General features: G+C 52.5%; 5 protein-coding genes and 1 long non-coding RNA gene across 76 annotated transcripts in view; 3 read left to right on the top strand and 3 right to left on the bottom strand.

The window, feature by feature from the left end:
- The first annotated feature begins 5,697 nt into the window (after positions 1-5,697).
- CHD5 (chromodomain helicase DNA binding protein 5) lies at positions 5,698-81,614 on the top strand. Of its 18 annotated transcripts, none has more exons than XM_035307496.3 (42): positions 5,698-6,075; positions 16,896-17,023; positions 24,668-24,847; positions 28,995-29,113; positions 29,947-30,185; positions 32,461-32,585; positions 33,911-34,034; positions 34,819-34,985; positions 35,139-35,360; positions 37,288-37,494; positions 37,735-37,946; positions 40,116-40,247; positions 40,339-40,447; positions 41,664-41,855; positions 41,942-42,142; positions 45,034-45,171; positions 45,261-45,382; positions 46,488-46,661; positions 47,002-47,143; positions 47,604-47,735; positions 50,523-50,640; positions 52,169-52,293; positions 53,407-53,638; positions 53,865-53,975; positions 54,248-54,420; positions 55,742-55,916; positions 56,504-56,596; positions 56,762-56,850; positions 57,127-57,260; positions 57,698-57,842; positions 58,198-58,357; positions 60,834-60,913; positions 61,169-61,301; positions 69,219-69,308; positions 69,918-70,055; positions 70,311-70,419; positions 71,869-72,001; positions 72,396-72,591; positions 76,624-76,787; positions 76,894-77,008; positions 77,116-77,169; positions 77,968-81,614. In XM_035307496.3, the coding sequence occupies exons 1-41, from the start codon at positions 5,997-5,999 to the stop codon at positions 77,121-77,123; spliced, it is 5,865 nt and encodes a 1,954-aa protein (XP_035163387.1). In that variant the 5' UTR covers positions 5,698-5,996; the 3' UTR covers positions 77,124-77,169; positions 77,968-81,614. The 18 variants fall into 18 exon arrangements, with proteins under 18 accessions (XP_035163387.1, XP_035163386.1, XP_054092829.1 ...); XM_035307495.3 differs by having other exon boundaries at positions 69,915-70,055; XM_078330185.1 differs by lacking the exon at positions 5,698-6,075 and adding an exon at positions 9,359-9,435.
- Positions 81,615-82,214: 600 nt separating this feature from the next.
- Positions 82,215-192,343, bottom strand: KCNAB2 (voltage-gated potassium channel subunit beta-2). Of its 6 annotated transcripts, XM_035307538.3 has the most exons (18): positions 192,250-192,343; positions 152,723-152,839; positions 147,382-147,510; positions 146,176-146,217; positions 112,145-112,188; positions 110,851-110,888; positions 101,506-101,585; positions 98,534-98,578; positions 95,903-95,947; positions 94,375-94,418; positions 92,943-93,029; positions 92,137-92,181; positions 88,980-89,065; positions 88,032-88,152; positions 87,626-87,720; positions 86,570-86,690; positions 86,058-86,146; positions 82,215-84,928 (listed from the first exon to the last, which is right to left on the bottom strand). In XM_035307538.3, exons 3-18 carry the CDS (start codon positions 147,456-147,458, stop codon positions 84,839-84,841), a joined length of 1,149 nt encoding a protein of 382 aa, XP_035163429.1. In that variant the 5' UTR covers positions 147,459-147,510; positions 152,723-152,839; positions 192,250-192,343; the 3' UTR covers positions 82,215-84,838. The 6 variants fall into 6 exon arrangements, with proteins under 6 accessions (XP_035163429.1, XP_035163432.1, XP_035163428.1 ...); XM_035307541.3 differs by lacking the exon at positions 92,137-92,181; XM_035307537.3 differs by lacking the exon at positions 152,723-152,839.
- On the bottom strand, positions 135,020-141,850 carry LOC128928314 (uncharacterized). The gene is made up of 4 exons (XM_078330235.1): positions 141,592-141,850; positions 136,646-136,889; positions 135,250-135,372; positions 135,020-135,153 (listed from the first exon to the last, which is right to left on the bottom strand). Exons 1-3 carry the CDS (start codon positions 141,749-141,751, stop codon positions 135,276-135,278), a joined length of 501 nt encoding a protein of 166 aa, XP_078186361.1. The 5' UTR covers positions 141,752-141,850; the 3' UTR covers positions 135,020-135,153; positions 135,250-135,275.
- On the top strand, positions 191,293-325,846 carry NPHP4 (nephrocystin 4). Of its 48 annotated transcripts, none has more exons than XM_035307508.3 (33): positions 192,585-192,793; positions 193,429-193,718; positions 194,035-194,152; positions 196,411-196,498; positions 198,844-198,921; positions 206,586-206,729; positions 216,639-216,811; positions 218,537-218,601; positions 224,374-224,529; positions 232,614-232,750; positions 239,635-239,816; positions 240,600-240,726; positions 251,016-251,198; positions 261,559-261,697; positions 279,891-279,952; positions 281,856-281,963; positions 283,281-283,432; positions 283,577-283,768; positions 284,260-284,447; positions 299,329-299,489; positions 302,851-303,031; positions 307,400-307,525; positions 310,007-310,212; positions 311,881-312,107; positions 312,684-312,870; positions 315,909-315,992; positions 320,756-320,912; positions 321,496-321,581; positions 322,160-322,245; positions 323,354-323,525; positions 324,109-324,288; positions 324,605-324,748; positions 325,287-325,846. In XM_035307508.3, exons 3-33 carry the CDS (start codon positions 194,067-194,069, stop codon positions 325,425-325,427), a joined length of 4,398 nt encoding a protein of 1,465 aa, XP_035163399.3. In that variant the 5' UTR covers positions 192,585-192,793; positions 193,429-193,718; positions 194,035-194,066; the 3' UTR covers positions 325,428-325,846. The 48 variants fall into 48 exon arrangements, 44 of the variants coding, with proteins under 44 accessions (XP_035163401.3, XP_078186328.1, XP_035163416.3 ...); XR_004745689.3 differs by lacking the exons at positions 192,585-192,793; positions 193,429-193,718 and adding exons at positions 194,436-195,065; positions 195,932-196,162 and having other exon boundaries at positions 194,049-194,152; positions 323,437-323,525; XM_035307504.3 differs by lacking the exons at positions 192,585-192,793; positions 193,429-193,718 and adding exons at positions 194,436-195,065; positions 195,932-196,162 and having other exon boundaries at positions 194,049-194,152; positions 261,559-261,654; positions 283,284-283,432; positions 283,585-283,768.
- On the bottom strand, positions 295,360-296,438 carry LOC103794251 (selenide, water dikinase 2-like). The gene has a single exon (XM_017974268.4). The coding sequence runs from the start codon at positions 296,311-296,313 to the stop codon at positions 295,435-295,437; it is 879 nt and encodes a 292-aa protein (XP_017829757.4). The 5' UTR covers positions 296,314-296,438; the 3' UTR covers positions 295,360-295,434.
- Positions 325,847-423,197: 97,351 nt separating the features above from the next.
- LOC128932575 (uncharacterized) overlaps positions 423,198-440,799 on the top strand; it is a 215,329-nt gene continuing 197,727 nt past the window's right edge. The window contains exon 1 of one of the 2 annotated variants that reach the window (XR_008482564.2): positions 423,198-423,402. This is a non-coding gene — a long non-coding RNA (uncharacterized LOC128932575). Of the gene's footprint in view, positions 423,403-430,945; positions 431,020-440,799 lie in introns of those variants that run through there. The other variant, XR_008482563.2, reaches the window with a different exon arrangement.

Here is a 440,799-nt window from a genome sequence, read left to right as displayed (position 1 = left end):
GGGGTCGTGGAGAGTTTCAAGCTGTGATTTAAGTTCATGAGAGTGCTGAAACAGGCGGTCGGTCTCATATCCGCCAATGTGAGTTACACAAACTCCCTCATGCCCTTCCCTTGAGAGTGCTGGTACAGCCGAAGAAATGAGGTGTGTTAATGGTCACTGTGTGCTATGAACTAGTGTCACTTTTTTCTTTTGAGATGAAGTTTCACTCTTGTTGTCCAGGCTGGTGTGCAATGGAGTGATGGCTCACCTCAACCTCCTCCCAAGTAGCTGGGATTACAGGCGCCTGCCACCATGCCCAGCTAATTTAGTATGTTTAGTAGAGATGGGTTTCTCCACGTTGGTCAGGCTGGTCTCCCCACCTCAGGTGATTCACCCGCCTCAGCCTCCCAAAGTGCTAGGATTACAGGCATGAGCCACCACACTTGGCCAAAACTAGTCATTACTAAATGCAAAAAACAACAACAAAAAACTAAAGGCTTCATGTGTTTTGTCTCCAAAAGCCTCTGATCCCCCTTTTCCCATGGCACTTGGAGTGGTGAAGTGTTTGCTTAGTGTTGTACTCATACCTTTAGGAACAGCCAGGTGTTTAAATACATGGGTCCTAACTGCTCATGTGTGGTGTGTAGGACAGAGTGGTCAGAAACTTGAGGAAAGTGAGGGGGTTGGATGATACCAAGTGTCTTAAGACATTTGATGTCTGGGGCTATCTAGACGTCAGCCTTTTTAGGGGACACTTGATTTCCTGGAAGGTGAAAAGGACCCCAGTGGGTGGGGATAGTGGTCCGGCTGTTAAGTCACTGATAATGTCAGGGGAGCCTGGAATTTGGTTTGACACCTGATTTCACTTTCCATTTGTACACAAGTCTTAGACCCTTAAACTTGTCAAGTGTAGTAAGCCAAGAGCTGCTGGCCCTCCCGTGGGTCGGGGGGACTTAGGATATGGGACAGCTACAGATCTGGCAGTTGCAGGGACAGATCACTGGGGTGGCTGGAGTCAGAAACCACAGGGTAGGGGCACCATGGGAGTGAGAGATGGGCCAGGCCCCCGAAGGAGAGCTGGGTGGACACCTGCCCGAGTTCGCTGAGTCGTGGGGATGGGCCTGTATTTAGTGGAATAAACTGTGAGGTTGCTTCTCTTTGAGGGAGAAGAGGGTAGTAGAGAGGCTTGATGTGGGGATTTGCCATCCCTGAAAGGAGGTGGCCCTCCACCTATAGGAATCAGATGGAGACCACATGTTAACCGGTGCCATCATAGTGCTTATCTCTAGGAACAGGAAACTGAATTTCTAATCCAGCCATTTTCTTGTCTTTGGGATGGATTTGGGAATACACATTTTTTTTCCCCCCTGGGCTATTTTGGGCCCAGTTAAAACAGTCTGTAAAGGCTGTGCTGACCAGTGGAGTGAGTTAGCTACCACTGTCCCTAGAACCCAGAAAGCACCCATACAATGTTCTCAGACAGGCTGGGCCTGGCGGCAGGTGCCTGTAATCCCAGCACTTTGGGAGGTGGAGGCGGGTGGATCATGAGGTTAGGAGTTTGAGACCAGCCTGGTCAATATGATGAAACCCTGTCTCTACTAAAAATACAAAAATTAGCCTGGCGTGGTGGCAGGCACCTGTAATTCCAGCTACTTGGGAGGCTGAGGCAGAATCTCTTGAACCGGGAGGCAGAGGTTGCAGTGAGCCAAGATTATGCCACTGTACTCCAGCCTGGGTGAAAGAGCGAGACTCCGTCTCAAAAAAAAAAAAAAAAAAAGTTCTCAGTTCTCAGTTCTCAGGCTTGTACAAGTGTTTTCTCGGGTTCAGGACCACGGCCCAGGACTGTCTTTTTGAGAAGCGCCCTCCTCTCCTGAAGCCCCAGCTGATTTGGATTCAGGTGATGCAGGGTCCATACTGAGAAAAAGGCTTCAAGAACAAGGAAAATTTTGGTGCAGCAGGTGGGCACTGTGGTCCTGAGTGACGCTGTCTCACACCTGCTGAGGAGGCGGCATGGGGCAGCTTAGAGCCATGTGGCTGCGAGGTGGTGTGCGTACAAGCGCTTCACAGGCCTTGAAAACCAGGCATGCTGCGTGGCCACAGCAGGGGTGTGTGCTGTTGAACAAACTGGCCTCAGGCAGGGCTTGGGGCTGCCTGGATAGGAGTTCAGGTAGCCCTGGAATGGAAACCGACTATGGTATGTGCAGAAGATTATGTGCTTTTTCTTTTCTTTTTTTTTTTTTGAGACGGAGTTTTGCTCTTGTTGCCCAGGCTGAAGTGCAATGGCGCAACCTCAGCTCACTGCAATATCCACCTCCCGGGTTCAAGGGATTCTTCTGTCTCAGTCTCCCCAGTATCTGGGATTACAGGAGCCTGCCACCACACTTGGCTAATTTTTTGTATTTTTAGTAGAGACAGGGTTTCACCATTTTGGTTAGGCTGGTCTTGAACTCCTGACCTCAGGTGATCACCCGCCTCAGCCTCCCAAAGTGCTGAGATTACAGGTGTGAGCCACCGCACCTGGCTGATGCGCTTTTTCAACTCTTTTCTTGGAAAAAGCTTTTTTTTTGAGACAGAGTCTCACTCTGTCACCCAGGCTGGAGTGCAGTGGCACAATCTTGGCTCACTGCAACCTCTGCCTCTCAAATTCAAGTGACTCTGCCTCAGCCTCCCAAGGAGCTGGGATTACAGGTGCACGCCACCATGCTCAGCTAAATTGTTTAAAAAAAAAAAAAAATTTTTTTTTAGCTTTTTTTTTTGTGACGGAGTTTCGTTCTTGTTACCCAGGCTGGAGTGCAATGGCGCGATCTCAGCTCACCGCAACCTCCGCCTCCTGGGTTCAGGCAATTCTCCTGCCTCAACCTCCTGAGTAGCTGGGATTACAGGCACGCGCCACCATGCCCAGCTAATGTTTTGTATTTTTAGTAGAGACGGGGTTTCACCATGTTGACCAGGATGGTCTCGATCTCTTGATCCGAGACCACCCGCCTCGGCCTCCCAAAGTGCTGGGATTACAGGCTTGAGCCACCGCGCCTGGCAAAACTTTTAAAATTTTTAATTATTATTATGTGTCATCAACTTTATTTTATTTTGAGACAGAGTAGTGCTCTGTAGCCCAGGCTGGAGTGCAGTGGCGCGATCTCGGCTCACTGCAACCTCTGCCTCCTGGGTTCAAGCGATTCTCCTGCCTCAGCCTCCCGAGTAGCTGGAATTACAGGCGCCCACCACCACGACTGGCTAATTTTTTTGTATTTTTAGTAGAGACAGGGTTTCTTCATGTTGGCCAGCCTGGTCTCCAACTCCTGACCTCAGGTGATCCGCCCACCTCAGGCTCCCAAAGTGCTGGGATTACAGGTGTGAGCCACCTCACCTGGCCCGTAATTTTTGTATTTTTAGTAAAGACAGCGTTTCTTCATGTTGGCCAACCTGGTCTCAAACTCCTGACCTCAGGTGATCTGCCCACCTCAGGCTCCCAAAGTGCTGGGATTACAGGCATGAGCCACTGCAACTGGCTGGAAAATTTTTTTTTTTCCTTGATGCTTGTATAACGAATATGTTAAAAAATATTTTAGTTTTTGAATTGCCACTGAGGTGTAATTATGAGCTCTCCGATCGGCAGACATGAGAATCGCGTCTACTGAAACAGTGACCTTCCCAATAGGCTTGTTCTCGCAACTGCAGTTTACTGTTCACCTTTTTAGGGGTTGCTTTTAACATCATGCATTTTTGGCCATTGTAATTAAAATGACCATTTAATATTTAACAATAATAAGAGCTCTCCTTTAAAAAGACTGGAGATTTGTAGTAAAACGTCCATTTGTTTCTAGCATTCCAGTTTGTGCTTTTGGACATTAAATAATATTACCTAGCTGCAGTCATCAGGAAGGACAGGATGGGGAGAGGATTATGACTGATGAGCATCTTGACTCTGATTTGTTGCCAAATGAAGCAGTTAGAAGTGTTCTTTCTTGAATGATATCTTGACTTTCTCAGCCTCGCCTTGGGAATTGGAGCCAAGGTTAATGATGGGGGCGGCTTTCTGGTGATGAGAAATATTGTAAGTCAGAGTTTTTCTACTGAAGGGCAGGGGACCTTTGATGGGATTAGAGAGGTGTTGTGGGGCTGGTAACAGGGGTGTGCATGTCAGCTTAGGGGTTTCTTCCCAGGTGGTTACCATTCAGGGAGACAGTTGGTCTGGAAAGAACGAGGAAGAGGCAGGTTTGGTTCAAGCCTCTCATCTGGGGCTCCCCCTGGCTAGCTGCTCCGTGGGGAAACAACCTTGGGAGGGGAGCCGTTTGGTTTCCTGGCCTGCTTCCCTGCAGAGGGTTCCTTTCCCCTTGCGGGCAGCCAGCACTGGGCTAATCTATCTACAGCGTGGTTAAAGGGTGTCTGGGAGATGGAGGGGTTCCCAACACCCTAGTCTTTGGTTCTAGAAGACTGGACCGACCTCTCTTTGCCCAGGAATGAATGCAGAGGGTCTTTTGTTTGGAGCTTGCTGGCAATTAAATTGGATGGGAAGAACCGGAGAACTGCTCCCTTCTCTCTGCCCTTCCCCAGCCATCCTTTGCCTCTGGCCAGTGGCCTGGACTCACGGTGGCTTGGGTTGTGGTGACCTCCCGAAGAGGTCTTGCACTGGGGACCCTTGGCCGAGTGGGCACAACTCGCCCGGCTCTACAAAGATGGCAGGACAGGGAGAGATGCCAGCATAACAGGGGCAGCGGTTAGAGCTGGTCTGGATGGGGCTCCAGCGGAGACTTCCTCCCTGCTCTTGGCTCCCCAAGCCCAGCTGATCTCGCTGGTCTCAGGTGGTTCCCCCAATGCCCCTGCGAGGCAGTGAGAGAGGGAGTCCCTCTGGGGTTAGAGAGCTGGCGGCCGGCCGGCCCCTGGAACTTTGCGTTCTTAAGGTAGCTCTAAGACTTGCCGCCGCGGAGACTGAAGGCGCTCATTTAAAATTCCAGTCTTGCTCCCGAGGGCTTTGGCCTCCATCTTCACCTTTAACGACCGAGGACTGGTGGCGGCGGTCCCTTTCGCTCCGAGACAGGTGTCGCTTCTGAGCGGGAATTTTGGGCACAGACGACGCAGATCCGCACTGCCGGCAGGGCTCTGCATGGCTTTGAGCTGGACCCAGCCTGGAGGGGCTTTTTGGAAGATGGCACGTGGGCGGTGGGAGCGGGGAAGCGGGTGAGGGGAGCCCGCCTGCGCGGATTTTTCTGCAGTAACCAGACCCACAGTCTCCGTCCTTTCCTCAAGTGTGGAACACGTTTTTCTTATAATCCTCTTTGGAGAGGAGGTCAGGAACGTACCGAGGCCGGAGCCGGGTGCGGGGCGGGTCCCTGCGCGTGTGAACCCAGTGGGGAGCGGGCGGCGAGCTGCCCTGGACACCCCTCCGCGCCGTTGGGGGACCCGGGACCTGGAGGGCGGAGGCTGCTTGCCCTGCCAGGGGTGCGCGGGGGCGGCGTTTCCCCGCCTCTCCCTGTGCCCGGGCTCGCCCAGCCCAGGCTGCCCGCTCGGCCGTCGGGTCCCCGGGCGCGCGGACGCCTCGACGGCTCCCCCTGCCGGGGCGCCCCCCCTCCCGGTCCCCACCCTAGACCAGCGGCTCAGGACTAGTCTCCCAACTTGTTCTTTGCTGTTAACTAGTCGCGCTGCCGGAACGATGGGATGGGGTTGCCACAGCAACCAGACTGGACGTCACAATCCGGGCATGTGTGCCGCCCCCCCGCCGTGCCGCCGTGCCTCCGGCGCTGCCGCCGCCACCCTCGGCCGGCTGCGGGACTCGGGCTGCGGGGCGCGGTGGGCGGAGCGCCCGGGCTTTGCGCGGAGCGGGCTAAGGCGGCCAAGAGCAAGGGGGGTCGAGACAGGGGGGTTGGAGGTTTGGGGGGCGGGGGGGGCAGACGGCCGCCATCTTCTCGCCGAGGCCGCCTCGCCCGCCGCGCGCGCCCGTCCGGCAGCGCACGGGTTAAGGCTGGCACCGCGCCCGGCGGGAGGGGGGGAGCCCACCTCCCCTTCTTTCCGCGCCGGGCATGCGGGGCCCACTGGGCACCGAGGAGGAGCTACCGCGGCTGTTCGCCGAGGAGATGGAGAACGAGGACGAGATGTCAGGTGAGCGGGGCGCGGGTGCGCCCGGGGCCAGAGCGGCAGGGGCGCCGAGGCGGGCCGGGCCGGGGGCCGGAGCGCGGGCTGCAGGGGCGGTGCGGCCGGGCTGGCACCGCTCAGGAGGGGTGCAGGGGCTGCAGGGCTGCGCTCCCGCCCGACTGGGGCCGCGCGGCCAAGGGCGCGGGCAGGGTGAGCGCCCGGGCACGGCGTGCGGGCGGCCAAGGGCGGGGTGCGATCCGGGCGCCCCGGGCGGCGACGCGGGCCAGGCGGGCCGGAGGATGGCGGGCGGGGCCTGCGCTGGGCGCCCGGGCCGGGAGGGGTCGCAGCGCTGCCGGGGTCGGCCCGCGTGCCCTTGAAGGGGGCGGGAATCGCGGTGGCTCCTGGAGCGGCGCACTCCGCGCTCGCGTCTCAACGCCGCGCGCCTCTGGCCTCGCCGCGGACAGGCGGCACCCAGCCCCTGGCCCATCTCGGCCGCGGGGCGGGCTGGGTGGGGCCCAGAGCGGAGTGAGGACTGGCGGTGCTTGAGGACACGGCGAGCGCCCAGGATGGGACGGCTTCCCTCCCGGCCCAGGAGGGTTCCACGCTGGGGCGCACCGGCTCGGACCTCTGCTCCTCTTCCCTGGCCTCTGGGCGCTGTGACCGCCGCTCCCAAGCACTTTACCCGGGCCGCCGGCGTCCTCCTGGCGCGCCCTGGCGCCCGCCGCTGTCTCCAGCACCCCCATTGCCCAGGGTGGTGGCGTTCCCTGCCTTGGCTACAGGCCTGACACCCCAGGGCCACCGCCCCTGCCCTTGCCATCTCTCTCCTTTTTTCTCTCAGAATTTAGCATACACGGGGCCGTGGGCCAGGGGTTGCCTTGTAGGACAGTTCTTGAGTTAACAGCTCACCATTTGTTTGGGATGTTTTCCCTCCCGGCACAGCTGGGCAGAGCCCCACCCTGTCAGCCACCCTGCCTCCTTTCTGGGAGACTCTTACTTCTCGGCTTCCCTACACCAAGTGTATGGCCTCTCTGGACTTCGGAGAGACTTGTGGGAGGCTGGAGGCTCTCCTGGGCCCAGGAATGTGCCTCTGGCCCCTCTGACTTCCAGGGGTGAGAAGATTCCACAAATGGACACCTCCAGCTCCTGTTGGAGGAAGCAGCTCAGAGTCTTCTCTGGAGGGTATTCCTACCAGGTGGCCACGCCCCCTGCCCCCTCCTGTTTGCTTGCTAGGTTCCTTGGTGGCTTTAATGCCGTGACCAGGCCCCTACAGGAGCCTGGCACTCACCTTGCCTGTCAGTCAGGCCAAGTTGGCAGGGAGCGTGCTGGGACCTGGGGAATAGGGGAGTCCTTACTTGGGGTGGGGTTGCCAGGACAGTGGTTGTCTGTCATATCCTCAGTCCTAGGAATCAGACCCATTCTCTGGAGGGGAAGACTCAGGCCCAGCACAGGCACCAAAATGAGTGGACACTTTCCACCCAGGAGGCTGGCTCCCTAGTAAGCCAGTTCACTGGTTTCCTCAGGAAGTTGTTTGTTGTGGTGTTTGGGGTGTGGCCCTTTTGTGGCATCGATGGCATTTCTGGGGCTGCACCCACCCCCCTGGTGGAGTCCCCTGGCTATCTTTCCCATCTCACACTCTGGCTCTCCCTGACTGTGTTGGATATAGAGGTTGGGAAAGGAAGGAGGCCAGGGAAGGTACCCCCAGTCTCATAGGCAGCCCCCTCACTGCTTGGGCCAGATAGGTGGGGCCCTGGTCATCCTGCCCACCACCCATTCTCCCCCTTGGTGGATCGGTCACAGAGCCTCCAGGAGTGCCCCCGGAGCCCTGCAGAAGAGCTGCCCTGCCCTGGCACCTCTGGCCTGGGGATTCTGCCCCCATCCCTCAGCAAGGCCAGCTACTCCACCTCCAGAGCCTTCCCAGGCTCCTGGCTTCTCTCCATGTTCTGGGTCCAAGCCTCTGTCCCCTCCTGATGATCCCCTCCAGGGCCTTCTACTCAGTCCTCATTACCACCTTCTGCACAGCAGCTGGGGTCACCTTGTGAACACAAGTCAGACCCTGACCCACATGGCTGCAGTCACCTGTGAAGCCCTTGTCCCGGTCCACACCTGTGCCCACTTGTTCCCAGCAGCCACACTGGCTTCCCTGCTGCTTCTGGAACACTCCACGCTCTGTTCTGCCTTGGGCCCCTCCCTGTGACCTCTGGCTGACCTGCTCTTTCCTCTGCTCACCGTTGCCCCCAGCTCAAATGTCATGATGGGGAGGGTCACCCTAGCCAAGGCAGGGCCTTCCGGTCACTCTGAGACACATCGTCATGCTTTCTTTGGAAGAGATGGGGTCTTGCTGTGCTGCCCAGGCTGGATTTGAACTCCTGTGCTCAAGCAATCCTCCTGCCTCAGCCTCCCTAGTAACTGGGACTACAGGCTTGTGTCACTACACCCCACATACTTGAAATGTTATCATCAGTTTCCTCCTGGGTCTGTGGGCTCCTCTTCAAGTGTAACTCACTTGATCACCTGCCGTGCCCAGCACCTGAAACCATACGTGCCTGAGAGATGGTTGTGGTTTCAGTATCTGAGGGCTGGGACTCCCTAGGTCACCCTGGCTCCTGGCTATGAGGACAGCCCCAGTCAGGTCTCCTGTCAAGTAACACTGCTGGCCCCCACTTACCCTGAGCTCTTCACCATAGCCCCTCTGCAGCCATGGGTCCAAGCTCTGCAGCGGCGACTCCCACAGACCCAGAGCCAGCTGGTTCCAAAACATGGAAGTTTGTGGCTGGAGGAGCTAGTGTTTTGGAAGCTGTGACAATGATTTTTCAATCTATGGCTGTGGAACTCATGACTCGTCTGATATTTTTCCTTGACTCTGCTCACCTCCCACCTGCCCCAGGAGTTGCTCACTCTCAGCAGTGGATTCTTGTTTCTCATGCAGTGGTGGTGGGGAGGAGGGGTTTGCCCCAGCTAGCTCTGGCATCGAGGCAGGTGTCTGGGCCAGCTCCCAGGAGGAAGGCAAGGTGGGTACCTCTTCTGGTTTGGGGACCAGAAGCTGCCAGATTCTCCTGGGAGTTGGGGTGACTGGTCGAAGCCAGGGTTCAAGAGCTGGTGAGATGAGACCTCGGATTCCAGCTCTGAGCATTAGCTGAGTGGTCTTGGACAAGCCATGTAGCCTTCTCCTTGGTATGCCCACTTGTAGAATGGGGACATAGCACTGGCTACCTCATAGAGGGTTATTATGAGGAACAGTGAGACAGTGCATGTGGAACATTTAGGTCACAGTGCCCAGCACATAATAGGCACTCAATAAACTGTGGCTGGTGTAATTAGCATCAGCCAAGGGGGGAAGCTGTTCTCCCTTCTCCAAGGAAATGCTTCTGATGCTTGCACCGTTAGCCAGTAAGCCCAGGGGAGTGGGAGGCTGGGTGGGAGGAGGGCCGCGAAGCCTGAGGTAGGACTGGAGGGAGGCAGGAGAGGGGATCAGAAAATGTGGCTCTAAGACCTCTTAGGGCCACTACTGGGCTGGTAAGTTCCCTGCCTCATTGGCCCAGCTTTTCCTAAATCACAGAGAAAGCTTGTGACCAGACCGGGCAGTGTCTGAACGAGGTGCCATCACTGCTCTGGCCCCAGTGACAGTTGACCCTAGCTGTGTGCCTGTCTTACGCTTGCTCCTTCAGGTTCAGGGGCCAGGAGAGAGTGACAGTCATGATTCCCAAAGACCGAGACTTTTTAGCCTGCACCCCTATCCCTGTGGAAGCATGGTTTGTGGGGCAGGGTGGGGGGTCCCAGGGAGCCTAATTGTATTTCACATGCTTTTCTGGGAGGAGGGAGGCAAAGTGACCAGCACACTTTGTCCAGTGGCTTCGTCAGTGGGTTATTCATTCTCATTCCAAGTTGATCAGGTAGTGAGATCCATCTATTATTTTATCAATTCATTCAGTCACTCATTCATCATCCATTCATCCACCCATCCATCCACCCATCCATTTATCTGCCGCCCACATCTACCTGTCTATCCACAAAACCATTCACCATCCACCTATCAACCCATATCCACATCATCCATCCATTCTTCCTACCCACTATTCATCCATGTACCATCTGTCCATGCTTCCCACCATTTACCATCCATCCATCATCCAGTCCATCCATCCTTCCATCCATGCATCTGTATATCTACCTGCCCACCCACATCTACCCATCTACCCACAAATTAACCAAGTAACCATCCACCATCCATCCACCTGTCCATCCATCCGTCCATCCACCATCTATCTATCCACCATCCATCCACCTGTCCATCCATCCACCATTCATTCATCCATCTGTCTACCATCCATCCATCTTCCCATCCACCATTCATGCATCCATCCATTCATCCACCACTCACCATCCATCCATTCATCCACCCACCATCCATCCATACATCCATCGATGAACCACTCATCCATTCACCCACCATCCATTCATCCATCCACCAGCCACTCACCCATTCATCCACCATTCATGCATCCACCCAACATCCATCCACCATCCATCCATCCACCATTTATCCATGCATCTATCCACCAGCAACTCATCCATTTCCACCCACTATCCATCCATCCATCCATCCCTCCACCATCCCTCCATCCATCCATTCATCCACCACCATCCATCCATACATCCATCGACCAACCACTCATCCATTCACCCACCATCCATTCATCTACCCAACATTCATCCATCATCCATTCATCTGTCCATCCACCATCCATCCATCCATCCATCCACCTATCCAGCCATGCATCCATCCACCAGCCACTCACCCATTCATCCATTCACTATCCATCTGTCTACCATCCACCCACCATCCATCCATCCATCATCCATCTATTCACTATCCATCCACCATCCATTTATCCATCCACCCATTCACCATCCAGCATGCATCTATTCACTATAAATTTATCAATCCACCCATCAGAGACTTCTGGAATATCTTCTCTGAGCTGGGTACAGAACACAATGAGTGTTGTCTAACTTACTGGGGCTTTTGCTTATCTCTGTGGCTCAGTCCTTATGTCACTCTCCTTCCCTGTCTTTCTCTCCCACTCTGTCCCCATGTCTGTCAGTTTTTGTCTCCCCCAAGGTCATGCGCCTGCCTCTCCCTTTCTGTCTGCTGTTTCTCTTTTGTCCCTCCTTGTCCCTCCAGGTTGTCTCCCCCTTCCCTCCGCTTCTCGCTACTCTGTCCTCCTCCTCCTCACCCATGCCCTGGGGCCTCTCCCTGCCTGCCCCACACTCCAATGCTCACTCTCTCCTAGCCCCAGTCACTTGGGGTAAATGCCTCATCTATCCTCATCTCTTCTTTCCACTCCCCACTCAGGACTGATGCTTTCTTTTGATGTGACACCAATGAGGTGATGTCTGGATTTTGTGAAATGTCATACATAAATTATGAATCCTCTCTTGGATGGGTGTACTGCCCCCCTTTGCCAGCATAGGGCCTGTGTCACAGGGGGAGGTTCAAGGACTGACGGCAGCCTTGGCCTGAGCACTCTTTCCTGGCCAGCTTCTAGGGTGGCCCTGGGAACCCCTGGCCCCGCAGTGCCCAAACTAGAGACCACCGCCCTCCGCCCTTCACCACCGCTGCGCTGGCCCTCCTGGGTCTCCCTGGGCTCTGCCATTGCTGAGCCCCTGCAGGCATCTCGTGGGTGCTTTGTATTCACAGTTTCTGCTTCTCGCCATCGCCCTGGAGAGAGGCTGCCACATCAAGCCCATTTCATAGATGAAGAGAGAAGCTCAGTGTGGAAGGCAATTTCTGGGGTGACCCCCCAGGAAGGGTGGTGCAAAGCTTCTGCCGCCCTTGTTTCTCCCTCCTGACCCCCAGGTGGCCTTGTTCTCTGCTTGGTGCTGGTTTTGGGGGGAGTCCGGGTGGGAAATAGAAGGAGCCTGTCTCGAGGTCCCAGCAGATGTTGAGCGGGATCCCTATTGTTGGCAGGTTTGCTGGCCTTGTAACCTGGTGATGGTGCTGTCATCCCAGCTCCTGGCTTGGCCCCCGAAAATCCTTCAATCACCCAGGACCCGATGACCTAACTTCCCCTCCACAGTCACGCAACTTCCCCTCCACAGTCACGCGCCTTCCCCTTGTTTTGATCACCTTGTGTTTGCCAAGCGCGTGGCGGCTGCGTCCTTGCTCTGCTGCCGCCCCTCCCCAGAGAAGCAGGGGGCTGGAGCCTGGGCCTGGCAGAGTTGTCGGGCTGCATGCAGGGGGACTAGGGGACTAGTGTGGTGAACCAGCCTTGACCCCCCTGAGGGACCTGTGACCTTCCAGAACACAGACCAGCCTAAGTCACCTCAGTGTCCCCCAGGCATACACTGAGCCGATCTACACAGCGTGGGCTGTTTCAGTGCTCACTTCTAGGAGGGTGTACTGGGGGAGAGAACTCTCAAGGGGATGGGAGCCGACTGCCTGCGCTCAAACCTGGCATCACCACTGCCAGCTGTAGGACTGAGGTGTGGGTAAATAATGAGGTCCTTTGAGCCTCGGTTTTCCAATCTGCAGATGGGGACAAGCATAGAAGCCATCTCTGAGCCAGGTGTGGTGGTTGTGCTTGTTGTCCCAGCTACTCGGGAGGCTGAGGTGGGAGGGTCACTGGAGCCCAGGAGGTCAAGGCTGCAGTGAGCCATGATCACAGCACTGCACTCCAGCCAGCGACCCTGTCTCGAAAAAGAAAGCCCGAAAACCAGAAAGAACAGTGCGCCTCTCTGAGTTGCTCTGTTGAAGTGATACAAATTACTCAGTGCTAAGTGCTTTGGGCCTGGCACGAGCCTGGCAGGTGGTGTGCAGGTCACTGCCGCTATTGTAATGCACTAACCTGAGAAGTGCCACCTCACCGTCCTGGTGCAGCTGCAGTGGCTCATGCTTGGCCAGCCTGGGGTCCTGCAGGGCTGAGCTGGCGTGTACCGGGAGGTAGCGAGGGGCTGGGGGAGCTGCGGAGGAAGCAGCAAGGGTGCCTCTCCTTCCTCTGGTTGACTTCGGCCCACCCTGCCTCAGCCCCCAGGAGGTGGGAGATCACAGGATACTGGGTCCTAATTAGAGCAGGTTTGGATCCATGGAGCCTCAGGAGGGGTAGGGCTGGCGCACTGCCAGGCGGGCCAGGAGGGCGGTCAGGCATCCACGAGGGGCCAGGAGCTGGCAGGACAAGGAGTTCTGAGGTAGAGTTGCTCCTCCCTGGAGCCCCTCACTCTGGCCAGGCGGGACCTTAGCACTGGCTGCATGGTCTGCGTCTTGGACCCCTCTGGGCCTCTGCTCTGTCCTCCCCAGATGGGGCCATAGGGAGGGTGGACTCAAGGGCACAGGCTGGGGCTTGGGGAAGGGCTGACTGTGGGGTTGCTTGGATGGTGACCCCCCAGGTCTGGTTTTACAAAGCTCAGGGCCTGCTGCAGGAACAGAGCATGTCTGAGGGTGGGAAGGGGCTGGGGCTTGGCTGAGGAACAGAGTGTGTGGGGTGATAGGGGACATTATCACAGAGTCAGGTGTTGCATGACAACAGAAGCCATTTGGGAAGAGGAAGGGCCTGTCACAGACAGGGATAGGCAGGGCTGAGTCCCTGTCCCCATGGGCCAGCTCCAGAGACTTCTCAGAAGAGGACTTCACCAGGCAGAGGCCCTGGGCTTCGAGGTCTTGGAATGGATTGGGGGTTCTGTCCATGGGCAGAGGGTCTGGGGCTTTGTCCTCGAAGCCTTGTTCTGGGCGTGGGTTAGGGCCAGAGCAAGGGTCCCCTTTGCCGTCCCTTCCCCATGGGCAGATCCTGGGCTTCCTTCCGGAACCTCCGGCAGCACCTGTGCATGCCCTCGTCCGTTGTGTGGTCGGGTGACTGGTGAGTGACCGTGTGCTGGGCTGGCCTTCCGAAGTCTGGGACCACCCTGCTGGAAGGGGACAGCTGGGAGGAGGCAGGAGGGAGAGGCCCCCCCTTGAGATTGCATCAGCCAGAGCCTGTTACATAAGCAATGTTGGGCACCGCCAGGGTGTGGGGGTGGCTGTGCCCAGGCGGTCTCCTGCAGTGGCGGGGGAGGCGGAGGCTGGGTGGGGAGCGGGCAGGTGTGGACTGGCATCCCATCGGCTGTCCCACCATAGACACTCCCTGCCAGCCCTGCCACCGCCCCATTGATACCTGCTCTCCAAGATGACTCTGGGGGTCCCCATGCACGTTTTCACCTGGTTTGAAAAATCCCCACCTTCCCACACCAGGGATCAGAGGAACTGGATGGGGTCAGCCAGAGCAGCCCAGCCCCTGCCCCTGGCTGTGTTGGGTCTGACCCACATAAACCCCCTAGGGGTGGCTCTTGCTGCCGGCTCCCCTGTGCGTCCTGGCCCTCCACAGGGTGCCCTCCCTCGATGGGAGCCCCAAGCACCTGGCCACCCTCGAGGGAGGCCCTGGTGCAGAGAGGCATTAAGACAGTGGTACAGCCCCCACCTTCCCCTGGTGCAAGCTGGCCCTGTGGGATGCAGGGGCCAGAGGGGTGTCTGCTCAGCCACCGGTGCCCCTGAGGAGTGGGGACAGTGGGGCTAGTGCTGCACCCATAGTGTGAGCAGCGAGAGCCTCAGAGACCCAGGGTGGGACTCCTGCCGTCTCCCTTTCCAGGCTTTGGGACTCTCTGGGGGTCCCAAGCCGGGCGGTGGGCCTGTGTGGAGGGTGAGAGGTGGGTGTTGGGTGTGTCCTGGGTGTGCATGCATGCCCATGCATCTGCACGTGGCTTCTCTGAGCCTGTGGGCCAACCTGGGGGATGCCCTGAGGCCTTTTTGTTGACCCACGGTGGTTATAATCAAAAACTTCCTTGGCGGAAGGGGCTGTCTGTCTCTAAACTTGATCCAGCAGGGATGCTCTGCCCCCTTCCTGGATGAAAGCCTCCTGGTGGCCCTGGGACCTCTCCTCCTCCTCAGGGTCACCTGGGGTCCCACTCAAGGGGATCTTCAGACTCTGAGTGACTCTCCCTGTTGTGTCTCCACTGTCACAGAGGGACAGGCTTGGGGGGTCCAGGGCAGAGGTTCTGAGGCTGAGAGCGTTCTCTTTGCTCCTCAGCTTCCCCAGCTGCTCCTGAGTGCACAGGGAATGGTGGAGAGGGGTAGGACAAGCTAGCTGGGACGCTGGGGCCGCAGGCTGGCATGAAGGGCCGGCTCTCTCGTGGGCCCTTCCTGAGGACTCTGGGAGGTTCTTCCCTTCTGGAAGCCTCCTTTGCCCCCACAGGCAGCAGTGTCTGTACTTTACATGGTTTGATTCTTGCTGCTGTGCCTGCCAAGAGGACCCTCCCCCTGACCCCTCCATGCCCATGTCTGGTGCATGGGAACTCCAGGCTCAGCTGCCCTTTCTCTCCCCTGATTTTTCAGATGAGGATCAGATCCTAGGTCACTGCCCCCACGCAGGGGTCTCATGTCATACCTTGAAGGACACGTGGCAGCCCTTCCTCTGAGTTGGAGGTTGGGTGGGGCAGACCTGGAGCTGTGGCCAGCATCTTCAAAGATATTCCCCTCCCGAGCCCGCCCTGCCAGGGCCCTTCGGCCTTTTGAGTCTCAGTGCAGGCGAGGGCAGCTCCTGAACACCCACGTGTGCTGGGCAAAGCGTCTCTCTGTGGACTGTCACAGCTTTCTAGTGCCCAGCTGGAATGTGCTTGGCTTCCCGTTATGAGCCTGTTGGAGGTGGGGGAGTGTGGACCTGTGTGCTATGTGTGCACAGGGGCGGGGTCCAGGAGGAGATCCGATAGGGTCTTAGATTCTCCATTAATGCAGCATCCTGTCAAACCCATGGGGTATCCGGGCATCCTGCTTGTTGGGTTTGTCCTGCAAACTCCCGGGGTTCTCAGGTATGGGACCCAAGTGTCCCTGTGGTCCACAGTTCTCTTTTTTTTTTTTTTTTTTTTTTTTTTGAGACGAAGTTTTTCTCTTGTTACCCGGGCTGGAGTGCAATGGCGTGATCTCGGCTCACTGCAACCTCCACCTCCTGGGTTCAGGCAATTCTCCTGCCTCAGCCTCCTGAGTAGCTGGGATTACAGGCACATGCCACCATGCCCAGCTGATTTTTTGTATTTTTAGTAGAGACGGGGTTTCACCATGTTGACCAGGATGGTCTCGATCTCTTGACCTCATGATTCACCCGCCTCGGCCTCCCAAAGGGCTGGGATTACAGGCTTGAGCCACTGTGCCCGGCCCTTTTTTTTGAGACAGAGTCTCACTCTGTCACTCAGGCTGGAGTGTAGTGGTGGGATCTTGGCCTACTGCAACCTCCACCTCCTGGGTTCAAGCAATTCTCCTGCCTCAGCCTCTGGAATAGTTGGGATTACAGGTGCACATCACCATGCCCAGCTAATATTTGTATTTTTAGAAGAGATGGGCTTCATCATGTTGGTCAGGCTGGTCTCAGACTCCTGACCTCAGGTTATCCGCTTGCCCCAGCCTCCCAAAGTGCTGGGATTACGGGCGTGAGCCATTGTGCCCAGCAGGTCCAGCATTCTCAGGCCTCCTCCTGGCCACACTGTGGTCCTCTCTTTGGAGGGCAGAGATGGGCCTCCTGACTTCTGCTGTGTTTCTCAGGGAGCTACGGCAACGGGGCTATTTGCTTGTTGCTCATGGAGGTTCAGTTTTCTGAACACTGCCTATTGGGCAGGTGCTTATTGTCGCATTTACAGAGGAGGGAAGGAAAGGCCAGGAGGTGAGGGAATGTCACACAGTCCCCAGAGCTGCAGGTCTGGGAAGGGCAGGGTGGCTGTGACCTGGCACAGTTGGGTGTCTGTGGAGCCGGGGATCCCAGCTTCCTCGGGGCTGGCTCTGTGTCCCTGAAAGAAGCTCAGAAGTAACCGCCGCCACTTTCTGATTCTTCCAGAAGAAGAAGATGGTGGTCTTGAAGCTTTCGATGACTTTTTCCCTGTGGAGCCCGTGAGCCTTCCTAAGAAGAAGAAACCCAAGAAGCTCAAGGAAAACAAGTGCAAAGGGAAGCGGAAGAAGAAAGAGGTGAGGGGCAGCGCCCCCCCGGTGAGCTGGGGGTCGGGGGTTGTGGCTGCGTCTGCCTGGTTTGGAGTTTGAGGGTTTCTGAGAACTGAGTTTGATGAAGAACACTGTAACCAGTTCTCGTGTGAAGCGTTGTGCATGGAAGCCTTTCTGAGACGTTTGTGAGCTGTCCTATTTCTGGAGCAGGATGTCGGAGCCTCATTTTTCCTTCCTCCCGTTGTCCTATCCTGTGCGGAGACAGGGCGAGATTCCCTCGCCATGGTGCCCCCCTACCTCCTTGCCCCCCTCCCTGCTCCGTAGCTGATCTCCGTCCCTCTAAACTGAAGCGTGATGAAAGTGAAGTGAGTCAGAGAAGAGTAGCAAGGCCCGCTTAGGGACAGTCACCCGCTGGTGACCTCCGCATTCCCATAGCTTTCTCCCTGGCTCCTGGCTGGTTCTGGGCGGGTGAGGCTGCCACACGCTCCGCTGCCTTCGGTTGGCGGGTGTGACGATGTGAACGTGTCCCTGTCTTCCCACGCTGCTGACACATTCCGGGCGTGCTTCTCTGTGCTTCATGCGGGCTCACTGGATCCTCATGATCAGCCCTGGAAATTGGTGGGATGGGAAGGATGATCGCGGCTTGGCAGATGGAGAAACTGAGGTGGGCTAGGACATTGTGGTCTCCCTTTTTCTCACCGTATGCTGTCTGGTTCTTTCTGGGCGTCTCCTCTGATCCTCCAAGTCACCCTATGTTGACAGCAATGGTGGACACCTCCCTTCACAGATGAGAGCGGTGGCTCAGAGGTGAGCCGGCCCACGGTCACACAGTGGCGGTGCTGAGACCTGAATCCACAGCTGTCAGCTGTGCCAGCCCTCCCCGCCAGGCATGTTTCTCCCCTCCCGCCTGCCCCGAGGGGGCCTGAGACCAGCTCTCCACCTTTCTTTGCCCCTGCCTAGAGGAAACTGGCCCGGCCCCACCTTGCAGGCAAGAGGCCCAGGGAGGCTGCTGGTGAGGTGTAGTGGTGGGGAAGGTGCTAATGCCAAGGGGGTGCCATTGGCAGCACTGGGCCTGGATCCAGGCCTTCCTGTAGAGTAAGGTGGGAGGTGGCTGCCAGAAGACCCTAGGGGTGGATGCGGGGAACTTGTCCCAGGCTGGAGATGCTCCCTACCATGAGAGTTCCAGGAGCACCTGTTTCTGGGGGCACACTCTGGGCCTCTTCTTTACCCATGAACAAGGTGAGATCGCTGGAAGGCTTTGAGCAGTGGAGGGACTGACGTGACGTGACAGCCTGGCAGGCTCCCCTGGCAGCTCTGGGGCCAGGCCAGAGACAGGAGTGGAGCCCAGGGAGGGAGAGATGGTGGTGGTGGGGGGTGAGGGTCCCTGTCTTCACCTCTGGGCCTCAGGTCTGTGCCCCATTTCTACCTCCCTGGCTTGTTCGGGCACTTGGAGGCATTTTGGGGGGCCCTGAACTCTGCCTGCAGCATGTGGCTCCTCCTCTGGTCTGAGCGTCAGCCTGGGGACGTTGGAAGAGTAGAGCTCACCTCGGATGTGTCCTTGCTCAGGGACTGCAGGGAAAGGATGGGGCCGGGAGGTGTTGGCCCCATTCCTCTGACAGAGCTGCCTCAGATATGTCCTGCTCCTCCTCTCTTTGCTGGGGGCGTTGGTCAGCGCCACTCACTCACCTCCCACCCCCCACTCCTCTCCTGGCTGCTGCCTCACATGGCTCCTGCAGCCCCTGACTCTCCTGGGAGAGCTTCCTGAGTGTGCCCTGACCAAGTCCCATGGCCCCTGGTCCAGAGCCTGTCTGGAGCCCCCACTGCTGCCCTCCAAGCCCCTGCCCCCACCCGCACCTGCTTTGCAGCCGCTCTAGCCCCTTCTGGTCCTCCGTGAACACGCGTGTGTGCATGTGACTATATGTACTACCCTGTCTTCCCCTGGAGAGACCCTGGCCCTTCTGGCTGATTCTGTGCATCTTCTTTGTTGCCCCTCAGCTCTGTGCCCCATCTGGCATGGTGTCTGGGATGGATGTGTGTCCCTTCCCAGGAACTACCCCTTACCACTGGGCCAGCATGGGGGCTGCAGGGGGAAGATGTGAGGTGAAGGGGAGGACCTGGTTCCTCGGAGCGGGATGTGGAGGCTCCTGCCTGGCCCATCATGCCCCAGAGACTTCCAGGCCTACGCTCTGAAGCTCTTACATCTTCCCCAGGTTCTCAAAGAGGGTGAAGCTCCCAGTCCCTGTTAATTGATGGGGAAGTGGAGCTAGGAGAGCGGAAGTGGGGATTGAGTGCCTGGAGGCCTACCTTGTGAAGGAGAGGCTGTGGGCCAGCTCCTTGGGCATGGGGCTCCCTGAATTCCCTGCTGCAGCTCCTGCCCTTCTCTTCCGCTGCTTCAGCCGCTGCCCCGTGGCCCCAGAGGTTGGTCCTTGTGCTGGGCAGAGGGTAGATGGCTCTGGGCTGCCAGGCCCTGGGATGAAGGCACCGAGAGTCTCTGGCAGAGGCTGTGATATCTTGCTCTGCTGCCATCCCCGACTCAAGCCTCAGACCCGGGCTCCATGGGCTCAGGGTGATGTGGATTTTAGGACCCTGGGGCTCATGACCCATGGTAGGGCCTCTTAGCTGCGAATCCTCCCCCACCTCCTCTGAATTAGAAGCTGGGTGGGAGTCTAGGCCAAGATGGGCAGTGTCACCTGGGCCTGGGTCTCAGGCCGCTGGGTTGGGTGGGCATGGCTCCCAAATGGAGATGAAGGACCCAGCGGGGTGCAGCAGAGGCCTGTGGGAGCCCCTGCCTTCCCCAGGTGGGGCTTGCTCCCCTCCCCTCTCCTGGGCTCAGCAGGGCTGGGAAGGAGGTCAGGGGGTGGGCAGCGTCTAGACAGTGGCGAGGCTTGGGGGCTGGGGGCCGGATGGTCTCTGAGATCTGGGAGGGCTGGTTCTCTGACTCTCATTCCCAGGGCTATGATCCCGCTGAGCCTTCCTTCTTCTGGTCTTCCCTCCTGCCTCTTTCTCTGACAATATATTTTTGTATTTGTCCAGGTCCCTATCTCTCTCTGGCTCTTGTCTGTCTGTCTGTCTCTCCCTGGGTCTCATATTGCGTCCCTCTCTCTGGCCTGTGCTTGGTCTTCACCTTGGTAACCTCTCTGCATCTCCTCTCTCTCCTTTGCCCTCTTTTCTCTCTTACCCTCTCCCCTCATTTCCCTCCATCTCTTTCATTTGCTCCACCCCTTCCTCACGCTCTCTCCTTCTCTACTAAGATGCAATTCTGGTTCTTGGAAGGGGTAGGGGGCTGGGATGGACAAGAGGCCTCCGGAGGCACTCCCTCCCCTGCATTCGAGAGCCTGGCTTGGGCCAGCTGTCAGATCTTAGGAGGTCTGGAACACGCTGTGGCCCAGCTGCTGGGTGCCCGCTGCCCACCTGCCTGGCAGACTTGGGGGCCCAGGATACAGGCAAGGGGATTTCACCCCTCTGCCCTTCTCTGTCTCCAAACAGGTGGCTCCAAGATGAAGGGCAAAGGACCAGGGCAGGTGGGCCACAAGCAGCAGTTTGTTGGTGGCAGGAGGCTGGCCGCGAGTGGTGGATTCTGATTTACATAAAATAACCGGGCTGCAGCCGGAACCTGAGCATATGTAGATGAAGCTCCCTGTCAGACCCTAGTGAGCGCAGGAGGGAGAAATGATTTCAACCTGTACTGCAGCGGTTACCATAGCAACCAATTATTCAGTGCTAAATTATAACTGTTTATAACACTCGTGAATGGGAAGGCTCCTATTTCATTCTTCCCTTTTCCCTCTCAATCTTGAAGGACCCCAAACGGAGAATGACCCACTCTCCACATCCTTCCTTTTGAGTTTAAATGTCTCCTTTTTCATGAGATGTGGTGCGTGTGCGGAGCATCCGGCCTAGAGGGAAGGGAGACGGAGGTGGGAGGCCTCTGCCGAGAAGCGTCTGCGGAGCTCGGAAGGAGGAAGGGCGGCGGGACTGTCCATTGGGATCCCCAGGGCCGCGATCGTATACTGTGTCCTCAGTAGGGTGGGGGCTCAGAGCACAGATCCCTCCTGCCTGCCTCTGCCTCCTGGCACATATGGGCTGGGCCTAACAGTCAAGGCAGCTTTGCAGGTGGATTCTGTGTGGGGACTTCATGTCCACTAAGATTCTTCTGCTAGCCAATGGAGTGTCCCCTGTAGCCACACCTAGGGCTGCTGCAGCTGAAAGGTCAGTGCCGAAGTTGAAGGCCAACTGTCATTCAGATCTTCATGCCCGCAGTATGGTTTGATTGCTCTCAAGCCTCAGGGCTGGGTTGGTTCGGGGGCTTAGCTAGGGCGTCATCGGTCTGTGTCTGTCTCCTCCGCTGCACATGGCCTGGTCTACGAGCCTCTCTGTATGTTTTGAGATACTGAACTGCACATCTACCTCTGGTTCTTGATTATTTGTTCCCTTCTTGCCCGTGGATGATGCTCCATCCCTCCAGGTCCCACTGATGGGGCACTGCTCTGCTAGGTGTTTTCAGAACTATTTTCAGCTTTCTCTGCAAGGAGAGATTTTGGAAAAACAACACAGAAAGGAGGCCTAGTTCTAGAGTGTTGAAACAGCTGGATGCAGGGTTCTGCCCTGTACCCCCACCCTTGGCCCGCCCCTGGTAGGGGAGGAGGGTGCAGGTGGGAGGCCCAGCCGTGGGGGCTCCATGTGGTGGAGGCAGGGCAGAGGCTCAGGGCCGGGGAGGCAGGTGGGGACTTGGGAGTCAGACCGTTCTGTTCAACTGGGCTCTCTCTAGTGCAGGCGGATGGAGGAGGGAAAGAAGTGCCTCGCCTCCAAGAAATGAGGGTTTTGTAGCTTACCTGAGCCCCAGCGGGTGACTTCAGGGCGAGGGCCACAGATGGGCGACAGATGTGCCTAGTGTCACCCAAGCCCGTTCCATGCTGAGGGTCTGTGCCCTGCTTAACCCTGAGTGGTTGCTGGGAGAGCCCTCTGTCAGCACTGGGTCCCCGGCCTTCTGCCAGCCCTGCTCTCCTGAGCTGGTGTGCTCTGCTGCTCCTGCCAGACAGTGGAGGCTGCTGGAGGCGCCTTCCCCTCCTCGTTCCTCCCTCCCCCGGCTCTCCCTGGGGTGCCTCTCCTGGTCTCTGCTGCAAGTTGCCAAGGGGCTTGCTTGCTGTCAGATGCTGGGCCGGCTCCTGGCAGACATTGCCACAGCAGCCCCTTCTTGTCCAGGTCCTGCTCCCTCTGCGCTGTGTTGCTGCCCAGCTGCTGGCAGCCTCTGTGCAGTTAGCTCAAGCCCAATCCCGATGGCAGAAACGTGGGGGTGAGGCTGCTGTGTTCCCTCCAGCTTGTCATCGTGGCTGTATCTTTGGCTTCCAAACAGAGCTGGAGTCATCATGGGTCGTTTGGGCATTTTCTGGGCATCATCAGAATCACAGAGGCCTCTGGTGTCTGTGCGTGGGCGTGGTGGTGTCAGGGGCAAGGATTCATTCTGACTGCAGCCTGCTCTGGCTTGGCCCAGTCCCCTGCCCAGGGCGCAGCAAGGTGGCCCAGCACTGGAGACCCGGGTGCAGGACCCATGCCCCCACCCAGCTCAGAGCACTGCTTCTCTGTGCTTAGGTTTCTCCCATGTCCGACATGTTCAAGGCATTTTCTTACACAGTCTCCCTGGTTCCATTCTTCCTGGCATCCCCAGTTCACAGACAATGAAGCTGAGGTTTAGCTGGCTACGGTGACTTGACGACGTCTCAGGCTTGCAAGGAGCAGAGCCTCTCCAGGGAGCCTAGGACTCCCTGGCAGCCCACGCAGGATTAATCATGGGTCCCCCAACTTCATCCTTGGTGGGTTTGTGGGGTTTGTTTTCTGGTAGCTGAAGGCCGCCTAGGGCCCCTTCCTCCGGGAGGCCCAGCCTCTGTCCGTGGTGCTGAAGTTCAGGCTGTCTGTCTTCCTTGTCCTTACCTTTGCTGGGGTGAGGGCTGGGAGAGAGCGTGTCTCTCAGCTCTCCTAAAACGTGGTCTCTTGAAGCTGGCCAGACTCTGGACATGGACATCACTGTCTGACCTCCACCTCCCTGAAGGACCGAGGCCGATCCTGGGAGCTGTGGCCCCAGGGCCCAGCATCTCCTCCAGCCTTGAGAGCAGGCTCCTAGCCAGTGACCACGTCAGTATTCCCAGAAACACCCGGGTTCCGGAAAAGCAAAGAGCACAGAGGCCCTGCTGCCTGCCAGCTGCCAGCGCTGCTGACTCTGGCGGTTTAATGGGCTAAGAGGTTTGGGAGCAGGGAGGCTGCCGGGCAGGGGAGAGGGAGCAGGGCTTCCAGGAGAGTGGGGAAGTGCAGGCAGTCTGTTGGGGGAGCTTCCCAGCTGGATCTCAGAGGGGGCCCCCAACCCCCCAGTCAGTGACCATCTCCCCCTCCACTAACTGATGGATGTGCTGTTTGGAGCCACTCTCCAGGGAAAAGGCCACACTTGACCCTGTGGCCTGAAAGGGCAGAGGTGGGCTGGGGGCCTCCCAAGACTATCCAGGCAGGCCAGACCTCAGACTTTGCTGCGCCCTCATCCTCTTTCCTTCTGTCACCCTCTTCTTTCCTTCTCCCTCTTTCTGCCCTCTCTCCTTCCCTCCCTCCCTCCCTCCCTCCCTCTTTCCTCCATCCTCCCCACCACTGCTGTTTCCTGAGCTCATTTTTTATCTCTCTGGTTCTCTCTCCATCTCAGCCCATGCCTCTCCCAGCTCACCCTGAAAACAGTTCATGGCAGTCCTGTGCATGGCCAGCCCCTCGTGGGGGATCGTGGCAGTGCTGCCCGGCCCCTCCCTGAGAAGGGGCTGTAGAGGTCTAAAGGCCACAAGTAAACAGCTTTCTCTGAGGGACAGCGCCTCTCTGGTGGGGTGCTCTGGTTGTGGACGTCCCTATCTCCATATAAATGGGCCATTTTCTGCCTGTACAGACAGGAAACTAAATCAAGGAAGCCAAGCTTATGAGCTGCCTAAATTACCTTATCTCGTATGGAGAGGAAGTGGCCAGGGTAGGGGTGGGAGTGGGGAAAGGTGGGCATATGCCTTCCATAGCAGTGTCTGCAGAGTCTGCACACAGAGGAAGCTGGGATGTGCACCCTGCATTGATTACAGATCTCACCTGACGAACGCAGTTCCATGGAATGTGAACTTAAGTGGAGAGCTGCTGCACTGGGGCTCATGATGCAGCGGCTCTTCCCTGGCTGGGGCTCTTTCTTCTCTGGCTGGGGCTCTTCCTGTGCACTTTGCTTTTTGACTCTGGGACCACATCCTCCACCACCAGCTCCTGGGTCTGTGCCCCGGCATGTAACACTGGTTAAACCCCCAAAATGCACAGAAGCCTGATAATGACTGAAGCAGATCCTGAGTTCACCAGCAGGGCTGCAGGAGTGGGCCCAGCTGAGCTTGCCTGTGGGGAAGTTCTGCTCTCACAAGAGCCTCACTTTGCCTCACCTGCAGGCTCCACTGCTTCCTGAGGCATAGTCCCTGGGGACGAGACTTGGCTTAGGCTGGCTTGGGATTGCCCCTTTGGCTGGGCTTTGGGGCTGAGGCGTGAGCAGTGGCCCCTGATGATGAGTGGGGTGATGATCCCCAGTGTGGGTCAGGAGGTGGCTCTCAGGGCCATCTGCCGTCGAGGACTCTGGATGTTTCTGGGGCCTCCATTGCCCTCACTGTCCCCCTTCTTTTCCAGGGGAGCAATGATGAGCTATCAGAGAATGAAGATGATCTGGAAGAGAAGTCGGAGAGTGAAGGCAGTGACTACTCCCCGAATAAAAAGAGGAAGAAGAAACTTAAGGACAAGAAGGAGAAAAAAGCCAAGCGAAGAAGGAAGGAGGAGGATGAGGATGATAATGATGATGGATGCTTGAAGGTAACCACGGACGCCTGGCCGGGGGGACAGAGCGACATCGCCCTCGGAGGGGCCGAGCCTCCTGCCTGTCTGTTCTTTTTTTTTTTTTTTTAGATGAGTCTTGCTCTGTTGCCCAGGCTGGAGTGCAGTGGCTCATGCCTCAGCCTTCCAAGTAGCTGGGACTACAAGTGAACGTCACTCCACCTGGCTAATTTTTGTTTTTTGTTTTTTTTTTTTTTTTTTTTTGAGACAGAGTTTCGCTCTTGTTACCCGGGCTGGAGTGCAATGGCGCAATCTCGGCTCACCGCAACCTCCGCCTCCTGGGTTCAGGCAATTCTCCTTCCTCAGCCTCCCGAGTAGCTGGGATTACAGGCACACGCCACCATGTCCAGCTAATTTTTTGTATTTTTAGTAGAGACGGGGTTTCACCATGTCGACGAGGATGGTCTCGGTCTGTTGACCTCGTGATCCACCCGCCTCGGCCTCCCAAAGTGCTGGGATTACAGGCTTGAGCCACCGCGCCCGGCCTAATTTTTGTATTTTTAGTAGAGATGGGGTTTCGCCATGTTGGCCAGGCTGGTCTTGAATTCCTGGCCTCAGGTGATCTGTTTGCTTTGGCCTCCCAAAGTGCTGGGATTATAGGTGTGAGCCACTGCGCTGGCCTGTTCTCTGCCTTCTGACCTGAGAGCATGAGTCAGAAGGGCCAGAGCGTCCTTTCCCACCTGATCTGCATATGGGGCTGTGAGTGCGTGTGCTCACATGGGTGCATGTGTGCACGCACAGAAAGGATGGATGAAATTTAGGGCTCAGTGGTGGATCGTGCTGCATCTTGCTGATGTACTGGGTGCTCTGCCAACAGCTTGCCCGCTCGAGTGAGCAGCTACTTCTGGGGAGAGTGATAGATAATACGAGCTCAAGTTTAGTGTCAGGAACCTCTTGCTTGGAGCAATTTGGGAAAATAAAAGAACAAATGGAGTCTTTACCACAAGAAGTGCTGGACAGCTTTGTTTATGGTAGAAAGGGAACTTGTGTCCTGAAATCCTGCCCAGGTGAGCATTCCCAGAGTCTCCTACTGGAGGTGGGGCAGAGCAGCTACAGTGATAGGCCAGCTCTCGCCTAGGCCCAGCGTCCCCAGGAACATGGGAAATGACGTGAATCAAGCCAGGCCTTTATGGTCATGCTGAGGTGCTCTGGAGTCTCCAAAGCTGCACTGTGGGGCTCCTTGGGGAGGGGGAGAGGCCAGGGGTGAGGCTGGTAGGCAGTGGACGAATGACAATGCCAATCAGGAACACTGTGCTTGCTCCCTTTGTTCTTTTTTTTTTTTTTTTTTTGAGACGGAGTTTCGCTCTTGTTACCCAGGCTGAAATGCAATGGCGTGATCTCAGCTCACCGCAACCTCCGTCTCCTAGGTTCAGGCAATTCTCCTGCCTCAGCCTCCTGAGTAGCTGGGACTACAGGCATGTGCCACCACGCTCAGCTAATTTTTTTTGTATTTTTAGTAGAGACGGGGTTTCACCATATTGACCAGGATGGTCTCAATCTCTTGACCTTGTGATCCACCTGCCTCAGCCTCCCAAAGTGCTGGGATTATAGGCATGAGCCACCGCGCCCGGCCCCCTTTGTTATTTTATGAGACACCAAGGCTTAGTTTGGGCTGGCTGTGAATTTAAAGATAAACGCTCTGTAAATATTAGTAGAACTGCTGTTGGGTGAGGCAGAAATCATGAATGTGCAAGACTGAAGTTGGGAGGTGCCGAAGGAGGAGTGGCTCTTCCTGTCGGTGTCCTCACACCTGGGGTGATTCTGTGAGTCAGTGGGGTGTTGTGAGTCACTGGAGACTGATAATCGCTGTGAGGCTGACAGTTCGAAAGCTTCACGTAAGGGAGTGACTCAGGGTCACCCTGTAACAGTATCATCCCCTTGCTCACCTGCTGCTCTGCTGTCCTGGGTGGGGGCCAAGGGGTCCATGTGCCATCAGGAATGGCCGTGTGTGTCCATGGGGGCAATTCAGCCGCGGAGGGGGCCCTGTGTGGGGACTTCCCTGAGCTATCGCAGAACAGGAGTCAAGAATGGGTTCTGGAGCCCTCCCGCAGCCTGCACAGACAGGCTGCTTCTCAGTGCTGGTTCTGGCAGCCTTCTGTTGCACGAGCAGAAGCCCAGCTCTGGGGCATAGGCAGTGGAGGGATGTGTGGGATCAGGGCCCTGAGAACTGAGAGGCAAGGGGCCTCGGGACTGTGGAACCCAGTGGTGTTATTGGGGGCTGTTTCTTTGCATCTTTCACTCTGCCTCTGCTGTGTCAGCACTGGGCTCAGGCTGGGCACCCTCATGGCTGGCACTCTCGTGGCTGAGAATGGCTGCATCAGCTCGGGGCATCTTGACCCCTCCAGCAGGAGGGAGAGCAGACCTCTCCCATCCAGGTGTGCAAGCGAGAGACCAGTATTCCCGGTGACTGGACTGGCTTAAGACATGTCTGGCCTGACCAGAGACTTTGACCTAGGGGTGGTATGTCTGCTGACTGGCTTAATGTATCAGGTTGGGTGAGGGCAGCTCAGGGCTGCCTAGAAGAAGTGGGGAGGAAGGCAGGTAGGTTGGGTGCTAACAATTGCTAACACATTTTGACACATCCTGTTCCAAGTCCAAGCTCCTGCATGAATTAATTCTGTTCTGCAAGGCAGGCGGTGCCATTATCTCCATTTTATGGATGGGGAAACTGAGGCAGGAAAGTTCAGTAACTTATCCACCTCTCATCACTGATATGTGGCAGAGCCAGGATTAGAACCAGCCCATGCCCATAGCCAGGACCTCCCTTTTTGAGCCCAGCAAGCCTGTGCTGCCTGGTCAGCTAGTCACCTGACCCTTAGGCTAGCTCTCCTGAGAACTCACTGTGCCCCTGGGATGTCCCAGGCCTCAGCAGTTGTTGGACCCTCTCAGGGCTCTGACCCCAGCTGGGTGCACTTTCCTTTCACTGGAACCTGGCAGTGGTCTGCCCTTCACAGGGGCTGACCTGGCTGTACCTGGGCACCCCGGGGAGGCCTCAGGTCTTTTTTTTTTTTTTTGAGATGGAGTCTTGCTCTGTCACCCAGACTGGAGTGCAGTGGTGCAATCTTGGCTCACTGCAACCTCTGCCTCCTGAGTTCAAGTGATTCTCCCACCTCAGGCTCCCAAATAGCTGGGATTACAGGCGTGCACCACCATGCCCAGCTACATTTTGTATTTTAGTAGAGATGGGTTTTACCATGTTGGCGAGGCTGGTCTGAAACTCCTGACCTCAAGTGATCTGGCTGCCCTGGCCTCCCAAAGTGTTGGGATTACAGACATGAACCACTGCCCCTGGTCTGGAGCCCTCATGGTCTTTCTTTCTTTTTTTGTTTTTTTGAAACAGAGTCTCACTCTTGTTGCCCAGGCTGGAGTGCAATGGCATGATCTCGGCTCACCGCAACCTCTGCCTCCTGGGTTCAAGCGATTCTCCCACCTCAGCCTCCCGATAGCTTGGATTACCGGCATGTGCCTCCACGCCCAGCTAATTTTTGTATTTTTAGTAGAGACGGGGTTTCTTCATTTGGTCAGGCTGGTCCTGAACTCCTGACCTCAGGTGATCCACCTGCCTTGGCCTCCCAAAGTGCTGTGATTACAGGCCTGAGCCACTGTGCCCAGCTGTCTCATGTCTTTCTATAGGGCTTAGACAGCCCTGTAGCCCTGCACCCTCATCAGGGCCCTCTTCCTGGAAAGAAGCCAAAAGCCCTTTTCCACCTGCCTGACACACCGAATGCATTTATTTCCTCCCACAGGGAGAGCTCTGTTGTCCTGCCCTGGCGACCTGAGGCAAGATGGGGGCCTGGTCTTGGGCATCCAGCCTCCTTTCCCACAACTGGCTGGTTTTCCTTTCTGGAGGTTCTGGGCACACACATGACCTCTCTCCAAACCCTGACATTGAACACTTGGCCTGCACCCCCATGAGTGGGCATCTGAGACTCAGTACAGATCAGGGGCTTGGGGGCTTTGGGGCATGAGAGTATTTCTTAGGGTGGGTGAGAACAGTCAGGTTACGTTGCAGGCATGTCCCCTGCTCTCTCCCATATGCTGAAGCCTCCTAGGCAGAGACCCTGGGGATGGGGGTGCAGGTTAGACAGCCCCCCAACAGCTCTACCTCTGGCCTGGGTCTCTGCAGGAGCCCAAGTCCTCAGGGCAGCTCATGGCCGAGTGGGGCCTGGATGATGTGGACTACCTGTTCTCGGAGGAGGACTACCACACGCTGACCAACTACAAGGCCTTCAGCCAGTTCCTCAGGTGGGCAGGGGCCAGGGCTGCTCTCGAGGCCTGCACCGCCCCTGGGAGGGAGGCAGAGGAATGAAGCCTGGGCTCCTGGGGTAGGGGTGAGCTCTGTCAGACAGACTCAGCAACCTGGGGGAGCTGGAGGGAGGGGCAGGACGCCCTCATGCTAATAGACCGCCAGGCCTTCCCTTGCGGGGCCTGGCCCTGGGCCCTCGAGTCTCTTCCCCTTGGGGAAGGTGGTTCCAGTCTTTCCTGGGGCGTCATTCACCACCATGGCCTCTCAGCTCTGTCAGAGGTGGGATGGAGACTCTGAGGCCACTGTGGCCCCTCACGTCTTTTTTTTTGAGGCCGAGTCTCCCTCTGTCGCCCAGGCTGGAGTGCAGTGGTGCGATCTCGGCTCACTACAACCTCCGCCTCCTGGGTTCAAGCGATTCTCCTGCCTCAGCCTCCTGAGTAGCTGGGATTACAGGCACGCGCCACCATGCCCAGCTAATTTTTGTTTTTTTAGTAGAGACGCGGTTTCACCATGTTGGTCAGGCTGGTCTCAAACTCCTGACCTCGTGATCTGTCTGCCTCGGCCTCCCAAAGTGCTGGGATTACAGGCGTGAGCTAGCATGCCCGGCTGGCCCTTCAAGTCTTGCAGCGCCTGAAAACCCAATGGGAAAATAGTCAACTGTGTGGACAGGAAGCTGGGTGGGCTGTGGTCAGCGGGTTTCCTTGCCTAGTTTCTCTAATCAGGAACCCAGGGCTCTGCCACAGCGTGGCAGAGGGGTGGGCCCTGCGGGGGGTTGGGTGGGCTTCTCATCCCACCTGGCCCTGCTCTCACCCTCCTGCCTCTCCCCACACAGGCCACTCATCGCCAAGAAGAACCCGAAGATCCCCATGTCCAAAATGATGACTGTCCTGGGTGCCAAGTGGCGGGAGTTCAGCGCCAACAACCCCTTCAAGGGCAGCTCGGCGGCAGCAGCGGCGGCAGCAGTGGCTGCAGCTGTAGAGACTGTCACCATCTCTCCTCCACTAGCCATCAGCCCCCTGCAGGCGCCCCAGCCTGTGCCTATCCGCAAGGCCAAGACCAAGGAGGGCAAGGGTGAGGCTGGGGGTGGGTGGGCACCTAGTCCTGCTGGGAAGAGGCCCCCTCAGACCCTGTAGGAGAAGCCATGGGCAGACCTGGGCACAGGGGGTGATTGGGACAGACCATTATGGGGGGAGGGGGGTGGCTGGGACAGACCCTGGTGGTGGGGGGCAGCTGGAGCACACCCCCAGGCAGGGAGGGGTGGCTGGGGCTGACCTGGGCAGGCAGACCCTGGCAGGGAGGGGCGGCTGGGGCTGACCTGGGCAGGCAGACCTGGGCAGGGAACAGAGGCTGGCTGTTCCTTATTCAGGGCCCTGTGCCCGTGACCTTTGATTGATGGGTTCTTTCTCAGCAGTGAGGCAGCATGGTCACCTCTGTTGTGCCTGCCTACCTTTTGGGGCTGGTGGAGCAGAGGCGGTGATGTGGGCAGAGGTTTGGGAGGTTTTAGCCTGGCCAGCCAGGAGGCCCCCTCGATGGGGCCTGGAGGGAGTGCAGAAACAGAGGTGGGCAGAGTGGAACCGCTCCAGCCCTGGGCTTCTGGGAGTTGGCAGGCTCTTGGGTTTGAGGCTGTGCCATTCCTGGGGAGGAGGAGGAGGCCCCAGTTGAGCCCATCTCTCCCTCTTGTCTGCACACCCACTGTGTGCAGGGTGGTTCTCCAGGCCCTTGGCCAGCGTAGAGCATGGAGGCCCTGCCCCTCCAGCTTTAGGATCTGGGAAGCAGGCAGGAGCTGGGGCAGGGACTGGGCACGGCCAGGTTTGGCTTCCCAGGGAGGCTGTTCTGGGACAGGCCTGGAAGGAGGTCAGACCCAGATTCTGCCTCAGTGGCAGGGCATCTGAGTGGGGAGGGTGGGGGCAGCAGAGGCCCCCTGTGACTTGCAGGCCATGGGGAGAGAGCTTTCTGGGCAGGGGTTTCTGGCTTTTTGGAGGTTGGGGACATTGATCTCCCCAGGGCTGTCAGTCACCAGCAACTCAGCTTGGGTGCCCTGATTCGGGTTTTTTTTTGACAGACTTTTCCTCTGTCTTCCAGGCTGGAGTGCAGTGGCATGATCTCTGCTCACTGTGACCTCCATCTCCTGGGTTCAAGCAATTCTCCTGCCTCAGCCTCCTGAGTAGCTGGGATTACATGCGTGCACCACCAACACCTGGCTAATTTTTTGTATTTTTAGTGGAGACGGGGTTTTGCCATGTTGGCCAGGCTGGTCTTGAACTCCCGACCTCAGGTGATCCGCCCACCTTGGCCTCCCAGAATGCTGAGATTGCAGGCGTGAGCCACTGCATCCGGCTAATTTGGGTTTGGATGGAAGGGTCTGAGGGGGCTTTGGGGATCCCTTCTTTCAGCCCCAGGGAGCTTTGGTTTCTGGGGGTTGTGTCTGGTACCATCATGCCAAGTCTCTGACGGGAGCCTGGTGGGCAAAATGACAAGGGTCAGAGCCTGTTCTCTGTCCTGCTCCATCTGTCCGGATCACCAGGATCTCAAAAGGGGTTCCCAGCCCGCCCCTGTCTGCCCAACCCGCCTTGTTTTCTCGTTTTCTCGTTTCCTCTCGGGCTCCAGCTGCTAAGCTATCGATTCCTTGAGCTGCTTATTCAGAGCTTGGAAAATTGAAATAGATTTTCTGAGGCGTCACACAGGGTACAGCTGGGCTTCTTGCTACATGTCCCTGTGTGTGGTGTGGCCAGAAGAGGGCCTGGGGAGAGGCCGCCTTCCTTCTGTGGTGCCTGCATCCCTGCCTCCAGGCCCCACTTCCTTCCTGGGTCATTACTCCAGGTAGTTATTGCCCTGTAGCCAGCTCCATAAAAGCAGCCTTTGCCCTGCTGGTCCTTTCTGGGGTTAACCGGCAGAGGTGGCGTGGTCTTGGGTGGGACCAGCATTGTCTGTCAGGCAGGTGGAAAAAGGGCTTTTGGCTCCAGGACGTCTCAGGCATGGATCACAGGTGGGCGGCTGTGCCTTCAGTGGCTTTGCTGGCTGTGGGGGCTGGCTAGTGCCTCCTTTCGGTGGGTGGAGACAGTACAGGGGCTCCTCCCAAGAGGCCACATTTCTGTGGGTCATGGACCGGGGGCAGCATGGTGGTCAGAGCCGCCTCCGGTCAGAGCTGTTATCTGGTTTTTGCCTCACTTGCTGTGTGATTTTAAGCAAGGGGTTCACCTCTCCAAGCCTCAGGCGTCTCATCTGAAAAGGGGTGATGGTAGAAATGACCCTTTCCTTATTGGGTAACTGAGAGCTCAGTGAGATGATGGCAGGAAGCAGCCCTCGGTGGTGGCAGTGGTTGGCTATGGTCACTGCTGTTTTTCAGGGCCTGGAGTGCGGAAGAAGATCAAAGGTTCCAAAGATGGGAAGAAAAAGGGCAAAGGGAAAAAGATGGCTGGGCTCAAGTTCCGCTTTGGAGGGATCGGCAACAAGAGGAAGAAAGGCTCCTCGGTGAGTGTGTGTATGTGTGCACGTATGAGCGTGTGTGTGTGTGCTCGTGGGTGCATACGTGCATACGTGTGCTCATATGTGCGCATGTGAGTGTGCATGTGTGCACGTGTGTATGTGCTTGTGTGTGTGTTTGTATGCATGTGTGTCTGCACATGAGCACACAGGGGTCAAGGAGGGCCTTCAGGTCATTATGAACTAGCTGAGGCAGGTCCTACCCTCCTCTACTTTCCTTCTGTCCTACATGCAGGCGTGCTGGGGCTCAGTTTCTCCATTTGTGTGGTGAGAGGTTTAGACTGAATCCTTCCAAGGACCCTTTTACCTTGGACTCTGTGTAGGAGTGCTCCCCTGGCTCACCCTCCTGAGCTGGGAGCTTCAGTCCTGGCTCCTGTTGTCCACAGCGCAGCTCCATTTGGGCAAGGTGGAGGAATCTGTCCTGGTGGGGCCTGGCCGCTGCCGTCTCCTCTCATGGGGAGTAGCTGCATGGGGGCTGGAGCCTAGGGAAGTGGCATGTGGGCAGGATCAGGCTGGCTGGAGCCCCAGTTATCTACCCCTGTCCTCAGGGCCAGCTCCGGGCCCAGGCTCAGATGCTAGGCCCAGGTCTCACTCAGCCTTGGGGCCCCCCTTTGGAGGGCATTTGCCCTCCTCACCCCCATGGGTAGCTGCCTCCCTTGCTCACCCCAGCCCTGCAGTTGGGTGGAGTTGGAAGCTCTTTCCCTGGTCCTTGGCAGAAGCCAGTGTCAGGTCTGGAGGGAAGCGTGGGGAGAAGGATTGGTCCGCCCTGGAGCTGACAGTCCAGTTCAGTTTAGCAGGTATTTGTTGAGCACCTACCGTGTGCCAGGCCCTCTGCTCAGCCGTGGTGGGCCCTGGTCCTGTGGCACTTGTCACCTGGCAGGCATGTTCTCTGGTGGAGAGCCTGTGATGTACTAGTGAGACAGGACAGGCCAGACCTGGCACACAGGCAGCCGCAATAGGTCCAGTAAAGGAGAGATCTGGGAAGACTCCTTGGAGGAGGTGTCCCTAGGGCTGCCTCTTGAAGGATGTTTAGGAGTTTGGCAGGACAGAGGGCAGGGTTTGGGGAGCTTTTCGGAAGTGGAAATTGTGGGGAGTGTCTGATGCTAGAGAGCAGGACTCTGGGAGGGTGGTAGGACATCAGGCTGTTTGAGTGGGCTGTAATGTGAGGTTTCCAGCTGTGTGGGAGGCTGAGGTGAATCACAGGGAGCACTGTGTCTCTGGAGCCTCTTCTGTGCTTTGTCCCACCCCACACTGCCAAAGCCAGTGAAGCCTCATGAGGCCCTGGGATCACAGGACCCTGTCCTCCCCTGCAGAGTGAAGAAGACGAGAGGGAGGAGTCAGACTTCGACAGTGCCAGCATCCACAGTGCCTCCGTGCGCTCTGAGTGCTCTGCAGCCCTGGGCAAGAAGAGCAAGAGGAGGCGCAAGAAGAAGAGGAGTAATAGGACTCCCCTTCTGGAGGGTTCTTGGTTTGCTGGGTGGATGTAGGGGGGCACAAGTAGAACTCTGTCTGGAGGGCTCTCAGCCTGCTGGGTGGATGTGCGGGGCATGGAACCTCCCTGTGGGAAGCAGGGGAAGGGCATCCTCATGCCTTGGCCAGGCGGGGCCCTTAGTTTCCCACACGACCCTGGTCTCTACTGTCTGGGGAGGGGCATCCTGTCCCAGTGAGGAAAGAATAAGGAACCTATGGTGGGAGCTATCCCAGGGCATTTGCATTGGTGACTGGAGAGGAAAGTACTTCATCCCATTGCCACCCTCCCATTCAGTCACCCCCACCCACTTAACACCCATCTGTCCCCTCAGCCCCCTTCCCATCCCTCCCTCCCTCTCCCTCCTTTCCTGTCACTTCCTTTTATCCATCCATCCATCATCCATCTATCCATCCATTCGTCCATCTATTTATCCATTCATCCATCTATCCATCATCCATCATCCATTCATTTGTCCATCCATCCATCCGTTCATCCTTTTGTCCATCTATTTGTCCATCCATCCATCCATCCATCCATTCATCTTTCTACCCATCCACCTCCTACCCTTCCTTCCTTTTCTTTTATCCATTTTCTATCTCCTCACCCTTTTACTACGGCAACCATCAGTCCATCCACCCACCCACCTATCCATCCACCATCTATTAGACATCTACTCTGTGCCTGTCTGGCCTGGGGTGGTGCAGGTGGTTGTGTGCTGGGAGTTCCATGACTGCCCCTCCCTCACCCTAGTTGATGATGGTGACGGCTATGAGACGGACCACCAGGATTACTGTGAGGTGTGCCAGCAGGGTGGGGAGATCATCCTGTGCGACACCTGCCCACGGGCCTACCATCTCGTGTGCCTGGACCCAGAGTTGGAGAAGGCTCCCGAGGGCAAGTGGAGCTGCCCTCACTGTGTAAGCCCTGACAGAGCCCCGGGCTGGAGGCGGGGCCATGCCTGCTCCCACACCCCTTTGTTCCCTTGTGGGGGCAGAATGCCTACAGGTACTGTGGGGGAGGGAGTTGGGGCCCTGGTGGAAGGGGTGCCTCCACCTGGCCTCCTCCCCCAGGAGAAGGAGGGGATCCAGTGGGAGCCGAAGGACGACGACGACGAAGAGGAGGAGGGCGGCTGCGAGGAGGAGGAGGACGACCACATGGAGTTCTGCCGCGTGTGCAAGGACGGGGGCGAGCTGCTCTGCTGCGACGCCTGCCCCTCCTCCTACCACCTGCACTGCCTCAACCCGCCGCTGCCCGAGATCCCAAACGGTGAATGGCTCTGCCCGCGCTGTACTGTGAGTGTTCCGCCCGCTCCGCGCCTGACGCCCCGCCCCACCCCAGGAACAGGCCCCGCCCCCAGAGGAAGACCTGCCCTTCTCGATAAGCCCCGCCCCCGCCGGCTCCGGCCACGCCCCGGTAGCCGATTTTGCAAAGCCCCGCCCGCGCCGCTCGAGACCCAGCTCACTCTAGGCTCTCCGCCCCACCCCCTCGCTGCTCCGCGTCTGACTGCCCTAGAGACCGGAGCCTTGAATGTGAGGACAAGGTGGACAGGTGTGGTGACCGTGCCAACACCACAACCACTGTTCAGTGACCACGTGCTCTGCAAGGGCTCCACATCCATCACAGTGTCTTTTTAACATTACTGGGTGTTCTGGCACCCGGCATTTTATTATTTCCTTTTTAGGTGAGAAAACTGAGGCTTAGGGAAGCAGAGTGACCTGCCTAAGGCCACACAAGGGCAGAACTGTCCACTCAGATTCAGGTCCCTGGAGCCACCCAGCCAGACCTGGCTCCTGTTCCAAGGCTGGGGTAGGGAGAGGGTAGGAGGCTTTTAGGGCCGAAGCCTCAGTTTCTGCAGGAAGAGGGGCACCCTCATCCTTCGATCCCCAATCACAGTAGACATTGAAAGGCCCCTTGTTCTGAGCTGTCTGCCCTGCCAGCCGCAGTGCTGGATCCCCACCCCTCAGGTCCTGGGCTGTGCCGCCGTTCGCCCTGGGCCGTCCCGTGTGCATCTGAGCTTGTGTTGTGTGTGTGTGTGTATGTGTGCGTGTGCATCTGTGCACATGCCTGTTCGTCTCTGTGTAGGGGCCTGGGGAGGATCTTTTTGAAGGGTTCAGCCTTCTGTGCTTTCCTACAACTGATGGAAGGCCCTGGGGATGGGAGGGAGGCAGGAGTGAGTTCCTCCAGCTTCTTCTGTGCAGGGTTGGGATGGGGCTGGGAGGGTCCACGGCCTGGGTAGGAAGGGTCCCCTCTTCCACTGTCTCCAGAGCCAGTGGAGGAGCCTCTCCTGCCTCCCACCTCCTCTTCCTCTTCTGCCTCTCGGCCTTTGCTGTCACCAAGGCCAAAGGGAGGCTTGCTGTGTAGTGTACATTGCACCTCCAGCATGCCTTCAGGTGTGAGGAGGCACCACAATCCTGGTAGGTGGAGGAAGGGGTGGGCCATTGTACAGATGAGAAAGCAGACTCAGGAGGCTTGGACGAGTTTCTGAGGACAGGCAGTAGCCGAGGTGGGACATGCTGTCCCCAACAGAGCTGTCTCCCTGAATCTGTAACCCCCGACCCTGTCTAGCCAGGCTCAGCACTGCTTCCTTGGAGGGCCGAGGCTGCTCCCACACCTCTCAGGGCACAGCATCTGTCAAGGCCCCTGCAGTGTGTCTCTGGGCTGCCAGAGACCGGGCCTCATTGTCCCAGCCCAGACGCACCGTGCCTGGGTACAGCCCTGCCCCGGGTGAGGGTTGGTGGATGTGGCTGCCGTGTCCTTGAGCTCCAGGCATGGGGCTCATGCTCCCTGGGTGCTGTGGGTCACGCAATGATGTGACCTCTTTTCAGAGGGCAATGAGCAGACCTAAGATAGGGAAGTCCAGAATCTCAGCTTCTGCTCCCTGCTCTGCTGTCCCTTGCTGAGGTGGGCCTCAGTTTCCCCCTTTGCCGTATGCATGTGGCAGTCTCACCTACCCTGGCTCAGATATTCTGGGTGCTGATAAGTTCACCATTGAGTGAAAGGGCTGTGTGGACTCACAGACCCCCACTGCCCGTGTCCTGCGTGCGTGGCACACGCGGCTCCTAAGGACGGATGGTTGTCATGGCGTTACTGTGGTGCTGTTCTGACTTGGGGACCATGCCGCTGATGGGAGGGAGGCTGCATGGCAGCCTGCTGTCATGGGAGCCTCAGGGTGGGGCCCTGCAGCTGAGCCCCACCTTGGGGACCCTTCTCTGTCCACAGTGCCCCCCACTGAAGGGCAAGGTCCAGCGGATTCTACACTGGAGGTGGACGGAACCCCCTGCCCCCTTCATGGTGGGCCTGCCGGGGCCTGATGTGGAGCCCAGCCTCCCTCCACCCAAGCCTTTGGAGGGCATCCCTGAGAGAGAATTCTTTGTCAAGTGGGCAGGGCTGTCCTACTGGCACTGCTCCTGGGTGAAGGAGCTACAGGTGAGTGTCGGGCAGGGTGGCTGGGCCAAAGCCCACAACCTGGTGAGCCCTGGACCCTCCAGGGCTGGTGGGAAGGGGCAAAGCACCTCTGACTGAGGGGTGCTGTTGGGAGTCAGGAGACTGCTGAGGGGGAGGATTGTCTTGCCTAGGACCTGGGCTGGGGCTAGGAGAGCTGGGTAGGGAGATGCAGGGGGCCACGGCCCCTCTCCCCTCTGTGACTTGTGCCTCCTCTGTGAGCAGCTGGAGCTGTACCACACGGTGATGTATCGCAACTACCAAAGGAAGAATGACATGGACGAGCCGCCGCCCTTTGACTACGGCTCTGGGGATGAGGACGGCAAGAGCGAGAAGAGGAAGAACAAGGACCCCCTCTATGCCAAGATGGAGGAGCGCTTCTACCGCTATGGCATCAAGGCAGAGTGGATGATGATTCACCGAGTCCTGAACCATAGGTGTGTGCCTGCAGACAGCCGCCCTGCCCATTGCTGGGGCCAGGCTGCGTCAGCTCCTTGGCTCTGTAAAATGGGTGCAGGGCAGGGCACGAGCGTCCTTGCTTTGGGGCTGCCATGCACAACCACATGTGGGCATGGCAGGGGCACAAGGAAGGGGCCCAGGGCTCCTGCTGCTGGAGATCTGCCTTACCTGCTGGAGGGGCTGTCCCGTGCACGTTGGCACACTCATACCCACGTGTTCACACCCTTGGTGGGTCGGTACTCTCATGCTGGGTTAGTGCTTGATTACCAGCAGGAGGGTTCTAGGATGCGGGAGGCCTGAGGTGTGGGGGTTTGTCCACATTTCCCCCACGTTTGTAACAGCAGCTGGCCTACCCCAGGAGGGAGTTGTCTTGTTTTCACCTCTGTTTTGCTGATGTGAGAATAGGCTGAATCACACAGCTATGGGGCAGAGCTGGGATTTGAACCCCATGCTTTCTGATGGCAGGACCTACTTTCTTAGCCCCTGCTGCATCCGCCAGTGCCCCAGCAGCAGGTCTTCCTGGAGCAGTCTGGCCATTTCCTGGGACACCTTAGCAATCAGAGTCTGCTGCAGGGAGCCTGAGGCAGGAGGCCCATGGGTCTTGGTTTTGATTTGGTGGATGGGGGGAACTCCTGCCGATTCTCGAGTTTAGGTGCTTGAGAACTGGTGGTGGCTGACAGATGGGCTTGTGCTTCTCACCCGGTGACCCTGTGGCCTCTGACTTTGAGGGGTTTAGCATCTAGTGGCCTCTGTCACTCAGTGCTTTTGGCTTCAGGCAGTTGTTGGGCAGAGCAGAGGTTCAGAGCCTGAGCCAGATGTTCAGATTTCAATCCTGGCTCTCGACTGCTGGGCTTTGAGGCCCTTGTGGGAAACAGTCTGGCATGAGGATGACGGGAGCTTGCCCAAGGCTGGCTGTAGGTGATCTTCAGGAGGAGGGGTGCGGAATTTTAAAAAGCTTCCCCCCTTCAACTCTGGGACCCCCTCTTTTCCTTCTCATTCCTCCTGAGAATGGCCCTTCCAGCGTCAGCTCCTATGGGAACCTGAGCCCAGAAGTGAACTGGCCCACGGTTTTCTACCTTTACCAAATTGCATGCTAAAAATATACATGGTAATTTTTCTCTCTGCCCCAAAGTGGGACAGGTGAATTCCTCCCAGATTTATTCCTGCAATCTGCAAAACAATCAATTATGTATTGGAAAACAAACAAATATCGGTTTCCATGGTAACTGGGGATGGGTCTTTCTCTTGGCTCACTGCAACCTCCGCCTCTCAGGTTCAAGCAATTCTCCGGCCTCAGCCTCCGGAGTAGCTGGGACTACAGGCGTGCGCCAGCACGCCCAGCTAATTTTTGTATTTTTAGTAGAGATGGAGTTTCATCATGTTGGCCAGGATGGTCTCGATCTTTTGACCTCGTTGTCCGCCTGCCTTGGCCTCCCAAAATGCTGGGATTACAGGCATGAGCCACTGTGCCCAGTCTGGTCTTTCTCTTAATGTCCCCCAGGCCTGCAGCACCTGCTTCTCACCTGGTCTGTGCACCTGTGTCAGGGATCCATGCCCTACCTCAGCCCTGCAGCACTCCTCTGGCCTGGTTGCCTTAGCCTGGGTGGGGTGGGAGGCCCTGAGGCCCCTCCCAATGGCCAGAATCAAGCTGTGTGCTGCCGGGCTTGGTCACTGGGTCCCTGTGCCCCCAGAAGAGACTGCCTCACCTGCAGGAATTGCATCCTTACCTACTTTGCAGAGACAGCTTCTCACCCTACATGGGCACTGCAGGAGTCCTCCAGGTATTTTAAGTTAGAAAACCGATTCCATGGGCAGGAAAGAGAACTTTCTAACTTAGAAATGCACAACTCCTGTGAAAATCCAGACCCCGTGCCAAATGGGATTCATCCCTGCCGCAGAGGCTGTGAAGGATGCTGGAGGCTGGCTTGTTGCTCTTCTGTTAGCTGGTTTCAGTGTCCCTCTCGGTCTCTGTCGAATCCCCTCTCATTCACTGTGTGGCCTCAGGCAAGCTGCTACACCTCCCTGGAGCAGCAGTACCCTCCTCCTGGCTGGGCCTAGGATCTGAGGGCACCCTGGGAGGTGCCCTTCATCAAACCTGTGTGGTGGCTACTGCCCTGAGCAACGCACGTCTATTCACTATGTTGCAGCTTTGACAAAAAGGGGGATGTGCACTACCTGATCAAGTGGAAAGACCTGCCCTACGATCAGTGCACCTGGGAGATCGATGACATTGACATCCCCTACTACGACAACCTCAAGCAGGCCTACTGGGGCCACAGGTGGGCCTTGGGGATCGGCTGCTGGGCACGGGCTGCCGAGGCCTGCTCCTGGGCTGCGCCCTGCTCACCTGCGTCCAATGCCTTTTCCCAGGGAGCTGATGCTGGGAGAAGACAGCAGGCTGCCCAAGAGGCTGCTCAAGAAGGGCAAGAAGCTGAGGGATGACAAGCAGGAGAAGCCTCCGGACACGCCCATCGTCGATGTGAGTGGGGAGGGCAGGGCAGCAGTGGGCGGGGTTGCCAGGGCCTGCCCACCCCAGACTGGAACGTGCAGTGGGGGCGTGTTCTCAAAAGGACGTTTTCTTGGGCCCTCATGGCTTATGCACACGTGCCCACGTAGGCTGGGACAGCTGGAAGGTCCCTCCTAGCACCGCAGCAGACACGCTACTTAGATACCACTCTCAGCTGGGAGGAGACCCAGGGTGACTCACTCAGCAGAGCTCCCTGGGTGTCCGCTAGCGCCTGGCCCTGTGTTGGCCCTCAGTAGAAGAGGGGCAGTGAGCCCTGGGCAGCTGTTTCAGAAGACACACTGTCTTCTAGGGGCCTGTGGCAGGTATCCACAGAACTCCGAGGGCCTGGCCTGGGACTATCCCATGCCTGTTAGATGCTGGGGAAAAGCGGGTGGGTCTGGTCCATGGGGAGGACTGCATGGGAGCCATGACCTTGAGCAGTATCAAGAGGCAAATGGACCAGGCACGGTGGCTCACGCCTGTAATCCCAGCACTGTGGGAGGTGGGAGGACCGCTTGAACCCAGAAGTTTGAGGCAACATAGTGAGATCCCACCTCTGCAAAAAATTAAAAAATTATCCAGGCATGGTGGTGTTCCTGTGGTCCCAGATACTAGGGAGGCTGAGGTAGGAGAATCCCTTGAGCCCAGGAAATTGAGGCTGCAGTGAGCCATGATCGTGGCACTGCACTCCAGCCTGGGCAACAGAGACTCTGTCTCAAAAAAAAAAATAAAGCAAATGTCTGGATCAAGTGGAGGAGCCAGTTACTGGGGGCATTGAGAGTGCCCCAGATAGACATTTGTTTTTCTTGTTCACCCAACGAATAGTGAAGAAGTGACGCATGTCCCAGGCACTGTATGGGGCTCTAGAGGAGGTGGTGAACAGGACCAAGGTGGTGATGACAACCTGGGCTCAAAGTCAGAGAATTCAGCAGCTGAGAAATTTCCCTGAGAAGGAGAAGTACAGGGCCGCCATGGGAGGACATTGTAGGAACACTTCAGCCGGGGTGGGAGTCAGGGAGAGCTTCCTGGAGGAAGAGGCATTCCATCCAAGATATGAAGAAGAGTTAGAAAGACAGGGAAGAGTGGGAAGAGTGTTCCAGGCAGAAGGAATTGCATGCACAGAGGCCTCTAGGGTGGACTCTGGTGGCCCAGGATCTGGGGCGTGTCTGAACCGCTGCCTCTCTTGCAGCCCACGGTCAAGTTCGACAAGCAGCCGTGGTACATTGACTCCACAGGCGGCACGCTGCACCCATACCAGCTGGAGGGCCTCAACTGGCTGCGCTTCTCCTGGGCCCAGGGCACTGACACCATCCTGGCCGATGAGATGGGTTTGGGCAAGACGGTGCAGACCATTGTGTTCCTCTACTCCCTGTACAAGGAGGTGGGCAGGTGGGATGGGTGGCCAGGAGGTGGGGGCTGGTCCTGGCCGAGGGCGGGCAGTCTCACGGCACTGGCCTCTCTCTCCAGGGCCATTCCAAGGGGCCCTACCTGGTGAGTGCGCCCCTCTCCACCATCATCAACTGGGAACGCGAGTTTGAGATGTGGGCGCCCGACTTCTACGTGGTCACCTACACAGGGGACAAGGAAAGCCGCTCTGTGATCCGGGAGAATGAGTTTTCCTTTGAGGACAATGCCATTCGGAGTGGGAAGAAGGTGTTCCGCATGAAGGTGGGGGCTCGCCATCCTTGGAAGGACGGTAGAGAGGCCCCGGGTCTGGTTCGGGGACCACAGGTGTCCTGCACTCCTTTGGGGTCCCTCGACCCGGGAGGGCTACTGAGGCTAGCAGGCTCTGAAGGGCTTGTCCTAAAGGCAGAATTACCACATGTCAGTTTTCTGGGGCTCCTGTAACAAGTGTCACAAATGGGAGTGGCTTCAAACATTCTGGAGGGCCTTCTGCCTCTGAAGGCTGTAGGGGAGGACTCTTCCTTCCTCCTTCCAGCTTCCTGGTGGCAGCAGACATTCACTGGCCTACAGCTGTGTCAGGTCAGTTTCTGCCTCTGTTAGCACATGGGGTTTTCCCCTTCATGTCTCTCTTGTCCTAGAAAGACATCATTCATACTGGATTTAGGACTCACCCCAATCCAATATGACCTCATCTTAGCTAATTATTATTTTATTTATGTATTTATTTTTCTGAGACAGGATCTCACTGTGTTACCCAGGCTGGAGTGCAGTGGGACCATCTCAACTCGCTGTAATCTCCCACCTCAAGTGATTCTCTCACCTCAGCCTTACCAGTAGCTGAGTCTCCAGGAGCACACCATCACACCTGGCTAATTTTTGTATTTTTTTGTAGAGACAGGTTTCACCATGTTGGTCAGGCTGGTCTTGAACTCCTGACCTCAAGTGATCTGCCCTTCTGAGCCTCCCAGAGTGCTGGGATTATAGGAGTGAGCCACTGCCTCTGGCTCCAATTAGTTATTATTATTTTTTGAGACAGAATCTCACTCTGTTGCCCAGGCTGGAGCGATCTCAGGTTACTGCAACCTCTGCCTCCAGGTTCAAGCAATTCCCATGCCTCAGCTTTTAGAGTGGCTGGGATTCCAGGCATGTGCCACCATGCCCAGCACATTTTTTGTATTTTAATAGAGACATTTGGTTTCCTTGTCCTCCACACATGACCTGTGTCATCCAGGCTGGTCTCAAACTCCTGAGCTTAGGCGATCTGCCTGCATCAGCTTCCCAAAGTGTTAGGATTACAGGCGTGAGCCACCGTATCCGGCCTGAGCCTCTACATTTCTAAACACTCTCCACATTGAGGAGCAAGGACTTGCAGCCGTTGGCCCCTGGAAAGATGAGTGCTGCAGCCTTGGGGGCTGGTAGACCCTCTCACAGGCTCTTGGACTCTCCCATGTCAGCTTTCTCCACCGTCTCCTGCTAGTTGTGGCACTTAGGAGATGCTTGGAAACTGCTGAATGAGTGAATGAATCCGTGATCCCACAGGTGACTTTGTAGATGGATGAGCCCCTGGATCAGTTAGACACAAAAAGAACCTCCCCTGAGCCCCCACGGGGATCCTGCTGTGTGCCAAGCACTTCGCTGATTTGGCTTTTCTATTATATTTACTATTTAATTATTTAATTGTTAAAAGTTGTGGTAAAAAACACATGTTGTAAAATTGACTGTTTTAACCATTTTTAAGAGTACAGTTGAGCCGGGCGTGGTGGTGTGTACCTATAGTCCTGGCTACTTGGGAGGCTGAGGCAAGAGGATTGCTTGAACCCAGGAGTTCGAGGCTGTAGTGTGCTATGATTGCGTCTGTGAACAGCCATTATACTCTTGCCCGGGCAACATAGTGAGACTCCGTCTCTTAAAAAAAAAAAACAACAGCCAGGCGTGGTGGCTTATGCCTATAATCCCAGCACTTTGGGAGGCTGAGGCAGGTGGATCACCTGAGGTCAGGAGTTTGAGACCAGCCTGGCCAACATGGTGAAACCCCATCTCTACTAAAAATACAAAAATTAGCCGGGTGTGGTGGCATATGCCTATAACCCCAGCTACTCAGGATGCTGAGGCAGGAGAATTGCTTGAACCTGGGAGGTGGAGACTGCAGTGAGCCGAGACTGCGCCACTGCACTCCAGCCTGGGCAACAAGAGCAAAACTCCGTCTCAAAAAAACAAAACAAAAAAACCCAACCAGAAAAAAAAAAAGCTCAATAGTGTTAAGTACATTCACATTTTTTGGGTTTTTTTTTTTTATAACTCTGGAGAATATACCAAGTAACATTCACATTGTTATGCAGCCAATCTCTAGAAATCTTTTCATCTTGCAAAATGGAAATGCTGCCTCCATTAGACATGAGCATCCTCCGCCACCTCCAGCCCCTGCAGCCACCATTCCACTGTCTCTATGAGGTTGACCACTCTGGGTACTTCATATGAGTAGAATCAAGAAGCATTTGTCTTTTTGTGACTGGCTCATTTCACTGAGCAGAACGTCTTTGGGGTCCATGCATGTTGTAGCATGGGTCAGAATTTCCTTCCAAGGCTGGAGAACATTCCATCACACGGACAGACCACGTTTTGTCTGTTTGTCTGCTGAGGGGCACACGGATTGCTTCTAGTTTTATTGGCTGTTAGTGATGCAGAAGGGAAGTAGTATGGATGTGCGGATATCCCTTTGGGTCCCTCCTTTCACCTCTTTTGGGTGGAGCTGCCGGATCATATGGAAATTCTTGTTTTGACTTTTTGAGGTGCAGGCTTAGCCCTTTGAGTTCTTGTTGCAGGTAAGCTGTGATGGCACCCCTGCACTCCAGGCTTGGGGGTGGGAGTGAGACCCTATCTCACTGCTGCTGTTAGGAGAGGAGGCCATCGCTGTTGCATTCTGTTTCCTTCTCCTCCACAACCACCCTCTCTCAGGGCTGTGCTCTGGGCCTCGGTGGATGCCCCTCTGCTCGGTGGCCAGCATGTGCCCCTCTGGTCCCAGGCTGGCCGGCCGGAGGCTCCCTGGAGCATTTGTGGCTCATGTGCCCGCCTCCTTCTTGGTTCGGTCTCCTCGGACTGTGATCCGCCCGCTCTACTCCCAGCCGTCTCCTCCCCAATGCCCCTCTTTTCTCCAGAAAGAAGTGCAGATCAAATTCCATGTGCTGCTCACCTCCTATGAGCTCATCACCATCGACCAGGCCATCCTGGGTTCCATCGAGTGGGCCTGCCTGGTGGTGGATGAGGCCCACCGCCTCAAGAATAACCAGTCCAAGGTAGGTGGCACCAGCCGCCAGACCCCAGAGCCACCTGGGGTGAGGGGCCGCCTAGAGTCCCCTGACAGGCCCCCTTCTCCTCTCCTCAGTTTTTTAGGGTCTTAAACAGCTACAAGATTGATTACAAGCTGCTGCTGACAGGGACCCCCCTTCAGAACAACCTGGAGGAGCTGTTCCATCTCCTCAACTTCCTGACTCCAGAGAGGTTCAAGTGAGTCACGTGGATCCAGCTGGGGAGGCAGTGGTGGGGCTGGGGTGGCTCCAGTGAAGACGGATCAATAGCCCTTCCCGGCTGTGAGATCTGCTCAGCTGTAACTTCATTAGTAAAATGAGAGCGTTAAATGATGTCCCTGCTTTGACCTCCTGCAGGAGCAGGGTGTTGGGGCGGGTGGCACAGGCAGATGAGGGTGTCTGATAAATAGAAACTGCTGCTAATACCACGACTTTTCTTTAGCTCTGCCCTAGACCACCCGGGGCCCCTCCTGGGCTCCTATCCCTGCCTCTACTCCCCTGGCAGATTCCCTTCCCTCTGCTGAGACCCAGGTGATTCACATGGGCAACTGTGGTGGAGGCAGAGGCAAGTGCCTGGGGGGCCGGAACCCATTGCCCCAGCCTCCTCATCTTCTTCACCTACCTCCATTTTCCTGCTCAGAATTGGGGGTTCAGGGTGCAGAGTGCCGAGTTTGGAATCAGGAGATGTAGATTTATTTATTTATTTTTTAGAAAGAGTCTCACTCTGTTCCTCAGGCCGGAGTGCAGTGGCGTGATCTCAGTTCACTGCAACCTCTGCCTCCTGGGTTCAAGTGATTCTCCTGCCTCAGCCTCCCAAGTAGCTGGGATGACAGGCGTGTGCCACCATGCTCGGCTAATTTTTGTGTATTTTTGGTAGAGATGGGATTTCACCATATTGGACAGGCTGGTCTCGCACTCCCAACCTCAGGTGACCCACCCGTCTCTGCCTCCCAGTGTTGGGATTACAGGTGTGAGCCACCAGGAGATGTAGATTTGATGGCAGGTTTTGGCACAGCTGGACTGTATCAACTCGGGCACTCATCAGACTCAGTTTCCTCATCTGTTATCTGGGTAGCAGAGAGCTCCTGTCCAGGATGGTTTTGAGGGTGGAAGGGTGTCCAGTGTCGCTGAGGAAGAGAGGGCTGTGATGTATGGGGGCGACACAGGCTTAGACAGAAGTTGAGATGACAGCCAGGGCTCCCTGGTCCACCAGCCAGCCAGCCGACATGGGCTGGGCGCTCAGCACCCTGCCTCTTCTGCCCGGGTTCTCTGTTCCTGGTTGTTATCTCAGCTCTTTGTTGCAGCAACCTGGAGGGCTTCCTGGAGGAGTTTGCTGATATCTCCAAGGAAGACCAGATCAAGAAGCTGCATGACCTGCTGGGGCCGCACATGCTCAGGCGGCTCAAGGCTGATGTGTTCAAGAACATGCCAGCCAAGACCGAGCTCATTGTCCGTGTGGAGCTGAGCCAGATGCAGAAGTGAGTGACAGGCTGACCGGGAGCAGCCTGTGTGCCCCTTCCCCTGGCCTGGTCTCCTGGGTTGCTCTTCAGCCTCACTGAGGCCTGGGCTCATGCTTTACATACGCTTTCTTCCTGGGGCTTCCTCTCAGGTTTTAGTGACCAGAGTTTGGGCCGCTTGAGTTCTAGCAGTGTCCCCCAGTCATTTGCAGGGGACTCCAGGCCAGTGGCTTCCCTTCTTGGGGCTCCCTTGAGTCTCCCTATAAACGGGTGCTTGGCCACCAGCTTCCAGTCCCGCTACAGAGCAGAGGCGGGTCTGATCAGGTACACCCAGCCTGCCTTTCCCCATGCCCCGCTGCAGGAAGTACTACAAGTTCATCCTCACGAGGAACTTTGAGGCGCTGAACTCCAAGGGGGGCGGGAACCAAGTGTCGCTGCTCAACATCATGATGGACCTGAAGAAGTGCTGCAACCACCCCTACCTCTTTCCTGTGGCTGCCGTGGTAGGTTCTCCCCACCCATCATGGCAGATTCTAGGGGGCCGCTGTGCTAGGTGCCTGTGGCCGCTGTGGTAGGTCCCTGTGGCCGCTGTGATAGATTCTCTGGCGATTGTGGCGGGTTCTCTGTGGCTGCCGTGGTAGATTTCCCTGGCCATCATGGTAGGTTGCCTGTGGCCTCTGTGGTAGGTGCTGGGGAACCTATCGTGGAACCCACCGTTGTGGTAGGGTTGGTGTGGCTGTGCGCCATGCCTGGGAACAGGGGGCCTGGAGCCAGGGCCAGGGACCCACAGTCTACCCCGCACTGTGGAGCCTGGCCTGGCTCAGGTGTAGGTCTTATATTCAGTGGGTCAGACAGGCCGTCACCCCATTGCTTGGCACCTGTCTGTTCCCTGCGGCCCCTTTGGTGCAGAGTCAGAGAGGAGAGGGAAGCCCACCAATGCCCCACCTCCTGCTGTGTCTGCAGGAGGCCCCCGTCTTGCCCAATGGCTCCTACGATGGAAGCTCTCTGGTCAAGTCTTCAGGGAAGCTCATGCTGCTGCAGAAGATGCTGAAGAAGCTGCGGGACGAGGGGCACCGCGTGCTCATCTTCTCCCAGGTGCATGTCCCCGCCCCCTCCGCCCTGGCTCCATGCCCCACAGAGGGCGTCCTGCCCTGATGCTTGGGGGCACAATCTTGCTGGCATCTCTCAGGTCTCAGTACTGTTCCCATGTGGGTCATGTGACCGTGTGTCAGGGGTCACTCCTGTGCCCTGGCGTGGTGAAGCTGAGGAGCTCAGAGCACATTTGCTGTAAGGAGCACCTGCCCTGTCTGTAACAGGTCCTGAGGGGCCACTGGCACCTGGCTTTTTGGCTTGGCAGCAGGGCTGCCGGCCTCTGGTGTGTTCATTTCTTCCTCCATCCCTTTGTTTGCATCTGTCATAGTCAGGCTCTGTGCTGGCACATGGGTGCAGGGACCAGTGATCTAGTCCCTGTCCTCCAGCTGTTCAGTCTACTGTAGGAGACAGTCACGGGACAGGCACCCGACCCTGTGGTCAGCTCTGTGTTGGAGGCCACAGTGATGATCCTGCAGAGTCATGGGATTAAAAATATCCCTCTCAGCCGGGCGCGGTGGCTCACACCTGTAATCCCAGCACTTTGGGAGGCCGAGGCGGGTGGATCACAAGGTCAAGAGATCGAGACCATCCTGGTCAACATGGTGAAACCCCGTCTCTACTAAAAATACAAAAAATTAGCTGGGCATGGTGGCACGTGCCTGTAGTCCCAGCTACTCGGGAGGCTGAGGCAGAATTGCTTGAACCCAGGAGGTGGAGGTTGCAGTGAGCCGAGATCGTGCCATTGCACTCCAGCCTGGGTAACAAGAGCGAAATTCCGTCTCAAAAAAAAAAAAATACCCATTTCGTGGCCGACTGAGCCTGGCTGGGCTATGGCTCCTCGTGCACAAACATCAACTGAAAGCGGCGTCCGCCACCTGCAGCCTCAGGTCACCCTGCTAGGCTGCTGCAGCCTGAAGAATACTGGAAAGCAGGGCAAGCTTGAGACCAGGGGCTGAGCCAGGGAGTCTGCTGGAGGGGAGATGGCTCCACATCCCCCCCACACCTTGGTACCAACACGAGACACAAATCTGGTCAGAGGCCTTGAGAGACCAGTAACGGGAACCACACAGCTTCTAGACACGCAGGACAAGCGACAGAGACAGGGCCCTCCTGCCCAAAATGAGCCTATGAACTCCAGTTCCAAACCCATAGAAAAGTGAATGCCAAGACATTCACTATTTTATTTGGACTAGAATCCAAATAAAAAAATAAGGGCTGGGTGCAGTAGCTTACCCTGTAATCTCAGTGATTTGGGAGGTTGAGGCAGAAGGATTGCTTGGGCCCAGGAGTTCAGGGTTGCAGTGAGCTATGATTTTGCCAGTTCATTCCAGTCTGTCACAGAGCAAGATCCTGTCTCTTTTTTTTATCTTTTCTTTTGAGACAGAGTCTTGCTCTGTTGCCTGGGCTGGAGTGCAGTGGCACAATCTCAGTTTACTGCAACCTCCGCCTCCTGGGTTCAAATGATTCTCCTGCCTCAGCCTGCTGAGTAGCTGGGACTACAGGCTCATGTCACCACACCCAGCTAATTATTTTGTATTTTTAGTAAAGACAGGGTTTCACTATGTTAGCCAGGATGGTCTCGATCTCCTGACCTCATGATCCACCTGCCTCTGCCTCCCAAAGTGCTGGAATTACAGGCGTGAGCGACAGTACCCGGCCCTGACCCTGTCTCTTAAAAGATAGAGAGAGAAAAAGAATAACATAACCTGAAAAGACTATATAGACATGTTTAAGATCCTCAAAAATAATGGAGTAATTGAAACCCTAAAATAAGAAATTAAGCAAAAGCAGGAAGAGCTGAAATAGGAACAATTGGATGGAAACATGATATGCATGAAATTGAAATAAAACATTTCAACAGACTGGACAAACTGAACACTGTTGAAGAGAACATTGATGAATTGGAACCTGGTGCTGAGGCATTTCCCCAGAATGCACTGTACAGGGACAAAGATAAAACAGAGAAAACATGGAAGATACCTTGAGATGCTCCAACAATCATACAATTGGAGTTGTAGAAAAAATAGAAAAAATGGTGAAGAAGTTGGATTTGTTGAGCATTTGCAGACCTAGAGAGATGTGAGGTCTCCGATCTGGAGTTCATTCTAGAGTACCAAGCAAGATAAATACAAATAAATGAACCCCTAGACACTTCAGAACCCCCAGGTACTTTAGACCTAGTATCTACAAAATAAGGGCAACCAGATTGTTCTCAGACTTCTCAGCAACAGGTGGCAGAGACTATGGCAAAATCTCCAGTGCCCTGAGGGAACATATGTGCTGATAGTTTTATATCCAGCTAAACTATCTTTCAAGAATAAAGGGAATTACATGGGGTGATGGGAGCTCAGAAAGGACTGCTTTTCTTTTCTCATGGAGAGGAGTGAAATCAGGGAAGACATCACAGAGGTGATGTTTGTGTTTTCCAGGAAGAGAGTCAGGTAGTTTGGAATGGCTGGGAGCTATAAAGGAGCATTAGTCCTGCAGAGCCTTGAATGCAGGGCAAGGAGATGGAACTTAATTCTGTGTGGTGGGAGCAGGGAGGCTCATGTCAGAGCCCTGATTTAGGCAGGTCACTGCGGGGCTGGTTGGGAGGATGGATTGACTCTGAGAGGTGAGGGTGGAAACTATGTTCTTCCCCAGAGTCCTGCATTGGGTCTGCCTGGGTCTCAGCTGTTTCCCTATCCAGCAGGCGGCTCTCTTCTCCCCTGGCTGTGGTGGGGTCCCTGCCCATGGCCTATTGGGCCCCTTGCTCCTTGGCAGTTCCTCACGTGCCTGTCTCCTCTGCAGATGACCAAGATGTTGGACCTGCTGGAGGACTTCCTGGAGTACGAAGGCTACAAGTATGAGCGGATTGATGGCGGCATCACTGGGGGCCTCCGACAAGAGGCAATCGACAGATTCAATGGTACCCCATCCTGCCCAGGGGCTCTGATTGGGACCCTTTTTTGGCTTCTTCTCCCAGGCCAGGTTCTTAGCCAGGCCACCCAGCCAGTGTTGTGTCATCAGCCCCACACATAGCTGAAGACAGCAGGCTAGTCCTGAGATCGCGGTAGCTTCCCGAGTTTCCAGTGTTGAAAGGATTCTTCCCATGGAATCAGAGTTCCGAGGGGCCCAATAGATAACACCTGTTGGGAACGGAGTTAGAAACAGACAATGAGAAAGGCAGATGGGGACCTCTAATACTGATACGAGGTGAGCCCCAGTTATAAGCGGTGCTGGACAGAGCCTGCTGTATGGTGAATGGTGGCAGGAGGTACAGAGATGCACATGCTGCCTGGGGCCACTTCCAGAGGCAGGACAGAGTGAAGGGCCAGGCCACACATGGTCAGGTTCTTCACCCAGACTCACCCATGCTTGGTCTTCTCCACCTGGGAAGGAGAGGCGAGGGTAAAGGCCAGGAGGGTCTTGCCCATGGAGCTCCCTCTGTAGCAAAGGAAACTTCTGGTGTGGGGAGCAGTCAGCTGCAAGCTTTAGGAGCAAGTCTGCAGCAAATAGCAACAAGCTTTGTTTCCCTGGGGCTTTGGGCCTTAGAAAGAGGCTGGGGCCACACTCCCCAAACAACCAAAGCAGTGCTTCCTCTCACACACTCGTGCCAGAGAGCCAGGAGGAATAGCAAGTTCAGAGTTTCAGGGTCTAGACGTGGCCCAGCTACATGTGGAAGCAGGAGGTGCTGAAGCCCTGGGTGAGTGGGGGCCTGTTTGCAGCTCCAGTGGGGGCTGTGGTCAGTCCCAGGTCACTGAAGGGCCCTGAGGGGCTGAGAACCAGCCATCCTGTGACAGGGTTGCCCAGCAGGGCAGGACCCCAGGCCCCAGAGCTGTGCCTGAGTGTTCCCTGGCCACCCTGATGGCATCGATGGGCTAAGGGAAGCTGGGGGTGGGGAGCTGGGGGGACATGGAGGACTGAGCTCTCTGGAGGCTCTGCCTGTACTTGCTGGCTGCTTGCACTTCTTTTATTTATTTTTTTTTTTGAGACAGAGTTTCACTCTTGTGAATGGAGTGATCTCGGCTATGCCCAGCTAATTTTACATTTTTAGTAGAGACAGGGTTTCTCCATGTTGGTTAAGCTGGCCTCGAACTCCCAACCTCAGGTCATCCGCCTGCCTCAGCCTCCCAAAATGCTGGGATTACAGGAATGAGGCACTGTGCCCGGCCAAACAACCACTTTGTTTTTTGCTCATCTGGGATTTGAAAATTGACCTCCTCTTCATTCTAGCACTCTCCCATTGGGCCAGGGCTCAGAGCACCGCTGGGGACTAAGCGGCCTTGAGCGGGCTTCCTCTGGTTCCCCTGAGTGCAGCTGTGGCCTCTCATCTCTGATGAGGTCTCTGGCTTTGTAATTCTCTGCCAGCGACCTGTTGCTGTAGTTCCTTCCCTCTGTTCTCACCCCCAAAGGTGAACTCCCTCAAACATCCCATCTGCTGGCCTCTTTTTCAGCCCCCGGGGCCCAGCAGTTCTGCTTCCTCCTCTCAACCCGGGCAGGTGGCCTGGGTATCAACCTGGCCACGGCGGACACTGTCATCATCTACGACTCGGACTGGAACCCACACAATGACATTCAGGTCTGTGTCACTGCTGCCACCCTCCCAGGGCCCTCTTACCCTGGGCTTCGGGCAGGTTCTCCTGTCCTTCATGCCTTCCTGGACATGACCTCCACACCTCCCCTGGTGCTGTGGGCCTCCCTCCCTCATGGAGTCTTGGCCCCATGAGGGGCCCTGGGAATGAATGGAAGCTTGGGCCCCATCCCTCCAGCTCTGTCCTCGTCCAGAGGAGAAAACAGTCTTGGAGAGGGCAGGGGAAGTGTCCAAGGGCACACCGCAGTTCATGGTGGCCACTGATTCTGGTCTTTCCCATCACCCTCAGGACCAAGGCCATGGAGGGAGGCAGGATGAGGGAGTCCTGGGACCCAGAGGGGCATATATTTTGGAGGGGATGGGGAGCATAGAGTGGGCCTGTCAGAGGTGGGGGGAGGATGAGATGGTGCAAGGGGCAGATGGGGTTGACAAGGAAGGATGGGAGGGATGTGGGGGGCGGGGCTATGGGAATAGAGCTACCCTGACAGCCCTGGCCACCCCACTCGGGGGCTGGGACACACACATCAAACTCTTACACATGTAGGGGAACACATAAAAAGTGATGTCTCTCATTCATGTTTGTGCGCCCGTGGACACACACACATATGCATGGTCACATCCAGATCACCTCATGCAGGGCTGCAGAGTCTGGCACTTCCCTGTATTATACTGGGCAGATGCAGCTCCTTGCTGCCCTCGGAAGGTGGCTGCACATCTCCAGCACATGGTCTTGTGGTTCCATTAGTGGCTCGATCACAGGGAAATGCAGCCCCCTACCTCCCCAGGGCCCCCATGAAGCTCTGTGTGATGTCAGTTACACCTAGCACACTGGCTGTGTCATCCCTCACACACTGTTGCACACCTGCAGTCCTGGCTGCTTCCACTGGGAGCTTTTCCACTCCCAACCCAGCCCAGCACCCTGGCTCGTGGGAGGCTTCGCAGTCTGGGAGGGAGCCCAGCTGCAGTGGTGCAAGCCTGCACCACATGCCTCTCCCTACCCAGTCATGCAGCCCATTCCATGCTCTTGAGCTCATGGGTGTGACCCCCTCCATTGCCTGGAGCCTGGGTGAGCCATGGGTGCTGAGCTGCAGGTCTCCCCAGGCCTTCAGCCGTGCCCACCGAATTGGGCAGAACAAGAAGGTGATGATCTACCGCTTCGTGACTCGGGCCTCAGTGGAGGAGCGCATCACGCAGGTAGCCAAGCGCAAGATGATGCTCACCCACCTGGTGGTGCGGCCTGGCCTCGGCTCCAAGTCGGGCTCCATGACTAAGCAGGAGCTGGACGACATCCTCAAGTTCGGCACGGAGGAGCTCTTCAAGGATGACGTGGAGGGTGGGCCTCTGTCCCGAGGGAGTGTGGTGGGGCCTGGGGTCATGCTGCTGAGGCACCCATCCAGGGCTTGATGGGGTCCCTGCCCATTCCAACACTCTTCCTCTCTCTTGCACCCCCACTGGTGTCTCCTGGCCAGGGCAGCCCAGGGTGGTGTCTCTGGGCACTGCCCGCCAATCCTGCAGCCCTCTGTGCTCCTGCACCAGCGCCCTCCTCCTCTGCCCAATAGGCATGATGTCTCAGGGCCAGAGGCCGGTCACACCCATCCCTGATGTCCAGTCTTCCAAAGGGGGAAACTTGGCTGCCAGTGCAAAGAAGAAGCATGGTAGCACCCCACCAGGTAGGGGCCAACCCAGCCCAACCCCAGCTCCTCCTCCAACCAGGAGGCTGCTCCTGGAGAGGGGTTCCCCGACACACCCTCACTTGGGTGTCTTGGGACTGCTGGGTGGGCGGGGAATGGGGCTGTTACAGCGTGATTTCCTCTTTCGGGTCAACAGGCCCCTCAGCTGCAGCCCCTGGGATGGGAAGGGCCATTGTTGGGAGCCTGTTCCCAGGTCCCCAGGATGGACCAGGGCAGTCTTTGTCCCCACACTGCACTTGCCTTCTCCCCAGGTGACAACAAGGATGTGGAGGACAGCAGTGTGATCCACTATGACGATGCGGCCATCTCCAAGCTGCTGGACCGGAACCAGGACGCCACAGACGACACGGAACTACAGAACATGAACGAGTACCTGAGCTCCTTCAAGGTGGCGCAGTACGTGGTGCGCGAGGAGGACGGCGTGGTAAGGTCCCCGGCCCGCCCTCCAGCCGCAGCCCCGCCCTCCACCGTGACCACGCCCTCCCCTGTGATCCCGCCGTGCCGCCGCAGTCCCGCTCCTGCCTCCGCCCCGCCCTCCAGCCTCCGCCCCGCCGCAGCCTCAGCCCCGCCCTCCACGCTTTAGCTCCGCCCTCCAGCCTCAGCCCCGCCCCAGCCGCAGCCCCCCTCCACACTGTGACCCCGCCCTCCACGCTGTAACCCCGCCCTCCAGCCTCAGCCCGGCTTTCCCTGCTGTTACCAAGGCGTCCCGGCCGCCGCAACCGCGGGCTCAGCACTAGACACAACAGAGGGAAGGGACGGAGGCAGTGCTGAGGGCAGTACAGCCACATGGGCCGGCCACTGCCCTTGCACACATCTTCAGCCTCCTGCTCCCTGGCGTCGTCCTAGCTCCAATCCAGCTTCCCCACTTTCTGAAGTGCAAGCTGACCTGCCACCCCGCTGTGCAGAGCCCTGTCCCCCGGGTCCAGTGTCAGTCCCTTCCCGGCGCGGTGTGCCCTCCCGCCCCTGCCTCAAGGCCTACATGTCCGCCCTGCACCTGGACCGCTAGTGTTCCAGAACGCCCCGCACTTTTCTTTCTTTAAATAGAGTCTCGCTCTGTAGCCCAGGCTGTAGTGCAGTGACGTGATCTCGCTCACTGCAACTGCCGCCTCCCAGGATCAAGCGATTCTCGTGCCTCAGCCTCCCGAGTAGCTGGGATTACTGGCGTGCACCACCATGCCCAGCTAAGTTTTGTATTTTTAGTAGAGACGGGGTTTTGCCATGTTGGCCAGGCTGGTCTTGGACTCCTGACCTCATGATCCGCCTGCCTGGTCCTCCCAAAGTGCTGGGATTACAGACGTGAGCCACCACGTCTGCACTTTTCTCCCTTCTCCACCTGGCAAACCCTAGCTAACCCCAAGAAGCTTCTCGGATCTCTCCTGGGGACCTTTCCCTTTCCTCCTCGGTTCCTCCACCCTCTGTGCATGACCTTTTCCTCTGAAACCAGGAGCTTCCTGAGGGCAGGCACCGGGGCTTATTAAACTCGGTACCTCAGTGTTTGGCATGAGACCATAAAATACTTGCTTTGTGAATGGATGAATAAGGAAATGATTGACTGGACAGGGGCAGGGAGAAGAAGGCCAGCTGGGGCCGGGGTGATCAGAGAAGGCTTCCTGGAGTAGGCAGTGCATCCCATTAATCCTTGAGCCCCAAGGGGGCAAAAGGCCAGGTTGGGTGGAGGGAGCCTGAGGCTTCCAGGAGGGCAGGGATTGCCCTGTTCATGGAGCCGGTGGAACCTGCATCCCCAGGAGGAGGTAGAGCGGGAAATCATCAAGCAGGAGGAGAATGTGGACCCCGACTACTGGGAGAAGCTGCTGCGGCACCACTATGAGCAGCAGCAGGAGGATCTGGCCCGCAACCTGGGCAAGGGCAAGCGCATCCGCAAGCAGGTCAACTACAACGACGCCTCCCAGGAGGACCAGGGTGCGTGCTGGGTGGGAGGGATGGGTGCCCCTCACCAAAGGTGGAGGGTTGTCCCTGTGCAGGACTCCCGGGAGGTGCGGGCCGGGAGACCTGGGTGATTGTGCCAGGAGGGATGGGTGCTCTATACTTGGAGGCAGAAGGTGGGGCAGGATTCTGTCAGGGCATCCCTGTGCAGGACCCCTGGGAGGTGTGGGCTGGGAATGCCGGGCAGTGCCAGATGGAGCTGGGAGGCAGCTGCTTGGAGGAAAGGGGACTACGGGCAGGTGTAGGGGTGCTGGGTGTTTGGGGGAACAGGTGTGGCACCAGTTCAGTGACTTCACCACTGCTCATGACGTGGCCTTGGGCAAGCCCCTTGCACACAGTACAGTGTGTTGTAATGTGTGGGTGCGCATAGTCCCCTTAGTGTACTACTAGGTGGTGCTGGGATTATTAAATGAGCCCACAGGAAGTACCTAGGCCATTGTCATCGTCACTGCTTTCTTACCGGCTGGGGTGCAAGGGCTTGGCATGGTCCTGGGCATGCTTGAACTTGAGGGTGGGCTTCGTTTGCACAACTCACTCCATGCTCCTCTGGCTCGCCCCTACAGAATGGCAGGATGAGCTCTCCGATAACCAGTCAGAATATTCCATTGGCTCCGAGGATGAGGATGAGGACTTTGAAGAGAGACCAGAAGGGCAGAGTGAGTCTCTGTGCTGGTGGCCTGGGCTGCCGCTGAGGACGTGTCAGGGGAGCTGATGGCAGCAGGGGCAGGGCTGGCCTGGGGTCCTGCTGCCTTTGGGGTCAGAAGAGGGGGTCAGGAATCTCTGGGCTCCCACCTGAGAAGCTGTGGCGGGCTGCTCCCCAGGTGGACGACGACAATCCCGGAGGCAGCTGAAGAGCGACAGGGACAAGCCCCTGCCACCTCTTCTCGCCCGAGTTGGTGGCAACATCGAGGTGGGGCCTGTCTGTTCCCACATCTTTCTGCCCCCAATTCCTGCTGCTCCTGGGGTATGGAGGAGGGCTGGGGAACTGCCGAGGGCCTCATGCCAGGTAGCGGTGGGGCTGGTCTGGTATTCGCCACCAGAGTCCTGCTCCAGGTGGTGGCCCCTGCCTTTTCTGTGCCTCCTTCCTGCCTTTTCCTCCTCCCATACCTTTCTTCCTCATCCCAGAATCCTCTGTTTCTACCCTGTCTCTGCCCTGGGCTCACATTCCCTCACTCCACCCGCCCAGGTGCTGGGCTTCAATGCCCGACAGCGGAAGGCCTTTCTGAACGCCATCATGCGCTGGGGCATGCCCCCGCAGGACGCCTTCAACTCCCACTGGCTGGTGCGGGACCTTCGAGGGAAGAGCGAGAAGGAGTTTAGGTAAAGGGGCTAGGTGGTAGCCCAGGGCGTGACCACCTGCCTCTGAGGAGGGCAGGCTCCCTCGGGTGAGCCTCACAGAGGGCAGTGTCTGCTCCCACCAGGATAAGGCCTTCTGGAAAGTTCACTGCTGTTTGGTCTTTGGGTGGCTAGAGTCCTGGTGCTGGGCAGGGCTGATGTGCAGAAAACACTGACCATCTGCCCCTGCCCAAACCAGCTGGTGTTACGGTGGCGAGGAAGATCCCAGTCAGGGCTGTTCTAGCCAGTCCCCTTGCCAGGGAGGCCGTCTCTGTCCTTTCCCAGGCCTAGCCCAGGAGTCCTGAGTGGGAGGTGGGCATTGGTTGATGATCAGCCAGGAGGTCCCCCGGGGTCCCGCCAGCCTTCTCAGAGGGTTCTTGCTGGCCCCCCACTCCCTGAGCCCCAGTAACCCCCCACCCCAGAGCCTATGTGTCCCTCTTCATGCGGCACCTGTGTGAGCCGGGGGCGGATGGCGCAGAGACCTTCGCAGATGGCGTGCCCCGGGAGGGCCTCTCCAGGCAGCACGTGCTGACCCGCATCGGGGTCATGTCACTAGTTAGGAAGAAGGTGGGTGAGTAACTCTCTGTAGGGCCCTTCCTGGTGACTACCTGGGGTCCTGGCACTGTCCCTTGGGGGTCAGTGGTCAGAGAGCAAGCGCCTGGCTCAGGCCACACAGCTGCCCAGGGTCTGAGTCAGGCCAGAGGGACTGACCTGGAAAGCCTTTCTGGGTGAGGGGCCTGAGGGTAGAGGCCAGGATGGTGGATTACAGTTGGGGGACACAGTGGGTGGGACAGTGGGCAGGGGAGCAGCTACCCCAAGCCTGTGACACCCGCAGTCCCTGTGGCTGCCCCGAGGCCCTTAGGGCTGAACCACGACCACCACCCTGCCTCTTTCGTTCCCACCTTCTCTCCCGCCACCCCAGGTTCAAGAGTTCGAGCATGTCAATGGGAAGTACAGCACCCCAGACTTGATTCCCGAGGGGCCCGAGGGCAAGAAGCCGGGCGAGGTGATCTCCTCAGACCCCAACACGCCAGTGCCCGCCAGCCCTGCCCATCTCCTGCCAGCCCCGCTGGGCCTGCCAGGTCTCTGGGCTGGGCCGGCCAGGGAGGGCACTGGGGTCATGGAAAGTGGCAAGGTCACAGCAACCCCCAGTCTAACCCACACCCCATAGAAGACGGCCTCTCCTTCCCCAGTGGCCCCTGTTTGCTGAAATGTCACTCTCTAGAGTTTTTCATTTTAATGACAATTTTGAGATATAATTTACATACATACTGCAAAATTTAGTCTTAAAAAGTTGGCTGGGCATGGTAGCTCACACCTGTAATACCAGCACTTTAGAAAGCCAAGGCGGGAGGATCACCTGAGCTCAGGAGTTTGAGACCAACCTGGCCAACGTGGCAAAACCCTGTCTTGGGCCGGGTGCGGTGTCTCACGCCTGTAATCCCAGCACTTTGGGAGGCCGAGGGATAGATCACGAGGTCAGGACATCGACACCATCCCGGCTAACTTGGTGAAACCAAGTCTCTACTCAAAATATAAAAAATTAGCTGGGCATGGTGGCATGCACCTGTAGTCCTAGCTACTCGGGAGGCTAAGGCAGGAGAGTCGCTTGAACCTGGGAGGCAGAGGTTGCAGTGAACCGAGATTTCACCACTGCACTCCAGCCTGGGGTCACAGAGCAAGACTGTCTCAAAAAAAAAAAAAGTGCTATTCGGTATTTCTAGTATATTCACAGGGTGTACAACCAGCACCACTACCTAAGGCCAGAATATTTTCATTCCCCTCGATAAAGAAACCCCTTACCCATTAGCAGCTACTCCCTATCCTCTGACCCCAGGCCTGGGCAGCCACTAACTTGCTTCCTGTGTGTGTGTATTTCACGATGCTGGATGTTTTGTGTATGTGGTACCGCACGGAATGTGACCCTTTTGGTCTCGCTTCTGTCACTCAGTGTGGGGTTCCAGGTTCATCGCATTGCTGCGTGCGTCCGTGCTTCATTCATTCCACCTTATGGCTGATTACATTTTCTTTTTCTTTTTTGAGATGGAGTTTCACTCTTGTCACCCAGGCTGGAGTGCAATGGCATGATCTCAGCCCACTGCAACCTCCGCCTCTCAGGTTCAAGCAATTCTCCTGCCTCAGCCTCCCAAGTAACTGGGATTACAGGCACCCACCACCACACCCAGATAATTTTTGTATTTTTAGTAGAGACAGGGTTTCACTATGTTGGCCAGGCTGGTCTTGAACTCCAAACCTCAGGTGATCCACCTGCCTTGTCCTCCCAAAGTGCTGGGATCACAGTTGTGAGCCACCGTGCCTGGCTGATAATGTTCTCTTGTATGGATTTACTGCATTTTGCTTATCTATTGCTCTGTCAATAGATTTTGGGTTGTTTCTACTTTTTGGCTACTGTGAGTTATGCTGCTGTGAATTGGTGTGTTTTACGTTTTTGTGTGGACATAGGTTTTTAGTTGTTTTGGGCAAATACCTAGGAATGGAATTGCCAGGCTGTGTGATAACTCTGTTTACCCTTGAGAAAGCTACTAGACCACTTTCCAAAGTAGCTGTACCATTTTACGTTCCTGCCGGTGTTGTGCAAGCGCTCCGGCCCCTCTGAGTCTTCCTCAGTGCTTGCTCTCTGCCTTCATGGTTCTAGCCACCATGGTGAGCATGAGGTGGCGTCTCACTGTGGTTCTGATTGGCATTTCCCTGCCTCCAGTGATGTTGAGTGTTGTTTGGTGTCTTATTGGCTATTTGTAGACTTGTAGGAATGTCTTTTCAGACTCTTTACACACTTTTAATTGGGTCATTTGTGCCTAGGTGTCTCTTTGGTGACCCAGGTATTTATTCGGGTGAAGCAAATACCTGGTAAATACCTGGTCCCTCAGTTGGGGCTCACAGGCCTGGGTCAGGCATAGCTATCCCCTGCTGATGGCTGAGACCAGGCCCTGAGATGCTCAGCACCTCCAAGCACAAGTGAGCCTTGGAGGTGGACACGCCTTGGTTTGCTTCTTGGCTTTGCCCTCAACTCTGTCTAATCTTGGGCAAGTTAGCTAACCTCTGTGAGCCTCCACTTTCCCAGCTGTGATGCACCTACCTCCCAGGGCTTCTCAGAGCCACGTAAGTGACCAGCACTTTGCGGCAGCCGAATCAGCAGGCAGGAAACTCTCACTCTGTCCAGAGGCACACAGCCAGCCAGCCTGCCCGAAAGCTGGGACCAGGCCAGGCGTCGTGGCTCCCAATCTGTGCCTCCATCTGCTTCACCTCCTTCCCTCCAGATGAGCAGCCACTGCTGTGTGCGGGCCCTTCCTGACTGCCCTTCATTTTGGTCTCACTGGGTTCAAAGGTCCTCCAAGCACCCCTGAGTCTTAGGCCCAGCCTGTCCTCTCTGGCTTAGCTGGGGATCCTGCCCGTCTCTCCAGGGGATGCTTGGCCTCAATGGAGCCTCCTGAAGGCCAAGCCCCACCTCTCCTCTCTTCCACCCGCCTCCCTGTCCTAGCCCTTCCCGTCTGAGTCCACCTGTCTCACCTGTCTCACCTCTTTCTCTTGATCTTTCAGACAAAATGGAAGCCCAGCTGGGCTATATGGATGAGAAGGACCCGGGGCTGCAGAAGCCACAGAAACCCTTGGAAGTCCAGGTGTGGAACTTGCTGGTGTCTGGGCCTGTGGTGCGTGTGGGGTGGAGGTTGGGTCTTAGGACCTTTTCAGGCCCTGCACAGCCAGGTGGAACCCAGGACTTCTGGGTCCCTTTTCAGGCCTCTGGGTCTTCGGGAGCAGGCTGGGAGCAAGCGATGGAAGCCAGGAGAGTGGGTTCCCAGCCCAGCACACGTTCCCTGCCCTCTGTTCCTGGTGAGGTCCCAGGCCCTACAGCTTACCTGGTTTCCCCTCTGCAGGCCCTGCCAGCTGCCTTGGACAGAGTGGAGGGCGAGGACAAGCACGAGAGCCCAGCCAGCAAGGAAAGAGCCCGAGAGGAGCGGCCAGAGGAGAAGGAGAAGGCCCCGCCCTCCCCAGAACAGCTGCCTAGAGGTTGGGGCTTCCCGCAGGCCGTCCACTCCAGTGCCATGTCTGGCCTCAGCAGGCCTGGGTCAGGGAAGGGCAGGTGGCTGTACTTCAGCTCATTTCTCCCTGGCAGAGGGGTAGACTCCATTGCTCTGCAGGCCCCCTGGTGAGGGGAGGGCAGGCGCTCAGTTCTCTATACATGGGCTTATGGACTGTAACTTTTACTTTTTTGGAGAAAGGGTCTTACTCTATCACCCAGGCTGGAATGCAATGGCACGATCATGGCTCACTGAAACCTCTGCCTACCGGGTTCAAGGGATTCTTGTGCCTCAGTCTCCGGAGTAGCTGGGAGTACCATGTACCACCACACCCAGCTAATTTTTTTTCTTTAATTTTTAGTAGAGACGGAATTTAACCCTGTTGGTCAGGCTGATCTCGAACTCCTGACCTCAAGTGATCCATTTACCTTGGCCTCCCACACCTTGGGATTATAGGTGTGAGCCACCTCGCCCGATGGTCTTTAACTTTTCTTTATCATACAGAGATTGGGGGTTATTGGGCTACTTTTTTCTTAGTGATTTCTGACTCAATTGCATTTCGGTCTGAAAACATGAGTCTGTCTGTATGAGGTTGTTGAAACCTGCTTTCTGGCTTGATATAGTCAGATTTTGCAAATGCTGTATGTGTGCTTGAAGAGAATGTCTGTTCCCTAATGGCTGGGTTTAAGGTTCTAAATATATGTTTTAGGGCCAGGCATGGTGGCTCATGCCTGTAATCCCAGCACTTTGGGAGGCTGAGATGGGTGGATCATCTGAGGTCAGGAGTTCGAGACCAGCCTGGCCAACATGGCGAAACCCATCTCTACTAAAGACAGAAAATTTAGTTGGGTGTGGTGGTGGGCGGCTGTAGTCCCAGTTCTTCAGGAGGCTGAGTTAGGAGAATTGCTTGAACCCAGGAGGCGGCAGTTGCAGTGAGCCAAGAACATGCCATCGCACTCCAGCCTGGGTGACAGAGTGAGACTCCGTTGCAAAAAAAAAAAGAAATATATTTGCCTTAGATCAGTAGATAATGGATGCTAATTATGTTGTTCAAGTTTCTAATACCTTTACTAGTATTTGGTTCGCTTTGATTAGTCAGTTTCTGAGAGACTTGTGTTAAAATCTCTCATTTGGTTACAAATTAATCTCTTTCTTCTTATAATGCCAGATTTTGCTTATTTGAGACTGGGTTGTCAGGTGCACATTTGTTCTGGTTCTTCATAGTTTTCTTGTGAGATGTGCTTCTAGTTATTGTGTAATAATCCTCTTATCCCTGTCTACACTTTTTGCTTAAAAGTGTATTTATGCTGATCTGGGCGGCTCTTTTTTTTTTTTAGTATGTATTTGTTACGCTTTTCTCTATTCCTGTTTTTTTAAAAAATATAACAGTTTTATGATGACATAATTAACCTATACAGTTGAGCCATTTTATTTATTTATTTATTTAGAGACAGAGTCTCGCTCTGTTGCCCAGGCTGGAGTACAGTGGTGCGATCTCAGCTCACTGCAACCTCTGCCTCCTGGGTTCAAGCGACTGTCCTGCCTTGGCCTCCTGAGTAGCTGAGACTACAGGCGCGTGCCACCACACCTGGCTAACTTTTTGTATTTTAAGTAGAGATGGGGTTTCACCATGTTAGCCAGGATGGTCTCAATGTCCTGACCTCATGATCTGTCCACCTCGTCCTCCCAAAGTGCTGAGATTATAGGCACGAGCCACCTTGCCCAGCAAAGCCATTTAAAGTATACCATTCAGGCTGAGAGCTGTGGCTCATGCCTGTAATCCCAGCACTTTGGGAGGCTGAGGCGGTGGATCACCTGAGGTCAGGAGTTTGAGATCAGCCTGGCCAACATGATAAAACCCCATCTCTACTAAAAATACAAAAATTAGCCATGGTGGCAGGTGTCTGTAATCCCAGCTACACAGGAGACTGAGGCAGGAGAATCATTTGAACCCAGGAGGTAGAGGTTGCAGTGAGCCAAGATGGTGCCACTGCACCCCAGCGTGGGCGATGAGATAGAAACTGTGTCTCAGTAAATAAATAAATAAATAATGTATACCATTTGTGGCTGGGTGCAGTGGCTCAGGCCTGTAATCCCAGCACTTTGGGAGGCCAAGTTGGGCAGATCATGAGGTCAGGAGTTTGAGACCAGCCTGGCCAGCATGGTGAAACCCTGTCTCTACTAAAAGTTTAAAAAATTAGCCAGGCACTGTGGCATGTACCTGTAGTCCCAGCTACTTGGGAGGCTGAGGCAGGAGAATTGCTTGAACCTGGCAGGTGGAGGTTGCAGTGAACCGAGATCATGCCATTGCACTCCAACCTGGGCGACAGAGCAAGACTCTGTTTCAAAAAAAAAAAAAGAAAAAGAAGAAAAGATACCATTTGTTATTTTTAGCACATACAGAGTTGTGCAACCATCACTATTATCTGATTCCAGAACATTTTCCTCACTCCAAAAAGAAATTCTTCTTACCCATTGGCAATCACTCCCCATTTCTTCCTCGTCCTCCCAGCCCCTGGCAATCACAAACGTACTTCTGTCTCTATGGATTGGCCTATTCTGAACATTTCATACCAATGTAATAATACAATACATTGGCATTTGTGTCTGGCTTCTTTCACTTAGCATGGTGTTTTTATTTTATTTTATTTATTTTGAGACAGAGTTTGTTCTTGTTGCCCAGGCTGGAGTGCAATGGCACAATCTCGGCTCACTGCAACCTTTGCCTTCCAGGTTCAAGTTTTCTCCTGCCTCAGCCTCCTGAGTAGCTGGGATTATAGGCATGCACCATCACACCAGGCAGCTTTTGTATTTTTAGTAGGGATGGAATTTCTTCATGTTGGTCAGGCTGGTCTTGAACTCCCCACCACTGGGGATCCACTGCCTTGGCCTCCTAAAGTGCTGGGATTACAGGTGTGAGTCATCATGCCTTGCCCTTTTTTTTGGTGACATAGTGTTTTTAGCTCATCTATGTTGTGGGATATATTAGTACTTCATTCCTTTCCTCCTCGTCCTCCTCCCTCCTCCTCCTCCCTCCTCCTCCCTCCTCCTCCCTCCTCCTCCTCCTCCTCCTCCTCTTCTTCCTTCTTCCTTCTTTCTTCTTTCTTCTTTTTCTTCTTCCTCTTCCTCTTCTCCTTCCTTTTTAGACAAGCTCTCGCTCTGTCATTCAGGCTGGAGTGCAGTGGCGTGATCTTAGCTTACTACAGCCTTAACCTACTGGGTGCAAGCAATCTTTCCACCTCAGCCTCCCAAGTAGCTGGGACTACAGGTGCATATGCTGACACACCTGGCTAATTTTTGTATTTTTTTTAGAGACGGGGTTTTGCCATGTTGCCCAGGCTGGTCTTGAATTCCTGGGCTCAAGCAACCCTCTCACCTTGACCTCCGAAAGTGCTGGGATTACAGGCAGTACTTCCTTTCTTTTTATGCCCAAATAATATTCTGTTGTATAGATCTACTATGTTTTATTTATCCATTCATAGTGATACATTTGAGTTGTGTTTCTACTTTTTGGCTACTGTACACATTTGTGTACACATTTTTTTTGTGGGTATAGGTTTTCAGTTCTTGTGGGTATATATCTAGGATTAGAATTGCTGGATCATATGGTAATTCTCTGTAACATTTTCAGAAACTGCTCGATTGTTTTCCATGCCTATTGCATCAGTTCACATTCCTACCAGCATGTGTGAGGGTTTCATTTTCTTCACATCCTTGCCAATACTTGTTATTATCTGTCTTTCTGATTGTAGTCATCCTAGTGGGTGAGAAGTGGTATCTCATTGTCATTTTGATTTGTATTTCCTTTGTGCATTAAGATGTTGCATGTTTTTTCATGTGATTATGGCTCATTTGTATATAATATGTTGAAGAAATGTCTTTTCAGATCCTTTGTTTTACAATTGGCTTATCTTTTTATTATTGAATTATAAGAGTTCTTTTTAGTTAATTTAACACTTTTAGAGACAGGATCTTACTCTACTGGCCAGCCTGGCTTTGAAGTCCTGGGCCCAATAATTCTCTGGCGTTAGCCTCTTGAGTAGCTAGGATCACATGGGTGTACCACTGTGCCTGACTTATATGAGGTCTTTCTATAGATTCATGTTCCTCATCAGATATATGATTTACAAATATTTTCTTTTATTTCTTCACTTTTAATCTCTTTGTAATGTTTTAGGTCTGTCTTTTGTAGACAGTGTATAGGGGATTCATCATTTAAAATCTAATTATAGGGTCCTGGTCTTTTAGCTGGCAAGTTTATTCCCTTTACATTTATTGTAATAGCTAGATATGTGGTGGATTTCTACTGTCTTATTTTATCCTTTATATTACCCTTCTCTTTCCTCCTTTTTCCTCCTTTCCTGACATCTCATGGATTGATCAAATTTTCTTTATATCTATATATTTTTTATATCTCCTCTTTTCTCCCTCAACTCATTTGGAAGGCTTATAGTCAATTCTATTCTGTACTCTTAAATTTTTCTGAATAATATGAGGACTTTAGATAGCTTTAGTACTAACTCACTTCCCTTTCATCTGCCATGTTGCTATTGCCCAGTATTTTAGTTTCAGTTTGTTTTTACTTTCCCAAATTTGTTGTTATGCTTATTTCTAAATCTTTAATCCTTTTTCAGATCTCCTCACGTTCTTACCAGTTTGTGTTTGCTTATTTGTTCATCATTGCTTCGTTCAAATCCTTCCTAAAGCACACCTTTAATGGGGCTTTCGGCACATTTTCGGGAATGGTAAATTCTCTCACTGCTTGTTAGTTCTTTTACTCTTGAATAGTTATTACAATTCTATATGGGATAGGGATCTTCCCTCAGCACTTTGAAGATATTCTTCCTTTTTTATTTGGCATTCATTATGCCAAGAAGGCTGCTGTTGGTGTAATTGCTGCTCCTGTGTAGGAAATTTCTCATTTCTGTCTTTTCTCACATTGAAAGACTGCTTTTAAGACATTCTCTTTGTCTTTGGTGATATGTGGCTTCACCACAATGGAGGGTATTTTTGTTTTGTTTTTAGAGTGACATTTTTATTTATCTGTGTGTGACTCACTGTGATTCTTAAAGCTGAATATTTATGTTCTGCATCAATTGTGGAAAAATTCTCATTCTCTCCTTGAATATTTTCTTTGCCCCCATTATGTTTATTTTCTCCTTCTGGAATTTCTCCTTCTGGAATTCCTATTACTCATTGATTGGTTCGTTCATCCAGCAAACATATATATATATATCTGTAAAGCCTGCTGAGTATCAGATGCTGTCCCAGGCATTGGGGACACAAGCAGTGAACCAAAACAGCTGAAAGCTTCATTCGTGGAGTTTGTATTCCAGTATGGAATACAGGCAATCAACAATAAACAAAAATACGTGTTGTTCAACCACAGACTCCAAATGCTCTGAGGAAGAAAGCAGAGTACAAGGTTAGCAAAACATGGGGGCTGGCACGGTTTTTATATCTTGTGCTTTTTTTTTTGTTTATTTGTCTGCCAGGCTTTTTGAGTAATCCTTGGATCAAGCTTCCATGTATCTTTTCTTTGCACAGCTGTTTTTCAAACCATTCCCATTTGTATTATTTTGCATGGCTGTGTCACAAATTGCTGCATCCATAGTAGCTTAAAACAGCACTCACCGTGAGCTCACAGTTTGGGGCCGACGCCTGGCGTGGTATTTTTGGGTGTTCTGCTCAGGATATCACAAGGTTGAGGGCACCAAGGTATTGACTAGGTTGAGTTCTCATCTGGAGGCCCTGAGGAAAAGTCCACGTCGATGCTCACTCTTCGTTGTTGGCAGAATTCAGTTCCGTGAGGCTGGAGGACTCAGGTCCCATTTCCTTGCCGGCTGTCAGCTGGGTGCATTGTCAGCCACAGTCCTGCCATGTAGCATAGTCTGTCTTCAAGCCAGCAATGGTGAACAGAAACCCTTCCATGCTTCGAATATCTGACTTCCTTTTCTGTGACTGGCCAGAGAAAAGGGCTCATGTGGTCAGGTTAGGCCTACTCAGGTCCTTGCTCTATTTTAAGCTCACCCGTGCCACAAAACGGAAGCTGTTCTGGGGAGTCTAGTCCATCGTCTTCACCATCCAGGGGTTTTTGCAGGGCATGGACACCAAGGACCAGAAGTCTTGGAGCACATCTTAGAATTCTGCAATGAAAATGTTAATGATTGTGCATTTCATTTCTTTTTTTTTTTTTTTTTGAGACTGGGTCTTGCTCTGTCACCCAGGCTGGAATGCAATGGCGTGATCTTGGCTCACTGCAGCCTCTGCCTCTGGGTTCAACCGATTCTCCTGCCTCAGCCTCCCTAGTAGCCAGCATTATAGGCACCCACCACTACACCGGGCTAATTTTTGTATTTTTAGTAGAGATGGGGTTCACCATGTTGGTCAGGCTGGTCTCAAACTCCTGACCTCAAGTGATCTGCCCACATTTCTAGAAATTTTATCTGTTTATTTTTTTCTAGGTTTGAGGGAGTCTTATTCTTTCCCTGTGGATTCTCTTCCTTCTTTTTCTTTTTTCTCTGTCTTTGGTCACTCTAGATATATTTATTTCAGAGCAAGCTTTTTCAACCTGTGGCCCATGGGCCAAATATGGCCCAGGATGGCTTTGAATGTGGCCCAACACAAATTATAAACTTTCTTAAGACATTTTGAGATTTTTTTTGGTGATTATATGTATATAACCAATATGTATATATGCATATCATATATATTTCTCTCTCTCTGTATATAATATATATGTATTTTAGCTCATCAGCTGTCATTAGTATTTAGTGTATTTTATATATGGCCCAAGACAGTTCTTCTTCCAGTGTGGCCCAAGGAAGCCAAAAGATTGGACACCCCTGTTTGAGCGTCTCTGATGCTGTCCTGTTACCCCAGGGTGCTGGTCTACTTCCTGTGTGTCTGCTGGTGGGGGTGTCATTGTTTTCTGGGTTTGGATTGGTGCATCCTTGGGTGACTTTTATCTGCAGGAGCCCGGTGTCCTCTGGGGAGTGGGAGTGTCGCCCCTTTCGTTTCTGGAGGCTCAGGCCAGGAGGCTTCACAGGCAGTCCGTTCTGGGAGCCGTTTTATGATGCTGTTTCTGCCTAGGGTGGCCCAGTTCAGATACCACCCACATGAGGACGAGGCTTTGGGTGTGGGTTCCTGACAGGAGACCTTCTTTTCCCTGATCCCATGGTGGAGACGGGCCTTCTCGCTCCCATGGTCGGTGGCTAGAACGTTCTTTCACAGAGACCATGGTGTTGGAGGCCACTGGCATCATGCCACTTCTCTGCATCTTTTGGGCTTGAGGCCTCACCTGTCCTGCCTGGGTGTCGAGACACAGCCAGTTCTAAGCTTTCCAGGCCTCTTCCTGGTGTCGGATCACCCCTGCCTGGGTGCCAGCTCCTGCCTCCCTAGCTTCAGTTTCCCCTTCCCTCCTGTCACCTGGTGATTTCCTTCTCTTCTTGGGAACTCATCTTCTGTGTGCTTTTTTTTTTTTTTTTTTTTTCCTGGAAACAGGCTTTTGCTCTGTCACTCAGGCTGGAGTGCAGTGGTGGGATCTCAGCTCATGGGAGCCTTGACCTTCTAGGCTCAGCAGTCCTCCTGCCTCAGCCTCCTGAAGAGCTGGGACCACAGGTGCGTGCCACCAAGCCCAGCTAATTTGTTGTCTTTTTTGTAGAGATGAGATCTCACTATGTTGCCCAGGCTGGTCTTGAACTCCTGGTCTCAAGTGATCCTCCCGCCTTGGGGGAGGATCCTCCCAAAGTGCTGGGGTTACAGGCTTGAGGCACTGCACCCAGTTGAGGGGAGTTCTTTTTGGTGTCAGCTGTTGCACTCTGCAGAACATGTGAATGGTGGAAAACCAGAGTCCTCTCTGCTTTCTGGGACCCCGCCCCACACCGTGAACCTTCTTGTCTTGCAGAGGAGGTGCTTCCTGAGAAGGAGAAGATCCTGGACAAGCTGGAGCTGAGCTTGATCCACAGCAGAGGGGATGGTGCTGACTTCAGGCCAGGTCTGGGGCTCTTCTGTGTTCTCTGCCCATGCCCTGTGGTCCCTTGAGGGTGCCCTCTGGACCCTGTTCAGCCTCCCACAGTCTCCCAGGCACCGTCCCCTTGGCCCCAGACCTGATTGAAGCTAGCATCTGGGAGCCTGGACTCGCCAGCCCCTCAGAGCCAATGCCAGGGGACAGGCTCCCCTCCTCTCCCCTGAGCCCTGCTGTGCCCAGCCGCTGAGAGAGAGAGGAGGGCTGGTCATAGAGCCTGGCCTGGGGGATTTGGGGCTCAGCCAGCAGCTTTGCATACCCTAGGCACTGGAATGTTCTGGAATAGTTGTCCTCAGATCAGCCCCCTCAGGCAGCTCTGTGTCTTTGAACTTGAACTGCACTTTCATACTGCTGTCCTGCCCTGCTCCTGGGTGGTCCTGATGTGCTGGGGGAGGAGCACTGGACCTGGAGCTAACCTCCCTGCTCAGGACGGCTTGTTAAAAACTCTTCTGCATGGCGAGCCCCCTGAGGACAAGGAGATATGCTTTCTACTTGCCTCCTGGGTCCCAGTTCTTGGCAGAGAGAGGCCCTGGGTACTGCTTTTGGGATGGATGAATGAATGTGATATGTCCCCAGCAGATGACACCAAGGCTGAGGATAAGGAGCCCATTGAAACACAGCAAAATGGTGACAAAGAGGAAGAGGACGAGGGGAAGAAGGAGGACAAGAAGGGGAAATTCAAGTTCATGTTCAACATTGCGGATGGGGGCTTCACAGGTACTGGGCCTGGGGGGTGGGCAGAGAGCTGAGGCTTCCTGACTGTGGGTCCCAGGAGTCTTGACCAGTGGTGACTTTATACTAGAGTGTGACTGGTTGCTAAAAGTCCATTGTCTAACCTTTCTTAGCAACACTGGATCACCGGACCTCTGGGGGTGGAGGCAGGGGCAGGAAGGGAGGGAGCGGCTGTCCAGTCCTGCCTGTGTGTCACAGCCGGGGCAGTTCTCATCCTGCTCACCTTGGCTCGTTTCCCAGAGTTGCACACGCTGTGGCAGAATGAGGAGCGGGCTGCAGTGTCCTCGGGGAAAATCTACGACATCTGGCACCGGCGCCACGACTACTGGCTGCTGGCAGGCATTGTGACGTATCCTTGGCCAGGCCAGGCTGGGCAGGCACTCACCTGTTCTTCTGTGGACCTTGGGCAGAGTGCTCTCAGGGCTCCAGGGAAGCCTTCCTTGCTCTTCCTCACTCTTCCATGCTCTTCCTTGCTCTTCCTCAAGTCTGGCGGTGGCTAGAAATCCTTGGCATTGCTGTGTCGCCCGCTCCCTGCCACTGTCATTATGGTTTCTTCCCTGTGTGTCTCTGGGTCCAGATTTCCCTCTTTTTTTTTTTTTTTTTTTTGAGATGGAGTTTCACCCTGTTGCCCAGGCTGGAGTGCAGTGCCTCAATCTCAAGTCACTGCAACCTCCACCTCCCGGGTTCAAGTGATTCTCCTGCCTCAACCTCCCAAGTAGCTTGGATTACAGGCATCTGCAACCACATCTGGCTAATTTTTGTATTTTTAGTCGAGACAGTGTTTCATCCTGTTGGCCAGGCTATTCTCGAACTCCTGTCCTCAAGTGATCCACCCATGTCAGCCTCCCAGAGCGCTGGGATTACAGGCGTGAGCCACTGTGTGCAACCCTTTCCTTCCCTCCTTCCTTCCTCCCTCCCTCCCTCCCTCCCTCCCTCCCTCCCTCCCTCCCTCCCTCCCTCCCTTCCTTCCTTCCTTCCTTCCTTCCTTCTTTCTTTCCCTTTTCCCTTTCCCTTTCCCTTTTTCCCTTTCCCTTTCCCTTTCCCTTTCCCTTTCCCCTTCCCTTCCCTTCCCTTTCCTTTCCTTTCTTCTTTCTTTCTTTTTGACATGGAGTCTCACTCTGTGGCCCAGGCTGGAATGCAGTGGTGTGATCTCAGCTCACTGCAGCCTCCACCTCCTGGGTTCAAGTGATTCTTCTACCTCAGCCCCTCGAGTAGCTGGGATTGAGGCGTGTACCACCGCGCCCGACTAGTTTTCGTAATTTTAGTAGAGACGGGATTTTGCCATATTGGCCAGGCTGGTCTCGAGCTCCTGGCCTCAAGTGATCCACCTGCCTTGGCCTCCCAAAGTGCTGGAATTACAGGCATGAGCCACCACGCCTGGCCCCAAATTTTACTCTTCTTATGATGATACCAGTCATTGGGTTTGGGGTCCACCCTCATCAGGTATGACCCTTTCTTAACTTGATTACATCTGCAAATACCCTCTTTCCAAAAAAGGTACCCATTCTCAGGTGCTGGGGCAGGACTTAAACATATCACCCAGGTTTTTGGGTGAAGAGTTAACCCTCTGAAGCCCCGGGCTGTGTCTGGTGCACCCAGGGCACCCGTCAGTGTCTGCTGATGCTGTCGCTATCCTGTTGTCGATATGCTCATCTTGCAGCTGGGCTTGAGGACTCACCTGAGAGTGTACAGCCAGGATGCCGACCCCCGGCTGGCCCCTCCCCCTGCCTGAGCTACCTCCTCCTACAGCCCCACCTCTTCTCATGGCCAGGTTTGCCCTTAACAGTGCCCCACCCAGGCACGGCTACGCCCGCTGGCAGGACATCCAGAATGACCCAAGGTACATGATCCTCAACGAACCCTTCAAGTCTGAGATTCACAAGGGCAACTACCTGGAGATGAAGAACAAGTTCCTGGCCCGCAGGTTCAAGGTCAGTTTTCTGCAGGGCCAGGGGCTACAGCGGGCAAGGAGGGACAGGTGTCAGGAGGGTCCTGGGCAAAGGAATTTGAGAGCAGCCACCCCCACCATATACCTGGGTCACACTGCCAGGAAGCAGTCAGTAAGTCCATCAACTAACAGTGGTGGCTTCTTGCTCTGGCCCCAGCTGGGGAGTATCTGCTGCCCTGGGTTGATGGGTACAGAGAACCCAGCTTGGCGACAGCTCTAAGAGTTGGCCGCGGCCAGGCCAGGGTGGGCAACAGATGGGAGTATGTCCTGTTTCTCTCCTTTCTGCTGGGAGCCTTAGCCTGGGGTGGGTGCTGATGGAGGATGGAGGGTAGCCATTCAGGGGGAGGGGCTGGGCCAACTCTGTCCCCCTCCCCCAGCTGCTGGAGCAGGCACTGGTCATTGAGGAACAGCTCCGGAGGGCTGCCTACCTGAACATGACCCAGGACCCCAACCACCCCGCCATGGCCCTCAATGCCCGCCTGGCTGAAGTGGAGTGCCTTGCTGAGAGCCACCAGCACCTGTCCAAGGAGTCCCTTGCTGGGAACAAGCCTGCCAATGCCGTCCTGCACAAGGGTGAGTGAGCCCTGCTCCCCGCAGTGTGGCCCATGCAGCTTCCTCCTGCCTGGCGAGTGCTCTTGGCTGTAGGTAAGGGCACTCTGGGGTAGGGGCTGGGGACAGATGTCAGCCCAGAGTGCAGTGGACTTCTGGGCCAGCATGGGACAGTCCTGTCATCAGACTCCTCATCTCCACTGCAAGGAAGCAGGCTGCTTGCATCTCCAGCCTGTTTCTCAAGCCTGCTCTGTGTAGGCCATGGCCCAGACTATCAATACAGAAAACCATGAAACTGTAAAGGCTTCTGAGTCTTGACAGTGTGCCTTAAATGCATTGTGTCTTTTTTTGTTGTTGTTTTTTGAGATGGAGTTTCACTCTGTCGCCCAGGCTAGAGTGCAGTGGTGCGATCTTGGCTCACTGCAACCTCTGCCTCCTGGGTTCAAGCAATTCTCCTGTCTCAGCCTTCCAAGTAGCTGGGACTACAGGCAACACCCTCATGCCCGGCTAATTTTTTGTATTTTAGTAGAGATGGGATTTCACTGTGTTGGCCAGGCTGGTGGCGAACTCCTGACCTCAGGCAGTGCATCCGTCTCAGCCTCCAAAAGCTCTGGGACCGTGAGCCACTGTGCCCGGTCGAATTGCGACTTTAGCCCTGGCAACATCCATTCGCCTTGAGCCTTCTCACCAGCCCTGTGCGGGAAGGGAGGACTGACCGAGATCTCCGCTGATTCAGACCTCTGGTGCTTGCTGCACATCTCTGCTGGGTCACGGGGCACACTTCTGCTCTTGGGGCTCCCGGCTGGCCGTGGAGGGTGGCCCTGTGGCGAGTTGCTGGACCCATCCCTGTGCCCTGCAGTCCTCTCTGGTGTGCTCCGACCCTGTGCCTAGCTGGGCCTGGGACTGCAGGCCTCCCCGAGGACCCTTGGGAGGGAAGCCCTGTGTCGGCCAGTGTTTCTGGCTTGCTTGTCTACAGCCTGGAGGCCCCTGTCCAGCCCTGAGGGACCCCTGGGAGGAGTTCTTTGGAAGCTCCTGCTGTGTCCCCACTTGGCAGTGTGGCCTGGTAGCCGGGGAGGGCCCGGTGCACAGCACCCCCTGGTGCCCACTTCTGGCCAAGTGCAGTCATACACCCTCACAGATAAGCCCCAGCTCTCCTGCTGTATCCCTGGCACAGCCTTCCATCCCTCCACCCCTCCATCCCTCCATCATCCCTCCACCCCTCCATCCTTCCATCATCCCTCCACCCCTCCACCCCTCCACCCCTCCATCCCTCCATCATCCCTCCATCCCTCCATTATCCCTATCCCTTCATCCCACCATTTTCCCTTCATTATCCCTATATTATCCCTCCATCCCTCCACCCTCCATCCCTTCATCCCTCCATCCCTCCTTCATCCCTCCATCCCTCCACTCCTCCATACCTTCATCATCCCTCCATCCCTCCACCCCACCATCCCTTCATCATACCTCCATCCCTTTATCCCTTTATCTCTCCATTCCTGCACCCTGTCATTCCTCCACCCCTTCATCCCTCCATCTCTTCATCCCTCCATCCCTCCATCATCTCTCTATCCCTCCATCATCCCTCTATCCCTTCATCCATCCATCATCCCCATCTCTCCACCCCTCCATCATCCCTTCATCCCTCCATTCCTCCTGCCTTCATCTCCCTCCATCATACCTCCATCATCCCTCATCATCCCCCATCCCTCCATCATCCCTCCATCCCTCATCATCCCTCATCCCTCATCATCCCTCCATCCCTCCATCATCCCTCCATCCCTCCATCATCACGCCACCATCCCTCCATTCCTCTATCCCTCTATTATCACTCCATCATCCCTCCATCCCACCATCATCCCTCCATCATCCCTCCATCCCTCCATCACACCATCATCCCTCCATTCCTCCATTCCTCCATCACTCCATCATCCTTCCATCATCCCTCCATCCCTCCATCATCCCTCCATCCCTCCATCATCACTCCATCATCCCTCATCATCCCCCATCCCTCCATCATCCCTCATCATCCCTCCATCCCTCTATCATCCCTCCATTCTTCCATCCTTCCATCATCCCTCCATCCCTCCATCATCCCTCCATCCCTCTATCATCCCTCCATCATCCCTCCATCATCACTCCATTATCCCTCCATCCCTCCATCATACCTCCATCCCTCATGCCTCCATCATCCACCCATCCCTCCATTATCCCTCCATCCCTCCATCATCCCTCCACCATCCCTCCATCATCACTTCACCATCCCGCCATCATCCCTCCATCCCTCCATCATCACTCCATCCCTCCATCATCCCTCCATCCCTCCATCATCCCTCCATCATCCCATCATCCCTCCATCATCCCTCCATCCCTCCATTATCCCTCATCCCTCCACCATCCCTCCATCCCTCCATCATCCCTCCATCCCTCTATCATCCCTCCATCATCCCTCCATCATCATTCCATTATCTCTCCATCCCTCCATCATCCCTCCATCCCTCCATGCCTCCATCATCCACCCATCCCTCCATTATTTCTCCATCCCTCCATCCCTCCATCATCCCTCCACCATCCCTCCATCATCACTCCACCATCCCTCCATCATCCCTCCATCCCTCCATCATTCCTCCATCCCTCCATCATCCCTCCATCCCTCCATCCCTCCATCATCCCTCCATCATCCCTCCATCATCCCATCATCCCTCCATCCCTCCATCATCACTCCATCATCCCTCCATCATTCCTCCATCTCTCCATACATACCTCCATCTCTGCATCATCCCTCCATCCCTTCATTCCTCCATTATACCTCCATCTCTCCATCATTCATCCCTCCATTATCCCTCCTTCTTCCCTTCATCTCTCCATGTCATCATCCCTCCATCCTTTTGCCCCTCCATTATCCTTCCATCCCACCATCTCTCTGTCATCCATCCCTTCATCATCCCTCCATTCCTCCATCATCACTCTATTGTGCCATCCCTCCATCATCCCTATCATCCCTTCATCCCTCCATCTTCCCTCCATTATCCGTATATTATCCCTCCATCCCTCCACCCTCCACCCTCCATCACTCCATCCCTCCATCCCTCCAGCCCTCCACCCTTCCATCCCTCCACCTCTCCATCCTTCCATCCCTCCACCCCTCCACCCCTCTATTCCTCCATCCCTCCACCCCTCCACCTCTCCACCCTTCCACCCCTCCATCCTTCCATCCCTCCATCCCTCCATCCCTCCACCCCTCCACCCTTCCATCCTTCCATCCCTCCACCCTTCCACCCCTCCATCCCTCCACCCCTCCATCCCCCATCCCTCCACCCCTCCACCCCTCCATCCCTCCATTTCTCCACCCCTCCATCCCTTCACCCCTCCACCCTTCCATCCCTCCACCCTTCCACCCCTCCATCCCTCCACCCCTCCATCCCTCCATCCCTCCATCCCTCCACCCCTCCCTCCACCTCTCCACCCCCTACCATCCCACCACCCCTCCATCCTACCATCCCACCACCCCTCCACCCCTCCATCCCTCCACCCCTCCACCCCTCCATCCCTCCATTCCTCCACCCCTCCATCCCTCCACCCCTCCATCCTTCCATCCCTCCACCTCTCCACCCTTCCATCCTTCCATCCCTCCACCCTTCCATCCCTTCACCCTTCCACCCCTCCATCCCTCCACCCCTCCATCCCTCCATCCCTCCATTCCTCCATCCCTCCATTCCTCCACCCCTCCATCCCTTCACCCGTCCACCCTTCCATCCCTCCATCCCTCCACCCCTCCATCCCTCCATCCCTCCATCCCTCCATCCCTCCACCCCTCCACCCCTCCCTCCACCTCTCCACCCCCCACCCCTCCATCCTTCCATCCCACCACCCCTCCATCCCTCCACCTCCACCCTCCACCCTTCCACCCCTCCACCCCTCCACCCCTCCATCCCTCCATCCTTCCATCCTTCCACCCCTCCATCCCTCTACCCCTCCACCCCTCTACCCCTCCATCTGGCCATCCCTCCATCCCTCCACTCCTCCATCCTGCCATCCCTCTGCCTCCTGCCACAGTCCTGAACCAGCTGGAGGAGCTGCTGAGCGACATGAAGGCCGATGTGACCCGGCTGCCATCCATGCTGTCCCGCATCCCCCCTGTGGCAGCCCGCCTGCAGATGTCAGAGCGCAGCATCCTGAGCCGCCTGACCAACCGTGCCGGGGACCCCACCATCCAGCAGGTCAGGTTCGGCCTGTGCGCCCCAGCCCGAACCCCCTGGCGTGCCCCTGGGTGGAGGCTGGGTGGGGGGCCTGAGGCCACCTGTGAAGCTGAGTCCTTGCCTCCAGGGCGCTTTCGGCTCCTCCCAGATGTACAGCAACAACTTTGGGCCCAACTTCCGGGGCCCTGGACCGGGAGGGATTGTCAACTACAACCAGATGCCCCTGGGGCCCTATGTGACCGGTAGGTGCCCGTCCACTCTGGGCAGCATGCACACGGGTGCCCGCCGGGCCGGGCCTGCCTGCTGCCGCCGATGCCAGGCAAGCCCGGCTCCCCTCTCTTTCTGACAGATATCTAGCCGTCCTCGAGACTTCCCTGTGCCGCAGCGCTCATTTCCAGCTGAGGTGAGGGCTGCTGGGCCCGCTGTTCCTCCCACCACCCCACTACTGGCCAGTCAGGCCTTGCCACAGTCAGCCCCGCCCTGTGCTTGACTCCTCTCCCTAAGTCCTGGAGACTTTACTGCCTCTGATGGCCCTGGGAGCCACCCTCCTGCCTGGAGCCCCTCTACCCTGCCCCCTTGGCCCTGGGACCACCTTGTGGCCAGTGTGTCTGTCCACTGGGGGGCTGGAGTGGCAGGACATGAAGGAGTCGGTGGACTTGGGTGAGCTCCTCTGTGCACGTGTGCTCCCGTTTCACATGTGTTCCCGGCGGAAGTCAGAGACTGCTGCCCCTGCCTGGAGCCCTGTCCTGCCACTGCTGTCCTGCTGGTGGCAGACATCACATCTAACACCTCACTCCCTGCCTGCGACCAGGAGGGTGGCTGAGGGTTTTGCGGAGGTTATTGGCCAGGAGAGGGGGCTTATTTCAGAGAAACTGCCAGTTCACTCTGGCCTTCTTCTCTGGGGCCTCCAGCCTCCACCACGCTGTGTCTGTCCCTGTGGGAACTGTGGCTTGCCCAGCAGAGGCTCCAGAGGGGCTTCCTGGCTGGCTGTCCCTGCCAGCTGCTGCTTCCTGGGCGCTCTTGACACTCTGGGTGTAGCTCATGGCCTGACCCAGTAGCCTCTGGCTGGGGAGCCCCTGGGCCTAGCTGGTTGTGATGGGCAGTGAGGGGAGCAGCTGCAGGCTGTGAGTGCCACCCTGGTGCCGCTGTACCTGGAGGTCTGGCCGCCCACCTGCGTGACACACTTACTTGCCTTTTGCAGCCATGCCTGCCGGGTCACCTGCCCGATCCCCATGGGAGAGAAAAGCTGCCGCCTTTTTAGGAGCCAGCACCACCTTGGGACAAAAAGGGAAACCGAGTCATGCCATCACATGGAGGACGAGGCCCAGCCCGGCGGGGCCAGAGCCCAGAAGTGCCACGTCATCATAATTCAAGTGTTCTTCCACACAGCGTTGCCCCCACCACCACGCCGGACGTGCCCCTGCCACCTATTCCGACGACTCTTAGAAGAGATCTCGTTATTTGTACATCTTTTGCACCTTCCTATTGAAGACTTGAACACGTTTGTCTTGATAAAAGTCAGATGACGTACGGGAGGTTTGAACCTGCAGTGCTGACATCTCTCTTTACTGATGGGTTCCAGACACAAGGAAGCCCTGGCGCTACCCTGTGGACTCAGCCCAGCTGGGAGGACACGCCCAGTGCCCTGGGAGCCCTCAGCGTCTCCTGCCTGTCCTGTCTACACCTGTGTGACTGCCCCTTCTGCTCAGGCCCCCTGCCTACTTGGAGCCTCCCCGCACCAGGCAGGGCAGGTTGGGGAGCAGCCATCCAGCCCAATGGTGAGACCCGGGCTGACATTTCCTCTCCTTCCTGCTGAGGCTGGAGGCCGCTAGGTGTTTGCTCTCTCCTTGTGGGGAGGAGGATCCTCTGCCAGCAGATGTGTTCCTGGCCCCGTGCGTCTTGAAGGCCCTGAATTCTGTTACCAGTGGGATGCCTGTGGCCCTGGCTGTTGTGTTCATGGCAGGCAGAAACGTGTGACTCCAGGAGGGTGGGCCGGGAGGGTCAGCGCTTGCCTCAGAGCCACTGCTGCATTTGGGGTTTGCCTCCTGCCGGAGGTGTGCTTAAGTGACAGCAGGTGCCCCAGCAAGGAGGGTCATGGTCCCTGAGCTGGCCCAAGAGACCCTGGCCCCGCCCTGTGCCCTGGGATGCCTGCCCCGCCCACCTCTGGGGGTGGAGCTGGGCTGCCCCTGGGGGCCTGGACTTGTCCCATTCTCCTGTCCCTGAGAGGCCTTCCTGGGGTGCTTCCTGCCTGAGGCTGCACCCTTGGAGGGCGTGGGGAGAGCTCTGCCTGGAGGGGACTGGGCCCAGTGCCCTCTGCAGACCCCTCCCAGTTGCCACACTGAGGGCTTGCTGCCTTGTTTCCTGCCAGGAGTGCCCTGGAGTCCCAAAACCATCTTCCCACATGTGGGCTCTTGGAATCCCACCCACTCCCCAACCCCTGCCCCTCCAAGCTGGGGACGGAGACGGGGAGCAGTTCAGGCCCTCCCTAGGCCTGTCTGTGTCTGATCCTCCTCCTGGTCCCAGGTCCGTCTGGAAGGCATTTCTGAGTCTTGAACTGGGAGCTTCCTAGGGAAGGTGCCTTGGGGTGCAGAATCCTGGGAGTGTTAGGAAGGGGTGGGTGTGCCGCAGGGGCTGGGGCTCTGCTCCCCGGGGAGGGCCTGCCTGGGACTGGGTCAGGACTCACTGGCTTGTGTTACAGACAATGGAGAGATTCTCTAAGGCCCAGATGCCTCCCTGATAGTGAGGCTCTCTCTGAACCCCAGAGGGCGGGACCCCAAGACCCTTTCATCTTGGCGCATTCCCACACTCCAGGCTGGATCCAGGTCTGCAAGGCCAGCCCGACCCTGAGGTTGCAGGTGGACATAATGGGGAGAATGCTGGAGTGGAGATGATTGTCAGCAGGCTCACATGCGGCCCGGACTCCGCCATGCGTGGACGGCACCCAACGTTGCCTCCAGGAAGGGCGGCCCTGAACCAGCCGTTTGGTTTATCCACACGTGTGTTGTGTGATCTGCAGTGCCACCCGGCAAAGGCTCCTGGCTCGGGTCACAGGCGAGGTGACCTGCCATAAGCTCACTCCTGTGACCCTGTCCCCAAACAAGCAGTGGCCAGCGCTGGGTTGGCCCTCTTTGGGAGCAGTGCCCACCTCCCTTGGCCCACAGAAGATAGGTCCCTGTCAGCAGGCCTGGAGGTGTGTGGGAGTCAGGGCAGGGGTCCGTGTCTCCACCTCAAGGGCTGATGTTCCCTTCCCTGTGAGCCGCTCCTCCCAGGCAGCCTTGCTCTGTCCCTTCCTCTCTGCTTCCCTCCCAGGCCTTGCCAGGGCTCCCTTCTCCTCTGCCTGGTTAGACTTGGGCACCTAGGAAAGCCTGGCCAGAGCTCCTTCGGGCCCGGGACCCTGCACTGCCTGGTCCAGAAGGGGTGGTGCGCTCCGTGGCTGGCAGCCTGGAGGCCCGGGAGGGGTGGGCTGCTGGAGTCAGAGCAGGTTTGGGGCCGACCAGTTTGGGAGAGAAGAAAAGATCTTCGAATGTCTTCTTGGCTTGTCAATCATCTCTGCCAAAAGTGGTGATGGTGTTATTGGTATCTTTGACATCTTCGGGTTGGGTTTGGTTTTTGCTGCTGGCAGAATTAGGGGTCTGGGGCATGAGTGTGAGCCCACAGTACCAGTCTGTGATTGGAGATTTGCAGCCACTTTATTTAAACCAATGCTGAACAGGGCTTCTGCAGAGCCACCTTTGGGCCACGGTCTTGGAAGGCATTACCCCATGGGCTCAGGTGACTCGGGGTGGAGTGAGCCGGTCTGTGGGAGCCTCATACATGCCTGAGGCGGAAGCAGCATCCTCCTGAAAGCCACCTTTCCGAAGCTCCTGTGTTTCCTGCAAACTTGGCTTCTGCCAGGGGTGGGCCGGACTTTCCCTGCCCCAAACGATCGATCGAAGTCCTCCTGCTTTTGGGAGCTGCCTTCTCAGAGTTCCCCGGGTGCTCCTCCGCCCAAGTCAGGGGCTGACCAAGCCTTGGCCCGGTGACTCCTGCAGCCCTCCTGTCATTCCAGGACACTTGAGGGCCCAAGGAGGTGGACTGGAGAGGAGGCTCGGGGATGTGGGAGCCAGAAGCCGGTGGAGTTGGTCAACTGTGGGTCACTTGGAGCCTCCAGTGTGCACCAGGGTCCGTGGGCAGGGGATGGGGCATGGGTGAGGGCCAAGGCTGGCATGCCACCTTGGTGACCTGGCCCCGTCCCCTCCCGCAGGGCTCTCCTGGGGCAGGCTGGGCATCAGTCGTGGAGGCCGGCTCTGGCCTGTTTTCGTGTCTGGAAGTTTACAGGTTGTGGTGCATCAGCCCAGTCATTGGTGTTCTGTTTTTGTTTCCTTTTTCTTTAGTTTTCAGATTTCTTTTTTTTAACAAAGTATTTTTTTAGGTGCGATAACCCAGAAAGGGCCTGTTGGGTGTGTGTGTGTGTCCCGAATTCCTCAAGCCAAGATTGCAGCCCAAGTACCCTGGAGAGGAGGAAGGGGTCCCACTGGCACGTGGGGTCTGAGTTCAGGGGAGGGAGGGAGCAGACCCCACCGGCCCAGGCCCAGCTAAGAGGGGGCCGACCCCTTTCCCCAGGCACAGTCTACGCTGGCAGAGGGTCCTGGGCTGGGTGCAGGGCACGTCAGGAGTCCCAGCCAGGGTGGCCCTGGTGGGGGTGGGGTCGAGCTTTGGAAGCCGAGCTCCTCTGTGAGCCGTGGCTTGTCCAGTCTTCACCCGAGGGAGACCGGACAGAGACCGAACGACACAATCACCTTTACTTTGTACTCTGTGTGTATGTTTTGGTTTTCTGTGTTTTAATAAATCCTTTGGGAAAGGATTTAATCAAAGAGTTTTTTTTTTTAAGATTCAAGGTTTAGAATGGGAATGCGGGCCATGGCCAGGGAGGAGTGGTGGGGGCTGGGTGTGTCTCCAGAAGCCTTCTTCTCTTGCCTGGAATGGTCATTTCACGAGGCTCAGGGCTCACTGGGAAGGAGGGGAGCCCAAAGCAGGGGTGTGCTGGGGTGAGGCCCCTCTCACCTGCACCCAAACACGCACCGTGAGGGCTTTCCCAGGCCTCGATCTCTGTCCTCATGAGAACAGCAGCCAGCCAGGTCCCCAGAGGGCACAGCAGCCTCCCAGCAAGCATCTCTGACCCTTGGCGCTGATGAAAGGATGTGTTGGGGGTGGCAGGGGAGACACCCACCCTCCGTGGGCACCTGGGCTGACTCACTTGGGAGAGATCTTCTGACCACCCTGTCTGCAACCTCTGTCCCTTGATCTCTCTCTCCACGGGCCCTTTCCAACCTACCGGCCCTCAGCTGCAGGCTCAGGTTTGGGGGAGGCCCCAGCCCCCGGGCCCCCAGCGCCAGCAGCCTTTCCCCCACTCCTCACCCTGGCCCAGCCCTGACCCCGAGGACATGAGAGGAGCAGAAAGTCGCAGAGTCCGATGGGTTTGGGCTTTATTTTGCCATTCCATAAATACGGTGGCTGTGTCGTGGTCTGAGTCTTGTTTGGAAGCTCAAGGCATAGGACAGTCTCTGCCTAGGTAGGGAATGCAATTAGCTGAGGAACCACAGTCGGTTAAAAAAAAGAGGGAAAAAGCACATTATTTACATGATTGGACAAGGACAGAAGATGGGCGGAAGCCGCCGTCACTCCTTGGGACCTGGGGTCTGGCCACAAGGCTGAATGGGAGGGAAATTGGGGGCTCTGCAGCGGCCAGCGCCACCCTTTCTAGACCTTAGCTTTGGCCTTCTGTACTTTCTCAGATGGTTCCACCCAGCACCCCCCTCTGGAGTGGGGGAACCTGGCTCCAAGAGGCAGAGCACCTCACACCCTCGCTGTGGTTTGGTGTGGAGTAAACCAGACACCCAGGAGCCAGGTTGTGGGAAGAGCTGTGCCTGAGGCTGCCTGCATCCTGGTACCAGGGCCTTGGGCCTTGGCCAAGCTCACCAGGGGCCCAGCCTCCCTATATTTGGCAAACTCGAAGCCTTCCGGGGCTCAGCTGCCGCAGGTGTGGCTTGTATTAAGCAGCAGTGACCACCGCGGGCACCACCTCATGCACTCCTCCCTCTTCAAACAGTGGGTGGGGCTGGGGTGGCAGTGGGGATGGGGCCAGCCACCCTCCCTGCAGGCAAGGGCGGGCCACCTGCCCTCCAGCACCACTGGCCACTGCAGGACCCAGTCGTGGAAGGAAGCAGGCGACTCCTACCTGGACCCAGGCCAAAGGCTGGGACCTCTGTTGGGAGAGGACTTCCCCGCCCCACACCTACAGGGCTGCTTCTGGTGAAGCCGGCAGCAGGACTGGTGGAGACCCCAGGAGTTGGTCTACGAGGAGGAGCCAGGGTTTAGACGCCAGGGGCAGCATGAAGGTGGGTTGGGAATGGCAGAAGCTGTGTCCCTCTCCTCCCCAGGGGCAGCATGAAGGTGGGTTGGGAATGGCAGACGCTGTGTCCCTCTCCTCCCCTTGACCCAGCCTCTCCCCGCTGGTTTTGTGGCTTTCACACGTAGCTTCCCAGACCTCGGCCTGGCCAGGATGGGATAGCAGGTCCCTGCAGGATGGCAGGGTGGAGCCTTCTGGAACAGAGGCTCCTCCAAGACAAGTGGGAACAGAGGTGCCCGAGATGAGGTTCGCCCTGGGGGCAGGAGGCACAGGCTTCCCTGTGGGGCCTGCTGGCGAGGGGTGGGGGTGGCTTCGGTAGAGCCCTGCCCTGCACAGTCAGCAAAGCCTGGGTACTGTTTGGGACACAGGCCTGGGACTCTGGATGGCACCTCAGCACCTGCAGACATCCTGGCATCCCTAGCCCTCTGGCCCAAACTGCACAGGGGCATCACTCTGGCTTGCCCTGCCCTCCCTCCCCTCTCCCTAGTCTGTTCCAGGCACTGGGCAGTGGGAGGTGCTAACCCATCCTGGCCATCTTTCCAGGGAGAGGTTCCCCGAGGTCTTTGCCTACATTATTGGGGCTGCAGACCCCCCAGTCCTGGGCACACAGCACAGAAAACCCCAAGGGCCCTTCCTTACTGAAAGGGTCCAAGCATGCTCTCTGCAAAACCCAAGCCCACAACCTTGGCGCACAACAGTGGCCTGGGGCAGAGGGCAGCTTTAAAGGAGGTCTACAGGGGCCAAGAGGAATGCGTCCTTGTGCACAGGGCCCTCCTGCTGCCACGTGTCGTGATGTGGCCAGCAGCCACCATCCAGCTTAGAGTATATGACCACAGGGCCTTCCAGGGCCAGGACAGAGGGGTGGCCGGACAGAGGGGCCTGCCCCACTGTGACCCCTCCCAAGTGCTCCAGGCCTCGCTGGTGTGAGGCTCATCATTGGTGTGTGGATGGAAGACAGTGGGATGCTGAGCTGTAAATCAGACCTCTACACTTTTTGTGGCTCCCAGACTGCAGAGCCAATCCCCCTGGGTCCCTGCCCCTGACAGCAATGGTGGGGGTGGGTGGGGGTCAAGGGCCAGCTAGAGCTTGGTAGGCATGGCCCCTGTTGGGACCCAGTGGGGCAGGTTGGAGCAGAGAAGAATGGGGGAGGAATCTGGGGTCAGGCCCCCTAGACTGTACCTGGAGCCCTTGGCAAGTGGGAGGCAGAGGAAGACCCCCAGTGGGGAGGCCCTGACCCAGCAACCAAGGCTCCGGCAGAGGGGCCCCTCCATGGGCCAGACCCCTCTCCCCCCACACCAGGTAGGGATTCTCAGCAGAGGACAGGCCGGCCCTGCCTGCCCCAAGGACCCGGTTCCTCCTGGCCTTGACTTTGGGACTCGTGGCTGTGGCTGGGAGAAAGCTGGGTGGTCTCTTCTTGGAAGATGAGAGGACGCGACAGGCTTGGGTGGGACGGCTGGAACGTCCTTCCTAACCAATGCTGTCCCCGGCACAGGTGGGACTTCGACATTGTCCGGCGAAGCAGTGGGCGGTGTCTGGCAGCAACTTGGGAGATTGTTTCCCAGTGACATCACAGTGTGGTGTTTCTCTTTGATGCAAACCACACTCTTTACTTGGCTTCGAAACAGCTTAAGCGAGCGAACAGAGACTGGAGGGAACGGGAACTGTCCGAGCAGGTGGGGGTGGCTTAGGATCTGTAGTCTTTTTTGCTGTAGGGTTTATTGCCCAAAATACTATCAATCTCGTGGATAATGGAAGACGACAGCTTTGGAAGGACCTGCATACAAGAATAAGAACGAATCAGAATCTCGCCCACAAGACGGGCCTGGCCTGGGGAGGAGGTGGGGTGAGGCTCCCCTCAGTGGTCGTCTGGCAAGGCCTGGGTTACCCCATCACACCTGGGCTCCATCTGAGGCAGGTGGAGGCTGTGCTGCTTTTGTGTTCCAGAAGGTTTGGGGCAGAGAGGAAGCATGCCTGGGCCTGTGCACTACCCCTCAAACGCCAAGGCGCTCTAGAACCTTCCTGTAAGGGTGGAGGCGGCAGTGCCATAAAATGCAGACTCCAAGGCCAAATGCTGGACTCCACATCCCGACTGCTCTTTGTGGCTGTGCCTGCCTCAGCTGACAGGACCGACATCCTTCCTGGTGATACAGCCAGGGGCCGACGTCCACCTCGCTTTCTCACCCCCAAACTGACAGACATCAGGTGGTCAGCCAGCCGCACGGTCCCGCCTTCCCAAACGTCCATGATCCAACCACCACTCTGGTCTCCGAACTGCAGCGCCTCGTCCCACCAGGGCCCTCTATCTCGGACCGTGCTTCCCAAAGCCTCCAGGATGGAGCAGTGAGAGCAGGCTCCCTTTCCAGGCTGAGCTGCAGCTCGCCCTCCTCTGCCTACAATTTTGCCCAGCGTCCCATCTCACTCTGAGGCAGCACGCCAGTCCCCGGAGGGGTGCAGTGCCTTTCGGATCTGCCTCTCTGCCCCAGGCCTTCTCGGGCCTTTGCATTGACGGTTCGGGTTCCCCTCAGGCATTTGCATGGCTCACTCTGCACCTCTTCAAGGCTTTGCTTGAGCACGACCTTCTCAACAAGCCCACTCGAGGGCCTCCTTGAATCTGGGTCTGCAGTGCCACCGTCCCTGGCCCCAGCTCCTCTCCCCTCCCCTCCCCTAATCTCCGGCTTTTCCCCTGTGGTGCCCATCCACTCCCAGCACACACTGTAACCTCCTTGTTCCTTGCAGTCAGCGTGTATGTCTGTTCCTGCTGGAAAGCAAGCTCTCCAGGAGAAGAGCTCTGATGGTTCACGGATGCATCCTGAGCACCTAGAATTGAGCCTGGCACGCAGGATGAGCCTGGACAGGGCATGGCTGGGATGGGGACTCTGCCCAGCAAGGCCTCTCGCACTCACCTGTATTGCCCCAATGTTCTCCATGAGCTGGTCGGCATTGGAGGCCCCCAGGAGCACGGAGCTAACTCCCTCGTTCCTCAGGCACCAGGCTGAGTCGGTGAAACACGAGGTGAGGAAGAAACAACCACTGCAGGGGCCCCTGATGTTTCTGCCTTGCCCCTGACTGGGCCCCCAGTGTCTTGGTGTGGGGGCTGAGGGTGCCTAGGAAGCCTAGCAGTGCTGGGCAGGGGCTTTGCCTAAGAGGTGGCTGGAGGGGGCTTGGGTGGAGAGGTGGCCCAAGTGCTCAGCACTCCCTATCCTCTTCCCATGAAAGTGGTAGCCCCATTACCATGGCTGTCGGGTGGAGGGGGTGGCCCAGGTCCTCAGGGACTCCTGACATCACCTTAGAGGCATGGGGTCCCAACCGTTCCCCTTAGAGCCCTGTCACCTGTGCCGGCTGGGGGCTGATATCCAGGGATCCCTCCCCTCTCTCCCCAGAGACACTGGTCCCTTGGTGCCCCCAGGCCTGTTACCTATGGCCAGCTGGGGCAGGGTGCAGCCCAGGCGCTCGGCAAGTGCCTGCAGCTCCTTCAGCTTGGCCTGCTGGCGCCGGCCCTCCTCACTCAGGATCTTGTCCTTCAGCCACTGATAGCCCTGGTTGGGGGGAGGAGAGCAGGTCACTGGACCCCAAGCGCAAGGGGCCAATGGGCTTATTCCTTCTGGACCCTTCACCCTCAGAGCTCATCTCATCATGAAGCCAGGACATTGCCCCTGCCCCAGGCCTCTCAAGTAGGGAGAGTGGACAGTGGGCTGGGCACAGGCAGGTGGATGAGCGGGGCCTGTCCAGGCTCTGGAGTGCAGAGACTGTGGTGCTGGCCCAATCCCCAGCCAGGACAAGGAGGTGAGGTGCTGGCCTTCCTTCTCCTAGGAAGCTTGGCAGCCTGGGGTCTTGGCTGCCACCTGCGGCCCAGAAGAAACTCCCGGCCCTAGGGTAGTGCCCCCTCCCCAGCCATCCCTCCCAGAGGATTGCAGGGCTTCCTGGGGGGCGTCCTGCCCTTGCCGTGGGATGGGAGGAGTGGGGGGCCTGGCCATGCTGCTGGAACCCAGGCTGTGGGCCCTAGTGCGGAGTCTGCTGGCTGGGCACGCTTTCTTGGCCTGCTCCTCATTCCCCAGATCCTGTAGAATGGGGACCCTCCTGAGTACCCACCAGGAGGTTGTGTGGTGGGAAGAGGCACCTGTTTCAGGGTCACCTCCGTGGCTCTGCAACCCCTATCCCTGCGCCCAGGCCCAGAGGTCAGTGGTGGCCGAGCAGCAAGTGCTTAACTGTGGTGAGGGGCAAAGGTGGGGGGTATGTGAAGGGGCCCCCTCGCTGGGGCCTGTGCCAAAGGCTGGGCAGCCCCTCTAGACATGGGGTCAGGCCAGAAGGGGCTCCATGTTCTCATGCCAAGGATCCCGTCCCCAGCAGACCAAAGTGGGAGCAGCTTCAGCCCCCAAAGCCCCACCCAGCACCAATGCGGTTGGCCCAAAGGTCCCACCCCTCCAAAACGCCGGTCCCCTGCCCGTCCCTCCCCACCAGGCCGTTCCTTCACCTTCAGGGAGGCTCTTGAGTAGGGCGGGATGCCACTGTCGTACTTGCCAGAAACGATGCCGCAGGCCAGAGGCGACCAGGTCATGGCGCCCACTCCTGAGAGTGGAAAAGCAGGTGGAGTCAAGCCCTGGGCCGGAGATTGCGGGGTGGGGCGAGGGTCCGAGGGTGGGGGCGGGGCGAGGGTCCGAGGGTGGAGGGGCGGGACAGGGCGAGGGCCCAAGGGTGGGGGGCGGGGCGAGGGACCTGAGGGTTGGTGGCGGGGCGGTGCGAGGAACCTGAGGGTTGGTGGCAGGGCGGGGCGAGGGTCCGAGGATGGGGGCGGGGCGAGGGTCCGAGGGTGGGGGGCAGGGCGGGGCGAGGGACCTGAGGGTTGGTGGCGGGGCGGGGCGAGGGCCCGAGGTGCCCACCTATCTTGTGGAACAGCTCTGGCAGCTGAACCTCCACCTTCTCGCGCTGGAACATATGGTACTCAGCCTGCTCGCAGATGGGCGGGGTCAGGTTGAACTGCCGGGCCACGGAGTAGGCCTCCTGTGAAGGCAGAAACGGGCCCCAATGGCCCCTGACCTTGAGCAGGTAGGGGAGCTTCTGGGGCAGCCAGGGAGGGAGCACCAAGGTGTGCCCCAGACAGGCTGGTCTGGCAGCTGCAGCCCGGGCTCCCCACTGCTCACACTCCTAGCTCCCTGGGAGCCGGGGAGGCCCTGGTAAGCTGGGAAAAGAGGGTGGATTGTGGGATGTCCAGGCTGGAGGGTTCAGATATGAGCAGCCCAGGCTCTGAGCCACACAGCCTGGATGCCGATCTTGGCCCAAGCTGTGTGACCTTGGCATGTTACCGAACCTCTCTGTGCTGCAATGTCCACGTCTGAAAAATGGGCTGCCTGTGGCATCAACTGGTAAGGCACTGTGAGGATGGCATGCAAGTGGGTCCCTGTGCAGCCCTTGAAACTAACAGCGCCTGGCACATCCCAGGAGCCAGTGGAAGTGGCTGGTGTTGTTATTCAGTGCTCACTGAACTCTAGGATGTCTGCTAAGAGCTTCACACCGGCTCTCTCAGGGACTCCTCAGAATGGCCCCATGAGGACTCACCCAGCAGACGTGTTCTACAGATGAGTAAACAAGCTCAGAGAGGTTAAGCCATTTTTCCAGGGCCACACAGCTCTGGGATTCACGTGGAATCCCCGTCTTCGAGGCCTGCATACATAACCACCATGCTCCACCATCCTGTCCCTCCCTTAGCTCCCAGGCATCGGTGCAGTTGGGACCAAAGGCACAGACCCTGCCAGAGCCTTGGGGTCTCCGTGGGCAGCCCATGCCAGGAGCCTGTGCCTGGACACACACACACTGGGAGGCCACCGTACCATGATCTCCATGGAGCTCCAGCGTGACGTGCCCCAGTACATGGCCATCCCCTGGTTGATGACGTGGGTCATGGCTCGGACGGTCTCTGTGGTGAGAGAAGGTGAAATTGCAGGTGGGAGGTGGCTGGGGCTCTGGGCCAGCCTCGGGACATTCTGCAGATGCAGGCAGGAGGCTGGGAGGAGGGACGGGGCTGCAAAGATGTCTTGCAAGCAGTGTACTTCTGGCTCCGAAGTTGGGTGTGGGAGGGGCTTTTTGGGACGAAAGAGAAAAACGAACCACAATCCTAGAAGCTGGTCATGAAAACCATTTCCCTGACTGGTCACAGGCCCATGGAAATGTTGAAAAATGGGTTATGGATGGACTGTGATGTTTCTATGGCAGATTAGAGGGGACATCAAAGAATGAAGGTGGCTCTGGATTCTAGAATTGGGGCTTCTCTGGTCTCGGGAAGATTCTAGGGCCCTGATCACTTAGGAAGGACCAGGTGAATACATTCAAGCTACCGTCAGATTGGCAGCAGGAGGGAGACGTGTTTTCGCCTGTTTCTGGACTCCTACTTTGGGCTATCCCAAATTCTCACTGGAATAGAGAGCAGACTGGAGAAGGGGAAGCGGCAGGACTGGGGTGCCGTGTGGTCCTGGAGGACAGGGCTTCGAGCCGAGCTCCTCTCATGTCCAGGAGACTGAGAAGTGGGCATAGAAAGCCCAGGTTCTCAAAGCAGCCCAGCACCAGGCCAGAGGCCCAACCCACCCGTCCCTGGCAAGGGGTGATCCCAGGGCCACAGGGGTCTGGGTGCTCCTCCTATAAGGGGCCATGGCCTGGAGTGGAACAGTTTTGAGGCTCCACAAGCCCTGGGAACAACCTAAATCATGGATGGCAGAGACACCTAAGCCTTGAGTACAGTCTCGGAGACTCCATGCTGGCCTTTTAAAGAAGAGAGGAGGGACCCTCACCCCAGCGACACAGTGGATTCTTCCCAGTATTCAAAAATGTTTTTGAGACATAACAATCTGCTGGTTATAACTCCCTCTCAGCCTCATAGGGATGTGATTTTAAAAACAGAACTTGGCCTCAACATTTCAGATTTCAGAAGCCGCTTAGCTTTTCGGGGTGACAGACTATGCCTCCAGTTTCTCACGGGTTGGATACAGTGCTTGCAAGTTGGACTGCCAAAGGCAGTGTGGGAGTGAAGTGGGGTGCAAGTGTTTCTAAAAACAGCAATGACATTGACCCTGGAAAAGCCCCGGCTCTCCCTAAGTGCCTGCTTGTCCTCTGCCCATGCTGCGGGGAAGCTAAGGTCCTGAAAATGGCTGGGAGTGGGGCCGATGGGAAGGAAGGAAGGATGGAGGATGCTGACTTTGTTCTGCAGGCGCCACCTCGGAATGGCAATGAGGCCATGGAGTGGCAGCGCTGGTTTCCCGTCCACTTCTGTTTTTGGGGTTGCTCCAAAGCGCCCCTTTATTGAGATCCCCCCTGAGCAGAACCTGGGGTCTCCTAAAGGCTAGAGCTGAGGCCACTGGGGTTTCTGGAGCGGTGGTCTCAGCAGACTCACCCAAGACCCCTGGTAAACCCCCCTCGGTTTCCACGCTTGCAGGCCCAGTCCTGCTTTCTGCTTCCTTCCAAGGACAGAGGTTGTTCCCAGAGGCTCCTGGGAACTGTCTCTGTCCCCTCCTGGGGGTGGAGATCTGGGAGGGAGTCTGAACTCTCAGGGCCACCTCCCTAGGCCATCTGCGTTAACAGCCAACACTGATAGACCTGCAGGAAGTGTCTGGTGGGGAAGGTTTGAGGAGAACCTGAGGCTCCCAGGAGGATCTCCGACTACATCCTGCCCGGGTCCAGACTCCGGGCCTGGCGGCCTCATGAAGATTTTTAGAAACACTCTGGGGGCACCTGTGACCATGCAGCACCTGTTCCTGGGTCTGTTCAGCCAAGGCTAAGGTCCACATGCTTGAGAGAGGGAAGCCAAGGCCCCCAGGCCAGCCCGTTCCCTCACTCTCCCTCCCCGGCAGCTGTCTCAGGTCACCAAGGTCCCAGCCAGTGAAACCGCACACTGCCCTGGGGCGCCCCTTCCATGCAGCAATGGGGAGACGGGGCTGACGGGCAGAAGCCTGCAGGAGCCCCTGGCTGTCCTGAGGTGGGGGGGTCCTAGGCAAAGGCCCCTGGGCTCCCTGGAGGATCTGGGCAGAAGCAGGCTGGACAGGGGCCCCGAACAAGGGAGCACCCTACGCTTGTGCCCAAGCGTGGTATCAGTGGCCCCAGATGCAGGGACAATTAGGGACAACTGTCCTGCACCTCAATATTTAATGCTGCGGAACAGAAGTAGGAGGACTGAATCTTTCTAGCTGCTGCCAAAACCCATGGCATCTCCTGCCAGGTCACAAATAATACATGGGGGGGAGGTCAGGTGGCAGTGCCAGTTGGCAGGGGCCCAGGCCCAGGGAGACCGACGCCCGCCCTTGGGGTGGGGTCCTTGGGCCCTTAGCTGTGGGAAGGGCAGAGAGGCCATGTGTGGCCCGAGGCCGCTCCCTGGTTTCAGAAGTCCCTGGTTATTCTTCCAGGAGGAGAACGACTCCATGTTGATGGAGAGGTTTGGCCACCTGGTGAGAGGCAGGGGCCCTGCCTGCCGAGGGGATGCACAGCCAGCATGCTGTCCGAGGAGCAGCGTGCCAAGCCAGGTGTTCTTTGCCTCCAGAAGAGACAGGAGCTTAGTGAACACACACTGTGGAGGAGCTAAGACTCAGTGAGGGCTACATGTTCTGGGGTCCCTGACAGGTTTGCGCCTTGTGGAAACCTGGTCTTCCCCAACCCTTCCCATGGCACCATCCAGGGTCAAGGCTCCAGGTGAGGATCGCAGCATCCTCCGATCAGGAGGACCCCCGGCCGCCACGGAGCTCAGCAGTCAAGCCCAGGGGTGGGGGCATGCACGGGAGCGGGGAGGAGGAGGAATGAGATGACGGGGGGTGGGGGCTGGGGGCTCCAACACCACTTTGCTTTCCTTCACTTGCAAGGTGTTCTCATAGGGTGCTCTTTCCCCGCTTTATGCATTTTATGGAGAAGTTTGTCATGGGGTGAAAGAATCATGTACTTAAAAATACTGTCTCATAAAATGCAGCTTGGACACAGAAGTCAATAGTCAGGCTGGGGGGCACTGTGTACCTTCTATGATGAATGTCCTTGACTTGGAGGAACTAAATGGGTCCCCTGGTGATAAAAGAAAGATTTAAAGAGACCAGAGTTGATAGCTGGGAGCACTGAGAGGCGGGGCACGACAAAGGCGCAGGAAGGAAGCACAAACCCCCGCGCGGAGCACGAGTTTAGTTAAAAAGGAAAAAATATATCCACACTCGCACGTGCGTGCTCACATGAACATATAAAAACAATAACTGGAACACAACTTAATTTTCAGGTCCCTGAAGCAGCAAAGCAGACATGGAAAGACACCTGTAGCAGGAGGATAGGGGAGCGGAGGGGCTGAGGTCGCAGGAGGAGAAAGAATAAAAACCGTCAAAGTAACCAAAACCATGAAAAGCACGGAAGTTTTTCCCCTCTATTTATTCCCCAGAGCAAAAAAAGACCCCCAAGCCTCTCCACGGATCATGATTGGAGACAATACTGCAGTTGGAGTCCCCACAAGCGACTTCACATAGCTGCAAAACAGCAGCTGCAGGGGGAAGGGACAGTTCCAGTGCGGCTTTGACTGGGAGGGTGGGGCGGGGTGGTGGGGATCGGCTGGGGTACAAAGCAAGGACAGGGACTCGGCTGGAGGTGGCTGGCAGCCAGAGGCTGAGCTCACCCCCACTGTGGGGAAGCCTGGCCCCTCGCCTCCCACCCTGGACCCAGCCTCCTCTCATGGCTCACCCAGATGCCCAGCAGGGCCCATGCTGGTGGCCTCCACAACCCCAGGTTCAGACCCTTTGTACGCTGCCCAGGCCTGACCTGCAGCGGCACCGAAGACCACCTACCTTCCATTGGGGTGTTGGGGTCTGGGCGGTTGGCAAATACCACGTCCACATACTCCAGCTGCAGCCGCTCCAGAGAAGCTTTCAGACCTAGGGGAGGACGGGGCAGGGGCGTCACTGCCGTGGCTGCATCTCCACAGACACCTGGGCCGGTCCATTCCATGCCCGGCTCAGGGAACAAGAGATGGAGAAGAGGCCCCTGGCATCTGGAAGCTTCCGGAAGCTTCTGGAGGTCGTGAAATGCCTCAGCACAGGTGGGGAGTGGGGTGGGGGGGTCTCGCTTTCAGGAGAATGTCGGGGCCACAGGCCACACGTCCTTGACTAAGTGAGAGGAGCCCCTCCTCCCCCTAGACAGCATGCCCTCCTCTGAGGCCACTCTGTTACAACAGGGAGAGCACGTCATCTAGCACATGTGGAGGGAGGAAGGCTACACTTGCTACCCCTCCCACCAAAGACAATAGTGTCTATGGCCAGGCACCGGGGCTCTTGCCTGTAATCCCAGCATTCTGGGAGGCAGAGGCGTGGGGACCACTTGAGGTCAGGGGTCCGAGACCAGCCTGGCCAACATGGTAAAACGCTATCTCTACTAAAAATACAAAAAAAAAAAAAATTAGCCAGATGTGGTGGCGGGCACCTGTAATCCCAGCTACTCAGGAGGCTGAGGCAGGAGAATCACTTGAACTCAGGAGGCGGAGGTTTCGGTGAGCCGAGATTGCACCACTGTGCTCCAGTCTGGGCGACAAGAGTGCAACTCCGTTTCAAAACAAAACCAATGGCAATAGTATCCAAAATGCCCAAGCCACCCGTGAGTGCTCAGAGCAGCTCAGGACACACAGCTGGCAGAGGGAAACGCTGGGTTGCGGATGGGGAGGATGGGAGCAGGTGGCAAGCCCCCTAGGTGGTTATTAATGGAGGTGATAACCAATGGATTGTCAATCTATTACCTTGAAGCAAATGCACACAGATAGGAAAGGCATGAAGATAATAAAAAGGAAGCAAGAGCCAGATACCCGCGGCCTTGCTGCCGTGCCTGAGAGTGCTGAGTCGGGGGCTGTGCGGTGTGCACCTTTTCCTGGGCGCTGTGGCATCCCAGCCACCCTTGCTGGGGTGTGCTCTTACTGTAGCCACTGCACAGATAGTGTGGGAGAGGCGTGGGGCAGGGTGCCCCTTGCTGAAGACCCACTCAACCAGTGCGGGGCTGAGCCTGGACTGAAACTCAGGCTGGTCTGTGCTCAGCCACCGGCTGCCCTCGTTCCCGACAGGGTCCCCCTGTGCTGCCTGGGGTGGAAGGAGAGGGTCAGGCCGAAGCACCGGGTGCCCTGGGATTGGGTGCTCGGTCAGGTAACTGAGGGGTCGGGCACTGTGCTGTCTTCACGTTGGCCTCCGCCGATGATCCCACAGGTGTGGGCCCTGAGGTGCTCGAGCACGTCCTCACCTTCGATTATGTGCTTCCTGGACAGGCCCCGCTCCGTCTCTGCCCTGAAAAACAGGCCGACCGCATGTGATGTTGCTAGCGGTTTTGGCATCCTGACCCCTCCCAGAAAACATTTATGATGCGATGTTAGGTGCAAAAACTGGGTCAACAAATGCCGTGTGCAGTCGGATTTCACTTTGGAGTAGGTACCTGAGGCTACAGGGCTGAACTCCCAGAGGCCCGGGGGAAGCCTGGTCACAAGGCTTAAAGGGGAGGTGGGCAGCCATAGGGGATGAGGGGGCTTTTGTTTTTCAACTTAACCTGTCTGTTTGATTTGGACTTAATTTTTTAAAAAAATTAAGAATGAATGAGGCTGGACACAGTGGCTCATGCCTGTAATCCCAGCACTTTGGGAGGCTAAGGCAGGAGGATCATTTGAGCCCAGGAGTTCAAGACCAGCCTGGGCAACATAGTGAGACCCCTTATCTTAAAAAAGGACAAATTAAGGCCAGGTGTGGTGGCTCACACCTGTAATCCTAGTGCTTTGAGAGGCTGAGGTGGGTAGATTACTTGAGCTCAGGAGTTTGAGACCAGCCTGGACAACATGATGAAACACATCTCTACAAAATACACACAAAACAAAAAAAAATTAGCTGGGCATGGTGGCATGTGCCTGTTGAACCAGCTACTTGAGGCAGGAGGGTTGAGAATCCAGGAGGTCGAGGCTGCAGTGAGCCGGGACTATACCATTGTACTCCAGACTGAATGACAAAGTGAGATCTTGTCAAAAAAAAAAAAAAAGAAAGGAAAGAAGAAAGAAAGAAACAAAGAAACAAAGAAAAAGAGAGAGAAAGAAGGAAAAGAAAGAAAAAGGACAAATTAGTCAGGCATGGTGGCACATGCCTGTAGTCCCAGCTACTCAGGAGGCTGAGGTGGGAGGATCGCTTGAGCCCAGGAGTTTGAAGCTACAGTGAGCCATGATCACCCCACTGTGCTTCAACCTGGGCGACAAAGTGAGACCCTGTCTCAAAAAAAAAAGAAAGAATAAATGAATTGTAGTTATAACTCCTATGAGCCCAAGTGTGTCCAGCCCCCAGAAACTATGGAGCGGACACCTGGAGACCTGCAGGGCTGACAGGCGGCGCACAGGATTTGGAGTGGTTTGGGCAGTTCACAAATTTTCTGTTTTCCTTAATTTTTATGATGTTACCAAAGTGACCAGAAAAAAAAAATCCATGAAGGTAAAAAGAAAAGTTAAGCAAGGTTTTTGTAAAAGGCAAACTCAGCCACAGCTATTTTTTTTGACGTCCCTTAACAGGGACGGGCTCCAGGCATAGCTGGTGGCTACACCAATGCCAGCTGTGCCCCTGATGGGGACAGGAAACAGCACTGGGCCAGGGCTGTCCAGGGTGGACCCCGACCACTCTCCCTTCCCAAGGAGAACTGTCCTCCCCCCACCCCAGGAGCCTTCTAGGTTAGGGGTCTCTGGGGAGCGCAGGGCTGTGGCTGCTGGGCCCGGACTGGAAGCTTTGCCCGCTGTTGCACCTACTTTCCGCCCCAGAAGATCTTGGTGGTGATGACGAGGCTGGATCGCCTGCAGAACAGAAGAGAAGGAAGGAGTGTGATGGGGCCCAGCCCCTGGGGGTCCTCTTTCATCCCCGAAATCCTCATCTCTCACACAGAGGTCCTGAAAGCCTGGGAGCCTGGGGCAGAAAATGGGTGCTTCCCCATCTTTTGATGTGTGCCATGTGCCAAGCCGGGGTATGTAGGTTCCTCATTGAACCAGGAGGCAGCCGCTGAGGCTGTAACTGTGTGTCAGGCAGTGGGAGCTGGACAGTGGCGGCCCAGGGTGACAGGATCCCGGAGGAGATGCCTTCTGCCCAGGATGTGGGAGTGGGCCTGGCTCAGGGAATCCTGGGGCACATGGATTCGGAGGAGGCCGGGTGTGGGCCAGGGGGCTCTGGCAGGAGTTGAGGATGGTAAGATTTGGGTGGGAGGCAAGCAGGGAAGCTGTCGGCAACGTTCCCTACAGAATGTGACATGTGTTGCAGAAAACCTGTGTGGGACAGCCTGGTCGAGGGAACTTTCGGGGCAGGGTGGCACAGGGGGCCCAAGTGTGGCCAGACTAATGGGGTTCTGGGTTTGAGTAGCTGAGGCAAAGAACCCTGAGGATTTGGGCTTGAGCAGAGCGAAGGGAAGGAATTTGTTCTTCTGCCCTGAGTCCACACAAGGCAACGCTCATACCAGCGGCTTTGTCCTGGTGGGATGGGGGATAATGATGGGCCCTCCTGGCCACATTTGACTTTGACCCCTCCCAGAGGAGGGGATACCCCTCATCCAGGGGTGACAAGGACCTCCTGGTGCCCCATGGTTGAGCTCCTTTCCCACCAGGGTCCTGGGCTGGTCGGGGAAGCAGCTCATGAGGCCAGAGCAGGAGGCCTCTTTGCCCCCGAAGCGTTGGCCACCGAGCTCTGGCAGGGGCAGCATCACCTCCAGGCAGAGGAACCAGCACACATGCACATTCACCTCCATGCACACTCACTACAGACATGATCAGGGATTTGTAACACATGCGATTTCCTTTAACTAAGGGGTGAGGAGGAATTTGTGAGTTGCCAAGAGACAAATGAGATGGGACAAGAAGGGGTGTCAGGAATCCATGGAGGAGGGAGTGGGGGCTGCCCAGCAAATGGCCCTCAGAGGGGAGGGAGGACGGAGGCCCAACTTTGTAATTGCTTCGGATGTTTCTGAAAATAAAGAAACACTTATTAAGAAACAGGGCCCTGGGGCTTCTCAGCCCCTTCAGATAAAGCTGTGTCCAGGGGTCTGGGGAGCCCCCAAAATGTAGGAAGTGCTGATCCCGGTTGGTCCCAGGGAGGGTGATGACCTTGGCCTAAGAAAGGCCCAAAGGCTCCTGGGAGACCAGGGTGAATGGCCTCCAATCTGTGACCTTTGGACTCCATCACACCTGGAGACCGCTCCTGCTGGAGGTCCCTGCTGGAGGGCTAGCACTTGCATGTCCAGCCCCGAGCTGGATGAGTGATTTTCAGACGTGGGGCCACTGACCCTCAGGATAGCCCACCAGGGAGGTCTGACACACACCCCCTTACAGGTGGGAGCAGGGAGCTCTGGAGAGGTGGAGGCTCTCTGAGCCATCCTCTCTCTGGCCTGCTGGCTCCCCTGACCCTAAGTGCTCCAGCTAAAGAGGTGGAAGGGCTTTGCACCCCATCTTCTGTAGTAGCACCCCTCTGCTGTACCCAGGCCCATCAGGGGGTTCTCACTCCAAGCTCTTTTTGGCCCGCTTCTTTGCAAGCGGGGATCTTGGCGTTCTGGATCTCTGGATGAGTTGGAGGTGGAGGCTAAGGTGGGGGTGGAGGCTAAGGAGGGGGTGGAGACTAAGGTGGAGGTGGAGACTGAGGTGGGGTGGAGACTAAGGTGGGGGTGGAAGCTAAGGAGGGGGTGGAGGCTAAGGTGGGGGTTGAGACTGAGGTGGGGTGGAGACTAAGGTGGGGTGCAGGCTAAGGTAGGGGTGGAGATGAGGGGGTAAAGACTAAGGTGGGGGTGGAGACTAAGGAGGGGGTGGAGACTAAGGTGGGGGCAGTGGCTAAGGGGGGAGCGGTGGCTAAGGTGGGGTGGAGGCTGAGGGGCTGAGGCTAAGGAAGGGGTGGAGGCTAAGGAGGGAGTGGAGGCTAAGGTGGGGGTGGAGACTAAGGTGGGTGGAGGCTAAGGTGGGGTGGAGACTAAGGAGGGGTGGAGGCTGAGGGGGTGGAGGCTAAGGTGGGGTGGAGGCTAAGGTGGGGTGGAGACTAAGGAGGGGGTGGAGACTAAGGTGGGGTGGAGACAGGTGGGGGTGGAGACGGGGTGAGGGCTAAGGTGGGGGTGGAGACTAAGGAGGGGGTGGAGGCTAAGGTGGGGGTGGAGACTAAGGTGGGGTGGAGGCTAAGGTGGGGTGGAGACTAAGGAGTGGGTGGAGAGGGTATCCCACCTCCCCTCAACTTTCTTCTCAAGCAGAGTCACCTTCTCCTCTTGGAGAACTTAATTTTCCTCTCCACTTCCCATCCAAAAAAAATGTGGGGACCTGGAGGCCTTATGATGCCTGCACCACAGGCCGATGAGGCAGACCTGGGGACAGTTGGCTACGCACCCACCCGGGACAGACCACAGAGAGTAGAGTCATTACCTCCATCCTTTCTTCTTAATGATGTTTCCCAGCACCACTTCAGCCCTGCAAAAAACAAACACTGAGATCGCATCACAGCCAAACAGAAAAATCAAACCCAGGCCCACCGTGACCACCGGCCACTTGGTTCCCTCTGTGGAAATGTCACTGGGGCCAGAGAGTCAGGCTGTTAACATCTGCCTTGGCTCAGTAGCTCATTCCAGAGAGAGGGCTGGTCCGAGGGAGCGGGAGCAGTGGTGTTACTGCCCCCGCTAGGATGGCTGTGGGCATGTGCCCCAGCAGGTGCTTGTCTAAGCAGGGGCAGCCCCAGCTCTCACAGGGAAGGAAGGCGCTGCTGTCATGCCTGGCAAGGTCAGTGTCCCATTTCCTAGTTGGCTGAAAATTCACCAGGGAAAATGCCTGGCGACATTAGGTGGGCAAAATTTCCAGAAAAGTATTTTTTGTTTTTGAGATGAAGTCTCACTCTGTCACCCAGGCTGGAGGGCAGTGGCACTCTGGCTGTGGCACGATCTCAGCTCTCTGCAACCTTCACCTCCTGGGTTTAAGCAATTCTCCTGCTTCAGCCTTCTGAGTAGCTGGAACTACAGGTGCCCGCCACCATGCCCAGCTAATTTTTGTATTTTTAGTAGAGATGGGGTTTCACCATGTTGGCCAGGCTGATCTTGAACTCCTGACCTTGAGTGATCCGCCCACCTCTGCCTCCCAAAGTGCTGGGATTACAGGCGTGAGCCACAGTGCCCTGCCAAGTATCTGTTTTTAAAGGTAAATTATTCATCAAATGCATCCTCTGTTTTGAGAGATGATCAACATGTACTCAGGGCCAAGGGCTAGATTTCCAGCAGACATGCCTGCTTGCATACGTGTGTGTACATGTGTGCATACATGTGCACAGGTGTGTGCATGTGTGTGGGTGCACTTGTCCCTCTCATTTCCTGCATCTGAACAGCAGAGTCAGATGCTAGGCTGACTACTATCTGTCTTGTTTGGCATCACTCTGGGTCCTGAACCAAACTCAGGCCAGCTGGGGGCATGGGCGGCCTTCCAGCCTCGCTTGGCACAGCAGCACTGGATTAACTCTGAAGAACTTTCTGCTTGTAGCAAAATGTTTCTGAGTAAAAACAACAGACGGAGAATGATCCATACCCTGTGCTACATTCCACTTATAAAAGCGCCTGAGTCATCCACTCAGAAAGAATGGGCTCTGATCTGCAAGCTGTTTAGCACACGCTCTGAATGCTACTCGTTTATGGTAAAGATGCACCGAAACTTCACTCAGCCTTCGGAAGAGAGAAAAGCTAGCAGTGGTCCCTAGGGCAGAGGAGTGGCAGACAGTGCGTTACCTAAGCCTGTGGCATGTGGCTCTGGCTGTGAATTTGGTAGGACTCACATGTGTTTGGGGGATACAGAAATCCTACAGCTCTCTGAGAAGAGTACAAATGAGTGTCAGCAGGAGAAGCAGGGGGCCTCAGGAAGATATAGGCTTGGTCCCCTTCGAGCTGCCTCTCGCCCTCCCCCAAACTGCCCAGAGAAGTTTCTCCCTGGCTATGCCTGGCACGCAGTGCCCAGCTCCCCTGTAGGGCACTGATGGCATCCACTGGAGGCTCAGCTCTGAGCTGGACAGAGGGACCGCAGTGGCCAGCCCAGGAGCAGGGGGCAGATCCCACAGTAATGGTGACCTGAGGGGAAGCTGCTCCCTGACTCCCAGGCTTTCTGGCAAGCTGCTTCTGAGGGCCCTGAGGCTGCCGGAGACCCAGTGAGCTTGCCCAACGCACCCGCTCTGGGTGTCCAGTTAAACATCGGAACATGAAACTTCGAGTGACAGAAGACAGAGTGTGACCTAGGGTGTGCCTGGCGTCATCCATGGGGGCTGCATGGAGCTGCCTCCCACATGTTCTTCTGGGCAGCAAAACATGTGCCTGCCAGGCCAAAAGCAGGCAGTGAAGAGGCGGGGATTGGGTTGGGTGGTGCCCCTCGGCTTGGCATCTGCACTGGGCTTTTTGACCTCACACCCCTCTGCTAGGCTCATCTGTCTGGAAAGCGGTTCACTTTGATGGGAAGCTGCTGCCAGTTTGGAGGGGGTGGGAGGGGGCTGTGCTATCAGGAGGGCCAAAAGGGCCGCTGAAGGGGGTTGGAGGCGGTTTGAGGGTCCCAGCAGCGGCTCCCAGGGCTGTACGTTCTCCAGGCTCTGGCTGGGTACTTGAGCAGGGCCCGGTTGGGTTCCCTCCTGCAGGGTGCTCTGGGCCCCGCCGCAGTTGCAGGTAACCACCCAGGGCCCACGAAGGAGCTTCCCGCCCTGCAGCTACCGTGCCAGCAGCCCAGGCCTGCTGCCCACCTGGCCGACAGGAACTTGGCTGGCCCCAGGCAGGAGGGGGCAGAAGGAGGATGAAGAGAGGGCCAACAAATGATTTCACAAACAAAAGCTGACTTCTGGAAACCCGACGCAGGAGAGTGGATGATTTGATTACAGCCAGTCTTTAAAACTGAAGCCAACAGCCTGGCTGAAGATGGCTGAGCTTTTACATAATTGAGCAGGAAAGTTCACTGCCAAGACGCGAAGCGCTCCTCATAGCACTCGGCCGCAGCCTGCCCTCCCCAGCTCCGAGAGGCCCTGCAGGCCCTGCAGCCCTCACTGCACAAGTGAGACATGAAATGTCAAAATGTCAGGCATGTCAAGAGCGCCCAGGACAACAACATCATCGCGCCTCTCACCCAGCACAGCCTCTTGGCACCAGAGGGACTGTGGTCCCCTTGGTGACTCCACGGGGAGTTTAGCAAGTGACCAGTGCCCAAGCGTTCTGCAATTCCAGCCCCATGAAAATAATACCTCCTAAAGCCATTCAGAGTTTAAAAAAGAAGGCAGAGTGCAAGTGTGTTTGTGAGCACCCCTGGGAATGCGAGCAGCAGGGGTCCCTGCAGCCCTGGCTCTGCCCGGGCTGTCTGCGACACTTTCTCCCGTGTGAAAGGACACGTACTTGCCGGCTGCGTAGACTTCTGCCGTATCGAAGAGGTTGATGCCATTATCGTAGGCCAAGGTCATGAGCTGTTCTGCCATCTGAAACGAGAGAACTGGCACTGTCCTGCCAGCCGGGATGGGGCCCAGAGGCTCTGGAGCACCACCCCCTCGGCCTGGGAGGCCTCCCCATGTCCAGCCCCTGCCCCCCGAGTCCGACAGTCTCCTTGTGGGCTCTCTCCTTGCCCTCTCCTGCCACAGGACAGGGATGGAGGCAGCTCTCAGTAACAAACCCATCAAGAATAAAGAGGGCAAAAGGAATAGACACTGCCGAGGACTGTGAATTTCTTGAGAGCAGGGGCCCTATCAGTCGGGGTCATCACAGGGCTTAGCACCTGCAGTGGGTTAAACAGTGTCCCCACAAAATTCATGTCCTCCCAGAAGCTTAGAGGTGATCTCATCTGGGAATAGAGCCTTCGAGAATGTAATTAGCGAAGTCAGGTGGTACTGTGTTGAGGTGGGCCTAAACCCCATGTGACGGGTGATTTACAAGAAGAGAAGATGCAGACACGGAAGTCCATGAGACTAGGAAGGCAGAGACCGGAGTGACTGGTCTACAAGCCAAGGACTGTCAGCAACCCCAGGAGCTGGAACAGGCATGGACAGACCCTCCCCCAGAGCCTTTGCAGGGAACGTGGGCCTGCCAACACCTTGGTATCAGACCTCTGGCCTCTTGTCTCTTGTTTCAGGCCCCCAGGTCTCTGGGAAACGAAGCATTCCTAGGAAACTAAGCGCTCCCCAGCAGGGGCTGTGTAGACATTGCTGGGGTGAGTCTGTGTCCTCAAAGCCAGGGCTGTGCATTCAGCTGTAGCTCATTGAGTCTTTCCCAGCACCTGCTCATGAGGACTGAATTGTTATTTTTGTGGATGGAGAAACTGATGCCCCACAGCTGGTGCATGGCGGGTTGACATCCACGCTGGTCTCTTGGTCTGTTTCTCCAACGCCATGCGCTCCCGGCCCAAAGAGACACAGCTGTGGTGGTGGCCACCTCGGAGGCAAGATAGATCATGACTGCCAAGTTGAACACACTATTCCTCAGACTCTGCTCTGTGGGCTGCTGTCAGGACACGATTGTGCTCCATGAGCAAAGAACTGGTAGTGGGCTGGGACTCACGGAGCCAGGGGAGCCCCTCTGCAAGTGACAGCTCCCTCTGAAAGGCTGGAGAGAAAAGCGTCCCTGGACTGCTGACCCTCAGACAGGGCTGCCTTCCTCTGAGTGTCACACTTAACCAAGCGCAGCTCAGAGCACTGGGCCTCTCCCACAGCAAGCCCAGGTTGGGTAAGTAATTCTTAATTAATCCTCAAAAACCGCAGGACAGAAATCCAGCCAGGGGTGGCTTCACTGGGCTTCGTCTCTCCTTTCTGAGATCAGAAGCCCCTGTGGGTAGGAGGTGTGGAGAGTGAGGACAATGTCCTGTGGGGATCATGGGGTAGCCACCATTGGGGGGCACCCATGGGAGAAGGCCCTTGCCAACTGCTGCCCGTGGGCAGGCGGGCCTGCTGCTACAGATCTGCCGACTTTCCAAGAGAAGCCAGAAGGGCAGCATATTTGTGGATTGGGGGGGCATGGAAAATCTGGCCGGCAGCCTGGCAACATTGGCACTCAGCCCCAAATGTTTCAGAGACTGAAATGCAGTGCAGCCGAAGCTGAGCCCTGGTTAGTTAGGGGCTCAGGATTTCAGTCAGGAACTGTTTTCAGGATCCACTTGCTCGGCTCTGTTGCTTTCTTCCCACTGCAGCTCCACTGCCCCGAGATACCAAATGCACCCATGCTGTGGCTGCCGAGTCGGAGGCACCCACTGTTGCCCCCCAGCCTTCTCCTCCTGGATGCGCCCACCGAGGGAGCAAGGGAGCACCCAGGAACCTTCCCCACCTCTAGCCCTTTTGTTCCCAGCACGAGGCTCCAGATGGGCAGGCGGGCAGCTGGTTCACCTGTTCACTGCTTCCTCCTCATCTTCCTCCTGACTTTTCCCGGATGCCTCCCATGACTAGGCCCTAGAGAGCCCAGGAGGGCAGGGTGCGCCAGGCCGGGCTGCAGAGGCTACGTCCATGGTTAGGGCACTCACATTCCTGGCAGGGCTTCTCAGAGGAGGGGACTCAGGGTTCCATTTTTTGTTTCTGTATTTCAGACATGTGGGTTTTCTTATCCCCGCATCTCTCTTCCATGAGGGTGGCGTGCTACCCATACGCTTCTGGACTTTGAGTTTTTTCACTCACAATACATGCTAGAAACCAATCCACACCTGCTCGTGAAGACCCCTGTCATTCTTTCTGTTGAATTAAAACATTACTGCATTTATCAAAGAGATTTTTTTAAGTTGTAAAATATACATAATGAAAAAATTTACTATTTTAACCTTTTTCGACTACAGCTCAGAGGCGTGAAGTACATTCACACAGTTGTGTAACCATCGCCACCGCCTGGCTTCCTGTCAGGTTCCTAACTGGAAACTCTGTACCCCTTGAACAATCACTCCGCTTCCCCAACCCAGCCCAGCCCCCAGCCCCAGCCCCAACCCCCAGACCCCATCCCCCGGCCCCGGGCCCCAGGCCCCAACCCCCAGACCCCATCCTCCGGCCCTGGGCCCCAGCCCCTAGCCCCCAGCCCCATCCCCCGGCCCCAGGCCCCAGCCCCTAGCCCCCAGCCCCATCCCCAACCCCCATTCCCAGCCCCAGCCCCCAGCCCCAGCCCCCGGCCCCCAGCCCCAACCCCCATTCCCAGCCCCAGCCCCAGCCCCAGCCCCAACCCCCAGACCCCATCCCCCGGCCCCAGGCCCCAGCCCCCAGCCCCAGCCCCCAGCCCCCAGCCCCAATCCCCATTCCCAGCCCCAACCCCCATTCCCAGCCCCAGCCCCTAGCCCCCAGCCCCATCCCCCGGCCCCGGGCCCCAGCCCCTAGCCCCCAGCCCCATCCCCAACCCCCATTCCCAGCCCCAGCCCCCAGCCCCAGCCCCCGGCCCCCAGCCCCAACCCCCATTCCCAGCCCCAGCTCCAGCCCCAGCCCCAACCCCCAGACCCCATCCCCCGGCCCCAGGCCCCAGCCCCCAGCCCCAGCCCCCAGCCCCCAGCCCCAATCCCCATTCCCAGCCCCAACCCCCATTCCCAGCCCCAGCCCCCAGCCCCATTCCCAGCCCCAGCCCCCAGCCCCAGCCCCAGCCCCAGCCCCAGCCCCAACCCCCAGCATTCTCGGGAATTTGTGAATTTAACTACTCTAGGCACCTTACACAAATGCAATCACATGGTGTGTCCTTTTCATGGCTTGTTTCAATGAGCCTAATGTCCTTAAGGTTCAACTTTCATCTGGCGGGTAGCACGTGTCCAAGACTGGGTTTGTTTTTTTGGAGTCGGAGTCTCATTCTGTCTCCAGGCTGGAGTGCAGTGGCATGACCTTGGCTTACGGCAACTTTTGCCTCCTGGGTTCAAATGATTCTCCTGCCTCAGCCTCTGGAGCAGCTGGGACTACAGGCATGTGTCTTCAAGCCTGGCTAATTTTTGCATTTTTAGTAGAGACTAAAATGGAGTTTCATCATGTTGTGTAGGCTGGTCTTGAACTCCTGAGCACAAGTGATCCACCTGCCTCAGCCTCCCAAAATGCTGGGATTACAGACATGAGTCACTGCACCCAACAAAGACTGGGTTTTGAAGGCTATTTAGGAGTGTGTCAGATAGGCAAGGGGAGAGTGGGTGGGGGAGTGGCTCTCCAGGCCTTGGGGCTGCTGTGGGCCAGGGAGTGCAGCCTTTGGCAGCATCAGCTCCCCCGAGGATCGCTCACCCGTGCTCAGGTCAAACCCCGGGAGCCCTCCTTGACTCCCTCCCATCACTGGAGCGTGACATTCAGCCAATGCTGTGGCTTCCCTTGCAAATTAGTCCAGAATCTGACCCCCTCCACCTCCGATGTGCCCACCCTGCCCTGAGCCTCCAGCGGGTCTTGGGTGGTTGCTCACAATAGCCTCCTGGCTCTCTGCTTCCATCCTCTCTCCCTGCACCTTCCCCAGGCAAAGCACTGTCCGAGGACCAGCATCAGCATCACATCAGGAATGCAGCATCCAGGCTCCACGACAGCCCTGCCATATCAGGACATGCCTTCTAAGTACATCAGGTCGTGCACACACTGAACTTTGAGACACCCCCATGACTGGCTATTCCCAGGGCAGCAGCCAGGGCAGGCCTTGGGAGACCTTTTAATCAGGTCAGATTTCCTCCTCGCAAAAGCCCTCCAGTGGCTTCCATCTCACAGAGGGTCAAAGCCAAAGTCCTCCCCAGATCTGCACCCTGACCCCGGCTCTATCCCTTGCACCCCCTTTGCCTCAACACTTGACCTTAGGGCTTTGCCCTTGTTGTCCTCTTGGGCCCCGGAAGCCTCTTTCTCTGGATCACCATGTGGCTTCCTTACTCGATTCTGCTTCCTGACCGCCCTGTTGTCAGGACCCCACCCCTCGCCCTCCTTTTTCTACTTTCTTCTGCAGGCAACTAAATAATGGTTCTCCAGGCTGGGCGTGGTGGTTCACGCCTATAATCCCAGCACTTTGGGAGGCTGAGGTGGGTGGATCACAAGGACTGGAGTTCGAGTCCAGCCTGACCAGCATGGTGAAACCCTGTCTCTACTAAAAATACAAAAATTAGCTGGGCGTGGTGGTGTGTGCCTGTAGTCCCAGCTACTCAGGAGGCTGAGGCAGGAGAATCATTTGAACTGAGGAGGTGGAGGTTGTGGTGAGCCGAGATTGGGCCACTGCACTCCAGCCTGGGTAACAGAGCAAAAAAAAAAAAAAAAAAAAAGGTTCCCCAAAGGTATCAGGTCCCTTGAACCTGTGAATGTGACCTTAGGTAGAAAAAGGGAGTTTGCAGATGGGATTAATGTGAGGACCCAGGGATGGGGAGAATGTCCTGGCTTAGCTAAGTGGGCGCTCAGTGCCATCACAGGTGACCTTATGAGGAAAAGGGAGACGGAGACTTGACACAGACAGAAGAGGAGGAGGGAAAGCGCCCACAGGGGCAGAGCCTGGGGATGCAGCCACAAGCCACGGAAGGCCAGCAGCCCTGGATGCTGAAGATGCCGGGAAGGGTCCTGGCCTGGAGAAGGGAGTCCAGCCTGGCTGACTTCTGGACGTAGGCTCAGGGATACCGAATTTGGATCTCCAGTCCCTGGAGCCCTGAGTGAATACGTTGCTGCTGTTTTCAGCTGCACATTGGTGGCTATTCGTTACAGCAGCCACGGGCAGCTGACGCCCTCTCCACAGCACACTCGACCACTGGAGACTGTGTCCTGCTTCTTTACCCTGTAGCCCTCTCTAGAAAGAGTGACTGGAAAGAGGCTGGAAGAGGACAGGGAGCTGGCGGTAGGCAGGGGCTCCACAAGCATGAGCTGAGTGCTGCGGCGGTCCCAGTTCCTGGGGCTGCGTGGGGGGTAGGTGGCCCTGGCGGCTCCTGGCTCTGCTCTGCCCACCGGGAGGCCTCCCCGTCCTGCTCACAGAGGAAGAACAAAGGGTTCGGTGCTCTCCACACCAGAGCACAGGGGTCCTGAGCACACCTGGCTCCCTCCAGGGAGGAAAGCCTGGCCAAACACAGAAACCTGTGGTCACCACAGACCCCCAAGGGCATGCAGGCAGCGAGATCAGCTGGCAGAGCCGACAGCAACCCTCACCTCACCTGTCCCTCAGAAAAACAAAGCCACAGTACAATTCCGGCTGCATCCAGGGTGGCACCTGGGATTGGGAGGACCAGAGGCAAGAAAGACAGGGAGGGGCCCGGCACTGTGGGGCTAAGCTTTCTTACTATTTTATTTATTTATTTTTACAGCTCTGATTTTGCTGCAACTTCTCCTCTGGGTTTTTCCTCCCCCTCCCTAGAAAACTGCGGCTCTCCTCCATAGACTGCTGTCTATGCCGCTTTTCCATTTGCTCTCATGGGCCTTTCCCATGATGTTCTTTAAAGACCTGCGTGCTGTGGCCATATCCTGGTTCATTTTACGGAGACTTTATTTTGTGATGTTTTGGTTCCTTCCAGTATCTAGGTCCCAGACGCTGAAGTCAGAAGGAAGCTTGGAGACATACAGGCCATCTCCCTGTCACCCCCATTTGGGGGACAAGGAATCCGCCCCTACCCCAGTACAGTTATCCCAGAGCTTCCTTGAGCACTGGCCATGAGCTCTGAGGCAAAGAGCACCAGGTGGGACCCTCGTGACCAGTGGCCAGGTGAGACTGCTGCGCGTTTATGGCCTGAGGCTCAGCTTCCTTGAACTGGGAATAGCACCTGCCTCCCTGGGTCGATGGAGGATTAGCTGAGATAGTAAGTGTAAGGTTCTCAGCCACTCCTTCTGTTACATTTTTATTGTCCAGCTTGTCTTGAACACATGCTTCTAATGGGGAGTGTGAGGCCACAGAAAGGCCACCTACCAATGGGAGGTTTGGAGACCTGAAGCCACTGTGGTGGCTCCAACAGGTGCCCGGTCATCTTACGATTCCTAGCGTGGTCTGGTCCCTTCATGGGTTCCTGTGAGCAGCGCTGGCTGAGAATGTGATGGTGTCCTACAAACTGTGGGCTCTGTCCTGTGCCACGTGAGGATGGCTGTCATTCCTGCCCCACCAGGTGGTTTGTTCTACTCCTGGGCAGGCTTTCATTTGTCCCTGGTGTGGTACAGAACTGGGCTGAGCTGCTGTTCGAACGATAGCCCTGCAGACACTGCAGGGCACAGCTGCTGTGGCCTATCGAACAGGGGACGTCAAACGTTTCTGTAAAGGGCCACACAGTAAAAGCTTCAGGCATCATGGGCCAGAGTCTCTGTTCCAGTTACTCACCTCTGCCCTTGTGTAGTGAAAGCAGCCACAATGTGTAAATGATGGGCGTAACTATGTCCCAATAAAACTTTATTTTACAAATTGGCTGCAGAATTCATTGAGACAGGAAGTAGATTAGAGGTGACGGGATGGGGAGTTATTGTTTAAGGTACAGAGCTCCTGTTTGGGCTGATGAAATATTTTGGAAATAGATATTGGTGAGGGTGGCACAGTAATGTGAGTGTATTTAATGCCACTGAACTGTACACTTAAAATGGTAAACTTAATGATTCACATAGGTAATAAAAAAATTGAAAAACAAAAAGAGTAGGCCGTCTCAGTGGCTCATGCCTATAATCCCAGCACTTTGGGAGGCCAAGGCAGGCAGATCACCTGAGGTCAGGAGTTCGAGACCAGCCTGACCCACAATGGAGAAACCCCATATCTACTAAAAATACAAAAAATTAGCTGGGCATGGTGGTGCATGCCTGTAATCCCAGTTACTTGGGAGGCTGAGGCAGGAGAATCCCTTGAACCTGGGAGGCTGAGGTTGGGGTGAGCCAAGATGGTGCCATGGCACTCCAGCCTGGGCAACAAGAACAAAACTTCATCTCAAAAAGAAAGGCAGTCCAGGATGGTCCCCCTGAAGTGCACAAACCCAGGCCCTTTTCTTCTGAACTGCAGCCAGGCGGGCCCCCTGTTCTGGACGTATTGCTTTCTTTTTTGACACTAACTGTAGGATTAATACAAAAATGTGTCTTGCTCCTTTGCTTAGCCATTTTCACCTGCCACAACCATTCAGAACCCCGACTCCATCATCTATTTAATTCTCTATCCTTCCAGCTTGGTGTCATCTAGAAACAACCTCCAATATCTTCACACATGTCCATTACTGTTCCTGGTGGGGACACTACAGAGGCCTGCGCCAGCGAGGCTGTCCCTGCGCCATTCATCAGTGCCCCGAGGGTGTGGCCAGTTTGCTGGTGAAAATGTCACCTCGCTGGGTGGGGCTAGTCTGCTTGTTTATACCTTTCCCATGAGGACATCACAGGCACCCAGCTAAAACTATTCGGAAATGAAGTTATGCCCTTATACGGAATTCTTCCATCCTGCTTTAGAAGCCACATGGAAAGGGAAATGAGGCTGTCAGATAAGGCTGATTCACCGATAACCACAGGGGCCCCCAGGCTCCCACCGAACCAATCTGATGGGTACGGTAAGGTGATTCCTTTTGCCTTAAAAACTCCAGACTTCACCCTGTGATAGAGCCTATCCAGCAACTTCAAAGCAAGGGGCAAATCATTCTATAACCAGCTACTGTCTTTTTTTTTTTTTTTTTTGAGACAGAGTCTTACTCCATCGCCCAGGCTGGAATGCAGTGATGTGATCTCGGCTCACTGCACCCTCCGTCTCCTGGATTCAAGCAATTCTCTTGCCTCAGTCTCCTGAGTAGCTGAGATTACAGGTGCCCACCACCATGCCTGACTAATTTTTGTATTTTTAGTACAGATGGGGTTTCACCATGTTGGCCAGGCTGGTCTTGAACTGCTGACCTCAGGTGATCCGCCCGCCTTGGCCTCCCAAAGTGTTGGGATTACAGGCGTGAGCCACCACACCTGGTCAGCTACTATCTTAAAAATAAAAATGACCCAAACACAAATTATATGCATTGAAATTTTGCTGGAAGCAAAGCTTTCCCTTGGAAAACTGAGCAATCACAGCTAACAAGGTCTCACGTCAACTTGCTGATCAATTTTTAAACGCAACCTTTCCAATATTAAGTAGGGCAAATGCGAAAACTGCTTCTCGTGCAGAAGCCCAGAGCTCTCTCAGCAAATGCCACTGCTCTCATTTCTGAGACACTGCCTTGCTGTCCGGAAGCACACACGCCTGGATGTGTGCCGTCCCCATCCTTCCGAGAGATCCAGAGGTGCTGGTGGCATGTAAGCTGGCTTTTCCTTAGTGTTCACTTTCCTGTTCTAATGGTGGGGACATGAGCCCCAGCAAACACATTTGACTGCGACCCACGCGGTTCATGGCGGCTGTAGGAAACAGATGGGGGATGCTTTGTGAAATGCAGATCTCAGATTCTTTAGCTTGCAGCAAGCTCTGCAGGGGCTGCATTCCAAATGACCTCGACAGATAGTCACTGGAGTCTCCACCGAGTGTGGGCAGCTTCGATCTGCATCCAGCTTTGGAATTTGGGAAGCAAGTGCATCCTGAATTCTCCTTGTTAATTGTGTGGAATGGGGGTCACACGTGTGGGAAATCTGAGTCCTAGGGAGCTTGAGGGACATGCTGAGGCTCAAGGCATCCACTGCTGGGTGGTGGCACCAGACTCGGCATCCCCTTTGGCCACCTGGCTCACCTTTCTATCTCCCCTGGGGCATGGCACCCTTGCAAAACAGAAGGAGGGTGGGAGGCTGCTGCGACGGCTCCAGGGAGCATGTGCACACTGGTCCATGCAGCAGACTTAACCGTATGCTCTGGTGAGCCTGTGCTGAGCTCTGGGGTTCTGGGAGAGCCCCGTCTTACCTCATCGGTGATCTGGCCTCCGAAGGTCACCCATGTTCCTGGAAGGAGACACAGGGGCTAAAGTTAGGGACCCAGAAGGAAGTTAGATTCTCCTGTCGGTGCTCAGACCTCAGGCTGCAGGGCCAGGGGGCAGCCACAGGTGTCCGTCTGTGCTGCTCTGCGGCCAGGGTGTCCTTGGTGTGTGTGGACACCTGGCCTTCAGAGAAAGTCCTGCTGTCCCTCTCCTTTTTTTTTGAGACAAGAGTTTCACTCTTTGTTTCCCAGGCTGGAGTGTAGTGGTACGATCTTGGCTTACTGCAACCTCCACCTCCTAGGTTCAAGTGATTCTCCTGTCTCAGCCTCCTGAGTAGCTGGGATTACAGGTATGAGCCACCATGCCTGGCTAATTTTGTATTTTTAGTAGCTGGGATTACAGGTGCCTGCCACCACACCCGGCTAATTTTTGTATTTTTAGTAGAGAAGAGGTTTCACCATGTTGGCCAGGCTGATCTTGAACTCCTGACCTCAGGTGATCTGCCGGCCTCAGCCTCCCAAAGTGCTGGGATTAAAGGTGTTCGCCACCGCTCCCGGCAGAGAAAGTCCCGCTCTCTTGGGGTCACCAAACTGAGGGGAACAAAAGTCTCTAGAGCAGGCTGCTGGCTGTGGGCCCAGGAGGCCTGGGGCCTTTGAAATGCTTGTCTGAGCTGTGCTGAGGCAGCTCTCACTGCCGGGACGTGCTGCAAGGAATGACACAAGGGACGCCTCCCTGAAAACAGCTGGTCTGACACAGCCGCATCTGCGTGCTTGTGCTGGGACGGAGCCGGGAGGAGAGTGTCAGGACAGCGGGGTGTGTGTACTGCGTGCACATGGGAGGTGAGGACTGCACCTTCTGGGAACAGGGCTCACATCTGGCAGGAGAGAAAAAAGGGCCAAATCCAATGGCATTCCAGAAGGGACTCATGAGCTGAGCCTGACACCAAAGGAAAGGTGTCTTCCCTGCACTCCTGGTGCCAGGAGGGCCTCTGATTTTGTGGTGTGGGGTGGGGACTGTGTGTGTGCAGGGGCCCCTGGTGTCCACCTCACCTCCTCTGATGAGGCTGTGTCTCTCTCCCCCTCTATCCTGGGTCCCCTCCCACCTGCCTCTTTGTTGCCATGGCAACTGAGGCCCCCTGCATCCTGGGGTCTGGGAGCAGCTACTCCCTGGGGAGTGCCGAGGGCTGGGCCATGCTGCTACCCAAGGGGTGTCCAATTCAGCTCATGCCTGGCCCTCCCACAGCCTGTTTCCCTAGTGGGACAGAGGGGACCCCACACTCACCAAGTCCCAGGCAGGAGACCCGTAGGCCAGACTTGCCCAGGTTCCTGAAAAACAAACGTCACATGAGTTCTCAGCACCTGGGCAGGACCCTGCCAGCCAGGCTCAGGTCCCGCCAGTGCCAGCCCCCACCCCACTCCCACACCAGTCCGTGTGTGTTTGGAGGCTCCGAAAGGCACCGGGGACCTTCAGAGAGGTGCCTCTGCTCGCCAACCCTGAGGGTAAAGTGCCAACTGCCCCCAGCCCACACCTTGCTGCTGGCATGGGCCCTGCTGGTGCCCAGTGTGGGTCTGCAGAGTGGTCTTGAGGACAGATGGAAGTGCAGAGGGATGCTGTCTGTTTTATGGTGAAGCTGGGCTGGTCTCAGCCCCATGGCACCATCCATGCAGTGCCTCTTGCTGAGAAGCCCCCTCTTCTCTCCTCTCTGAGGCTGCATTTGTGATTCTGTGTCTCTTCTTCCTGTCTCCAGAGACTGGCGTAGGAGATCGTCCCACTTCACCAGGACCACATGGACTGAGCATCTATCCCTCAGGATGTGGGAAACTCCATGGGGAGGACTGCCAGTTCTCAAGCAAGGCCAGCCCTTCCTTCGTTACAGATATAAGCAGGCCTGACAGCAGTGGCAGAGCCTGGCAGCCCAGGTCCCCTAACCAGGCACAGCCGCCCGGGCTCCTTCCTGGGGCCACTGAGGTGCCCGCCCGCTGCATCCCAGGGTCCACAGGAACAGGCCTTGGGCCATCATGACCGTCCATAGGAGGTGAAGGAGTGTGGCTGAGGATTGGCATGCCCCTCTGTCCTGATACAGGTCGCCTGGGAGCCCGCAGGGTCTCAGCAGGCCAGGCTGTCCCCAGGCACCCTTACCCCTGTGTCCTATGCAGCAGGCACCTTGCTTGTTGTGGCACTGATTCCCACATTATGAGACCTGCCCAGCACGGGGAGAAGCTGGGGTTCCACCCAGGCAGTTGGCTCCGAGGTGACGTTGCCCACCATGGTGGCATGCATCCCACCCCCAACCCATTTAGCAGGAGGGTGTGATCTGCCCAGACGGTGAGGTTGACAAGTGGTCGGGTGGGTCTCACAACTGCAGCCAGGCCTTGACCCATCCGGGGTTGGATTCCACTTCCCTCATGGGATCCAGCTGCCAGTGTCTGGTCAGAGGGTGGATGCCTCTCGGGGGTGGGGAGTGAGGGCCACGAGGGTTGCCAGAGGGTGAAGCCCAGCCTCCTGGCCCAAAGGCCCCGCACTTCCCTGGGGCCACAGCACTTCTAACTTAGGAGGATGCTACATCCTCAGTTTATTCTCTTTCCTGTCCCAAGCCTGGCCCCTGGGAAGGTGGCGTGGGGCTTAAGCCTCATTCTGAGCCCCCCACTTCTGACATGAGCCCACTCTAACCCGCCCAGCCTTGGTTCCCTGCTTATAAGACCCCTGGACTCCTCCTATATCATGAGTGGATCTAATACTTGCAAGCAGCTTGAAAATAGTTGATTGTGTCACCAAATTGAAAGTGTTTTACAATTGCCCAGGTTTATTTTTAAATTTCCAATTAAAACCAGTCCAGCTGCCAGACTATTGCTCCTGTAGGTAAAGCCGGGATTTTCCATAAAAAAGAACGTAAGAACAGCTTGGTTTTCTTTTAGGAATGGGGGTGCTGGGTAGTGGCTATGGGCAGAGGATCTGAAGCCAGAGCTCAAATATCCTGGTTCAACTTTCCTGTCTGGAGGACCCCGGGCATTTTATGGAGTGGTCTGGCGCCTCAGTGTTCTCATCTGCAGAATGGGCTCACGAGGCTGCCTTTCTCACAGGGGTTGCCACGAGGACAGAAAGAGATCCACGAGGATAGAAGGTCACAGGACAATGACTCACATATGTCTTAGTTCACAAAGAGAGCAGGAGGATGATCTTTATTTAAAACCAACAGACAAATCAATAAGCTTGAACTATTGCCATGTCAAAAAGGAATTGTGTTTCCTTTTTGCTCCTTATGCATCAATGAAATAATCTGATGGTACCCTCTGCATTGCTTGCATGTTCCAACCCAGAATAACTCGTGTCTGCAGCTGCTATCGAGAACAGCCCGACTGCACCACTAATGCATTCTGCACGAGCCTGGTCACTTCAGAAGTTTAGGCAATTTCCCCCATGCTGGCTAGAAAGTGACTGTGGTAAGAAATTACAAAGTTGTTTAGCAGGAGTCCGATAAGGAAGCCAAGGGCGGGAGGTTCTGACCGGCGCCTCTCAGCAGCTCTGGGGTCATAACCCCTTTGCAAAAATGGATAAAGCCTGGCAATATGCCCAGAGACGAACGCCCTCAGAACCTTGCTCGCAATGTCTGGCTGTTCTCAGAGCCCTGGACCTTGCCGGTCTATATACATCTGGGCATCGAGAAGGGAGGCCTGGCCCCTGCCTCTGCAAAGCCACCTCCATGAGTGACTGAGGAACAGTTGCTTGGAAGGCTCTGCTACAGGCAAGGGTGGGGCTGAAGAGAAGACACACCCCTTGGTTGTCAGTTTGGGGAGGGCTGGCAAAAGCTGCCCCTGTCCCTTATTCTGTGTCTTTCCCTGGTCTGACTGGTGGGAAATGGACTCGCTTCCCCAAGTGGACTCCAGGTTCAGCCACTTTTCCACCCATCACCCCCAGGAATAATTTAACTAAACTAGGACACCATGTGATGCTGAAATTACCCCACTCAACTTGTTTCCCTGTGAAAATGATGGTATTGGTTCTGCCATCCTCTGCCAGGCCTCGGGAGAAGGGATGCGAAGGGACAGGGCACCTCCAGGCTGAATGCTTTATACTTGAGGCTACTGTGTGGGGGTGGGGAGTACACGTTTCAGCCGGCTCTGGATAGGGCTGCTGCCTGCTGCACTGGAAACTTCCCAGACACAGAAGCCATTTCCTACAGATTTCCTCCCCATCATTAAAACTTGACATCCTAATGAAGCAGCTGGTGAGCATCTCAAAAGCCAAACACTGTTGGTCTTCATGAATTTCCCTCATGTCTCTCCTGGTCTGGAAAACGCCCAGTGAGGACGCACAGACAGAACCTCTGCCGAGGGGGAGTGCCGATGCCCATTGTGGAGACCTTGGACGCTGTGCACCCCCAAAAACTGCACTTCAGATGCGGGAAGGGCCAGAGCTGGAAGGCACCAGAAAATGACAGGTCCTTTTAAAAAGAGAAGTCTGGGGTCTTTCAGTGAAGCCACCCGGGCAGAGGACAAAACTGTGATCAGGTGAAGTTAGCAGCATGGCCCTGGAGAGCTGGTCTGGGAGGAGGGCAGACGGGATGGCTCCTGTTAGTGCCCGGCTGGCCTGTCGGCTCCATGCAGTGACGGTCTGTTTGCATGCCCATGCTGCTCCCAGATTCCAGGCCCCCTAAGGACAGGCTGGGCTTCCAGTCCTTGTCTTCCAATTGGAGCTGGCAGTGGCAGGGTCCCAGAGAGTACCTGTCTGGGTTGATCTTAGGGAGTAATTCAGGAGTGAGAAGCCCAGGCCCTGGGTCAGACTCTCAGGACTAAGCACAGATCCCTCCCTTATTTACCTGCCCAAGGGCCCAAGGGGTGCTCAGCGTGACTTGGGCTCTCGCAACCCCACACTGAGCATGGCTTGGGCCCTTGGGCAGGAATGTGTGCCTGGTACTGGCCATGCACTGTCAGTCTCCTAATACCCGTGGACTGTGCACGTCACTGGACAGCTGTGCCTGGAACATACCACTGGGAAGGGCCAGCCTCCCAGGGAGGTGGTCAGAGTCATAGGGAGGCTGGGATCAGGCCCCTGCTCAGTCCCTGCTGTTGGCTACCTACACCCTGGCTGTGACCCTGGGACAGTCCCTGTGCAGCAACTCACTAGGCAGGTTCTGCATGAGCCGGATGGGAGAGGCATGGGGCGGGGTGCCTGATGGGGCAGGCTTTGGATTCCAAGGCCCATCTCAGCCCCTGTGAAACTGCACCTCATCCCACAAGGCTATGAACCCACCACTCGCACGTGACAGCAGCAAGGAAAGCTTCCATGTCTGGCCAGGTATAAGGCTCTGTTTGCAACTCCATTGGAGAGATGGGGTCCCTCAGTCAGAGTGCTGGGGCGAGGATTTGAACTTAGGTCCTCAGACTGCAAACCCACCAGCCCAACAAATACCTCCCTTCACTGCGCTGTCTGCTCTCCCTGCCTCCAGGGAAGGAGGCTCTGTACACGTCTGTGCATGCACATGTAAGCACACACGGGGATCGTGAGCACTCACCCTCTGTGAGATCCACTCCTCAATGAGCTTTAGGAGGAAAACCGTGTTAACAGCCACACTTTCCAATTACATAGTCCCTTATGTTTAGAAACAGTCCTGCTTTTAACTCCTTTGAGATCCTAGGACTGACATAACAGTCGCAGAAGGCAATAGGTATCTAAACCAAAACATATTCGTATACATGTTCCGTTTACTCCTACCTTTATTTATGTTTTTTTTGAGACAGGCTCTCATTCTGTCACCCAGGCTGGAGTGCAGTGGCATAATCTTGGCTCACTGCAACCTCTGCCTCCCGAGTTCAAGTAATACTCCCACCTCAGCCTCCCGAGTAGTTGGGACTACAGATGCATACCACCATGCCCAGCTTATTTTTGTATTTTTTTGGTAGAGATTGCATTTCACTATGTTGGCCAGGCTGGTCTTGAACTCCTGACCTAAAGTGATCCGCCCACTTCAGTCTCCCAAAATGTTGGGATTACAGGCATGAGCCACCTCACCTGGCCCTAATCCTAGCTTTTGATCCCTACTTAACAGAAGATGTAAACTCCAGAGCTTCTAGAAGAGAGAATTCCATTCTGGACTGTCCTTGTTAAGCCTAGAGGATGGGACAAACACTTTCACCGTGGAAGTTCATTAAAGCACATCCAGCCCTCCCGGGATGCAGGGAAGGAAGAGACACGACTGCGTATGCAAAACCCGAGTCATCCCAGAATTCACCTCCGGGAAGGGCTGCCTTAGATGACACGGTTTTCTCACATGCCCAACTCTCAGGCACTGGTTTTGGAGAGGTTTAAGCCACACAGGTCAGGCCTCAGGATGGACTCACAATGCCTTTCAGGTTGGCACCAATACCAGCTGTTAACCCAGAAAAGTCCCAAATGCAAAAATGAACAATTCATGGCTCTTTCTGAGGCTGGTGGCCTGCACTCCTAATTCAGGTCACTGAAAAGCAGAGTTGTCCCCAGTTCGGTTCCTGTTTTGGGAAAATCTTCCCAGAAACTGTGGAACCAGAGACCTAACAGCTTTGCTAGCTTATGCAGACCACATGTTGTGGAGACTTCCTTTATCCCTGGAGGATGGTTCTGGAGGCAATCAGGGCTCTGGACTCAGAGACTTACATGGGGAGTGAGGAAGGCCGGCCCCCAGAAGGGTGCCCCACAACCCTGCTCCCAGGACCCTTTGTACAAAGCCGGGACCATCCCTTTTCTCTCCTGGGCACATTCACCCAGCCTGTGAGAAAGGTCCCAGCAGGGAAGGGGAGGGAGGCCCTGCTCCTGACCTGAGGGCTTAGCATCCTCCCCACATACAGTGCCTGCAGCCAGGTGGGGGCTGAGCCCGGGTGGAGGGAAGCAGGGCTCCTGGGCTGACCATCAGGAAATTCCAGATGCAGCCTGGCTGCCTGTGCCTGCTGGAGCAAGTCCTGCCTGCTAGAGGAATTGGGTCCTGGGCTTGGCTCAGATCGAGGAGGGAAGATTCATTCCATCACAGGGTTCACCCTATAGCCCCTCACTATCTAACAACCATTTGTCACAGTGGCCTGCTGGTAAAGATATCAGACCACCCCCAGGGCATCTTGTGGGGCCCATGCAGCCAGGAGAGGGCAGGAGGGTGTTGGGAGCTCTGTGGCCCACGCCTCAGGGTTCCCCAGGAAAAGGGAGCATTGGTGCCTTGGCTATTGTTCACCACCCTCAGAAAGAAAACAGCGGCAGAAGGAAGGAAGATGGTGCCCTCACCATCTCCTGCTGAACTGGGAAGAAAGGAACTTGGCCAGATTGTCAACGTTATCTCTCACCATCCACCAAGCACGAAGCACAGCCCCTCCTGGTCCTCAGCACAAACTGCCCAAGTCTGACCAACAGGATGTGCAGATTTTATGGGCTCTCGAAAGTGAAAAGCTGGGGAGGTGGGGAGGCTGGGAGGTTAGCCCCCCACCCTGCAAAGCTGTGCGCCCTCATACCTATATTTCATCCCGTGCAGCTTCACGCTGGTGTCCCCGGCACACGGGAGGCTCTGCGCCGACAGCTGTCCCAGGCTCCGGGCCACCATGGCCACGGCGCGGAAAGGGCCTCGGGTGCCTATGCTGGGGCTGCTGGCTGCCGGTCGGCCCAGCCGTTCCTCAGGGCCCCGGCCCTTAAGGCTGTGCTCCGAGCACACGAAGGACACCTGCATGCTGAGGCCGGGCGCTCAGATCCTGGCTGCGTCCCTGGTCCGTTTGGGCTCAGGAGCCATCTGCCCCCTAGAAACTCTTCTCCCCTGAACCACGATGAGACTTTATCCAGAAGGCAAGGAAGCTGCAGGGGTTCCTTTGGGAGCGAGGATTTCCAAAGGCAACAGTGGGGAAGAAGCTGGCACGGCTCCGAGGGGAGGGAGTCACATTTCCAGACCCCAGCTAGAGAAGACCTGCCTGAAGAGCCGCTGGAGGTTGGGGATGCGCATTTTCACCCCCGTCTCTGCAGGTCCTTCCTCTGTCCCCACCCTCGTCCAGCTCTGGCTGCCCAAGTCCTCAGCCCAACAGTCTCCAAAAGTGTTGGGAAGGGCAGGGCTGCGAGTTACTCCTGATGATGAGTGACAGGTGATGAGCACAGCCGCCTTCCTTGGATGGGAGGAGGTAGGGCTCCCTCTGGCGCGTCCTCGTGGCTCGCTGAGCTGGAGGTGATGGTGTGGGGGCTGTACAGGGCTGCAGTGACTGGTCCCCTGGGGCAGCGGCTCAGGGGGTCTTGAGGAGCAGCTGCTTATCCCAGCTTCTTGAGTCTCTCTGAGGGAGCCTGGAATCCAGTTCCTGGCTCTGCGCACGGTGGGCGGCTGAGGCTTCTACCAAGTCAATGAGGCGACCCGGGAGAGGCGCGGGCAGTGTCTGGCCATTCATTATTAATGAAGCAGGATGCATGAGATGCCTGCCCTGGCTGGCCCCCCGAGGCCGTCGCTGGCTGCTCCGAGCTGACAGCTGCCGGGCCAGGACTGGCCTGAGGTCTGGGCAGACGCTACAGCCAGGGTGGACACCACGGGCTGGACGGCTGAGCTTGTAGGCAGCCAGCTCCAAGTGAGGCAAGGCCCACTCCGCGCATGCCCAGTGGCACCTGCTCGGGGTTCTCACTTGGGAGAGTGGGGTATCCACTGGGGACTGGCACAAGGAGAAGCAACATCACCAGAAATGTGGAGAAGAAACCATTGTGTCTTGATGATAATGACACAGATGGCCCAAGGAAGGAAACCCGGGGGTCAAAGGGACAGAGAGGTTCCAACACTCTCAGTAAAACTTAGCTTTCAGAAGCTCAATTCATACTCTGCAAGCAATGAGTGAGTGGCTGAATGAACGTAACCCCTGCCCCACTTTATCCTCTTCAGCATCCGGAGGGGCTGGCTCTGTCCTCTGACCCCCAAGTACCCCCCTCACACCCTGTGGGTGGGCCCCTCTTATCCTTCCAGGAGGTGCTAAGAGCACTGTAAGGTGGTGGGGTGACAGGGAATAGGCAATCCTGTGCACAGCCCAGCCCCCACTTGAGGCTGGACTCCAGGACTCAAAGGCGACAGCCCTGGCCTCTGGGCAGCTCACAGCTACCACTGCACCTTTGGCCCCTATCTAGGGCTCAGGTTAAGTCTTTGTCCCCTACCCTTCTCCCTACTTAAAAGCTCTTTATAGGGTGTGAGTGGCAGCAGATGCTAGCATCCCTACTTCCCCTAAATGTGCAGAGCCAGGGCCAAGATGGAACTTGCTCAGACCATCTCAGAATTTTTAAACAGCCCCCTTCCCTATTTGTATAAAGGATCACATTGATTTGTTCAAGGAGCCTCTGGGTGCCTACTGTGTACCACGAGGCACCTGCTCACTGTCTAGGGCAGGGTTGTTCAACATCTGATCACGTCAAGGGAGCTTATTACAAAGGCAGAGTCCTGGGCGCGACCCTTCCCACCCCAGACCTACGGAATCAGCAGTTCTGAGGCCCAGCCCGGAAGGTGGTGTTTCTACCAAGAGCTTCGAGCCTACTGCACATGCTGGCCCAGTGAGACGCGGAAACCCTCTACCTCTTCCTTACACATCCTCTGTGCTCTGGAAAACCATCGGATCCCACAGTGGCTGGGATCTTACTACTCCCCAGGGGTGTTCTTACCCCAGGGGTGCACTTTAAGCAGCACAGAGTTAATAAGTGAGACTCAGAAGACTTTTAGTCACCACAGTGTAAAATGTCATCAGCTTTACCACATGACCCAGCAGTACCCCTTCTAGCTATGTTCTCAAAGAATGGAAAACATACGTCCACACAAAAACTTCAACACAAATGTCCACAGCAGTATTATTCACAATAGCCAAAAACCGGAAACAACCCAAACACCCATCAACACACACGGAGAAACAGAATGCAGTCTCTCCAGACAATGAAGTACTATTTAGCCATGAAAGGAAGGAGGTACTGACCCAGGCTACGTATGGATGAACCTTGAAAACATGACGCTGTTAGATGTTTAGCCATGAAAAGGAAGGAGGTACTGACCCAGGCTACATAGGGATGAACCTTGAAAACATGACGCTGTTAGATGTTTAGCCATGAAAAGGAAGGAGGTACTGACCCAGGCTACATATGGATGAACCTTGAAAACATGACGCTGTTAGATGTTTAGCCATGAAAAGGAAGGAGGTACTGACCCAGGCTACATATGGATGAACCTTGAAAACATGACGCTGTTAGATGTTTAGCCATGAAAAGGAGGTACTGACCCAGGTTACATAGGGATGACCCTTGAAAACATGACGCTAAGTTAGATGTTTAGCCATGAAAAGGAAGGAGGTACTGACCCAGGCTACATATGGATGAACCTTGAAAACATGACGCTAAGTTAGATTTTAGCCATGAAAAGGAAGGAGGTACTGACCCAGGCTACATAGGGATGAACCTTGAAAACATGACACTGTTAGATGTTTAGCCATGAAAAGGAAGGAGGTACTGACCCAGGCTACATAGGGATGAACCTTGAAAACATGACGCTAAGTTAGATTTTAGCCATGAAAAGGAAGGAGGTACTGACCCAGGCTACATAGGGATGAACCTTGAAAACATGACACTGTTAGATGTTTAGCCATGAAAAGGAAGGAGGTACTGACCCAGGCTACATAGGGATGAACCTTGAAAACATGACGCTAAGTTAGATTTTAGCCATGAAAAGGAAGGAGGTACTGACCCAGGCTACATAGGGATGAACCTTGAAAACATGACACTGTTAGATGTTTAGCCATGAAAAGGAAGGAGGTACTGACCCAGGCTACATAGGGATGACCCTTGAAAACATGACGCTAAGTTAGATGTTTAGCCATGAAAAGGAAGGAGGTACTGACCCAGGCTACATAGGGATGAACCTTGAAAACATGACGCTAAGTTAGATGTTTAGCCATGAAAAGGAAGGAGGTACTGACCCAGGCTACATAGGGATGAACCTTGAAAACATGACGCTAAGTTAGATTTTAGCCATGAAAAGGAAGGAGGTACTGACCCAGGCTACATAGGGATGAACCTTGAAAACATGACACTGTTAGATGTTTAGCCATGAAAAGGAAGGAGGTACTGACCCAGGCTACATAGGGATGAACCTTGAAAACATGACGCTAAGTTAGATTTTAGCCATGAAAAGGAAGGAGGTACTGACCCAGGTTACATAGGGATGAACCTTGAAAACATGACGCTGTTAGATGTTTAGCCATGAAAAGGAGGTACTGACCCAGGTTACATAGGGATGACCCTTGAAAACATGACGCTAAGTTAGATGTTTCGCCATGAAAAGGAGGTACTGACACAGGCTACATAGGGATGAACCTTGAAAACATGATGCTGTTAGATGTTTAGCCATGAAAAGGAGGTACTGACACAGGCCACATATAAATGAACCCTGAAAACATGACGCTGTTGCTCATGAAAGAATGATATGACTGCATTTATACGAAATACCCAGAACAGGTGAATCCATAGAGACAGAAAGCTTGGTGGTTGCAGTGGGTGGGAACGGGGAGTGAGAGCTGAAGGTTGTAGGGCTTCTTTTTTGGGGGTGATCAAAATATCCTAAAATTGTGGCATTGTTTGCACAGCTCTGTGAATACATGAAAATGCCTGAATTGCACACATTAAATGCATTTTACGGCATGTGAATTATAATAAAGCTGCTCTCCTACCCCCCAAAAAAGTCACTTGCCTGAAAACCCTCTGGGCCTCTGTTCCCTATTTAAGTGTCCTTTTTGTTTCTCTGCCTTTGAACCTAGAGTCGCTCTGACATCAGTTCAGACAGTGTGTGTGCTCTGAAGCCAGACCCCTGGCACGAGGAACCCCTCCCTTCTCTGAGCGCTGCTGCGACACCAGGGTGGGGAGCAGCCTGCCTGTGGTCACCTTGGTGTCTCCACTGTCCAGCACCATGTCATGTGCCCGAAAGCCTTCAATAGATATTGGATCAATGAACCTGGGAAAGGCAAACTTACGTTCCTTATGATATGATACTAAGGGACCTAAATAACTTTCCGACAGATGTCCACTTACTGGGGGAATGGTGCTTCCTAGTTCACCATTCCCTTGGGTTCGCTGTTTTGAGAACCCAAGGGAGAAATTTTAGGGACACTGGACTTCTCAGCAATCAGTGGGTTTCTTCTTTGCTGGAAAGTCTGAACGAAACACACAGCTCTCACCAGTCACCACCCGGTTTTCTAGTAGGTGAATTTGGTATTTTATTTTTACCACTGATTTATTTTACTAACCTACCCTTATTTTCCATTTTCCCCCTATTTGCTATTATTTATTTAAAATATTTCATGGTAGCAGATTACTTTAAGGATGTCACCTACGATCCTTTTTAGAATAAGGTGGGGTGGGGGTGATTTTAAAAAGAATTCATGTAATTTTTGCATTATGCACATTATATTACATTAGAATCTATGAAAATTGGTGGCATAAATGATAACCCTGTATCAGTGGCTGTCACGTGGGAGGAAACCTTGTTCCCTAGGGAACACTAGGCAGTGTAGGGAGGCATTTTTGGTCATTCCAACTGGGCAAGGGGTGGTACTGGCAGTAGGCAGAGGCCACAGATTCTGCCCCATGACAGAGAATTCTCCAGCCCAAGTGTCAGTGGTGCCGAGGTTGAGGGAGCCTGCTATGTATCAACCAGAATTTGGGACGGCATCTCCCTGTTAACATTGTCCAGACAAGGGAAGCTGGGGACATTCATGTGTGGGGACAGAAACTGAGAGGTAGAGAGGGGGCCCTTCCAGAAAAAACCACCTTCCAGCAAGCAGGCCTTGGTGTTGAAAACCCCTCCCACCCAGGAAGGAGATGCACTGAATGGCCTCCAGGAGGAAGTGGTGGGGGGGCTCCCAGCTACTTCAGACTTTTCTATATTTCCCAAATTTTCTATTGTGGGATGCATATTTCTCTTATAATCAGGGAAAAATCTTCCAGTTTTTCTTTACAATATTTAACCAAGGGGCCAGGCATAGTGGCTCACACCTGTAATCCCAACACTTTGGGAGACAGAGGCAGCCGGATCACCTGAGGTCAGGAGTTTGAGACTGGCCTGGCCAACATGGTGAAACCCTGTCTCTACTAAAAACAGAAAATTAGCTGGGCGTGGTGGCAGGCACCTGTAATCCCAGCCACTCTGGAGGCTAAGGCAGAATTGCTTGAACTGGGGAGGCAGAGGTTGCAGTGAGCCGAGATTGTGCCACTGCACTCCAGCCTGGGCAAAAGAGCAAAACTTCTAAAAAAAAAAAAAAAGGTATGAACAATTAAAAAAAGACAAAAAAATGTGTGTATACACACACTGGTATATTTAACCAAGGGCATTCAATTTTCAAGACAAAACAAAGAAGGGCCAGCTGCTTCTGGTGGATGCCCAGGCCTTGAGTCCACAAGCCCCACCCCAGGATGGATGACACTTTGCCACTCTGTGCACAGTTCTTCCGGCGTCGGCACTGGCCGCACAGCCCAGGTAAGCACTTCCCTGGTGCAGCCTCTGTTCACACAGTCACTCAGGACGCTGAAGACAACCTCGAGATAGAGAAGGTTCGCCTCTGATGCACAGAACCCCAGGTGCTAGCCTTGTCCTCAGCCTGGCTTTCTGGGGCCTGTACTCTAAAGGGAAGATTCTGGAAAGTCCAGATTTCCCACTTGGACAAGAAGGATTCTGCATTAGTCAGGGTTCTTTAAAGGGACAGAACTATTAGCACAGGTGTATATATGGAGGGGAGTTTATCAGGAAGACAGACTCCCATGATCACAAGGTGAAATTCCACAATAGGGTGTCTACAAGCCGAGGAGCCAGGAAGCCAGTCTGAGTCCCAAAACCTCAGAAGTAGGGAGGTCAACAGTGCACCTTCAGTCTGTGGCTGAAGGCCTGAGAGCCCCTGGCAAATCACTGGTATAAGATCAAGAGTCCAAAAGCTGAAGACCTTGGAGTCTGATGTTCAAGGGCAGGAAGCCTCCCGTGCAGAAGACTCAGCTGGTCCAGTCTTTCCATGCTCCTCTGCCTGCTTGTATCCTAGCTGCACTGGCAGCTGATTATATGGTGCCCACCCAGATTGAGGGTGGGTCTGCCTCTCCCAGTCCACCCTCACAGACACACCTGGGAATGGTAATATGCATCCTTCAATCCAATCAAGTTGACACTCAGTATTAACCAACATAGATCTCTTCTCCCCCTCTGCTCTGAGTCCTGGGCAGCAGGTGCACGCTACACAGAGCAGGACCTAAGGAGAGGCATGCTGTGGGCACGAGAAGAGACTGACACACTCAGGGCTGCACAGGTGATGCACCTGGAGCCACAGCAGAGGGGCATTCACCAAGCTACGCCAGCTCTGCTCCACCCCGTGCAACATGCCAAATGCTGCGCGCAGCCTCCTATAATCTGAAACTGGCTGCAGCATGTCAAGCCCATGTGTTTATGACGTGAACTCACAGGTAGATACAATTCCCATGCTGAGGCATCCCTCTCCATCCCTTTGGCTTCACTGGGGTCTGTGGGGGCCCTGGAGATTGAGCCTGACAAAGCCCACTCCAGGAGCAGATGGTGGTGGGGGCTGGGGCCTGGCAGCCAGTCCCTGGAAGCCGGCCCTCAGGACCCACCCTGGCAGGTGCTCAGGTATGTACAAGTTTCATCGAGGGCAGGAAGCACCTCTGACCCCTGTGGCCCCCTCCCAGAGGGTCCTGTTTAGAACCCTGGCACTCACTCCCACTCAGCCAGGGCTGTGGGACAATAGGATGAATAGCTGAACTCAGAGCTCCCTGGAAACAGGACAAATGTGCTGTGCTCACAGGGAACTGCTACTCAGAGAAGGTGGGCAGGAGCCTGGTGGGTTTCAGAGGCTTGCCGGACTCTAGAATTTTCCACCTGTCCAAAACAGGCATGGTGGACAGGCATTGAGGCCAGGCATGGTGGCTCATATCTATAATCCCAACACTTTGGGAGGCCGAGGTGGGTTGATTGCTTGAGCCCAGGAATTTGAGACCAGCCTGGGCAACATGACCAAACCCCACCTCTACCAAAAATGTTTAAAATTAGCTGGTGTGGTGTTGTGCACCTGTGATCACAGCTACTGGGGAGACTGAGATGGGAGGATCACCTGAGCCGAGGAGGTCAAGGCTGCAGTGAGCTGTGATCACACCACTGTACTCCAGTCTGGGCAACAGGAGTGAGACCCTGTCTCAAAACAACACAAAAAACAAACACAAAAATCAATACAGGGGCTGAGACTTACGATATTGTTAGAAAGGATTAGACAAGAGTGGGAAAGCTAAAAGCTCACAACCATGACCTCAGCTTTGTACAGTTAAATGTCCTCCTAAAGGGCCTCTCCTTGCAGATGCATCTAAGTGGGGACGAGGGTGAGATCCAGATCATGTGCTGGTTGACTTCTTTTTTCTTTTCCTTTTTTTTTTTTTTCGAGACAGAGTCTTGCTCTGTCGCCCAGGCTGAAGTACAGTGGCACAATCTCGGCTCACTGCAACCTCCACCTTGAGTTCAAGAGTTCAAGTGATTCTCCTACTTCAGCTTCCTGAGCAGCTGGGATTACAGGCCTGCACCACCATGCCCAGCTAATTTTTGTATTTTTGCTAGGCACGGGGTTTCACCATGTTGGCCAGGTTGGACTTGAACTCCTGACTTCAAGTGATCCACCTGCCTTGGCCTCCCAAAGTGCTGGGATTACAGGCATGAGCCACGCCTGGCCATGTGCTGGGTGACTTCTATCAGGCTTCGGTCAGAGGCACTGAGTGTGGCTGGTTGACTTCAACTTACAACAGATTTCTGTTTCTTTTTCTGATTCTCTGGTACCTGCTGCGGATAAGATGAAGCAGCTAGCTCCCGCTGTGAGTCATCGGTGTGGGGGGGGGGGGATGGCCATCCCCAATTAGAAGCTCTGTGGTGTGTCCCTGGAGTGCACTACAGACAGCATCCCTGTAGGGGAGGTTTCCGGCTCAGGGCCTGGGGTCCACTCCTCCCGCTCAGGCCTGGAGAGGCAGGAAAGCCAGGTCCAGCCAGCTCCTCCCTGATAATGGAAACAGGCTCGCAGTGGGAGGGGCAGATGCCCTCAACTAGGCCTGTGGAGGCCTCAGAGCCTGGAGGTTTTAGATATGGCTTTTAAAAGCACAGCCTTCAGCAGCTCCTCTGAGAGTGAGGCTGAGGTTCTGCAGCCTGCAGAGATCGCCTCAGCCATGCTGAATAGAGCGTGGTTTGCATCCAAAGGTGGCTTATTGCCCAAAGAAGGGCAGCAGATGCTGAACAGTTGAGGGGCTGCCCCAGTGGAGCAGTTTGTAAGAACAAAGGGAAGCAAGGCTGGTGGCCTTCCTGGAGGAGGAGTCCACCAGGAGAGTAAGAGCTGAAGACCCCACAGGGGCTAAGTGCTGTGAGTGTGGCTTCCTTCAGCTGAGATGTGAAGCAAGGGTCCCTGGGAAAGGCCTAAGCCACCTGTGTTCAAGGCCAAGTCAGCCAGCAGGAGAGCGGGTCAGCAGTGTCAGGGAGTGTGGAAGGGCTCCAGGGAGAAGTTGGGCTCCATGCGGAATTCCAAGAATGTCCTTCTCCTGAAAGCAGCAGCAGAAGGGCAGAGGGTGGGAGCCTGTGAGGCAGCGGCAGGTTCTGTGTCTGGAGTAGGATGACCCACTGGCCTTGTCAGAGGGTGCACCAGATGCTGGGGGACTTGACACAGAGGGACGGTGGGAGGCTGAGGGAAGAAAGAGGCCACAGGACTGGTGACAGGACATGTGAGCTTCTGTGGACCTTGCCCAGAGTGTACATCCCACTGGTGGGGCCCATTCTGTGGTCGGGCTGAATGGACTGTGCTGGGGTCACACCTTGAAGCTGCAGGTAACGCTATGACAAGTTCTGCAGGCCGTGTGTGGGCTCCCCGGGAACTGGCTTTACATGGTCTGCAAAGCCGTGTAAGTTCCTCCTCCTTCCTCTTGCTCACCAGGACCTCACAGCCCCACTCACTTCCAACTCTAGGAGCCCTGAAAGGGGAAGGCGACCGGCAGCTGTGAGTCGGCCGGCTCTGTTCTGAGTTGCTGCCATTTCTCATGCAACTGTGCCGGCCCCGAGTGAGCACCTCTCCTTCCTTTCCTCCTTCCGTCCTCAGAAGCAACCCTTTGAGACATAACAAGACCAGAAACAATGACCATGGCACCAGTACTGGGTGGTACCCCCTGACCTTGCTGGTCTGAAGAGCGTCTCGGGGCAGGCAGATGCCTCAAACCTCCAGGCAGGGGCCTGGTGATCTGTACTGTGACAGATATGGCTGGGCACAGTGGTCCACACCTAGAATCCCAGCACTTTGGAAGGCCAAGGTGGGTAGATCGCTTGAGCCCAGGGGTTCCTGGCTAGCCTGGGCAACCTAGTGAGACTCATCTCTACAAAAAGCACAAAAATTAGCCAGTTGTGGTGGTGTGAGCCTGTGGTCCCAGCTAGTAGGGAGGCCAAGACTGGAGGATTACTTGAGCCTGGAAGATTGAGGCTGCAGTGAGCTGTGACTGCACCACTGCACTCCAGCCTGGGCCACAGAGCAAGAGCCTGTCTCAAAACAAAACAAGAAACATGAGAAACAGGTGCATCCCGTGATTCCTATGGTCAGGCCAGCTCCAGAAACACCGAGGACATCGTGAAGTGGTTACAAGGTAACCAGGGCAGGTGTTTGGGTCTCTGCCTTTCCTCCCACTCCTCCTTCAGCAGCACTTGGGGAGGGAAAGGCTGTTCTGTCCCTTTAGGGGAGCTGGGGCTGGAGAGGCTGGGGCTGCAGATGGATGCTGTTCCCATGCCTGGGATGACTATGACCACCAAGTCTCCAATGTGGTGCCCACTGCCAGCAGAAGCCATCCCGGCCCCAACACAGGCCCCACATAGCTGCCCGCTATGGTCCTGGGCAGGGCCTTATGGAGAGCCCTGGGCCTGCCAGCTGGCTTTCTCCCAGCCTCTGTGTCTGGCCTTGCAGCTCTTCCAGAATGACTGGCTGCTTGCCTCCCTCCCTTCCTGATGCCTCTGCCCCGTCTGCGTGGCACTGAACTGCAGCTCTAAGTGCGACTAGGTGCATGAATGAGACCCCAAGACGGACAGATAGAGGACGGTTCAGATGCCTGGACAACGACTGCTGGGTGGGAAGGTCCCTTTCCCAGGGAGAGGAAGAGCCTGCATTTCTCTTCAAGGAGCCCAGCCTAGAGCTTTGAGTTGTGTCACCATCTTAGTTAGTCCTCAGGACAATTGTGATGTAGGGACCATGGTCTCCACTTTCCAGGTAAGGAAATTGAGTTGTGGAGAGGCCGGGGGACTCATCTGAGGTCACACAGGTGGCTGGTGGGGGCCTGAGTTCCTCCCAGGACACTCAGGGATGTTCCTGCAGGTTCAAGGTGCTGAGTCAATCCTTGGGGCCTGTGGCAGGTGGAAACGTGTCCCCAAAAGACAGTTGAGATTGGAATTCCTGATGCCTGTGAGTGTGGCCTTATTGGCAAACAAGGTCTTTGCAAATGTCATCAAGTTAAGATGGGACAATCCTGGCTTAGGGTGGGCCTTCAATCCAATGACTGGGTTTTTGTTTTTGAGGCAGGGTCTTGTTCTGTCACCCAGGCTGGAGTGCCAGTGGTGTGATTTCGGCTCACTGCAGCCTCTGCCTCCTGGATTCAGTGATCCTCTCACCTCAGCCTGGTGAGTAGCTGGGAGGGATCACAAACACATGCCACCATGCCCGGCTAATTTTCGCATTTTTTTGTAGAGTTGGAGTTTTGCCACATTGCCCAGGCTGGCCTTGAATCCCTGGGCTCAAGCGATCTACTTGCCTTAGCCTCCCAAGGTTCTGGGACTACCAGCATGAGCCACTGTGCCTGGCTGTGACTGGTGTTTGTATAAGCAGAGAGAGATTTGCAGATAGAGGCTCACAGAGGGAAAATGGCCATGGGAGGGCAGAGGCACAGACTGGAGCTATGTGGCCACAAGCTGATGAATGCACAGGACCGCTGGTACCACCAGAAACTGCGGGAGGCAAAAAGGACCCTCTCTGGGACCTTCGGAGGAAGTATGGCCCTGCCGCGCCTGGACGCTGGACTTGTGGCCCCCAGAACCAGGAAAAAGAAACCTGTGTTGTTGTAAACCACCTAGTTTGTTACAGCAGCCTCAGCAAAGTCCAACAGGATCTTTCCCAAGACAGACCCGGTCCCTTGGAGAACCCCCTTTCCCGGGATGGACTTGGCCTTGTAGGCAGGTTAATCTGCCAACCCTGTCTGGCCTCTGCTGTTTTTCTCCTGCCCCTCCTCCTGCCCTCAAGTGCCCTCCTTCTTGCCTGTCCTTTAAAAAACACGGGGATTCCCAGCTCTTCCAGGAAGTCTTTCCTGGCTGGCCCCACTGGAAGTGATGGCTTATGGTTAACTGAGCAACTACAGTCTGCTCAATGAACCTGGCAACCAACCAAGTACTTCCTGGTGAACCTTAGCCTGTGGTAAGAGCCTGGGGTCTGGAGTCAGAAAGCACAGGAAATCAGGACTCCTGCCCCACCAGGAAGTTCATGACCAAGGGTCAGTGCCCAAGGACTGCAGAGGCTCCCTGAACTGCAGAGAGAGCATCAGACCAGCTCCCAGTCAGTCTTGTTCTCTCACTGTCAAGGACACAGCCAGAACGAGACATGCGCTTTTGAAGTGGATTAAGACCAAGACCATGCTGGAGGCCAAGGTAGGCGGATCACATGAGGTCGGGAGTTCAAGACCAGCCTGACCAACATGCTTAAACCCAGTCTTTAAAAAAAAAAAAAAAAAGACCAAGACCACGCAGCACCTTGTGACCTATACTCACAGAGGCTGGGGGCATCCTGGTTGCCAGGGGACAGGCAAAGCTCTGACCTCAAAGCAGTGCAGATGGGCAAAAAGCAAGGCAACCGAGATGGAGGAGGGGTGAGGCAGACACTCACACAGGAGAGGGGCTTCGGAGTGACTTGGTAAGTGCTTGTTTAGAGTGGGTGCCTGGGACAGTCTCTTTGGGGACCAAGCTTAAATGTGATGATGGGAAGGAACCAGCCATGTCTGCGGATGCACCCTCCAGGCAGAGGGAACAGAAAGTGCGAGGGCCCTGCAGAGGGAATGAGTTCCCTTTGGAGATACAGAAAGAAGGGGTGGCGTCCAGAGCCTCCTGAGGGGGAGACAGAGGGGTCTGGTTTGAAACCAAGGAGGAGAGCTAGGGCCACATGGAGCCTTGTGGGGAGTTTGGGTTCCCTCCCAGCACTATGGGGAACAGGGAAAACACAGCCGAACCCAGGCCTAGTGTGTAGCCAGCACGGCGTGGACCCGGCCACAGCTTCTGGCCTGCCAGAGTCTGAGGCCACATCTCTGAACCCATCCACAGGGGGAGGGAAAGCAGGTGCTAGACCAGCTGCCCTCACCTGCTCCCTCACGCTTACACCAGGGCTGTGTGGATTTAAAAATTCACCTTAAAATTCTTTTTAACAGCAAGAATGGAGGACAATTTAAAACATGGGTAAGTGTAAGTCAGGCGTGGTGGCTCATGCCTGTAATCTCATCACTCTGGGAGGTGGAGGCAGGCAGATCACTTGAGGTCAGGAGTTTAAGAGCAGCCTGGTTAACATGATGAAACCCCATTTCTACTAAAAATAGCAAGGTGTGGTAACTCGTGCCTGTAATCCCATCTACTCAGGAGGCTGAGGCAGGAGAATTGCTTGAACCCGGGAGGCAGACGTTGTGGTAGGCTGAGATGGCACCACTGCACTCCAGCCTGGGCAACAGAGTGAGACTCTGTCTTAAAAAAAAAAAAATGGGGAGGTGTAACGGGAATGCTTCCCGCCACCTCCACCAGCTGCAGCTCAGTTCAGCTGATAAAACGCCCAGGCCGAGGGCACAGCTGGTTCCTTGGTGCCCTGGCCAACGCCTATCCCCAGGTATCATCTTTTCTATATTCATACTTAAGACCAAGTTTAGTGGAAGCCCAGTCACTGATGGAGGTGAGTTAACCACAGAATAAATTTATCTAGGATCTGTAATAACCGGCGGTTTGAATCACGGAGCACCCGCTATGCCACTGCTGCCAGCCTGGGTGCAGCAAAATGAAATTCACCACAGGCCACCATCCCCCGCTCCCTGCCACTTCACCCCAACCAGTGTAAACAACAACCTTTGGCCCATCAACCGCTAAAGGGCCTTTGTTGGTCGGAGGTGGGGGGGCTTACACCTGTAATCCCAGCACTTTGGGAGGCCAAGGTGGGTGGACCACCTGAGATCAGGAGCTCAAGACCAGCCTCGGCAACATGACAAAACTCTGTCTCTACTAAAAATATAAAAATCAGCCAGGTGTGCTGGTTCATGCCTGCAGTCCCAGCTACTCAGGAGGCTGAGGCAGGAGAATCACTTGAACCTGGGAGGCAGAGGTTGTAGTGAGCTGAGATCATGCTACTGCACTTCAGTCTGGGCAACACAGCAAGACTCTGTCTCAATTAAAAAAAAAAAAAAAAAAAGGGCCTTTGTCTGCTGGTCTCCTCCTCTCCCCAGGAAGTGAGTTCTCCAAGGGCATTTCAGCTCCACATTGGGTCCTGCAGTGTCTCAGAGGCTGCTTGGACATTTTCCTTGGGGCGTCAGACAAATAAAACATGTTCTCCCCACCTGTGGTAGTTCCCTGCTGCTGTCATTACAAAGAACCCTAAATTAGAGAGCTTAAAACAACAGAAATGTCTTCTCTCCCACTTCTGGAGTCTAAAGTCCAGGTGTGGGAAGGGCTCCCTTTGAATTGAGTGTCCTTTCCTGCTTCTTCCAGCCTCTGGCAGCTCCTGGTGGGGCAGGAGACTAGGTCTGGAGGCAGCAAACTGAAGGCCAATTCCTGATTACTTCCTAGAACTAAGTCAAAAGGAAAACCCCAATTTTCTATGCCCAAGTAACAAAAGGACCAGAGGCTACTCTCTTTGCATGGTACCCCCTTTTCTGCCTGACAGATGAAAAATGGAAAATACCTCTGATTGGTCCCCTCTTGCAACCAATCAGGCTGGTTGCAGGGCCAGGTCTTCATTTGCATACACATGTAATTTGTAACTTCACTTCAGCCTCTAATCGGTCACTTTCTGCAACTAATCAGACTGATCACAGGCCACTACTTCATTTACATAGGGCGTATATCAAGTAACCAGTGGAAAACCTCTACACGGTATTTAACCCCAGAAAATTCTGTATCCAGTCTGTTGAGCCGCTTGCCCACTCCCATCCTGTGCAGTGTACCTTTGTTTTCTTTTCTTTCTCTCTCTTTTTTTGAGATTGAGTCTCTCTCTGTCACCCAGGCTGGAGTGCTATGATTCAATCTCCGGTCACTGCAATCTCTGCCTCCTAGATTCAAGCGATTCTCCTGCCTTAGCCTTCCAAAGAGCTGGGACTGCAGGTGTGAGCCACCACCACGTCCTGCTAATTTTTGTATTTTAAATAGAGATGGGGTTTTGCCATGATGCTCAGGCTGCTCTTGAACTCTTGGCCTCATATGATCCACCAGCTTTGGCCTCCCAAACTGTGGGGATTACAGGCTTGAGCCACCACACTCGGCTGCTTTTGTTGCTTCATTCTTTCCTTGCTTTGTATGTGTGTTTTGCCCAATTCTTTGTTCAAGATGCCAGGAACCTGGACACCCTCCACTGGTAACACCAAGATGTGAAGTTCCTTGGGTTGTGGACGCGTCGCTCCACTCTCTGTCACCACACAACCTTCTTATAAGGACACCAATCATAGCATTTAGGGTCCATTCTAATCTCAAATGGCCCCATTGCCCCATCTTAACTAATTATATCAGTGACCATATTTCCAAATAATGTCACATTCTTTTTTTTTTTTTTTTGAGACAGAGTCTCACTCTGCTGCCAATTCCCACTGATTTCCTAAAACTAAGTCAAAAGGAAAACCCCAACTTTACATGCCCAAGTAACAAAAGGACCAGCGGCTACTCTCTGCACGGCACCCACTTTTCTGCATGGCAGATGTAAAATGGAAAATACCTCTGGTGTATTTTCCAGAGGCTAGAGTGCAGTGGCACAAACAGGGCTCACTGTAGTCTTGAAGTCCTGGGCTCAGGTGATCCTCCCACCTCAGCCTCCTGTGTAGCTGGAACCACAGGCATGTGTCACTATGCCTGGCTAATTTTTTGATTGCTTTTAGAGATGGGGTTTCGCCATGCTGCTCAGGCTGCCTCCCAAAGTGCTGGGATAGAGGCATGAGCCACCACACCCAGCCTAATGTCATATTCTGAGGCTTCGGATGAATGTGAATTTTGTGTCTTGATTCAACCCACTCAACTCTCCTCCATCACAAATCCTGTCCACATCAGAGGGAGCTGAGATTTTCCCAGAGTTTGGAGGATGGGGTCTGGCCCCTCCCTGCCTGATCACCTCGTGTCCTCTACCCTCCTCCCTCCAGCGCAGCCACCTGGGCCTTCTTTTAGCTCCTGAAACATGGAGAAGGGTCCATTCCAGACCCCTCTTCTCTTGGAATGTTCTCCAAGAGAATGTTCTCCACATCTTCAGATGACCCCTCTCTCAGAGCGCTCCCCCTCGACCTCCCTGTTCTCTCTTTATTGCATTGTCCTGCTTTGCTGCCTTGGCAAGTGGCCATTGCTGGAACTTATCTCCGTGGGTGCTTGCTGCTTCTCTGCACCCCCCCACCCCACCCCCGGTCATGGCTGCCATGAGGGTGGAGACCTGGTTGATTTTGTTTGTGCAGCAGCTCCAGGATCTGGCCCAGCGACTGGTGCCAAGTAGACTCTTGACAAACATTTACTGAATAAACAAAAGACATCAATGACTAGCCCCTCATGAATGCACAGCGTCTCCTTCTTAAGAAATTTCCAGCAGAACGAGGAGGTCAGCTGTGGCCAAACTAGCAGACCCTTTGTCCTTCCTTTACAACTGGATTTAGGATACAAAGCCTGAAAAACTCTGCCATCTAATGGACTCACAGGAGAAGTGTTTTCTTTATTTTAAAAATGTTTATTTATTTATTTTTTTAGAGATGGGGTTTCACCAGGTTAGTCAGTCTGTTCTAAACACCTGACCTCCCAAAGTGCTGGAATTACAGGGGTGAGCCACCACGCCCAGTCAGAAGTGTTTTGTTTCTTTAAAGTAACAACCACACACCTCAAACAACGGGCTGAAGGACCAAACACACTGCGCACAGGAGAAAACATGAAAGGAACAGTCCTGGCCTCCACTCCACTCTGCAGAGAGCACGCAGATAATCCCAGGGGCCTGTCTCAGACGGAAGCCAGAGATTTAGGGTTGACAGATGAAACACAGGATGCCCAGTTACATCTGAAGTTCAGATAAACAATGAGTAACTTTTTAGTATAAATATATCCCAAATATTGCAAGGAACATATTTATACTAAAAATTTATTTGTTGTTTACCTGTAATTCAAATTTAACTGGCAACTCTACAAGGACTGGGTGGGGAGAGAGCCCTTTGGCTGACTGGCTCTCACAGGGGCTTGTTCCTGAGCAGCATAGAAGATACAGCTGTCAATTTGCAACCTACAGGGATTCAGAAAAGAAAAACAGCCAGAGAACCACGGCTAGCAGAGCGCTGTCCGACGTGCTGAATTCAACGACGCGAGCAGTAAAAAGAATGTCCTTTGGAGGTTCCAAGAAAAGACCTAGGTGCCTATCACTTAGATTAGGGTCTCCAACACCCAGAAACACATTTTTTTTTCCCCATGGAGAAACATCCCCCACACATTTTTATCCCAGGGAGAATTTACCAAACTCTCTTTTTTTTTGTGCGACAGAGTCTCCCTCTGTCACCCAGGCTGGAGTGCAGTGGTGCGATCTCTGCTCACTGCAACATTTGTCTACCAGGTTCAAGCAATCTTCCTGCCTCAGCCTCCCAAGTAGCTGGGACTAAAGGTGCACAGCACTACGACTGCCTCATTTTCGTATTTTTAGTAGAGATGGGGTTACACCATGTTGGCCAGGCTGGTCTCAAAGTCCTGACCTCAAGTGATCAGCTTACCTTGGCCTCCCAAAGTGCTGGGATTATAGGTGTGAGCCATTGCGCCTGCCCCCAAACTCTTAATAGGGCTTATCTTTTGATAGGATAGGATTATGGCACTTTTTATTTAATTTTATTGAGACAGGGTCTCACTTTTCACTTTGTTGCTCAGGCTGGAATGCAGTGGTGCAATCACAGCTTACTGAAGCCTCAGTGTCTTTGGGCTCAGGTTATCCTCCCACCTTTGCCTCTCAAGTAGCTGGGACTACAGGTGCATGCCACCACGCCCAGCTAATTTCTTTATATTTTAGGGTAGAGATGGGTTTGCCATGTTGCCTAGGCTGGTCTCAAACTCCTGGGCTCAAGCAATCCACCCACCTCGGCCTCCCAAAGTGTTGGGATTACAGGCGTGAGCCACTGTGCCTTGCCTCATTTTCTTCTTTGATACATTTTGATGTTGTTGAGACAGTGTCTCACTCCTGTCACCCAGGCTGGAGTGCAGTGGTGTGATCTTGGCTCACTGCAACCTCAGCCTCCTGAGTTTAAACATTTCTCCTGCCTCCTGCCTCAGCCTCTTGAGTAGCTAAGACTACAGGCATGTACTACCACATCCAGCTAATTTTTGTATTTTCAGTAGAGATGGGGTTTCACTGTGTTGGCCAGGCTGGTCTCGAATTCCTGATCTCAGGTGATCCACCTGCCTCAGCCTCCCAAAGTGCTGGGATTACAGGCGTGAGCCACTGTGCCAGGCCCTTTTATATGTTTTTATATGGCTGAAATCAGACTTCCCACCCCACCCCCCTGCCCGGCCCTTACCGATACTTCATGCCTGTGCGCTGGGCAGTGCAGCCGTCCAGGGAGAGGCCGTGCATGCGGAGGAAGCTCTCCATGTTCCTGGCCTGGGCTGCCGCCCGCACCTCCCGCAGACGCTGCAGTTCCAGCATGTCGGTCTGGCGGACAGGGTGCAGGGCCCATTCAGAGTGGCACCTGCTGCTCACGCTCCGCAGACTCTCACTGTATGTCATGGACAGCATGGTGCCGCCTGGCCTGGGAGCCGCCGCTGTCCAGACAGTGATGAGTTAGACAGTGTGCCAATGTCCCGCATGCCCCAGCCTGGATGGCTGGGCCTGGGGCAGGGGGCAGCTGCAGCAAAACATCCTCTAACTAGCGCCGCCACCAGAAGGTCTTGGTGTCTAGGAGTATGACCTGGCCCCTGGATGCAAACACCTCTTGGCATGAGATTCCCAGTCCGCAAAGCAGTGCTTGCCGGGAACTCCAGCTAAGCTGCCCTCCTCTGCCCCCTGCAACCATGAGACAAGCACAGGCAAAACTGGCTTCCAGGCAGGACAGCTGCACCTCAAGTGTCCAAACGAAAACGGGAGCACAGACAGCATGCAGAGCCTGAGCCCTCCCAAACGCTGAAGACCAGGGCTGCTGTTCCGTGGTGACTGCAGTGCCATATTACAGGGCTCTCTTGAGGTGGTTCCCAGGGTAAAACTGGGTCAAGAGCTGTCCCTGGGAAAGCAGTCCAGCACACACCTGTTGCTGAAATAAACTCTCCTGTAATTATACTAGGAAGGCACCTCACCCCTGCATGCCAGGTGGCCCTAACCCGGGAAGGTCCTATTTGTTCCTGGCCTTGTAAAGGAAAATGTGTTGTGATACTATACAACACATCCTTGCTTGTTGAAAGCATTACTGCACCATCTTTGGGCTTCATGCTTTTTGCAATAGAAAGACTGAGCAGAATGCATTTAAGCAGGTTGCAGGGGAGAGTTGGTTGGGAAAAGAGGCTTAGTTGTGACAGGGGAGTTTCAAAGTTTCTATGTGAAGAACCATGGGTAAATAGCCTAAATAATGGATGTGCATTCTTATAAGCTAAAGCAACATAAATGTCCATCAGTAGGGAAACTGGTTACCTAAGTGACAGTCCATCCACATAGTGGGAATTTGTGCTGCTGTCAAGAATGAGGCATTTCAACACAGACAGACGTGCAGTGAGCCCTAAGAGATGGTGGACAACTAAAAGGTCAAGGGAGAAACGTGCATCCAGAACACATCCACTGGTGTTAATTCACATACACAACAGTGAGTGGACCAGTGAAGGGGACTGTGAGTCCTCACCCTGCAGTCTGTGACAGGGCAATGAGGACATGGAGGCAGGCTCCATACAAAGGAGGTCCACAGTCCAGTGACCCTCGCCCCACCTGACCGAAGCCTTCATCATGGCCCACGGGGCCTGCACTGCAGCCCAGCATTGTCACCAGGGAGAGAAGGTGCAGAGGGGAAGTCACCATTTCAGCTGGGCCAGCTGAAGACTGGGATCCTGGAACCTGGCCTGGGAGCTGGAGAGGAGCCAGCACTGTCCCCACCTTCTGCCCCAGAGAGGAAAAGTCCAATTATCCTTGGGAAGGAGCTGGGAGGGCTATTCTGGGGGCTGAGGCAGCTACAGAGACTTTGGCATGGCCCTTGATGGGGGCTGAGATGTCTTGGAGTTGCCCCAGGCCAGGCCCTTCCTGGGGTGTGCTCCAGAGGCCTAATGAAGGAGCCACAAGGGGCAGGAGTTTGCAACGAGCCCCATGTGACAGGGTCCTTCCAGAACGGGTGAGCAGCCTGTTGACCTTTCGCTGCTCTGTCTACACGTGCACCCAGGGAGGGGGTTGACCTCCAGGAGCCCCTCAGCTGCCCCTTTCACAGAGATTTTTCTGCAGGTATTCATCTGTATCTTACTTGCAGGGATCCTTCATGTCTGCCCTGTCGCACCCAGCATGAGGCCTGGCGCAGAGTGGAGCCTGCAAATGCCTGTGGCATGAACATGCAATTGAGGTAGGGAAGGTGGGCTCCGAGAGGAGCTAAAGAGAGACCAGAGGGCAAGGAGCCCCCGAGACGGGGGCAATGTCCACACAGGGAGATGGGGAGCAATGTCCACACAGGCCTTGGCCTCACCACCCTAGTCAGGGCTGGATGGCACCCACCCTGAAGGCTGGCAACCAGCTGTTCTTGGGCAGCCTGCCATGCCAGTCACTTCCAGCCTGCACCTCTGTCTGATGGGCATGGCCCCCAGGGGGTCCTGCATTTCCCATCCTACCCTCTGCCTCATGCACACCATGCCACGTGCCTCTTTCCTGTTGTGAACTGTCTCCATGGTGCTTGTCAGCATCCACCTTGCAGATTCCTTTCTAGTTGTCTTGTGTGCTGAATTCACTCCCCTGAAAGTTGGGTCCAGGAGGGCAGGGACCCTTCTGCCTGCTGCCACTGCTGCCTGCTCAGTGCCCACGGGAGCGCCCCTCGTGCACAGAGGAGGGGGTCAGATACTTGTAGAACAACAACCAAGGCCCAGGCTCCAAAAGGCCAACCAGGGCGTGGCTGGCTTCCTGCCTCAGGCCCAGGGGCTCTCTGCAGGTCTCTCCCTCTCTTGCTGGGGGGTTCCCACACCAGGACTTGCATTCACCACTGCTCATTTCCATGCTGGGAGGGGTGTTGGCTGTGGGACCTCTGGATGTTAGAGCAGGCAGGGTGCCCTGGCATGGAAAGCCTTGCCTTCTGGGAGAATAGCTCTGGAGGGCAGAGAGGCCCAGACTCCAGGACAGGCTCATCTTAGGAAGTGAGGCTCTGGGAACCCACAGGCAGCAGCTCCAGCTCCCCCTCCCTGCCTGCTGGTGGCCACTCCCTTCCCTCCATGTGCACGGCAGGCAGCTGCTTCTGAGGTGGCTGTGTGGCCTGCGGCCAGCCCTGTGTGGGGCAAATGGAGGCCAGCCCTTGCTTCCCTGAGGTCTGTGTTTAGAAAGAAGGCCAATTGGGCAGGCTGCAGCCGCAGGGCTCTTTCTGAAAGGCAGGTCCAGCCTCAGACGTGCAAGCTCCCTGCCTGGCCCGATGAGGCTGAGATCAATAGCCATTAGCTTTTAAGATATTACCCACAAAAAGCAACCCGGGTCTGGTTTGGACCTGGAAATACAGCCAAGGCCCTAGGGCAGGAGGACAGGGTGGCTGAGTGCCCAGCTTCTGGACAGAGGCAGCTCTGGTTGTCATCTGCTCATGGCGTGACCCAGGCAGGTACCTTGACCACTTCCAGCTTCAGCCTCCACATCTATGAGGTGGGTACAACGCCTGTTGTACCAGGCTGCTGTGGGCTGTGTGAGATGACACTTTGGATAACCGGGTGGGAGCTGGTGAAGCTGCCAGGAGCGAGTCTTGTAGGGGGTGTGGGATGACACCAATTATGATAAATGCCATGGAGAGAAAACTCCACCACCAGGGGCCAGCAGGAAGGCTGGAAGGAACTTGTGACCACAGGCTTGAGTTAGAGGAGTGAGCCACACAGATACCAAATCTCCCCAGAAAATGCTTAAGGGAGAGAACACAGAGGTGAATAATCACCCCCTCCTGCAGAGAATGTGCACCTTCCCGGCAAGATGGTGAGGGGCCAAGTTTGGGGATGTGGGTGGGAGTAACCAATGCCCAGGCTCCAAAAGGCCAACCAGGGCTCCACCTGGGCATTTCCTGGCAGTGCCGGGCGGCAGTTGGTGGGGGTGGGACTGGCTTCCTGCCTCAGGCCCACCGGCTCTTTGCAAGTGGCCCTCTCTTGTATGTGTGGGGCTCCCACACCAGGACTTGCATCCTCCTGCACAGTGGGGGCTCCCCGTGGTCCTGAGAGGTCATGACTCTGGGAGGGCTGCCACGGGGGAAGAAAGATGTGTGCATGCCAAAGGCCAAGAGGCTCTGCCCATTACCAGCGGTGCCCGGGAACAGAGGACAAAGGCCGGCTCCTCTGGACTCTCTCACACCGGGGTTCCATTCCTGGTTTTCAGCGAAGGTGACTCTAACAGCATCAGGTCCCTGGATGAAGGGCCCCCGTGAGACACTGCAGGGAGGAGGAAGTGGCCCCAGTGCCGGGTGCCTGCCTCGGGAACCCCACTTTTCCTGAACTCAAGAGTGCAGTGACCCCTGACCTGATTCAAAATATCCCAGAATCCAGCTTCTTTCCAGAGTGAGGGTCTCTGAGCCCTGACACTCCCTCACCATCCTGGTACCAAGCAAAATGAGCCCCTCCTCAATAGCCATGGCTAATTATGTGGCCGCTACAAGTTCTTTCCTGGGCTGGGCCTGCCCTGTGCAGATCTATTCCTGTAGATCAGAGGCCCAGGGGGATTCAGGTGAATTAACACTGTGACACGGAAAAATGAAAGAAAGATGTTGACCTCATTAAGTCAGTAGGAATCACTACCTCCTCTCAGACTCCTCTACCTGGAATTTCTGAATCGTTTTGTTTACTGAAAGCCAAGAAAGCACAAATTGTGAGACTGAGAAGGAATCCGGACTGTCACTTCTGCATGGTGACACCTGTCCAGAGAGCAGAGAGCCCAACCAAAGTTCTCAAAAGCGGAAACTGAAGGGGAGCTGCTACCATTCCGGGGTGCGGCTCTACAATGCACGGCATTGCATCAGTGCAAACACAAAGGAATTTGCGCCCAAGGACAATCAGCAAACCGACGCCCAAACAAGCACCCCCGGCTCCCTTGGCACGTGCTTCCTGCACAGACAAGACCGAACCTCCCCGACCGCGCTCTGGGCAAAATTGGAAAATGCTAAATCTTAATCAACGGTGAATACAACGAGGTGGGAGCTAGATGGCTGAGTCTCCAGCAGACGGGGAAACAGCCAGCCTGGGGCAGGTCTGGGCTGCAAGCAGGCTCAAGCGAGAGATGCTGCCCGGCTGAAGCCACCGCCCACCACCCCATCCATCACAGTCATTCCAGGTTTACCTCGGGCTGTCTCTTTTTTGAGGTCTTCTGCTTTGAAAAAACACAGAGGGTCTAATTTCAGATTAGCCAAAAGCATCCCAAAATATTGTCTCCTCTTATTCTCATTCCCGGGGATTCGAACCCCCGAGCAGCACCTCCCCTGGGAAGGTAGCGGCTGCATCCAGTCCTGGGGCTGAAGGGAGGACTCACCTGCCTTCCTGGGGGCGTCTGCTTGTTAAAAAGGCCACAGTCTAGTTTATTAGGGATCACTAGACGCTCTAAGGATCTGGCACGCAGCTTTTTCATTAGGGAGTGTCACTGCAGGACGTCAGAAGCAATTGGTGAATGAGATGAGTCCCACCAGAGTCGTGTTTTGAGGCAGCGAGTCCATTAGTTCTATTAGGGCGTTTTCATCTCAGCGAAAGAGGCTGAATTATTCATGAGCGCCTCTTCCCCTAAAAGCTCGGAAAGTGCAGTTCCGTGCTGCAACCTGGCAAAGCCCCCTCCTGGTGCGCAGAGTTGGGGTGCAGCCCAAGGCGGGGGTTCCTGCCAGTCCCCCAACCTGGCAAGGCCCACTCCTAGTGTGCAGAGTTGGGGTACAGGCCAAGGTGGGGGTCCTGCCAGTCCCTCAGGCCTACCCTTGCTGCCTCCACCAACCCTGTGTGCCAGAAACACAAAGCCTTGGACCCACAGGTCAAAAGGGGCAGGACTTACTCTTTGGTACTTTAGCGTGGGACACAGAGCCTGCAGCTTCTGCACCCCACTCAATTCTAAACTGTGCAGCAGGGTGGCTGGGGGCTTCGTGGTATGGGACCACCACTCACAGCCCAAGGGCGTCTGCAGAGGCCTCTGTTCAGCTCACGAGGACATTCTTCCTCTCCTCACCAGGGCACACCCCAGATTGGCATATCTGATACTGCCAGTACCATACATGGCAGGAGGGCCCCAGAACCTGCTATGTGGATGCCACACTGCTGCTTACTCCAGGCAGAGACAGAGGAGCCCTTCTCCACAGCACATGTCCTGACCTGGCGTTTGGGAAATACTTTGAGACCACGCCAAACAAGGCTGAGCTCTGGGATGAGGCTAAGTGCTGAGCCGCAACCCCAGGGTCACAACCCCTAGGGTCACTGTGTGTCACAGGATGCCAGCAAAGTCCCAGCAGGACATCATCTTCTGGCTGATAAATTGAAACAATGAATGTGGGATTTTGAATGGAGGCAGAACTATCTCCCCCCATGACAAATGAGCAAAGAGTGGTGGCTGCCATGGGGGAAGGTGCGGGACAGGAAATCAGCACCCTAGATGCAGGGTGAAAGGTAAATGAAGTGGGAGGCTGGGAAAGGATGCGGAGTCCAGAGGTGTCTGGCTGTGGGTGACTAGCTGGGAAGGGCTTGGCGACTGAATTGGATGGACTGCCCCCAAAGGCCCAAGCCCACTCTGTGAGTTCCTCATGTCACCCTGGTCGGGGTGGCCTGCACCTCACATGCTCCGAAAGAGGCCCTCTCTTTCCCTGGGTCTGCTGCTCCTCTCTGGCCCTCTCTGTCTCAGCATCTGCCCATCAGCGGCCAGCCCGGTGGTTGCGATGTCCTTTTCTCAGGTCCTGTACCCCTTCATTCTCTCTGCAGTTCCGGTAGCTCAGTCCTTCTGCACCTTTCCTGGACATCAGTCTCCTTGCATCCGCCTCTCTCCCGTCTTACTTCCTGCTACCGGGCTTCCTTCCCAGAGCAGATCTCTGACTCCTGCCCTGCTCAAACACCATAGATGGCTCCCCAGTGCCCTCTGAATGCATCCGAGCCCTGTAGCTTGGCATTTGAGGCCCCCACCAACATCCACCTCTGTAGTCTGCCTCTCCTCGTTCTCTATCATGTCCCTGATGGCCCAGGCTGGGTAACTGTCATTTCCTGTTCTCTGTGGACACCTCTGAGCTGGGGCTCGGGCTGTTGTATCTATGGGAAGGTGCTTCCCAGTCTCCGTGTTGAATCCTGCACAGCCTTCAAGGTTCAGATCAAGCCCATGCTGCCTTCTCCACGAAGCCTTCCTGGCTCTCGGCTGGCTGTGGCCACTCCTTCCTCAGACCCCAGAGGCTCTTTGGGCCTCTCCCATGACGTGTTTTGCCTTCTGGAGATCATCAGAGTGATCTAAGACCTCGGGTGCATGGAAGTATTGCTCCCAATCCTTCACCCCTCTCTGTATCTACGCCCTTTGCAGTGTGACTTTATAGCTCCTCCCGCTGGTGGGGGGCAATATGTTTCCAGCCCCTTGACTTTGGGCTGGTTCATGAGACTTACTTTGGTCAAAAGCATATGAGCAGAGACGACAGCACTCCGACCCAACCACAGGCCTTAGACCCTGCATGTTTCTGCCTTTTCTCTGGCACTTCTGCTGTAGGAGGTGCATGCCTGGGACAGGCCCCGGTTAAGAAGGATGGGAAGATGGAGGGCGAGGGGATCCAACCTGCAGCCTGGAGACAAACCCAGCTGAACCAGCTTACATGAGCTCCTGGTTAACCCGCAGACAGAGAAGCAAGGAAGAGACGCTGATTGCTGCATGGCACTGAGTTTTGGAGCTGTTTGTCATGCAGCACTGGGTGGACAGCTGACGGGCACAGTGTCCTGTCTTGATTCCTTGCCTGGGGGCTGCATGGGGGCAGGATGTGTGCCTGGAGCGCCTCTGCCCTGTGAGAGGGCCAGGCCTAAGTAATGGAAAGAACCATCCACCAGCCATGTTTCGTGGCATGCTTGGTGTGATGAGGGTGCCCCATTAGGAGTGGCCCCCAGCCTGTGAACAAAGACCCCAGCCCTTACAGGTCATCTCCAGAGCCCCCACAATAGACAGACACACAAGTGAACCCCTAGAGATCCAAGAGGCAGAAATGCCAGAGCCTGTGGACACGGGCATGTGGGGCTGAGAGCCTAGAGGGTGAGCTTCAGACCTTGTCCTTGGGGCCCAGAGCCACCTGTAAATGAAGGTTCCCATGCACAGGGCTCCCGGTGGAGGACCACATGTTGAGCCTGTGGGATTCTGACGGTTGTCGTATGGGGCTGGAAGGCTCTCACTTCAACTTGGTCACACTGGACAATTTACTCAGCCCCTCCTGGAGGTGGGCCCTCTGAGCTGGCCGGTCTGTGGCTGTGGGTGGACCCTCTGAACTGGTTGGTCTGCACCTGGGATTTTCCTGCCTCTGAGCTGGCCGGTCTGTGGCTGTGGGTGGACCCTCTGAACTGGTTGGTCTGCACCTGGGATTTTCCTGCCTGCACATCGGACCTCACCCCTTCCTTCTGAGGGCTGAGGCTGCCCAGGGCTCTCTGAGGATGCAGTTCAGGTACATGTTTCATTTCACGGATGAAATCCCCTGGGATGAGTGGCGTCTATTCATTAGGATATGTTACACCACGCAAACATGCATCACAAAACAAACATTTCATCCTGGCGAAGCATTTGCAAGCACAAGTTCAGATTTAACTATTTAAGGTAAAATCTTATCTACCCAAATATCAGTAGAATCAAAGAGTTGGCCATGTCTGCAGAGCTCCCTGTAAGGAGCAGAACCTCCCAAGGGCACAGATCAGCTTAAGCACCCAGGTCCAGGGTCCCATCAGAGGTGCTGAGCTGTCGAGGAGGGGGTGGGGGGGGAAACGTGAGAGAAAAGCCACATGGAAATCCATTGCCATCCTCATGCTCACTGCCCTGCACATCGGCACCAACCCCAGAGCACTGTCACCAGGAGATGTCCGGGTCCGCGCAGAGAGACCTCCCAGCCTGAATGCCAAGATGAAGCAACGCATACTAGGCGCCTGCTGCCAGAAGCTGTGCTGATTCCCCAAACAGTCCCGAGGCATGGGGAGACAGCAGCCCCACAGATTCCAGGCAGTCCTGCCATTTTACTTCCTAGGGTTGGAGGCTGCACCAAGAACATGCATCCTCTGCCTTACAGGTGAGGGAGAGGCAGCCCAGAGGGAGGAACGGGTCTGCCCGAGAGCACCCTGAGGGGCCCTAAGCCTGGCATCTTGATGCCACGTCCTGCTGGGGCACAGTCTCTTGCCAGGTGAATGTGCCCGGTTTGTTAATTTACCAATAGAGAAACACATTAGAAAGATGTCACTGATCCAAGTCCTATCAGTACTGCACACTCCCAGAAGGCACTAGCCTTCGATGAGCCTGAGGAGCTCTGTGAGTTCCAGATAGTTCAAACCCACAAGCAAAGCGAGAACGGATGGGCTCACCACATCCTGTATTCTGATAACAGAAGAAGCACTAGCCGGCGACCACAGGAAGGTGTCTCCCTCACTGCCTGATGAGTGACGCTTTAACGGTAGCTTTGGCTGAGAGCTTGGCAGTCATCAGAAGCCCATTTGCTCAAATCAAAGCAAACTTATGGTAGATTAACACATACAATTAACCCGACTTTCCATTTTCCATCAGGACATTGCACAGGACATTGTGGGTAGGCACAGAGGTGATAAGCAGAGCCTGGGGGTCTCAGGGGGCTTTGGCTTCAGAGAAAACACCAGCACGCCCTGCTTGGCAAGGCTGCCGTCCTCCCACCCACTCCCTGGCCATTGGGCTCGCTGGAGTTTTAGGGAGAATGAAGACTGTTTTTACCTGTAAAACTGGAGCTGTCTTTTGGGACTTCCATACCGAGTACTTCGGACAGCAGTGGAGGAAAGAGAAAAAGGAGAAAGGGAGAGAAGAGAGAGAGTCCATAGTTGGCATCAACCCCAGCAGGTGCAGCTCAGAAAGCACCACCAACGTCCCATGTCCCCCAGGCCCCTGCCGGCCCCCTGCTCAGGATGGTCTCCGAGGATGCGCGGTGGGTGCTAAACGCTCTGCAGCAGCGCCACCCAGTGGCCACCCTGGAGCCAGTTTCCTGGACACAAGGGCTCCTTCCTGCCTGGCCCTATTTTCCATGGAGAACCTCCGGGTGAGGGTCAGTTTGGATTGAACATGCTGCAGGACTTGCTTTGCAATATGCTTGCAGGCAATGGCTGAAAACCCTCCAACCCAGACACGCCGAGAACCCATGTGCTGGCAAACCCGCACGTGCCTGCTGGGCTCTTTTTAGGACAGACACGGCCTTTCCCTGGCTGTCTCAGACATGGGCCCTGGCTCAGGCCCTAACGATGATCCCAAAAGGTCCAGCTGCCCAAGATCGATGGGCTGCTGGGGTCCTGCCTGTGTGCTCGTCTTTCATGGGGTCTATGCTCTGTCCCCAGAGCCTCAGCTCTCACTGAACGCCCTCCTCGGCTGTTCAGGGCTGATTATGGTGCAGACAGAAACAGCCATGGATGCAGGTGGAAGTGAGTTCCTCAAGGAGGGGCTCAGGGTGCCCGGGAACATCTGGCCACCCCAACTCCCTCTGGTGTTGGGAAAAGGGCAGACATGGTTCCCCAAAGGCCTGCAAGGTCGTGATCCTAAGGAGAAACTGGCGGGGCCACATCACTGGAGCGGCAGAGTATGAAGTGAGAAGAAAAGAATGCCGGCATCGGCCCTGAACGTGCACTCACCCTCAGGCCTCTGTTACCCTTGAACAAGATATTTGGAAAGGGTCAGGGACAAGAAAGGAGTCTACTCTGGCTCAAACCCCCCAGAGAAGTTTTGTTTTTTTCTCTCCCACTTGGGTCTTTAAAGCCCCTGCTCCTTTCTTGGAGAAAACGCTTGCCGGCGTGCACTTTGCAGCCCGTGGCAGGCAGAAGCCTGTGGGTCCTGCTTGGGCCCTCCCTCCTCCAGAGGGGAGGACAGTGGTTTGGGAACCCCTTCTCAAGGCAGGATGAACCCTGGGAGGTGGCCTGGGTGAGGGGTGGGGATCACCTGTAGATCATCCCGGGAGAGCCTGTCTGCCGCAGGGAGAGCCGAGCCGGGGAGCCTGTTGTCGATTCTGGATACATGGAGCCAGCCTCACTTGTCCAGACCTGCTCAAGTTTTTACAGTGGGACAATTCTGGAAGAAAAGCAAAATAAGGGAGGGGAAGAGGGTGGTGGTTAAAAAATATCAACCAGGTTTGGCTGGAGGCCCTGGGATCACAAAGGCCCAGGAGGCTGTCTGGGTTCAGGGAATCAGGGAGCCCTCAGCAGACAGACAGACAGGCAGGCAGGCAGGCAGGCAGGAAGGCAGCAGGCAGGTTGGCCCATGGGCTCAGGAGGGGCTGAGGTGCAGACCACCATGAGAAGGGTTTCCACATTCCTTCATGCCACACTCCACGCTGTATGTCATGGGGGTCCTTCCATACCGCCACAACTGTTGTTCAGAAACCCCAGGTGTAGGTTCTGCTGCCCCCAGGTGCAGAAGAGACTGCCCCGGGGGCATCTGTGTATTCTGAGCTCCTGACTGCCCTGCTGTCCCTTGCCCTGACTCCAGCCCACTGCAGCTTCCTGGCGCTGTCATTGAGCTCCTAAGTCAGGCAGCTTGTCAGATGCCACTGAAGTCCCCAGCTCCTGGGATTCCTGTCCTTGGGCCATCCCCACCCTGGAGTGTGGGCTGGACCTAGCCAGTCCTTCTAACCAGCAGACCATGGAAAACGTAATGGGCAGACTGTCACTACTGTCTTGCTAGAGACTGTCCGTCCTGGCTCTGATAAAGCAAGGTGTTGTGTTGGAGAGGCCCGTGGGGCAGGAACTAAGGGCAGCCTCAGGTCAACAGCTGGTGAGAAGCTGAGCCCTCAGCCCAACAGCCAAAGAAAAGAGACTTCAAATGACCAAGAGAGCCTGGAAGTGGATCCTTTTCTACCAGAAGTTTCCAAGGTGAGCCCATCCTGGCCAGCACCTTGATTGCAGCTCAGCAGTCCCAAAGCAGCAGACTGAGCCCTGCCCCAACGCCTGACCCACGGGAACCAGGAGATCCTACACTGGACTATTTGAAGCTGCGGGGTTTGTGATGAGCTGTTACAGCAGCATCAATTATGAGGATGGCTGCCAGCATCCAGCCGTCCACCCACCTCACCGCTGCCACCCCTTGGGCTGAGCCACCGCTGTCTTTCACCTGAACCCCTGGGTCCCGTCCTAGTGGCTCCTCCTCGCCCCCTGCACCCTCTCAGCCCTGCATGCCTTGCTCCACCTGGCTGGCTGCTGTTGGGTTCTATTTCAAAAGTGAATCTGGTCCGAGGCCCTTTCCTCCCCGTCCCAGGCACAGCCCCTCAGTCCCCCATGCTCTGCCTCCTGGCCCTCAGCCCAGCCCCTGGCCTTCCCAGCAGGCCGAGCTCACACTGTCTGTGAACCTGGCACTGGTGGCTCCTCCTACCGGCTGCGCTCTTGCGGCAGTGCTTCTCAGCGCCATGAGCCCCTACTGTGGGGCTCAGGGGTCCCAGTTGCTCCCCAGCTGACACCACACCTTTGCTGCCTGCACACAGGTCTTGGTGTCCCTGTTCCCTCTCTGTGGGGTGCGTTCCAGGAGGGTGGTGGTTTGGTGGGTCTTGCTCACTGCTGCACCCTCACGCTTAGAACAGGGTTTGGCTTCTGGAAGGACAAGGGCCTCTGATCCAAAATCACCTGGTCCTGCACCCGCAGGCAAAGGGATGCCCCAGGCTCAAAACACAGCCCCACCCATCCACAACAAGCCACGAAATTGTGGGAAACCTGACACACTTAGTCCAGCGGCTGACTGGCTTTGTTTTTCCCACTTTTTCCTCCGCAGAACAGTGGCCTCCCATCACCGGGAAGCAGCTTCCTCAGAAGAAAAGCAAAGTAAGGGAGGGACTCACAAATGGCCTCTGTCCCTGGGGTCTAGGCAGCGTGGGTTTAGGTCCCCCTAACAGTGGAGGTCTCCTCTGAGTGCAGGGTGTGAGCACATGTGCAGACCTGCTGGAAAACTGGGGCCAGCCTGGAATCCCGGTACTTTGGGAGGCCGAGGCAGGAGGATCACTTGTGTGCAGGAGTTTGAAACCAGCCTGGGCAACATAGAGACATTTTTTTGTAGACACCCAGTCTCTACAAAAAAAAAAAAAAAAAAAAAAAAAAAAAAATTTAGCTGGGCATGGTGTCGCATGTCCATACTCCCAGCTACTCAGGAGGCTGAGGTGGGAGGCTCACTTGAGCCTCGGAGGTCGAAGCTGCCGTGAGCCATAATTGCACTACCACACTCCAGCCTGGGTGATGGACTGAGACTGTTTCAAGAAAACCAAAACCAAAACCAAAACCAAAACCGGAAACAGGGACAGAGGACGAGGAGAAGATGCAGTGCTATGCTAACCTCAAAAGCGGTGGGGCTTGGTGAGATGATCCCCTGGAATTTTATTCTTAACGACCCTCATTCAGGTCAGGTACAGTGGCTCATGCCTGTAGTTCCAGAGCTTTGCGAGGCCGAGGTTACCTGGCTCTGGGGTGACTAAATCCCTGCAGCACTGGGGGGCTGGAGGGGCCTCAAGGGCAATCTCTCTTTGAGCACATTAGCAGCTCACGCATTTTGCTCTTAGATGACTCAGCGGCAGGAGATCAAATCATCTCACTAAAGTCATTAAAAAGCTGTTGTTAAACTCCCATAGATGCTGTGCTTTCCATCAGAGGACAGTGCATTTCTTCACATACGAAACACTGGCTGAGCCCAGTGCCATGGGAGATTGCCCCGACAAGCCAAGGAGCCCCTGCCCCTGGGCTCCCCTGGGCAGCTAAGGGTCATGGACAGGAAACCAGGGCTGTAAAGGGGAGGGCTCTGCACAGCGTCAGGCACAGGCCTGCTGAGAGCAGAGTCCTCACCATGGTCTGTCCCCAGGGAGCCCCCCCATGGAGGCTGTGTAAACAAACCTGGCCTACGGGAGGTGGGATGTCCTCACACAGGCCTGCAGAAGGAGCTGGGGCTGGGGGCTGGGAATCACACAGGCGGTGCAGAAGGAGCTGGGGCTGGGGGCTAGGAAGCCTGTGCCTTTAACAGGGCATGTAGCCTGCCTCTCCCTGCCCCCACCAACTCACTGTCTCTTGGGTTTAGCTGCTGAGCTAACTTCCAGAATTCCAGAATCACAAACTCAACTTGGGTTGGAAACAGTGAAGGGACTGAGTCACTGGCTCCACAGATGCGGGGTGGGGCCCAAGCATCTGCATTTCTCACAAGTCCCAGGTAAGGCTGATGCTGCTGGCCCAGAGACCCGCTTTGAAAACCCCTGGCCTGGAGGTGAGGTCAAGGGCCAGGAGTCTAAGCAGGCCAGAGCCAGCCTGCTGCCTAGTTTTGAAAATAAAGTTTTATTGGAACACCTCCATGGCCATTTGGTTAAGAATCCTCTTGGGCTGCTTCTGAGCCACAAAGGCAGGGCTGAGGAGCTGCAACAGAGACTGCCTGGCTGGTAAAGGCTAAAATATTTACTATCTGGTCCTTTACAGAGAAAGTCTGTGGGCGTCCACTCTAAGTCGTCCTCTCTCCCAGGCTCAGGGGACACTTCGCTGCTCCTCCCCTCCCACTCCACCCTCATATGCCACTGCTGCTTCCCAGCCCCAAGAAAACACAAGCAACCAGAAGCCTGCCTTCCCTCCTGTGGCTACCCAGGAACCGTCCCTACAGTGTCCATGGCCACGTGGTCACTCCCAGCCCCACATACACTCAAGGGCACCCCAAGCCCATTCCTCCTTCTTCAGAAGGCACTGCTAGCTGCACTCAATGAGTTATTATTTTTCCCAGAGAAAACAAAAAGCACAGTTTCTTTCTTTCTTTTTTTTTTTTTGAGACAGAGTCTCACTCTGTTGTCCAGGCTGGAGTGCAGTGGTGAAATCTTGGCTCACTGCAACCTCTGCCTCCTGGGTTCAGGTGATTCTCCTGCCTCAGCCTCCTGAGTAGCTAGGATCACAAACTGTTTGCCACCACACCCGGCTAATTTTTGTATTTTTAGTAGAGATGAGTTGTCACCATATTGGCCAGGTTGGTTTTGAACTCCCAACCTCAAGCGATCCACCTGCCTCGCCTCCCTAAGTGCTGAGATTCCAGGCATGAGCCACTGCGGCCAGCCTAAAAAGCACAGTTTCTTAGAGCCACTTTCTTCTCCACTGTTTCTCGCCTTCCATTCACAAGGAAATTCCTCAAAGTTTCCTTCACTTGTGAGACTCCTCTCCTTCCAGCTCATAAACCGACACTGGTCAGTCTTTGCCCTCACCACTCGGTGGGAGCTCCGCTTGCCAAGTCTGTGGGTAACCTCTTCATTGCTAGGTCCAGAGGTGGCCATTGTATGGGGTGACGGAGGTGCTGCCTGTGGCTTCCCCAGCTCCCAGAACTCCATGCCCCTCTCATCCCTCCTTTTCAGTCTCCTGGGCTTCTTCCTGCTCATCTCTGTCCCCCAGTGGCTGCCCTTGCTCAGGCCTTGAACCTCTTCTTTTCCATCCGCATGAAGCCCCTCTCAGATTTTCCGTCTTGTGGCTCTGAACCCCACCGCTCTGCTGCAGACCCCTCACCCCCTACCACTCCCCTGAACCCCAGAGCTGTGTGTTCCCGGCTTGTGCAGCTCAACTACGAGGGTAGGGAATGCGTGCCTCAGATTCCCAATCAGACACTGAGCTCCTGACGGCCCTCACACCCAGCCCAGTTCTTCCCAGGGTGGCCCCAGCTGAGTAAAGAGCTCCCCATCCTCCCAGGTGTCAGTCCCACTCCCGGGCATCACCCTGACTCCTTCCTTTCTCCCATGTCCCACCTCCCACACCCAATCTGTCCCTGGGTTGGGGCCTGTGCCTCTCCTGTTCTCCTTCCTGACCCAGGCTGCTGCTGGCTCTCGAGCTGCTCCTCACAGCGTTCCCCACGCCCACCTCCATCCCTGCCACCTGACTCTACGGGACCAGGGTGATCGTCCCAGAACATAAGTCAGATCATGTCCTTACTTTGCTCAAAACCTCCCAAGGGCTTGTAATCTACTCAGAGTCAGAGTCCAGTCTCAACAGTGGCGCCACGACCTTGCTAGTCACAAATCCCTGCTGAGCCCCTCACGCACTGGCACCTGCCGCACTGGCTCCCTGGAGGTCTGTGAACACAGCAGACTCACTCCTGCCTCAGGGCTTCATGCCCTCCTCCTGTCCCCATTCAGCTTCTGACCCCCCACGGTCTGCCTGAGCCCCTCCCACGCTGGCCTCTTTATGCCAAGGTCACCTTCTCATGGAGGTCTTCCCTGGACATCTCCCTTGCTTCGCAGTCCCCTCTCCCCCACGCTCCCTGGCCCTCCCCTGGGCCGTTTCTCCCCAGTGCCTGTCACCTGTTCACATGCCTTCACCTCCACCTACTCTTCTTGCTTATGCTGTCTGCCGACCAAGATGCCTGCTCCAGGAAAGCAGGGAGTTTTGTCTGCTGTTTTCCCAGCGGTACCTGGCACCTTGTAAACACAGAACAGGTATTTGTTGAGTGAATGAATGAATGGATGACTGGGGGGATGCCTCTGTGACCCAGTCTGCTGAAGGCCGGAGGACAGAGGGCACTAGAGAGGTGGCCGGGGCTCGCGGTCTGCGTGACTGCAGGTAGCACAGCCCGCGGTGCTGGGGACAGGGCTTGCATGTGGAACAAGGGCAGCTTTTTTCCGGAGGGTGCAATGCCTGCTGTGTCCAGTGGGGGTGCTCAGGGCAGCTACAGGTGCAGGGACAAGCAGCACCGCTGGCCACTAAGGGAGACGTCCTTGGGAGGCCACCTGTCCCAATCCCTACCCCTCTCGACTCCGAGAAGTGCTGACCCCGAGGTCAGGCTGTATCTGTGCTAGCAGCCAGCTTTCCAGCCTGCAGCCACAGGTATGCATACGCAGATGGACACATACACACACTTTTCTCTGAACAGTTTGAAAGTGTGTTGCAATCCCCTGAGCTCCACCCCTCAATACGCAGCACTCATTTGAGAATTTTGTCTAAAGCACACCACCAGCATTGTCCCTAAGATACTTAGTTTAATATCACCTGATCCTCTATTCGGTGTTCCCAATTATTCCAAAATAACTCCTATAGTTTTACAAAACTCTGGGATCCATTCAAGGCTCACAGTGGCGTTGGTTATTCTCTCTTATCTCTCTCAGTCCAGAAGCAATCCCCATTTTTTTCATTTTTGTTTTTTATGTCACTGACCGTTTTTGAAAGTTCAGGTCATCTGTCCTGCAGACAGTCCCTCGGTTTGGATTTGTCTGATTGCAGCTTCGGGATTCAGTTTGGCTGAACTTTTTTAGGGCGATCCAGGCAGGGGTGAACAAGTGAGTTTGTCCATCGAGGGCAAAATTGGGTCTGGCCAATTGGTTAAGGTGGTGTCCGCCAGGGCAGACATGAAAAATCTTTTTCGTGATTAACCAGGAATCATAGGGAAGGTTCTTTGAGGCTGTGTGAATATCTGCTTCCCACATGACCTCCCAGTGGGAGTGTTTTCTCAACTGCAGCTTTTCTAGAAAGGCCAAATATGTTGCCAGTTTGGGCTCTGAATGCAGCGTTGTTGAGAGGACAGGAAGCCAGTTTATTTGAACACAGAAAGGAATCCTGGGGGCCTTGCACTGTCATCAAAGCCACAACCCCAGGAAGGTGTCGCTGGTGAGGCTCTTTCAGGGACTGATGGAAGGTTCCACAGGGCCCCTTTTTGGGACTCTGGCTCCTGGAGCAACCCTGGGTCATAAGATTTAGGGCTGGCAGTTCCATCCCCATGCTGCCCCATGCCCCTCTTTCTTTTCTGAGACAGGGTCTTACTCTGTTCCCCAGGCTGGAGTGCAGTGGCATGATCACGGTTCACTGCAGCCCCAACCTATGGGGCTCGAACAATCCTTCTACCTCAGCCTCCCAAGTAGCTGGCACCGCAGATGTACACCACTGAGCCTGGCTAATTTTTGTATTTTTATAGAGACGAGGCCTTACTCTGCAGCCAAGGCTGGTCTCGAACTCCTGGGCTCAAGTCATCCGCCTGCCTCAGCCTCCCAAAGGGCTGGGATTACAGGCCTGAGCCACTGCACCCAGCCAGCATTGGCAGTTTTTTGGAAAAGGTTGACCCATACATGATTCTAGGCAAGGGCACACAAGGAGGAGCAGCCCCAGACAAAATGGACAAATGGAGCAAAACTCTCTGGGCACAGCCAACCAAGGCGAGGGCCTCTCTTGGGGCCTCAGTTTCTTCATCTGCAGAATGGGGGACTTTGGACCACAATTTCTCTGTTGGAGCTAATGGTCAATGACTATTAGTTGGGGGGCAAATCTGCCCTGGGAGGGCTGAGTAGGAGCTTTGGTGGCTCCGTCCCTGATTCCCTCAGCGGCAGCATCAAAGACGGACTCTGTACCCTGTCAGAGCCACTTGAGCTGTTTGCACAGATGGAAAGAAGTCAGTGCACCCAGGTGAGAAGGAAACGAATGAGTGGCTTCAGCGAAGAAACTACAAGAAAGGTCAGGACTGAGTTCTGGAGACAAGGACAGAGATACAAAATAGAAGACACTTTCTGATCTGACCTGGTGGGGGACAACCTGTTATGGTTACCCAGATGTTCTGGTTGACAGAGCTGGCACCTGATTTGCACAGGGAGGGTATGAGGGTGGGAGGTGGAGTCACTGACCCCAAAGCCTCACTTCTCCCAGCATCCATGTCCTTTGCTAAGTGACTTTGCTGCCTCTCCTCAACACACACACACCTGCGCACACATACCTACTCACACACACACACACCCCCCTACACAAATGCACACACACCGATATACATACCTACGCACATACATACACACACATGCACACACATACCTACACACATGCTCATACATATACTTACACACATACACACACACCTACATACATGCACACACATACATACACAGATTCCCCTGCATACATATACACATACCTACACACACAAACACATACCCCTACACATGTACACATACCTAAACACACACATACATACCTACACATGTACACACAGGCATACACACCTCCATGTATACATGTATACACATACACACATACACACACATATACACATATACATACACACATATGCAAAAAGAGACATATATACACACACGTTGAAGGGGTGAACTCCTGGCCTTGTCCTCCTGTGCAGCCATGTGACTCGCTTTGGCCTAAGGAAGTGGGCAGATGTCTCAGTCACAGGGGACTTGCCCCGGAACCTCTGCCACGGTCATGGGATGTGCACGCCCCAGTCCACCCTGCTGCATGTGCAACAGCCACCCCACCTGGACCAGGCAACCCCAGCGCCTCTGTGACCTGGAACCAGATGCCACGTGAGTGCACGATAAATAAATGCTCACTGTGGCTGCCAGCAACATCATTATTTAGAATTCGCCTCAGCACTTAACCTCAGGGCTCCAGGGAGCAAGTTCTTCTTTGATTTAATCTCCAGGATCATACTTATAAACGCTGAATTATAAGTCCAGTGGGTACCTGGAAACCTACTTCCAGTTCTTGCAAAAGGCCCTATCTGTCTTTTTATTGTAGATTCTGGAGTAGGAAAATGTGGGCTGGCCGAAACCTTCCTTTAGTGAGAAGTCTCGATCCAATGTTAGTACTTTGAGGCTGGAACGGGGATCTCTCTTTAAGGTGAAATCTGTCAGTGCCGACTGCACAAGTCCCTCTCTTCATCGGGAACTGGTGGGTGACATTATTCCACCCTCTTTGGGTGACCCGAGGTGATCAGTCTGGCCTCCTGGGAAGGAGGTGAGGCCAGTCAGTGGTTCCGATCTGGGCTTTGGAGTTGGCACTGGCTGGTGCCCTAACACTGCCATGGGCTTGTCAATGACCTTGGGCAATTCTCTCAACATTCCCAGTGTCGGTTACTCCGACTGTAAAATGGGATGATAATGAGGGAGGACTCAGTGTGTTAACAGGTAGGGGTGAGCAATGGGGGCTGCAGGAGCTGGGACTAGCCTGTGCCCCGCCCTGGTGTCACATCAGGCACAGGTGCAAGGAAGGCTCTGGCCCCAGGTCTGGGCATGCTTCCTGTGGAGTCACTGACCACAGCTGCCTCCTGGACATCTGTGCCATCTGCACGAAGGGAGGTGAAGCTGAGTCCCAGGCAGCGGTCTTGCCCTCCAGGAAAATTGGTGTTTGAAGGTCCTCAGCCTTGCCATAACACCTGCTCTTCTGGCTCCTGGTCTCCTTCCCTGTCAGGAGGCTTCTCTGTCTTTTCACTTTCCCAGAAAAGGCTCATCTTTTATAGATGTGACCAGCCACGCCCAACTGTGAGCCCACACCTCAAGGTGTCACGGTGGGACCTGTGGCGCTTAGGCTCTCTGTGGCTGCATCCAAATCCTGAATCCAGAAGGTTCCAGAAGGCTGGCCTGCAGATCCCTGAAGTTTTAAGAATGGTTACCTTGTATTCCTTATATATTGCCAGGTGACTTGGACTCACAGCTTTCAAAAGGCCAACTCTAATACGATGGGGCACAGTGGACACGTGAAGGCCATCATGGAGGTCAGTGATGCAACACCAACACCAGCAATGGAGTCTCCCCCAGATTCACCTCTGTACCCATATCCCATAAGATTGCTGGGAGGTCAGCCTCCGGGCGGGGAGCTTCATCTCTTTCATTCATGGATGTGCTCCTGTACCCAGCATGTGGTAATGCCTAGTGAACACGGCGGAAGGGAGGGAGGGGAGCTCATCCAGGCTGGGTGTGATGCCCTGGGTGTCTTCCAGAAGGCCTGGGGCGAGGACTCCAGCATTTGCTTGTTGAATTGATGCTATTTTGCATGTTGCTTCTGGAACCCTGGAGGTCCGCCTGCCAAGCCCCTGAGGTATCTGCCATGACTACTGCATGGCACAAAACCATGGTCTGTTTGTTCTGAGGGCCAGAGCCTGGAGGAGCCGCAGCGGTGACTGTGCCTCCAGCAGAGACAGGAAGAGGTGTAACTGCTCAAAACCGCATGACACAGAAGGGCACTTGCACAACACACTTCCCCTCTTACCCAGGAGCCAGGCGCTCACATAGGAGCCCAGTCCTTTCCTGAAGAGGGACGGATGATGGCAAAAAGTACATGCTGCGGCGAAGGCAGCTGCTGACTCCGAGTGCAGGAGGCGTCACGACCCCAGGGGGTCATCTGCCTGGGGGTCATCCTGGGGATCTGGCAGAAAGGCCTACTTGTCAGAACGATGCCCCAGAGGGTGGGCAGGGTTTGGGAGGTCAGCATAACCCAGTTTCCCGACAGCTCCATCGAGACTTTGGCTCAGATGCAGCCAGAGAAATGTAGGGAGAATCATGCACCTTACTAGATATTGGAGCTCACAGTCAGGGATCCCTGTTTTTGTCCCAGAGAAACCTCAGTCTCTCCTCCAAGCTCCTGAGGCCTGAGCCGAGGGGACCAGTGGCACAGTGACAGATGTCACACGGTTCAGGCAACAGCAGAAGCATCCAGACTTAACCACAGTGCCCAAGGTCATGACTGGCGAATGGAGCATTTGATGTTACATTACATCAATGCCTCATTAAAAATTGCCAAGATCACAGGCCAGAAATTTCAATCCCTTCAAAGCACATTCAATGTCTGCTCCCTGATTACAAACACCGCAGGTCTAGACTGCTGCAAGGACAGTTCATATCCACATCTAACCAATGCTGCAATGAACAAAAAACAGATCACAGCCCAAAAATTCACATGCCAGTGCCAGCTCCATCCTGCCTCTCAGTGACCACAGGGGGAAGGTACGGTGCTGTGCAGGGCTACTCACTTGGTATTGGGTGGTGGGGACCCCAGCGCTGCACAGATGGCATGGCCTGCAGTGAGTCAGGGGCTGCCCAGGCTGCTCACTTAGTCGCTGGCTGGGCCTGTCCCCTGTGGTGGCAGCAGGAGCCCTCACTGGTTTTGAGTTCCCCAAAACCACGTGCCCAGGACCTCTGGCCTCCTCCTTTCAGCCGTCCACACACACAGACACACACACACACACACACACACACACACACACACACAAACAAATGTGTCCCCCAGGAGGCTTACAACCTACTCCCTCCATGACCATACCCTGCACCCATATCCTCCCAAGGGGAAGTGGAGGAGGAGAGTGAGGGGATGCAGGGAGCCCCAGTCACCAGGGAGCCCCTTGCCTTCCCCTCTGGCACAGTGACCTCAGGGCTGTGTAAGGGGTTGCAGGGTGGGGAAGGGGTCTGAGGGGTCTTTATCCCCCACCATTGCCTCATGCTCAGCCCCAAGGATGAGGGAAGAGACAAGGGATCGGGGACCCACGCCACCACTCTTCAAGGCAGGGGACTTCATGCCTTCCACCCAGAGATGGGAACCCCTAGGCCAGGGCTTCCCAGAAAGAGCAGACAAGATGGGCAGGGCTCTCCCCAGGAGCTGCCAGCCCTGCCCCCTGCAGAGGGACAGAAGTGGCCCCACAGGGCTCTCGATCTCCCGGCATCTCCCTCATCGTTGCCCCAGGGATGAGAGCGGAAGCCAGTGGAGAATGTGTCATGTTCAGACACCTCTGCCAGGTGCCAGGCCCATTCTGCCCAGGAGCAGCAAGAAGGAGCCACACAGGGCTGAGCTGTGTTGGTCAGGGTGTCTTTGGGGCCAATTCCTAGGAGGGCACTCGGGCCTCAGGGGTACAGGCTAACATAATTAACCCTGGACACTAGACCTAAGCCCTGCCCGGGGAGCTGGGGCTGCCCACCCATCAGACACAGAACCCATCCTGGAAAACCGGATCCCGGGAGTACCCTGGTACCTGCTCCTGAATGGGAACAACCGGAGACAAGGCCATTTTCCAAGCATTCAGGGGAAGGCGAGGTCACATATCTGCTGCAAAGTGCGAGCCTTGGGACCACAGCACCCAAGAGGAAGTTGGTGCACCACATGCGAGAGCTCGTGCACGGGGCGTGGCCTCTGCTCCCAGGCATGCCTAGCGCCATGACCCAGTTGGGAGGGCCCAACACCTCTGACTGTCCTGGCGGAGCAGCAGCCAGATGGGGCAGGAGGCAGGCAGAGGACAGAGAGCAGGTGGGTGTGAGGGGGCTGCCCAGGCCTGTCCCTGCACTGCCCCTCGGGGGCGGGGGGCAGACCCAGACCTTCCCTGTTGGTGCAGAGCCCCTTTCTCAGGGCAGGGGTGCTGGTGATGTTGATGAGCTCCCCTTAGTGCTGCTGGCTGTGTGCCAGGGGGGCGGGGGCTGCCCACTTTTAAACTCAGATCTCTCATCCAATCTTCCCTGCTGCCCTGGAAGGAGTCCTGCTGCCCCTCACGCCACAGGCGATGCCACAGAAGGTCTCAGCGCCCTGGACTCAGGGCTGGCTGACTCCAGAATGTGCTGTGAGCTTTGCACTGCTGAGAAGCCCAGGGCAGGCTCTGCCGCTCCATCTCCTATCCCTGTGCCAGGACACAGAGGGGGCAGCTGCCTTGAGGGGGCAGGTGTCCCTGGGAAGGATGGGCCAGAGGGGAGAGCACCCTCTGTGGGGGGTTTTCTTCCTCCCCGTGGCCTCCCCCTGCTCTGCTATTCCTTCTTGGGGAGGCCCCTCCTCCCTCCCACACCAGCTGCCGAGGCTGGGCCAGGCTCTCTGGTGACTCACTATGGGGACAGCTCAAGCTCTTTGGGGTGCCAGGCAAAGGGAGGACTTGGGTGGAACATTCCATCTCCCGCGGTGCCAGCCACCTGCTCTGTGCTGAGTACCCGGTCCCAGGCCACCCCCATGTGTGTGATTGCAGGAGGGAGGCCAACACCCTCTCTCCCGGCGTGGGCACACAGCTCTAAAGCCCACACCAGGGTTGTTGGTGCTGTGTGTTCCACACAGATTAAAGATAAGGACAGGAGTTGGAGGGGGTAGAAAGAAGAAAAGGGAAAATACAATAGTTTGGGTGCTCAGTAAGAAAGCAGAGGTGTCGAGAGACCAACAGGAGGGAGAAGAGGGAAGGAGGAAGGTGAGCAAATGGGAGAATGAAAAAGACACGGAGAGACCCGTGAGGGAGAACTGGTGGGGAGCAACCCATGTTGAGCCAGCTCTAGGCCTTGCCCCTAGCCCTGGCCGAGGCATGCTTTTTATGGATGGGGAATTGAGGACCAAGAATATGAAATAACATCCAAGGTCACTTGGTGAAATTAGTGGCAAAGCTAGAACCAGAGCCTGGGTGTGTCCAGCTCCAAATGGGGGCTCTTTCCTCGCACACACCTTGACCTCCCCGCCCCAGAGCCCCCCATGGACCGCTGGTTCTGGACAGGTGACCTCCACCGCAAACCAGGGCCAGGGGAGCAGCCACTATCCTCTTGGCCCCCAGTATAGGGATGTTCCTGTGACTCTGTGGGTCTCCAAACACAGACTGTAGTTAGTCATGGCTATCACCGACCACAGCAGCTGATGCTGAATTCACAAGCAGAGGTAAAAGTTGGATGCTGCGAAGCTAACCCCACTGGGTGTTTTGCAGTTTCAGACACACTGAACCAGCCCTCAAACCTCAGCTTTGTTCCTGGCTCTTAAACACAAATGGTATTTTTCAGATATTTGCCAACTCTTTTCTAAAAAAGCTTCTTTGGATCAGGAAGGCAGGTGACCGGTAAAGGCTGAGTGGCAGACTTAGAGATACTTCATTTAAAAGACACCAATGGCTGGCTGCGGTGGCTCACACATGTAACCCAGCACTTTGGGAGGTCAAGGTGGGAGGACTGCTTGAGGCCAGGAGTTTGAGACCAGTCTGGGCAACACAGTGAGACCCAATTTCTAACACAAAATTTAAAAATCAGCCAGGCGGCTGGGTGTGATATCTCATGCCTGTAATCCTAGGACTTTGGGAAGCTAATGCGGGTGGATCACCTGAGTTTGGGAGTTTGAGACCAGCCTGACCAACATGGTGAAATTCTGTCTCTACTAAAAATAAAAAAAATTAGCTGGGTGTGGTGGCAGGTGCCTGTAATCCCAGCTACTTGGAAGGCTGAGGCAGGAGAATTGCTTGAACCCAGGAGGAGGAGTTTGCAGCGAGCCGAGATCACACCATTGCACTCCAGCCTGGGTGACAAGAGGAAAACTCCATCTCAAAAGAAAAAAAAATTTAGTCAGGCATGCTAGTGCATGCCAGTGGTCCCAGCTATTTGGGAGGCTGAGGTAGGAGGATCCCTTGAGCCCAGGAGTTTGAGGTTATAACAAGCCATGATCATGCCACTGGACTCCAGCCTGGGCAACATAATAAGACCCACTGCTATAAGTAAATAGAAATAGCAGGAACCATCAACAGTAATAAAGCAACCCAGAGTGAGTGAAAAACTTGCAAATCACATATCAGATAAGGAATTAATATCCAGAAAATATACAGAACTAAAATTCAACAGAAAAACCAAACAGCCCGATTATAAAAATGGCAAAGGACTTGAATATATACTTCTCCAAATACAATACATAAATGGCTGATAAACACATTAAAAGACACTCAACATCACTAAATATAGGAAACACAAATCAAGACCACAGTGAGATACTACCTGGCGCCATTAGGACGCTGTGATAAAAAAGCCCAGAATTGTAAGTGCTGGCAAGATGTAGAGAAATGGGGCCCCTTGCGCACTGTTGGTGGGAATGTGAAACGGTACAGCCACTATAGAAAACAGTAGTGTTGCTCTTTGAAAACTAAAAATAGAATTACCATATGATCCAGCAATTCTATTTCTGGGGATATACCCTAAATCATGCAAACAGGGTCTCAAAGGGATATTTGTACCTGTGTGTTCATAGCAGCATGATTTTCAATAGCTAAAATGTGGAAACAACCCATATCCATTGATGGATAAAGAGCAAAGGCTGGGTGCGGTGCCTCACACCTCTAATCCCAGCACTTTGGGAGGCTGAGGTGGGCAAATCACTTAAGGTCAGGAGTTCAAGACCAGCCTGGCCAATATAGTGAAACCCCATCTCTACTAAAAATACAAAATTTGCCAGGTTTTGTGAAAGGCACCTGTAATCCCAGCTGCTCAGGAGGCTGAGGTATGAGAATCACTTGAACCCAGGAAATGGGGGTTACAGTGAGCTGAGATCGTGCCACTGCACTCCAGCCTGGGTGACAGAGTGAGACCCTGTCTCAAAAAACAAACAAACAAACAAAAAAAAACAAAAAAAAAAGAGAGAGAGAGAGAGAGATAAGCAAACTGTGGCATGCACATGCAATGGAATATCCCTCAGTCATGGAAAGGAAGGAAATGCTGACACACGGTACAACCTGGCTGAGCCTTGAGAACATTCTGCTAAGTGAAATAGTTTATTGCAAGATGACAAATACCACATGATTTCACTTAACTGAGGTTTCTAGAGTAGTCACACCAGAGACAGAAAGTAGAATGGTGGCTGTCAGGAGCAGGGGAGAAGGAACAGGAAGTTCAAGTTTGATGGGGACAGAATTTCAGTCTGGGAGAATGAAAAGGGTCCTGCAGGTGGATGGTGGCAACTGTAGCACAGTCTTATGAATGTGCTTAAAACCATGGAATTATATACTTAATACTACTGAACCGTATCCTCAATACCACTGAACTGTACCCTCACTACCACCAAACTGTACACTCAGTACCACTGAACTACATACTTAACACCACTAAACCATACCCTAAATACCACTGAACTATACCCTCAATACCACTGAACTGTACACTCAATACCACTGAACACATACCCTCACTACCACCGAACTGTACACTCAATACCACCGAACTGTACACTCAACACCACCAAACTATACACTCAACACCACTGAACTATACCCTCACTACCACCTAACTGTACACTCAATACCACCACACTATACCCTCACTACCACCGAACTGTACCCTCAATACCACCGAACTGTACCCTCACTACCACTGAACTGTACACGCAATACCACTGAACTGTACCCTCACTACCACTGAACTGTACCCTCACTACCACTGAACTGTACACTCAGTACCACTGAACTGTACACTCAATACCACCGAACTGTACCCTCACTACCACTGAACTGTACCCTCAATACCACTGAACTGTACCCTCACTACCACCGAACTGTACACTCAGTACCACTGAACTGTACCCTCAATACCACTGAACTGTACCCTCACTACCACTGAACTGTACCCTCACTACCACTGAACTGTACCCTCACTACCACTGAACTGTACACTCAATACCACTGAACTGTACCCTCACTACCACTGAACTGTACCCTCAATACCACTGAACTGTACCCTCACTACCACCGAACTGTACACTCAGTACCACTGAACTGTACACTCAATACCACCAAACTGTACCCTCACTACCACTGAACTGTACCCTCACTACCACTGAACTCTACCCTCACTACCACTGAACTGTACACTCAATACCGCTGAACCGTATCCTCAATACTGCTGAACCATACACTCAGTACCACTGAACTGTACACTCAATGCCGCTGAACTGTACACTCAATACTACTGACATATACACTCAGTACCACTGAACTATACACTCAATACTACTGACGTATACACTCAATACTACTGAACTATATACACTCAATACCACCGAACTATACACTCAATACCACCGAACTGTACACTCGATAACACCACCAAACTATACCCTCACTACCACCCAACTGTACACTCAATATCACCAAACTGTACACTCAATACCACTGAACTATGCCCTCAATATCACTGAACTATACACTTAATTCTACTGAACTATACATTCATTATCACTGAACTGTACAATCAATACCACTGAACTATATACCCCCAATATTACCGTACTATATACTTAATATTACTGAACTACACATTCAATACCACAGAACTATACACTTAATACCTCTAAACTAAACCCTCAATACCACTGAACCATACTCAATACACATGCAATACCACTGAACCACTGAACTATACACTCAATAGCACTGAACCATATACTCAATACCACTGAACCATCCCCTCATTACCATTGCACTATCCCCTCAATACCACTGAACCATACGCTCAATACTCAACTGTACATTCAATACCACTGAACTGTACAGTCAATACCACTGAACTATACTCTCAATACCACTGAAATGTACCCTCAATACCACTGAACTGTACACTCAATACTACTAAACCGTACACGCAGTATCATTGAACTATACACTCAATATCGCTGAAGTATACACTTAATATCACTGAATTATATCCTCAATATCATTGAACTGTACACTCAATACCACTTAACTATACTCTCAATATCACTGAACTGTACACTCAATACCACTGAACTGTGCATGCAATACCACTAAACTATACCCTTAATCCCACTGAACTATATCATCAATCCCACTGAACCATATACTCCATACCACTGAACTGTACATTCAATACCACTGAACTGTACACTCAACACTGCTTTACAATACACCTAATACCACTGAACCATACCCTCAATACCACTGAACTATACCATCAATACCACTTAACTATACACTCAGTACCACTGAACTGTACACTCAATACCACTGAACTATAGACTCAATACCACTGAACTATACTCTCAATATCACTGAACCATATACTCAATACCACTGAACTGTACATGCAATACCACTGAACTGTACACTCAAGAACCACTGAACTATATACTTAATATCACTGAACTATACCCTCACTGAATTATACACTCAATACCACCGAATATACATTCAATATCACTGAACTGTACACTTAAACCACTGAACTGTACCCTCAATACCACCAAACTATACACTTCATACCACTGAACTACACACTCAATACCACTGAACTATACACTCAATACCACTGAAATATACACCCAATACCACTGAACTGTACATTCAATACCACTGAACTGTACATTCAATACCACTGAACTCTAAAGTCAATACCAGTAAACCATACAGTCAATACTACTGAACTATAGTCTCAGTACCACTGAAATACACACTCAATACCATTGAACTGTACACTCAATACCACTGAATTGTACACTCAACACTCCTTTACAATACACCTAATACCACTGAACCGTACCCTCAATACCACTGAACCAGACTCTCAATACCACTGAACCGGACACTCAATAGCACTTAACTGTACACTCAATATCATGGAACTGTACACTCAATACCATGGAACTAAACACTTAATACCACTGAACTGTACACTCAATCCACTGAACTATACACTCAATACCACTGAACTGTACATTCAATAGCACTGAACTACAAACTCAATGCCACTGAAGTGTACACTCAATACCACTGAACTACAGACTTCATACCATTGAACTGTATACCTAATACCACTAAGCTGTACACTTAAAAGTGGTTAAGATGGCGTTATTTCACATGTTACCATAATAGAAAAACCGGGAAAAATGAAAAAGAAACTTCTGCATCATAGAGTCAACAGCAGCTCCACATGCTTGTATGTGTTTAAGCCAAATATTTAAGTTAGATCAATAAATGTGGCACATGGTGGCTCACACCTGTAATCCCAGCATTTTGGGATCCCAGGGTGGGTGGATTGCTTGAGCTCAGGAAATTAAAACCTGTCTCTACAAAAAGGAAAACAAAAACATTAGCTGGGCATAGTGGTGAGTGCCTGCAGTCCCGGTTACTTGGCAGGCTGAGGCAGGAGGATGGCTTACTCCTGGAAGGTGGAGGCTACAGTGAGCCATGATTGTGCCACTGTACTCCAGCTGGGTGACAGAATGAGACCCCATCTCAAAGATGTACGTAAAAATAAAAATGTAAAAAATGTGGTAGATATGGTTGTCAAGTGGCCCAGCTGTCACCCGTGACCCCCATTTCCTTAATTTTCTTCCAGCTGGGGCAGCCTGTTGGCAGCTTATAACCCGAGTCCTGGAGGGTGGGGCTTCTGGGAAAGTTCTGTTTGGAAAGGTGTGTTCTCGTCATGGAAGAGGCTGAGTATCAAGTTCTGCTTCTGTTTTCAGCAGGGGTAGTACCGGGGGCATCACAGGCTAATCGGGGGCAGGAGGTGGCAGCCTGGGAGGCCAAGGTGGGAGGCTGTACTGCATCAGGTGGCCGTGACACAGAACAAGATCCCAGCTAGCCCCATCTGGGGATCACTGCAACTCCCCTCTGGCTTAGTAGGGACCTCACAGCGGTTCTCCTTCTAGCTTCTAGTTACTTCTACAACATAAGGATCAACTACTGAATCAATCTGCTTTCATGCAACTTTATTCCTCTGGCCCAGGACTGTGGGGGTGGGGGCACATCCCCCAAGTGTTACCGAGATAACTAGATTCACACATCGTGAAACCTCAGAGCATGCAGAGCTGGGAGCCCAGGTGTAGGTATCCGGGGGATGCACGACCTCCTCTCTGCCTCCACCTGTGGGGAACTCCAGGCAAATCCTCCCACTGGGGACAACTGAAATGACAACAGGGTCCTTGCATATTGATTTGAAACCATCTTCCTCGTAACTTCCACCTGCTGGGCCTGCTCTGCTCTCTGGAGATTGATAATGGAGTGAATCTCTCTGTCTAGGACATTTCCTGGAGCATCTGAGGACACCCGCCATTGCTTGCCTATCTACAACCGAGCCCTTTGTGCCAGAGCAAACCTTGCTTCTTTCCCTCCTTCCACACGAGGTTTCTGACTTAAGCCCACAAACGTAGTTTTGGCTGACACTGTGCAACATGTGCCGTAGATGGGCTGTGATCCCGGACCCTCACCAAACCTTACAGGCAGGCCCCAGGGTGGTGCTGCCGTGCCAGTTGGGATGCTGAGGCCTAGGCTGGCAAGCTGGGCCATGGAGAGCAGGAAGCGTGGTGCTCCAGTGCCCAACTCCAGAGCCTTAATTAGCCATCACTTGGCACAGCCTTTCTGGAATGTCACCACCTGCTGCCCTCTTTTGATGGTGTTTCTATTTGTCAAATCCTTCCTAAAATGACAGAGGCCCCCAGAACCTGAGCAGCACAGCACACTGGCTGGCCAGCCAAGAGTGCAGCGAGGCAGCCTTCCCGATTGCTCTAGGACAGGGGTTGGCAAACTGCTGTGGCCTGAGGGCCAGGTCCAGCCTGTCACCTGTGTTTGTGTGGCTCTTGAGCTAAGAATAATTTTTTTTTTTTTTGAGACGGAATCTCATTCTGTTGCCAGGCTGGAGTGCAGTGGTGCGATCTGGGCTCACTGCAACCTCTGCCTCCTAGGTTTAAGTGATTCCCCCGAGTTCAAGTGATTTGCCTCAGCATCCCGAGTACAGATGCCTGCCACCACACCCAGCTGATTTTTGTATTTTTAGTAGAGATGGGATTTCACCATGTTGGCCAGGATGGTCTTGAACTCCTGACCTTGTGATCTACCTGCCTCAGCCTCCCAAAGTATTGGGATTACAGGCATGAGCCACCGTGCCTGGCCAAGCCTAATTTTTACAGTTTTGTTTATTTCATTTTAATTTTTTTTGAGAAGGGATCTTGCTCTGTTGCCCAGGTTGGAGTGCAGTGGTGTAATCACAGTTCACTGCAGCCTCGAACTCCTGGGCCCAAGTGATCCTCCTGCCTTAGCCTCCAAAGTGGCTGGAAATACAGGTGCGTGTCACCACCCCCAGCTAATTTTAAATTTTTTTGTGGAGACAGAGTCTTGCTATGCTGTCCAGGCTGGTCTAAGATTCCTGGCCTTACACTGTCCTCTTGCCTCAGCCTCCCAAAGTGCTGGGATTATAGGTGTGAACCACTGTGCCCAGTTTGGTTTTTAGTTTTAAATGAAAGAAAACCAAAAGAAGAATAAGAGTTCATAACACACAAAATTTATATAAAGTTCCAATCTCAGCATCCATAAATAAAGTTTTTTTGGCAAGTAGCCAAGCTGACTTGTTGTCTTAGTGAGCCTGGGTGGCTTAAATAACAGACATTTCTGTTTCATGGTGCTGGAGGCTGGTAAATCCAGCATCAGGGTCCTGGCATATTCGGTTCCAGGTGAGGGCCCTCTCTTGCCTTGTAGACAAAATTCCTTCCTGCTGGGTCCCCACAGGGTGGAGAGGGAGCTCTGGGTGAATCTCTTAAGCCCTGGTTCTAGAATAGCCTGGCAATATACTAAAACGCTCTCTCTACTAAAAACACACACAACAAAAAAGAGAAGTCACCAGGTATGGTAATATGCACCTGTAATCCTAGCTTCTTGGGAGGCTGAGATGGGAGGATGGCCTGAGGCTGAGGCTGCAGTGAGATGAGATCACGCCCCTGCACTCCAGCCTGGGTGGCAGAGTGAGGCCCTATCTCAAAAAAATAGAGCTAAATAAGAAGGCCAGGCTTCCCCTCTAGACACCTGTGCTCTAGTCTGCTTTGCCCACACCCATGCTGTATGCACCCCATGTCCTGGCCCCATATGCCTGTCCTTGTGGGCCTGAGTCTAGGACTTCTCCTCTCTCTAGTGGAGGTGGTGGGGGGAAGGTCCCACCGAAGTGAGATGCCTGTACAGAGCTTGGCACTGTCTCTATGCAAGCTCCTGGTCACGGTATCCTGTGAGCGAGGTGGTTCGTTGACTTTCCAGACAACCCTGGGATTCTGCTGGTTTTCCTCTCCTGGGGATGTGACACACAAATCCCTTTCATAATCAGTACCCAGAAGGCAGACCTATTTCAGCCGCAGTGTGATGTGTGGAGTTCTGCCCTTCCCTGCTCACAGCCTCACTCTGGGGGAGGAACAGATGTAGGCAGTCCACTCAATGGTGGTCAAGCTCCTGTCTGGGGCTCATGCAGAAGTCCAGTGGGAAGTCTATGCCCCGCAGCGTCACTGCTGCTGTCCACTGTCTGCCCCCCACCCGAGCCACGCCACGTGTGGGCAGCACCCCAAAGCCTTCCTACAGAGGCAAACCTCACAGCTTAAAAGCTCCTTGCACTGTTTTCTGGTAGACACGTGTCCAGTCACACGTTATGCACAGTCTTTTAAGTGTTTCAGACAGGTCTTGTGAAAATGCCTCATTGAATGCAGTGCATGGCTCCACGGTCTACTGGAAGGATGCTCTGACTTGAAAGCCCTGTGGTCCCAAGGGGGTGAACACACTGACACATTCTCACAGCCCCAGGTTTGAAATAGCTCCACCGTGACTCATGGAAGCTGGGAGAGAGCCAAGGGATGTCGGTGCAACCCAGGGAAAGGACCTGCCAGGAGCGAGGTCCTCCCCCAGCCCTGGCCTGTGGAGTTCCATCCACCCCTCACTCGGAGATGTTGGAGGGTGGTCCAGCAGGGTGGCCTGGCGGACTCTGCTTGGCCCCTGGGAGTCCGTGGGAGCCTCCTTCGCTCTGAACGCTGAAGCTGTCAGCAGGCAGCAGGTGGGTGCCGGTGGCTGGAATGTAGTGCTTCCCTTTACTGTGAGGTTTGAGACTAATCACTTGACTAAATGTCCCTGGACAAAAGATTTTCCCTGCATAAGAGAAACCTCATTATTGCAGAATCTTTCTTTTTCAAATAAAAACAACTGTAGGGGCTGGGTGTGATGGCTCATGCCTGTAATCCTAACACTTTGGGAGCCCGAGGTGGGCAGATTGCTTGAGCCCAGGAGTTCCAGACCAATCTGGGCAACATGGTAAAACCCTGGCTCTACAGAAAATACAAAAATTAGCCCGGCATGGTGGCCCATGCCTGTGGTCTCAGCTACTTGGAAGGCTGAGGTGAGAGGATCGCTTGAGTCCAGGGAGGTGGAGGCTGTGTTGGGCCATGATTGTACCACTGCACTCCAGCCTGAGTGACAGATCGAGATCTTGTCTCAAAAAAAAAAAAAAAAAATCCCCCAACAACAACAACAACTAAGAACCAACCAATCAACCAACTAAAAATCTCTAAAGCCCCAAATCGACATTAGCACAGCAAACCAATGCTGAGCAAAGTCCCATCGACACTGGAGCTGCCTTCAGGGAACAGGATGCTTCCCCAGGATGCCTGAGCAGCTATGGCAGGGAAGGGCAAACTTTTGCAGTGATGGGACAGACAGTAAACATTTTAGGCATTTCAGGCCAGTCCATCTCGGTTACGATTACTCAACTCTGGGTGCAAAAGCAGCCAATATGTAAATGAAAGGGTGTGGCTGTGTTCCAATAAAACTTTATTTACAAAAACAAAAGGTGGGCCTGATCTGGCCCCTGGGCCATGATTTACAGACCTCTGATCCATTAAAAAATGAATGTGAGGCCAGGTGTGGTGGCTCATGCCTGTAATCCCAGCACTTTGGAAGGCCAAGGTGGGCGGATCACCTGAGGTCAGGAGTTTGAGACCAGCACGGCCAACATAGTGAAAACCTATCTGTACTAAAAATACAAAAAGTTATCTGGGTGCAGTGATGGGCACCTGTATTCCTTGATACTTGGGAGGCTGAGACAGGAGAATCACTTTAGCCTGGGAGGTGGAGGTTGCTGTGAGCCGAGATTGCGCCACTATACTCCATCCTGGACAGAGTGAGACACCATCTCAAAAAAAAAGGAAGATTACTGGTGGCTGGCCATGGTGGCTCATGCCTCCTGTAATCCCAGCACTTTGGGAGGCTGAGGCGGGTGGATCACCTGAGGTCAGGAGTTTGAGACCAGACTGGCCAACATGGTGAAGCCCCGTCTCTATTAAAAAGACAAAAATCAGTCAGGTGTCGTGGTGGGCACCTGTAGTCCTAGCTATTCGGGAGGCTGAGGCAGGAGAATTGCTTGAACCTGGGAGGTGGAGGTTGCAGTGAGTGGAGACTGTACCATTGCACTCTAGCCTGGGCAACAAAGCAAGACTGTCTGGAAAAAAAAAAAAGGGCCGGTGACCTAATCTATAATGAAATTAAGGCAAAAGTGCAAATCCTCATGCTGTGCACAGCACATGCTGCTCTGCGGCCCCATGTGTGCCCAAGCCTCAGCCCTGTCCATCTGTGGGGACATTCTGAGTCTGAAGGGGAGCTCCTTCAGGCCAATGAGGAAACTTTCTGGCCAAGTGGTTCCCATGCTGGTGCTAGCCTAGCCTCTGACCTCACTGCTTGGTGACGGTGACAGGGGAGGAGGAGAAGATGCCAGAGGCCTCTGGGTGGCTGCGTGTCCCCTCTGCACTGCCTTCCCTTTGCTGGGAACTGACTTCTCCCCAGATCTCAGGCATCGGATGAGCCTGCTCTGGAGTAAACACCACCCAGGCATCCTCGCAGCCCTCCCTGTAGTGCTGCTTGCTGGTAGAGCGGAGGACAGCTGGCCGAGCCAGGCAGGCTGCTGTCTCTAATGCCACACTATTTTTGGTGACTCTTTTGCCTCATTTATTTTTGATTTGAGTTGCTCATACAGACTGTGTGTTCTTTCTCTCTCCTGCACTGAAATGAAATAAGCATAGTATTTTTAAACCCCACTTGTGTTACTTCATGATTAGCACAGATGAGCGTTGTCCAGTGCAGTGCCATGTGGCCTCTGGCTTCGGCCCTGAGCCTCACGTAAAACGGGTCTGCTCCTGGATGTGAGCCTCACTCTTCTAGACACCAAGCCCTATGCTGAAGCTGGACACTGGATGGCTGGGGGTCCAGGGATGTCCAGGAAGCGTCTTCTGGGTACAGTGGGCACAGGAGAAGGATGCCCACCTGAGTAGCAGCCCTAAGCCGTATTATTGTATGGGCAGAGGTGTCAGAGCTGCTGGTGACCCAGTGCAGTCTGCACGAGGCCTCAGGATAAGGGCTTTCTCACGCACTCATTCCTCATAATTTTTGCCCCATAATCCTATGAGGTTAGTACTATTGTTTAGGCACAAATGACAGCTGAGGAAACAGAGGCATGGAGAGGTAAAGCTGGCCTGCCTTGGTCACCTGGCAAGTGGCAGTTCTGGAAGTCCAACCTCTAAAGCACAGTCCTGTTCTGTGGCCAGCAGAGAAGTCCAGAGACATACACTGGAGCGGCCAAAGGCCTCCTTCTGGGTGAGCTGAGAACCACTGCAGGTGGGGCCCAGCAGCAGCAGCGGGTGTCATCAGGAGGCTCCAGGCAGTGCAGCTGCAAGCTGGGGCACCTGGGCAAGGGTGGGGAGATGGAGGCGGCCAGTGGCTGGCAATCCAAGAGGCTGAGACCACAGGGGCTGCGGGGTGTGGGAAGAAGACAGGAGTGCAGGTGGCTCTTGGGTTTCCAGAGGTGAGTGGTCAGTTTCTGAAACGGGTGAGTTGCAGGTGCCATGCTGTGGGGGAGCCCTAGAACCGATGGCAGCTGTTTCCGGCCTCAGATGCTGACCCGGCATCTGGGTGGGGAGGCTGATGGTATCGTCTGACAGGGCTTCTCCCCAGTCCTGGCTTGGGTGGTAGCTTCTTTCGTGCCCAGGGTCTTTGCAGATTCAGGTCCTTCTACCTGGGATGCTCTTCCTTGGGGTCCCTGCTCAAATGTCATCTCTGTGGAGAGACCGCCCCAGAGAGCGTTCTCTGAGTGTCATGAGTGTGTCTTCTGCCAAGTGCCCACCCCAGCTGGTAGGACTGTTCACCTGACTGGCCCCAGTGGAACACTAAGCCCAGGAGGGCAGGGGCTGGGTCTGTCTCGTTTCCTGCTAATCCCTCATGCCTGGAACAGGAACAGACACCTCACTGGTGCCTAGCATGCCTTGGATGAATGCACAAAGATGTCCCAGCTCACTCTGAACAAGCCGCTTTCTGCTTAGAGATAATACAGATGCCAGCCTGAGGCTGAAGCCAAGCAGAGCGGCGGGAAGTGAAGCACATTCCCCTGCTCCACCTGGGGTGACCGAGGGTGTCCTGCTGCCGCAGCAACCTCCTTCAAGGCGGTCCCCAGTGGGAGACGGCAGCCTGCACAGGCCCAGGCTTGCATCCCCAACCTGGACAATGCCAAGGGCATGAGTGCATGGGTGAGCGCTCACACAGGAACACACACACACACACACACACACACACACACACACAGTTCACTACCACCACTGCTGTCACCTCCACCTCTACCACCATCTCTGCCCTCCATCTCCATCATCTCTACCTCCCCCACCACCCCCACCTCTATCACCCCATGACCTCTGTCCCCTCCACCTTCATCACTTCCACCACCACCTCCACCATCCCCTCCATCTCCACCACCACCATGACCTCCTTCTCCTCCTCCTCCATCACCTCTGCCTCCATCGCTTCCACCTCTACCACCTCCACCATCTTAGGCCATCTCATTTTCCTCCAAGCACTGCTGCTTTCAGCTTCTCTCAGAATCTTCCTCTGGCAACCCTCTTGGGCAACTCTGTTCCTCTCCCAGCTGCAGTTCTCACCTCCACACACAAGGGCCCCACAGGTGCCCCTTTAGTCCACCCCCCTGCCCTGGGATCCAGGTGTTGGCTGCATTCACATGCAGGTCCCTGGAACACCCCTCTCTTGCCCACCTGCACCACTCACCTTGGAAGCTCCTGCCTGGACCATGGTCCACCTGCCACCAGAACCCTCTTTCTATTTCTCAACAGCAGATCTTCTCATGCCATGCTTTTCTCGAAAGCCCTTTGTGGAGACCCTGGGCCATCAGCATGATGTTCAAGTTCCTTAGCTTGGCATCCAGAACCATTCACAGCCTTTCCACCTTGCAGTCCCCTCTCTGCCCCTGTCATACACCTGCCTGCCTCTCTCCCATACACCTGGCCCTGGGCACACCTACCTGCCTCTCCTCCCACACACCTGGCCCTGGGCACACCTGCCTGCCTCTCTCCTGCACACCTGGTCCTGGGCACACCTGCCTGCCTCTCTCCTGTACACCTGGCCCCAGGCATACCTGCCTGCCTCTTCTCCCACAAACTTGGCCCTAGGCACACTTGCCTGCCTCTCCTCCCATACACCTGGCCCCGGGCACACCTACCTGCCTCTCTCCTGCACACCCGGCCCCGGGCACACCTGCCTGTCTCTTCTCTCATAAACCTGGCCCTGGGCACACCTGGCCCTGGGCACACCTGCCTGCCTCTCTCCTGCACACCTGGCCCTGGGCACACCTGCCTACCTCTCTCCTGCACACCTGGCCCCAGGCACGCCTGCCTGTTTCCCTCCTGCTCCTGCACGTGTGGCAGCTCCTGTCCTCACTCCTGCTGCTTCCTTAGAGCAATGCTGCATCTCCCCACCTGCTGGGGACTTTAGGTGCCTCAGGGGCCAATGTGTGGCTGAGTCCCAGGTATGGACGGGTCACCCACACTATCTGCAGTGGTCATCTTGGTGATGGGCAACAGCAGGAAGAGAGTCGCACTTTCCATTTCCACCACCTCTACCATCTGCGTCTTCTAAATGATGTGCTTAAAGTCACACAATTCTAAGGAGCAAAGAGCTGGGCAGGCCGCTCCCCTGCAGAGCCAGGACTCTCCATGCTGCTATTCAGTCCCCACTTCCATGACAATTTCTGGGGAATAATACCCTCATGACTTTCTAGTTTAAATCTTCAACACTTGAAGGCCAGCCCAGCTCCTGGGTACCTGCCTTCCCAGGAAAGCCCCTCCCTGCCCAGCCAGCTGAGAAGATGGGCCGGCCCGCCCCACCCTGGGCTTCCATCTCTTGTGTTCACCTGAGCAGGGCCCTGGAGGGACTCCTCAGCCCTTGACAACATGGAAGGCAGTGAACTAAAGGAACTGGGGGAGAGCAGAGCAGGGAGGAGCAGGGGGTACACTCTTCAATCCTCAGACACAGCTGTGGCTTGTCCAGGGATGTCCAGAGCATGACCTGTGCTGTGGCCCCCGGCCACACTTGAGACCGGCCTTGAAGTTAGTATCTGTCCACTTATTTTTCTAGTTACTTTTAATTTTTTTAGGAGATGGAGGTCTTGCTATGTTGCCCAGATTGAACTTGAACTCTCGGGTTCAAGTGATCCTCCTGCCACAGCCTTGCGAGCAGCTGGGATTACAGGTGTGAGCCACCATGCCTGCCTCCAGTTACCTCTTCCTGATGACAAATAATGCTCATTCTTTATTGCAAGGACATCAAGTTTCAGTTCAAAATAAGCTTATTTAAGAAATAAATTTAACTAACTAAAAAGAAAATGCAAACTAAGAAACAGCACATATGGCCAGTGTGACAGCTCACACCTGTCATTCCAGCACTTGGGGAGGCTGAGATGGAAGGATCACTTGAAGCCAGGAGTTTGAGACCAGCCTGGCTAACGTGGTGAAACTCCATCTCTACTAAAAACACAAAAATTAGTTGGGTGTGGTGACGTGTGCCTGTAATCCCAGCTATTCCGGAGGTGGAGGCAGAAGAATTGCTTGAGCCTGGGAGGAGGAGGTTGCAGTTGAGATGAGATTGCACCACTGTACTCCAGCCTGGGTGACAGAGTGAGACCCTGTCTCAAAAAAAAAAAAAAAAAAATTGCACAGATGACCCAAATCACGAGATGAAAGGATGAAAGGCCAATGACTCACGTGCGAAATACCTGCCAAAGACATGGAGAGACAGAGAGAGAGAACACCAGGTGCTAGAGAACGCTCCCTGATACAAACCGCAGGCTCAACACCTCACCCCAAGTCCTGGAAGGCATGTGGATTTCACAGTGGAACCACGGGGTGGAGAGTGAATTCCAGGCCAGGCTGCAGTTCTTTTTCCCTTTAAAACTAATTTTACACCCCTTTTGTGAAGTGTGTCCGAGTTGCTTCCATTACAGGAAGTTGATCAAGAGAAGCCAGGGAGAGACCAGAACTAGGCCGGACAGTGTGTTCCAGCCCTGGCAAGCAGTTTTGATGGGTCTAGATAGGAGAAGCACATCTGAAGGTGCACACATGCACACGTGCATGCACACACACACACGGACACCACCAGGCCTACTCCACCCGTTAGCCAGGCTGCTTATGGTATGGTGCCCGCTCATGTACCCAGCAAGCTGCTGGGGAAAGGCTGTACTTTGCATGGGCAAATGTCCCACCCCACACCAGGCAGGCCTCCTGCCGCTCTGGAAAGCAGATACTACAAGGCATAGGTGCAGAGCAAGGCCCAGCACCCTGACAGAGGGTGGGGTGGCCAGGAGGACTTGGAGAGCTGCATAGTGGTGCTGGGTGACCTGGGCTCATGTCCTGAGATGAGAATGTCCAGTCAGGGCCCACTTCAAACAGAGGCTCAGAGTGTGGCCCGTAGCCCCGGGGGAGATGGGTTAGACTGTGGAGTGCAAGGCACCCAGGGGCACTTTTGCTTTTCTCTTTCCAGCCTGGACGTGCCCAGTGCCCCCGTTTTGCAGCGTTCACTGTGGCTGCTCCCAGAGGAACGGGCAGGACTGTTCTGGGGCCTCACTCTGGGCCTGGGCCAGAGGCTTCTGACATCTCCCCACTCAGGCCCAAGGCTGAGGTTCCTAAGGAAACAAGTCCCCTAGGGGGCCCCTCCTATGTGGCACAGGGGGTCACAGCACGACACCCCAGGGGCCTAGGACAGAGCTAGCTCTGGGGGCGATTCGGGGCCTCACTCCCTCAGCCACCTCCCTGATCACAGCTTTGTTTTCATCATCTGCTGCAGGTCTGTTGACACCAGGAGCATTTCTTAGCCCATGCTGGTGTCCTGAGTGATGCTTTTTTTTTTTTTGAGATGGCATTTGCTCTTGTTGCCCAGGCTGGAGTGCAATAGTGCAATTTCAGCTCACTGCAACCTCCACCACCCAGGTTCAAGCAATTCTCTTGCCTCAGCTTCCCAAGTAGCTGGGATTACAGGCATGCACCACCTCACCCAGCTAATTTTAGTATTTTTAGTAGAGATGGGGTTTCACCATGTTGGCCAGGCTGGTCTCGAACTCCTGACCTCAGGTGATCTGCCCACCTCGGCCTCCCAGAGTGCTAAGATTACAGGCATGAGCCACTGCGCCCGGCCCTGAGTGATTCTTAAAGAGGATGAGCAGAGGAACAAGGGAAGCCTGTCCCCGGTGCTGGCTGCTCTCAGGGGTAGGCAAACCACCAGCAGAGTGATGGGGGTGGGGTAGGGGGCGGATCCTTTCTGCCACTGGAGACCCAGCGCATTGGAACCAGACTTGGCTCACCATTTGCATTGTGAAATCCAAGCCCTGCCCTTCACAATAAGGAGAAAACAATCTGTGGGGCTTAATGGCCCCACTCCAGGACTTCCTCCCTATGGGTGCCAGGGAGGGGATGCCTGACGAGGCAGCATCCTGGGCCCCACACTCATCAGCCCCCTCAGGGGTAGCCATGTCAAACTGGAGAGCTCCAGGCAGCACCTGCAGGCCACACTGAACCGAGGGGAGCTAGACCCCACCACTGCCCCTGCGCTGCGGCTGTAGCTGCCTCTACCTGGCTGCAGTGTCTGGGAGAGAAGGTGCCTCTGCATCTGGTGGGCTCAGCAGTGAGGGTCAAGGGACGGGGCAGGCATGGAACAGTAGGGGAGGTTCCAGGTTCTCCTCGCCAGCCCCTCCCTCGGGGGTAAGGGCAACAGTGACGCACACACACTGCGGCGCCCAGCTTCTTCCACTCCTTTCCCAGCATGCACAGTAAAAGGGGATAAAGGAAATGCTGAGTCTCCTCCCAGAACCAGATTGAAATTTTTAAGTGAGCCAAGGTAGAAAAATAACACAGGGGGATGGAGCCACAAGAATCACTTCCCCATGATGACTGCATTTCGAAGCCTGACTCAGCATGGTGGGGGGGGGCATGCAGAGGAGGCCCAGCTCCCCATGGATGGAGTGGCTCTGGCCCTGGCTCCGGCTCCAGCTCTGAGCTGCTGCCTTGGCTTCCTGGGCAGAGGGGGTGGGTTCTAACTGCTTAAATCCCAGGATAGGGGAAGGAAGGAGAGGCCAGTGTTCCGGTGTTTCCCGGATGGGCAATTTCAGAGAGATTGTTGCTTTACGTGGGGTGGCCACACTGGCAGCCCACTGGTCTCTTGGCCAGTTGGTGCTGTCCCCTGGTGTGGTTGGGGTACCCATCTCTCTAGAGCCTGGGACAGACTCACACCCAGGAGCTGAGCCCCCCGGGCAGTGACTGGCTGGGGAGTGGCGGGTGCTCCTAGCTTGCCTGGCTGATGCAGGTTTCCTCAGTGGCCTCCCAGAGGCCAGTCCATCCCCTGAAGGGACAGAAAGCTCTGATTCCTGGCCAGCCTTGAGCAGGGACACTCTGGACACCGAGTCTATCCAGGCTCCTGCTGCTGTGCTTAGCACACTGCCCGGCACAGAATAAGGCCATCTGTTCATTGTCCCTCCCGAGCCCAGTGCCGATTTACACATGCTGCTGTCTGATCACTCGACAACAGCTCTTATCATTGTATTTTATGTGGGTTTCAATCACAGCCCTTGGAAGAAGTTGTGGGGAAAAACTCTGGTTCCATTTGCACAGGGGAACTCTGAGCCCAGAGGAGGGATGTGGTCAGGTAGTGCATCTGACAGAGCCCTGAGGGGTAGAGTTGGGGTATATGGGAGGTGAGCTGAGGGTGGAGGGTGGAGTGTGGGACATAGAGCTGGGCTGAGGGGGGAGTGGGGGACATGGAGCTGGGCTGAGCGGGGAGGGTAGAGTCGGGGGGGATGTGGGAGGTGAGCTGAGCGGGGAGGGTGGAGTGGGGGACATGAAGCTGGGCTGCCTTTTCCCAGTGGTCACTGTGAGGATGCAGAGCTCACATGCCAGGTGATGGGCACAGCCTCCCACTGGGACAGATGGGGGTATCCCTGCCCAGGAGTTTCCCCTGGCAGGGAACACGGGTGCTGTGACTGGAGGTAGGTCCCAGGAATGGCATCCTCAGGCTCTGTTTTGATGATGTTTGAGCCACTCCAGCCTCCCCTCTCAGCTCCTTTATCCCCCACTCCACCCTCCCCCTCAGCTCCCATATCCCCCACTCCACCCTCCCCCCTCAGCTCCCATATCCCCCACTCCACCCTTCCGCCTCAGCTCCCATATCACCCACTCCATCACCACCCCTCAGTTCATCCCCCATGTCTCCAACTCCACCATCCCCCCTCAGCTCCTATATCTCCCACTTCATCCTCCCGCCTCAGCTCCCATACCCCCACTCCACCCTCCCCCCTCAGCTCCCATATCACCCACTCTACCCTCCCCACTCAGTTCCCATATCACCCACTCCACCCTCCCCACTCAGCTCCCACGTCCCCCCTCCCCCTCCCCCCTCAGCTCCCATATGCCCACTCCACCCTCCCCCTCAGCTCCCATATCCCCCACTCCATCCTCCCCACTCAGCTCCCACTCCACCCTCCACCCACAGCTCCGATATCCCCCACTCTCCCCTCCCCCTTCAGCTCCCATATCCCCCACTCCACCCTCTCCTCTCAGCTCCCATATTCCCAACTCCACCCTCCCTCCTCAGCTCCCATATCCCCCACTCCCCCCTCCCCTCTAAGCTCTCATATCCCCCACTCCCCCCTCCCCCCTCAGGTCCCATATCACCTATTCCATCCTCTCCCTCAGCTCCCATGTCCCCCACTCCACCCCCACCCCCACCCCTCAGCTCAGTTCCCATGTCCCCCACTCTACCCCTACACCTCATCTCAGCTCCCACGTCTCCCTACTCCACCCCCTGCCCTCAGCCAGCAACGCTTGGTGTACAGTCCCTACAGGAGGAAGAAACTGTCTGAGGAGGAGGAAGCTGCTGGACTCTGCAGTGAGTCGGGGGCTGGAGGCGGGATTCAGAGGTGGAAGCCTATTTTGTGGGGTGAGCTGTGTTCCCTGAAAGACCCACCCAAGTCCTCATCCCTGATACCTGTGGATATGGAATTATTTGGCAAAAGGGTTTTTGCAGATGCAGTTAAGGTGGGAGTCCTGTGATGAGAGCATCCTGGATTAGGATGAGCCTAAATCCAATTACAGCAGTGTCCACATAAACCAAGGAGACAGACACAGAGAAGGCCGTGTGGCGATGGGGGCAGAAACTCGGGGGGCTGTCTACAAGCCAAGGAACACCAGGGCTGTGGCAGCCACCAGGAACCGGAATTGAGGCCTGGAACACACATTCCCTTGGTCTCCAGGGGGAACCAACCCCACCTACACCTTGCCTTCTGGACTCCTGATCCAAGGGAGAATAAATCATGCTGTTTTAAGCCACCCGGCTTGTGGCACTAGAAAACAAATATACTCCCTAGGCTTAAAAATCCTCTAACCAAGTTGGGCGCAGTGGCTCACGCCTATAATCCTAGCACTTTGGGAGGCTGAGGTGGGCGGATCATTTGAGGTCAGGAGTTCAAGACCAGCCTGACCCACATGGCGAAACCCTGTCTCTATGAAAATACAAAAAATTAGCCGGGCATGGTGGCGTATGCCTGTAGTCCCAGCTACTTGGGAGGCTGAGGCAGGGGAATCACTTGAACCCAGAGGCAGAGATTGCAGTGAACTGAGATCGCACCACTACACTCCACCATGGCGACATAGCAAGAGCCCATCTCAAAAAACAAAACAAAACAAAACAAAACAAAACAAAACAAAACAAAACAAAACAAACAAAAAAACCTCTCTAATCAACTACCCAAGCTGGGCGCAGCAATGCACATTTGCAGTCTCAGCTACTTGGGAGGCCAAGGTGGGAGGATCGGTTGAGCCCAGGAGTTTGAGACCACACTTGGTAACACAGCAAGATCCCGTCCCTTAAAAAAAAACAACGCTCTAACCAGAGCAGTTATGTGAGAAGCAGATGAACAACCTTCTTTTTTTTTTTTGAGACGGAGTTTCGCTCTTCTTACCCAGGCTGGAGTGCAATGGCGTGATCTCGGCTCACCGAAACCTCTGCCTCCTGGGTTCAGGCAATTCTCCTGCCTCAGCCTCCTGAGTAGCTGGGATTAAAGGCACGCACTACCATGCCCAGCTAATTTTTTGTATTTTCAGTAGAGACGGGGTTTCACCATGTTAACCAGGATGGTCTCGATCTCTTGACCTAGTGATCCACCCGCCTCGACCTCCCAGAACAACCTTCTTATTTGGGAAGTGACCCTTTGCTGGAGGTGTGGACCCCAGCGGTCCCCAGCCCTGCCTCTGCTCCAACCTTGAGGCTGAAATGTCTCCAGTCCTCTCTGTATTTGTGTTAGTGATTCAGGCACTGGGGGCTCCTCCCTGCTCTCCGCGGGACTGTAAGAATAAATAACAAATGGCTTCAAAGAGGATTACCGTCCCATGACCACGTGACGGGCATGAAAGATTAATATCTTGCCAGGCAGTGCTGCCGCAGCAATTTGAAAGACAGCTTTACTCCACCATATCCATTAAAGGCCCTGCTGAATAAAAAGAGATGAAGAAGCCACCATGACAAGCGGTGGCCAGCTGCACATCTGCAATCACACAGCCAGCACACGAAACAATTTTAAAGAAAACACTTGCTGCCGGCGAGGTTGCAGGGAGACCACTGCATGACGACGTCGCTGGTTCTGCAGCACGAGCTAGTCTACCATCTTTTTTGGAAAGGAATTGGGTAGTAGAGGTCCATAGCATGGGATCCAGAAATCCTACCTCTGTAACTTTATCCTGATAGTTCAAGAAAGGAAATGAAGTGAGATGCACACTAATGTTTGCCACATCCTAATTCGGAAGAGGGAAGAGCTGCCAGGTCTTGAAGGAAATCATGTTTAAGTGAATTATGGACAAGCGGGAGGGTCTAACTCGGCCACTCAGTGAGGGTTCCTGGCTGGGGAAGGGCTCAAGCTAAGATGCTGAGTGGAGAAGGTGGAGGGCGCCCACGTGTCTGCAGTGGCTGAAGGCTGCTGAGCCAGCGAGGATGAACCCCTGCTCTGCACCACACGGACCCTGCCTCTGACCCCATGACCCCGCTCTGGTCGGGGCTGTCTGTATGTGGGAAGCAGGGAAAGCAAGTTCCAGGGGTGGGATGGGGAACCCCGCAGGAGGCTCCAGCCACCCTGGCTTGGAGCACAGGCTCTGGAGCAGGCCAGCAGGGGCCAGGCTGCTGGGGCTGTGGGCTGGCCTCGCCCCTAAGTAGTTTCCCTTTACCTGGCATCCTGGTGACTTTGGCCCAGGAGCGAGGCCAAGGACGATCACCCGCCCCGTGAATGGGTCATCTAGGGCACAGGATCAGGCTTCTGTTGTGGGTATATTCTAGTTCTGTCCTCTGGTAGCTGTGTGACCTGAGACAAGGTCTAGGACCTGTTCTCACCTGGGACGCAGAGATGGGAGGAGCTGAGAGAGAAGAGTAAATCTGTGGAGGGGGCTAAGCAGGGGTCCAGAGTCACAGCAAATCTGCAACTCAGGGCAGCTGCGGGCTCAAGGGATGACGGTGCTGGCAGTCCTTGCGCCTCCTCCTCTTCCTGCAGGGGGGCAGCTGCTCTTAGCTGTCCAGCCCCCTCCTGGCACCCCCTAGCTCTGGCAGGCCTTCAACTCCCCTGGAAATTCACTTGAGGAGCCTTGGCCTTCTCCACCTACCACTTGGGAACACCTGATCGGGATGTGCTGGGATGGTTTCTGCAGTTCACTGGATTTCCCTCCACATAATTAAGTCCCTTGGTTGTAAAAACACAAGCTGTGTCCTCATCAGCTCAGGGGCTGGGACAGGGCACTCAGCACAGAAGCCAGGCGGCAGGGGGCCTGTGGCCATCAGCTTTGGTGCGCCAAAGCTGCGCCAGCTCAGGCTGCAGCGGCTGTGGCAGGCACCTGGCTCTGTCTCATCCTCAGCTGAGGAGGTGCATCCCCGCCTCCTGCCAGATCTGGCTGAGTGTCAGGCTCCCGAGGCCTCGGGCTGTCTCTGTCCTCCCCTGGGCACCGCCTGTTGTTCAGGGTGTTCAGAGCAGGATTGTGCCTGGCGGGTAATGCACCCTGGGGAGGATCCCTTGGTGTCACAGTTGGCCGTCATGGGGCCAGGAGCCCTCTGGTCCTCCCTGGTTCTGAAGGCTCCTCCCTGCCTGCCACAGCCAGGGGAGACGAAATCACGGAGCTGGTGTTGGGGACAGTGTTTGTCTGCCTGCAGGAAGCCTAGGAGTGGTTCCAAGGCCTCAATGGCAGTGCATTACCAGGCAGGCTGAGCTGGGGGACAGAGGTGATGGGGACAGCAGGCACATTCTATTCTCATGAGGCCCACAGTCTAGGCGTGGACAGATGTCAGCAGTCACGACCACTGTAGGGCATCCTTAGGGAGACTACAGGACATCGAGGGGGCTCAGTCAGAGAGCTGCACCATGACCCTGGCTCTATCAAGGATGAGTCACCTGGCCGCAGTTTCCCTCTCTATAGAATGAGGAGGCTGGGCTACACGGTGTCAAAGGGTCGGAGAGCCTAGAGGGGCTTTTTGAGGCGCTGGCTCCAGGAGCCCAGGACCTAGTCCTACCACCACGCTGAGCAACACTGCCCCACCACACTGGTTCATGTCCCTGCATGTCCTGGGCTTCGTCAGAGACCAGGGATTCCACTCTAATAACTGTCCTCTCCAGAGCCTGGGGGGAGGTGTTCCCTGACCTGAGGCTCCACCTTTCCTGCTGCTCCCCAGAGACCCACCTGCATGGGTATACCACGGGACCCAGCCAGGCCCTCAGCACCCATACAGCCCAGCAGGTGGCTGGGCCGCTCCAGGCCTTGGTGACTATGATTACTGGGTTGCCAGAGGGTGGGAGAGACCCTTTCCTTGGCATCCCTCCCAGTGGCACCCCTGGGGGCTTAGCCAGAGCCTTCTGGCCCTGGGTGAGGCAGAGAATGAGGGCTCGTGACACAGGCTCTGTGTCTGTGTGTGTTTTGAGACAGTGTGTGTGTTGGGAGTGTGTGTGTCTGTGTGTGTGTTAGGAGCGTGTCTGTGTGTTGGGTGTGTGTCTGTGTGTGTTGGGAGAGTGTGTCTTTCTTTGTGTGTGTTGGGTATGTGTGTGTCTGTCAGTGTCACACACGTGTATGTGTGTGCTGGGAGTGTGTGTGGGTCTGTGTGTGTTGGGTGTGTGTGTGTGCGTGTTGGGAGAGTGTATATCTGTGTGTGTATTGGGTGTGTGTTGGGAGTGTATGTGTGTGTCTGTGTTGGGAGTGTGTGTCTGTGTGTTGGGAGAGTGTGTGTCTGCTGGGGGTGTGTGTCTGTGTTGGGAGTATGTGTGTGTGTCTGTGTGTGTGTTGGGAGATTGTGTGTCTGTGTGTGTGTTGGGAGTGTGTATGTCTGTGTGTTGGAGGTGTATGTGTGTGTGTTGGGAGTGTGTGTGTGTATCTGTGTGTGTGTTGGGACAGTGTGTGTCTGTGTGTGTGTTGGGAGTGTGTATGTGTGTTGGGAGTGTGTATAGTATGTGTGTGTGTATCGTGTGTGTGCATGTGTGGCGATCACAGGCAGTTGGAGCAGCTCAGGGCTCCGAGGGCAGCAAAGGCTCAGAGCAGGGTCTGGGGCCTGCAGGTCGCAGAGGGACCCTGGTCAGCTTCTCTTTCCCCCAGGCAAGATGAATGGCCCAGCTCAGCAGCACAGAGGAAGCAGGAGGCCTCTGTGAAAGATGTTCCAGTCTCCAAGGTCCCTCCTCAGCTGCCTTTGTCCCTCTCCCCGTGGTACCCCGACACCCCATGCTGTCTCTGCACCTTTGGACCCTACTCTCTCCACCTGGGAGGCCGAGGGCATCCAGTGCTTCCCCGTTTCCCAACCATGTGGAATGGACACTGCTGACGCTTTGGTGGTGGCCCGAGTGGCACCTTGGTCCCCTGGACCATATGCCTCCTCCTGTCTGATGTGGGCCCTGAGGGCAGCGACCTTGTCCTGTTCATGGGTTATTAAAAAGCGAGTGACATTCCCCAGGCCCGGTCCTCACTGCAGCACTGGCCAGGAGAGGGTTATCGGTACTGGTGTCACCGGGGTCCCAGGTGCTACTTCAGACCCCAAAGGCCTATAGGTTTCATCTACACAGGCCCCTTCCTCCCAGGAATATCACTGTTTTCCTTCCGGAAAGCCCCCACGCAGGACCTGTTGATAACTGTTACTCACACCAGCAGGACGGTGGGGGGAGGGATTCACTCCTCACAGGAGTGGGCTTGCCTGCCCCAGTGGCCTCACCTGCCCTAGTGGCCTTGCCCAGACCCATCTTTTGGGACAGAGAGAGAGCACAGCAGCTCCCTGGAGCCTCTGACGTGCCCCAGCATAGGGTGGCTGATGTCCCCTGGATACCCCCACTGCCCTTTAAGCAGGAAGGATGTAAATAAGGAGGCATCCTTATTTACATTTATTTGCTCCTTCCAGGAGCAAAGCACCGTGTCCCTATGGAATGGGACGGTTTTGAGTTGGGTTTGCAATTCCTGTTTTGGGCATCCTGTTTCCTTTGTAGGAGCAAAGGGACAAGACGGCTTAGGGCCTCCTGTCTGTGACACCTGAATACCTCCTCATCTGGGTTACTAAAAATACCTGCTACTCATTGCCATGGAAAGGCAATACCCGCTGTGGGGTGTGGAGGGACGGCTGAGCAGAGGCCGAGGTGCTGCAGGATCTATTTAGACAGACAGAGCACAGATAGGGCAAGGAGAAGGGGGGTGCAGATGGGATGCAGACAGGGTGTAGGCAGGATGTGGACGGGGCACAGACGGGCGCAGTCAGGGTGTGGAGAGGGTGTAGATGGCACAGGCAGGGTGCAGATGGGGCACAGACAAGGCACAGACAGGTGACAGACTCTATGGTCAGGCACAGAGTGACAAGGACTGGCTCCTATACTGCCCTCTGGCCTCCTCTGCCATGGCAGGCACTCCGGCCATCAGTACCCCTGAATCAAACCACATTCCAAGAGGCCTGGAAACTAACAAGGTACCCTGCCAGGCACAGTAGGATGAAAGCGAGATCTTGGGTTCGAAGCTGACAAAAGCTCAGCAGGTCATTCCAGTAGAACATGGGCTTCGCATGTTCCCAAGAATTACAGAAACCCCTGCGAAGTCCTTTTCGCCGGAGCTTTTAACCATCACAAAGAGCTTTCTGGTGTGCTTCCTTAAGGAGAAGTAGAGGCAGACAGGCTCACCGACAGACTGAAATGGCTAGGGAGCGTTTCTCAAAGCATGCTCTTGGAACCCTGATCTGAGTCACCAGGGACTGGTGGCCAAGGAGCCTGCTAAGCTGTACCAGGACCCCTGGGGGCTGGGCAGGCGCCACACCCTGCAAGCTTGCTAGGATCAACAGCTCAGGACCCTCAGCAGGCCCAGGCCTCTAAGACTCCCCAATTCTTACACAGGATGGAAACCGCTATCGAGCCAACCTATGCAGAGCCACCAATAAGGCTAAGCCCTAGCCCACAGTTCACAGGCGTCCCCAGAAAAGCGCCATTAAGTCAGGAAATGAAGGAATGCGTTGTGGAAATCCTCTGGATGCAAGAAGGCGCTGCTGGCGGCCACCGTTAAGCGGCAAAGCACCTTCTTTTCTGTGCCCGCCAAGCCCGGAGCCGGCCTGTGCCCTCATCTTCCTTTTCCTCCTCCATAGCCATTGGCAGCGGAGTCCAAAGGTTACTGGAGTGGGCTTTAGCTTGGTGTCCTGGCTCCTGTGCCTAGGGGCTTGGAGGCCTTAGGGAAGCCACTTTGACTTTCAATGTTTCTGCCTCAGTCAGATGGGGGTAAGATGGTTGGCAGGTGCTTGGAAGCGGGTGACGTGAATCTGGGGTCTGGTGCCCCCTTGCCGCTCCTGAGAGCTCAGCTCTGCTTCCCTCTCCACAGAGGCTGCCTCCTTAGCAGCAGATACCTGCCCTCCTCTCTTTTCCTCTCCTCCTTGGGCTCTGGAAGAATCCAGGGTTCCTTCCTGTCTTGACTTTCATCTTCCCTCCCAAACCTGCATCCTTGGCCACCCTTGGCGCTACCCCCAGGTGACACTGTCAGGGCTGCGACCAGTGGGTAGGTGGCAGTCACCTTCAGGTCTCACCTCTCCTGTGAAGCCCAGCCCTGCCTTCTCAATGCCTGTGGGTACTGCTGTCCAACACACAGGAAGCCCAAGGTTGACTGAGCCCAGTCTTCCCCATCCAGAAGCCCCCATTCCGACTCTGCCTCTTTCTGTCTGTGCAGCCAGAAAAGCTTGGGGGTTCCTTGGCTCCCCTCTTCCTCCCTCCGCATCACTATCTAGCCCCATGGTGGCCTTGGCCCTGCTTTCCTCCTTCTAGTCATCCCGTTCACCCATATTCATGCCCCAGACTATGACCGCACTGGGCCTCTGGCCGTCATCCAGCCCGCCCAGTCCTCCCAGTGACCTTGCCCATGCAGAGCCCTTTCCCAGACTGTCCTTCCTTAGCTCTGCCTATCACAACCTGCCTGTCTTTCAAGGTCCAGGTCAAATGTCCTCCCTGCCCCCATCTCTCCCTCCCCATCAGCAGGGTGTTCTCTGGCTGTTCTGAGCGCGTGGTCACTGCACCCCTTTCCTGGCTCTCAGCCCTGGAGGCCGGAGGTGGGTCTCGCTCATCCTTGTTCCTTCAAATGTCTGCTGCAAAGGCCTTCGCCCTTCACTGGTAAAACAATGTTTTAAATTCAAATTTGTTTTCTAGTGAATAGATGGAGCTGAATCTCCTTACCCATGCACTCTAGTTATTCCTTATCCTCCTGTATCTAGGAGGGATGGCAGAATATCCCTTCCAGAGATCCCCTGGCATGGCTGAGTGTTTGGGATCACAGGGCTCTGAGGCAGAATTCTAGAGCCTTCTGCTCTAGGCTGCATTGACAGCTTGTGGATACCAGGGTCTGAGATTACAATGAAAGATCATGAAGCTGCCAGGGGGTGAAAAATGAAAACACATCCATGGTGAAGGAGGGCAAGCATGCTCAGAGCATGGCTCTGCAACCCCTTCGGTGCCCAGGGGCTGCTAGAATCTGATAGACAGGTGGGCAGGTGTGCAGGGGGCATCCAGCAGGCTTGTGGGCCCTCCACGAGGCCCAAGGTCAGAGATAACAGGCCAGGAGTGTCCCTCCCTGACAGGGAGGCTGTTTCCTGCAGATCAGGACAATGGGCTCTCCCCTCTTGCCCTCTCTTCCCCTTCCTTCCCTCCTTCCTTCTCCACTGTGAAATCACGTAGTGGGGCTCTCCAGCTGAGGGACTGCCGAGGGTTCTCAGGAAACCATGCAGAAGGAAACCCAGGTTCTTTTGTTCCGGTTTGCCTGGGAGCTTGGTTTGGCTGCCCAGGAACCACCTGAGCTCCAGGCAGGATGGTGGCTGGGTCTCCGCTTCCGACTGGAAGAAGGGGAGCTGACAGTTACCCAGGACCCACTGTGTGCCAGGGACTGGCCCCAGGCTCCTACTGTGAGGCACCAGTTCACCCATCCAGATAGAGGGACACATGAATGATCTATTCAGCTTAGTAGGCCAGAGAGCCAGAGTCTCAGAGAGCTAAGTCTCTGGCGAGGAGAAAGCCCAGGCTGGTGACAGAGGACCCCTGCAGACCAGACCTCAGGGGTCTACTGGACCCAGGAGGTCGTTCCAGAAAATTGGCCCATGTACAACGGGTTGAATCTGGTGCGGGGTCTGAGAAGAAACCCGTTTCTGGCTCCCAGCCACAGAGTCGGGTGATGACTCTTGGCCGTTTGGCAGTCAGGGCTCAAGACCACAGGCAGGAAAGCCTTATCCCTGGGTCCAGGCGCAGGCGGGAAGCCAGGAAGGTGGTCCCCACCATTTCTCCACTTCCCCCTTTTCCCAATCCTATTTTACCTGCAACTAGCATGGCATCAAAGCAGTTAGCTCTGCGGGTGCCCATGTGCTGGAGAAACGGAGGGGGGCTGCCTGTAAGGGGACAGGTGCTGCGGAAGCTGGCGGGGTGGGCATGGGGACTGCTCTGCAGCTGAAAACACAAAGAACCCAGGTTTCCGGGCTAACCACGTGGTCACTGGGCAGAGCAGGGAGTGGCCTCCTGAGACCCTAGCTAGCAGGCTTCTGAGTGGAAACCTGGGTGTACCAGAGGGCACCCTCAGGCAGGGGCCTGAGCCCAGGGCTCACCCCAAGGCGGGTGTGCAGGAAGAGGGAGGCCGGCCTTCATCTGGGCTTCCCAGGATGTGGCAAAGGACATGAGGGCCCAGCATCTGTTCAGGTCCACGGGGCAGGGGTGACGGTGGAGGGGGCACCTGCCACAGAATCCTAGCAGGGCAGGAACAGAATTAAGGTTTCCTCGCTACCTGGAAGGCCGGGATCAGTTTCAGTGCTGCCCTGTGCCTCAGTTTCCCTATCAGCCTCCCTCGCAGGGTTATTTAAAAGTGCCTGAGGTGAACTGAGGTCATGAGTGCAGTTCCAGTGTGGGGAGGGTCCCTCCTCTCCCTCATCCAACCAGGGACCTGGTGCCCTCACTCTTCTCTACCTATGGGGCCGTCTCTTTGAAGGCCATGAACAACAGCACCTTTGCATGCCAGGCAAGAGTGAGTCACTGAGAAATCTCCACGGTAGTGGCACCTCCCGTTCCCAACAGCCCCTCCAGCAACTGGGACACACCTGAGGGCACTGGCTGTTACCATGAACGTCAGCAATGCCTCCAAGTGGCCTTCCCAAGAGAGAGCCGGTCATGTCCTGGTGTGCTAGCTTCCCCCAGCTCGGATAGCCAAGATATGAACTGGGTTCAAATAAGTAGGAAATAGGGGGTCCAACCCAGCTCTGTCACTGCCGCTGTGTGACCCTGGAGAAGCCTCTGTCCTCTGGGTTTCCATTTAGTCCTTTGGCAGCAAGGATGACCGGCTGTTGGGTGGCCACGACCCAAGTCCTCCTGGTGCTGAGAAGGGGACTGGTGGGAGGCATGGGTCTATGGCCTTAGACACCTCTGGCATCAAACCTTCTCGAATACCGCTCCCAGTGGCCCACTGTCCTGCCTCCTTATTCAGGGACCCCAGAAAAACATTCTCTCTGGGAACTCTAACAACGTGACAATCACAGAGAATTTAGCCAAGAACCAAACACATGCCACTCCTGGCCAGAGTCCCTGGAAATGGAAGCATGTTACCATGGCAGAGCACCAACACACAGGAAGGTCTGGGGGAGGTCCCTCCCTCCAAGCCCAGGCCGGAAACTGCCAAATCAAAACCGTGTGGCGCTCACTTCCTCCTGAATCATTTGGGTCTTAGAAGATTGCTGAAAAAGGAAAGAAAGTGAGCAAGCCTTCTCTAGCTGGCCATCCCGTGGCACCCTCGGTCTTTCCAGTTCCCTAGCATGGTGGCCCATGTCCCATCTCCTGGGTGTGATGGCTTCTGTGCACCCTGCTTCCCATCCAGCTCTGTATCCAGACTAAGATGGTTGTGAACCAAGAAACACATGACAAGGGTTTCACACTTTTTACGACACCACCAGCCCCAGTGCCCGGCTCAGTCCCCAGGTGCCGATTAGCACTGACAAAGCATGTGCTGACTGGCGCAGGGAAAAAAAATGGCCCTGGGTATGGACAGGGAAGCCTCTACCATGCTGCTTTCCAGGCAGAGATGTGCTGCATGCAGCCCAACACCGTCAGTGCCATCGAGGCCGAGTGTGGCTTTGGAGAGCTGTCTCCAGAAAGAATGGCAGGACCTGGGGGACCAAGTGCATTCTTACGGCCCCACACTGTCAAATCACAGGGCCAGGAGCTGCACAGGGTTCTGGGGGAGACAGAGCCACCAGGCAAGAATCAGGTGGGCAGATGCGACTCTTCACACATAGGTCCCCAAACCCTGCAACGCGGGGCCTGAATGCGGCTTCCTTAGCAAAGCAGGAGCTTACTCTTGGCACTGGGGGGAAGGGGAGGGAGGAGGCTGGCGTTTTTGAGGGGGAGAAGTTGCAGAGAAAGAAGAAATCCTGAAGCGACAGACAGTGGGACAGCTGTGGCCTGAACTTGGTGTTCCTGCTCCTCGGATGTGGATGTATTAATTTCCATAAATGCTAATAGTCCATTTCCCCAATAGCTATTACTTATGCCATCTCCGCTTGGACACAGTTCAACACAGGGCAGACAAATGAAAGGGAGGAAAAGGCCATCCCCATTGGCTGTCCCCAGCTCCTCAGCCCCCTCCCAACCAGGCAGCTCAGGTCCGGTTCCTAAGGTAGCCCTCTAACTGCAGGGTCAAGACCCCCTGCCTTCAGTTTCGTGGCCAGGTCCCTATCACTACAGGAAGCAAGAAAGTTACCAACCCCAAAAATGCTGAATCACAAAGTGAGGCTGAGCAGGAAAGTGGGGGCGGGGAGGGAGGGAGATGGTGGCCAGGGAGGAAGGGTGTTAAGGGGCTTCCCACCTGGAGCACCCTGGGATGCTGCAGGCAAAGCACAGCCCCTGCAGGAGGCCCCAGGACAAATGGCAGGAGGAGCAACGCCAGGATGCGCCTGGATGGGGGGGTGGGAAAGTGGGCAGGTACCCCGACTGCTGCCACTGCTAGTGCCGCAGGACGTGGTGCAGCAGCGGGGTCTTTGCATCCCTCCTGGGAGCAGCAGCAGGTAGGGAAGTGCTTTGTGCCAAGGCCTGGCAGGAGGGAGAAGCTTAAGATAGTAGGGGCTCAAGGGTGTAGACAGCTCGAGGAACGGGTGCAGGAAGCAGGGTCACAGTCCTGGGGAGCCAGGTAAGGTGATGAGAGCGTGCCCGCGGGGAGAGGTCGGAGGGGCTGGGAGCAGAATGGGAGGGAGGGACGATGGAGAAAAGGACCGGAGCGATACAGGGACAGGCTGCGAGAACGATGGGTGAGCCTTGAGGAGCAACCGGGGGTAGAGATGGGGAGGACCGGGACCAGCAGCGCCCCGGTGGGGCTGCGCGAAGGCCGGGAGAGGGGATGGGAGGAGGAAGGAGGGAAGGGGAGGGCGAGGCTGCGGGGACCGGAGCGGGCCGAGACGGGGAAGAGGTGCACCGGGGTGAAGGAGAGGGACGGCGGCAGGGGCAGGGGTCTGGGATGCGAGCTGAAGGGTCGGGCGGGAGGACCGCGAAGGAAAGGGAGGAAGGAATGGGGGAAGGGAGACGACGGAGAAGGAGGTGAGGAGGCTGAGGAGGAGGTGAGATGGAGGCGGAGGCAGGGACGCAGGGCCGGGGAAGAGGAGATGGAGACGGCACCGCGGCGCCTGCCGCAGCGCGAGCCTCGTGGGTGCCCGCTGCCGCCGTCCCGGCGCAGGTCGGGGGAAAGCGCGCCCCGCCGGGGTCTCCCCCGTACTCACCTGGGGGCTCCAGCTCCGGATCCTGAGCCCCACGCCGGATCTTCCTTCCCGCCCTGCCCCTGCGACTTTAGCGCCCCCGAATCCCGCTCGCTCCGGCAGGTTCCGCCAGCAGCATCTTCACCTCGTGGGACGCCCGGGGCCACGCCTCTTCCAGCTTCGAATTGGCTGCTGTTCACGCCAGTCACATTACCATTGGTTGCAGGGTCGCCGGACATGCAAATCAGGACGGGCCCGCCGCCGCACCGATTGGCTGGCGCTCGCGAAGTCTAGCCCTAGACTTGGGCTCTGATTGGCTCCGCGGCCCTGACGGCAAAAGTGACGCGAGGCGGGTTTTCGGCCTGAAGTGCGCGGCGCGCGCAGCCTTCCAAGGCTCCTCCCGCGGGTGGCAGCGGACGGGGCGCGCCCCTCGGCCAGTTTTCGGTCCTTAAGGCCTCCGGCTGCGTTGAGCACCGGCTGCCGGGCCTTTGGGTCTGTCGACTGGGGACTCTCTCAAAAGCGTGGGTTCCGCGGCCTCCGGCGTGGCCGCGGCGGGCCGGTCTCTTAGGTAACGCGGCCCGCGGCGGGCGGAACCATGTGGGCCAACGCCACGGGGGAGGTTGGACGCGGCCTCGAGGCGCACCGGGCTGCAGTGTCTGCCGGAGCCTCGGGGTTCTGGGGTAGGATGGTCCGTGCCGTTCTGTGTGGGGGCCGGGTGCCTGGAGTCTGGCGGCGGCGCTCGGCGAGGCCTGTCCCCGCGTCAGTCGCAGGCTTCCCCCCTCGTCGGGACACTTGGTGCGGCCCGGGCCGCCGGTTGCAGTTGGGCTACGTGGATTCCCCCTCTGCCCCTGCCCTTTGCCCCCTGCCCCCTGCCTCCTGCCCCCTCTGCAGCCCTTCGGCTGAAGGAACTGTGGTGCCGCTGACCTGGTTCTTGGGTCTGCGTACATCCTTCCCCGGCCGGAGCCCGCGGACCCCACCTTCGCCTCCGTTTCCCTCCTGCTGTACCCGGCTGTTGCTCTGCGGCCCTCGGGCGTGCCCGCGAGGCTCTCTTCTGTCCGGGGCCACCTCGGCCTTCCGCGCCCCCTTCCTGCCCTGGGATCTCCCGGCCGACCGGACCCGGAACACGACACCCGCTCCCGCGTGCCCTTCCCCACACGTGCAGGCCCCCCTGCTGCCCGAGATTCCTCATGTCTGTCTTCTTAGGTGACCGCTGCTTTTTGTCTCCATATGTCGCCATGTGTGGCTTTGGTGGACGTCTGCGAAGGAAATCCAGCCTCTCACGTGTGTGCAGTTGGCAAAAAGAGAGCGTTTCTGATGACCGTGGGTAGCGTCACCTGGTTCTGACTTAGGGCTCTGTTCGTTGCAGCTCCCCTGTGCAGTTTCCATAGGTTACTGTCTTTTTTGTGTGTGCTAATTTGTGTCCTTTTTCTATACGTTCTATGGGGGCAGCGAGCTTGTCTGCTGTGTTCAAGACCGTTTCTCCAGGGCTCAGGGTAGGTGCTGGAAGAATGTTCGTGAATGAGGGAATTCCAGGCAGTGCTTAATCAGGCCTCTGCTTCCCCAAAAGCTCCCCAAGGCATCTGGGTCTCAGGCAATACACATTTTCCATTCTGGGAAGGAGGCTTCCTGGATCCTGGCAGCGCCTCCTACCCCCTGCGCTTTCCTTTTCCTGGGAACCGCTATCTGTGGGACTTCAGCCCCGCCCACCTCTGCACCCTCTGGGGATGGAGGGGAGCTGTGTTAGGCTGGTGCCCTTGCCCTGTGTGCTGCTGACACACACCTTGTCTTTCTCCCCCGCTGGCTTTCTAGATCCTTGAAGCAGCGCATTTCACAGCCGCCTTATGCACTGGAACACAAGTGCTTGGGAAACAGTTGCTGAGAGATCTAAGGGAGATTTCACAGCCCTCATTTTGGAGGTTGGAAACAGGTGGGGAGGCTGAGTGTCTGTCCTGAAGTTAAAGAGGAGAGAACATTAGCCCTGGGTCCCTGGGTTCCTTTGGTGCTCTTCCTCTTTCCCTCTGGGCCTCTCTTGGCCTCCTTGGTTGAGGTAGGGGGAGGTAGTTTTATAGTTTACAGTATTATAACTATAATACTATTGTAATAGCTAGTTACAATAGCTAGCCCTGTGACCTTGGATTGGCTACTTAACCTCTCTGAGTCTCAGTTTTCTCATCTGTAAGATGGAGATAATGGCGATTCTCATTTTGCAGAACTGTTGGAACAGTAACCGTGGAAATGTTTGTGAGTACCTGTCTTGCATCAGGGGCTCAATAAAAATGGGCGTATTTTCTTCCTGGAGAGCCCACTGTACCCTTTCCTTGGGTTCAAGACCTGGAGCCCTGTCCATTTATCTTATTGTTTGTTTGGCCCCAGAGGCCCGCTGCACTTCTTTCGGGGCATTGGTATTTCATCCTTAAAAGAGTTTTGCTGGCCGGGCGCCGAGGCTCTGCCTGTGATCCCAGCAGTTTGGGAGGCCGAGGCGGGCGGATCATGAGGTCAAGAGAACGAGACCATCCTGACCAACATGGTAAAACCCCACTCTACTAAAAATACAAATCTTGGCTGGGTTTGGTGGCGTGTGCCTGTAGTCCCAGCTACTCAGGAGGCTGAGGCAGGAGGATCACTTGAACCCGGGAGGCGGAGCTTACAGTGAGCCTAGATTGTGCCACTGCACTCCAGCCTGATGACAGAGCGAAACTCCGTCTCAAAAAGATAAAAAAAGACTTTTGCTGAAGACCCAGCCTGACGTCACAGAGCTCACAGTCTCACAGGAAAATAGCATAGCCCTGGTGAAGCATGCTGGCTCTTCTGTCACCTGCACCGAGTGGGAGCAGCCAGAGGTAGAGATGGGGCTCTGAGGAGGCAGCATTTGGTTTGACTCCTGCAGGCTAGTGCAGTGTTGGAAAGGAGTGAGGAGCAGGCAGAAGGGCACCTGGAGAGGTTTGTGAGGTGCTGGGAGGGCAGTGAGAGCCCCTGCGGCCACCTCAGCTCCCACCCCCACAGTCTCAGAAGTACCCTCGTCTTCCATGGCCCCTCTGACTGTGGCTGCCCTGCCTCCAAATCTCAAGCCTCAGGACTTCCTTGCGGGTGGCAGGTGCTTTCAGAATGGATGCCCTTCTGCCTAGTGTGTCCCCTGCTGGCACAGTAGGGGGCCGGCATGCTTCGTGGCCCCTGTGATGGTGGACTGGCATGCACACATCCTTCAGCAGTGTCCTGCAAACATCCAGGAAGAGGGCAGGAGGCACCAGGTCAGAAATAGGAGGTGAGGAGCATGGGCATCCGCATCAGGAAAGACTTCCTCTCTAAAATCCCCACCCGAGGCCATCACGGCCTGCATTTTGTGTGAATACTCTTCTGAATGTTATAAAATGTCAGTGGGGGAGAAAAGCTTGAGGGTAGCCTTGCTAAAGCTTCAGTTTGATCCTGTGACTGGCTACTGAGTTGTGATGGTACCAAGGACACAGGAGGTGACTTCTTTCTTTAAGAACTTGGTCAGTGAGCAGATCAACACTAGACAGGTGAGAGATGCTGTGACCAGGGGAAGCACAGGGGCCATGTGCCTCCTGGAGGAGGTGGCTCTTGAGCTGGTATTGGTCAGGCATCTTCTGCTTATTAGTCGTGGGCAGCTGTATGATTTCCTGTGGCTTCTGTTGGAAAGTCCCACAGACCTGGTTGCTTAAAGTAGCACAAATTTATTCTTTTCCAGTTTGGGAGGTCAGAAGTCCAAAGTCTGCTTTCCCTGTGGTGGCCGGGTGGCTCCTGGGGCTCTGAGCTGGCGTTGTGTGGGCAGCTGTGGGCACTGGAGGAGAGACAGCCTGGGCTCCAGTCTCCTGGGGAAGATGGATGGCTCAGTGTGGGTCATGTGTTCCTCCTTGAATCAATCACTGCAGGCCTTTGGCTGGAATTGGAGAGCAGCCCTCCCCACACGTGGAATCGGGTGAGGGTCCTCCACAAAACAAGGGCGGTTGAGTGACAAAAATGGCGCACAGAGAACAAAAAGCAACAAACCAACTTGTGTGCCTGCTGGATTCACACAGGACCAGACTGACTGTGGTCTGCTGAGGAGTACCTGGCTCACAGGCAGCATCTGGGTCCATTGTGGGTGAAGGCAGGACCCTGGGCCAAGGCCCTGGGGTCCAGGGGCATCCCAGGCTACCTGGCCATGTTCTCTCGGTTCCCACACAGGCCAGGAGCATGGAGGGGTGAACCATTAGGACGACTCTTCTCAAATGCTGTGGTCTCAGACACCTTTACCCAAAGCACTTTTGTTCATGTGAGTTATATCTACCAATGTTTACTGCCATAGAAGTTGAAACTGAGAAATGTTAAAAATATTAATTTATTTAAAAATAACAATAAAGCTGTGACATGTTAACATAAAAACATTTTTTACAAAAACCAACTATATTATCCAAAACAAACAAATATAGAAGGGTGGGATTCTTTTGCATTTTTGCAAATATCTTTACAGTCTCCTTAAGAGAAGACGGCTGAAGGCTCCTGTCTGCTTCTGTGTTCAGTCTATTGCCCTGTGTCGTCTTGGTTTAAGTATGTGAAGGAAATCCATCCCCATCTCGTTAGGGAGGAGTCTCTTGCATCATTCTTTGGATATTCTTTGCTGCTGCACTGAAAACCCCCTGAGCAGAATTTTCTTAAAGATTTGTTCTAAAGCGGAGTCTCCACCATGTGAATGAACTCTTCATGGTCTGACATGAAAATCCTCTGGTCTGTCTGACTTTGGGCAGATACTTTACTGTTTTTTTTTCCTGACAACTTCATCACATTCTTGGAGTAGGGCGTTTTCTTCTTGCAGGATTTCGTACCATTACGTATTGTTTGGAAAACAGTGGTTCACAAGGTCGTGCAGACCTTCCAACTGTTGACACATTTAATGGTGTAACCTTAGACGACCACTTGATATCCCTGCCAGTCTCATCAGGAAGGTCTTGAAGACGTGCGAAGCTGGTAGGCTCATGGTGGAGGATGCAAATGTTCTCAATTCTAATTTTTGCTTGGGAACTCCATTTTTATTACAGTTGTTTTCCCTGAAGTGACATGCTCACTTTGTTCACGTTTGAGAAAATGTCTGCCAAGTACCCATGTTTTGTCTCTCAGTCATTCTTTTTAGCAGAAATGGTGTTGAATAAAAAAAGCAGTGCGTTCAGCTCGCAGCCCAGCCGCAGCGAGGCTTCCCTGGGATGACTGAGCCTTCAGTTTGTAGCAGAAGTGCTTGTTGTGGATTTTCCATTTTGTCTCACGATGTTAAGGCGTGTACTTAACAGTCAAGATATAATCAGATTAATGGTTTTCCCAGCTTCAGCAAGGATACTGTGGCTTGAAGCTGCCTTGTTCTTTTCTGTGAGAAGTTGGGAGGACCTCACTCAACCCAACCAGCCTTGGGTTAAGTTAGGCCCCAACGACTTTACCGGCTGCTGCCTCTGCCCCACCACAGCACCAAGGTGAAAGAGATCACATCTGGGTGTCATGAAAATGGTTTTGCCTTGTAGAGCCTCTGACAGGATCCTGATGAATCTTGGGTTTGGAGACCATACTTAGAGAGCTGCTGTCTTGAAGCCCAAACCCACTGCTTTTTCTCCTTACTCACATTTTAATTTACAGAATTCAACCTTTTCCTGAGGTTCAGATCTTTGGATTCTGTGTTGGCTAGAGAAGATTTAGATCGTGGTCTGGCTGGATGAGATCGGATAACACTCAAAATGGGCCAGGTCCCACCAAGAAACTGGTAACACCTGAAACCTGTCCCCAAATGGCTTTAGCAACAAGAGACTTTGCTCATGTAGCCGAAGTATCTTGGGGTCACTGGCCAAGGTCTCTGATAATGACGTGGATCTAGTGGACCTCCTCTGCATGTTTTTATGTGTGTCCTAAGGTGGCCCTGGGTCGTTTCAGGCTGACCACCTCTTGGGCCTGGGCCCCTACAAGATGGTCCTACACTAGGGCTCTATTTCAGTGGCCACGTTCCCCTGGTGTCCTTGTGTAGTACCTAACCTACACAGCTGAACAAAATGTCCCTCCCCATCCGGAATCAGCCACAGAGGCCGAGAGAGTCATGCTCTGAGTCTGGCCCACGGGGGTAGGGGTGGGGCGGAGTGTTTCTGGAGGTAGATTTTATTTCCCCATTTCATTTTATTTTTATTTGTGAAAAGGTAATTCACATGGTTCAGAGTTATACAGAATAAATGAATCATCCCATGGCAGCCCCAGGCACCTGATGTATCACCCTAGATACAGTGTGTTTTTGTACAATTTTCATAAATTCTAAGCAAATACAACAAATAAATATACCTACATTAATTTTTTCTTTTTAAAATGCAAATGGTACTTCCCGGGGAGGCAGCATGGGTGGCAGCCAGTCGCAAAGTCCACTCCACTGGTTTGCAGAGTGTGGGTTTGGGGGAATGGAAGTTCCTCTGGGATTCAGTGGGAGGCAAAAGCCTTCAGGACTGCTGTGACCCCTGTACCCCTTACAGCTCTTCTCTTTATTTGACTAGGACTGGCACAGGTCACCTGGGAGGCCCGCGTCACCCTTAGATGGGCAGGATGAACGACTGGCACAGGATTTTCACCCAAAACGTGCTTGTCCCTCCCCACCCACAGAGAGCACGCCAGCCTGTGAAGGAATCAGCAGCGTTCCAGTGTGTCCTGAAGTGGCTGGACGGACCCATCATTAGGCAGGTAACAAAATGTGCTGTTATCAAATGCATGCTGTCATTGTTCTTAGCTGAGATGACGCTTCCAGTTCACATAGAGATGGTCTCCACCTTACAATGGTTTGATTTTTGATTTTTCTACTTTACCGTGATACCCACACAGCCATTCTGTTCTTGACTTTCAGTGCTGTTTTCCATATATTACACGAGATACTCAACAGTTATTTAAAAATAGGACTTGTGTTAGGCGACTTTGCCCAATTGTAGGCAAAGGCAAGTGTTCTGACCGTGTTTGAGCTAGGTGTATTCAATGCATTTGAACATAGGATTTTTTCAGCTTAAACGGGGTTTATCAGGATGGAGTCCTGTCATAGGTCAAAGAGCATCTGTATTGATTTTCACTTATTCACTTGAATCTTGCCATTGTACCCATTACCTCGGGCCTTGGCAGTATTTGGAGGCAAAGTGGCCCATCAGCAAAGAGAATCTGATTCAGTGACATGGTCAGCACTTTTGACACTGGCTAGGGTTCCTTTCTGCCCACAGTGGAGCAATTTAAAAATCCAAGTAATCTGATTTCCTGGGTTATTTCTGAATCGGGTGGCCTTGTGCATGGCTCAGCATGGCCCGCATTCAGCCTGGCAGTGAGGACTGCAGGGGCTGAGCTCTGGGCATTCTGGCATCTCTGTGCGTGGCTGGATGTACCACAGCTTTGGGCACTCTCAGGCCCATGCCCTGATGGCGACACATCCATCTGTGCCCTTCAGCTAGTGGGGAACATGCTGGAGAAGCTGGTGCTTCTGTGCTGCTGCCCACAGGACACCCACACGATTGGATTGTCCTCATGAGGCCCAGTGGCCTATGGGAATGCATGAGAAGGATCAGTCTTGCCGGTGTCAACTCTTTTTACAGGGTTTGACTTGGCAAGGCCATTTTCCTCTGCAGCTGGGAGAGTGAGTTTCACACATATTCAGTTGTTGGATCCCCGGGTCTGTGACTAATTTACTATTATTAAATCACGGATGCTCTCCATCGTTCAAATCCAAGGCCTCTGATTGAGCACCTGCTGTGTCTTTGCCACTGTGGTAGGTTCTGTGGTGGCTGCTGCTTTTACGGCTTTACTTCCAGCACTTTACTGTGTGAATTCACTTAGTCCTCACAGCAGCCCTGTGAAGTTGCCACTACCTTACCCCCATTCTACAGAAGAGCAACAGAACCCACTAGGAGTGGAGTCAGCTGCCCAGGGGAATGACTTTAGCTGGGATGCCACCCTCCTCGTCTGGCTCAGCTGCCTTCCAGAAGCTCACAGGATAGTTGATAGTACTTCCCTCTTTCCTAGGAATTTTGCAAGCAAACTTTATTTCCCCATTCATTTTAATTTATGAAAAGGTAATTCATATAGTTCAAAGTTGACAAGGATGCACAGGAAAAGTGAGTCATCCCATGGCAACCCCATGCACCTGTCACCCTAGATACAGCAAGTTTTTGTATAACTTTCATAAATTCCAAGCAAATGAAAGTAAATATACCTATATTGATTTTTCTTTTTAAAATGCAAATGGTACTTCCTGCATACTGTTTTCTCTCTCTCTTTCCTTTTCCTTTCCCTCCATCCCTCCCTCCTCCCTTCCTCCCTTCCTCCCTTCCTCCCTTCCTCCCTTCCTCCCTTCCTTTCTTCCTTTCCTTTCTTTCTTAGATGGGGTCTCACTCTGTCACTCAGGCTGCAGTGCAGTGGCATGATGTCAGCTCATTGTAAACCTCTGCCTCCTGAGCTCAAGAAATTCTCCTTTCTCAGGCTCCCGAGTAGCTGGGACCACAGATGAGCACCACCACGCCCAATTAAATTTTTGTATTTTTGGTAGAGATGGCGTTTCACCATTTTTAGGCTGGTCTCAAACTCCTGAGCTCATGTGATCTGGCCACCTCAGCCTCCCAAAGTGCTGGGATTACAGGTTTGAGCCACTGTGCCTGACTCTGTACCTTGCTTTTCAAAAAAATTCACGCAGGATATCTTATCGATTATTCATGTTATTACATGAAGAAAATTTTCTTATTTCTTTTCTTTTTAAGGACGGGCTTTTACCATATTGGTCAGGCTGGTCTTGAACTCCCGACCTCAGGTGATCCGCCCGTCTTTGCCTCCAAAGTGCTTGGATTATAGGCGTGAGCCACCACACCCAGCCTAAATTTTCTTATTTCTTAAGACTGCACAGTATTTCTTTGTACGAATGAGCCATAATTTATTTAGTGAGGCCCATATTGAGAACATTTAGACTTTCCCAGTTATTTGCTATTACAGATACTGCTACAGTGAATAACCTCATTTTTTTCATGTACACATATATCTGTAGAAAAATTCCTAGAAGTGGAATTCCTGGTCCAAAGTCATATGTTAAAAGTTATTTAAAACCCAATTACATGTTGTTTACAAAAAAGTCTACTTTAAGCATAAAGACATAAACGGGTTGCAAGGAGAAGGGTGGAAAAATATCAACCATGTATATACTAAGCTGAGAAAGCTTTGTGACTGTTCCGATGTCAGAAAGAGTAGATTTCAAGGTGAAGAGTATTACCGGAGAGAAAGCATTTCATAAAGACAGTGATCATCAGGGAAATGTAACAATCCCTAAAAGTGTATGCACTGGTGTTAGGGCCTCCGAGACCACCTCCCAGGTTTGAAGAGTCTCCAAGAGGACTCACATGACTCAGCATATAGTCATACTCTCAGTTAAGATTGACGGCAGCAGAAGGATACAGAGCAAGATTGGCAAAGGGAGGAGGCGTATGGGGGATGTCTGGGGGAAGGGGATGCAGGCTTCCAAGAGTCCTCAGTTGAGTCACCCAGGATACGTTTGATTCCTCCAGCAGTGACCCGTAACAGCGCATGTGCCGTGTTGGGTCCAGAATTCCAGACTCTTAGAAGGGAAACCGGTGTTCGGCGTAAGCTGCTCTGTGCACTTTAGGCGCAGTGTGCCCCTCTGACCAGTTAGGTGGTAGGAACTCTCCTGAAATCTGAGTTCCCAGACTCCAGCCAAAGGCCAGACTTGTCAGCTGGTCTTTGAAAACGTAACAGTCAGGTCTGCTATGGTAACTTTTGTACAAAAGAGCAAAATTGGACAGAACTAAAGGGAACTGTATTTGGATTCAAAATCGTGGTTGGAGACTTTTAACTCCTCTCAATTATTGAAAAAACAAATAGATCAAAAAACTCATAAGGATTCAGAAGGTCTGAAGAATACCGTCAGTCACCTTGACATCTCTTAAACACTACTCCCAACAAAGTTTGGATACACATTCTTCTCAAGTTTATATGGAACAGTCACCAAAATAGACCTATGCTGGGCCATTAAAATGTGTCAGTACATTTCAAAGAACCGAAATTATAAGGTACGTTTACTGACTACTGTGCTTTTAAGTTAGAAATAAATAATACGAGATCTAGAAAATTCTTAAATAGCAGAAAATTAAAACACCAGATCAGAGAAGAATGGGAAAATTAGTATATGTGCTGCTAAAGTGAGCACTTAATAGGGACATTAGAAAATAATTTGAACTGAGTAATGGAAGAAAATACATAGATTTGCAGGATTTAGCTAATACAGTTCTTTGAGGGCAATGTATAGCTTTACATAACTATATTAGAAAAGAAGGTAGAAAATCATTGACCTCTGCTTCTTCCTTAACGATGGAAATAAAGGGACTGATTAGATACGAAGTAATCAGAAGAAAGGAAATGGTAAATACAGTTATGCACCGTTGCTTGACAGTGGGGATACATTCAGAGAAATGGCATTGTTAGGCGATTTTGCCATCTCAAAAACGTCATAGAAGGTACTTACACAAGCCTAGATGGCAGAGCCTGCGTCACGCCTGGGTTACATGGTGCAGCCTGTTGCTTCTGGGCTACAAACCTGTGTGGCATGTGACCATACTGAATACTCTTAGCAATTATAACACAACAGTATATCAAACATAGAAAAACAGTAAAAATAGAGTATTCAGGGGCTAGTCATATATACAGTCTGTTGCTGGCTGAAATGTCATTATGTTATACCTGACGGATATGAGTAGAAATCAGCAAAGGACAAATAATAGAGAAAATCAGTAAAGCTAGAAGTTGATTCTTTGAAAAGATTGATAAAATTGATCAAGACAAAAAAAGAGAAAACAGACTACCAATATTAAGATGAAACAAGCATCACTATAATGTATGCTACAGATGTTAAAAATAAAATGTTGAATTTCATCAGATACTGAAGAAGAAATAAGATGAATTCTAGACAAACTCTTTCAGAAAATAGAGCGGGAGGGAGGGAACACTTCCCAGCTCATTTTTTGAGGCCACCATAATTCTGATACCCAGTCAAGGGCAGTGCAGCAGAAGTACGGACTGGTGTCCCTCGTGAATATTTACACAGCAACTCTGGAAATATCAGGACTGCAAAACCAGCGCTATGTGTAAACGCTGGGGTATTAGGATCAAGTGGGGCTGACTGCGGGAACACAGTGTTGGTTTTATATACAAAGATCAGTCAAAATACAGCATTTAAAAGAAGATAAATAGAATTTATGTAAGTTCTAGAAATAGAACTTTGGAAATAGATGATGAAAAGGTTTGGTATAGATAGTCTATGTTTGTCCAATTTTAGTTGTTTTGAGAATTGATAGCTTTAGATAATGGCTACAGCTTTCTTCCCTGTGAAAGGTGTTGGCTGTAGAATGTTACGTGCTTGTTTTGAATTGAATTTATTAATGGTTTTAGTATATTTCTCTTACTGTCCCATTTGCTTTTTTTGTTTAATTTTATCATGATCACCGATTATAGTTCTTTATTTTGGGATGCGTATTTGAATTCAGTTTGACATTTACTGGGCACCGTGACATGTTTGGAACTGTGCAGAGGACACAGAATGGATTCTGCCTTGTATGTCTTCAGGGAGCTGTCAGTGGATTCTTCTTGGAATAGACTTGGGTGTGAAGTAGGCTAGAGGTGGAGGAAGGGTGGTTAGGGTCTGGCATTCTGGAAAGAAGCCCAAGCTGGCGACAGATCTGGGAGCCATGGGGTCCTGTCTGATGATGGCCTCCTGAGATAGTGCAGGAGAGGGGGAGGAGGGGGCTCTGGGGGAGCCTGGGCAGTCCAGGTGAGGAAGGGCATGCATTGAGGCCTTGCCTGGGTCCAGGGACAGAGCAGGGAACAGACTGTTCCAGGCTCGTGTCCTCACAGAGTTCACATGCTAGATGGGACGACGGACAGTCAACATGGAAAAGCTGGGTGATTGCTCTGGGGAGAGATGAGGAGGCTCGTAGGGTGGGTCTGGATGTGGGAGGAACTGAGGAGGAGGAGGGACGGGGAAGAGGGATGAGGGACAGGGAGGCTGCACGGTGATGGGAGCTGGGCTTGGAGTCCTCAGACCTGCTCTGCCCACCTTCCCCATCCCCATGGATAACACCACTTCCCTCCAGGTCACTTCACTTGAGACGCGGACTCAGTGTGGGACCTGGGAGGGCTGGGCTGACCTAGTCAGGTGGTCCTTCCTGCTTCTCCCTTCACGACCATGCAGCTGCTCCAGAGCCCAGGTGTGCGCGCTTCCTGTTGCCCTCCCTGCCCCTCCGTCTCTTGCCTGGGTGGGGGCAGCAGCCTCCTGACCAGCCCTTGCGTCTACTCCCTCCCCACAGTCTTACGGGCGCATGGCAGCTGCAGGAATTTTCTTAAATCCTGAATCAGATTGTGTCATTTCTGCTAGATCTCTCCCTGGCCTCCTTGTACGTTTGGAGTGAAAGCCCAGCTTCTTCTCGCACTGTGAGGCCTGCCTGAACGCTCCTGTGCCCGGAGCTCATTCCTCCTCTCTTCCCCGGCGCAGCCTGCTGCAGTCCAGCAGGCTTTCTTCTTAGAATGTACCTGGGATTGGTCTCCAATCAGGGGTGGTGAGGCCACCTGCTGCTGAGACCCTCTCGCTTACTCAGGGCTCCCCGGAGGAGGGCCAGTCCGTGTCCCACAGGCCACCTGGGGGTGGCGCAGGGCTGGTCAGGAGGCAGGAGGATAGAAGGGAGGTGTGGGCAGAGACTTGATTATGGTTTTGTGGGAAGACTGGGCAAGGTGCGGTGAGCAGCTGGACAGGCTTGGCAGTGGCCAGGGAGAGTCATGTCATGGTCTCTGAGGTGCAGGGATGGCCCTGAGGTATCTGGTCACTGACCCTGGAAGATCAGTGCAGAGGGTGGGACTCCTGGGGTGTGTGGGCCCTGGACTGGTTGGTTTTATGTTAGACACATTCTGGCAGGCTTGCCATTTGCCACCTAGGAATTAGCTGGCTCTGGGGATAGTCTCTCTCATCACTGAGGCCCCAGATGCCAGAGCATCAGTAATAGAGAAGATTAGAAAATACAGGCTGGGTGCGGTGGCTCAGCCCTGTAATCCAGCACTTTGGGAGGCCGCGGCGGGTGGGTCACTTGCGGACAGGAGATGGAGACCAGCCTGGCAAAACCACCTCTACAAAAAGTACAAAAATTAGCCATGTGTGGTGGAGTGCACCTGTGATCCCAGCTACTTGAGAAGATGAGGCAGGAGGATTGCTTGAGCCTGGGACGGGGAGGTTGCAGTGGCCAGACCTTCAGCCTGGGTGACAGAGTGAGACCCTTTTCTTAAAAAAAGCAAACAGTTAACTATAGCTAAATATAGTTCTGCACTTCTCATGGGCTCCCGGAGCACCTGTGCTGTTTTCTGCTCAGGACCTTTGAGTTTGTGGCTCCTCCTGCCTGGCTTCTCTTCCCAGACCCCCTGTGGTTCTTCTTATGCTCTAGGGTCATCTCAGAGAGACTGCCCTGCCCTGCCCACCTGTCTCCCCACTCTCCATGTCAGCCCTGTCAGGGCAGAGATTTGGTCTGTTCTGTTCCCTGTTCTTTCCCTACTGCCTGGAAATGTGCCTGGCAGTGAGTCAATGTGCAGAATAGATGTGTAAGTAATATTTGCTAAGTGAAGGGGTGGAAGGCAAAGGACCTGTCACGGAAGAGCAAAGCCTAAGGCAGCACTTGCTGTGAGTGGTGAAGTCTCGGTGTGGAGTCCTGTCTCCGCTCTGGCTGCCTTGTTCTGTATTTGTAGCCATGATTTCTCAATTCTCAAAGGTCTGCTTTTTCCTTTGCTAATATCACCCCAAAATCTGGCAGGTTGAGGATTTAGAGTTTCTGGTTATATCAGGAAGGGCTCATTTGTTGCAGATGATTAAAAAATCCCATCCAAAATGATTTAAGCGAGAGGTGATTTGTTAACTCAGCAGCAAATCCACAGCCAGCATAAGCTTCAGGTGTGGTTTGAGCCAGGTCTCAGGTAATGTCTCCTGGACTTGTTCTCTCTCACCACTTGGCTGCCGGCCGCCCTGGGCCTCATCCTGGCAGGCGCCTGTCTCCTGTGGTCATTGCATCTTGCGTGTCCTGGGCTCTGGCTGAGTAAGAAGCCTGCGTCTGTTCCAAGGGACTGCGGTGTCTCATTGGCCAGGGGAGGCTGAGTGCTTTGGTTTATAACCCCACCAAGACCAGTGGCTGTGGGAGGGAGGTAGCCCCCCGAGAAGGACACTGGGTGCTGATAACCTAAGCAAGAGTGAATGCCGAGTGGCCCATGTGCACGCTCGTGGCCTGCAGTGACTGCTGGCTCATGGTGCCGAGACCCTTCAGGGCCATTTCCCCCTTGTCTTCTAGGGCATGCTGGAGGCACTGTCAGAGGTTGAATGCCATCTGCGAGTATCTTTCTTTGATGTCACTTACCGGCACTTCTTTGGGAGGACGTGGAAAACCACAGTGAAGCCGACAAAGAGACCGCCGTCCAGGATCGTCTTCAATGAGGTGGGCCTTGGTGACGGCGGCAGGGGCCGCTCCAAGACGGAGGGTGGGTGTGTGGGGCCCTGGGTGTCAGCCCAGAGATTGGGCCTCACCCAGACCTCACAGTGTGTGTCAGACCTGCGGCCCCAGGCAGCACAGAGCTCAGCCTAGTGGCGGGCACTTTGTTTTCAAACACAGTCTTAGGTGGAAGCCAGTTGTCCTAAACAAATGAGAGAGCTCTGCTCTGCTGTAATTGAAGGATCAGGGGCATGGGGGTTTTGTCACCTTCAAGGACCCCTGGAGTGCTTAGGAATAAGTTGGTAAATTATTGACCTCATCTGTCCCTCCTGCCACTGCTGCTCCCCTGCCCCGCCCCTCCCCTTCCCTGTTCCTCCCTTGCCTCACCCCCTCCCCTTGCCCTGCCCCCTCCCCTCCCCTCCCTCTTTCCCTGCCTTTCTTTCTTCCCTCCCTTTTGTATAGGGAAATTAGGATTTAGTAACGTGACTTGCCTAGGTAGCAGGTGTCAGAGCCTGGACTCACACCTGTGCCTTCTGTCTTGAGACTGGCAGGTGGGTGGGCACTGGTGGAGTGGTGTGTTTCCACTCAGGTGGTCTTGCAGCTGGCCACCCTCTGGGCCAGCATGCTCTGTCTCTGCGGTTGTACTGCACAGCGTGCATTCTATTCAGCGCCTGCTTTCTGCAGGGTGCTGTGCTAGGCTCAGGGTGGTGATGGTGCTCACCTAACAGACTGCAGACTGCTGGGGAGACACATCTGACAGTAACAGAGCAATTGCAAGTTGTGTTAAGTTCTCAGGAGGAGCCCAACAGGAGAACACAGAGACCTGCTTTAGGTGGGTGACAAGGAAGGCCTCTCTGCGGAGCTGCCCTTTAAGCTGGGACCTGCGGGATGAGAAAGCAGCTGGCTCCGTAATGAGCAGGGACAAGGCTGCTTTGAGCAGAGTGGGGAGAGCAGGGGGTGTCAGGGGTGAGGGGAGAGCCAGGGGTGTCGGGTGAGGGGAGAGTTGGGGGTGTCAGGGCTGAGAGGAGAGCCCAGGTGCGCAGTGAGTGGGGTTGAGGGTGGCCCCTGGTGCCTTCTGGCTGTGTCCTACGGGATCTTAGGGATGCTGGTGTTGTACTCTTAAGAGCCAGGGATGTCATGGAGGTCATTCCCATGCCTGGCTGCTGCTTCATAGCTGAAGTAAGTGGGTAGGGTTTGAGAGGGATGGTGTCTGAGTATGACAGGTGTGCAGCAGGGACAGTGTGGGGACCAGAGGTGATGAGGGTCCAGGCTTTGGTTTGATCTCTTTCAGGTGGGGACATTGTGGGGACCAGAGGTGGTGAGAGGGTCTAGGCTGTCTTGGTTTGATCTCTCTCAGGTGGGGACAGTGTGGAGACCAGAGGTGATGAGGGTCCAGGCTTTGGTTTGATCTCTCTCAGGCATATAGAAGGAGGCCCAAGAGGCCTGGTGTTGTGACAGTTTGTACGATGAGTAACAGTGGCGATATCAGTGGCCATCCTTTGAGACGTTACTCTAGGTAAGCTCTGCCCAGGCACGTTTTCTGCAGGCGCCTGCTCTGGCGAGTCAGCACTCCTGCCTCGGGCCGCGAACTCGCTGCTCTCTGTGACCGACCGTCGTCACCCAGTGCTTGGATTGTGTCTTGACGTGGGTGGGTACTGACTCTTGCCCTTCATCCTATGGATAGGGAGGGAGAGAATGACCCTAGAGGTCAGGAAGCTTCACAAAAAAGCCTTGCTAGAGTGTATGTCATGACAGCCAAAGATGTGTCTGACATTAAGGTTGTCAAACAGCTTACGCAAATACCTCTTAGAAGTCTCTCTGGCCAGCTGTGTCAGCAAAGGTTTCATGTGTAAATCACATGTGGACTGCGGGTGAACTCTTAGAGTGCTGATTCATTGTGGGCAGGGTGTCCCCTCGTGCCCACACTTTGGTGGGAGGCTTGGTGCTGTTTCAGCGTGGGCAGGAGGTCCCCTCATGCCTGTGCTGTGGTGGGAGGCTCAGTGCTGTTTCAGCGTGGGCAGGAGGTCCCCTCATGCCTGCGCTGTGGTGGGAGGCTCAGTGCTCTTTCAGCGTGGGTAGGGGGGTCCCCTCCTTCCTGTGCTGTGGCGGAAGGCTCGGTGCTGTTTCAGCATGGGCCGGAGGTCCCCTCACGCCTGCGCTGTGATGGGAGGCTCGGTGCTGTTTCAGCATGGGCAGGAGGGCCCCTCGTTCCTGCGCTGTGGTGGGAGGCTTGCTGTGAGTTCTCAGTGGTGGTGATGTTGGGCCAACTGCTGGGTTGGGGCTGTTTAGCTTTATCTTCCTCAGGTGTGCACAGTGAGGCCTCAGAAACCTGGTGTTGAGACAGTGTGTGGCCGGTGGTGAAGGTAGCTGTTCTTTGCTGGGAGGCTCTTCCTGTGGCCAGACACTGGCTCAGAAGCACGCTGTCATTTCATGCCTGTCATCCTCCTGTGGGGGTCAGTATCCTGTGTACCCATTTTAAAGAGGACGCTGAGGAGCGTGGAGATGGAACCGCCCTACCAGCCTATGCACAGGTGGCAGTGGCGGCGGGAGTGACCCTGTGCATCTGATGGTACCACCTGCTGTTGCCTCTGTGACCTCCTGTTTCTGAGGAGCTCTGCATTTGTTCTGAAGTGTTTCGTAGAATTATGAGGGATGCAGTATGCTCTGAAACCAGCACAGGGATGCTTGGCAGTCACTGAGGTGCTGGGGCAAGTTCCTCCTCCTCCCTCACCCCCTCTGACTTCAAAGCCTCTCTCCGTTGAGAGAGGCTTTGGACCTTAAGGACCGGCACTGCCATGACGACCACAGCAGGTCATAGGCTTCCGGCCAGATGCGGGGCCTTTCATCGCCCAAATCCCTGGGCTATCGCATCCTGATCCCTGTAGAACTCCCGCCGCATGGTGGGACAGTCTTCAGAATGGCTGCTTCTTTCTGCCTGTCTCGGGATGACAGCCGTGTACCCCGAGGGCTTCTGTTTCAGGGAAGTTGGGCAGCACGTGCATTTGCCACATCCTGGTAGCCGCGTGTCATGCTGCCTGTGCAGGTCACAATTCAGATGTGGGAGGGGGACGAGGAGCTGGTGGCTTTTCGGAGTCTGGAATACCTGTGCTGGTGGTGCCAAGGGCAGCCGACTTGGGAGCCACGCCGCTCAGCCTTGGCCTGTCATCTGGGCGTCTTGTGTTGAGGCTCAGGACGGGCCCAGGGGCTAGTGGAACACAGCCCTTAAAGTTTCCGGAAAAATCTGCACCCTTGGATTTAGAGTCGCTGAAGTAGGGAATGCAGCAGGGACAGTGTGGGGTGGCCAGGGCACTCTCAGCTGTGAGGGTGATGCTGAAGCCCCCCACCGCTCAGGGAGCCTGCTGTCTGCAGCTGCTATGCTCCGTGCGGGCAGCAGAGGCCAGTGGTGCCCCAGGAATGAATCCCTCCTGCCAGGCTGTCGAGTAGTGTGTTCTGTGCCAGGCAGTTTTCTCCATCTCCTTGACATTCTCATACAGAGAAAAGGTTTTGTTCCAGCTTAGTTAACTAGCTAACTTAGTTAACTAAAGAGAATTCCCCTTCACTGAGTGTGTGTGCAAATCCAGGTACATGTGTATCTGCTACAAGTGTGGGCGAAGTGTAGCGTGCTCCAGGGGTGGGCATTCCTAGGCGTGAGGGTGTGGCAGCATGCTCATACCCTGCCGGCTATTTGCTTTGTTTACGCTCTGTGGAAATAGAGGTTCATAAAACACTCTGCCCTTTTTAGGGGTGATTCTGAGACTTAGCAAAAGTGCTTCTCTGGTTTTCCTAAGTGTCTGTGTTTTTCTGATCTTTGCCTGTCGGTGGTGGTTCCTGGGGATCTGCTTTGGGGTTGGTGAGCTGCTGGTAGTGGGGGACGGGGTACCCATGGCTGGCCAGTCCCACCTGGTAACTCAGGGAACCTGCATGCTCGGGGTTTTTCGGAGTGCCTGTGTCACACATGACCCCGAGAGAAGTGCCTGTGTCAGGACTTCGCAGACAGCTATGTCTTGAAGAAAGGCTTGGAACACAGAAGTCTTGTCTGGATCCAGAGCTGGGTGCTTTTTTCTGCAAATGATGAATATTCGAACTGGGCCTATATGCTGGAGAGCAGTCCCCGGACTCCTCAGCCCTGAGCTCAGAATTCCATGTTCTCTGAGACCTTCCCTGGTGGAGAGGAATTGCCTTTCACTTCCTCTGAGCTAGCTAATAATTCATTCAACTTCTAAAAAAATGTCTTTTAAAAAATAATCCTGGAGGCCACAATCCTGTGCAGTTTTTCAATTTTCTTTTTGAGGTGGACATATTTTTATTTGGATTCCTTCCTTAGTAATTTTGGCCAGCATTGGGTGATGGGCTTCTTTTCCCTCGTTTATTTATTTGAGGGGAATTACTGGGCAGGAATCCTGGTGGTTCTCCAGCAACAGCCTAAAAAACCCCCAGCAGGGGAATTTTTCTCCCAGAGCGCACCAGCCCTGGTGTCTCCAAAGCAGTGAGGCAGTTACCTGCCCTGGCAGAGGGACGCAGGTAATCGAGTTGTGCCCCTTCCTGCCATCACAGCCATGAGAAAGCCCATCTTGAGCGGTCCTTACTCATCAGGGCAATGAGCATGCTATAATTTCCTGTCAAAAAGCAGATGCTGTCAAGGAGTATCAGCATAACCCACGTGCAACTCTTTTGAGCCCTTCTACTGCCTGGATTCTTCGGCCTGGGTCTGGAGCTTACTGGTAGCCCTGGCTGTGGAGCGCGGCTGATGCTCCTTTGTGCTTGCTGTTGCTCAACAGAGGCTGGGCACGTCCTGAACATCACCACCACAAATGCAAGAAGCCAGCTTCGTGTCCCAGCGAGCTGCTTCCACAGAGGGAGGCTCTGTGGCTCTGGGAGGCCAGCTCTGGCCCCGTGTGCCCCTCTTTCTGCAGCTGGGGAGGGCTGATTTCCTCTCTGGCACAATGGAAAGCACCGCCGTGGTCTTGGAACCTGAGATGAGGGGATGAAAGAATGTGGGTTTTAGAAGGAGAAATGCTGTCTCTGTGATGTTTCCAGTGTTTAATTGTACAGTGATTGAACTGTCGGTCATTTGGGGACAATGGAAAGCTGTTTGTCAGTTTTGTTGTTGTGTGTTCATAGCAGTGTAGTGTGGGATTTTTTTTTTAAGAGATGGGTGTCTCTATGTTGCCCAGGCTGGAGTGCCATGGTACGATCATAGCTGATTGTACCCTTGGACTCCTGGGCTCAAGTGATCCTCCCTCCTCAGCCTCCCAAGTAGCTGGGACTACAGGCATGCACCGCCATACCCAGCTACATTTTTCTAGTTTGTTAGAGACGGGGCTAGATATTTCTTGCTTTGGGTTGTAATCGTCTTTGCTCACTTTTCTAAGTAAACCAAGGAGTCCCTGTTTAGGCCAGAGGGAAAACTGGCTTTCGCCATGGGCGTTGGATTTGAGGAAGGATGGGGCATAGGCTGACGTCCTGCTCCATCACTGATCCCTGTGAGACTTCAGGCAAGTGATTTAAATTCCTTGATTTTAGGGGGTGAGTGATAAAAGACTACGAATTGAGGCCGGCTGCAGTGGCTCATGCATGTAATGCTGGCACTTCGGGTGGACAAGGCGGGTGGATCACTTGAGGTCAGGAGTTTGAGACCACTCTGGCCAACATGGTGAAACTCTGTCTCTACTAAAAATATGAAAATTAGCTGGGTATGGTGGCACACACCTGTAATCCCAGCTACTTGGAAGGCTGAGGCAAGAGAATCGCTTGAGCTCAGGGAGTGGAGGTTGCAGTGAGCTGAGATTCATGCCATGGGACACCAGCCTGGGTGATAGAGCAAGACTCTGTCTTAAAAAAAAATTTTTAGTTCAGTGTATCCTGCTCAGGTGATGTGTGCACCAAAATTTCACAGATCACCACTAAAGAACTTACTCATGTAACCAAATACCACCTGTTCCCCAAAAAAACCTGTGCCAGAAAAAAAGAAATTAAATTAATCTGCAAGAAAAAAATAAACCCCTTGATCTGACTACATTCATCTGCACATGAGAGAAAACAGTTTGCATCTCCTAAGTGCTGCCGGAGGCTGGAGTATTAAGTCATGTGCTTTTCCATAAGCAGGGAGCCGGCGGGCAGTAGTATTCATTCAGCAAACATTGGTTAAATGCCTTCTGCATGCCAGGCTGTGTTTAGGAGTTTGACATACAGAGATAAGACGGTGTATTATCCTCTCAGCCAGGATTAAAGTTTACATTTTTACTCCAAATGAGAGTTTCTCGACCTTGGCACTGCTGACATTGTGGGCTGGATAATTTGTGGGGCAGGGGGCTGTCCCCGTCCTGATGGAGAATAGTGGGCATCCTCAATTCCTACCATCTTTGAAGCGTACTGGCTGGGAAGCTGTCCGAACCTGCAGTGTGAGTCTGAGTCGGTGGGGTGGGAACTGCTGAAGTCTCTGGATTATTTGCCTGACTGAAGCTATCCTGCAAAACACTTATTGAAAGTCTTTGGAAGGGACTCACACTGTTTCGCTCAGCTCCTCTCTGGCCTTGCTGCCCAGTGTCGTCTGAGGAGCCCCTGTCATGCAGGTGCCAGGTTGCGTGGCCATGCCATGGGGGTGCCCGGCTGCAGCCCCTTCATCCAGACACATTGAGGAAGGAGACCTAGCCGTCTGGGATTCCCTACCCCTCTGTCATCCATGGTGCAGCTCAGTAGAAGAGAGAGCAGGCCAGCTGGCGCCTCCTGAATCTCCTTCCTGAAAATAACACTCTTGGTCTTGGGGAAATTCTCTGGAAGGCACTATTTTTACTTAAAACAAGATCAAACCAGAGATCTTTTCACATGAGTCCTAAAACTGTAAACCAGAACCCTTTCATATGTGATTCCTGAAACTGTAAACGGAGACCTTTTCACATGTGAGTCCTAAAACTGTAAACTGGAACCCTTTCATATGTGATTCCTAAAGCAATAAACCTAAGATTCTTCCACGTGTAACATCTAAAGTATAAGCCTATATAAAGGCAGAACCGCCCTTTGTTAGATGAGCTGGGTTTTTGACAAATTACTGCCTAGTCTCCCGGCCGAATAAACTCTTCCCTCCTTTATTCGGTGTTCGAGAGATCTGTTTCCTGCGGGCTCCTGCTACAACATCAGCATAGGCCCAATTCCACTTCTGTCACCCCGGGTGAAAAATGGAAACTTGGCCCCGAGACAAAATGGTGTCCATGTTTTTGAAGATGAAGGCATGAAGATAGGTACATTTAAATGATTTATTAATCTGTTTATGCTGTCAAGGAGGAAACTTGTCCAGTGTAGATCAGTGAGCTGCGATGCAGGGGTGACAGTCTCCTCTGTCTCAAGTGGCTTTCCCCTGCAGGTGATTTGATGGGCTTGACTTAACCTTTTAATTGTGCAATTTCGGTTGATGCCCAGAATGTTCCTCTCAAAATGTAAGGCAGGGGTGTTCCTTAAGTTTCCCTAGACCAAAGGGCTTGCGTGCAGGTGTTCCTCAGCTGCGTGCTGCCTGGCTGAGTGGGGCGGGCATTGGGTGGTCAGACGTGACTTTGCCAGGTTGACCGGAGGAACGCAACCATGGGGCTCTGTTGCTTGCGGTTTTGTGCTTGCCTCATCTGTCTTTTATGAAGCCTTCGAGGCTTGGGCTTCGTGAAAGCTGACTTGTGTTTTCCAAGTTCCTTGTAAATTCTTTAGTTTGGGGCTGTTCCCACACTGGAGGGTCAGTACAATTTTTGGAAAAGAGCCTGTGTCCTTATCAATCAGTAATTGTACTGGTATGACCATCTCAACTTTTAAAACATGCTGCACTCAGAGTGGCTGACTCTTCTGATTAAAGGTGGATTCTTTAGACTCTGAGGTTGAATCAGCTGAGATAAGCAGCTCTGGGGCTCTGTTGCTGTTGTTGTTTTTGGCCTCACGAATTATTGTTAGTGGTAAACAGAAGGGAGAGGCATAGCCATAAACTTGTATTTGGGACATGCCCGTAGCCACGGGTTCCACCAGGTTCAGGTAGAGTAATTTCAGGGTGACCTCTAGGCTGGCGGATTGTTGTTGCTCTGTATCAGAGCTGAAAATGTTATTTTATTGCCAATAGAAAAAGTGAGTAGTGTTCCTAAGACTGATAGACACAGGTATAAATAGAAAAGGTGAGATAATGACCAGCTCGACTTTGCAGTGGGGCTTTTTAAAAACCGTTCTTGAGTCTTGGAAACAAACATAATTCTCTCTCAGTCCAATCACCTGTCAGCTGTAAGTGGTCATTATTTCATCATATTGCAATAAAAGATAATAGAATAACGATTTATATCTCATGGCTGATGTTTTAATGCATCTCTCTGTTATCCTGGGCTGACAGTCTGTGATTACAGTAAACGTTTTCTCGGTGACACCATGGTAATGACTCGTTAATAGGAGGATTATTCCAAGTTTAAGTCATAGAGTGGAAGACCAGCCTCAGCCCTCCTTACCTCTCTCTGCCTTGGTGGGGGTGGTCTCTGTGCTCAGTTGGTGACCCGTGCTTTGTCCCCCAGCTAGGGTGTTGGGGTGTGGGCGCAGCACCACTCCTGATGCCTGGGGATGCGCATTCCCTGTTGATTAGCAAACCCAGCCAGTGACTCCATCTCTGTCTTCTGTGCTTATGGCATTCCTTCATGTATTTTTTTTTTTTTTTTTTTTTGACAAAGTTGCATTCTGTTGCCCAGGCCGGAGGGCAGTGGCGTGATCTCAGCTTACTGCAACCTCCACTTCCTGGGCTCAAGTGATCCTCCTGTCTCAGCCTTCTAAGTAGTTGGGACTGCAGGTGTGTGCCACCATGCCTGGCTAATTTTTGTATTTTTGGTAGAAATTGGGTTTTGCTGTGTTGCCCAGGCTGGTCTCAAACTCCCGAGCTCAAGTGATCCACCTGCCTCGACCTCCCAAAAGTGCTGTGATTACAGGTGCGAGCCACCACTCTACGCCCCTTAATTTTAAATAAAAATAACTGCACTGAATTTAATGCAATAGAAAAGCAGAGTGAAGGTGCATTCATTCCCAAGTGGGAGCGTCCGTATGAGATTCGGAACGGGCTTGAGTCTCCCGTTCTGTCTTCCCAGGCCCCTCTCCCTAGGCCTGGCAGGAAGGCAGAGGCAGAGGCTGGCCATTTGCGTGTTGCGGATGGGAAGATGTGAGTGGAAAACCTTTTATGATCAATTTGAATATCACCTACTTGGCTTAGATCTTGAGAAATCTTTTAATAAAATGATCTCAAGGTGATTTTCGGCATAAAAATACTTCAGTCTTTTGGGCTCTGAACTGGGGATAATTACTTGGCACCTAAAGAAATCCAAGGATTCTTCTTGTTAATAGTCTTAAGTACCATTAGTTCAGATGGAACTCAAAATGGTTATATGTGAAGCAGGGTTCCAGTCAGTCCCAGCCAGGTGTGATTGAAGTTGTTCTGTGTTGAGCGTCAGGCGATGCTTGGAGCGTGAATTGATCAGCACGTGCGTGTGTGTGTAGGGGTGGACTTGTTGTCTTGGCCTGGTCTAACCGTGGTCCTACCTGGTGTCCCCCCACAGTGTGGGGTGTATAACCGCTTTAGCCCCTTTCTGCTCTAGTGGGCCTGAGGTCTGTTGGTGTTTCTGGTGGTGGAATTCCCAGGAGATGGAAAGTTCTGGAGCGGAAGCAGATGTCCTGGATGTTGGGCGCTCTGGAGTCAAGAGCTCCGACACCAGCTTTCGAGTCCGAGGGAGTTACCTCAGTATGCCTGCTTCCCTGGCATCCTGCAGAGATGTGGTACCCCACACGTGGGCACGTTAGAGGGTTCTGGGTGCTGTGGCGTGTGTAGAAAGGTGGTCTTGAGGGTGGGGATGGCGCCCATGTCCTCTTTGTGTGTTGTGTCCTGAGCACTCAGACCGTCCTCTGGCTTCTCTTCTGCAGCCTTTGTATTTTCACACATCCTTAAACCACCCTCATGTCGTGGCTGTGGTTGAAGTGGTCGCTGAGGGCAAGAAACTGGATGGGACCCTCTACACGTCGTCCTGTGGGTTTGGAATCCTTCAGATCTTCAGCAGCCAGCCAGAATCTCCTACTTCTGCTCCCCAGGACAAACGGTACCGGCCTTGTTTCTACAACTGTGCGGTTTGCCAGCGTCTTTCTTTCTTTTTTCTTTTGAGATGGAGTCTCACTTTCAACCAGGCTAGAGTGTGCAGTGGTGTGATCTCGGCTCACTGCAACCTCCGCCTCCCGGGTTTGAGCGATTCTCTTGCCTCAGCTTCCCAAGTAGCTGGGACTACAGGCGCGTACCACTACAGCCTGGCTAATTTTGTATTTTTAGTAGAGACAGGGTTTCACCATGTTGGCCAGGCTGGTCTTGAACTCCAGACCTTGGTGATGCACCTGGCACCACCTCTGGCTAACTTCTGTATTTTTAGTATGGACGGGGTTTTGTTCCTGGCTGCATTCCAGTGTATGTGGTGGTTTAACTGGGTGTCTCATGGTGGCGGCAGAAAGCCTTACGTTTGTCATCTGAAGTTTTGTGTCCATAATAGCGTAGTTTTGGATGTTTCTTGCTTGGTGGTTTGCCTTTTTTTTTCTTATTTTGAGGCAGGGTCTCGCTCTGTCATGCAGGCTGCTGTACAGTGAGTGGTGCAATTTTGGGTCACTGCAACCTCCGCTTCCAGGCTCAAGTGATTCTCATCTATCAGCCTCCTGAGTAGCAGAGGTTACAGGCGTGCACCATCACACCTGGGTGATGTTTGTATTTTTAGCAGAGACAGGGTCTCCTGTGTTGCCCAGACTGGTCTTGAACTCCTGGGCTCAAGAGATCTGCTCGCCTCAGCCACCCAAAGTGTTGGGATTACAGACGTGAGCCACTGTGTCCGGCTGTGTTTGTCATTTCTAAGTGAGTTAAGGAATTGTTTTTTAGGCAGAAGAAAGGGCTGGCTTTGGCCGTGAGTGATGGATTTGAGGTAGGATGGATATGCGCCAAAGTCCTGCTCCAGCACTGATTCCCTGTGGGGCTTCAGGCAAGTGATTTGAACTCTTGGAGCCTGAAGGCATTCACCTATACATGAGGGGTAATAACAACCTGTATGTCATAAGTTCTGCTTGAATATTGAGCGGTATGTTTTTCACAGGTGCCAGTGGTTAGCAGGTGTTCATTCAGCAGACACTGGCTGGGCGTCTGCTGTGTGCCAGGCTCTGTGTAGGGGCTGGACATATGGGTGAATAGGCTGGCGCGTCATCCCTTCAGCCAGGGTTAAAGCCTGTGTATTTAATTTGAATCAGTGTTTCTCTAGCTTGGCACCACTGACTTTCCAGTGGAGAATTCTTTGCTGTGGTGGCGCTGTTCTCTGTGCTGTAAGATGTTTAGCAGTGTCCCTGGCAATCTACTAGATGCCAGCGGCACCCCCTTTCTGCCCCAGTTGTGACAAAGGAGAAAAATATCTCCAGCCATTGTCAAACGTGCCCTAGCGGGCAGAGTCATCCCTGGCTGAGAACCACTGCTCCAGATCCACAGCCATGGAAATTCCTCAGATGTGTCTTTCTTGAGACATTTTAGAGTTTTATAAATTTCCACGAACGGTGTTTTCCAGCTCCTCAGTTTTCAGGCTGCCTTGAGTCAGTGCTGTGTGTGTGCTGGATGTGCTTGGCTCTGAGCACCGAGGGCTTGGGGAGCTGCTGCTGGCCTCAGCTGCCGCTGCCTTCCGCAGAGGACGGGACTGGCGGCATTTAGAAAGTTCTGGTGGGCTTGGTGGTGGCCAGGGCTTCCATGTGCTTTCCTTCTGAAAAGTGCACACGTGGCTGATGAGTGTTCTTTGGGTCCTGTCTTCCAGGTTGCGGCTGTACCATGGCACCCCCAGAGCCCTCCTGCACCCGCTTCTCCAGGACCCCGCAGAGCGTAAGAGCCAGGCCTGTCCTTGGCAGCACTTGCTGCTCTCCCACCTTCCCTGAGTGTTCCCTACCCTTAGCTCTGAATGGGATGTACCTCGGTGTAAACTGCTGTCCACTTAGCTAATTTATCTAAGAGGTTTCGGCAAATGTTTTGTGGCCTTGGACTTTTGGCAGAAGGTAAAGAACTGAAACACAGCAGCCCTGAGGGAGGGCATTGCTTTGTGGGGATGGCATGGGAGGGCCTGTGAGAGCCGCCTGGAGGGAGGGGAGCAGCTCTGCTCACCAGATGGAGTAGCTCTCCGTCACCAGCCACCAGCTGCTAAACCTCTGACTGCACAGCGATTGGTTATCTCCAGCATGGCAAGGCCCCGTGGCTGAGAGGCCGCCTTAGAGCAGAGCAGGGGTCGGGGGAGCTTCCTGCTGTTCCTCTGTGACCAGCCGTTCCCAGGCAGCAGAGGGAGCCAGTGGGAGGGAAGGGGATGACGGTTTGCTCTGCTGCTGCTGCCTGCCTGGAGGATGACAGGAGGGGTATGTGGTGGGGGGTGGGGGGTGTGGTGGGAGGGGTGGGAGTGGGCTAGAAGGACATCAGGGAGGCTCAGAGCACAGAGGCTGTGCTTGCCCAGCAGATGGGGGAGTGTTCCGGTGGGGGGAAGAGTGGCTAGAGGTGGATCTGTTGGGGAGGGTGACTTTCTGTCTCTTTGAGGTGAGGTGCTGCCTAGATTCCTTGAAGGGGATGTTGTGTGTGCCTTGTGGCTTGGGTTAAAAGTGAAACCTGGCCGGGCACAGTGGCTCATGCTTGTAATCCCAGCACTTTGGGAGGCTGAGGCAGGTGGATTGCTTGAGCTCTCAGGAGTTTGAAACCAGCCTGGGCAACATAGTTAGACCCTGTCTTTACAAAAACTTAGCCAGGTGTGGCAGTGTGCGACTGTAGTTCCAGCTACTCAGGAGGCTGAGGTGGGAGGATCACTTGAGCCCAGGAGGCAGAGGTTGCACCACTGCACTCCAGCCTGGGTGATAGAATGAGACCCTATCTCAAAAAAACAAATCAAAACATCCAACCCACTCCCTTTGCCCCTCACTGGTATTGGTGACAGTCTCATGACAGATGTCAGCTGAAGAGCACTGAGGTTCCTAAGTCTGGAAAGAAGAGCTTCATTTCTCAGAAAGGGCTGCAGGCTGCAGGTGGCCTTTCGGACAGGCTGGGAAGTATAGCTTCTGGCCAGAAGCCAGAAACAGACCCTTTGAGGGAGGACGAGAGGGAAGAAAAATTTCTGCTGAGCGGGGGCTGAGTCTGCTTTTTAATAAGCCCAGGAGGGGTCCCTTGCGTTGATGAGAGGAGAAGCATGCACTTGGGCAGCTGAGCCCATGCCGCTTCATGGGATGTGCGTTCAAAAATGGCACTAGCAGGACCCTTGGAAGGAGTTCTCTACTCCCTGACGTCAGAAGGTAAAGCAGACGACACGAAAGCCCTCCCTGCGCGCCCTCTGTAGACTGTCCGGAAGAGGGCAGCAGCGGGCGATTGGTGGGCAGCAGCAGCAGCAGTGGAGTCTAGAAAGAGCAATTTCTGTCCAGTCCTGAGTGAAGAAAGGCTAATGGCAGTTAGCGTGGGCCGGGGCGCATCGAGGCCTGTCTGGTTCTCCTCTGGTCACAGCCCCGAAGTCAGTTTTCAAGGCTCCTCTGGAGTCCTCTAGGCCAAGAGGCGGTCCCTTCAGTCTACTGGGGGCTCACGATTTTCTTTTCGGTTTACAGAGAACAGCCAGTCAGGCACTTCATTTCATTGCTGAAGATTGGCTTTTAGGTTGTTTTTCAATTAGTCTAATTATTCATGTGCCAGGATTTTCTCTCCAGAAGCATCCTTAGAAAAAAGTACACAGCTACTGTGTTCACTCCATGTCCACAGTCCGCACGTCCGTGTGGAAGCTGTGAGCCCTGAGTGGAGGCTTTAGGCGGAACCCGCGGTGGGCCCGTCACTCATCTTTGCAGCGGACGTTTCCAAAAATTTGCTGGTAATGGCGACACACTCACACGATTTGGAATCCAAAGGTATTAAAAAAAGTGCCGGGGGCGGTGGCTCATGCCTGTGATCCCCACACTTTGAGAGGCTGAGGTGGTCAGGCTGCTTGAGGCCAGGAGTTTGAGACCATCCTGGACAACATACTGAGACCCCCATCTCTACAGAAAACACAAAAATTAGCGGGTGTGGCGATGCCCTCCTGTGGTCATAGCTACTTGGGAGGCTGAGGTGGGAGGACTGCTTGAGGCCAGGAATGTGAGGCTGCAGTGAGCTGTGGTTGCACCATTGTACTGCAGCCTGGGAGACAAGATCCTGTCTCAAAAAAATAAATAAATAAATAAAAAGTATAAAAAGTTCAGAGTGAGATGTTATTTCCCCAATCCTTTCACCTGCTACCAGGTAACCTCTCTGTTCGGGTTCCTGTGGCTCTGTCGCTGGTAAACTAAGTTCTTTTCCCCCTTGGTATCAGCTGCAAAGGAAGAATAGCCAATTGGAAAAGGTAGTCAGGTTTTATTGACTGGCCAGGGAGTGAAGAAGGGAGCCCTCGCTCTGAAGGCACCTTCTCCGTGGACAGTGGGAGGCGTGGAGGTTTGAAGGACCGGGTTCAGGCCAGGAGGGCGGGATTCCAGGCGCACAGACGCATGTCGTTAACGTGCTCCTCCAGGCATGGCTGGTACAAAACACGGTGGTGGTCTTCTCGGAGCGTGAACTTCAGCGTTGTAATGTTCCAGTGGTCTAAGGGCAGCTGGGGGTCGCCTGGTCTAGTTTTCACCAGTTTCATGGGGCTCTATCTATCTCTAGTATTTGATCAGGGGTCAAGAAGCTCTGGTGGCATTCCTGCCATCTGGTTCCTTTACAGAGCTGTGCCCATGGAAAAAGGGGCTGAAAGAAAACCGTGAGAAAAAGGAACTTTCACTGTTGTTTCACCCAGGCTGCCCTGGTAACACACCCTTCCGGGGGCTTGTTGTGGACACAGACGCAAAGTGAATGTCCACTATTGCATCTGATTTTTGGCCTCTTTTTACTCACTGTTCCACACCTTGCATTTTTCCCATAACAATTTGTCTAGAAGAATGTTTCATATGAGTACATGGAAAGCACTCATTCTTTTTACAGCTCTGTGATATTTTGTGGAGTTGATGTTTCATGATTGATTGAATCGGCCTCCTGCACACCAACCTTTACGCTGTTTTATAAGAAAAAGTTGGGGCAGGTGGGGTGGCTCACGCCTGTAATCCCAGCAATTTGGGAGGCCAAGGTGGGTGGATCACCTGAGGTCAGGAATTTGAGACCAGCCTGGCCAACATGGTGAAACCCTGTCTCTTCTGTAAATACAAAAATTAGCCGGGTGTGGTGGTGGGTGCCTATAATCCTAGCTACTCTGGAGGCTGAAGCAGAATTGCTTGAACTCAGGAGGTGGAGGTTGCGGTGAGCTGAGATCGCACCACTGCACTCCAGCCTGGGTAACAGAGTGAGTTTCCGTCTCAAAAAAAAAAAAAAAGAAAAGGTTAGAAACCCCATTGCAGTGGGTGTCTGCCCTTCTTCTGAGCGTGTGCGGAATTCATGGTGTAAACTCGAGTCAGGGGGATGGCTGGGCTGGAGGTATGAGCATTTGGAGTCTTGCCCTATTTCTCTTGTGTCCCCCTCCCTGCTGCCCCCTGGGGAGGTTGTTCCTCCTGACGAGCCACACAGGTCAAATGCCTTTAGTGGTATTTTACATTTTAAAGTAAGTAGATTCCACGTTTGGAGTGGTTAGGTACTAAAAAAATACTATATTTCACTAATTTCTTTTTCTTTGTTTTTTATTTTTATTTTTTGAGATGGTTTCTCTCTATCACCCAGGTTGGATTGCAGTGGCCTAATCTCGGCTCACTGCAACCTCTGCCTCCTGGGTTAAAGCAATTCTCCTGCCTCAGCTTCCTGAGTAGCTAGGATTACAGGCGTGTGCTAACGTGCCTGGCTAAATTTTTGTATTTTTAGTAGAGATGGGGTTTCACTATGTTAGCCAGAATGGTCTCTATCTCCTGACCTCGTGATCTGCCTGTCTTAACCTCCCTAAGTGCTGGGATTTCAGGCGTGAGACACTGCCCAACTTAAAAAATTTTTTTTATTTGTATTAGGCACAGTGGCTCACACCTGTAATCCCAGCACTTCAGGAGGCCAAGGCAGGCAGATCACGAGGCCAGGATTCCAGACCAGCCTGACCAACATGATGAAACCCCATCTTTATTAAAAGTACAAAAATTTAGCTGGGCGTGGTCGTGCACACCTGTAATCCCAGCTACTACGGGCATGAGCCACCGTGCCGGGCCTAGTTTTTCACTAATTTCTTTTTCTAATGATACACTAGTTCATATTTAGCTCTTTGTTCAGGAATGAGCTGAACTTGCGACTCTCAGCAGCTCTCAGCAGGCCAAGCCAGGGACTTGGCCACAGCCAGGACTTGAGCTGCCTGAGAGCACGCGCACCTGCTGTGCTTTGGGGAGTGATGGGCTTTCTATCTGTGGAGAAAATCAGGCCCCAGCAAGATTGGCCATTTGGTGGGAATGGGAAGAGGGCAGCCCTGGGGTCGGTGTTTCGGGGGTGTGCCTCTCCCTACACCCCTGTTTCTGGGGATGCTGTTCCTTCCATGTTCAGGGCCTGTCCCCAGTGCGGTGCGGCCATGCTCCTCCTGGGTATCATTTCTCTAGGGATGTTCTCTCATGCTCCTTTGCCTCCTCGAGTTTCCCCTCGTGCTTCAGATGCAGTTCTCGTGGTTCAGATGCAATTCTCCCGTGTGTTATGGGTATCGGCTATTTGGTCTTAGCTGTCACCCTAGGAGAGTGGCATGTCCTTGAGGACATGAGTGGCTCCATCTCTGACGCTGCTGGCCTCCCTCCAGTGCTGCTGCTCCTTTTGGGGCTTGGTGGATACAGGTGCCGACAGGCAAAGGCAGGCAGGCAGGCCTCGGGCCAGGGTGTCCTCCAGGCCCCTCTGATGGCAGGGACCATCGAGGCCTGGGGAAACCACACAGCCCGTGCCGGCCTGTGCTTTCAGGAGACTGAGGGAAGTGGTGGGCAGGAGAGATTTTATGTTGGATTAAAAACCTGTACCTCCAGGCCAGGCGTGGTGTCTCATGCCTGTAATCCCAGCACTTTGGGAGGCCAAGGTGGGAGGATCACTTGAGCTCAGGAATTTGATGCTCTAGGGAGCTATGATTACACCACTGCTCTCCAACTCGGCAAACAGAGTGAGATCCTGTCTCTAAAACCAAAGAAGAAAAATAAAAAAAAATTTCATTTTAACTTCAAGGCTTGGCACAGTGGCTCACACCTGTAATCCCAGCACTTTGGGAGTCCGAGTTGGGTGGATCACAAGGTCAAGAGATCAGGATCATCTTGGCCAATGTGGTGAAATCCCATCTCTATTAAAAATTCAAAAATTAGCTTGGCATGGTGGTGGGCACCTGTAGTCCCAGCTACTCAGGAGGCGGAGGCAGGAGAATTGCTTGAATCCAGGAGGCAGAGGTTGCAGTCAGTGGAGATCACGTCACTGCACTGCAGCTTGGGTGACACAGCAAGACTCCATGTCATTTAAAAAAAATTGTAACTTTACCAGAGAAGGTTATGAAAGTTCAATGCTTTTCACTTTTAGGCTGAACAGAGCACTTCCTGTCTTAGAAAAGTACCTTTTCTGTATTTCTAACATTCTCCGTTCATTGGCTGGTTTGACTGCCTTTGCTTTCAGCAGTGGTCACATTGATCATGTGGGTGTTTTCTTCCCCAGAAAACAAACACATGACCCTCATTGAGAACTGCAGCCTGCACTACACGCTGAAGCCACACCCGGCCCTGGAGCCTGTGTTCCACCTTCTTCCCGAGAACCTTCTAGTGTCTGGTCTGCAGCAGATCCCTGGCTTGCTTCCAGCTCATGGAGAATCCGGTAAGGACGTCTTCGCTTCTCTCCACTTGGTGAGTTGAGTCTGTGCTATTCACCGTGAAACCTCGAAGGCACTGGGCTCTTCTGGGGGAACGTGGGCCCAGCACCCTCTGCAGTTCAGCAGCTCAGCCTGGCCGGGGTTGGCAGGGGTCCTGGTGGACGAGGAAGAGAGTGGCAATGGCATTCCCGTTTCTATTTCCCTCCTAAGTAGTGTCTCACGTCCTTCAAGTCATTCTGTCTTCTTTCGTTGGGTAAATGCTTTTGTGAGACACAGAGTTTATGTCTCTGACCGCAGCCAGGAGGACTGTGGCTGGATCTCACCCACACGGCATCATATCAGTGACTTGATGGTGGTGATGATTTTAAAATTAAGATAAAATATGGATAACATAAAATTGGCCATTTTAGCCCTTTGAAAATGTACAGTTCAGTGTGAGTAAGTCCATTCACAGTGCCGTGCAGCCACCAGTGCCATCTGCCCCAGAACTCTTTCATCTTCCCTGGCCGAGGCTTTGTCCCATTCAGCACTGACTCCCCGTTCCCTACTCCCCAAGCCCCTGGCAGCCACCCTTCTGCTTTCTGTCTTCATGATTTTGATGACTCTAGGGACCTCCTGTGAGTGGAGTCATGCAGTCCTTGCCCTTCAGTGGCAGGCGTTCTAGGGTGACAGGGGAATTGCTCTGTTAGTTCATCCTAAGAGTGAAGTGTCTTCAAGTTTCTTAGCGGAATGTCTTCAGGCTTCATCCACGTGATAGCATGTGTCCGAATTGCCTTCCTTTTCTTTTGAGGCTGAATGATTTTCCAGTTTATGGATGGACCCTGTTTGCTGATTGTTTTGTCTGTTTCTTGGGTCGCTTCCACCTCCTGGCTCTGAAGAATGCTGCTGTGAACAGGGTGCAGGGACTTGAGTATTTCTGGAAACTGAAATTCATGTTAAGGGGCAAGGGCTCTGTCTTCTTGTGGTTTGCAGCGGTTGAGTCTCCAGTGGTGGAATTGCGTCGAGCCCAACAGCCATGGGAGGTTGAGGGTGTGCTCTGCTGTAGGAATCTGCTGGGCAGTCCTCGTGGCCTGGGCCCCATGCTTCTTCCAGGTACTTCTTTCACACTTTTGTGTGGCTTTCTTGAGGAGTCCTGGAGAAGGGACCACACCAGCCTCTTTCTACCTGTCATATGCTGGAGATGTCCTAGCAGCGCCAGAACCTGCTCTCTTGGGTGACTGATTCCCTGCTGGGTTCCGGGAAGAGTAGGATTTGACCTTGTGTATGAGGGGCGGGGATTGAGAACAGTGCTGTGCTGAGGGTATGGCTCATTCTGGACCCTGAAGGAAGGGACGCAGCTGGCTCTGGCACGGGTGCCTGGTTGTCAGCGATGGCATCCCTGTGCGTTGCACAGGCGTTCTGGTTGGTGCTAGGGTGTAGATGTTATCTGAATTAATTAATTTCTTGGATGGGTCTGTGGTTGATATCATCATTGTGAAGTCACTGTTTTTCCACCATTCCAAGGAGGAGAGGGTGAAATGAGAAGGGAGGAATGAACTCTGAAGATGAGCAACCTGGGGTCCCGGTCTGGGTCTATCCTGGCTCACTGAGCTATAGGCACTCTCCACACCCCCTTCAGAGTGTATTATTACCCTTCTAATCTGCTAGCGATCCTCTGAAAGAAAGAAAGAGACGGAGGGAAGGCCTCATTGTTGCTGTTGTCGAGTTAGCGAAGAGAACATGAAAACCTGTGTCTAGCTCTGAGACCTGGGCCATGGCCTGTCCCTCTGGCCCCTGCTCTGCTGGCCAGGGAGAGCCCTGTAGGCCCTGCTGTGAGATGCCGCCTGGTTGATAGTGATCTTGAGGACTAGCTGTGAGGTGCCACCTGGTTGATAGTGATCTTGGGGACTAGCTGTGAGATGCCGCCTGGTTGATAGTGATCTTGGGGACTAGCTGTGAGGTGCCGCTTGGTTGATAGTGATCTTGGGGACTAGCTGTGAGGTGCCACCTGTTTGATAGTGCTTTTGAGGACTAGCTGTGTGTTCTTTCAAGTCAGCTGTGTGAGTCTTACTACCTGGGAGTCTTGGAGCTGGAGGTGTAGTCATCACTGGGACTTGCTAGTGGGTGTCAGTAGAACTGCAGACCAACAGAAATATCTGCAGGTCACTGTGGACTGGCTCAGTCTCATGACTAGGACAGCAGTTGAGAAGCTGACATGCCCAAGAAGACAGGCCTGGTTTTGTCCCTGGTGTCTTGTGTCCAGCTGGGACCAAGCGGGGCATGAGGTGGAGATGGAGTTTTGGATTTAAGAAGCATGAGGCTGGGTACATGACTCCTGCTCCTCATCCTTAAAGGCCACGTTTTGGAAGAGGCCTGGCCCGTTGGCCTCAAGTTGTCCTCCAGGTGTGGAGCAGCCAGTCAGTCCAAGGTGCTGAACGAATGCAGGCAGTGCCGGTAACATTGCAAAATGAAGGACATTTTATGCTGCTGGTGTTGAAAATCAGATGAGCAGGGGATCTGAAGGCAGGGCCAGCACATGCCCTGGTGTCTGGAGGGAGGGAGGCTGAGTGACTGACTCCACCAGGTGAGGGCCATATGTGCTCCTTTGGAGAGAAAGGACACCCATACCCCTGCCCCGGGGCCGTTTTAGGAGAGAAACACAATTTGCCCAGTTTTTTTGTTGTGTGAGCCCTGAGGGTACTTTCTACTTCCTTTTTATTTTACTTCTTAAACTTACTTTACAAATTATGCGTGTGTGTGTATGTATATATATATGTAAAATGAGAGCCAGATTTTTCTCTAATTCTGTTTTTTTTTTTTTTTTAGACAGGGTCTGACTCTTGCTCAGGCTAGAGTGCAGTGGCACGATCTGGTTTTGCTGCAAACTCCACCTCCCACGCTCAAGTGATTCTCCCTCTTCAGCCTCTTGAGTAGTGGGGACTACAGGCATGTGCCACCATGCCTGGCTCATTTTTCTTTTCTTTTTTTTTTTAAGAAAGTCTTGCTCTGTCACCCAGGTAGGAGTGCAGTGGCACAATCTCTGCTCACTACAACCTCCGTCTCCTGGGTTCAGGCAATCCTCCTGCCTCAGCCTCCCAAGTAGTTGGAATTACAGGCCCGTGTCTCCATGCCTGGCTAATTTTTGTATTTTTAGCAGATACGGGGTTTCAACCATGTTGAACTTTTGACATCAGGTGATCCACCTACCTTGGCCTCCCAAATTGCTGGGATTATAGGTGTGAGTCACAGGGCCCGGCCTCCGGCTCATTTTTGTCTTTTTTGTAGAGACAGGTTTCTCCATGTTGCTGAGGCTGGTCTCGGACTCCTGAGCTCAAGCATCAAGGAATCCACCTGCTTTGGCCTTCCAAAGTGCTGGGATCCCAGACTTGCGCCACTGTGCCTGGCCTTGAGGCTGCTTTCTGACAGCTGTTCCTGGCTGGTATTACAGACTTGTGCCACTGTGCCTGGCCTTGAGGCTGCTTTCTGACCAGGGCCGATGCAGCTTGTCTATTGCGTGCCCCTTTTATACAATGCTAAAGACCATTTTAAAACCACAGAGTTCATCTTTATTCAGTATATTTAGTAAAAACTGAAAGTCTTCCCTTCTAGTCTCACTCCGTAGAGAAAACCACTGCTCATAGTTTGGTGTATATCTTTTCTATATTCACTAATTCATTCATTATTCGTTGATTTATTCAACAAGTATTTATTGTGTAGACACTGTGAAGCAGGCCCTGGCTTGGGTGCTAAGGATGTCGCTTTGCACTCTTAGGAGATATGTCAGCTCTGTCTTGAATGGATTTTGGTAGGCGCAGACCTCAAATCTAACCACAGTCACCAAAGGCAACACAAGGTGTTTTAGAAGAAACCTGGACTAGCTCAAAGTCATTTTCATTCCTGCTTAAATCATTCCCAAGTTTAGTGCTCATTCCACTGCCACTATCATAGTGTTCTTATTTTTTGAGGTACCTTCTGGTGAATGAAATATCCTTGGTAGAAGAGATAGGTCCCCAGGAGGCTGTGAACCGTGGGAGCCTTTTAGGGCCCAGGGGAATCTCAGGGCTCTCTAATGGATATCAGTGGGAAGGGGGTTCTTGCTTGTGAAGGGTTTGCTGGCAACCCCCATTTTCTCTGTAGTGTGTTTGTGGGAATCCCAGAATAAAATGGATTGTTTTAGGGTAGAGCGTGTTTTTTCCACAGGAGCAACACTGTTATTTGGGAATTACATTCCTAGCTAGAGACTTGGATGCGGATAAATTAAAGGTTGTCTCAGCTGCAGAGCATGAGGGCCAGAACACCTCTGCTGCTGTGGGCTCACTTCTGCCAAGGTGGAGTTCATGTTTGTCTTGGTTGCCACTGTTGCTTGGTTAGTTGAATGAGTGAATGAATGAATGATTTCAGATAGTGAGAAGATGCTTGTTGGGTTATACTGGAGGCTGACAGACCTGTGGCGGGTGTCTGTTCCATGTCTAGCATCGGTGTGAGCTCAGGTCAGGTCCTAGCCTCTCCAAGTCTTTGCTTTTGCTTTTCCTTTATAAAATGGGGACAATAATAGGGCCTGCTCGTAAAGATGTATTTGGGGAGAAAATGAGATGGATTGGGAAAGCACTAGCGTCTCATCATCAAAGTTCTGTCTTAAATTCAGCCCAGATCCAAGCCTTCCACCTCAGAGCATTCCGGGAGGTCTGATCTGTTTTCCCTTTTCGAGCCCTTTGGATGTGCGAAGGCAAGATAGCACCAGGCTTAGTTGTTTTTTTGTCCAGGCCTGGTATCTCGAAGGTTCCAGAGTAACTCGGTGGCAGAACCAGGCTTGGGCTCAGGCACTTTACTCCAGAGCCCGTGCCTGGAAAAAGCGGCTGAATGAGGATACCCAGCCTTGTCCGGCTTTCCTGGGCCCTCTGGGATCTGGAAGGTTCTACCCACTGCAGATGTAGCTCCTCAGTTTGGCTGTCTTGGTGGGAACCCGTCTTTCCTTCCTTAATGACTTCCTGTGCATGGGACTTGCGTCCTCAGTTCTCTGTGTAGACCAAGGTCACAGCTATCGGAATGGCTGCTGGGCCTGGGATACATGTGCACCTTGGTCATGGGGTGGCCACACAGAACCCACTTCCAGGATCGCTGCTGAGTTCTGCCCCCTCCCAGATGCCTAGTGACCCTGATTCCTCCATTGAGTTGCCGCCCCTTATGATGGGGCACCCATGGCACACAGGTGATCCTTCCTAAAAAGGAAGTCGGTCTCATAAATGGCCTTTGTCCTCTGTTATTTTAGTTTATATAATTTCTCCCTCAACTTTTTGAAACATTCTGTTAAATTTTGTTGACACATTGTAATTGTGAGACAATTTTGACACATTTGACGATTATCAAATGTGGAACAATTTGATGTTTCAATACATGTACGTGTTGTACAATGATCAAATGAGAGTATTAGGGTGACCGGATCTCCCACACTTGTCGTTTCTCTGTGGTGAGGACATTCAGAGGCCGCTCTTCTAGCTATTTTGTATTTTACGGTAATTTACTGGTAACCATCATTATCCTGCTGTGCAAGAACAGCAGAATTTATTCCTCCTATCAGGTGGTAACTTGTACCATGACCCCTTGACAGCCTCTACCTTCCTCCCCTCCTCAGTCTCGGGAACCACTGTTACATGCTCTGCTTCTGTGGTACCAACTCTTTATTTTTTTAGCTCCCACATATGAGTGAGATCATGTGGTATTTTGACTTTCTGTGCTTGGCTTATTTCACTTTACCTTGCTCTCTGCTGGGCCCGTCTGTGTGGTGGTGTTGCAAGCGGCAGGGCCTCATTCTTTTTCATGGCTGCTAAGCACCCCACTGTGCATATATTACTGCTTTGCTTGATCCAGTCCTCTGCTGATGAACACTTAGGTTGACTCTGTGTCACCACGATCGTGAATAGTGCTGCAGTAAACATGGAATGGCGATACCTCTTTGACAGGCTGATTTCATTTCCTTTGGGTATTCTGTACTCACTAGTGGGACTGCTGGATTATATGGTAGTTCTGCTTCAATTTTTTGAGGAACGCCTGTACAGGTTTCCGCAATGGCTGTCCTAATTTGCAGTCCTGCTAGCAGTGTGTAGCTGTTCCCTTTTCTCCACGTCCTCACAGCACTCACTCTCTTTTGTCTTTTTGATCATGGCCATTCTCACTGAAGTGAGGGGGCATCTCATTGCAGTTTTGATTTTCATTTCCCTGATGACTAGTGACCATGAGTGTAGTTTCATGTGCCTGTAGGCTGTTTGAATGTCTTCTTTTGAGAAATGTCTCTTAAGGTCTCTTGCCCATTTTAAAATTAAGTTACTCGTGTTTTTGCTGTTGAGTTGCTTACATTCCTTATGTATTCTGGGTATTAACCCCGTGCCAGATAGCTAGTTTACAAATATTTTCTCCCACTCTGCAGCTTATCTCTTCACTTGCTTGTTTCCTTTGTTGTGCAAGACCTTTTATTTGGATATACTCCATTTATTTCTTTCTGCTGTTGCTGCCTGTGCTTTACAGTTTTATTAAAAAAAATCCTTACTCAACCCAGTGTTACAAAGCATTTCTTCTGTGTTCTTCTAGTGTTTTTTTTCATAGTTTCAGGTTTTACATTTAAGTCTTTAAGATATTTTGAGTTGACGTTTCTATATGGTGAGAGGTAGGGTGTCTCATCTCCTTCTGCTTGTGGGTGTCCAGTTTTTGTCCAGCACCATTTATTGAAGAGACTGTCTTTTCCCCAGTGTATGTTCTTGGCACCTCTGTTAAAAATCAGTTGGCTGTAGGTACATGAATTTATTTCTGGAATGTCTATTCTGTTCTACTGGACAAATCTAATGTGAGTTTGTGATGGGGACACTATTGAAATCTATAAAGAAGGAAATAATCTACAGTTACTGCCTGCAGATATCCACACATACATCTAAGTGCATAAATATTTAAATCACATTGCTATCAAATGGAATAATACAGTTTTATATGTTACTATTCTTTTCACTTGCAATATTATGATTGTTTCTCAGTTTCTTAAATAACCTTTGACAATATGATTTTTTGTTCTGATTTGGTATGAATGACTAACAGTTTAATGAACATTTTTATATTGGTTGTTTGGATTTTTCTCTTTATAATAAAGTTTTACTGAATATTCTTGCTCATCAATCTTTGCTTCTGTCTTTGATTATTTTCTCTGAATAGGTTCAAAAAGTGGAATTACTGGGTCAGAAAGTGAGATTTGAAAGCTTTTGATATACACAGAGGCAAAGGTGATACTGACTCATAACCTGCAGGATAGTAGAGTGCTCTTTTGATGGCAAATTCATCAGTATTCAGTGTTACCCCAGTGTTTTCTTTTTTTTTCAACTTTGGAGTTAGTTTTTAAAAATCTACATGTGTAAATGGTCATTAAAATGTAGGAATAGATGGAGCTAGGACTGGAAGATGACAGTGGTGGGGAAATACGGGTCAGAGTCCATGGTGTGTGTAGGCTGGGAAGCGGCTGGCTCATCCTTCCTCCTCCTGGATGAGCCTTTGCTCCAGAGCCAGTGGAGAAGGCTCCCTAGGCAGCCCTGGGCCTTCCCTTTCTCCGCCAAGGTTTTTTACAGGCCTGCTCTGCACCAGACCCTGAGCTAGGACACTGTCCTCTGGATGGGACTGTTTTCTCGTGGTGCTGTTCGGGCTGTATTTTGCTGGTTGCCTTGACAGGCTCGTGCGTATTCAGTGTGTTTGCAGATGGTTCAAGGTGATGCAGTAAAGTAAGGAGCAGCGGGGCTGGCTGTGTTCCTGCTGGAGAGGAGGGACGCCATGCAGGGGAGCAGGCTGCAGGGGCGCACGTGTGACTTTGCCTTCTGCAATCTGTGTTCTTTGAGTTGTCGAATATGAAAACTGCTCCTGGAGGAGGTTTGCGGTAGAATTTGGACTGCCAGTGAAATCTGCATTTGCTTAATTGAGGTGGAGGCTTAGCTTGGGCCTTGTGTTCTGTCTGGGGATCCCAGGCACCCTTCTTTGCTGCAGGCCCAGGCTGAGGCTGAGGTGGGTGGGGGGCCCTTGCTGGCTGCTGGTGGGTGTTTTATTCCCAAGGATGATCCTTTTTGCACCCTTGCTGTTTCAGGCGATGCTCTCCGAAAGCCTCGCCTCCAGAAGCCCATCACGGGTCACTTGGATGACTTATTCTTCACATTGTACCCCACCCTCGAGAAGTTTGAGGAAGAGCTGCTGGAGCTCCTCGTCCAGGACCACTTCCAGGAGGTGTGGAGTCGGAAGCCTGATGGGGGGGCAGCGTGGGGCCAGGCAGGGTTGGAGCCCTGTGGGGGCAGGGAGGAGGTGGGGCAGGGAAGGGGTAGGTAGGGCATGTCTGATGCTGCTGGGGAGGGCTCTGTGGCCATAAGTAACATAGTTATGTCTTTACCTGCTTTTTTGAGCTGAACTGGACCTTTAGGGACCCCTTTCCTCTGCAGCCAAGGCCCCCACAGAGCCTCTAGCTGTTGTTTTAACTTGAACAGTGAGAAAGGTGCTATTGGCCTGAGATGTTAATTAATGTTAATTCTGGTAGGTCATAAAATAGTCCTCATTTAAAGTAAACTGAGTTAGGAGATGAGCATAGGGAAACCCATAGAACCCTTCCCCCGTTCAGAGGACATCAGCGGGGACATGGGCTCATTTCTGGAGGTGGCAGGAAGCCTTGGTCATCTTACCCACCTTGGCCCCTGGGAAGGCGCCCCCAGCCTCACTGTCCCCTCAGCCTGCCTGTGGCACACATCCTTGCGTTCTGGTCACTGAGAGCCTGTTCACACTTCCTGCTGTTCTTGTCTGTTGCTTTTTGGTGTGTGGGTTTTTCCAGGTGTCCTGGCAGGGCGTCTAGGGGGTTGCCCATCTGTTAGGCAGAGGCTCTCTGTCCTGTTTGCCTGTGGCCCTTGGGAGGGACGTCCGCATCGTGCAGGTGCCTGAAGCTCAGCCTGCCTTGCATGCAGCATGCGCTGAGGTTTCCTCTCTGGCCCCAACCCAGCAATGCCCCAGCTTGCAAGCTGTAAAACACCAGGGCCAGGGTGGTTGTCTCTAGACCTCCTGTCACCTCTGACAGCAAAAGTTATCTTGGATTTTCTGTGCAGAAGCATGTTTGTATACCAGAATGTCTTGGAAAAGCCTTTGCAGGTTTGGGTACTGCTTGTGTTTTTTAGGTGACAGTCTGTCCTGGGTCTGGAAAAATTGGGCCTGATGAACTGTCACAAATGCTTTTGGAGTGAGTTCTGTCCACCCTGGCTCTTCTGTCTCCAATAGCAGTGGGAGCAGGCATGTGGGACGCAGACTGCCTGGTCTGCTGGGGTCCCTCCTGAGCCCAGCCCCCTTGCCCGCACCTTCGCTGATGGTCACCGGATGGAGTGGGGAGAAGAGGGGTCAGCCCTGGCTGCTCTCAGCTCTGGAAGGAGGGGCCCTCAGACCTGGGTTGTGGGCAGACCACTCCTTGTTCCCCTCCTAGGACAAGAGAGAGTCTTCCCTTTTGACTTTAGAAACAAAGAGAAAGATTTATCAAAGATCAGATGGTTGTAGATGTGTGGCATTATTTTTGAGGCCTCTGTTCTGTTACATTGGTCTGTATTCTCTGTTTTGGTACCAGTGCCATCCTGTTTTGATTACTGTAGCCTTGTAGTATAGTTTGAAGTCAGGTAGTGTGATGCAGAAACAAGCAATGGGGAAAGGATTCTCTATTTAGTAGATGGTGTTAGGAAAACTGGCTAGCCATATGCAGAAAGCTGAAAGTGGATCTTGTACCTTATACAAAAATTAACTCTGGATGGATTAAAGATTTAAACATAAGACATAACACCATAAAACCCTAGAAGGAAACCTAGGCAGTACTGTTCAGGACACAGGCATGGGCAAGGACTTCATGACCGAAACACCAAAAGCCAAAATAGACAAATGGGATCTAATTAAACTAAAGAGCTTCCGCACTATCATTAGAGTGAACTGGCATCCAACAGAATGGGAAAAAGTTTGTGCAGCCTACCCATCTGACAAAGGGCTAATATCCACAATCTACAAAGAACTTAAACAAATTTACAAGAAAAAAAAAACCCCATCCAAAAGTGGGCCAAAGATAGGAACAAACATTTCTCAAAAGAAGACATTTATATAGGCAACAAACATGAAAAAAAAGCTCATCATCACTGGTCATTAGAGAAATGCAAATCAAAACCACATTGAGATACCTACCATCTCATGCCAGTTAGAATGATGATCATTAAAAGGCCAGGAAACAACAGATGCTGGAGAGTGGAGAAATAGGAACACTTTTACACTGTTGGTGGGAGTGTAAATTAGTTCAACCATTGTGGAAGGCAGTGTGGTGATTCCTCAAGGATCTAGAACTAGAAATGCCATTTGACCCAGCAAGCCCATTACTGGGTATATACCCAAAGGATTATAAAAAATAAAAAATAAAAAATATTGAATAATAAATAAAATGAAGTATTCTGTTATAAAGACACATGTGCACATATGTTTATTGCGGCACTGTTCTGTAGGAAAAGATGGCCAGGGCCAGACCTGTGTTACTTACAGTTAAATGATTGCAAGCTTTCTTGCTTTTTATACACTGAGATTTGTGCCACGGATCAAATGTTGAATTAAGAAAACTCCAAACTATGGTGCAGCAAAATAAAAGCAGAGATCAAGCAGTAACAGGAGGCCTCTAGTGAAGACCATCTGATAGCACCTTATAACTGTGGGATGCTGTGGTGTGGTTGCGAGGCAGCGGAGACGGCTTTGGTCCCACGATCTCTTCTCAACACAGGGTTTGCATGAGGGTCTCGTAAAGAAGGCTTGTGCGAGAACTCTGGGAAGGAACACAAGCTCTGCTCACAAGACTCGGGAGGGTCTTCGCAGACGGGAGCTTGCAGGACAGGAAAGTCTTGCAGGGTGGAGATAACTGGAACGCCACAGGCTCTGCCTGTGTTCTTAGAATATGGAGTATTTCTGACTGCTCTGTGTCGACAATGCTCAGGAGATAAAAGCCCCTTGATACACTGTGTATGCTCAGACCTTATGGCGTCTTATCCGCCTCATCTGCTGTGCCTCTTGGCGCATGCACCTGGATAAACAATGGGTGGTAAAACTCAGGGTCCTTAGTTAGCATTTCTTAGAAGAACCACATTTGCTATTGAATGCTGCAGAATACACATGCTTCCCCCTCATCTGCCTTCTTACCTTTCCCCACAGCCTGCAAGATTAACAAGATAATGCACCCAATAAAAGCATGTGGAGCCCAGAGCTAACTTGGTTCAGGCTGCACGGGGAGAATGCATTGGCCCCCTGGACCCATGCTGTTTTTGTCTTTGTCTTACTTCTTTTTTCACTCCCTCGTCACTACTGGGACTCAGGGCACCCACATACAGGGTTGAGCTGGTTTCCATCATGTTCACAATAGCAAAGACTTGGAACCAACCCAAAAACCCATCAATGATAGATTGGATAAAGAAAATGTGGCACATATATATACCATGGAATACTATGCAGCCATAAAAAGGATGAGCCCATGTCCTTTGCAGGGACATGGATAAAGATGGAAACTGTCTTTCCTAGCAAACTGACACAAGAACAGAAAACCAAACACTGATGTTCTTACTCATAAGTGAGTGTTGAACAGTGAGAACACATGGACCTAGGGAGGGGAACATCACACACCAGGGTCTGTCGGGGTTGGGGGGCTAGGGGAGGAAGAGCAGGGGGTGGAGACCTGGGGAGGGATAACAGGAGAAATGCCTAATGTAGATGATGGGGGGATGGGTGAAGCAAACCACCATGGCACATGGATACCTATGTAACAAACCTGCATGTTCTGCACATGTACCCCAGAACTTAAAGTATAATAACAGAAAAAGAGAAGCTTTACCTGCAGAGAGCCAAGAGACTGGCGTGCTATTGCTTCGAGTCCTTTTCATTCACGCCTTTTTCATGATGAATCCCACAGAAGTGTGTAGTTGCCTGACTGCACAACATGAGGAAGGACAGTGGAGGGAGGCCCTGTGCCCGGCACCCACAGAGCCCTGTGGATCTCGTCCTGGCTGCATCTTCCTCCCCGCCCATTTTCCCAGACCTTTGTGCTAATCACGTCTTGGCTTTTTGTTCTGGTTTTATTACCTGCAGATGCATCTCTAAACAGTACAGGCTTGCCTGCTTTTAACCTGTCTTTAATTGAAGTCATACTTTTTTCTTCTGTTTTCTTTTTGCATCTTTTGCTCAACTGTGCTCCTGCGAGTCTGCAGTGGGTGTGGCTCCATCTGCTCACTTTCTTTGCTGCATGGTTGTCTGTGTGAGGGCACTAGGATTCATGGATCATTCTACTGTTGATGGACTTTTGGGCTGTTTGCAGGTTGTGGCTGAGCATTCTTGCATGTATAACCTGACTCTTAATAGAATCTCGAGCAGTAGGTAAAAGGGACTTTCTTGGAAAATCCTCATGGGCCTGTGATGAGCTGGCTGGTCTGCTGGGGGCTGCCAGTCTAGGATGACCTTGGTTGGCGTGGCTCCCTGTGGCCTCTCCTCCCGTGGCAGTCAGTCTGGGCTTGCTCTTGTGCGGGCAGGTGTTTAAGAGAGAAGTTGGAAGTGTGCAGACATTTTCAAGCCTCTCTTTGGATTAAATTTGTTACTCTCCCATTGGCCAAAGCAGGTCACTGGCCAAGTCCAGAGTCGGAGAGGTAGGGGACTCCAGGTTACAGGGCAAAGGGTATGGCTTTAAAGAGCCCTTTCCCAGAGCTGGTATGGCTTTAAAGAGCCCTTTCCCAGAGCTGTGAATGAGTCAATTGCCGTGAGGGTTTGGTGGAATTCCCAGGGTTTTGCCACCTCGGCCGTAACTCCTGGGGTGGAGGCAGAGTTGGGCATGGTGCCTGCCCTCCCCACTTTGAGCTTCAAGGATTGGGTCCTGTCTTGGCCCAGGTCCTGAAGGCCATTGTGTTCTGTTAGCCCCCATCCTTGATTGGTGGCATTTTCTGCTCCTTAGGTTTTGGGGGAAGGAAATTCTCTGAGGAAGTGTCCCTATCATGTTCACTTGAAAGTCGCAGAGAACATATTTTTCATTCATTTGTCAAAGAGTTCTTTTAAAAACATAAATTCATCTCTTCTCGGCCTTTTGGCTAAGATCAAGGTAAAAACATAAATTCAGCCATTTTTCTTCTGTGTTTAAAACATGCTGCTGGCTTCTCATTGCCCTTGGACTGAGCCCTAGGCTCCTGGCCCTCCAAGATCTGCGTGACTGGGTCTTTGCCGCTTTCTCTGCCTCACTGTGTGCCGCTTCCTGGGCCCGTTTGCAGTCCTGGACTCCGGCTTGCCTCCACCTGCGCGGCTTCGGACTCATGCTTGTCCCTGCGTGGATCCTGGAGCACGTAGCTGACTTTCCTGAACGTTCTTCCTGCACATCTCTGCATGCAGAGCTTCAGGTCTGGGCGGGGTCCCCTGACTGTCCTGCAGGGGTGCTGTTCCTGCCCTTGCCACCCTGTCTCCAGCTGTCACCCTGCATTCTTCCCGGGCTCTCAGCCGTTCCTGGGAGCAGCTGGCCACCTTCTCTGCTACTATCTGTCTCCTGTGGGGAGTGTTTGCATCCCCAGGACAGGGACCTTGTTTTGTTTACCATGACACGTGATGGGCATGAATGGGGGCTGGCACATAGTAGGGCTGTAATATTGAGTTGTGAGAATGAATGGTTCAGGTGCCCATCCTAGTAGTCTGTGAAGTTAGCAAGTTATTCAGTGTGTGTGTGTGTGTGTGTGTGTGTGTGTGTGTGTGTGTGAGAGAGAGAGAGAGAGAGGGCGAGAGAGAGGGAGATAATGAGCTGGACTTGTTTGATTCCTTCCCATTCTTGAAAATGCAGTTCCACATAATTTGGGCTTACATAAACACAAAGCAGAGAATAGGATTGAAGTAGCGACATCCATTTCCTTGGTGTAGTTCCTGCTGTTTTCTTGTTTTTAAGGGTGGATTGTGTGAGGGTAGAGATGTTTCAGCAGTATCATTGTTGAATTTTATATATTCTCATAAAAATCACTTTATTACGTATTTTTGCTATCTTTATATTTTTGTTCCAGTCCAACTGGCAGATACTCAGTTATCTGCATAGTTTTATTTTCATTATCTGAAGACTAATAGGGTGTATTTAGGTCTGTTCAGCTTGATTAATTGACAGTAAAGAAAACTTGAAAATTCAGGGATCATTTTGTAAAGATCACATAATTTAATAAACACTAAGAACTAGGGGGCATATCCTTGTTCATTTGTTAGGGCGCCTGTACATTTTTTGTTTAGATGAAACACTTTAATATCAAGTAACCACTGTGGGGCAGATTCTGTTTGTATAGGTTTATGATGTAGTGCCTAAGCATGGTTCCCCTTGTAAGCCAAGTCTCAGGTTTCTGGGTAGACAGAGTGGAAATGTGATGAGCTCTGCCCCTGACCACCTCTCCAGCATTGTCCAGGGAAGTGGGTTCTGGGGAAGTGGGCTCTGGGAAAGTGGACTCTGGGGATATGGGTGCCAGGAAAGTGGGCTCCAGGGAAGTGGGCTCCGGGGAAGTGGGCGCCAGGAAGTGGGCTCTGGGGAAGTGGGTTCTGGGAAGTGGGCTCCAGGGAAGTGGGCTCCGGGAAAGTGGACTCCGGGGAAGTGGGTGCCAGGAAAGTGGGCTCCAGGGAAGTGGGCTCCGGGGAAGTGGGCGCCAGGAAAGTGGGCTCTGGGGAAGTGGGTTCTGGGAAGTGGGCTCCAGGGAAGTGGGCTCTGGGTAAGTGGGCTGTGGGACCTTGGAGGAGTCTTGAAGGAGCCAAACAGGAGTTTGCTGCATTTTGAGATGGTCAGCTTAACCTTGGAAAGCTAGTGTCGGGGTTTGGGGATCAATGCATTTGAGGGTGTGCATTGCACTGAGAGAGGGTCATGCTGTGTTGAAATGCTGAAACCTACCCGGGCCATGCCCCAGGGCCAGGCTGGGGATCGGGTACTGTATTTGTCATTTGCTTGGACTCATCTTGACTAAGCATCATCTGATCTGGAGTTCACTGCAACTTCTGTTCCGGTTTCTTCTCTCAGGGGTTCGGGCGAGCTCCCTCTTGCCGTCTGTGCCAGGGCTCATTCCTTCTGCCTGTGCCTCTTCCAGGGATGTGGCCTGCTGGACGGTGGTGCCCTGGAGATCCTGGAACGGCGCCTGCATGTGGGCGTGCACAACGGTCTGGGCTTCGTGCAGAGGCCGCAGGTGGTTGTGCTGGTACCCGAAATGGACGTGGCCTTGACGCGCTCCGCCAGCTTCAGCAGGAAAGTGGTCTCTTCTTCCAAGACCAGGTATTGCCTCCTGGGTCCCCAGGGCTGGATGGGGACATACAAGAGATCAGGATGAAATGAGGTCGTTTGTGCATGTCAAATGTGGACTCATCCACGTGCGAGTTCTTCCTCGTTCTCTTTCTTTCCTCTTGCTAAGTTGTACCCATTAGGAACAAACATTGGAATTGGAAGTTTGGAAAAAGCCCCCTACACACTTTGTTTTTCTTTTGTGCTCTGACAATTTTGGAGTTAACATTATGGATGCTTCCAGCTGTGGCTGCTGAGGGTCTGTGGAGGCCTTGCATGCTGCCTTCTAGACGTGCTCTGTGATTAGTTTCGCATAGAACAGAGAACCAGGGGGCAGCAAGACCTGCTGCTCTTGTTTAATCTGGTGCTTCCCAAATCAGGTGTCACAGACATCACTGCAGGGCGATGTGCCTTTCCTCTCTCATGGTGCCAGGCAGAGACCAGCTGTCCTCTGCCGTGGGCCAGCCTTGAAGAAGGAGCCTCCATCTTCTGTGGCATTTGCTGGTAACTTGGCTGTATTAGGCCTGCAGGCAAGCTTAGGTGATTTGGAAAAGGCTTGAGCAATGAGAGGCCGAGGAGTGAGGGTTACTTGAGCTCAGGAGTTTGAGACCAGCCATGGCAGCACAGTGAGAGCCCCATCTCTAAAGAAAAAAAAAAAAAAGAAAAAAGAAAAGAGCAATGGTGTCCTTTTGGCTCTTGGTGGCAGTGGTCAGTGTGGACGTGGGAAAGACGGGAGCTGGAGCTCTAATGGGCCCCCGGTTTGTGTTTCTGACTCAGCTCTGGAAGCCAAGCTCTGGTTTTGAGAAGCCGCCTCCGCCTCCCGGAGATGGTCAGCCACCCTGCGTTTGCAGTCGTCTTCCAGCTGGAGTACGTGTTCAGCAGCCCTGCAGGAGTGGACGGCAATGTAAGAGCAGCCCTTTTGCACTCAGGTTCCTCTGGCGAAGAGCTCCGTGCGCTGAGGATAGATGTAGATGCTCTTTCCGTTAAAAACGGGCGTGATTATTATACATACTAAGTACAAATCACTTCACTGACATTGACCAGCCTGTTGTAAGGAATGTTACAATGGATACAGATGAAATGGAGAGGGCAAAAAATGTGAGAAGAGCTTGGAGTTCCCGTGCCCTCCTGGGCACCGCCCTTTGGGCACCTCTGTGGGTTCGGCTGTCCAGAAGCTCTCTGAAGCCAGTCCTTTTGGGTTTTTATGGAAACTTCATTATGTAGACGTGATTGATTAAACATGGACCATTGATGATAAACGTGACCTTCAGTCCCTCTTCTCCCCCTGCCTTAGTCTTTCTGTGAGTAACCCCATCCAGAAGCCACATGGGGGCTACCCACCATGGTCATCTCATTAGCACACAATCGATAGCACTTTGGAAATTCCAGGGATTTCATGAGTTGTATACCAGGAAACTGGATGAAGACCAAATGTATATTTCACAAATCACATACATTCTGCTGGCTGGGAGTAATTAATACGTCAGTAAGTTTCATGTATCATAATAGCATTAATTCAGGACTATTGAATTGGTAATTATTTTGAAAAATGAGGCCATTTTAATGTATTTCTAGTTAAGTGTGATAAAGCTTGAATTTGCACAAGTTAGAGATGGTTTCTCACAGGGAACTTTATATATACCTATATAGTACTAAGAGTAAGATTTTATAGGTTCAGTTGAAAGAAATAAAATATGTGGATATCATTTATGTCATTAATTTAGATTCTTTGAAAAACCCAAATCCTGCTACTCTTAATATTTAGTTTTCTGTTTGAAAAAGCCAATCCTGTATTCTGCCTTATCCAGGGGGCGTGTGTTCCAAGACCCCAGTGGGTGCCTGAAATCTCTGTAGTACTGAACCCTACACAGTACATGCTAGGTATTTTCCTGCATATACATTCCTGTGATACAGTTCCTCAATTAGGCACAGTAAGAGATCAAACAACAATAACAGTAAAATAGAACAGTTATCATAATACACAGTAACGGAAGTGAATGTGTCTGTCTCTTTCTCTACCTCTCAACTGCAGTGGGTGGGTAGTGCCTACTGGGCAGGTAGGTGGGATGGAGGCGTGACTCACATTCTGGGAGGACAGTGCCAGATCTAATCACACTGCTTAGAGTGGTGCACAGTTTAGGACTTCTGGAGTTTTCTATTTAATATTTTCAGACCAAGGTTGACTGAGGGTCACTGAAACTGCAGATTGGGGTACTTCTGTATCATTTTAACAAGTAAATTAGAAACCAAAAAATGGCTGACAGGACCTCTTCTATGGCGATCTGGCCTGATCTGGCCTGCCATGGTGACTGGGCAGCTCTCTCAGGAACAGCCTGAGAAGGAGCATGAGATGCTGAGGACGGTCTTGGGGTGTGCCTCAGGCCGGAGAGCATGATCATGAGGACGCTCGTGATGGCACCGAGGGCTCGCCCACCTGATCTGGGTCAGTGTTCCCTTCTCAAGATCTGAACTTCATTGCACCCAGAAAAACCATCTTTCCTTACAGAGTACAATTTCCAGGGTCCAGGGATGAGGATGCGATGTCTTGGGGGGCATTGTTCAGCCTGCTGCAGCCATGGCTCAGTTCCCCTGCTCTTGGGCTTCCCTGGAGCGAAGAACACAGAGTGGGCCCCAGGGCCCATCAGCACAGTGGCTGGGGCTCACCCGTGCGGCTCATCTGTTTCTGTTGCTGAGTTTTCTGTGGTGTGAATTTGCTTTCTCATTCTCTGAGGGTGGACTTCCTCAGTTGATGAAGAACGCAGCTTGGGACATTGTTGGGCAAATCTTTTTATGAACATATTTTCACTTTTCTTTGGTGAACACATGGTGCGGAGCCGCCAGGTCGCAGGGCTGGTAAATGGCATCATTCTAAGATGTGCCAGTCTTTCCAGGCAGGCGGGCCAGCACCACCAGAGGGTTACAGTGGAGCCGCATCCGCACCTGCCTCTGGTTTTGTCCTTTATTTTAGCCGTGCTGGTGGGTGTGAAGTGACCTCTGTGGCTTCCTCCATGACTGCTGTGTTTAGTATTTGCCCATGAGTTTGCTGGCCCTTCATAATCTTCCTTGGTGAAGTGGCCTTTCCATTGGTTTGCCCATTTTTGAATTGGGTCATTTGTCTTATTATTATTGAGAAGGAGTATTTAAAAATTATTTTGGATACAAATACTGTGTCGCATTTTCATATTGTGTATTTTTTCATAATCTGTGGCTTGCTTCATCTTATTAGCATTGTAAAAAAGTGGCATAGTAGGACTTTATTTCTTTAAAAACTTTTTACTTGGAAATAATCTCAAACTTATGAACAAGATGCAGAAAGACAAGGAACGCTGGGTTACTCTTGATCCAGGTTCACTGGTGGCTCCCATGGGCCCCGTTGCTTTATTTGCACCTGCTCTCATGCTCCCTTCCTCCCTCTGTGTGCGCACATGTGTAGATGCACACATTTTTCTGAACCATTTGTGAGTAACTTGCAAATATCATAGTCTTGACCCTTCATGAGGCTTCAGTGAGCGTTTCTCAAGATGAAGGATATTCTTTCATAACCACAGTACAATTGTCAACTGCAGTTCGTTTAACATAGAACCAATACTTTAATCTCCCGCCTGTGTTCCAGGTCTGTTGAACTGATCCATGCCTGTCCTCGAAGGCCTTTTCTTCCAATACAGTATCCAGTTCAGGATAATGTCCTGTGTCTGGTTTCTGTGTCTCTTTAGCCTCCTTAAATCTGGAACAGTTCCTCAGCTTTTTTTTTTTTTGTCATTTATGATTTTATTTTTAACATTTTAGCCTCCCTTCTTTAAAAACATTTTAATGTGAATGTTCCTTGGGTTCATCTGATGCTTCCTCATGGTCAGAGTCAGGTTGTGCCTTCCCGGGGCAGTAGGTGCGAGCAAGGGGCTGTCCTTGCGGCCTTCCCACATTCAGACGTGCACGTGTCCATCCTGGGCGAGGTTGGTTGTGGTGCTCTTCGGTGATATCGCCACTGCAGACTTAACATTTTTTTTCTCCTTGCAGCTAATAAGTGATCTGTGGGGAGACTCTGAGACCACACAGTTATCTGCTTCTCATCTGAGTGCCCCCTTGGGTTGGCGTTGTTTATGCTTGGCCGTCATGCCCAGGCATCCTAAAGGGCTTGCTCACTCTACAGTGTGGATGTACCGAGGTTTGTTCCACCAGGTTCCTGTGTTCAGGTATTTGAATCGTTTCCAAGACTTCTCAGGGATGATGATCAGGGATGGATGCTTCTGAGATGAACGGTCCTGTGCATGTGCACTTCTGTACTGTGGGAGCTGAATCTCCAGGGTGAGTTCCCAGCAGTGGGCTTGCTGGGTCAAGGGTAAATGCGTAGATTGTCTTGTTGGATACTGTCCCAGTTCTCTCCAGAGGGGCTGGAGATCTTGTTCTGTTCCTGCTGGCAGTGTATTAATTAGGGTGCCTGCCCCCTTTTGCCTTACTGTTGGTCTGTGTCATCCAGATTTTGAATTCTGTTCATCTGATGGGTGAGTAATGGAATTACAGGGTAGTTTTAACTTGTGTCTTTCTGATTGAGTGGAGTAGAACATGTTTTCATATGTTATGAGTTGTCTACTTATGTTGCCCATTTTTCTATAGAGTTTTTGCATTTTTCATCAAGTATTAAAAGTTCCTTGTATATTAAGGGTATTTGCTCTTTGCCTGTGATAAATAGTGCAGATATTTTCTCCCCATTTTGTCATTTGTCTTTTGGTTTTTTTCTGGCTATGTAAACATTAGATCTTTTAATGTAGTCACATGGATCAGTCCTTTCTTTTATTGTATCTGGATTATTGAGTCAGAGGGAAAAAGCCTTTCTTCACTCCCCAGTTGCAAAGGAATTCACTTGTGTGTTCTCCTTGTGCAATGTTTCTCCCGTCTTTTTTTTTTCTTAACTGTCTAGATCTCTTGTCTGTTGTGTGAGGGATGGATCTGTTTTTATCTTTTTTCCAGTGGCCATCTGGTCCCACTAGGACTTACTCAGAAGTCCCCCTTTGCCACAGTGACTTAAGGTCCATCTTTGTCACATACTCTGTCTCTATGGTTAGCACATCTGTGTCTGGACTTTCACTCTATTTCATGGGCTGCCCTGTACCATGTACTATGGCCATACTGTTTTAATTTTGAAGGCTCTGTTGTGTGTTTTAGCATTTGGCAAGTTCAGCCTTTCTTTTCCTTCCTTTTCTAGCTTTTCTTGCATGTTTATTTTTCTGGATGAACTTTAGTATCAAGAGGTCTAGCTCCATAAAAATGCTGATTGACACTTTAAAAATTGGGATTGCAGTAAATTTATGATTGAATTCAAGAGAGAATTTTACATCTTATGGATGTTTAGTTGCCCTAACCAAGAACGAACTATCTTTCCATTTGTTCACGTCTACTTTTGTGTCTTTCAGGAGTGATTTAAAAACTGGTTTTACATGAAAAATTAAAAAATAAATGGTTTTACAATGCAGATTTTTAATAGTTCTTACTAAATTTTTTCATAGGTATTTAATTCTTTTGCTGCTGTTGTAAATGGGATGTTTTCTTTCATTATATTGTCTAAATTACCGCTGTGTTTTTATTTTGTTCTTGTGGACAGTCATTATTATTATTTAAATAATTTTACCAGCATTTTATATAGCCCTTATTATATGCTGCATGCTGTCTTTAAAATTAAACTTTGTATTTTGAGGTAATCATAGATTCATACTGCAGTTATGAAGAGTAAAGCAGGGAGCTCTGTGTCCCCTTTCCTTGGTTGCTCCAGTCTTAGTCTGTTTTCTGCTGCTGTAACAGAAAACCACAGACTGGGTCATTTATGGTGAATAGAATTTATTGGCTCACGGTTCTGGAGAATGGGAAGTCCAAGATCAAGGTGCCGGCATCTGGCAAGGGCCTTCTTGTTGCGTCACTCCCTGGGGAAAGGGCAAAGAGAGGGTGAGAAAGAGAAAGGGGGGCCGAACTCACCCTTGTGTAAGGAAGGAGTCCACTCCCAAGATAATGACATTCATCCATTCACTCCACCCTCACGGCCTCACCACCTCTCATGAGGCTCCATCTCCCAACACTGGTGCATTGGGGATTAAATTTCCAACACATGCCTTTTGGGGGATGTGTTGACACTATAGCACCCCAAATGTTGCACTCTCTTTTGATCAGCATTAGTTCTGATTTAAAATCTAGCTGGCCGGCTTTTTCTTGCATGTGCAGTACTTTCTAAGTTCTTTCTGCCTGTCCCAGGGCAGGCAGCTCTTCTCCGTCCCTCTGCTGGCCCCGCCTCATCCTCTGGTGTCCTCTTCCCTCCTTCTGTGCTCTGCTGTCCCAGTGGGGGTGTGGCTGTGGACAGCATTGGGCTAACTTCTTCCCCTGCTAGTGGCCTGTAATGAAAGAAAGCTTCCTGCTCCCAGGGTCCCTAGATCCAAGCTCATAGACACGCGGTCTCACAGCGGTCCTGGGGCCAGACTCATGTGGGCCCCTTTCCTGGTGTAGTCACTGGCATTGTTATTTGATTATTATAAAGTGGGTTTTCCTGTTACCCTTCCGTGTGGTTGAGCTGGTTGGTGCCTGGAACCAGGCCTGGTGGAAGGTCAGTGCCCATTGCAACAGACACTGGCCCCTGAATCTGAGCCCAGTGGTCATTGGCCCTGCGAGACACAGTGAGGGCAGGGAAGGAAGTGGAGCTGGGGTGAGAAATAGAGGCCCTGTGGTGCCCATGTGCCTGCCGCTGGCCCCAGAGTAGGCTCAGATGACAGAGAACTTCACACCTGCCCAACCCAGGCCCTGCAGTGCCCACGTGCCCCCTGCCGAGCCCCAGACTGCTCCAGAGGGCAGGGAGCTGCACACCTGCCCAACCCAGGCCATGGCTCCAAATGTGTGACAGTTTTGCTGTTGCTTCTTTTAGTAATTGTCAAGTTGATGCTTGTTTTGCAGAGGACCAAGATTTGATGAACGCGTTAGCCTGTGTGAAGTGCTCCACCAGCTTATGGGCATTTCTTTAAAACCATACCTCAGTGTTTTCATTATTCATGTGTTTTGAAAAATAATTGCTTCACTTAGTAGAGTAAAATGAAAAGGTTGCCTATTAGCCCCTTTCCAGTTTGCCCTGAGAACACTCCAGCGTCACCTGTTGCTGCAGTGATTTCTCCTAAGGTCGTTTTGCCGGGAATTACTTCACTGTTATGATTATTTTCGCATTGCTCCAGAATATTGACTTTGGAAACAGAAGACATCATTCTATTTATAGCATTCTGTGTTTAGTAGTGGTATTTCCATTTACAAAATACAGTAATTTTCCATCACTGGAAATGTCAAATCCTGGGAAACACAGCTCTCCTACAGGTGATGGTAACATCGTTCTCGAACTGTTGTTGGCTGAAGATTTGTTTGATGAATCAATTTTTCCAAAATAGACAATTCTGATGATTCAGACAATTCTGATGTTAGTTCTGTGTAGAAATAATTCCAAGAGCAGTTTTTATATTTTATTATCACATTAAAAATCAGATTTGCTTCAGCCTTAAAGAGCGTGCTTACGTAAAATTAAATGAGTGCCGGCAGCCAGCTGCACTTTGTTTTTGGGAAAAAGGTTAAATGTCACTGGCTTTTAAATGGCAGTGCTCTGCCTGTGCCATAGCAGGCAGAGGAGAGGACTTTAACTACCTGCGGTTAGGTTTCCTCTCCTGCAGGAGTGTGTGTGAGCCGCTGCCAGGTTTGCTCTCCATCTCGTTTGGACTCGGTTCCGCATGTCCTGGATCTGCATGTCCTGGATCCGTTTTAAGGACTGAGTGATTTCAGGTTGATGGCATCTGGCTTGTGAACCTCTGCTGTTGCTGGCAGTGGCTCTGCCTGTGTTGTGACCTCAGGGCTCCCGGTTCTTCCTGCTTCTCAGCGAGGAGGGAGAGGTGCCAACACCAGCCTGGCTGCCTGACTGCTGCCCCCAAATCTTCACCTGGTGGGGCTCCGTCTCTCAGGCCCTGTGAAGCTTTCCTCAAGGGCCAGGAGCCCCGTGTCATTTAGGGAGAATGCCGGCCAGTGGGCAAGTCATCGGGAAGGACTTGCCCCTCAGCCCGTGGCCTGAGCTCTGACTTCTGGAGCCACCTGTGCCTATGTGATCATGCCGCTGGGGGATACCTGGCTCCACTTCTGAGGATGCTCCTGCATCTGTGCCTCCTGCCATGTGCGGCTGGTTGCTGTGTTTCCTGCGCCTGTGTGGTGGTCATTTCACAGGACGGGAGCTGGTGTACAGGGTAGATGGCGCCTGTGAGGGGTCAGCCCTGTCCCCGCTGTGGCTCTCATACCATGTGAGTGTGACTGCGCTTGTTCCCAGTTCAGGACCGGAGCTCCTTTCTCCACAGTTATCTTGGGCCTCCCTTTCTCCTTTGCCTGAGGAATTATATACCTAAAAGTTTGTCTTTTTAAAATTTGTCCTCAACCAAGTACCACATGTCACCCCCATCGAGGTGGCAGTTCCCCTGGGCGTAGCTCTGTTTGGAAACGGCCTCACGGCACTTGGAGCCTGAATACACTGCCTGGTGGGGCACCCCACCCTGTGATTACCCAGAGAGTGACCACCATCCCCTTCAGCTTTGCATTCCTGGGCCCTGGGGCTGGAGGTCCTAGCAGAACCAGGCCCAGGACCAGAGGCCAGGTGCCCATACAGGAGTGAAAAGGTCTCCCTGAAAATCTAAAGAAAATGAAGCTCATGAAGTAATGTGATGTTTTCACCTTTGTCTAAGTGAGTTCAAGTTAATCTGAGGACAGAAGGCATCAAGGGCCTGTATGACTTTCCAGTGGCTGCTGTGACAAAGTGCCACACCCTCCATGGCTCAAAGCAACAGAAATGTGTGCTCTCACAGCTCTGAGGCCACAGCTCCACAATCTGCTCTGCTGGCAAAGCCCAGGTATGATAGGACTGAGTTCCTCCCAGAAAACCGCAGGTAGAGTGGGGCCAAGCTCCTTCCTTGGGAGACTCTAGAGGATGGGGCCTCCCTACCTCTTGTGGGTTTTGGGACTCCTAGCTGTCCTTGTCTTGTGGCCACATTACTCTGTTCTCTGCCCCCTTGTCACATGGCCTCTGTCTGTCTCAAGTCTCTCTCTCCTCTGCTCCTACAGGGATGCTTGCCACTGGAGTTAGGGCAAGTCTGGATAATGAAGGATAATCTTATCCCTCAATATTGTGTCTAGTCACATCTGCAAAGACCCTTGTTTCCAATAAAGCCACAGACACAGGTTCCAGGGATTAGGCTGAGAGCATCTTTTTGGAGGTCGCATTCAGCCCACCACAGGGCATCTGGTTTGTAGCATTTCCAAAGGCCAAGGATCTGTTTTCTGTGAGCACCTTTGCTGGTGAAAACAGGTATGGCACTTCTGTTCCATGACACAACCTGGCTCATAATCCACGTGTATTCTTCTTTTGTCTTTTGTGTATTGTGTATTTGTACTTGTATATTTTGTGTTGTCTATGTCTGGATTCCAGTGGCCTTGTGTGCACGCATATGTGCGGGATCTGTGTGGGACCTGAGTGGAGTCTGGGCAGTGAAAGTGGTGTGGCTGTTCCCACTGGCATGTCCAGCCACATAAGCAAAGTTTGTTAGGACCCCTGGCCACTGCTGCTGGAGTCTTGTGTCCTCCTTGGCTCCCGGGCCAGCACAAGTTCGCGGATCCCCTGGGCATCTCTTTCTGGTGGATGCTGTGCTCTACCCATCCTTGGCAGGGGGAGGGCTTCCAATCGTCACCAAGAGTGGGACGCATCCTCCTTCCAGGCCACCCCCTCACTGTTACCATGGCTGTGTTTGTGACGCTGCCTGGGTTCATGCCCTCAGGCAGCAGTGTTAAGAGGGATACTCTTGGCTGCCTTAGCCAAGCCCGGGACTGGGAGCAGTGGGCAGCTGCCCCGTCTTAACTTTCGTCACCCCCAAAAGCTACAGCCCTCTCTGTTAGCCGGGGTTGAGGGGAAGCCGCAGGAAGTGGAGCACTGTGTTCGTGGCTCAGTCACCACCTCCTGCTTGGGGGTCGTTTCTTCTGTGCATGGGATACTGAGGCTACAAGTCCCGGATGGAAGCAGGTGGCTGGCCCTCCTCCTTCTGTGCTGTTCTAGTGTCTGTAGTCTGGGCAGCGCTCTGCAGCACTCACTGGTCAGTGAATCTGTGCTCTTGGGAGTGGAAAGATTCTAACCGGGGATCCCAGTCGGACCTGCTTTGTCTGTACCCCATGGGCCCCTGGCTGACGGTCAGCCTTCCTGGTGATGTATGCTCCACCCACCAGGGCCTTGGTCCAGAGCTCATTGCCTCTGGAGTCCTCTCTGACAAGGTGTCTCTGCTGGACTTTGGAGTCGGGGAAAAAAAAAAAAAAAAAAAAAAAAAAAAAAAAAAGTGGCAAACCGCAAGTCTCATTCCCCACCTGAGTGGGATTTCAGTACTTGCCAAAGACCTGAGTTCAGCTTTAATCCTAGTTCTTTTTAAATAAATGGATGAAACTTAGTCATTTTAAAACTCTTTACTCAGTCGAGCCCTGAAACCATGTTTGTGAAAATGACTTTAACGTGATTGTAACCCATGGGTTTCCTTAGTGTCCTCATTCCTTCCATTTGGCCAGCCATGTAGGAGGAGAAGGAAGGAACGATGCCTAGAATTTGACCTGATTGAGTTCCCAGTTTTATGACAGCTGCGTATATGAAATATTTTATTGTAAGCTGGAGCTTTGTGGAGAAAATATGTGCAAATAACCCTCAATTGAATATACATATGCATTCTTTATTGTTTTATCAAGTTTCTGATCAGGAATTCAAAGTACTGTTCCTAGTATTTTTGTGATGGATTTGAGTTGGTGTTGGCAAGGTACAGAGTGTATACAAACCTATGGAAAGATCCTTATGGGAACATGGGGTCATAAAACAGTGCTGGTTTTCAGGGGGGAAGCCATTGCTACCTTGGGCCAGAAAAGGAGACCATGGGTGGGCAGGGTCCTGGTTGGGTTGGTGGGGTCACGTAGCTGAAGACTATCTGTGCTCTACTGTCTGACTGTGGAGGCAACATCCTCCTCCTGCCCCAGTTCCTTTTGTAAAATGCAACTGACTGTCCCTGCCGCTTGCTACACTGAGCTCTAGTTGAATTTTACATGTGAAAGCACTGTTGATTTCCCCTCTCCAGGTGGCATCTGTGATAACTCATATACTGATGTGCTTTGTTTTAATTCTAGGCAGCCTCGGTCACCTCTCTGTCCAAGCTGGCGTGCATGCACATGGTACGCTGGGCTGTTTGGAACCCCTTGCTGGAAGCTGATTCTGGAAGGGTGACGCTGCCTCTGCAGGGTGGGATCCAGCCCAACCCCTCGCACTGTCTGGTCTATAAGGTCCCCTCAGCCAGCATGAGCTCTGAAGAGGTAAATTGTTAGGTATTTTTTATGCTTCTCCGGTGAGCTTCTAGCAAGTTTATTTGTTTTCAGAAGCAAAAGTTCACAAATATGTTTGCAGATGTTTCATTTACAGAGTTTTTTCATGTCATGGGTATGCCTTTAAAAAGATTAATATGATCTTTTTCTGTAAACTTGCTAAGGCCATTTTTATTGTGGGTTTTATCCCTGTTCACATACTTCCTGGGATGACTTGGTAAACCTCCAGCTGACTTGTACACACTCTGCAGCGAGATTCACTTCTGTGCCATGTGCATTTGGTGCATTGGAGCTTGGGCCTCATGTGGCCTTTGCCGGTAGGTTTTTTGGTGGACGAGTGCTGAGGTGGGAGCCAGTTCTGGTTTCCAGCCCTGGCTTATCTTTTTGACTTATCACTAATGCTTCCTGGACCTCAGGTGTGTACAAAGGGGTAGGACCACAGCAGAGACTCTCAGGTTTTTAAAAAATTCTGAAATGAAATGTTCTCTGCACCCCAATTTAAGAAGTAAAGAAAAGTAGAGCAGAGTGGGGTTGAAGTGTGTGTGAGGGTCCCACCCCCAGCCTTCTTGGCCCCATTGGTGGCCTTGGAGAATGGTTAGTGGTGACCCAGGGCACCGCAGACGCAGTGCAAAACCCTGCTCTGCAGATGGCTGGAGTCCAGTGGGCTCTCCAGCCAGCATGAGCTCTGAAGAGGTAAATTGTTAGGTATTTTGTTAGGTAAATTGTTAGGTAATTGTTAGGCAGCATTTCTGCTGGGGTCTGCTGTTTGGCCTTCTCTCACCTGTCTCAAACACGTCCATTTCAGCAGTGCCAAAGGAGCTTTTTAGTACTCAGGTGTCTCATTTTTCTAAGGTAACAGGACTGTGCTGTTATTTCAGTTTGTCAACTCTGTGCTGACTCCAGTGACAGATACTGTGTTCAGTGTTATTTATGATTTGGGTAATGCTTGGGGGACCTGAATAAGAGAACAGCTGATTGTGCAGCTTTTCTTCCTATAAGGAATGTGTCTCCTGATGGGACCATATTTTGCTGCACTCCCACATGGTGTAGTTTGAGCCCTTATTATAAAATTGCTGTTAGAAATCCTGAAGCCGTCACCTTCTTTCCCTCCACGCCACTCCCGCATCCTCGCCTCTCTCCTTGTCTCTTCTCTTCTCTCTCCTTGTCTCCACTCCTCTCCTCTCCTCCCACTTGGATAAGTAACATAAATAAATGTTTATTCTGTTTATTTTAGGTCTATCATGGCATCAGATTGCCCTTACTTTTTAAATGTATAAACTATATTGGGGCATGAATGGTTTGAAGGTTTACTATCTTAAGGACACAAATGTATCAAATTTTGCCGTTTTCCACAAGGAGTACCACTTTCAAATCAGGGTTTTTGACCTCAGCTCTGTTGACATTTGGGCCAGATAACTCTCGGTGTGAGGCCATCCTGTGTGCTAGTGGATGCTGAGCAGTATTCCTGGCCTCTGTTCCCTGGGTTCCAGCAGTATCTCCCCACCTGTGACAGCCCTAAATGCCTACAGACTGTGCCAGATATTTCCTGGGGGCTAAAATTGCCCCGATTGAGGGCCCCTACTCTAAACTGATGTAATTAACTAAAGCAGTGAACTAACCCTGGCCACAAACTTGATTCCCTTTCCTGCCCTGCGAAGGCACTCCTTTGCTTCTGGCGGTGACAGCCCCTCTCAAGTCAGGTCAGTTAGAAGCCTAGGTGTGCCTGTCTCTGCCACTGCACCAGCCTCTTCTTTATCTCATTCAGTCATTCATCACTCAGTGAACTTGTATTGAGCACCTACATGTACTCAAAGAAAAAACATCCCTGATCCCATGAGAGTTGAGTAGGAGAGGCAGATGTTAAAGAAAAATATAAGCATAACTAAAAGCCCGTAATTTTTGGGTAGCTAGATTTTAGAGTTTATGTTGTTATTATTTCACTGTAATTTACTATGAAATGATGAAATCATGTATCATAATTGTGTTTCCTTTCTTAACTCCTGCGCTTTTCCTTTGAGGAAATAATTGTTTCCCTCTTTTTTTTTTTTTTTTTTAAAGAAATTGATATCTCCAAAGACAGCCACTTTCAACTCTTAACTGTGACTTATGGTCTTTACCTTTGTTTTCTAAATAATAGCCTTTTACTGCTGTTTCTTAATTTACAATTTCAGACACTATATACTGAATTCTCATAATGACAGATGAGAATTTTAGCTCTTTTGTACATTCCTGCCCATCTTTAAAGCACTCTGTCTTATTACTGCTTGGCCTTGGATTCAGGCACAGTTGCAGGGGGCATATAGCATAGTAGAGCTGGTTGGAGGATGAAGAGGGGGTTCTACTTGCAAAAACTTAGAGAGATCACTGAGGGAGGAGCTGGGGAAGTGGTCCTGTAAGATTGTTTACAAAACCCTGGCTTCACCCCACAACTGCACGTGTGTGGGTCTGACCCTAAATAGATACCGAAGACTTTGACACTGTGGGATCGACAACTTCCCAGTTTCAGAGCTGCCTGCTGGGTGGAGGACATGCGGGAGAAATCTGAAGAACCCTACACAGGTTTTGAAAATGAAACTGACATTGAAACCACAGCCCATAGGATATTGGTCAGAAACTGTCCTGAACGCAATTGAGTCAATTCCTACCTAAATAAAAATACCAGCATTCTTCATAGGATTTAAATGAGACTCAGAGTTTTATGGTGTAATGTTCAAAGTGTCTATGATATGCTCTAAAGTTAATTGTCATACAAAGAACCTGGAAAGTTCAGCTTGTAGAGAGACAGTTGACAGACACCAGCACTGGGATGACACAAATGTTAGAATTATCAGAGAATTTAAAGCAGTCATAATAAAGATGCTCTAGTCAATAAGAACAAACGCTCTGGAAATAAATGGGAAGAAGCAAATGAAAATTTTAGAACTGAAAAATAAAATAACCAAAATAAAAAATCACTAGCTGGCCTAACAGCAGACTGGAGATGACAGAAGTGTCAGTGAACTTGAAGATAAACCAATAGAAATTTATTCACCCTGCGCAAAAGAGAGGAAAATGGTTGGAAGACAAGGGGCAAAGCCTCAGTGTTGACCTGTAGGTCCCTACCAAAAAGACTAGCACCCAGTCCTGGTAGAGGAGAACGTGGTGCAGAAAAAAGCACTTAAAAAATAATGACTGAAAACTTCCCCAATTTGGCAAAAGACATAAACTTGCAGATCCAAGGTCAGCAAACCCCAGGGATAAATGTGAGGAAATCCACACTCAGATAAATCATATACAAGCTGCTGAAAACTAAAGACAAAGGATAAAATTATTAAAAACAGCTGTAGAAAAATGATGTATTACTTACAGAGAAATAATAATTTGAATGACTGTGGATTCCTCATCAGAAACCAGCTGACCTGAAGGAAAGTGGGAGATTTTTAAAGTGCTAACAGAAAGACCTTGGAACTCAGAATTCTGCATCCAGTGTAAAAAAAAAAAAGTGTGAAATGAGGGCATCTCAGATGAACTAAAAGTAAGTGCAGATAATTTGCTTAAAGAATTGCTAAAAGAATTTCTTCAGAGAAGAAGTGATACCTGGCAGAAATTTGGAGCATCAAGAATGAAGAAAGAACAACAGAAATGCTAAATGTAACATTCTCCTCTTCTTTAATCTACATTGGATGCTTGAAGCAAAAACTGTAACAGTGTGGCTGGGTGCAGTGGGCTTGTAATCCCAGCACTTTGGGAATCTGAGGAGAGCGGATTACCTAAGGTCAAGAGTTCAAGACCAGCTTGGCCAACATGGTGAAATCTCATCTCTATTAAAATACTAAAATTAGCTGGGTGTGGTGGCTGCATGCCTGTAATCCTAGCTACTTGGGAGGCTGAGGCAGGAGAATCACTTGAATCCAGGAGGCGGAGGTTGCATTGAGCTGGGATTGTGCCACTGCACTCCAGCCTGGGCAGCAGAGGAAGACTTTCTGAAAAACAAAACAAAAAACAGTGTCCAGTGAGATTTTAAAGGTATAAAGGCATAGTATTTAGAAAATTACCTAAACTTAATTGATAAAGCAATGGCAAGGTTTGAGAAGATTGACTATAATTTTGAAAGTTCTGCCTATGGTAAAATGCTGTCAAACAGCATCGCATGATACAGGGAACTCCTTTGTGACAGGAAGAGTTACTTGATAGAACAAACTTGCATCGTTGTCTTGTTTTATGAAAGTGCTGCAGCTACCCCAATCCTTCAGCCACTGCTACTCTGATGAGGCAGCAGCCATCAATATCAAGGCACAACCCTCCAACAAAAACCTTACAATGCCCTAGAAGGCTCAGATGATTCTTAGCTTTTTTTTTTTTTTTTCTTTTGGAGACAAGGTCTCACTCTGTTGTTCTGGGGTAGAATACAGTGGCAGGATCATATCTCACTAGAGCCTTGAACTCCTGGGCTCAACCATCCTCACACCTCAGCATCCTGAGTAGCTAGGACTACAGGCATGTGTTACTATGCCTGGCTAATTTTTCAATTTTTGTAGAGTTGAGGTCTTTGCTGTGTTGCCCAGGATGAACTTGAGCTCCTGGGTTCAAGGGATCCTCCCCAAGTGGATCCTAGAGTGGGTCTCCTAGAGTGTTGGGATTATAGGCATGAGTTGAGTCACCATACCTATAATGGCACAGTTATTGCTGGCCGGGCGCATAAATGTATAAAAAATACTAACAATGGTTAGTATTTTTTAGCAAGAAAGTTGTTTTTTTTTTTTTTAAATGAAGTTCTGCTCTATAACCCAGGCTGGATTGCAGTGGTGCGATCTTGGCTCACTGCAACTCCATATCCCAGGTTCAAGTGATTCTTCTGCCTCAGCCTAAGTAGGTGGGATTACAAGTGCTCCCCACCACACCCAGCTAATTTTTGTACTTTTAGTAGAGAATGGGGTTTTACCATATTGGCTGGGCTGGTCTTGAACTCCTGACCTCAGTGATCCACCTTCCTCTTAAAGTGCTGGAATTACAGATGTGAGTCACTGTGCCTGGCCAGCAATAAAGTATTTTTAAATTAAGGTAAGTACAGTTTCTTTTTTTTTTTAGATGTAATGCTATTACACACTTATTGACTATATATAGTGTATATATAACCATTAAATGTTCTGGGAAACCAAGAAAATTCAAGTGACTTGCTTCGTTGCAGTGGTTTGGAAATGAACCTGCAGTATCTTTGAGATATGCCTGTAATTACATTAAGGGTTTAGTGTAAACATCACCAGTTTAAAAGATATTATCAGGCTTAATGAAAAACAAAGTCCCACTATATACTGTCTATAAGAAATATACTTTGAATATAATGTAAATTAAAAGAATGGAAAAAATTCTGTTCAAACACGAATTAAAAGAGAACTGGAGTGGTTATATTATTATCAGACACCATCAGACCAACTAGATTTCAGAATAAAGGAAATTTCCAGGAATTAAGAGAGATAATACACATGATAAAAAAGACCTAACAATCCTAAAATTGTTTGCATCTAACAGAGCTTCAAAATACATGAAGCAAAAACCAGTTGAACTAAAAGGAGAAAAGGGACAAATCCACAATTATAGTTGGAGACTTCAACATCCTCTCTAAGTAAATGAAGAGCAACTAGCTAGATAATCACCAGTGGTATGGAAGGACTGAACATCATCATTGACCGACCGGATCGGAATGATATTTGTAGAACACTCTACCCAACAACAGCAGAATACACGTTCTTTACAAGCGCACATGGAACATTCATCAAGATAGACAATATCCTTGGCCATAAAACAGACTTTAAGAGAATTGAGATTATACAAGATGTATTCTCAGATTATAATGGAATTGAAATAGAAATTAATAACAAAGATAATAAACATTTTCAACCACTTGGAAATTAAACAATATGTAAACAATCCACAAATTAAAGAGTAAACCTCAAGGGAAAATAGAAGATATTTTGAACTTAACAAACATGGAAATACAACATATCAAAATTTGCAGGTTGCAACTCAAATATACTTAGTGTTAGAGGCTTATATTAGAACAGAAAAAAGATCTTAATTCAGCGATCTAATCTTTACCTTTAGAAACTAGAAAAAGAAGAGTAAAATAAACCCAGAGCAATTCAAAAGTCAGTAATAGCAGACACCAGTGGAACTGCAAAGAAAAATAATAGATTAAAAATTAAAAAATAGCAAAAACCCAATGAAACAAAAACCTGTTTGAAGATATCAGTAAATTGATGAATTTCTAGCAAGACTGAAGAAGAAAGGAGGATGGGAATGACTAATAGTAGGAATGAAAGAAGGAATATCAGTACAGACCTCACGGGCGTTAAAAGGATGATAAGGAACTACTACAAGCAGTTCTCTGCACGTAAATTTGACAGTTTAGGTGAAATGGATGAATGAATATTAAACCCCACGCTGCTAAAACTCAGCCAAGATGAAGTAGATAAACTGAGTAGTCCTAAACTTTATATAAATTGAATTCATAGTTTAAAAACTTTTGAAGCGGCCGCGCGCTGTGGCTCAAGACTGTAATCCCAGCACTTTGGGAGGCCGAGGTGGGTGGATCACGAGATCAAGAGATCCAGACCATCCTGGTCAACATGGTGAAACCCCGTCTCTACTAAAAATACAAAAGATTAGCTGGGCACAGTGGCGCATGCCTGTAATCCCAGCTACTCAGGAGGCTGAGGCAGGAGAATTGCCTGAACCCAGGAGGCGGAGGTTGCGGTGAGCCGAGATCGCGCCATTGCACTCCAGCCTGGGTAACAAGAGCAAAACTCCGTCTCAAAAAAAAAAAAAAAAAAAAAAAACTTATTAAAAAAAGAAATATTCAGGCCTGTTCACTATGAATTCTACTAAACATTTAAAGCAGAAATTATACCACTTTTATACAATCTATTTCAGAAAACAGAAAAGATGGGAGCAATTCCCAACTCACAAAATAAAGCCAGCATTACCCTGATACCAAAACCAGAAAAAGATATTAATAGTAACAAGAAAACAGAAATGTGGACCCATATCCCTCATAAACATAGGTGCAAACTACTTGACAAAATATTGGCAAATTGAGTCCAGTGATTTCCAAAAAGAATAATATATTAAAACCAAGTGGAGCTTTATCTGAAGAATGCAAATCTGTTTTCTATTTGGAAATCAATAAATGTAATTCACTATAGTAACAGCCTAAAGAAGGAAACCGTATGATCCTGGCAATTGATGTTGAAAACACATTTGATGGCTGGTTGGGGTGGTGAGGCCCGAGGCAGCTGCTACAGCTGTCCCCCAGACAAGCAGGGCCTGGAGTGGACCTCAGCAGTCGTACAGCAGAGGGGTTAGACTGTTAGAAGGAAAACTAAGCAACAGAAATACTTCACCGTCAACAATCTGGGCGTCCACTCAGAGAACCAACCGAAAAGTCAGCAACTACTCAGACCACAGGAGGATAAACCCACAAAGATGGGAAGAAACTAGCGCAAAAAGGAGGAAAACACCCGAAACCAAAACACCTCGCCTCCTACAAAGGACCAAAACTCCTTGCCAGCAAGGGAACCAAGCTGAACGGAGAATGAGGGTGATGAAATGACGGAATCAGACTTCAGAAGGTGGATAATGAGAAACTTCCGTGAGCTAAAAGAACATGTTCTAAATCAATGCAAAGAAACTAAGAACCTTGAAAAAAGATTCGAGGAAATTATAACAAGAATGGACAACTTAGAGAGGAATGTAAACGAATTGAAGGAGCTGAAAAACACAACACGAGAACTTCGTAAAGCATGCACAAGCTTCAACAGCCGAATCGACCAAGCAGAAGAAAGAATATCAGAAGTCGAAGATCAACTCAGTGAAATAAAATGAGAAACCAAGATTAGAGAAAAAGTGCAAAAAGGAATGAACAAAGTCTCCAAGAAATGTGGGATTATGTGAAGAGACCTAACGTATGTTTGATAGGTGTACCAGAATGTGATGAAGAAAATGAATCCAAGCTGGAAAGTACTCTTCAGGATATTATCCAGGAAAATTTTCCCAACCTAGCAATCCAGGCCAATATTCAAGTCCAGGAAATACAGAGAACACCACAAAGATATTCTGCAAGAAGAGCAACCCCAAGGCACATAATCATCAGATTCAACAGGGTTGAAATGAAGGAGAAAATACTAAGGGCAGCCAGAGAAAAAGGTTGGGTCACCCACAAAGGGAAGCCCATCAGACTCACAGCAGATCTCTCGGCAGAAACTCTACAAGCCAGGAGAGAGTGGGGGCCAATATTCAACATCCTTAAAGAAAAGAACTTTCAACCCAGAATTTCATATCCAGCCAAACTGAGCTTCATAAGTGAAGAAAAAATAAAATCCTTTGCAAACAAGCAAGTACTCAGAGATTTTGTCACCACCAGGCCTGCTTTACAAGAGCTCCTGAAAGAGGCACTACACATAGAAAGGAACAACCAGTACCAGCCATTCCAAAAACATACCAAATGCTAAAGAGCATCAAAAGAAAGAATAATCTGCACCAACTAATGGGCAAAACAGCCAGCTAGCATCAAAATGGCAGTATCAAATTCACACATAACAATATTAACCCTAAATGTAAATGGGCTAAATGCACCAATCAAAAGACACAGACTGGCAAATTGGATAAAAAGCCAAAACCCATCGGTGTGCTGTATCCAGGAAACCCATCCACACGCAAGGATACACAAAGGCTCAAAATAAAGGGATGGAGGAAGATTTACCAAGCAAATGGAGAGCAAAAACAGGAATTGCAATTCTCATCTCTGATAAAATAGACTTTAAAGCAGCAAAGATCAAAAGAGACAAAGAAGGTTATTACATAATGGTAATTGGTCATTACCAATGGTAATCAATGGTAAATGATTGATTGCTTTCTCCTAAGATCAGGAACAAGTGAAGGATGTCCAGTGTTTGCATTCAGCATCATGGTCAGCAGTGCATTGGAAGGTATAGTCAGTGCTGTAAGTCAGGAAAACAAAAGACATACACACTGGAAGGAAGAAACAAAACTGTCCATTTTTGCAGGAAACATGATTGTGTGTGTCAAAGATTCTGAGGAATCTACAAAAAATGAGTAAGTGAGTTTAGTGAGACTGCAAGATAACACAGGAAGTCAGCATGAAAAATCAGTCCTGTTTCTCTATACTAGCACTGAAAAATTGAAAGCAAAATACAGAAACAGTATTACTTACAAAGCCCTGCCCTTCATGAAATAAGTCTGACAAAATAGGTATGGGATCCGTATGCTGCCAGCTATAAAACTGTCCTTGCGGTTATTCTTAGGTGAAATCAAGGAAGACCTAACTAATTAGAGAGACATAACATGTGTATATCTTGGAAAACTCAACATAGTAAAGCTGTCAGTTCTGCTCAAGATTGATCTATAGATTTTATGCAGTTTCAATCAAAATCCCAGCAGGAATATAGATAAACTGATTCTGAAATTTGCATGGAAAGGTAAAGGAATTAGAAGAGTCGAAGTAGTTTTGAAAAAGAACAGTAAAGTTGGAGGAGTCATACTACAGTTTAAACACTTCCTATACTGCCACACTAATAAAATTAGCATCAAGGGATTGGCACGTAGATTAATGGAACAGAATAGAGAGTCCAGAAATAAAGTTTGGAAGTGCCTTATTAAATTAAATATAGCATATGACCCATAGTCCTACTCTTGGAGAAATGAAACCTGTGTTCACACAGAAATCTGGACACATGTTTGTAGCAGCTCCATTTATAATTACCCAAACCAGAAACAGCTCAAATGTTCATGAGTGACTGAATGGATAAATAACCATGATACATCCGTATAATAGAATATCACTCAGTAATAAAAAAAGAAAGTTTGATGTCTATACTACAACTGGGATGAATCTCATCAGTTGGGATGAGGTTCAAATGACAGTGCTGGGGAAGCAGTCATAGACCACCAGGGTTGGGCAGGGCAAGGGAGCACTCTGGGGGGCTGGGGCTGGCCTGCACCCCGAGTGTGGTGCTGGTTATGTGAATCTGTGCATGTGCCAAACCCATAGAGCCATAACCCAGTGTCAGTCTCACATAGGTTAATGAAAACATTCCCAACTCAGGAGACATTGTGATTTCTACTTGGGTAAGGGTCATTCCATGATAATTTGGCCCGCAGGGCTTTTAGTGTCACATCCAGTTGCTTTTTGCTCGGAAGCTACTTGATCATAATCTAAGAACATGTGGCTTCTTCAATGGCCTCTGATTGCATGTGGGCTTTGTTTTAGGACCGAGCGTGCTGTTCCTGGTTGGATCGTTGTGACCGGAGTGCTGATGAAGGGCGTGGCCATCACTGCCCTTGTGCTTCATTGCAGGTGAAGCAGGTGGAGTCGGGTACAGTCCGGTTCCAGTTCTCGCTGGGCTCAGAAGAACACCTGGACTCACCTGCAGAGCCTGTCAGCAGCCCCAAGGTAGAGCGGCAACTTGCGGGGAAACCACCCACGTCCCCTTCCAGTAAGTGTTTCCAGAGAGCTGACTCCCCAGGCACACAGCAGGCAGCACTTCCATCTGTTACCAGGGAAAGATACTTAGTTCAGTATGGTAATCATCACATTTGTAAGATCACTGCCATAGATTGCTTTAATCGAATCTGTTTTTTGGGCTTTTGCTTAATACAAAGGTGTAGAATTGGACAGTGATGAATTGTGGCCCAGAAGCTTGTCACCTGTGCTTCAGCCTGGTGTCAGCTTAGTTACTTGACAGCTCCCCAACTAAGCACTTAAAAAGGACATGTCACATGGGTGCCTTGCAAATGTGGGACCCGAGAATTAGAGGGTGGTCGAGAGCCAAGGACTGCCACTTTGAGTTTGCGCTGTTCAAGCAGCCATCTGTCTGTTCACCTTGAAGCACTGCCCAAAAGTTAGGGGTCTGTGTCTGAGTCTGTGGCTTTAAGAAAGGGAGTCGCAATTGGCTGCAAGCAGCAAGGACTGCCAGCAGAGGCAGAGCCCAGGCCCTGTGGATGGCAGCAAGTACTCATAGGTAGGTGGGTAAAGAGTTGTTGCTGGCTGTCAGCCTAGCTGCTTCTGCTAAGGCAGTATGCTGTGCTCAGAGCCCTTGGTCTACAGCATGTTCTGGTTGAGAATTCCACCCATAGTGAAGTGAGGGGCAGAAGGAATGAGGGAGGGTTGGAGTAGTTCACCTAAATGGGTGTGGGGCCTTCGCTCTAGGCATCTGGAGCTCTGGCTTAGAGTTAAAGTTCTAGGATCCCTAGTCACAGGTGATGACTCTGCTTGTTCTAGATAGCAAGATAGGGAGTGAACAAGTGTACAAGCCCATGGAGGGAGCTTTGTGTTCTTCCGGCCCCCAGCTGGTGATGCCCAGGTGTTCAGGGAGGACTTGCTTCTGTGCTCGGTGGTGGCCTCAACTCCTGGTGCAAAGCTGCTGGTGCTTCTGTCACCTGGGAGAGGTTTTCTCTGTGCATTGAGATTCTGATTTATGGGAACTAGGCTTGTTGAATTTGATTTTACAATTGCTGGAAGCAGCACGTACATTTCTAAGTTGATGAATTCGATGAAGTTGATGATTTTCTGAGATATCTGATACCGTGCAAATGCTATGTAAATTGCTGTACTGTTTAGGGAATAACAAGAAAAAAAGAGTCTGTTTGTGTTTAGTGTAGCCACAACCGTACATTTAAAAAAAATATTTTCAGCCCAAGGCTGGTTGAATTCATGGAGGCAGAACCCAAGGATCTACTCCGTACTCTGATTTTTGATGAAGTTACTTAAAAGTACAATAGTAATACATAGTCAACACGGCCCTTCAGGATTTCCTGAGCGGTCTAAGAATATTCTGGTATCAAAACTTAATAGCTGATTTCTTTGGGACAAACTACATCATTCAGTATTTTCCTTCTTTTCATAGAGGTGGTGCATTTGATAGTTTAACTGTTTTGTGTTTTCAGTATTTGAATTTTATGCCTACCAGCTTGTTCTCAGGATTTCTGTTCACCGCCAGTGTGTACATTAGCTATCCCATCTTACACAAACGACACTGACATGTGCAGCAGCCCCAGTACTAGAATTCCTTGTGGTGGTGGGTGGTAGGCATGCGTGCATTTTCTGTCAGTCAGATTAGAATGAATTTCCAATTTTATTTGATGAAACTGAATGCATTCAAGGCATAGGACACATAATTTTGAAATACTAAGCAAAGGGTCATAATAAAGGGTCATTTAAAGCAACCCACTGCCTGCTTACGTCTCGTATCTTTCCTTGTTTGACGTACACTCTTTGACATAGAGTTAATCTTAAAAATAAAATACATGTCAACCTCTTAAGAAACAAAATTACGAAGAAAAGAGGACCTTAGATTATAAATTGGGTATATTTTGTAATTAAATATAAATATGATTAGAGCTATCCCTTGGTATCCGTGGGGGACTGGCTTCAGATGCTTAAATCCCTTCTGTAAACTGGTGTGGTATTTGCCTGTGACCTACGCACATTCTCCCATGTACTTAAAATCATCTTTAGATGACTTACAATACCTAATACCGTGCAAAGGCTATGTAAATCGTGTTGTACTGTTTAGAGAATAATGACAAGAAAAAAGAGTCTGTACATGTTCGGTGCACACACAATCGTCCATTTTTAAACGAGTATTTTCAGTCCAAAGTTGGTTGAATTCATGGCTGCAGAACCTGTGGATCTGCTCTGCACTCTGATTTTTGATTAAGTTACTTAAAAGTATAATAGTAATACATAGTCTACATAATTCGCCCATGGCTGTAGAAATGGCTGAACAGAGAATGAACCTATATAGGTGGCTTTCAGGGAAAAAAATGTGACTACCTTCTCTGGAAAGAAATTTTCTTGTGTTTAAATTGTGATATAAGCCAGGCATGGTGGCTCATGCCTGTAATCGTGGCACTTTAGAAGGCTGAGGCGAGAGGATCACTCGAGCTCAGGAGTTTAAGAGCAGCCTGGGCAACATAGCAAGACCCCATCTCTACTAAAAATAAAACAAATGAGCTGTGCGCAATGGTGTGCGCCTCTAGGTCCCGCCACTTGGGAGGCTGAGGTGAGAGGATTGCTTGAGCCCGGGAGTTTGAGGCTGCAGTGAGCCATGATTGTGCCGCTGCACCGCACCCTGGGCAAAAGAGCGAGACTTTGTCTCAAAAATAAATAAGTAAGTAAAGATGTAGTTATCGCACTGGAAATGGGCAGCTAGTTTTGTTTGAAGACCTTCTAATCAAGTGAGTTGTAAACTCTGACGAGCATATCCTGGTGTCTGGCTTTTGGGCTGGCACGACTGTGGGCGCTGTGCGGGATTTACTTTCCTGGTTGCCCTGTTTTCATGAGGTGCTTGGAGGAGATTTTAAAACCAGTCTGTCACTGCGGCTGCTTTCCCAGAAGGGCGCTTTAACTGGTTTTTTTGCTTGGGGTTCCTTGAGCTTGTTAGATCTCTAGATTTATAGTTTTCATCACATTTGGAAACATTTTGGTCATTATTTCTTCTGTCTTCCTCTCATCTTCTGATTCAGAGGCCCCAATTATGTGTACATCAGGCTGCGAGAAGTTGTCTCACAGCTCACTGATAGTCTGTTCACTTTTATTTGTAACCTTTTTTCGCTGTGCGTTTCATTTTAGATAGTTTCTGGTGCTGTATCCTCAAGTTCACTTCAAGTTCTTTTCTTGTTGAGTGTCTGATCGGCCATTTATCTCATTCAGTATATTTTTCATCTTGGGTATTTCGTTTTCATCTCGGGAGTTGTGTTTGGGCTTGTTTTATATCTTATATGTCTTGACTTAACACGCCCAGTGTTTCGTCTGGCTTTTTGAACTTAGGAAATATAGTTATAGCTACTTTAATATCCTGGTTTGCTAATTCTACTATCTTTGCTGGCTCAGGGTCAGTTTTGACTGATAGATTGTTGTCCTGATTGGGGTTGTATTTTCCTGCCTCTTTGGATGTCTGATAACTTTTGATGGACCCCAGATAGTCAGAATTTTCTCTTACTGGATACTGAATATTTTTGTATCTGATAAATAGTCTTAAGCTTTGAAAATTGTTAGATCCTTTTGGGTCTTGCTCTTAAGATTAGTTAGGTGGGATCAGATTAGCATTTCTTCTAGGGCTAATTATTCCTCACTGAGATGACAGGTGCCCTCTGAGGGCTCTGCCCAGCATCCCGTGAAGAATGAGGATTACCAGGTGGCTGGAGGGAATGGCACTGTGACTGCCTGCCCTGTGAACCCCAGGCCCTGTTCCCTGTAATCCTTTCTGGTGGTTCTTTTTCTTTTCACCTTACCAGTTTCCTCATCTGCACTGTACTGAATGCGAGGGTGGGACCCTCTGTAAATGGCCAGTGTTCTCTCTGTGCCGCTCATCCTGTCTGTGCAAACTCACTGAACACAGTAAGCTGGAGGCAGGGGAGGCCTCCCCTCTTCTGTTTCCATCCCTCAGGATCACTCTTCTTTGTTGCCTGAAGTCCGCTGTGTTGAAAACCACTGTTTTACATATTTCGTGTTGAAAAGAAAATGTGTTTTAGATGGCAGGGTCAGTCTGATCACTGTCACTCTTCTTGGCCAGAGGTAGAAGTCCTGGACTGCTGTTAATGGTTTCTCAGCTGCTGAAATCATCCCCCCTCGGGGCTGATCGTCTGGTGGTTTGGGAGCGTTTTCTAGCTTCGTGTGCTACCTGGGATTCATTTGCCATGCTGTGTGTTTTCCGGACTTTTGAGTCTTGGCTCATGCTCTCTACCTGGTGTGTATTTCTTCCATGTGCTGCATTTATTTTCTTTTACAATGTATTCCAGGGTTTTTTTTTTGTTTTTAGAGATAAATTTTCATTTCGTTGCTCTGGCTGGAGTGCGTGACATGATCACAGCTCACTGTAGCCTTGAACTCCTGAGCTCAAGCCATCCACCTGCCTCAGCTTCCTGAGTAGCTGGGACTACGGGCAGCGCCACCATTCCTGGCTAAGTGTTTTTGTTTTTTGCTTTTTTTTTTTTTTTTTTTTTTGTAGAAATGAGGTCTTGCTATGTTGTAGGCTGGTCTTGAACTCCTGGTGTCAGACAGTCCTCCTGCCTTGGCTTCCCAAAATGCTGGGGTTGTGTATTTTTTAATTTAAAGTATGGTGTGTGACAACTTGCAGAGAAGGAGTATGTTAATTTCTGATCGCTGCTATAACAAATTACCCCAAACTTAGTGACGTTAAACACCAGGAGCTTATTATCCTAAAATTCTGGAGGTCAGAAGTCCCAAGTGGGTCCCACAGGCTTGAATCAAGGGCTCAGTGGGGCTGTGCTCCTTATGGAGGTTCCAGGGGAAAGTCCATTTCCTCGCCTTTTCCAGCTAGAGGCCACCTGCATCCCTCGACTCCTTCTTCCATCTTCAGAGGCAGCCATGCAGGACCTTCCAGACTCACTCAACTCTGACCCTCCTGCCTCCCTGCCATCCTGCCTTTCACTTACAAAGACTGCTGTGAGTGCATTGGGCACACTTGGAAAATCCAGGGTCATCCTTGCATCTCAGAGTCAGCTGATGAGCACCTTAGTCCCTTGGCATTTGACATATGGATAGGTTCTGGGATTAGGCTGTGGGTATCTCTGGGGTGGCAGCAGTTACTCCGCTTACTGCAAGGAGTACCAGTCAGTAAATGGTGTGGTGTGATCATTGGCCCGTATGGAAAATATGAAATTCAGTTCTAATTTCATGTCATATTCAATAAGATTCCAGATGGCCTGAAAACCAAAACTTCAGAAATGTTAGAATTAGAAGATTAGAAAGAAGAAAGATTATAGAAAGAGGTCCTCCAAATCAATAAGAAATAGATAGCAGGAAAGAAAAATGGAAAATGCTCAGCCATTGCTGGGCGATCGTTAACGTTGTCGTCATATGAAGAGGGAATTTATAGAGAATAAACCAGAATAACCAATAACCATAAACCTATGAAAAAGTGCTCAGTTTTGCTGGTAATCAGAGAAATGCAAAATAAAATGAGAAATCATTTTATTCCCCTCATGCTGGAGAAATCTAGCTGTCTAATAGTGCGAAGGTTAATGAGGATGTGGTTAAAGCAGAACTCTTACCACTGCGGGAAGAATGTGATATGTACAGCCACTTTGAAGAGTGATTTTGTAATGTTTGGTTAATACTCTGCAACTCAGAAATGCCGTTTCCAGACACCTGTTAAGAGAACAACCAGTTCATATGTACAAGGAGACATGGGTAGGCTCAGCACACAGCAGCTTTTAAGTTAACATTTGAAAACAGTCTGCCTGCTTCCTGGGCAGGGAACGCATAAACTCACTTATTTGGACCGTGAAATGATCTGTGCCAGTTAAATGAATGAAGTAGATCTGTACATACCTTGGTGGATAAACCTTCACGATGGTATGCTGAATGAACACCGATTCTGAAAGGAAATGAACAATGTGCTACCATTTAAGTAACTTTCAAAACAGTTGTATGTATTGCTTATGAATGCATGCTTACTGATTGAATATTAGAGCAGTTACTTAATGTCTCTGTCTCTGTTTCCTCAGCAGTAAAATGGGTTGGATTAAATACCTAAGTATGAAAAATAAACTTGAGAAATCTCAGAAAAAGACATTGGAGAATATTTTTATGGCCTTTAGGGTTAGGAATGCCTTCTTAAGAAAGATAGACAAAGCATAAACCAAAAAAAGAAGATTGAGAAATATGATCATATTAAAATACAAAACTTTCATGTGAAAAAGACTCTACAAACAAAGTTAGTAGACAGACCTCAGGCTGAAAGATACTTGCAATACACATGACTATTAAAAATTAATGAAGGAAGATGAGAAGATTAGAAAGATTACAGAAAGAGCTCCTCCAAATCAATAAGAAGCAGATAAACAAAAGAAAAATGGGCAAAGGATAGCAAAGGATTGTAGGGAGGATGAAATGAGTAAAGCTAAGTCCAGGTGCTTAGGGCTGCCTGGTGTGGAGCAGATACCCAGCGATTGCCATTGTCCTCATGCTACTGCCATTGCCATTCCTTTTTTTTTTTTTTTAAGATGGAGTTTTGCTCTTGTTGCCCTGGCTAGAGTGCTGTGGCGCTGTCTCGGCTCAGCGCAATGTCTGCTTCCCAGGTTTAAGCCTGCCTTAGCCTCCCAAGTAGCTGGAATTATAGCCATGTGCCACCTTGCCCAGCAAATTTTGTCTTTTTAGTAGAGATAGGGTTTCTGCATGTTAGTCAGGCTGGTCTTGAACTCCTGATCTCAGGTGATCCTCCCGCCTCGGCCTTCCAAAAGTGCTGGGATTACAGGCATGAGCCCTTGCACCCAGCCCGTTGCTGTTCTTCTAGTTGGCAGCATTGAGGGAAGTGACTACATGTATGTACCCCTTTCAACTACTGGTTCAATTAACGCAGGCCCAAAATCTTACTGGAGCAAGGTAGCCACCAGGGCAGAAGCAGTGGCAGGGCATCTCCATGGAGCTCCTCTGGATCTCAGAGTCTTTGATGGATAAAAACAGTTGTCCTTGACTGGGTGCAGTGGCTCATGCCTATAATTCCAGCACTTTGGAAGGCTGACATGGGAGGATTGCTTGAGGCCAAGAGTTGGAGACCACCTTGAGCAACATAGCAAGACCCCTCTACTCTACAAAAAATTTAAGGCCAGGAGCAGTGGCTCACGCGTGTAGTCCCAGCATTTTGGGAGGCTGAAGTGGGTGGATCACAAGTCAGGAGATGAAGACCATCCTGGCTTACACAGTGAAACCCCATCTCTACTGAAAATACAAAATTAGTCTGGCTTGGTGGCACCAGCCTGTAGTCCCAGCTACTCGGGAGGCTGAGGCACGAGAATTTCTTGAACCTGGGAGGTGGAGGTTGCAGTGAGCCGAGACTGTGCCACTGCACTCCAGCCTGGGTGACAGAGCGAGACTCCGTCTCAAAAAAAAATTTTTTAGGCAATAGCTGGGTGTGGTAGCATGTACCTAGTCTCAGTTACTTGGGAGGCTGAGGCAGGAGGATTGCTTGAACCCAGGAGTTCGAGGCTGCAGTAAGCCATGATTGTATCACTGTACTCTAGCCTGTGCATCAGAATTAGACTTTGCCTCTTAAAAAAAAAAAAAAAAGAAAAAGTGCACGCACGCACGCACGCACACATGCACGCACCCACAGCTGGCCCTGTCAGCATCCAGGAAAGTAGGTTCTCAGTGGGCACAGAAAGCACAGCGTTGGCTTTGCTTCTACCATTTTCTATTAGGCATTCTGCAAGCACTTAGTGTATGTGAATCAGATGGGGCAGGTGGTTCTCCTTTTCTCCTTCCTGCCTCCATTCAGCAAAGGCTTGTGGGAGTCTGATGTGCCAGGTACTTGGTTAGGCTCCTGTCCCAGTGGAGCTTTAACAACAGACAATAAACAAACTACCAAATACATTAGGTGGCAAGAAGACTCATGTGCCATCTGCTGAGGGATGTTAGTGAGGGGAGCTGTGTGTGGGGACAGGGCCCTGTGGGAACACTCTGTGCCTTCTGCTCAGTACTGCTGAGAACCTAAAAAACTGTTCTAAAAAAGTATTAAAAAGTAAGAGAGAATGACTTGTGGGGAGTTTTACACTTATGTCCATCTTGATGTGATTAACTTGTGTTTGGGATTTCTGTTTCTATAATTGAGGCTCAATTATAGAAGAGGTTAGCATACTTTTTCTTTAAAGGCCAAATAGTAAATATTTTAGGCTTAGTGGGCCAGATGGTCTCTGTCACAGCTACTCATCTCCACTGGTATATATAGGTTGTATGTTAATGAATGAACGTGGCTGTGTTCTAGTAAAACTTTATTAATACACAGATTGCGAGGTGAATCGACCCGTGGGCCATAGTTTGCAGACCCCTGTTCTATAGCTTTCTCTTTGGTCATATCATAATCGGGAGGAAGCTGTCCGTCTTTTTCTGTGCTTTAAAGTACTTTAAACAAAAGGCAAGACCTGTTTTTTGAAGGTCTGATAAAACTTCGCTGTGAAACCACTGAAGGGGTTTTTGACAACCAGTTATGTTTCTTTTCATGGTTATTGGTCTATTTATGTTTTCCACCTCATCTTGTGTTAACTTTTGGGATACACATCCTCTAAAAAATGGCCAATTTCCTTTAGTTTACAAGAATGCTGAGATAAAGTTTGTAACTAATTTAAACTTTCAATTTAGATTCCTTCCTTCTCTTTCTATCTTGGGAGGACTCTTTCTTTTTCGGTCAGGCTTATGAGAGGTTTGTATGTTTCATTAGTCTCGTCAAAGAATCAGCTGTTACTTTACTTACTGGTTCTCTTGCTTTTAAGTTATTAATTTTTTTTCATTTTAATCTCATATTTTTTAAAAAGCAGAATTCTTAGCTTATTTGCTCGTGTCTAATAATAAAATCATTTAAGATTCTGCAATTTACTTCTAAGTATGTCTTTGACCCCATTTCGTAGGTTTTGATTCGGAGTGTTATTTTCTACATTGTTGATTTCCATTTATATTTCCTTTTTACCTACAGTTGGAAAATGTCTCGAAATATTCCACATTCAAAAAGGCATCTATTCAACTTTTCTTGCTGGAAACTTTTCTCTTATGGAAACCTGTACTCACCTGTAAAGCCTGTGGAAAGGTTGTGTTCACAGCAGAGCTTATTTTTCAGCACCCTGCAGCCCTTTGCGGGTGCCACTGTTAATTTTATATCCTTGTGTATTGTCTGATTCCTTCCTTCCCTGCCACTGTTCTTAGAGGGTATTAGTCGAATTTGCTGTGGTAACAAATAATCTCCAAATCTTGGGAGCTTAAAATAAAAAGGTTTATTTCTCACCCTCACTGCGTGCGCACTGCAGTTGGTGGTGGCTCTGGTCATCCTGGTCCCAGAGGGTGGTTGCCGTCTTGAATGCTGCTGAGCTGCGCCGGCAGGAAGAGGAGGCCTTGGGAGGATCTTGTACCATCAGTTACAGCTCTGGCCCAGAAATGGCACATGTCACTTCTCCTCCTCCCTGGTAGAAGTAGCCACATGGCCTCCCAGTCACAAGAGGACTGGGAACTGACTCATGCCTTGAAGGTAAACAGGTGCAGATACTTGGTGCATTCATTTGCTGCACACTGAAGAGTTGTCGTTGAAGCAGTGCACAGTGGTGACTGTTTCATTCATCTTTACATTGCGTGATGAGTCCTGGGCCGTAGTAAAACATTCAGGACATATTTGTAGAGTAAACGAATTAATCAAAACCCTTTTGTATACAAGGGATAGAAACCTGACTCAGAGTAGCTTCCACAAGAGAGAATGTATTGGCTCATGTGTCAGAAAAGCCCCGAGGTAGAGCTGATGTGAGGCATGGCTGGATCCCGGCACTCAAAAGATGCCGTTAAGACTCCACCTGTTCGTCCCTCTCCCCCATGCCCCACCCCTCCCCTTTAAGCTCTCCTTTCTTCAGTGTTGGCTTCTTTCCTTGTAGAGCTGCTCCCAGGTAGTCCGGGGCTTAGGAATCCTGACAAAAAGGCCCTGATTGACTCAGTTGTTCTAGCCGGAGTCCTCATGGAGCCCCATCCATCTCATGTGTCCCCTCCCTTTCTGTGTAACACCTGATCAGGATAGGGATGGGGACAGTCAGTCTTGGTCATACACCCTTCTTGGTGTGGGGGTTGGGTCCACCCCTGACTCTATGGTTAAGGGCTGGGAGGGTGATTCCCTAAAGGAAAAACTTTATGAGGAGAGTATGGGTTTAGAGGGGTGAAACTGGCAGACAGTGGCTGCCCAGGGTTGGGGCTTCTGGTCTCTGACCTGGTCTGGGTCTTTCCCTGCCACTGCTGCTTTGGCTGCACTTGCATTCCAGCTTTGCCCAGCATTGCTTGCATTTTGCCGTCAGCGAATACATAGACTGGAGTAGTTCCTGCCGCACTTTCTGTTGTTTGATAAGAACAAAGACAGCTGAGAAGCAGCCTGTCCTCCAGAAACCTGCTGTGCGGCCTCTGGGCAGGAAGCTGGACCCAGGGAGGAGTGACTGCAGGAAGCCAGACGTGCTTGGGCTGGAGTGAGAGCCATTGAGGTTTGGGGAGGGAGGCCCCCCAGGGAGGGATCCCACAGAGGCGCTTGCTCCTGGCCTGGGATTTATCCGTGGTCGCTGTGACAGGCGCGTTTCTGGATGGCTGGCTGAGGGTGTCATCTTCCTGTGTGTAGGACACACCAGCAGGTGCTTGACTTTTGTTTTTTTGAGACAATCTCACTCTGTCCCCCAGGCTGGAGTGCAGTGGCGCAATCTTGGCTCACAGCAACCTCCGCCTCCTGGGTTCAAGCAATTCTCATGCCTCAGCCTCCTGGGTAGCTGGGATTACAGGTGCCCACCACTCCTGGCTAATTTTTTATTTTTAGTAAAGATGGGGTTTCACCATATTGGCTAGGCTGGTCTTCAACTCCCGACCTTAGGTGATTCACCCACCTTGGCTTCCCAAAGTGGTGGGATTACAGGTGTGATCCACTTCACCTGGCCTAGATTGACTAATTAAGATGCTGAGCTGTTGGGAATACATGCTTTGAGTTCCTCACCAGAAGATTTACTGTCATACCCTTGGCAGAGGGGAGTGTGCCTTGGTTACTGGAAGGACCAGGAGTTGAATGGTGGTGCAAATGAGCTGTAGCAGCATAATCTACTTCTCAGTCACTGTTTGGGGACCAGCAAATCTACCTGGATGGACCCTGATTTCATTGTGTTTATTTAATTTGGATTTATGGCCGCATTCATGTCCCGTTAAATGATTGCCTTCAGCCCAGGTTCCAAGCATCAGAAGACATTGCCTCTCAAAACCCAATATAAGAGACTTTTAAATATCCACTGGTGTTTAACTTATGATGGAAACTTTTCATACTTCAGTATTTCACCAACTTATATGGTTCCTTTGGAGATCTTAATGATATGCGGCTGTCACTTTAAGTGAGGTACTTTGGCTCTCGGTTATGAATAATCCTTTTTATTTTCTCTGTGACATTGCAAGGGAGCAAAGGTTCATTCATCACTTACCAGGGAAGAGTGTGCATTGAGCCGCTAGAGGGCACCCCGTCTTTATTTTTGTAACTTGGACTTTCCCTGAGCCATATTTTGCTTTTGAATGTTCTTCTGGTGGTGTCAGGATTTTGGTTTGTTTGCTTAATAGATGTGAAACAGCCATGTAGAAGGGGTCACTGCAGACATGTAGCCATGGTTTCCCGGGACACATGGAATTAGATTCCTGCCCAGGTTGCACCTGCTGTGCTGGTAGCTGGTCTGGAACATCCTCCCCAAGAGGCAGCGGCTCCTTGCCCTGGGTGAGGGTGGTTCAGTCAATTATGAGGCAGTGGGGGAGAGTCTAAGGCCACAGAACAGCTTTTTGGCCACCCTCTAACCAAGAAACAGAAGCTTGTGTGCAGGTGGTAAGAGTGTATTTTGCTGGAGAGTTAGTGGGAAAGTGGGTCAGAGCAAGGCTTTGATGAGGGAGGTGACACTCTGAAACCGACCCTGGAGGTGCCCCGAAGCTCGGGGCTCTGACGAGTCCTGGAACCCCCCACTCGGCTTGGGCCCTATGAACCAGCCCCTGTCCTGGGCTGCCTGCGGCCTGGATCCCTGCGGCACACAGCCCTGTGCTCACTTGTCATCTGGTTGTTCCTTGATCTCTGCTTAGGTTTTGTTCATTTTCCCATTCCTGTTTTCAAACTCTTAGGAAGAATGACTTTTTACCCACAAGTAGTGAGGAATAAAGGTCCTTCAAGTGGATTTGCTGTATGAATTCTTAGTGTCTAGAGTATGAGTGAATACGGACTCATCCTGTATTTTCACGGTCTGATGGTAGGAAGCTGCTGTTTACAACCCTTCTTCAAACCCCAGAGACTGCGCCTTTACCAGCAATGGCCCTTCCTTTCCCCTGCCTTTCGGGGCCATCTGTTTACCCCTGTTCATAACAGGGCCACACTCTATCCCCATAGCCCAAGGCCTGACCTTGAGTTGCTAAGCAAGAGCCTCTTCATGCTGCCCCGTCTCCCTCTCCCTCAGGACTTCTCTGTCCCGCAGAATTGCTGACCCCATAGTTAAACACGGGAAGCTTTGCTCAGCGGGGCAGTTGCTCAGTGAAATGAGCGTTTTCCTCTGTTAGGACCCCTCATCCAGCTCCTGCTGACCCCCTTGTGCTCTGTGGTGGGCTGCAGCACAGCTGGGCCCAGGAGGACAGGTGCGTTCCGGGGTGGGGAGCTCCCCCTCGCTCCTGCTAGGGCAGTCAGGCCACAAGGGACACCGTCGGCCTCCATGCATGTTTCCTGATGTCTCAAGAGGCCCCTGCTCCCTCCAGCCTAGGAAGACGTCTCAGTGGAGACCACAGCCCTGTCCTCCACTGAGCTGTTTCGTGTCTTCATTTCTTTCTGAGGTCCTGTCGTAGCGCAGGCATCTGATAAAATGTTTGTTGGATACATGAATCCATGGACAAGGGAAATTAAGGTGGTAAAACACATCCTTCCATTCTCCTTGCTTCTATTTCGCTTTTTAAATGGCAGTGCAGCATGCATATTGAAAATAGCTGCTCAGTGAAACCCTGTGTCAGGAGATGGACACGCAACCTTGCAGCCTGGGGCCCCCTGTATAGTCAGTACATTTTACTTTCTTGAGAGGAGATCTCACTCTGTTGCCCAGGCTGAAGTGCAGTGGATAGTCACGGCTCAGTGCAGCCTCTACCTTCCAGGCCCAAGCGAGCCTCCCACCTCAGCCTCCTATGTAACTGGGACTACAGGTGCATGCCACCACAACTGGCCATTTTTTTTTTTTTGTAGAGATGGGATTTTGCCATGTTTCCCAGGCTGGTCTCGAACTTCTGGACTCGAACAGTCCTCCTGCCTTGGCCTCCCAAAGTGCTGGGACTATAGGCATGAGCTACCACGTCCAGCCAGTAGTCAGTACTTTAATCTGTCTGGTGAGGTGACGCTGGAAGTGAGAGGGTTGCTAGTGGGGAGGTTGTCTCCTGCCCCAGCCTCATCGCTGTTGTCTCCTGCCCCAAGCGCATTGAGAAGCAGAGCCCAGTACCGTTCCTTGGGGGCATGGTGTGGCTGGCAGCCATGGGTGTGGCTGGAGAGCTCCTTCCTCTGGGGCTGTGGTTTTAGTGGTATTAGTGCTCTGGGTAACTGTGCGCTTTTCTGTTCTCTGTCCTGTATATAGAATGCTCTCCCTGGGGGTGGAGGAAGGAGGAATTCGGGGGTCTTGTCCCATGAGCATGTTTGAGCATTATTTGTTCACTGTACAACTTTTGCCATTTGACCCACAGTGCTGAGAGCTGTAGGCTTGAGGGCGTCTCCCTCTCTCCTGAGTGTGGAATGTGCGTGGGTTGCCTCCTCTTGCAGGTCCCCCTCCAGGCGAGTGCAGAGGCAGTGTGAAGGTGCTCTGTGTGACCAGGTGGGACGTGTGGCCACCCAGGGCTGAGGTCGGAGCGCAGGCCCTGCCTTGCCTCCTGAGTACAGGGCTTTTGAGTTTCTTGAAGCTATGTTGACAGAAAAGTAGGCACTTGGGCGATTTTGTTGACTGCAGTGTTTAGCAAGTGGAGACTGACTAGAGAGTGCTAGCACGTCAGGGAAAAGGAGTCTTGACAGGTGGAGGAACCTCCCTCGGTGGGAAGTCAGTTTCCCTTTGTACCAAGGCGTGTGGACCAGTTCTGCATTGCATTTGGCTCTGGTGTCGTAAGTGACTTAGTCTCTTCCTGCTCTTCTCAGACCTGGCTCTGGGCAGGAGGTGTGTGCTGGCAACCCTGTCTGAGGGCCCACTGGCCCCGAACTTCTCGGAGCGGCCATGGAAAAGCTGAGTCTCTGCTTCTTTTTTTTTTTTTTTTTTTTTTGAGATGGAGTCTCACTCTTTTTGCCCATGCTGGAGTGCAATGGTGAGATCTCGGCTCACTGCAACCTCTGCCTCCTGGGTTCAAGCAATTATCCTGCCTCAGCCTCTTGAGCATCTGGGATTATAGGCACCCGCCACCACGCCCGGCTCATTTTTTTACTTTTAGTAGAGACGAGGTTTCCTCATGTTGACCAGGCTCTGTGCTCTTCTTAATCCAGGTTATTTCCCTGACACTGGGGTCCTATGGTGGCTTGACCAAACACTGACTCCACCTCCCAGTGAGGGAGCCCAGGCCTCTGCCGCAGGGCTGTGCATGGAGAGGCTCTGTGTTGGGAGAAGAAGCTGCTCCTGGGCTTACTGTGGAGATTTCGGCTTTCTGTTCTGTGCTGACCCTGTTACTACTTCAGGCTCCAGCGGGGACCCAAAGATGTATCTTACAATGACTGTTAAACTAAAATTTAATTTACTTTAAGTTATGCAGGTAATGTACGAATACATGCTTCCTAGCATGTCGAGTGGGTGTGGTTACTGTGGATTTGCCAGCATACCTGCTTACACGGGTGGGTTTCGTTTTTCTTTCTAATGTTTTCAACCTGAAATGGGCCGTGGGCATGGGCTCTCCGTGGCAGAGTTGCCTGGGGACTAGCAGGGGATTGTAGCCGGGCTGCGTGTGTAGGTCACACTGTATGTGCAGCCGGGGCTTGGTGCAAAGGAGAAATTTTTAAAGACAAAAAGGAGACATTCACGTAAGCTGTCTAGAAACAAAGAACTCTGGGGACAGGGCTTGTTGCGGGGTTGGAGTCTCCCTTTGGGGAGACGGTGGTGGAGGGGCAAGCACCCCTGATCTGGAGTGCTGTGGTTTGGAGAGACCCTGTGTTGTTCTGTCCTAGGCCCCCCTTCACGGCCACGCGGATTAACCTGCTCAGGTCAGCACACACTGCCGGCCTCCTCCCTTCCCATTGCTCCTCTGCCCCACGCAGCAGCTGTGGGGTTTGCTACGGTAGCTTCTGTTTACAGGAGCACCTGGGTGGCATCTGGTGATGTTCGCTGTTGTCGCAGTGCTGTCCCAGAAGGCCTGGTACTCGTCCCTCTGCTCACTGCAGCTGTTCCTGCCTGCATCCTGTGCACATGCCTGCTGCTCTTGGTTCAGTAGCTGGCCCAGGTGCTGGTCAGCCGAGTCCTGGCGTGACGGAAGTCAGGCGTCCCAGACTCCACTGTGGCTTTTGAGAGACTCCTGGGGCTGGAGTACAGTGGGTGCCCTCTGGCTGCCACGCTGTCTTCCAGGTGGGACTATGGATATGGTTTGGGAAGCTCCTTATCTTATCACCACACTGAACATTAAAACAAAGAGATTCAAAACTGAGTTATTTCGTGGCTGTGGCAGATCTCTTCCTGCTGTGCTTCACCGGACGGATCTGTGTTTTCGGGCCTGGGGGCCTGGGCTTCTCACCAGGTGTCTTTTTAAATAATCACCAAAGGCCTTTTAGGTAGTTTTACTCCCTTGGAAGAAAAAATTGCATAAGTCATTACATAGAGTTACTTGAAACAACTGTCCACACTGTGCACACATTTGAGACGATGGGGAAATAAAGTGCATGCAGGAAGTTTAGATGTGCTTCGAAGGTTTAACTTTTCATCCTGGCTTTCCTCCACGAGAGGATGGCACAGGCGTAGAGGGCTGGCCCCTGAGTGCCTGCTTTCTCCGCTGGAGAAAATGGAACCATTTCCTGCAGTTGGTCCTCATTATCAAAATCAGCCTGTGGAGTTTTCAGAGTTCCCATTTATGGAGGAACAGAGTGGAGCTGCACTTGCTGCTCTGCTGTTTCGTCTTTTGCTGTTTCAGGAGGAGGTAGGAGGGGTTGCAACATGGAGCTCTGAAATGGACTGTAAAAGGCGCTAGGGGAATCTGGGGAGAGGCACCTGGCATTCAGGACAGCGTGGCCCCTGCAGAATCCTCATCTGCATTTTGCTTTTAGTGAGATGGTATTTTCCCAGGGAAGCAGAGCTTGCTACATCGTTCGCTGACTTTCTCTGAGCGGGGCTCATTTATAGAACGGCAGGCGCCTCTGACCAGAGTCTTTGCACTCCTTGGAGCCACTTTACCATAGCTGGTTACAGAGGAGCTGCGTGGGCCAAGTGGGCACTACCTAGGAGGTGGTTGGACTAAGAGCTGTGCCCGCCGGGCTGGGCAGTTGGATCCTCTGAGGGTTGGGGGCTCCCTCTGGCCTGGCCCCCACTGCCTTCCTGTACCCCCATCCCCACCCACAGGCCCTTAACTGGATCCAGGTCTCCACTGGATCTCACAGCTGGGACAGCACTTCCTCGGATGGGTTTGGGAAGCTGCTGGGAGAGGCATGGGTGGGGATTGGCTCTGGTGGTCACACAGCTCTGGTGTTAGGGTGGCGCCTCTTGGATTTGGTTTCTCCTCTGTCGACAACTTTTTCTTTGTTGCTGTTTTTGTTTTGTTGGGATTCAGAGCAGAACAGGAAGTGGCTGGGCAGTCTCTGTCCAGGGTGCCCAGTGTTTGATGTCACAGGCCTCTGTGCTGTTTGCTTGGGCCATAGGTCCCATGAGCACGGCCTGTGCTGTGTGCTTGAGGAAGTCAGGATTCCAGGACATGTGGGGATTCGTTTGCCTGACCTTATGGCATCAGAAGCCACAAGAGAGGGAAGTAGAGCCAAGGCAAGCAGCTGGGCCCAGGACGTGGGCCACATGGGGGTGACGACGGGAGGTGGGACAAGGCCTTGTGGGAAGGCTGATTTCTCCGGAGGTCTGGGTTATCCTGGAAGTTCCATGGGGAGGGGAGGTATCTGCTGCAGTGGAGAGTCCTGTTGCCATGCAGGAGGCTGTCATGAGCCAGGCGGGGATAGGATGTGGGGCTGGAGGCCAGGGCTGTGGGCCTCAGGGAAGCCAGGCAGGTGGCTCAGTGTACGCAGTGCATGGAGCTCACACCCTGACCTCTGAGTGGGTAGGGGTGGCCCTGTCAGAATGGGCTTGGGGTCTGGCTGGGTGGTCACGGTGGGTGAAGGCAGATGGCAGTGTGTGTGAAATGGCCATGAGAGACAAGTGGCTGTGGACGTCCCAGTGCTGCTGTGGTGCCAGGGCTTCCTCCTGCTGAGGTGCAGGGGCCGAGTGCCCTGGGGCTGCTGGGTCCTGAGGTGTCCATGTGGCTTGGGGTGGGGCTGCAGAGGCAGCACAGATGCCAGTTGGGCGGAGGCGGGGCTGGGCAGGGGCAGTGGGCCTAGGGAGGAGGCTGCTGGCTCTGTGGGCAGCCCTGGATGCTGGGGAGGCAGCTGTGGCCTCATAAAGGGCAAAGACTGTTCTCAGTCCCTGAGCTGGCCTTGCCTCCCCCAGGTGGGCTCTCAGTGTGACCGGGCCCACATGGAGAATCCTCAGCAGGACCTGGGCGAGCAGCTTGTGCTGAGTGGGTGTTCACGAGGCTGAGAGCCCGGTGGCAGCATCTGCTCAGGAGCTTCGCAGTTAACAAGACAGCCTGAGTCAGGGAGCTGCAAGACTGGGGCAACCTCAGACCCCAGCTCTTCCGGGCAGGGAGGATGCAGAGATGACAAGTGAGGAGAAGTGCATTAGGGAGCTCCAAGCGCCCATACTGAAACCTCCTGACCCAGAAAGAGCAAGGGCGCACACCTAGAGGAAGAGGTCGGCTGTGCCCTCCTCTCCTGGGTGCCGGGCACACCATGGCTCTAGATAGCACCCTTGCTGCTGTTGTGCCTGAGCAGTAACCACTGGCCGCCCAATTACGGACAAGGTGTTAAAGGCTGTGGAGGCCTGACTGTGGGGGGCGGGGGGTGCGGGGGCCCATCACCCTCGCACAGGCTGACAGCCCCTCTTCTGCTCCCCTGTTCTTCCTCCCAGGCCCGCCGGCACCAGCACCTCGAGGTCTCACTGCCCTGCAGGACTCGCCTGTGGGACCAGGGGTAAGTCCAGGCCCCCCACGGCCACCCTCAGAATCCTGAGTCAATTACTTGCAAGTTTGGGGCACAAGAAAACCCCCTGTTCCCCCTTATGCACAGCTGCTCCCTGTGTGCTTCTGTGTGGCTGGGAAGGGCCTGTTGGCCGCAGTGGGGGTGTCCCCTCCCACCCTTTCTGTGCAGCCTATCTCTGATTTGCTGACTCCCAGTTTGGGCTTTTAGGGGGGCTGCTGCCTGTGACCTCTACGTTGCTGTCTAGGGCATGTTTCCACTTCTCCCTGGCAGTTACATCTTATGGTGGCGACTCTTTCACCACTGGACAGCCTTTGCTTTTTCTGAGAGATGCTGAGGTGTGGTCCTCACTCTCTCTGCTCTCCCAGACTCACTCTACAAGGAGTGGTGCCTGGCAGCTATTGGTATCCAGGGCACCCACCAGGCACCCCGGCCCTGTAGGCCAAGCAGCCGATGCTGATGGAGACAGTGCCACCGCCAAGAGCCATTAGCTGCTTGCAATGGCACAGATCCCCATGGCGCTGGAACTTCCAGGGTGGGAGGAGTGGCTCCTTCCCACTGAGCTGTTGCCTGCTGAGCTGAGCTGCTACGTGGCTGCCACTCTGGAGTCCCGAGTCATACGTGGCTCCAGGCTGGCCCTTGGCTGTGTGATTTTGAGTGAGGTCAGCTGTAACTTGTTCCTGCTGATGACTGTCTGCCAGCATCACCCTGGAAATTGACTTTCTAGCAAAGTTGACCAATTCAGCATCCAAGGCTGTCTCCAGGAAGCAGCTTCAGTGTGTCATCTGCAGTGGGACACTGGATCATGAGTGAAGAATACTGGGTTCACCTAAAGGCACAAGTCTGTGGTTGGCCTCCCGGCTGCCCTGCTGGCCCAACCTGACATTTTCTCTGGTGTAGTTTCCATATGACCCTGAGTTGTCTCAACACCTTGTGGGGTCTGAGGGAAGCTGGATAGGCCCCAAAGATCTCCTCTGCTCCCAGAAGATGTTGCCAGGGTGCCCTGGGGATGCTTCATGCACCCCCCGCCATCGGTCCTCAGTGCCTCTTCATACGTTGCATACGTTGGGGCCTCTCTGCCTGCACTTGGCGTGTGCTAGCCATCATTGCTGACTGTGAGCATCCCACGTGCTGGCTGTGTGTGCTGGGGGTGGAGTGCAGGTCTGAGATCATGTCTTCAGGAGTGCGTGGGCCCCGGCCCTCCACATCAGTGTTTCACAGCCACACTCATTTCCAGATGTCTGCAGTATTTATAGAAGGCTTACCACGTACCAGGTACTATGCCAAACCCTTGCCAGGACTCTCATTTAATTCTCCAAACAGTCCTGCAGTTTAGGCACTATTATTATCCCCATTTTATAGGTCAGGAGACTGAGGCAAAAAGAGGTTAGCTGACTTGCCCGAGGCTACACAGTAGTGCCATGTGGTGCGGGCACTCCATCATAGCTGTCTCCAGGGCTTGCACCGGCCGCCGAGGCGGTCACTGCCTTCACAGGGAGGTGTGTTCGGCAGGAACTTGGGTGGCTAGAATCACCCGGCCTCGGAGGTGCTCAGTCCATCCAGGGCTGGCAAGGGACAGAGAGGCAGAGGCCAGCCCATCCTTGTAGCTTGAGATGCTTTCTCTTGTCTTGCTTGTTTTCCTTGTTAATAATACTCTTATTCAGATATTACAGTCTGAGGGAGATCATGGAATCACCTCTCTGTCATTAAATAAAGGAACTTGAGAAGCGGTTCCAAATTCCACAGCCACCGCTGGCCAGGAGGCTGCAGGCATCACTGTCTTCTGTGGCTGGATCCAGGGCTGCCCATTACCCCGGTGTGGCCAGCGTGTGTTGGAGGTTTCGTGGATGGACCGGCAAGCTTCTGAGCCTCTCACCTGCGCTCTCTTTCCTTCTAGCTGTCGCTTTCCCAGCTGGTGGCCTCCCCACGGTCCCGGACTCGGCACTGCTTGGCCAGGCCCACTTCCCAGCCCCCCCATGGCTCTCAGGCCTCCCCAGCCCAGGCAGTAAGTGCCGCCCACCTCGCCTCCCACCAAGGAATGGCTCCACAGCTCCTCACTTTGGGTTTCTGTGCTGTGCTGGTCCTCAGTTAGGTGGCAGAGACTGTGGCGGGTTCCCTGGGATGTGGGGGTGGGGTGGGGCATTGCTCACTCTGAGGCCTCAGACAGTTGCCATCATTCTGTCTCAGAGACCAAAGACAAATGTGGCCTGTGAGTTCTTCATGCCGCAGCACTCAATTCACATTGCGATCTGCCCACAAAAACAGTTAGCTGCCCCTGGATCTCTACATGAAAGTAAAAGGAGGTTGTGTCTGGATCTAGAAACAGCGGTGAGACAGGCCCCCAGCACCCCAGGACCCTCCTTGCTGTCAGCAGCTAAAGGAGGTGAGTGGAGCCTGCGGTCCAGGCTTCAGGGCGCGCTTAGCACTAAGATCGGCCTGCGTTGCCACCAGCCTTGGGGGATTCCTATGGAATTTGGTTTCAAAAGCTAGGGCTGGTTCACCTGCAGACTGCATCTCTTGTCTTAACTGGAGTTATGTTGAGGAAAAATTGTTTCTTTTAATTCCTTGTTTGAAAACACTCTTAGCACCGTGAGTCTCTGCTGCCTTATCTAAAGCATCTCTGCGGCTTGTGTGTTTGTGAAGAGCTTGCCTAGCGTTTTATTATTGGCACCTGAGACATGGCGTGAGGGTGACCTGGTGTCCCTCTGGACTGACAGAAAGCTTGGGAATGAAGCTTGAGAGAACACATTCCTGACTCCAGAAGCAGCTCCCCATTGAGAGGCCTGCCTCGGCCTTTGAGGTGGAATACGAGTGAATGATGGGAAGGTTCAGGGGCTGTGGGGACAAGAGACTGTCCAGACACACCAGCCAGGGGCTCGGTGCCACGGTTTATCTTGGAGTGTTGAGGACGCTTCATCTTTCTGGTCTTCTATAAACATGTTTTGATATGAATTTACCATCTCAAGCGTCACGTATCTTCCACAGTCCTGACCTGCTCATAAAATTAGGATTCTTTCTCAACTCACAAATTGGGTTGCTACGTGAAATATAGGATGCCCAGTTACATTTGAATTTCAGGTAAACAACAAATAATTTTTTAGTATAAGTATGTCCCAAATATTACAGAGGGAACATACTTATGCTAAAATTATTTGTTGTTTACCTGAAATTCAAGTGTAATTGAGCCTCCTGTATTTTTATTTGCTAGAGCTGGCAACTCTCCAGAGGCAATTCATCGGTGAATCCCCTAGCTCAGAGCATCAGTAGTTGTTACAGGTTGTGGTCCTTGGTGGCCTCACTTGGAAGCCCTCATTTTGTTCAGCAGGAGTTCCCGTTGGAGGGTGGTATCTCCCACCTGGAAGCCGACCTGGGCCAGACCTCCCTGGTCCTCGAAACATCCATCGCTGAACAGTTACAGGAGCTGCCGTTCACGCCTTTGCATGCCCCTATTGTCGTGGGAACTGAGACCAGGAGGTGAGGTGTGGGTCTGGGCAGGATGAGGCACGTGCTATGCTGTCAGGCTGTTGGACCTGTGAACAACACCAGGCTTTCCACAGGGAGGTGCGTCAATGGGTCCCCCCTGCCCCGGGAGGCTCCCTGAGGTTTGCTGTGTCTCAGCTCTGCAGGGCAGCCCTCGAGGGCCTCCATGGTGCTCCTGCAGTCCTCTGGCTTTCCTGAGATTCTGGATGCCAATGAACAGCCAGCCGAGGCAGTCAACCCTTCAGACCCTGTGACGTTTAACCCTCAGAAGGAGGAATCGGATTGTCTACAAAGCAACGAGATAGTGCTACAGTTTCTCGCCTTTAGCAGGTAAATCCTGGAATAGTCTCTTACTCATCTGGCTTTCACATTTCCTGAGTTGAAGAGAAACTTTGCTGAGGTTCTGACCTGGCAGAACTGTCCATGTTCAGGTCTTAGTTGATGTGGGAGTGCGGTCTGTTTTTATTTGATCTTGGCTGGGACCCACCCATGGCATGCTAAAGGCCATGAAAGCTGCTTTACCCCATCTTCTGTGGTCCTTAGTTAGAATGTGGACAGTGTGTTGTCCAGGTCTTAGATCTTAGCGTAGCTCTGAAGGCAGTTTCTCCAGCCGGGAGTGACCTTACGCCCCAGAGTGCTGCTGTCTGGCTGGCTCGCTGAGAGCACAGCAAAGCGGTTCCATTGGTGACCATGGCAGCCTCTCTTTACTGTTGCCCTGGCGGCTAAGGTGCCCAGACTATCCCCCTATGCAAATGCACATCAGACCCCCCAGATACAGTGTCACGGACACTCAATTAACCTAGAGCTGTCGTTGGATTCAGAGTGGCCCAGGACTGCCGAGGAATGCCATGGCCAGAGACTGTGTATTTCACCTTCCAGTTCTACCGCTTCCCGCCCGCAGTGACGCCACGACTGCAGCTGGTCCAGCTGGAAGAGGCCGGGCAGCCCAGCTCTGGCGCCCTGACCCACATCCTTGTGCCTGTGAGCAGAGACGGCGCCTTTGATGCTGGTAAATACTCATGTGCATGTCGAAGGCGAGACACTCTGAGCTGAGTTGTGTGTGTGTGTACATTGTCAATGTTGTTATTTTAAAAAGTGGTACTATGAAAAGTTTAAAACATACACAGCATTAGAATTATCCAGTGGGAGACACTCTGCGCTGAGCTCTGTGTGTGTGTACATTGTCAATGTTGTTATTTTAAAAAGTGGTACTATGAAACGTTTAAAACATACACAGCATTAGAATTGTCCAGTGGACCAGTGCAGCAAACACTCAGCCCCAAACTGGGAGTTAGATCTAGATTCGCGTTTTTGTTTTTGGCAAGAATTCTTTGTAGCAGGTGATGTGTGCACCACCTCCGCTGTGCCCTTGACTTCTGGTTACTTCTTTTTATATTACGTCAGCAACCATATGCCCACTGCTTGTGTCATTTGTGCGGTGGTGACATTCCACTTCTAGAACACCTGCCTTGTCAGCTGGGATGCTTCCAAAACCAGAAATTTCCCGGGATCAACCTTTTGCTTCTGTTGAGGTGCAGTTTGTATGGGAAAGACTGGATAATACTTGATTCTTCCCTTTATTTGCCAACTTTTGAAATAATTACATGATTCCCTGGCATCCTTCAAGGGTGGGGACCAGTGGCTTTTTTTTTGGTCTGGTATCATTGTAATAGTTTAAGCTATATTGAATAGCTTTAAGCTACATTGAATAGAAACACACCTGACATGTTGTTATTTTTGTTGATGGTCAGTTTTCCCATCTTCATCAGTGACACAGCTCATAAGGGACCCAGCTGGGGTCTGAAACGCTGCCGCCTCTGACGGTAGAAAGTGGTGTGTGGACAAGTGATGTTAAAATTCTGACCTCAAATGGAAGTAGCTTGACATCGAGGAGGCTGTTAAACAGGCACCAAGAAAGTAATTCGCTAGGAAGAGAAGCAGTTCTGAATCTGCGAACTTGATGGACTTGTAAGGAGAAATGGCAAAACCCACAATCGTAGGGGATCTACACATACTTCTCAGTAGATTGATAGATCAAAAAGAAACGAATTGAGGATGTTATAAAACTCAGTTTAAAAAGGTTTAGAGAATATGCATTATTTTAATACATACTTTGAAACTTACAAAAACTGATCATCCTTCATATATATTTTTTAGCTCACCAAGCAGGCATCACCCTATACTGAGAGAATCAGTATCAAATCTGATTTTATAACTTTCTCTGGCCATAATGCCACAAGATCAGAAGTCAGTCACTCTCTCCCCTATAGCCACTCTGAACTGCTTTTTTTGTGTTTTGAATTTTAAAATATGCTTCTAATTATTCCATGGGTCAATGAAGAACTCAAGATATCAAAATAGAAATGCCTAATTATTTAAAACCAAATGACAAAATAATATCGAATATCAAAACTTAGGAGATGCAAGTTAAATTGTAATTACAGGGGAATTTACAGGTTTTTTTGAGATGAAGTTTTGCTTTTATTGCCCAAGCTAGAGTACAATGGCATGATCCTGGCTCACTGCAACTTCTGTCTCCCGGGTTCAAGCGATTCTCCTTTCTGAGCCTTTTGAGTAGCTGGGATTACAGGCATGTGCCACCACGCCCAGCTAATTTTGTATATTTTTAGTAGAAACAGGATTTCACCATGTTAGCCAGGCTGGTTGTGAACTCCTGATCTCAGGTGATCCACCTGCCTCAGCCTCCCAAAGTGCTGGGATTACAGGCATGAAGCACCATGTCCAGCTGGGAATTTACAGTTTTAAATGCCTATGTTGATGAAGAAGAAAGTACTACCCTTTAAGATACTGTTTTAATTGTTCAACTCAAGAAGTTTGGAGGAGAAAGAGCAAACCCAATAAAAGTAGAAAGAAAAAAATTTGATGAGTGTAAATGCTTAGAAGACAAAACAGCTAAACAGGTACACTAGGGCCACCAGGTACGTAGCAGCAGGGGATGCTTCTTGTTTTTTGTCCAGTCAGTCGAGAGAGGCAGATGGCGGAGATGAAGATATCACTTTCTTAATCATGCATTTATTCCTGATAAAACAGCTGTGAGACATGTGAGGTCTGAGACCCAGCTGTGCCCACTGGTGCCAGCCCCTGACGTGGATGGCCTTTGATGCAGGTGGAGGTTGGCCAGACAGCAGCAGGCCTTGCACCTGGGGTGAGCCCTCACCTCTCTGCACGCCTGAAAGCACATCTTGGACTATTGCATTCTCTCCTGTGGGCAGATCTGAAAAGAAGAGAGTTGGGAGGAGTGAGCAGCCTACTTAGCCCCGTTAGTCTATTCCCCATCCCCAGTCAGTTGAGCTGCTCTCACCCGGAGAGGCACGGGGGCTGGGCAGAGAGACGCTGCAGGAGGCTCCTTTGCATGGAGGCTTGAAGCCAGGGAAGGACATTGGTTCTGTTATTTTTAAAAATTGATTATTTTTTTCGATCAGTTTTAGGTTTACGGTAAAATTGAGTAGCTGATACAGAGAGTTTGCATAGGACCTCCCCTCCTCCAAGTTTCCCCTATTATTAACATTTTACATTGCTGTGACACATTCTTTTTTGTTTGTTTGTTTTTTTGGTTTTTTTGGAGACAGGGTCTTACTCTGTTGCCAAGGCTGGAGTGCAGTGGCACAATCACAGCTCACTGCAACCTCAATCCTCCCACCTCAGCCCCCACATAACTGGGGCCACAGGCATGCACCATAGTGCCCAACTAATTTTTTTTTTGTAGTTTTTGTAGAGATGGGTTTTTGCCATGTTGTCCAGGGTAGTCTTGAACCCCTAGGCTCAAGTGATCCTCCTAACTCAGCCTCCCAAAGTGCCGAGATAACAGGTGTCAGCCACCACGCCTGCTGATGTGACATATTTGTTACAACCGATGAAGCAGTAACAATGCATTATTATGAATTAAACTCATGGTTTACCCTAAGGTTCATTCTGCATTATACAGTCTGTGATTTTTGACAAATATGTGACGTCATAGATCCACCATAACAGGATCATACAGAATAGTCTCATCACCCTTACACCTCCCCTGGGCTCCACCTATTCAGCCCTCCCCATCTCCCCTGGTAAGATATTTCCATGTTGCCTTCGCCAGAACGTCATACAGCCGGAATCATGTAGTATGTAGCTTTTCAAAACTGCAGCCTCCACCTCCCGGGTTCCAGCGATTCTCCTGCCTCAGCCTCCCGAGAAGCTGGGATTACAGGTGCACACCACCATACCCGGCTAATTTTTTTTTGCATTTTTAGTTGTGCTGTGTGTTTAAGGTTCCTCCATGGCTTTTTGTGTCTGGCTCACTCATTTCTTGGATTGCTGAATGTTACTTCATTGCATGTATGTGCCACAGACTATATATCCATTCACCTCTTGAAGGGCATCTTGGTAGTTTACAGTTTTTGACAATTTTGAATAAAGCTGTTAGAAACGTTTGTGTACAGGGTTTTGTGTGTACATAAATTTTCAACCCATAGGTAAATACCAAGGGGTGTTGCTGTATCATGTGGTAAGGGTATGTTTAGTTTTGTTAGAAATCACCATACTGTCTTCCAAAGTGGCCGGGCCATTTTGCATTTCCCCCAGCAGTGAATGAGGGCTCTGGTTGCTCTGCATCCTCGCCAGCATTTGGCGTTGTCAGTGGTTTGGGTTTTAGCCGCTCCAGCAGGCGGTGCAGTGGTGTCTCGTTGTTGTAATTTGTGGTTCTCTAGCGACGTGTGATGTGGAGCATCTTCTCATGAGCTTGTTTGCCATCTGTGTATCTTCTTCCGTGAGATTTCTGCTCAGACCTGAACAGATGTCTTTAGATATTTGGATGCGAGTCCTTTATCAGATACGTATTTTGCAAATGTTTTCTCCCGATCTCCGGCTTGTCTTTCTATTCTCTTAGCAGTATGTTTGGCAGAGTGAAGTCTTTTATTTTAATGAAGTCCAGCTCATTAGCCATTTCTCTCATGGACTGTGCATGGGTTGTATTTGAAAAGCCATCCCTGAGGTCACCTGGATTTTGTTCTTTGTCATCTCCTAGGACTTGTATAGTTTTGTGGTTTACATTTAGGTCTGTGATCCATTTTGAGTTGATTTTTATAAAAGGTATAGATTTTGCAGAGTGAACACATCTGTGTAACGGCCTCCCAGCCCAAAAGGGGCTCTGGCACAGGTTGCAGAGGCCTTCCTCACCCCAGTCCTTCACCTCCCCCAAGGGAGCCACGCTTCTGAATTTGGCCACTGTAGACCAGTTGCCCCCTTTTGTGGACTTCGGTGGGATCATGTTTTATGTCCTGTTTTGAATCCCTCCTCTCTGCTGGGCCTCTTGTGTGTGAGACCACCCTGTTCCATCTGTAGCAGCAGTTTCTCAATTTTCTTGGCTGTAGAGAAACTCAATGTGTGGTGATTCTCTGATGCTTCCCCATTCAAATAGGCGTTGGAATGGGTTCTGGTTTTTGGCTCTTTCGCACAGTGCTGCTGTGAGGTGCTTTTGGCGCGCATTTGCTGTTGTGTCAGATATGCCTGAGAGTGAGTGGCTGAGTCGTGGAGCAGCACCTGTTGTTAGGTTTAGTGTATCTGCTAAGCAGGTGCCCCTACTGCTTGGCCAGCTTTCGCAGCTAGCAGCAGGAGACCCCAGGCAGCTCTGTGTCCTTGCTGGTCACACGGTAGTCGCTGGTTTTCTTTGTTCCTTGAACTATTCTGGTGTAGAGGCACCTCGTGGTTTGAGCTTCCCTGATGATTCTGAGTGCCTTTCACAGGCCTACTGGCCTGAGGGGTATTGTGCATGAGGTGCGGGTTCAGGTCTCTTGCCCATTTTCTAGTGTGGAGTGTGTGTGTGCATCTGTGTGCGTGTGTGTGCGCGTGCGCATATGTGTGTTTGAATTGATAGGTGTTCTTTCTGTATCCTGTCACAAGAGTTAATAGGACATGCAAGATTTTAAAGCACGGGCCCCATACCCACCACATTTAGACAACAAGCCAATTCCCAGCCCCTGAATAGTTGTCCTAAGGAAAATTATGTTCTCAGAATCCAAAATTTGACATCATCAGAGACTTGGGTGTCTGAATAAATGAGGGTAGACAGGAGAACGCCTTGGTTCCAGCTTCCCAGGCCCTTGCCATGTCCTGACCTGGGGGAGGATCACTCAGAGGGTGGCATCTGAGGCGTGGTGTCTTCCTGGCAGACCTGTTGGGGCTTGTGCCACGGCCCTGCACGCTGGTCCTCCTGAACTAAAGCTTCCCGTAGCCACGCCTGTGGGCCTGGAGGAGCGAGGGAGCCCAGGGCTCCCAAGAGTGTTTTTCTCCGTTTGTGGGTGTTCGGGGCTGTGAGTAGGCTTTCTTCTTATCACCTCTTCTTCCTGCACCTTTCGGGGGGCTCTGTGAGGGCGTGGTCTCCCCTGCGTGCGTTGCTTCCCTCCTTGGCCCTGGGCTTGTTTCCTTTGCTCCTGTCCTGGTCTTTGCTTCCTAACATGTCCCTCTTGCTGTTTCTGTCTCGTGGAGCCCTCCCTCAGTGTGAGAGCTGAAGTCACTGAATTCTGGGTCAGCCAAGAGCATCTATTGTTCCGAAGAACGCTGGCCCATTTCCCCTCCCTGGGCTCTCCCAGCTAAGAGGCATCTCCATCAGAACAGCCTCCAGTTCTGCTCTGGGCCACCTAGCATGGCCTCACTGTCCCAGCCCTCTCTGAGTGAGAGAACCCTAATCCCACATGTCCCCTCCTACAGAAACCGTGCCATGTTTGGGAACATTGCTTAACTGTTAATCTTGAATTATTTGAACGTAAGTTGTAGACATGCATGGTAACACTCTACCTCTAAATAAGCAACATGCTTCTCTTAAAAATAAGGGCACCCTTTTATATATGTGCAATTCTAGTATCACATTTAAGATAATATGAATTTCGTAGTACCATTCTGCCATTTTGATCTGGGACCCAGCCCCGGGTCTTATATTGTGCTTGTGATCATCACTTTAATCTCGTAGTCGCCTGCGATTTTTTTCCAGTGATGCTGGCACTTGGGAGAGACCAAGGGAGCTGTCTTGTAGAACGTCCCATACTCCGCACTCATCTGGTCGCTTCTTCATATTGTTGAACTTGTTGCTTTATCCCAAGTAGTTCTTGAACACTGGGAGCGAGGGCCGCAAGCTGTTTGATTCTGGATCACGCCATGAAGGTTTCATTGTGAGTGCTGTGTGCTTCACACCCACCACCTCGGGAGGCATGGATGTCAGGTCATCTCATTGTTAGGATGCTGATTCGGTCGCTTGGTTAAGCTGCCCACCTCCAGGTTTCTCCTGTGGAAAGAGAGGTTTTTCCCTTTGACCTGACTGAAGAATTCTTTGGGCCGTTTTTTGGCTTCATGCAAATAATCTAGCCCCCACCAACTTTCCACCTCTCATTTTACCTGGGCCCAGCTTTGCTTGCATCAGTTATTTAATGAGTGTTTTCGAAATGTAATTTGTCTAATTCGATCATTTGGTCTGCCTTTATTAGCTCACAGTCTTCTGTTAAGAAAGAACTTTCCCTGTTGACAAGGGAGGAACTACATATTTGTGCTCCAAAAAGACAGGGCAGAGGTTTAATTTTTTCCCTTTCGTTGCCAGTTTTCAGAGTGAGAAGTCAGTGGACGGGTTAGCCCAGTAGTGGCGATCCCAGCATTAGGTGTCCGGCTGTTTTGCTTTGTCTTTGGAGTGTGGCTGTGGTCGCCTATGTCTTCATCGATGCTCAGGGTTGCAGTCATTATTATTCTGGGAGCCCTTTGGGCCCCTTTCATCTGCTCTGGTCGTTGGGTGCATCCTGCTCTCCGGGGGCAGTGCTGGTTCCAGGCTTATCCCACGCTCTCCCTGCCTCCAGCCAGGGCCCGTTTCTCTGAGCAGCCTGGCTGGCCCGAACGGGGATGGCGACACCATGGCATTTCAGAGATCAGGATATGGGGTGCTTCGATTCTGGGTCTTCTTGCTTCAAAGCCTTTTGTTGGGAAGAGCTGGGAAAATGTTAAAACATGAGTTCAGGTGGATCTTCATGAGTCAGATTGAGAATTTTTCCCATAAATTTCCATACGTTACTTGTATCTCTCTTAGACAGGAAATCATGGTTTCTGATCACGTATTTACTTGTTTTGTCTTACAAGGTATAGAACGCATTTTCACGGTGGCACTGCTAATGTTAGTGTCCACAGTGCGTGTCCCGCTGAAGCTCAAGTTCTTCACAGGTTCTTTTGGGCGTAGAACTGGCTTAGAGTGACCAAACCCTCGAAATAATTCTTATCTCCAGTTTGATACTCAGTGTGTCCGTTTGTTTTAATTTGTTTTCGATTTTATGTTTGCTTTCCTTCCTTTTTGATTTAATGTTTTGGAATATTTTACAAGTCTGAAAGTTGAACATCGTAGTCCAGCGTGTGCATGGGGCTCCCTGCCTCCATTATCCCCGTGGCTCCACCCCCTGCCCGCCTCCTAACGGTCACCAGACTTTTCATGTATGGCTGGTCCTTGCAGTGTCTTTATTGATTTGTTGTTTCAAAAATAAGCAAACATTTACCTTTTATTTCTCTGCTTTCTACGTCAGTGGTAGCATACCAGATACACGCTTCTGCTCCCTGCATTTTTCAGTGAATATCACAGATGTCACCTGTGCTCGTTTCTGCTACAGCTGCGTTGTGCTCTGCGGGGTGGTTCTGCTACAGCTGCTTCGTGCTCTGCAGGGTGGTTCTGCTACAGCTGCGTCGTGCTCTGCGGGGTGGTTCTGCTACAGCTGCGTCGTGCTCTGCGGGGTGGTTCTGCTACAGCTGCGTCGTGCTCTGCGGGGTGGTTCTGCTACAGCTGCGTCGTGCTCTGCGGGGTGGTTCTGCTACAGCTGCGTCGTGCTCTGCGGGGTGGTTCTGCTACAGCTGCGTTGTGCTCTGCGGGGTGGTTCTGCTACAGCTGCGTCGTGCTCTGCGGGGTGGTTCTGCTACAGCTGCAGCTACAGCTGCGTCGTGCTCTGCGGGGTGGTTCTGCTACAGCTGCGTCGTGCTCTGCGGGGTGGTTCTGCTACAGCTGCATCGTGCTCTGCGGGGTGGTTCTGCTACAGCTGCGTCGTGCTCTGCGGGGTGGTTCTGCTACAGCTGCGTCGTGCTCTGCGGGGTGGTTCTGCTACAGCTGCATCGTGCTCTGCGGGGTGGTTCTGCTACAGCTGCGTTGTGCTCTGCAGGGTGGTTCTGCTGCTGTTTGTTCGGCCACTCTCCTGATAGACGTTTGCGTCATTTCCAATGTTTCGCTATCTTAGCAGATCTTAGCAGTTAGTAACCTTGATTCTGGTTCTGGGAGGGGGAATATGGAATCAAAGGCTTCCGAGGTGTTGACAGACATGGCTGCCCACACCCTCTGTCGGGTGCCGCCCAGGGCTCCGCTGGCGGTCCAAGGGGCTGCTCGATTCCTCTTGCTTGCCCTCGAAGTGGGGTGTTAAAGGTTGGGGATTTTACAGTTCCATAGATGTGAAGGCCATCTTAGTGTGGTTTTAATTTGTTTTTCTTTTGTAATGAGTCAAATTGAGTATCTTTAACATTTGCCTTCATCTATTCATATCTGTTTCATATCATGATTTCATATCATGTTTTTAATCTATTTTGTCTTCTGGGGAACTCTCATTAAGGAGGTGAACCCTTGTGATAGAGTAAAAAATTGCAAATGTGTTTTCCTACTTTGCCATTTGTCTTTTTACTTAGCTGATGGTGGGCTCTGCCCTGTAAATCCTTTTTTAAAAATGTAGTCGAGTGTATCAGTCTTTTCTTGTTTCTAAATTCTTTTCTTTTTTTTTTTTTTTTTGGAGACAGTCTTGCTCTGTTGCCCAGGCTGGAGTGCAGTGGTGCGATATTGGCTCACCACAACATTTGCCTCCCGGGTTCAAGCAATTCTCCTGCATCAGCCTCTCCCCAGTAGCTGGGACTACAGATGTGTACTTCCACACCAGGCTAATTTTTGTATTTTTAGTAGAGACGGGTTTTCACCATGTTGGCCAAGCTGGTCTTGAACTCCTGACCTTGTGATTTGCCCGCCTTGGCCTCTCAAAGTGCTAGGATTACAGGCATGAGCCACCATGCCTGGTCCTTGCTTCTAAATTTTTGAGTCATAGACAGAAAGTCTTTCTCCTCTCCTGCTTTACAGAGCGATGTAGGCTTGTGTTCTTGGACTTGCAGGTTTTATGTTTAGATATCTGATCTATTAGCAGTTTCTCCTACTGTGTGAGGGGAAGCGCAGATCCAGTTTTACCTCGTCTCCTGTGTCTATCCAGCGGCCCCCATGCCTGTTAACAAAACTCCGTCTTTCTTCCGGTGACTTGAGAGCCACCCTCATCATGTACCAGCCTTTTCCACGCACTGGGGGCTATTTCTAGATATTCTAATTTGTTCCATTAGACTCGGCCCAAACTGTTTTGTGTTAAGGGCCAGCTAGTTAATATTTGAGGCTTTCTGGGCCACTTGTGGTCTCTGTCTCATATTCTTCTTTTAGTTTACAACTCGTCAGAATCATAAAAACCATTTCTGATCTCACTGCTGAGCTTGGCCTGGGGCTGCAGTGTGCGTCCTCCGCATGGGGCTGCGTCTGTGTCACAGTGATCGCGCCTTCAGTCAGAGGCTCCTTCATTGTCTAGATTTCTAGCAAGCAGAGCTCCCACCACCTTGATCTCCCTTTCAGGGTTTTCCTGGGTACTCTTGCTTATTAAGTTTTCCATAAGGACTTTTTAGGATCTTTGTGGGGATTCCATCACATTATAGATTAGCACGGGGAGAATTCACACCTAACCCCTAGGAGATTAGGGTCCAGGGATGAGGCTGCCTTTCCATGTGTTCGTTTCTACTGTGCACCTTTCTGAAGAGTTTTAAAGTTTGTGTCATATGGCTTTTGCTATTTTTTTGTTTTCTAATTGATGAAATTTTGTGTTTACTATTTCCTCTTTTCTCCTTAATTTTTGGTGTTCTTTACTATTTTCCTAATTTTTTTTGAGCTGCTTAATTCATTTATCTGAATTCTTTTGTATGGATATGCAGGATTCAAGGCTACGAATTTTCCCGTGATTACTGCCTTATGACTGTTGATACTGATGAGTAGTGTTTTCATTATTATTGTTTTTTCTAGAAAATCTTTTTTGGTTGTGTTTGCCCTTTGACAGAAAGTTATTTATGAGTAAGTTGCCAATTTATTATTTTTTTTTAATTTTAATTTTTTTTTTTTTTTAGCCAGAAGGGTTTTATATATTTAGGAAGAAATTACTCTTTATTGATCAAATCACTGAAATTTGCAGCAAACAACTTAACATCTTAATAACCACCAAGGCCTGGGCTCTGAGGCTTGCTCTGCCTCTCCCAGTCCTTAATGGGGTTTGGAGGGAGAGACGTCAGTCATTGACAGAGACCAAGCCAGATGGTTGCAGGTCCTCCTTTCCCAGTCATGACAAGCTGCTCAATTCTTTTCCAGAGCAGGAAAGAGCCAGTACTCAGTAAAGTCTAAAAGAATTTGAGGTTGCGTTATAAGATCTCTCTTAACAATTTAGATTTATCAACAGTATTGGTCCAAAACTCATTTGCTTCTGTCGTAAATTTTTTCATTTTACAATTTGCGTGTGGTTTTAATAAATCATCTCAATCCCTGTGCAGAAATTAATCAACTCAGTGCAAAAAAAAATCCCTCAACCTGGAATAGCCTCATCTTACTTTGGAAAGAGAAAACAGAGGTATTTCTGCTCCTCCTCTACCCAAGCATGAACAAACATCCTCCACAAAGTTCAAAATGTTACTCTGGCTTTGGAATGTACATAAAGGCTGCTTCTGATGGGCTGATTCCAATCACCTAGAAAGAGCAGCCTTCTTTGGAAATGTCTTAAAATCAACTCTTGAGAACCATCCGTAATTGTGTACAACAGCTCTGCGGTCCAAACAGCGTCTGTTCTTTCATCTCACGAGCAAGGCTCAGAGGAGGCATTTGAATTGTCAGGAGCAAGAGCAGCAGCTGTGGCTCCACGAGGTAGTACTTCAATAACTCACAGCTTGTCAAAAATCCGGGCCGTTCGGTTTCCCTTTTCCACAATGCCGGTGATCCACGTTTGGTGACCCTCTCCATACTTGAAGGATTTGATTTCAGAACAAAAGTGAGCCGCCTGTTCTCTAGGCAGACAAATCAGTAATCCTCCAGAGGTTTCAGCTGAGGTTCCTTGAAGAAGCCCAAACCGTCCACTGGCCTTGCTGATGGCAGCCATCTTGGCAATTATTGGCAGATGATGAATAACAAAGGACACTTTGTTTCTGTGTTGTTTCACAAGGTTCTGGGAGTGTCCTAGAATGCCAAAGCCTGTGATATTTGTGGCCACATGGGCATTAAATGTGTGCATTAAACCTGCAGCAGTTCTGTTGAGCGTAGCCATATTGAACATGGCTTCCTGATACGCCAGCTCCACCTCTTCTCTGGAGATCACCATCTTTACTTCATTCCATCTTTCAGGATTATCCAGCCATTGGTGGGCATTGACAGCAACCTGGGTTCCTAACAGTTTGGTTAACACCAACACATCTGCAGCCACTGCGCTATCGGGCATTATGAATTCATTTGGCTGGCATACCACAGTGGCAACTCCACCGATTATAATCCAAGGATTGACCACAGTTTGCCCACCAGTCACTGCAGTCCTTCCTTCCTCAGCCGCATCCCGAAAGCCTTTGACCATGAGTGGCGTTACCTTTTTGCGTTCCTCCTCACTCATACTCTGGCTGACGCTGAGTGACATCAACATGTTGTCACACTCAGTAATGCCCATGGTGTAGCGGTCACTCAGCACGTTGGCACAAGCTATGCGCCCCATCACGTAGGGATCTTCCACCAAGGGGTAAAAGAAGTCCGTGGTCTGCACCAGTGACGCCCCCATGCCTCAGGGGGTTGATGCAGGAGTCCATCCCAATGCCCAGGGCTGGAAAAGTGGGGCTGGGGCCCACTCCGGTTTCCTGCAACGCCTCTTCCTGACAACCCACCAGGCCCCGGCCCAGTGGGGGCCGCACGTCCGGCCGTGTCAGTCCTGCCAGGAGTTTGAGCAGTGTCTCCTGCGGGACCTTGCAGCCTCAGCCCTTCATGCTAGAGAAGCCCATCAGCTGTCAGCTTGGGCTGAGGCCCCACGCCTGGGGCTGGAAGGCTGGTAGTTGGAGAAGTTCTGGCCCTGAGTCAAGCCTGCCGGGCCCGAAGAGCCTTCCGCAGCTGCCATTGCCGCCATTGCTTCTCCGCAGGCGCCTGTCACTGAGATTTCCGTCGTTGCGCAGGGTCAGACTCACGCTGCATGCAGCCTTCCAGATCTTCCTCCGAATTTATTTAAAAAAAAACAAAAGTAATTTTTTTTTTTGTTTTGACTAGGTCTTGCTCTGTACCCCATGCTGGAGCGCAGTGACACTGTCTCAGCTCACTGCAGCCTCCACCTCCTGAGTTCAAATGATCGGCCTCAGCCTCACGGGTGGCTGGGGCTACAGGTGTCCACATCATGCCTGGCTTATTTTTATATGTTTTGTAGAGATGGGGTTTCATTCACCATGTTGCCCAGGCTGGTGTATTAATTTCTAGTTTATTGCATTATGTTCAGAGATTATTATTTTTATTATTTCTCCTTTATGGAGTGTAGTTTTTTTGTGACCTAATATATGGTTAGTTTTTATTAATGTTCCAAATACACTTGAAAAGTTGTTTTCTCTGCCATTGGGGTGCCGCATTAAGATCGATTGCTGCGCTGCCCGCCTGTGCCACCGTGGGAGTTAGCTACTCTGGTCTTCTAGGTTGTTACTCACTCATCGTTGCCTAGATCTGCCTTTGAAAGGAGAGTGGTTAGTTTCTACCATTACTGTGTTTTCCGTTTCCTCAATCCCAGAGCAGTGAGGATTCCACCTGGGCTGTAGTGTGGTTTTTGTGAAGGGGGTGCAAGAGGTGGGATTGGGGAGGACAGTGCCATTGCCGCTGGGAGTCTTAGTTGAGGTGGAGGCCAGCTTCCCGGACTTCTGAGTGGGGTAGAAACAACACAGGGTGGATCATGAGGAGCTTGGACCTCAGAGGTGGAGCCTTTTGTCTCAGCTGGACAGGGAGGGGAGAGGCCTGAGGCTGTGGTGGGGACAGTTGGGAGGCTGGTCAGAGGTGCCCAGACCAGGATGGCCCCGTGCCTGGGATGCCCCTCCCCACTCAGGAGCTCTCAGCACACTGTCAGTTCTGGGTTCAGGGTATCTCTGTCCTTGAGACCCTGTGCTCCTTAAGCGTGGGGCCCTGCTTATTCAGTTCTCCCAGCATTACCCCATGCAGGGCCCTGAATGTGGCGGGGATGGTCAGGGATGCAGTTGTTTGTTTGCTGAGTGAGTGGATTAGTGGTAGCATTGAAAGGCCCTGGAAGTGCTGGGATATAGTGGGGATGGAGCAGGGGCTGGCCCAGTGGGGTGTTGGAAGGAGCTCCCTGGGAGACAAGACAGCGGGTCCTATTGGGTCAAGCTGTGTTCAGGATGTGCCTAGAACTCTAGGAGGGTCTGTGGCATGGGAGAGGCTGAGGTGGGGGTGCAGAGTTGGCCTGCAAAGGCCTGGTGGGTAATGGAGGGAGGGCCTGGCCCCTCCTTCCTCTGCAGCCCAGGTCAGTGCAGTTCGTGCCCTGAGCCAGGCTTTGGTGCTCATGGGTCTTTGTTCCAGGGCCTGTTGCCCCTGTGAGGAGTGCCATGGGGCTGGCATCTGTGCGTGGGTGTGTCCTGAGCTCTGACTAGTTACCACGGTCCAGGATAGGTGGGACCAGGGCAGGGGTGGGGGCTGTGTGGCTGGTCACCTCTGAGGTGCCTGCCCTTGAGTAATGTTAATCGCCAGCTCCTTCTTGATCTTTGTCCATATTCTTTACTTCCCTTTCTGTCCCAGATGCCCCCGTGACCTCCTGCTGTGGCCAGTGCCGGGCCTGAGCAGTGGGCCCTGCTCCACCTCCCTGAGCTGGGGCTCACCCTGGGCTCTGCACTCTTCACTCCCCCTTGGTCCCCTGCCCTGACACATGGCACTCACTCCTTGTCCCCTGGTCTTGAGAAAAGCAGATGGGGTGTGGTCTGTGGTCATCCCGTGGGGCTTGAGGTGGCTGGAGCCTGGGTGGAGAGGACCTGTGGCCAGACTTCAGCCTGGCCCAGGGCCTGGTATTGGAGATGATGAGGAAACACTTGCTCCTTCCTCTGCTTGTTGGGGACTGCAGGAATGTTGTCACCATTATCAATAGGAAGAGAAATAAATGTTGTTTTGAAATGCTTCCCAGCACTGCTCTTCCTTGAACTTTAAGGATGGTTCCAATGGCATTTTTGTCAATTTAGAATTAATGATAACGCCACTTCAAGAAGATGAAGGCAGGGGCCATAGTCCAGTCCCATCTCTTAGCCTGATGGCCTGGGCAGACGCCACAGGAGGAGCCTGGGATACTGGTGGGGCAGGGGCCATCCTGCGTTAGGGCAGGAGAGGGGCTGTGGGTGTCCCGCAATGGCTTCGCAGCCTGACCTCGGCTGGAGCTCCACCTGTGTGTGTGAGCATGCCAGTTTTGGCAGCAGATGTAGACTATGTTTCTTCTTAAATTCTGCGTGCCCAGAATAATGAACTCCCCAGCCAGCCTCATAAGGACATTTGCTCCCATCCATCATAGGCTGTTACAACGACTTGGTGAAACCATAAATCTTGTTTGGGGAAGAGTTTATTGTTTATATGGGAAAGAAATGTAGTCTTCTGAACATGACTCTTCATTCTGTTAATTTGGATATTTTATGATGTTTTTGATTAATGTGTTTATTAACTATAGCTATGACAGAAGCAGAAATTAGTAATCATGACCAGAGCCAAAGTCTCTTCCAAGTAGAAAGATGATGAATGACTCTAGTTACTTTTGGCCTCCTTTGGGCCTCTTTTTCAGGGCCTCCTGGCTTCCAGCTGAGGTACATGGTGGGCCCTGGGTTCCTGAAGCCTGGCGAGCGGCGCCACTTCACCCGCTACCTGGCCTTGCAGACCCTGCAGATCGATGTCTGGGACGGAGACTCCCTGCTGCTCATCGGCTCTGCCGCCGTCCACATGAAGGTAGCGGCTCTCCTGAAGGACAGTGGGTGCTGCGACCCTTACGGGACAAGTCACTCTTTCAGGGTCTGCTTGCTTGGTAGGAGCAGGCACTGTCCCATGCAGGACCTGGTTGACCTTCTCCGTTCACTAATTAAAAATAGTGCTGCATTCTCTGCTTCTGGAAAGGAAAAGATTTTTCACTGTCTGAATTCTATAATGCTAGTTGTTTGCTCAGGAAATCCTTAAGATCAAACTCAGTTATCTATTTCTCCTGCAAACTGACCTGCCAGGCAGTGTCACTTCAGCTCCTTCCACGTGGTGAATGTGGCGAGGGCAGGTGCATCTGAGGTAGGTTCAGGTGAAGGAGGGAAGATGCGAGTGACCGGGCGTGCAGTGTGTTTTAGCTGATTCCTAAGATCGTGACATGCGTTGTGCCTTTCTCGTTCTATTACAATTCGATCTCTTTTACTAATTGTGCTTTTCTGTTCTTGCATACTAAAACCTAAATCCATGGATTCGTTCACTCGTCTTCCCTGGGATTCTGCCCAAGCTTCTCTACTGTATGAAGGGGACCCCATAATAACTTTTGGGCCAAGGACTGGGGCCAGTTCCACGAGCTACTGTAGTGTCCTGAGACTTCTCCTCTCAGGCCACAGGGTGGAGCTGGGTGGGGATGTGGCACCATCATCGCAGGCCAGAGTCTGAGACTTCCCTGCTTCCCCTGAGTGCCGCGTAGCTCTTTCCTCCTGCATTCCTGACACGGCGGAACCCGGGGCTTCCTGTCTTAGCCTCATCTGCTCCAGCAGCTGCTGACTCCTGAGAAGCCCAGCTCCTCTGCTTCTTCAGCCTTGCTCTGTTCTTGGGATGCTGGGTGTGGAGGTGTGGGGTTTCTTCCAGCTGCTCTTCCTCTGGGGTATGGTCTGCTCACAGCTCCCCAGGGTGGTAGGCGGTACACAGAAGTTCAGGGTGTGGTCTGCAGGTGCTAGGGACCCCGCGAGGCTTGACTGCCCTTCTCATGCCTCACCCTGGGCCTCTGTTCCCATGAGGGTCATGGCATGGGCCCCACGGGGTCATTGTGGCCATTGCTTGTCTGTCTCCCACCCTGGCCTTGATGTCTCCAGGGCAGGGACAGGGTATTGACACCACAGCGTCTCTCTTCTAGCACAGGCCTCAGCCCCAGCAGGTACTGCATGGTGGGGAGGAGTGGGAGGCAGGCGGAACGGGAGGCAGAGCTGGGTCCCGCTGGGCACGTGTGTGGAAGCAATGGCTCCCCCATCATGCCCAGCCAAGCCTTGTGCCTCTTGTTTGCTGTCCCACCTGGAGACCAAAGCCATCTCATCCGCTTCTCCACGGATAGCCCCTTACACAAGTGCTGTTAACTTGTTGACATAGACTTGAATAAGTTTTAAAGCTTTACTTTTCTAAAATGAAGTCTTTTAACTTTAAAACTTAGGTGGAAAACATGAAAAACTGAGATAATCAGAGAGAACCCTCTTGCCTTGAGATCCTGGGAGAGTTGGGATGCCCTGGCTCGCCGTTGGTGGGCTGTTTTTGCACGCGGGGCCAGCTCTCATCTTGTTTCAGCTCTTCCTGTTGGGGGACGTTATGGTGGCTTTTCCTTCTGCCACTCACTGCTGTGGACCTCTTGAAGTTCAGTTCTACCCCCATCTTCCAGCTGATTTCCTGGGGGTGCTGGCTAGAACACATTGCTGTGGTGATAAGTTTCCTCCAGGGATGGATGGCTCCTAAGCTGCCTGCAGTGTGACCCTCAGCCCAGCCCTGGGGCAGTTGTGTTTTTATCCTATTTTCTGATGGAGAAAACAGAGGCCCAGGGTCACGCTGATGATAAGGAGGGCAGAGTTTTAGCCTAATTCTGTCTCCGGAACTTGTGCTCTTTACCATCCTCTTCTCTGCAAATGTCATGTTCCTGGAAGAATTCTGATGATGCCAATGACCCCGCAGGTGTGCAGAGCCAGGTGGGGGCTTGGCCCAAAGGCTCAGCCAGGCCTGCATTTTATGCAGACAGAAGGCACAACATCCCATGCCCTCAGCTTCATGGGGCATCAGCCTTTAAACCAGTCGCCATTGGCTGTTTTGATAATGATTTGGGAGAGATGGTGCTTTGTTTTCACTGGCGTTTCCTCGCCTACTGGAGGGATGACGTGGCTCCTTGTATTTGTTGGCCATTCTCCAAAGGTGTCTTCTCACATCTGTCTCCCAGTGACTGAGGTTCTTGAACCATTAATGTCTATGCAGTGAATGTATGCAGTGTAGACGAGTGTGATAGAGCGAGCAGGGTCTGCGGCGACCGAAGCCCCCAGACCCACAAGGGAAGGGTCAGGTCTGGGCGTCTCACTCCCAGAGATGGGCAATTTTGCTGCTGTAGAAGTTGGAGAATTGCAAAATCCGAAATCTCATCCGCTCCCACACTGCTGCTTATGTGAGAGGGAATGCCAGTGCAGGGAGTGCACATGGGGAAGAGTGCCAGCCAGGCCTGGGGTGCCACCGGGAGGCTGTTGTTGTCCCCCACACCCCTTGTAGCGTTGGGGTTCAGGCAGAGGATTGAGGGGTTGAATCTGATCAGCAGAAGAGCCTGTGGTCAGGAAAGTCCTGCTGAGGCCCTGCTGGGTCTGAGGCTTCCAGCTCCCCCCATTCCCCAAGCAGCCTTGGCCTGGCGTATAGATCCTCACCCTGGGCCTCACCCTCAGGCCCCTCATGCCCTACAGCCCCTCCCTGGGCCCCACAGGCCCTACCCCAGCCTGCTCCCTGACCCAGGGAGGTTAGGGGGGCATTGTACCCTGTGCCCTTGGCCTGGTCTGCCTCCCAGCCTTCTCTACCTCCCAGCCCTCTCTGCCTCCCCTGCCCTCTCTGCCTCCCGGCCCTCTCTGCCTCCCCTGCCCTCTCTGTGCGTGGCCCATTTTCCTCCTGGAGTCTCCTTCAGGTTTCCGTCCTGGATTCCTCACTGCCCCAGACATGGCTCAGCTTGGAGACCTCTGCGTTGTCTGCTTGGCCTCCTTCCTGTCTTCTTCTCTTGGAGGGGAGGCTCCTTCAGGGCAGATGCCAGAACCACTTATATGTTCCCGGGGCCCAGTGATGTTTATTCAGTGGGTCAATCAGTTGTACTTTATGTAAGACTGTGAAAAAGACCCCAGTAATAAAGACTCCTGCTTTGAGACACAGGCCCCTGGCTCGCTGCCCTGCTGCCCCCATGTGATGCAGGTCTGTCCTGCTTTGCCCACCGCCTCCCACCCACAGTGGCTTTCCCGGAGTGTTGGGGAGCAGCCTCCACCTGCAGGGGTCATGGGAGCAGCCTCCACCTGCAGGGGCCATGGAAGCAGCCTGGGCCGGCTCCAGCCTCTGAGCGCACCTTTCTCCCCTGCAGCATCTCCTCCGCCAAGGCCGGCCGGCTGTGCAAGCCTCCCACGAGCTTGAGGTTGTGGCGACTGAATACGAGCAGGACACCGTGGTGGTGAGTGGAGACGTGCTGGGGTTTGGCCGCGTCAAGCCCATCGGTGTCCACTCAGTGGTGAAGGGCCGGCTGTACCTGACCTTGGCCAATGTGGGTAAGAGTCCCCGCCAGCTTTGCCCAGCATTGCGCTGTTTCTCTGGTAGTGTGGGCTCCCTCAGGCAGGGGCCACATCATGGGCGTCACAGGCCCAGGAGGAAACCGGCAGAATTCTTAGCAGCCTGGTCATGGAGCCTGTGTCCTCGGCTGCTGAGTCTGTCCTGGAGCCAGTTGTTTGCGTTCTGCATTTCTCACGGGGTTTAAGGCCGTCAGTCCTCTCAACGCTCTCCTGCATTGCTTTGTGTGGTGCTGTCCCTGGATGGTCTCTGAGCAGTCCTCAGATACAGTGACTGGGTTCCAGGAGAGACCTCCCTGTGCCTCATGGAGGACAGACTAGGGGAGTGTTCCTAACTTCCCTGCAGCCCGGGAGGAGGAGAATGGAGAGACGTACTTCTTCTCGACCCAGCACCGTGACTTGGTAGCAAATCTTGCCCCGGAATTGCTTTTTAGAGAGACTAAGAAAGCCCTGGACTTTACTCCACATCCAGGACTGTGGTGGAGGGGACACGTGGGTTGGACGGCTCAGGAGGGTCCCGCCTGGGATGTTCCTGGGGCTTCGACTGAGGCCTCTGCTGGGACAGGGGCTGCTGATGGGACGTCAGGGGACACAAGGCCGGTGGTGCCTGCCTGTGCACGCCTCAGGGCAGAGGACTGGCATGGGACCCTGCAGGGCCAGTGACAAGCTCACTGAACCTCCCGAGGGTCCTCTGGAACATTTGGGATTTTTCAGGGCAGCACTGAAAGCACCACACAACTAAGCCATGTGATGTTTCTGGAGCTGTGTCTGTCTGCGTGAGACTCAGACTTCTCTGCTATTTTATTAGGGAATTTTCCACTCCTCAGAACCCAGCCTGATTGTAAACCCCAGAGCCCCACGGGCCACATCCACCCGGTGCTGGCAGCGCAGAGGCCGGGGGGCGGGGGCAGGGGGCGGGGGGCGGAGGGGCACAAGTGCACAGCTCCTTAGTCAGTTGGAGGCTCTGCCTGACTGTTTACAAATGTAGATCCGAGGAGGCCTACAAAAGAGACAGTATGGACACAGCAAAACTCAATTAGGTTCTGGAAAAATAAATGAGCCACATGCGAGAAGTAGGCATTATTCAAAGGCTCATGCAGCTGAGGGAGTTGCAGGGTTCGTTCTGCTCCGAGACTGCACTGCTTGTTTTTATATTTAATTCTCCAGCCCACAAATGTGCAGTGACTCCAGGTTTTAAAATCTTATCTTCAGAAGAAAGATTGGCTCCATTATATGTTATCTCAAATTGTCATTTTCGTACTTTGCCTGCAAGAGAGAGATAAGCTCATGGGAAAGGGAGGCTGAGATAGCCAGCTTGGGAGACTCCGGCACCGATGGAGAGGGAGAGGTTTTAACAAAGGACAAATGCCACCCGCAGCACTCTGTGCATCAGTGCAGCCAGCCTGGCTCTCCTCCGTCAGTTCTGCATTTTTTGGAAAAAAAGATGTTATGGCTTTTCTTTCTTCATAAAACTGGCTCATCTGTGGTATAGCAGGCTTCTGTCTGCCAGCAGCGTGGCCTGCAGGGTGACCAAGCGGGTTGGAGCCTTGGCCTTGGCCTGGATTCTGCTCTGGGCTGGCTGCATTCACAGTGTGTGTTCCTGTCTGAGGCCACTCGAGGAAGCCTGTGCCATGGCTGGGGACAGGCTGGGGATAGTCTGCCAGCTGGGTCCAGGGCCCTGGCACTGTGATGGTGGGGAGAGGATGGCCCTAGTGCTTGGTGACCACTCCATGCAGGCCTGCTTGCTGCCTTCCTTGGCGTCCTCTTTGCACTTTTGGTTAGCTTTTGTCATCCAGGGACTGCAAGCATCAGACTGCTTTCTTTAATCCCAGTGATCTTGGATGTGGAGTAGGACAGGGTTCGGCTGGGAGCTCCACTCGTCCCCTTCTTGAGTGAGCACGCAAGTGTAAATTGAGTTTACCCCATTTATTTTCCCATGTGTGCTAAGTATAAATACAGTAAGAGGAAATGGTCATGAAACCCAGCAGTGTTCCATGTCCATAAGGTGTCCCATGGGGTCCTGTGGTCTCACCTGCTGCAGCCATTGTCATCATTAGGCGTCCTGCAAACCTGAGCTCCAAGAATGCTGCTTGCCTGCCCCTAGAGCCATCTGGACCCGGCTTGACCTTGCAATACTTTCCATGATCTCTTAGTACTTCTTGGGGTGGTGCATAGTACAGGCTTAAAATAGACCGGTGCTCACTTTGGTCAGATGTGGGTGGACCAGGGGCCTTCTTGTCTGCGATTCAGAGAACCACTTGCTATCAGATGAAGGTGGTCAAGAAAGCTTCGGAACATTCTAGGCTGTCCCTGGGTGTGGGATGAACCCACTACCGCCCACAGTGAATGGAGGTGCTGGGCGCCTGGGAGGCCCCTCTTTCTTGGAGCAGGTCCTCAGGACATGACAGAAAGCTTGCCAGGACCGCCAGCCCATGAGCTGCTGCCCCTGCCAAGAATTCCCATGGGAAGAAACACAGCAAGAAGCTGGGATAACTCAGCTTGTGGGTGGGAAACTGAGGCTTTGGGGCCAGTGGCACTTTCTCCTGTCATGTGGAGGGCAGCATGGCTGAAGTGTGAGCATCAATGCCAGTACCTGCAGCTCTGGCCCTGGTGTGGGCGGGCTGGGCCAGTTTAGGCTGCCATCCCTTCCCTGCCCTGGCCTGCTTGTTTGTCTGCTGTTTTCCCACATGAATCTGGGAAGTCCTGAGGACCCTGACCATGCCTTCTTTGTGGTGGGGTTTGCCCTTGTACCTGGCACATGGTGGAGAGATGGATGGAAGCATTGATTGATGAAAGCTTCTCACCCTGGAGCCCTGTTCTCCTTGGGTTTCAGAAGACACAGCCATGGGAGGGGAACATCTGTTCGTGCGAAGGAGCACTGATCTGGGCTCCTTTCTTAGGGATGAGGATCTTGATCCTGTGACCATGAACTGTCAGAGGCAAAAACGGATTCCTGGCACTACTGGAGAGGAGTGTGTTCCAGCAGAGGCAGAGCCTCTGCCAGGGGGTTAGGGGGCGGGCTTTAACTTGAAGGGAAGCTGGATACCCCTGCAAAGCGTGTGGGAGCAGAGGTAGCCCTGGAAGGCCAGCACAGGAGAGAGGGTCCCAGAGCAACAGGGAGAAGACTGAAACAGCCCTCCTTCCAGGTGCCCACTCTCAGGAAGCTGGCTCGGAGTAAGGCTGGAGCGGACGCTGTGGGAGCTGGGTGGCGGTTGGTAGTCCAAGGCGGAAGGACAGCACAGGGCATGTGGGGGAAGCAGAGGCTGCATCCTTATGGGGGTGTAGCAGGGACCTGAGGTGACAGGGAGGTCAGCATCGCTGTGCTGCTGCACAGCATGGTGCTGACATGCAGTTCAAGGAGAAAGAACAGGAGGTGAGAGGCGGGTGACAGCTACTGGGACATCGGCAAGAATGCAATTCCCCTGAAAAGAGATGGCTGGGTATATATGCCACTGGCCTTTCTAGTTGCCAACTGGGGTGTGGGAGGAGGCAGCCAGCCTTCCCATACTTTGTGCTGATGTCTGTGAGCCACTGCACCCAGCTGGTTCCCACTTTTAACAGGTCCCAGGAAGATGATGAGAACAATGAGGGCACGCAACGCTGCCTCATTGGAATTGAGGAAATTGATGGCACAAGAATTTGCACATACCTTGGGTGGTTCATTTTGGGACAGCACTTTGTTGGCAGTGCTCTGCCTCACCCCTTGGGGAGGTAAAGCCACACCGAGGTTGTGGGTCCCATCCTCTCAGAAGAGCCCGCCTTGGGCAAGCTTGGCTTCCTCCAGGATACTCACATTTGCAGGTTTGAGTGGCGCCACACCCACTGGCCACGTGTCTTCTTTGGACACACTTGTCCCAAGGCCACACCAGTGGCTCTCCAAAGGCTTCTGTTATGAACACAACTCTGGTGAAGGCTCCGATTTGTGGGGGGCTCTCACACTCCGGGGTGTGTGTGGAGTCAAACGTTTGCACGTGTGAGTGCGCATAGGCCTCTCCTTGAAGAATGCGGCCGTCAAGAGGCCAAGGTTGGTTTGTGAGGCAGCCCACCTTGTGACCCAGAGATCCAGAAGCGCAGGCAAACTGTGAGCACCACGCAGTTTCATTCGTCGCCAGGAAACAGAGGCTGCCTCTGACACGGCAGAGAATGAAGATTTAGAGATGAAGGTTCACAGCAGAACCAGCTCCCACCTTTGTCTGTCAGTTGCAAAACATTCAAAACAGGTGGTGGGACCTTAGCATGTTAGGGTGTAGATGGGCCGTTTGAAAGCCAGAACCGCTTATGTGGTGGGTTGTCTGTTTCATCAGATTCTTGTTTGGGGTTAGTGTCTTACATTGGGATTTTTTCGTTTAGGTCACCTATGTGAACAGAAAGTGAGAGATGCTAGCACATTGCCACCGTCCAGGTCTCGGGTCATCTCAAACGATGGATCCAGCCGCTTCCCTGGAGGCAGCCTCCTCACTAGTGGAAGCTCAAGGCGTGAGTCGACACTGTTGGGCACATGTTTGAGTGGGTTGTGAGTGGCATGTGAGAGGTGGAAGGCTGCATGTGTGTGTGCATGTGCACGTGTGTGTGGGTGTGTGCACTGTTTACGGTGCTGTCAGTGTCCCTCTGCGCCTGGGCGGGACCAACTGTGCTGTCCATGTGTGGCTCGGTGCCCTGGCTAGATGCTCCTATGGACCTGCAGGCCCCCCTGAGCCACCGCACTGATCACACCCTGGCACTCTGGGCTGGGTTCTGCAGGCGACTGTGCTGTTTAGAGAAGTGGGAACCCTGCCAGTGGCGTCAGTGTCCGGCTGGCTGCCCATCTGCAAGGGAAGAAGAAATAGAAGGTTAGGATGAACACAGAGGGATTTTTAAAACAAGTCCCCCATGTTGTGAACAGAAGAAATAAGCCAAATATATAGTGTGGGAAAGAAAGACCTGGTTTTGAGAGGGAAAGACCTGGGTTTGGTGAAAATGTGTTTCACAGCAGGGAAGCTCTGAAGTTTTTCTATCCCCTTGAAATGTCTGGCCTCACAGAGCTGCATAGAAAGTACTTGTCATTTCAACTACACGTGGGAAGTGCTCTTTAAGGAGCACGCTCCCCAGAGGCTGCAGATCAGCTTGTCTGAATTCAGAGCTGCCGGGAGCTTTGTGTGTTGCTGGGTCTTGGAACTGTGGCTGGTTAGAGGTGGGAGGGGCCTTTGGGTTCCATTCTGCAAGGCTTCCAGGATCCTACAAGGCCCCTGACACTGTGGGTAAACTTTGTACGTTCTCCCTGGGAGGGACCTGAGGGGCTCAGAGGGATTCATGATCCAGGCTGAGTGGAGTCTGTTCTGGCCAGCTTCCTCATTGTAATGTTGAGGAAAGTGAGATGAAGAGAGATCAGGCAGCTTGGCCAGTGTGGTGGCTAAGGGGTGAATGTGGCTTAGAATCTCGATTCCCTGCCCTGCGGTCAGTGCCCTTCATCCTCAGCTGGTCCCGCAGACCCAGCTAGAGTATGTAGGAGAGCCAGCTCCATAGAGAGAAGTCCTTGAGCTCCAGGAGCTCAGCTGAGGTTATTCATGAACCCTGCTTCCTGGTGCAGCAGGTCAGGGGCTCAGCTGTCAGGGAGCAGGAACCCAGAAGGGCTTGCTAAGAGATCAGAGGCCCTAGAGTCAGCAATCCTCCAGACCCTGTATTGCTCAGAAGCAGGACAGGAGGTGTCCCTTAAAACACACGTCTCACCCAAGGGCAGGGCTCCAGAATCAGCAAGTTGCATGATATTTTAAAAGGTTCTCAGTGCTTTGTGCCTTGCTCCAAGTGCAGTCTCACCAGTCACTCTGTAACTTCATTTCTGGCTTCATAGGGACCACGAAGTATTTGTTGGGGTGATGCAATCTGAAAACTTGAGCTCACGATAACCCCCCACCTGCCCAGGTCCCAGGTCCCTCCTCTCATGCCATGGCTGCAGGGAGCGCAGACCAAGCCTGTGCCTGAGACTTGAAAGAGCCGCTCGCCTCTGTGAAGCAGTTTGCTGCCTTTAAAACTGAATGACGGGGGGACTTGACGATGGCACCTGTTTCCTTGTGAGAAGGAGTCGGGGGCCATCGCTTCCCACTGTGTGGAGACTTCTGCAAGGGGCTGCCAACGCCCGTGGGAGTAGAACCAGGCTGGGAGAGCTCGGGCTGGTGTTGGCTTTCTGTGGGAAGTTTCTGCTGGTGCCAGGGAGTGAGGAAGTACCCAGGCCCTAAGCTGGGGCGCCTCTCAGCTGCCCTTTCTATGCTGGGCTGAGCGATTGTCTGGGAGTCTCATGTGTCAGCGTGTGGCATGGCCTTGTCACTCAGCACAGTCCCACCTGACACCCTGAGCTCCTGCTCTGTATTAGAAGGAAGGGCCTGGCCTATGCAGTAGTGGCCATGCCTTTGTCTGCCACTGCTTGACCCTGTTCAGCTTCTGTTGGTTTGCTCACTGACTCTCATTGTGTGTCCTGGCTTGAGTAGGGCCATCCCAAAGGAGGTGGGCTGAGTTGAGAGCAGGAGCTTGAGGGCCAGGCCTGCTCTGAGCGTCATCCCTCACCCCCTACTAGCTGGAGGCCTCCTGCCAATGGGGCAACCCATTACCCCCCATTGTTGATCTGAGGGGCTGAGGCCGAGAGCCCTGGGTGAAGGCATTAGTGGGCCCTTGAAGATCCTGAGAGCGTGACCTTCTAGAACATGGCCTTCTTCCCCTAGAAAATCCCCTGGTGGTTTGTTGATTGCTTTGGATCTAAGGACCAAAGTCAGAATGCCTTTTAATTTGGAGGCTGGGGAAGGGAGGGGATGCTGTGGAAACCAGGATGTAAAGTTACCGTCTTTTTCCGAGTCTCAGAACTGCAAAAGCATGAGCTGTGCTCTTGAGCTCCCTCCCTGGAGGTGGTCCTGGGAAGCCTGCTTCTGTGTCTGCTGCTGGAAGTAGACACTGCACGTCCACCCGGCTCCCGCTCTGACCCTTTCGCAGGAAAGCGGGTGGTGCAAGCACAGAAGCTGGCGGAATTGGACAGTGAACTGGCTGCCATGCTGCTGACCCATGCCCAGGGTGGCAAGGGGCCCCAGGACATCGGCCGTGAGGTGGATGCCACCCGCAGGCGCAAGCTGGAGCGGATGAGGTCTGTGCGTCTGAAGGAGGCCGGGGGAGCATCGGGCCGGCGTGGGACCAGCATGCTGGTGAGGGTTTCTCCGCTGTCGCTCTCCCAGGGGTCTCCATGCATACCGAGTCACTGTGCACGTCTCTCCCTGCCTCCCACATGGTTGCTTTCTTAACTTCCTCCCAAGTCCTAGTGACAAGATAATAAGAACATCAGGCTTTTTCAGCCACCAGGGGAAATCTTTAAGTGAGAATTATCTGGAGAGCTTTTAACAAAAGCCAGTTCTTGGGCGTCACCCCTGGAGATTCTAATACCGATTGGTTTGGGCAGGATCCCTGGAGCCTGGGTTTGCAGGTGATTCTGAGGCGCCCTGGGGTCTGGGGACCAGAGCTGTGAGCAGCTGACATATCTAGGGTTATCAGTGTAATCATTCTGGCTAGAAAAATCCCCCTTTTTGGCTGAAAATCTAAATAAAACTTTTAATACTTTGCAACTAAGAAATGGGAGGTGAGAATGGTTGTACCTCCTGGGCTCGGAGAAGATAGGAACCACAGGGCCTTGAGAAAGATCTCCTGAGATTCCCCTCCCATGCAGGCAGGCCGGGGTCTCAACAGAGGCGTCCCTCCCTCCCTTTATTCTCTCCCTCCCTCCCTTCCTCACAACAGGCAGGGCTTAAAGCTATGGTCTCTGGAGGCCACCAGCCTGGATGACCTTGGCTGTGTCTGCATGAGCTTGGAATTGAGGAGCCGCTCTTAGCCGTAGCCCTGTTTCTCATCCTAACTCACGTCTGGCCCCATTGTCCAGCACAGGCTGTCAGAGGTTCCCCTCCTGAAAAGCTCTGATGATAAAATTCTGATGGAGGCCCCAAGTGTGAAAGGCCCAGCTCCAATCCCCCTGCAAAGAACAGCCAAAGCCTTGGATGATGGAAAGTGAATATCCAAAGTCATTTAAGTCAGAAATCAAATTTTGTCCTCACTTTTTGAGTTAAAGCCTGAAAGCATTCAAGTCAGCCCATCTCTTCTGTATTAGAGAGAAGGTTCCCAGTGCCCAACTACAGTGGCTTCCTGGAGCCACTGAAGCCTGGCCGACTCCCCGGCTTCGGGATGACCCCTTCCAGGCATTAGATCTTGCAAGGCAGCCTGTAGTGGGCCTCACTTTTTCTTGTAAGGCCCGCAAGAAAAACAAGCCAGTCTTTAGCCTGTAGAACCCATGTGCGCTGGCCAAGCCCTTAGAGTCCCTGGACCATCAGAGCAAGGGGGTGGCTGAGCTTTGCTGAGGCAGCATGCTGGTTGCCCTGACTCTGACCCAGTGTGACCGAGACTCAGCGGGCCTAGGGCATGTCGTCTCCCAGCACACAATGCTCCCGATGTTGTGCTGGGGACCTGGCTGGTGAGGCCTATCACCAGTCATAGTTTTGAGGCCATTTTTTTTTCTTGTTTGAAACCACTGCTTCTGATTCTGCACTGTGCTGGGGGTCAGGCTTGTGGCTGTGAAGGCTCTCGGGAGCAGGCAGGGGTGTTGTGTGAGCCTCCGTGTCGGGGACATAGTCAGCAGATCTCTGCCCAGCACTGCCTGAGATCCATGCCTGGGTGGGGCCGGCCAGTTCCACACAGACCACGTGGTCAAGGAAGGGGATGGTCCTGGAGAAATGTCCTGTTCTGGTGTTGTGGGTGGTGGGCGGCCAGCAATAGCCCCTCCTGGAGCAGGGTGTGCCTGGACCCTATCTGCCATGTCCTCTTGTCCCCAGGCCCAGCAGAGTGTTCGCACACAGCACTTTCGGGACCTACAGGTCATTGCTGCCTACCGGGAACGCACAAAGGCCGAGAGCATCGCCAGCCTGCTGAGCCTGTCCATCACCACGGAGCACACACTTCATGCCACGCTGGGGGTCGCCGAGTTCTTCGAGTTTGTGCTTAAGAACCCCCACAACACACAGCACACAGTGACTGTGGAGATCGACAACCCCGAGCTCAGGTGAGGCCCCAGCAGCCCCCTGCCCCCACATTGACAGCCGTGAGCTCAGGTGAGGACCCAGCAGTGCCCCCGCCCCCAGATTGACAGCCCTGAGCTCAGGTGAGGCCCTGGCAGTGCCCCCTCACCCCAGATCAACAGCCCTGAGCTCAGGTGAGGACCCAGCAGTGTTCCTGCCCCACCCAGATTGACAGCCCCGAGCTCAGGTGAGGCCCTGGCAGCACCCCCATTCCCCACAGATCGACAGCCCAGAGCTCAGATGAGACCCTGGCAATGCCCCTGTCCCCCTGCCCTGATTGACAGCTGAGCTTAGGTGAGGCCCTGGCAGCGCCCTCATTTCCCTCTAGATAGCCCTGAGCTCAGGTGAGGCCCTGGCAGTGCCCCCATCCCTCACAGCCCAGATCTGTGTTGGGTGCCACCAGCGCCCCTTCTGAGCTGGCTTGAATTCTGCCCGAGAGCCGAGGTGATTTGATTCCTCTCTCCCACTCCTCTGAGCACCGCTTTCAGTGGGTGGGATGTACCTTCCTGTGGGCCTTCCTGGGAAGAACTGTCCTGATGCCTGGACACTGCCTCCCTCAGTGTCATCGTGGACAGTCAGGAGTGGAGAGACTTGAAGGGTGCTGCTGGCCTGCACACACCAGTGGAGGAGGACATGTTCCACCTGCGTGGCAACCTGGCCCCCCAGCTCTACCTGCGCCCCCACGAGACCGCCCACGTCCCCTTCAAGTTCCAGAGCTTCTCTGCGGGGCTGCTGGCTGTGGCGCAGGTGCGGGGGTCAGGTGCACAGGGAAGTTGCATTTGGCTGACGACCATGGGAAATTGAGAATGCTTCCAGTCTCCACCAGTGTCCCTCCCATGCCTGTGGCAGACGGACCAGCCTTTGGGCTGCTGTTCGCTCCCCGGCACTTGACAGGAGCCCCGGCATCTGCACTGTGAGTGCAGCTGGCCCCTTCTCTTTTCCAGCCCAATGGGTGTCAGGCTGGACCGCTCCTCATTTTCTTTACTAAGTGGGTCAGAAGGGCTTTTTAAAGCCCAATCTAATGGATTGACATTTTCTAGCATCTTCTCTCCAGTTAATGTTGTTTGCTCCCTTCTGACTGCAGCACTGGCTGCTCTATGCAAGATGTAGCCTTGCAGGTGTGTGTGTGGGGAGCATGCACACCAGGGTTTGTGTGCAGGCGGTAGGTGAGATGTGTGTGCAGGGAAGATATGTTAGGTGTGCGTGCAGGTGGGTGTGTGAGGTGTGCATGCAGAAGGTGGGTGTGTGAGGTGTGTGCAGGTGGGTGTGAGGTGTGTGGGCAGGAGGGGTGTGAGGTGTGTATGTAGGAGGTGGGTGTGAGGTGCATGCAGGTGTGAGGTGTGCATGCAGGAGGTGGGTGAGGTGTGTGCAGGAGGTGGGTGTGTGAGGTGCATGCAGGTGCGTGTGAGGTGCATGCAGGTGCGTGTGAGGTGCATGCAGGTGGGTGTGAGGTGCGTGCAGGAAGGTGTGAAGTGTGTGCAGGTGGGAGGTGTGTGCAGTTGGGTGTGAAGTGTGCATGCAGGAGGGGTGTGAGGTGTGTATGTGGGAGGTGGGTGTGTGAGGCGTGCGTGCAGGTGTGTGTGTGAAGTGTGGGCAGGAGGGGTGTGAGGTGTGTATGTGGGAGGTGGGTGTGAGGTGTGCATGCAGGTGTGAGGTGTGCATGCAGGTGGGTGTGAGGTGTGCATGCAGAAGGTGGGTGTGAGGTGCATGCAGGTTTGGGTGCAGGTGGGTGTGAGGTGTGCATGCAGGAGGTGGGTGTGAAGTGTGCGTGCAGGTGGGTGAGGTGTGCGTGCAGGGGTGTGAGGTGTATGTGGGAGGTGGGTATGTGTGATGTGCGTGCAGGTGGGTGTGGTATGCGTGTAGGTCGGTGTGAGGTGTGCATGCAGGTGGGTGTGATGTGCGGGCAGGAGGGGTGTGAGGTGTGTATGTGGGAAGTGTGTGTGTGTGAGGTATGCATGCAGGTGTGTGAGGTGCATATAGGTGGGTGTGAGGTGCGTGCAGGTGGGTGAGGTGTGCATGCAGGTGGGTGTGAGGTGTGCATGCTGGAGGTGGGTGTGAGGTGTGCATGCTGGAGGTGGGTGTGAGGTGTGTATGTGGGAGGTAGGTGTGTGTGGTGTGTATGTAGGAGGTGGGTGTGAGGTGCGTGCAGGTGGGTGTGAGGTGTGCATGCAGGTGAGTGTGAGGTGCGTGCAGGAGGTGGATATGAGGTGTGCATGTAGGAGGTGTGTGTGAGGTGTTCGTGCAGGTGTGTGTGAGGTGTGCGTGCAGTGAATTGCGTGTTCAGGAGGTGGATGTGAGGTGCGCATTTAGGAGGGGTGTGTGAGGTGTGTATGTGGGAGGTGGGTGTGAGGTGCGTGCAGGAGGTGTGTGAGGTGTGTGCAGGTGGGTGTGAGGTGTGCGTGCAGGAGGGGTGTGAGGTGTGTGTGTGCAGGTGGTGGGTGAGTGTGAGGTATGCGTGCAGGTGGTGTAAAGTGCATGCAGGAGGAGGTATGTGGGAGGTGGGTGTGAGGTGTGTGCAGGTAGTGGGTGTGTGTGCAGGAGGTGGGTGTGGTGTGCGTGGAGGCGGGTATGTGTGCATGCAGGAGGTGGGTGTGGTGTGTGTGGGAGGTGGGTGTGAGGTGTGCGGGAGGTGGGTGTGTGAGGTGTGTGTGCAGGTGGGTGGGAGGTGTGTGTGAGGTATGCATGCAGGAGGTGGGTGTGAGGTGTGTGCAGGAGGGGTGTGTGAGGTGTGTATGTGGGAGGTGGGTGTGTGTGAGGTGTGTGTGCCAGAGGTGGGTATAAGGTGTGCATGCAGGTGGGTATTGTGCATGCAGGAGGTGTGTGTGTGTGAGGTGTGCATGTAGGAGGTGGGTGTGAGGTGTGCGTGCAGGTGGGTGTGTGAGGTGTGTGTGCGGGAGGTGGGTATGAGGTGTGCGTGCAGGAGGTGTGTGTGTGAGGTGTCATGTAGGAGGTGGGTGTGAGGCGTGCAGGAGAGGTGTGTATGTGGGAAGTGGGTGTGTGTGAGGTGTGTGTGCCACAGGTGGATATAAGGTGTGCATGCTGGTGTGTGTGAGGTGTGTGCAGGTGGGTATGAGTTGTGCATGCGGGTGTGTGTGTGTGAGGTGTGTGCAGGAGGTAGATATGTGTGAGGTGCGTGCAGGAGGTGGGTGTGTGAGGTGTGTGTGCAGGAGGTGGGTGTGAGGTGTGCATGCAAGAGGTGGGTGTGTGAGGTGTGCATTTGGGAGGCCGGATTTTGTGTGAAGTACGTGTGCAGGAGTTGTGCATGTGGGGGTCTGTGTGAGGTGTATGTACAGGGGTGTGTGTACATGCAGTGTGTGAGGTGTGTGTGCAGAAGGTGGTGTGTGAGGTCCCTGAAGGGGTGTGTCATGCCTTGGTGTGTGAGGCAGGCATGGGGTGTGGAGTATGTGTTTCAGCTTTTGACCTTTTGGGGTCACCTCTCTAGTGTGATGGTCCTTGCTTAAGGTGGACTGGAAATGTCCCTAGAGGCTCACTCACAGGGTTTCATGCTGGCTCTTGGGATGGGCTGTGAGGACAGCAGGTGGGACCTCAGGCCTTTGGCTCAGGCAGAGCCGGGTTTCCACCTGGGATCTGCTGTTCCCCTTGCTCATGGCAGCCTCAGCCTTCTCTGGTGCAGTGAGGCCGGTTGGTAGTGGTTACTGCCCAGGAGGTCAGTGTGAGAGGAGGCTTGTGGCTCACAGCTGGGTGGCAGTGGTGTCTCTAAGCACAGGTGCTGGTCCCCCAGTGATGTTGCCTCCTGACCTTTTCCTGCTGATTGGTTCCCACAGGCCTCTCCTGGGTTGAGCAACGAGAAGGGCATGGATGCCATGTCACCTTGGAAGTCCGGCACAGTGCCCACTAAACACGCCAAGGTAAAGGGGCAACAGAGGACAAACTGATCTCGGGGCTCCCCGGGTATTCCCAGGGCCTTCGTGGTCTGACCCTTGTGTCCTTCTCTCCCCTCCTGGAAGGAAGGGCTGGGCCCAGGGTAGGGCAGGGGTGGCGTGGGCCTTGGAATGGCCTTCTTTATGTCCTCACTGGGTAGGGCAGCTTCGTCCGGGCGCTGGCACAGCCTGCCTGGTGTCTGGTGGGAAATACCTCCTTGGTGGCTGCCTTCTTCCAGCCTGGGGCCTGCATTCCCGTGGTGGCTGCCACAGCCTGCGGCCACTCTGTGAGCCTCACACACAGCATTCACTGGATGTATGTGTGTGGTGTGCTTCTTCCTGGAAATAAGACATAGCCCTTGGTTGCCTCCCTTGCTAAGGGAAAGCTGTGTTGTAAGCCTTCAGCTGGCTGAGATATTCTCAGGAGGAGCTTGAGAGAGACTGCTGCGTTATGGCAGTTTCTGAAGGGTTTTTTTATTTGGTAGAAACAGCCATTTGTAGTAGTTGGGAAGTGAAAAACAAGAAAAAAAAGCCTGGTTATTTCCCGCACCCTGCCTGGAGAACAGAGTTCGGAGTCGAGCAGTCCCAGCCTGAGGCTGTGGGGTCCCTGCTGTGGAGTCCCTGTGACCCGAGTCTCACTGTGGTTGCAACCTGACCCCCGGTGTCCACCGGTCCTGTCACCAGTGGAATCTTGCTTTATTTTATTTAAATCTGCAGCCACAGCTTTGCCTTGGTCTAAGAAATAAATCTGTTTTGTGTTTAGTGCTCTAGGTACATCTGAGGCTAATGCTTTTTCCTTACACATGTGGGAGGTCCCAGCCATCACATCCTGTTGCCAAAACCATTGGGAGGAAAGTCATCCTCTGCCAGCTTAGGTCTGAATGGCAAGCCTGCAGGTGCATGACCGTGGACAGAGGGGCAGGAGGAGAGACGGGCCTCACTGTCATGAGCCTGTGGCAGCATTGGGAAGCTAGCAGCTTGCTGAATGCCCAGAGGTCGAGGTTTCTGTGCCAGTGTAGCACAAAGTGGGCGAGGCCAGGGCCTCCGTGGGAAGGCAGGGATGTTCTGTTGTCTCTTTATGCTGTGGGCATGGGCAGTCTGTGACCTTCTTGGAATTTGCAGGATGATTTCACTTTGAAATGGGGGGTTAATGGCAGCTGCATTTTCAGGATTCTGTGCTATAGTCAGATAAGGGACGTTCAGATAGGATTTCAGATGTTTTCACCTTAAAATAATCTTTATGTCAAAAATGTGATCTCTTCACATGAATTTGGAGTTCTAGGGGAAATATAGGCATTGTATTAGTTTACCCATAATGACTTCAGGGTGTGTCTGACCGATAAGGGCTCTTCCTTTTACTGTGACTGCATGCTGTCATCCTGCCCCCAATCAACACAGATCTTGGCATCATCTGCCTCCGGGGCTGGGTCTTTCTACAGCTGGTGTGTTTGGTTCAGGACTGCTGTCCTCCTTGGGTGCTCCGCCTCTGGAGTTGCTTAGTGGGGAGACTGTGTCGTTCACGAAGGCCACCCACAGAGCGTGCTGGCTGGCACCGTGCTCAGGTGCTGATGGCCTGATGCCACTGTTGTAAAGTCTCCCTGCCATTCTCCCAGTGAGTTTTCTACAAATGAGAACTTTCGCTATTAGCAGTTTGGTTACCAGAAACATCCTTTGTACTGGCAAGTGAGGGTGAATGTTAGACTCATTCCCTTTATTTATCCATTTTCAGGTAAATGAGCTGCATGCTAGCAGCCTCCAGAGACGGTCCGTGTTTGTGGAGTCTCATGATAGACAGCTGGGTTTTATATTTGTATTTTTCATCCCATGGCAGGCACTCTTAGATGCTGGAACGGCCCTCTCTCTGGCTACCACCATCCTTTTCAAGTTAACTCCTGTGCTTTTTTCATAAAAAGTAGTTATTTTAAATAATTTTGAACTTAGGGAGAAGTTACAGGAAAAGTGCAGAGAATCCCCACATATGGTTTCCCAGACTTCCTGATCGCCAACCTTTGCCATGTTTACCTTGCCATTCTCTGCTTATGCATTTTTTCTGAACAGCTTGAGAATAAATTATCAAGTAATGGCCCTTAATCCATGACACTTCAAGCTGAGTTGTCTTGAACATAAGGCCACTCTCCTCGGTGACCAAGGCAGAGTCATGAAATTATGGAATGGACGCTCCTCTTCTGTCCTCACAGGCCCCATTCACATTCACAAAGGTCCCAGAACTTGACAGACTGCCCACCCAGTGGCCCCTACCAGCCCACTGCCCACGGAGTCCTTCTGGTGTGGCTGTGGCCATTCTGAAGTACGCAGACAGTTTTCCTGCTGCGCACCCAGTGAAGCCGGTCTGATGTTTGCTTCAGTTAGACCCAGGTTATGCCTTTGGGGCAGGGACTCTGCAGACACTTGCTGTGTCCTCTCAGAACTTCATATTGGGAGGGACATGATGTTGCTTTGTCCTGTTACTGGTGATGCCTTTTTCATTCAGTTCAGATGGTGTCTGCCACACTTTTTTCCTGTAATAATCAAGAAATGTTTTGTGTTTAGTATGTTTTCGAAATGTTTTTAGTTTAGTAATTAGTAGTGAGTAAGTATCTTGTTGGAAGATACTGAGGCCATTCAAATGCCCTGTTCTTCATCAGACTTTACGCACTAGGTCTCATTGTGCACTGGTGGCCTGGTCCAAGTCAGTATCAGAGTGCTTGCCTGCCACGGGTTTTCACATTCCATCATTCCTTCTCTGTTGATCACTGGCATTTTAAGTAAGGTAGAACTGGGCCTTTACCTCATTCACATAGTTATTATTATTATTATTACTTTTGAGACGGAGTTTCGCTCTTGTTACCCAGGCTGGAGTGTAATGGCGCGATCTTGGCTCACCGCAACCTCTGCCTCCTGGGTTCAGGCAATTCTCCTGCCTCAGCCTCCTGAGTAGCTGGGATTACAGGCACACACCACCATGTCCAGCTAATTTTTTTGTATTTTTAGTAGAGACAGGATTTCACCATGTCTTGATCTCTTGACCTCGTGATCAAGCCTCCCAAAGTGCTGGGATTACAGGCGTGAGCCACGGCGCCCGGCCTATTTTTTATATCCTTATGAACAGTGAATTTTTGTTTTACTCATTTTGTTACTATCATTCTTTGTTTTGTTGCTGCTATTCATGTTGTCACTGACTAATGAGGGGCAGCCCCTTCAGGCCAGCTCCTGTGTCCTGTTGATTCATCCCTGTCCTTCTCTGAATCCTTGCTTGTTGCCAGCACAGCAAGATGCCCCAGGCTCAGTGTGCATTTCCGGAATGTCAGTCATTTAGCTAAGGTTCCTTTGGGTAGAGAATGATATTTAGAAACCAAGATATGAGTGCTAGATGTTCTCAGTACTACTGGGTGTCACTGCCGCTAGTCCCACTCAGCAGAGAGACCCAAGAGGTATGTGCCTGCATGTACAGATGCAGACATAGACATATGTGCATAGCATGCATATATGACATGTAGATATCTATGTGTGCACATGTATGTGTGTGTATGTGTACAGACTGTTTCTGTGTGTGTTGAACACCATAAATTCATGCCAGTTCTTCTAGTACCAGTTAGCATCACAGGTTTCTTTCTGTTGTCTGTTTCCATGTTTGTAATTCCCATTTCTGCCTGTGAGAAACCTGGTTACCATTTGGTTCACTGTATTTACTTATTTGCCTAATTCCTCTGTATATAACCAGTCTGCTGACCACACCGGCCAAATCCCTTTGGCTACAATACCACTGACCACAGGGGCCATCTTTGTGTATGTGTATATTTCAAAATGTCAGTACCAACCAGGGATAAGAGTATTCTCTATATAGAGCAAGGTTTCTTTGCCCTTAGGTCCTTTGTGTCCTGTGATTTAAATTCACTTAAAGAATTCTCCTTTGGGGAGTTACAGCACCAACTTGATAGAAGGTTAGATTTGTTTATTTTTAATACATTGACACTTCCATATATTTTAGTTTAGTTTTTAAAATTAAAAACATTTAATTAAGTCCAAAGTCAAACTATAAAGCAAGATTTATTTGGAAGGATCTTGTTTCCATTCCTGCCCCTGCCCCTCTCTCCTTCTCAGTGTGTGCAGATGTGAAGTGTGTCTGCATGCATGTGTGCATGTGTATGTGCCTATGTGTGTGTGTGGATACGTGTGTGTGTGCATGTGCATGTCTCTGTGGGTGTGTATATATCTTGAAATAAACATAGCCTTTGTATCAGCTGTCCAAATTAATACCTCTTTAGACAATATGGTTTTTAATAAGTAACTCTTTTGAAACCAGGAAAGTTTCTATTTCTAACCCTTTTTGTTTAGGCACAGCCTCTTTTTGTCATCGGGACTCAAAGAGCTCGTGCTGACGTGCTTGACCGTGAACTTGACCATGCCACCACCCACCCCAGGACCTCCTGGCCTGACTTGCACACGTGCATGCAGGGTGTTGGGAGGTAGAATCATGGCAGAAGTGTGCATACTTGAGAGAAATAACAGAAGTGGCTGCTTGGGTGCCCTGTGCTGGGCGCTGGCCCAGGCTTTGCTCAGTGGTCCCCTCTAGGTGGGCACCCACTGCTGCAGACTCAGTCCCTGCCTCTCATGATGCCTGACCTTCCCCCCTCATGGCAGCGGAGGGTGAGGGGGTCATGGCGACAGTGGAGATCCCTGTACTAACGAGGGACGAGAAGCTGCCCATGAGCCTGGTGCCCATCCCAACGCTCAGTGTGGGCTCCTCACAGGTTTTGTTCCGAGCGAGTGACGGCAAGCCTATCGCTGTGCTCTGCCTGACCGTGGAACTGCAGCCCCACATGGTGGACCAGGTCTTCCGCTTCTATCACCCAGAACTCACCTTCCTGAAGAAGGCTATCCGCCTGCCGCCCTGGCACACGCTTCCAGGCAGGTTCCGCACTGACCCCGTGGTCACATGTTGCAGGCTCACCTGTGTGAAGCAGATGTCTCCTGAGGTTGTTGACCTCGTGGCTTCATGCCCTGGTGCTGTTAGAGCAGCACATGGTGCCTGGGGAATTCTGCCTCCTGCGTTTATGGTTTGAAAACGCAGGGGTGAATTTGCTGGCTGAGTCCACACTTCTAAAAATCCCAGCTCCCGCGGGCCAGGTCCGGGTGTGCCTGGAGGAACAGCCGCCGCCTCACCTGATGGGCCGCATGTTTCTGGTAGGCGCCCTTACAGCTGAGTGCAGGCTTCCCTGCTCCAGGGAGCTGTGGCTTCTCTTTTATGACCCCCTAGATTCCCTGAGGAGGTGGCTGGAGCTGAGCCGTGGTGGGCTGGACGGGTGGTGTCCATGCAGGGAACGCAGGGCTTGGATGCTGTCCTGGGAAAGGCGGCAGTGTCCGTTTCCCCAGCAGGGGTTTTGCTAAGCACTGTAATGAGCCCAGCCTGTACTGTAGTGTGTAATATGTGGGGCTCTCCCCACAGACCTGGGCTGTGGAGAAGACTCTTTCTGACATTTCCCCACTCCAGGTGCTCAGGTGGGGTTGCCTGGTGAGGACCCCCCAGTCCACGTTCGCTGCAGCGACCCAAACATCATCTGTGAGACCCAGCACATGGTAGGTTGTGTCGTGGCCCTGGCTCAGGCAGATCCTTCCCAGTGAGGCCTCGCTCTCGTCTTCCCTGCAGGTCTCCTGGGAGCCTCCTCATTTTAGATTTTCTGCTAAGTGGTTTCTTTCCCAAGGTGCTAAAGGGCTATTTTGACATTCTTATGAGAGTTTTATGAGCGGATTTTTATTTTTTCTACTAGCAGATCAGCTCCTTGATCATCTGAATTTAAATTTTAAAAAGGCATGAAGCAAAGTGAATAAAGTAAATGGTAATTGAGGCCCTTATTAATTACCATTGCGTAAAGGATAAGGCAAAAATTGTGTTATGACCAGTTAGGAAACTGGATAAAATCTCCTGTAGAGTCTAATTATTGAGATCCACGTAGAATCAGGAAGCCAATGATTTTCTTGTTGGCAATGAACAGAATAGTGACTTCAGACTGATACAGAACATGAACAGATTTGTTCTGGGAGGGGCTGGCTCTCACTTGCTGCATGGACTAGTTGCAGATTTAGGGGCCTGGCTGGGGTCAGCAGAGCCGGGCAGTGGGCTCTGTGCCCTGATGTGCTGCATGTCTGGTTGGCAGGGCCCTGGGGAGCCACGGGACGTGTTTCTGAAGGTAGCTAGTGGTCCAAGCCCAGAGATCAAAGACTTCTTTGTCATCATTTACTCGTAAGTCCACAGGCTTTGGGGGTCTGGGTACTGTGGCAGGGGAGAGGAGCAGGAAGGCCTGGGGCTGCTGCTGGATTGAAAGTGGCCTTGGCCCCTTCCCAAACTTGGGGGAGCTACTGGGCTTTTGCTTTGTGAGGCGGGATTTTGCTGTGAGTTCTAGAGCCAGGAGGGGCATGGGGAAGGCGTCCTCTGTATTCCAGAGGGACACGCGCAAACTGAGAGACTTGGGATGCAGCCTGTGCCCACCAAGGAAAGGCATGAGGCAGCCTCTGTCCCCAGACAGCGCCAAGGGCCGCCCAGAAGCCACTTGTCAGTTTTCTCGCTGAGTCCCCAGGCTGAACAGTGTGAATGAAGCTGTGGCCCCTCCTTCGAGGTGGAGGGCTATGGTGGGATGGCCTGCCCCTCTATCCTCCAGGATCCACCTGGCCCCTTTCCCCTACCTTCCTAAGTCTGATTTCCAAGCCCTATGAGAATCCTTTAAAACTGGTGTGAGCTGGGAGGTTTCCTGCAGTACTTCCGAGGAGGGGTCCGAAGGGAACCGGCATTCAGTGCCCACCAGAGGGTGAGGGGCCATGTGGACACATCTCAGGGTGGCTTCCTCATGAGCCCATGAAGATGCTTCGCCCAGCCCCATTTTACTATGAAGCACCAGGCTCTTGGCTCTAAGATGCTAACAGGGGCCTCCGTGCTCAGGCCAGCGTGACCTCCAACCCTGCTCTGTCTCCTGTGTGGCACTGCCCTTGGCTTTGCCTCAGAACCCTTATTGGGGGTGACCACTTGTCCAGGGTGTGTGTTTGGCCAAAGCGTGCCTTGTCATTTGTTTGACATGTGATTCCTAAGCACTCTTGTGCCAGGTGGCATCCTGGGCACAGACAAGTGGGGGCATCAGTCAGCCCTGCTGTGCTCTGAGAGCCTCTGCTGTAGGTGGAAGGTGGGCAGCCAGGGGTGGAGCCAGCAGGCCCCAGCTCTGCCTCCCCCAGGCCAGTCATCTGGGGCATTCCCTGCACGGCCTTCCTGCTGCCCGCGCTCCTGGCAGCCCTTGTCAGCCTTTCATGGGTTGGTGCTGCGTCCTTGGGGACAAGTGCAGATAGCTCCTGTCCCACTGCAGGGATCGCTGGCTGGCGGTGCCCACACAGACGTGGCAGGTGTACGTCCACTCTCTGCAGCGTGTGGATGTTTCCTGCGTCACAGGCCAGCTGACCCGCCTGTCCCTTGTCCTTCGGGGGATGAAGACAGTGAGGAAAGTGAGAGCTTTCACCTCGCACCCCCAGGAGCTGAAGGTACCGGCCCCTCTGGGTGCTATTCTGAGCCTCTTCCCAACCCCAGCCTGGAGATGGGTGGCAGGCATTCAGCTGCCGCACAGTGGGTGGTTCCGACGGCAGCTTTTACGGTGCCTCCAGCGCTCAGACGCTGTCACCAGAGGCTTCCTGGCAGTCACCTTTCATTAGATGTGCCATTGTGGGGTGAGTGACGCACACACCAACTCCCAAAGGCCAGTGTTCAGAATTCCTGCAAGGTAAACAGTGGCTGGAGCTCTGGTGTTAATGAAGCCACAGTTAGACGGGGTGGGCGGGCCCCAGGTCCCACCAGGTGGCCAGGGTTTTAATCCCAAGATGGCTTCAGTTCTCCTAATGCGGAGGCAGCACTGAGGGAATAGTCACCATGTGGGAGAAGGGACTTCCCAGTGCAGACCCGAGCCACAGCCACAGTGATGCAGGGTTGGGTTGTGGCTTCAGATTTGGCCGCCCTTGAGCCACCCGTGACCCTGGGCTCCCCTGGCTCCCGGGGGCTGCAGGCACCCGGGAGCCTCTGCTTTTGCACCGGGAAAGGCTCTGCCCTGACCCGCCTCTCTTGCTCTTAAAGACGGACCCCAAAGGTGTCTTTGTGCTGCCGCCTCGGGGGGTGCAGGACCTGCATGTTGGCGTGAGGCCCCTCAGGGCTGGCAGCCGCTTCATCCACCTTAACCTGGTAGATGTGGATTGCCACCAGCTGGTGGCGTCCTGGCTCGTGTGCCTCTCCTGCCGCCAGCCGCTCATCTCCAAGGTATGTATGTGTGACAGGCGCAGGCTGAGGGGACAGGGCCTCAATACTAAGGTACTGCAGGACCCCTGCCTCGGCCCTGTGACTCAGCCACCCGGATCCAGGGGTCTGACCCGGCAGGGCTGGGTGCACAAGTGTTTGCTCCTGTGCCGTCTGTCTCCTGGATGGAAGCTCCAGAGAGCATCTGTCTTATCTCTGTGGGGTCCCCCATGTCTGGGGCCAGGCACGGTGCACAGTAGGCTCAGGGGATACTTGGAGAAGGGGCCAGTGGCTGCATCTGCGAATGGCTGCAGCTTCTCCCTGTCCCCTCCCTCCACAGGCCTTTGAGATCACATTGGCTGCGGGTGAAGGGAAGGGCGTCAACAAGAGGATCACCTACACCAACCCCTACCCCTCCCAGAGGACATTCCACCTGCACAGCGACCACCCGGAGCTACTGCAGTTCAGGGAGGACTCCTTCCAGGTGCGGCGGGCTGTGAGTGGGACTCCCAGGGAGGCTCGGGGTTCAGGGAAGACTCCTTCCAGGTGCAGCGGGCTGTGCGTGGGACTCCCAGGGAAGCCCGGGGACCTGAATGGAGGGCCTGCATTGGGGAGTGAGTTCCTCGAATCACCAGCAGTCTTCTGAAAGACCCAGGGTGGTGACACGTGCCATCCCATACTTGGGTGGCCCGTTGTCTTTTTAGTAGCTGGAGATTCAGCAAAGTTTCTCATGAGCGTGGGACAGGGCAGTGTGCCTGGGGCTTTTCACGGTAATATTAGACAGTTTAGATAAAAAATGAGTGTGTTCTCCATTACGTATAACACGTCACCTTGGCTGAGCACCCAGGCCATCCCTATACTTGTCCTGGGCGCCGAAGTCAAAGGCAGGCCTTGGATGCACGCGAAGGATTCCTGGGCCCTTGTCAGCTCCCCTGGGAAATACACGACCGTACGGAGAGGCTGCCGGGGAGAGTGCAGGATGGCCCAGGTATGGATGCTGGGATTTGGACGCTTGCCTCCAGGTTGCGGGTGGAGAGACCTACACCATCGGCCTGCAGTTTGCGTCTAGTCGGAGAGCTGGGGAGGAGGAGATCCTGATCTACATCAACGACCATGAGGACAAAAACGAAGAGGCGTTTTGCGTGAAGGTCATCTACCAGTGAGGGCTTGAGGGCGACGTCCTTCCCATCAGCCCAGCTGGGGTCCGTTTGTGCCCTGCTGCCCTCTCTGACCTCAGGGCCCACCCGGCTGACCTGTGCCTGTGGCTGAGAGACCGAGCGCTGGTCATTTTGTAGCACCTGCGTCCACCGTCACTGCTGCCAACACCCAGCAGTCCTGGGTTCCGTGAGCGTGAATTTGTGGCTGCGGCCCTGGCTCTGGTGCTGCCGTCCACGCACCTGGGACCCACATTATCTCTGTTGCTCAAAATATATTTTATGAATCATTCTAAGTGACAAAATTATGTTTTTCTTACTACTGGATTTTGTACACACATAATCTATTATTTGCTATGCAATATTTTATGCTGGTGTCATATCTTTTTTAAATTGTTGAACAAAATACTAAACTTTTACACGCCTTCCCTTGGCAGTTTTCTTGATTGTTTTCTGCTGGCGCAATGTCAGAGGCTTTCTGTCTACAGCACAAGGCTGGCTTCTCCAGCCAGGCAGCCCAGGCCCTGCGCCCTCACGGAGAGGCCACTGAAGCCTGACCCAGGTGGGGGCTGAGACTGCGGCTATGAGATGGCAGAGGTGGGGGTGTGGATGTGCGGGGGCTGAGGGTCCCACGCCTGAGTGGAGGGCGGGCCGCACCCAGCAGTGGTTGCAGAGAGCACACAGCCAGCCAGCCCTTGCAGTGAGACGCGGTCCTCATTAGTGGACATCAGTCTCGGCAGGTGGCCTCTGCTGCCTCTGCATGCTCTGATCCTGACACAGTCCCTGTCCCCAGAGAGAAATTTCACAGGCACTGTAGTTGGACCCTGAAGGTCAGAGCTGTGGCCTTTTCCTGCGTCTGTGCCGGGGCAGATGATGAGTAGAGACGCCTCCCTGGGCAGTGTGTGTGTGCGTGGGTGCTGCTTCTCAAGAGACAGTGCTGCCCTCCCTTCCCACAGCCTCTGTGGCTGGGTAGGATTGGCCAACACAGTTTTCTTTTGAGAGAGTTAGATTTTCTCATAGGCAGGCCCTAGTGCTGAGTCCTAGGCAAGGGAACAATTTTAAGAAGTCCAGTCCTCTTGGAAGAGGTTCCTGGAGATCCAGGAAGCCACATACCAGTTCCATCCAGCCCTGCCCTGTTGTGGAGAGTTTGATGAGCCCTGCAGATTGGGCCCAGTGTCCAGCCTATGCTTGCTGGATGCCCTGGCAGAAGCAGAAGCTGCAGCAGCAAAGGAGCTCCATCCACTGGCTCGAAAACCTCCTGTGGATGTGTCCGTGTAGCCTTTGCAAAGCTGCAGTCTCCCTTTAGAGTGCTGCCTCCTTAGGGCTGCTGGGTACATCCATTAGAGACCATGGCAGTCGTTGGTTCACTCCTCACTCCTTCATCTGGTACCACATGCCACCTGTGGTCTCCACCCTCTCACAGGCTTAGGAAAGTAGGGAAGGTACCTGGGGCGCTCAGTCTGGAGTAGGAAGGGAGAGGTGCGGCCTCCCACAGAGGATGGAGGTTGGCAAGGCTTCCCACAGGTGGGCCTGAGTGGGTAAATGTGGGAGGGGAGACCTCCTGGGCTGAGGTCTGTGAAAGCTGAGGCCCAGGGCCGGGGGCACGGTGTGCCCAGGGCCCCAAGGAAGGCTGGGCAGAGCCAGTATGCCCATGTGGAAGCTGGCCCTGCCTGCAGTTCTTGCCCGCAGGGACAGGGGTGCCTAGGACCCACCCCGATGTGGGCGCCATGCTGAGCTGGGTGCCTTTCAGAGGGTCCCTTATCATTCCCATCACGGGCGTTTCTCAGCTGTGATTTCGTTTCTCGCCCGATCCTCCCTCCTCCCGCCCTGTTGAAAGCTCCTTTTCACTAAATGGAGTCAAATGCAAGCAAGACGTGCTGCTTTGCATTTCTCATGTCTGATAATGATTTAATGCTATGTTTGTCTGTATTTAGAAATGAATTAAGGCACTTTTGAAAATTGTCACCTCAGGTTCTAAGAGGGTGGAGAAAGAGCCATTACGCGTCCCTGGTGGCTGCATTTTCTCCCCTGGACGAGGCACTGCGGCTCTCACCTGGCAGCCCTGGGTAGCATTTACCGGGAGGTGCGCTGAGGCTTTGACAGAGAGAGACAGAGGGGGCTGAGGAGCAGCTGGCGGCCTGCCCACAAGAAGTACTCGGGTGGATCGCTGTCTTGTGCTGTGCCCGAGCACAGTGGGGTCTCCCTGGCCCCATACAGGACACTGCCCCACAGATGGAAAATGAAGAACGTAGACCCTTCCTACCCAGAGGGCACCTGCACTCCACCTGCCGCACTCGCTGGTGATGCCCTGTGGGCCCCACTGGCTCTCCTGACCCCAAGCCAAAGCCACACCTGAGCGGGTCCACAGAGGCTGCACAGGGCCCGGGAGCTTCTCTGCAGGTCGGGCAGATCCACCTCAGGCCAGGCCCCTGGGTTTCAGCGTGCCCCTCGCCTCTCCAAGGGGGCCTGGGAAGCCCCTGCCGTCTGGAGAATGAATGATGAGGAACAGTCACCCTAACTTCAGGATTACTGTCCCTGCAAAACTCACAGACACTCAGAATTTCAGAATCTGGCAGTTTGGGAAGAGGGTCTTTGCAGATGTAATAAAGTGGGGGCTGGAGATGAAGTCATGTTGATTAGAGTGACCCTCAATGCAGGGAGAGTGTCCTTATGGGACAGAAAGGGACATGTGGAGATGGTCCTGTGGCAACAGAAGCAGAGGCTGGAGGGAGCCACAAGCCAGGGAATACCAGAGCCACAGAAGCTGGAGACGCTGGGGCTAGGTTCTCCCTTGGAGCCTCCAGAGGGAACCCGCCCTGCCCTTACCTTGATCTCAGCCCTCTGGCTGCCAGAGCTGTCGGGGAATAACTTCCAGTTGCTTTGAGTCTCCAAGTTTGCAGCAGTTATTACGGCAGCCTCAGGCAGTTGACACAGGAGTCGTGGGACCCACAGCTCCCTGGAGGCCATAAATATTTCTGTAACTGGCAAATCAAGGTCCCTAGTCCTGAGGAGGGGAGGTCTGGTGTGAGTCTAAGGAGTGACCCATCGACAGGTGATCTTTGGTGCATGTAGAGAAACCCCTCGTGTGCGCGTCCTTGGCCACAAAGGAGCCGCGTCAGCCTGGCTTATCAGCCATCCTGAATTGAGCTGGGACTCCAGGTTCTCAAGGTAAACCTTATCACAAGAATTCAGCCTTGAAATAACCATGCACCAATGTGTTTCTTTTGGAGACAGAACCTCTAGGTGGGGGCCGTATCCACGTTTAAAGGTAACGAAGTCGACAGCCCCTATGTATGACTCACGTGAACCCAGGTTCTGGAGATGGCTTGTAGGGCCTTGAGGGAAGGAATGCGGGCTCCAAGGCCACATGGGGCCTGGTACTGGGGTCAGTGCTGTCCACGCTGCCCTCCTGGGCCACTCCAGACTTCACTGGCCCTCATGCCAGCCCACTTGTTCAGCACTCATGGCAGCTGGCGCAACTGTCAGGAAACAGACCCAATCCTGTTGTCTCCTTTGCGTGGGTCACAGGCAAGGATCCTGTCTGGGGCCTGCAGGCCCGTCCTCCCCGGGCTCCATCTCACCCCCTCTCACTGCTCGTTCCATGCTTGGGGTGCAGGGCTGTGCCTCGGTCTCCATGAGGGTGCGTGGAGCTGACCTCGTAAGAGCTCTGTGCGGCATCCCACCCCCAAATCACCCTCCCTGGGACCTGTTCTCCACAGCACCTCTCGGCTCCTCCTTGCCTGTCTGCCCCCCATGGAGTTTGTCTTTGTTCCCTGCCAGGGGCTGTCCAAAAATACTCTTGGAAGAAACTGAATGTTGCCAGATCAGCTGCTCCCCTGCCTGGAGTCCCCCGATGCCTCACAGCCCACAAGTCCCCTCCCATCAGCCAGCCTCCCCCTCTCAGCCCCTGCAGGCCGCTCCTAGCCAGTGTCAGGGCCTTCTTTGTACTCTCTCTGGAATTGTCCGAGTGGCTGGCTCTTCTCCTTCCTGGGGTGGTGCCTCCTAGAGAGGCCTGTCGGGCACCTGGCTAAGCAAGACATTTCCTGGGATAAGTCCTGAATGTGGCCTTGGTGGTCTGCGGCGTCTCCCATCAAGGCAGGGTCAGTGTTACCCTTTGGGCTAGCCGTCTCTGATGACTTGGATGTGGCAGGGTTGGTATGGTGCCCCGCCTGGGCTCAGCCCACTCTGCCTGCTGCTCTGCTGTTAAGCTGTCAGGACCCCAAGGCCACCATGGGGATAAGCCCACAAGAACCTTCCGGGGATAAGAGACCATGTGGCTGGAGTTCCAGGTGTCCCGGCTGTCCCTTTGGCCCCTATCAGCCCCTGCAGATTGCAGATGCATGGGAAGACCCAGCCATCATTGCCACACCCAGTCTTGGCCTAAAGAGCTGCCCTGCTGAGCCCAACCCATATGCCAACCTGCGGAGCCACGAGCTACATGAATGGCTAAGTGTTGGGAGCCGCTGAGGTTTGGGGTAGTTAATGACACAGCAGTAGCTACTGCTGCTCCAGCCTCAGGCGGCTCCTGCTGCCTTCCGGTATTCTAAACGCAATTCACGTTGATTTGCTTACCTGCTTACTATCTGTCTTCCCCGTTAGAATCTGTTAGAATATCAGATTCAAGAGGACATGATCTGTGTAGCCACCGAATCTCAACGATACTAGAGTGTGAACAAATAATAAGAGTTCACGTTTATTAAAGATTTACAATACATTAGGCTTTGTGTCATGCCTTGAAGTCCAGGCCTTACCATTATATAGCCTTAGTGACCTGCATGTACACCTCTGGATGGTCCCCAGGAGCCAGAAAGGCTGAAGTAACCACAGGTAACCAGGTGGCCACAGAAAGAAGTGAAACAGCTTGTTCCTGCCTCAGCTAATTACTCTCCCCCTGTAACCTGCAACCATTGTTCCTGCTCAGCCTTGCAAAAACTTCCCCCTGGACATTGAGTTCCTCAAGACCTCCACCCCTGTAACTGTAATTTACCTCACCCTCCCCTATGCTTGCAACCGATACTCCCCACCCTTATGATCATGCTTGTTTGTAATGGATAGCCCCTGCCCTTGTGATCATATGTCCCGTGGCAACCCCCCGGCAGTCCCTGCCCCCAGCTTGCAAAACTGCCCCAAACTTTAACTTCTCTAACTTTCCACAGCCTACCCCAAACCTGTAAAACCAACTCCTGTCCCACCACCATCTGCTGACTCTCTTTTTGGACTTAGCCCACCCGCACCTGGGTGAATTGATAGCCATGTTGCTCACACAAAGCCTGCCTGGTGGTCTACATGAGTCATTTGCCTCACTTCTTTTCTGGGTGCTCATACCGGGCAGCAAGGCCCATCCACAGACTTGGAAACGTGGATGATCCTAGAGCACCACGGAGCTGGCAGTGCCGTGCCCTTGCCACTGCCTCGTTGTCCGCTGCTGTTGATGGCAGCACGACCTGCCGGGAACACCACCACACGTCCTCCTCTCTGAGTGTTGGCTGCTTACCCAGACACGCCAAGGAGGGATTAGTTCAGGTCCACAATTTAAACAAATGTTTAGGTCTGTCTCAACCCTGGCTGATTAATTCCGTCGGTCATCTGTCAGCTAACACCAGTTAGCCTGGGGATCAATTATTTTAGATCATCTTTTTTTTTAAAAGGAAGACATGAGATTATTTGTAAAGAATGAATTTTTTTAGATAGTGAAGAAAGTGAGCATGGGTGGTTGTTGTTGGGGTCAGTCAGCCCTTGCCATGTGAGTACGTGTGTGTGTGTGTGTGTGTGTGTGTGTGAATGTGAGTGTATATGAGTATGAGCGTGAGTGCATACGTTATTAGCTAATTGGGTTTCAGTAGACTGTGAGGTCTGGCTCCAACTGAGATCAGAAATAGCAGTAACCACCCCAAATGCGTAAGGGATAAATGTGTGTGTTTTCCTTTTCTCATTGTACTCTTGTGGCAAGGTGGCTAGCGAGGGTGCCCTTCCTGCAGTCCCGGAAGGAAAAGTCTCATTGCTGAAAGACCCTTTGTCTAAGTGCTAATTTTTGTTTGCAGACTGAGCATCTATTTCCAACAGTGGACATGGGAATTTTCCACAATTCCTGAGGCCATGGGGCCTCCTTCCTGGGGTCCTGCTTTCAGCTTCCCCTTAACACATCCTTCTAGTGGACCCTGGGATCTGGGCCCCTGGGTTGGAACCAGGCACAGAAAGCGACATCTGGCCTGGGTCCTCCTTCTCGCGTTTCAGTGACCCTGCCCCAGGTCCCAATTCCACATCTTGCCAGCTCTCTGCTTGTGGAGACTGGGCCTCTGAGTAGTGCCCATGGCAAGGGGCTCGCTACTCTCACTCTGTGACCCATGGGGCAGTGGCTTTTAATGAGACCCAGGAGGAGGCCACGCTTAACCCAAAGCAGACCCTGGGGGAGGTGGAACTACCGGCCCAGGAGGGCAGCTTTGGCAGCTGACCTCACGTGTCACTTTGGCAGGTTCATGATGCTCAGGTAACACATCTGGGAAGGATGTGTTAAGGGGAATGAGTGCAGAGGACATCCTGGGAGCTTGAGGTTGAGGGCCACACTGGGGTGGGTGGCGCGGGGAAGCCGTCCTGACACCGGGGGCTCCTCAGCCACCCTGGACTACACCTTGAACCTGATTCACCCTCCAGTCCTAGAGCTGAACAGGGGAGGTGACTGAGGGTGCAAGTTTGGGTGACTTATCCAAGGTCACAGAGCAAGGGGGAGAGACAGTGGGACCTGAGCCAGGCAGATCTACTTCAGCTCATGGAGCTCCAAGCACGGCAGCACGGCACCTCTACTTTGCCTTGAGGAACAAAGGGAGAGCCCCCCACTGGGCCTCCCTAATGCTCGCAGTGGCCTACCCAGCCTCAGTCCCGCCGTGGACAGCTTTCAAGAGGCAGGTTAGTGCAGGGTGAGTGCAATCCGTCACCTACAATAACCCCTTGTGACAGGAAGCTGGGAAAACAGAGACAAAAAATCAATGAGGATTTGGAAACAGACGGCTGGAAACAGTTTATTTCTAAAGCAGCATGGCTTGAACAAGATCTGGAGCTGGGGCCCTGAGCAAGAGCCTGGCCAGGCTGGAGGGAGGTGCCCTGAGGCCACGGGGGCAGTTGCCTCCCCGGGACCTCTCCCCCACCCCTCCTGCTCCACAGGGCCTGGTCCTCGGCTGGGTGGCCATGGCAGCAGGTGCTACAGCCAGGGTCGCCCAAAGCTGGGAGCTCCCAGGGATGGTGAAAGGGGCTTTGAGCTCTCCCAGCACCCAACAAGTCACCCTGGGCACTTGGCCCTGCAGACCAGCACTTGGAGATCTGTGGCGTACCAGGATCTCCAAGTGCTGGTAGGCTGTGTCTGTTGGTTCATTTATGTCTTCGTTCAATCATCCATTCATCAGCAGCAGCTCTGATGTGCCGGGTAATGTCCATCTGTCCGACACACCCTGCTGTCTCTGTGGCCATCAAGCACAGCTATGCCACCCCTCAGTTGCAACCCCTGGGGTAAGTGCTGACAGAGGAGAGCCCCAGCTTCCCTGGGAATCAGGTGGAGGGGTCCAGATGAAGCCAGTACCACAGACGGGGTGGCATGTGTCTCTTCCTTCCCCTGGGACTGGAGCTGGGCACGGCTCCTCCTGCACCCCCAAAGCCTGCCCTGGGAGTGGAAAGATTTATGCCCCGAGGGGGCAGTGTAACTGCTCCTTATGGCACATTATACTGACAAGTGGGCTCCCATCAGGGCACATGCTGGGTGCTGCTGCCACCACTGGAATCACAGCTCGTATTTCTGAAACATGCCGTAGAGGCCACAGTCAGTCGGTCAAGGGTCCTGCACAGGGTTATTAATGTAGATTAACTGAATAATTTTCATAGAATAATACTTCCTAAGGGTTACAGATGGGCCCTGGTCTTTCCTTAGCTACTGTTAGCCAAAAATGTCGAAGGTGGGTCCGTCCACTTTCCCGTTTAAGCTGCAGAGCAAATGGCATTTCCAGTGAGAACACAGACCTTAAATCTGGGTTGGGGTCGGACTGACAGCTCCAAGGGCATGTGGAGGTGGGATGGGATTAGAACCCCTGGTGCCCCCTTTGTCTCAATTGGTTCAGAGATTGCTGGGTAATCAGCGGATCAGGCAGCTTTGCACTATAATTATGTCCAAACACACCCCCAAACTCAGTGGCTTGCAACACGATCCTGAAGCAGGCTGTGGTGGCTCAGCTTCCAGCTTCAGGTCAGGGTCCATCTGGCTCTGCGAGAGTCTCACTCTGGGCCCACGGCCTCTCAGGGCTTGTCCCAAGGATGGCCGGAGTGCAGAGGCAAATCAAACCATTGGGCGCAGAAACCCTTCAGCTCACACACCATCCACTCTCACTCTGCCGGCCAAGTCGGAAGTCACTAGGGTGGACAGACCCTCCTGAAGGCTCTGTAAGTCCCCAGGGCGCAGGGCAGGCAGTCAGAGCCCTGTCACAAGGAGGGAGGAAGGAGCTGGAGCGACAATGCCGCTGTCACGGGTCTCCTGTGTGGACCCCTTCAAGTCTGACACAGGAGTTAAACTTGGGTTTCTGGAATGTTTTAGAAAGATCCTGGCACCTGAGGTCATGGAGTGAATGAACGTTCTCTGGGGACCTGCCTGTGTGGGCGCTGCTGCCACCGCTGACTGCTGAGGACCCCGCACAGGATCTTTGGTTTGCTCAACATTGGTTTTGGCCAGGGCCATTCCTGGAAAACTTCTGATGTTCTTGAGGGATGCTCTGTGCTTGGGGCAGTGGGGACAGACTGAGACAGGCCCCTGCTCAAGTTGATTTTTTTTTTTTAGACGGAGTCTCCTTCTGTTGTCCAGGCTGGAGTGCAATAATATCATCTTGACTCACTGCAACCTCCATCTCCCAGGCTTAAATGATTCTCCAGCCTCAACCTCCCAAGTAGCTGGGATTACAGGTGCTGGCCACCACACCTGGCTAATTTTTGTATTCTTAGTAGAGATGGGGTTTCACCATGTTGGCCAGGCTGGTCTCAACCTCCTGACCTTGTGATCCACTCACCTCGGCCTCCCAAAGTGCTGGGATTATAGGCTTGAGCCACCATGCCTGGCCTCCACCTTGCTTTTGACTAGCAGGTGGGAGATACCCATGCACAATGTGCGCCCTTGGCACTGGACTGAGATGCCCAGGATGAACATGGGGCTGTGGGGACTGTGGGGGCAGGGGCTGTTGGCATGGCCTTTTGGGGTGAGGTAGGCAGGGTCTCCCTGGAGGAGAAGCTGGTGATGAGCTTTAAGGGGTGAGAATGAGTGGGGAGTGGGAAAGTGCATTTCAGGCTGGGAACCAGCCCAGGCCAGCAGATTCTTCCTGGGGACACCATGTGGGGGGCGCCAGGGGCCCCATGGGAAGGAAATGGCAGGCTCTGTCACCCATAGGGTGTCCACGGTTCAGCATAGCCAAGCCAGCTATGTCCAGGCCCAGAGAAGGAGTTGGAGGTCCGGGGCCCGTGGGTGGGGCTGTCTGGAGCAGGGAGTGCAGTTGCCCTGGGGACTGGTTGCCCTGAATCCCAGTGGTGCAGGGGTTGTTACCTGAGGGGGCTGGGTGGGGCTGGCTGCTCCGGCTCTCTGGAAAAGTCTAGGCCTTAACAGGCGGTTAAGGCCCTTGCTGCTGTGCAGAGCCTGGGTGAGCTCTGAAGGCAACAGCGTGACAGCTTTAATTAGAGAGGGTTGTTCTCATCAACACACTCGGCAGTTACTGAGCAGAAAGGATGGATTTACAACCGCCGCCGGCTGTGAGTCTCCATGTACAGGAGAGGCAGTGGCTCTCCCCTCGGCTGTCCCCCGCCAGGAGAGATGGACGGCCTGGAACCACTGCGGAAATTCTGTCAATGATGCATAGGGCCCTGGCCTTGGGGGTCAGTTCTCCAAGGTCGACCTGGCCAGACATGCTCACTGTCAACGTCTGCTCTCAGTGCTGGGTTCCTCCAGGACAGGGCCGCGTGCTTGAGACCCCACAGGCCCTGACTGAATACACAAAGTGTGTTAATGTGTGCGTATTGGGAAGCACCAGCTTCACCTCATCTGCCCGGTGCAGTCCCCTTCTCAGGTAGGCATCGGGGACTGCCTATGCCATGCAGCCTGGGGGAGGCTGGAGAGTGGGGGCAGCCTTGCCTCCAAGTCCTCATAGTCCTGCCCCAGCTGGTGGGCTGTAAAATCTGGTCTGAATTCACTGGTGCTGGGGCTGGGAGGACACTGTCCAGCCAGGAAGCCTCCCTCCCTCCTGGAGGCTGAATTTCCCACCTGCCTGGCCAGAGAGTGTTGCCTGGAGCCCCTGAAAAAATGTCCCCTGGCAGGGCCCGGCCTCCCTTGGAGAGCTGGAGCATGGACAGGGCACTTAAGCTTTCCAGACCCAATAAAGCAAAACATCACTGCGCGTTTGACTCTGGCTTGCCTCTGAGAGAGTTCCTCTAAGTTTGGTTTTATTGATGTGAGAGGGGCTCGGCTCCTGGAAATCAGCTTCCCCTCTGCCTCCCAGCCACCTTCTCGTGTCACCACTTGGGACTTACCTGATCCTGGTTGCCGTTTGCCTAATTTGCATTTTATTAGCCTGTGATTAAGCATGTTAGCAAGGCAAGCCAGGGTCAGCGAACCAAGGGCCCCTTGGTGGATGATTTTTGGGGTGACGCATTTCATCCCCTAACCTGATAACTTTTGGATTTCATGGGTCAATTAAAGAAAAAGAAAAGAAAAAACATCAGATTACCAATGTAGAATTGCCAGCTTTTTATTGGCCAAGTAAGGGCATTAAAAGAGTTCCTTCCAAGCCCGAATACTCCATCTGCATCATCATTCCATAGTAGGCGCAACAGCTGAGCCCTCCAGCCTAGGAAGGACGCACGCAGCACCAGATACGGTGCTTTCACCGAATACATGCGCTTAAATGGACACGGCTCTCTGTAGCGTTCTTGTCCCATTTCTAGGGGGCTGGTGGAGACCTCACTCATGATAGGCCCGTGCTCCGCCCAGGGAGGGGGACCCCTGTACTACGCCTCAGCCTGGTGATTTGGGCACTCAGTTCCTGGAAGGCTCTGGAAAGAAGTAGGAGTGATGGAGGCTGAGGTGAGGCTGGGCCAGGGTTCCTCTTCCTGCTCCTGGTGTGGCAAAGCCTTAGGCGCCCTGACATCTGGCACCACCACTGCCTTGGCAGTGCCCTCATCCCTCCACACCCTTGTCCGGTTGGCATCTGCGTAGATGAAGCCTGGAGGAGCCCCGGTTCTGCTGCTGGTGGGCGGGATGAGGAGGGAGGGGGCTGCAAGGCGTGTTTCTCCCAGGACTTCTGCAGGAGGGAGTAGGATCAGAGAGCCGCCCGCCTCTAGTTCAGAAATCGAATTGATTTCCTGTGTGGTTTTAGCTGGCGTTCTGCCCTGGAGCTGGGAGGGTGTGGGGCTAGACTTAGTTTTCTCGGCCCCAGGCAGGCTGCAGCCCCTGGGAAAAACCAGGCAGATCAATCCCAGCTCAAACAGGAATCTTGCCACCCCAGGCCCCACTCTTGGCCAGGGTGTGTGTGGTTCAAAAGCTGTTTTCACTAAGAAGCAGCACCCCAAATGGGCCGGCTGCGTGTCTCGGTCTGAACCTCACAGCACAATGGGCTCTATCAATACTGCATCATCTCAGGAAGTCTCCCGGCTCTTGGAGGAGGCAGAAGAGGGTGCTTAGAGATCCTCTAAGTAGGTGGAGGCAGGGAACTGAACCGGTCCTCCAGGACAGGGCTTTCCCAGGAGGAGACTTCAAAACACACCTGCAGCTGCCACGGGGCTTTAACACCTTAGAAGCTTTGTACAGACCCAAAAAACGGATTGGGGGCTACATGTGGAAAGATTTCTTGGCCTCAAAAAGTCTGCAAAGGCTTTGCTTAAAAACATTCTCGGGAGGAGTCAGAGGACAGGAAGCAAAGGGCCAGCAGGAGCTGGAACAAGCAAGCCCTTGGGGATACTGGTGCCGACTGGAGCTGACGGTTGCAGTGATTGAGACACAGGGACCTGGAGCTCAGTGCAATGGCAGCCACGTGCCGTTCCCCAGTTCTGTGTTTAATTTCTCCAGTCTCAGCCAAAGCCTGACCAACCCTTTTGGGAGTGGAGGAGAGGAATTGCGTTGTTGAAAAAACGCTGGACGCGGTGGCTCATGTCTATAATCCCAGCCTTTTGGGATCACCTGCAGTCCCAGCTGAGGTGGGAAGATTGCTTGAACTCAGGAGTTTGAGGTTACAGTGAGCTGTGATTGCAACATTGCACTCTAGTATTACGAGGTTGCAGTCACGGCTCACTGCATGTCTCCAGGGCAACAGAGTGAGACCCTGAAAGAAAAGAAAGAGAAGATGGGAGTGGAGAACATAAAGAGATCCGTCTCTCCAAAGAAACAAACACAAACAAAACAAAAGAGAACAATTTAACTGGCGGTGGTGGCGCTCGCCGGTGGTCCCGGCTACCCCAGTGGCTGAGGCAGGAGGTTGGCTTGAGCCTAGGAAGTTGAGGCTGCAATGAACTGTGATTGCGCCACTGCACTCCAGCCTGGGGGATAGAGCGAGTCCCCGTCTCTAAAACAAAACCCAGGAGTGAGAGACTGCGCAGGGTAAAACGGTCCCAGGCTGGGCACAGGCCTGGGTCAGGTCCCAGAGCTTCCTGGGGCTCTGCCACCTCATTCTGACAGTGACCAGCCAGAGAGCCTGAGGGACATCGTGCTCAGGATGCCTGCTGAGGGAGGAGAGGCTGACATCCTTAGCTTCTCCCTCCCCAGCAGCCTGGAGTCAGCGTTGGGCATCAGGCTGGGATCTGCCTGTTGGGCACAGTGTGGGAGCAGTCCTAGGGCAGAACACAATGTGCCAGCCACCCTCCAAGGCCCAAGATCCTGCCTCTCTGTCCCGGGAATCCTGTCACCTGCAGAAACTCCCTGGCTTCTCTTTAGGAAGGTTCCTGCATCTGTCTCCTGGAGGGGCGTTTTCTAGAAGTTCTGGTGATTCCTGGCTGGATGACACTCCCCTGGGTCTCTCCCTCTACCTTCTTCTTCCCTCATGATGGCCACGCTTCCCGTGGTCCCATCACAGCCCTGCAAGGAGCGGCCTTTTGGCCTCTGGGAAGAAGTGAAGCAGAGGTGCCCCGTCCTAGCGACGAGTCACCCTCGCTGGTCCCACAGCAGCATTGCGCCCACGTGCACTCATCGTCTGGGCCTGGGTCCTGTTTTCTCTTGGACCACTTCACTCCTCCATGTTTAGGAAGCCTCATTCCCCAGAGTGACTGCCTGTGCCCTGCGTTCATTGACCAAGTTAACCGCCCAAGGCTTCCTTGGCACTGCTGATGATGACCACAGCAGGTGGGTTCCTGTCCCCAGGGAGCTTGAGAATGGGTGATTTCTCGGGGATTCCACGCCGCCCCACCAGGCGGGTGCCTGCCGCCCCTCCTCAGCACCCACCCCTCGAGGTGGCTCATAGCCCGCTGTGCAGCTTTGGTGGTGAGCTGAGGGCTGAGATGGTGGCCCGGCTGGTCGGTAGTGGCAGGGGCAGGGACAGGCAGGGCTCTGCGCTCAGCTTTGCAGGCAGGAGTTGAGGCTTTGGGCCTTCAGAGAGTCTTCCTCCCTGCAGATTAAAAACAGTTGTGGCCGGGCGCAGTGGCTCACACCTGAAATCCCAGCACTTTGAGAGGCTGAGGCAGGCAGATCACGAGGTCAGGAGGACCAGCCTGGCCAACATGCTGAAACCCCATCTTTACTAAACAAACAAACAAAAATTAGCTGGGTGTGTTGGTGTGCGCCTGTAATCCCAGCTACCTGGGAGGCAGAGGCAGGAGAATCGTTTGAACCTGGGAGGCGGAGGTTGCAGTGAGCCAAGACCATACCATTGCACTCTAGCCCGAGCGACAGAGCAAGATGCTGTCTCAAAATAAATAAACAAAAATAAAAATAAAAACGGTTGCATCCAGACATGTTTCAACGTTGCTGTTCTTTCTACCTGGAGGTGGCTGGCCCTGCTCCCCTGTTGCCAGCTGGATGTGGCTGGGGGCGCCCTCCTTTCTCCACCTGCCCCAATTATTTGTTTCTGAGGGGTCTGCTGGGGTTCTGGGAGAGTGTGAGGCTTGGGCTAAAGGGCTGGTTTGTGGGCTCACTCAGACATGACCCCAGAACTTATGACAAGTAGAGTAGGGCTGGGGATGGGCAGGGGGCCCAGGCTGGGGTGTGCCTACCTCTCCTGACTGCCCTGTGTGGGAGGCTCTTCTCCCTCAATGCCTCTATTCCACAGCCACAGAGCTGGAGCAGGACGCCCAGGGGCTCTGGCTTCCCTCTGCTCAGCATGGATGGGCCGGATGTAGGGGGCATCAGGGGCGGAGGGCACCAGGTGGGTAAGGCTGGACAAGGCTCTGTGTTGAGCTGCGCAGAGTGGACCCTGGGTGTGATGCCAGCCTCCTGCTCAGGAGTGTGGTCCTCCCTCTGCGCAGAGTCCCCTCTGCTGTGGTCAGTGGTAGAGCAGGGACATGTTGGGAAGGCCCAGGAGGAAGATCTCAAACTTTGGGTCCCATTCCCATAAGAACGCTCCGGAGTGACGTTGGCAGAAAGTGTTTGAAACTAAATTGTGAGCGCTGTCATCCCAACTCTGAATCTGCAGTGACAGGAGTGCCTGCCCCGGACCCCAGTACCTGAAATTTAAGGAACTGGGTGATGTTCTCCACGGTGGTAGTAGGCTCTGCAATCTCCTGAGTGTGGGGTCCAGGCTAGCCGGGTTGGGGCCCTTACCCACCAGGCACCGTGGTTCCTCCTTGTCCTGGGAAAGCATGTGCTGGGAGCTGGGATGAAGGACAGTGGGGGCTGCCTGGGGAGAAGTCAGGTGGACACTGAGGCCCCTGCTTGTCTTTGAAGTCCTGCTGGTCTCCCCGGGCACCTGGGGCTCTGTGGACGCATTGTACACTGTGATTCCTGCAGGGTTCAGCAGACGTCCTGCAGGAGCAGCCGGTCCAGGGTCTGTGTTCAGACTGTGCCCCTTAGGTTCCAGCTGAGCACTCAGGGCCACAGGATGGTCAACGTGAGAAGCGAGGGTGCAGGGGAAGGGAGCTCAGACATCACTCATCCCGCACGAGAGTCATGCCTCCTGGGGGCCTCCCCACCGACTTGCTGTGTGTGGTTGAGCCTGGGCGGACCCTGAAGCCTGTTTTAAATTCCTAGGTGGAGAGTGGGGATTGAATCCAGCTGGGCCTCACTCTGCTTTGGCAGGTTCCTGGAGCAGCCTGTAGGCCGTGGCGAGAATGTCGTCCAAGACGAGGCTGCAGGTGGGTGTCTGCTGCTCCCCAGCCCCTCTTGTTTCATGGAGACGCACCCCAATTCAGGAGCTCTTGGCCGCCCACCCAGAGGGAGCCATCTGCAGGTCAGAGACACAGATTGGGACGTGCACCGCTTTCTCTGCCCCGGCATCAGCCACTCATTACCTGTCTGATTTGCTGACACTGCTGGGTGTCCAGCAATGCAATTCAATTCTGACTCCAGGTATGGAGGTAGCATCAGATCCCATGAGGTCCAGGGCTCCGTCCCCACTCTGGATGTCAGTTGCAAGTTCTAGGCCATTCCCTCTTCTGTCCAACCAGAAATAAATCTGAGGTTCCCATGACGCCCTCTCTGGGCTTGATAACTCACTGGAGCCACTCACAGAACCGGGAAAGTGCTCTACTCACAGTGAGAAGTCCCTTACAAACACAGTAACTCTTCAGATTGGAAGAGACACACAGGACGAGGCATGGGGTTGTCTGGGAGCATCTAGGACTCCTCCAGACGCGTCCCCTCCCACACCTCAATGGGTTCACCAGAGCGAAACTCTTTGAGCCCTGTCATTTAGTGTTTTTTAGGGAGGTCCCATAAAAAACGTTGGCCTGATTGGTTACGTCATTGGCTATGGTGATTGACTCAAGCTACAGTCCTTCTCACTTCCCTGGAGATGGGGGTTGGGGGTAGAGGGGTTTGGAGAGGACACATGGCTGGGCTTCTGGCATCCAGCCCCCAGCCTGCAACTATCTAGGGAGCTACTGAATCGCCTCATTAGCATAAGCTGCAGCAAGGGGGAAGGGACTCCCTGTGAATGACAAGTCACTCCTGTGCTTGGAAACGCCCAGGGTTTTAGGAGCCCTATGCCAGGAACCAGACCCAAGCCAGATGCAGTTTTCATGACAGCATATGTTAGGGTCATGACTCTGCTCTGCAGTGGCCAGGTCCCCCAGGCCCAAGGTCCGGTTCGGGCCATGACATCCTTGTGCTGCTGCCTTTGGAGGCATTCATTCCTGCGTGCGCCTGTGAGCATCCGTTCACAACCCTGTCAGGGTTTCCGGTGGGCAGTCCTGGCTGTGGCTCCTGGGGTCTCCCAGGCAGCCCTCCTTTCGGCGGAGAGGCTCAGTATTCTCTGTGTTGTGTTGGGTGTCTCTATGTGTCAGGCCCCATGGCAGGTGCCACTCTCTTGGTACCAGCACTTCTGCAAGGGCCTGGGGCTCCTGCCAGCCTGGGTAGAGCGGAGCATTGCATCATCTGGAAGCCGACGTATTCAGTGTTATCACCCAAAAGGGCCTGAGGGAGATGTGTTCAGTCGGGACCGGTGTGCAGAGCCCCGATCTGCCTTGAGGATGTCAAGGGGCTGATCAAAAGGCCAAGGCAGGGGAAGATGTCCAAATCTTCTTTCTCTCTGAGGGACGGTGGTGACCCAGGCACCCTCGGTGACTGCACACAGGCTCCCCCTCTGCCTGGGTCTGGCCTTACCAGCTCAGCTGCCAGGTGTCCTTAACACCTTTAAGCCTCGACTTCCTCCTCTGTGACCCAGGGACAGTGAGAGTGGCCCCTTGGACGCTTGCATGAGAGCCTGCTCTGAGCCCACCGAGGCGTTCTGGTGACACTGCTTCTTGTTTGAACCATCAGCACATCCGCAGGGCCTGGATGTGTCCTGGCACGTCAGAGGTGCCCGGTGGTTTTAGATGAATGAATTATTGCTCTGGGCACCATCAGCTTCAGTGCCCTCTTCTCAGTCTGAGCACTCCTGTGAAGGAGAAGCCTGATGGAGGCTTCCAGTGTCCTGCTGAGCCCCACAGCACTCTCCAGGAGGTTCTCTCCGTCAGGCCTGTGTCTGGTCTCTGCCTCTGTTCAGTGCATGACTTGGTGGAGTGGGAGGGAGGACTTCCCAGCTGGCAGCTGATGGTGGCACTGTTGGCTCACTCCAGGGCCCAGGGGAGCACAGGCTCTGCAGCCTCCCGGGCCAGCGAGAGAGGGGTGGAGGGAGGGGATGGGGAGCAGATCTCTCGTCCAGATGCTCCGCTGGCCGGGCAACTCCACTGCCAGATCTCATAGAGGTCCCTGGCCTTGGCCTTCCTCAGTGGCAAGAGGACTAGAGAGGCCTGGAGACCCAAGGGGAGACGTCTGGGGGACTGGAGGGAGTGGGTAGGCCTGGCTGGGGACTCAGCCACTTGGGTTTTTCTTCCAGCCTCCAGCTTCTCTTCTCACTTGGAGCCCTGCTTTTGTTGGCATTGGGGGAGAGCCAGGACCTTCTGTGGCTGGGGTGGGAGTTGTGATGGGTGGGCAGGCCAGCACATGGGGTTCACAGCTGTAGTCCAGCTGTTGGTCTGGCTCAGACCTGGATAGTCCGAGTCCAGCCCTCTCCATTGCCCCACCCTGAGATGGTACCTGCAGTTGGCTGGGAAGGCTTGATCCTCAAGCTGCCTTGCCTTCTGCAGGGTGAGTTTCCCTGGGCCTTGGGGACCCTTCAGCCTTCCTGGGAGGAAGGGCTGAACAAGGTTCTCCGCTGGCTGCATGCCTGCCATCCTTCCAGACTTCTGATCTCTGCTGGGATGCCCACAGAAGGTTTTCTGTGAGTTGACAGACACCTGCATACAGGAATGGAAGCCCTTCTCTGGCCTGGCATGAGGCTGGCACCAAGCTCCTCATGGAGAGCCTCTCCCAGCCCTGTATTCACCTGGATGGTGATTCATTCCTCACTAGGAGCTGGGAGACAAGGCTTTGGGCCTGTGCCGTAATGCAGGCTGGTGACCATGGACCAGTGGTCTTTTCTTTGCAGACCCAGTCTTGTCATCTGGGAAATGGGGGAGTTGAGCAAGCTTTGATTCCTTTCCATCCTGGTACTGGGAGATGCTCCTTTCAGGCTTGGGTTTGGCTTTATGTTTTCTACATTGAATTCCTTGATTTTGCCTCTTGGGCCACATTGCTTACATTCCCTTAATTTCCTCCTGGCCTATCAGCCTATCCTTGTCACCATCATCACCATCATCACCACCATCACGACCATCATCACCACCATCACCATCATTATCACTATCACCATCGCCACCACTATCACCATAACCATCATCACTACCATTATCACCACCACTATCACCATCACCACCACCACCATCACTATCACCATCACCACCACCATCATCATCACTATCACCATCACCACCACTATCACCATCACCATCATCACTACCATTATCACCACCACCATCACCTCCATTACCACCATCACCATCATCACTATCACCATCACCACCACTATCACCATTACCATCACTACCATTATCACCATGACTATCATAATCACCACCACCACCATCACTATCACCATCACCACTACCATCATCATCACTATCACCATCGCCACCACTATCACCATCATCACCACTATCACCATCACCACTACCATGATCACCACCACCATCACCATCACCACAATCATCACTATCACCACCACCACCACCACCATCACTATCACCAATACCATCATCATCATCACTACCATCATCACCACTATCATTATCACCATCACCACCACCATCACCATCACCACAACCATCATCATCACTATCACCATCACCACCACTACCACAATCGCTATCACCATCACCATAATCACTACCATCATCACCATCACCACCACCACCACCATCACTATCACTGCCACCACCACCATCACTATCACTGCCACCACCATCATCACTATCGTCACCATCACCACTATTACCATCACAACCACCATCATCACTACCATCACCATCACCACCATCACCACCACCATAACCCTCACCACGACCATCAGTATCAACACCACCACCACAACCATGACTATCACCGTCACCATCATCACTACCACAACCACCACCACCATCACCAATATCACCATCAACACCTCTATCACCATCATTATCATCATGACCATCACTACTACTGCTGTCATCATCACTATCATCACCACCACCATCATCACTATCACCATCACCATCACCACCAGCACTCCCATCATCACCATCATGAACATCAACACTACTGCTGCCACTATCACTATAATGATCATCATCATTATCACCACTGTGGCCATCACCACCATCACCACCACCACCACCATTACCACACAACTGTCATAGGTGATCACCTCATCATCACCTATCACTACCATCACCATCATCACCTTCCACTACCATTTTTATACATCACCATCATCACCTCCCACGCCATCACTATACACCATCATCACCTCCCACTGCCATCACTATCCACCATGATCACCTCACACTACCATCAATATACACCACCATCACCTCCCACTGCCATCACTATCCACCACCATCACCAACTCACGCTACCATCACTACCAACTATCATCACCTCACACTGCCATCACTACCCACAATCATCACCTCCCACTGCCATCACTATCCACCACCATCATCACCTCCCATTGCCATCACTATATACCATCATCACCTCCCACTGCCGTCACTATCCACCATGATGACCTCACACTACCAGCACTATCAACAACTATCATCACCTCCGACTGCCATCACTATCCACCACCATCATCACCTCCCACTGCCATCAGTATCCACCACCATCCTCACCTCCCACTGCCATCACTATTCACCATCATCCTCGCCTCCCACTCTCATCGCTATTCGCCATCATCACCTCCCACTGCCATCACTATCCACCACCATCATCACCTCCCACTGCCATCACTGTCTACCACCATCATCATCACCTCCCACTGCCATCACTATTCAACACCATCATCACCTCCCACTGCCATGACTATCCACCACCATCCTCACCTCCCACTGCCATCACTATCCACCATCATCCTCACCTCCCACTCTCATCACTATTCACCATCATCACCTCTCACTGCCATCACTATCCACCACCATCACCTCCCACTACCATCACTATCTACCATCATCATCACCTCCCACTGCCATCACTATCCACCACCATCATCACCTCCCACTGCCATCACTATCCACCACCATCATCACCTCCCACTGCCATCACTATTCACCATCATCATCACCTTCCACTGCCATCACTATCCACCACCATCATCACCTCCCACTGCCATCACTATTCACCATCATCACCTCCCACTGCCATCACTATCCACCATCATCATCACCTCCCACTCTCATCACTATTCACCATCATCACCTCCCACTGCCATCACTATCCACCACCATCACCTCCCACTACCATCACTATCTACCATCATCATCACCTCCCACTGCCATCACTATCCACCACCATCATCACCTCCCACTGCCATCACTATTCACCATCATCATCACCTTCCACTGCCATCACTATTCACCATCATCATCACCTTCCACTGCCATCACTATCCACCACCATCATCACCTCCCACTGCCATCACTATTCACCATCATCACCTCCCACTGCCATCACTATCCACCATCATCATCACCTCCCACTCTCATCACTATTCACCATCATCACCTCCCGCTGCCATCACTATCCACCACCATCACCTCCCACTACCATCACTATCTACCATCATCATCACCTCCCACTGCCATCACTATCCACCACCATCATCACCTCCCACTGCCATCACTATTCACCACCATCATCACCTCCCACTGCCATCACTATCCACCACCATCATCACCTCCCACTGCCATCTCTATTCACCATCATCATCACCTCCCACTGCCATCACTATCCACCACCATCATCACCTCCCACTGCCATCACTATCCACCACTGACACCATGTTTCCACCACCACTATTCCCCCCATCACCACGTGTCCCACCATTACCACCAGCACACCCTCATCACAGTCACTCCCCAGTCACCCAACCCTACCCATTATACATCCATCACCACCACTACCACCACCACCTTCTATCTGATAGGATTTCTGAGCTTCAAATGGCATAAAAGTCCTTTTTAGTGGACAAAGGCAATGTTTTTTGGTAATGGTGGCTTTCATAATGAAGTGAGGTTCCACTTGGGAAAATAAATGCTAACCACAAAGATAAATAAGGTGTGGCCAGGCGCGGTGGCTGATGCCTGTAATCCTGGCACTTTGGGAGGCCGAGGTGGGCGGATCACCTGAGGTCGGGGGTTCATGACCAGCCTGTCCAACATGGTGAAACCCCATCTCTACTAAAAATAGAAAATTAGCTGAGCGCGGTGGCATGTGCCTGTAATCCCAGCTCCTCAGAAGGCTGAAGCAGGAGAATTGCTTGAACCTGGGAGGAGGAGATTGCAGTGAGCCAGGAACGTGACACTGCACTCCAGCCTGAGCAACAGAGTGAGACTCTGTCTCAATAAAACAAACAAATAAATAAAAGGTGGTTTCTCACAGGACAAAATTACTTGCTAAAGGATTTCTGCAAGCAGCCCGACCTTGGCATTCCATCGCAATGTCTCTTACTCCAAAGACTGACTCATGGGAGCTCCTGGGAAGGGGTTATACCACCTTCCAACACTAAGCATGGACCAGCCCCTGAGAGGTGTGGGCTGCCCTGTGCTAGGTGCTTCTCCTGGGTTCTCACCCTCAAGCTGCATGACCAGGATGGAATAGATGGATGTATGTGGATGACGGGCACTCAGCCATCTCCACTCCTGGCAAAAGAAGCTGAAAAGGCGGCCCTCTTTCAGCAGGTCAGGAAGATTGTCTCTGCCTGGGAAGGATGAGACAATTTCTTCTTCTCCCTGCTGGGGGAACATGGTGCCCATCTGCAGCTTTTATAGAATGCCATTTTAACAGCTGAGCGGGCTCAGTGGTGCTGATTTTGAGCAGCTGAACACTGTAGAGTTCTTTAGTCCTGTAAATGCTGGAGTGTTTTCTCTACAGCTGCTTAAAGAGCTGGGACTACATATCAAGGAGTGCTTGGCTATGAAGGGCACAGCCCCACTCCCAGCAGCCTTCCAGCCTCATTTGTTCTTTTTTTTAAAAATTTATTTATTTTACTTTAGGTGCATACTGTATCTGGCATTTCCCCCCATGTTATCCCTCCCCACCTTCCCCTCCCTCCCCACCCTGCTGTCTCTCCCCTACCCCCCGCAGCTGCCCCCAGTGTCTGATGCTCCTCTCCCTGAGTCCATGTGTTCTCATTGTTCAACACCCACCTATGAGTGAGAACATGTGGTGTTTGGCTTTCTGTTCTTTTGTCAGTTTGCTGAGAATGATGGTTTCCAGATTCATCCAAGTCCCTACAAGGGACATGATCTCATTGTTTTTTATGGCTGCGTAGTATTCCATGGTGTATATGTACCACATTTTCTTTGTCCAGTCTATCATTGATGGGCATTTGGATTGGTTCCAGGTCTTTGCTATGGTACACAGGGCTGCAATGAACATACATGTGCATGGGTCTTTATAGTAGAACAATTTATAGTTCTCTGGGTATATACCCGATAGTGGGATTGCTGGGTCAAATGGAATTTCTATTTCTAGATCCTTGAGAAATCGCCACACTGTCTTCCACAATGGTTGAACTAATTACACTCCCACCAACTGTGTAAGAGTGTTTCTATTTCTCCACATCCTCTCCAGCATCTGTGGTCTCCAGATTTTTTTTTAAATTTTTTATTGCATTTTAGGTTTTGGGGGTACATGTGCAGAACATGCAAGACAGTTGCATAGGTACACACATGGCAGTGTGTTTTGCTTCCTTTCTCCCCTTTACCCACATTTGGCATTTCTCCCCAGGCTATCCCTCCCCAGCTACCCCCCCCGCTGGCCCTCCCCTTTTCCCCCCAATAGACCCCAGTGTTTAGTACTCCCCTCCCTGTGTCCATGTGTTCTCATTTTTCATCACCGCCTATGAGTGAGAATATGTGGTATTTCATTTTCTGTCCAGATTTTTTAATGATCGCCATTCTAATTGGTTTTGATTTGCATTTCTCTAATGACCAGTGATGATGAGCATTTTTTCATGTGTTTGTTGGCCTCATATATGTCTTCTTTTGAAAGTGTCTGTTCATATCCTTCGCCTGCTTTTCATGGGCTTGTTTGTTTTTTTCTTGTATATCTGTTTTAGTTCTTTGTAGATTCCGGATATCACCCCTTTGTCAGATGGGTAGATTGCAAACATTTTTTCCCATTCTGTTGATTGCCGGTTCACTCTAATGATGGTTTCTTTTGCTGTACAGAAGCTCTGGAGTTTAATTAAGATCCCATTTGTCTATCTTGGCTTTTATTGCCATTGCTTTTGGTATTTTAGTCATGAAGTCCTTGCCTATGCCTATGTCCTGGATGGTTTTGCCTATGTTTTCTTCTAGTGTTTTTATGGTGTTAGGTTTTATGTTGAACTCTTTGATCCATCTGGAGTTAATTTTAGTGTAAGGTGACATGTAGGGATTCAGTTTCTGCTTTCTGCACATTGCTAGCCAGTTTTCCCAACACCATTTATTAAACATGGAGTCCTTTCCCCATTGCTTGTTTTTGCCGGGTTTGTCAAAGATCAGATGGTTGTAGATGTGTGGTGTTTCTTCTGGGGTCTCTGTTCTGTTCCATTGGTCTATGTCTCTGTTTTGGTACCAGTATCATGCTGTTTTGATTACTGTAGATTCGTAGTATAGTTTGAAGTCCAGCAGTATGATGCCTCCAGCTTTGTTCTTTATAGGTTCCTGCCGTCCCCTCATCACTCTGCCTTGACTTCATGGAGCTCTGGTTTCCAGCATCCCCTTCAGAAGCAGCATTGGCTCACCACAGCCACTGATGGGTTCCTCTGTTGTTTGGTTTGCCCAGCGTCTGATGCCCCTTCTGGTAGTAATGACTCTGTTTTCTTTTCTTTTCTTTTTTTTTTTTTTTTTTTTGAGACAGAGTCTCACTCTTGTTGCCTAAGTTGGAGTGAAGTGGTGTGATTTTGGCTGACTGCAACCTCTGGCTTCCAGGTTCAAGTGATTCTCCTGTCTCAGCCTCCCAAGTAGCTGGGGTTACAGGCACACACCACCATACCCAGCTAATTTTTTGTGTTTTTAGTAGAAACGGGTTTTCACCATGTTAGCTAGGTTGGTCTCGAACTCCTGATGTCAGGTGTTCCACCCAAAGTGCTGGGATTACAGGTGTGAGCCACTGTGCCTGGTCACGACTCTGTTTTGTTATCTCCTTTAAGTGGGGAGAAATCCTCCTCCACTCTCAGTTCACATGGGAACTCAGTTCACCTTGCCATGAGAGGCTCCAGCCCCTAGGCCTGGCCAATCAGAGGTGAATGCATGACCCAGGTTGATCCAAGGAGTGTCTTATCCTGGGACTTTTGCTTAGAACTGGATGGAAGAGAAAATCTCTTTGCTCTGGCCCTAAAGCTGGTAGAACACAGCCTCCAGCATCAGGGGCCATCTGGAGGGGTGAGCCCACCTGGGAAGAAAGCCAATGGGAGGAGGGCAGAGTGGAGCAATGGAGAAACTGAGTCCCAGTGACATGGCTCGAGTGCCCGGGACCAGGTATCTTAGGCCTGTCCTGGAATTGTCAGTTACATGAACCAAAAATATCCCCTGGGATGCTTGAGCAAGTTTGAGTTGTGTTTCTAGCCAACTACGAGGAGTCCTTAGGCCAGCCTGGATAAAATCACTGTCATCTGGAGGAAGGAGCCTCGGGGCAATGAGGGAATTACTCTTTGTGTTCCAAAGTGGCTTCCACAGCTTCTGTTCTTCCTCTGGGGCTTGTGCTCCTGCCCAGCCCCGGTGACAATCCATGCAGGGTTACAGGGGAGCCCAGAGATCAGGGTGTCAGGCGAGGCCTGATTCAGGCAGGCAGGTTCCATGGTATCTTCAGTTGCTGCTGGGGAGGTTGGGTGGTTGAGGGGAGGGCAGGGAAATGATGTTCTTCCCAATTTCAAGTTGATTTGGCTTGCGAATCCCATATCCAGAGACCTCTTAGCTCAAGAGCTCAAGCTTTAGTTTTTTTCAAAGTTTTTTTTAGTCTCAAGATTACTTTTTCTTTTAAACCCATGATTTATGATTGAAATATTTGTAGAGAACCCAAAGAAAGGAATCCTAAGTAGGGAAATGGGCATTAAATTATCTAAATCCATTTTTATTGCTTCCCCTCTCACAATCCCTAAATCTATTATTATCATCACTGAACGAGCCCAATCCTTCGATTACTAAGTGGTAAGTTCCTGCAGAAAGTTCCAACTCTAAGCTCCTGCAGAAATCGAATGGAACCCAACCCTTCAATTTCCAAGCTGTAGGTTCCTGCAGAAGGTAAATCTATTATCATCACCAAATGTAACCCAACCCTTTGATTTCCAAGCTGTAAGTTTCTGCAGAAAGTTCCTGCAGAGAGTAGATTGGTCGGGGCCACATGCAGAGAACAGATTTCACTCTGGGCGTTTTGCAGAAAGTAGTTTATGATAGGACATTAAACGGCTTATAAAATTATTGGGAGGGTGAAACAAACTCCAGTCTGAGCTTTTAGGAATGATCAGGAAGTTGTTTCTGTTAAATAGGGGAAGCCCCTTGTTAGACATAGTGAACTCCAAGTTTCTCTTCAAAGAATCGGTCTGTCACTATGTTCAGTTCTTTGTCCTCCATTTTAAAGTTTAACTTCCTTGTAGTTTCAATAAACAGTCTTTTCCACCAGTTCTAATCAGTAGTTCACATCTGTTCCCTGATCCCCAGCCCCGTCCTGACTCATCCCCGTCACCTGCTCCAGTCACCTGCTTTTACCCCTGGTTACCTGCTCTGACCTGCCCATAACCATCCTTTCCACCACATTATCCATCCTGCTGCTTGGCTCTTACTCCTGCTTTCTTTAAAATAGCCAATCAGGATTAGTCTAGACTGTGTGGTCTAACCCTAGCCAATTGGGGAATGACACAGCAGTAGGGGTGACCTCTGTCAAGAATAAGTACCCCTTTCCCAGGATTCCCTGTTTAATAAATGGTGTTGGGAAAACTGGCTAGCTATGTGCAGAAAGCAGAAACTGTACCCCTTCCTGACACCTTACACTAAAATTAACTCCAGATGGATTAAAGACTTAAACATAAGACCTGGCACCATAAAAACCCTAGAAGAAAATCTAGGCAAAACCATTCAGGACATAGGAGTAGGCAAGGACTTCATGACCAAAACACCAAAAGCATTGGCAACAAAAGCCAAAATAGACAAATGGGACCTAATCAAACTCCACAGTCTCTGCACAGCAAAAGAAATAGTCACTAGAGTGAATCGGCAACCAACAGAATGGGAAAAAATTTTTGCAGTTTACCCATCTGACAAAGAGCTGATATCCAGAATTTACAAAGAACTCAAACAGATTTACAGGAAAAAAACAAACAAGCCCATTCAAAATTGGGCAAAGGATATGAACAGACACTTTATGAAAGAAGACATATATGAGGCCAACAATCATATGAAAAAATGCTCATCATCACTGGTCATCAGAGAGATGCAAATCAAAACCACACTGAGATACCATCTCACGCCAGTTAGAATGGCGATCATTAAAAAATCTGGAGACAACAGATGCTGGAGAGGATGTGGAGAAAAAGGAACACTTTTACACTGTTGGTGGGAGTGCAAATTAGTTCAACCAATGTGGAAGACAGTGTGGCGATTCCTCAAGGCCTTAGAAATAGAAATTCCATTTGACCCAGCTATCCCATTACTGGGTATATATCCAAAGGACTATAAATCGTTCTACTATAAGGACACATGCACACGAATGTTCATTGCAGCACTGTTTACAGTAGCAAAGACCTGGAACCAACCCAAATGCCCATCAATGATAGACTGGACTGGGAAAATGTGGCACATATACACCATGGAATATTATGCAGCAATCAAAAATGATGAGTTCGTGTCCTTTGTAGGGACATGGATGAATCTGGAGAACATCATTCTCAGCAAACTGACACAAGAACAGAAAATGAAATACCGCATATTCTCACTCATAGGCGGGTGATGAAAAATGAGAACACATGGACACAGGGAAGGGAGTACTACACACTGGGGTCTGTTGTGGGGAATAGGGGAGGGACAGCGGGGTGGGGGGAGCTGCGGAGGGATAGCCTGGGGAGAAGTGCCAAATGTGGGTGAAGGGGAGGAAGGCAGCAAAACACACTGCCAGGTGTGTACATATGCAACTATCTTGCATGTTCTGCACATGTACCCCAAAACCTAAAATGCAATAAAAAAATATTCCACAGATAAAAAAAAAAGAATAAGTACCCCTTTCCCTCCCTTGTCCAGCTATGCACTCACCATTGTTCCATCTGGGAGCTGCACCCTTCTATAGAAGTAAATTGCTTTGCTGAGGAAATTTATATTCGAGTGCTACTTCTTATGCAGGACTGAAAACTGTACATATAACACCCTGCTACAGCTGCAGGCTCTGGAACCACAGATGCCTCTGCTCTAAGCAAAATGAATTTCCCTCTTCTCCTCCTGCTTTACTTAGGCCTTGCAGGAGTGCATTCTGTTGATGGTGAAGCCCCAAGCACATCTGGAGCCTGAGCTGCAGGGGCATCTGGGAGATGTAGTTTTACCACCAGCCTCAGCAGTGTAGGATGGTGTCCCAGGAGGCTGGAGTTGATACCAGGCCCACAGAGGCATGGTGCCCTTCACAGGCCACCCTTTGCTGGTCAATTTCCCCCACACCTCATTCTTCCCAGACTTCAACTTCTAAACAATCACATTAGCAGCAAGCTCTCCTGCCTAATATAGTAGAACCATCCCTCAGAAAGGCACAATTGTCCTCATTCTTCCCTGAAAGGTAGGACCCAAAATATCATCAATCACTATGACCCAAATTCTAAAACCAACCACCTACCCACACCTGATTTAAAGTACTAGGGAAAGTGAGGGGTGGGAAGGAAATCCAATATAGATTCCCTATATATTTACCTGGCATGAGGCCATCCAGTGGTGTTTGAAACTTTCTCTCTTCTACTGATTATTCTATGGTCTTTGACCTCAGTTAACATTTCAGCTGGTCTGAGCTTGAAACCTGGCAGATGATTGACTCACACCTTTACCCCTGCTGGGTCTGAGCTCCTCACGATCCTGCTTGTAGCGGGTTACTGTAGACTTTCATCAACACTGACACAAAATACTACAATGAAAGGAAGCAGCCTCCAAAATTGTGTGGGTCCTAGAACACCCCCTCCATGTCCATTAAATGGCAGCAGCCCCATTTCCCCTTGATATTCAGGATCTGTTACTCAGCCAGCATGGTACTGTGAACCCAAAAGTATCTGAGACAGGTGACAATCAATTTAGAAAGCATATTTTGCCAAGGCTAAGGACATGCCCATGACATAGCCTCAGGAGGTCCTGATATGTCCCCAAGGTGGTCGGGGCATGGCTTGCTTGGCTTGATACATTTTAGGGAGACATGAGACATCAATCAATACATGTAAGATGTACATTGGTTCAGTCCAGAAAGACAGGGCAACTGGAATGGGGTGGGAGCTTCTAAGTTGTAGGCAGATTCAAAGATTTTCTGATCAGCAATTGGTTGGAAGAGTTATTATATTATCAATAGAAATGAATGCCTGGGTTACAGTAAGGGGTTTTGGACACCAAGGTTTTCTTTTTTTTTTTTTTTTTTATGAGATGGAGTCTTGCTTAGCCACCTAGGCTGGAGTGCAGTGGCATGATCTCGGCTCACTGCAACCATTGTCTGCTGGGTTTAAGCAATTCTCCTGTCTCAGCCTCCTGAGTAGCTATGATTACAGGCATCTGCCATCATGCCCAGCTAATTTTTATATTTTAGTTGAGATGGGTTTCCCCATGTTGGCCTAGCTGGTCTTGAACTCTTGACCACAGGTGATCCACCCGCCTCAACCTCCCAAAGTGCTAGGATTACAGGCATGATGCATTGCTCTAACACCAAGGTGTTATCATGCAGATGAAGGCTCCAGGTAGCAGGCTTCAGAGAGAATAGATTGTATGTTTATAATCTGTTCTATTAGTAATTCCAAAAGGGAGGAGGGGATAATGAAGCATGCCCAGCTCCCCTTCTCATCATGGCCTGAAACTGGTTTTTCAGGTTGACTTTGGAATGCCCCTGGCTGAAAGGAGGGGTCCATTCAGATGGTTGTGGGTGCTTTAGAATTATTTTAATTTTTGAGATGGAGTTTCACTCTTGTTGCCCAGGCTGGAGTGCAATGATGTGATCTCAGTTCACTGCAACCTCCGCCTACTGGGTTCAAGTGATTCTCTCTCAACCTCCTGAGTATCTGGGACTACAGGCACCCACTGCCACACCTGGCTAATTTTTGTATTTTTAGTAGAGACAGAGTTTCACCATGTTGGCCAGGCTGGTCTCGAACTCCTGACCTCAGGTGATTTGCCCACCTTGGCCTCCCAAAGTGTTAGGATTATAGGTGTTAGCCACCACAGCTAGCCTAGAATTTTATTTTTGATTTACAATTCCATAGTTGTGTCTTCTCTCTAAAGTTGTAGGGATGGGAAACAAGAATTAGAAATTTTGCAAGTATTTCTTAGGGGCAACATCCCTTGTTTCCCTGACCTGCATTTCTGCCTATGGGAGAAAGAGTATGGCATGGAGTGTGTGGCTCTGTTATAGGTAACATTTTTGGTGCCACAAAATAAGTAGCACTCAAATATAAATTTCCTCAGCAAGGCAATTTACTTCTATAGAAGGGTGCAGCTCACAGATGAAACAATGGAATGCACACACCTGGTCAAGGAGGGGAAGGGGTACTTATGCCCTAATGGAGGTCACCCCTACTGCTGTGTCATTCCCCTATTGGCTAGAGTTAGACCGCACAGTCTAGTCTAATTCTGATTGGCACTTTTAAAGGGAGCAGCATTTTACATGCTGGAGTGGAGGGGTGGGTAGTTTGGTGGGAAGGATGGTTACAAGCAGGTCAGAGCAGGTAGCCAGGGGTAAAAGCAGGTGCCCAGAGCAGGTGACCAGGATGGAGCAGAAGGCCCGGGGAACAGATGTGAACTTCTGATTAAAACGGGTGGAAAAGGTTGTTACTGAAACTACAAGGAAGTTAAACTTTACAATGGAGAATTAAAGAATAAGAGCTGAGCATACTGACATGCTGATTTTTTGAAGAGAAACTTGGGGTGTAGTACATCTAACAGCTCAGAGGGTCTACCACATCCAACAGTGCAGCTCCCTGCTCCACGTGCGACTGGCTTCCACCCTGAGCCCCAGGGAGTCTTCATGGTCCTCCTCCCATGCTCCACTACCCTGGAGGTTCAGCTGCTTTGGGGTGACGGGTGAATGGCAAGACCATGGAATTCCTCACCCTGTGGCTGACCTTCTTTATCTGGAAAGTGGGTTTCTTTGCTGGGAGCCATGTAGTGTGAGGTGCCATGGAAAAAACAGTTGGCAGTTCTGCAGACGGGCAGAGGCATGGTGAGGAGGGAGGGCAGAGCGCCTTCGGGGTCAACGTGCATTCCAGTGAGGACAGCTGGCTCACACCTCTGGGTGGAAAGAGCCCGGCTCTCAGGGCAGGCACCCTTGTGGGGGCTCTGCTTCTGTTTTTCCTGCGCGTGGCCAGACCTGCTCTGGAGAGGGGATAGCAGTTGCTGAGCTCACACCATGACCTCTGTCTTAGCCTCATGTCACTGCGTCCATGAACCCATGGGAGTGGCTGTGGGAAGAGGCTCCCCAGCATCCTCAGAGTGGGTCAGCTTGTCCACCGACTACCCGGAGCCTCCTCCATGGTGGGGACCAGATGTCCTCACATGCTTCACTTGTCCTGAGGCCCATCCCCAGCCTGCAGTCTTGTTCTTCCCGAGTGGTGCCACTGGGTCAGACCTTTAGATAGGCCTCCCATTTGCATATGTGTCCCCATCTCTCCTTCAGGAACCCAGTGGAAAATCATCTGTGCCATGTGAAGTTCTGCCTACTGGGAGAATTTGCCTTTTCCAGTCTAATTTGGGGCCTCCCCGGGGTGGGGGCTGTGATACAGCAGCAGCTGTTCATGGCTGGGCCAGCCAGTAAACCAGGCTCAAGTTCCTCTTCCTCAGCGAGTGGGTCCGAGGGAGCCCCAAGAGAGGGATGATGGGGGGTGGGGAGAGGGGTGGCTGGGCCACTGCTGTAGGTGACTGGAGTGTGAATTCCCTCCTGGTGCCATTGTCTGTGTTTTCAGGGCCTGCCTGGACCCAGTTTCTTGCGTGCGTCTTAGATGGGGGTTGGAGGTTGGGGGAGGAGGCGCTGCTGCTTGGCATAGCTCTGGGCTTGGCCTGGCAGAGCAGATCCTATCCACTTAGGCCTGGCCCCTTGGTGTCGCCTAGGGATCTGTGATCAGCAGCACATTCTCCATTAGGTCCAGAAGCAAATCCTGAACTGTGTCTTCAAAGGAAATAGTTGTTTGCTGAAGAGGCCATGGCTTTGCTTCAGAACCCAAGGGAACTCACTGTGCGGTGACTCTCCCACTGCAGCTTGCCACAGGCTCTCTGTCATTTCCCCATCTGTCCAGATGCTGTCAGCCCTGCAGGGTGTCAGGGATAAGTGCCCAGAAGCGAAGCTGCTTGTGCTGCAGCCCAGGGTGGCCAGCGAGCCTCTTGCTCAGGTGCCCACTGAGTAGGCAGGCTTAGGGGTTCCTTGATGAAGGGGTGAGCCTGTGCCTCTCTTTTAGTGATGAGTTGCAAGATATAGCAACTTTTACTTTTTGTTTTCTGGAGAGTATATCCTATATCCTACCATGCCCCAGATCAGGCCACTGAATTTTCTTTCTTTTCTTTTTTGAGACAGGGTTTCACCCAGGCTGGAGTGCAGTGGCGCAATCTCGGCTCACTGCAGCCTCTGCTTCCCAGTTTCCAGCAATTCTCCTGCCTCAGCCTCCCAAGTATCTGGTACTACAGGTGAATGTCACCAGGCTCAGCTAATTTTTGTAGTTTTAGTAGAGATGGGATTTCACCATGTTGGCCAGGCTGGTCTCGAACTCCTGGCCCCAAGTGATCTGCCTGCCTCGGCCTCCTAAAGTGCTGGGATTACAGGCATGGCCTGGCAGCCCCCTGAACTTTCAAGAAGTTTACCTCCCACCCTCTGGCGCACCTGGGTCTCGCCAAGGTTTCTGTGTGTCTGCCTGAGACTTCACGCTCCGAGATCCTCTGGCTTCGGGGTCTTCAGTGTGGTGGAGCAGCACGCTGCCGCATGGGATGCTGGGATGATGAAGGTCCCTGCAGGTGGAATTAGGACTCCTAGACAGAGCTGACACAGCCCTAGAGTGTGAGTATGGGACTGCCTGGCTGCCTTTGTCAGGGTTAAGCAAAGTGTCTCCAAGCATGACGGGAAAAAGCACCTGTCAGCTCTGTTGCCGAGTGTCGGGTGCTCCAGCAAGGGACCGCACCTGCAGCAGCTGTGTCCACTGAAGCCACCACCTGTGTCTGTTTCTGATGATCCCAGACCCTCCCCAAGACCCATCTGCCTCTTCCATTCGTGTGGCAGAAAACTTCCATGGGGTCATGGGAGGAGTCTCCCAAATCTGAAGTGACACTGAGACCTTGATCTCCCTGAGGGAGGCTGGGTTGCTTTTAGTTACCAATGTGGTAGGAATTGGTGGTTCCAGAGACTTCTACTTGCTCCTTCCCACCATAATGACCCCCTGCATGGGTTGGGCTGGTGGAGGAATCTGTCAGTCTGGAAGCTCGTGTCTTACAACCACACGCTTAGGAACTGCAGAAATGACCCCACGTGAGTGCGGGAGCCCACTGGCTTCACTGGGAGACAACTCAGGCTCATATTCCAACATCATCTGGCCTGCACAGTCTCCATCTGACTGGAGCCCATGCTGGATCCAGAGTCTCAGGGATTAGCGTCAGCGCACAGTGGGGTCTAACAATCCCCAAGGTCTGGCATTCCCTCCCCTGGGGCAGCCCACTAGCAGGGGGCCATGGGTTCCTTGGGGGACAGCGAGGAGCAAGGCTGACAGCCATACCTGCGGTGCTGTAGGAGGCTGTTTGCAAAACGAGCCACTGCTACTCCCTGTCTCCTCACACTGTTTGTAAGGTGACCTTGTAGCTTCTGCCCTCAAGAGGTGGAGTCGGTTTTCCCTTGAATCTGGGCCTGCCTGGGGACTCATCTGATCCAAGGAGTGCAGCGTAATTGACATCGTGCCAGTTCTGAGCCTGTGCCCCAAGGGCCTTGCCTACATGTGTCCTTTCTCTTGGAACCCCACTTGCTCCATAAGAAAAAGCCATGGCAGCCCCGGAGGAGGACAGGACCACGTGGGGCAGACACAGCGCGGTGGTGGCTCCAGAGAGAGAGGGAGAGAGGCCAGCCAAGACCAGCTGAGCTGGCCCAGTGAGCAGAACTACCGCTGACCTACAGATGCATCAACAGTAATAAGTGACCGTTGTTTCGAACGCTAAATGTAGGCGTGGATGGTCATGCAGCAGTAGCAAGCTGATACAGGTGGCAGCCCGGGCGGATCCCAAGGGAACCCGGGGAATCCAGCCCTTGTTTATTCTGAGGGTCCAGGCTTCATGCACGGACCAGGACCTGGATGCGGGGCTGTGACTTCACTGTGGTGTCTCCCGTCAGGCCTCCGCTCTCCAGCCCTGGAGGATTTTGTTGTTGTTGTTATTGTACAGATTGAGCAGGACCATAGAGGGATGCCCACTTGTTTCAGGCCCAAGGGGCCCATGACTGATTGACAGCTGCCAAAGCTCCCTGCTGCTCTGAATTTGTTCCCCACAGTGAATCCGTACAGGTCTGCAGCAGCCACAGTTCTGGCCTCCTCAGCAGAACTAATTCAACTGAGGGGCCTAAGGCAGAAGGCAAGACAGAGGCAAGTTTTAGAGCAGCAGTGAGAGTTCATTAAAAAGTTTTAGAGCAGGAGAAAAAGGAAGGAAATACAATTGGAAGAGGACCAAGTGGGTGACTTGAAAGACAAGTGCATGGTTTGACCTTTGACCTGGTTTTTTTTTTTTTTTTTTAAAAGAGATGGGGTCTTGCTGTGTTGCCCAGGCTGGTGTGCACTGGCTATTCACAGGCGCCATCCTGCTACTGATCAACATGGGAGTTTTGACCTGCTCCGTTTCCAATCTGGGCTGGTTCACCTCTCCTTAGGCAGCCTGGTGGTCCCCCGCTCCCGGGAGGTCACCATATTGATGCTGAACTTAGTGCGGACACCCGATTGGCATAGCGCACCACACCCCAGAACTCCTGGGCTCAAGTGATCCTCCCACCTCAGCCTCTCAAGTAGCTGGCACGACAGGCACGCACCACTGCACCCAGCTGACCTGGGGTTTTATATGTCGGCACGTTTCCCGAGTCTTGCGTCCCTCCTACCCCGACTCTTCCTTTGGGGTGGGCTATGCACATGCGCAGTGGCCTGACAGCGCTTGGGAGGGGAGCATGTGCGGTGTGGTTACTGGAGTTGTGCGCATGCTCACTTGAGGCAGTCTTTCCTTATAGTTTCTAGAGGAAGACCTCAAGGAAGGTCATGTACCAGTTAAACTCCACCATTTTGACTCTTAGTGCATGTATTAGTGCGTTTTCACGCTGCTGAAAAAGACATATCCGAGACTGGGCAATTAACAAAGGAAAGAGGTTTATTGGACTTAGAGTTTCACGTGGCCAGGGAGGCCTCACAATCATGGTGGAAGGCAAGGATGAATAAGTCACTTCTTACATGGTTGGCAGCAGGCAAAGAGAGAGTTTGTGCAGGGGAACCCCTTTTTGTAAAACCATCAGATCTCATGAGACTTATTCACTATTGCAAGAACAGCATGGGAGAGACCTGCCCCCATGATTCAATTACCCCCCACTGGGTCCCTCCCATGACACTTGGGAATCATGGGAGCTACAATTCAGGATGAGCTTGGGGTGGGGACACAGCCAAACCCTATCAGTGTGCATGCTTAAGCCCACTTGCTCAACTCCTGAGATCTTATCAGGAAGCTGCCAGTTTCAGGTTTTTCCCGTCTACTGGGAGATTGCCTTTCCCTGATGCTGGCTGTGACCAATAATTATTTTAGAGGGACTGTGAACAACTGCCTGGCCATCACCTGATGGTTGCCGGACATTCCTGGGGTGTGGGAGAGGGTGCAGGCAGTGAAGGCAGCAGCCTGGCTTACAGACTATGAGGGTTCTATAGCAGGTAACCAGGTGCTATTCTAAGAAAAACTGCATCTTGGTTTTCAGGGGCTGACAATCTGCCTAATTGGGTCACCTGGGTTTGAGAGCTGGATATGACCACATCCTGGAACCTAGGTGCCCTGTTTACAAGGCTTGAGGCTGTGTTTGTTATGAGCTTGGCTTAGCGGGAGAGAACAGGGAAGGGTCTATGGGCTTGACTTGCTGTGACCCTAACGGGGGCCATCTCCTGTCCTGCACATGTTTGGCTAGCTACATACTGTAACAAAAGTCCAGGCGACTGTTCCCTGTATCCATATCCCCACTAATCCCCTGCATCCACACAGCCAGCAATCCCCGGTACCACACCCAGCAATCCCCTCTACCACACCCAGCAATCCCCTGTAACCACACCCAGAGATCCCCTCTACCACACCCAGCAATCCCCTGTAACCACACTCAGCAATCCACTGTAACCACACCCAGAGATCCCCTCTACCACACCCAGCAATCCCCTCTACCACACCCAGCAATCCCCTCTACCACACCCAGCAATCCCCTCTACTACACCCAGCAATCCCCTCTACTACACCCAGCAATCCCCTCTACCACACCCAGCAATCCCCTCTACCACACCCAGCAATCCCCTCTACCACACCCAGCAATCCCCTCTACCACACCCAGTAATCCCCTCTACCACACCCAGCAATCCCCTCTACCACACCCAGCAATCCCCTCTACCACACCCAGCAATCCCCTCTACCACACCCAGCAATCCCCTCTACCACACCCAGCAATTCCCTCTACTACACCCAGCAATCCCCTCTACTACACCCAGCAATCCCCTCTACCACACCCAGGAATCCCCTCTACCATACCCAGCGATTCCATGCACCACACCCAGCGATTCCATGCACCACACCCAGTGACCCATGCACCACATGCAGTGATCCCCTGCACCACACTCAGCAATCCCCTCTGTCACACCCAGCAATCCCCTCTACCACACCCAGTGATCCCCTGTAACCACACCCAGAGATCCCCTCTACCACACCCAGCGATACCCTGCACCACACCCAGCGATCCCCTATAACCACACCCAGCGATCCCCTCTGGCACACCCAGCAGTCCCCTCTGCCACACCCAGCAGTCCCCTCTACCACACCCAGCGGTCCCCTCTGCCACACCCAGCAATCCCCTGTATCCACCCCATTAATCCCCTGTGTCCACACGCCCTGTGATTCCCTGGACACTGCTCTGTCCTAAGGGCAGCACAAACATGTTTCCCTGGTCTGCCCCTTGTTGGAGAAGGGGGATGCTGGCCTCTGTAACTTGCACCGGATCCTGAGAGAGTTGGTTAAGTGCTGGCCACAACATCCCCTGTGGCTGCTGCTCAGAGCTCGGGTTTCCCTCTGCCTCTTGGGGTCTCCCTGCTCTGTTGCAGCCTTCTGTGATTTGGCAATAGGATTTGAGATTCTGCTACTTGCATCGAGTTGAGTATGGCTGAGATTTTTCGGGGATAGAGGGTGGCATGCTGACTGATTTCAAGTGCTAGTCTGTCCCTCCTGAAGGTATGGCCTTGGTTTCTGTCCCTAATTTTTCTTTTGTAAAATGGTTATGATTATTACCTACTTCAGAGGGCTATGATGAGGATTAAAGTGGATAATGCTTAGAAAGCCTCTAGCAGATTACCTGGCACAGAATGAGCCTTTAATAAATGCTGGTTTTGTTTATTATTATCATTTGTATTAGATTGGAGCAAAAGTAATCGTGTTTTTTCCATTACTTTTTATGGCAAAAATCGCAATTACTTTTGCACCAATCTATAGTTAATATTAAGGTGACTGTCCTAGGACTAATGGTTTGTGTCAACATGTTGCTTAAATCCAAAGTCTCCTATAAGTAAATAGTGAGAGCATGTTAAAGCTTAATTTACTAATGAGTGAATTAATGAACCAGCAGGAAGTTAAAAATAGCCAGTGGGTTTATAAGTCAGCGGGGATAGGCATACTGGAATCCAACTTGCTAAATCAGATTCAAGACTGGTTAATGGCCCAGAGGGCAAGGCAGCTGTAACCTTTGGGGCCATCTTCTCCGCTGGGCTATGAAAACGTTAGTCACTATTTCCAGTTTCTGTGGGTTAAACCCCCCAACCTTGCAGGCCGCAGCACAGCTGGGCTCAGGCATTGGGCATTTCCCTGGTGAGGGAAACAAATGACATCCCCAAGGACGGTCAGCTGCAGAGCCAGGCTTATTAGAAAATGCTCCAGCAGGAAGGACATCAGGGAAACAAGTGGTCATCTTTTCCCTTTTCCCAGGCTTGGGACAGATTGGTTATTACCGATGTGTATACAGGAAGTTCCTGCTCCTCTTACAGATATGGGGAAAAAGCCCCATAAGATGACTGCTGATTTTGCTGCCTTCACCTGGAGCCTATGCCCTGGGGTGTCTGGATTTGCTCTTACCCAGGAGAGAAGGGAGAAGGTTCTGTTAGGGTGGTGTGAACGTAATTGTGGTTTTCTTCCATTAAAAGTAATGGCAACAACTGTGATGATTTGTGCATCCACTTAATATAAAGAGTGGCTTCTGTGCAGGTGGGTATCCTAGTTCACACCTCCCCTGGTTCTGACAGGTCAGAGTGGTTGCTGCTGGCTACCTCCTGGGGAAGAGAAGGTCTTGGCAGAGGAAGGAGGTATGTGGTTCAACTTTTTTCTTTCCTGGTCAACTTTCCGACCAAGCCGGCCCCTTTCCCAGCATCCCAAGGCCACTCGAATGCATTCTGGAGAATCTGGCCATGTTTAATGGAGATGCGCACGAAGGCGTCTAACATGGGGTGGGTCACACAGTGAGAAAGTAGGGTGGTGGGGGACTCTTAGGACTCTGCTTTGCTCAGGGAGCCCGGAAGCCCTGCCCTCTGCCTTGGCCCAGCCTGCTGCCCGCCCCCTGCAAAGCTACTGGGGAGAGGCTTGGAGGAGGCAGAGACAAGCAGAACCAGGCTTCACTGCAAGCTGCACTGTGGTCGGCAGGGCTGACAGCTCCATCGTCTCCCCAAACCCAACCCTGAGTGTCAGATCCTAGCACTTGAGTGTGTCGAAAGCCAAGCCTGCCAGTGTCGGTGGGGGTGGGAGTGGGCGAGGTGTCTTCCTCGGAGGGTTGTCTCTGGCCAGAGGCATAAAGTGTTCAAATGAAGGCGGCTACCCGGGGTCCTGCCCCCAGCCCGAGGGTGAAGGGGAGGGGAAGGGAGGCCCCGCCCCAGGGCAGATGGGCCCGAACCCCAGGCCCTTCTCGTCCTCCTGTGGTTTTGGCCTCATGCTCTTGTTGCTTGTATCATGTAATTCTTACGATTCTTTAAAGGGACCCAGCTTTTAGCTAAGTACATTTATTTCAAAAGGAACGTGTATTATTGTCCTAAATGAGACACCAGAGATATTTCTTTTCCAGAAATAGAAGGTAACACATAAAAAGAGACTTAATGAACATAAAACAGTGTTTTTTAACTGTGCAAATGGCGGCTCTTACCTGAGAGCAGTCTTCGTGTGGGTTTTTCCTTTTCTTCTCCTCCTCCTTCCTTCTCTTTTTCTCTTTCCTCCTCCTCCTTTTTCTTCTTCCTCCTCCTCCGCCTCCTCCTCCTCCTCCTCCTCCTCCTCCTCTCTGTTCCTGGCTTATTTTGCTTCACACAATGACCTCCAGTTCCATCCATGTTGCAAATGACAGGATTTCCTGTTTTGCTATGGCTGACTGGTACCCGCCTGGAGTTCTGAGTCACTGACTGGGGTCCCCCGGCGCACACTGGACTGCGGCATGAGAGGACTGTAAACCATGATCATGCTCAGCCACTGAGATTCTGACATTGTTTCTTGTGGCTACCAGTGTTCATTATCCACATACGTCCACTTAGCCAGAGTCCCATTAGCCAGAAATCATTGTTAATGAAGATGGAGGAGCTGTGGGCACTGCTGCTTCATTCACATAATTAATATGTATCTGGCACTTAGGAGGTCAGGCACTGTGATACACGCTTTGTCTCACTGCTCTGTTCAGTTTCCATCACAACTGGACTAGGTATGGGCATTAGTATCTGATTTACACAGGCAGGGGGAGCTGGGCTGGACTTTGAACCCAGCTCCGTCTGATCCCAAAGTGTGTCTTCATCATCACGCTAGATATATTGATCCTTTTAACACGGGCATGCCGTGGAGGAACTTCGGTGGAAAGAGTAAATATGTACAATTGGTCAGTCCACTTGGTGCCTTTACAAGGGCGTGAGAAGAGCATCGGAGCAGAGCTCGCAGAATGCAGGGTAAACAGTTTCTTGCATCTGCTCTGGTGATCTGAAGTACTGCCAGGTTATCCCCATTGATTGAGAACGTACAACCCCCCGTGGGCACAACCATTCTGACATCCGCTTTTGCTCTCGGCCAATCTCACATGTAATTTTTCCCAGGGAAGATTTTAGCCCATTTTTAGAGCTGGTTTCTTTCCTTGCTTCCTTTTCATCTTATTTCACATCCAGAGTTGATGAAGCAGAGTTTCAGGTCTTTAGTCGATGCGATCGATGCGTCATATCACCTCAATCTAAAAATGGCTCCCGAGGGCATGTCCAGTGGAATGAGCTCATTTTATGGCACAGGGTTTGTGTATTGGGGAGGCCAAGCCAGAATCACAGTTGAGTGAGGTGTCTGCTTAGAGTTACACAGTAACTGACCTTCTCTCTTTGGGCTGCCTTGACTTAAAGACTATAACTTCCCAAACTCCAATCTACAAAAGGTGTCCCCGTCCTCTTTGACCCAGTGGAGCAGAATGGAATTGAAATTCCCTCATGGGGACTGGTTCTGGTCATGGTGATCCTGCCAGGCCTCCTGGGGCTCCTTCTTTATGGAAATGGTTGTTGACTAGCTCTGCATGGCTGGGCAAAGGTGGATACATTTAGAACTCGTCTAGGCACATCACCACTCTAGCAGATGCCTTCCGTCTGCTTTGCTTATGAGAGATTTCCAACTCAGGGAGGATTCCAGAGTGTGCTTGCCTCCCTCGGAAGGAGTTTTGGGAAGTGACAATAGTTGTCAAGTGGCCAGTGGCACAGGTATGGAGCCCCTGGGTCAGCTGTGCTGCTCTCTGCTGGTTCTGCTGGAGGCTGTGAACATGGGCTCGCCACCTGCTCCCAGGCACCTGTTAGGAGTTCTTACGGAGTCAGTGGCCAAGAGGGTTCCTCCTTCCTTCCCATCCCTGGCCGTGAAGCAGCTGCGATTCTCTGGATTGTTAGCCAGCCCCTGTCCCTGCTGGGCAAGAGCCCAACTGATCAATCTTAGGGTCAGTCTACCCTCCAGCGGAAGGAAAGTCTTTGCAAATGTGGTACAGTCAGAAAGGAGGAGTTGTGGCTTTAAAACCTGTTAGGCAGAATGTCTGGTAGGCGAGCTGGTGCTGGTTCTGGTGCTGGGGGGTGGGGGGGCAGTGGCAAACCTTTACAGCTGGCTGTGCTGGCAGATGCTGCAAGTTCTGGAGGGGGCAGTCTATAGCAACTCCTGAACCTTAGAGCGTGCAAGATACTGTCAATGAGATTATGCATATGGGTGTGTGTAAGTGTGTGAGCCTGTGTGAGTGTGTATGGGTTTGGATGTGGGCACAGGTGTGCATGGGAGTGTGTGTGTGCTGTGCTGTGTGTGAGCTGTGTGTGCGTGCTGTGTGTGTGCTGTGTGTGCTGTGCGTGTGTGCTGTGTGAGCTGTGTGTGTGCTGTGTGCGTGCTGTGTGTGTGCTGTGTGTGCTGTGCGTGTGTGCTGTGTGTGTGCTATATGTGTGTGTGTGTGCTGTGTGTGCACAGCAGGGAAACTACAGCAAGAAGCCAGAAAAGCACCGTGAAGCCTGGACCTGGGCTCTGCATGGAGAGGCTGTTGGTGCGCATGTCAGGTGCCTGCTGAGAAAGTTGAGTTGTGACTGAGGAGGGCCCCCTGGACCTGTTCCCACTGGATTCTTCCAGAGGCCCAGGACAAAGCTGGGAAAATACACTGGGGCTCAGAGAACTTGGGAGACCTGCCCAGAGCCACGGGGCTTTTAAATGGAGGCGTCGGTGGAAAGGGATGTGTGGTGGGGATGGGTAGCTTCTCTGTGGGCCAAAAGCAGGCAGCAGGTTACATTAAGGTAGGAGAGACTCCAGTAAAAGACTCCTTGGCATAGAGCAGATTTTCTCCAGAGCTTTAAGAAGAGGGAAAACTCAGCCCGTCTTGCTGGAGGGAGGAGTCACCGGCCCGCCTCCCAGCACCAGCCTTGTGCTGGCACTTGGGAGGCTGGGAGTGCCCTTTGGCTCCTGATGGCCCTTTGGAGGCTTTCCATACTTAGAGTAAAACATGAGGATCTTCTGTTTCCTAGATTTAGGATTTTTTCTCTGAGCTCATAATAAATTTTTAAACCATGTACCTTGCTCTGGTGAATATGAAAAACAGGAGAATGAGCAGGTGAATAATTCATCTAAGTGTTTCTACTTAGGCTTTTAAACTCATTTCGGCTCCTCACCTTTGATTTTGCTTCCGTCTGAAACAGCACCTGCTTGTTGGGCCCACCGTGTGGACCTGAGAATCACAAAGTCACGAGTCTTCGGTACTGCGGTAATGTGCGTGTGGCGCCCGGGTGTTTCGACCTTTCTCGAGTGTCTGAAAGGGTGGAGCCCCTTCTCGAAGTCTGAGTCCTGGCTGTGATTCCACTTACTGAGCTGAGTGGTCTTGGGCCAGCAAGTAGAATGTGTATCTGAGCCTCTTACCACACAAGGTTGTTGTGAAAACAGAGAAAGAAAGGGTAAAGGGAGGTGGTGGGCACGTGACCCTGCCTTTCTGATTCTTTTGATCTCCCAGGCCTGGGACAGTACCCAGCACAGAGTGGGCATCTGATCTTCCTCCTCACTCGTCTGTTCAGGCAACTCCTCATTGCTTCCCATCGCCAGGCATTGTTCGCAGGGCTTGGAATCCATTCACGAACGTTAAAGACCAAGATTTTTACAGTACGTCAGTGAATCACCTAATAGATCAGAAGGCGTTATTGCGATGGGAAAAAAGCTGAGTCTGGGATATTAGTGGCAAGTGGTTATAAAAAATAGGTGGTCATATTAGACTCTGTGAGATATTTGAGCCAGTGCATGAAAGGGACATGGGCCTAGAAGGAAATATGTATTTTTCTTCAGCTGAGTCACGGTGTGAGTGGCATGTGTGTGTTGAGTGGCATGTGTGTGTTGAGTGACATGTGAGTAGCATGTGTGTATTGAGTGACGTGAGTGGCATGTGTGTGTTGAGTAGCATCTGTGTGTTGATGGCAAGTGAGTGGCTTGTGTGTGTTAATGGATTGAGCATCATGTGAGTGGTGGGCGTGTTGATTGCCATGTGAATGGCATGTGTGTTGAGTGGCAAGTGAGTGGTGTGTGTGTTGTGCTGGCATTGAGTGGTGTGTGTGTGTTGATGGCAAGTGGGTGGCATGTGTGTGAGTGGTGCATGTGTGTTGAGTGACAAGTGAGTGGCATGTATGTTGATGGCATGTGAGTGGCACGTATGTGTTGTGCCAGCTTGAAAGGGTGTGTATGCGTGTGTACTTGGAATGCATGTATTTCTGCCTGTTCCATGTCTGTGTGTGCTTCTGTGTGTACACATGGTTTGTGAGACATGTGTATTTGTGTCTGTGTGTATGTGCTGTGCCTGTCTATTCTTGCCTGTGTGTTTGTGCCTCTGTGTGTACACATGTATATAGTTGTATGTTGCTTGTTTGTGTCAGTTGTGTGTTCGTATTTGTGTTTCTGCGTATGCATGTCTATGTCTGCATATGTGCTATGTGTGTGCATCCTCATTTGCACTCATAAGAAAGGCTTCATGACTGGGCACAGTGACTCACACCTGTAATCCCAGCACTTTGGGAGGCTGAGGCAGGCAGATCACAAGGTCAGGAGATTGAGACCATCCTGGCCAACACGTGAAACCCTGTCTCTACTAAAAAATACAAAAAAGTAGCCGGGCATCGTGGCACACACCTGTAGTCCCAGCTACTTGGGAGGCTGAGGCAGGACAGTTGCTTAAACGTGGGAAGTGGAGGTTGCAGTGAGCCAAGAGTGCAACACTGCACTCCAGCCTGGGCAACAGAGTGAGACCCTGTCTCAAAAAAAAAAAAAAAAAAAGGCTTCGTACATGTGAGGATTCCCAAGGAGGGACCCTCACCCCAAACTGCCTCCCCCGCAGCACCTTCTGCCTCTCCTGTTTACAGATCTTCTCTCGCACTCTTTATTCCTCTTCTAGAAACTTCCACCATAGCCTCACACTTCATTCCGTAAACCTTGGCCATTCTTGCTGTCTCTCTCTCCTGGCAGGGGCCATCACTCTCAGCCTCCCTGTTTTCGACGTCTGTGCTCCCTGCACGTGCCCTGCATGTTTTCTCCCAGCTGGAGGCTCTGCGCCGCTGGTCTGAGGGTCTTTCTTGACACTTGACCCTCGTAGTTTTTAAAGGGAGTGTCGTCTGTGGATTCATCCAGCAGGAGACCTGACAGTATGAGCAACTCTCATGATTTGTCCTTTATGAAAACTAAATGAGGCACTCGATTAGTTATGCCAACTTTCATTTTATTAAGTGTGGCATTCCCTTTGATTTAGGAATATTTTTACCACTCCAAGTGCTTTTAAGGAAGGTGATGGCAAGAGGAAATCTATTCACTGCTGCAGTATATTTTGTTTCTTTTCATAAATTGTCTAGATTGCATTTTAAGGGAGTGGAAATTGAATCCAGGCTTTTCTTAAAAATTGCTGGAGTCAATTAGCTGCTGAGGTGTTTAATTACGGGAGAAAAACTCAGATCTTCCAGCAAGGAGAGGCTTCATGGGGAAGCTTCTCAGCCCAGCCGCCTGCTCTGCCCTTAGTGTCCCCAGTTGTCTTCTCCAATGACCCTGCCTCCCTCGTGCCCGGGTTTAGTCCCGTGTTGTTTCAGAGGGTCCAGCAAAATGGCCACCTATCCTTCCATCCATTCATTCATCCATTCATCTATCTACCCACCCATCCCTCCGTGCCTCCTTCTCTTCCTATCCGTCTGTTTCTTTGGTTCACTCAGAAGCGATTCCTTCCCTACTGGGAAGAAGGTGAGTCAATACTCAGCCCCTGATCCCTCTACTAGCGTCCTTGGTGACATGCAGCACCAACCTGCCCCAGTCACCCTGGAAGCGGCAGTGAGTTATGTTTATAAAATACCTCTGGCCCCTCTGGCCCCAGGAAGGCCTCCTGGAAGGACCTTTCGTGGAATCTTCCTTGATTCAGTGCTTGATTCTAACTGTCAAGATTTTGCAGCAAAGTGTTAGGAGGTCAAATTGCAGGAGAAACTAAAAAATCTTTGTTGATATGTCCTCACTGTGTATCAGGAGATGCAAGGCCGAGCGCTCTCTCTTTTAAAAATTCTTATTTTACTTTAAGTTCTGGGATATGTGTGCTGAACGTGCAGGTTTCTTACATAGGTATACATGTGCCACGGTGGTTTGCTGCAGCCATCAACCCGTCATCTAGGTTTTAAGCTCTGCACGCATTAGGTATTTGTCCTAATGCTCTCCCTCTTCTTTCGCCCCAACCGCCACAGGTCCTGGTGTGTGACGTTCCCCTCCCTGTGTCCCTGTGGTCTCACTGTTCAACTCCCACTTATGAGTGAGAACATGTGGTATTTGGTTTTCTGTTGCTGTGTTGGTTTGCTGAGGATGATGGTTTCCAGCTTCATCCATGTCCCTGCAAAGGACATGAACTCATTCTTTTTTATACCAGAAGAGAAGTTCCCTGTTGAGTCAAGGCCTGGCTGCCCAATTGCTGCCTTTCTAAAATCGGAGATAATCTAGAGCTCGTGTCTCTGACACTACCCTGCCCATTTCTCAGCATGTTTACCACCATCTGAACACAGGGTTTAGCAAACTACAGCCTCAGACCAAATCTGTCTGCTTTTGAAAATAAAGTTTTATGGCCACGCAGCCACACCACTCCCTTACATACTGTCTGTGGCTGCTTAGGAGCTACCATGGTGGAGCTGAGTGGTTTCGACATAGAATGTGCGGTCTGCAAAGTCTAAGAAAAATGTTTTTACACATTGAACGTGAAAAAAAAGTCTTATTCAGACGACTTACTCCTTGTTATTTACTTTCTTTGGAAGAAAATGGACGGATGGATACACAGTTAAAAAACTTTAGGAAGCTTGATGGATGGAGAGGCCAGGGCTCTGCGTGGGCCTGGACAAGCTTGACTGGCTCTTGTTAAAAGCATGTTTGTTACCAGAGAGAAAAATCCCAGATTCTGAGGTGCAGGCAGACCAACCCACATGGCCTTTGGTTGTGCGGGAGGGCACCCTGCGGTGTTCTCTGTTTCTCCACTGTTCTCAGGGCGAAGTGGCAGAGGTGGCTCCTGCTGAAGGAGGATCCCATATGTCTTTGCCTAAATAAAGTATATATAGGCCAGGTGCAGTGCTCACACCTGTAATCCCAGCACTTTGGGAGGCTGAGGCGAGCAGATCACGAGGTCAGGAGATCGAGACCATCCTGGCCAACATGGTGAAACCCTGTCTGTACTAAAATACAAAAAATTATCTGGGCCTTGTGGCAGGCGCCTGTAGTCCCAGCTACTTGGGAGGCTGAGGCAGGAGAATCGTTTGAACCCTGGAGGCAGAGGTTGCAGTGAGCTGAGATTGCGCCACTGCACTCCATTCTGGGTGACAGAGCAACACTCCATCTCAAAAAAAAAGTGTGTGTGTATATATATATATATATATATGTCTGTGTGTGTATGTATACATGTATACATACATGTGTACAATAGCAGCATTATACACGTGCACACACACACGTGTATATATATGTTTATTTAAGAGATGGAGTCTCACTCTGTCTTCTAGGCTGGAGTGCAGGGTTGCCATCATAGTTCACTGCAGCCTTGAACTTCCCAAGCAATCTCCTTGCCTCAGCCTCCCAAAGTGCTGGGGTTACAGGTTGCATCACCATGTCTGGTGTGGTGTCTTTGCTTTTTTTTTTTTTGAAATGGAGTCTTGCTCTGTCGCCCAGGCTGGAATGCAATAACGTGATCTTGGCTCATTGCAACCTCTACCTCCCGGGTTCAAGCAATTTTTCTGCCTCAGCCTCCCGAGTAGTTGGGATTACAGGTGCATGCCACAACACTCGGCTGAGTTTTTTGTATTATTAGTAGAGACAGGGTTTTACCACATTGGCCAGACTGGTCTCGAACTCCCAACCTCAGGCAATCCACCTGCCTCAATCTCCCAAAGTGCTGGGATTACAGACGTGATCCACTGTGCCTGGTTGGTGTCTTTGCTTTTTAATGCAGAGAGATGGTTTGCCAGTTTTTGCCTGGCTGGAGGACATGGTATTAGTAATGAAAAGAGGGCCCAGTCCTCACCTAACTGTGGATTTTGTTTACTGTAAGTGACTGAAGGTCAATTCAAAGTGTGTTTATGCTTCGTTGTCCCACCATGATAATGAGGCACGATATTTAGACAGCACGGTAGCATTTATGTCTGAGTGTGGACATAAACTTCTTGTTTTACACTGGAGCTGAAATCGATAATGAAATAACAGCGCTACATCAAATCAATTCTGAAAGGCACTTGAAGGCAAGCCAAGTTGCAGAAAGAGAGATGAAGATAGTCAAAATATTTGGGCCCGTGGATTTTGGTACGTTCTGGAGAGGGTGTACTCATGAAAAAGTGAGGCTTGTGGTGGGTTTGAATGACTAATTCTCATCTCTCAAATGGACTACTCTTTTCTCTGGGGCGATCTCAGGACCCGGGAGTCACAGAGGCCGGCTTATTTTGATACTCTCTTGCAAAGTCCAGGCTGCCAAACTAAAGAGGCAACCTGACAGATACTTATGCTGATGTGTTGTTAGAAGATGTGCAGAAGTTTGGTTACCTGGCTTCAGAATAATTTAAAAAGTCTGTACACAGCAGCATTTGATGCCTGCCTCCCTAATTTGCTTAAACTATTGTTGTGTTCCTGGGGAAAATTGTGACTCCGACATCTTCACTCCTTAGAATTATTCAGTCTGCTGCTATGTATGCCCAGAGTGGTGGGAGGCCACGTGGATGCTGGCCCCATTTGAAGGAATAGAATGTTACCATCTGAAGTTCAGGCCTTGGTGGGATCCCAGTGAAGATGAGGTCAAGGAAGATAGGTTTCCAAGCAGATCTTAGCATTTTTCTAATAATTCATCCCCAGGAAGACCTTGATTTTCCAAATACTGTGATAACCTTATAAGAGCCAAGCTGAATAGAAACATGATGTGTAGACTCCAAACAACCATTTTATTGAGGAGATATGTAAAAAGGCTCCATGATTTTCTGAAAAAAAGAAAAAAGTGGACTAGGCCTAGTCTTACATTTTTATCATTGTTTAAAAACGCCCTCTGGAATCATTTGTAGCTTGACCTCCCAAGTACATAGAGCAGGTTGACGTGTCTACATTTGGGTGATTCTCCTACAAGGACTGGGGTGCTGTGGGAGCTTCAGGGCTGCTGTCAAAACATTTTGGGAAGGAATCACTTCTGAGTGAACCAAAGAACTGTATGGATAGATGGAAAGAAGGGAAGGGATGTGTGGGTGAATGTTTGGATCAGTAGGTGAATGGATAAATGAATGAATGGAAGGATCGGTGGATAGAAGGGAAAGAATGCATGGATGGCTCGATGGCTGGGTGAATGAATGTGTGGATGGATGGATGGTTGGATGGATGAATGGATGTGCAGGTGGATGGAAGTTTGGGTGGGTAGAAGGGAAAGAATGCATCGATAGATGAATGAATGGATGGATGGTTGGATGGATGAATGGATGGAAGGATGGGTGAATAGAAAAGAAAGGATGCATGGATAGATGGATGGGTGGATGAGGGGGTGGGTGGATGATACGATGCTGGTAATAATGATGATGGTGAAGACGATGGTGATGGTGAAGATGATGGTGATGGTGATGTGAAGATGATAGTGATGGTGAAGATGATGGTGATGTGATGGTGATGGTGAAGATGATGGTGATGGTGATGGTGAAGATGATGGTGATGGTGATGATGATGGTGATGTGAAGATGATGGTGATGTGAAGATGATGGTGTTGGTGAAGATGATGGTGATGGTGATGGTGATGATGATGAGGATGTTGATGATGATGAATTGTAGGTACTCTTTACTGAGGATTGTGTTGTAGGGATTGTGCTTAATAGCTGACATACCTCATTTCTTGTGTTCTCAGGATAATTCTCTGATTTTATAGATGGAGAAGCTAAGCTTACAGTGTGCTTATTTATTTATTTCTAACTTCACACACATTTAGGTGGCTTACTAGGTGCTTGGCACTGACTTATGTACTTTATAAATATTAACTCATCAGCACAACAACCCTGTGAGACTATTATTATTACTCTCATTCTTATAGATGAGAAAACTGGGGCACAGAGAGGGCAGGTAACTTACCCCAGGTCACACAGCTAGTAAGTGGGTGAGCCTGTCAAAGCTGGTGTCTGAGCTGCTCACAGCTATGTCATGCTGCTCTCCTGCAGTGATGGGGGCAGACTGCATTTCAGGACTGTGGGGGACTCAGAGTCACATGAGTGGCGACTGCTGACTGCTGCCTCCTATGTTCTCTGCTCACTTCTTGGGCAAGACAAGTTCCCCAGGGTAGCACAGCAGTGGCAGCCCGTGGCCATGGCCTCACTTAGCTGAGGCCCAAGTCTTCTGGCCACTGGAACTTGGAGGCTAGCCGTGGGTAGAAAGGCTCTCAGTAGTGGCTGCCTCTCATATGCATCAGCACTGTGGTCAGGCCTCTGCCAGTCTGCAGAAAAGCAGCGTGGGCTGAGCTCACGGGGAGCTGGGTTCATCATGCAGCTGCCATGGGCAGGAGGCTGCCGGCTGAACCCCAGCTCTCACGGGCTCAGAGGCACAGACCATGGGATCGGCCCAGGGTGCATAGTGTTCCCATAGCCCTGGTAGTTTTGTTCCAGGGGGAAGTCTCTGTGATCCGCCAGAGACTGGCCACAGAGCTGTTGTCAGCTGCCGCCTCCCTCCCCTAACCCCAGACTATCCAGACATGGGGCCAGACTAGGGCTGGGGATTGGAGGCCTGAAACCATGGCTCATCCAGTAGGGAGTCACCGCAAACCCAGCATCCTTCTTTTGCAGCAGGGGCCTGCCTTCCAGTCTCGAGATCCAGGAGCCTCCCAGAAAGGGCCCAGACTGTGCCCCTCTGTGGGCATTCTGGCTCGTGGAGGGTGGTGAGGGCAGTGAGGTTGGGGATGGCTAACCTCGCTGCAGCCACACAGGGGCCAGGACACGGAAGCCATGGAGACCTCCTGAGGAATCTGGCCTGTAGGTGCCTGAGCAGATGAGGGCTGGGGTCAGATCTGGAAAAGTCAGGCTCTCTGGGTATTAGTTCCCTGGGGCTGTTATCACAAATGACTGCAATCTGTGTGACTTAGAACAACAGAAGCTTATTATCTCATGCTTCTGGAGGCAGAAGTATGAAATTAAGAAGCCAGCAGGGCTGTGCTCCCTCCGGACGCTCTGGGGAGGACCCTCCTTGTTTCTTTCAGCTTCTGATGGCCCCAGGTGTTCTTGGCTTGTGGCCACATCACCTGCTCTCTGCCTGCATCTTCATGTGGCATTTCCTCTTCTCCCTGTGTCTCTCTGTGTGTGTCTCTTACACAGACACTTGACATTGGATTTAGGGTTCATTCGGATAGTCCAGGATGATCTTACTGTGAGATCCTTCATTTCAAACCACATCTGCAAAGACATTTTCTCAAATAAGGTTTTCCCAAACAACGTGTGAATGTTTCCTGAACATTCACAGGTTCTGGGGTGAGGACATGAATATATCTTTTTGGGGTCGCCATTCAGCCTCCTATTCTCTCCCATTGACTCCCCTGGGTCGAATGTCAGGAATACATTTTTTCCCCCCCAGAGGTTGCTTGAATGTACAAGGAGGACAATAAAGAACAGAAGGGAGAAGTGCTGGAGTTTTTCCTCTTCCCTTGGAGGTGGGGCATTTGCTTTTTTTTTTTTTTTTTGGGACGGAGTTTCACGCTTGTTACCCAGCTGGAGTGCAATGGTGCGATCTCGGCTCACCGCAACCTCCGCCTCCTGGATTCAGGCAATTCTCCTGCCTCAGCCTCCTGAGTAGCTGGGATTACAGGCACGCGCCACCATGCCCAGATAATGTATTGTATTTTTAGTAGAGACGGGGTTTCACCATGTTGACCAGGATGGTCTCGATCTCTTGACCTTGTGATCCACCTGCCTCGGCCTCCCAAAGTGCTGGGATTACAGGCTTGAGCCACCGCGCCCGGCCGGCATTTGCTTTTTAAGTAATGGGTGTTGCTGGCACATGGACCTTGCCCATCTAGTCCGTGGCACTCCTGTGGCCTCTCGGGATCATTCCTTCGAAGTTCCTGAAGTCCTTCACTGGCCCGTCTCTGTGCTGACTTGTAATTCCCCCTGATGCTTTGAACATCTCCCATTTAAAAACGTTCCCATCTTGTCTCTGTCCAGTCCAGGCTGTAATTACTTCTAGGAACTTGATTTCAGCATCGATTAGCATGCCTCAGATGCCGAAGAGGGAGAGAGTGTCCCTCCTGCCCTGGCGTCTCTTGGAAATGCTTTTGAGTTTCAGCTCTGGGAGGGGAAATGAATGGAGATTCCAAGTACCCCTACATCCACTGCTGCTTTTTTTGTGGGAGGAGGGGTCTTTCCAAAGATAGAATTCCTGATAGGAGAGGGGCAGGAAGGAGAGCTGGGCTTTGTTCTCACAGGCAAAACCTCCTTTCACCTAACCTGGAGATGCTGGGGATATTGGGGCTTCTCATGTAGGAGCATTAAAAAACCCCCATTTGCTAAGTCAGAGGTGATCACTCTCAGCTGAGCTGGCTTTGGCTGAACTTGGAGGGCTGGTGCCAGTGGCAGCGTGTTCTCACCAGTTCCAGAAAGAGGCATCCCGGCCAGCACCCTCCCGTTCCCCTACTTGTTTTTCTATAGGCATGAAAACAAGTTTCCATCCAACTGTGCTTCCTTCCAAAGGCTTTCATGCCTCAGCCTGCTAGTGATCCCCTGGGCCCACACCCTCTTCCCATGGGCTGCCTGGATCTACCTGGAAACGCCTGCTCCCAGCATCATAGGGGTCTCAGTCCATTGCCCTCTGCCTGGTGCAGCCTCTGGGAGGCCCCGGGTGCCTTCCCCACTTCACCTGCTGGACTGGGGCCTGGGGCTGTGATGTGTGCAGCCCCTAGACAAACGTGGCTCCCTGAGCCACCCCTCCTCACAGTCACCCTGGGCAGGTGACCATGCACTGTGTCTCCGGGACAGCCCGGTCACACCTGCTGTCCTGCTGCTCTCTCCTAGTCAGCATCTGCCACACCTCAGCATATCCACTTGATTCATTTTACTTTCCTTTCTTTTTTTTTTTTTTTAAATTGAAGAGAATCCACATAAAATTAACCATTTTAACGCACAATTAACCTTTTTAGTGCACAATTCAATGGTAGGTAGTACATTCACGATGTCAGGCAGCCATTGATTCTCTTTAGTTCCAGAACATTTTCATCCTCTCTGAAGGAAACCCTGGACTTATGAGGCAGTCTCTCCCTGTCACCCCCTCCCACCTCCAGCTCCTGGGAACCACTCATCTGCTTTCTGACCCTATGGGTTTACCTATTCTGAGTATATCATATAAATACATGGTCTTTGGTGACTGGCTGCTTTCACATACACTAGGTTTTCAAGGTTGACCATGTGGTGGCACGCGTCAGAACTTCCTTCCCTTTTCATGGCTGAATAATATTCCCTCACAGGGCTCTGTCACGTGTGCTCATCCACTCATCTGCTGATGGACATTCGGGTCATTTCCTTCTTTTGGCTGCTGTGACTTATGCTACTATGAACCTCCGTGTACAAGTTTTTATTTGAATACCTGTTTTCCTTCCCTTTGTTTTTTAATGCTCCCTGTTTGGGTGATACATTGTGTGGTCACCCTACCCTTAGAAGGCCTCCCTAAGTCCTGGACTCGTACTTTCTGAGGCCTGCTGAGTTGTGTCTTTTTGTTGAGAAGCTGCACAGGACAAACCCACATCCCAGATGTTGCCATCAGCGATGGTAGCAAGTGCAGAGAGACTGTGCAGCCTTTGACAGGTGCCCATGTCTGCTGCCTGGCTCTTCTCCCTGAATTCTTAGGCTCTGGGGGAGGTGGCGTGAGGATTGTGAGGACCTGCTGGAGGTTGGGGATCTGTGGTTCTGGGCTCTGGAGACACAGAATTTGATATGCTATGAGGTAACATGGCCCGAAGGTCCTTGTTTCCATGGGTCACTCCAGGAAATTTACAGTCTGCCTGGGAATCTGCATATTTGGCAGATTGACCCAGAAGATTCAAATGCAAGTGGTTTTTGGCTCACCTGGAGAGCAGTGGGCCCTGACGGAGGAAAGGCTTCAGTTTAGCTGAAACCCCAGCACAAAGCAAACCTCCGTAGCTTAACTGGGAACGTGGCTCTCACTGTGCGATGTCCCCGGTTCCTGCCTTATGTCTCCTAGGAAACCTCTGATCATTTACGTACCAGTAATCTTCCTCCCTCCACCTGTCTACTCATCTGCTCACTTCCTCTCAATTATTTTCCTGAGCATCTACAAAGTGCTGGTGTCCAGGAATAGGCAGATGCTGAAGAAAGACTCTGTCGGAAAGGGGGAGCCAGGACAGGGGCCAGATGGCCTAAGTGAGGCTTGCAGAGGGGCCACACGGGAGGGGCATCAGAAAAGGTCCCATATCTGTGATGTGTGGCTGAGTGTACCTCATTATTTCTGCATGGAATCAGGAGCTTCCAGCCTGGTAGTGGCTTTCTGAGGCCATGGACCACCTTCCTGAGGGCCCGAGTTCAGATTGGGAGCCCTGGTGGCGACTGAGCCCTGTTGGTGACTGAGCCCTTGTGGTGACTGAGTTCTGGATGTGACTGAGCCCTTATGGTGACTGAGTCCTTGTGGTGACTAAACCCCGATAGCAACTGAGGTCTGGTGGTGACTGAGCTCTGGTGGTAACTGAGCTGTCATAGTGACTAAGCCCTGGTGGTGACTGAGCCCTGGTGGTGATTGAGCCCTAATAATGAATTGAGCCCTGGCAGTGGCTGAGTCCTCATTGTGACTAAGCCCTGGTGGCAACTGAGTTCTTGTGGTCACTGAGCCTTTGTGGAACTGAGCCCTGGTGGTGACTGAGCCGTGGTGCTGACTGAACCCTGATGTTGACTGAACCCTACTGGCAACCGAGCCCTCATAGTGACTGAGCCTTGGTGGTGACTGAGCCCTGGTACTGACTGAGCCTTAGTGGCAACTGAGTCCTGGTGGTGACAGAGCCCTCATGGTGACTGAGTCCTGATGGTGACTGAGGCCTCATTATGACTGAGCCCTGGTGGTGACTGAGCACTTGAGATGTCTGAGCCCTCATGGTGACTGAGCCCTGATGGCAACTGAACCCTGTGGTGACTGAGCCCTGATCGTGATTGAGCCCTGGTGGTGACCGAGCCCTGGTGATGTGCTGCACAGAGAGGGCTCATACATGTTTAGGGTTGACTATTTGTATTGGACACAAATCTTGGATTCCCTCAGTGGTATTTACCAGATCTGGATGGTGCTGCCATCTTTGGAGACAGCTGGTCACCGGCCTTGGAAGTGAGGGCTCCCCTTTGGCTGCTGTCACCAGCCAGGCTGGCCAGTTATTTGTGGGAGAGTTCCGGCTCCTCCCACCACTCTGACCTAAGACAAACCCCCCCGACCTCAGGGCGTGGGATGTGACATCCTTCATCAGATGTTGGGGTTCAGAGCCCTGAGGGCTGAAAAAATTCCTCCTCCTCCCTCCTTAGCACTGAATCCCTGGGGGCTGAGTTTCTCCTGGTAGCCTGGTCAGAGAGAAGCGCCACACGCTGGGCAGCTGCAGAGCTGGCAGCAGGTTGTGGTGCAGCGCTCCAGGCAACACACACCTTTGCTGCTCTTCTCCCTCCCTCACCTGGCTAGCCTGGGTTTGTGGTTTGTACCTTACAGATAAAATCTCAGCGTCTGAATCCTTGCCGTGGTCTTGGTTTGCTGGAAAATGCAGGCGAAGGCCTTTTGCTTTTGTCTGGCTTGGGGTGAAGGGGGTTTTGCTTTGTTCTGGTTTCTTCTGGGATCTGCTGATACAAAGCCCTAGTCTAGCTCACAGCAGAGTGCTCAGGGCACCACAGAACAGAAGCAACCATCTGTTCATCTCTGTGTTTCTGCTGGTTCTGAGCAGGACCCCCAAGATTTCCGGTTGCTGCCTCAGGAAGTCAGACAGCTGCCTTCCCTGTAACCACCTGAAAAAGAGAGGAGCTGTTTGTGTGTGTGCATGCCCATGTAGGTGAGCATGCATGTATGTATGGCATGTGTATTGTGTATACCCATGTATAGGCACACATGGATATGTATGCATGAATATGTGGGCACAGGTGCATATATGCAGATATAGTTGTACCCACATGTGTACATGTGTGCATGCACCCACATGTATATGCATATATGTATGCATGTGTGTTTGTGACCCACATATGCAGGGGTGTGTGTGTGTGCACATGCACAGGTGCAAATGACCTGCCCTCAGAGGTCATGCTGCAAAGGGGAGAGTGCTCTCAAGCCCTGCATCTTTTGGGAGCCTTGGCGTCATGTGGGGCTCCAGAGCAGCACCATCCTCTCAGCGGGCTCTGCTCAGAGCCCCTCTCGTGTGGGATTTGCCGGGCACCTGGATGGCCACCTCCTTGTCCCCTTCTGCCGTGTCCACTTAGCTCTTGGTGATGTATCTTTCTCCACAGTTGTGATGACTTGCTTCTTCCATTTAGCTTTAATTAGGTTCCATAAAACATCTCCTGCTGTGAGTTCTGGTTCAGTAATTACTATATCTTTCAGGTTCAAAGAAACCTGAATCTTTCCTTTTAGTAATTTAACAGAACATTTCACACTGTAAGGGCTAAAGGCCCTCCAGATTCCTCAGCCTTCTCCAAAGCAACTCTGAGAGGTGTTGCCTTGCTTACCAAGAAAGGCCGGATTTCCTCTTGTTTCTCTCTCTGGTGTCGGTTTGGATTTGCATGGGGCCCTGGCCTCCCTGAAATCTTGTGGACTGTTTCCAAGGTGGTCAGCAGCATAAAGCCCTGTGAGATGAGCTGCTGGAATCTTCCGCTGTGCACCTGCCAGCCTGGGGTGTGGGGCCTTCATGCTGTCCACATCATTAAGATTTCCTTTCTTGCTTTTATTCCCCACTCTAAATACCTTGTTGGGGCCGCTGCTGATGGCGGTGGAAAGACATGAACCGCCCTCCTTGGGAGGAAGTGGCCAGGCTGGCCACGCCCAGGTGTGCTTTTGATCTGCCTCCCTCCTGCTGTCTCTCTGACCACCAGAGCCACTGTCCTGGGCCACGGAACAGTCTCCAAATCTCCCTCTACTTCTGCTTGCACCCCCCAACCCATTCCCACTATCAGCGAGATGCACTTGGGACCCCAATAGCTTGGCCTTAAGTGGGGCAGTGGGCTCCCGCTGCTCTGGGGATGAAAATCCAGCTCCTTCCTGGGCCTGCCTGGTCCTGGTGAGTCTGGCCTCTGTTCCTTGCCAGGCCACCCTCACCCCTCCCTGGCACTCACCTGGAGGGAAGTGGTGCTCCTTCCTTCTGCCCTGGATGCCAAGCTCACCCTTCTGCTCTAGATGCCAGCCTTGGGCTACTGGACATGGCTCTTGCTTGGGTGTGGCCTTTCCAGGGGAGGGAGACTGTTCACATAGGACCCCTGCCCAAGAGTGGGGCTGGACTTACCCTGGAGTTTGGAAGGAGAGCAGGAGCAGCCTTCCTTCTCCCTTTTTCCTGTGGGGAGACCCTGCTTGTGCTCTGCCTTTGCCCTTGATGGGGAGGTCACCAGTGTCTGCTTTGGGAATCCCCCACTCTGAGGCCATTTCCTTTGGCCTGGGCTTTCTAGGAATGCAGGTGAGAGCTCTGTCTTCCTTCCCACTCCTTCATCTTGTTTTCAGTTGCTCCAGACTTGGTCAAGGAGGGGAAATACCATGTCTTGGTCCCCTCTCGAGCCCCAACAGAGTCCTCAGTGTGTGCAGCTTCCCTGCTTAGATGCTTCCTTTCCAGCCACACCCTTCTCTGGCCACAATCTGAATTCTAGACCCCGCATCACTTCCTTCTCGTAGCACCAAGGCTGCTATTGCAATTTGAAGTGATAAACATATTTGGGGTTTTGTTGATGACCATCTCTCCAACTCCCCGACTAGACCACAATGCCCCCTGAAAAGGACAGGACAGTGCCTCTCTTTTACCCCCAGTGCCTGTAGCATTGGCAGGTCTCCAGGCCTCCAGGAAGTTCACAGTCCAGGGGAGGGGACAGACCTGCAAACAGTGCTCACAGGCGTCACACGCCTGCTCTTGAAAGAGCTGCATGAGGGCAGCTGTGAGGGGAAGGGGGAACATGTCATTGACTCCACCCTGGTCGCCATCTCTGGGCTTCCGTTGCCCTCTATAAAATGGGAATCCTAATAATTGGGCAATTAATCCATGGGGATTTTCAGTAGGTGACAGAGATTGCTGTGATTCTTTGAAACCTTTCCATGCTATCTGCAGTAGCTGATACCATAAATATGTTGTTTCCAAGTATTGGGTGCAAAGATTAGAGATGCCATAGTAATAAGTATCTTCTTTCTACCCCATGGAGGTGCGGATGAACAGGAAGACCCTACAATGGCATCTGTTTATTAAAGCTGCTCAGGAGGGGTAGCAGCTCTAGTGGGCATCCTACAGCTGGAACATTCTGGAAGAGTTTGGCAGTCCCTTGAACCCCCAGCTTGGTGCTTTCTAATCCCCCCACAGGAAGGGAATTCTACTGCTGTTCATAGGGTCCTGCAGGGGAACCAAAGACCACAGATGGGATGAACTAGTGAACCCCAGAGGAGGGAAAAGTCAAGTGGACCAGTGGAAGCACCAAGCTCTCCTCCTCCAGCCCTTCCTGACCCTGCAGTTATCTCAGGTCTGGGTATCAAAACTTGGTTTTAAATCAACAAGTGGACTCAATTCTTGTGGTCTTGTGTGGAAGATACAGTGATGGAGTGAGGCAGGGAGGGCATGGGCCCTCCTGAATCTTCCTACCTCTGAGAACTGGTTGGGGAAGGCTGCAGGATGGGGAGAGTGGCTCCTTCCACATGGTAAAGCCAGGCATGCAGCCAGCTGCAGTTATTCTGCCTGGTTTCATTCTATATGGATTGCCTGCCTCTCCCTTAGACCAGAAGCTCCACTGGGCATCCCAAGGCTCAGTAAGTATTGACTGGAAGGTTGGATGGGAAGACATGCTTAGATTTTGAGGAAAAGTCAGAGACACCTACCTTTTGAGGTTTGCTGACCTCACCACTCTTGGACATTCTCAGTGATCCCATTGCCCCTTGCCAGGCCTGGCCAAAGTGTCCTGTGCACAACCCTTCCAGCTCCTTGACTGTATTAGTCTGTTCTCATACTGCTATAAAGAACTGCTTGAGACTGGGTAATTTATAAAGGAAAGAGATGTAACTGACTCACAGTTCTGCAGGGCTGGGGGAGCCTCAGGAAACTTATAATCATGGGGGAAGGGGAAGTGGTGAACACGTTCTTCCTTTCTGCCGGAACACATGGCAGCAGAAAGGAGAAGTGGTGAGTGAAGTTGGGGAAAAGCCCCACATAAAACCATCATATCTCGTAAGAACTCACTCACTATAGTGAGAACAACATGAGAGTAACTGCTTAATGATTAAAATACCTCCCACAAGGTCCCTTCCATGACACGTGGGGTTTATGGGAGCTACAATTCAAGATGAAATTTTGGTGGGGGCACAGCCAAACCATGTCATTCCACCTCTGGCCCCTCCCAAATCTCATGTCCTCACATTTCAAAATAAAATAATGTTCTTCCAACAGTTCTCCAAAGTCTAGTACAAGTTCAAAGTCTCATCTGAGACAAGGCAAGTCCCTTCCATCTATGAGCCTGTAAAAATCAAAAGCAAGTTAGTTACATCCTAGATATGATGCGGGTATAGGCATTAGGCAAATGCACCTGTTTCAAATGGGAGAAATTGGCCAAAATGAAGGGGCTACAGGCCTCATGCTAGTCTGAAATCCAATAGGACAGTCATTAAAACTCGAAGTTCCAAAATGATCTCCTTTGACTTCATGTCTCACATCCAAGTCATGCTGATGCAAGAGGTGGGCTCCTACAGCCTTGGGCTGCACCACTGTTATGGCTCTGCAGGGTACAGCCCCCTTTACAGCTGTTTTCATGGCTGGGGATCAGTGTCTGTGGTTTTCCAGGCACATGGTGCAAGCTGTCAGTGAAGCTACCATTCTGGGGTCTGGAGGATGGTGACCCTCTTCGCACAGCTCCACCAGGCAGTGCCCCAGTGGGGACTCTGTGTGGGGGCTTTGACCCCACATTTCCCTTCTACACTGCCCTAACAGATGTTTTCCATGAAGGCTTCACCCCTGCCGCAAACTTCTGCCTGGACATCTGGTTTCCTGATTCGGGCATTCTTTCTGCATTAGTTAGCAGGCATTCCATTTCAAGGAATGACTTTCCTTTCTCTCCCATTCCTTTATTAAATTTATCATATTAGTATTTATTACATCTGCTTATTCTACCAATTATATCTTGTGTATTAAATTTTTATTTATAAATAATATTAATAGCATTACTAATATGTTCATTTATTAAATTTATTTATCATTTATATTATATATGTATGAACTCACAGTTTCCTTTTTTCCAATGGGCTATAATCCTTGTTATTTATTTTTCTGCTCCAATTGTCATAGGTTTGGCTCTGGGGAGCCCCTTTCAGCTGACCCTGACCCCCTTCTGACAGATCAGCACTCCCTGTGAGTGCCACCTTCTTCCAGCCATGTCCCACACCCTACTTTCCCCTGGAAATGCTGTTGAGACTTTTCTGGGTCCTCAGATACTGATCACAGTTCAGGGACCTGGGACCTCAGTGCAGGATTTTCACGGGCTGAGATGAATGTCTTTCCAATAGCCCATGTTGGTGAAGATGGGCAATTTTGTGTTTTGGAGGTGTGTGTTTGTGTGTGTGTATATGATATGTAGGATCTACATTTTCTGTCTTCAGATGTGAAGCATGATTGGGTTAAACACCAACTCTGATGAAGCTGCCTTGAAACTGGTGTGTTGCATAGACACACTTGGCCACAGTGCATCCATGTCTGACTTCATCCTTCACAGAAAAAGCAGCTTTTCTTTTTTCTTTTTTTTGAGATTGAGTCTTGCTCTTGTTGCCCAGGCTGAAGTACAGTGATGAAATCTTGGATCACTGCAACCTTCACCTCCTGGGTTCAAGAGATTCTCCTGCCTCAGCTTCCCAATTCCTCAGCTGGAATTACAGATGAACACTACCACATCTGGCTAATTTTTGTATTTTTAGTGGAGTTGGGGTTTTGCCATGTTGACCACACTAGTCTCAAACTCCTGACCTCAGGTGATCTGCCCCCCTTGGCCTCCCAAAGTGCTGGGATTACAGGCGTGAGCCACTGCACTTTTCAAATCTATGTGTGCAAAGTGCTTCCAGCATGGCAGGGGCTGAACAAGGGTTCCCTTCCTGTCTTCTCTTTTGCTCCAAGGGCAGAGACACTTGCTAGGTTTTCTGTAGGCTCCAGATGTCCCTGGAGAGACTCCTGCCACAGAAGGTAATTAGACATTATATGCTAATCATTTGGGTTCATTTTTAATCAGCATTTATGTATCTGTGAGTGTACACATGGCATGGCATATATGTGTGACTGCATGCATATTATATATGGACATGTGTGTATGTACATACATGCATATATGTGTGGGTGCATGTGTGTACCTAGGCATGTGTGCCTGTGTATGCATGAGTGTGCATGCATGCATGAGTGTTCACGTAAGAAGCTGTGTGAAGAATGAGCTGGTTTTTGACAAGAGGGGTTGCATCCAGGCTGCGTGAAGAGCTCTCTGGTGCTGGGGTGCTCCCCACCTACCTCCAAGAGCAGTGACTTATTAGGGTTAAAAAAGAAATTCTTTCTGAGAATGGCGGGCCAAGAATAGGCACAGACATTTTTAATGTAATGTCTCTGGGAGCAAAGAACAGATTGTCAACAATGTGAACCTGCCATTCCCTCCATCTGAGACTGAGCCCCCAATCCTTGGAGGCATTCAAGTCCAGAGGAGCGCCCTAGGTAGGTCAGACAGGCTGACCTCCAGGATTCCTTCCTGCTCTGAGGAGGCGTGGCTTCCTCAGACATTGTCAATCCTGGGAGGAGGGGAGCTGGTGGAGTTTGCCAAGGTACCCCCACCCCCTCAGCACTCTAGTCCCTACCTGAGGTCCCAAGGAAAGACTGGGATGCTACTTTTCACTAAAGTGGAAATGAAGGATTAGGCGGAGTGTCTCCTCCAAGGCTGCATTTTTCTTGCTTTTTAATGTTTGCCGAGCCCTTCCATGAGCCAGCCTCAATGTCAGGTTCTTTTGTGACTTCTCTGATTAAATTTTTACAACCTCCTTGGGGATGTGTGTATCCCCATCACTCCACAGGCCAGGCAGATGAAGATTAGGGAGGTCAGCGATTTATTCTGACTCTGTCCCACCAGGGAGAAACTGAATTCCATACCAGCCCTGCCTGGGACTGTAGAGCGAGGTGGGACTGCTACTCGCCTTCCATTTCTAGGCAAGGACTTTTGGCCAGGGTGAACCGGCAGCACTCAACCCTCCCTCCCTCCTTTTCTTTCCTTGTCTACCTGGCTGCTCCCTCCCACCCTCCTTCCTTCCATTTGCGGACCACTCTTGGAGCAGCTACCATGTGCCATGTGTTGGGGATTTAGCAGTGACCCTCCTGGCCCACCTCGTCCCTGCCTTCCAGGGGCTGCTGGTGTGCAGAGGAAGGCAGGAGGCAGATCCCACCCACACTGTGATGCGTGTGTGTTATGGTGTCCTAGAGGCACAGAGCAGGAGCCCTGAGCTCCGCCCCAACTGAGAGCATCCAGAAGGCTTCTTGGATGAGGGGTTTCTGGAATACCCATTTGCCCTCCTACCTCAGGACCTTTGCACATGCTGCTCTTGCTGCCTGGGACATTGTTCATCTAGAGATCTGTGGCTCCCTCCTGCCTCCCTGACCACCACCCTTTAGCCCATCCCTGGTCATATATGATAGCTCACATCCACATACATGTAATACTAATGGTTTTCTGCCCCCTCCACCGCTTTCTGAAAGCAAGTGTTTTGACTGCTTGCTTCATGGCCAGCCTGGGTTCTGACCCCGGACAGGTGGAAGAAGCTGAGCCATCGCCACGGTCATGGGAAGCCGGGTGCTGCTCACAGGCTGCCTGCAGCCGGGGGCCTCTGATTCACCTGCTCACAGGTGCCAACACCACCTCACTCCTCTGAAATTCCCATGGGCACGTGGTGCTTCTCTGGTGCAGCTGCGTAAAGGGTGGTTTCTGAATGGTTATGGTTTGAGACAAGATAAGTACAGAAATTGAGAAGAAGCATTTAGAAACCTTTGTAGCAATTTTCTGGGTAATTTTATGTCTTCTGAATCTAATAGAAAAATTTGGGCTTGTATTTTGTGTCCTTTTTCCTTTGATTTTTCCAGTCATTCATTTTTATCAGATTTTACAAAAGTACTGGTTTGTGACAAATTGAAAATAAAAAAATGTATCCTTCCCCACAGATAGCTTGATAGGCGCCGCTTTCCAGAACTATCTTGTTTATACTGGGGAACATTTAGGGCATGTCTGTGGCCCTAGACGGCGTCCAAAACAGGATGCTGAAAGAACGGGGTGAAAGGGATGAGTTGGGGACAGGTTGTGAGTAGCTACTGTAGGAGCTGGTCCCTTAATGCCTGGAGGAGAGGGAAGGGCTGACTTCAAATCTTCCAATGTCTGATCTGAAGCTGCCTTGGGAAGGGCTGACCAATTCTGTGAGTTCTCCAGGGGTAGGGTTAGAATTTTGTCCTCAGTAGACACTTGGAAAAATTCATAGGATGAAAATGTGAGTTAATGAATAATGTGTACTGAATGAGAGCGTGAATTAGTAAATAATGACTGTTTCATCCGTCCGCCTATGCATCCACCCATCCATCATCTGTCTGTTCAATCCATTCATCCCTCTGTCATTTATTGAAGCATCTATTTTTAAGCATTTATTAAGCAACTGTTGTATCTATGGTGGTGCAGGCACCATTCTAAGGGCTGAGGACATAACAGTGGACAAAGCACACAGTCCCTGCCCTCATGGTCCTGACATCCTGGCAGGGGAGGAGGGCAGCCAGTAAGTCATCAAACACCACACTTGTACTTTGTGCTAAGAGATATGAAGGAGAGAGAATGGTGGGCAGCGTGCTGACTTTGGTTTGGATGGCTGGAGAAGCCTAGCCAAGGAGGCGGCCTTCTGTCTGAGAGTGCAGCATGAGAAGGAGCCACCCCTGTGGGCATCTGGGGGAGGGCATGTTGGTGGAAGAGACAGAGAAGTGTGTTCAGGAAGCTGGGGGAGGGCACAGGCACGTGGCGGGGGACATGGTGTGGCTGCGGGATTAGGCGAGGCAGACTGGGCCAGGCCTTGAACTTCATGGTAAGTGCCATCAGGTGCAAAGGGAAGCCCCTGGGGGCTTAGCCAAAGAAGTGGGCTGGTCTGACCTAGACGGGTGTATGTTTATCTAGATGGGAAAATTGGTCCAGTAAGGACAGGTGTCTGATAATACAGGGAGCTCCTGGCCTGCAGACATTTAAGTAGGATGTGGTGAATACTGGCCAGCCATGTCCTATTCCTGAAAGTGGCTGGGGCCCTCCTGAGGACCACACCCCCCTCCCCCAAACACACATACACTGCTGGGTTCCCGGGACTGGAAAGCTGGCCAGGGGTCATAGAGCCATTGTCTGTGCAGGGGAAGTGGGTGATGATGTTGGCCAGGTGAGGGTGCCGGTGTGGTGCTGTGGGGCCAGGGGACTGGGGCAAACTGTTGGGTGTCTTCTGCTGATGGCCCTGTGGGAGGGTGGGTTTGTGGCACCACGTCTCCAGCTTGCACAAGAGAACTCAGAGGTTGGGATTTTATTTTATTTTATTTTTTTGAAATGGATTCTCACTCTGTCACCCAGGCTGGAGTGCAATAGTGGAATCTTGGCTTGCTGCAGCCTCCGTCTTCCAGGTTCAAGTGATTCTCCTGCTTCAGCCTCCTGGGTACCTGGGATTAGGAGTTTCTCTCTTGTTACCCAGGGTGAAGTTCAATGTCATGATCTCAGCTCACTGAAACCTCTGCCTCCTGGGTTCAAGCAATTCTCCTGCCTCAACCTCCTGAGTAGCTGGGATTACAGGCATGTGCCACCACGCCCAGCTAATTTTGTATTTTCCGTAGAGATGGGGTTTCACCATGTTGATCAGGCTGGTCTTGAACTCCTGACCCCAGGTGATCTGCCTGCCTTGGCCTCCCAAAGTGCTGGGATTACAGGTGTGAGCCACTGTGTCCCGCCTATATAGTGTTCTTAGTAGAGATATGGTTTCACTATGTTGGTCAGGCTGGTCTTGAACTCCTGACCTCAAGTTACCCACCTGCCTTGAACTCCCAAAGTGCTGGGATTGCAGGTGTGAGCCACCACACCCAGCCCTGGGATTTTATATACAATCTCCTGAGTTTTAAATGTGGCCTGAGCTGAAAAACACACCAGCTAACCCCTGGGTGGGCTGAACCACCTTTGATCTTGGTCCAGACTGCAGGTCTCCTTCTCAAGCCCTGGTGTGTGGGGTGCCCCTCAGTGAGCCACCCCGCTATTCCAAAGCCCTCTGCCCATGCTGCCCTGTGGCTGCTGAGGCTGGACCTGGCTGTAGGGATGGCCACGGCCCCTGCTCGGTGGCTGAGAGTGCTTCCCCTCCCGCGCTCCTCTCGGTTTCCGGCAAAGGAGCTTTGCTGATATCCCGGAGGCTTCTTTCTACTTGCCCAGATGCCTCACTGAGATCCAGTCCCGGGGTGCTGCCGGACAGGGACTCCCAGGGTGACCTAGCCCTTCCCATTTGCAGCCTGGCAGCCCAGGGCACAGAAGCACATAGGACCTTGGGCAGGTGCCCTGTTGCCTTTATCCCCCACCTACAGACAAGAAATCAGCAGCTCCAAGAGGTTGAGTCACTTGCCTAGCACATCGTGGGTTGATGGAGGTGTCGTAGAGCTCTGTAGGCAGTCTTTAGCACAGTGCCCAGCATGCCCAGCAGGTACTAAATGCTCAGCGCTGCCTCCTGTGCAACCTGCTAAACAGAGCTGCCCGTGTGAGAAGCGGCTCCAGCTGGGCGCAGTGGCTCACGCCTGTAATCCCAGCACTAACGGAGGCTGAGGTGGGTGGGTCATGAGGTCAGGAGTTCAAGACCAACCTGGTCAACATAGTGAAACCCCGTCTCTACTAAAAACACACACACAACATTAGCCAGGTGTGGTGGCAGGTGCCTGTAGTCCCAGCTACTTGGGAGGCTGGGGCAGAATTGCTTGAACCCAGGAGGCAGAGGTTTCAGTGAGCTGAGATCACTCCACTGCACTCCAGCCTGGGCGGCACAGTGAGACTCTGTCTCAAAAAAAAGAGAGAGAGAGAAGCAGCTCCAGGCCCATCAGTGCCTGGAGCCCAGAGTCTGTGACTGTGATATTCAGGTTGGCTCTCCTAGTTGCGACGACTGTTTTCTCTGTCCACCACGTTTTTAGGATGCCTTGCCTGGCATGCCGCTTCCGAAGCATACTTCGTAACTGACAGTAAAATAATAGGACTCTCTGGTGTTTGAGATCCTTTGTAAACAGAATCTCAGGGGAGCCCCTCTCCTCTCTTTCTTTTGGAGCAGCTTTGTTGGAGAATGCCTGGCATATAATCATCTGGTGTCATGAGTCCTCTTACCTTGTTCTTCTGTGTCAGTCGTTTTGGCTGTTGTAGGTGCTTTTATTTCCATGGGAATTTTGGAATTATCTGTCAGTTTCTGCAGAAAGCCAGCTGGGATTTTGATTGTGATGGTGTTGAATCCACAGATCCATTGTGACTTCCTTTTTTTTTGGGATTCTTTTTGGGGAACAAATAAGCAAACTTGTCTGACATGCAGGCTTGTCTGGGATTTGGGCTTTTAAGGCCTCATGACTCAGTTTACCTGCCTGGCTCCTTGTGGTACTTCCAAGGTCCTCTCAATTAAAAGTCATAAATAAAAATAAAAACAGCTAGTCATGTGGCAGGCACTGCCCCAAGCATCCTAGGTACATGTTAGTTACATAATCCTCAATTCTACCTCAGGTAGGTACTATTATTTACACCACTTTGTAGATGTCGAGACAGTGGGGTAAAGTTTCCGTAGGCTGCCCTGAGTCCACAGCCGGCGGGGGAAGGGCAGGGCTGGAGCCTCGCATTCAAGTTCGAGATACCACCATCGCAAGCAAACTTTCCACATCTGTCTTTAAGTTTTGAGATGAAGAGGTAACAGAGACCTTAAAATGAAAACTTGGCCAGGCACGGTGGCTCACATCTGTGATCCCAGCACTTTGGGAGGCTGAGGCTGGCAGATCACAAGATTAAGAGATTGAGACCGTCCTGGCCAACATGGTGAAACCCTGTCTCTACTAAAAAGATAAAATTAGGCTGGGCCTGGTGGCTCACACCTGTAATCCCAGCACTTTGGGAGGCTGAGGCAGGAAGATCACAAGGTCAGGAGATTGAGACTGTCCTGGTGAACATAGTGAAACCCTGTCTCTACTAAAAATACGAAATTAGGCAGTCACGGGCCTGTAATCCCAGCACTTTCAGGGCAGGTGTGCGATGGCACACAGATGCTAACCTTTGTGAGGAGCAGGTAGATCTGAGATGCCAGTGGAGATGTCTAACTTACTCTCAGCTGCTGCACTTCATTACTGCAGAGAACACACATCCACACCAGTCCATTGTGTGTGTGGCAGGCATTCCAGACGCACAGCTCCAAATGAGCAATATCCCCCCAGGGGAAAGGCACACAGGTTGCCCCACACGTCCAGCTCCTCCCCTCCAGACCTGCTCTCTCCATTTCCCAGGTCTTCCCCTGCATCTTCCTGGGACCCTCAGATCTCCCTGCAGGATTCTCACTGGGCAGGTTAGCTTGGTCCCATTAGTGCTCTCTGCTGAGTGGCTGGACTGTCCTCTCCAGGCCCTGGCTTCAGTAACCCAGAAGGTGGAAGAGTCCACGAGACACTGGCCACTTCCTTTCTCTCTTTCCTATCAATATTTATGTAGGGATTTTTTTTTCTCACTAACTGTGGCAGGAAGAATTATGAGAAGTCCCTGTAGGGGGCTGAATGGCCTCTCCAAAGATATATCCATGTGTTACGAGTGTGAGCTTAACTGGGAAAAGAGTCTTTGCAGATGGAATTAGGTGAAGGGGCTTGTGCTGGCACGAGGCTGGGTTATCCAGGTGGGCTGTAAACCTGATGTCACGTGTCCTCATAAGAGGTACACAGAGGAGAGACAGGTGGAGAAGAGGGGGAGGCCACGTGATGACGGAGGCAGAGGCTGGAGTGACGCAGCCACAAGCCAAGGAGTGCCTGGCCCACCATGAGCTGGGAGAGGCAGGAGCTCCAGAGCACGTGAAGCTCTGCTCACAGTTCAGCATGGCTGGGGAGACCTCAGGAAACCACAGTCATGGCAGAAGGTGAAGCAGACACGCCCTTCACATGGCAGCAGCAGGGATAACTACCCAGTGAAAAAGGGAGAAGCTCCTTATAAAACCATCAGATCTCATGAGAACTCACATCGCAAGAACAGCATGAGGATAACCACCTCCATGATTCAATTGCCTCCCACTGGGTCCTCCCGGGACACATGGGGATTATGGGAACTACAATTCAAGATGAGATTTGAGTGGGGACACAGCCAAACCATGTCGGCCCTAAAAAAGGGATGAGGATCTCCCTGAAGTCAGAGGTTCAAAGCACTAGAGAGATTCTCCTGCCGAGAAGAAGCCCATTTCCATATTGTGAGGAGGCCAGGTGCCCAGGAACTGAGGGGGGCCTGTGGGAGCTAAAGACCTCAGGCCTAAAGCACATCCTGCCGACAAGCTGAATGGGGTTGGAAGAAGACTGAGTTTTGCATGAGAAGGCAGCGGCTGCTGCCTTGGTTTCAGCCTGTGGGATCTCGAGCAGAGGACCCGACTTTGCTGTGCCCAGACTCTTAACCCGTGAATGTTCTGAGAGGATCAATCTCTGTTGTTTGAAGCCGCTAAATTTGTATTAATTTGTCATGCAGCAAGAGCAAAGGCATACAGGGATATAAATTATGCTGTCTCATTTAGAAGTTAGATGTATGCAGCTATAGTCAGTTTAGGTTTTAAATAATTCCTTCTCTCTGCTTTTTAAACTTTAAAGTCTTATTCTTAAAGGGCTGAACCCATGTTCCTGAGCCCGAGCTCTGGGCCCTCTGGGCACCCCAGGGCCTCCTTCTGCCCTGTGCAGATCTTGTGGCTTGAAAGACCTTTGGGGGGAGCTCACGATCGACTTCCACTCATGCCCCTTTCAGAAGGCTCTTCAGCAGATTCGGAATTCAGGTTCTGTTTGACTTTCAGAAGGCCACAAAGTTAGCCACTTCTTGTTTAAAAAATTTTTAAATTGACAAATTGTGCAGTTTTTCTTTTCTTTTCTTTTTTTGAGACACAGGCTCCCTCTGTTGCCCAGGCTGGAGTGCAGTGGCATGATCTTGGCTCACTGCAACCTCCACTTCCTGGGTTCAAGTGATTCTCCTGCCTCAGCCTCTTGAGTAGCTGGGATCACAGGTGTCCCACCACACCTGGCTAATTTTTATATTTTTAGTAGAGACGGAGTTTTGCCATGTTGGCCAGGATGGTCTCAAACTTGTGAGCTCAGGTGATCCACCTGCCTCGGCCTCCTGAAGTGCTGGGATTACAGGGGTGAGCCACCACACCTGGCTCTGACACATAATAACTGTGCAGTTTTTAAAGGTAAAGTCAGACTTTCCTCACTGAAGCCTGGCTGTTGGCCCAGGGGCCTGTAATCCCCAAGCCTGGTCCCTTTTCCCTGGCTGGTTGGTGAGAGTGGACTCACCTCACCTCGCAGGTAAATCCTGTGCGCCTGGAAAAGGATCAGATGCGTGGTCCAGTCTATTACATGGCAACAGCCCTGTGAAAAGGTTCGGACCTGTGGTCCAGTCTATTACATGGCAACAGCTCTGCGAGGTGCAGCCGGCCTCACTAATGAATTCTTTTAAGATCAGAGCAGTCCACGATCAGACACAGAATCTCCCTCCGCTGAGCAACTCTCTGAACTGCCCTTTCACAGCCAGACCAAGGGGCTGAAGGGAATGATGCCACGAAAACCTCGTTCAACAAGCTGCTGAAAATAAAAAGTCGGCCTCGGTCTGGGAAATGACAAAGACCTCAAACAGCCATTGTCAGGGAATAATAAAGCTGAGATGGATGGCATCGCCACGAATTTGGGTGCGTGTCCCCGGCGCAGCGCGCGGGGCGGCCTTGGGCCCATCCATCTCTCTTTCCCGGTTCCTGAAGACAGAGCATGAAAAATGGCCAGGGAGGGAAGGAATAAACATCACATCCTTCACTTCCCAAGAGCGCAGGGCCCTGGCTTGCTAATGCAGACCCAGATGAAGACAGGTGACCTGGTGGGGGAGAGGCACAGGGGCTGCCCACGCCCTTAGCTCCTCTGTGCTGCCCCAGAGGTTTCTGAGAGAAATGGCAAGAAGAGGTTCTGGGCCTGTGTGATGGACTTGAATTTCGTAGCAGTGGTGCATCGGAGCTGTCTTTGCCCCCTGCGGTGCCTCTTGACAGCCGTTCCTCTCTCCTCTAGAGCATCCCGACCCTGTGCACCCTGAGTAGCTGCCTGTTTTCTGGCCCATTTAGCCCCACTGGGCTTCAAGTCTCTCCAGGACAGTAAACTTACTTTCCCTTCAGCCCTAGTGCCCAGCAGAGCCCCTTGAGATGGAGTCGCTCTCTCGCCCAGGCTGTACTGCAGTGGCATGATCTCGGCTCACTGAAACTTCTGCCTGCTGGGTTCAAGCAATTCTCCTGACTCAGCCTCTCGAGTAGCTGGGATTACAGGTGCCTGCCACCACACCCAGATAGTTTTTGTATTTTTAGTAGAGACAGGATTTCACGGTGTCGGCCAGGCTGGTCTCGAACTCCTGACCTCATGATTCACCAGCTTCGGCCTTCCAGTGCTGGGATTACAAATGTGAGCCCCTGCACCCAGCCAGAAATGATTGTTTAGCAAAGGAGGTGACCACAGGAGGGTTAGTGGGGGTTGTCCATTCAGGCCCTGAAATGTATGTGTGTGTGTGGGGTGCAACGTGCATAGCAAAATTGACCGTTTTAGCCATATTGGAGCATCCAGTCCTGCAGCATTCAGGGCACTCTCATGGTCGTGCAGCCGTCACCACCATCTGATATACTTTGGAGATGTGTCCCTGCCCAAATCGCATGTTGAAATGTAATTCCCGCTGGAGATGGGGCTGGCAGGGGGTGTGTTGGTCACAGGCTTAGATCCTTCCTGGCTTGGTGCTGTCCTTGCAGTAGCCAGTTAGTGGTCAGGCGATCTGTCTGTTTACACGTGGGGCACCCCCAAGCCCACTCCCTGCCTTGTCCTGTTCCCGTCATGTGACAGACAAGCTCCTGCATCATCTTCCACTATGAGTCAAAGCTTCCTGAGGTCCCCCAGAAGCAGATGCCCTGTGATTCCTGTTCAGCCTGCAGAACTGAGAGCCAGGTAAGCCTCTTCTTACAAATCACCCAGTCTCAGGTATTTCTTTATAGCAATGAAAGCATGGCCTATCCACCAACCAACTCCAGAACTTTTCTTAACTTCCGAAATGGAAACTCTGTCCCGCTTTGTTGGAAACAGATGCTCAGTGCTGCAAAGAGAAATCAAGCACTGAGACAAAGATCTCTCAGCAAAGTGATTTTTACTTCCTGTAGGAGGGGCAACTTCACTAGCCATCTTGCCGTGAGAGTACACTGAACAAAGGAAAAGCAGACATATTTATCCCTTACACATCTGGGCTCGTCCTTACTGCTGTGTCTGATCTTGGTTGGTTGGAGCCAGACTTTAACAATCTAAACTAAAACCCAATTGGCTAATAACTTAAAACGTTTTAAAACAGGTACTACATGCCTGTAAGCATGGCGTGTTTAACAGGTACATAGGATAGGGCTTAACAGAGTTATTAGCAAATTTATTCTTTAACAGGAAAGGAAACTTTGAAGAGAAACGTTTTTACTTCCCACACAGCCTTAAACACTCACTCCCCATTTTCCCCTTCCCCAACCCCAGCAACTTTGAATCTACTTCCTGTCTCTGTGAACTTGGTGACGCCAGGGACCTCATAGCAAGTGGAATCACAGAGTCTTTGTGCTTTTGTGTCTGGCTTGTGCCACTTGGCAGAATGTCTTCAACGTTCATCCATGCTGAGGTGTGTGTTGGAATTCCCTTCCTCTCCAAGGCCAAGGATATTCATTCGGTTGTGTGTTGAAATGGGATGGGCTCATCCGTTTGAGCTGTCTGGATGGGAGGAGAAGGTGGGGCTGAGCTCAGGAGTGTTCTGAGCAGGTGGGGCTTTGCTGTGAGCTCGCCTGGGTTTGAAGTCTGCTTTTCCTCTTGTTTCGGCAAATCATGGAGCTCTCTGGGACCTGAGAAATGGGAGCGGAGGCTGGTACGCCTCCTGGGGCCACTGTGAAGATCTGGCAGTGGCTGCACAGAGGACTAAAGGGAGCTATTTTTGCCATGAAAGGAGGGAAAGCCTGGATTGGCCATTGTGGACTTTGTTGATTGGAAGTGGTGGCAACAGAGAACCGAGGGTCCCTGAAGCGGGGACCTGCCGTTGCTTTCCAGCTGCAGGCAGACTTCCAGCTCCAATGAGGGCCCCCAGTGTCTGTCCTTCTCCATCTCTGTGCTCCCTGCAGTGCTGCCTGGATGGGCTCAGCAGACCCCTCTCCATCTCCTGTGAATATCCCCAGCCTGCCTGTTCCTCATCAGTGGCCAGACAGTAGCAACTCTTAGTGAAGGGGCGTTTGGGCTAAATTAAAACCAGTGACCTGCAAGTGAAGGGTCCCAAATCCCATTATCCGCTCCACAGCCATCTTGCCCTCTCTCTCTTCTCTCCCTTTTAGTTTGGGGCCTGTCAACAGCCATTAGAACCGCTTGGTTATGAATCTGTCACTTGGCTAGAAACCTGGCTTCATTTTCAGCAGACTGAATTTGTCTCCACATTTGTGCAAGTTATTTTTTTTTAAAGTAATTGCCCGTTTTACCCCCATTCTTCTTGTCTGTGTTTTGAATGTTCTTATTTAAAGTGAAACGGTGGAGCTATTGTTAGCCAAGGGATAGATCAAGGGACCATACAAATGTGTCAAAATGTGCCATGACAAATCTAGGTTATTTTTCTGCAAAGATAGTTTGCAAGGCTGGATTGAAAGTCAAACAAAGCTTTAAAGTATACCACGTTCAAAGCGTTTTCATGGTCTTTGATGAGAGGCTGTGCGTTCATCCGATCCGACGGGCGGCCTGGCGTCGAGTGACGGGAGCTGGCATGCAGTCGGGGCTCCCTGGAGTCCAGGCTGCTTCCCTGGGGAAGGCGAGGGCCACCGTGGGTACAGTCCAGGGGGTAGGGACAAAGCAGACTTGCTTCGATAAGTCAGAGCCAATCGTGATGAGGGGTGGCCAGGACACAGAGCGGCTTCTGTGGCTGTGCCTCTGCCTGACTTTGGACAAATGCCCTTCCTTCCTTGGCCTCAGTCCACATCAGTGAGATGGGAGGCCAGGGTTTCATAAGAGCTGGAGTCCTGCAGACTCTACACTTCTCTGTTCCCTGGCCAGGCTCCTGGTCCTGGAGAGGTGCAGGTGGTTCCGTGACCCCTGCTCTCCAGACCGGATCTTTATTCCAAGACTGCTGCTTTCTGCAGGAAAAACTAGACTTCCCATTGGGGACTTGGCCCTCGAGGAGGCCTTTCTGGAGGTACACGGGCCTGTGGAAGGACTGGTGTTCTTTGGAGGCCTCTCCCACTGCAACGGTCCCGTGTGCTGGGTCTGGGGCTGAGTGCTGGGTCTGGCTTCTAGAGGGCTTTCAAACAAACATATTTTGAGTCATTCTGGGCTTACATTTATTTATTTATTTATTTATTTATTTTGAGATGGAGTCTCACCCATTGCCCAGGCTGGAGTGCCGTGGTGCAATCTCAGCTCGCAGCAAACTCTGCCTCCCGGGTTCAAGTGATTCTCCTGCCAAGTGATTCTCCTGCCTCAGCTTCCTGAGTAGCTGGGATTATAGGCACCTGCCATCACACCCAGCTAATTTTTATATTTTTAATAGAGACAGGGTTTCACCATATTGGCCAGACTGGTCTTGAGCTCCTGACCTCAGGTGATCCACCCGCCTTGGTCTTCCAAAGTGCTGGGATTACAGGCGTGAGCCACCATGCCCGGCCTGTGTTCCAATTTAAAAGTAACTTTCTAGCTTTAAAAAATTCAGGTCAAAACTCTATCTTTGTTTGAAAAACAGGCTGGCATGGCCGCACTAGACCTGAATTCCTCTGCTTTCAGTCACCTGGATCTGAGAAGCAGCTGACCTCTTGCTCTTTTTGTTTTTCTTTTTTAGGGACAGGGGCTTGCTCTGTCAAGCTGGTTGGAGTGCAATGGCGTGATCACAGCTCACTGTAGCTTCAAACTCCTCGGCTTAAGCCACTCTCCCACTTCAGCCTCTTAAGTAGCTGGGACTATAGGCATGTACCACCACGCCTGGCTAATGTTTTAATTCAAAAAATTTTTTTTGTAGAGACAGAGTCTCACTGTGTTGTCCTGGCTGGTCTAGAACTCTTGGCCTCAAGCCATTCCCCTGCCTTGGCCTTCCAAAGTGCTACAGTTACAGGTGTGAGCCACGGCACCCAGTCTCGCGGATCACTATAAACAGGACATCTGCTCAGGTTTGCCACAATCGCCAGTGCTCCCTATAGCACCCCAGCAGTGAGTCCACATCTGTTGCTGTTTTTCACTAACCCTGGGCTGTTTGTCTGGCTCCTTGGGCATTTGAGTTTTCAGCCCTGTGTGGTGGAGTGTAGCTAAGGATGGTCACCCTGGAGTCCAGGGACTGCGTCTAGGCTCTAGTTCTACTGACAGCCAGCCAGGGGACTGTGGGCAGGTCCCTAGGTCTTCCTGTGTGCAACGGCTACAGTGCTTTCAACCTGAGACAGTTAAGGGGAGGGTTAGCAAGATAAGGCCAGATAATTCATGGGAAGCAGCAGAGTTAGTCTACTGCCTGCCACATGGTAATAGCAATATTGCTGTATGTTATAAGGATAATAACGTTGTATACATGGTAACAATATAACACATAATAATTATAATACAGCAGCAGCCAGCATGGGTGGCGTGTTCCCTGGGCAGGCGCTGTCAATGCATTTAACCTTACAGCATCCCCTTGACACAGAGCCTGTTACTAGCATCATCTCCTCATTTTACAGACCATGAAACTGAGGCCCAGAGGGGTTGAGGTGCCTGACTGTCATCCACTCTCAGTGGTGGAGCTGGAATTTGAGTGCAGGCTGTCTGGCACTCAGCTGTGTGTCGCATCATCTCCCCATTTTATAGACGATGAAACTGAGGCCCAGAGGGGTTGAGGTGCCTGACTGTCATCCACTCTCAGTGGTGGAGCTGGAATTTGAGTGCAGGCTGTCTGGCACTCAGCTGTGTGTCGCATCATCTCCCCATTTTATAGACGATGAAACTGAGGCCCAGAGGGGTTGAGGTGCCTGACTGTCATCCACTCGCAGTGGCGGAGCTGGAATTTGAGTGCAGGCTGTCTGGCACTCAGCTGTGTGTCGCATCATCTCCCCATTTTATAGACGATGAAACTGAGGCCCAGAGGGGTTGAGGTGCCTGACTGTCATCCACTCTCAGTGGTGGAGCTGGAATTTGAGTGCAGGCTGTCTGGCACTCAGCTGTGTGTCGCATCATCTCCCCATTTTATAGACGATGAAACTGAGGCCCAGAGGGGTTGAGGTGCCTGACTGTCATCCACTCTCAGTGGTGGAGCTGGAATTTGAGTGCAGGCTGTCTGGCACTCAGCTGTGTGTCGCATCATCTCCCCATTTTATAGACGATGAAACTGAGGCCCAGAGGGGTTGAGGTGCCTGACTGTCATCCACTCGCAGTGGTGGAGCTGGAATTTGAGTGCAGGCTGTCTGGCACTCAGCTGTGTGTCGCATCATCTCCCCATTTTATAGACGATGAAACTGAGGCCCAGAGGGGTTGAGGTGCCTGACTGTCATCCACTCTCAGTGGTGGAGCTGGAATTTGAGTGCAGGCTGTCTGGCACTCAGCTGTGTGTCGCATCATCTCCCCATTTTATAGACGATGAAACTGAGGCCCAGAGGGGTTGAGGTGCCTGACTGTCATCCACTCTCAGTGGTGGAGCTGGAATTTGAGTGCAGGCTGTCTGGCACTCAGCTGTGTGTCGCATCATCTCCCCATTTTATAGACGATGAAACTGAGGCCCAGAGGGGTTGAGGTGCCTGACTGTCATCCACTCTCAGTGGTGGAGCTGGAATTTGAGTGCAGGCTGTCTGGCACTCAGCTGTGTGTCGCATCATCTCCCCATTTTATAGACGATGAAACTGAGGCCCAGAGGGGTTGAGGTGCCTGACTGTCATCCACTCGCAGTGGCGGAGCTGGAATTTGAGTGCAGGCTGTCTGGCACTCAGCTGCGTGCCTTCTACACCACCAGGCCAGCATTTGCTGCAGCTCTAAGGCCAGAGGCTGTCCCCAGGGAGAAGCCGAGCCCAGCTTCCTTCTTGCAGCTTTACTGGGTCTGGGATGTTGGTCTTTCTGGACAATCTTGAATGAGCTGGAGTTGGGTAGAGCAGGGGGAGCTGGGTAGAGCAGGGGGAGCTGGGTAGAGCAGGGGGAGCTGGGTAGAGCAGGGGAGCTGGGAAAGCAGTGGAAGCTTGGGGGTGCTCGGAGAAGCCTGCTGAGACCCTGAGTCACTTTGGTCTTCTGCAGAAGCCCAGGCTCTGGTCCTCACTGGCCCCCATGCAGGGCCATCTGGCCTCTGTTCCAGCCAGGCCCCCCAGCCCCTGACAGCATCCTTGGTGATAGCACAGCCAGGCGATTGCTCTTGTCTATGGGGACTTCCAGTGGGATGCACCGAGCGCGATCCTTGGATTTTCAACCTGCTGTTGCAACTTCATATCAGAGCTCCTCTTCTCAGGAACAAAGTGACAGCCGTGCGCTGGCGAGCTGGGCTAATCCTGTTAAACAATTCACAGATCTGACGCCAGTCATGCTTTTTGAAACCTGAGGGTACGTACTGAAAGTCGAGTGCGAGTCTTATGTTGCTTTCAGAGGCTTGCCGCCCCCCAGGGCTGAAGGGCGGGTGAGAGAGCCGGGTAGATGGCAAGCTTGCGTATAACTTCACTGGCCGGATTCCTGCTCACTGTGAACAATCGCTTCTGCTTTTCCCACTGAAGTGCAGACAAGAGACAGCACATGAAAGGGAGAGGTTGCCCCTCGCCTCCCAGCTGAGGCCCCTTCCTCCCAAGAGGAAGATAGCCCCCCACACTCTTGTCACTCTGCCCCAGACTAGCTGGAAAGAAGCGGAGTCTGGGCCAGGTCCCTGAGTGCCTGGGGAGGTGTGGCCCAATGGTTAGACAGTCAGTGGGGTGGGGTTGGGGAAAGAGGGCCGAACGGAGCTGGGCCAGAGTCTTCTCCTGTGGCTGTGGGCCAGGGCCTTGCCTTGCTGGCCTCGGTTTCTTCATCTGTTGAATGGGATGGTAGTTGTGCCGATCTCCTGGGGAGGTGAGGAGGTTGCGAGTGTCAGGTGTCCCCCAGCAAAAGCATGGAGCCTCAGGATGTGCAGGTAGAGAAGTGGGGGAGCAGCAGAGGTGCCCAGTTTGTCATCCCAGACAGGATTGGCTCTTAACTTGGAGGAGTGGGGGTCCATGGGGCTCTCAGAAAGGGGCGCTCCACAGAGACATGAAATTCTAACTTAATGTCCGGGGGTGTGTGAGCCTTGTGCAGCAAAAGAGCCCCCACCCCCGTGACATTTCACGGCCAAGCGCTGATGCTTCAGTGATGCTGCCTCTCTAGGCATTTAAATTCATTCCCAGGACAGTTTCCAAAAGAGCCCCCCCCCCCCATGTGCTGGAGATCGCTTTTTTTTTTTTTTAGATGGAGTTTTGCTCTGTCACCCAGGCTGGAGTGCAGAGGTGCAATCTCGGCTCACTGCGAGCTCCGCCTCCCTGGTTCAAGTTATTATCCTGCCTCAGCCTCCTGAGGAGCTGGGATTACATGTGCCTGCCACCATGCCCAGTTAATTTTTGTATTCTTAGTAGAGACAGGGTTTTGCCATGTTTGCTAGGCTGGTCTTGAACTCCTGCCCTCAAGTGATCTACCCACCTTGGCCTCTCAAATTGCTGGGACTAGAGCTGTGTGCCACCATGGCCGGCTAATTTTTTTATTTTTAGTAGAGATGGGGTTTCATCATGTTGGCCAGGCTGGTCTCCAACTTTCAGCCTCAAGTGATCAGCCCACCTCAGTCTCCCAAAGTGCTGGGATTACAGGTGTGAGCCACTGCACCCGGCCCTGCAGATAGATCTTTTGGGTGCCTGGGGAGACATCCTGTTGCCCTCAGTCCCACCTGTCAAATGTCCCAGTCATGGGAGCCAGAGCCTCCCCGTTTTGACCCTTCCTTTTCAGGCAGTGTTTTGATTCTTGTTCCCAGGAACTGGGCTAAGCACAACCTACGTGCCATGATTTCTGATTTGCATAACAGCCGTGTGGGGGAGGTATTCTCATTATTCCTGCTTTCAGATGAGAAGACCAGGGATGGGAGGGTACAGAGTCTGCTCAGGGTGATTCCCATGTCTGGGAAGGCTCAGAGCCTGGAGGTGGCCCCAGCATTCCCCTTCAGAGCCCGCAGCTGCGAACACCACGGAACCCTGCTCACCAGGCTCAGCCAGCCGCTGGCCACGTGGCCCAGGTATTCGGTCAGTGTCTGTTGAGTTAAACTTCTCCTGGCTGTTGGGCGCGAACTCACTCCTCTCCCTTCGGAGGTTTTGTGTCTCACCAGCTGTGCCTGAGGCCTTTGCCTCTGGTTCCTGGGAGGTGTGGGGTTCTCCTGTGGCTGCGGACGCTGGGTGCCTCAGTGTGACATGACAGAATGGGACTGGACATTTCACGGCCAAGCGCTGATGCTTCAGTGATGCTGCCTCTCTAGGCATTTATTCATTCCCAGGACAGTTTCCATGGAGTTTTGAAAGTTGGAAATGGGCTGGGCCACCATAAAATTAGTTCGGACAGAAAAAATTTTGTAGAGAGGCTTAGACTTCTTCCCCTTTGAAAGCGGTTTTCTTGTTTGAGGGGAGCAGAGAGAGGCTTGGAACATCCAGGTCAGCCTGTTCTTTGGGAAGTTTTACAAAGGCCAGAGGCATGTTCTGAAGAAAGCAACAAAGTTGCGAGTCTCATCCCTGTGTGGTTAACTCTGAGCCACTTGGAGAAGATCAGAGGCCGCTGTGTTTGTTCCTTGGCCTGAAAAGGCTCAAAGCCAAGGTCAGCAAAGTGACCTAATCTCCAAAAATGTCCTTCAGAACCAGGGTGGAGCTGCGTCAGGCGGCGGGAGGCAGGTGAGGGGCTGGTGACCATTTCTGAGGGCTCCTCTCGCCTCTGCTTCCATCCAGCCTGGGGTCCCCTCCTCCTCTTAACCAGGCTGTGGGTAGGGCCGGGGAGGCGGAGCTGGTTTGAACAGTGGCCAGGGCGGTGGGTTAGGGGGTAAATGGCTCTCCTGTAGCTGATGCTAAGCCCTTATTTCTTTGCCTGGCCTCTCCTGTCACTAAGCCCCTGTGTCTGTCCCTGAAGGGAGTCTCAGTACTGGGGCTTGAAGGGAGCTTCCCCCCAAGATGAGACCCTGTCTCTTGTCCTCCTTCTCTTCCATCCATGGAGCCTGCTTGGATGCAGTAAATCTATGAACGGCCCTAGTGTTTGCTGTCCTGGGTGAGCTGGCAACCATGGGTCTGGTTTCTAGAGAGGACTGGGTGCTCTGAACAGGCAGCCCTGGGCCTCCACCCCACCCTCAGGTTGGGTTTCCCAAGAGCTGATGTGGACACAAGGCTGTGAGCATGAACATGAGACAGGACCCAGAAGGAGGTGATGAGGGTGCGATGAGTTGAGGCCATCGGGGCTCAGTCCCTCTGGAGACCACGGCAGGGCAGTGTAGAGCAGGGCCCGGACACCCCCGGGTCCAGTGCAGATTCTTGTCCCGCAGGTCTAGGGTGGCCTGAGACCTGCATCTCTGACACCCACTGCGGCAGAGCAGGTGCTGTTGGTCCAAGGTCCACACCGAGGTACTGTGCTGTTGGGGTTGAAGTGTGTCCCCTGGAAACACCCGATGCCTGGGAGTGGGGCCTCATTTGGAAATACGTGATTGAGTTAAGACAAGGGCATACCAGGTTACTGGGTTACTGGGTTAAGGGTAGGCCCTGGTCCAGCGACTGGTGTCTTTTTAAGAAGAGGAGGGAAGATGGCTGTGTGAAGTAGGCAGAGATTGGAGTGATGTCACCGCAAGCTGAGGAATGCCTGCGGCTGCAGGAGCCTGGAGGAAGCCAGGCAGCATCCGCCCCCAGTGTCTGCAGAGGGAGACTGGCTGGCTGACACCTTGGTTTCTGACCTCCGGTCTCCAGGGCTGCGAGATACTCAGTTTCTGTTGTTTTCAGCTATCCAGTTTGTGGTGATTTGCTGCGGCAGCCCCTGGAGACTGGGACACCAGCCCAGGGATGAGGGTGCTGGGCCTGGGGGCATCAACTAGCTGGTGTGTCCAGCCTGACCCTGGAGTGGCCAGAGAAAGCCCTGGGCAGAGGGGACAGGTATGGTCAGAGGGGGCAGGTGTGGGCAGAGGGGCAGGTGCAGGCAGAGGGGCAGGTGCGGGCAGAGGAGACAGGTGTGGGCAGAGGGGGCAGGTGTGGGCAGAGGTGGCAGGTGTGAGCAGAGGGGGCAGGTGTGAGCAGAGGGGGCAGGTGAGAGCCTTTGGGTGGCTTCCCAGAAGAGTCGGCATTGAGGGGAGGTGGGTGGGTCCTGTGAGCTTATGCTCCCATCCTACTCAAAATGGGCCAGGTCCTCTCCTAGAGGGTGAGGGGCTTGGTGCTCTGGTTAGGGCAGTGGACGGGGCAAGGACAGGGGTGCTGACAGCTGGGGCCAGGACAGGGCTGATTGGTTGGGAGGAGGCACCCCACCCACTGCCCTGCACATACAGGCTACCCACGCTTCCCTGGTTGGTGGGAGGGGGTGCCCTGGGTAGGATGGGGACAGCAGGGGACCTGGGAGGAGGGGAGGTTTGAACCCAAGGGCCCTCGCTGGACTCCCGCCTCCCCTGCTAACTTGCACCTCTGAGCCTCAGTTTCCTTGCAGCTCACGAGTGCGGTGACACAGGCTGTGGGACTGAGGGCCAGGAATGGTGCCTGTCTTTGCCTAGGACTGGGCCTGGCCTGGGGGAAAGGGCTCATGGGCAGAATGAAAGATGAAGTGGGGGAACCTCCTGGGAGCTGGCAGTAGGGCAGAGCCTCGTCCTCAGTTCCCAGACCAGCACGCTGGAGAAGACAAGCTCCCAGGGTTAGCCTGTCAGTCCACAGGGACACCTCTGTCACCTCCTGGCCCAGGCAGGCTCTGCTTCCTCCAGTTTCCTGCTCCCCTGCCATTTTAGCCCTGGATTTCTGGAAGCGCTTTTGAGAGGCAGCTGTTTGCCAGTCTGCCTGTGCTATTGATTTATATCTTAGTGAGCCTCGCCTTTCCAATGATTAATATTTGATTTATACCCTGAGTTTGTCCTGTTTCTGATCTCTTTCGAACTCATTAAATCTTCTTTAATGGAGCCTCTAACTTTATCCTTTGGAACTCATCCCCCAGAGGCAGCCCCTCGTTCCCTTCGTTGGCTTCTGACCCATTTATTTGCCATTTGAAAAAACAAGCACACATTTGGCTGGAAGGCATTCTGGAGGCTGCTGCCAGGGGGTGGTGTGGCTTGTTAAATGGCACAGCTGCCTGCCACGCCACCGTGGGAGCTTCTTCCTCTAATTGAATTTAGTCGTGCTGAAAGGATCAGGTCCCATTGCCACAGGCTGGGCAGACTAGCCTGCCGACGGCTGTTTCCGGGACGGGTGATGCTCAGGGGTCCTGGGTTCTCAGGGCTGGCACAGGTCTCACTGAGTGTCCGAGCCAGTCGTTGGCCCACTTTGCTCTGATTCGAGGTGGGAGCATGGTTAGAAATGCGAGCCCCTTGGGCAGGACTGAGAATGATGACAGAGCTGACTTCCAGGGAGGAGTGCGTGCATGCTGAATCCTTCGCCACACATGTAAAGTGGCAAGGGCTTCCTATTCATTTTCACATCTGACCCACATGACACTCCTGGGTGGCAGAAGCCCCATTTTAGAGATGGGAATACGGAGGCTGCGCACCCTTCACAGGGGTCTCAGCAGCTCAGAGGCAGAGCCCAGAATGGCACCCAGGGGGTCTCAGCCCAGGGGGTGCTCTGCTGCCTCTCTACAGAGCAGTCTTGTTTCTGCTTCCCAGGGTGGAGGGCAGGGTGCTGGGAACCATCTCACAGCACACGAGACAGCCCCATCACAAAGAGCTCTGTGGGAAGTAGAAAAGTTCCTAAAGTTTCCTTTCTTGTTAAAGACTGAGTTTGCTAATAACTTTGTTAAGCCCTATCCTATGTAGCTGTTAGACCTACCGTGCTTACAGGCATGTAGTACATTCTGTGTCCTTGTACTTTAACCAAGATACCTGTGCTGGACGCGCTCACAGGCATGTCCCAGCTCTCGACTGCATTCACCTGTTTAGAAAAGTTGTAAGTTGTTAGCCAATTGGGTTTTAGTTTAGATTGTGAGGTCTGGCTCCAACCAATGGAGACCAGACACAGCAGTAAGGACGACCCCAAATGCGTAAGGGATAAATGTGTGTGTTTTTCTTTGTTCTTTGTATCTTGTGGCATGATGGCTAGTGAGGGTGCCCTTCTTGCAGTCCAGGAAGTAAAAATTGCGTTGCTGAAAGATCCTTTGTCTCAGTGCTGATTTTTCTTTGTGGCGCCGAGCATCTGTTTCCAAGTTCTTTCCCGAGGATGCACAGTGGAGGTCAAGGAGCCCTGCCCTAGCAGGACAAGCCCTGACCTTGGATGGCTTGTCCACACACTGACAGTCCCACTGTCTCCAGAAACTCCAGATTTATTAATTTTGGAAGTCTGGACATGGGCAAGTATTGGGTTTATCTGTATGGAAGGATGGTAGATTTTATATCCAAGAGGGACTAAAAGAGACAGCTCTTGCGGCCAGCAGAACGTGCTGTCTGCCTGCACTGAGGCACAGGAATGATGCCATGCAGTCACGGGGACCTCGTCTGGGCTGAGGCCATCTATAGGAAATGTCCAGCAGAGACAAATCTGCAGAGACAGGGAGATTAGTAGCCGCCCAGGAGCGAGGGTGGGTGTGAGGGTTAGGGGCCAACAACGGAGGGAAGGCATCGGGAAACGGGCTGAACTCCAGCCCCTGCCTCACGGTGGCTGCTCGGTTGAGGAAATGCCTCAGGCTGGAACGCAGAAAGCCTCTGCCTTCAGCCCGGTTCAGCTTCCGATTTTTCTCCCTTCTTCTGTGTTCTGCACTTTCTATTATGCAGTTTACTTTATGCTTTTATGAAGGCAATAGAACGATCAGTGCTTTTTTCCCTTTTTCTGTGTTTTCTGATTTTTGTAATATGCACATTTGTAATGCAAAGCAGGATCTAATAAAAAGTAAAACCCAACCCTCTCTTCCCTGCAAACAGACAAAGCACAGCAAAGCACAGGAGAATAATACTTGACTCCCACTCCCCAAGCTACGGGCTTCAGCAGCTGGAGGGTGGGCTTCAGGAGCTGGTGGGGGCAGAGCAAGGGCCACTGACTCCCCTACCCTCTTGTTGGGGGAGGTACCTTTTCTCTCCTTCCTCCAAGCCTCTTCTACAGAAGGGGCCCAGCAGCCACCATAACCTGGAGTGTGGCTGCCCCACGTGGGCCATCCTCTCGCTCAGTGGGCCTCAGTCCCTCCACCCAGTCCTTCTGTGAGGGGTCTGAGGCCACGATTCAGGGCAGGGTAAAGGAGGAGGAAGTGTAGGCTGGTCTGGGTCTGAGCCACTTCCTCCAGCCTGGCCTTCCCCATGTTTTGTATGTTAGTCTTTGCCTGGGTTGGAATATGTGTTTGTGCAGCTGGCCCATCTTCCCTCAGCTAGGTGAGGTCCATTTCTGCCCCAGCTGCAAGAATGAGATGGCTGTGCTGCTTTCTCTTCTTCCTGGCCAGGGTGAGAAAGAAAAATAAGGCAGAGTAAAGGAGTATATTAGTCCGTTCTCATGTTGCTTTGAAGAAATAAATATCTGAGACTGGGTAATTTATAAAGAAAAGAGGTTTAATTGACTCACAGTTGCACATGGCTGGGGACGCCTCAGAAAACTTACAATTACGGTGGAAGGGGAAGCAAACACATCCTTCTTCACATGATAGCAGGAAGGAGAAGTGCCAGGCAAAAGGGAGGAAAAGCCCCTTGTAAAATCATCAGATCTCATGAGAATTCACTATCATGAGAACAGCATGGAGGTAACTGCCCCCATGGTTCAATTACCTCCCACTATGTCCCTCCCACAACATGTGGGAACTATGGGAACTACAGTTCAAGATGAGATTTGGGTGGGGACACAGCCAAACCATATCAGGAAGAGAGGGTGTGGCTAACTTAGCAGTTAGTGGGGGAAGCTCCTCCGATGAGCTGACATTGAGCAGGAAATTTTGCACCCATTAATGAAAAGAACTCTGAAAAAGAATGGTGGGGAATGTCCTCAATTTGGCAAAGGGCACCTGCAAAAATCCTATAGCTAACCTTGCACCAAATGGTGAAAGATAATGCTGTCCCCATAAGATCAGGAAGAAAGCAAGGATGTCTACTCACCACTGACTCAACTAAGCACTGGAAATTCTAGCCAGGGCTATAAGGTAAGAAAAGTAATTAAAAGACATATAGATTGCTAAGGTAGAAATGAAGCTGTCCCTGTTTGCAAATGATATCATCTATGTAGACTATTCCAAGGAATCTACAAAAAATACCCTAGAACTGGTAAATGGGTTCATCAAGCTTGCAGGATTCAAAAGAAACATTAAAAAAAACCATTGTATTTCAATATACTGGCAATGAATACATGGAAACCAAAATGAAAAACACTATGCTCTTTACAACTGCTTAAAAATGACATATTTTGTTATGTTTGTGACATATTTTTGTTATGTCTGTGTATGTTTATTATCTTTTTTTAATTCTTTGAGACAGTGTCTCTCTCTGTCACCTAGGCTGGGGTGCAGTGGTATGATCAGGGCTCACTGCAGCTTTAACCTCTTGGGCGCAAGGGTTCCTCCTACCTCATCCTCCTGGCTAGCTTGGAGTACGGGTGCATGCCACAATACCTGGCTAATTTAAAATCTTTTTTATAGAGACAGGTCTTGCTGTGTTGCCCAGGCTTGTCTTGAACTTTTGGCCCCAAGTGATTCTCCTGCCTCAGCCTCCCCAAGTGCTGGGATTACAAGCATGAACCACCAACCCCTGCCAGGATCGTGTGTTCACTACTACATAATTCTGACTAAAGAAATAAAAGACCTAAATACATACAGAAATATGTTTTGCTCGTTTATTGGAAGGTTCACCATAGTAAAGATGTGATTTTCCCCTAAACTGACGTGCTGGTTTAACCCAATTCCTATCAAAATCTGGGCAAGATTGTTTTTTATGAACAAGATTATTTTAAAATCTATTTGGAAAGACAAGAGAACTTGAATAGCTAAAACAAATTCTCAAAAGAGGAATATGAGAGAGAGATCCAAGATGGCTGATCACTATCAGCTGAGGCTTGTAGCTCCCAGTGAAAGCGTAGAGAACGAGAGGACACCACACTTTCAGATGAATTCTTGTTGCTCAAGGACCAGGAGATTCCCAGTGGAGGAGCCCCACAGGTCGCCAGTGCGACTCTTGCAGCCGGTGCTGCAGTTTTGCTGGTGCCCTGGTGCAGCGGTTCTTGGAGCAGAGTAAACGGGACTGGTTCCCCTTTTGGCTGATGTTTGGAGCTGATTGAAGAAGGGATTCAGGAGGGAAGCTAGACGGGAGACTCCCGGACAGAGAAGCACCAAGAATCTTGACGCCACTGTTTTAGCCGGTGCAGTGGGTTGCTCACATTTTGGCCCTGGGAATTAACAAGATGGACGCCCACTAAGAGACCTAATTTGAAAGTTGGTAATTACCAAGACGACAGGTGTATAAATTTACAATGATGGGAAGAAACCAGCGTAAAAAGGCTGAGAATACTCAAAATCAGAATGCCTCTACCTCTACAGAGGATCACTGTTCCTCATCAACAAGGGAACAAGGCCTGATAGAGAACAAGTGCATTCCATTAACAGAATCAGGCTTCAGAAGGTGGATAATAAGAAACTTCTGTGAGTTAAAACAACATATTCTAGCCCAATGTAAAGAAACTAAGAACTTTGAAAAAAGATTTGATGAAATCCTAATGAGAATAGAAAACTTAGAGAGGAATATAAGTGAATTAATGGAACTGAAGAATACAATACGAGAACTCCGAGAAGTATGCACAGGTTTTAACACTTGAATTGATCAAGCAGAAGAAAGGATATCAGAGGTCGAAGACCAACTTAATGAAATGAAACGAGAAGACAAGATTACAGAAGAAAAAGTAAAAAGGAATGAGCGAAGTCTCCAAGAAATATGGGACTATGTGAAAAGACCTAATTTATGTTTGATAGGTGTACCTGAATGTCATGAAGAGAATGAATCCAAGCTGGAAAATATTCTTCAGGATACTATTCAGGAAAACTTTCATAACCTAGTAAGGTGGGACAATACTCATCTCCAGGTAATACAGAGAACACCACAAATATATTCCTCAAGTAGAGCAACCCCAAGACACATAATTATTAGATTCACCAGGGTTGAAATAAAGGAGAAAATTCTAAGGGCAGCTAGAGAGAAAGGTCAGGTTACCCATAAAGGGAAGCCTATCAGACTCACAGCAGATCTCTCAGTAGAAACCCTACAAGCTAGAAGAGAATGGGGGTTAATATTCAATATCCTCAAAGAAAAGAAATTTCAACCCAGAATCTTATATCCAGCCAAACTAAGCTTTATAAATGAAGGAAAAATAAAATTTTTCACTAACAAGCAAGCACTCAGAGATTTCATCACCACCAGGCCTGTTTTACAAGAGCTTCTGAAAGAAGCACTACACACAGAAAGGAACAACCAGTATCAGTCATCCCAAAAACTTACCAAAAGGTAAAGAGTATCTCCATAATGAAGTTGATATTTATATCAACTAATGGGCTAAATAGCCAGCCAGCATTAAATCACAATATTAAACTCACAAATATCAATATTAATCCTGAATTTAAGTGGATTAAATGCCCCAATCAAAGACACAGACATGCAAACTGAATAAAAAGTACACATCGGCACTCTGTATCCAGATCCATCTCATAAGCAAGGACACACAAAGACTCAAAACAAAAGGTTGGAGGAAGACTCACCAGTCAAACGGAGAGGGGGAAAAAAAAAACAAAAAACAGGAGTTGTAACTTTTGTCTCTGACAAAATAGACTACAATAGTAACCAAGACTAAAAGAAACAAAGAAGGACATTACATAATGGTAAAAGGATCAATGCAACAATAGGAGTCAATGATCATAAATATACATGTACCCAATATAGGGGCACCAAGATATATAGGACAGGTTTTCAATGACTTATAAAGAGACTTGAACTCCCACACTAATAGCGGGAGACTTTGACACCACATTGTTAATATTCGATGGATCAACGAGATAGAAAATTAACAGAGACATTTATGATTTGAACTCAGACCTCGAACAACTAAACTCAGTGAATATTTATAGAATTCTTCACCCCAGGTCCACAGAACATACATTTTTTTTAGTATCACATTACACCTATTTTGAAAGTGACCACACAAATGGAAGCAAATCACTCTTCAGCACTTGCACAGCATTTCACAGATTTAAACGAAATAGTGGTTGGCTGTTTGTTATTTTCTTTCCTTATTCCTTCCTGTCTCTGCTGTTAAGCACAATAATCAGCATAAAAGAGGTTTTTAATACCTACTTCTAGATCGCATTCCAGCCTGGGCAATAGAGCAAGACTCCTGTTCTCTCTTCCCCTTTTCTCTTTCTCTTTCTTTCTTTCTTAAAAAAAAATCAAGAGAAATATGATTTCAAGACTTACTATAGGGCTGTCATGATCAACATTGTGTTGCAGCGGTGAAGTAAAGACATAGATCAAGAACCCAGACACAGACTTGCACAAATATGCCCACTGGATTTGACAATGGTGCAAAAGCAATTCAATGGAGAAAAGAGAGCCTTTCAGCAGATGGTGCTGGAGCAATTAGCTGTTCATAAAGCAAACAAATGGAACCTTGAACAAAATCTCACACCTTATGCAAAAATTAGCTAACAATGGATCCTGAACCTAAATGTAAACTATAAAACTTAGGAAGAAAACCTAGGAGAAAAGTTTTGAGATATGGGACCAGGCCAAGAGCTCTTAGGCTTCATTCCAAGAAGCAGAATCCATAAAAGGAAAGATGGACAAGTTGGGCTTCATCAAAACAAAAACTTCTGCTCTGTGAAAGACCCTGTTAAGAGGCTGGAAACACAAATTACGGAGTGGGAAAGAATATTTGAAGGACTAGTATCTAGGATATATAAAGAATGCTCAAAATTCAGTAGTAGGAAAGGAAGTCATTCAATTGGAACATGGCATGAACGAATGAAAAGGCATGAATAGACGTTTCCCCAAAGAAGATATACAGATGGCAGATAAACACGTGAAAAGATGTTCAGTTTGACTATCCATCAGGGGAATGCAAAGTAAAATCATAATGAGATATTCCTAAATATCTGTCAGAATGGCTAAAATAGAAAAAAAGTGACTATAGTAAAAGCTGGTGAGAAGGTGTCCAAACAGAATCCTCATACACTGCTGGAGGGATTACAAAATATTATAGCCATTGTAGAAAAGAGTTTAGTAGTTTCTTAAGAAAAAAACACAAAAAATAATGAAGCATGCTCTTACCATATGACCTGGTAAATGTACTCCTGGGCATTTATCCCAGAGAGATGAATGCTTGTGCTCACACAGAAATCTGCATATGCAACTTTTTTGCAGCTTTATTTGTAATAGAAACTGGAAATACCTAGACACCCTTGAAAAGTCTATGGTTTAGCAAACTAGCATGCCCAAACCATGGAATACTACTCAGCAGTAAAACTACTGATGTGCATGGCAACCCACATGAATCTCCAGAGAATACCATGGAATGAAGAAGCCAGCCCCGCCAGGTGCAGTGGCTCACACTTGTAATCCCAGCACTTTGAGAGGCCGAGCCAGGTGGAACATGAGGTCAGGAGATCGAGACCATCCTGGCCAACATGGTGAAACCCTGTCTCTACTAAAAATACAAAAAAATTAGCTGGGCATGGTGGCGCATGCCTATAATTTCAAGATTGCGCCTCTGCACTGCACTCCAGCCTGGGAGACAGAGAGAGACGCTGTCTTTAAAAAAAGAAAGAAAGAAAGCCAGTCCCAAAAGGAACAAAGCAAGGATGCCCATTCTCACCCCTTTTATTTAGCTTAGTCCTGGAAATTCTAGCCAGGACTGTAAGGTAAGAAAAGGAATGAAAAGACATATGGACTGGAAAGAAAGAAATGAAGCTATCCCTGTTTGCAAATGATATCATCTATGTAGAATATTGCAAAGACTCTACAAAAAGTCTCTTAGAACTAGTAAATGAGTTCAGCAAGGTTGAAGGATACAAAAGAAACATCTGCACAAAACATCTGTACAAAAGAAACATGCTTATGATTTCATTTATTTAACTGTATTAGTCTGTTTTCACACTGTTATAAAGAAATACCAGAGACTGGGTAATTTGTAAAGGAAAGAGGTTTCATTGACTTGCAGTTCCACATGGCAGGGGAAGCCTCAGGAAACTTACAATCATGGCGGAAGGCGAAGGGGAGACAAGCAACTTCTTCACAAGTTGGCAGGAGAGAGAAGATAGTGTGTGAGGGAGGAATTGTCAAACACTTATCAAACCATCAGATCTTATGAGGACTCACTCACTATCACTTGAGCAGTATGGGGGAAACCTCCATGATCCAATCACCTCCTACCAGGCCCCTCCCTCGACAGGTGAATTATATGGGGATTACAATTTGAGATGACATTTGGGTGAGGACTTAGAGCCAAACCATATCAGTAACATTCTTGTAATGACAAAATTATAGAAATGTAGAACAAATGAGCGACTGCCAGGAGTTAAAGAGAGGTGGGCATGGGTGGGAAGTGGGTGTGGCTATGAAAGGGCTGCAGGAGGGACCCAGTAGAGGCAGAATGTTCTGTATCCTGGCTGTATCCATGTCAATATCCTGTTTGTAATATTGCAGTACAGTTCTGCAAGGTGCTACCCCAGGGGAAACCGAGTAAAGGGTCTATAGATCTCTCTGTATTATTTCTTAAAACTGCCTATGAATCTTTATCTTAAAAAGTTTAATGAAAATTACATTTCGAAGGCAGTTTATATAATTACATAATAACTTTGTATGCAGCATTAGTGCTTATATATAGTAAGTGCTAAATAAGGATGTGTTGACTCTTCAGGAAGCTCTTTGTAGGCACATCCCATGACCAGTGCCCCATGCTGGCCACAGGGAACAGTCAGCAGGGCAGGACCCAGCCATGGGGCCCCTGGATGACCCCACTGCTGTAAGTCTCTAAGCTTCTAGCTTCTTGGAGCATCGAGTTGGTCCTGAGCTCCAGGTGGAAGGTCAAGGGAGAGAATGCCCCAAAGGAGAGAAATGGGGACAGGGACCCTGATCTGTTCTCAGGGTACCCTGCCTAGTCCTGGGCATGGAGAGGGGACTTGGACCATTTTGAGGAAGGAGAATGTGAACCATGGGCTCCATGCCAGGTGGGGCCCAGGGCGGAGTCCAGCTTGCCCAGGTCAGTGGCTGGGGCCCAGGGCAGAGTCCAGCTTGCCCAGGTCAGTGGGTGGAGCCCAGGGCAGAGTCCAGCTTGCCCAGGTCAGTGGGTGGGGCCCAGGGCAGAGTCCAGCTTGCCCAGGTCAGTGGGTGGGGCCCAGGGTGGAGTCCAGCTTGCCCAGGTCAGTGGGTGGGGCCCAGGGCAGAGTGCAGCTTGCCTAGGTCAGTGAGTGGGGCCCAGGGTGGAGTCCAGCTTGCCCAGGCCAGTGGGTGGGCCCAGGGTGGAGTCCATCTTGCCCAGGTCAGTGGGTGGGGCCCAGGGCGGAGTCCAGCTTGCCCAGGTCGGTGGGTGGTTGTTATGGTCACCTGCAGAATCATGAGGGATCCTCACCTGATGTGGTTCTGATGTCAGGGCTGGTGATGCCCTCACCCTCTGCCCGACACAGACCCCACGAGGGCTGAGAGTTCCCACGCAGGCAGGGGCTGGGGTGGTTCAAGTTTCCCACCAGTGCCAGGTTTTTGCTACAGCTTGCCTAGGTGTGGGGTGCAATCAAAGCTGTCAGCAAAAGTCACCAGGTGAAGCCGGGCCCTCCGTACAGTCGTCCTGCTGGGGACCCCTCTGGTCTCACTGTTTTGCCTTCTGCCCCTCAGCAGGGTGTGCCATGCTCCATGTCCTCTGGGGGAGGGACATCCCTGCACCATCCCTGCAGGTTCTGGGGTGAGGCCTGACTGTGGCGCCCCTTTGTGTCCCTGTGTTCTTGGTGATGATGCCGCTCGCTGCTGGGCTCCAGGACTGGCGCCTCGTCCCCCTTCTCCTCACAGCGTTTCCTCTGCTGGGCTTCCAGCTGTTCTGTGCTTCCTCCTCCTTTTAGAGCCTGGGAAGCCCTCCCAAGAGCAGCTGGCAGGAGGAAGGGGAAGGCTTGGGCTTGGGTACCCAGATGTAGCCAAGGACTCCCTGACCTGCTCGGTGCTACGAAGGTTGCTTTCTGTGCTGGGCATGGATGGACACAGGAGATCTGGCCCTGCCCAAAGGGAGCCCGCATGCTTCTCTGACATAGGAACTCCCAGGAAAGAATGGAGGGGTAGTTTGTGGTTCTGTGCCAGCAAGGCTGGCATTGCATAGCCGCCTGTCTCGGGAGGAAATTGGGAGTAACTGGAGGGACTAGTGAGGCCGGGAGTCCTCCTAAAAGTCTCTCCCCACATGGCCACACACAGCATTTTAGAAACTTTCAGAGGCTCTTCCTGCATATAAAAACAATTCCAGAAGCATGCTCCTCCCAGGCCATGGGGACTGCATAACTGTATTGTCTGGCCTCTCTCCACCAGCCTCCCCGACTCTCCTCATCCCGGGCTTCGGCTGCCCTGGCCTTGCCAGTCTACACTGGCTCTGGGGTCTCAGCCTGGCCCTTCTTCTGCTGGAAACAGCTTTATCTTCTGGAAACAACCATGAATGTACAGGGGTTGCTCACAGTATTGTTTGCACTAAATGGGGACAGCTGGGAGCTGTCCCTTGTCTATGAGTGGGGGTGGCTGCATAGTCACAGGGTGCCGGGCAGTTTCCCACAGGGACATTGTGTGGGGGGAGCCCTGTTAGACACAGTGGTTGGGGGCTCTCAGGTGGCTCAGGCTGGGCACTCAGGAACCCAGGAGGGTACGTGCTGGTGAGCAGGACCTCCCAGGCAGTGCGCACGGAGTCTCCTCGGCTGGGTCTGCGCTAGGCCAGCCACAGACAGTGCTCTGAAGAGCCACCAGAAGGCGGGCTGGGATCCAGCTGCGGCAGGGCTGGTTTCCACTCTCTGGGTGGGTCCACCTGCAGCCAGAGGCCACGGATGAGAGCAGCAGGTGTGAGGGGCATCTCCCGTGTGAGGGGCATGAGGGCAGGCAGAACAGGGCCGGTCTGAGGGCAAATGAGGGCAGGAGAGGACTGCGCCACGCTGCTGCATGTGTGTGTGTGTGCATGAGTGCTTCTGTGTGTATGTGACTGTGCATATGTGTGTCTATGTGTCTATATGTGTGCATGCGCATGCATGCGTATATATGTGTGCATGTGTGTTTATGTGTGTGCGCGCGCGTTTGTGTGTGTGTGAGAGATCCCCAGCATACAACTACCCTGCCCATTGGGAAACGTGGCCCCATTGGCATCTGGATTCTGGCCCCCGTCAGCTTCCCTTTCTTGGGGAGGAACTGAGGTGGAGGGGGGACGAGGAGGAGAGCGCTTTCTCCCCCACATATTCAAGATATATTCAGGAGAAAAGGCACTTTGCCAAACAGGAAGAAAAGTAGGAGCCCATTTTTAGAGAGCTCGTTTTAGAAAAACATGGCAATGAATGCTTAGGAAAATTACTGGAAGGATATACAAAAACATGTCAAGTGGTGCATTTGCAGTTATAGGATTTTGGGTAATTTTTATTCCCTTCTTTTGGCTTGTCTGCATTTTCTAACATTTCTACAATAAACATCTATTACTTTGTAATAACAACCAAAAAGTTATTTTCACAGTTGGCCTGGAGCTGTGACAGGGATTCAGATGAGCGCCTTCTGAGTGGCTGCCCGGGCGGGCATGTTCTCACTTCTGCGGATGCCCAGAGACGGTGGGGGACGCTCGGTGGTGGTAATAACCAGCTTCCTCGAAGGCTTCTTGCTCCCACCTTCACACTGCCATGGCGTTGGAGTGTCTGTCTTTTTGGTGTGCGTAGGATTTGCTGACCCTTCATGGTGGCATTTGTCACGGAACCCATTCACTCTCCCCAGGGCCCCAGAGCACAAGCCTGGGTTGGTTTCCACGTGGGGCTCGTGTGGCCTCGGGGTCCCGGCTCTGGATCTGCAGCCTCTGGGCTTTCAGGTGCAACCCCTGTTTCTCAGGGCCTGGGGTTAGGAGAGGTTATGATGCAGGGCTCCTGGGCCACATGTGTGAGTGCCAGAGACCTTGGACAGATCCCTTAGCCTTTCAGAGCCGCAGCCCCCTCATGTATACACGAAGGGGATGATAGTATCATCCACCGCACAGGGCTGCTGAGAGATCCAGCGATGCGTGCGGCGTCTAAAGCACGTGGACTAGTTCCCAGCAAGAAGCAGGCACTAAATGAGTGTTTACTATTGTCGTGATCGTTGGTGCCGCAGGCATGTCTGCAGGCAAGATGACAGTCCCCAAAGATGCCCATGTCTTAACCCCCAGGACCTGTGACAGTGCCAGGTTACATGTGCTGTGGTTTGAATGTGTCCCTCCCCAAATTCAGGCCAATGCAATGGTTTAAGGAGGTGAGGACTTAGCAGGTGATCAGGGCATGGGGCTCCTCCCTTGTGAGTGGGGTCAAGGGCCCTGATAAACGGCATGACCCTAGTGTCCTTCTGCCTCCTGCCATGTGAAAACACCACGTTCCTTCCCTCCTGAGGATACAACCCTCACCAGACACCAAATGCCGGAAACTTGAACCTGGACTTCCAGCCTCCAGGACTGTGAGAAATAAGTGCTTGTTCTTTGCAAATCGCCCAGTCTGTGGCATTCTGTTAGAGTGGCACAAACTGACCAAGGCATGTGTGGGGATGAAGGTGCAGAAGGAATTAAGGTTGCCAATCAGCCGGCCTTAGCACAGGGACATAAGCATGGACTCACTGGGTGTCCCCATTGTGATTACCAGGGGCCTGAAAAGTGGAAGAAGGAGGCAGAGAATCGGAGAAAGGTATGGGGCCGGCCAGGTGTGTGTTGTGCGCTCTGTAGGTGGAGGAAGGCATGGGGCCGGCCAGGTGTGTGCTGTGCACTCTGCAGGTGGAGGAAGGGCCCCTAAGCCAAGGGATGCAGGCGACCCTGGAAGCTGGACTAGGCACCGGGCTGGCTTCTCCCCTGGAGCCTCTGGAAGAAGCGTGGCGCTGCCCACCTCCTGATTTTAGCCCAAGGAGACCATTGCGGCCTTCTGAACCGCAGGACTGTGGGATAAAAACACGTGTGTTGTTGAAGCCACCAGGTTTTTGGTAATTTGTATGGCAGCGATGGGAAACCAGTCCATGGGTACTCTCAGTCCTCCTCGTGGAAGAGGGGCTGAGCAGGTGGGCCAGGTGCTGGCAGCTCCCGGCGCCTCTCTGGCGGCTGTGTCTGGAATCTGTTGGAGCTGTGCATCTCCCTTACCCACCCAAGATGCAGGCTCCTCTCCTGCTTGCTCTGGGGTGGGGTTCTGGGGGTGGGATCTGACACTTTGAGGAGGTGGCTCTGGAGCTGCTGCTGTCAGGGCAGGACTGCCTGGTTTCCCTAATGGATCTGATGTCTGGGGCACGACCCCATTGCCCCTGCCTTCTCTGCTGTCAGGGAAGGCCTGCCTGGTTTCCCTAATGGATCTGATGTCTGAGGCATGACCCCATTGCCCTTGCCTTCTCCCAGCTGCCACCTTTGCCCAGGGGTTCCCGAATGTGCAAAGGGCAGAAGCCCGGCTCTCACTCTCTCCAAGTGCAGAGCAGGCTGGTCTCTGGAATGGTCTCTGGAATATTGGGAAATCTTAAGCCCGGGCAGTGGAGAGTGCTCCTCAGGCACATGGCTCTGATGAGTGCGGGCTCTCTTGCCATGAACGGGAAGAGGTTTGCAACCACCTTCATTAAAAGCTCCTGTTTTGGTGTGAAATCCCAGCTTCAGAAGTGCTGCCGGGAAGTGGCAGGGACAGAAAACTCCCTCTGGGAACTAGGACAGTGAAGGAAGTAGTGTGGGAATCGCAGTCTCTCCCCCGCCTGCCACCCTACCTGCTCTGGCTCCCGTGGCAGGTCAGCAGGGCCAGGGGCATCCTCGTGGTGGCCTGCCAGGACCCTGATGGCTTCCTGAGCTCTGCGGAGAAGCTCCCTGAGGCCTCCTTCCCAGCCATCCCCTCTCCCCTAGGCATCCTGAGCTGACCCCTCCTATACTGACTGTGACTGCTCAGCAGACCTGGCACGATTCTGAGCGCCTTTCCTGCTTTAAACAAGGCAACAATCCCAGCTCTCAGTGAAGCAGGCACTGTTATTGTTCCCATTTTATAGATGAGCAAACCGAGGCACAGAGAGGCAACTCAATTTCTCATAGTCACCCAGGCAAGAAGGCAGCAGAGCCAAGATATTAACTCTGGCAGTTGGACTCTGGCACCTGACCACCTCTGTACAGGCTGGCCAGGGCCACGTGCCAGGGCCGGGAGGGTGAGGTTTGCTCTGTGGTGACATCAGGCTGAATATGAGGCATCTCCTTGCAGCTTTCACGTTTCTCCAGGATTTAGGGGCATGGAATTATCTTTATGTTAAAAAGTATGAACGTATGGCCAGGGATGGTGGCTAACCCCTGTAATCCCAGCACTTTGGGAGGCAGAGGCAGGTGGCTCACTTGAGGTCAGGAGTTCGAGACCAGCCTGGGCAACATGGTGAAAACCTGTCTCTACCAAAAACACAAAAATTAGCCAGGCATGGCTGGCTATACACCTGTAATCTCACCACACCTGTAATCCCAGCTGCTCAGGAGGCTGAGGCAGGAGAATCACTTGGGCCTGGGAGGCAGAGGTTGCAGTGAGCCGAGATCATGCTATTGCACTCCAGCGTGGGCCACAGAGTGAGACCCTGAAAAAAAAAAGTATACACATATAAGGAGCAAAAAGCAAAATTAGCTTGATGTTTTTAAAGGTTAAATAGGAGCATTAAAGACAATTTGGGCCTGGCGTGGTGGCTCACGCCTGTAATCCCAGCACTTTGCTGAGAGGCGGGTGGATCGCCTGAGCTCAGGAGCTCAAGACCAGCCTGACCAACAAGGCAGAAACCTGTCTCTGCTAAAAATACAAAAATTAGCCAGGTATGGTGGCTTGTGCTTATAATCCGAGCTACTCGGGAGGCTGAGGCAGGAAAATCGCTTAAATTTGGGAGGTGGAGGTTGCAGTGAGCTGAGATTGTGCCATTGTACTCCAGCCTGGGCAACAGAGCAAGACTCTGTCTCAAAAAGAAAAAAAAAAAACCCAAAAAAGACAACCTGAATTTTTGGGGTCTCCCTGGGGGAGGGCACCTTGAATGTCCTTTACCTCTGATTGGCATTTCTCTGGAGGCCACAGCAAGCCTTGAATTAATACAGAAGCACCTGGGAATGTGGTCCTCAGTGGGGGCAGGTGGTCATCGCAGTGTTCCTGTCCCTTCTCCCTGCCCGCCTGCTCCTCTATGTCTGTTAGGCCTGGCCCGCTGTCTTTTGGGGACAGTTTCTATGTGGAGACTCGGTGTCCAGGAGAAGAGAGATTTCCTCCGTGAGCACAGGAAGATTCCTTTTGAGTCTGAAACTCCGTGAACAGAATCCGCACCGGGAGGACGGTTATGTTCTGTAAATCAACTCTCCAGCAGCCTCAGATCTTTCTTTGAGGAGTGGCCCATGTGGTCACAGGTAGAGACGGTCACTGCATGGCCACCCAGCCCCAGTTCCAGTGGCCTGTTCAAGAAACCAAAAAACCAGGCTGTCGGGGCCCAGGCTCACCCTCTGGCAGGAAGGGTGCTCGGGGCTGTGGTCGAGTTCTGGGACAGGACTAGGTCCCCTTTGTGCCTAAGGGCCTGTGACCCACCAGCATTTCACCCAGATCCCAGGACCCCAGGGAAGCTGGGCTTGCCAATTCTATGGGCTCATCCATTCCCTAAAATTTGGGCAGCAGCAGGATTTCTTCTTGGCTTATCTGCCTGGTGCTGCGTAGTCATGTCAGGGTGGACACTCTCCCAGGAGTCCACATCTGCAGGTTTGAGTCATGCTTTCTCCCCATCTGCCTCAGTTTCCTCCTCTGTGAAATGGGGATTGGGTCAGAGGCTCTCTCTGTCTACAAGAGTTCTGAGTGTTTCTGGTTCTCTGGCTTCATCAAACCACTTCCCAGCCATAGCTGGGGTTGCTGGGGCAGGGGCTCCAGCTGGGGACAAGGGGGGCGTGGTCAGAGCAGGCTCAGGACTCAGGAGAATGTGGGCAGCCTCTGAGCCAGGGAGGCTGGAGGCTGTCCTGGCAGCATATGGGAAATGCCAACTCCAGGCACAAAAGACACAGCAATGTGTTCTCAGCCAGTGACTGCCTTCAAGTTGGAAGGCAGGTGTCATTTTGCAGGGGCCAGATTCAGGCCCAGAGGCTCCTAGACACAAGCAGCTCAGGGTTTAGTGGACATTTGGCAGTGGGGGAGGGAGCAGGGATCTGTCAGCCGCTGTTCCCTGAGTTAACTGTCTGGGAGGCGAGCTTTGCCAGGCAGGATTTTCCTCCCTTACTCAACCTCTTGGGCTCAGCTGGTCCCTTGAACTTAGCTCACAGCTTTGGACATCTCTGCCTGGGTTCGTGGACCCCCCGGGTGTGTCGTCTCTGCTTTCTGGGGTCCCAGGGACCTTTGCTCTCTCTCCAGTACTTTAGCACCTGTTGGAAATAGATGCTCAGTGCCACAGAGAAAAATCAGCACTGAGACAAAGGATCTTTCAGCAATGCAATTTTTGCTTCCTGGACTGCAGGAAGGGCACCCTCACTAGCTATTGTGCCATGAGAGCACAATAAACAAAGGAAAACACACAAATGTATCCCTTATGCATTTGGGGTCATCCTCCGTTGGCTGAAGCCAGACCTCACAATCTAAACTAAAACCCGACTGGCTAACAGCTTACAACTTTTCTAAACAGGTAAAAGCAGTGGAGAGCTGGGACATGCCTGTGAGCACGTCCAGCACAGATATCTTGGTTAAAGTACAAGGACACTTATTTTTTTTTTTTTTGAGACGGAGTTTCGCTGTTGTTACCCAGACTGGAGTGCAATGGCACGATCTCGGCTCGCCGCAACCTCCGCCTTCTGGGTTCAAGCAATTCCCCTGCCTCAGCCTCCCGAGTAGCTGGGACTACAGGCACGCACCACCATGCCCAGATAATTTTTGTATTTTTAGTAGAGATGCAGTTTCACCTTGTTGACCAGGATGGTCTCGATCTCTTCACCTCGTGATCCACCAGCCTCGGCCTCCCAAAGTGCTGGGATTATAGGCATGAGCCACCGTGCCCGGCCAACACACTTATTCTTTAACAAGAAAGGAAACATTAAGGAGGAGCTTCTCTATGTCCCACAGCACCCTGAGCCAGGTGTTCTGCCATGCTGGGAGCAGGGCTTGTGCCTTCTTGTCTCTGTCCTCAGTCCCCCCTACTGTGTCTCAGGAGGATGCTCAGAGGGCTTGGGGGAACCAAGGGCCCCCACCCCACTCATGGCCTCCTACCAGGGCCAGTGGTGAATCTGGGCTCAGGGGCTCCCACAGGTCAGGCCTGCAAGGTGACAGCAGGCACTTCTGTGCACGTGGCCAGCCGTTGACAAAGGAGGGAGCTCTTGTCCCTAGAATGGAGACAAGTGAATAAGCATTTCTAATTGGAATGTTCCTTCTACCCAAGTGGCTCTTTAAGTAGCTGGCTTCTGGGGAGAAAGAGGTGGAATCTGCATGGAATTTGCAAATATTCACGCTCTTTCAGCTCTGAGAGCTTTCTTCTCTCTTAATAACGGAAATTTGTTCTCGCCTTAGGAGTGGCACAGACGGAATCCACGTGGCCGACGTGAGCCTTTATTTAGAATAATTCCAGATAAACAGCTCTGTGACCTGGTAAGTGCCTGTGCTTGAAACATCTCAACCTCACTCTGTTTTGGAAAAACGGTTTCCCAGCTTGGGTTGCGGTAGATGTCTGTGGGATGTCTCCCTCCCACCATCCCTGTCCTCAGCCCCTGCTGCCCTCACTCATCCACGGGGGGCAGGAGATGAGATGACTTTCCTGCCTGTAGGTCTCAGGGTTACAGGCCCGGGGCTGAGCTAATCTTCAAGATTCTCTCCCTCAACACTTTCGTGCTTTCTGGGCTTCTCCTCCCCAGGAGGAGGATTGGAGACAGCAACTCTTTTAGTTGAGGTCAGGGTTCAGAGCTGGCATCTCGGGACTGGGTTTGCATTGGCAGGAGCTGGCAGGGTTTTCAGAGAACGTCTGGGCTGCCCGCTGGGTATTCTCCTGTGCTATGTTGGTTCTGGACACCCTGGTCTGGCCGTCTATTAGTTTGCTGGGACTACTGTCCCCGAGTGCCCCAGTCTGGGAGACTTGAATGGCAGAAATGGTTCGTCTCATCGTTCTGGAGAAATGCAGATATGGGTGTGGGCAGGGCTGTGGGGAAGACCGTTCCAGGCCTCTCCCCGTGCACGTCTCTGTCCAGGCTTCGCCTTTCATAAGGACACAGTCTCAGTGGATGAAGACCTGTGTCAACGAAGTCATCTCACCTTGATCATCTGCAGAGACGCTGTTTCCAAATAAAGTTACATTTGGGTGCGGCTATTAGGACTTCAGCATCTTTTGGGAGACACAATCCACCCACAACATCTTTCTAGAAGGAGCTCTTGTGCCAGCAGGAAAATGACGACGAGCATTTCCGGGTGAACTGTTTCCCAGTGGTGCCTCCGCTTGTGTTCTGCCAGCCGGGCTTTCTCAGGGACTGCTGTTCTTTCCTGCAGACAGAGGCAGGGCCCTTCTCAGAGGGAAGAGGCAGAACTCAGAGTGCAGAAGCAGGTTGCAAAGCCAGAGGGCCGGGGCTTAACCCCCTGCTCTGCCGCCTACTTGCTATATGATTATGAGAAAGTGACTTAACCTCTCTGAGTCCCTCCCTCAATCTGTGAAAAAAGGGCTTTTTGAGGTTACAGGGGAAGATGCTGGCAAAATTCCCAGCATGTGCCTGACCGTCCCCAGGCTCCGGACGCGGGGTCGCTGGGGCTCCTGTGTTTAGTGCTGTCCTCAGTGTCCCTGCAACCCATGCTGTGTCCCAGCTACTGCACCCTGTGGCACCCTGGGCTTCGCTGGGGGCAAGGCTCCCTCATCCAGGGGTTTGGGATCTCAGTCCAGGCTCCCCTTTTCCTGAGGGGGCCTCAGCTATCACAGGTCCAGCACTGCAAGACAGCTGCGAGGTTCGTGTCAGAAACCAGGGCGGGGCCTGCCTCCGCCGCTGTCTGGGTCCTGGTGGAGTGGGGGTCTCTCTTCTTTGCTTCCAGACATAAAGGAGAAGAGTCCCAGTCTCCAGGGGCAGGCAGGGGCGTGGGATTCTGCCACAGCCCTTCCCCTCGACAGGAGGGAAGCAAGTGCCGCCTTAGCCACAGGACAGGGCTCCAGGGGGACGAGGGGAGACTCTGGGGAGGGGCAGGCGAGGAAATCTGCAATGTGGACAGACAGACAGACAGTCAGACAGACAGACAGACAGACAGACAGACAGACAGACAGACAGACAGACAGACAGTCAGACAGACAGACAGACAGACAGATGGACAGGCAGGAGGTAGAGTTCCAGGCAGGCCGGGCCCAGGTCTCCTCACATGAGCCTCTCAGGGGCCGGTTGGTGAACAAGAGCTGGGGTCCTCTAGGCACAGAGTGGTGACTGGAGGGATAGCCTGTAACGCAGAGGCCACAAGAGCTGGGATGCGTGGCTGGAGGGCAAGGTTCGCCAGGACCTGGGGGTAGCCACACCCCAGAAAGTGAAGGGCTGTCCCCAGAGGCCAGGCCCAAGCAGCGGTTAGCCGCAGGCTGTGGTGGATGCAGAGAGGCTGCCGGTGCAGGCCCCACCAGACCCCCACTGCCCATCCTGAACTGGGCCCTCTTCTGTGAATCTCTCTCTGTCTCTGTCTCTCCATCTCTTTCTCTCTTTCTCATTGTCTCTATCTCCATCTCTGTCTCCCCATTTCTGTATCTCTCTCTGTCTGTTTCTATCATCTGTGTCTATCAGTCTCTCTGTCTCTACCTTACTATCTCTGCATCTCTGTTTATCTCTCTATCTCTGTCTTTTTCCATCTCCCTGTTTTCTCTGTGTCTCTGTCTCTCCATCTCTGTCTCTGTCTCTATCTCTCCTCTCTCTGTGTCTGTCTCTCCCTTTGTCTCTTTGTCTCTGTCTATCCCTCTGTGTCTGTCTCTGTATCTCTCTGTCTCTGTTTCTCTGCGTCTTCCTGTTTTTCTCTGTATATGTCTCTCCAGAAACATACACACAGAGGGAGAGAGTGTCTCATCTCTGTGTTTCTCTGTGTCTCCCTGTCTTTGTATCTCTCTGTCTCTCTTTATCTCCCTTTGTCTCTGTCCTTTTCTCTGTCTCTCCATCTCTGTCTCTCTGTCTGTCTCTGTCTCTTTGTGTTGCCCCATCTGTCTCTGTCTATCTGTCTCTCTGTCTCCCACCTCTCTGTCTCTCCATGTACTGAGAGCTGCACTGGACCCTCCGTGGGGTGGGTCTCCCCGTCCCTTCCTCTCCTCTTCACTGTGCCTCTCCTCCACGGCCAGGAGCCCCCGGAAGGCAGGGATCTAGACGGTGGTAGTCATGGCTCCCTCTGGAGTGTGCGCCTGGCATATTGCAGGTGCTCAATAAACACCCATGGAATGTTGTTAGATGCGGCTGCCACACCTTGAGCTGAGTGAGCCATGAGACTGTGTCCTGAGGGGCGGGCACCGTGATGGGCTCTTCGGGGCCCACTCTTTCCTCCCACGGAGTCGGGAGCTCCTGGGCCTGTAGCGTCCCCACCAGTGTGGTGTTTGTGCCAGGCTTGACAGCTGTCGGTTGCTGTGGCAGAGGCCCAGGTCACCATGGTTGGTGGGGGGACTGGCCCCTGTCTTACAGATGAGGCCGCTGGAACCCTGTCCCCAGTCCCGGTGCCATGGCAGCCCCGTTCCTGCTGGAGGCCTTGCCTTCCCTCCTGGCAGCACCCATCCCAGGCCCAGAAGCGTCTGCCAGTGACTGGTTTCGCTGGCGGACAGGCCAGCCTGCAGGACGGGGTGCGCCGAGGCCCATCTCATGGCAAAGACCAGAGATGCTGAGCTGAGGTGGGCCTGAGTTTGCACCATGGGGCAGCCGCTCCCGAGGGTGCAGGGCTGGGCAGGGGTTTGAATTCCCAGTGGCGTTCGTGTTCTCATCTGTGAGTCAGGTTGGTCCAATCCCAGTGCTGCTGTCTCACGTGCGCTTCCTGGAGGACGGCGCGAGGTGGCCGCAGCCCTCTGTGAGCTGCGGCTGCTGTCTCTGTCCACGCTGCAGCTGGGAGTCTTGCTGGGCTGAGCCGGGCACTGCTGGAGTGGAGAGGACAAAGTCCACTGCTGGAGAGCGTGGCTCTTGGAGGATGGGCCTGGCCCAGGCCTCTGTCCGTAGGAACCCGACAGAACCAAGGGCCTGGGGGATCAGCCATCGTGCTACGGACAGAGCCCGGAGACTCCCACTCGGTCCCATGCCCCATGGGAGCTGTGCGTCCACCTTGAGGGGCAAACAGTCCTCGGGGTCCAGAGCTCCTCTGTGTCTCTTTCTCTCTATCTCTGTCTTTTTCCACCTCTCCCTCTTTCTCTGTGTCTCTGTGCCTCTCCATCCCTGTCTGTCTCTGTCTCGAGGGTGTTGAGATGGAGAAGCGCAGTCCTGGGCTCCTTGGTGTTGAGCTGTCGGGGACTTTCTGGCCACTCAGAGAACTTTGCTGCATTTGGAAGACTTGCCACCTGGGGACTAGCACGTGAGCCCGGGCTGTCTGCAGGGGAGGCCCCCCTTGTCTGGAGCGTGCACAGGAGCTCTCCCTAGCATGAGTGGTTCTGGCCCTGGCCCTTGGCTCTCCAGGACACTGAGGACTCTCCCTCAGGGTTCTGGGGTCCTTCAAACACGGTCTGGCCTCTCCACATCCCCAGGGATTTCCTGGCAGCCTGGGATGACCGCCCTGAGGCTGCCCATCAGAGACGCCCAGTGGGAGCAGTGGTGGGTTTGGTCATGTGGCTTCCTCCATCCCCCATTCTTAGGGCTGTGCTGCTTTAGCAACGGACATAGAAGTCTCCGGTATGGTTCTGCACACAGGGCAGCCTCCCTGCGGTCCTGGCCCAGGCTGCCCTGAGGGCTACTGCAGAGGAGCTGCCCTGGCCCCCAGGCACTGGGAGCCTCACAAGGGCCCTTCCAGCCCACCCGTGCCTGATGACTCCGAGGGTCGTGGGACCTCTGGTGGCACACATATCACTCAAGCTCTATGGGGAAAACCTGCCAGGAGACCTTCGAGCTTCCCGGGCCCTGGGAAGCTGTCTCCGTTCAGAGAGCCCCAGCATCCTCCAGGGTGAGCAAAAGGATCCCCAAGTCTGGAGGAAGGAGCTGGCAGAAGGAGAGCCTGGCCAGCCAATGGGGACCACGGAGCAGTCACCTCCCTCAGTGAAGCAGAAATCAAGGGGCCATGGGGTCAGGCCGAGACCAGGCCAAGCCCAGGTGGAGAAGGAAGTGCGCCCCTGTCCTTGCTCCTGTCCTCGCCCCAGCCTCGCCCTGGCCTCACTCTCTGAGCACGGGTCACCTGGGCAGGGCATGCCTGAATGGCCACAGAGCAGGAGGGGAATAACTGCCGAGCGCTGAGCCGGGCGGTGTGCTGAGCACTTCACGTCACACAGCCCCCCTCAGTTCCCCATCAGCCCTGCCAGGGAAGAGCATTACCGAGCCCATTAAACAGGCAGGGAAAGGGAGGCCAGAGGTAAGGAGCTTGCCCAAAGTGGCACAACTCAGACATGGCAGGGCGAGGTTCACTCCAGGCTCTTCTGACTCCAATGTCCATTTGCTTCCCTCTTCCCTCTCTCCCTGCTCCCTCTCGCTCTCTCCCTTCCTCCCTCCCTCCCTCCCTCCACTCTCCCTCCTCCCTCTCTTCCTTTCTCCTTATCTCCTCCTTTCCTCCCTCCCTCTTCCTTCTCCTTTCTCTCTCCCTCCTTCCCTCCTTCTTCCTTCCTTCCCTCCCTCCCTGCTCTTTCTCCCTTCCTTCGTCCTCCACTTCCTTCTCCCTCCTCTCTTCTCTCTCTCCCTTCCTCCCTCCCTCTTCTTCCTCCCTCTCTTTCCTCCTCTTTTCCTCCTTCCTCCCTCCTCCCACCTTCCCTCCCTTCCTCCCTCCCTCTCTCCTCCCCCTCCTTCCTCCCGTCCTATCAGTCTACTGCACAGCTTTCTCCGCACTCATTTGGGAAGGGGCTCTGCATTGGGACTTCGAGGCCTGCTTAGAGGCTTGAAGCTTTCTGAGCCCCAGAGCCTTTGGTTCTTCTTTCCCTGTCCCCCCGCCACCTGGATTGCACACAGGCCAGTGAGAGGGGACAGCCACCTCCTCTTGGGCTGTGTCAGGCCACCCTGACTTCTCTGTTAGGGATGTGAGAAGGGGCAGAGGGAGTCCTTGGTCCCCACCCAATTCCCCGCGTCACTGAGTGCTGCTTCCTAAAGGCAGGCCTGTGGCAGGGGCGGCCCTGGCTCCTCACGTCTGGGTCAGGGAGTGGCGTCCTCAGCTGTCTCTGGTCTCCCCAGAGTTCCCTGCTGATGTGAGCCTGTGGAAGACCATGACCCACGGCTCCCTCCAGCAGGGACCGGGGCCCCACACTGGAACTGCTCAGCCCCAGCACCAGGTGGGCAGCGCGGCCCTGGTAAGCTGTGTGCCGATCCACCCCGGAGCTCCTCTGCTGGCTTAGGTCTGGGCTGCGGCTCAGGGAGGCAGAGGAGCAAGCCGGTTGCCGCACCTGGTGCTCCTGAGCCACAGCTTTGCAGGTGCGGCCCTCACGCCACCTCTGTGCTCCGACTTCCCAGGGAAGGTGGGTTGCATTGCACACTGCTGCCCTCCCTGTTTCAACTTAGTAGGAATAATGGTGACTGGCATATGTGAGGAGCTCAAGAGGGGGAAGTTTAATACGATGCTAACTGAGTAAATGCCAGGTGCTTTAAAAAAAAGCAATTTAAACTGTTCAGTGGATCACGTCTAGGAAGCCTGGGACGCCCACTTGCGGCCGCCATCGTGGTGGGCTCCGCCCCGTGCCCATCTGACAGCAGCTCATCAGCGGCTGCAGGTCCCGCCGATGTCCGTTTGCTCCCAGAAATCAGGCAGCAGTCAAAGCCAGAGGTCCTGGCCGGAGGTCCTGGCACTTGGTGCGATGTTGGCTCCCAGGGAGCCGAGCTCAGACAGCACCAGCCCTGACTTTGTGATTCAGACCGGGGCTTGGGATCCAGGGTCCAGGTGCTGCCATCCATGGCTTGGGGGCTGTGGATGGGATGGCGGAGTGCTTCCACACCTAAGGCCTGGCCAGGGGCCCAGCCTGGACCAACGTCCCTTGTCTTCAGTGCCAATTGGCTGGACTCTGGCCAGGACTGGAGACCTCAGCCACTTGCTCATGGACATGGCAGCACTGCTGTTCAGAGGATCCCCGGTGCTCACTGGCCTCTCCGTCAGCTGTTGCCTCAGCACAAAAGGGAGCACCTACAGGACAGCCCTTTCCAGAGCCTGGCTCTTCCCTCCTGAAGGCCTGCAAAAGGTGCTGGGTGCTGGCCACGCTGCTCTCCCTGCCTGGCCCTGGCACCTTCAGAACCCTTGGCAGGGGGCTCTCCCAAGCACTGGAGCTCCTGGACCAGTGCCTTCCACCTTAGGGTCTAGTTCAGTCCACATCTTGGTGTCATGCCCCATGGTTACCACCAGGGGTCAGCAGGGCCATGGCGGGGTGCAGGATGGACGCTGTGGCCAGGGCAGTGGCAGGGACCTGTCTGAGGGGTGAAACCATCCGCAACAGGGATGCAGGTGTTGGCTGGTGTCTTGGAGGTCAACCCTGGCCAGGCCCTCTGGCTGGCTGAGCTGTGGTCTTTAGCTGCTTGGGGGCTAGGGGTGTCGGCTGCCTTGGAGGAGCTACAGGGGTCCTGGGAGCTGAGGATGGGGCCTCCTGGGGGACCCCAGGCCCAGCACAGTGCTCATGACCAGGGTGGCCTTTGGAGTAATTAGAAGCAGGTTTTGAATCCTGTGTGTCCTTGGGCCACTTCCCTAACCTCTCTGGGCCTCAGAGAACTTTCCATCTGTAAAATGGGAGAAATGATCAAAGGGCTGCTGGAAGGGTCCCGTGAAATGATGCCTGCAAAGAACATGGCCCAGGCCGGTGCGATGCGGTCATGTGGTAAACCACACCATTGTCATGACTGTCATCAATAGAGTTTTCAGGGGACCGTCCTTTCTGTCATCGACTTCTCCAGGATGCTCCTGCTGGTTTTTAATGTTTCTAATCTCCTGTTGATTATTCCTGGGGTTTCAGCCAAATAAGCCCTGCCAATTAAAGCTCTTGCCGCAGCTCCGAGTGGGGTTGCCATGGCGATGGCAGTGGGGTTTTACTTCTTACTTGGAGCACACAGACGTGTGTGAGTCTTTTTGTGGGTCTCTGCCCGAATGTGTAGCTGTTACCAGAACTCCCTGCTGTGGAGCCGGAGGTGGCAGGTGGGAAGAGAGGGAGGAAAGTGGGGCATGGGGTGTGGTGCGGGGGGCCCCTCCTCCTGCACGGAGCCCCCTTCAGCCTGGGAAGTCTTTGCCTGGGATGCTGCAGCCAGCGTTGGGAGGGAACGTGGGTTTCCCTGTGCAAACTTGCTCTGTGCCTGCGATGGCCTCAGGGGCCCTGTCCAGTCAGGCTGGCAGGACGGGGCTGTGCTGGGTGGCGGACGGCCCTGGCTGAGTCTTCAGCGTGTCACAGATGCATGTGTCTCTGTGTGTCATCCCTGCGTGTATCTGTGTATTGTCTCTGTGTTCCTGTGTGTTTGTGTGTATCTTTTTCTGTGTATCTGTGTGTCTCTGTGCCTATGTATGTCTGTGTGTATTTCTGTGTGTGTCTCTGTGTGTGTGTTTGTGTACATACGTCTCTTTCTCAGTTTGTGTATCTGTTCCTGTGTGTGTCTATGTGTGTGTTGGTGTGTCTCTTTGTGTGTATGTGTGTGTGTCTCTGTGCCTGGGACTCTGCATCTGTGAGTGTGTGTGTTGGGGGTCTTGAGTTGCTGAATCTCAGACAGGCTACAGGATTCTAAACTCAGCTCAGGCCTGGGGTGAGCTGAGGTCCAGGGAGGGGCAGAGCTGGGAGCAGAGCTGCGGGCTCACTCTGACCTCCAGCTTCTCTGAATTCCAGATGGAGCCAGCGTCAGGCCTGCCCCGCGTCAGCACTGGGCGTTCCGGGAATGAGGGCCGGCTCTTGCATGCAAGGATTGGCTGGGAGTTTTTCAGTTGAAAGGGTCAAAGTCACTTGGCGTAAAATTAAAGAAATACATGGAGGAAAGAAAGAGAAAGGAAGGAAGGGAGGGAGGGAGGAAGAAAGAAAGAGAAAGAATGAAAAAAAAAAACACCCCCCCAGGCACATGGCGATGTGGGTGATGGGGCCCAGTTACTACCCAGAGTCGAGGCCCATCCAGCTTCACGCAGAGCTGTATCCGAACTTGCTCCGCGAGCGGCAGGCCCGGCTTTCTCCGCAGTGTCAGGAGCCCTGTCGCTGGGGTGGAGCTGGAGTCTTGTGTGAAGGGGCAGAGCTTCTCCCTGGCAGTGTGGGCACAGAGGATCTCATGGAAGGGTGGGGCCGCCCCGGGGCCTGGGGACGGTGGTCTTTGGCTGGGTCCAGGTCTCCTTTCTCCAGGGCTAGAGTGAAAACAAATGCGCAGTGTCCAGGACCACATGGGCGGGGTGGGGAGGGGAGGCCGCCCTCAAAACCCTGTGTCCACACCTGTGGGACAGGCTTGCCTTCCCTGGTAGGCGGGGAATGCCTCACTGAGGCCAAGCTTCATGATCTGCACCCACCCATGATGTGCTCGGCAGTGCACAGGGGCTGACGGAGGAGCCATCGGCTGGGCTCTCTGTGAGCCTCTGGTCCCCTCATCACCCACACCTCTGCACTCAAGGAGGCAGTGAGGGGGGAGGCTCATCTGGAGGGTCAGTGCTAGCTTTGAGGAGCCTCAGCCCCTTTCAGGCACCTGCAAGCTGGGCAGCCCTATCCTCCCCCTACCCCTCCTAGGGATTGGGATGAGCAGGTCCTGTCCTGCTCAGGAAGCAGTGTCCTTGAATGGGGAGCCTTGGAGGGAGGTGCCAGCCTGCCTTAAGTTGGCTGAGGAGGGGGCAGCCCCTGCAGGGATGATGCGATGGGCTAGGCAGAGCATAACTTCCAACTGCGATTGTGGCTTTGCTTGGAAACACCCCGGGTGCTGAGGGCTTTGAGGGGCTGTAGGCAGCCCACATGGCCAGTGGTCCCTCCCTCTCAGCTCTGGTTCCACGTTCAGGGACTGTGTGACAGATGTGAGCGTCTGGCAGACAGGTGGGGTGCCAGGCATACATAACTTGTCCAAAGTCCGACGTAGCAGGTGACAGGAGCCATAACCACTGTTTTCAAGGAGCTCCTCCTCCTCCTTGGGGCCCAAACAGCTCCCGGCACATCAGGAAGTGGGCGGTACGGTGGGGTGGGGGCCCAGGCTGGCTGCATGGGCTCACCTGTCTTCCCTGGATTAGGGACGCCCAGGAGGGGCGAGGCCTCTTGAGGGCCTCCAAAGCTTTGGGTGTAACCTCCAGCTCAGCTTGCTCCTCCGTCGGGGCCATGTGGGAAGGTGAGGCGTGGGCTCCAGGCAGACAGCTGTGTGCAGGGTGCGCTGCCTGCCTCATTCAGGAAACCAAAGGGACAGAGACGGGGTGATCCTTGAAGTTCTCCAAGGTGTCCATAAGCCGCATGCCCCCGCTGCCCAGCCAAGAGGTGGACACATCAGTGGGGCCTGCACTGCTGTGGACGGGGACAGGGATATTCTGAGAGACATTGACCCCACTGCCCCCTGCTGCCCACTCCCCGTGGTCCCCAGTCAGTCCTCCCGTGCTCATCAGGCCCTGAAGAGCCAGAGCAGCAGATGAAGTTCATCCTGGGCACGTGTGGAAGCCCACCTGAGCTCCCAGCCTTGTGTGAGGTGTGGGCTCATTCCTCTGAATGAGCGGGAAGGGGCTGCTGGCTCATCACCAAAGCAGCGTGGAACCAGAGGCTCCTCCCCTGGCCTGGCAGGAAGCTGGTGAGGAGGCCGCTGGTTTTGCCAGAACTTGCCCAGCTTTTTCCCTACCTTGGGAATGAGGGTACCCAGCTTTTTCCCTACCTCAGGAATGAAGAACCGTGCCTGGGCATGCATGGTGTGTGCTGGCAGGTGTGCATGCGCATTTGTATGTGTGCACATGTGTGCATGTGTACTGACAAGCACATGTGTGTCTGTGGAAGTATACTTGTAGATGAATGTGTGTGCACATGTGTGTATGTGTGTGCATGTGTGCTGAAATGCATGTGTGTCTGTGTGGAAGTATATTTGTGTGTGCACACGTATGTATGTTTATGTGTGCACATGTGTGTATATGTGTGCATGTGTGCTGACATGCACATCTGTGTCTGTGTGGAAGTAGATTTGTAGATGCCTGTGTGTGCACACATGTGTATACACATGCACACACGCACATTGATGTATGTATGTGTGCATGTGTGTATGTAGTGCATCTATGAGACAAAGGCTGGGCACCGTGGCTCTGGACCTTCATCCGGCTCCAGGTGGAGTTGGGCAGCATCCTTGGGAAAAGCTCCTGCCCTCTGAAGCCCCGGGAAGGGAGTCTGGACTGAATTTGTACTGAGTGGCGGTGGCAGTTCCCAAATGTGCCTCTTTATAAGGATCAGCCGGGGAACTGGTTACGGTTACAGCATCCTTCGCTGCATCTTCAACCTCTCTTTGGTGGGGCCTAAGATGCTGTAGTTGACGAGGTTCCCGCCAGTGGTGCCGATGTTGGGGGCACCTGAGGCACCCGCTGCGGAGCCCCCAGGAAGCCGAAGTCCCCACTTGTGGACCATGGTTGTTTCTCTGCCTTCCTCTTATCTTGGGTTTCTTTGATAAACCACACATTTCTCAAGTACCAGATAAAATTTCAAGCTGTTTATTGGGCTGTTGTTTAGATAAAACAGGTAGAACATTTGGGTTTCTTTGATTTGAGGGAGGAGGCCTTGGCTTTAACCCTCCGTGGTCTGTTTCAAAGGCCACTGCTCATGGAATATTTTCTTTTCCATTTTGGAAATTTACGTTAAGCTTCTTCATAGTGATTCTTTGGCTTCGAAAGTTATGAGTTTTGTTTTCTGAATGAACCAGGGATTTACTGAATCAAGAGGTTTGACAAGCAGGATGAGATGTGACTCCCGGGAATCCAGCCCGGGGGCTGGCAGCATCTGCTGCTGTGATGAATCAAATTCTCTCCTTTGCATCAAGAATGGTTCTAGCTATTTGGGACAATGGAGAAAACAGTCACTTACATCATTTTTGTGTCAGCCGTTCAGATGAGAAACCTGGTTGAGAAGCCTGTGGAAACTGCCTTCTGAGATGTTGGTCCCGGAAAACTAGGGATTTATCCAAATGTCTGCATCACGGACTTCCCCTCCCCTATTCAGAAATCTTAGCATCTCTGGAATCATTCTGGGTTCCCATGGGTGTTCCCTTCCCCATCGGTGGAATATCGAGTATCCTTTGGTGTGTTTTAAAACCATCCCCTCCGAGCCTCAGGGAAGTCTTGTGGTCACTGGCGTGCCTTTGAAGGGTAACTGCTTTGGGTCTGGTTAATTTTCCATTCTTTGGCCACACACCTTTTGCCTCTGGACAGAAGGATTTAGGGAGACTAACTGCTTTGGCTTGGCTTCTGTTGTCATTTTGGTTTTCTGTCTCAGGTCTTTCCTCACCAGGATACCATGCCTGGTCCTGTGCTTGGACAAAATTATCCTCTTGCCCTCCTGTTTAACTGGTAGGGTAAGACACACTAGTCATTCCACTGTGCAAGACTCATGATGCATCTCCCCCTCCCTCAGAGACACTGGAAGCTCAGCCTCCTGCCCCGCAGACTGCTCCTAGCTAGGGGCCTCCTAGCCCATCCTTCAGGGAGCTCCTGGTCCCAGGCATCTCTCCCTCTCCTCTCTGTCCGTTTCCCCCTGCACTCTGAACCTTGCTGCATGGAGGCCACTCTCAGGCTTGGCTTCTGTCTGCCCTGGGTCTGGCTCAGGCTGTGGGCTCTGGCAGGGATGCTCTCCCTCTCCCATTAGCTGGAGAATGGCCCTGGTCTTTCCCATCCCAGTTCCCATCCCACTCGAGGCGGCAGCCTCCCTGGACTCCCCATCCTCAGCTCCACCACTGTTGCCCACCACGCTGGGTTCTTACTGCTGTTTTCCCAACAAGACTGAATCCTATCGTCTTCACAAAACATCCCCAGCTGCTGGCACAGAGGACGCACACACTGTCTGCGTGTTAAATGGACAGATGAATGAACTTCCAGGAAAGTCGAGGATGGGTCTTTGGAACATCTCATCTTCGTGTCTCATCTGTCTCTTCTACTCTGCCTCATGTCTTTTACTTCTGTGATGTGGGCCGGTTAGTTGATGCAAAAACACCCAGAATGAAGCCTTCTGGATTGTTCATTTGTGTTATTGTTGCTTAGAAGCCAGAAGCAGGGAGTAAAGTCTTTTCCAGAATCTGCACTTTCCCTCTCAGGAGGGAGCCATGATACCCCTGTGAGGACAGTGTGGTGGGCACTGGTGGCTGAGTGTCTGTGTGGATGGCCACGGGAGTCACCCAGAGTATGCAGGGCTGGATGGGGGTGATGGGGAGGGAGTCAGTATGATGATTTCCAAACTGGATAGACATTTCCTTTATCCTCCTGGTACTCAGCTAGATGACATTTCCTGGACCCCCTTGCAGTTAGGGGCAGCCAGGCAACTGCTTTCTGGCCATGGATGGTGGGAGTAACAGGCAAAGTGCACCCCTTTGGTTCTGGTCCCTGAAACCTTCACAGGGTGACTCTGGATGGAGGGAGAGTGACTCCAAGGACAAAGAGGATGGAAGGAGTCTGGTCTTCTTGGGAGGGAGCCAGCCAGGAGCACCACCCATCCAGGAACACATGTTTAGGTTGACTGCCTGGTGGTAAGAAGTAACTTGGAGTTTGTGAAGTCACTAAGGTGTTGGGATTGTTTGTTACAGCAGCTGGTCTGTCCTGACAAATACACTTTCCAAGTCTGACTTGTTCCTGTTCTGTAAGCTGCTGCCCAGTGTTGACCTGACTCTTCCTCATCTTTCAGAAAATACTTCAGGTCCCACTTTTTCTGTGTCACTTTCCCTGATCCTCCAGAACGATCGCATGCTGGTTATCTCAGTTCCCCATTCCCTGGATTTACCTCTGTTATTGTGCTCTGCCCCGTGTGTCCTGGAGATCTGCTTACTTGTTTCTCCTCCAGTAACTGGTGAGCCCTTTGAAGGGTCAGGGGAGTAGAATATGCTTGTGACCTTGGTGCCTGGTTTGGGACATGACAGAGCTGGGGTTCAGTGGGCTCTTGTGAAGCTGAAGGGGAGGAAGGAAGGTTGTGAGAAGGGTGGGGGAGGAGGAAGACAGGGAGAGACAGAGATAGAGATAGAGAGAGAGAGAGAGAGAGAGAGAGAGAGAGAGAGAGAGAGAGAGAGAGAGAGAGAGACAGACAGACAGAGATAGAGAGAGAAGAGAGAAAACTCATCTTTCAGGAACAGTCCTCAGAGTCTTTGAGCATTTCTTTGAAATTACAGTAACAAAATAAAGATTAGAACACCCCAAATACCCTAAATGTATACCTTTGGGATACAACTGAATTTATATTAAAAATAAGACTTCTCTTCCAACACCATCCAACCATGAAAAGATTAGACCCTTTCCTTCTGGGCCATGTAGATTGATATTAGATTGATATTTTCCACTTATGGGCTTGCTCTCGTTTCTGCCTTCAATCTTGTTCTTGCTAGAGCTCTTTCACCTCTCATCCATCCGTCCATCCATCCATCCATCCATCCATCCATCATCCATCTATCTATCATCCATTCATCATCCATCCATCTACCATCCATCCATCCATCAGCCACCCATCATCCATCCATCCATCCTTCTAATTCATTCATCCATCCACCTATCATCCATCCATCATCCATCTCTCCAATTATCCATTCATCATCCATTCATCCATTTATCTATTATCCACTCATCATCCATCTATCCATCTATCCATCCATCCATCCATTATCCAGTCATCATCCATCCACCATCCATTCATTTACCCATCTATCATCCAGCTATACATTATCCATCCACCCATCATCCACCCATAATCCCATCCACCGTTCATCCATCTATCACCCATCCATCATCCACCCATCACCCATCTGTCTGTCTAGCCATCATCCATCTAGCCAACAGAAAGGTATTATGTGTAAAGTGCTGTTCAAAACAGATAAAAATAATTGCCTTTAGAAACAATGAAAGTCTATGCCCTCACGGAACATACATTTATTTATCCATTCTTTCCCCCCACTCTATCTATCTAATTCATTTATCCATCCATCTATCCACCTATCCATCCATTCATCTACCAGTCTATTTATCTTTCTATACATCTATCATCTATTTATCTATTCATCCTATCTATTCATCCATCCACCTGTTTATGCACCTAGCTACACCCTTGTCTATTTATCTATCCATTTATCTATCCATCTATTCAATTATCTGTCATCTGTCCATCCATCATCCACTTTCTTCCTCTCTCCCTCTCTCCCTCTCTCTCTGTCTCTCTCTCTCTTTCTATTCTTTATCACATAGCTGTGCTTGAATTCAGAGCACATGACCATGTGACTGCTTTGGCCAATGAAATATGAGCAGAAGTGATGTGTGCCATCACTGGGTAAATGTTTAAGGGCCACTTCTTGTTATGCCACATTTCTTTTCCTCCTCCATATTCTGCAGCAATGTTCTAGATGTTTCCTGCTTCACCAGCTTGGGTCCAAGAGTGAAGAACATCACGATGCCCTGAGCACTTTCTGCAGCCTAACACCCACTGCTCCCGGCATGTGGTGTGAGGAAGGGGCAGACCTTTTCTGAGCCCTGGGAGAATTTGTTGGTAGATTCTATAGCATAACTTGGCCCAGTGTAGCTGATAGATACAAAGTGACAGGTTGTTTTTCAGAGAGTTATGTCCATTTACATCCCCATCCTCAGTGTCTGGGAGTGTCTGTCTTCCTCTAATCTTCCCTGTCTGGAATTATATTTTTTAATTTATGAATTTTAAAAAGTCAGTTTGAAGGTGAAAGGGAATCTTTTTTTAATTTCCATGTCTTTCATTAGTGGGGAGGTTGAGGGTATGTTTGACGGACATTTTCTCTTCATTTTCATCATTTTTGCTGTGCGCCTACTATGTGCTGGAAACACTGAACAGTGAGTAAGATGCAGTCTCTTTTCAGTTTAGCCCTACTCAGAAGAAATCAGCATTCAGCTCAAGTTTCAGGCATGCAAAGGACTGGGAAGGAAATTCCCATATGGGATGGAAAGGTGCTGGGGTGGGGGTTCACTGCTGGGTGAAAAGCAGATTTACAAATGGCAGACGGGGTTGGCTGGTGAAGGCAGGGTTGGCAGCACAGAAAAAGGGGAGCTCAGGATGCCCAGAGCTTGGTCAGCAGCTTGCATCAGGCTGGCAGGCACAGGGCCAAGTATGATTTATCAATGTGCACATCCTGTCCTGCACCTGAGTTCACTAACGCCTCAACTGCAGGTCCCCCAGGTTGCAGGTGGGTGGTGGGGGCCAGGTGGAGTCCCTGTGTGCCCCACTGCAGCATTGCCTGTGCTGTGAATTGGAGGCTCTGCCTCCTGACATTTCTACTTGAAGTCCTTGCAGTGGGCATGGGCCTGTCCCCTACAGCAGCTTTTTGCCCTGAGCTGATGCAACTGTGTCTTACCACCTCTCGTCCTGTCTTTAAAGGTCAGCTGCTTATGTAATGATTTCAACCATTCTGAGTTGCAATGAATTAGTTTCCAGCATTAAATGTACTTTAGAATAAAATGCATTGGAGAGCCATGAGAAGTGGGATTTGGCTCCAGGGAGATGGTTTCCCCTGCCCTGCTGAGCCTGAGTAAGGGCTGGGGGCTCCCTGGGAACGCTGAAGAGCAGCAGTGGTTCCCAAGAGGCCCCTAGGATTCCAAACGTTCCACCACCTTTATGCCGCCAGAAATGATTCAGGTAAATTGCTCTGGTCTGAGGGAGGAAGCAGCTCTGGCAGACCCTTTAATGCCAGGTTCACAGAGACAGGGGAGGCTGTGCTGTGCCCATTAAGGTTTGGGGTCCCTTAAGGTGCAGGAGACAGAGGGCCATGGACTCACTAGAGTAGGGGGGTGAGGGCCTGGGGATGGAGCTGTCAGCTGTGGCAGGGCCTTGCCTGTCAGGGCTGTGGCTACCTTACCAGAGGTGCCTGTGGCTCCTGCCAGCTGGATGTCTGTGGAAATCTCCCCCAAGGCAGTTTGCTGAGAGAGGGGAGGGAAGGTGTGGGTGACTGAAGGACACCTGGCTGCCTTCAATGGCTCCTCAGTTCCAGGTAGCACCTGTCATGTCCTGTACCCTGATGTCCTTGGGGGTCCCTTGTGTGAGCTGATCTTGCTGGAGTGTTTCCTAAAGGCCCAGAACAGACCTGAGGGCTAGGGGTCTTCATTCAGCCCAGGGAGTTTTGGGGTGAGCATCTTACCCGCTATGGTCTGTCTGGCATTCTCCAGTTTGCAGAGGGCTGAATCCTGGGCAGTTCACATCTAAAGGTGGAGTGACATCTCGGGGGGGGGTCCTGTGTGCACTGAGCCCGGCCCAGTGCCTCTCACAGCTGGTTACAGGATTCCATGCTGACACCATGATGATGTTTTGCTGACATGCAGGCTCAGGGGCTGGTGTAAAGGTCCTTGGATCAGGAGTTGGTGTGAAGGTCCTTGGATCAGGAGCTGGTGTGAAGGTCCTTGGATCAGGAACTGGTGTGAAGGTCCTTGGATCAGGAGCTGGTGTGAAGGTCCTTGGATCTGGAGCTGGTGTGAAGGTCCTTGGATCTGGAATTGGTGTGAAGGTCCTTGGATCTGAAGCTGGTGTGAAGGTCATTGGATCTGGAGCTGGTGTGAAGGTCATTGGATCAGGAGCTGGTGTGAAGGTCCTTGGATCAGGAGCTGATGTGAGGGTCCTTGGATCAGGAGCTGGTGTGAGGGTCCTTGGATCTGGAGCTGGTGTGAAGGTCCTTGGATCTGGAGCTGGTGTGAAGGTCCTTGGATTTGGAGCTGGTGTGAAGGTCCTTGGATCTGGAGCTGGTGTGAAGGTCATTGGATCAGGAGCTGGTGTGAAGGTCCTTGGATCTGAAGCTGGTGTGAAGGTCCTTGGATCAGGAG

This window comes from Callithrix jacchus, chromosome 7, assembly GCF_049354715.1.
Source record: "Callithrix jacchus isolate 240 chromosome 7, calJac240_pri, whole genome shotgun sequence".
Taxonomy (NCBI): domain Eukaryota; kingdom Metazoa; phylum Chordata; class Mammalia; order Primates; family Cebidae; genus Callithrix; species Callithrix jacchus.
Note: the sequence above shows the minus strand (reverse complement) of the source record. Positions and strands in the feature narration are given on the sequence as shown.

Coding starts and splice junctions, on each gene's coding strand:
- CHD5 (XM_078330175.1), top strand. CDS start 13,637: ATGGGCCAGCTCCAGAGACTTCTCAGAAGAGGACTTCACCAGGCAGAG. Junction 32,586..33,910: donor AGAGGAAGAAAGGCTCCTCG/GTGAGTGTGTGT, acceptor CCTCCCCTGCAG/AGTGAAGAAGACGAGAGGGA. Junction 37,495..37,734: donor CCTGGGTGAAGGAGCTACAG/GTGAGTGTCGGG, acceptor CTCTGTGAGCAG/CTGGAGCTGTACCACACGGT.
- LOC128928314 (XM_078330235.1), bottom strand. CDS start 141,751: ATGCAGCCGCTACCTTCCCAGGGGAGGTGCTGCTCGGGGGTTCGAATC. Junction 136,890..141,591: donor CAAAAAAGAGACAGCCCGAG/GTAAACCTGGAA, acceptor CTGTCTGGACAG/CGGCGGCTCCCAGGCCAGGC. Junction 135,373..136,645: donor CGCACAGGCATGAAGTATCG/GTAAGGGCCGGG, acceptor GAATCCCTGTAG/GTTGCAAATTGACAGCTGTA.
- KCNAB2 (XM_035307538.3), bottom strand. CDS start 147,458: ATGTATCCAGAATCGACAACAGGCTCCCCGGCTCGGCTCTCCCTGCGG. Junction 146,218..147,381: donor TCTCCCGGGATGATCTACAG/GTGATCCCCACC, acceptor TGCTGTCCGAAG/TACTCGGTATGGAAGTCCCA. Junction 84,929..86,057: donor AGAACATTGGGGCAATACAG/GTGAGTGCGAGA, acceptor TCTTGTATGCAG/GTCCTTCCAAAGCTGTCGTC.
- NPHP4 (XM_054236857.2), top strand. CDS start 195,022: ATGCTGGCTCTTCTGTCACCTGCACCGAGTGGGAGCAGCCAGAG. Junction 279,953..281,855: donor ACTCGCCTGTGGGACCAGGG/GTAAGTCCAGGC, acceptor CTTTCCTTCTAG/CTGTCGCTTTCCCAGCTGGT. Junction 324,289..324,604: donor GCCAGCCGCTCATCTCCAAG/GTATGTATGTGT, acceptor CTCCCTCCACAG/GCCTTTGAGATCACATTGGC.
- LOC103794251 (XM_017974268.4), bottom strand. CDS start 296,313: ATGGGGGCGTCACTGGTGCAGACCACGGACTTCTTTTACCCCTTGGTG.